The sequence below is a fragment of the Schistocerca gregaria genome, chromosome 5 (assembly GCF_023897955.1).
Source record: "Schistocerca gregaria isolate iqSchGreg1 chromosome 5, iqSchGreg1.2, whole genome shotgun sequence".
Lineage (NCBI taxonomy): Eukaryota > Metazoa > Arthropoda > Insecta > Orthoptera > Acrididae > Schistocerca > Schistocerca gregaria.
Window position 1 is genome coordinate 532072369 of NC_064924.1, and position 576716 is coordinate 532649084.

A 576716-nucleotide genomic window follows, 5' to 3' on the forward strand; every position below is an offset into this window, starting at 1 on the left:
CTTTTATATCTTTGTGAGGGTAGAGACCCTTGTCTCTTCCTGTTTTCTGATAGGCTAATTTGTACGAACCTGTGTATGATATTTTAGAAATTACATATGGTTCTGAATAGAGTACTTTCCTTTTCTTGTCAATTTAGAGTGCGTACACAAGAGGACTCGTTGCCCTTGAAAGAATTCTGTAACACATTTCAGTTTCTTGTTATAAATTTTGCTCCTATACTCGGCCCTGTTTTCTAGAGTACTATGGCTTATTTGATTTTATCTTGACCTGCTTGAAAGGGGTTACATATTCCATCCATCGGCTGTGTTTGTGAGGCGTGTATGTCCTTATAAACCGGTTAAATTCTGTAAAGACTCGTTCAACTGGTCTTGCTTCTGGGTGAAAAAAGCTTACTAATATGTGCTTTATGCCCTGTGAGGTCATAAATTGTTTCCACTTTTGCCCAACGAAATATGAAGCATTATCAATAGTAATACCTTTGGTTTACCTACTCTTCTCATTTAGTCTCATCAATTTGCATTTTTAATGGCATACATTTTGACATGTTTCGAGAAAATGTCGTATAGTGCTACTACGTATTTTACTCCTCCTTTACTTCTCGGATATAGACCAGCTATGTCCAGGGATACTATATCTAGAGGTTTTTTGTGAATATTGGGTGTAGCTCAGTGTATTTTGACACAAAGGACTGTTTTACTTTTGAAATATTGCACACTTTCTTATTACCTGTAGGGCTCGCCTTCTTAAATTCGGAAAATAACAAAGCGTCTTAATTTTTTCAGTACATTTGTTCACTCTGTAGTGTTCCCGTACTTCATGTGTGTGTCTTATAAATTCGTCGATATAATCTTCAGGAATACACACACGCCACTGATCAGACTCTTCATGTTTCCTCAAAATGCCATTGTCTCCTGATACCATTTACTTACCTTTCCACCTTCATCTTGCTTAAGGTTTTGCATGACTTTACTCCATCTGCGATCTTGCTGTTCTATAATTTTCATCTGGTTACAAAACTTATTGCAATCAGACTGTTGTGTTGTCCCTTGCATTAATAACGTTTTGATTTCTGCATCTTGCTCTGTAATTTACTAAATTCCTATAAACCTAGTGGTAGCCTATACAAGGCATTTGCAATTACATTCTGACTTCCCTTGATATAAATGATCTCAAAATTGAATTATTGTAAATATGGACACCATCTAGTTAATATACGGTGCAATAGCTTACATGTTAAACGAAATGACAGTGACTGGTGGTCACAGTTATCTTTGGTATTCTTGCCCCACAAAAAATATTCAAACTTTTTAAATGCCCATATTACCGCTAAACTTTCCAATTCTGACACAGAGTAAGACATTTCTGCTTCTGATAACGTGCGGCTAGCAAAACTAATGACTTTGGGTACTTCCTTACTTTCTTCCTCTCGCATCTGAAATAAATATGTCCCAAGCCCTTGAGAAGAGGCATTCGTGCATAGACAAAAACCCTTGGACACGTCAGGATTTCTAAGAATGTTTGCATTTACCAATGCCTGCTTCTTGACACGTATCATCCCATAACCAAAGCCTATTTTTTCATAACGATTTGAGCAATGCATCACTATTCATCAGTTGTTGTGGTACAAATTTACGAAAAAACGAAGCTAGTCCTAAAAAGGCTTTTACTTGTTTTTTTATTCCTTGGAGCTGGACAATTACATATGGCATCAAGTTTTTTTCAGATCAAGTAACATACCTGGTTCTGACACAACATGATCTAAAAATTTGACTTGCTACTTACCAAAACTAGACTTTTTAAGTTGGCTGCTACTCCATAATATGCAAATCGTTGAAGCGCTTGTTCAATGAGCCTGATATGTTCTAACCAAGTGGGTGTGGCTATCAGCAGGTCTTCATCGTATACAGTGACTTTGCTAAGCAATTCTGGTTCAAAGACATTGCCCAATGCAGGTATATACACTCCTGCGCTAATGTTCAGTCTAAAAGGTAGAATACAAAATTCGTAACTTCTGCCCCCACAAACAAATGCAGTATATTTTCGACTTTCTTCGTGGAGCTTTATTTACCAGTATGACATTTTGAGGTCTAGTATACTGAAATATTTTGTATTGTAAAACTTTAGAAGCTGTTCATCCAAATTGTCTGGTCTTATGCATACTGGTACTATAATCTTATTGATACCTCTAGCATCAAGAACTAATCTTACAGAACCACCTGGTTTGCTTACTGGTAATAGTGGACTACATACGATTGATCACTTCCTTTACTGCCTCTCGTTTTGCCCATTGAATAGGATATGACATTACACAAAATGTTTCATGTGGATAGACTTCAAATTTATATTCATAGTCTCTGATTACTCCTGGCTCTTTACTGAAAACATTGGCATACTTAAATAACAAGTTTCAAAGTTCTTGTAGTTGCATCTCATTTAGTACATGTGATTCACTTAGTACCATTGTGTAACTTACCTCAGTGTTTGCTTCTTGTTCATTATCAAATTCGTTTATGAAATACACAGCTGGAAAGGGATATTGAACTACAATATCTGATTCTGTTTTTTTTTTTTACTTTCATCAGGTGTTTTGACTAAATCAATAGAAAAGATCTGATCCTTTACATAAAAATGGCAATTACCATTACCTATGTCCATCTGTGTGTTCTAAACGTGTCCATGCCAATAAGACAATCAACAAAAAGTTTGTCAATTATAAGAAAGTTGCACTTCACTGTGAAACGTTCAATTTGTACTGGAATAAGCGCTTGATGCTTAACCAATTTAGCTATACCGCCTGTAGCAGTTTGCACCTTGCAATTTTATACAGGAAATGTTGGGAACTTACCTCTATTCTTCAGTTCACAAAAGAATGCATTTGACATTAGGTTGGTAGTTGCACCTGTATCTAAAATTAATTGTGTGTCAATGTTAAATATTTTCACCTTAATGATTGCTTGTACTTGTTCTTCCTTTACTTTATCTACTACATTTACCTCATGCTGGATACAAATCATCCTTGGTGTCACTTCGTTTGTCAAATCTTATGAAACACGTTTGTAGTTGTGCTTTGCTCCCACTCCTTGAGAGGTCAATAGCCTGGGGCTTTACGACGACCGGTTGTTGTTTTCCGATAGCGTAGTGGGATGTAGTTCATTACCTGGAGAAATTTCAGTGAGTTGCACTGTGTCTGTACTTCGCCAGTTTGTGTCGTTAGCTGCCGTGCAGTTATTTTGCTGCCTCAAAGTCGGCTGCGGCACAGTGTAACGCATGGCACTGTTGCCGCGCGTGGGCCACTGCTGCGGCTGACTGTTATGTTTATGTTCGGCATAGGGCCTTGTGATAGTGAACCGCAATTCGCTCCTGCACTGAAATTACCCCTGTTAGTTTGGAAATTTCTTTTTAAATCGTTTGTTTTTTGCGTTCCCGCTGCTCTACTCATTACCTCTAGGTATGTAATTTTGCTGTTGTGTGTACCAACTTTGCTGTGTGTTTAAATCACGTTTTACTGACTAATTTACGCACTGTAATTATGTTCATGTGGCTGATCTTCTATTGTTCTGGGGGATACAGGTCTTTCCTCATAGATTAAGTCGATCGAATCGAGCACTGACAAAATATTCAGTGTCGTGTTCGAGCATTGTGACTAATTTCTCTCTAAAGTGCGATGGTAAACGACCGTTCGAAATTTTTAACACGTCTACCTGCGATATTGGGTTCGTCCAGTAGCGTGTCTTGTTCAGGTATTTTTCAAAGTAACCACGTAGACTACCGTATTTGCCACTGAATGGTGCCGGGTTGAAAACGTCGCGTCTGAGTCTTCCTCGCACTGCCTCAGACTAGTATTTGTCGAGGAAAGCTCTTTCAAATTGGATATAACTGCTGCAACGTTCGGCCAGTTTGGTTGCCCTAAGAGCGCATCACCTTGCGTATACCCCACGAAAAATCTGATTTTCTGTGCTTCCGTCCAGTTGCGTGGAAATAGATGACGAAAAGCAGACAAATACTACGGGATTCATTCTTTTACCTTCGGTGGTGAATGTAGGAAACTGTCGGTGTCTAAGCAAAACTTGGTCTGCAAAAATAGTTGATAAACTTATGACATTTTCGATCGTATTTATGTTGTTATTATAATTACTTGTAATTCCGGCTGGTAATTGTTCAGGTATTGGTGTTGTGGGTATGTTTACACTTTGCAATCTGAAACTGTCACTGGTACCTTGCTGTGCGACACGTAATAATTTGTGAATAAATACCATCAGGTTATGGTTTGTCCACTGTAGCCTGTGTATTATTTGCCTTCATATTCCGAGATCCGGTAATGTTTTCTTCTAAAAGATTGCGGATCCTATTTTCCGCGGCTTGTAGGTTGATGTTTACCTTGTTCACGATTTCATTTTCTTTTTTCTGAATAGTCTTTCCTACTACAACTGTGTATAGCCATTCTTAGCATATACTGATTCAACTTCTAATGTTCCTACCCTTAAAGTAAGCTCTTCTACAGCTAGAGGTACACCTTCATAGTCTTTATCTAATTTGTTAACGACAGTGGTTTCCGTTTTTACCATCGAAACCAACTGGTTTTGTGTGGCGTCTGTGTTTGTGTTTGCGTCTGCAATTTTTTTTGTATGTTGTTCTTCGAGTTCGCGATGGTCGTTAAAACAATCTACTTTCTGTTTTAACTCTATAATGTTAACGTTAACTTCAGAAAGTACTTCATGCTTTACCTGGGTTTTCATATCACTCAATTTTTCGTCTATTTCAGAGCGAAAATTTTTGGTTAAGTCTTCGAATTTTTATGAGACCGTGTCTTGTAACTCCGCGAATACTTCTTTTGTTCTTGCTTCATTGCATTTAGATCTTGTATAACAGTGTTTTGTTGTTATTTTACCATGTTCATGTCTTGTGTCAAATTACTGAAATTAGTGTTTTGCTGCTGTCTTACCAAGTTCAAATCTTGGGTAACATTGTTTTGCTGCTGTTTTATATAATCTAACTTCCCATTTATGTTACGTAGTAGCTGCCATAGAAGTGCTTCTGTTGCGCTACTGTGGTTGCTGTCAGCTGTACTTCCCAAGTTAATGTTGGCACTCTGATCAAGTGGTATTTGTAACGTGTTGTCAAGGTTCATATTTTGATCACTCTCCGATGTTTCATTCATGAGCGGCATGTCGCTTAGAAGAGTGACATCGTCTTGTCAATCGTAAACATTGTGTCGTCAAGGTCATCCTGTGGTGGAGCGTCGCTATCATTTATCGCTCCTGCGACATTAATCTCTGATCTACTGAAACTTTCTGCAGTAGTTAATGCATGGCGCCTGAACTTCAGTTGTTCGATCTCGCAATTCTACACAATCTTGGCTGATTGCTGTTTCGCTGTTGTTATCAGTAATAGTCATATTTTTTTCGGTCATGTTATATTAATTTGTACGAAATAAGAATTTCACAAAATGTTAAAAATATCCTACATTAATTATTACACTTGATAAATGCAAATTACGAAATGTAAAAGCCTGTTTCTTCGTGTATTGTGATTGTCAAATTATTGTGTCACAATTCTTTGTTTTACTGACAGTAAGTATCATACTGAAAAAATTTCTGTAAATTCTTCGCCAATAAAATTCAAGGAAGGAAAAAATGAGGAAAATGTTTCTACCTACATCAAAAGAGGCGCTAAAAAGCGTAACCATGCAAGCAACTAGCGAAGCCATCCTACCTTTGATGCGGCGAATGAAACAGCTCATATGGAAAATTTTACATGACTTGCCCCCAATTTTTATTCCTTTCGAAGTTTTTTCTCAATTTTTGCCTTTTCGCAATTCTTGCTCCTCGCCGTGATTCATGTAAACAGAAAATACAGACAATTAATTTTTATAATTCATAACAGTCTCATAGAAATTTTTTAACTTTAAAAATAGTTGACAACACTATTAACGACCGGTACCCAGAAGTTATGGCGCACAGGTCGCCAATTGTAATATATTTAAAAATGAAAATAATAAATATAACTATACTGAATATGAAAAATGTAATTGCTTGCGTAAATGTCTGTCTTGTGCTTAACTTAATTTCGTTTCGGACTTCGCTGACTTAGTTGAAGATGCATGCAGCAGAGGACTCCCAGGATACCGGTGCTTGCAATCACAAAAACTCCACATTCTTCGTTTTCCTCTTCCCGTTACCTTAATAAATAAAAATGACTGATACGTTCTTTAATCCTGTATTATTCACTCACACAATAGAATACATCGCTAACATAGTACGTCGTCCTGCTACATACTCATAAGTCTGATTCTCTCTCCTAAAAACAAAAAAACAACCGTACAAATAATTGAATGATAAAATGTTTTCTTTTGTGTGCACCTTACCACGCATTCCTAATTAATGTCTTTGTTAATGCATCTGTTCGATTGGTATTTCATTTTTGATTTGTTCTTAAATAAATATTAAGTTAGCAGCATCATAAGTTTATGACTTTTGGACTCAGGAACGCTGCTCAGAGATGACAACATTTCATTGAATCTGTGATACGAGGCCTAACTTTTGCCTCTGCTATCCTGGACGATATCTTAGTTTTTTCGTCATCGGAAGAGCAACATCGGCAGCCTTTACCGGAATTGCTTAAGCGGTTATAACACTACGGCGTCGTCCTGAATACCACTATATGTGTATTTGGCCAGCCCCAAGTGGATTTCCTAGGGCATAGGATAATAGCATCACGATCGCTAATACTGCCAGAGAAGGTGGACGCCATATTAAGGATTTCACCCCTAAATACGGCCAAGGAATTGCGTCGATTCCTAAGCGTGTTAAATTTTTATCTCCGTCACTTGCCACTCTCTGCCGAGTTACAAGAACCATTAACTGCAACGCTCACCGACCCAAAGAAAAAGGGTAACTCGCCCATATTATGGACTGGCAGCATATGTTTAGTGTTTAACGAGGCCGAAAAGAGCACTGCAGACACCGCACTACTGGCGCACCCTGAGCCTACTGCAACTTTCGCACTAATGGCTGACGTTTGTCAGCTGGCGGTCACCGCAACATTGCAACAATGATGTAGTGACACATCAACCACTCTCGTTTTTCTCGCGCAAACCATCACCCTCACAAAAGCTGTGGAACGATTACGACAGAGAAATTTGGCTGTATATGATCCGCCAAATACTTCAGACCTCACCATAAAGCTAGGGACTTAGTTACCTACACCGATCATAAACCATTAACTTATGACTTTAGCTGGAATAATACTAACTGTTCATCTAGGCAGTACACTCAGCTAATGTCATCTGAAAACTCAGAACGAACGTCCGACACATCTCTGGTATCGACAGTGTGGTAGCCGATTATCTGTCTCGGGTCGGAAGCATTTAGCACGATTGATTAAGCCAAACTCGCTGCTGCTCAACAATCAGATCAAGAACTACAAGGGCTGTTATCAGCACGAATATCGGCGTTGGATCAGCAACTTATCGAAATTCCAGAGAGTGATGTCAAGCTGTACTGTGACATGATCACGTCCAAACCGCAGCCGTTCCTGCCAATTACTTTCAGAAAGGACGTCTTCAGTACGCTAGACGACTTGTGCCGTCCCAGTATTCGATCGTCAACTCGACTAGTGACGAATCGTTACGTGTGGCCGAGTGTACACAAAAACTACCATGAATGGGCGAGGTGTTGTTTTACATGCCAACGCAGCAAGATACACCGCCACATACAAGCATCGACAGGGAGTTTTCCGATCACCACTGCCTGTTCCAGGCACGTCCACATCGAAGTCATTGCTCCATTACCATCGTCCGATGATCAACGCTTCATACTTAGGAGCTACTATGACAGACCGTTACACCCGCTGGCGAGAAGCTGCACCAGCGGACAGAGTCACAGCAGAAACTCTGGCTTTCAGTTTCGTGTCTTGTTGGATGTCACGCTTTGGCTGTCCGTTACACACCATGACAGAGAACGGCAATTTGAATCCGACCTGTTCACGCAACTCGCGAAGTTTTGCGACACAATTCACCACAAAATGACGAGCTATCGCTCAGCCAGGAAAGGGATAATCGAGAGATGGCATCGCTCACTTAAAGCAACAGTAATGTGCCACGACACTAAGTGGGTCAAGGCTCTTTCCATGGTAGTACTCAGCCTCAGAAACACTTTCAAACTAGATCTAGACGCGGGTCTTCGGCGGAACTGTTGTACGGCGAGACGTTGAGGCTTCCAGGAGAATTCGTTGAAACAAACTCTGTCACAGCCAAGGGATGATCAATCAGAATTCCTATGTCAACTGCCAGAGTACGCGGCCCGAATCCGCCCACACTAGCCTCACAGACACAGTACAGTAACCACTTTCGTGCATCAAGACTTGAAAACATATCCACACGTCATGTTACACACGGAAGGCATCAAACCGCCATTGTGGCCTTCATCCTCAGACCCATCCGTGAAGTCGCGAAGGGAGACAAGACATCTGACATTTCAGTTAACGGAAAGGCGATCACTGTGTCTATGGAAAGGATTAAAGCGGCTTACGTTCTTCCAAGAAGAAACAATGCCAAAGCGTCTAAGACTATAGCTTCACCCAACAGCCGGCTCATTACCGCCTTCACAGCCGCTAGCGCAAAATACTACAGTAGCGCACCTAGCAACACTCTAACCTAACCTCTCAAGTTCCGGTCGCTGCGCTGACTTTCCAGTACGCTATTTCGGATAGCGCTTCGCGCTGGTGTGGTGACATCGTGCAGTTACGTAGTCTTGTGTCGTGCGTGTCGTCTGCGTGTGTTTAGTCAGTCGCGCCGTCAAACATTTGGCGGCAACCGCCAGAGGCGCCATGTTTTTTATATGTACGTTTTGTTTTTGTTATTCTTTGAAAGTGCTTTTTATTATTTTGTGTATTCCATGCTGGTAGTTAGTTCGTGAATAGTTACGAGATAACTTTGATGCTTTTGTTCCCCGAATATCTGAATATTATTTCCAACTGCAAGCTCGGGGCGATCGAACAAGCCGTGTATTCTTTGTCGTCTGCCGTGGCTGTGTCAATAAAGCGACGTTAATATTGTTCGAAGAAGTTCTCGTGTAGTGTGGTTCCGTCGCTTAGGTGCACGCAGGTTCTAACGGTCGAACAACAGAGAGTGTGCCCAGATTTTATCGACAAATACCAATTCCGTCAAAAGCTGCTAAGATCTTCTTTAAATGCGATAAAGTACAAAAAACCGATAGGGACAAAAATAAAATAGAATTTAATCAATATACTCAAAATGCATTTAAAACGAGCACTTCACACATAGATTCGTAGTAGAGATGGGCTAACTGAAACACCTAACTGTTTCGAAACAAATGAAACAGTACAATATAATGTTTCGAAACGCTGTGTTTTGTAATAGTACAGGCCTTCACATTATTTCCTCTTGAGTGTCTGCTGTATAAATATTGTCATAAAAACATAAATGAGGTGCGAGACCGCCAATCATATCGCAGAAAGTATGAAACTTTCCCTTAGGCGTCTTGTAGTTCCATATTTCCTGTAGCAGCAAATGCGCTGCTTTTGTGTCATGTGACTTTCATACTTTCCAATTGGCCGAGGTCAGACTAAATATGTTTCACATAACAGATTTTGCCAAACTCGTTTCCCTGTATTCTAGTGCATAATTTTGATAGGTTTTATGAGTGATAATCTGTATGTGCTCTTGAAAAGGCATATCATGAGATATAATTTATTGAGATAATATTCTGGGAAGCGAGGCACTGAATTAACATTTATGATTGTGCCACTCACACTTTTACTACTCACAGTTAAATTTTCCATTGTTTGTCACACAGAGCAGGATACAAAGTGACTGACGCACACAGATCAAAAAATTACCGTAACAGACTGGAGGATATAGCACAATGGTCAAGTATGGCAGTTTCTCATCAAACATTGACAAGTTAGCTGGATACATCTTATAGTAAGTACACTTGATAGAATTGGAAAACATTTCAAGGTAACTGAAATGCAGAGATAGGTATGTTTCTTTGAAGTATAAAATCCAGACTAAAATTTAAAAATCTTCATACAGTGTAATGCCTTTGTGATACCTGTATCATGGCAGATCTGCCTCTACACAACTTATAGTTCTTGCTAAAGAAGTTTGGTTGAGGTACAGGTACATGGAGTTCCCTCAAGTACTCACAGCAAGCAGACGTATTACCATTTTATTATAAACTTCCCCAGCAAATCAGAGATGAAGTTACATTGCTGCTGAAATGCAATTTTTATCACAGTACCTCAACGCCAAAAACAAAAGTATCGAAGTACCATTGTTAATTTCACTGAGAATTATTTATCATACACAAGTATCAAGATGCCTATAGTGTAATAACCAAACACAGCACATTTAAAAAAATAAACACACAAACATATACACACACAAATCAGATAATTATTCTCAAACACATAAACGAATAAATAACATATAAAAAAAAATCACTGAATGGTGAGCAAAAACGTTCTGAGTGCAACAAATTTGAGAAAAATGTTCTTGTAAGGTATCTGAGTGCACAATTTAGTGGACTAAACGAAATACAATCAAATATAAATTCAGTGCCCTCTGTCCAGAGAAGAAAAAAATCAACTGAAATTTTACTGTTTCATTTCTGAGTACACTCCTGGAAATGGAAAAAAGAACACATTGACACCGGTGTGTCAGACCCACCATACTTGCTCCGGACACTGCGAGAGGGCTGTACAAGCAATGATCACACGCACGGCACAGCGGACACACCAGGAACCGCGGTGTTGGCCGTCGAATGGCGCTAGCTGCGCAGCATTTGTGCACCGCCGCCGTCAGTGTCAGCCAGTTTGCCGTGGCATACGGAGCTCCATCGCAGTCTTTAACACTGGTAGCATGCCGCGACAGCGTGGACGTGAACCGTATGTGCAGTTGACGCACTTTGAGCGAGGGCGTATAGTGGGCATGCGGGAGGCCGGGTGGACGTACCGCCGAATTGCTCAACACGTGGGGCGTGAGGTCTCCACAGTACATCGATGTTGTCGCCAGTGGTCGGCGGAAGGTGCACGTGCCCTTCGACTTTGGACCGGACCGCAGCGACGCACGGATGCACGCCAAGACCGTAGGATCCTACGCAGTGCCGTAGGGGACCGCACCGCCACTTCCCAGCAAATTAGGGACACTGTTGCTCCTGGGGTATCGGCGAGGACCATTCGCAACCGTCTCCATGAAGCTGGGCTACGGTCTCTCACACCGTTAGGCCGTTTACCGCTCACGCCCCAACATCGTGCAGCCCGCCTCCAGTGGTGTCGCGACAGGCGTGAATGGAGGGACGAATGGAGACGTGTCATCTTCAGCGATGAGAGTCGCTTCTGCCTTGGTGCCAATGATGGTCGTACGCGTGTTTGGCGCCGTGCAGGTGAGCGCCACAATCAGGACTGCATACGACCGAGGCACACAGGGCCAACACCCGGCATCATGGTGTGGGGAGCGATCTCCTACACTGGCCGTACACCTCTGGTGATCGTCGAAGGGACACTGAATAGTGCACGGTACATCCAAACCGTCATCGAACCCATCGTTCTACCATTCCTAGACCGGCAAGGGAACTTGCTGTTCCAACAGGACAATGCACGTCCGCATGTATCCCGTGCCACCCAACGTGCTCTAGAAGGTGTAAGTCAACTACCCTGGCCAGCAAGATCTCCGGATCTGTCCCCCATTGAGCATGTTTGGGACTGGATGAAGCGTCGTCTCACGCGGTCTGCACGTCCAGCACGAACGCTGGTCCAACTGAGGTGCCAGGTGGAAATGGCATGGCAAGCCGTTCCACAGGACTACATCCAGCATCTCTACGATCGTCTCCATGGGAGAATAGCAGCCTGCATTGCTGCGAAAGGTGGATATACACTGTACTAGTGCCGACATTGTGCATGCTCTGTTGCCTGTGTCTATGTGCCTGTGGTTCTGTCAGTGTGATCATGTGATGTATCTGACCCCAGGAAAGTGTCAATAAAGTTTCCCCTTCCTGGGACAATGAATTCACGGTGTTCTTATTTCAATTTCCAGGAGTGTAGATCTGCTGTACCTATTCTAAGTTGTAGTTTAGAAATATTTTTGTTACTTTTTCTCTTGAAAGACGGCGTCTGTCTATTATTGTTTGCCCCTGCTTTGAAAATATGCGCGCACATGCAACAAAGGTGGCCATAATAGAAAGATGTTGTTTCATTATTTCAAACAGTGTAGGAAACAACACATGATTTTCTTTCCACCACAGCAATGGATCTTGTGATCTGTGTATCGGTGGCACCTTCAAATATTTATAAGGTTCGACTGTACTTGCAGCACGTGGATTGTCTACACTTTGGATCAAGCCACCTACAGCTTGCCAAAATGTTGCCAAATGTTGCCACTGCTAGAGGTGAATGTGCCAGTAGAACCGACTTGGGGGGGGGGGGGGGGAGAGACAAGATACTTTGTGTCCCCCCCCCTATATTTAAAAATGGGAGCCTTGCTCCCCCTACCCCCTCCCCCCCCCACAATATTCAAACATGCATTTCTCACCGCTCTCTCCCCCTTGCTCATACTTTACTGTGAAATTTGTTCAAACTAGCACACACGTTTTTGCATAATAGTATGTAATGATTATGTAGGAAAAAAATACCGATTTTACGAGCTATTGTATATTCCTTTCTGCTACTCCTCCAACCTCTGCACATGACGAACTGTCGTGACAGGGTTTGTCCTCTGCATCTGTACTATTCGCACACTTTTACTGTACAGAGGTATGCGGGGAATGAAAGCTCACTATGAGCTTGAAGCGCTTTAGCTGCTCGGACGAGCTCCACTTACTCCCACAGCAGCCTGCTGGCAGCTTGTAAAAGAAACTAATGAACAGTAGTGACATCGAATTTTATGACGATCGTTAGAAGGACTAGGTAAAGTTAAAGGCTCTTCATTCATTTTTGTAAATTCTGTTGGCAATCACTAGGTACAACACCACACAAATGAGCACCAGCTCCAGGGATTTTGCTGCCCCGCGCTAACATGTCAAGCGCCCCCCCCCCCCCTTTTCGACATAGCCACCTTTTCCCACACTATATTTAATACACGAAGCCTTATTTTCACATATCACACTCATCCGTCTCTTTCTTGTGAATATGATTTTAAGGTCAAATCAGCAGTCAGTGATACGTTTACAGTGTAATACATTTTAAGCCATTTTCGTTGGAGGAAACGTTTCTTTTCCTAAATTGGAGCACACTGTTTCTGTACCATAGATAATTTTAAATAAGTCCCTTGATTTTATGAGTAATTTGTATTTCCAGTTTATTCTCATATTCCTACATTTACGCAAGATGGATTTGCGCCCCCAAAAATCTGCCGTCCTGGGCGATGGCACGGTTCACCCCTCCCCCTCCCTAGAGCCGGCCCTGACAATAACCAACACTATTGTTAGGTGGCTACTTCTTGTTAGGCGCACAGTACTGTTACGCAGGGCTCAGCTAATGCTGGCAGCGAACGTAAATATTCAGAAGCTGGGCATCGCCAGTGGTCAGTCTTACTGTGACTCGGTTCAGTTGTTAATCTTTCGTCCCTTACTGTCCAGTTTAAAATGGACAAATTTATAATTAGGAACAAATGTGACAATCTGGCAAGTGTTAGCGGTGGTGAAGCTAGACCCAGTGTTAGTGGTGCTGTGTGTGACAACAAAGACACAGATAGTGACGGAACTGTGGCGGTGACAAAAAACACTGTTCCTGGAAAAAAACAACGCTGTTATCAGCCCTCTTGGAAACAGCAATTTGCATGGATCGATTACAATAAGGTAAAAGCTATTATTTTTTTGCAAAATTTGCAGACAAATGTTTAAAGAAAATCGTATTCAGTTTTCTCACAAAATGGAAAAAAACTTTCATGGAAACTGGATTTTCGAACTGTAAGAAAGGGACAGAAAAGTTGCAAGCGCATGAAGCATCGGGCTGCCACAGAGAAGCTGTACTGAAATTCAAATCCTTCAAATCGAATGACAATGTATTTAGCCAGATTTTCAAAGAAAAACTGACACAAATGAAAGAAAATCGAGCTTGTTTACTAAAAATCACATCTTCCCTCCGTTATTTAGCAGTGCAGTGACTTGCAATACGTGGGCATACTGATGAAACAAGTAATTTTGACAGTTTATTATACCTTCGATGTGAAGATAACCAGCTACTTTTAATATGGTTATAGCATGAAACTTACAAATGGACATCCCATGAAGCGCAAAACTAAATTTTGGCCATTTTAAGTCATACACTTCTTAGAAAAATATTGGAGGATATCAAGAGTGCACAGTATTTTGCAATGATGGCAGACAAAACAACAGACATAGCCACCAAAGAGCAATTTAGTATCTGTATAAAATTTGTTGATGCTTCTCTAGATATATAAGAATATTATTTAGGGCTATACTCAATACAAAGTACGACAGCTAAGGCTCTGTTTGATATTATTATCGACATTTTAAGACGGTTTGATTTGCCTACATCTAATTGTAGGGGTCAATGCTTTCAGCTAACATGGCCGGATTATATAATGGTGTCCAGGCAAAGTTTATGGAAATGGCGAAGAGAGCTATGTTTGTGCACTGCCTTGCACACTGTTTAAATCTAACACCACAAGACGCTGTGAAAGCAGTTCTAGAATGTCGAGTACTGAGCGAGGTGGCGCAGTGGTTGGACACTGGACTCGTATTCGGGAGGACGACGGTTCAATCCTGTGTCCGGCCATCCTGATTTAGGTTTTCCATGATTTCCCTAAATCCCGGGATGGTTCCTCTGAAAGGGTACAGCCGACTTCCTTTCCCATCCTTCACTATTCCGATGAGACCGATGACCTCGCTGTCTGGTCTCATTCCCCAAAACAACCCAACTCCAGAATGTCGAAATGCATTGAATGTTATGAAGGACTTAATACATTTTGTGAGAGATTCACTTAAAAGATTAGATCTTTTTGCTCACCTGAAGGCAGATGCCTATAAATTTGAAACCACCCTGTCCTACAAGGTGGGCCGTAAGATACTTGGCAATGACTTCATTTTTGTTCAACTATACAGAACTTCAGGAATTTTTTCTAAAGTTTTCAAGAAATGACAATTCAGACACTGGGGCCAAAGCAAACGGCTTTTTGATTAATATGCAGACATATGATTTCTTTTTCATGTTATCACTTTTGGTAAAACTGTTAATTCACATTGATACCGTAAACATAGCACTACAGAGGAAATCTCTACACTTAGAGGAGGCCAATAAGATGATTTCCACTCTTGTAACTTGTATTAAATTTATGAGTAACAATTTTGAATCATTCTGGGGTGAAGTAACTTCAAAATGTCAAGATATGGATGCTGATTCCCCAAAATTAGCCCATGGAAGAAAAGTCCCTAAGAAATATGATGACTCCATCAATTAATCTGTAGAAACATTCACTGAAGTATGTGACAAATATAGAAGATTGTATTATGAAACAATGGATACATCCATCAGCTTCCTGAAATCACAGTTCAAAACTCAATCATGAACAATTTCTTCATGGTGATAACAAACATTCATTCGATATTTTATTTTTCTACAAATCAGATATAGGCAAAGAATGCTTGCTTCTCCACCGAAGCATGTTTCATGAGATTATCCAAAGTAGTCATTCTGTGACTATTAGTTCGTTGGATGAAATAGTGAAATACCTAAATCAGGAAAAGCAACTGATTGACCTATTGCCTGAACTAGTGAAATTCATACGTGTAGTGCTGACGATTCCTGTAACGTCCTGCACCGCTGAACTATTGTTTTCTTGTCTGCGGAGGGTGAAAACGTATCTTCGTGAGGGAGAATCGTCTTAATGCCATCGCCCTTCTCAAAGCCCATAGAGATGAATCGATGAAACTCGACCTTGATGTCATATGTGACGAGTTTATATGCAGGAATGATCTGAGGAGGAGTACATTTGCCATCAAAAATTAAGGTAATTTTCTTCAACTTTATTTATGTATTTGTTTTGTACCACTACTGACCTATACTCCAACTGAAATGACATTGTGACTGACGGTTCAGCGAGTCGAGGGGTAGGGGCTAGTCGCCAGCCAATCGTAGTTTGCATGATTTTCAGCTGTTTGCGTTTTTTGTTATCCTCACAATCTTTTTTTGTTTCTTGAAAGTTGTTATGCTGTGAGGGGAATTTCCCAAGAATATGATGGCATAACTCAAAGGGGAAAGTATGTGTGCATAATATGCCTCTCTCCTTTAGCACTTGTGTTGCTCCATGTAATTCTCAGTGCATTTAGATAGCTTAGAATTTAAGAATGTGATGTGTGCATTCCATTTCACATAGTTTTGTAAGTAAACAAAGCCATTTTGTTTCAGAGGCATTTAATTTTTTGGTTTTCGAAAGAAATGTTTGCTTTTAATGGATTTTTAATATTGCTGTGTGTGGAATTGTATAGTGGCGGTTTTTTCTTTTTTTTTTTCAAGGGTTAATCAGTAGCTTATTCCTCACAAACCACTCTGAAATCTTTTCATTTGTGACTTCAACATACAGACTAGGAGCCTTTCTATTTCCACCTTCAATCAATATACTGGTGTCATCTGCAAATAGGACTGGGTTGGAGTGTCGAACATGTAGAAGGAAACACAAAGTTATCTGTCAAATGTAGTGCCTAATAATATGATTCTTGCCTCCCCAAAAATATTTTCAAGTCGGCGCCTCTGGAATGTGCTCACCACAACTGGTTTAGCCGGTGGTGGATTGTCTGCAGAACACCAAGTTGGTTTATGTCATATTGCATAGCACTTGTTAATTATGGCATCTTTTGTTTCTTTTAATCGATGCCCAGTATTTGGAAAACCATGCTCCCTGAAGCGAGGATCCAATAATGTTGCTTCCCAAGCAATTGCTTATCTGCAAACTTTTGAACGAGGCGGGTACAGATTCTGTCCTCAAGTTTAGCAATTACTGTATTAGTGGCTTCATTGCTGTGATCTGAGTTTTTCAGTCTCAGACAATGACTTTGTTAACATTTACATAATAAGACAACTTTTGACAAGGTTACATTTCTTTCACTGCTAATACCTGTTGTGACTTGTTCAAAAGGAGATAGTATTTCAAAAGATTTTTCAATAACTGACCAGTCTTCATTGGACAGTTTTGTTTGTGAATCCACACTGAGGATGGCGAAGGGTGCTTTGCAAAGGCTCTTTGATTTTCAAAAGCCTGTCAAACATTTCATATGTGGAATTCCACCTCGTAGGACAATCTTGTTTCGGTGTTAAAATAGGGAAGCTCATTTGTTTCTGAATATTGTGTAATTTCTCAAGTGCTTGAGGACTTCTTTTGAAAAAATCCACTATTGATTTCACTTTTGCCATTGTGTCTGTAATTGGTTCAAGGCTTGCTTGCACAATTAAATTCAGTGTATGTACATGCCACCATTTGCTCATCATCACTGCCTTCACCATATTAGGTGCATAATCTGTAGTGCAAGCTACAATTTTATTGGTAATACACCAAGTGGAAGTCACATTTTGTAATTCAGTGGAAATGTTTTCTGCTGTATGCTTGTCATGGAATTTAAAACTGGATAATAAATATGACATCAGATTGCGGTTTTCATCAATGAAGTGAGCAGTCACTGCAATATAATTCTAATTTTTCACAGATGTCCATCCATCAGTTGTAATGCAGATGAAGGACGCAGCTTGCATTGCAGATATTATTCGCAGTAGTGTGCTGTCGAACACTTGAGAGAGCAAACTTTGGGAGAGTGTTTTTCTTCTGGGAGGTACATAGTTTTCATTTAAGAAATAAGTCATTTTTCTAAACTGTACACTCTCAACTACATTAAATGGAAGGTATTGTTTAACAACAAGTTTTAAAATCTGTTCGTCTATTTTGGCTTGTTTGGATGAAGGCACTGGTCTTGATGCAAATCCAGTAATCTTTGTTTGTCTACCATTCCTACCCAGAACTGAACCGGTGGAAGTGCTGGGTATTTCTTGTACAGATTGTTTTTCTTGACACACAGGCACTGAAATGGCAGATTCCTGAACAGTTGCTGTGGAAACTGAACTGGCTTCATCACTGCCTAGATTCATAAAAACTGATTTCGAATGAGTTTCACTTAAATTAACTGTTGGATCCAAATGTCTGTTTAAGCAAGAAGTTGAACTACTTTTAAACGAGAACACTGCCGAGCACAAATTACATTTAATTTTCTCAGGATTTATCTTAATAAAATAATCCCACACTGGGCTTTGTAATGCTATAGCTGAAGACGGAAGAACAAATACGAACGGCACTGGAGGCGGGAACAAATTGCAGAAACCAAGGGGTATATAATCTATATAGAGTGGCTATCTATGAGGTAACAGCGCTCCCAGCGGCAGCAAAAAGCAACACCGGGCGCCATTTTTTGAAACGTCTACATGTCAGTATATTTACATTTGGTGTATAGTACTGGCGTTAGAAAATCTCTGTTTTCCGGTTGTAATTTTTTTTAAAAGTCTTATTGACCGATCACGAATCATGCCCAGTATATGCGCAGCGTACTATTGCGCTAATAGAAGTGATAAAACAACTGGAATATCATATTTCAGGTGAGTATCTAAATGCGTGTTGTACTTAGCGTCTTGTGCATCATTTTCATTTTTAAGTTGTCTACAAAATGTAAATAAGCTACTGTATACACGTCTCTCTATTTTTAGATTTCCTCTGAAAAAGAAACAGCTGTTAAATCGGTGGGTAGCCAATATGAGGCGAGATAAGTGGCAGCCAACTCACTATAGCTACATACATATGCTCGTTTCACAATGAAGATAGATGTATAGTACAAACGAAAAAAGGCGACTTCTGGCAAACGCAGTACCGACAATATTTACGTTTCCTGACCATCTGCAGAAAACAGCTATAGTATAGACACAACCAAGTAAACGACTTGTCAGTAAAGAGTCAGCTTCCTTATCAGATGAAGCAGGTAAAATAGTTTCCCTGTTATTTATTTTCTATACGGGTTATGTGTGAATTTTACTATTAATCAATGTATGTTTAAAGAAAAATAAAGCTTAATGATAATACTTCATTTTTGTAGGTGAAAGAGTGAATCAGAATGATCGTACAGATCATTTTTATTGTTTGCCTAGCACCTAAAAATTGAAACAGAACTATGAGGCACTACAGAAAAGGACCGAGAAGCTGAGGAAGCAAGCGAAACATGCAAGGTAAAGTGTTTCAAGAAAGAAGAAGCAAATTGTGACATATAAAACAATGGTTGTAGGCCTAAATAAGAGACTTCAAGACTGTGTTTCTGAAGTGATAGGATGTGACAAAAATAGTGATATTCTGAAGCACTTTTTGCAATGCAAAACAAATGTTCAATTCCTGAATATCCTGAAGAAATAATACAGTTTGCCTTACCCTCAATTTTTACTCATCCAAAGATTATAATTATTTGAGGAATTTTGTTAAATTACCCCATCCTCGAACACTCCGCAGGTGCAACTACAGTAAATGGCAGTCCTGGACTTACAGAAGAAAGCTTAAAAAAATTAGCAGATGAGGTTCAACGTAGTTCAGGACCTATTTTAGCTGCACTTATTGTTCGATGAAGTGGTTCTTAAAAAAGACTTAATATGGGATGGTAATAAGGTCTAGGGTTATGTTGACTTAGGGCAAGGATATGAGGAAAGTGATGATAGCCAAATAGCAAAAGAGGCACTAATGTTTATGGTCACTGGGATTAATAGGAGTTTGAAAATTCCTGTTGGCTATTGTTTTCTTAATGGTTTAACAGCAAGTGTGAAATTTAATTTACTGCAGCAGTAAATTAAATTGGAGGAAACTGATGGAAAACAGGTTACATTGCAATAAAATGCATCACAAATAGTTTTTATACTGCTCCAAATGGTGTATTCAAATTGTTAACAGTGGCAGAAAGGGTTCTCAGGGACTGTCAAAACTTAATATGGAAAAAGAACTTCCTTCTGTAGTTGTGTGTGGAATTGTTCAGAATGTTGGGTGACAGGCCGAATTTATTTACTCTATTTTGACCATCTAATGATGCCAGCTTAATTTGGCGAAGAGTCACATTACTCTTTTCCAGTTAGAATGCTGTTAATAGAATATTTTAATTGTAGGTTACACCATTTGTGCAAAAACCCGGCCAGTGGAAGAAAGAGGGAAACATATTCGGCAAATATATATAAACGTATATTGTATAAGGGACAATGAAAGGTCCTGCGGTGTCAATTGACCGTTTTTGAACCTACTGAACTATTTAAAATTGTTTTTGACCTTATCTATATGGCATTGCAGCGAAATGAACTGCAACATTTCGAAAAATAAACTTTTCAATTAATCGATGTCAGAAGTATGTTTCATTTCTTTTAGCCTTCATCATATTGTCAGCGCAGATTGGCTTTTTTTACGCCATGCATCGTAAACAATAGCAACATTCAGTATTAGCAGACGACGTGTAGGCTGCACCTTGATGCTACAAGACACGGCGGCTCAGTTTTCAAGTTGCTTCAAAGATGGTAGTGCCATAGCCAGTCTATGTTGTTTATATACGTCGTTGGCAGAAACAACTGATACGCTACTGGGATTCCCACATTTCGTTAGTATATATATATATATATATATATATATATATATATATATATATATATACCCAGCCTGCTAATACCGATGCACAGAAAGGAATCATTGTGGAGAATAGGCACATTGACTATAGGCTCACAAATAAAGCCACATAATTTGAATAAATAACGAAATATAAGAGAACAAAATTTTTGTCCCTCGAGGTGTTTCGAATCATTACTATAAATCCACCATGCTTCCTAGCCCTTCTCGTTCACCATTACATCATCAATGATCTGTCAATCCATTTTACGTACATGTCTAAAAACTGCCATGCTACACCTTTTTTAATTGAAAATGTTTTAGGTTTACTTTCGTTTTTTTAATATGATTATTGTATATGAACAAAGAAGAATATGTTATAGGAGCTGTGTAATTTAACTGAATGTTTTTCACACTTTTATTATTTTGAACGTGAATAGTGTGTTTTATTTTATTGTTTCTTAGTGTTTATAAAGCATATATCACACCATTTCGGAATAGAGCAGTCAATTAGAAACGAAGCTTTATTTTCGGAAATCTTAAGCTTCATGCTGTTGCGCGTCAAAAAGATTTCGACACTCTTGAAAGAGTTTGATGAAGTAGTATATTCAATGTATTTCTGTCTCTGTGCCGCGCCCGAATCTCGTCCGAGACAAAGCGAAATGAAACATCACTGTTTCGATACAATTAGTCCGTTCGAAACACAAGTGGACTGAAACGGCGTTATTTTGAAACAACGATACAGTTTCTGTGGCTGGCTCGAGATCGAATTTGGTCCCCGTAATCCGACACAGAGCGGAATGAAACACCACGGTATCGAAACAGTGAAACATAGCCGTTGCGAAACACTGAAACAGTTCCACGTATTGATACACTGTACCGAAAGAGAAACAGTGGCCAAGTCTAATTCGTAGGTACTAGGCAGTAACAAATGAACGTGAGTCCCATGCATACAGTACAATGAAACTGGCTTGAGTTTTATATTAAATAATAACAAATATGGGATCATTTCCTAGTAAAAATCATGCAAAGCATGAGCAACATACTTACAATGCTTTTCAGAGATTGCAGTATGCACTAGAAGTCGTAATCAGGAACACAATATGATGAAACCAGCTTTTGTTTTCCACGAGATGAAAACAAAATATACACACAATAAGAAAACAAGACGATGGACTGATAAATTTGCTGCACTCCAAGTCGCCTTTCAGCGAAACAGGATAATAATTTCAGAAGTAGCTAAATGAGTGCCACCCTCAAGCTGTGAAAACTCCATCATTTCATAGTGACATCGCCTGACGTTCTGTTCAGTTTTGTCGACGTCTAATATGAATTTACCTTCAATCTTCATTGTCCGCTTTATATTTGTGACACATTGTGAAGGTTGCACAGAGACTTGGATTTTTTTCCCATAAGTATTCATACACAAAAGAGACCAAATATATGAATGCGTTAGTCGAGTAAGATTTCATTATATCTGAAGAAGAAAAAACCAACAGCGTGCCAAATAAGAATAGAAATGCCATCTTGACAGTGAAAACGTCAGCTCTATAGAAGGAGCAAAATACAACTTCTTTGACATTGTTTGCCACTTTAAAAGAAGTAAGTCACAGAGGAAAAACCAAAAAGGCCAATATATTGCCTAGCTAATATCGATTACATTTTGATGAAGAGAAGTGGAAAGGAAAATCAAAACATTCCACAACACTGGTGAATCCTCCAGTTTTGTGTCATGGTCAATGAAACTTCTTCGTTCCTGCCCCTGATGTTTCGTTCTGAGCTCCATTGTGCATCTCCAGAGATGCATATGATTCCACTGTTTCTTGCTGATAAAACGTCGGAAATGGTACAGTTCAATGGACTTCAGCTGCACATCCCAGACCATTCACTGGCAACTAAGACAACCAGCTGTGAAAGCTTCCATTGTATTCTACAACACGTGTTATATCACAACATTCACACATCATCTTTCTTAAGAAAAATCTGTAAGAGGAAGGTGCAGTAGTGTGCTAACATTGGGTATCAATCTATTTTTGCTCCACTCACTCATGTTATAGTTGTGGACCTCATATACTACTATTCCTAGTATGACAGGGAGCTTGAAGAATTGTGAATTTAAAATCATCAGCTTTTGCAGCATTTAAGCCTTTTCATCCGCAATCATTTGGAGAGACGAATTTAGGAATACAGGCTTACTAAAGCCCTAGATGTAGAGATTCAAGTAGAGATTGCAGATATAACATTAGGCCAATTACAGTGCACACAGAAAAATTTAAGAAATCATTTTTGCAGCACTCCATATGTGAATGGAGTGGGAAGAGGCACTAATAACATGTGCGATTGGAACTACCCTCTGCCGCAGACTTCACAGTGCTTTTTAAATAGTAGTAGCGGTGCTTTTTTAATAGTAATAGTGGTGGTGGTGGTGCAGGTAGTAGTAGTAGTAGTAGTAGTAGCTTTATTTGTCTGTAGATATAGGAAATATCAGTGTCTTTGTTATGAAGATCATCTAATGTTTATTGCCTGCTTAAATATCTACTGATGAAAAATTGGAATAACTTTGAAACAGTACACACAAATCCAGAAAGAATAAGCTGAGTTGGGGGATAGGTCAGACAGACATTGCTGGCTGTGACAATCATTGGAATTGTAAAAGTATTATGCAAGCTACAACAGTATATGAATGTTGTGTGAGGGGTATTATCAAACTAGGGGGTAGACAATAACAATTTAGCAAAAAAGCATGTATACATGTTTACTCATGAATAGAGCATATATTTTATTATATTAAAGAGTAGAGGAGTTTAGGTACTTTGTTGCTGGATGAAGGCATTTAAGGATATGTTCCTTGTAGGTCTAGAGGATGATGAGCTTCTTTTAATATCTTTGAGGAGAGCAGTGCTTTTAGTGTGGAAAGGCACCAGGTTAGAGTCTCTTTACATGCTTTGTGTACATGTTTGGATACTAAAACAAATGAAATATTAAAAGTTGGGGTTGAAACATAAACTAATAACATAACTTGCATAGCTTAAGAACCACTGTTGTAAGACATCTGATTACAGATACTAGTACAAGGTTTTGTCTGAGTATGAAAGCTGTCTGACCAAATAAATAAGGAATAATAAGAAAATCAGAGTTGAAAGGGAGGAGTACCAAATTATGTAGAATATTAATGTTTGTTGTCTGTGCTACAGAACACAAACAAAACTATTTCTGTACCTATGAATATAAACCAAATGGCTATCCCTACTTAACAAACTCTTTCGCCTAGTAATTGTGCAGGTACTTCCAATATATGTTAAGTGTTTGATTTACTAATAACATGACACAAAACCAATCAAGATAATACATAAATCTCAGTACTCTATCAACTATGTGTACCAATGTGTATCGTGCACTGCTGATACTTGTTGTAATAAAGATATTTTTCTTGTTTAAGTGAATGCTTTGTTTGATTAATCATTTAAAAACAAAGAGTGTTCATAAAATATTTCTGTCAGAATATCAGAAAAAAATATGAATCACACTCTCTACTTATGGATGGAGCTCAATGAATGTAACGATAGTGTAAACATGGCAAATACAACTGTACATTTTTTGAAACAACATAAACAAATATTTAAATGTAGATGCATCATACCATAGTCTCATTGAAAACAAGGTGGTACAGTATCCAAGTATATCTGTAAATATTCACAATAATATCTGGAACAATTAGCTATTTTCAATTCTATAGATTTTCAACTGTTTTTAATACTGGTGCTATGAAAGTAATTACTAACATGCTGCCTTGTAAAATGTACTAGTATTTACAACTGTCATGCTCCTAAAGAAAATGAGAAATAATTCTCTTAATCAGTAGATATTAGCTCTTAACAACTGAATCAACTTGATTAAATTCTTTGTTGGAATACTTAAATATTCCAAATGAAAACTTTTATGGCCTCATTAATGTGAAATCCCACTCTCCATTTGTCAATGCACTGGTGAGGGAAAGATAAACAAACTTCCTCAGAATATATTTCCAATTGTTTGCAGATTATAAATGTAGATGTGGTTGTGCTATTGAGCATTCCTTAGGTGGTGTGACTCTGCGTTGTGGAGCTTAAACACAATCTTTAGCATAGGATCTTGTCTTCTTCACACAGTATCTCTGTTCTCCTGTCTTGTGATAGATGAATGCAATAATTGAGAAGTGTGGTATTTTGTTCATGTTCGTATATCTTAGGACAGTGTTAAAATGAAAAACTCATGGTTACTGAAATTTTTATAACTACCTTGTCCTTACCTATTTATTATCTGTTTCAGCTTTAGCATGAGATAAGAGAACTTGGAAGTCTTGATACGATGATGTGATTGATCATCCGCTGTTATAGACACCTACATGAAAATTTATATGATCAATCAAAGAACCGTTCTTCATAATCTTCTCATGGCTTACAAAGTTCAATTACAATTTCTTGTATGCATTTTACACACACCAACCACGGCAATGCAATTCCTTATTACTGATACATGGTCTAGCATTGGCCTATTAATGATTGTGGAAACCAGTCATGATGATCATTTCATTTTCTTTATTTCAGAGTTTTGTCATTATAGTAATACTTCTCTCTGAAAGGCTTAGAATTTTTTTATTATAAATCAGAAAACGGTTATTATAAGCGGCTACAGTGTAAACATTTTACATTGTTTTCTCTTATGTTTCATGAGATTCTGCCTCACCAGTGTGGGGCTAAAGCATTGTAATTTTAAAATTGAAGAAAAAACTATTTCCTGAGAAGAATTGGATGCAGACATATAAAGCAACCATAATTGGGGAACCTACTGTTGAATACATCACGGCATCATCGCTATTTCAGATATGGACATTAGGCTCCAGTGCATACAATTAACACCACCAGGGTATTTGTCCACTAATGTTTGATGAAAGTAAATTTTCCTTTGTTGTTGTTGTTGTCGTCTTCAGTCCTGAGACTGGTTTGATGCAGCTCTCCAGTAAAGCTGCATGTCCTCGGGAAAAATTACGGCTGTAGTTTCCCCTTGCTTTCAGCCGTTCGCAGTACCAGAACAGCAAGGCCGTTTTGGTTAATGTTGCAAGGCCAGATCAGTCAATCATCCAGACTGTTGCCCCTGCAACTACTGAAAAGGCTGCTGCCCCTCTTCAGGAACCACACGTTTGTCTGGCCTCTCAACAGATACCCCTCCGTTGTGGTTGCACCTACGGTACGGCCATCTGTATCGCTGAGGCACGCAAGCCTCCCCACCAACGGCAAGGTCCATGGTTCCTTTATTGAATTTAATTGTATGTGTAAATTTTATAAATCATTGATGAGTTTTTTTGTCACAATATGGCCACTCTTTGCTTAATTTATGTGTAATGGCAAATGCCCAATTTGATAGTGTGCACCCTCAAGTAAATTGATGATGCTAACCACTGTTTATTCTCAGTTTAATTCTGTAGATATCTCTACAAATCTTGGCCTTTTACAATTTTTTTTCAAAATTATTTCATTAAATAAGCGTGTTATGACAAAAATAGGAAAAATGAACAGAATGGTTTCAAACAATAACAGTGATATTGAGATGAATGCTGAACAAAGTGAGTTTCACACAGTTAATGTGGAAAATTTGCATGTTTCTGGGCAGAAACAGACTTGAACTCTGAAATGCAAGTATGTGTTTTACCTGAAAATCACCTGTATGAAGACGATGTTCATGCAAACAATCAAATGCTGAACGCAGATTTTGAAACTGATGACATTACACTTGAAGTGAATGGTCAAATGGACAATGATTCCACTGAATCTGAGTTGCAAACTATTAATCAGCCTATTGATCCAATTACATTAGTGTTGGAGAAATGTAAGGAACTGCCAACAGAACAACATGAGTTACATAAAGATTTTAAGACTTTTCAAAAAGAAAAAAAAAGCTGTCCAACAACTTAGTGACTATAACAGCTAATTTTAATAGCTTGTCCGTGCAATACTATAGTTCAGCAAGTGATGTACCAAAGTTGAGAGTTGTTTACCATAATGTTTCTGGAGTCAATCACGTCTGAGAAACAAGGACAAATGCAAGATTCTGTAAAACAATAAAAGAACAAAGTAAATGCTTTTGTGAACTAGCAGGGAGCAAAAGTGGAAAAGATCAGCTGAAAGTCATTGATTATAACTTTTTGCAATGGCTAAAAGAGGAAGATTCAAAGGTAAATAACAAATTAAATTTCGAACTCACACAAGTTAGGAGTAATATGAGCACTGCTGCCATATCAAATTGAGATGATTCTGGTGAATCTGTTAAAGCCAGACTTGTACAAATTAAACAAACTTTAAGTAAAGATTTACCAGTATTGCATGGTCAGATGACTGCAGATTGCTAGCACACAACAAGAAATATCTGCAATCATAGGTTTAGTTCAAGGTGCAGCACCAACTGCAGACCCATTATGTGTGTGTGTTTAATTCATCTCATAACATACACAATTTCAGACCATATGACCAACGTACAGGAGACATGTCAAGGTTGCAATTTGCTTATTTAAAATTTTGTCACACTTACAATAATACTTTGTGGAGAATTTACTTTCTTGAAATTTGTCAAACTAACATTATTTATGTCTACTATACCTATCATAACATTTTATTCCATTTTAGGGATCCAGCTCAAAGTATCACTTCGTCCTTTGTGAAATCTTCTACAGAGTAGTAGCGTCATTCAATTAGAAATTCATGTAACTTGCTTTTTAAAATGTTTATCTTCATATTCATTATGTCACACCCTTTTATTGTGTTGTGAATTTTCATGGTTATATACTGAAGAGTCTGAGCATGCAGTTGTAAGTGATGAGAGGTGAGCATAAAGTTTTGTTTATGTCTTGTGTCATATGAGTATTCAAAATGATTTTTTTAATAGATCTACTCTGTTGCATAGGAAAAGAACCACCTCAAAGATACATAAAGAGGGGACAGTTAATATTTTTAGCTCTTTAAATAATGCTCAACATGATGCCCTTGGCTGCGCAGAAAACATGATGTGAATGATTCTTTTTTGCTACTTTAAAATTCATGTAACGTTTTCGAAGTTTCTCCAAAAAATTGCACCATGTCAAATAACCAATTCAAAACAGCTATAATATTATACTTTCCTGGTGCCCATATCAGTAGCATAGTCTAGAATTTCCATTGCAAATCCAAGGTTGTTTAATTTATTTGGTAGGTATTCTATGCATGGAGAGCTGCACCAAACCAGTCTGACGACTGAAGACCAGAACAACAACAACAGATATTCTATACGATAATACCAACTCAAAGTTCTGTCTAAGTTTATTCCCAGGAACTTGACTGAGTCAAGTTCTTCCATTTTTCGATTGTTGTGAGTGACACAGATTTCTTCAGTTTTTGAATGTTTTGTTTTAAAACTCATTATGTGGGTTTTTGAAATTTTTAGACTTAAGCCATTTAGACTGACCCATGTTTGCAGGTTATTTAACATACTTGTGACACTGTTGTATATTGTCAGAATTTTCATTTTCAATTAGGACAGAAGTATCATCTGCAAACAAAGTTAAATGATTCCAGAAGGAGACTTTCACTCTGCAGCGGAGTGTGCGCTGATATGAAACTTCCTGGTAGATTAAAACTGTGTGCTGGACTGAGACTCGAACTCGGGACCTTTGCCTTTCGAGGACAGGTGCTCTACCAACTGAGCTACCCAAGCACGACTCATGTCCCATCCTTACATCTTTACTTCTGCCAGTACCTCGTCTCCTACCTGCCAAACTTTACAGAAGCTCTCCTGCAAACCTTGCAGAACTAGCACTCCTGAAAGAAAGTGCTTCTGTAAAGTTTGGAAGGTAGGAGAAGAGGTACTGTCAGAAGTAAAGCTGTGAGGACGGGGTGTGAGTCATGCTTGGGTAGCTTAGTTGGTAGAGCACTTGCCCACAAAAGACAAAGGTCTGGAGTTTGAGTCTGGGTCCGACACACAATTTTAAATCTGCCAGTAAGTTTCAAAGTTAATGAGTATTTATGTTGAGAGGCAAGTCATTTACATAGAACACGAATAATATGGGTCCAAGGATTGAGCCTTGAGGAACACCTTGTTACACAGTTTTCCATTCTGAGAAGTGATCTGCTCCATTTCAAGTGATTACTACCCTTTGTTTCCTCTCCAAGAGATATGATTAAAACCATTTCAAAGCAGTATCCCTTATTCCATACCTATTTGAAAAGCGTCAGGGTATGGTTTACAGAGCCAAATGATTTTGTAAGATCACAGAATATTCCTGTGACATTAGCTTTCCTATCTAGAAATAATTTTTTCAGTAAACTCATTTATTGCATCTACTGTGGTTTTGCCTTGCTGGAGGCCAAATTGGTTATGTCAAATGATATCATTCCGTGTGATGAAGTTTTGTATCTGTAAAGCAGCAATTTTTTCAAATATTTTTGATATGACAGGGAGATTAGAGATGGGGTGATAATTTCCCATATTATCTTTTGAACCTTTTTTAAACAATGGTTTTATTTCTGCATATTTCAAGAGATCAGGGAAGTAAGCCTCTTCGGAGGATGTGTTTATTATGAGAGAGAGAGAGAGGATGAGCTATTATATTGTAAACTTTTTTAATTAGTTTGGTGGGTACCCCATCCCAACCAGCAGAGGTTTGGTCTTTTAAGGAGAGTATGACATTTTCAACAAATTTTGCTGAGACTATGTTGAATTTTTTGAGACATTCACTGACATTGCCTTTTAACCCAAAAGTATTTACTTTCTGCTGATAATATTCTATGTCGAAATCAGATTTTGCTACTTTTATGAAGTAATCATTGAAGCACTCAGATTTTCAAGCTGGATTTACAATTAATTTTTCCTTAAGTTGATTTCTGAAACGTCTTGTTTGTGATTTTTGACACATAATTCAAACTTAACTTTAGACCATCCTGCCCTTGTTTTATTTTTCTGCCCTAGAATGAATTTGTTTTGAAGCTTTCACAACTTTTAAAAAAATAGTTTTGTAGTTTCTAACATATTTTACAAAATGAAGATCTTTGTTGTACTTATATTGATTGTGTAGCTTTCCTTTCCTCTCACTCAATATTGTTATTCCAGGTGTGATCCATATTATCTTACTTGATGTTTTGTTGCAATATGATCTTGGTGGGAAAGTTTCATTAAATACTTCAAGAAAACTGTTTAAGAAAGTACTAAAGTATTCATTTGTTGAATCACCATCCCCAGTTAACTTTACTTAGTTTCTCATGGAATATTTCAATATTTGTTTTGTTGAAACTTCTTTTGATATATTTTCCTTATATTATGTTTATCAGTTTATGACAGTGAGACAAATAAGGCTGATTAGAGATTAGATCAGTTTTTTGTTCCATAGATCCATCCTAAGGACATATTCATGGATGTGGAACATGTCAATATTTTTTAAAGCTGAAATAACAATACTAATAGTATGAATATATAGAATACATCATTTGTTTCTATTAAAAAATTCGTCAATGGAGTAGAAGGAGTTGACCACTAGTAAGTCTTTCAGGCTCTGTTTGAACTGATCTTTATTTGTAACTAAATTTTTTATGTTTGTTGGCAAATTATTGAAGGTGAGTGTTCCTGAGTAGTGGGCCTCTTTTTGAACTAAAGTAAGTGCTTGTAAGTCCTTGTGCAGATCATTTTTGTTCCTGGTATTGTATGTATGAACTCAGCTGTTTGTAGGAAAAAGATATATATTATTTAGGACAAATTTCATTAAGGAGTAAATATACTGAGAGGCAGTAGGTAGTACACCCAGTTCTTTGAAGAGATTTCTACAGGATGCCCGTGAATTTACTCCACAAATAATACGTATTACACGCTTAGGGACTCTTAAAACTTTTGTTTGACTTGAAGAGCTACCCAAAAATATTATACCGTATGACAATATGGAAAGAAAGTAGGCAAAATATGCAAGATTTTTCATTTTTATGTCACCTATGTCAGCTAACACTCGAATTGCAAATACAGATTAGTTAAGGTGTTTCTGCAGTTCTGTGGTGTGCTCCTCCCAACTGAATTTATTATCAAGTTGTAATCCCAGGAATTTAAGACTGTCAGCCTATTCTATCTGCTCTTCTTCATACTTAATGCATATGCTGGGTGGAAACCTCTTACAGGCTCTGAATTGCATATAGTGAGTCTGTTTGAAGTTTAATCTCAGTGAGTTGGCTTTAAACCATTTATTAGTACCCGTGAAAATATGATTAGCAGATCTTTCTAGAACTACACTCGACATACTATTTATTGCAATACTTGTGTCATCTGGAAACAAAAAGAACTCTGCTTCTGGCAGTGTAACTAATGAGAGATCATTGATGCACACAAGAAAAAGTAATGGCCCTAAAATGGATTCTTGTGGGACACCACATGTAATTTCTTCCCAATCTGATGATGACTTAATTCCTAGTCTTTAGGACTGACACCCTTTGTTTCCTGTTAGCGGGGTATGACTTGAAACATTTTGCAGCACTGCCTGTGACACCACAGAATTCTAATTTATTTAAAAGGATGTTGTGGTTTATACAATCAACTTTGACAAATATCAGAACCCTTCAGAAATCCAAACTGTGTTCTTGATAATATGTTATTTGTGGCCAGATGGTTGAGAAGCTGCCTGTACATTAATTTTTTCTGAGTGATCAGAAAGTCCTAAGTCTAGACAAAATTAATGTGCATTATCAAAGTAGTAATTTGTTAGAATGTTGTTGATGCATGTTACTGAGTGAATATTTTCGCTGGTGAATATCAAAAAATTTAGTTTAAAACTAGACTTTTTAAATGAATCAATAAATTTTGTTGATTGTTTATTGTTGTTTGCAGTGTTTATATTTAAGTGTGCTGCTATTAGAATTTTTCTTCTTTTCTTTCTTTAGCTTATCTAGCAAGCACTGGAATTTAGAGAGGAATGGCGTGAATAAAGCCCTATCAGGAATTCTATAAATTGAAATGATTAACATATTAAGGTCTTTAAGCTCTATGCAGCAACTTTCGAATATGGAATCCTCATCTAAACAATTAAAAACTGTTTTCACTTCATAGCTTATAGAAGAATTCAGGAGTATGCAGCAACCTCCATGAGATTTTTTTCTCCCTGACATAGCTGCTTGCAGCATTGAAGTTTTCATTTTTATTAAAATAATTTTTATGTTTTTACTTTCTGAGAGAAGAATTTGTAACTCATCGAGTTTGTAGTTTAGTCTACTGGAGTTCGAATTTAAGCCATTTATATTCCAGTGCATCAAATAAGAATTTTTGCTTGTTTTAATGGTATTAAGTGTACATTTTCGCAGACACTCTTTAGCAGGTTTCTTTTCAGCTAACAGGCATTTTTCTTTTATATTCCCCCCAGTAAAGTGTTAATCCCACTGTTTTTCTATGCCGTATGATAATGCTGCAGCTTCTAGTTATTTGTTACTGAGCAATGTGCTATATAACATACTGGCAACCTCAACATTGCACAACATGGACAATTCTAGTTTTATCTCACAGAAAAGAATGCTCTACATCCAATTGTATTCATTAGATCTTTTGAAGGTATGGTACTGTCATCTTGGTTCAAGCACCCTAAGATATATTTTGTGGCAGGATATGTACAAAAAGATGGAACCTTTTGGGTTACACAAATAGTTGACTGCTGTCAAACTTACGAACAATTTGAGTGAACCTTTCAGTCAAAATATCGGTTTTGCAATTATCAAGAGAAACTTAGGAAACGGTTTTTAACCTAGAACAATTCAATTCTTAACAAGGTAGCCTTTGCCATTGCTTTGGAAAGGATTTAAATAAAACAAATTCCTTTGATGAGCCAATCTCACACGAAGTTGTGCTGAGAATTTTGAAGGGAAAATTGCCTTTAGATATTCGTGAAAAGCTAATACATTTTGAGGAAGATGACCAGAACACTTTATGTCAGTTCTAGACTCATTTTGCCTTATACACAAAGATGTGAAGGCCAGTAAGAAGGACAACAATGGCTATAACAGTGTACTGCCACCAAGCCAGCCGCATGGGCAACAGCATGTGAACGTCCAGTTCCTTGACTATCACTATTGAGTGGTGACATCACAGCTGATGGCTTTTGGGTATAGTGCGAAGCAGTCTGATCATTACCCATTGAATTTGAAGAGAAATAATAACATGACACATAATAACAACAACTGGTATCATCCTGTCCATCTAGGAAACAACGATGGAGGAAATTACAAGAGTGCTAATAATGGGTACTGGCATGCACACAAAGCAAACCAGAACCAGAGAAACGAAAATAGTACTTAACACAGCATAGCCAGGCATTGCTGGTCCACTTACAGAATCAGTAGACGCAGGCATTACTGGATGCCCTTGGACAGCTCGTCCAGGGTCAAGGTGCAATGCAAAACGATGCGGCAGCCGCCGCTCCACCGCTATTGCAGCCACAACAAGCACTTGCACCAACCTTCAGACCTTTTGATGCTGCACTGGAAAGCTGGACGGAGTGGTCATGCCAATTTGGATTTCATCTCGCCACATACAGAATTCAAGGTAATGAGCGGCAGACTTTTCTTTTGTCGTCCATCAGTGTGCAAACCTACCGTGTGATAGTCAAATTATTTCCCCGATGTGACGTAGCAACTCTGTCCTATGAAGAAATTTTGTCTGCATTAGATGCGTATTTCAAACAATCAGTCAATGTAGTTGCGAAACGGTATACTTCGTTTCGTACAAAACGTACGGCAGGTCAGACTAATCGGGAGTGGGTTGCAACCTTGCCAGGCCTTACTAGGGATTGTGCTTTTGAGTGTCAATGTCGACTCCCATATTCAGATACTGTCGTACGTGAGACAATTGCACAGAACCTTTCTGATGTTCGTATAAGGGAACAGATTTTGAAACTAGTAAATCCCTCCCTTCAACAAGTGATGGACATATTGGATCGGCAGGACACACTTGACTTTGCTCAGGAATCATTTGAAACTTCGCCAGCAGTGTGTCAGGTTAACCGGCCCGCCGGGCGAGCTGCACGGGGCAGTAAACAGCCCTCGCGCCCGGCCGCGCCGCTGCCGCCAGGCTCTCAGCCATGTGTGCCGCGCCGGCAAGCATATGGAGTGCTTAAATCATGCCCGCGGTGCGCTTCTAACATTCTCGTGAGAATTGCCCGTCACGCCAAGCTATATGCTTTTATTGTAATGGAAAAGGACATGTTCAGAGTGTTTGCCAGAAAAAGCTCAAATCGGAAACTCAAAACTATTCCAGGCCCTTTGCTTCGCGCCAGAATCGGAATCGAACCAAGGATACTCAGTCTCGCGAAACTTCGCCCATGGAAATTCATGTAGTTCATTCCACTCCGCCAATTGCCACTCTCTCACAGTAACTGTGTTCGTCCCACAAATAGTGTGCGTCGACATCGCCAGAACTCCCGCCAAGTCGCAAGTGGTTTTGTACCAGTGTCAGTTCATGTTGCATGAGACAGTCGCTCTTGTCATTAGCAGGACAATAAACTTTTTGTAAACTTGGACATTAACGGCAAAGTAATACCATTATAGCTCGATTCCGGAGCTGCAGTTTCACTGATCAATCAAGACACTTACAAACAGCTGGGCACACCTCCGTTGCGTGCCACAAATGTTCAGTTAACTAGCTATTCAGGTCAAGAGATGCCTGTGTTAGGACAGTGGAGCCTTCTTGCAACATACAAAGGACAAACAAAACTTGTGTCATTTTACGTCCTTCGTTCTTCTTCTGCTGTGAACTTGTTTGGTTTCGATTTATTTCAGTTGTTTAACTTGTCTATCGTAAATTAGGCCCTATCAGTGAACCGGACTGTGCCTTCAGACAGTGTTTCTCGTCTATGTGAAGAATTTGCAGACATTTTTGCACCGGGCCTCGGTTTCGCTAGGAACTATAAAGCACATTTGCAACTGAAAGTAAACGCACAACCGAAATTTTTCAGAGTGCGCTATGTTCCCCACACATTGCGGGATGAGGTCGCAAAAACATTACACGAATTGGAATCACAAGGTGTAACTGAACGTGTGCAGGCTTCTCTCTGGTCATCACCCTTAGCAATTTTGCCAAAACCTACGGGAAAATTGAGACTTTGTGTGGACTTCAAGGCAACAGTCAATCCACAACTAGTGGTTGCAACTTTTCCTTTACTCCGCCCGGAAGTTCTTTTTGACAAACTGTGCCCGGGCAAATATTTTTCAAAGTTGGACCTAGCAGATGCGTACTTGCAAATACCGGTGGACGAATCCCAACGCGTTTGGTGGTTAACACGCATCTTGGTTTGTATCAATTCATACGACTGCCATTCGGGTGTGGATCCGCTCCTGCATTGTTTCAGCAATATCTACAAACTGTCGGTCCCTACTGCAACAAATTATCTGGACGATATTGTGATCTCCGGAAAGACAGAAGACGAACATTTAGCCAATCTCAGAACATTATTTCAGGTCGTGTTAGCTTACAGAAGGACAAATGTGTGTTTTTTGCTCGTGGGTTGCCATACATGGGCCATGTACTCAATGCCCAAGGCATACGTCCCAGTCCCACGCACTTCGTGCCATACAAGATTTGCCTTCGCCGCGAAGCAGCTACAGAGTGTGCTGGTAAAAATAAACTATTATCACAGATATGTGCCGCATGCCTCTTCCATTTCAGCTCCGCTTCATCGCTTACGCCGTTAAGGTGTTCCATTCGTCTGGACGACGGACTGCGAACGCGCATTTCGCCAGTTGAAATCGGCGTTGCTTTCCAATACTTGCCTTACGCCATTTGATCCCGAGAAGCCCCTTTTGTTGATGGTAGATGCATCGGATTTCGGGATCAGTGCTGTGCTTGCGCACAAAGATGGCTCGCACGATCGCCCTATTGCCTTTGCGTCCAAATTGCTCTCGTCTGCGCAAAGAAATTATCCACAGATCGAGAAAGAAGCATTGGTTATCATATTTGGTGTTTCATGACTTCTTGTATGGTCGTCACTTTACCATAATCACAGACCACAAACCTTTGACATCGCTTTTTCATCCGAACAAGCCTGTACCTTCACGTACAGTGCAGAAATTCATTCGCTGGTCTATTTTCCTCTCACAGTACCGCTACAATATCTTGTATCGGTCTACTGCTAAGCACGGAAACGCCGATGCGTTGTCCCATTTGCCTGTTGCTGAGGATAGGGCATTAGATTCCTCCGAACTTACTTGCATGTTCATTGATTCGGAAACCGATGATGTGGTCGAATCGTTTCCGATTGATTTTCGTCGTGTAGCTACAGCCACGACTGCCGACCCTGTCCTTGCTACCGTTCTGTGTTTTGTTGCTATGCAATGGCCCTTGTCAAAGTCACGGATCGGGGACCCGTTGGTTCGCCGATTTTTTGCTCACAAGGAGGTCCTCTGTCTTAAAGCTTCTCCACCAAGGACATTGGGGTATAGTGAGAACGAAACAACTTGCTCATCAGCAGTGTATTGGGTTCGGAATCGATGCCACAATTACGAATATGTGCTCTTCTTGCATGGTGTGTGCTGAAAAACAGTCAGCACCACCGCGGAAATTCTTTGCATGGCCAAAAGCCACTTTCCCTTGGCAACGCGTATACATCGATTTTGCTGGTCCATTTTGGAAAGCTCAATGGTTGGTTGTGATAGATTCGTTCAGTAATTTTCCTTTTGTTGTCCGGATATCTTCCAGGACATCATCTGCCGCCATGCAAGTGTTATCTGCTATCGTTTGCATTGAAGGTCTTCCACAGACAATTGTTTCCGACAATGGCCCACAATTCATGTCCGCAGAATTTCAGTCATTCTGCAAAACCAATGGAATTCAACATCTGACGTCTGCGCCGTTTTCGGCACAGTCAAACGGTGCCGCTGAACGATTGGTCCAGACTCTCAAGTCACAGATGTTGAAGTTGAAAGAGTCGCATTCTCGGGAGGACGCGTTATTGCTCTTTTTGTCCTCGTATCGCTCTCAGCCCCGAGATGGTCGCCCCCGGCTGAGTTTCTCCACGGTCGCCATCATCGAACCTTGATGTCTTTGCTACATCCGCCCCATCAGGTTCCTATACAGCAGCAGACACCTGCTTTTGCCCCAGGCGACGTTGTCTACTACCGCCACTATCGAGGTTCACGGCGTTAGCTCGAAGGGCGGATTCTTCGCTGCCTCGGACGTGCTATGTGTCTGGTATTGGGGGCTTCTGGTGATGTGCGCTGGCATCTCAATCGCACGGGCTCTGCCGCTCGCCGCCTGCTTTCAGCGACAGTGCCGTCTGGTCAGTGCCCCGGGGACCCATCTACTAGATCGCCTCAGCTCAAGATGTTACCGACGCTGCCTTCCATTTTGCCCCATGACGACGCTGCCGTTGCTGCCGCCTGTTCTCCCGCCGGCGACGCCTGCAGTGGACGTGTCACTGCAGCCGCTGGGCACCTCCCTGGATGACGCACCGCCGATCGCTTCCCGTGCCCAGTTGTCCTCTGACATGGAACTCTCGCCCGCTCCGGACCATATGTCGTCTTCACCCGACAGGTGCCCCGGCCCGATGGAGGTCGACCCTTCGGCCCCTCCTGTCTCTCTATGGGCGCATACACAGCATGTTGGCGTGCACCCTGGAGTAGGTTTCCAGGCGTTCTCTAGCTCCCCACGGTCCGAATGGCACAGCCTCGCCTATTGTTAGGCTCCCCTTCTCGTCGCATACATCAACATGGGGTCCTCCTAATGGCAGACAGAGGCCTTATACCACTACAGTACACTGATTTGCAGGGGAGGAATGTGGTGTCACCACCAGACACTGAACTTGCTAGGTGGTAGGCTTTAAATCGGCCATGGTCCACTAGTATGAGTCAGACCCACGTGTCGCTACTATCAGTGATTGCAGACCGAACGCCACCACACGGCAGGTCTAGTCTAGAGAGACTCCCTAGCACTCGCCCCAGTTGTACAGCCGACTTTGCTAGCGATAGTTCACTGACTACATATGCTCTCATTTGCAGAGATGACAGTTTGGCATAGCCTTCAGCTACATCATTTCTACGACCTAGCAAGGCACCATATTCTTTAAGAATGTGTTCTGCACTGATAATATTGTGAATCATGTACCGTCAATAGCGACGTTCATCATTAATGGATTAAAGTTAAGTATCAAACTAATTACATCCGCTTTCTGAATTCTAATTGCTTGTCATGTTCCAGACCTCACGTCAGTATAGTCCTTCCCTCCTCACGCCAGCCCTCGTGAACTAATACGGGTGCATTTCGGCCTCCTCTACTAACACGGTGTTGGCTCTTCAGCCAACACAACATATACACACCTGATGACAATCCTAACTACATACCACAGATCTGATCATCGAACTGACTGCAGCACAAGCAACACCATTGCAGAATTTCAAATAACATAAAGAGAATGAATAACACAGACACCAATGCATAGTGCTTGTTACGAACATTGAGATTATAGAGACTGAATTGTGCTGTGCAGCAATCACAAAACTTGTGTGATTATGCTACAATGAAAGTAGTAAACAAAATAAGACAAATGAAATTTAAGAAATATCATCTCCCTTGGCAAAAACCTTAACAGTTGTTGAAAATAAATATAAAAAACCTTTTTAAGTGTATGGCCTTGAACTCAATGTCAAGAAAGACAATTCTGTATTTCTATGTCTAATGTTTTTCTTTCAGCCCAACCATTGTGCATTGTGCTGCAGTATCACTGATTCTGTTGTGTGCTTTTTTTCGTGATTTATGAACTTGTTGAGCATGTGAAGCCTACCTGAAAGACATCCTGGCCATGCTAGAACAACATGTGTCAGACCAGATAGACAATTCTTTGATTGGGTCCTACTCCCTGGGCTGGTGACACCTGGGGTCCTATGCTGACTGTCATGTCCTAACACAGGATACAGTGAAGACAGGAGGTTTGAGGTCAGTCTGCAACTTCTGAGTAGTGAGAAGCAAATGCAAAAAGATAAATTTCCAGTGAAGGTAGGTTGCTGACTTGGATCAGTGCACTCATGTGTTCAGATCTTTCTCCTTCTTAGCTTTACCATCATACAATCTCTTAATTATTTCCATTTGATCGTCATCTTTGAAATTTTCAAAACACATTTTGTAACAACTCCAATAAAATAGAATGTTGGAGCAAGATACAATATACTTCACTTAAATATTTGGTAGTAAAATGAAGACAAATATCACATGAAAAAATGTATGTAAAACTTACTTGCATGGTGGACCAGACTGTTTTGCTGGCACAACAAATCCTTTAGAGGTTATGTACCACTGTCCTAGTGATCTAGCTCTCTTGCATCTTTCTTTGACATGCTCATCTACATTTCTTACATCTTTTCTTCTACCATGCACTTTTTCAGTTTCAGAGTCACTATCACTCATTATGCGACGAGTCTACAAACAGCAACTTATGTAAACACACTGACAATAAAGTGAGTCATTAAAACTGAAACAGTGTGTTTAAATGGCACTTACTAGCATTGTTGCAACATTCTTTGCCTGACATCTGGATATTCTTCTCTATTCCACTAATTATACTTTATTTATTTTATTACTTTATACTTTCTGTATTATTACTGTTTGTTCTTCCTATTTTCACTCATCAATGAGTGGAAAGCTCCAAAATTAAATGTATATCTCAGCTTATTTTTGAAAAAAATGGACTTTCCTCCTTTTACCAATCAGTGATTCTGATACAAACCTTTCTTTTGTTAACATTGACATGGCTATGACAATGCAGTTCTAAAGTGAGCAAAAGACAATACCCATGTAAATAAAAGAAAAACTACCATTTTTTATCTTTGACCTAACGTGTATGTCAAATGAAATTCTTATGAAGTACATTATTGACTTGTTAGTGTAAGTGTTTCTTAGTTGGAAATGAGTACAGACAATTAACAGGCACCATCTCACTGCATGTTGTATGATATTACCACGACAGGCAATAAACTGTGTCAGTAGAATTCAAGAGGGATGTATGATCGCCCTTTCTCAGAATTAATTGCTATATCAACTATTCCTTAGATGGAATGACAGAATGTAGTGGAGCTAATACATAATCTATCAAATAAATGTGTGGCATCTTTGACATGAAGCGACACTTCTTTGATTATGCTCTTTGGTTTTTTCCCAAGTCTTTGTGTTCTTGCACCAAATATGACACCCACTTCTGTATTCACTCTGTTCAGTGCTGAGATAAATGTTAATTCTTACTCTGAAACTGCGTTATTACAGTTCTATGCCAAATAATACCCATAGTGGTGACCCCGACTTCAATGTTGTGCATTCAGAAATTATTTTGGGCTTATTTCCATCAGTAACAGCCTCCATGTGTTGGCCCACATTGTCTTGAAAACAATGGATCTATCAGTGTCATTTAGTGCTGGCTTTTAACTGTGCTTGCATGTATGCAAGTTTTCCTAATGTGCAGTTGGTTAAAAGTGAACAATTTACTGGTCTCTGGCATACCAGTGGCCATTTAACCACCACTGGCCTAACATGGCCACCATAAAATGCTACTACACAGCAAGGCCCGCCATCCAGACTGTGCACGCTGCTCACCGACATTGTGAATTATAATCGTGTGAAGGACATGGCGTTTTACTCTCCAATTAAGCAGTCACCTTCTGGTGGTTTTGATGTGCAGACACAGTTCAAGAACTATAATTCAAGGCAACACTGGTTGTCTAGTCGCACCTTCTACCTGCTCCTGTAATGACATTGGCCATTTCTTCTGCCCTGGCCTCCATACCAGCCCTCCCGTGGCTGCTTTTTGATCGCCTTCCACCTGCTGTTGCAATGGCACCGGCCATTACGCCCACACTGTACCCACCTCTAGGCCTGCATTGGAACACATTGTGCCGTCGGCTCACTCCACACTGTGTGTTGCTTGCAGCTGCCCCCCCCCCCCCCCCCCACACACACACAGACCTTGGGTGATGCAGCATTCATCACTACTGCACTCCTGGCGTCGCGGGCTCCCTCCACGATCAACACAGATCTTCACCTACCACCACCTACCACCTAACATGTGTTACCCAGCAGATTTCCTAAGCTGCCTGTGTTGCAAAAGGACAACCCTAGGACTTGGTTCACACTGGTGGACCATCTACTGGATATCCATGGTATTTTGGTCAATGACGCACATTTTATCTGCCTGATGAGCCATCTCCATGCCCATCCAGACCTCATCAGTAATCTGCAACTCTCGCCGCCCACCTCACCCAAGTATTGAATGGCAAATACCACGATGAGCACCTTGATGACTCCACATCTTCACAGCTTTGGCGGTGCATTCATGCATTAATTGATGATCAAACATTACCAGATGCAGAGCTTTGGACTCTGTGGTTGGTCAAATTGCCATCGGACCTGTAACTACACCTGATATCACACATCACCAACCCTCTTGAGGTTTGCCTACGCATGGCCAATCGGCATACACAGTCATGTGTCACTGACACTGACTGTCACAGACTACATACCCGTCACCACCAGTTGGTATAGTTGTGCCTTCAGTTCTGCACTCTGCCAACAGAGACCAGTGTGCTCGCCTCAGCACCTTAGCTACCTGTCAGGAGCTGCCACCTAGTGCCCTACAGGAGGCACTGCCTGCGGCCCCCAACAGCTGTCAACCTCACCTGAGCAGCAACCTGATTGGCTTCCTGTCCCGACACAGTTAGCTGCACTGTGCTGGTTCCATGCTACTTATGGGAATGCCACCCGCAACCATCGTGCACCTTGCGCCTTTCCCAACTGAGACAGGTGGGCACGCTTAGGCTTCACATCTCGCCATGACTCTACCATTCGATGCTGCACCACTTGCTCCACTGGTGCAGCACCTCTACGCCACTGACTTGTCATCGGGCACTCATTTTCTCATTGACATCGGCACCGACATCAGTGTCACCCCAGCCGAGCACGCAGGCAACATGCTTTCTCCTGCTAACCTAGATTTGATCACTGCAAATCACTCTTTCATCACAGTCCATGGCTCCACCAAGATGTCGCTTCATCTATCACCAAGTGCGACATTTCCTTAGACCTTCCACATTGCTGCCGTGGATGGTCTTGTGTTTGGGTTACACTTTCTACATCATTGTGAACTTTCACCAGACCTGCAGGCCGCTACACTCTGCCACATGTCTAGTTCTATGTTCTGTGCTCAAACAAACTCGGCACGTCTCTGCTGTCCACCTCCTTGGCTATGCTTTCCACATGTGCATCTCTGTCCAAAGGTACTGCAGCACGTCACGCCAATTTACTGTACATCAGCATCAGGTTGACGGGTTCCGCACACATAATGCAGAGTTACAATCCTACATTGCAACTGCCTCTGCTGGATTGGCTCATGCATGGACCTTATGCAGCCTCTTTGCAGAGCTGCTTCTTTCAATGCTGCCTCCCTCTCCTTCTGTGTCTTCACTCTGCTTAGCTCCTGTGTCAAAGTGTACTTTCCCTGCTGCTGGTTCCACACCAATGCAATTGGACCAGCAGCCGCTCCTGTTCTCACTTCATCGGATGTTTTGCATCGCATGGCCACCGCGCCGTGCCCTCCATCGTCATCTGCCGCCAACGCCCCACCCACTTCACTCCGGGCCTGTCACTGACACACCATATTCTTGCTTCGTGGGATCCCTCACATTTTGTGGCTGCCGCACTGCGTCCTCAGTCATCGCCTGCTGCCGATGCTCCAGATATTCCATCCCGGCACACCAGTGTCAGTCCACTGCCACTGCTTGCTCCCCCCCCCCCCCAATCACCCCTCCACATGTGCCTCCCTTCATGGGCCTCAGCAATCAGCAACAACACTGGTCACCAAATCCGCACTATGGATGGCATGCCAGTACATTACAAAGCTCAACGTCTTAACACTTCGAAATTGGTATGAGCAAGTCTGGTTTCTGTGCAATGAGCAAGGCCTGTGTAGTTCCTTCTGGAGCCACTCCCCGCTGCTCCCTGCCAACCTGCCTCTGCCGTCACCTCACCTTCTGCTGCTGCAGTCCCCTTCGACTCACCACTGCCTGCGCAGCTGTCTGATGCGTGGGACACTGATGACGATGCGTCCGAGATGCACACTACACATGCCGGATGCCGCCTCCACCCACTGGGGCTGGTATGAGGATTTTGTTGTGTGTTGTGGATGTGTGCTAGCTCCACCCCACCATGCTCCACACTGTTGTGTGTATGGGGGGGGGAGGGGGGAGGGGGGGGGGTATCTCTGTGGCATCTCTCTGACATGAAGTGACACTTCTTTGATTATGCTCTTTGGTTTTGTCCCTAGTCTTTGTGTTCTTGTGCCATGTACGACATCCACTTCTGTATTCGCTCTGTTCAGTAACGAAATAAATGTTGATTCTTACTCTAAAAGTGTGTTTTTATGGTTCTACACCACATAATGACCACAAATGGTACTGGTTTTTTTAGCGAGAGATCTTGTCTCCTTCACACACTCTCCCACTTCTCCTGTCTTGTGATAGGTGCATGCTGTAACTAGTAAGTGCAGTATTTTCTTCATGTTTGTGCATTTTAGGACAATAGACGTATGTTAAAATGCAAAACTCATGTTACCTAAATTTTTTGTAACTGTCTTGTCCTAAGCCACTTATTATCTGTTTCAGCTTTAGCTGGAGATGAACAGTATGGAATTCTTGATATGGTGATGCAATTGATTGGCTGCCATTACAGCTGCCTGTATGCAAATTTGCATGATCAATCAAAGAACCTCCCTTCATTATCATTTCATGATTTATGAAATCTTATTGTGATTTCTTGCACCCATTTTAATGCATCCCAGATTTGCTGATTTAAATGTTTATTACTAATCTGTGGCCTAGTATTACCTTATTAACAACTGTCTGTTAAAATTAGCTACACCAATCATTTCATTTCCTTTATTTCAAAGACTAATTGTTATATTAGTACTTCTCTCTGAAAGGCTTATAATTTTTTCTATAATTTTAAGCAAGAGAAGGATTATTATATGTAGTGCCTTGTCAGCAATACAGAGTGTGCAGGCAGCCATCCCAACAGAATTCAGTGGCCAGCCAACCACCACTAACCCAATGTGTCAAGCAATGCACATGCGCCAGTAAAAGAACTTATTACATTTGCAGCCACCTCTTTCTGGAGCCACGTGGGCTTCCACCTTGCCTCCACTGCCCACTTGCACTATCCTGGCTCATACCTGCCCCACACCGCACAAGGTACAGAATCTGAGGTATTGTCTTGAAGCAGAACAATGTCTGGAACATGACCTATGATGTCAACACATTGTGATGAGTGATGGTTATATTTTGGAGGGTATAGTAGATGTGGAAGTGAGATGTGACTGTTATTTTAACTTGAAGGTTACCTTCTTTAGGCTGGAGAAACCAACTGACTTAACTGAATTTAAAGATAATAGCAGAGATCAGTATGTGATGCATGTGAAGTATATCCAGTGTAACTTACTTGGGCATTATGCATGATGCATGGAGTCAGTGCCTTAAACCTGTTATACAGGTCATCAATATGATCATTTTGCAAGTCAGTTTAGAGACTCTAAATGGTTCTTGACATGATGTAAAGACTAAAGAAACTGGTACACCTGTCTAATATCATGTAGAGCCCCCACAAGCATGCAAAAGTGTTGCAGCATGATGTTGCATGAACTTGACTAATGTCTGAAGCAGTGCTGGGGGGAACTGACACCATGAACCCTGCAGGGCTGTTGATAAATTTGTAAGAGTACGAGGGGGGTGGAGATCTCTTCTGAACAGCATATTGCAAAGCATATGCTCAATAATGTTCATGTCTGGGGAGTTTTGTGGCCAACGGAAGTGTTTAAACTCCGAAGTGTGTTCCTGGAGTCACTCTGTAGCAATTCTGGACATGTGTTGTGTCACCTTGCCCGGTGGAATTGCCCAAGTTCATCGGAATGCACAATGGACATGAATGGATGCAGATAATCAGGCAGAATGCTTACGTACACGTCACTTGTCAGTTTCGGATCTATACATATCAGAGGTCCCATACTACTCCAACTGCACATGCTTCACACCATTACAGAGCCTCCACCAGCTTGAACAGTCCAATGGTGACATACAGGGTCAATGCATTCATGAGGTTGTCTCCATTCCCATACACAACCATCCTCTCAATTCAATTTGAAATGAGACTTGTCTGACAAGGCAACATGTTTCCAGTTATCAACAGTCCAATGTTAGTGTTGACAGGCCCAGGTGAGGTATAAAGCTTTGTGTTGTGCGGTCATCAAGGGTAGATGAGCGAGCCTTCAATTCCAAAAGCCAATATCAATGATGTTTTGTTGAATGGTTCACATGCCGGGACTTGTTGATGGTCCAGCATTGAAATCTGCAGCAATTTGCAGAAGGCTTGCCCTTCTGTCATGTGGAACAATTCTCTTCAGTTGTCATTGGTCCCGTTCTTGCAGGATGTTTTTCTGGCCACAGCGATGTCAGAGATCTGATTTTTTACCTGATTCCTGGTATTCAACAGTGAAATGGTCATATGGGAAAACCTCCACTTCGTCACTGCCTCGGAGATGCTGTGTTCCATCACTCATGTGCTGACTATAACACCATGTTTAAACTCACTTAAACCTTGATAATCTGCCATTGTAGCAGCAGTAACTGATCTAACAAATGTGCCAGACACTTGTTGTCTTATATAGACATTGACAACTGCAGTGCTGTATTCTGCTTGTTTACATATCTCTGTATTTGAATATGCATGACTACACCAGTTTCTTTGGTGCTTCAGCGTAGAATGCAGCAAGCTTCGAACAATTAGAGAAAGGGATTTTGCAAAGATATAAGAAATAGAATAATGTGAGGTATTTTCAGAAACAGTGGAGCATTATTGTGAGGAGGCATGGAGAAACAGTAGAAAATTTTGCAAAGAGGATAAGGAAGTGTAATGATCACACACATGATTTAAGGCAGAGTGAGACAGCAAACACAGTTTGCTTGCAAGAAGCTGAGCAAAGGGTGCTCGATGCTTTTCTGATTTCCTATGCCTACTTGAACTTTTTAAAATATTATTTTATGTAAAGCTTTAATGGCTTTAAACCTTTCGAAACCAATTTTTTTAATGACTTCATTCTCCTCAACTTATATTTATTTTATGCAGGTAAGGATGCGAGGCATTATGGGTTATTACATTACTGTTTTTAAAAAAATAAAATGTAATATGGGGGTCACTTGACAACTTTTTCTTTTATACTAGTTTCTGAAAGTACATTGGTGTTTATTTATGCTTGTTTATAATTTTTTTCTGTGTGGTACATCTTAGAATAATCTCTAGGGTCAAGGCCAGGCTTCCTTTTGCATGTTTCACAGTAGAAAATTGTTTCTCTTCCCTTTCTCCTTGTGTTTGCCCCAAACCATGCAATCCTTTATTGATTTTTTTTTCATTTTGTGTTATAAAATGCATCTTCCAACTTAGTCTCCCCTAGGTGTCAGTTGAAGGTGGTCTTCCTCTCTCTCTCTCTCTCTCTTTCTTTCTCTCTCTCTCTCTCTCTCTCTCTTTCTCTTTTTCAAATTTCTCATCTGGCTGACTAGTGGTTTGACTAGATTTCTTCTCTATGAAATCTACATCTACATGGTTACTCTGCAGTTCACACTTAAGTGCCTGGCAGAAAATTTATCGAACCATTTTCATACTACTTCTCTACCATTCCACTCTTGAATGGTGTGCAGGAAAAAGGAACACCTAAATCTTTCTGTTCAAGCTCTGATTACTCTTATTTTATTATGATGTCATCTGCAAACAATCTAAGGGGGTTGCTCAGATTATCACCTAGATCATTTATATAAATCAGGAACAGCAGAGGGCCTATGACACTACCTTGTGGAACACCAGATATCACTTCTGTTCTACTCAACGATTTACCATCCATCACTATGAACTGTGACCTCTCTGAGAGGAAATCATGAATCCAGTCACACAAGTGAGACGATACTCCATATGCACACAATTTGACTAATACTTGCTTGTGAGGAATGGTATCAAAAGCCTTCTGGAAATCTAGGAATATAGAATCGATCTGAGATCCATTGTTGACAGCACTTATTACTTTATGGGAATAAAGAGCTAGCTGCATTGCATAAGAATGATATTTTCTGAATCTGTGTTGGTTATCTATCAATAAGTCATTTTCTTCAAGGTGATTCATAATGTTCGAATACAGTATCTGCTCCAAAATCCTAATGCAGATTGAGGTCAGTGATGTGGGTCTGTAATTCAATGGCTTACTCCTATTTCCTTTCTCGAATATTGTTGTGACCTGTGCTACTTTCCAGTCTTTAGGAACAGACCTTTCATCTAGTGAGCAGTTGTATATGATTAGAAAGGCAGTTGTTTTGTTTTCCACATTTATTCTTGTCTACTGAGTAAAGACTAGAACTGTTCGTTACAGCAGCTTCAGTCAGTTAGAAAATTATTCTTTCCACCACTTGAATGACCACATTGTAAAACCATAGCAACCACTGTACTGATCAGCCTTGTCCACTCTTTCCATAAACTTTGTGTGTTCCAAAATAATGTTGGATTTCAGGAGCTGCACAAGCTCTTTTTTCCTATAACCAGTGATCAATTGTGTCTGATGACCAAAGAATGTACACAACATAGTAACTAACCTCTTGTCATGGAATGAAAGACACATAATAGTTATCTTACTTTTATAGGCACATGACTCATATTTAGCAAGTTTCACCTTCTGAAAATTGCATAGAAAATCCTTCCTAGAAGACATAACTGTTACTGTTTGATGAAATTTCATTTTATCCAATGCCCAAGCATGTTGAGGGCTTGTGTAGAACCTGTCAGTAAATATGTGATAGGCTAAACCAACTGCACAAGCTAGCAATTGCTGTGCCAAATGAAGCACTATTCAGGTTGCAAAAGGTAAATTAGAATGAATTAGAATTTCTCTAGTTGTCTTTCCACCATATGGAATATAGAAAAAACATAAAACTTTTTCTGAATCACACAGACAGCAAACTTATAAAACTCACTTTATATAATTCTTTTGATTGTTACACTTTAATAGAATTCTTCTCTTGAATCTTATTGTGCTCTCATCTATTGCCACAGTTCTTTATGTTACACAAAGTTCTTTGGAGGTCCTGTCAATATTCTCGCTAACATATTTTACCTCACTCCCTCTTGTACATTGACGTCCCTGACTGTGACAGATGGAACTAAATGCAACATCCAAATGATCTGGGGAAAAAATGGAGTTAAGAAAAAACACCCTTGAAAGCTGATGTTCATTCTTGTGGTATCATAGACTGATACCATCCTCACTGGTGTCTCACAGATGGCAATGGAAACACATGTTTCTGACAGACACCAATAGTGGTTGTGTGGAGACCTGGCAGATTCAATAATGCCTACCCTCTGACTATAAGCACCCTCTGCCACCATGATGTAGTGGCAGCTACACACCCGTCTCTATCACAGCCTTCAACAGTCTTAAACCTTAGTCAGCCTTTGATAGTTCACTCATGGGTTAATGACAGAAGCCTCACACTGCATGATGCTCTTGTGCTTCTCATAATAGTTGGACTATATTGCTGTTGGTTCTTTTGTAAAGTTTCTTTGCAATACTTGGAGAAAGCCACAAGCTAAGTAAACTTCTGTTTACTGTATTTATATGTTCACGTATCATTTCTCCTCCTGTCCAGCTTCCCCATGATGACAGCTGCTTCACCACTCTGAAGCCCACCTTTCCTTGCTGTTGTGTACAAAGTAGTACACAACATACCTGACAAAGATTTTGCTTCCACATGTGGCAGTCTTCAAGTCTTGTTGACTTCTTACTTTACCATTGTCTTTTTGGTTGCTTCTTTTCTGTTGTGAGCTTATATTCTATGTCCCCTGTATTTGATTTGTTTGTGTTAATTATGTTGCAGGCTCCGAGGTTCTGCTTTTCTACCTCCTTTTTTCTCTGCTATTTTGTTATGAATTTCACATCTTCATATATTGTTTAGTTGACATTGACTACCATGCCTTTTTCACCTGCTGTGCCAATTACCATTGATCTAACAGAGCTTATTCAGTTTCAGAGTCAACAAACAGCACAACTGTCTGATGTGAGAAAATGCTTTATGATGACGCAAGTGGCTTTGAAAATGATGCAGAAAACAAGGGCAGCATCACTGCCCACACTACCTGCATGTATGTTGCCATTTCATGAGTTTGACAAGATGAAGGAAGACTAGATGAATACCTCACACAGTTCAATATGCACGTCACAGGGCATCATATACAAGATACTTACAAACAGTCTCATTTCTTGGCCATGGCAGGAGTGACTGTTTATCAACTGTACTTTGAACTCTTCCACACTTTATGACCAGAACATATAAGATACATGGAACTATTACAGACACTTAAAACGTATTATGAGGATAGGGTACACATAGTGGCTGCTTGTTACAAGTTATTTAGGTTGTATAAGCAACAAGGACAGACATACCATCAGTGGGTGACTGATTTGCGGGGCCTTACTAGGACAGAGTAGATTCACATGACTGTGGCAAATACCACAGTGATGCAATGATTTTTCATGTCATCACACATAGTGTAGCTGACTCTCAAATTCAGGAACAGATTCTTAAATACCAAGAACCTGCCTTGCAACAGGTTCCACAGGTTCTTCAGTATGAAAATTCCTGCAGAAGCACAGCAGGCAGTTTTGAGGCAGTGCCTGCTTCTTCTGTAGATATATGAGACAAACAGGCCCTGCAGCTGGCTTGCAAACAGTGGCCTGATGGGCCAAAGCTACATTGTTCACATAAACTTGTGTCATGTCTGGCACAAAGTGTGAAGTCATGTCCTGTAATATGGCTCATGATCATCAATCTAGCCCCTTGCATGAAGTGACTTTACTTTTTTTGTAGCATACAAGGACATGCACAGTCTGTGTGCTTACAGAAATGTGAGGCACCCCCTTCTGCTAAAACAAATCTAAGTCACAAACAAAGTGTAGAGTGTTTTTGAAGTGACACAGTGTCATTAGTGCAAAAACTGTGTAAGTGCCTTTCAGGAAAGGCTCCAGTGCTATGTAAAGACAAAATTCTTGTGTCTCTTACGATTACTTGCCAATCAATTCATTTGCAACTTGACACTGGAGCTTCAGTGGCTTTGCTTAACCATAGGACTTATGAACTGCTTGGAAAACCTATGTTGTGCACCGCACGCTATACTCTGACAGCATGTAATGGCCATGACATTCCTGTCTATGGCACTTGTAGCCTTCCTGCAACTTTCTGAAATCTGACAAAGTTGGTGAGGGTTTACAGTGCTTTGCTCTTGTGACAGTGCTAACATTTTTGGTCTAGACTCTTTGGATTTGTTTGGATTAACCTTTCAGCACAATGTACTTTCTGTTATTTCCTTTGATCTTTAGGATAGTGTTCCTAATCTAATTTCAGGATTTTTCTGAGGATTTAGACAAAGACAATAATTCTGTAGCCAATCTCACAATGAAGGACAACACACATCCGTGTTTTGTTCGATCTCATCCTGTTCCGCATCCTCTTCGAGAACAGGTGATTCAGGAACTCACTGCTTCGCAATACAATGGGGTCATAGCACCCATTACAGTCAGTCAGTGGGCGTCCCCTCTTGTTATTCTAAAGAAGCCATCTGGTAGACTCTGGTTGTATACCGATTTCAAGAAAACTGTGAATCCTCAAAAAGTCATTGACAGTTATCTCTTGCTGTGCCTGGAAGAAATGATGGACGAATTGGGTGCCTGGCAATACTTTTCTAAAGCTGACTTGCACAATGCCTACTTGCAAATACCTTTAGATGATCAGTTACAACAAGTCTTTGTCATTAATACTGATATGGGTTTCTTCAAATTTTTAAGACTGCCATTTGGCAGTGCTTCAGCACCCGCTGTGTTTCAGCACTTTCTGGAGGAGCTGACTATAAAAGTTACTTTTTACTCAAATCATGTAGATGACATTGTCATCTCATGTCATACTCCTGAAAACACATTAGTAATCTTTGTACTCTGTTTCAAATATTATCAGCAGCTGGTCTCAAGTGCGACAGAGAAAAATGTGTGTTTTTCAGACAGAACTTGATTATTTAGGATATGTCATCAATAGCCAGGGTGTTCAACTTTTGCAATCACATTTGCTTGCTGTACTTGACCTTCCAACCTAATGTAAAGTGCAGGTATTGCTGTCTGCATTAGGAAGCTCATGTTCTATATCTGGTTTTACTCCTAATGCTGCACAGACTGTGGCTCCCTTACATCACTTGCACAGGAATAATGTTCCTTTCGTTTGGTCACAAGAGTGTCAGTCTGCTTTCCAGAGGTTGAAAGATTTTTTGTTTTGTGCTCAATGTCTTGTTCATTTTGATTGAGCCAGTGCAGAGGTCATATGCAGAGGACATATTTTCATTAACTTTTTCAATTTCATCCATTTTTGGCCTTGTTAGATATTTTATCCACTTTATCCACTTTTCTCACTCTTGACAGACTTTCAAATCAACCCAAACAATTAATTACAACATTTCAAAATTAATATGTATCTAAACCAGACCTGACAAATTCCAGCTCAGCATTCACTGTTCGAGCTTTTATTGTCTAATAATTTTTTGTTTACTTATTCATTTATGTTTGCATCATCCAGCTGTTGCTAATTGTCATCAAAATGTGGTACTTGTTATAGATAAAAAATCCACTCAACCACATGATGCTATGCTGTCACATGTAAAATGGCACTCAGTAAAGGTCATTATAAACATCTTACATATGTGACCAGAAACTGTGTCATCAGTTGTTCAGTTGATTGTGGCAGATCCCTCTTGATATGTGGGAAAAATGGTTCCAACTCTCACATGAAATGTTTATTATCACTACAGATAGAAATTTTGATGATGAATGAAACAAAAGAGTAGGACAATGCATCTTCTCCATGAACATATGAAAACTTCTCTCCTTCATTTGAATTTTCTAGTGTGTCATTTGTCTCATCAGCAGGAAAACCTATAAATCCTTCACCTGAATCCCACAATACCATATACAGTATTGCATGCAAGAGGGACAAATATTACCTTGTTTCGCATGGGGAGATTTTTGGTGTTCACTGTCGATTCTATGTAATCCATTGTTGGGTGCACTATAATTTTCACATATTGTATAAACTACATTTGCATAAAAGAGGACATTTAAATATTTATTTTTTAAGTTCTTACAAGAGGATGTTCCATCCTTTCCTGAATCCATATAATGACAAAATGAAGTGGTAGATGGTATGGGAAGTGCTGCAGAAGAAACATAAGATTCTGATGCACCGAATTGTTATGTTACTCAGCAGATACCAATTAATTGAAATATTGATATTGTGCTTGATGATTTGTCAAATTGCATTTATTTCCAAACATTACTTATTGGTTAACCTCCATTATCATCTTCTAGTTGAGCTTTGGCATAGTAACCTATTGATTAGCTAAGATGGCCAAATTACTTAGGATCTATGGAAGAAACATTACCTCCCCTATTTTTTGGAAATCTATATTATGTGCTTTTTTAACAATGTAGGAAAAGATAGATTGCTACTTACTGTAAGGAAGATATGTCAAGTTGCAGACAGGTACAATTAAAAGACACTTACATATAGCTTTCGGCCATAGCCTTCATCAATGAAAGAGACACACACCATCTGCACACACAAGCAAGCACACCTAACACGCATGACTGCTAACTCCAGCATCTCAGGCCAGAATGCATCACTTGGGATGCAAGCAGCAATCTGGAGGGGCCAGGGAAGGGAAAAGAATGGTGTACAGGTGGGGAGAGAGACAAACACTGGTGGAATGCGTAGGGACTAAAATGTCAGCAGATGCAGCATCAGGAGGTTGTGGGTCAGGGAGGTGGGGAAAAAAGGAGCAAACATGGAGAGGAAAATGAGAATGGGAATAGAGGGGGTGGAAACTGTTTGGTGGAGAATGTGGGGACAGTATGTTATTGTAGGTTGAGGTCAGGATAATTACAGAAGCAGAGAATGTTTTCTAAGGATACTCCCATCTGCACAGTTCAGAAAAGCTGGTGGTGGAGGGCAGGATCTGGATGGTGTGGGTAGCGAAGTAGCATTGAAATCAAGTGTGTTGTGTTCAGCTGTATGTTTGACACAGGGTGGTCTACTTTGCTCTTGGCCACAATTTGGCAGTGGCCATTCACCTTGGTGGACAGCTGTAAAAAAGTTGTGCAGTGATTGCAGTAGAGATGGTAAATGACATGGTTGCTTTCACAGATGGCCCACCCTCTGATGGGATAGGATAAACCTGTGACAGGACTGGAATAGGAAGTGCTGAGCGGGTGGATTAGGCAGGGTTTACACCTATGTCTTCTACAAGGATATGAGCCTTGTGGCAAGGGGTTGGGATTGGGAGTAGCATAGGGATGGACTATGATGTTGTGGATGCTAGGTGGGCAATGGAACACCTCTTTACAAGGGTTGGGTAGTATCTTGGATAGAATGTCCCTCATTTCAGGGCAAGATGATAGGTAACCAAAGCTCTGGCTATGGATGTGGTTCAGTTGTGCCAGGCTGGGGTGGTACTAGGTGATAAGGGGACACTCCTTTGTGAACGGTTCTTGGGGCAGCTGGGACGAGAGGTGTGAGAGGAAAAGGCATGGGAGATCTGTTTGAGGACTAGGTCTGGAGGATAGCGCCTGTCTGTGAATGCCTTGGTGAGACCCTCAGTATACTGAGCAGGCTAGTTTTTGTGACTGCAGATAACCTGTCGCTGGGTGGCCAGGCTATATGAGACAGATTTTTTGGTGTGAAAGGGATGATATCTGTCAAAATGCAGTTACTTCACCAAGGAAGACTTAGGTATAAAACCTGCCCAATCTACCCACCCAGCATTTTCTATTCCAGTCCTCTCACAAGTTTATTGTACCCCATCAGGGGCCAGGCCCTGTGAAAATAGCCATGTCATTTACCAGCCCTGCTGCAATCATTGCACAGCTTTTTATATTGGTATGACTACCAACCAGCTGTCCACCAGGATGAATGAGCACTGCCAAACTGTGACAGATGGTAGTTGTCCTTACAACACATTCTCCACTCCTGTAATTATCCCAGCCTCAACCTGTGGTAAAATACTGTCCTCACACCCTCCACCCAACAGCATCCACCACCTCTATACCCATTCATATCTCCAACCCTGTTTATTTTCAGCCCTCTGCCAAAGCATCTGCCCATCTTTCTTCACTTCTGTCCTTGTTTTGCTCCTTTTTACTCCACTTCCCTGCCCTAAATCTCCTGACGCTGCACCTGTTGACATTCTAGTCCCTGCACATTCCACCAGACAGCATTCATCTCTCTCCCCAATTGTACACCATCCCTTCCCATTCCCCACATCCTCCAGATTGCTGCTTATATCCCAAGTGATGTTGCATTCTGGCCTGAGGTGCTGGAATTGGTGGTCATGTATGCATGAGATATGTTGGCTTGTGTGTGTGAATGATGTGTGTCCCTTTCACTGATTAAGACTATATGTATGTGTCTTTTAATTGTGCCTGTCTGTATCTTGATGTGTCTTCTTTACAGTAAGTAGCAATCTGTCTTTTCCTACATTATTGATATCCCTGCCTGGAGTTTTCATTGTTTGATTTATGTACTTTTTTAATCATTCTTGAGGATTTCCTCTCTATGTATTTGGGAACAAAAAGTATACCTAAACTATCTTTTCTAATTTAAGTAAGTCAGAGATATGGTCATAGATTTCATATTTTGTTAAATGGACAGATGGACTAGTAGATCTCTGATATCAGTCAGGTGTATGTACGGCACCTCAACTCACAGACAAACTAGCTCTTTCAGTTCAGAATCATTTTGAAAATTTTTAGTTGAATGAATTTAGTGAGTTGACGTAGCAACTAGGGACATCATTATTTTTTAAATATACCACATGAAGATTTATGAACTTTCTTATTCCTTAGAACTACCTGCAAAAGGTTTTAATTCACACATTTTGGTAAATGTAATTCAGCACACCAATATAGAATACTGCAGTCTTCATCCACAGAAAAGTATGGCCTTTGGTCTATTCTTAGTCATAGAGAAGAAGAAAGCTAATAATAATAATAATAATAATAATAATAATAATAATAATAAGATAACAAGTGTCACAGTGGGTGAATAGGTAGAATGGTCAAGCATTTTTACTAGTTTGCCTGTAAAAATTCCAGTCTGAAACATGGCAAGCAATTTTGCATGCATTTTCATTCACTCTGAGGATTATTAGGTAATTAGAGAGAGACCATAGAGCAGACTCCTAGGGCATTTTTTTATTTAAAGTTTATCAGTTATAAGTGACAGGACATACTACACTCTTTTTATGTTCAGTTCCTTTGATTTAACATGGTGCCGGGACAGTTTGTTTTTTGAGTAATTTTTGATTGCATGGGAAAGCACAGCAAATTGGATTTGAGATACATTGGGCAGAGAATCCTATGAAAAATGTGGTCCTTTGCCATCAGCGCAGCCTGTGGTCTCAGGTGGCTGTCTTCATGGACGTCAGGCTGCCAAGGACAAACCAGAGGGATAATAACTATGTGTATTTACAACCTGGGCCCTGATCAGTGGCTGAAATGTGATCAGGATGCCATGCAAACAGCAGGAGAGTGTCCCTCGCTCAGGTTTTACTGACAGGCTTTTGTGGATAACCATTGCTCAATTTCCAAAACAAACATGACTTGCAGAAAATGATGGCCTAGCCTCATGAGGTGCTTTCTAGATTCAGAGGATCTCCAATGCAAATCTAGTGCTGGGCCAAAAAATGTGCCATTGGCAGAGTAGTTAGTGATGTCTTGGAGATGGAGCTACAATGGCCATATCTTAGAAGTGGGTAGGTGTTTTGTCAGTTGACTGGTATTGTACCACCATGTGTTGTCTTGATACAGTTTTGTGTGCTGGAGGTATCCACAATATAGGGCCAGTGTATATGCATTTTTGCTATTGGTGGTTATGTAGTATTTAGTAAGAAATTGTAGCAGGACATAGGAAAATTAGTGGAGTTGGTGGTTACACATATAGGAAAGCATATTGGAAAAGACATGGAGCTATGCACATCTGGTCCATGTCAGCTGTGTACATTATAGATATAGATCAGTGCACAACCTAGGAGATGAACAGCATCTGGACTTGTCTATGGCAGAGCCATTCGCATGATGGTGGCATTCACTGTGGCTGTGAATGAATAAGTATGGTGAGCATAAGTAGCAGCATTGGTATGATAAGGCATTTCTTGGTCTGCACTTCCAGAACATCTGTGTGATCACTTGTCTCAAACACACCACTGCTGTATTGAATATTTGAGCTTTTTTGTTAACCACAGGTTTATGGTCACTGTTTTTGTTTGGAATTAATGAACTTCGAGACTCACATTCAGATTGACTGGTACTTTTATCATTTAGTCAAGTAACTTTGTGAATTGGTAGAAATGAACTAATTATAATTTAAATGTATAGAGTTTTTTAACCATTCTGCAGACTTCCATAATCTGTTTGATATGAATATGTTTATTGAATAAATTAATGTGTTTACTGAAATATTATTTGTGTCAGACAGCTTCCATTCATATTAAAATATCCACTTTAGGATCTAGAGCTAGCATCCTAAAAACCATGTTATCCATTAAAGAGGTGCATATTGAAATTTATAGCTTAGATCTTAGAGGCCTGGCTAGCTCACACTTAGTTTTCTGGGTCTGGATAACTTTCTACATGTAAGAGATTGCACATCAATTGGTGATCCTATCAGGGTATGATTTTGTTTTAGATCTCTTGATGCACAGTCAGAATCATTACTGTCAGGTTTTTTAAATTTTTTAAATTCATTTCAGGTTATTGGTGTAACTGGACAAGAGAAAAAACATTATACCACACTAATTCCTGCTACATACTGGTATGGATAGTTATTAATTCATGTAATTTCTTTTCTCTAGGTTCATGTTCATGGTTTCATGGATTCTGCCCCACACCTGACAGTGTAATTTTCATTGCAAGACAGAGTTGTAGAATTTTTTGAATTGTCTTATAGCTTCATATGTTGCATAAATACAGTTTATTGTTTGTGGGAAATCAGAAATTGTCATCAGATATTGTTTCTGTTTTCACTGTTTATGGGGTCTCAGACTTTTACAGGAGAATTACTAGAATATTGTGTCGCAATATCTGATATTTCACATCAGGTTGGTTCTTGTGGCTGGGCTACCAGATCTAAGTCAGTTCAAAGGAAACTTACTTGGAACAGAAAATCTACATCCTACAAAGTGCACACAGTGCAATCTGATATGGCATAGCATGCCATATAATCAAGTAAGACGGAAGGTTTGTGCAATGTGCCAATAGTACTGACACTGTGCGCAAGAATGTGAGAGCTGTGCATGGCTATGATAAGAGGAAGAAGCAGTAAGGTCAGCAGTGTGAGTGGCACAGACAAAGCATTAGATGGTGATGACGGATTCATTAACAAGAAGAATTTAGAGAGCTTTATGGGTGAAAGATTTATTGGGAAAGATCTCTACAGTATTTTATGTTGTAGGTACAGAAGAGAATTTGTCTTCAAATTGACATTTTGTGAACAGGATGAAGGTCAATATCAGAAGAATGAATTACAAACTGGGAAGAACAAATGGAGAATGGAGAAAAGGTTTGGTTGTAACATATTCATGGTCAGTCAAAAGAAACAAGGAGGATGAAATTTTGTGTCCTTTTTTGTCATTTTGTGTCATGTTGAATATTTAAATAGTGAAAAGTTGGGTAACAACGTTCAAGGGCACCAAGGGTAGTGGATCTCTGTTAACATATGCATTGTAGTTCATAGCATTAAACTGAGGGGTGAGAATAACAACAAATGAATTCACGACCCTAATACTCAGTTCTGTCACTTGTGAAATCTGCATATATGTTCTGTGATACCATCTCCTGACAAAGGTAGACCCACAGGTGATATGACACATGCCGCAGAGAGGTAAAGAGAATTCACAACCACGAGGACGAGGAGAGGATGAAGTGAAGCCAAGATGTGATACATGTTACTTTGGTAGGACTGTGAGCAGCTTCACCAGACAAAGCCAGTCAAACTTTAGAAGATGATGTGAATATCATAAAGTTTCTGGAGGGAACAAGGAAGGAAAATAAGGATATGAGAGACTGAATGAGGAAAGAAAATAAGGACTAGTCAGTGAAATTTGGGTAAGAAAATAAGAACATGGAGGAGAAGCTACAAAATGAGATTTAGGAACTGAAGGGGGAGATAAAATTAAATTGCCAAACTGGCAGAGGAAACAAAGAAAACAGCCCAGGATGCAAAATATGGAGTCCAAGAAGCAAAAAGGATAATAACAGGGGCAAAGGAAGTGTGTAAGAGGACAGAGAAGATGATGGGGAGACACTATTAAAACTAGAGAATAAGAGAATAAGATTAGCAATTTGTAGAAGTGACAAGAAGAGCAGGACATGTAGGAGCATATGGGTAACTTGAGAAAACTGTGAAGACAAAACTAGAAGAGGCTGTGCACCAAATACATGACAAGAACTGTGAAGCAATGGCAGAGGTGATCAGGAAGGAACAGGATGCAGTGAATAGCACAGATACTGATACCTTGATGATATCTATCGAAGTACATTTGAGTTATGGTTGCGGAGAACTGGAGGGAGAGCCATTCAAGTAGAGTGTACTGAAGCAGGGACATGGGAAGCAGGTACAGTTCAATCAGAAATGGAGAAGATTTGTGAAAAGGGGGACAGCGTGAATAACAGCAATGGAACTGATTGAAGGGCAACAATGAATAAACTTGTGCACCAAGTTGGGAAAGCAAAATCGATTTCTAATGCAGCAAGAGTTATCCTAGTAAATATTGACAAGCCGCTTCCATATGGAAGTACAGAACATATGAGGAGAGAAAAGGAAACATACACATTGTTGCATATGCTTAAAGAATTCAGAGATGATGGGACATCAATCCATCCATTAGTGTGGGTGTTTCAATTTGATAACTGTTTCCCATGAACTGGTTAGGAGTAATCAGGAAGTGCTCATCATTATATGGCTTTCCAGGAAAAGTTTCTCAATATTTACAGGCTGCACGTGAAATATAATACACTCATAAAATACACTTATGCTCATAAATTAAGGATAACTGCAGAATGTGGTGCCACGCAATGTGAAACTACACAAAACTGACGCTAATAGCACAGGCATGTACGAAACACATGACACAGATCTGTAAGTCCATGGTATTGGTGATAAGTTGAGAAAACCGTCCCAAAACACATGTGCTACAAAATGCCACTGTTTCCTGCACATGTACCCTGACATCAGTATGGGATATGATCACCATGCACACATACACAGGCTGTGCAATGGGTTGGCATATTCTGGATCAGGTGGTCGAGCAGCTTAGCTTGTGGGGTATAGCCTCCCATTCTTGCAACAGTGCCTGTCAGAGCTCCTGAAGTGTCCTAGGGGTTTGAAGATGTGCAGCGATACATCAACTGAGAGCACCCCAGACGTGCTCAATGGGGTTTGGGTCTGGAGAACAAGCAGGCCACTCCATTCACCTGATATCTTCTGTTTCAAGGTACTCCTCCATGGTGGCAGCTCAGTGGGGCTGTGTGTTATCAGCCATTAGGAAGAAGGTGGGACCCACTGCACCCCTGAAAAGGGCGGACATACTGGTGCAAAATGACATCCCAATACACCTAACCTGATATAGTTCCTCTGTCAAAGACATTAGCAGGGGTGTATGTGCACCACTGATAATCCTACCCCAAACCATCAAACCAAGACATCCATACAGGGCCCTTTCAAGGACATTAAGGGGTTGGTATCGGGTTCCTGGTTCACGCCAGATGAAAACCTGGCAAGAATCACTGTTCTGTTTATATCCGGACTCTTCCATGAACATAACCTGGGACCACTGTTTCAAAGACCATGTACTGTGTTCTTGACACCAGGCTTTACGGGCTCTCCTGTGACCAGGGGTCAGTGGAATACACCTTGCAGGTCTCCAGGCGAATAAACCATCTCTGTTCAGTCATTTGTGGACTGTGTGTCTGGAGACAATTGTTACAGTGGCTGTGGTAAGGTCCTGAGCAAGGCTATCTGCAATACTCTGTGGCTGTCTGCATGCACTGGTGACACATTGGTGGAATCATGTAATGCGATAGGAAGGAGTGAGCAGAATATTGCTATGTGTCTGAGAGTATACTTTGTAAATAATTAAGAAGGATAAACGGTACTGTTTAGTAGAGTCTTTATCCCATGCTGCTCTGTTTAGAATGAGTAGGAGGAGTATTTATATATGATTATGTTGTGTGCAGGCAGTGTGTATAATACACTCATGGAAATTGAAATAAGAACACCGTGAATTCATTGTCCCAGGAAGGGGAAACTTTATTGACACATTCCTAGGGTCAGATACATCACATGATCACACTGACAGAACCACAGGCACATAGACACAGGCAACAGAGCATGCACAATTTCGGCACTAGTACAGTGTATATCCACCTTTCGCAGCAATGCAGGCTGCTATTCTCCCATGGAGACGATCATAGAGATGCTGGATGTAGTCCTGTGGAACGGCTTGCCATGCCATTTCCACCTGGCACCTCAGTTGGACCAGCGTTCGTGCTGGACGTGCAGACCGCGTGAGACGACGCTTCATCCAGTCCCAAACATGCTCAATGGGGGACAGATCCGGAGATCTTGCTGGCCAGGGTAGTTGACTTACACCTTCTAGAGCACGTTGGGTGGCACGGAATACATGCGGACGTGCATTGTCCTGTTAGAACAGCAAGTTCCCTTGTCGGTCTAGGAATGGTAGAATGATGGGTTCGATGACAGTTTGGATGTACCGTGCACTATTCAGTGTCCCCTCGATGATCACCACAGGTGTACGGCCAGTGTAGGAGATCGCTCCCCACACCATGATGCCGGGTGTTGGCCCTGTGTGCCTCGGTCGTATGCAGTCCTGATTGTGGCACTCACCTGCACGGCGCCAAACACACATACGACCATCATTGGCACCAAGGCAGAAGCGACTCTCATCGCTGAAGACGACACGTCTCCATTCGTCCCTCCATTCACGCCTGTCGCGACACCACTGGAGGCGGGCTGCACGATGTTGGGGCGTGAGCGGAAGACGGCCTAACGGTGTGAGGGACCGTAGCCCAGCTTCATGGAGACGGTTGCGAATGGTCCTCGCCGATACCCCAGGAGCAACAGTGTCCCTAATTTGCTGGGAAGTGGCGGTGCGGTCCCCTACGGCACTGCGCACGATCCTACGGTCTTGGCGTGCATCCGTGCATTGCTGCGGTCCGGTCCCAGGTCGACGGGCACGTGCACCTTCCGCCGACCACTGGCGACCACATCGATGTACTGTGGAGACCTCACGCCCCACGTGTTGAGCAATTCGGCGGTACGTCCACCTGGCCTCCCGCATGCCCACTATACGCCCTCGCTCAAAGTCCGTCAACTGCACATACGGTTCACATCCACGCTGTCGCGGCATGCTACCAGTGTTAAAGACTGTGTTGGAGCTCCGTACGCCACGGCAAACTGGCTGACACTGACGGTGGCGGTGCACAAATGCTGCGCAGCTAGCACCATTCGACGGCCAACATCGTGGTTCCTGGTGTGTCCGCTGTGCCGTGCGTGTGATCATTGCTTGTACAGCCCTCTCGCAGTGTCCGGAGCAAGTATGGTGGGTCTGACACACCGGTGTCAATGTGTTCTTTTTTCCATTTCCAGGAGTGTATATTGGGTATGTTTCATTCTTCATTCCCAGGAATCTTTTCTTCTGTCATCTTGACCAATTGTAGCTCAAATGTATTTCATTATAGTGTTGATAAGGAGGGAGTGCAGAGCTGTGTTGGTTGACATGTGGGAATATTGAGATTCCAGTTCAAGCTGATATGAATACTAAAATACGTGTTACAAATGAAATCTTTGTCTCACATCAGATTTCTGTTGTGAGGGATAAGATACAGACACTGATGCTCAATTGGCATTTTGTATTCCTTAGTTGTTATACTTTTCTAGTTGTCAACTGACTGTGTAGGGTTATGTGCTCTTTTATTCTGTCAACTCTGTCCAGAGTTAGAGACAATGATTTTATAGGTAATATTAATGTGATGTAAAATTATGCAGGAGGCAGGGTACCATTATTATAATAATCAATAGTTCTGTATTCCAGTTGACTGGATCCCAATGGTAAAAGCCCTACATCAGGCAAGGAATGATGTTGCTGCTCATACGATGCATTTAAGAATTTATCCATTATCAGATATCTCAAAACAGTTGCTGCACATAGATATAGTATTTCCAGTTGTATGTGAAACAAACATTTGCAGTCTACAAGTGTTTATCTCACATACAAACAGAAATACTACATCTACATGCAGCAATTGTACTGGGATATCTGACGACAGGTAAATTCCGAAACATGTGTGACCAATAAAATCATTCCTTGCCTGATGTTTGACTTTTACCATTGCAACCCAGTCGGTGGCTGAAATGTGGGCAGGATGCCACACTAGCAGCAGGAGAGTGTCGCTCCCTCATGGTTTTATTTACAGGTTTTTGTTGATAACCATCATTTTTGCCATGTAAGCTATAGTCTGCTTCATGGAATTTTATGAATTTGACTTAGCATCATTTCATTTACCTGACAGGGTTATGCTATCACAGTACATGCTAGACCCACTATATTTATTACTTAGCTGATCCTAAACATCTGTGCAGATTTGTTTTTCTGCAGGCGATTGAGCTAATTTCTCTACAAATGTTATGTGCCCATCTTATTCAGCAATTTTTCTCCTGGAAGAAAGAATTGTTAGTCTAACTAGGTTTACAGGAGAGCTTCTACGAAGTTTGAGAAGTAGAAGGAGTCAGTGATAAAAGTAAAGCATAGAGGCCAGGTCATCAGTCATACACAGGTAGCACAACAAGTAAGAGCATTGTTTTGAAAGGACAGGTTTTGAGTTTGAATCCTGATGTAGCATACAGTTTTAATTTGTCTGGAAATATAAAGATAGTGCAATCTTCACTTAGAGAGTGAAAGATTCATTCTCTGACACTTTTGAACCATACTTTAAGGTAATAGGAAGATTATTTATAGAGGTCAAGAGCAAGAGTTGGTCCAGTACTGACACTAAGGGGTCATACATATATTGACTCTCTATTCTGAGACTAGTTTCATTGCAGTGAGACATTGCTTTCTGTTAGGAAGGTAATACTCCATTCATGCAAGAATAACCCATAGACATTTGTGGTTCAATCAGAGGCTTTGGCAAGGTCACAGAATATAATGACAGGATAACCGTTCCTTGTTTAGCTCTGCCAGGGTTTTGTTTGTGAGATCTTGTATGGTTTTCTGAGTGTAGAATCCAAAATGAGTACTCCGTCATCAGACTACAGAACCATCACCAGCACTACCACCAACACCAGAATTATCATCATCATCATCATCATCATCAACAACAACAACAACAACAACAACAACAACAACAACATCAACATCATCATAAGGATTTCCTTCCACTGAGCTGGGAAGGAACTTTGTGAACAATATGCTGCTACTGATTTCTGTCCTGGTATAGTCTTTCTTTCTCCTCTGCATCCCACACTACTCCTTGTCTCTTGAGAGTGTCATTAACCTGGTCTTTCCCATCTCTTCCTAGGCCACCCTGACATCTCCATCTCCAAATACTGACATGGTGTTTGAGTCAGGTGCTTTCACTTCACATGATCTGACCACTTCAATCTCACAGTAGTCATTTGCTATTCTGTTTAAAACTTCTAGTTTGGCACTTGCATCATTTGAAATGACTCTGCACAGATTATCAAAACTTTTCACACATTCCACCTTGTCTCCTTCCAGTATGATGTCCAATGTGGAGGTGTTGTCCTTGTTTTCATTGCCACTGTCTTGCTTTTACTTACAACCAACCTTAATTTTTTAAATTTTTTATTCCAATAATCGAGTCTTAATCCGGTCTCCTCTGAACCTCCATTTCCATCTCACTCCAAATGACAATGTCATCAGCAAAAGTAAAAGCACTGAGATCTTCATTTTGTACTCCCTCGATTTCTTTCAAGATTTTGCCCTTAAGTGTAATGAAGAGTTACAGGGAAAGCAAACTGCCTTGCGAAACACAACTCTTTGTATTAAACTATTTTGATCTTCCATCTCCTGCTTGTACATTGCTTTACAACTTCCATACAAGGAAGAATTCATGCATAATTCAGAACACAGCTGCTACCTGCACTTCGGTGAAAATGTAAATTAGTGTGAATCTATGACCTCTCAAGTATCAAAGAAAGTGTAAACTTAAAACAAATTTGTTTCTCTAGCATTGTTCTTACACTTCTACTCTTCCCAGCAATGAAGGATACTCTTTGGAATACTCATAATCACTTAATCGTGAAGGGGCCTAACATTTTGTTGCAGTCATTTTATTCCACTGTTGTGGAGTTTTATTTTGTTTGTATTGCTAAACTATGATGTTCATTTTGGTACATAATATAATTTATATTTTTTGTTGTCTTTTTAACATCCTTAAAATATGCTTTTTATCTCTTATTTAAATATACCAATCTAGTTTATTATAAAACAGTAGTGTTGATTCTTGTAAAAGCAGTGCACTGAACACACAGACGAAAAGGTAAAATGGATTGTTCCAGCTGATATTGTCTTCACATATGCAGACACACGATTCAACAGCGACTTTGTGATTGTGTTAATAAACTCATTGTTTGAGCAGCATGTGCTTCATATAAGTTTAGACAATGGGCAGTAGGTAGCAAATTCTGATTGCCCAAAATTGAAATGAGGTTTTTGTGTGTTTTTCTGAGTCCCTTGTACAACTATAAGCTCCACTCAGCTTCAAGCTTACAAAGACACCTTTGGCACTTGTGAACTGGAAATCTCTATACAGGGTGTTACAAAGAGGTACGGCCAAACTTTCAGGAACCATTCCTCACATACAAAGAAAGAAAATATGTTATGTGGTCATGTGTCCGGAAATGCTTACATTCCATGTTAGAGCTCATTTTATTACTTCTCTTTAAATCACATTAATCATGGAATGGAAACACAGCAACAGAACGTACCAGCGTGACTTCAAACACTTTGTTACAGGAAATGTTCAAAATGTCCTCCGTTAGCGACGATACATGCATCCACCCTCCATCGCATGGAATCCCTGATGTGCTGATGCAGCCCTGGAGAATGGCGTATTGTATCACAGCCGTCCACAATACGAGCATGAAGAGTCACTTCATTTGGTACCGAGGTTGCGTAGACAAGAGCTTTCAAATGCCCCCATAAATGAAAGTCAAGAGGGTTGAAGTCAGGAGAGCGTGGAGGCCATGCAATTGGTCCACCTCTACCAATCCATCGGTCACCGAATCTGTTGTTGAGAAGTGTACGAACACTTAGACTGAAATGTGCAGGAGCTCCATGGTGCATGATCCACTGAACCACATGTTGTGTCGTACTTGTAAAGGCACATGTTCTAGTAGCCCAGGTAGAGTATCCCATATGAAATCATGATAACATGCTCCATTGAGCGTAGGTGGACGAAACTGAAATGAGCTCTAACAGGAAATTAAGCGTTTCCGGACACATGCCACATAACATCTGTTCTTTATTTGTGTGTGAGGAATGTTTTCTGAAAGTTTGGCTGTACCTTTTTGTAACACCCTGTATATAAAAGTCCTAACTGACTGTGACTCCCAAATCGCTAAGGATAGAAACCTGAAATCTGGAGAACATGAGGATCTTATACTTTAAGCATAATTTAAAAAGCGATTTTTTGAAATTTAAATCCTAAGCGAATGAAGTAGTGGATGAAGAATTTTTTTGGAAAATATCACTATCAGAGCAATTTTGAAGTTAGACCAATGAAAATTGGTGTTTGGTTTCTCAGTCATAAATAAAGAAAAACATATTTTAGCATTTTTGGAGATTTAACTCTATGGGGGTGAAATAGTGGGTGAGAGCTTTTTTTGAAAATATATTATTATTAAGGAACTACTAAAATATTTTTAAAGCTAGATCAACAAACATAGGCAGTTGACTTCTCCACTACAAATAAAAAATATGTTTTTTCAGTGTCTTTGGAAAGTGAATCCCTAAGGGGTGGAAAAGGGGATGAGATTTTTATGAAAATATTTTATTATGAAAGAATTTTTAAAGCTAAATCTATGAAAATTTTTATTTGGATTTTCAGTTAGAAATAAAAAAACAGTGTTTTTGGAAATTCACTCCTATTGGGTGAAATGGAGGATGAAAGTTTCTATGGAATCATTCAATTGTGCAAGCATTTTTGAAGCTAAATCTGTGAAAATCTGTATTTGGCTTCTCTGTTAGAAATAAAACATATGCATGTTACTGTTTTTTCGAAATTCAACCCCTCGGGGTTTGAAATAGATGGTGAAATGTTTTATGAAAATATGCCATTGTGAAAGCATTTTTAAAGTTAAAGCCTTGAAAACTGGTGTTTGACTTCTTGGTTAGAGATGAAAAAAAAGAAGTGTTTCACTCTCCCTCTCCCTTTTTTTTGTTTTCTTTGAAATGCAACCCCTAAGGTGTTGAATAGGGTCAGACTGATTCATTGACTCACCCTCACACAGCCCAAAATGCTAAGGGTAGAAACCAGAAGTTTGAAGAGGATGTGGATCTTAGAACCCAGGCATCGTTTTAGAAGAGATTTGTCAGAAATTCCACTCCTAAGGGAGTGAAATAGGTGATGAAAGGCATTTTGAAAGTATGTCATTATTAAGGGAATTTTGAAGCTAGAACTATGAAATATGGTATTTGGTTTCTCGATCAGAAAATAAAAAATACATTTTCAGCATTCTTGGAAATTCAGCCACCAAGGGGGTAAAAGAATTGTGTGAAAGTTTTTTTGAAAATAAATAATTACCAAAGAGCCCCTAATGGATTTTTAAGGCTACACCTATGAAAACTAGTATTTGACTTCGTGGTTAGAAATAAAAAAAAAGATATATGCATTTCAGTGTTCCTAGAAATTCAAACCCTGAGTGAGTGCAATAGGGGATGCAAATTTTTAAGAAAATATTTTGTTACATTAAAAAATTTTTAAAGCTAAATCTATGAACATTCGTATTTCTTTTCTCAGTTAGATATAAAGAAATGTTTGTTAGAGGATGAAAGTAGTTATGGAACTATCTCCACAAGACTGTAAAAGGCACGATTAACAAAAACTTTTGACTCCAGCTACCAGAATCACTTTTTGGTCAGAAGTACATTTCAAAAAATCCATTCTTATAGGGCCTTGATTAGACTGAAAGCTTAGAAGATGTTGGAATTTGTGAACAATATAAACATTCAATTAAATAAAAACAAAAAATCTCTGCAGGCCATACAGTCTACGCAAGTGAAGCAGCGAGTCCTAAGTTAGTGTAAGTGTAATTTATTGATTAGGAAGCAGTATTCTCATCAGTAGATGTATGTCTGAAACTGAAAGCTTATTCATTTTATATATAGGTTAGAAATAGTCTGAAAACCTTGTAAGGGTGTTGCATGGTAAATTGTGCTGAGAAATTACTGTTAAGAAAAAATTGGATACTTTTACCATTTCTGAGTTGCTTAGCATTGAAGTTAGCCAGTCAGACCATTGCACAAATTTAAGCAGCCTGCCAGAGATGGTGTTGCTAAATGTGTTCTTCATTTTGTTTCCTGAAACTAAGCAAGAGAGTGATACAAAAATTGGACAAGGGGCAGTAGTAAGAATCCAACCCAAGCCAGAAGCTACGTATTGTCATGTGCTGTCATTTGCGCTATGAGAAAAACTGACACTAACTGCATCTGACTGATCACTTGAATTTGTGTGCACGATGGTCTTATTGACTAATTTCAATGCTAATCAACTTGGAAATGACTCAAGTATTGAATTTTTTCTTAAGAATTATTTCTTAGCAAAGGCTACTCTGCAACACCCTTATATGTTTTTCACACTGTATCTGACCAGTCTATGTTACACACCTACTCACTACTCCCAAAAAATTTTAAACATCAATTGCTGTTAGAACATGTGTGACTTGTAAATATTTCTTTTAGCTGATTTTTTCCTAAATAACACAATTATTTTCTTTGCTTGAAAATATGAGCATTGTTTTCCAGAGCAAGGAAACTTGTTCACATTATCAAAAATACCTTCAACATCTAACAAATTTTATTTGGAACAAGCAAATTTTGTGTACATATTTACATTTAACAAGATTACAATAAATAACTGTTGATAAATTATTTATATTCAGAAGGTAACCCGTTTTGATAATAGTTAACAACAGTCCATCATTGATATTTATCTAGTTTACAACTATTAAGGGCATAAAATACTGGTACTCAAAAATTACATCTCTTAAAAATCTTGGTAAAATGAGCTATTGCTCATGGAACTGAGCAATAACAGTCTCTTAGACTCGGCTATGAAGCTGGAGTATTAGCTTCTGAGCAGACAGGACTGGACTTTCATACAGTGGCGTGCACATCGAGAACAGTTTCCTCAGGAGTCTCTGTTATCGCCAACTCCAGGTATCCTTCCAGCGTGTAATTAAACAGCGTGAAGTCATACCTATCAGAAAAGAAATAAAACATTAAAATAGCATTACAATGTTTCTGCCTTCACAAATGTCAACTGTTTGGGGAATCAGTACTCATTATGTATAGTAAGCATAAAAATCGACGTATAAAGGAGAGAAATTGGAAAATAAAAGAAATGTCAGTAATTTTAAAGTGAAGGAAGAGCAACCACTGACTTACAGCTGACTGATGTGTGGTGCATAGAAGTGGCAACAGAAAACAGTATTCACACCAGCTTTCGAGCAATGAGGCTGCAAGGGAGAGACTTTTTGACATGGAATGGATGATGGCTGTCAAGTGGTTGGTGCACTTGATATGAACAGTCATATGAATGGAACCATCTCAGAGGTGGAAATCAATGCCTAGGAAGGTTGTTCATTGAGTTGAGAAGGACAAGTTGAACCAGATTTAGAAGTAGGTGTTGAGGTTGGGAAGGAAAGAGCAAGGGTTGTCCCTGCCATAAATGCAGATTGTAAAAATTTCATCAATGTATCTGAGACAGGTGAGGGGTTTTATTTGTGACTGGGTATGAAGTATTTCTCCAGATAACTTACAAAGAAGCTTACATATGATGGTGTCATGTGAGTACTGATGGCAGTACCACAAGATTTTTTTATCAATTTGGCCTTCGAAAATGAAGTAATTGTGGGTCGGCATGTAGTTGGGAGGGAGGATTAGAAAAGAGTTGGTAGGTTTGGTATCAGGAGGCCATGCGCAAATGGGATTTTGGTGTCTAAGGATGCTGTGTCCATGGTCTGGCAGTAATGGGACCAGTCAACTGGATGTACTAGCGATATTTCTAAACCAGGGGAAAAGCTTGATAGAGGCAGAAAAAAAATTTAAAAAAATAGATTTTTCAAAAATTTGTTCATTTTGTAGCACACATGTATGTTCAAGGAAATACGAGACATGTTATTTGGTCTTAAGTGCACCAAAGTGCAGTGCCATGCCTCTTCACGCACCTTTCTTTTATTGCATGTCACAGTATTTTCTCTGTGGAATTCAGTCACGTATACTTTGTAATGGAAGCCATCAAACCTATATTCAGGACAGTGGAAATTAAAATGCCCTGTGGTGACTCTCCTGCTCTCAGCTGGCTGATTTGACATCCTACCCCCTTAAAAAATCTAACAATTAATACTGAGTGTGATTAAGTGTAATCAGGAGAATAGAAACTATTCAGAAAATTTGCACTCTTCATTGCCTGTTAGCTAATAACTTTCTCTTCTGTGTGATGTAAAATTATAAATAGGGAACATATAACCAGTAAAAACAAGAGACAAGCAAAGCAGTACCGGTATGCATTTCTTCAATCCTTAGGTCCCTGCATTTTTTCCTCTCTAATCTTGCTACTTCTTTACACAGCATGCTTTCCATTCTGTAAAAGAATCTATTACCTCATCAAAGTTCGATAAACATTTTGCTACATGAAAAGTCAAAATGTCATTGGGTTTCTTGATTTGATTACATTTATTTTGTTACTGTCTGCTAGATAAAATGAAATAGGCCTTTCTAATATTGCAGCACTTGTAACACATGTCAAAAGCAAGACATTTCAGTTTCATGCTTCAGATTCTCAAGAGTAAGATCAAAAAGTAGTAGTACGGATTTTTTATATGAATATGGGATCATCATATTCTTCCATATAATTTGTATGATGTCACCATTTCTTCTCCTTCCTAATTCTAGCAAAAAAATCTTCTCATCACAGATTCTGTCAAAACTTATTCTCCGGTTAACTTCAATAACCAATGCAGAATCACCAGTTTAGTTATCCCACATTTATTCTCCGGTTAGGTGTTATTACATATTGATAAAACAGTTCTGTGCTATTCCTAGAATAGAACTTAAAGTAGCTGCTAACTGGGGACTGTACAAGAACTGGTAGTTTAGTGATCTGGCAAAAATTTTCTGTCAAAATTTCCTTTTCTTGGATACACTGAGAAGAGTAATATGTAATCTTTATTACCTGTTATTCCTGTTAGTTGTTTATTTACACTCAGGTAGTATGACTCTACAGATTTTGCTAATAATTATAACAATGCTGATCATTCACATACCCAGTCGAACACACAAACAAACAGTGACTGACATTCAGGTTTACTCAGCTCAGCTGTTATGGCCCTTCCGTTTTGTCTGCGGCAAAGATTCTTATTGCTAGACTCCCCTGGCAGAGACATCACGTACACTACGCACATATTCAAAAATCAACTTATGATTCAGTCACGTATCAACTTAGAATGCGTTCAAAAATGTTCAAACACCAACATGATGCACTTCAAAATCATATGAATAATCAATAGACTAACACACTGTAGCGGTTCCACCTGCTTTATTTATCTTCATTTGTTGTCCTCAGTGTTGATGTACTGGCTGAAATATAGGGTTGTAATTTGGACACTGTCTACTATAAATAATGTAGCCGACAGATGCACAGTTGTGCTTCACAGCACTTTAATTTCATTTTTTCACAACCTCACATATACACTTTTATATGGCCAGTGCACTATATTTAAACTTTCCATAAGCCTCATTACTAGTTTGCAGGTGAACCTCCACATACTGCTACAATGGTTTACTGTTGAACATCTACGAGCAGTAAAACCTAACCACAAAGTTCATAGTTCTTGAAGAATAATCAGGTACGCATGGAAACAGACAATGTCACTGTTTTAACATATGGCCTGATTGTTTAAAACTTATTACACTGTTAAGTTGAAGCATTGTTGTTGTTCTAACCAGCACAGGTTACTTGTCTGAAACTCAGTCGTGGACTGACTGTCTCATGACCAAAAATCAGGCCCTTATATATCCTCACAATAATATGTACTGAAACTACACATTGTTGAAAGTGAACTTTACAGAAACTACAATTAAAGCTTCACTCATTAAAATAACTGAATAAATCGAAAATTGGTACATTTTAACAATTTCTTCTACCACAAGAGTTAGGCCGAATTATTTGTTTAAATCATGAAATTAACAAATATAGTTATGGAAACAATACTTTTGACAAAACTGTTAATTAAAGAGTTAGGCCGAATTATTTGTTTAAATCATGAAATTAACAAATATAGTTATGGAAACAATACTTTTGACAAAACTGTTAATTAAGTTATTATTTCTTTCATCGCGGAATTGCGACAGATGTGACCTGTAATTGTTGTGTTCCTGTTTTCACGTTCCGCAATTGTCAGTGTCAATTTCTAACTCTTGTAAGAGTCCCTGAAAAGCTTCAATGCTGTCTTTGCAACGTCCTGCCAAAATAATATATCGTAAATGTTCAGGAAATTTGATTAAGCAAATGTGGGTGGGTTCTGAGGTTTAGGCCGAATTATTTGTTTAAATCATGAAATTAACAAATATAGTTATGGAAACAATACTTTTGACAAAACTGTTAATTAATTTTGGTTAATGAAGGGCTGGATTTGCTAACACGTTTTCGAATAGAACCAAATAGATACTTTAAGATTACTAGTATTTGTTTCTCCAAATGTTTGTAATTGGTAAAGAATTTATATTTGTTTATACGTCAACAATAGAATTTAAGTTATGAAACAATTACTGATTTCATGCTGTAATGATAGATACTAACTAGGAATAATCAAAATAAATTAGAAAATAAAACTAAGCACAAAATTATATCTGGTATTATATTCTTTAAAGCTGAGGACCAATCTTTCTTTATTATGAAAGTGCAAATTATATTCACTTATGCTAATGGTAAATAGTTAAAAGCAACAAAATGAATTTAAGGAGGTAGCTGGCAAAACAAGAGGGGAATTAAAAATATCCCAGCTTTCTTCATTACAATGCACTGCATAGTAGGCACTTTGTGAAGCAAGGTTTTGTTCATGAAGAATATGAATTTGGCGCCTCTGAAATTGCCGCCAAGGGCACACACCCTGTGGAGGGGTGGAACTGTTTTAAACAAAGTTCTATGTGAGGTTTTGGTTAGCTGTTGTCAGTGTCATGTGTCATGAAGAAATGTTTCCACCATGTAAGTCATGGCTAAAGTTAGGGTTTGAGATAATGGGTACAAATAAGAAATATAGGATTTTGATATCTGTATCTGCTAACTGAGCACATGTCAGTCATGCTTTACTACATTCCACAAAGTGTGGTAGTTCAGGTGTTAAGTAGTAATTAATATATGCCTGCTAGACCTATAAATATTATTCCTTATTATGTTGAATGCTTGCAGTTGTTATGTATTATGAGTTTCATTGTAATTAATAGTGCAGAATTTGAAAGTTTCATTAGCAGTTTCAGTACTAATGTTTGAACTGTATTAATTCTATACCAACTACTTTTTGAAAGGATGGTTATACACTCATGAAATTTCTTGAATTAATTTATTCTTGATAATGATGCCAGAGCTTCAAGGCTGTGGACTAATTTATCTGAAGAAAGACAGCAACCAACAACTTTATTCTTAAACGTTATAAAGGATTAATGACTGCTAGTAGAGGGTATTAAAAACCCAATATTGAAGCTCAAGCCTTTTGTAATGTGCAAACTTCCTTTGGCAGAACTTATGTTTCAAGGTAAGAGAGAAAGGATCAAATATCAGTGATGTGGAGGGTTTCATCAGAAGTCTTCCATCCTCCGTTATATATGGGATTGGATTCTTCATATATTTGCCTCTACCTGGACACATTGCAGTGTGCGAATCATAGGAAATCCATTACAGAATTCTATACGTTCACAACTGAACAACTACCTTGTAAGGTAGCCCTTCCTAATTAACAAAAACTTGGCACTCATTGTGGTATAGATTTTTTATGCATTTATTTGTTTTGAGTGTTTCAGTTTAGTGCTATGCATGTGATTTTTATGACTAGGTGCTTATTACCTTCATTGGCATCTACAAACGATACTTTTTCTTATCATTCTGAATTTTTATAGATATTTTATTCCTAGTTCCTTAAAACAATGAAAATTGAAACAATTTTATTTTACCTGTATATGTTATACAGCAGAAGAATTTGTGCTTTTGTTAATTGAGAAAAGTAAGCGTCTTCAACCTCTGTAGTAGTTCGTCCTTTTGCTTGATTTTTCTTTTGAGGCTGTATGATATCCTGAAGATTAGCTAGGTGAATGAGGAAGTTCTGGTCCTCCTGTAATACAATTGATTACAGACTTTAATGAAACTGAATTTTATCAAATAATGATGATTTTTATTGTGCAGTTGATGGGGATGAATGTTTATGTAACTACCAAGATTTGCTTGTGCTGAGTACCTTCTACACATGTGTCTAGAAAACATATTCTTGTTCCTAGCAGAAATGTAGAAGGATAAGTAGACATTAGGAGAACAATGACCATAGGATGTTACTTGTGGTTTTGTTCTGCAGCTTTTTAACTTATTTACATGAAGTATTGTGGACAATTATTAGTTCCAGATGTGAGATAGACTTTGGACTCTCTTCATCTATTCTATACAAAAATACAGTTTCCTTATTTTTCTTCTCAACTGATTTGTAAAAAATGTTATGAAAATAAATGTTTTATTTGTACTGACCTAGATATCAACTGTGCTTGAACATTACACTGACAATCTCTGCATGTATTTTCTGTATAAAGTGGTTGTCATTGTAGGCATGACAACAAATGTTTGTCAACCAGAGGAGAAGTGTTTATTCAGTGCTATGTACAATCATAAAGTGAAGTCAGAACAGTGATAAAATGAAGTAGGAAAATAATAATTATCTATCTGCCAGCTCTAAATTAATATTATTCAAAATCTTTCAAATTGTTTATTTACAAAATATAAAAATCAAGTTTAGTAACTGCAAGTGAAAATATTACTGCCAGGTCTTGAAAATCATTTCATTTGTTTTTTCAATTTCTTAAGATTACAACTTAAAAAAAAAAAAAATTGAAATGTTCAATAATTAGAAGAGAAGAGCGTGTAACACAATACCTCAAGGGTTTCAAATTTTGCAATAACATCAAATGGCACTTGGCATGGTGTACAGAACTCTGTTATAGGAGTCCAGTGCATGTCGAACTGACTTCCTTTCCGATATTCATCCACAAGAAACTGCACAAATTCTGAAAATGTCGGCCACCGTGGGTTCTTTGGGTTAGTTTTCTTCTGCGTACCAACAATCTGGAAGAATAAAAATGTTCATAGATATTTGAATTGTATTTTTATCATAAAAATGAAAAACTGTTATTCTCCTCATCACCAACAAAAAATGTCACACTCTAATTTGATTCCCAGGCAAAAGGTATGCCTAAATTATTTTGCATCACATCATATGTTTAAAGTATTGTACATTTTATTAACAGAGCATCTGGAATAATAGATAAGTGTTAGCATCACTTATTTCTTTGTGTATGCAGATACTTGGAAAATTTTACATTGTACTTCTTAGTAAATTGAAGTCTTGTTGTTTCTTAAGACAACATTTTTTCCTGTAAGAATAATGCACAAAAACATGTAACTGTTTTTAAAAGAGAGATCTTCGCCATGTCATAAAATGTAATAAGCACCAATTGTACTAATACAGGATGAGCTAGTGGAAATTAAAAAGAGGAAAGATCTTGTAGTGAAGACATAGGAAAAAATTTCTTACAAATTCTTGTGTTTTTTAACAATGAACTGAACTATACTTTTCTTTAACACTATAATAATTTACTACAATGAGAATTTTTTACTGTGTTGAATAGTACACAATGTGAGAAATCAAAATCATGTTTAGGCTGGCACTAATGTGGATACCTGCTGTTCATTTGGAACATCAGCCAGTACCTCTCAAATGCAAAATTGAGAAATTTTACAGCTCCCATGAGTAGCTGACCAAACAAGAAAACCTGAGCAAATTAATTAATTGTGGCTCAGTGGCAACATTCTGCTCTGAGTACCTGGGTGGGAGTGCTGCCACTGGAGAAATACTAACCAGCTAGCTCACATATAAACTCTTCAAATCAGATCCTCTTCCTCGGATGTTAATTATATTAATGAATGTCCAGGTGCTTCAGTATGCTGGTGAAGCAGTGTGGGCCAGCTGATGACTACAAGACAGAGATCAGTTGCAAACAAGATGATGCAGCGATCTGTCATCCACAGGCTCTGTGCCAGTAGCTGTTGGCTCCCGCTTCAGATGAGCTTCGTGTACAGTCATCTTGGTGCCTCCACTCCACTTGGTCACCTGCTGGGTAGCATCCATCTGTTGCTGGTCACCTCCCTGGTGGGTTGTGAGTTCAAGCCTAGACCAGCTTGCTACCCAACTACACTGTCACTCTGGCTTATATGACCCTGCATTGTTGCTGATTATCACTGAGGCTTGCACATGCCACCATCTTTGGTCATAATGGGCATCACAGTTTAAACACTGTCTATTCCTGTGCATTGTCATTGCCAACCACAGAGCACAGGAGCCACCAGCAGTGACTGCTGTCATCCAGCACTGACAGTGTGGCACTTTTGTCAGACTTCCTCAGCTTCACGGATGTCAGCAGCTATGGATGCCCCCATGCATTGCCTGATGGGTCAGTGAAATGTTGACACCAACATGCCACTCGCTCATGGCCACCTATGTCACCGAGGCCAATAACCTACACTTTGACTATAGCTCCATAATTGTAATTAACATGAATAAAGAATTAATATAACCAGGGATGTTTTGCTGATGGTTTGATTACAATTCCAGTCACCTCCGCAACTGAAGTCCATGTTTAGACTAGGAGATGGTGCTCCATTGTGATTTGCCATCAGCCAGTTCACCTGTCATCATAGGGGTTACATCCTGACTCCTATGTATTAGTGTCAACTAAATCTGAACAGCCATTTGTCAAGAGGACAGTCCCATTGCGACATCATTTTCAGTTCCTGCTGTGAGTGAACTTGTTCTTCCTGACATCTTTTGTTCCTGTGCACAAACACAGCAGGGTGAACTGACTGATATGCACATATGCTAATGCTGTTTTTGAGTGCAGAAGGGTAACAGTAGAGAAGACTGTTTATGGAGAGTGAGATGCAAGCAGTGTAATCTGTCAGGCCATGAGTTGCCTTGACTCAGTCAGTAATTGTGACATGTAGTAGGTACCAATGCTATGGGCATTGGGTACATTGGTATTCATTGTTAAGATGGGTGATGATGTGATGGAAGAATTGAGTGCATTTCCTGTTGTTATGTTTGGGTGCCTGTAGTGGCTTTCCACATTCTCTTGTGTGTTCTTTGTGGTATTGTATTTATTGGCAGGTAAAGCTTTCACAGATGTCAGGGTCACAAACACAAGTGATGATGACTCAGGAAGTGATTGAATCTTTTGGTGAAATAGGTAGCTCAGTCAAGTAGAACAATGCTGCTTTGCAAAAATGAGCAGATACTTTGATGACAGGTAACATGTTTATGCAACAAAGGATAGAGGAAGTAGAGAAAACAAAAGCTTGATCAAGTGTATTCACTCCTTTATTGGATTTTTTTTTTTGGGGGGGGGGGGGGGGGGGGCAAGACAATTGAGAATGTGTCAACATTCATAGATGATTTGGAAGTTGCTGCAGCTCTGGGCAACTGGAAAGATGAAGTATGGTTATAGAAGGACAAATTACACTTAATGGGAGAGGCAAAAATGTACTTAATGCACCCTGATGTGTTGAATAACATACATATATTTGAGCAACTGAAGAATGGGCTTACTAGGTACTACTGCAATCAGAACAGTACCAAAATCTTCCAGAAGCACTTAGTGGAACATCCCAAAAGCTGAATGTACAGGTTAACTGGAAATGAGAAGCCTACATTATCCTGCAGGAGGCTCGCAGGGCATCAGATTTTTTTTTTTCTTCTGTTGTTGTTGTGGGACTTACACCAGCTATGGCGAGGAAAGTATAGATGGAAGACTCAAAGGATTTGGCTGCTGCAATAACAATGTGAGTGCAGGAGAAGTGAGGCATTTTTTCTATGGAGGCAAAATTTATAGATTTGGCCATGTGGTCTACATTTGGAAGCAATGCCGCCTCAATACTCAAGTGCAGAGTGGTAGGACACTGCATTTTGTAGTGTAGGAACAGGAAACAGAATGGATGTGGGCATCATAGGGGGCCTTAAACCTTAATGGGGGCTGCAGAACTGCCAGATCGCTTTCCCATTAAAATTAAATGTTATGAAGACATATGCAGAGATAGAGTGTGGCATAGCTGGCGTAAAAAATGGAACAGAACCAAAGTTTTTGGACATGAGGGCTCACATTTGGTGGCAACTCTGGTCCTCTTGGCTAAGAAAGACTGAATTCTCTGTGTTATAGGCAGTGCAGGATAGGGGGCAATGATATGGAAACACAAGGTTCAACACTGCTCAGGTTACATATGGGAGTGAATCATCTTCAAGAAAATATGTAAGTGTTGTCCCATGTAGGTGAAGGTTGTTGCACAATCCTGAGGTCATATTTCTTAAATAAATGTCATACAAAAACTGATCTTTCATAACAGACTGTCAAACTATGTGCAACATTTTCCAGCTGGGAGAGACTGCTGCAAATGATACAATGTTACCAAGTTCTGCTGTCATGAGGTTAGGACTGATTAAACTGTGTACACAGTCATTGAGGCTCAGGTTGCCTTACAGATCGCTGACAGGAACTGGGAAACCATTTTGAGTGAGTGTATGTTCTGACCTACCAAGTAATATTTTGTGTGTAGTAGATCTATTTAGATACTTCTCAATGTTGTCTACATAAGAGCATCATTTGTGTGTAAGAAGTGAATGGAGAATATATTGTTTGATATGTTACCGCTTGTTTTCATTCCTGGGGAGTACTTAACTTGGGCACTTTTCTGTGAATGTAATCTGCCAGTCATGAATTTATAATCAGTTTTACTTTTAAATCTTCTCTTGCTGTATCTCATGTCACTCCTTGAAGTTGTAGCCCTGCAATGCAGTGTCACTCATAGTAAATAATGAACTTCTTACCCTCAGCAGGAAAGTGCTGTGATAATGGAAAATTATATTTGCTACCCACTAGCTACCAAATCATATAACCACTTCTTTTCAAAATCCTTTTGTATTTAACAGTTCTCATAACACTTTCAACATATCAATTAAATATTCAAATTTAAGCTCTTAAAAACCAAAATCAATGCCATCAGAGCATTAGCCTCCCAAAGTCAAGAAGTAAATTAATAAGTAATCAAGTAATTCTGTACAACCTTTTTTTTTCCCCCCATAAGTAAAACACTCGCCCTCCACCACGCTGTGCTTACATTTGTATTTCATATCCATGCATGAATAAAAACTATGTACACAGTAAGTGGTCTTTCTTCTAGCACCACTACCATAAATTAAGGTTTCTACACAACCATCTTTCATTTGCACAGTAGAAAGGAAGAGGAACGTGTTGCTACCTTGAATAACGACATGTAGCATCACAGGTTCCAGATCGTATAGATAATTTAGGTTCTAGCAAGATGGTTTTGGAAAAAGGCTGCCATAAGCAAACCATCAATATATGTGCATTGCATGAGAAAGAAGATATTTGAAGAGAGGAGAAGTGGTAGCTAAGGAGAAACTATTAGTAAAGTTTGCAATTTTTTTCAATCCTAGTAGACCATTGCTGGTGACACCCACTGAAAAACACATAATTCTAACAGGGACAAATCTCAGTTTTACTGGAAAGTATGTAGAAGATCTCATCTTTTGAAATCAGTAAGGGAGAAATTTATTGTTCAGCGCCTGGATGATGCCACTATTGAAGAAAGAAATAGCATCTGGGGAGAATTGGTTATCATTGTGCTTAAGAAATCATCAGACAGGATGAAGAAATACAGGGTCTGTTGCAACTATCATTAGTTCAGTTCTATTTTTCAATCATGCTTGCAAAATATTGTTACCACCGGTTGAAAGTAGTGCCAGAAGACCAATCAAAGATCATATTTACCATCCGCTGATGTCATTACAGTTACCAATAGGTGCCTTCTGTGCTTAAGAATGCACCAGCCACATTTAAGTGATGTTAGCTAGGGTGTTGAGAGGCTTGAAGACACATCAGTTATGGTGTACTTCTATGATATTATTGCTTTTTGCAAGGATCTGGAGGACACACAGTGGTTAGAAGAACTTTTTATGAGTATATGTGTGGCATGATTAACATTAAATATCAAAAAGTGTCACTTTGCATCAGTGGATGTGAACTATTTAGACAAGAATTTATCCACATTTCAGTAGTTGAAACCAAATTTTCAGTCATAATTTTCACCCCTCCCCCCCCTCCCCCCAATCCTGCCCGCCATCCCATTCCTCATTTATATGCCAGAGCAAGTGGCGAAATCAAAAGACAATTTAATAATAAATCACTCTTTGAATTTTAGAGTTTTCTGCCTTGAAAATAAAAGAATTTTGTAAAATATTTGCATTTTCAACATCCTATCTGTGCCAAACTGGTTTTTATGCATTGGTTGCTTTGAAGACAAAAAGTAGATGTCCATGAACATAGGAAAAGAACGGAGAGTGTCTATTTCTAATATTAAACAGTACTTTGAAAAACTTTACTCTGCAAGTCAGGTTCATGAGACTCACTAATAATTACTAAACTCATTTTAATTTAGTGCTGAAAAGTTGATTATTAATGCATAGTGCAGTACTCATACAGTCCTATTTACAAGTGCATATCAGTGTAAATGAGAATTTTAACTTTTTATCACGTCAAAATGTGTTCTGCTTTGCTTTCCTTTAAAATGTATTAATTACTTTTTTAAATCACATTTTCTTTTCTTTTCAGTAAGCTCATGACCCCATCTAGTGTTATCACGACTCCTGGGAGGGAGTGGGGTGGTGAGGGTGGGGTCAGGTGCAACCCACTGGCTGCCAGAATGCTGTAAGGACTGACCCAGATCGATATGTGCAATGATACAGCTATAGCCTTTCTGGGACTATCAAATTACGAGGGTGGTTTGAAAAGTTCTCAGAATCACCACAAGAGGTCAGGCTAGTGCAATGAGTTGTTCACGTGATATTAATCTGACTGTTGCCTGTAAACACGTGCCACGTCAGTGCTCTTGGAAGAAAGCTGTGGATGTGACGTGGCTCTGTTGTTGTTACTGAATAGTGATTTGCAAAGATGGAAAAAATCGAGATTTGAGCAGTGATTAAGTACTTCGTAAAGACAGGTATGAAAGCATAGGACGTTCATGCCGATTTCCAGAATACACTGGGGGAGGGGGACTTGCTCCTTCACGTTCAACTGTTGCCAAGTGGATAGATGAATTTAAATTTGGTTGAGAGAGATTAGATGATGATCTGCACAGTGGTTGGCCAAGATGTGTCACTACTCCAGAAATCAGTGCAAAAGCGCACAAAATGGTAATGGAGGATCACCGATTGAAAGTGCGTGAAATTGCTCACACTTGTCACAGATGTCATCTGATAGGGTACACCACATTTTAACTGAAGGATTAGAAATGAAAAAAATATGTGCAAGATGGGCAGTGTGACTTTTGATGCTGGATCAAAAACGTGCCATTGACATGGCAAAATGATGCAAACTAAGGTATGACTTGTTGCCACACCCACCTTATTCGCCTGATACAGCTCCATTAGACTTCCATCTCTTCCAAAAACTGAAAGTTTTTCTTGGTGGACGAAGATTCACTTCAAACAGAGAATTGATAGACAGAGTTGACAGCTATTTTTTAGGTCTGGAGGAAACTCATTTACGAGATAGGATCAAGGCACTGGAACATCGTTGGACCAAGTACATTAATCTACAAGGTAATTACATTGAAAAATAAAAAAAAAGTTTCAGTGATGTAAGTACTTTTTTCCTATTCTGTTCCAAGAACTATTCAAAGCACCCTCGTATTATAGCAAAATTTATAAAGGGGTTTACTGACATCACCAGACCATTTTGACACAGTCAAAAGGGTATCAAGAATCACTCAAGAAATTACCCCTGTGTTATTATTACCAAATTAAGAATAATAATTTATCCTGTCCTGTTATGTAAGCAACTAGATGTTCAGATGCATTTTAAGTCAGGAAGTAACTGGGAAAGAACACCCAATAGCATACACATCAAAACTGTTAAATAAATCTGAATGGAATCACTCTATCACAGAGAAGGAAACTTTGAGCTTAATACATGGTGTCACTCACTTTCTGTGGTGTCCATACGGTAGAACATTCAGAATCATAACTGATCACATGACAATAAAGTGCCATTAGGTCTCAAAGATCAATCAAGCATGGTGGCTTGATGGGCACTGAAATTAAGTGATTTTGAAGTGGTTTACAAGCCAAGAAAGAAGTGTGGGAAAGCAGATGGGCTAAGCAGAGAGACTGGGGTGACACAAGGGCTCGGATAAAGCTGTGCTGTGTAGCAGAAGATGCAGACTGTTGAGACAGACTGCCAGCCATTTCAAATGCAACCACCGTGCACTATAGATGATGGACTACTATGTAGGATAATGATGTCCGTGGTGTGCAACATGGTACCTGCAGTCCTAAAAGAAGAAACTTTAACAGAGGCTCACGATCATTCGTTAACAGGACATGGAGGACAAAGAACAACTGGTTGCAGGATAACTGAACAATATTGGTGGAGTACATGAAGACAGGACGCTGACTATTATGAAAGAATTGCTTGCATGTGCACAATGTGCCAAGCACCACTTCAAAGATTACCAGGGGCATCCAAGCCATTTGAAATTGTGAGACTGGATGTCTTGGATCCATTTAAGAAAATACTGATAGGTAACTGCTATGTGTTAACTGCCATATACCACTTTTTGTGTTATGTTGCAACGATTACCATTCCTATTTAGCAACTCAGCATAGTAGCACAAGCAGTGGTGAATAATTGGTTATTGGTGTTTAGTGTCCCTGATACAGTAATTATGAATCAGAGCACCAACTTCATGTCTGAACTAATTAAGCAACTGTGTTACCTGTTGTGAATATGGACACTAAGAACTAGTCCCCTGTATCCACAAGCAAACAGAACTGAGTGTGTTCACCATAGCATCATTAAAATTTTGAACTATTATATAATCAGTAACCACAATGACTGGGACATTTATCTACTCTATGTTGTGGCTGTATATAACTGAAAAGTGCATGACAGCATTGGCGCTCTCTAGGGCATTTATCTACCCTATGTCATCACTGTATTTAATTCATCGCAAGACAGCATTGGGCTCTCGCCATATGACATTGTGTACAATAAGCATACGCCTTCATGTTTCGAAGTTATTAAGCATTAAATCAGGAAAAGTGGAGAAAGGGTAAGAAATTTTACAAAAACGTTAAGAGATGTGTGGAAGTGAGTGAAAAGGGCACATACTAAGGCACTCAAGTGTCAAGAGAAAAGAGATGATGTACTGTTAAGTTGCTGGAATTAAGGTTTTGCCAGTGGGTAATGTTAGTAAGCCCCAATACACCAAGGAGTGAAACAAAGAACTTTATCATGTGTTATTGGGGACCATACCAAGACACAGAGATGAAAATGCCTGTAAATGTAGAATTGCAATTGTTGAAGCAAGCCAGAATTGTCCACATGGGTGTGCATCAAGCATTTTAAGGGAGCTCTAGATGTTTTACTGCAGCTGCTAGTGCCACCATGTGCTAAGGGGGTACTGTACAGGAAGGAAAGGAAGAAAGCAGAAACTCATGTGCAGGATACCAACAAGGTACATTAAGCACCCAGTTGCACCAATGAAGGACAAGAGTTTCAGAATGTATAGAAAAGCTTTTCAGTAACTGACCACCCATATTTGAAAACTGAGATTGACTTGCAATGTGTGAGAAGTGAGAAATGAGGTATGAAGGCTGGAGGAGACACTCACTAGATTACATCTTAGGGTCGAAAGGAAGGGAGTATTAGAAGATATATGAAGATAGTACCTTAGGTTACATCTCTTGTATGATTGGCTATAAGAACAATTGTGTCAAGTATTGGATCCAGCACCACATATATTGCAATGTTGAGAAAGGGGGTAGCTAGATACTGTTGGAAATTTTTGTAAAACAATATTTCCAATGGCATATACTAATTAAATCTGGCAATTAAATAACACATTGTGACAAGTGCTGGAAATAGCAATTAAAAACAGAGCAAATGTGGAATTGCATACTATGCAGTTGACAAATTTGGAACAGGGAATATTAAAAATATATTAAATAATACTCAAGCAAAATGGGAACTGGCTATGTAATTAGCAACCAATGACACAGTGCATCCGAGTTTAAACATTATAAAAACGTAAGTGATTTTCTGGCTGTTACAATAGCAGTAGTGAGACTTCTACAGTCCCTAGCACATAGCACAGGAAATGCAAGAGTGGAAATGACAACTTCGCAGGGAGCAGTACACCATGCAGTACATGGACAATTGAGTCCTTCACTGCTACCCCCAGGACAGTTCTGAGAAGGCCTGTGGAAGGACCATCATCATCATCATCATCATCATATAAGACTGATTATGCCTTTCAGCATTCAGTCTGGAGCACAGCCCCCTTATAAAATTCCTCCATGATCCCCTATTCAGTTCTAACATTGGTGCCTCTTCTGATGTTAAACCTATTACTTCAAAATCATTCTTAACCGAATCCAGGTACCTTCTCCTTGGTCTGACCCAACTCCTACTACCCTCTACTGCTGAACCCATGAGTCTCTTGGGTAACCTTGCTTCTCCCATGTGTGTAACGTGACCCCACCATCTAAGCCTGTTCATCCTGACTGCTACATCTATAGAGTTCATTCCCAGTTTTTCTTTGATTTCCTTATTGTGGTCACCCTCTTGCCATTGTTCCCATCTACTAGTACCTGCAATCATCCTAGCTACTTTCATATCCGTAACCTCAACCTTGTTGATAAGGTAACCTGAATCCACCCAGCTTTCGCTCCCATACAACAAAGTTGGTTGAAAGATTGAATGGTGCACAGATAATTTAGTCTTGGTACTGACTACCTTCTTGCAGAAGAGAGTAAATCGTAGCTGAGCGCTCACTGCATTAGCTTTGCTACACCTCGCTTCCAGTTCTTTCACTATGTTGGCATCCTGTGAGAATATGCATCCTAAGTACTTAAACTGTCCACCTGTTCTAACTTTGTTTCTCCTATTTGGCACTCAATCCGTTTATATTTCTTTCCCACTGACATTACTTTCGTTTTGGAGATGCTAATCTTCATACCATAGTCCTTACATTTCTGATCTAGCTCTGAAATATTACTTTGCAAACTTTCAATTGAATCTGCCATCACAACTAAGTCATCCGCATATGCAAGACTGCTTATTTTGTGTTCACATATCTTGATCTCACCCAGCCAGTCTATTGTTTTCAACATATGATCCATAAATAATATGAACAACAGTGGAGACAGGATGCAGCCTTGTCTTACCCCTGAAACTACTCTGAACCATGAACTCAATTTACCGTCATCTTTAACTGCTGCCTGACTATCCATGTTAAGACCTTTAATTGATTGCAAAAGTTTGCCTCCTATTCCATAATCTCGTAGAACAGACAATAACTTTCTCCTAGGAACCCAGTCATATGCCTTTTCTAGATCTATAAAGCACAGATACAGTTCCTTGTTCCACTCATAACACTTCTCCATTATTTGCCGTAAGCTAAAGATCTGGTCCTGACAACCTCTAAGAGGTCTAAACCCACACTGATTTTCATCCAATTGGTCCTCAACTAATACTCACACTTTCCTTTCCACAATACCTGAGAAGATTTTACCCACAACCCTGATTAAAGAAATACCTCTGTAGTTGTTACAATCTTCTGTGTTTCCATGTTTAAAGATTGGTGTGATTACTGCTTTTGTCCAGTCTGATGGAACCTGTCCTGACTCCCAGGCCATTTCAATTATCCTGTGTAGCCATTTAAGACCCGACGTTCCACTGTATTTGATGAGTTCCGACTTAATTTCATCCACCCCAGCTGCTTTATTGCACTGCAATCTACTGACCATTTTCTCCACTTCCTCAAATGTGATTTTATTTCCATCCTCATTCCTATCCCATTCTACCTCAAAATCTGAAACATTGCTGATCGTATTTTTACCTACATTGAGCAACTCTTCAAAATATTCCCTCCATCTGCCCAAGGCATCCACAGGATTTACCAGCAGTTTTCCTGACCTGTCCAAAATACTTGTCATTTCCTTCTTACCTCACTTTCGAAGACTGCTAATTACACTCCAGAATGGCTTGACCCATAGTCTCCAGCCTGTTTCCAAAGTCTTCCCAAGATTTCTTCTTGGATGCTGCAATTATCTGTTTGGCTTTGTTTCTTTCTTCAACATAACTTTCTCTGTATACCTGAGTTCTAGTATGTAGCCATTTTTGATATGGAAGGACCAAGAAGAACTAATAGCTGATGTGCAGCATATAGTGGAACTGACAGAGCGGGGTTGTCATTATTCTATCATGTGGCAATGACAGGAATTAGCACTGATAGAGTCCAATCCTACATACTAGTTTTATTTCCAGTAGCAAGCAATGATCACCATTGTGAATGTTTTACAGTCTACCCTATCCAGTGAGATGGGTTGCTGTAGGTAAATATGTACAAGGAAGGATGCAAGAGGTAATTTTGGTCTCCAATGGGAGGGGAAACTACATTTTAAAGTCAATGGCAAACAGAAAGAATTAGCACATAACCAACCAGAATGGTCCAGACTGACACAAAAACATGTAACTTATAGTTATTTTCAGCTGAAATGAAAGCAGAAGAATTCTGAAGAGATATTCTGGCACTACGTCCTTATACCCAAACAATCAGTATGCACTAGATTTACTCCATGTTCACACCAGAAGCAGTTATTGTAAATTTCTGTGAACAGCGTTAACCAAAGGGAATGATGAGGCTGGAGTTGAGGGTAGTGTGATTAATAATAATATCAGTACATAAGCAGCCCAAGATGCTACTCCACTATGTCAGTATTGGCACTGAGCAAAAAAAATTGATGATTACTTGTCTAGCCTATTAACTGCTTTCAGCACTTGTGTTTTCATGGTTAGCTTTGGGATGCGTTAGACTCCACGGTTCCTTCGTCTGCCATATATAGAGCTTGTCGACACAGCTCTCCATGTCTATTTGATGCATCTGCAGGTCCATAATCTGTCTCTCTAGCTACAAGTCTAGCAAGTCTGAAAGGTGTACTTCCACCTGGCCTGCACCATCATCATAACACAAAGTCACTTTCTTGCTCTGCACTGTACGTGAATTTTCTGTTTCCTTTTGTGCTTTCAGGGTCACCTTTTTATAGATATTACTATTAGTGTAGACTACAAAGCAGAAGCTCACAGAATAGCTCACAATAACTATTCATTTTACTGATTACAATGGCAAATTATCACTTGACAACCAATAAACAGAGAACTACCTCAATAATAAACTTACAAACAATAAACAAGCAAACGCCACTCTGTTGGTCGACCAAAGAATAATTTTCTTCACTGATGTCTGTAAGTGCTACTCCCACAAAGCTCACTTTCCAGTAGACAGGTTCATCAGCAAACTGTAGATACTGTGTTGACTTTACCTGATAAATCACTTGTGTCATTGGAAACATTAGTGGACTTTCATGCCTCATTATGATGCACACACTATTATTTTTATTTCTACAAAACATTTGGCACCGAGTTTAATATTTTGGACCTTATTAGTCAGAATTCTTTTAATGCAGTCACATACCTGTAAAGACACACGATATAATCCTGTATTCAGTATCAGTTGACAATATGGTGCAGTGTCACACAACTTCTAAAACAGCTGATGTATGGAACCTATCTGTTCATTTACGTCTACTATTTCTAAGATATTGTTTGTGAGTAGAGTAAGGTGCATTTCATATGAATGTTTTTCCCGAACTATGCTATTTTTTATTATTTTATTTTTTTTTATTTTTTTTTTTTTAGAGAAGCTCGAATAACATAACAGGAAGTGGAATGTTCTTTAGTATTCTAGACATCAGCAATATTTGTGTGCAATTCTGTGCATCACTTCTTTACACTGAGCGAGGTTGCGCAGTGGTTGGCACACGGGACAGGCAAATGCCAGGGTGGTTCCTTTGAAATGGCATGACCAATTTCCTTCCCCATCCTTCCCTAATCCGATGGGACCAATGACCTCATTGGTTGGTACCCTACCCCACATCAACCAAACCAACCAACCACTTGTTTATGAGAAGGGTAAAACAGAAGTGACTTGCCCTCTTTTCTGGTTGCACCCTATCCGAATGCTTGACAGCTTTGATGACTCATTCACTTTACAACGCTGCCATTTTTACGATTACTGTACAAGTTGAACTCATGAACAAGTGGACACTTCATGGGCTTCATCATTTCATAAATACTGTCCCTTCTTCACTGAAGGAGGCTGACTATTAATATTCACTTCTCTACAGCGTGAGTGGATGAAATGCGATACGTAAAGGGTCGTATATTTGCAAATTCTTCATTTAATGCTGGTCATTGGAACCACATAAAAAGGCTTTTGAAGAGTAGTTGATGTATACCTTGCCGGCCACAGTGGTGGTGCGGTTCTATCTGCTGCAGTCCGGAACCGTGGGACTGCTACGGTCACAGGTTCGAATCCTGCCTCGGGCATGGATGAATGTGATGTCCTTAGGTTAGTTAGGTTTATGTAGTTCTAAGTTCTAGGGGACTGATGGCCTAAGATGTTAAGTCCCATAGTGCTCAGAGCCATTTGAACGATTTGATGTGTACCTTTAGACGTCTAGACGCTCTTGTTTTTGAGTATGTCTGATGCTCTCCCAAATGTCTGTCAAACATGTGACTATTTGTGCTCCCTTTTTTGTATACTTTAGATATTTCCTGTTGGCTCTATTTGGGATGGGTCCGACACACTTCCGCAGTAGTGTGAGTTGGATGATCACATAACTGTTTTATAGCAATCGTCTTTGTAGAGTGATGAACTGAAGCCTGCAGTTTGTTTTACCTAAGACTGGACTTAGGTGTTCATTCCATTTCATATTCCTACGAATTGTTACATCTGGCTGTTTGTACAAATTGACAGATTTCAACTGTGATTCACTGGTATTGTAATCTTCCTCAAATAACCTTTAACTGGTTCTTATTTAGTCTCTTTCCAAACTGATAATTAGTGAGCAAGGCCTCATGAAACAAAAACCAACGCGTATTTGCAGCTTTGTAGCTTTGCGCCACTGAAGAGCTGTAGCGCAGAAATTGTCTCATACAAATGTGTTATGCCGGCGAAAAAATATCACTAAAAGAAGTTAATACGTGTATCTCCACGATTACGAAGTTGTTAAAACGGGTGTGTCTTTGTTCAACGAGTCTCTGGATTCGTCTTGGTGGAAATAGTAGATTTTAACTCAAAATGGTCTGATATGAAAGCGTTAGGTGCATCGGTACATGCCTTAAACATGAAATATATCGCCCCCTCTCTCTCTCTCGTACCTTTGGAGGTCCTTTCCTGTATTTACGGACAATCTGCGCGCCCATTCTCTGGTGGAACGTGTGCGGCAGCGCGTTCTCTAGCTTGTCGCGGTAGGCGGAAAGCAGCCGCTGCAGCGGATGCCGCACGATAAGGAAGGACACGGACTTGTTGAGGGCGGCGCGCAGCTCGGCGAGCGACGGGCGCGGGTAGCGCTGGCGCGCCAGGCTCAGCGGCACCTCCTTCGTCGTCTGCAGGTACTTGGGGCTGTAGCCCGCCAGCAGGTTGAAGTTGTACATCCACGACGTCGAGGCCGCCTGCGTGCACAAATTTCAGTTACACATTTTGTGAATGCAGAACTCCTCCAAATCTCGTTTCATATACAGGGTGTTACAAAAAGGTACATTCCTCACACACAAAGAAAGAAAATATGTTATGTGGACACGTGTCCGGAAACGCTTACTTTCCATATTAGAGCCCATTTTATTACTTCTCTTCAAATCACATTAATCATGGAATGGAAACACACAGCAACAGAACGTACCAGCGTGACTTCAAACACTTTATTACAGGAAATGTTCAAAATGTCCTCCGTTAGCGAGGATACACGCATCCGCCCTCCGTCGCATGGAATCCCTGATGCGCTGATGCAGCCCTGGAGAATGGCGTATTGTATCACAGCCGTCTACAATACGAGCACGAAGAGTCTCTACATTTGGTACCGGGGTTGCGTAGACAAGAGCTTTCAAATGCCCCCATAAATGAGAGTCAAGAGGGTTGAGGTCAGGAGATCGTGGAGGCCATGGAATTCGTCCGCCTCTACCAATCCATCGGTCACCGAATCTGTTGTTGCGAAGCGTACGAACACTTCGACTGAAATGTGCGGGAGCTCCATCGTGCATGAACCCCTGAACCACATGTTGTGTCGTACTTGTAAACGCACATGTTCTAGCAGCACCGGTAGAGTATCCCGTATGAAATCATGATAACGTGCTCCATTGAGCGTAGGTGGAAGAACATGGGGCCCAATCGAGGCATCACCAACAATGCCTGCCCAAACGTTCACAGAATATCTGTGTTGATGACGTGATTGCACAATTACGTGCGGATTCTCGTCAGCCCACACATGTTGATTGTGAAAATGTACGATTTGATCATGTTGGAATGAAGCCTCATCCGTAAAGAGAACATTTGCAATGAAATGAGGATTGACACATTGTTGGATGAACCATTCGCAGAAGTGTACCCGTGGAGGCCAATCAGATGCTGATAGTGCCTGCACACGCTGAACATGGTACGGAAACAACCGATTCTCCCGTAGCCCTCTCCATACAGTGACGTGGTAAACGTTACCTTGTACAGCAGCAACTTCTCTGGCGCTGACATTAGGGTTATCGTCAACTGCACGAAGAATTGCCTCGTCCACTGCAGGTGTCCTCGTAGTTCTAGGTCTTCCCCAGTCGCGAGTCATAGGCCTGAATGTTCCGTGCTCCATAAGACGCCGATCAATTGCTTCGAACGTCTTCCTGTCGGGACACCTTCGTTCTGGAAATCTGTCTCGATACAAATGTACCGCGCCACGCCTATTGCCCCGTGCTAATCCGTACATCAAACGGGCATCTGCCAACTCCGCATTTGTAAACATTGCACTGACTGCAAAACCACGTTCGTGATGAACGCTAACCTGTTGATGCTAGGTATTGATGTGCTTGATGCTAGTACTGTAGAGCAATGAGTCGCATGCCAACACAAGCACCGAAGTCTTTATTACCTTCCTTCAATTGGGCCAACTGGCGATGAATAGAGCAAGTACAGTACATACTGATGAAACTAAAATGAGCTCTAACATGGAAATTAAGCGTTTCCGGACACATGTCCACATAACATATTTTCTTTATTTGCGTGTGAGGAATGTTTCCTGAAAGTTTGGCCGTACCTTTTTGTAACTCTCTGTATTCCCTTTGTAAGACAAGTTCCATGACTTTTTCCTGAGTTTGCAATACTAAAAAGCAATAAATGTTGTTTTTATGTTACCTGTTATGTGTGCATCCTTGAAATGACCTTGGCTACAGAAGAATGCTGAAGATTAGATGGGTAGATCATATAAGTAATGAGGAGATATTGAATAGAATTGGGGAGAAAAGGTGTTTGTGGCACAACTTGAGAAGAAGAAGGGACCGGTTGGTAGGACATGTTCTGAGGCTTCAGCGGATCACAAAATTAGCATTAGAGGGCAGCGTGGAGGGTAAAAATCGTAGAGGGAGACCAAGAGATGAATACACTAAGCAGATTCAGAGGGATGTAGGTTGCAGTAAGTACGGGGAGATGAAGAAGCTTGCACAGGATAGGGTAGCATGGAGAGCTGCATCAAACCAGTCTCAGGACTGAAGACCACAACAACAACAACAACAACATGTTCCCTCACAAACTCACAAGGTGGCAGGTCTGTGCTTGGGTCGGCGTGTGAATTACAGTGACATAATGGATGCTGATTGTGAGCAAAGAGTGAACGTTAAGTTCTGCGTTAAGCTCGGGAAACACCTAGTGAAACGTCGAAAATGATTAAGCAAGCATATGCAGGCGAGACCAGATGGCAGTTTTAAGAGTCGAGGGACATGAAAGGGAGGCAGTGGTTGGGAAGGGAGTGAGACTGGGTTGTAACCTCTCCCCGACGTTATTTAATCTGTATATTGAGCAAGCTGTAAAGGAAACAAAAGAAAAATTCCGAGTGGGTATTAAAATCCATGGAGAAGAAATAAAAACTTTGAGGTTCGCCGATGACATTGTAATTCTGTCAGAGACAGCAAAGGACTTGGAAGAGCAGTTAAACGGAATGGACAGTGTTTTGAAAGGAGGGTATAAGATGAACATCAACAAAAGCAAAACGAGGATAATGGAATGTAGTCGAATTAAGTCGGGTGATGCTGAGGGAATTAGATTAGGAAAGGAGTTTTGCTATTTGGGGAGCAAAATAACTGATGTTGGTCAAAGTAGAGAGGATATAAACTTTAGACTGGCAATGGCAAGGAAAGCGTTTCTGAAGGAGAAAAATTTGTTAACATCGAGTATAGATTTAAGTGTCAGGAAGTCGTTTCTGAAAGTATTTGTATGGAGTGTAGCCATGTATGGAAGTGAAACGTGGACGATAAATAGTTGAGACAGGAAGAGAATAGAAGCTTCCGAAATATGGTGCTACAGAAGAATGCTGAAGATTAGATGGGTAGATCACATAACTAACGAGGAGGTATTGAATAGAATTGGGGAGAAGAGCAGCTTGTGGCACAACTTGACTAGAAGAAGGGATCGGTTGGTAGGACATGTTCTGAGACAACGAGGGATCACCAATTTAGTATTGGAGGGCAGCGTTGAGAGTAGCATGGAGAGCTGCATCAAACCAGTCTCAGGACTGAAGACCACAACAACAACGTATGTGTGCATCCTTGAAATGAACTTGGCTTCAGAAGAATGCTGAAGATTAGATGGGTAGATCACATAACTAATGAGGAGGTATTGAACAGAATTGGAGAGAAGAGGAGTTTGTGGCACAACTTGACAAGAAGAAGGGACCGGTTGGTAGGACATGTTCTGAGGCATCAGGGGACCAGAAAATTAGCATTGGAGGACAGCGTGGAGGGCAAAAATCGTAGAGGGAGACCAAGAGATGAATACACGAAGCAGATTCAGAGGGATGTAGGTTGCAGTAAGTACGGGGAGATGAAGAAGCTTGCACAGGATAGGGTAGCATGGAGAGCTGCATCAAACCAGTCTCAGGACTGAAGACCACAACAACAACAACAACAACAACATGTTCCCTCACAAACTCACAAGGTGGCAGGTCTGTGCTTGGGTCGGCGTGTGAATTACAGTGACATAATGGATGCTGATTGTGAGCAATGAGTGAACGTTAGATTCTGCATTAAGCTCGGGAAACACCTAGTGAAACGTCGACAATGATTAAGCAAGCATATGCAGGCCAGGCACTTTCCAGAAGTAGTGATTTCGTGTGGCGCAGAATGTTTCGTGGCAGCAGAGATTCAATGAAAGACGGCCGCAGAGCTGGTCGCCCGTCTACAGCACATACGGATGCAAACGTGGAGCGTGAAAGCAAGTTATTGCAAGAAGACCGCCATTTAATTGTGCTTTAGGTATCAGAAGAACTTTACTTGAATTATGACGTGTCAAAAGATGTTATAAAACGGAAACTTAATGCAAAACACGTCCCTTACACACTAACAGACGAGCAGAAAGAGGAAAGACCAATAATTTCTGCTAAACTACTGGACAGAGCCAGGCGTGGTCCCACATTTATGTCAAAGATTATTGCTGGGTATGAAACTGGGATCTACCAGTATGAAGCAACTAAGTGCTGGACGGCGGAGTCCTGGATCACTAGCTTCGAAGAAAGTCAAAGGACAACGCTCGAGAACAAAGACGATGTTGATTGCACCCTTTGACAGTAAATGAGTACTTCCTCATGAGTATGTTGCTCCAGGTCAAAGAGTAAACCAAACTATTTACATCGAAGTCATGAACGTTTGCGACAAGCAATTCGACGTCGCTACCATGATTTGTGACATTCTCAGGGCAGGTTCTTACTGCACGGCAATGCAAGACCGCATACTATTTTATCTGTTACCGTGCCTCTGGTCAGACATTCTGTTAAAGCCGTCTCACATCCGCCCTATTCGCCTGACCTCTCACCTTGCAATTTTTTCTTGTTTCCGCGAGTGAAAAGGCGACTGAAAGCAAAGCTTCATCAAGATATCACTGACAACCTACGGGCCGGTAAAATGAGCTGAGAAGCATCGTAGTTGAAAATTTTCCTGCTCGGTTTCAAGACCTCCAGAAACGTTGGCGACTGTGTACAGATAGCCAAGGGGACTACTTCGACGGGAACTGGGATCATTACTCGGTAAATGTTAAAAAAAGAAACAGAGGCTGAATTTATTTATCCTTGTACATCTTTGTACATTGTGTGCAGAACTGCCATTCGCAATAGTAATAATTATTCTGTTAGAATAGCCTTTGTCTATGAAAGCGAATTTCCTTTCAAAACTGCGTGTTGGGCCGTCATTTGTAACTACCGAACAGCAAATAAAATAAACCTTTCAACCAGATGTGTCCAGAGAAATTTGCCATACGAGCGGATGGGAGTGAGGTACTAAAATGTCGTATTTTTATACGTCAAAGTTGGTGATTTTGTACAAGTGTCATGTCGAAAGGACTAATTTTTTAGGAGACACAAGAAACGCACTGTATTCCAGAGAACTGATAGCTACCCACTACATATCATTGTACTGTTTTGTCGGAAACTGACATTTTGAGGCCATAGCCGTGTTTTTGGTGAGTGTATGGTGCTTTACATTATGTTTGTACATATGAATCAAAAAAGAGCTTCGTGTAGTCTTCACTACTGTATGAACACAAGCAGTCAGCTTTGTAATGTAATGAATAACATGGTGAAAAGTGGTTGGTTTCTGCTACCTTCTGTGCAAGTATCAACCTATATGTTTTGTAGGTAAATTACTTAAAAGCCTACCTTTTTTCTAATGGTGCTGTACATATACAAACACTGAGAATACCTGTGCACGACCCAGGGAGACAGATAAGGAATGAGAGAGAGAGAGAGAGAGAGAGAGAGAGAGAGAGAGAGAGACACCGAGGAGTTCTACCCATCACAGAATGTCATAAGTGGCCAGGACATCACACATTTATTAGCTTTTTTTTCTTCGGATTACGAGTCCTACTTATAGAAGTTTTAATAACACCGATAAGAATACCACGGTCTCTCTCAGAAAGCAGTGAGACAGGGCAAAACAAGTCACTCAGTTATGGAGCGCAGGTTTCATTCCTGTGTGTCATCCACCCTTCGAAACGCTGCGGTACCATGTAACAAAGGGCGGCAGGGGAAAAGCTACTAGTTTGTGCCATGCCGACTTCTGTTATTGCCTTCTTCGACACTGTTCAAACTAAGATGCGTTGCCTGTCTGGGTAGTCAAATTCAGCATACTGTACATCGCTAACTCATCTTATGGAATTTAGTGTAGGCTCTACATCCTACTTCCTTCTTCACAATGTGAGTTAGTTAGATTGCTGACGGGACTAAGTGAATCAATAGAAATCAAATGTCACTGATCGGCTTCAGAACAAAAACGGTCTTGGTTGCCAAATCATTTAACATCAGTGATATGTTTCACCCTTTTGAGACATCATCAGACTGCGTAAAAGCAGCTGGATATTCAACCCATCCGACATTAAGCGGTATAAAATGGAGAATGGACGCCATAGTAACTGGATATGTAATCCATCCGTCATTAAAACATATACAGTGCAAGGTGAACCTTGGGTACATCAGCTGACTGTGCCATAGCAGTACAAAATAGGGCTATGCATACAAAATAAACGCGGTATGAGCCGCACGCACCATAATGTATGGCTTCAGCTGGTGTGCTCGAGGTTCACCTTGCATTTTATACGTTTTTGTGATGGATGGGTTATATATCCAGTTACTGTTGCGTCCATTTTCCGTTTTACATCGTTTTATGACGGATGAGTTGCATATACAGCTACTATTACACAATCTGATGATGCCCCAAAAGTGTGAAACGTGTCACAGATATTAAATAATTTCGCAGTCAAGACTGTTATTATTCTGAAACAATTCGAAGCTGGTTGCTGTTAACCCCTGCTACAGCGGAATGGAATAACTTTCACTCAGGAGTATTAACTCATTTCTGTCTGCCGCTGATGTGAACTAACATTCCTGTTTGGTGCATCTACATAATACTTCACGTCTATCTTCAAGTGTCTAAGAACGTCCGCAACGCTGTCCCGTTGGTTCGTTAAACCCGTGACACAGAGCAGATGCTATATGCAGAGTTAACCCTCGCTGAAATGTTATATGTAATTGACTTTGAAACCATCTTATTGCCATGTTAAGTCCATAAAACACAACGCTGTCGACAACGGCAGGAAAGATGTCACAACAGCTCTTCATATTTGATTTCAATTGACGCATATACTCCCATAACTCACTTCGACGAGAGTAGGCGCACGTATATAATCAAACATCGATATATCGAACCTCGATGTATCGAAGACATGTCTCTATTGAATTGTTTCTTCATTCCCTGCTGTTGATAGCCGAAAACCTTGATATTCCAAAGAAAACCCACCGTTATATCGAACTTTTTGGAAGGATTGGGAAGGGCAGATTTGACCCCCACATGTCGAAGTTTAGTAAACAAAAACTCTTTATATCTAATTCATCTCTATACAGCGAAGTCTTCCATATGGTAACTCTGCATATCTAAGTGCACGCAAATAGGGGAATCCCATTCGCTCCCCTCCCTGCGTCTATGAGATATTTGCCATGTTGCCTTCCTCGCAGGTGCAATTTTAGGTAGTGTTTTTTTTTATTTAGTGTGAGCAGTAAGTATCAGCCATGGACTCTAAGCGGAAATACCTGAGAATCGCTGAAAAGCAAAAGTTAATTGATGAAGTGAAAGCAGAAGTGAAAAAAAGACATAGCTGCAGAGTTTGGGATTCTGGCAAGCACACTGTCCACAGTAATCAGGAATGAAGACTGTGTAATTACCGCAGATCTGAAGGGACAGATCGGAAATGACAACGAAAGGCTGAGTTTCCAGATTTAGAAGACAGTTTAGTGCAGTGGTTCCAACAACAAATGTACAATAACTTGAATGTTAGTGGACTTATTTTGACAGAAAAGGCAGATCATTTTGCAGCAGTACTGTTTTCCAAAAGGTGAGTGGGGGAAGCGCTATTGCAGATAACAAAATTTGTCATGAGTGGAAGTTAGAATGCAGAGGCACCTTCAAGATTACAATCCGAATGATGTTTTTAATGCAGGCGAACTTGGACTTTTTTTGCAAGTGTCTTCCAGACAAAAGTATGAGTTTCTGAGGAAAAGCTGTCGCATGGGCAAGTTAAGCAAAGATCATGTTACCGTTCTGTTAATAGTAAATATGACCTGCACAGAAATACTCGAGCCAATTATGATTGAAACACTTAAGATACCGCGATATTTTTTCTGGGTGTAAGTCGTTCTCTGGGGAGTACACTGGGAACAAGAAAGCATGGCTGACTTCAAAAGTGTTTTCCAACCAGTAAAAGGATTTTGATAGAAAAATGACTTACAAAAATCGAAAAGTTGTGTTGTTTGTGGACAACTGCAGTGCTATCCCGCTATCCCTGCGTTAAAATCCGTGACAGTACAATTTGTGCCACCTAATACTACATCGAAACTGTAGCCCTTAGACCAAGGAATAAACAAGAACGACAAAGAAAACTACTGGTATGAAGTGGTCCGAATGACAGTCCACAGTATCTACGATGACAACAATACAACTATCTACATTTTAGATCGTATGAGAATTCTCGATAAAGCGTGGAGAAAAGTGATGGCGCAAACGATCGACAATCGTTTCCAAACGTGGATTTTCGACGACAGGTCAAAACGAGCAGCTGATGGGTTTAATACTTAGACATGTAAAACATTAGTTTGATTCTGACACTGGTTTATGGGAACTTTGATTAATGTTTTTATTTGATACAGTACTTTCAGGAGACAAAGCACTCCCTGTCAGTATCGTTGGGTTGAATGAACGAAAGTTGTGACTCAGTTTAACACCGCTCACGTTCGTTTTGAAGATTCAGTGGATGTGGACAACGATGTCACAGTAGCAATATCACTAAGGGACGCCGCCATTGTTGACTGCGTGAAGACAGGGAACGAAAAGGAAGGCGGCAACTATGGCGGACAGGATGGGGAAAAGACGGAGGGCGGAGGTCGAAGAAGCACTGCCAGTGACTTCCAGGCAGGCAAAAACGGCTATCGACGCGATCAGGACGTACATGGATAAGTCTGAGGAGGTAGAGAATAATGTGTTCTCAGCTATTGTAATCATAGACAATGAAATTGGCTATAGGTGATCAAAAGTGTAAAGCAAATTAGAATTACAGATTACTTTTAAAGTCAATGATTTACGGAAATTTTTATGTACATACTACATATTCTTTTACTGAATTTAAATTTTTTTCACATTTAAAGTATTTTATTTTAAACCTTTGAATTGTTCTTTATTTCAGAAGAAATAAAACAACATGCATAACAATCTATCTCGATTTCTTTTTTATATCACCAAAACTAAACATAGGCCTATATCACACAAACGCAAAATATTACAGTACATTAATAAAAAGAATTGTGAGTTGTAAACTTTTTTTTCCTCAGAAACCGCGTTCAATCAAACCCTCGGTATATCGAATTAATTTTGCCTTCCCTAGAGATTCGATATATCGAGGTTTGACTATTACTGTTATAGTCAAATGGCATAATACGTAATAAAGTAGAGTTTCTTTTGTTGATATTTTTATTTCAAGCCCTCTTACAAGCTACCAAAAATATTAACAAAAAAATTAGTTTTTATAGACAGGTAAGAGAACACGATCAGACTACCTTGGGACCTGTAGCATCTCTGACTCGCTACATAAAACATAAGACAGCTGAATATGGCATTGAAAAAAGCAAAAAATTCTGGAAGGTTGTGATAAACAATTTACACCAAATTTTAAACAGCGGATTTTACTGGAAAACTAGCAAGATTAAAGCTTTGGTAGAAAATCGACAATGTAACTCATATTATAGACTATGAGCGAGATTAAAAGTATTGATGTTTCAGAAAACAACTCTCACCTTTCAGACGAATGGCATTTTGCATGAAGGCTTTGCTACAATCGAAACAATAGCCTCCACATGCTGGGACTGTAGCCAGCAGCAGTAGGCGCAGGGAATCAACAAAAAAGAAGACTGTGGCTATGTTTCATCAATGTTCTGCAAAGGCTCGCATTTGCCTTTAGTTTAACTCAGTGTAAAAACGCAGCAGCCCCGAAGAAAACGACATTATCCATGAACGATATGATAACTGAACAAACCTAAGTTACGCAGTGATTGTTGAAGCCATTGTGTTTTTCGTGTCATGCTACGATTGGCTAAATCGGCTATTTTGCAGACTCATCTGCTATTATTTTTAGAAGTGTGTGAGACTTATGTAACAAATAAAAATTTTGTGCTATTTCGGGGGAGGAGAAAGTTATGGCCTGACCCCCCCCCCTTGCTTTCAACACAAATATATTACAAATTAGTGCCATATGTAAAATTACCACTGCCTTGTGATGGCATAAACCAGGTATCATGTCTAATAAGCATCGGAATTGAACTCTGAAAAGTCTTTAGCCAAAAAACAAATAGATGTGAAATACTTGCACAGATTTAAAAGGTTGGAGGGACTGTAAAATGTGCAACGAAAAATGCAACGACGCAAGAACGCCAGAGAGTGACAATGGGGAAACTAAAAAAGAAGAAGCTGAAAGCACTTTAATCATGGTGCTGGAGAGAAAGAAGTTAAAATCTTGCAAGTCACAAAAGTACGAACATGGATGCATTGCAGTAGATGAAGAAATAAATGTGTGGAAAAACGAGTTGGTGAAATATGTGCTACAGCAACTGCGTTTTATTATTTTGGCCGTGCAAGGCAAGACTTGCAAGTGAAGTAACTGATTCAACTATGATGACATATGATTCAGAACATTCCGTTTTCTGTGAATACGGGAATGAGTGAAGTGGTAAAGGACGTAGATAAACTGAGGGCAGTGTGAATCAGTCAGAAAATGTCGTCTAAAGAGTAAGTTAAGAGCTAGAAGAAGAATAGAGTAAGGGAGTGTAACTCCCTCCCTACAAATCTTTGGCATCAGCTTACAAGAGATTCCAAGGTATTTCAAACATATATGACACACTGTAATATAAAGAAGTCTAGAAGATACAGCATGAACGTATAATGCTCAGTCACGGTTTGTATCGTGATAAAAAATACCATTCAGTTTTTACCCTATATAACGATTTATTTCCCCACAGCAAGTTTCGGGTTTAAGCAATCTTCATGTGGTGACGTACAGACATTGTTACGTCTTTGTGTTAATAATGGGATCAATACTGTTTCTCTTGTTTGAGGCATTGTAATGGTTTACATTAATTTTTGCTGATCTCGTGTGGACACATCGTAGTTCCTTCATATTAAAATTAATTACAGTACAAGGTGTAAGACACAAATCCGCTATTAGGTCGATAAACAACAGATAGTGGATTCGTCACTTATACTTAGCTTTATAATCATATTATATATTTTGATAATCTCTGTTTGTCATCGGACAACGCCTTTTCCTTGTTGCACATTTGGGTTACAAGAGAAGTATAAAGCCGATGTCTACTGCAGAACCACCGAATAGTCACACGTTGGTCAACACCTTCAGCACCTGAACGCTATCTGCTAAACTTCCTTTCTATTCTTCCTGTCGATAAATGTGCCATTTGTCTTAGTGCTAGCGAGACCTTCTGCTCATCTCTTGACATCAGTTTCACTTCACGTGAGGCTATTTTGACTAATTTCATTTGTGTTCATCAGTATAGCCAGCAGAAGCAGTATATCGAACTCTGAACCAAATGAGTGCTTCTATAAGCGAAAACGCATTTTAGATGGCTGCTCTACCTCTACTAGACTCAGTACGTCTAAATCCTTCTGTGTGCTATACTTCTAACTTGGGTGCATAGCACATGGCTTTCCCTTCATAACTGAGTACCAAATCTCTACATATACAAGGTGCTATCCAAAATTTTCGGGACTGGTGCTGCCATCTGTTGAAAACCTTACCTTTGGACCATCACCCTCGAAGTAGTTCCTATCCGCAAGTACACACCGGTCCCTGCGCTTCTGCCACTGGTCAAACGTTTTCTGGAAGTCCTGTTCTTTGAGGGTGTTTACCACCGCTAGTGATGCTTCTTCAATTCTCTCCAGAGTGTCAAACCGACGGCTTTTCAACTTGAGTTTCAGTTTTGGGAATTGCCAAATCTGGCGAGTGCGGTGGGTAGGGTACATCGCCATCTTGTTTTTTACCAAAAAGGTCCTGGTGAGCAAGGACACGTAACAGAGTACATTGTCGTGATGCAGCAGCCAGTTCCCTTGACGCCAAAATTCAGGCCATCTTCGCTGCACTTTTTCATGGAGTTGTCGCAAAACGTCACAGTAGTATGTGGAGTTCACTGTTTGGTTGGGTGGGGCGAATTCTTTGTGCACAATTCCCTTCGTATCAAAGAAAACGATGATCATAGTCTTCACTTTGCTCTTCACCTGAGCTGCATTTTTGGATTTTGGAAAGCCCAGGCTCTTCCATTGGGACGATTGTTCCTTTGTCTCTGGGTCATAACCATAACTCCAGCTCTCATCATCGGTGATAAACCGTGACAAGAAGGTTGGAACATCAGATGTGTTGTGACAAAGGTCCATGCACACTTCAACACGCTGTGCCTTCTGATCGGCAGTCAAGATCCTTCGCAAATTTTGTGGCGACACGATGCATGCCCAATTCATCAGTCTACATTCGTTGACATGTCCCATAATCAATACCTACTTCATCCACAAGGTCTTGAATGGTTCGACGTCGATCCCCACGAACGAATTGTTGGAGTTTGGCAACAATGTCTGCTGCTGTGTGGCTAACGGGCCTTCCAGTGTGAACATCATCTTCGACATCTGTACGGCTGGCTCGGAACCAAGCACGCCACCCTAAAACACAAGCGTACAGCTCATGCTCTTTCCCCCAAACACTCGTTGAATCATTGCAAGGGTCTCTGTAGAACTTTTCCCAAGATTTACACAGAATTTGATACACACACGCTGTTCTGTTTGTGGATCCATCGTAAAATAGCCACACACCAACACAGAGTATTACGGAAATCACTGTGGACACGCAACACGTCCTCCCAGCTGAATGCTACTCCGCACACTGACTCATCAGATATGCAGCTCTCGTCACCTAGCGGTGCAAATATCTACTACTCCTACTTTCCAGATGGCAGCACCAGTCACGAAAATTTTGAATTCCACCTCGTATTGTTTGTTTAACGTTCAGAGCGCTGATAACGTCGAATGCTCAGAAACGCAGGACAGGCATATAATGTTCACATTAGTTATGTCTGTAAATGATCGCATTGTAACAGAATAAACAGTCGTTTACTTCGTTGCCCTAGATAGAATGATTTTTATGTTGTAATATGCAGGACGTGACTGAACCTTACTGTTCCAGTATTTATAGGAATGTAACCAAGCTGCATCATTGTATTAACGAGGAACAGATTTTCAATTCAACAACTGTAGCGGCTGATTGTCATGTTTTTCAGTTTTTGGAGTAACTCGTAGTATTGCAAGAGTGTACATTTAAGTATTTGTAGTCCTATTGACATGTGGACAACGGTGTTTACGAAAACAACGTTAATACAGACTACACTTCGCCAGTGTGTTGACTGCTGCATATTTCCGGAAGACCACGTTATTCAGGTGCGCTAAACGTCGTTATGCAAAATTTGCTAATGTTCGTAGCAAAAACATCATATTCCGTGACGAAAGTAAGTATTTGTAACCAATATTAAAAAACAAAAATTGAAGGGAAGGTCAGGGTCGTTGGGGTTTAAATTCAGGTTTAAGAATAAATAAAGCAAATAAGTAAATCGAATCAGAATAAGAGGAATGAGAAAATTACTACCTAAATATCGAGCCTGAGAGATTCAAATTGCCTTCTGGTCGTCCTGATTTAGACGTTCACCGTTTCTCTCAGTCGAAGCTGGTGAATGCAGGTAAGCTCGCTTCGGTTGGGCCTATGTCTCCTGTCTTCCTCTACTCTTCTCTAATAAGAACTAGTGCTAGATTTATAGTAACGTAACCTCTCTTCAAAGTTTAGAATTACATAGTACAAAAAAAATAAAAAGAAAGATTTTGTTAGTCGTGGCGTGAGATTTTAGGGGAAGTAGGGAACATAAAAGATGTAAAGATGGGACGGGAGAAATCTTGTAGCATGGAACTCTGGCTGGGAGTGAAAGAACAGTTAAGTGAATCTGCCTGTTTAGAACATGTCGTTATTTGGAAACCAAACGCGAAGCGAAGCAAAATGAGAAAATGAAGTAATTTGGATTTGGCTGCTAAAGAACTGAATTAACAAATGAAGTATGAAATTAAGGTATGTTAATAAAGGAAAGCTAAACCTACGTTATAGCATTGGTAGACTTAGAGAAAGCTTTTGGCAATGTTCACTGGAATACTCTCTACGAAATTCTGAAGGGAGCAGGGGTAAAAGCAGGGAGCAAAAGGCTATTTAAAACTTGCACAGAAACCATATGGCAGTTATAAAAGTCGAGGGGCGTGAAATGGAAGCAGTGGTTAAGAAACGAGTGAGACACGATTGTAGCCTATCCCTGATGTTATTCCATCTGTACATTGAACAAACAGTAAAGGAAACCAAAGAAAAATTTGTAGTAGTAATTAAGGCTCAGGGGAAAAAAGTAAAAACTATGTGGCTTGCCGATGACATTGTAATTCTGTTGGAAACAGCAAAGGACTTAGAAGAGCAGTTAAATGGAATCGACAATTCCCTTAAAAAAAGGATATAAGATTAACATAAACAAAAGCAAAACAAGGATAATGGAATGCAGTCGAAGTAAATCTGGTGAAGCCGAGGGAATCAGATTACGAAACGAGACACTTAAAGTAGTAGAAGAGTTTTGCTGTTTGGGCAGCAAAATAACTAAATAACTGACGATGGCCGAAGAAGAGAGGATATAAAATGTAGACTGGCAATGGCAAAAAAAAAAGCTTTTCTGAAGAAGAGAAATTTGTGAACATCGTTTCTAGATTCAAGCGTTAGGAAATCTCTTGTGAAGATATTTGTGTGGGGTATAGCCATATGCTTTCGAAATGTGGTGCTACAGAAGAATACTGAGGACTAGATTGGTCGATCGCGTAACTACTGAGGAGGTCCTGAACAGAATTAGGGAGACAAGAAATTTGTGACACAACTTGACCCAAAGAAGGGATCTGCTGGAAGGACACATACTGAGACATAAAGGGATCACCAGTTTAGTATTTGAGGGAAGTGTGTTGGGTAAAAATCATAGAGGGAGACCAAGAGATGAATAAAATAAGAAGATTCAGAAAGATGTAGGTTGCAGTAGTTATTCGGAGATGAAGAGGCTTGCACAGGATAGAGTAGGATGGAGAGCTACAGCAAACCTCACTGTGGAAACTAGACAAATTGTTTCACAATGTAACACTGCGCACATTGTTAGCTGATGTCAGAACTGTAGTGACGATGCCAGGTTTCCATTGTATGTATCGGAACTTCCGATTTGCCGCCTGAAATACCGAGTTAGCATCTTTCTGTAACAAGAGAGCTGTTAAGCTCAGAAAGAGGATTAGGTGTTAGTATTATGCTTTGGGAGTAAGTTTTTTCCAGAAAAGAAAAAATAGAAGGAAAAGACATAGTGTGAAAGTGTTATGTGCAATAATATATGTTTTATTATGGTTGTTATTATTGTTTATGTGCATTACATTTTTACCAAACCAATACAGTGTAAAGTCTTTTGTGAAGGTATTTGTCTGGAGTGTAGCTATATATGGAAGTGGAACGTGGACGTTAAACAGTTCGACAAGAAGAGAATAGAAGATTGTGAAAAACCTTGCGACAGAAGAATGCTGAAGATTAGATGGGTTAATCACGTAACTAATGAGTTAGTGCTGAATATAATTGGTGAGAGAAGAAATTCCTGGCGCAACCTGACTAGAAGACAGGATCGGTTGATAGGACACATACTCCCCCCAGGGGTTCAGCATTCATTTGCTGAGTACGGGCTTGGCGACCCCGGGGTCCTAAGCTGGGGACTGGTCAGCGCCGCCAGTCTCCTGTCACCGTAACCCCCGGACATGGTTCAGCGGCCACCGCATGGCGCGGCGGTGGAATTTTGTGTGCTGTGGGGAATGGTAATTTTGGCTTTACCGCCTGGATTGCGAGGAAGGTAAACCTCTATAAAAACCTCTCAATCTTACGGTGTGCTGCGCGCCTATAAGATGCATGGCTGTTGATGTGGAACAGTCGCAAGCGGGCAACCTCTGGGGTACCTGCCGCACCCCAGTTGTATAAGGCTTACCTAGGCATGCGGGGCTCTGTATAGGTGGACTTCTTGTTCCCTAGCTCCTCGTGGGACCGAGATGGAACCCTCGAACTTTTATTCTTCCCCTGCCAGCGGAAAGGGTGGACCGCTGGTGGGTTCTAACACCCAATCCAACATGAGGGCTCGTGTAGCCAGTCCTCCTGATTCAGTTACTCGTAACAAAATGCAAACTGCTTCGCAGAATGTGTTTCTCATAATTAAAAGAAAAGATGGGAGTTTCGAAAAAGTTTCACCATTTTATATCCAGAAGGGCCTAGAAGGTATTGCTGGCACATTAAAGTCTGTAAAGCGCTTGTGAAATGGCACCTTGTTGGTTGAAACATCTAGCTTCCAGCAAGTCCAGAACCTTCAGAAGGCACAATTTCTTGGGGAGTTTGCGATAGAGACTGAATTTCACAGCACCTTGAACTACAGCAAGGGTGTTGTGACTTGCAGAGATCTCGTTGACATTCCCCAAGACGAACTGAAGGCTGAATGGTCCCAGGAAGGAATTGTCGACGTGGAACACATTATGAAACGAGTGGATGGTGCTCTCATAAAGACTGACTCATTTATCCTTACATTTAACAGCACCAAATTGCCAGAGCATGTGAAGGCAGGTTTCCTACGTCTCAGTGTACGGCCTTATTACCCCAACCCCATGCGGTATTTTAAATGCCAACACTTTGGACACACTGCTCTCGGCTGTAGAGGGGAAGCCACTTGCGGGAATTGTGGTAAGGCCGCCCATGAGGGAGTTGGTTGCTCCTCTCCTCCCAAGTGTGTCAACTGCTCTGGGGATCGCGCTGTGTGGAGTAGGGAATACAGAGTTTTCCTTGAGGAACGGGAGATCCAGGAACTTAAAACTACAAAACGCATCCCGTATGGTGAGGCGAAGAAAATTTACAAGTCCATGCAGCCGCCCACGTTCGCTGCTTCCTTTCCTTCCATTCTCAAACAGCCAGTCTCCAAAAACCGATGCCGCTACACAAATGGAGGTGCTACTGTCAGCACTAGCACCTGTGTTTGTCAATGTACATGTACTGCTGCCGTTCCTGTGAAGCCTGCTGCCCCCCCTCCCCCCCCCCCCCCCCCGGCCTTCTTACCAGGCCGTAGTAGCTGACATCATGGAACTTCCTGCCCCTTCCTGGGTCCAGTCTTGTGCACTCTCCAGCGCTGCTACACCCCCTACTGCTTCTGAGGTGTTGGCTCCAATGCCACCTCAGGCCAGAACGTCGAAGCCAAAGACAAAGGTGAAGACTCGCCCACTAAAGGAGACTGAAGTTATACAGTCTGCTGATGTGGATGTCATTCTCTCTGACGTCTCTCTCGACTCCTCTTCTGAGGCGATGGAGGTTGATGTCAGACTGGGGCAATCGTCTCGCCCCAAAACTGAGCCTCCTCCTGTTGTGGGCTCTCCTCCCCGACAGAAAGTGAGAGTGAATGTACTCCCACCCTGATAGATGTATCCCATTACACAGTGGAACATGAATGAATTCCGGGCACATGTGGAGGAACTGAACCTCCTAGCACGGCAACGCCCCCTGTGCTTGCGTTTACAGGAAACGTATTTAAAACCATCTGATGCTCCTGTACTAAGGGGCTATACGTCATATCGCAAATATGACCTGACCAGAGAAAGGGCCAAGGCGGAGTCGCTGTGTTTGTCAATAATGACCACCACTCCTCTGCTCTCCCCCTGGATACTGACCTGCAAGCAGTTGCAGTTGAAATTCATTCACTTCGGAGGCTTACCGTTTGCTCCCTTTATTTACCCCCTCTGGGTGCAATGACCTTAGACGCTCTCACAGATCTTATCGACCAACTCCCCCGCCCATTTCTCCTCCTGGGAGACTTCAATGCTCATCATGTCTTGTCAGGTCTCACTTCTCTTTGCGCTCGAGGTCGAATTTTGGAGAGCCTCCTAACATCTCAAGTGTTGCATCCTCAACACAGGCACTCCGACTCATTTCTCTATTGCTACAGGGTCATTCTCAGCCATTGACCTATCTTTCTGCTCTCCAACCCTCACTGACTCTGTTCACTGGGAGGTCATTGACGACCTTCATTCCAGCGATCACTTCCCTATCCACATTCATCTGCTGGATGGTGTATTGCTGGAGCAGCGGCCACCATAGTGGATGACTGGCAGGGCTAACTGGCCACTGTTCACTCGGTTGGCTGTCTTTGATCGCCACAGTAGCGTACAGGAATGGGTGGATCACATCACGCTTGTGATCCATCATGTTGCTGACCTGTCCATACCACAGTCTTCTGGCGCTTTTAAGCCGCGCCTTGTGCCGTTCAGTCATCCGGGACAGGCGTGCGGCTCTTCGCCGATTTAAATGCCGCCCAACAGCGGTCAATTTTACCGCCTTTCGAATCGCGAGAGCCAAGGCACTCCGTGTCATTAAAGAGAGCAAGAAAAGGTCATGGCAGGAGTTCCTTGACTCCATCAACCGTTCCACTTGTTCCACAAAAGTATGGGAAGCCATCCGGAAGATTTCCGGTAAATCTAGCCGTTTACCAATAGCTGCTGTCCTTAACCAGGGATGCCTCCAAACGACACCCAGAGCCACTGCTCAGACGCTGGCAGAGCATTTTGCACAAAGTACTGCCACTGCAAATCAGGATCCAGCGTTTCGTCGCTATCGTGCGACTGTCGAAACAGCGACCTTGGACTTTCGGTCAAACAGTTCTGAGGCCTACAATTCCCCTTTCTCCATGTGGGAACTTGAATCGGCACTTACTGAGACTTCTGACGCTGCACCAGGTTACGACCGCATCCGGTACTCCATGCTTCGACATCTGGCAGCGGCGTGAAAGGAAATCCTCCTCGAATGTTTTAATCTCATATGGCAGACAGGAGTGTTCCCCACCTCGTGGAGGGAGGTAATCCTCATCCCTCTCCTCAAACCAGGAAAGGACCTCACATGTCCCAGTAGTTATCGTAGTATCGCCTTGACAAGCTGTGTCGGAAAGACTCTGGAACGGATGGCTAACCGGCGTCTGGTCTGGCTGTTAGAGACCAGACAGCTCCTTAGCCGCTTGCAGTGTGGATTCCGAAAAATTCGGTCCACGGTCGACAGCCTGACCCTCCTAGAGGCGGCTATTCAGCAGGCTTTTCTCCGTCAGCATCACTGTATCGGTATCTTCTTTGATATCAGTAAGGCATATGATACTACTTGGAGACACTGTATTCTTGCACAACTGCATCAATGGGGCTTTCGTGGCCGCCTCCCGATTTTCATTCGGTCTTCCCTGTCTCAGCGGTTTTTTCGGACCCGCGTTGGTAACACACTGTCTGATCGCTTTGAGCAAGAGAACGGTGTCCCCCAGGGCAGTGTTTTCAGTGTTACCCTCTTTGCCATAGCCATCAACAGTATAACGTCTACAGTGAGGAGTCCAGTACAGTGCTCCTTATTTGTGAATGACTTTGCTGTTTTCTGTTCCTCCTCCAGTGTTGCAATACTGAGCCGTCAGTTGCAGCTAACAGTGCGGCGGTTAGAGGAGTGGGCTGCAAAGACGGGTTTTCGGTTTTCTGCCGATAAGTGTGTTTGTGTTCATTTTAATCGCTCTCGTCGTCTTTTTACTTTGCCTGCCCTGGATATGGGGGATACTGTCCTACATTTTAGAGACACAGTGCGGTTTCTGGGCCTAATTTTTGACTCCAGGTTGTCATGGCTGCCACACCTACGTGACTTGAAAGCCAGAACGTTGAAGACACTGAACATCCTCAAGTGCCTCAGCCACAAGTCTTGGGGAGCGGACAGGACGCGTCTCCTTCAGCTTTTGTGCGTTCACGGCTGGACTATGGGTGCACAGTATATACGTCAGTGAGGCCATCTTATTTGCGGATCCTTGACGCTGTTCACCATGCTGGGGTTCGACTGGCCAAGGGTGCTTATCGGACCAGTCCCGTACCCAGCCTCTGGCGAACCGCCACTTACCATCCGACGGCAGCTCCTGCTGGTGCGCCAGGCTTGTAAGTTTCTTGCAGCTCCAAGCTCGCCTGCTCACCATCTTGTTGCCCACCCACCTCTGGACCGCCTTTTTTCCCGCCGCCCCCGGGTTACGTTGCCGTTTGGGATCCGTGTGCAACGTGTGCTAGAGTCGCTTGGTGTGGAGTCTGTTCAACCCCAAATCCAGGGTTTTAACCGCCTGCCCCCCTGGTTACTGAAGCGGGCCGGAGTGATTTTAGATTTATTGCAGTACAAGAGAGATTGAACTCCTGCCACCGTTTTTAATGCAGCATTTTCTGCCATTTTATCTGAGCACCACGACTATGTAGCTTTTTTACGGATGGGTCGAAACAAGGGGATTCCGTTGGTTGCTCCGTTGTTTTTCCTGATCCTGTCCTCAAGGTCCGACTGCCTCAGACTTTTACTGTCTTTGATGCAGAATTGTCTGCGGTCTTGCGGGCACTGAGCACATGAGACATTCTTCCTCTCCTAAATTTCTTGTCTGTTCCGATTCACTCAGTGCCCTTCACTCATTGCACCGTTTGCATCCGGCAGATAAAATAGTCCAGACCATCCAGGATGCCCTCCTCCGACTACAGCGACTGGGGAAGGTTGTAGCTTTCTGCTGGGTTCCGGGGCATGTCTGCATTGCTGGGAATGAAAGGGCAGATCTCGCAGCCAAGGAGGCGTGTCTCGCCCCACAAGAATCTCAGTGTGCTATCACCCTGCACGCACTCACCTCGCTGTTGAGCTCACGAGTCATGCGTCGATGGGATGATGAGTGGCTGGAAATGACTGACAATAAGCTCCGTATAGTCAAGCCCACAACGCGTGCGTGGTGTACTTCCTTTCATCCCCATAGACGGGACGAGGTTCTCTTCACTCGGCTTCGAATAGGCCACAGCCCTATGACGCATGGCTTCCTGCTCCGGCGAGAGGACCCTCCAGTGTGTGGTGCTTGTGGCGTCCAGGTCACTGTGCGCCACGTTTTATTGGATTGCGTTTTATTTTCTGACCAGCGGGCCGCGGCTGACTTGCCAGCGGACGTGCCATCTCTTTTAGGCAACACTCGGACGAATGTGGCTAAAGTTTTAAAGTTCTGTGCCATGTCAAATGTTTTTACGAAGATTTTAGGGAGAGGATTTTAATTTGCTCACTGTGTGACAAGCTCGCCCATATTTTATGTAAGTGGCCAGCCAATAACAATTTCCTGTGACATTCTTGTTGCTATGTTTCCCCTTTCCTTAGGTTTTGCCGGCCGCGGTGGTCTCGCGGTTCTAGGCGCGCAGTCCGGAACCGTGCGACTGCTACGGTCGCAGGTTCGAATCCTGCCTTGGGCATGGATGTGTGTGATGTCCCTAGGTTAGTTAGGTTTAAGTAGTTCTAAGTTCTAGGGGACTAATGACCACAGCAGTTGAGTCCCATAGTGCTCAGAGCCATTTGAACCATTTGAACCTTAGGTTTTACTTTCTTATGTAGCATTTTCCTTCTTTTCCTGCTTTCTTTGAGTGTGTGCTTTAGTTTTCTTAGGTCTGTCCACATACGTTCCTTTTAATGTGTGTCAGGGCGCTGATAACCTCGATGTTGAGCGCCCATAAGCCCCAACACACCACCACCACACCAGGGCACATACTGAGACGTCAAGGGATCACTGATTTAGTATTGGTGGGAAGTGAATATATGTGTGTGTGTGGGGGGGGGGGGTGTTAAAATCGTAGAAGGAGACCAAGAGATGAATACAGTAAGCAGCTTCAGAATGATGTGGGTTGCAGTAGTTATTTGGAGACGAATAGGCCTGCACAGCACGGAGAGCAGCATCAAACCAGTGTTCGGGCTGAAGTAGCAACAACAGCTGTAGCTACAGTTACCAAGAGAATCTAATTCAGTGGTTGGGTGACTGGCAAAAAGGAAAAAAAAGAAAATATAGAAAAGAAAGATTAAATATGGAGTAGACATTACTGAAGCAGTTATGTGCGTCAAGTATGAGGCGACTGAGAGATTGGAATGTGTTAGAAAGAGATGTAGAAGCAGAAAAACAATGAAATGCAAGGTAAGCTGAGGGGAAAATTCACCCATAGTTAGCGAGTATTGTTCGCTTTTTGTGCGAGAGCGCTGCAGTACCTTGAAGACGTTGCACCAGACGAGGTGGTGCTTGTGGTTGACGAAGAACTCCCAGGGGTTGGGCCGGTGCAGCGAGTCGTTGCCCGGCGCGTCGAGGCCGAGCGCGGAGCAGGCGTCGGACAGGTGTCGGCGCCGGCGCTCCATGCGCTGCGCCACCGACGCCATCCACGCCGGCAGCTCGGCCCTGCCGCCGGCCGCGCCGCCCCACTCCGCCTCCTGCACACCGGCCAACACCGCCTCAGTTCCGGCGTACTGTTATGCCGACACCGTAATGTGGCAGTTTTCACTGACACTGCCAAGCTCAGCAAGCAGTCGCGCGGTACCCCATGTCAAATGCTTTGCGTACTTTCCTTCGGTTTGTGCGTTCCCATTCTTTTATTTTTTGTTTTGAAATAATGAGCCTCGGAATAGTATTGATACAGTCTTGACGACTATACCTCAGAAAAGAAAAAAAAAGCAATAGGAAAATCATGTACTACAGAGTTGCCACATGGAATATAACAAGCGTACACTGCTGAGGCAGAGCCGGCCGCGGTGGCCGTGCGGTACTAGGTGCTGCAGTCCGGAAGCGCGAGACTACTACGGTCGCAGGTTTGAATCCTGCCTCGGATATGGATGTATGTGCTGTCCTTAGGTTTGTTAGTTCTAAGTTCTAGGGGACTGATGACCTAAGATGTTAAGTCCCATAGTGCTCAGAGCCATTTGAACCACTTTTTGCTGAGGCAAAACATTCTGACCATTGAAGTTAAAATCTTCTGGGTTATTAGGCCGCGTCATGTTTCTTCTAAAATGTTCGACGTTTCGACCCCTCTGCTGGGATCTTCCTCAGGATCTTTTGGTGTCCACTACTGCTAGAACACTGTCAGAGCCGAATGTCGCGTCCAGTTATAAAGGGGGAATTTTCTGGCGTTCGTGCTGGAGAAGTGACAGTATTGGTTAAAATTCATATGGATACCGTTGGTGGGCCATAATCATAGGCTAATATTCCCGCTCTGATGCAGAAGAAGGGGCGTTGGTAGCTCATCTCCTGTGGATACCATTGCCGGTCATCGTCATTGGATAGAAACGCGCTATTCCACACTATGCTGGAGAAGTGTTATTGGTTGAAATGCCTGCTACCGCTATTGGTTGGTCGTCATCAGTGGCTAGATTCTACACGGACTGAGCAAGAGAGGGGGAATGTTTACTCAAAATGTTATTGTCCGCCGAGGTGACTTGCGGCGCGTTGTTTATGCCGCTACCACACCGCGGCCGCGTATTTACTTCCTTGATGGCGGGGAGCCACGATACCGGAAGCCTATAGCCCTCCTCTCTATTGAAATTAGATGAATTCTTAGAAATTTCAACCGCTTCTCGGACCTTTCTTCTATAAATGTTTGTTTCTTTAGCCAGTACACGTACGTTATTAAAATCGATGTCAGAGCCACAGGTCTCGTGATGTTCCGCTATTGGCGATTTTGCACTTTGTTGTAGCCGCATGTGGCGTTCGTGTTCCTTAATGAGTTCTTTATCAGTTCTTCCCGTTTCGCCTATATACACTTTGCCGCAGCCACATGACACTTGATAGACGCCTGCATTGTGGAGGCAGTCAGGTGCATCCGTTTACCGTCGCAAAAAGTCTTTTATTTTGTTTTGACAAAAGAAAGATGTCTGAATACCATTTTTATTTAAAATTCTGCTTATGCGGTCAGTGACCCCAGAAACGAACGATAACCTGACGGAGTGAGAAGGCGGTTCCTCGTCTTTTTTATTAGCGGTATAAGTGTGGAATAGTGCCTTTCTATCCAATGACGATGACCGCCAATGGTATCCACAGGGCATAACCTACCAACGCCCCTTCTTCTGTATTAGCCTATGAGTATGGCCCCACAATGGTAGCCATATGAATTTTAACCAATACTGCCACTTTCCAGCAGGAACGCCAGAAAATTCCCCTTTATAAGTGGACGCGACACTCGTCTCTGACAGTGTTCTAGCAGTAGTGGACACCAAAAGATCGTGAGGAAGATCCCAGCAGAGGGGTAGAAACGTCGAACATTTTAGAAGAAACATGACGCGGCCTAATAACCCAGAAGATTTTAACTTCAGTGACAACGGCCACGAAAGCCTGCAGACTTACATACTGACCGCTGCCCGACGCGACGTTGAATGCCGCCTGGTGACGTTGCGGGCACGTGACGCGTTAACAAAAGCGTGTGAGTACAGCAGACACGGACGGGGGGATCACCATAGCGAAGGGATGGGCTGCAAATTGGCTGCAAAGGGCAGATTATTATTTCGCAGAGTCCGTGAACGAGTTGTGCGACTGGATTCGTGATTTCCTGTCAGAAAGGTCACCGTTCGTAGTAAAAGACGGAAAGTCATCGGTAAAACAGAAGTAACATCCGGCGTTCCCCAAGGAAGTGTTATGGGCCCTTTTTGTTCCTGATCTATATTAACGACATAGCAGACAATCTGAGTAGCCGTCTTAGATTGTTTGCAGATGATGCTGTCATTTACCGTCTTGTAAAGTCATCAGATGATGAAAACGACTTGCAAAATGATTTAGATAAGATATCAGTATGGTGCGAAAAGTCGCAATTGACCCTGAATAAAGAAAAGGGTGAAGTTATTCACATGAGTAGTAAAAGAAATCAGCTTAATTTCGATTACACGATAAGTCACACAAATCTAAAGGCTGTAAATTCAACTAAATACTTAGGTATTACAATTACAAATAACCTAAATTGGAACGATTACATAGATAATATTGTGGGTAGAGCAAACAAAAGACTGCGATTCATTGGAAGAACACTTAGAAGGTGCAACAGGTCTACCAAAGAGACTCCTTACGCTTGTCCGTCCTATTCTAGAGTACTGCTGTGCGGTGTGGGATTCGCATCAGGTGGAACTGACGGATGACATCGAAAAAGTACAAAGAAGGGAAGCTCGTTTTGTATTATCGTGAAATAGGCGAGATAGTGTCACAGACATGATACGTGAATTGGAGTGGCAATCATTAAAACAAAGGCGTTTTTCGTTGCGGCGGGATCTTCTCATGAAATTTCAATCACCAGTTTTCTCCTCCGATTGCGAAAACATTCTGTTGGCACCCACTTACATAGGGAGAAATGATCAACACGATAAAATAAGACAAATCAGGGTTCGCACAGAAAAATTTAAGTGCTCCTTTTTCCCGCGTGCCGTTCGAGACTGGAACGGTAGAGAGACAGCATGAAGGTGGTTCATTGAACCTTGTGCCAGGCACTTTATTGTGAATAGCAGAGTAATCACGTAGATGTAGATGTAGAGTATTTCGAAACCGGTGAAACTGGTCGAATGTTTACGTGCTACTGTCGCGAGCATCTACGGAAAGAGGTAGAAAGACAGCGAAACTATCACTAGGTGCTAAATGCTTGGACTCCACGACTCTTCACCGAACGTGGGGGTCGGAGACTTGTCTGCTCTGTAAAGTAGGAGAGATGGTGATCTGTGCCATGTCAATTCAAAGTAGTGCGCGTTATTACCTCACAGAGCAAGCTAGAAGTGTTATGGTGGAAAATAACCTTCGTGGACAGCCACGGCGGTTTGGTGTTAACTTCGTTATATTATTGACGATGACAATGACGGTGGCTACGACGACGTCGACGTGAAGGAGGAGGAGGAGGAGGAGGAGGAGGAGGATGGCGTGAAAATTATGGCAGGAGGACTTATATGCCGTACAACAGTGGCATGCAGTGGGATTCAGGTATCTGCCCCGAAGAAGAAGATGAAGAAGGCAGCGCACACAATAAATATTCCATTGATGATACGGATAAATGTGTTGCCAGGTGGAAATTTCTGCGATATTATGAAGAAAACAAAGCAACACCAACAATGCAAAACCTTCACAGGTTTTATGAAACAGATCACAACTACAAGACTAGTAAGAAAAGTCACGGAAATTTTTTTCCTGTCTATGGGGTTTAATTTGAAAAGATGCCAGAGTCAACCTAGTTATCAGGTGCGAATGAGCGGACATAGATTCAAAAAAGAGGCATTCTACATTATATTTCTACAAAAAGATGTGGCATCGGGATTAAAGCTGCCACTGATTTATTCAAGCAAAATATTGCAATGCGATTAAAGGTGAGAATCGCTGCTAGTGCGGGATCTGTGCCTGTCGACGAACCATTCCCCACACGCTTTGTGAAATGGGAAGTCATCATCGCTGAAACGTGAATGTGCGCTGTACTTTAATTGACTGATACCTAATGGAAATGATTTTCATAGACGGGCCACTGAGATGGAACAAGTATGCAACGATCATGTCAGTGTGTTTCACCAACGCTACACGTCTACGAGGACCATAGGGTAAAAGCATGATGACTGTCCCAGCTCACGCCGTAGAACGTTCTGCAGGCAGGTCTGGAAAAACGTTTTCCCAGTATTTGATGGAACGAATAGATAACTTTGTAGAATACAATCCCCTTCGATCTCACGCAATTATATTTCTGTGTCTGGAATGTAGCTGACAATTACATACCGACTGTACCAGATGCTATGAAACCACGACAGAGCAGCAAGTAGGCACATTTAGTCTTAAATGCCAGGTATTGTGCAGCAGTCGTTATATGCAAGTCAGGGAGCGTTTATTGTACCTAACAGCCATCATTTTCAAGTCACCTCCTACGAAGGACGCCAACAGTGGCGTAAACAATTGTACAGCGCTATTGGTGTTTCTAATGGGACGGACAATGCTCGTAAAGTGCTATGATAATATAGCATATAGCATAAATAATATAGCATAAAATGGTTCAAATGGCTCTGAGCACTAGTGGACAGCTGAGGACATCAGTCCCCTAGAACTTAGAGCTACTTAAACCTAACTAACCTAAGGACGTCACAGATATCCATGTCCGAGGCAGTATCCGAACCTGTGACTATAGCAGTCGCGCGGTTCCGGACTGAAGCGCCTAGAAACGCTCGGCCACCACGGTCGGCCAACATAGCATAGTCCACATGCACTGGAAGCCCATAGCACTTTTCAGTGCTATTCACAACACCTGTACTACCAATCTAAGTTAAAAATAAGAATATCTATAAGACATGAAAACGCAGTCCGGTTAAACATTCTTTCCATAGTTCTTAGAGTCACTATGCAGGTTAACTCTGTAAGTCCAAACGTTCACTTCCGTGTGTGATGAAAACTCTTGAGTTGTCATCTTATATGAGAAATATAAGCGCTGTAGAATTATTTGAATCATATCGTATAGCGTTTATACCAAATTTACAGCCACTGGCTTACAATGTGGGAAAGTGTCTCGTGTGTATATTACTTGTGTGAGAAACCTTTTGCCGTATGTTTATCTGATGCTGTGTCGTGATAGTACATAGGACGCGTAGGCTATGGTCATATCGCGACAATGTTTGTGGTACCACTTTTCTTTGCTCGTTGAAGAACACTGAGGTGACAGATGTCATGGGATAGCGAAATTCACACATACACGTGTCGGTTGTATCGCGTACACAAGATATAAAAGGGCTGTGCATTGGCGAATTCATGTGGAAAGGTTTCCGTAGTGATTATGGTCGCACGACGGGAATTAACAGACTTTGAAGGGGTAATGGCAGTTGGAACTAGACACATGAGGCATTCCATTTCATAAATCGTTACTGAATTCAATATTCAGGGGTCAACAGTGTTAAGATTGTACAGAAAATACCGAATTTCATGCATTCACTCTCACCGCGAACAACGCAGCAGGCGACGGCCTTCATTTAACGACCGAGAGGAGCGGCATTTGCGTGAAGCTGTCAATGTTAACAGATAAACAACACTGCGTGAAATAACCGCAGAAATCAATGTGGGACTAACGACGAACGTATCCGTTAGGGCAATGCTGCGAAATTTGGGGTTAATGGGCTACGGCAGCAGACGACCGATGCGAATGTGATTGCTAGTACCACATCATCTGCAGCGCCTCTCATGAGATCGTAACCCATGTTGTGTACAAGGCACTGTGAAGGCTGGTGGTGGTTTCATAATGGTGTGGGTCCTATGGTCCAGCTGAACTAATCATTCACTGAAAATGGTTATGTTCGGCTATTTGGAGACCATTTGCAGCCATTCGTGGGGTTCACGTTCCCAAACAACTATGGAATATTTATGGATCACAATCCGGCATGTCATGGGGCCACAGCAGTTTGCGATTGGGTTGAGGAACATTCTACATAACTCGAGTGAATGATTTGGCCACCAAGATCGCCCGACATGAACACCATCGAATATTTATGGGGACATAACTGAGAGGTCAGTTCGCGCACAAGATCCAGCGCTACCAACACTTCCACAATTATGGACGGCTGTAGGGGCAGCATGGCTCAATATTTTTGCACGGAGTCCATCCATGCCACGTCGAGATTCTGCACTACGCCGGGGAAAAAAAGAGCCCGCCACGATATTAGCAGATGTCCCATGACTTTTCTAACCTCAGTGTAGTTATTGTTCTGTAATCTTGGTGACATCAACTATAGTGTTCCAGGCTTAAGGGTACACAACAAAAAACAGCGAGAGGCGGCCACCACAAAGGCGCAACCACTCGCCCGTCGCCTCTCAGTTCCTAGCAGCAGCGTCTAGATGGCGCTCATAGATGTGGGCCAAATTCTGCTGGCGCACTGCGTCGTATTCGTCCACCCATACTGTAGCTAGCCGCCTAAGAGAGCGCTGCCAAGCAAGGACTACATCGCTGTTGCCTCGTACTGGCGAACATCTAAATTCTTCTGCCAACTACATAAAACGTACGGGACGATTTGAAGTGGAATGATCATATAAAATTAATTGTTGGCAAGGCGGGTGCCAGGTTGAGATTCATTGGGAGAGTCCTTAGAAAATGTAGTCCATCAACAAAGGGGGTGGCTTACAAAATACTCGTTCGATCTATGCTTGAGTATTGCTCATCCGTGTGGGATCCGTACAAGGTCGCGTAGACAGAGGAGATAAGATCCAAAGAAGAGCGGCGCGTTTTGTCACAGGGTTATTTGGTAAGCGTGATAGCGTTACTGGGATGTTTAGCAACCTCAAGTGGCAGACTCTGCAACAGAGGCGCTCTGCATCGCGATTTAGCTTGCTGTCCAGGTTTCGAGAGGGTGAGTTTCTGGGTGAGGTATCGAATATATTACTTCCCCCTACTTATACCTCCCGAGGAGATCACGAATGTAAAATTAGAGTGACTCGAGCATGCACGGAGGCTTTCCGGCAGTCGTTCTTCCCGCGAGCCATACGCGACTGGAACAGGAAAGGGAGGTGATGACAGTGACATGTAAAGTGCCCTCCGCCACACACCGTTGGGTGGGTTGCGGAGTATAAATGTAAATGTAGTTGTAAAGACAAGGTTCCCTTCACTAGTCTTCGGGCAGGAGAAAATGAAGAAACTTGTAAAGGATTTGCAACGAACACCGTAACTGAGAATTTCATCCACTAAGTTGCTCGAAGATAAACTGTAGGTAGTAAGTGGTGTCATCATAATATTCTGCACCGGCCTTGTGCAGCGACTACATGCTCAAATATATTAGCTGATCAGTCAAGAAATCCTGGTACATCAGGGAGAGAATTTTGTGTCTGGGACAGCTTGCAGCACAACCACTAAATTACAGGAAAGTGAGATAAATAACAGTCTCCTTACGTAGACATATCAAATAATCAAATTACATAAGCAGGTGTTTGTCCAAATATCAGAGCTCCTCGAGTTGCCGGTGTCTGAAAACACTGTTCGCTTATGAGCAAAGGCATCGTAATGTCTTAGCAACGTGGTTTACCGGCTTCCAGAGCTTTGCATTGTAGGATCGCAATTGGTCAGTAACAGTGGCAAGTAGCAAATGCCATTTGAATTCTAATAAAGTTTAATTTTGCTACCATGCAGTCTTTTCGCTGGCACCTACAGCCAGAGAAAGTCTTTACTTCTAACTCAGACACTGCTCGTCAAAATAGAAGGAAGAATTCAACTCAGTTGCAGCGATCCTTTCAGATAGCAAAGACGGCTTACAAAGACAGGGTACCGTAGTGGAACAGCATTTCACAGCCATTTAGTGCAGAGATTGGCAATCAACACTTTTACATCTTTGTGGCAGGTGGATGACGTAGACAGCAAGCAGCTTTGTACGTACATACATGCACGTCGTCCGTAAGAGTTTTTTTGGCGACTGGAATGTGATAGCCACGTGATGACACGATTCTCGGTTCTCAGGTTGAGTGATGTCGTTGGCAATCCTTTCGTATTTTTTTTACCACAATACTATGACCAGACGAAATTACTTTTGTCCGGCCATTAGTGTGGGTTCTTTGATTGCTCTATGAGAAGGCTTATCAAACTAGGAAATATTAGTTAAATTTGTTATATAACTGAATAAAAGATCTGCTTACTTCGACCTGCTTCTTCGCGGCAGGAGTAGCAGATAATTTACAACTGCCAAGAGCTAGGAAAGCAACACTTGATGCACTAATTAACAAACTTTTCTCTCGAGGTACAATTTTCAATTTTTATTTAATTACAAGTGCATCACAAAGTTTAACAATTCGGTGGCCCTATACTATAATGTTGACTCCTTCAGACGAGGTCACGAATTTAGCAGAGCGCTTCTGTGCCCGGTCCTACCCTGATCCCCTGTGCGAGGGCACCGCTATGCTGAGAGCGGACGCGTTGTCTTCTGGAACGTCTCCCGTATGTCGTTGCGGATTGCACCGAGCCAGCGATAACGTCTGCGGTCTCGATATGCGTTGCCGACTTTGGGGTAGCACCGCGATCTCTCGATGATACCAAACAAAAAGGTAGCCGCCGTAGTATTCTATGACGACCAAATACTGGATAAGGGTATCATTTTGGTTTTCTTTCAATATATGTTGCAGCAGGGACTGCATGTTTGACTGTCACAGACCTGAAGATTATTCTTCTCCAAGTCTCGCTAAATGACCACGTGTGCAAAGTAATGATGCCTGCTAGTAGTGGATACACACCTCATTGGGGCACATTAATTATTACCGTTTATCCTCTTTCTGACTCCATTGCTATGTTACTACTGGGTGATTCTAAAATCACTATACATTTCAGTGATATAGTAACGGAATATTTGTTTCTTGCAGGTACTACGACAGTATGCTAACCAAAGAAGAACGAATCGCTGTTGTTTCTGCTCGTCTTCGTGGAATGACTTATGAACAGGTGCGGACAGACTTTGCCCCTCGATTCCGGAAAACAGGCCCCACGAGGCTTGCTATCAATACCCTCGTCAATAAATTCCAGCGTACTGGTAGTGTTGCAGATGAAGAACGTCCAGGGAGACCGGCTATAACGCCAGACACCGTGCAAAGTGTGTAGGATGCGATCACAAGTAGCCCTTCGGCATCTGCCAGGAGACTCAGTAGGGAACTTGGTATTTCTCAAACCACTGTATGGAGAGTTCTTCGTTACAAGTTGCCCAAACGTGCGTACCAAATCCATGTCGTACATAAGCTTGAAGCGGAGGACTACGCAGCCAGACAAGCTCTGTGTCATGACCTGCTACAAGCTGCGGAAAATGATAATTTGATGCAAAATGTCTTGTTCAGTGATGAAGCTACATTTATTTCATACCTGTGACATGTGAACAGACACAACTGCAGGATATGGGCAGACGAACAACCAAGTGTGCTGCAGGAGTAGCAACGGGACACAGAAAAAGTGAACGTGTGGTTAGGGATAACGAAGTCAACAGTGTACGAGCCCTTCTTCTTCGCAGAACAAACCGTTACTGGAACCACATACCTAGATAAGTTGGAACAGTTTTTGGAGCCCAGTTGATATCTGATCGGATTAGGGATACTATTGTTTTTCAACAGGATGGTTCAAAAATGGCTCTGAGCACTATGGGACTTAACATCTGTGGTCATTAGTCCCCTAGAACTTAGAACTACTTAAACCTAACTAACCTAAGGACATCACACACATCCATGCCCGAGGCAGGATTCGAACCTGCCACCGTAGCATCAACAGGATGGTGCGCCACCCCATTTTGCCCTCGTTGTTCGGGATTCTCTGAATCAAGCATTTCCCGGCAGATGGATTGGTCGTGCCTCTCCATGGATGTGGGCACCCCGCTCTCCTGGCTTCACACCCTTAGACTTTTTTTGCATGGGGGTTTTTCAAGTATAAGGTATACCAGGTGAAGATCCGCAGCATTGAACACTTAACACAGCGGATTCGAGCCGCAACTGCTGAGGTTACACCAGATATGCTTGGGCAGGTTTTTCGGTCTAAAGTGCAGCGCTGGGATGGGGGGGGGGGGGGGGGGGGGGAGGGGGCGAGGGGTGCCTAGACATGTAAGGTGGTCACACTGAAATGTACTGAAATTATGTCCTATTGTAACATAAGTTGCTGTGCCAATATATATTGCTCAATAAAATTTGTTAAAAGTACAAAATGTATAGTGACTTTAGAATCATCCTGTATATTGGAGTAAGTCACGCTGTAAATGAAGTATGACTTTCATACTGTATCAGAGAGAATTAAAAGCATCTGTTTTGTTTTTAAATCATGTCATATTTTGCAAGACAGCCTAATTGTTTAGATTAGCGTATTTACTTGACTACAACGTAATTTAAGACACGATTGAGCCGAAATGTGTTCGATAAATCCTACATCACAACGGTAGAGTTCTTTTATCGTTGACAGAATCACAATGGTTAAATACAGATTGTGAAAGAGTCATACCAGTGTTGCTGCATCTCGCCAGACAATATACGAGGGTATTCCCAAAAGTAAGGTCTCCTATTTTTTTATAAGTACAGAACTTTGTGTGGCAGTTGGTCACACTGTTGTGAAGAGTGCTTCAAGCTTTGTGTGCAAACATGCGCACGCCGGTCTGAGGTGCTCAGTCTTCGCCTGGCAGCCGTTGAGAATGGAGTTCTCTTTGGGTGTTACCGCCAAGTGCGAATTGCGCGCAATTATTCGGTTTTTGAATGCAAAGGGCACTGCGCCGATTGAAACCTTTCGCCAATTGACGGAAGTGTATGGTGAGTCGTGCATGGATGTCAAAAATGTTCGTAAGTGGTGTAGAGAGTTTGCAGCTGGTCGGGACGAAATTGACGACGAACAAAGGAGCGGGAGACCGTCAATTTCTGAGGAGACAGTGTTGAAGGTTGGGCAGAGCATTCGTGAATATCGGCGGATCACCCTGGATGATCTGTGCACGTTGCTTCCTGAGGTTTCCCGAAACACCGCTCACAGAATTTCAACGGAAACATTGAACTACCGGAAGGTGTGCGCAAGATGAGTGCCACTCATGCTGACTGATGACCACATGCGGAAACGAGTTGATGCTTCCCGCGCATTTCTTCACCGCCTTGCAGCCGAACAGAACAACTTTCTGGACTTAATTGTCACTGGTGAGACCAAGCAACAATCACGCCAGTGGCGGCATCCTTCTTCGCCAAAGCCGCGGGAATTCAAACAAACACAGTCTGCCTGTAAAGTCATGACAACCATTTTTTGGGATCGGAAAGGGGTATTGTTGGTTGACTTTATGCCCGCTGGGACCACAATTAACGGTGACAGGTACTGTGAGACTGAAACAACTCAAACGGGCAATTCAGAAACGGGGAAGAGGAATGTTGAGCAAGGACGTACACATTCTCCATGACAACGCTCGCCAACACATCGCTCGGCAAACCGTTGCTCTCCTGCAACAGTTTCAGCGGAACATAATCACTCACCCACCCTATAGTCCTGACTTGGCGCCCAGTGCTATCACCTGTTCCCTAGGTTAAAAGAATATTTGGCCGGGAAGCGAATCAGCTCCGACGACGGGGTTAAAGAAAGGTTCATAACTTTCTGAAGAGCATGGTGGCGAGCTGGTATGACATGGGCATGCAAAAACTGCCACAGCGTCTACAAAAATGCATCGACAGTAATGGTGATTGTGTCGGAAAATAGCTAAATGTTCAAGCTGTAAACTGATGCAAACCATTGTAAAAATAAACAGGTCTATGTACTTATAAAAACATATGAGACCTTAATTTTGGGATTACTCTCGTATTTGTACTCTGTGTTAGTGAATTTCATTGATTTGTTTCGGCTGTGCTCTCCACATTGAGCACATCGCTGGGAAAATGGGGCGTCGAAAAGGGATTCTCCTTGTCCTGTCTGTAAGTAGAAAAAAATCTCCGACGATCCATGTAGGAAAGTGGCGTAGTTCTAAGGCACTAGACGTTTTTGCAGTCTGGAAAATGGCAGTTCCAATTCCCGTCCACCCGTAAAGATTTAAGTGTGACGTGGTCACCCCAAATCGCTCGAGGCACTCCCGAGATGGTTCGTTTGAAAGGTCAAGGCTGATATTCTCTCCCTTCCTTCCCCAAAGCGAGCTGTAATTCGTCTCTAATCACCCCACCTTCCAGTCAAAGGAATGATTCTTTCGTTTTGTTCGTAAGTGTTTTATCGAACACATCTTCCACAATGTGGGGTGGTGGTGGACGTCCAAAGAAGGGAAAGTTGTGGAATACACTACTGGCCTTTAAAATTGCTACACCACGAAGATGACGTGCTACAGACGCGAAATTTAAGTGACAGGAAGACGATGCTGTGATATGTAAATGATTAGCTTTTCAGAACATTCACACAGGGTTGACTCCGGTGGCGACACCTACAACGTACTGACATGAGGAAAGTTTCCAACTGATTTCTCATACACAAACAGCAGTTGACCGGCGTTGCCTGGTGAAACGTTGTTGTGATGCCTTGTGTAAGGAGGAGAAAGGCGTACCATCACGTTTCAGACTTTGATAAATTTTGGATTGTAGCCTATCGCGATTGCGATTTATCGTATCGCGACATTGCTACTCGCGTTCGTCGAGATCCAATGACTGTTAGCAGAATATGGAATCGGTGGGTTCTGGAGGGTAATACGGAACGCCGTGCTGGATCCCAACGCTAGCAGTCGAGATGACAGGCATCTTATCCGCATGGCTGTAACGGATCGTGCAGCCACGTCCTGATCCCTGAGTCAACAGATGGGGACGTTTGCAAGACAACAACCATCTGCACGAACAGTTCGACGACGTTTGCAGCAGCATGGACTATTAGCTCGGAGACCATGGCTGCAGTTACCTTTGACGCTGCATGACAGACAGGAGCGCCTGCGATGGCGTACTTAACGACGAACCTGGATGCACGTATGGCAAAACGTCATTTTTTCGGATGAATCGAGGTTCTGTTTACAGCATCATGATGGTCGCATCCGTGTTTAGCGACATCGCGGTGAACGCACATTGGAAGCGTGTATTCGTCATCGCCATCACCCGTCGTGATGGTATGGGGTGCCATTGGTTACACGTCTCGGTCACCTCTTGTTCGCATTCACGGCACTCTGAACAATGGACGTTACATTTCAGATGTGTTACGACCCGTGGCTCTACCCTTCATTTGATCCCTGCGAAACCCTACATTTTAGGACGATAATGCACGACTGCATGTTGCAGGTCCTGTACGGGCCTTTCTGGATACAGAAAGTGTTGGAGTGCTGCCGTGGCCAGCACATTCTCCAGATCTCTCACTAATTGAAATTGTGTGGTCAATGGTGGCCGAGCAACTGGATCGTCACAATACGCCAGTTTCTACTCTAGATGAACTGTGGTATCGTGTTGAAGCTGCATGGACAGCTGTACACGCCATCCAAGCTCTGTTTGACTCAATGCCCAGGCGTATCAAGGCTGTTATTACGGCCAGAGGTGGTTGTTTTGGGTACTGATTTCTCAGGATCTATGCACCCAAACTGCGAGAAAATGTAATCACATGTCAGTTCTAGTATAATATATTTGTCTAATGAATACCCGTTTATCATCTGCATTTTTTTCATGGTGTAGCAATTTTAATGGCCAGTAGTGTAGCATATTGTCGACATCGAGTGGGTGTTGGAAGCCTATTGATCAATTGGTCGAGACTGAAGGGAGAAAAGAACTCGGAATTTCCCCCTCCTCCAAATTGGCTTACGAAAAGCTTGGATAAACTGTTTCAGGGTGACCGGGCAAAGAGTTCAACGCAGTTCTTCATGCCTGACAAATGAACGGTGCGGCGTGCCAACTCTCTGAGTGGATTCGGAACCGCAGCTTTGACGCTGTGGATTCGCTGGAGGGGCCACCGCGGAAGGCCCGCGCGGTCTCCTGCAGTGCCCTGCTGCGTGGCGCGGCGCGGTGCCGGGCCAGCCTCCCCGCGACACCTTCGATCTGGCCACTTGGCACCGTCTGCAGCCGGCGGCCGGCTGCGCCCACTGCAGCAGCCGCTGCGACACTGCTGCAACCACCGCCGCTGGCTTCTCTGCAGTGCCAACTTGCAGCGGCGCACCGCCTTGTCGCACCTCCCTGTCCCCGTCAATACGCACTCCCCTGGGTTCGTTCTGTAGCCAGTTTGTTTGCACGAGAGCCTCTGGTCAAGAGGCAGTCTGTGAGGTACAGTTTCTACGGATATACACTATGTGATCAGAAGTATCCGGACACCCCCAAAAACATACGTTTTTCACATCAGCTGCATTGTGCTGCCACCTACTGCCAGGTACTCCATATCAGCGACCTCAGTAGTAATTAGCCATCGTGAGAGAGCAGAATGGGGCGATCCGCGGACCTCACGGACTTGGAACGTCGTCAGATGCTTGGGCATCACTTGCAACATACGCCTGTACGAGAGATTCCCACTCTCCTAAACATCCCTAGGTCCACTGTTTCCGATATGATAGTGAAGTGGAAACGTGAAGGGACACGTACAGCACCAAAGCGTACAGGCCGACCTCTTCTGTTGTCTGACAGAGACCGCTGACAGTTGAAGAGGGTCGTAATGCAGACATCTACGCAGACCATCATACAGGAATTCCAAACTCCAAGTACTATGACAGTTAGGTGGGAGGTGAGAAAACTTGGATTCCATGGTCGAGCGGCTGCTCCTAAGCCACACATCACACCGGTAAATACCAAACGACGCCTTGCTTGGTGTAAGAAGCGTAAACAATGGACGATTGAACAGTGGAAAAACGTTGTGTGGAGTGACAAATCACGATACACAATGTGGCTATCCGATGGCAGGGTGTGGGTATGGCGAATGTCCGGTGACCGTCATCTGCCAGTGTGTTTAGTGCCAACAGTAAAATTCGGAGGTGGTGGTGTTAAAGTGTGGTCGTGTTTTTGATGGAGGGGGCTTGCACCCCTTGTTGTTTTATGTGGCACTGTCACAGCACAGGCCTACATTGGTGTTAAAGCACCGTCTTGCTTCCCACTGTTGAAGAGCAATTCGGGGATGGCGATTTCATTTTTCAACACATCGAACCCCTGTTCATAATGCACGGTCTGTGGCGGAGTGGTTACACGACAGTAACATCCCTGTAATGGACTGGCCTGCACAGAGTCCTGACCTCAATCCTACAAACACCTATGGGATGTTTTGGAACGCCGACTTCGTTCCAGCCCTCTCCGACCGACATCCGTACCTCTCCTCAGTGCAGCACTCCGTGAAGAATGGGCTGCCATTTCCCAAGAAACCTTCCAGCACCTGATTGAACTATGCCTGCTAGAGCGGAAGCTGTCATCAAGAGTGGGCCAACACCATATTGAATTCCAGCATTAGCGATGGAGGGCGCCACGAACTTGGAAGTCATTTTCAGCCAGGTGTCCGGATACTTTTGATTGCATAGTGTAGGTCGGCCAATAACGGTTTGCTTATTGTTGTCTTCAGTCCGAAGACTGTTTTGCTGCAGCTCTCTAGGCGAGCCTCTGCGTAGCTACTGTAACCTACATACCTTTGTGCTGTAGTCAAGCTCCGGCCTTCCTCTACTATTCCCCCTCCTCCCTTCCCCCTCCAATTTCCTTCCACTACCAAAGTGAATATTCCTTGATGCCTCAAGACGTGTCCTACCAACCGATCCCTCCTTTTTGTCAAATTATGGAAATTTTTTCTCCCCAGTTGGATTCAGAACCTCCTCACTAGCTATCCAGTCTACCCATCTAATATTTAGCTTCCTCCTGTAATACCAGATTTCAAAAGCTTTTATTGGGTTCTTGTCTGAACTACAGGGTGATTAAAAAAGTAAGAACATATTTAAATTGAGCCGTTGCTATCCAAAACACCACTAGCTATAAAAAAAACCTAAAGTGGTACTGCATAAGTCTCTAAAAATACTGTGATTCTGCAAAAACCTCACAAGTGTCGGCTATTGCTAGCAAGAACAGTACAGTCAGCAGTGCTTCATGCAGCTGCAGTGCGGGCGCTCTGCTCAACTCCTCATAAACCATTGATACGCTACACTTCGTTTACAACTGCCCTCGTCCATCTAGGTTATACATCAGTTCTCCAGAGTGGCCTCCCGGAAATTCTATTACTCAGAGATAATCTCAATAGGCGCTGTTCGCCAGAAGATCTCACTGTTGAAGATTTGCACGTCGTTTTACATAAAACCTACCGAATAAATATTCTGTACAAACTTTACTGCCAGATTACCAAATCTTTCAATAGACATTCCGGATGTACCAGATGTGACACTTGCAAAGAATACGATTCGCTTCAGCAAAAAATAAACGCAGGTAAAGAAGATACCGAGAGAAAAGCTTTTGAGGTACAGAAAGCCAGTCACCTCAGAAAAGTGTAGGCTTTCTCGGATGAAACAAAAGCACTTATTACGAAAGACAGACAGGGAAAAGTTAACTGCATCTCGATTGATCTTGTGCAGAATGTATGTTTTCCTCATTTAGCAAGCAGTGTTGCATACTACATGCTTCGCCGGCCGGAGTGGCAGAGCGGTTCTCGGCGCTACAGCCTGGAACATCGTGACCGCTACGGTCGCAGGTTCGAATCCTGCCTCGGGCATGGATTTGTGTTATGTCCTTAAGTTAGTTAGGTTTAAGTACTTCTGAGTTGTAAGGGAGTGATGACCTCAGAGGTTAAGTCCCATAGTGCTCAGAGCCATTTTTACTACATGCTTCAGTTGTGGTATAATGTCTTTGAGATACACGACTTGGGAACAGGAAATGTCAAAATATACAGATACTGGGAAAGGAGGGAAAGAATGGATCCCAATGAGATTATCACGATACTGCTCCACTTCATAAACAGCATCCGACACTCAGACTAACTGAGGTGCTGGGTTTAATAAGTGACGGTTGTCTTGGGCAAAACAAAAATAACGCAGTGGATTACTTTCTCTTCTGTGTGGTGCGAACAATCAAAAAATTTTGAAGAGTTACATACCTTTACCCCGTTTGTGTTCCTAGCTGCCTAGGAAACGACCAGGATTTTTCACTGATTTCTGCTCAATGCGGGAAGACTACCTACGCCAAATCTCTCGAAACCTGGGGTGAAAGGATTCTGAAGGCCCGAATTGGCCCATCTCCGTTTTTTGGAGATATGCAGCCAACATTATTTCAAGGATATTAAAAAAGCAAAGGCCAATTATTTTGTAGACTTTTTTCTTCGCTGTTCTTGATTTTACTCATATCAGCCTGTTGTTACGCTGTCACGATCCATTGAACACTGGCCTCTTAACTACGGCAGAGCCAGAATCCAGTTTTTCTTTTCTGATAATATGGTACACATTAAGATAGTTCTGTGTGTTATACTCCACTGATAAATTTGCTTGACACTCACAGCGACGGCGGAGGAATACCACCGCCTTCCGTGAGGGTTCAATACGAATTTAGAGATGAAGGTACCAAGCTAAAGTTTGTGTTGAATGCGACACCGAATTAACTCCCCTGCTCGCTCATATTTCTCGAGAATCGCGTGCGTAGCGTGTAGTCGCGTGTGACTGGAAAAGAGCACAGGTCACCCCTGCTTAAAAACAGAGCAGCAGTCATAATGGCTAACGTCAGCCAGTTGCAGGATCCTACATCATTTCCTTAGCTAAAAAAAAAAAAAAAAGATCACGTATTTGTTAGGAAACAAACTACTCTCAAAAGACCAGCACGGATTCAGAAAAAATGCACTCCTGAGAAACACAGCTTGCTTAATTCATTCACGACATCCTGCAAACAACAGATCAGGTGAAAAAATAGATCGTGTCTTCCTTGATTACTATACGAAGTTGGACACTGTACCGCATCGCCGGATGCTAACCAAGATACGATCATACGGAGTGCCTTGCCAAAAATTTGACCGGCTGCACGATTATTTGCCTAATGTAACCCAGTGCGTTATGTTGGACAGCGAATGGTCGACAGAACTGAAGTGACATCGAGTGTGCCTCAAGGAAGTGTAACAGAAACTCTCAACATTTTCAGTATATAAATCATGTATCGGACAGGATCCGCAGCACTATAAGATTGTCGTCTGACAACGCTATTGTGTACAGACAAGTGTGGTCGCCGTACTATTGTGAGGAATTGCAGGACGTCTTGCAAGTAGGCTGTTTAAGTTTATATGTTGGTAACGCCACGTAGCGCTCTGTATGAAAATCACTGACTGTGCTGTGTGCAGCTGTGGCTGATTTTCATTGTTGGAATATTTGCTATTGTAGTGTTGGGCAGTTGGATGTTGCGCAGTTGGAGGTGAGCCGCCAGCAGTGTTGGATGTGGGGAGAGAGATGGCAGAATTTTGAGACCGGTTGAGGTAAATACATTGTTTGTTCTCTATCAAAATCTTTCATTTGCTGACTATGCCTATCAGTAATTAGTGTCTTCCGTAGTTAGAATCTTTTATTTAGCTGGCAGTATTGGCGCTCGCTGTATTGCAGTAGTTCGAGTAACGAAGATTTTTGTGAGGTAAGTGATTCATGAAAGGTGTAGGTTATTGTTAGTCAGGGCCATTCTTTTGTAGGGATTATTGAAAGTCAGATTGCGTTGCGCTAAAAATATTTTGTGTCAGTTTATTGATGATCAGAATAAGTAAAGAGAGAAATGTCTGAGCACGTTCAGTTTTACTCAACTGTCTTTGTATCAAATAACGTAAAAGTTTACCAGCACAGTCATTCTTAATTTTTCTAAGGGGATGTCTCAGTCCATTTAGAACGCTGCCAGAAAAAAAGCAACACTCTCAATGACGAGGTCTGCTAAATAGAACACACGTCACAGTAAAGGATGCCCCTAGCAGTGGTATCTATATATCTATCTACATGGAAGCTGTGCAAATCACATTTAAGTGCCAGGCAGAGGGCACCCACCCTGTGGCGGCAACGCAGGTGATTATTCTCGCATGCAAAAGGTCACAAAGCTACCGATAGATTGTCCCCAGCATCTTGCTCTTTTAGTTGAAATTCAGAAATAGTTCTTACAGGCTTCACAATCTCCCTTACATGCTCATTTGACGAGGAACATGGTAATCCTGCTGGCAAGGGCAATACTTGTACATCACGAAGAGCACGTTGCGCCACTACACCCGTATGTGGACATGCGTTAGTCTGCTGAAAGAGCATACCATCTTCCTGTCGAAGAAATGGCAGTTTAGCGGGCACTGGTTACTACCCTGCAGAACCGCCAAACGAGATAGCGAGTTGAAAGTGATGGGTCCCCACGCCATGAAGTCTGTGATGGAATCCGGGGGCGAATGCGATCTGGAAGAGGCAGCTCTCCAAGAATACTCCATGCACGGTTACGTCCATCTTCTGCATACAGACAGAACCTACTCTTTTCACTGAAGTTAACAGGGTGCCAATCTACTCTCCAGTCAACCCTTTCACGACACTAGATTAGCCATGTTCGGCGGTGAAGTGGTGTCTGAGGGAGCCTGCAGACATGATCTTAATCACAATGCAAGCAGCCGTTCCTAGCAGGTGCAGCGTGTGTCTGGATTTCGTCCCCGGGTGATGATCGGTCTGTCACGGTTGTTCCCACAATGCATCAGTCGTGGGGTGCGTCTGTACTAGGCGGACGTCCAGAATCTGGGCTACTGGTCTGAGGGTGGGAATGTTACACAGACACAAAAGCTTCCCACACGCTCACAATGCGATCCTGTTGAAATGGCTGAAGCTGTTCGATAGGAGTACGTACTCGTCCGTAGGACATGTTTGTACCCTAGAATGAATGTTGCAAAGATTGTTCACCTCTAAATTCAGCCACAATTACTAGCTGCACCCAAAACAAAATTTGACAGGCCTTGCGAGCGCCTTCCTTTTGTTGCGGTGTCGTGGTGTGGGGTGCTTCCGGAATGACTTCAGGTCACGCCTAGTAATGATTGAGGGAATTCGGACGGCACGGGGACACATCACGGACATCCTTTGTCCTCATGCGTCACCTCTCATCAGCAGTATTGTACCGTTTTTCAAAAGGACAGTGCTCGTCGGCACACGGTACCTGTCTCTACGAAATATTTGCGTGGTGCTGAAATACTCGTGTGGCCAGCGAGATCCCTAGATCTGTCCCTGGTACAACCTTGTTTGGGTATAGTTCAGAAGTCAACTCCGTCCCGGTGGCAGAGTCCGGTATCTCAAGAACCTGTAACAAAAATTACAACAGTTGCGTGCCTTCAAGCCTCAGAAAAGGTTACAGTGGCTTCGTGACACCCTTCTCAACGAATCAGTGGACGCATACAGGACAGAGGATGTGCGGCGTCATCCTGATAAGTTCACATACTACCAAATTCTTTGTAAATTTGACTGGACATTGTAATCAGCGAAATGACATCACATACACTATCAAACCGTCAAGTTTCATTTCGTTTCTTTCTCTCCTTTTGAGTGCATCACATTTCTTTGTCAGGTACTGCATATTGTGAAGAAAATCACGTTGACGGGTACGAAATAAGTGTCCAAGCAATAGAAAAGCAACTGAAATAACTCAACAGAGGAAAGTCCACTGGACCTGACGGGATACCAATTCGATTCTACACAAAGTACGCGAAAGAACTTGTCCCTCATCTAACAGCCGTGTACCGCAAGTCTCTAGAGAAATGGAAGATTACAAATGATTGGAAAAGAGCACAGGTAGTTCAAGTTTTCAAGAAGGGTTGTCGAGCACATGCGCAAAACTATAGTCCTATATCTCTGACATCGATTTGTTGTAGAATTTTAGAACATGTTTTTTGCTAGCGTATCATGTCATTTCTGGAAACTCTGAATCTTCTCTGTAGGAATCAACATGGATTCCGGAAACAGCGATCGTGTGAGACCAAACTCGCTTTATTTGTTCATGAGACCCAGAAAATATTAGATACAGGCTCCCAGGTAGATGCCATTTTACTTTACTTCCGTAGGATGTTCGATACAGTTCCGCGCTGTCACATGATAAACAAAGTAAGAGCCTACGGAATATCAGACCAGGTGTGTGGCTGGATTGAAGAGTTTTTCTCAATGGAGAGACGTCTACAGACATTAAAGTAAGCTCTGGCGTGCCACAGGGGAGTGTTATGGGACCATTGCTTTTCACAATACATATAAATGACCTAGTAGATAGTGTCGGAAGTTCCATGCGGCTTTTCGCGGATGATGCTGTAGAGAAGTTGCAGCATAGAAAATTGCAGCGAAATGCAGGAAGATCTGCAGCGGATAGGCACTTGGTGCAGGGAGTGGCAACTGACCCTTAACATAGACAAATGTAATGTATTGCGAATACATAGAAAGAAGTGTGATCTATTGTATGATTATATGATAGCGGAACAAACACTGGTAGCAGCTACTTCTGTAAAATATCTGGGAGTATGCGTGCGGAACGATTTGAAATGGAATGATCATATAAAATTAATTGTTGGTAAGGCGGGTGCCAGGTTGAGATTCATTGGGAGAGTCCTTAGAAAATGTAGTCCATCAACAAAGGAGATGGCTTACAAAACACTCGTTCGACCTATACTTCAGTATTGCTCATCAGTGTGGGATACATACCAGGTCGGGTTGGCAGAGGAGATAGGGAAGATCCAAAGAAGAGCGGCGCGTTTCGTCATGGGGTTATTTGGTAAGCGTGATAGCGTTACGGAGATGTTTAGCAACCTCAAGTGGCAGACTCTGCAAGAGAAGCGCTGTTCAGAGCTTGCTGTCCAGGTTTCGAGAAGGTGCGTTTCTGGATGAGGTATCGAATATATTGCTTCCCTCTACTTATACCTCCCGAGGAGGTCACGAATGTAAAATCAGAGAGATTCGAGCGCGCACGGAGGCTTTCCGGCAGTCGATCTTCCCGCGAACCATACGCGACTGGAACAGGAAAGGGCACGTAAAGTGCCCTCCGCCACACATCGTTGGGTGGCTTGCGGAGTATAAGTGTAGATGTAGATGTAGAAGTACAAATCGCACCCACTCACATCTATTTACATTTTACAGACTTTGAAAAGTGACGACTTTAGAATTTTTAGGGCATAAAGAAGTACTGTCCACATTCACACGCTGGTACTACTGTTCCACAGTTAAGCCGGTCTTTAGTCATCACTTTAGAATAGTTTGTAACGATGTTCGCATCCGTCGGGAACACTGGAAGCGACAATTGGAGCCGCTTATTTGCGGCGCATTCGGTTCTGAAGGAAAACTTTGGATCATATTGGCGCTGTTATATCAATATTGTTTATTGCAGTCTGTTATCGTCTGTCGTCATTGATAATTTACATTCGACTTTTTTTAGTTGTCAATAAGTACCATTTAGACAGAACTAAATGCCCTGCAGCGGTTGTTATTTAGTTCCAGTTTTTTTAAAATTTTGGATACTACGTCGTTTCGGCTGTGTAGCCATTTTCAAGTAAAATGTTTAACCTGTTAACTGCATAGGTTCTGGGTTACAGTCATTTTCACGGGCAGTCGGTAGTTGGCCGGTTTTAAAAGCTATAGGCATGATACTCGGTGCAGTACAAACAGTAGCATGTAACGACGTCATTTACTATTGTCGGGTAACACTAACCTGTTTAGTTTTACCTGGCAATAGTAAATGGCGTAGTTATATGCTACTGTTTGTACTGTACCGAATATCATGGCTACAGCTTTCAAATCCGACCGGCTACGGGCTGCCAATGAGAAACCGAAAACATGTGGTTAACGGATTAAATGTGTTATCTGAAAATGGCTGCACAGCCGAAACGACGTAGTACGTAAAGTAAAATTACGATGGAAATAAATAACAGTCGATTCAAGAAAACTAATTTTTTTCAAGAAATCTGTCACGTCTTTGGACACTGTTCCAACTAAATTATCGGAATTAACTTCTGGTTTATTTTTTCGTCTATGTTTATGAATAATCGTTTACTTGATAGTTGCAAGAATCAAAATGCTGAAAACCTTTGTGGCGTAGCAATGGTATAAATCATAAGCTTGTATAAAAAGTGATCCTCAAGATAAATTCAATTCGATGTACAGTATCTGCAAGGACAATATATACTGTAAAATTATATAACATTAAAACAATTGCAGCCCTCGGTAGCGCAAATGAAGTCATTTTGACCTAGGTTTCGGCCACTTCTAAGAGTGCCTTCATCGGAAATAAAACATTTAAAACTGGCAGCTCGGCATGTGGTGAAGCAATTAGTGGCCTGCCTCTATGTTTTCTATTTTAATAGTTTGTGACTAAAGCGTCATTTTATACGTGACATGCCACTTTTAAATCTGTTATTTCTGATGAAAGTACTCTTAGAAGTGACAGAAACCTAGGTCAAGAAGACTTCATTTGCACGACCGGGGGCTGCAATTGTTTTAATTTTACCTTGTAACGGTCGCTGACAACGCAGCCATGTGTAAAGCTTTATGTAAAATTATATGTTTCAGAAATTGAAAGTAGATTAGCGAATGATAAACATTCCTCGCGAAAAAAATAGTGCTGACAGGTGACAGTGTGTGATTAAAAAGCAAGTAAGTTAGTCACCAAACAATTAAATAAATTTTATCTGTATGCTTGCTGCTCACGTCATCTCAGCGGGTGGTAAAGCCGATACAGAGATCTAATAAATTTAAATAAAAAAGTAATTGTTAGTTTATTTAAAAATGAATTTATAATGTATCACCTGTTATTAAATTTTTAAAACCACCCAAAATCCACATTTAATGCCGGAAGAACGAAAAATTCGTGTTAAAATAAATAAATTTAATTTTAAAATACTTCATTTTTAGAAATATACTTTTTATTCAAACTCTTTGGAATGTTGTTTGTCTGCTCATGTATATCTATACCCGAAAATGCTGGAAAAGCATGTAAATAAAATCACAACCCGGAGGTTGAGTAAAAGATTCGTATAACTGTCAGAGGCTTGTGTCGGTCGGGGGTTTCATATTAAGTGAAGCTGTTCAAAGACGGGGATTGAGTGGAAACATTCATAAGCTGACGTGGCAGCAGAAACTTGTTTCATTTGACTGAAAAAAAACTGACCCAACGAAAAAACATTCGACTGGCCAGTCGATTGTATTCGTATATTCGTATTCGTGTAGGCATCGTTAGAATAAGATGAGAGAGATTAGGGTCCACGCAGAGACATACAGTCAGTTTCCGCCCATTCAGTACGCGAATGAGGGGAAAGAAAATTGATAATAATGGTACCATGTACTCTCCCCCATGCACTGAATAGTGGATTGCGGAACGTTGTGTGTGTGCAGCTACCAGTAGAACCGTGTTGTCTGTCAAAAAGCTAGCCGTCAGTACGCTTACAAACAATTTGCAACGACCGTAGCAGCAGACGGAAATCTACGCCAACTCTTGAAGTGTTGTGGGGGCTGTCACAAACGATTTTAAACGTGTACCAGTACCTCTCGTGAGTCACCGGTGGAATTACCACACAGTCGAGAGCACTGCTAAATTTCCGTCACTCGCGCGCCCGGGCGCGCCTTGCATTAATATGCAAGTACACGCTATTTATAGAAGCCACCGGACATCAGGGAGTCGTAAAAGAGTAAGAGCAGAACTTGACGATGCCCTGGACAGTAGTAGCAACATTATATACCGGCGAGGCTGTTATTGTGTTGCGGCTTTTGACCAGCCTCGCGTCAATTACGCCGGCAACTGCGCTTTGTAAAGCGAACTCCATGGTAGGACGCTAGCAGCGCTATGGTCTCCTGTTTCACTGAACATGCATCGCACTCATTAAGGAGGTAGACCAGGACGACGCTCCATATTGGAACCAATTTTCATGACTGTTTCAGCAAAACAACAAATTACATAACTGACTGTAGACTTATTATATACACTTAAGATTGTATTATGTATTCTTTTTTAAGTAATAAGTTTGCACCCAGAGGAGACTACACTAAATCGACGAAAAGCTTTCGCGTAGTGCGAGGGCGATTGGAGGTAGCTCTGAACGCCACAGTTCTCGGTCTAGAACAAAAATTCATAACTGCTTAGAAACTGATGATATTTTCTAATGCAGTACGTAAGGATGTTTAAACAAAATGGCGGCATTCTGAAATAAAAGTCTATTGTTTCGACAAGAAATTTATTATAAACACGTGCACCCAAAATCGGAATTAAAAATATTTCGCAAAAATTCTACGTACTATAGCTGAAAAAACTCCGAGTCAAGGTACAATGTAACTGCATGTATATTTCATAAGTTATAGGTCCTGCCAAATTGCAAAATGTTGTTTTGAAAAAAAAAGAACATGCGTTTTTAAGTTTCAGCTTGTGTTTTTTAATACTGAAACAGAACAAACCTTTGGTCGGCAATGCTACCACTGCACAGTTGGCCTTTTTTATGTCGAAACACTCTCACTTTGACAAAAATATACGGATTAACTGGTATCCGCTTACCTACCGAAGCGTTATTTGCACGGTTGGGATTACTTTTCAAAATTGTTCTATCCGTACAAATACGTTTGTTTGTCATGTTCAAGCACTCACGTTTTACTTCGTATAAAAAAACAAGCGAAATGACGGGTTAAGCAGATAAGAGACAAGCACGTGCTTTTAGGCTGTTTACCATAAAAGAATCCTGTTACGAAGAGAAATCATGTGAAAATAGTATTTTAGACTATACTGAAACCCTTTGTGATACTATACGAAACAAACAGCATCCCTAATCCGTCGGTAACTATTACAATCGGTTGCAACTGAGTGCTCGAACGTGCAAGACCCTCATACAGTAAATCGCGGTTTTAAGATATTTTAACTTTTATGGCACACTTTATATGAATGAATCCTAAAAATAGACTCTCAAAGGAATACATAAAGCCAATAAAAAAATTAGGCTAAGAAATTATCTACCTCGGTCTAATGCCTTATGCATCTGCAAAGCTGCTATAACAATCTGCATGAAAGAAACGTGTCAGCCAGTAAAACCGATCTGCGGCTATAGCTACCAGTAGCACACTATTTTTTTCAGTATTAAATATACCGCAAATTAAACAACTGTAGACGTGGCATCTACTTTACAGTCATCTCAGATCTCCTATGCTTATCTTTGCAGCTCTCCTAGCACTCGAAGCAGACATTAAAACCTTCATTAAACACATAGAAAATGAAATCTACAGTTTTAAAACTTTTTCCATTTGTGCAACATGCTTTCGTGGTCGAGTAGACTACATGGCTCATAGGTACTCTGTGGACATGGTTTGAAAGGAGGGAAGATTACCGATTAGCATCTTTTCGATTGAGAACAAGATCCTGTTGGACAAGTGTGTTGAAGGAAATCGACTGTGTCCTTTACAGAGGAATCATCTCCGCATTTGTCTTAAGCTATTCAGGAAGACAACCGAAAATCTAATTACGGTTGCTTAGAGGAGGATTTAACACTTTTACCCGCGCACTGAGAATTGTGTTTCTCGGTTCGAGCCAGCGCGAATATTCATGCTTCCCTGCATCTGGTGGCGCAGCTTTCCCTGTTTCTCGCCGTGGAGTGGCGGTTGTATTACAAACGTCCTAGCCTACTATTTTCATATATTGACCTTTTATTCTGAAAGTGACTCAAGTCCATATTTTTAGAACACGAGAGTTCACATAAAACAATTTTATACTAACAAATTGCGTGCCAAATCATTTGTTCAGAAAGCTCTGTCGTTGAAGGATAACATAAAGTTCTATTCATAGCTGTTCGTTGTGCCTGGTGATAGGCAATACATCATACGTTAGAGTATTGCTGGTACCATAAGTGGTGGGGTCGAATGTGCTGGCATGAAAGGGGTAAACTCCATTCCTCCTGAATACTAGTCCAGTGCATTAATCACTTCTCTTTCCTGATCAGTGAAATGTGTCCAATCCATCCTATTAATAATAACTGCCATTACGGGAATTATGATCAATAAAGTTCCCTCCTCCAGCTTGGACCCTTCCGACGATTGTTGCAGGTGTTTGCTTTCAGACGTTTAACGCTGATGGTGGGCAAAACGGGATTCATCTTAGAGGCTGCCTGATGCAACTCAGTGGACGTCTATTTGCGGTATTGGTGTGCAAATTCCAACCTTCGTCCACTATGAACAGCGGCCAGCATGGATACATGAACCAGGCACGTGATGTGGAGGCTTATACACATCAACGTTCGTTGAACGATCGTTGAGGAGACACTGTTGATACACTACTGGCCATTAAAATTGCTACACCAAGAAGAAGTGCAGATGATAAACGGGTATTCCTTAGACAAATATATTACACCAGAACTGACATGTGATTACATTTTCACCCAATTTGGGTGCATAGATCCTGAGAAATCAGTACCCAGAACCACCTCTGGCCGTAATAACGGCCTTGATACGCGTGGTCATTGAGTCAAACAGAGCAGGTACAGCTGCCCGTGCAGCTTCAACACGATACCACAGTTCATCAAGAGTAGTGACTGGCGTATTGTGACGAGCCAGATCCTCGGCCACCATTGACCAGACGTTTTCAATTGGTGAGAGATCTGGAGAATGTGCTGGTCAGGGCAGCAGTCGAACATTTTCTGTATCCAGAAAGGCCCGTACAGCACCTGCAACATGGGGTCGTTCATTATCGTGCTGAAATGTAGGGTTTCGCAGGGATCGCATGAAGCGTAGAGCCACGGGTCGTAACACATCTGAAATGTAACGTCCACTATTCAAAGTGCCGTTAATGTGAATAAGAGGTGACCGAGATGTGTAACCAATGGCACCCCATATCATCAAGCCGAGTGATACGCCAGTATGGCGATGACGAATACACGCTTCCAATGCTCGATTACCGCGACGTCGCCAAACACGGATGCGACCATAAAGATGGGGTAAACAGGACCTGGATTCATCCGAAAAAATGACGTTTTGCCATTCGTGCACCCAGGTTCGTCGTTGAGTACACCATCGCAGGCGCCCCTGTCTGTGATGCAGCGTCAAGGGTAACTGCAGCCATTGTCTCTGAGCTGATAGTCCATGCTGCTGCAAACGTCGTCAAACTGTTCGTGCAGATGGTTGTTGTCTGGCAAACGCCCCCATCTGGTGAATCAGGGATCGAGACGTGGCTGCACGATCCGTTACAGCCATGCGGATACGATACCTGTCATCTCGACTACTAGTGATACGAGGCCGTTGGGATCCAGCATGGTGTTCCATATTAACCTCCTGAACCCACCGATTCCATATTCTGCTAACAGTCATTGGATATCGACGAACGCAAGTAACAATGTCGCGATACGATAAACCGCAATCGCGATAGGCTACAATCCGAAATTTATCAAAGTCGGAAACGTGATGGTACGCCTTTCTCCTCCTTACACGAGGCATCACAACAACGTTTCACCAGGCAACGCCTGTCAACAGCTGTTTGTGTATGAGAAATCGGTTGGAAACTTTCCCCATGTCAGCACGTTGTAGGTGTCGCCAGCGGCGCCAACCTTGTGTAAATTCTCTGAAAAGCTAGCCATTTGCATATCACAGCATCTTCTTCCTGTCGGTTAAATTTCGCGTCTGTAGCACGTCATCTTCGTGGTGTACCAATTTTAATGGCCAGTAGTGTAGCTCCTAGGTTATCTAGGTGGTCAGTTGCTCGTCTACGTACATCTCTGTAGCCGTCGTCGTCCCTTGTCGTCTATGGCCAGTGGAGCACCATACATGCCTCTGCGCTAGTTGTGAATATTGTCATTTTGCCCTACACGGTATATTTTAACCGTGGCTGTACGCGATTAGTTTACAATCTTAGCTGTTTCGGGAATGCTTCAACCTTTGGCCCGAAAGCCAATGATTATGCCCTTCTGGAAGAGTCAGATAAATCGCTTCGTTTCACTTTACGACAACGACTGTACTATTTTCAGCGTCCCCAGGATACACTTTTTAAGCAATCGACTGCTAGTGCTGCCAAACTGCCTTCTATGGGTGGTTATAGCATGTTGACGACCATCATAGGCGCTGGTCACAGTAATGTGAATGGACCGCGTAATTACATCGACCAGCAGTGTTGTGGTCTGTTCCATGTGGACATATTCATTAACTAGCGGTTCACCGCTTTGCACTCTGCATTTGATTTTTAACGTGTCACCTGTGCGTTGTTTCAAAACACGCGCTAACCACAGGAAACCCGCAGAGGATCGAACAAGCATATGTTACCTGCTTACGACAAGTAATTGCTTTGTAGAGGCGAATGCTTGGTGACACCTATCACTTTATCAAAAGTTTTGCTCGACTGCCATCGTCTGTGCGTGATTAAGAATAACGTCTATGGCATCACGATTGACGTGAGGTCAAGAAATTATTCCTAGAACAGTATTAGGTGTGTGTTGGCACTCTAATGGGTGTTTAAAAAGGAAATCTTTTGCTAACTTCTATGTTTACAACACTTACTGAACCACGATAATGCTGGAAGCTAAAGAAATGAATTCAAATTTGCGCCGCACCCAGGACTCGAATCCGGGTCTTCTTGCTTTTTAGGCAGAAATGCTGACTGTTACACCACTACGCCCCGGGTTCGAGTCCCGGCCGTGGCACAAATTGTAATTCATTTCTTCAGCTTCCAGCATAATCGTAGATAAATATGAGACTTAAATGTCTTGCGGAAAATCTAATTATAAAACTTATTAAACATGCTGTGCAAAGTGCAACACTGATTAAGATACTGAAATTGTACCCTGTAGATGCGGGACTCAGTTGCCCGTTTCCTCATTCAGACTTGGAATCACTGTTTCATCAGTTAACACCTCCGCCGATATCCTTATCCATGTTCATTTGTCCGAGTCAGTGCTCATTCTCTACTGATGGAATTACATTAGGGTGTTGAACTCTAACCTTCCTTTTTTCCCCCCTTAAAACAGCAGAAGGTTGGATTTCTCACATGTGACTGTAAACTCACCGGTCGTCGATGACTTTAATCGTCCCGTTACTACATACTTAAACCGTAAACTACTAGCGGCATGTTTTTTTTCTTTATTGTATTTTAATGACTCATCTAGGGTGGGCTGGCAGCAGCATATGCACTGCTCTTCAGCCGAAAGACATTAATCATACAATAGAAGACATTTAAAATAACATAAAGGAAAGAATATGGCGTACAGAGATATAAAAAGGGGGAACATCATGGAAGAGAACAGACAAAAAGGGGGACGACTGTAAAAGGGAGATTAAAAAGCGTAAAAAATTAGCGCACACAAAACAAAACCACACAATGGATCGTAAAAGTATCGACGGACGGCGTTGCACGCAACAATCACTGACAATAACACTATGTACATGTCCAGCACACAATTAAAATCACAGCTCTTAATGCACAGGAGAACAGCACCAAATACAACACTGATGCAGTACATTGATGGTGATGAGCAAACAGAGAGGACTGCCTTGGGCATACAGACGAAGGAAGAGGGAAGAAGGAGTTGTGGAAAGGGGGGAGGAGGGAAGAAGGGAAGGAGGAGAGGAGAGGGGGGCAGAAGGGAAGAATGGAGGGAGGGTAGGAGATGGGGGGAGACGGTTGGGGGGCGCGCCGAAGAGGGCTGGGGAGGGAAGGACGTGGGAGGGAATTAGCGACATGCATGTCAGACGAATTTACAGAGCTGTTTCAGTGGCAGGGTGTTTGAGCGGAGGTACAAGTCTCTCATCTTGAAATGATTATTTACACAGAGCATCAAAGCATTTGTTTTCTGGTGTATAGATGTCGACTCGAAATAACTGTTTCACATATAACCTGTGTCTATGAAGCTGTTAGAAACAATAGTGTGAAGTTCGTGGAGTAACGAGTTACGATGAATATGTACGTTGTTTGTTCCCAAGTATCCGGAAACCCTTATGTAATGAGGTATAGACCACTAGATGCTGCGAGAGGCGGACGCGCCAATACACAAGGGTGGTTTGAAAAGTTCTTGGAATCACTACGAGAGGTCAGCGCTAGTGCAACGAGTTGTTCACGAGATATTTTTTGGACTGTTGCCTATAAACCCGTGCCACGTCAATGCTCTTGGAAGAGAGCTGTGGCGGTGAGGTGGTTCTGTTGCTGTTCCCGCTTAGTGATTTGCGAAGATGGAAAAAATCGGGATTCGAGCAGTGATTAAGTACCTTGTGTAGAAAAGTATGAAAGCAAAGGATATTCATGCCGATTTTCAGAATACACTGGGGGACTCTGCTCCTTCATATTCAACTGTTGCCAAGGGACAAATGAATTTATATTTGGTCAGGAGAGCTTAGATGGTCGACAAAGATGTGTCACTACTCCAGAAATCATTGCAAAAGTGCACAAAATGGTCACGGAGGATCGCTGACTGAAAGTGCATGAAATTGCTCATGCTTGCCATATGTCATATTTCTTTCTTTCTTTCACTTACGCTTTAGTCCCGCAGTGATCGCAGGGTCGGCGTGATAACAACGGATTTGGCAATGTTAGTTTCTTAGGGATGGCCGGATGCGGACGGAATCAGTGTACCCCCAACTGTCTGCGTCTAATGTGAAGCGTGAAATAGTGCGGACGTGTTTCAAATGTCTGCGACGCGTGTAACTGAGGCTGAACGTGGGGACCAGCCCAGTATTCACCAAGTGGGATGTGGAAAACCGCCCAAAAACCACATCCGGCGGGCGTATTCGATCCGGGGCCGGCGCGCTTACCCGAGTTCAGGAAGCTGCGCGTTAGCACTCTCGGCTACCCTGGTGGGTGCTTGCAATATGTCATCTGAAAGGGCATATTACATTTTAACTGAAGAATCAGAAATAAAATAAAAATTATCTGCAAGGCAGGTGCCACGACTCTTGATGCTGGGTCAAAAACGCATGAGAATGTACATATCTGAACAATGTTTGGCCCGGTTTAGGAGAAATGAACAAGATGTTTTTCGCCAGTTTGTGACCATAAAAGAAACTTTGTCACGTCATGAGTCAATACGCCATAGCATTTATAGCACTACTTTGATGTAGGGCTGATACCTTTGGAGCCGTTGGCGGTGATAGAAACAGCCGCTTGTATCTTAGAGTTATTCATTCGCACCTGTCGCTAACCTAGCCGTGGAAAGTGGTACTTGTGTCAGTTCGAGCGATAGAATATTCAAGCCCCTAAGAATCTAAATAAACTATATTAAATACTATTCAATTTAGTTACAAGTCTATACTGACCTTTGTTATTAAAAAGAATATTGTGTAAAAATCTCAGCTTTCTAGCTGGCATGCTTTCAGAGTTAGAGAAAATGACCTAAAACACCCCAAACCGACACTTGCAAGATTAAAGTCAGTTAGGATTCATAACAGTTTGTCTTTTGGTATTATATGGAATCATTACTGAAGCTCACAGCACGTTAGGTCAATTTTTTTAGAGTTTCATAATTAAAAACATAACTATTTGGCTTTTTTCACAATATAAAATTCAGAAAAGATTAGTATTTATTTAATGTGTTGTTGTATGAGTAAATGAGAATGAGTGAGAATGTTTATGTGTGACATAGGAAAAAAATCAATATTATCTCATGTTGCATCATTACGTTAACTGTGTCGTGGGAAAGTTGTGGCCGGCTGCTGTGGCCGAGCGGTTCTACGCGCTTCAGTCCGGAACCGCGCTGCTGCTGCGGTCGCAGGTTCGAATCCTGCCTGGGGCATGGATGTGTGTGATGTCCTTAGGTTAGTTAGGTTTAAGTAGTTCTAAGTCTAGGGGACTAATGACGTCAGATGTCAAGTCCCATAGTGCTTAGAGCCATTTGAACCATTTTTGAAAGTTGTTTTTTCCCATATTACTGATAACGTATGTCTAAGTGTACCTGCTTTTGTAAGGAGGCAGCCAGAATAGCCGTTTGCAGAGAAATAAGTTTCTAAATTTATTTCAAGTTTAGTTTTCGTTTGGTTTGGTTTTGTTAAACACTATATTAATATTTGCATATTGAAACGACGTAAATGCAACTGGGAATAGTGATTGGCGTAGGACAGTTTGGCGCGAGAATAATCTCAAAGGATAGTTCCGATTGGCTGGTCATTTTGATCAACCAATCAGTGTTAAGGAGTTCCCGCGCACTGCTAAGTAGTTATACTGGGAGAGAAACAGACTGAACAGGAGTTGCTGGCTAACTATCGGACAAGCAGGTCTTGTTGGACGTTTCCATCTACATTATGAGTAAAATGAAGAAGTCACTGGTTTCTCGCGTCCGGATTGTATTGCCGTGAAAGCAGTTGCATTTACGGACAGATTGTGAAAATCTGAGCTTTGTGAAGTGATCTGTTGGATAGATAAATGCGGGTGAACTTTCGGCCGTTGTAGAATTCCACGTGGCATGTTTCATACTTCTTTATGGAATAGTTGGCGAGCAGTTTCTTTATTAGAAATCCACTGAAAATTACCTAATGTGAAACTCGCATATTAGAGCAGAGTACTGACTGTAAATCGCATAATAATTCGGGTCGGACTTAAGTGCATCTCTTGCTGCCTTGTATGTGTACTGAGTTGTCTGAACTGTGAGCTGAGGACAGTGATATTATTTGTTAATTAAATACGGGCTGATGGCAAGTGTTTATTTTGACCCTAAAAAAACAAAAGAACTCGTTTGCAAAATTTTAACAATTTTTTAGAGATATGAAGCAATCGCCCTCCACCCGAAATTTGTTATAATGTATTACAGGATAGTTTGCTACCAGAGTTTACTCGGACTTTGCAAACGTAAGTATTGACGGTGTTTTTCTACAACGCTGCTTTTAACATCGTCTGGACAGTATCTACGTATGCAGAGAAACGGGCTGGTGATCAAACGACGTACTGTGGTAGGTGGAACTGTCGGTAGTGCACCATACGACGAGACAGTGATCAAACAAGTACGCCACCCAACTAAACCCGCCCCGCCACAACTTGGCTGCAATACTATAAGTCAGAGTCTAAACGACAGTCAAAGCAATGGAAACATGCTGATTCCCCGCTACCAAAGAAAGCAAAGACAATTCCTTTAGTGGGAAAGGTCATGGCATCAGTGTTCTGGGATGGGAAGGGGATTCTGTTCGTAGATTGTCTCCCCACTGGGCAAACAATTACTGAATAATACTATGCTAACCTCCTGGACAAATTGCAGTAAAAGATACGCGTAAAAAGGCCAAGTTTAGCAAGGAAGAAAGTCGTCTTCCGTCAAGACATAATTTGCCCGCACACATGTGCCATCGCCAAGGCAAAATTACACGAACTAAGGTATGGATTGTTGCCGCATCCGCCTTATTCACCTGATATGGCTCCAGCAGACTTCCATCTCTTCCCAAAACTAAAAATTTTTCTTGGTGGATTCACTTCAAACGAAGAACTGATAGCTGGAGTTAACAACTATTGTGCAGGCCTGGAAAAAACTCATTTTCGAGATGGGATCGAGGCACTGGAACATCGCTGGGCAAAGTGCATTAATATACAAGGAGACTACATTGAAAAATAAAATAAAAGTTTCAGTGATGTAAGCACTTTTTTTTTCTATTCCGTTCTGAGAACTTTTCAAACCACCCTCATAAAAGGGGACAGAGGGGTGCAGTGGTTGGGCAGCTTCTTACAGGCCACACATTTCTGTAGTCAACACTAAGCGATCCTTGTAGTGGCATAAAGATTGACGCCACTGGACAGTGGATGGTGATATGGAGTGATGCAGACGCTATATCGGGGGGTGAGAATCCAATTGAAGTATTTGGGTTTGATGTTTGTCTGGAAAACGTTACTTACCACTGTGTGTAGTGCCGACAGTGAAGAACAGAGCAGATGGTGTTATGGTTCGGGGGCGACTTCCGTGGTTAGGGTGTGGTCCGCTTCATGCGCTGAAGGAAACGCTAAATGGGGAAGGATGTGAACACATTTTGCAGCACTGTGTAATGCGTACAGTAGAGAACCAGTTCAGAGACGATGGCTGTATCAGGATGACAATTCACCCTGCCTAAGCAGCATCTGTGAGGCACCATTTTGTGTGCAACAACATTCCTGTAATGAACTGGCTTGCCCAGGAAGCCGACCTGGATCCATTGGTACAGCGCTAGGATGAGTCGGAACGTCGACTTTATTCTAAACCCCAGCGTCCAACATCAATACTTTGTCTGGTTTCGGCTCATGAAGAAGAACGGACTGCCGTTCCTCAAAAAAATATGTGTGTGTGATCTCTTATGGGACGTAACTGCTAAGGTCATCAGTCCCTAAGCTTACACACTACTTAACCTAAATTATCCTAAGGACAAACACACACACCCATGCCCGAGGGAGGACTCGAACCTCCGCCGGGACCAGCCGCACATTCCATGACTGCAGCGCCCAAGACCGCTCGGGTTATCCCGCGCGGCGGTCGTTCCTCCACAGACATTCAGGCACCTCAGTGAAAACGTCCCCAGCAGAGTTAAAGTCGAAGGGTGGACACATCCCATATTGGAAAGTCCATTAATATGTGTACAGATACTTTTGGTCGGACAGTACATATGTAATAATGCTTAATATTAACAACAAATGTAGGCACTCGAGTCGTTAATAATCGAATGCTCCTGACTTTGCCGCAATGCGTCCTCACTCCTTGTCTTCTATTGTCCACAGAAGAGCAGTCGGACTAAATGAGTCATGAAACTTCCTGGCAAATTAAAACTGTGTGCTGCACCGAGACTTGAACTCGGGACCTTTGTCTTTCCGAGACAAGAGCTCTACCAACTGAGCTACCCAAGCACGACTCACAGCTTCAGTTCTTCCAGTATCTCGTCTCCTACCTTCCAAAGTTCCCAGAAGCTCTTAGAAAGGTACTGCGGAGACATGGCTTAGCTACAGCCTGGAATATGTTTCCAGAATGACACTTTCACTCTTCAGTGTAGTGTGCGCTGATAGGAAACGTGAGTCGTGCATGGTAGAGCACTTGCCCGCGAATGGCAAAAGTCCTGAGTTCGAGTCTCGGTCCAGCACACAGTTTTAATCTGGCATAAGTTTCATATCAGCGCACACTCCGCTGCAGAGTCAAAATCTCATTCTGTAAATGAGTCATCTTCCAAGCTTACTCAGTCTATAGTTTTTCCTAAAAATACAGTTTAAAGTGAACATTAGTTGTGTGTAGCTTACTTCCTCATTCGAAGGTGAAAACTGCATGCCGAATTCTATTCAACTCACTACTCTTTTCATAAATTCGAGATCGATTGCGACTAATCGGTCTGTTCCAGATCAGAACTTCTTTCTTCGACATAACCTAAATTTTACGCATAAATGTTTTTTCTGTTGTTACATAATAGACGCATTCTGACCCTTCACGAAACTTCTTGAAATTATTCACTCGTTTCCATATCGATCCTTTATTTACTTTTACTGTCTCAGCTTTCGTCGTGTTGTCAGGTTTTCGTATTTGGTTTCTCTTTTAGAAATCATGTCCACCTTCACTAACATGCATTAGAAGTCAAGAACAAAGACATGATTGGTTTTGTAGGGGCTAAATGAAATCAACAGATATGCAAAGCCTGATACGAAAGCACGTGATCTTAGGTTAGACGCTTATTAGAAAAGCTTCTTGATGCATTTTATGTATTGGGTAGCGTTTTTCCCTTAGTTTAATGAACACAACCAATACACATAATAGAACCTTTGGTCATCAATAATATATTCTCTCTCACTATTTACAAACAGCCTGCCAACACTGGCGTAACTTCTCGATTCCGCGACTGTAGAAATCGTTTTGAGGCGAAGAACTCATCGAGCCATGTTCGAAGCCCATTTTTTGGCTGGAAAGGAAGTTCCTTGAAAATTTCAGGGCGCATGATCATATGAATGAAATAGGTGCCCCATGATATCCTAACCCAAAAAAAAGGTTCAAATGGCTCTGAGCACTATGGGACTAAACTTCTGAGGTCATCAATCCCCTAGAACTAAGAACTTCTTAAACCTCACTAACCTAAGGTAATCACACACATCCATGCCCGAGGCAGGATTCGAACCTGCGACCGTAGCGGTCGGGCGGTTCCAGACTGAAGCGCCTAGAACCGCTCGGCCACTCTGGCTGGCTTCCCAACCCAACTTGTTTATAGTGTTTATTGTCAGTCTAGCAGAATACAGGCGAACGCTATCGTGGAGTTCCATCACTTCCCGCAGTCTTTTGGTCGTTGTTCATGGACTCAGTCAGCAAGACCTCTCAATAGTTGGCAATAAATGTCAGCAGTGAAGTTTACACCTCGGGGAAACAATTAGTAGTGCACCAGACCATCGCTGTTCCACCAGATGCGTTACATTATCTTTTGTGGCTGCGGGCAGGTCTATGTACGAGCAATTGCTTCTTTGTTAGGACTCAACCATTCCTTTCTTTTCCTTGTGATAGCACAAATACACCATTTCTCGTCACCAGTATTGACACAGGATAGGAATGGTCGTTGTTATTCACGAGCCAATTGATGTCTAGGAAGTAGGTATGTACATGTGGCGCTGATTTTTGTGATTTTCAGTTAGAGCATGCGGCACCCATACATCTGATTTTTTAACCTTTCCTCTTGCTTACAAATGTTGCACGATGATGGAATGGCCGCGTGGAATGGCGGCGCGGTTAGAGGCGCCATGTCACTGACTGCGCGGCCCCTTTCGCCGGGCCGACCGGTGCGACCGAGCTGTTCTAGGCGCTTCAGTCTGGAACCACTCGACCGCTACGGTCGCAAGTTCGAAACCTGCCTCGGGCATGGATGTGTGTGCTGTCATTAGGTTAGTTAGGTTTAAGTAGTTCTAAGTTCTAGGGGACTGATGACCACAGATGTTAAGTCCCATAGTGCTCAGAGACATTTTTGAAACATTTTGAAACTCCCGCCGGAGGTTCGAGTTCTCCCTCGGGCATGAGTGTGTGTGTTGTTCTTAGCATAGGCTAGTTTAAGTTAGTTTGAGTAGTGTGTAAGTCTAGGGACCGATGATCTCTGCAGTTTGGTCTCTTAAGAACTCACACACATTTGAACATTCGACGATGGAATGACCACAGTGATCACGTTGTTTTCAGTTTCCGAGCTCACTAACGTTGATTATTGTGAATTAATGCGTCTAATTGATCTTCGTCACACTCCGAAGGTCTTCCTGAAAGTGCAGTGTACTAATGTCAAAACGATCTTCCTGAAAACGAGAAAGCCGTTTTCTTACCTTGCTCTTCCCAGTGACATTATCCCCATACAGTGCGCAACTGTTACTGTCTGCGTCTGCTGGTCAGCGCTCTATTGAACTCAAACAGAAGAATATGTTGAAAAAGTTCAGATTTCTCCACTTGGCACTCCATTTTCTAGCGTCCACAGCTCCACTCATTATCTCCAAATGACAATAGGTAGCCGGCCGGTGTGCGGTTCTAGGCGCTTCAGTCTGGAACCGCGTGACCGCTACGGTCGCAGGTTCGAAACCTGCCTCTGGCATGGATGTGTGTGTTGTCCTTAGGTTAGTTAGGTTTAAGTAGCTCTAAGTTCTAGGGGACTGATGACCTCAGATGTTAAGTCTCATAGTGCTCAGAGCGATTTGAACCATTTTTGACAATAAGTAAACACAAATAGCAAAAGTGAACTACAAATAAAAAATGACAAGTGTTAAATAAACCTATAGCAACCGAAATACCAACACTCACCAGAAAAACGGTGTGAACTTATGCACTAGCCTAACATTTAATAAGGCTGAAGAAACCAGTTGGAGGTATATCCTTAATATATCTTATGTCACCAATAAATGCCTTTCCATTTGTTACGTCGAAGCCTCATCAATAGCATTTTTACTATAAAATTTGTATTATAAATAGTTGTTTTAAGCAGACTGTTGCATTATAACATCGCAACGCCATGGTGACGTGTAGGTGTAGGATTCAAGTTTCCTCTTAAAATGTTAAAAGGCTTAAAGCAAGTAGTAATATGAATAGGGTAAGAAAATGGAACACTTTCCTAACGTACGGGACACTTTCCGAATGTTCTGCAAGAACACCAAGAAAGTGTTTTCTTTTTGATATTATTGTTATGGTATGTGAAGCAACGGCAGAGAATTCACACAAACCAAATTGTTGCCTCTTCATAAAATTCTTCCTTAATTTGTTGAAAGTAGTTTGTCGACAACCACAAAGGCTTTGGTCACGTTAATCGACGAGATGGCACAGATACTTTTCTTCAGTGTGTGTATATTTTAGCCATCTCTGAAACCGACATTTAATATGAAGTTACCAATTTCATGAAACATAATCTGCGTATAGTAGTCCCATGAAAAAAAACTGTTCACTAATTGTATTGCACCATTAGTTATAACGTTATAAGTACTGCTCCGCTGGCTGTAAAGGAGCTTCTCAGATAAAAGACAGAAAAATAATAGTAGTGGCCGGCCGGAGTGGCCATGCGGTTCTAGGCACTACAGTATGGAACCGCGCGACCGATGCGGTCGCAGGTTCGAATCCTGCCTCGGGCATGGATATGTGTGATGGCCTTAGGTTGGTTAGGTTTCAGTAGTTCTAAGTTCTAGGGGACTGATGACATAAGAAGTTAAGTCCCATAATGCTCAGAGCCATTTGAACCATTTAATAGTAGTGCATCTTGCGTCCTTAGACGTAGAGCACCCGTATCTGTTTTTGTTGATTCTTTAGGGCACTTACATTGTCGTAATTATAAAAATAATAGATTCCCAGGATTATTCAATTGCTGATTTTATTTCGTCGAAGTTTAATTTTTATCATGATCCAATAATTTCGGCATTCTGCTTCGACTAAAACTGTGCATTCCCAATTTTATTCTCAAATGTCACCACTGTTTCCTATAATTAAGTTTTATTTTATAGGAAGAGTAGTAACGCCCTTCAGAACCCACAATCGTCTCATTTCAGTAAGTACATGTCTTCTTTGCGTTTGAGTTCTTTGTGTTAGAGTTCGTATTTGAAGATATGCGTCAGTGGCGTTTCTGAAATAGCATAGGTCTTAGTTCTGCTTAGTAGTTCAGTATCACGTCGTTCATGTCTGGCGGGAATAAAATGTAGCTGATTTTTAAAAGAACAATGAGACGTGTTCCTTATATTTTCTGAAATCCTCGACATTCATGACTTTTAATTTTGCGATTACTTTATTGGATTGTTACTTCAGTGCGACAACAGCCAGGTTGTATTCAATTCAAAGGTAGGTGCGTCACCAAGTAGTGATTACGAATCAGGGTCTGAAGGCCCTGTTCAACAGTAGAAAGGTGCGTTAGTATTACTGTACGAAAACACGGTTCTGATTGTGTAAAACCGATTTCGGGTTCATTCGAGCACGTTCGCTTCAGTTGCTGAAAAGCGCTACCTCACATTTCAGTATTCGTTCTGCATAGAGACGCACTGTATCAGCTCACGTTGCCGTAGGTTAATTTTGCCATACCTTCGAGATGTGCCCTTTCCCATTCTCTAATGCTCTCGTATGACAAACAGGAAATGGAGGAGGGATACACACACGGGATGGGTGGAGGGAGTGAGGTGTCTACTGTGTGTGCAAGTGGGCGGTATGGAGGAGGGGAGGAGGTATGGGGGGGGGGGGGTGCTAGACCAGCGGCATGTAAGTGCACGCATTCCATCGTGCTGAGGCTATGACGTGTCCCTGCAACCCGGTATCCAGAGTGAAGCGTGCGGCCGTGCCAGTGCTCTGAAAATACATGCACACCTCGCGCGCCAGCACCTCGTCCTTCACGCCTGCCACACGGTTTACTTTCGTACTTTCGCTTACTTTTGTGCCTTCGTTTCTGCGTGTCACCCCATCTATACTTAAGGCACAGCACAAAATTTCGGCGCACCGAGGGTTATGTAACCTTTGGCTTTACTTATATTGACCCACAAAAATGATGTACACCGAAATACAAACCACACATTGTTTAAAATTATTCGATAAAAAGATTGTGGAACAGTTTGTGAATTTCTTTTAATTTTCTCGTTGCCGGTTGATAAATACCTGGATTTCAGTTACAGCTACGTTGGAGATAGTATGAAATCATGCAGCGTGTGCTCTCAGACACAACTTCTGTGCTCTTCCAATGTTTGACACATACACGAAAGTAGTTTTTACCTCATTTGTATCACTCTGCTCATTTTGGAACAGGAAAAGGAGAGGTATTAATTGTATTTACTAGTATAGTCATCTACATATAACAACTCCGAAAGCCACTGTACAGGACATGGCGGAGAGAACCTTATACAAATATTCTGTTTCTTTCCTATTCAATTCGCGTACTGAGCGAGGGAGAAATTACTTTCTATATGGCTCTCTATGTGCCTATCACTCTTATCTCGTTCTAGTGATCCCTAAGCAAGGAACACGATGGTGGCAACATAATGGTCACTCGGTCTCTACCAATACACGTTCTCTAAATTTACCCAGCCGAGTGATTACTTCACTGTGCCTGGTATGTGATTTCCTTTACATCTGTAAAGATTCCAACAAATCCAGTTCTTCCATTTAGCTTCCCTAATTTTACGAGATCATCCCATTTCATATCACTTTTCACTGCTACCTCTAAATACTTACACAGAGTAACGCATTCAAGATGTTCACCTCTAATTTCCTAATCAGATATTAATGGGTTACCTCTGTTTTGTTATATCCGTCAGAATACACTCCGCTAGTTAATTTGTCTGTCTGTATTCAACACTCTTAGCTCATTCCTTCTCTATCTACATATGGACGTAGATAAAACTGGTGGTTGGTTGTTTTTCCCGCGCACTAGTCACGAATGGGACAGCAAAGGGAAGAAATGGTAGTGAAATACGAAGGTAACCTGGGTCGCAGGCCGTAACATTTCTTGTGGAGTGTGGATGTAGTTGATGGAGCAGAAGATTGCCCGTCTACATTCTTTTCAACGTCTACGTAATGGATAATGACCTTAAGATAAAGACATTACGCGTAATCCTTAAAATGACATAAATACACGCAGGGAATACTGAAAACTAACAGAAAATAAAGAATTTATAAGTGGTAAGACGAAACCCCTAGCGGTGTCCAATTAACGTACTCGCCCAGAAATTTTTCGGTAATTAATTATCGTAGAACAATAGGGCGCGCCTTTCATCAGCGTCGTTCTAGATCAACTTATTAGTGGTATATTATCTCGCTTCAAGACAGAAAGTCTATATTATTTCAGTAACGCTCACAGAACGGTCGCGCCGAAAAATACATTTTAGTGGCACCTTTAGTATCTACGACCGTGCAGAGGAGAGCTTTGACCGTTCTTGCTATCGAAGGCTCAGTTCAGTAATAAAACTTTAGCTTTCATAGTTGAAATTGTTGAAGTACTTCGGTAACAATCTGACTACTTTCGCTACGAACATGAAGTCTGTTTTGGTCGTCCAGCAAATGCCATTACAAGAGTGGTTTTGTTTTTTTTAGAACATATAGGGAAGTGGCATTTTACAAGTCGCTGGAGCTCCTTATGAGGACTATTCTGCAGTGATGCGTTGTGTTCACTCCTCCTCAAGGAAAATACGATGTAATCTCGATATGTAATTAATGATGTTTTTGGAATTAGTAATATAATGGACATTTGTTTCAGCGTGGCTGAGAGACAGCGTACATTGGGACAATCAACAAATTTTTTTTCCAGAATACTGAATGTTAGATGCAATCCCTCGCTCCTTACACTCAAAGATATTACTGACGCACAAAATAAAAGAATGGTACCATCTAAGATACTAGGCATTAACATTGTCAAAGTTGTAAATAACAGATTCTCCTAATTTGCCGAAAACGATGATATATTATCTCTACACTGTACCTCGAAAACGATGATACATTATCTCTACATTGTAGAGTGCACATTGTACGGTGCACAGTCAGTTCTCCTTTTTTCTTGTTGCATTTGGGGAGCAAGTAGTAATTCGTGCCAGGGTATATGTCTTCTCCACATCTTACTTATGTTAGTGATCACTGATCAGCCAGTGCTTTATGTCAGTAAATGATAAACTTTTTCCGTCATTAGCGAGAAAAATTTCCCAAAGCTTTGAAATTATGTGTGAAGTTTGTTGTAAGTCGCTGACTGCCCTCGTTCTCAAATACTATATGAGGAAAGTCCGGAATTTCATGCCTCACGGGCTATGCTGCTTTTTCCCTTACGGCCCCACCCCTTCGAGAGATAGGTGTTACTTAAACTGTCAGCGATTGTTGTCTGAGAGTAGGGTATATACATACCAAGTTTGGTTGAAAATCGGACCAGTGATATAGGATTAGATGTAAAACACAAACACACAGTCCATTTCTATAATGTGTAGGGACTTACTGGAGCGCGTTTTAGAAACAGACTTACCTGTGGTCTGTATGCGTGTCTGTGTGTTTGTGTTGGGTGGGGGAGGGGGAGGGGGAGGAAAGGAGGAAGAGAGAGAGAGAGAGAGAGAGAATGAGCGTGCGGCATGCTTCTCGGCACTGACTGTTTTTATGAAAATTTCAAGCAAGAAGTTAGGGGCGCTAGACGCACTTTCCCGAGAGCCCGGTTTAACAGAGATTTAGGCTTTCCGTCGGTTCTCTAAATCATTTAGGCTGATATCGGAGCGATGTTTTAAAATAAGACCATATCCAATTACCTACCCCATCGCTGTATAATCTGAACTTAATGACGCTAAAACCTAATCTTCCTGTGTATCTTTGTCAGTATTTCATAAGGTGCTGATGATATAGTGTGTTGTGTCCAGAAAGATATCTCCGTCATTACCTTCATCACTATTATCATATTTCACGCAGAAACTGCGTAAGACGTAGCGCCTTCCTGCCTACCTGTCGGTTCAATATGAGCGCTGGATATGGAAAATATGAAGAAAGCTAGAATGATGATTTTGCAATGTGCCATGACTATTTAGCTGCCCATATACTTCATTTTTCAAGCTGAGAAATTAGTCTATGCGTTTTTGCACTTTGGCTGTTTTACTTCGCGTTACGTGAAGTATTCATATCACCAGGTTCTGTGTTCGGCGGTATGTAGACGAGATCAGTAAATCAATCAACTATCACTCGTTGTAAATGACAACAGTTTTAGGTGACAACTCCTAACATTTAGTAACTACCTTGCGCATCCCTTTATTGCACGCGTATACTCAGTATTGAAATTTTATTAGGGGCGTACCAAAATAGGCATATATAAGCACTGATTTAATTGCAGTTTTGATTTTCTTTTTCTACATTATGTATTGCGCAATATCCTAAATAAAGTGTTAAAGTGATATGCAGAATAAATTACTTAATAAACCTTTTTAAATTAGCCCTGTCATGTGTGTATTACTTAATTGAATACACTTGAATACCTTGTCGTAGCCAAAAGAAACGTAGCTTTTGAACGTTACACAAAGGAATATCCTGCTCACCCTTATAAGGAATATGTTCCTTCATTGTTAATAGAAAAGAGTGGGCAGTACTTCTCCTCAAGACTACCCGTAAGAAGGACGAACAACTCACAGATTAAACAATGAGAAAGTGCAGAATAAGATATTGGACGGTCAACGATTAAACGTATATGGTAAATTAGCATTAGCAAGTCAGAAGAAAGAGTGCGGCGCTTGGATACGAGGAATTCACCGTGAATAGAACTTCGTGCGGCACGTGTGCTGCTTTTTTTAAAATACTAAGCAAGTGAAAGAATGGAAAGTAATCTTTCACCAATGTTGGCCAATTTCTGTAGCATTTTATTTTTTGCATCTATTTTCTTTACTGTAGATGAGTTGGTCTACTACTTCACGACGGAAACTTAACAGGAAGAAGGAAACGGGGAGGGGGGGGGGGGGGGAGAGAGAGAGAGAGAAAAGGGAAGCGGTAATCGTGAAACGAAAAAGGAGAAGCCGATTTCATTGTGCCTTGTAAGATGAGACACCATGTTTACTGGAATGTGGTAGGACTGCTTCTTATTTGACTGTATAATGTGCCGTATTGCACGATCTACGTTTCAGCCTTAGGCCATTTTCAAGAGTTACAAATGTCAAATATCATGTTAAAACATAGATCTTCGCTTATTTAAGCCTGATGTTTCGTAAGTAAAAGTGAGAACAATTTTGTGATATGTTAACTGGCTGCTGTCTTGCAAGACTTATTAACAGAATAAGGCTGTGAAATAAAAATGGATGACCAAATCGCAGCTTTACACTATCACCTATGTTTATGTTGGTTGCTGCTTAGACACAATGTCTCCAGACACGACTTCGCTGGTAATTTTATTTATAGTTTACTTTAGCCATCTAATTCCGCAGGATCCAATTGATGAGCAAATCTCCACGGTTGTGGAACGTGCTAGTACATCAAATTACAACAGAAAAGTAATAAGAGATAAAATAAAATTTTTATGACCTACAGATGTTAAGCTGTAAGTTCATCAGACGCAGTCACCAATACAACAGCGGAATCAGCTTAATTTTTCAAGGAAGGAGTAACCCATGTGGAAGCTCATTAGTTTACGTTTGAAAGCGCGTGGATTACTGGTAAGACTTTTGAATTCTTGTGGTAGCTTATTGAAAATGGATGTAGCAGAACAGTACACGCCTTTCTGCACAGTACTCAGGGAGGTGCAGTCCAAGTGCAGACTGGATTTCTAGATAGTATAAACTGAGTGAAAGCTGCTAAGTCTTGGGAATAATCTGATAGAGAGGTCAATGTCAGGATACCCAGACGAATGAACGGGGTCGACAAGAGAATCGCGAACATACCACTTACTGCTCGAAGCGCCCATTTCTGATCCAAAAATACCTTCTTAGAATGGGAAGAGTTTCTCCAAGATATAATGCCATACGTCACAGGAGAATAAAAATAAAGAAACTATACTACTTTTCGTGTCGAAATATCATTTATCTCAGATATCGTTCTAATAGTAAAAATGGCAGCATTAAGTCATTGAACAAGATCCTGAACGTGGGATTTACACGACAGTTTACTATCTATCCGAACGCTTAGAAATATGAACTGGTCAGTTTCACTAATCAGATGCCCATTCTGTGAAATTAAAACGTCCGGTTTTGTTGAAGTGTGTGTTAGAAACTGTTAAGTCCCTATCGAGACTACTCCCAGCTCCACCCACAATCACTGCCTGATTCTCTTTCGTAAAATTCGTACATAACTCGCCTAAGTTAACAGTCACCTGAGCCAACCATGCAGTAGGCTTCACAATGCTGGTCACCTGGCACTCACTCCCCTAACTTGTGGCCCACACCTCTGCCATGTGAACTACCTAACAGCAGAACCTTCTGCTTTCTATTTGAAACTACAACTGTCTTAGGGTTCTTCTCTACCGAAGTCTACTGCATGTTTCCTACACCTGCAGCCAAGAGGGTCCTCTTTATTAAATTCTGATAGTTGGTCAAATCTATTGCTGATTCGCAAAGTACAAGTCTAAATATCTTCTCCTCCTAGCTGCCTTCTTACCAACTGACAGATCCCGTTCCCTAGCGCCCTTCTCCCTCGTCGTGGTTCATTTCGAAGCAGGACTAATTACTGAAGACAGTTCTACTCAAACCAATGAGAATGTCTGCCTCCCGGCAGGGGAATTGCTGTTGTGTGTCCTTCATGATCATCTTCATCATCAATACCCGCAAGTCGCCGACGTGGCGTCACTTGAAAAGGACTTGCAATACGGTGCCTTCTTTCTCTTTTTTCCTTGCAGGCCGACGAAGACATGGATGGAGACGCCCCCAACAGAGTTGGGACTGTCGTCTGCTGTACGACGAGACAACCGACCGGGAGTCATTGTCTGGAGTGTCATTTCGTTTCATGGCCGGACACCTTTGGTTTCATCAGCGGCGCCCTTACTGCGCAGCGCTACGTCGACGGTTTTCTACGCCCTGTTTTGTTGCCCTTCATAGCAGGTCATCCAGGCCTTACATTTCAGCGAGATAATGCCCGCACGCACACATAGCGTGTGTTCTTGCTGCTTGTCTTAGCGCATGCCAAAACCTGCATTGGCCAGCAAGGTCGCCGGATTTCTCCCCAATTGACAACGTTTGGAGCATTATGGGCAAGGTACTTCAAGCAGCTAGAGATTTTGACTATCTAATGCACTAATTGAACTGAATTTGGCACGATATCTGTCAGGAGGACATCCAACAACTCGGTCAATCGATGCCAAGCCGAATAAGTGCTAGCGAAGGGCCAGAGGTGGTCCAAAGCATTATTGGCTTGCTCAATTTGTGAAGCTCCTTCTCTTGAATAAATCATCCAGTTTGTCTTAAACTGTAATAATTTGTTTGTCTGTACACATACATCACATCTACCGATTTATAGTGTACTTTAAAATACACTGCGTACATTCTCGCACGCATTTCGGGTATCATGCTCACTTGCTGTAAAAACATCGGACAAAGTACATCAAAAGGGAACTGCGCTGAAAAATAATAACATCATTTTGGTCTATAGATTTTTTCACTGTAAGACCATGAGCCTTCTACATCTACTTCGTAATTTGATTTGCAATTAAATATCAAGTATAGTATAAGCAATGGAAATAACATAAGGAGTCGCACAGTATCATTGTCTTCATCGCCAACAATATGTAAGTGTAGAGTGCACTGACCCGCTTCGGATATTTCTGTATAGTATTTTCACATTGTTCTCCAGCATAGCGAAGGTTTACCACGAATTTAAAAATAGCTGAATGCATTGTAACAAATGACGCAGCACAGCATTACCATTACACATTACACGGTGGACCTTAAAATGTCACCCATTCTTACGGTCTGCTATTACCGCCACTCTTCAGATAACGATCAGCCGTCGCGCAGAGAGCGGCTAGCTCGATGCCTGTGTACGAATATGACATACTTGTCCAGAAATGTTAGTAGGGACAAAGATTGAAGTGTGACGTGTGCGTTTATCGAGTGACGGAGACACATTGTGATCACAGTTATCTGCTTTACCCGGAACACTGGTATGTACACTAAGGTTCAAGTATTTGATATAATACAAAAAGTAGTAGCGTACTATGGCATCACTGTACAGGAATAGATCAATAAACACATGATTTCAACGCCCACTTTTTGGCGCAGACGAGAGGACAGCGGCCCGTGAAGAACAGGAGATACGTCAGTGCAATAAAATACAAGATGTTGGCTTAATCTGCGGGTCACAGTAATTTCACTGTGTAAAAAGCGACGAAGAGTTGTAAGTGAATGCTGTGTACCCTCCTCCAACACAGTTCCAGCGCTGATAAACAGATTTTTGCTCGTCTTGGATGACAGAGAATCTTGGATGACAGAACAGACTTTAATGCAGAAACACATTGGTTGATACTGCACATGCCGCCATAAATCAAGGAAGATAATTTAGATACATTTTAGCCGTTGAATAGTTTTTCTCATATTTCAGTTGTACAACGCCGCCTCTTCACTGTGTGAGAGACTAGAGCCTGCATGGTACAACAAAAGAACATAAAAAAAGGGAGGGGGAGGGATATAAGCGGCGCTGTTGCGATGAGTTTCTCGTTCGTGTTAGAGCCTACATTAGTTTTCACGTCTCTGGAACGTTTTACTTCAGAGCAACTGTTTAAAGAACCGTTCTGAAGTATTGCGCATAGTTGGTTTTGATTGTAATTGTCTCTTGACTTCAGTATAACGCTGTCTGTTTACATTTTTCGTACTGGAACTTTACTATTAGACTTATTTGCTCTGTTTTTACACATTTGCTTATTAGTAACAGCAATGTTTAATAATTGTTGCAATGTTTAATAATTGTTGATTCTGAATATAAAAATCGAAATAAATCTAAAGGGTAAAAGTAACTTATAATTCTACAAACGTATAATTACAGTTATCGCACTTTTGAGCGGAGCTTTATGGGTCGAAAAATGAGACGTAGTGTAATAAAGAGTTAATATCGTAGTGCTAATTTGTGTGACTGTATGACCATGTATCTGTAAGGCAAGTGGTAGAAAAATTCAGTAGTGTGCTGCCGTTCAATCCGTTGAACGTATGCACATTTTGAGCATTTTTCCCCAACAGATAAGATTTATATGTGACAGTCCGAGTCAATATCTCCACATTATACAGACATCGAAACCACAGTACTTACTTTAAAGTAGACACAGTAGGAAACTGTAGTACTAGGATATGTCACAAAGAGAATTAGTGTGCGTAATTATTTGCTAAGCAAGTCAACCAGTGCACGTGTTGTTAATTTTCAATTAAAAATCAGACCCGTGGTTTAGGGGTTGAGTCTTTGATTCACAATTAAAACGTCTTCGGTCCCGGGTTCGATCCCCGCCACTGCCTAAATTTTGATAAATAGCCAGCATTGGCGGCCGAAGACTTCCTCATTCTGCCAACGGCCTTGTCAAAGAGGGCGGAGGAGCGGATAGAGGTTCAGGGCACTCTCTTGTCCTAGGGGTGGGAAATTGCCCCTAAAGGCGGAAGAATCAGCAATGATCAACGACATGAGGATGCAGAAGGCAATGGAAGCCACTGCATTAAAGACACGTAACGTGTATCCACGGGACCTGTCGCCTGTAATTGAAGAAGTGTCATGATGATCTCTCCATTGGCAAAAGATTCCGGAATAGTCCCCCATTCGGATCTCCGGGAGGAGACTGCCAAGGGGGAGGCTACCATGAGAAAAAGATTGAATAATCAACGAGTCGGGGCGTGGAATGTCAGAATCTTGAACGTGGTAGGGAAACTAGAAAATCTGAAAAGGGAAATGCAAAGGCTCAATCTAGGTATAGTAGGGGTCAGTGAAGCGAAGGGGAAGGAAGACAAGGATTTCTGGTCAGATGAGTATTGGGTTATATCAACAGCAGCAGAAAATGGTATAACAGGTGTAGGATTCGTTATGAATAGGAAGGTAGGGCAGAGGGTGTGTTACTGTGATCAGTTCAGTGACCAGGTTGTTCTAATCAGAATCGGCAGCAGACCAACACCGACAACGATAGTTCAGGTATACATGCCGACGTCGCAAGAGGAAAATGAACAGATAGAGAAAGTGTATGAGGATATTGAAAGGGTAATGCAGTATGTAAAGGGGGACGAAAATCTAATAGTCATGGGCGACTGGAATGCAGTTGTAGGGGAAGAAGTAGAAGAAAAGATTACAGGAGAATATGGGCTTGGGACAAGGAATGAAAGAGGAGAAAGACTAATTGAGTTTTGTAACAAGTTTCAGCTAGTAATAGCGAATACCCTGTTCAAGAATCACAAGAGGAGGAGGTATACTTGGAAAAGGCCGGGAGATACGGGAAGATTTCAATTAGATTACATCATGGTCAGACAGAGATTCCGAAATCAGATACTGGATTATAAGGCGTACCCAGGAGCAGATATAGACTCAGATCATAATATAGTAGTGATGAAGAGTAGGCTGAAGTTCAAGACATTATTCAGGAAGAATCAATACGCAAAGAAGTGGGATACGGAAGTACTAAGGAATGACGAGATACGTTTGAAGTTCTCTAACGCTATAGATACAGCAATAAGGAATAGCGTAGTTGGCATTACAGTTGAAGAGGAATGGACATCTCTAAAAACGGTCATCACAGAAGTTGGGAAGGAAAACATAGGTACAAAGAAGGTAGCTGCGAAGAAACCATGGGTAACAGAAGAAATACTTCAGTTGATTGATGAAAGGAGGAAGTACAAACATGTTCCGGGAAAATCAGGAATACGTAAATACAAGTCGCTGAGGAATGAAATAAATAGGAAGTGCAGGGAAGCTAAGACGAAATGGCTGCAGGAAAAATGTGAAGACATCGAAAAAGATATGATTGTCGGAAGGACAGACTCAGCATACAGGAAAGTCAAAACAACCTTTGGTGACATTAAAAGCAACGGTGGTAACATTAAGAGTGCAACGGGGATTCCATTGTTAAATGCAGAGGAGAGAGCAGATAGGTGGAAAGAATACATCGAAAGCCTCTATGAGGGTGAAGATTTGTCTGATGTGATAGAAGAAAAAACAGGAGTAGATTTAGAAGAGATAGGGGATCCAGTATTAGAATCGGAATTTAAAAGAGCTTGGGAGGACTTACGGTCAAATAAGGCAGAATGGATAGATATCATTCCATCAGAATTTCTAAAATCATTGGGGAAAGTGGCAACAAAACGACTATTCACGTTGGTGTGTAGAATATATGAGTCTGGCGACATACCATCTGACTTTCGGAAAAGCATCATCCACACAATTCCGAAGACGGCAAGAGTTGACAAGTGCGAAAATTATCGCACAATCAGCGTAACAGCTCATGCATCGAAGCTGCTTACAAGATTAATATACAGAAGAATGGAAAAGAAAATTGAGAATGCGCTAGGTGACGATCAGTTTGGCTTTAGGAAAAGTAAAGGGACGAGAGAGGCAATTCTGACGTTACGGCTAATAATGGAAGCAAGGCTCAAGAGAAATCAAGACACGTTCATAGGATTTGTCGACCTGGAAAAAGCCTTCGACAATATAAAATGGTGCAAGCTGTTCGAGATTCTGAAAAAAAGTAGGGGTAAGCTATAGGGAGAGACGGGTCATATACAATATGTACAACAACCAAGAGGGAATAATAAGAGTGGACGATCAAGAACGAAGTGCTCGTATTAAGAAGGGTGTAAGACAAGGCTGTAGCCTTTCGCCCCTGCTCTTCAATCTGTACATCGAGGAAGCAATGAAGGAAATAAAAGATAGGTTCAGGAGAGGATTTAAAATACAAGGTGAAAGGATATCAATGATACGATTCACTGATGACATTGCTATCCTGAGTGAAAGTGAAGAAGAATTAAATGATCTGCTGAACGGAATGAACAGTCTAATGAGTACACAGTATGGTTTGAGAGTAAATCGGAGAAAGACGGAGGTAATGAGAAGTAGTAGAAATGAGAACAGCAAGAAACTTAACATCAGGATTGATGGTCACGAAGTCAATGAAGTTAACGAATTCTGCTACCTAGGGAGTAAAATAACCAATGACGGACGGAGCAAGGAGGACATCAAAAGCAGACTCGCTATGGCAAAAACGGCATTTCTGGCCAAGAGAAGTCTACTAATATCAAATACCGGCCTTAATTTGAGGAAGAAATTTCTGAGGATGTACGTCTGGAGTACAGCATTGTATGGTAGTGAAACATGGACTGTGGGAAAACCGGAACAGAAGAGAATAGAAGCATTTGAGATGTGGTGCTATAGACGAATGTTGAAAATTAGGTGGCCTGATAAGATACGGAATGAGGAGGTTCTACGCAGGATCGGAGAGGAAAGGAATATGTGGAAAACACTGATAAGGAGAAGGGACAGGATGATAGGACATCTTCTAAGACATGGGGGAATGACTTCCATGGTACTAGAGGGAGCTGTAGAGGGCAAAAACTGTAGAGGAAGACAGAGATTGGAATACGTCCAGCAAATAATTGAGGACGTAGGTTGCAAGTGCTACTTTGAGATGAAGAGGTTAGCACAGGAAAGGAATTCGTGGGAATTCGTGGCGGGCCGCATCAAACCAGTCTGTAGACTGATGACCAAAAAAGAAATACAGACTTTCTTGAAGTGCTGCGTCATGGAATTCAGACTTCTTAAACAGCGATGGACTGAGAAAGCCGGGGAAGACTTGAAAGATTCTCTGTTTATGTGTTACAATCAGATTGTCAGAAAGTTGAGAAACAATTGGCAATAAAATAATTTATACTATCAATATTTTTCAAATTAGTGAAAGGTAGTGAAGGGAGTGAAGTGCCGAACCTTTTGAATCGAGTGCCTCGCTGAAGTGCCTCCGACTTCGTTAGGCGGCTCTGGAGTCTGCCGGAGAAGAGCACTTGAAACAAAAGAATGCTGCAGGCACTCAACGGACGCCGGCTTACGGCTCTCGCGCGCCCGGCCGCGCAACTTTTCGATCAGTCGCGATCGATAGGTTGCGATCCGCGATGTCTCGCTGTAACACGCGTCGCCGTTGAACTGCTGCCACATAATGCGCTGCGTGTTTCCCTCCAGTTTCGTGCGTCGACACGTAGCATGGTGCAACTTTACTAGCCGCCGAACAAAAATCGAACTCTAGGATGGATATGCAACCGCACGCTCACCGATAGATCTGTAACTACAGATTGGAAAATTGCGCAGGTCGCACCAGTGTTTAAGAAGGGTAGAAGGAGTAATCCATCGAACTACAGACCTATATCATTGACGTCGGTTTGCAGTAGGGTTTTGGAGCATATACTGTATTCAAACATTATGAATCACCTCGAAGGAAACGATCTATTGATGCGTAATCAGCACGGTTTCAGAAAACATCGTTCTTGTGCAACGCAGCTAGCTCTTTATTCGCACGAAGTAATGGCCGCTATCGACAGGGGATCTCAAGTTGATTCCGTATTTCTAGATTTCTTGCTGCGGGCCCATGGGGTATCGTCTCAGTTGTGCGACTGGATTCGTGAATTCCTGTCAGGAAGGTCGCAAGTTCGTAGTAATAGACGGCAAATCATCGAGTAAAACTGAAGTGATATCAAGTATTCCCCAGAGTAGCGTCCTGGGACCTCTGCCGTTCCTGATCTATATAAATGATCTGGGTGACAATCTGAGCAGTTCTCTTAGGTTGTTCGCAGATGATGCTGTAATTTACCCTCTAGTAAGATCATCCGAAGACCAGTATCAGTTGCAAAGCGATTTAGAAAAGATTGCTGTATGGTGTGGCAGGTGGCAGTTGACGCTAAATAACGGAAAGTGTGAGGTGATCCACATGAGCTCCAAAAGAAATCCGTTGGAATTCGATTACTCGATAAATAGTACAGTTCTCAAGGCTGTCAATTCAACTAAGTACCTGAGTGTTAACATTACGAACAACTTCAGTTGGAAAGACCACATAGATAATATTGTGGGGAAGGCGAGCCAAAGGTTGCTTTTCATTGGCAGGACACTTAGAAGATGCAACAAGTCCACTAAAGAGACAGCTTACACTACACTCGTTCGTCCTCTGTTAGAATATTGCTGTGCGGTGTGGGAACCTTACCAGGTGGGATTTACGGAGGGCATCGAAAGGGTGCAAAAAAGAGCAGCTCGTTTTGTATTATCACGTAATAGGGGAGAAAGTGTGGTAGATATGATACGCGAGTTGGGATGGAAGTCATTAAAGCAAAGACGTTATTCGTCGCGGCGAGATCTATTTACGAAATTTCATTCACCAACTTTCTCTTCCGAATGCGAAAATATTTTGTTGAGCCCAACCTACATAGGTAGGAATAATCATCAAAATAAAATACGAGAAATCAGAGCTCGAACAGAAAGGTTTAGGTGTTGGTTTTTCCCGCGCGCTGTTCTGGAGTGGAATGGTAGAGAGATAGTATGATTGTGGTTCGATGAACCCTCTGCCAAGCAATTAAAAGTGAATTGCAGAGTAATCATGTAGATGTAGATGTAGATTAATGGTCGTTTCTGGTTGTTCGTTCTCTCTTAGATACCGACAGCACCGCAGAAAACTAGGTGAAGCATAAATAAAGCGGGGGATATGGGGGGGGGGGGGGGGGGAGAGGATAGGATAACGAGTTTTGACAGCATGTGGTTCACATAACGCTGATACAGCTGCCGTTAGTTTTGCTCAGTAATCGCAATACCACACGATCATGTTCAGTTATGGCATAATCCTCGTGATGATTTTTGTGTTTGCCGGCCGTTGTGGCCGAACGGTTCTAGGCGCTTCAGCCTGGAACCGCGCGACCGCTACGGTCGCAGGTTCGACTCCTGCCTCGGGCATGGATGTGTGTGATGTCCTTAGGTTAGTTAGGTTTCAGTAGTTCTAAGTTCTAGGGGACTGATGACCTCAGATGTTATGTCCCATAGTGCTCAGAGCCATTTGAACCATTTTTGTGTTTTGTTTTATTCACTCTAATGACGTCCCAGAAAATTCCAGCGTTTTTGGACTTGATTGTTCAGTATAATCAGGAGTGGATTCCTTAAGAGTTTGCTTCGCGGCGTTTAGTTTCTGATCACCAGACATCCTCAAATTCGAAGTCTCTCCTCCACCTGTCAGAGCAGAAGACACACTTGATGGCTACCATCCATCAGATGGGAGGGTTATGCTTGGCGCACTCTTGGTGTTTTTCGAGAGGAGTAAGCAAAATACCAACACCGAAATTCACCCTGTTGGAAATGGAACAACAATCGCTGGCTAGACACGTTGGGGGGATGTGGGAAACCGGTCTGGTCTTTCCATGCCTCTGTTCCGGGATTCGACATGTGATTTACGGACAGGTCTGACGGGGATTTTAACCCAGCTTCTCCTCATTGCAAACAAATTTCCTTAATCACTGCATTAACTCGCGCTGTCTCTGCCGAAGGCAGAAGTTTCGCGTTGAACTAGTGATAAATCGACTACAGGCACCCCTTTAAATTACAATGAGTGAATTCGTCTGTTAATGTATGCAAAAATATTTGCTCTTGCTTTCTGTTAGTTGTCATGTATTGACAGAAGAAGCCTTGTTCAGCAGCGTTCAAAAGCTTGTAACACATGGAAATCGCTGTTTGATGTCTATCTATTGCCATAATGGGTATAATCGGCTAAAGATAGTACATAATATACGAGAAAATCTGGAAAGTAACCTCTATTAGGCTACAAATAAAACAGTGGAGTTATTAAAGGAAACCAAATTTACTAGAAAAAATTTAAAACTGCACGTTCGTAAAACTTATCTGCACAGTCTGTATCCAAATTAAGCGTTTATCATATGTCTTAGCAAGCTGAAATTGAACAAAACTCCAGAGCACGATGGAATCCTTACTAGATCTTATATCGAAATCACTGTAGCATTATCTGCTCTTAACCATAAACTACCGCAGATCCACAAAAAAAAAGCACTACAGATAGGTGGAAAAGAAAGCACAGATTACACCCAGCTACAAGAAGGTTTGCAGAAGCAGTCCACAAAAGTACCATCCAAAAATCTTGACATCCATTTGTTGCAGAATGTTAAAATATATTCTGAGCTCGAACATAATGAGACCCGCTATTTCGAGCAGAATGACTCCCTCCATGCCAACCAGCATGGATTAGGAAAAGATCCATCACGTGAAATCCAGTTGGCACTATTCTCACATGACACTCTTCTGATAGTACCTAGAACAGACAGGCTACGGTCATACCGCGACAATGTCTGTGGTATCACTTTTCTTTGCTCGTTGACGTGCACTGAGGTGACAGAAGACATGGGGTAGCGATATGCACGTGGGATAGCGATACGCACACATACAGATGGCGGTGGTATCGCATACACAAGGTACAGAAAGGGCAGTGCATTGGCGGAGCTGTCATTTGTACTCAGGTGATCCATGTGGAAAGGTTTCCCTAGTGATTATGGTTCAAATGGATCTAAGAACTATGGGACTTATCATCTGAGGTCATCAGTCCCCTAGAACTTTGAACTACTTAAACCTAACTAACCTAAGGACATCACACACATCCATGCCCGATGCAGGACTCGAACCTGCGACAGCAACAGCAGCGCGGTTTCGGACTGAAGCGCGTAGAACCGCTCGGTCACAACAGCCGGCCACAACTTTCCCACGACACAGTTACGTAATGGTGTAACATGATATAATATTCAAGCGAAGCAGCGCGAGTTGATTATGGTCATAAGACGGGAATTAACAGATTTTGAACGCGCAATGGTAGTTGCAACTAGACGAATGGGACACTCCATTTCGGACATCGTTAGGGAATTCGGTATTCCGAGATCGACAGTGTCAATAATGTGGCGATAATACTAAATTTCAGGAATTACGTCTCACTACGGACAACGCAGTGGCCAGCGGCCTTCACTTAACGACCGAAAGCAGCGGCATTTGCGTGTAGTTGTCAGTGCTAACAGACAAGCAAAACTGCGTTAAATAAATGCAAAAAGCAATGTGGAACATGCGACGAACGTATGCGTTTGGACAGTGCGACGAAATCTGGCGTTAATGGGCTACGACAGCAGACGACCGACGCGAGTGCCTTTGCTAACAGCACCATTTCGTCAAGTATCGGTTGGAACCTAGACGATGGAAAATGGTGGCCTTGTGAGATTAGTTGGAAACCCAGTTCGAAGTAAAGAAGGGAAAGCAGAAAGGTGGAAGGAGTATGCAGAGGGTCTACACAAGGGCGATTTACTTGAGGACAATATTATAGAAATAGCAATGTAGATGACGATGAAATAGGAAATATGATACTGAGTGAAGAGCTTGACAGACCACTGAAAGACCTAAGTCGAAACAAGGCCCCAAGAGTAGACAACATTCCATTAGAACTACTAACAGGCCTGACAAAACTCTATAGTCTGGTGAGCAAGGTGTATGAAACAGGCGAAATAGCCTCAGACTTCAAGAAGATTATAATATTTCCAATCCCAAAGAAAGCAGGTGTTGACAGGTGTGAAAATTTCTGAACTATCTGTATAGTAAGCTACGACTGCAAAATACTAACTCGAATTCTTTACAGGCGAATGGAAAAACTGGTAGAAGCCGACCTCGGGGAAGATCAGTTTGGATTCCGTAGAAATGTTGGAACACGTGAGGCAATACTACCCCTATGACTTATCTAAGAAAATAAATTAAGGAAACGCAAACCTACGTTACTAGCATTTGTAGACTTAGAAAGCTTTTGACAATGTTGACTGGAATACTCTCTTTCAAATTCTAAAGGTGGCAGGGGTAAAATGCAGAGAGCGAAAGGCTATTTACAATTTGTACAGAAACCAGATTGCAGTTATAAGAGTCGAGGGGCATGAAAGGGAAGCAGTGGTTGGGAAGGGAGTGAGACAGGATTGCAGCCTCTCCCCGATGTTATTCAATCTGTATATTGAGCAAGCAGTAAAGGAAACAAAAGAAAAATTCGGAGTAGGTATTAAAATCCATGGAGAAGAAATAAAAACCTTGAGGTTCGCCGATGTCATTGTAATTCTATCAGAGACAGCAAAGGACTTGGAAGAGCAGTTGAACGGAATGGAAAGTGTCTTGAAAGGAGGAAATAAGATGAACACCAACAAAAGCAAAACGAGGATAATGGAATGTTGTCGAATTAAATCGGGCGATGCTGCGGGAATTAGTTTAGGAAATGAGAGGCTTAAAGTAGTAAATGAGTTTTGCTATTTGGGGAGCAAAATAACTGATGTTGGTCGAAGTAGAGAAGATATAAAATGTAGACTGTCAATGGCAAGGAAAGCGTTTCTGAAGAAGAGAAATTTGTTAACATCGAGTATGGATTTAAGCTTCAGGAAGTCGTTTCTGAAAGTATTTGTATGGAGTGTAGCCATGTATGGAAGTGAAACGCGGACGATAAATAGTTTGGACAAAAAGAGAATAGAAGCTTTCGAAATGTGGTGCTACAGAAGAATGCTGAAGATTAGGTGGGTAGATCACATAACTAATGAGAAGGTATTGAATAGAATTGGGGAGAAGAGAAATTTGTGGCACAACTTGATTAGAAGAAAGGATCGGATGGTAGGGCATATTCTGAGGCATCAAGGGATCACCAATTTAGTATTAGAGGGCAGTGCGGAGGGTGAAATGGTAGAGGGAAACCAAGAGATGAATACACTAAACAGATTTAGAAGGATGAAGGTTGCAGTAGGTACTGGGAGATGAAGAAGCTTGCGCAGGATAGAGTAGCATGGAGAGCTGCATCAAACCAGTCTCTGGACTGAAGAGCACTACAACAACAGTGAGATGAATCCCGATTTCAGTTTGTAAGAGCTGGTGGTAGGATTCGATTGTGGCGCAGACTCCACGAAGCTGTGGACCACAGTTGTGAACAAGACACTGTGTTAACTAGTGGTGTCCCCATAATGGTGTGAGGACTTTTTACATGGAATGGTCTGGGTCCTCAGGTGCAACTGAAAGCATCATTGACTACAAATTGTTGTGTTCGGCTACTTGGTGACCATTTGCAGCCATTAATGGACCTCATGTTGCCAAACAAGAATGGCAGGGCACAGTTGTGATTGGTTTGAAGAATATTCCAGACAATTGGAGCGAATTTTTTGGCCACCCAGATCAAATGGTTCAAATGGCTCTGAGCACTATGGGACTTCACTTTTGAGGCCGTCAGTCCCCTTGAACTTAGAACTACTTAAACCTAACTAACCTAAGGACATCACACACATCCATGCCCGAGGCAGGATTCGAACCTGGGACAGTAGCGGTTGCGCGGTTCCAGACTGTAGCGCCTAGAACCGCTCGGCCACCCCGGCCGGCCACCCAGATCACTTGACATGAATCCCATCGAACATTTATTGGACACAATAAAAAGGTCAGTTCGTATACAAAATCCTGAACTGGCAACACTTTCGGAGTTATGGACGGCTACAGAGCTAGAAGGGCTCAATATTTCTGCAGGGGACATTCAGCGACTTTTAGGCCGGCATTACATTATGAAATTTCTTTGTCAAAGATTTGATCAAAGATGTGATGAAATATTCTGTCAAATATATTTGACAAAAATCTTTGACGTAGCGCTAGAAGGGGTATTACACTGTCATCATATTTTTCGTCAAAGTTCAAGATGGCTGAAAACAACAACTTATTATTCACCGCTGCAGTTGCATGTACCGCAATTGCACTGTGTGCATAAGCGGAAGAGAAGCGGGGGAATAAAAAGGAAACATACCTGGGTGAAGCCGTGGGTTTTACGACGACACGATAAAAGCATTCAACAAAACGTGTTACGTGAGCTTACAGTGAAGGACGTCAAGTCGTACATCAATTACTTAACAATGGATGAGCATTCAGTTCTGTATGTGCTCAATGAAGTGTATCTTCATATCACAAGGCACAGTATTCACTGAAGAACTGCTACATCTGCAGAAGACAGGCTCACTGTAACACTCCGATTCCTTGCTACAGGAGAGGGTTAGGTTAGGTTAGGTTAGGTCAGGTCTCCAATCTTCTTAAGCTATTTTTGTATACAGCGTGCCTCACGTTGTAAAGCGCCTCATCAGCTTCATACATCTTTATTCATTTTGTAGTTGTCGGCACACACCAATTGTGTTTACCCGCAATGTTTATAAAAACACTACAGACGACAGACTGCAGCGATGCTAGCGCTCCATGTGGTAACATGTCACATTGCAGTGAAAAGAAGACAAGCGACTTCTTTGATCAAATCTACAGCGAGGCCCTAGATTTGATCAAATATTGGACGACATTTGACAAAGTTCCCTATTACACCATCAAATATCTTTGACGAAGATATTGGACAAAGATATTTGACAAAGAAATTTGATAGTTTAATACCGGCCTTAATTGCTGCACTACCCTGGGGAAAAGGAGGTCCGATGGGATATTAGGAGGTGCCTCATGAGTTTTGTCACGTCAGTGTTTATACTGAAGAGCAAAATTCCATTCAGCTCACCTGAAAGGTCACTCCGTAGATATTCTTGTATGGTCTAGGCCAGGCTCATCCAAGATATACACTCGGCGGGCGCGCCCGCGCCCCGCGGGCAGAAGACAGTGTAGTTCAGCGCCTCGTCCGCGACCGTGTGTCATTAGTGTCGCCATAGGAGCGAGAGAGAGAGAGAGAGAGAGAGAGAGCGCGAGACCGCACAGCACTGCTCTGCGCTGGACTGTCCCGCGGTCAGATCTAACGTAAACAAAATATTTTATGTAAGGGATATAGAGTCTCAATCTTACTGTTAGTAGTTACAAGTAGGTATTTTTTGTTATACTTCGTGCTACAATTTTTTGTATCCCTTTTCAGAGTTTTGAAATCGGATCCTTAGATTGCTGTTTGGTACGTAATAATTTTAACTGAACAAGTTTGAAAATTTATTAAAATAGAATTAAGATTATAAAGTTCTTTAATTCTTACAGTCAACGTTGTTAAAGAAGACAATTAACATTTTACACGTTTTTCTTTTTCGAGGAAACAATTTTGTCTAGCCTCGGTACAATATTCCGTGAGACTGCTAACCTCAAAGAATTGGTCAAATTTTTATTACCAAGGAATGAACGGTTCTTAGTTTTAGCAAGCTTTAAAAGAGAGGAAAAGTGCTCACAAATATACGTGGAACCAAACATAGAGAGAACTTTGGCCGAGTGCTTGTGCAAAAGGTGATATTTCTCTCGTGGAAGACAGCTGTAAAAGTCTTCCAAAGTTTTACACATAAAAAAACGGTCCTTCAGGCGAATATGGCACTGTGGGTCAATCAGCTCTAGTTGGAGCACTTGTGAGACGTCCTCTGCCCGAAGGGAAAAAGGGCGAACAAATATATCTATCGGCTGGCGTACGGGCGGTCCGCGCGGCCAGCTAAGCGGCACGGCTCGGCCACTGCAGCAACATACGAATTCGCCCGCGCACAGTTTGGACGAGCCTGCTCTAGTCACACTATCCTCTCGCGTGAGTGATCGTAGCGAGTTTTCATATCGCCACGAAATCATCTATGACCTTTCTGTTTCTCGCCACTGCTACCTGCGCTACATGACAGCGGCAGTTCACTTTGTGGACAGCCCTCGTACTGAGGTGAGCTGAGGATATCCTGATCTCGCATTTTGCCGCTTTATTGCGTTTGGCAACCCGACACGGCCTCCGCGAGCGGGGAGCCATTCGTCACGGGATGGAGTGGGCGGCGCGTGTCTCTCGCTGCCGAGTTTCCCTGCGGAGTGCCATTAGGCGGCTGGGCGCAGTGTTTGCGGGGCGGACGCAGCGCAGCCGCGCCGCGGTTCCCACGGGCTCTGCGCCGCGCTCGTGCATGTGGCAGGAAGCGCCGCGTTTGCTAATAAAGTGCGCCGGCGCGCCGCTGCCGTGCTGTGTGCGCCAGAGAGGGGTGGGGCCGGGCCATTAGCACAGGCTGCGCTGCGGGTTCACAGCGACACGCGCCCTCTGCAGAGCGAGCCGCCGGCTCCCTGCGGCCGGATGCGATCACCAGGTAGGAGCTGGCCGACCCACAGCCGCGCTCACACGCGCCGCACACCACGCTTATGCCCGTTGATCGATAACCGCGACCACTTCCACACGATTAGATAAACGCGCTTTACCCCAGATACTTCTTATCTCGCAGCGGCAAACAAATACCTCAATGGAAAATTCTACAACGCCGTCGCTCCGTTCTCTGAGGTTCGCGGCATATTGAAAATACACATTGGGACATAATTACAGATGTGTGGTGATCTCGATATTTGCGAAATATCGATCTTACGAAATTAATGTAAATAGTTCATTATCGATACTGCAGTATGAAACTGGTGTCAAACAAAATATCGACCTTCAATGCTGAAAAACACAAAACGAAACCGGCTACTTGTTACCACTGCCAATACCCTTTCCGTTCTATATACAGGGTGTTACAAAAAGGTACGGCCAAACTTTCAGGAGACATTCCTCACACACAAATAAAGAAAAGATGTAATATGGACATGTGTCCGGACACACTTAATTTCCATGTTAGAACTAATTTTAGTTTCGTCAGTATGTACTGTACTGCCTCGATTCACCGCAAATTTTCACAATCAACTTGTGGGGGCTGACGAGAATCCGCACGCAATTGTGCAATCACGTCATCAACACAGATTTTCTGTGAACTTTTGGGCAGGCATTGTTGGTGATGTCTTGATTGGGACCCATGTTCTTCCACCTACGCTCAATGGAGCACGTTATCATGATTTCATACGGGATACTCTACCTGTACTGCTAGAAGATGTGCCTTTACAAGTACGATACAACATGTGGTTCATGCACGATGGAGCTCCTGCACATTTCAGTCGAAGTGTTCGTACGTTTCTCAACAACAGATTAGGTGACCGATGGTTTGGTAGAGCGGACCAATTTATGGCCTCCAAGCTCTCCTGACCTCAACCCTCTTGACTTTCATTAATGGGGGCATTTGAAAGCTCTTGTCTACGCAACCCCGGTATCAAATATAGATGCTCGTATTGTGGACGGCTGTGATACAATACGCCATTCTCCAGGGCTGCATCAGCGCATCAGGGATTTCATGCGGCGGAGGGTGGATGCATGTATCCTCGCTAACGGAGGACATTTTGAACATTTCCTGTAACAAAGTGTTTGAAGTCACGCTGGTACGTTATGTTGCTGTCTGTTTCCATTCCATGATTCATATGATTTGAAGTGAAGTAATAAAATGAGCTCTAACATGGAAAGTAAGCGTTTCCGGACATATGTCCACATAAGATATTTTCTTTCTTTGTGTGTGAGGAATGTTTCCTGAAAGTTTGGCCGTACCTTTTTGTAACACCCTGTATACACTACTGGCCATTAAAATTGCTACACCACGAAGATGATGTCTACAGACGCGAAGTTTACCGACAGGAAGAAGATACTGTGATATGCAAATGATTACTTTTTCAGAGCATTCACACAAGGTTGGCGCCGGTGGCGACACCTACAACGTGCAGACATGAGGAAAGTTTCCAACTGATTTCTCTTACACAAACAGCAGTTGACCGGCGTTGCCTGCTGAAACGTTGTTGTGATGCCTCGTGTAAGGAGGAGAAATGCGTACCATCACGTTTCCGACTTTGATAAAGGTCGCGATTGTGGTTGATCGTAACGCGACATTACTTCTCGCGTTGGTCGAGGTCCAATGACTGTTAGCAGAATATGGAATCGGTGGGTTCAGGAGGGTAATACGGAACGCCGTGCTGGATCCCAACGGCCTCGTATCACTACCAGTCGAGGACAGGCATCTTACCCGCATGGCTGTATTGGATCGTGCAGCCACGTCTCGATCCCTGAGTCAACAGATGAGGACGTTTGCAAGACAAAAACCATCTGCACGGACAGTTGGACGACCTTTGCAACAGCGTGTACTATCACCTCTCAGACCATGGCTGCGGTTACCCTTGACACTGCATCACAGACAGGAGCTCCTGCGATGGTGTACTCAACGACGAACCTGGGTGCACGAATGGCAAAACGTCATTTTTTCGGATGAATCCAGGTTCTGTTTACAGCATCATGATGGTCGCACCCGTGTTTGGCGTCATCGCAGTGAATGCACATTGGAAACGTGTATTCGTCATCGCCATACTGGTGTATCGCCCAGCGTCATGGTATGGGGTGCCATTGGTTACACGTCTCGGTCACCTCTTGTTCGCATTGACTGCACTTTGAACAGTGGACATTACATTTCAGATGTGTTGCGACCCGTGGCTCTACCCTTCATTCGATCCCTGCGAAGCCCTACATTTCAGCAGGATAATGCACGACCGAATGTTGCAGGTCCTGTACGGTTCTTTCTGGATACAGAAAATGTTCGACTGCTGCCCTGACCAGCACATTCTCCAGATCTCTCACCAATTGAAAACGTCTGGTCAATGGTGGCCGAGGAACTGGCTCGTCACAATACGCCAGTCACTACTCTTGATGAACTGTGGTATCGTGTTGAAAGTGCACGGGCAGCTGTACCTGTACACGCCATCCAAGCTCTGTTTGACTCAATGCCCAGGCGTATGAAGGCCGTTATTACGGCCAGAGGTGGTTGTTCTGGGTACTGGTTTCTCAGGATCTATGCACCCAAACTGCGTGAAAATGTAATCACATGTCAGTTCTAGTAATAATATATTTGTCCAATGAATACCTGTTTATCATCTGCATTTCTTCTTGGTGTAGCAATTCTAATGGCCATATATAAAAGTTTTGCATCACCCCAGTTCCCAGAACTCCTGAAGGTAGACGTTGACGAATATTGTACCACAGACACAGTCCCTTTGACTGCTCATAAACGTCACTAAACCCGCCCAAAGACGTAAACAACCGTGCATGAGCAGCGCCTATTAGGCGGAGAAGGTTCTATAGCCAATCAGTTCCAGTCATTCCACCAGGAAGGAGATGGCCGGTCGCGGTTCTAGGCGCTCCAGTTCGGAACCGCGCGACTGCTACAGTCGCAGGTTCGAATCCTGCCGCGGGCATGGATGTGTGTTAGGTTAGTTAGGTTTAAGTAGTTCTAAGTTCTAGGGGACTGATGACCTCAGATCTTAAGTCCCATAGTGCCCAGAGCCATTTGAACCATTTGAGGAAGGAGGTGCAGCTTCTCATGTTGTCTGCAGTTAAACCATGTCTAGACGGTCAATACTGCGGCTCGAACGCGTTCGCATTGTTACTTTGTGCCAGGAAGGGCTCTCAACAAGGAAAGAGTCCAGACGTCTCGGAATGAACCAAAGCGATGTTGTTCGTACATGGAAGACACACATAAAGACTGGAACTGTCGATGACATGCCTCGCACAGGCCGGCCAAGGGCTACAGTATATGACCGCTACCTACGAATTATGGCTCGGAGGAACCCTGATAGCAACCCCACCATGTTGTACAATGCTTTTCGTGTAGCCACAGGACGTCGTGTTACGACTCAAACTGTGCGCAATAGGCTGCATGATGCGCAACTTCACTCCCGACGTCCATGGCGAGGTCTATTTTTGCAACTACAATACCATTCAGCGCGATACAGATGGGCCCAACAACATGGCGAATGGAATGCTAGGGTTGACATCGCGTTCTCTTCACCGACGGGAGTCGCTTATGCCTTCAACCAGACAATCGTCGGAGACGTGTTTCGAGGCAACCCGGTCAGGCTGAACGCCTTGGACGCACTGTCCAGCTAGTGCAGCAAGGTGCAGGTCCCCTGCATTATGTGGGGCCGACATACGCCACTGGCGGTCATGGAAGGCACCGTAACGGTTGCACGAAACTTGAATGCCATCGTCTCACGAAGTGAGCAAGTCAATAACGCATTGGATCATCTCCAGCCCTTATACAAGCAGTTATTGGGCTTGGCATTGATTGATATTGATGGATGTCCTCCTGATCGATATACTGCCACATTACGTCCAACTGCCGCGTTAGATTGTCAACAGCGATCTGGCGACATTGCTGGCCAAAGCAGGGTTTAGCAAGCACGAAGATAAGGAGTAGAAACTCTCGTCTTGTGTTGGTGGGAATTATGTTGCTGAAACGTAAGCTCAGGATAGCGCTCACTGTGAACAAAACGGGGCGTAGAGTATCGTGGACGAAGTACTGTGCTATAAGAGTGCCACGGTTGGGAACCAAAAGGGTCCTGCTATGAAATGAAATGGCATCAAAGACCATCACTCCTGGTAGCCGTGCCTGGTATAACAGTCGCTATACTCCGTCACGTTTTTGTTACCCAGTGTGGTAGCAGCTCCCCAGGCGGCAGCAAGTAACATTTCTGAGAGTACTACAATTTCTATTCACTTGTGACATCATTTCTACGATAGTGAGCGTTTGTAGTGCCAGAAAAACCAACGATAACTAAAAAATTACACAACGTTTGTCATTCTTTAGGTTCCTTAGGACCCTGGAAGGCATGAAACAGTAGATTACATGAAAGTTAATTTACGATCCTCTTGTAGTGTACAGACACTTACTTTTAAGAACAGAAAATGCCTAGTAAACTGTAGAAGATCCGAGTCCTTGCAGGAAGACGTCGCTTATAACCAACAACGCGAAGTTTCCTTCGTTACACTTGCAGCCAAATCATTGAATGTGAAACATAGGAAACCTGTATGGAATGTAATGCATACTTTAAATAAAGTACCAAATGAGCAACTACGTCTGCAACTAACAAGAGCCGCGCGGGATTAGCCGAGCGGTTTATGGGGCTGCAGTCTTGGGCTGTGCTGCTGGTCCCGGCTTAGGTTCGAGTCCTCCCTTGGGCATGGGTGTGGTGTGTTTGTCCTTAGGATAATTTAGGTTAGGTAGTGTGTAAGCTTAGGGACTGATGACTGTAGCAGTTAAGTCCCATAAGATTTCACACACATTTGAACATTTTGAACTAACAATAATACTGTTTCCCAATAGAGAAGAAACCAGTTCGATGATTGTTCCTATAACTAACCCACAAACGGCAAGAATCTCGATCATATTCGTGTTTGAAGCAAAAATAATTTCATTTACAAAAATATTCGCGCATCATAAAGTCGAGTGAAGTGCAAGAATGGACGAATCATAAGACTCCATACAAAATGTTTATTAGTGAAGGAAAGTGCCTCTCATAACAAGAATAGAAAACAACAGAAATATATGTTTCTTATGCGTGAGAATTGTAAGAAATGTGTGTACATTCTGATGCTATCGGCGGATAGCAAGCAGTAAAGAACACAAAAGAAAAATTTGGAGTAGGAATTAAAATCCTAGGAGAAGAAATAAAAACTGTAAGGTTAGCGACGACATTTAATTCTGTCAGAGACAGCAAAGGAGTTGGAAGAGCAGCTGAACGGAATGGACAATGTCTTGAAAGGAGGATATAAGACGAACATCGACGAAAGCAAGCCCGCCGTTGTGGCCGAGCGGTTCTGGGCGCTTCAGTCCGGAACCGCGGTGCTCGTACGGTCGTAGGTTCGAATCCTACCTCGGGCATGGATGTGTATGATGTCCTTAGGTTAGTTAGGTTTAAGTAGTTCTAAGTCTAGGGGACTGATGACCTCAGATGTTAAGTCCCATATTGGTTTGAACCATTTGAACAAAATCAAAATGAGGATAATGGAATGAAGTCGAATTAAATCAGGTGATGCTAGGGAAATTAGATTAGGAAATGAGACACTTAAAGTAGGAAATAACAGTCCCCATTTGTCACCAACAGAGCATGTACGGGATGCACCGGGAAGATGAATGCTTTCATATCAATCTCCACTGAGCTAATCTTTACAAATTAACTCAATATGTACAACGGAAGAGTTAAGTGGTACAACCAGTCTTCTGACATGATGAGAGGGGCATCCACAGGCTTACATATCACACCCGAACAAGAAAAATGACACAAATAAAAAAACTGCAGTTTTTAGGTTATGTCATTGAAAAATACGTATTCTCTATCTCGCAAATTGTCCACGTCAGGATTGTTGTGCGAGGTTTGTTGTAGGCTACTTCATGACTCGACAAGGCAAGAACATCGTTGCCACTGGCAGGTGTGAGGGGGTCATTCAAGAAGGGCGTTGAGTTGTGGCACTTTTCGTGTACAAGTTAAGTTGAAGGTAATCTGTAATATCATTGATCGTTACAATTGCTCTGTTTATACAGTGTCTGTGTCTTACATACAACGCATGCACACATGTCTGAAGGAACAGACACTGTTTTGACGATTAGAGCAGTTGTAAATATTACGAAATGTGGTGCAATGCAACGTACGAGGGAAAAAAATGGAAATTTTTGCTATAAGGAAAGTTCATTTTGTATTCCTTTTCTCGGCGAAAAGTATTACTACGTTACACAGATCTGTTTATGATTGCATGTTTTAGTAAACTGTGTTCTTTAAATTTTACGTAATTGATGTTCCCTGTTAAATTGTATTAATCTTCATAAATTATAAAGCTGCTCGTCATAAATTATAATTTTGCTGATATAACCATTTCACCTTGTTTTTCAATTTTTATTTTAACTTAAGTACTAATTTTGCCTGACGGAGGTACGAATATCGTTTTACATTACACTAAGTAAAAAGAAAAAAATTGCTGTAGGAAAATGGCAAAGTATTACATGCAGAGTCATAAAAAAAAAAAGAAAATTGTTTCCAGAATGAGATTTTTCACTCTGCAGCGAAGTGTGCGCTGATATGAAACTTCCTGGCAGATCAAAACTGTGTGCCGGACCGAGTCTCGAACTCGGAACGTTTGCCCAGCGGGCAAGTGCAAAGGTCTCGAGTTCGTCTCGATGCGGCACACAGTTTTAATCAGCCAGGAAGTGCCGAGGAAATAGTTTTTAGAAAAACAGTAAAAGTGACAGAACTCAAAGAACTAATTACTGATTACCTGATAACACTTCATATTAGACAAGAACAGAATTGTACGCCCATATTACTATTGTACGGAATATAGGGGAATTTACTGCGAAAAATACTTACATGAAATTTAAAGGAAGCTTATACTATTGCAGTATAAGTTTTATAAAATTCTTTAAGTCGATTTCTCTGAATTGTTGCATATTTGAGTTGTGTCACTGTTCTTGCCGGGGTGCAATACGATGAGATTTAACTGTATGAGTATTTCAAAATGTTATCCCACTACTTATAAAAGATACTTAATTGTAATTATTGGGCAATCATTTGTATGCGTTACTGAAACAATTCATTTGAAGTGAATCTCGAAGACAGAAGCAACAGTATAGCCATTCATTTGACAGCCGAAAACGGCAGACCACTTCTTGTGACATAATATGTCGTAACTCAGTGGCAGTTTGCTCAGTTTCGCTGAGATTACCTTTAGACACAAAGAACTCGTTGTAGTGAAGACGAGGTGAATTTACAGTGACGTTCCGAAGACGATTTACTGCGTTTTTCTCGCAGCGAGTACAGGAGCGTCCCGTCGGGGAATGTGTACACACTCCTGAGCCCTCAAGTGGAGCACACTATCATAACAGAGGAGAAATAGGTGGGCAGGATTTAGATCGCCCGTCGGCAGTGTCGCGTTTCAGCCTGATTTCTGGACACAGCGCTGACGAAAACAAGACTAGGGCGGCAGGTGCTGTCGCTGACGACAGGAATTTCTGTTTGATTACCCGAACTAGAGCCGTTTGCACCCGCTGTTATTTATAGTGTTGAGTAAACTGTCACCGGTAAAAACAGAACATGAGCTACTCGCATTATTTTGGGTAACCGCTGGACGCCGTCGTCGCGTTCTTTAAGTCAGAGACTGTGACAACGGAGATAATTCATTTTTATGTAAGTCAAAGTATAAGCTGTAAAATGAATTGGATAAGAATACGGAATTTCACTTACGGAACTGCAAATAAATACAGAAATTTCATTTCTCACTGTGGACGATGTGTCAATGGTAATCGCCTCATTTGGTTCATTCCGAGTTTGCTGTGAGTAATCACTTTAATTCCGGTTTTAAGCACTTGGTACTTAACATTTTGGCGTCTTACGCAATATACTTTCGGTACTTTTAGACCCTATTGTTTGTTGACTGTTCCCGTAAATGATAGGTACCATTCTTTCTGGATTCTGTTTCTGTGTTAAGTTGGTCACAACGATCGAAAGGCTTATCAGATGGTCTTCATGCCTGTTGAATATTTATTAAGTTGTAAGTCACATCGTGTGACCATTTAGACAACGAGATTAGGTCGCCGTCAAAGCATAAGATACCCAAAGCGATATCCGTAGTGATGTTGCTTAAGTATTGGTGCCGGTCGTTAGTATAAAGTACATAATGGAAGAGGACAGAGAAAAGGTGAACAGTGTTAGTCTTATGGTAGATGCTTGTAATCCTGTAACGACAAACCTGACACATCTGCACTGAAGTGGACAAATCGCGAGATAGAGACGTGACGTTTTCATGCACGCTGGGACACTTCATAGGTACTTTTCAGTGACATACGCTAAAACCTGCAGTTTTCTGATTTGCGTGACATCATAACGGTTACCGTAAAATTGATCAAAGGAACACGTGACTAACTAACAACTAACTACCGCTAGTGGAGCGCGATTCCAAGACAACGTTTCAGTGTCACAAGCAGGTAGCTGTCGAACCATTTCGGGCCACTGCCTGCAAAATGCATTTATTTCATTTTGGAAAGCACAGGGTCAACAATGACGTTTTCGAATGCTTTGCCGACATCATTAGTGCAAAAACCGTCCGTAGTTGCCGGCAGCGGTGGCCGAGCGGTTCTAGGCGCTTCTGTCCGTAACCGCGCGACTGCTACGGTCGCAGGTTCGAATCCTGCCTCGGGCATGGATGTGTGTGAAGTTCTTAGGTTAGTTAGGATTAAGTAGTTTTAAGTTCTGGGGGACGGATGACCTCAGATATCAAGTCCCATAGTGCTCAGAGCCATTTTAGCCGTCCGTAGTTGTTTGTGAGTGGCTTAGCTGAGGTAGTCATTTACCTAAATCAGCGTTGTTCTGAGAGTATCATGGTCTACAAGCCCTCAACGTTATTACCTGCCGATGCAAATCTGGGATCGAAACACAGTAAAATGTCGGTAACATTTCACTCAAAACTAGAAACTGTTGACGTGTACAAACTGAGTTCTCCGAGACAAGAAGCGAAGATAACTTCTGCCACAATATGTTAAGAACATGTCGAGTTTAACTTAAGTGATATAATGCTCAATGATCTATAATCACTAGCTGATTAATGATTATTATTCTTGATTATAATTTATATTTAGCATTGTACCCGTTCTATTCGACATATGACGTCTAGCAGAGGAAGAAAAAGATAGTAATGTGCCTGCCAAGACTGGATTACTATTCCCATTATGCTGAGTTTTAAACTCTCATTTACTATTGTTTCAGAAGAGATTTTATGATGCTCATCATTAAATATATACCTGTATTTCTTGAAAGGCATCTAGACAGAGGCCGTTCGTGTCGAGAAGCGCAGATTTCTAACAGAAATCGGCCAACCGAGGTCGAAAATTAGTCACCGAGATCATCTCCGGCGTTATGAGAAATCGTTGCAGATGTTGTGTTTGCGCCGCCCTTGCTGTGCAGTTTCGTCAACAGACCGCGGAGTTGCGTGCTACGGCGGGCATCATTCTGATTTACTGCACACGTTTTAAACGCTATTCCACAATTTTGTGCACTTTCATGAACGATTGGTCGTCGGATTTAATTCCAAACGCTTGGTGGTCATTATTCGATGTAGTTCAGCTGTCAGTTACACGGAGATACAGCCTTGTCTCGCGCACTGAGTGCCAGCAAGGTCGATGGCAGCCTCCTTGCCGAGCACGGCAAGTGCCATAATCTGATTTCCCAGAAACTTCGCTCAGTGGAAGAGGGGTCAAATAAAGCGAACGCTTGTCTCGCTTCATCTGCAGATAATGGACCGTATCTGAAAAAACGCGGTCAAAGTTTTTGAGGTATTTCCCAGGTAACTTATATGCCTTTTACCCCGCGATGACCTGAGACGAAATGGTGGCTCAGTGGTTAGTATTGCGCCTCCTCAGCTTTGCGCCTCGTTTTCGAAACCTGATTACTGTTTTCATTTTATTTTTATTGCTTTCATTTATCTACCCATGTCCTTAGAAGGTTACAACACGAATTTTTCTTATCAAATTGCGGGATATTAATTGAAAAATTACGAATGGACTTTAGAATAAGTGTCACACGTTTGTTATTTAATATATTTGTGTATGGTATGTTGAGGAGTTACAATCTTTTTAAATTCTCATTCTCGTTTCAGCTCTTATGTTTTATCCATAAGAGTATTCTTCAGGAAGATTTGGTGTATTCCCTAGGATGATACCGATCGTAGAAACATTCGAACCACAGATATTCCAAACACCACGAGCATCGCGTGAAGGCAGGTTTTTCATTTCTTCGTCTGAATCTCACTCGGGAAAGAAACGTATTTAACATTGGAGAAGCTTGCGCGCTTTGGCAGTAATCTGGCGGCAAACCTTGCATAACGGATGGCTTTTCAGAAAACTGGCGCTTGCAGTCTTGAAACTGATTATGAATCAAGATATACTACAGGAAGTTCGTTGAAAACAATTTCAAATACTTTTCTAGAGTATCTACGGATAAACCGAGACACTTGTTCGCTTATTTTTGACTTTTCTTCCACTGAGCAAAGTGCCTGGGAAATTTGGTGACGACTCTTGCTGTATTTTCCTCGTGAGTTCAGAGGAGCATATTTTTCGTAAAGGTCGTAAGCTTTCCAGTACATTCGTAATTTTATAATCTCTTCTACATATATAGCCTCAGATATACTCCGCAAAGCCATTGTACAGTGCATTGAGAAATTAACTTCTTTCCAGTATCAGAATATTTTTAACATTTGCGCTAGAAGCGCAGAAAAAAATGATTTTATATACGCCCACGTTGAAGCCATACTCTTGTCTCACGTTGTTCTCATACTCCGTTCGCACATTTTGCGCTGGTGGTAGAGAAATTATCGGCATTTTCTTTATTTCCTGCCATTCAATTTGGATGGTGGCGTAAATTACTCCATCTTTTCTTTAGGCTGCTATCAAGAGTGGATTACACCCTATAGCGGGAGACTAAAAGCCAATGTTTGTCTATTACTGAGCCTGCCGTTGCTAGTTCGCACTGCTTCTACAAGAGTGCCGATGTGCGGTAACTGTGAGCTAGAAGCAAAATAATTTTTGCGAATGGCTATACATGAGTTACGACTTTGTCATAAATCTCTCGTTAGTGTCAAATAACCGGGCATTTGTTAAGACGTCAGGGACTGACTTCCATGGTAGTAGAGGCAGCTGTACAGGGCAAAAATTGTAGTGGACGACAGAGATTGGAATATATCCAGCAAATAATTGAGGACGTAGTTTGCAAAGTGCTACTCTGAGATGAAGATACTAGCACAGGAGAGGAATTCGCGGCGGTCCGCATCAAACCAGTGAGAAGACAGCTGACTAAAAAAAATTACCATAATTTATTACTCTTAATTTTATCAACATATTAAAGTCAGTTCCGCGGCCTTTCGATTTTAGGAGTTTCACGTTTTCGTTGCTGCGAATGACGGCATTTCGTGCCGGTCTAAATATCGTACCCTCTCAGAAGGTAACGTGAGAAGCTCCTTAATGGCTAGTAAAGGTGCCACCCGGCGGCGATTGTCATGTTACATTTGTTGAGAGGAGTCCGCCGAGCACAGTTCATCTATGTATGTCGCCTCTATGGAAATTCTGTGTGGTTCTTTGAGTAAAAAGACAAAATAAGCAACGTGCAAAAAAGTTTCTCTTTCTTGAAATCCGTGCACGAATAACGGCGTCCTCGTCGTTAAAGTTTGTTTCTGTGTAGATAGTTTTGAAAACAGAATTCACTCACCTTCCTTATTAGAGTATTTCGAAATAAAACTATTTGCTACCGTGATTCATTTAGTTGCGTTGACTCTATGGGCAATTTATAAAATAGTGTCACACGCTTTGTGGTAACAGTCTGAAAAAGAGGTACACCTGGTGGACTAAGATTCTGCAGAAAAGCGATGATCTCATGAAACGCGGTATAGTCCGGTGGTTCGCGAGATTATTAAAATAGTCACAAGTAAGTCAGTCTTCTCGCGCTGCCAGAAAAGTTCATAATAATGTTGAAGCATAAAGTACTTGACTGAGGAGCTGAAGTTTACATGAACATTTAAGGCTTCTTCTTGATTCATCATCATCGTACCAGTGTAGTTAATACACCCTTGGCAAATCTGAGTCGTCCTCTTTCTTTAAGCACTATGTTAAATCTTAGTAAGACGCCTGAAATATGAACAGATACTTTTGTAGCAGGACTGTTATGTGCAGTCGAATCTTAGTATACCTCAATCGAATAAACACTGTTCGTGCGAACGAGTGAATATAATGTCAGGCTGATCGACGACGACATTCAAAGTATTGAAATATAAGTTGTTTATTTGTACACGCACAGTATATAGTAACGGTATCGTAATGGTTGACTCTCTAAACCGCCGTCCGATAAACCTTGTAACGTCTCCTGGCAAAACACATATTATATGTGGTAAAAAAGAAAAAAATAATTGAACTGGATAATTGTAATTTTATTTCTGCGTGGACAATTATTGTGTGAACTTTATGTAATAAAGAGAAACCATTAGGTGTCATGTTTTATACTTGTATAGAATTATGTACCGATTTTTTTAAAGATAATATCTGTGTCGGCGAGTACTGAAACCGCCACAGACGATACTTATTAAATATCAAACAAAGATATCAAACCGAGTATAAATAGTAGTGACCGAGCATTAATTTCTCTGTCGTGTTTTTGGGGTTACGTGTATAGGAAGAGCCTGTGACGCTATATTGTATGCTTATGTAGCATTCTTTTGTCAAGGCTGAGAGAAGGAAGCCATTAGGCGTTGATTTGTAAAGGTGTGTAAGAATTTAATCTGTCTAAATGTTTTGAATAGAGTTACTTAGTAAGAACTTGCATTATGATTCGTAATAAGCTTGCCTGGTATTTTATCCCATCCTTTTAAGACATTTTCAGCTATTTAAATATTATTCGTGGTGCAGAGCTGCGCCACGAACGAACGAGCCGCTGCCGCCGCGCATTCAAACTGCATTAAATGAAACCAATCATACCGCAAAGAAGCGGACAGGTAATAGTGAAATAATATTATTTTTTCAGCTTTCGGGATTGTAGGACAGAGCAGCAGATTTTATGATGTGTTTTACAGGTGGACGCGGGCTGCGGATGATATATCATTAACAGTGCAAAAGGATAATTTGCCTTCATGACATAAAAGAAATCTTGCTGTGTTTAGTTCTGGTCTGGCAAACATTATAGTAAAAACATTTTTCTCTGATAATAGTCTCATGTTCTCCTGTTACTCGTGGTACTTATTGGTGTTTTATTGTAAACAAAAATCCACTGCAAACTTTTGATGTTGAACAAACATTGCGTACTGTAACATCAGTATTAATAACGAAATAATTTTCAGTTACCTTTTCAATAACTGCAAAGTATGAAAGATATGTTGAACTTTATAGCCACCCAAGCACGACTCACGCCCCGACCTCACTGCTTCACTTCTGCCAGTACCTCGTCTCCTACCTTCCAAACTTTACAGAAGCTCTCCTGCGAACCTTGTAGAAGTAGAGCTGTGAGGACGGTGCGTGAGTCGTACTTGGGTAACTCAGTTGGTAGTGCACTTGCCCGCGAAAGGCAATGGTCCCGAGTTCGAGTCTCGGTCCGGCACACAGTTTTAATCTGCCAGGGAGTTTCAGTGTTTCCCTTGTGTATGTGTGTATTGTCTTTCAGTGCGCGATATAGAGTACGTCTCCGCAACGATCAGCTCGTGTCATCGTGGTCCGCGGACACACTCAAGAACCTCACAGACGAAGTGGCGCAATGGTCAAGGAAATGGGTGAGTATTCACTGGCAAAAGAGGTAGTTAGGAGGGCGGAAGCACTGGACTTTAAAATTCCTTGAGCCCAGTGCAGCATGGGTTGTGAGCTTGTCAATCCTATTCCGGTGTAGTTGGGGACATGTAGATGTTGGTCTTCTGAGTCACAAGCGCGACGCCACTATAGTTTAATTTTTAGCACACGAACACTCCTGACTACTAGGAATACGGCTGCAGTTGTTGGTGCTTTTCTTAGTGCCTAAATAAACTGCTTTCACTATTAACGGCAACACGGGCGCCCGGGAAAATCGTCGAAAAATATTGATGGAAAGGTGAACGCACTGTACTTGCCATTCTACAGAGTCGTTACACCTGCGCAGCGAGCTTGCGGAAGTAGAGGTTCCGTTGCGAATGTTTTTTGCCCGCGCGTAAAATGAAGTCCTTCTAAAAGCTCGCCAGCCTCAACAGTTAAGCCTGCGCTCGGCGAGTCGGACGCGAGCGTTTCCAGCCGGCGGGCAATTTCTGCTCATTACGCAAGCTGTGACGTAACAAATGCGGTAATGTGATCTTTCTTCTCGTCTCTGAAATGAATTTCCGGAGTGCAGAGCGCCTCGCCACCGCTTACTACGCACCGCAAGCCCGTGGGCGCGAATACAGTCTCTTTCAAAACGCAGTAAAACGTAAAAAAACTTCTAAGCCATTTGTAAAGCCGTGTACGAATGGACGACTTGTGCAGTGCGCAGGTAGTCAGGGCGCATCTCGAATCGGTGTTTGGTACGAGGCAGAAACCTCAGGGAATGGGCACCGACAATGAGATACATCGGCGGTTTTCCATACACAGTGATGAATGATTCGATAGCTCTCTACACAGGATGGGTTCCAAAGCATTCAGATGTAGTGGGGTTTGGAACTATCTGTGACATTAATTCGCAAATTTTATTATTTTCGACACTTGAAGCTCAGAATGCTTTGTCATGAATTCCAGATGTTCAACCGTTAACGAAATTATAGTAAATTGGCAGAAATTGTGAAGATACATTTTTTCAAATTAAAAAATAATCTACACATGAATTAGAACCACCAAAAAATGAAAGATTTTATGACATCTATAGGAATTTTTAGGACTGTATGAGCGTGAAAAATGGTTTGAGGATGTCACCTACATTAATAGCGATTACAACAATGATCTGTACTAGTGGAACATTTCAACACGATACAAGCGTAAGAAGAACCTCTCAACAATGGTGCTGATCGTGTGTTGTTGGAAAGGAATAAGTACACGAAGCATGTAGTGAGGCACTTAATTCAAGGAGAAATGGAGGGAATGTAATGGAAGAGCCAAGAGCGGAAACGAGGAAGTATGAACTAATAAAATACATTGACTAGGTTTATCTTTACTGTTAAGTGCCAAAAGGAGCACTGCTTCGATCCGTATTTCTCGTAAAAACAGTACGCTATACGCGGCGTGGTCGTCCATTATTGAGCCGCTCACGCATTTTCTCTTTTTGTCCTGTCTCTCACACATGCGCAGATGGTATGAATCGAACTTTAAAGTATGTTGTGCAAGTAACGGCGGATTACTGAGAAGGAAATTTATTCCCTGAAAGCATGTTCGAAGTTCATCACCACTTCAAATGTGTGTGAAATCTTATGGGACTTAACTGCTAAGGTCATCAGTCCCAAAGCTTACACACTACTTAACCTAAATTATCCTAAGGATAAACACGCTCACCAATGCCCGAGGGAGGACTCGAACCTCCGCCGGGATCAGCCGCACAGTCCATGACTGCAGCGCCTTAAACCGCTCGGCGATGAAAGTTGAGGAAAAGTTATCAAGACTCAAAAACTAATATTATCTTTATTAGTGTATTTATTAGTTTCGCATTGCCTTACGCGTTTCGGTCTTACTCCAGTCTCAAAGGCTCAAAATATCTTGTATAACACATCCTTAGGTAAAACTTAACTGAATTGTCAAACATCGATACAAAGTATCTCGTCTACATTACTTGACTCCCTCAGTCACCTCCTAACAAACGAAGGAAACACTCGAAGGGTCACCAATGCTGCTCACATTTCTCATGCCTGCAGTACATACTCTTGCGGAAATGGAAAATGGTACGCAGTTAACACACAGACCGAGAGCTATCAAACTAAAATCAGTTTTCACTCTGATGTCATCAACTAAGTTAGACCAGACGCTTTGTATCAGTGTTTGACGAATTCAGTTTCATTTTAACTAAGAATGTGTTACAGATATTTTGAGCCTTTGAGAATGGCGTAAGACCGATACACGTTAGGCAGTATAAAATTAATAAACACAGTGCTCAAGACTAATGCCAATTTTCGGGTGCATTAAAAAAAAGTGGCCGCAGTATCTCACAAAGAATCTACACATTTTGTTGTTGTTATCAGGAATCACACTTATTTAAAATCCGACTTCAATTCTTCTCTTTCGAACATGTGAACCGAATCTTTGTCGCCAATTACATATTATGCTATACACTATCTGAATGTCAGAACATAGAAGGTATACAAGTTTAGTTCAAATGTGTCCTACATTGTCAAGAGTAATCGAGAAGTTTTTTGGGGTTGGTGTAGGTGTTGGGGGAGAGAGCGATAGTGGTGACTGGATGGAACAGAAGTACTAACGGCAGCACGAAGTCATTAATAATCATCAGGTTTCTTGGGATTTTGCGACTGACTGCCATACAGACGATCCAGGTTCGAGTCCCAGTGCTAACAAGGATTTTTCTTCTGTGGCAGGACTGAGCTACCTGGCCGAGCAGTAGCGGCTCCAGGTCACAAAAACTGACGACGGCCGAAAGAGCGGCTTGCTGGCCTCACGCTGACCGTACCGCAACCAAATGACGCAATTGGTGGTGGAAGACGCGGCGGTCGGTCGGATACCGATGGGCCCGCCAGGGTCTGTGAACAGAGTTTTCTTGGTATTTCACCACAGCGAGTAGAAAATCTGCAACAGATCAATTGTCTAGAGCTTGTAGAAAAAAGCAGTTTTTAAGAAAGAGATTGTGGTAAGACATGTTCACTGCAGGCGCCTAAAGTGACACCATTTAACACGTATTTAAAATATTCTTACCCGTTAAACACAGCATGATTCGGAAAGCGATATCGAATAACATTCATGGCAAAACATTTACTAGTACATGAATTCCATCACGAAAAATTATAAATGGCAATGAGTAATTTGAACTGTGTCTCCAGGTTGGCATTTTGCGTATTGTACTGAGTGGCTGATCGTTATTGAGATTATTAATTCCATTGTCGATGTCGGATGCAAGTGTCATCAGAGATAGACAACTATTTCGATTATGTTACCCAGGCACATAATAATTGAAAGTAACAGCCATTGCTGCTCCTTATATAAGCTATTGATTACTCCAGTCAGATTGTTTGATCATCTTAATTACAGCCTGTACCACGTAATACTTCCATTATCGGTATTTCTTTGTCAGTGAGTTTAATAGGCTGTGTCCCGGGTTTTGTACGCGTTCTATCTACTAAATACATATAGCACAGTCGCGCCATTTATTAAGCTCTCTGTGCTCGCCTTCATTGTTTATAGTTCCAACCAAATATTACTGACAACTGGAATTAGTTTTCAGAGATACTTGTCAAAAATAACCCGGTTGAGATTCTTTTATTGTTATAATGCTCATCTACCAGCCAATTACGAGACACGTTTGGCATACCTCGAATTACCGCCTGTTTTTAGCCCAACACTGACACCGTTACTTGGGATCTTACAAAGTTTACCGTCATTACAAAAATACACTCCACTGAACCAATCGCAGGTACAGGTTAATTACAGTGTTACTGAAAACATTTTTCTAGCTTATACTTCGAAGGTTTGGACGAAGAAAAATGAAGCACATAAGATTTTTGAGAAGTGAAATATTTCGTACACACTACACTGAAAATGACTACGTTGCAAAATCTTGATGAGGTTCTGAGAGTCTGAAAAGCTGCAGATATTATGCAGAGAAATGGGAAAGTGTTATTAATGTTGCATATATGCATCTTTTACTCGCCACACGTCCCTAGACTGAAGGGGAATGTTACTCAATTCATCTTCTTCTTCTTCATCAAATACGGGTGTTCTTGATGGAGGGGGTACAGTAAGTACCAGCGGAGCGATCTGGTTATGCGTAGTGGTGTATTTAGACTGTACCTGATTGACACTTAATCCTTTCCGTGCGAGGGGTGATTTATTTTATTATGTTGGTCATTTCTCCCTATGTAAGTGGGAGTCGGTAAAATATTTTCGCATTCGGAACAGAAATCTGGTGACTGAAATTTCGTAGAAAGTTAACGCCGTAACGAAAAAGGTTATTGTTTTAATAACTTCAGCTCTAATTTGCTGCTTGTGGTGGTTTTTCGTTAAAATAACTTTTACAAAAGCTGCACAGCAAGACTTAATCATTTGGTGATGTCTCAGGTTTTCTCGGCATGATTGATTAATAAGTGCTCTGCCGAGTTATTGTTTCCGGTTTTATGTACAATACTTTGACGACCGACGCAGCCGTCTTCTTCAGGTGCATAAAATGGAAACAGTTACCCAGCAGGTTGCCGGAAGCGCGCCATTAAGATTTTATTTACCTGGTTGCTTAATGAGTGCGTAGGATTAAACAGAATATCGGTACCCACTTTCCCTGTATCCAGTCGGATTATAATTGTTGCAAATGTAAGAGACTTGCTGATTTTGGAAACGAGGTAAGCAAGTCACAAAGCATTGCGAGCTTATCCAATCTCTAATAATCCAGGTTACATAGTTCAGTTTTTCGTAAACGAACATTATCTTCGATATTGCTTAGCTCGGGCATTGCATCCTCCGTCAGGCATTGAGTTTATAAGGATCTCGAAGATCCACGAGGTCAGTTTCTGTGGAAAGGATCGATGTATTCCTTGAGCTCTGCTGTCGAAAGTGTCGCAGTAGTTGCTCAGCAGTTCTTTTCAGAAACTCTCTTCACTGTTAGGTACTCTTGACACTTGAGTAGTTCATGATCACTATGTGCCTTAGGTCATGGAATCTTGCCTCTATTTGCGTATGTTGTTAGAACAATAGACACTGTGCTGCAATATAAATAACGTGGATTCCTTGTCTCAGTATGCACAAGCTGTGTGGTATATTTCACTCTATGAGGAGCCTGACTAGTGGAAACAAATGCGAACCAAATTTAAATATCATGAGTCATAGTCGTGGAAACGAAATCTTAGAGAAACTGTTTTTTGTGTTTGTGAAATATGGCTCTATTCAATATGTGCGTTATGTAAAAAGCATTACACATTCAGAGAAGGGAAACGTATTTTGATTACCGAATAGGTATAGCAGACACAATTTAAAAAAAAAAGTCCAGTTGCTGGACAACGAAACGCGTGGAAAACCATCACTAGATGAAACATGTCTTCGACTTCAAGCATAATAGTGGCCCATTTCCGAAAATATATCTATCCGATGCAAAAGTATGTGCAGAGTTTGCATGAAACTCTAACTACGAAGCGAAACGACGTGGAAATGCACAGAATGTTAAGTGGCTTTAACATCTACCATAATGCTTTCGAAACTTCCACGCAGGACTACTCAGTTTTAGAGATGTAGGTATTTTCCTATTAAAAATTCGTTGAAGGGAGCATTTGTTCTCGTAATTACATGTTTTTGTTGACACTGTCTACGTTTAGGCGTCGTGTTATTACATTCCTTCCGAAGAAGTCACACCCGAAGACGCCAATGAATATCATAGTTTCTTTTGAAGTATTGTTTATCTGTAAAAAATTATGTTTATATTTTGAAATATTGTTTGAGATATAGTTTTCCAAAAGAATAGATGAAAAAGGAAGAAGAATTAAATTAGTGTCAACTTCTACAAGAGCGGTGTCAAGTGAAACAAATAAACGTGTAGCTACGTTAACAGGTGTTCGCATGTCGGCTCGTACTGCAATTGCCTAGCGCATCAAGCGGGCCCGTTCACTTGTGCCGTCTCCAATCGCTGGGCACGAATTTCCGAACTAAATGGACTGGCAAGGGTATAAGGGCCTCCTGTCACGTTGCCTCCATCCTCTCTCAAGATATAGTGCAGACTACAGAAATCAGTAGTCGTTAATTTGTGCTAAATCGTAATATACCATCCCCTCAGTAGCGCAACACATATAGTGCTTTGGCCGTCCTGTTTTTGTTAAGTTTCTTTCTCGAAGCAAACGGGATTTGCACCCGCATGGAGCGGTGTACGGCTCTACAGCAGAGGGAGCACCGTGAACTGTAAGCACTGTAAGCACAAAGCTCAGGCTGTAGGGATACAAGGCCCTTTTGCGAAGCCCGGCTCTGACGGCAGCGGGGCTCGTTCGCGACATGGTCCGCGTTTGTGTGGTACGGCGAACGCAGCTCGCGGCGGCTTCCAGCGAACTTGGTGGGCTTCCTGCTGTCGCCAACTTCATTCGCATCCTCTGCCGACGCTGCGAACCCGCGCTTGGAGGCTTACTTTCGAGTGCGAACGTACGCGCCTCGTGGACATCTCGGCACCATCGACTCCACAAAAGACTTCATAATAATAAGCTCGTCGGTACTGTATGACCGCCACTCTGATTGTCTGCATCCGATTCACGTTACTAGCGAGATATTTTCCATGGTGGCAGGACTGGAAGGAGACCCAGCGAGCGCCGTCAATAGTTGCTCCAAGCAGAAGCAACAGCTGCGGTCTGCAAGCTGACGTTAACAACAGCGAGATCGGCGTCGTATCACTATGTCCTTCTGTGAGGGTACTAGTGTGTAGTATCTGTAAGTGGTTGTTCTTTGGAGGGCGACAATGCCCGGTGGCGCAGAGAGTCGCAACTCGCAAGCAGAAGCAGTTGTTGGGAAGCTGTGGAAGGTGTAGGCTGCGTGAGCCAAAGGCGGTTGCATAGCGAAGGATTTATCTCTATGTTTAATAGTAGTGGCACACAGTTTGAATAATATTGTGTTTATGTTTGTGCAGTGTGATAAAGGAAATAAATTAAATTTTACCAATTCTTAATGCGTCTCCATCAGTTAGTACCATACCATTGCATTTAACAATGAACGAAGTCTCGATATACACGGTTAACTACAACAAGAGGATTGTAACATAATAATCATTAATTAACTCACATAATATGCCAAGACGAATGGAGCTTATACTTCCAATACTGTTGCAGCGGTTAGGATAGGCGTAGCAGTCCTTGAAGCATGGTCATGGTGTAATGTTTCTCCTGGGTGGACTTGGGTTTTTAAAAAATGTAAACTAAATATTACAATAAGTTTTATAAATAATCGACAAGTACTCCAAAGAAGAAGAGATAGAACTACGATGGACATGTTATTCCATGGACTCTTGCGCTTCTGTGCATGAACTATCTTTCCTTTGTCATTCGCTTATGTTATCTGCTTGGATTCGGACCTAAGAGGACGTTCTTGTGTAAAGCTCACCTTGCTGTACTAGCTTATAATGCAAGTTGTACTTAAACCCCTAAAATATATATGATGGTTATTTTGTCAAAAGAATTACTGTATGTGGTCAATTAATTGATCGTCTTATAGCTAGACTGTCTGAAGTAGATATGGGCCTTAACAAAGGATTTTCATTGTTAGGCACCATCTTAGAAAAATCTTTAACATTTTTCTTTTAGCTCATATACGAGACGTGCCGTCGATTAGGACAATTAACTTTATTTCAGATCCCACGAGACCGGAGGCAGCTACTAATAATTTAACAATTTTATTTGCAGATTTTCATTATATAACGAGATAACATCCCAGGCAGAAACGTTCTGGTCACAGGATTTAACAATTTTATTTGCAGATTTTCATTATATAACGAGATAACATCCCAGGCAGAAAAGGTCTGGTTACAGGATTCCAGGTCCATTATAGGATTTCATCTGTAGATGCTACTCTTGTTATCTTATATTGGGGAATCGAGACGAAACAACAACATTAAGTTACGTACTACAGTAGTGTACATCGAACAGACTTGGCAAATATTCTCTGGTGCAGTAAGCACACGACTTCTCACGAGCCTAGTGTTGGATAAACAAGAAAAGGACAATTACTTACACGATTACGTAACTACCCTGAGAACTGAGCTAGTTTACTGAGTGCTTATACACGACGGGCTAAATTAAACAACATATTACACTGTTAACAATATTCCTACATTAGTTATTTCTCTTTAATGCTGACTCATTGCATTAATGTGTGTTTCTTATTTTGTGTAAGTCAGGGCTCATGTTTTATTTTATTACATTACACTAATAGTCACAAAACAAATAAAAAATTTTATTTTATTACATTACAATGGCTGATTTCTTTCCCCATCTGCAGCCCTCCAGATTAGTGCTGTTTCTTCCTTTGGCAGGTCGTCAAATTTAGTTATAATAATAATAATAATAATACACTGGGGTGCAAAACTTAATGCCGAAAGCAACTTCCGTATGATATACTAGTGCGAATTAAGGTAGCTCGATAAAATTTTCACCATACATACAAAGACCCCCCTCCCCCTATGAACCATGGACCTTGCCGTTGGTGGGGAGTCTTGCGTGCCTCAACGATACAGATAGCCGTCCCGTATGTGCAACCACAACAGAGGGGTATCTGTTGAGAGGCCAGACAAACGTGTGGTTCCTGAAGAGGGGCAGCAGCCTTTTCAGTAGTTGCAGGGGCAACAATCTGGATGATTGACTGATGTGGCCTTGTAACGCTAACCAAAACGGCCTTGGTGTTGTGGTACTGCGAACGGCAGAAAGCAAGGGGAAACTACAGCCGTAATTTTTCCCGAGGGAATGCAGCTTTACTGTATGATTAAATGATGGTGGCATCCTCTTGGGTAAAATATTCCGGAGGTAAAATAGTCCCCCATTCGGATCTCCGGGCGCGGACTACTCAAGAGGATGTCGTTATCAGGAGAAAGAAAACTGGCTTTCTACGGATCGGAGCGTGGAATGTCAGATCCCCTAATCGGGAAAGTAGGTTAGAAAATTTAAAAAGAGAAATGGATAGGTTAAAGTTAGATATAGCGGGAATTAGTGACGTTCGGTGGCAGGAGGAAGAAGACTTTTGGTCAGGTGAATACAGGGTTATAAATACAATATCAAATAGAGGTAATGCAGGAGTAGGTTTAATAATGAATAAAAAAATAGGAGTGCGGGTAAGCTACTACAAACAGCATAATGAACGCATTATTGTGGCCAAGATAAACACGAAGGCCACGCCTACTACAGTAGTACAAGTTTATATGCCAACTAGCTCTGCAGATGATGAAGAAATTGAAGAACTGTATGATGAGATAAAAGAAATTATTCAGATAGTGAAGGGAGACGAAAATTTAATAGTCATGGGTGACTGGAATTCAACAGTAGGAAAAGAAAGAGAGGGAAACGTAGTAGGTGAATATGGATTAGGGCTAAGAAATGAAAGAGGAAGCCGCCTGGTAGAATTTTGCACAGAGCATAACTTAATCATAGCTAACACTTGGTTCAAGAATCATGAAAGAAGGTTGTATACATGGAAGAACCCTGGAGATACTAGAAGGTTTCAGATAGATTATATAATAGTAAGACAGAGATTTAGGAACCAAGTTTTAAATTGTAAGACTTTTCCAGGGCCAGATGTGAACTCTGACCACAATCTATTGGTTATGAACTGTAGATTAAAACTGAAGAAATTGCAAAAAGGTGGGGATTTAAGGAGATGGGACCTTGATAAGCTAGAAGAACCAGAGGTTGTACAGAGTTTCAAGGAGAGTATAAGGGAACAATTGACAGGAATGGGGGAAAGAAACACAGTAGAAGAAGAATGGGTAGCTCTGAGGGATGAAGTAGTGAAGGCAGCAGAGGATCAAGTAGATAAAAAGACGAGGGCTAGTAGAAATCCGTGCGTAACAGAAGAATACTGAATTTAATTAATGAAAGGAGAAAATACAAAAATTCAGTAAATTAAGCAGACAAAAAGGAATACAAACATCTCAAAAATGAGATCGACAGGAAGTGCAAAATGGCTAAGCAGGGATGGCTAGAGGACAAATGTAAGGATGTAGAGGCTTATCTCACTAGGGGTAAGTTAGATATTGCCTACAGGAAAATTAAAGAGACCTTTGGAGAAAAGAGAACCACTTGCATGAATATCAAGAGCTCATATGGAAACACAGTTCTAAGCAAAGAAGGGAAATCAGAAAGGTGGAAGGAGTATATAGAGGGTCTATACAGGGGCGATGTTCTGGAGGCCAATATTATGGAAATGGAAGAGGATGTAGATTAAGGTGAAATGGGAGATACGATACTGCGTAAAGAGTTTGACAGAGCACTGAAAGACCTGAGTCGAAACAAGGCCCCGGGAATAGACAACGTTCCATTAGAACTACTGACGGCCTTGGGAGAGCCATTCCTGACAAAACTCTACCATCTGGTGAGCAAGATGTATGAGACAGGCGAAATCCCCTTAGACTTCAAGAACAACCGAAATAAAATGGTAAAACGTACCTGCGTTCTGTATTTTAATTAAAAATATGCTACCTGTTACCAACTGTTCGTCTAAAATTATGAGCCATATGTTTGTGGCTATTACAGCGCCACCTATCACAAAGCGAAAAAAGTGGTCCAACTAAAACATTCAAATTTCTTTACGTACTACACGAGTATGTAATAAAAGTTGAGGTTCCTATTTAAAAAACGCAGTTGATATCCGTTTGACCTATGGGAGCACCATCTAGCGGGCCAACCATAGCGCCATATGGTTTCCCCCCCTTCAAGCTAGACAAATTTCGTTCTTTGTAGTTTTTTCGTATGACGTTTATTACGTGAGGTATTTGGCCCGGTTGTGATATAATGTGGTACACTCATCGGTCTACTCTATTGTGGGACTGTACTACCTCAGGAAGTGAGTCTTTTCAGGGGTGCATTCTGCCCTAACTTCATTTTAGTGGATGTCAATGCGCGACCCCATTGAGCAGCGCAGGTGGAACGCTTCTTGGGCGACAGGATTTCCAGCGATTGGGCTGGCCTGCCCGTTCCCCCGACTTAAATCCCATCGAGGTCCAGCACGTGTGGGATGCGATACAGGAACACGTGCAGGACGTCCACGTGCACCAACGACCATCCAGTAATGTCAAACGCAAATTGTGCGCCCTACCACGAGAACTCATTACCAGCCTTGTGGCCAGCGTGAGAGAACGTTGCAGAGCGTGCACTGTCGTCTGCGGTGATCAAACGCCCTATTAAACCATGTCCCGCCATTTGTAGTGTCCAGGAGACCACCAAGAATCGCGATGGATTCAGTGCAATTACTGTCTCTCATTAAATGTGTCACTTCGGTACATTTCATTCCATATCTCTATCAGTACTATGCTGTAGCAGTTCTTTCTACGTATGGTCCCCGTTTCATGGAGCTGTGTTACTGGGCAGAGGCACATCGTGCAAAACTTTTGCACACCAGTGCTGCAGGGTGGAAAATTACTGATCTCTGTTTCTATACATGTTTATGTTGGTTCCATATGCCAATAAGTTCTTTTCTTTTAATCTAGAGCCAAGCAATTCAGCTTTTCCAGATCCCTAACCAAATCATTAATCTCGGTCTGAGTTACCAGTCTGGGCTCTAGACTTTCTGTATTACAATGGAATTCACCATCATCTGGTTGACCTAAATCACAAAGTACATTAGAAAATGCTTCTGTTGGAATAGAATTTAAATCATCTGGTGGTTCAGGAACCGGCAAATCTACACAATGCCCTACTGGTCGGATGCCGGACAGAAGGTTAGGGTAGCTTATTACATTATTGTTTTTGGAATTATGACCAGTAATAACAACACTACAAAAGTAGGAACCATCGGAATCAATTCTTGGCTCCTTCCATATCATAGGAACAGCAAATCTAAAGCTCTTTTCTCCTTTTTGGGCCATTTTCTCAGGACTTCAACACACACATAACATACCAAGATTTATCTTGATCACCAAGTTTAGATCCAAAGTATGATTAATAATCCTTTTTCACAAAGTCTTTAATGTTTCTTTGGTGTTTTTTAATCATAAATTCACCACAAATACAACAAAAACTGTCAGCAGAGTTTTTACAACCACGATTAGATATTGTACTTTGCTCATGTGCAGGAAACGGAAAAGTGAGGTTAAGTTGACATAAACAAAACACCATCTGTTAACACAAAAATAGAATCGACCTTTTTGCCAGCAAATGTTTTTCAGTACTGCTACCAGCGTCATCTACATTAATTACACCTCCTTTTTAAATTATTATAATTACATAAAAGCTGTTAAATTCTTTAAAAAATCGCTTAATGTAATAAATTTAACTGTAAAATGTGAAGAAATGGTGGGTGATACAGTTTCTTAAGTATCATATTTAGATTTATCACCCTAAAAACGTAAGAATAAGGTATTTTCAGCTAAAAAGTTTTTCCTTCGTTGGCCTGTGTAGTTAAAAAAAGACAAGGAACAAAGAGATATTGACATATTGCACACTATGTAACGCCAAAATACAGTATTGTCCTTCCAGAAGACACACTGTGTTGATCAATATAGACTGTAGATAACTAATCAATCCATGCTCTGTTTGTACTGTCGTATGGCACATTTCTCACGAAAGCGAGGGAATAATTGAACATAAGACGATATTGCAGTGCCGTTTGGAATACATCAGTTATGAAAGATATTAAATGTATTCGCAGTTGTGAATATGGACAACCATCAGCTGTAGAACAGTATGACGGCAATGTAAATTTGTACCTGGACGGGACTCGAACCCGGATTTCCAGCTACATCGCGAGCGGTCGCCTTTGGTTATCCGTGCAAGACTTACGACGAGATCCAAACCTCCATATGTCGTTCCATATAATTGAACATAATGCATCTTACCGACTCATAAAAAACCGTCCTAGTTCGACCACTATGCTCGGATAATAAATACTGAAATGTAAATAAAGAATCACTTTATTAGCAAACTCTTGGCGACTGAATTGTGATGTATTCTAAATACTTGGGGGTGTGGGTCACTGCCTTTACATAATATACCAAGCTTATAGCATACTACTGACAAGGGAAACTCCCAATTCCACGCCCCAATCAGATTTAGTCGCAAGATGGCACACCGGATAGCCCTTCAAAAACTGAACACAGATGAAGCATGGAAACAGGAAGGAGGTGTACTGAACTGTGAAAAAAAAAAGCAAAATAGAAAAAGTAAACGGCCCAAGAACAAGAAGTGCAACAAATAGGAGCTCAAAACATGAACTGTGTCGTGGGTAAGTGGTCATGGTGTTCGAAACTCCTTCGACCCATTAATTTATTCCTTTTTTTAAGAAAACGTTATCGTCTCAAGTAAACGTGATGAATAATGAGAGCTGACGAGATACCACATAGGCGTCTCACAGAAATCAGAACAACAAATAAACGGGTGTGAACTATGTTATACCAAAGGAATTCAAGAGTCAAGGCTTCGAAAACGGAATACAACTTCAAAAGCGTTAAAAAGTTATGTTTTGACAGAGCACAGAGAAACAGTGTGATTGTGAAACTTTTGCGTGCATTTGCTGCTGCTTACGTGACAAACTATTATTCTTTTGTCATTTCCTTGGGAGTGATCACATTCACATTCATACGGACACCTATATCGGGCAAGGAGGCACGTCTCACCCACTTACTAGTAGTGCAAATTAGGTGCGTCGATTAGAGATTGATATTATAAGCACATGATACACGTACAATCACCAGTGCCGTGTATGACACATCAGACGTGTTCTCCGGTGTAGGATTCGGTTGACTTGTCGCCTTGTCATCAAACTTTTGCAGTCCTACTCGAAAGCCACTGCCTTTCGACTGCTAATAGAGTAGTTGTGCAGAATCAACTGTCATAATAGGTCTCTCCCCTACATCTCGTTGTTGCAAACGGACGTTAGGCAAATTTGAATAAAGGGAACAGCGAAAAAAAAAAACGTCGGGAATGAAGTCTGAACTCGGCCCGCCAGTTTGCCAGTCCAGCACCGTAATCAACCATGACGCTATTGGTCAGTCCCGCTGCTCTAAACTGCACTTCTTGTTCTTGAAACGTTCACTGTTTCTATTATGCTTTTTTTTATAGTCCAGTTTTACGGAGGGCGAGTTACGTCTTTCCAAACAACAGATAATGACGTGAAGTTTAAAGTTAACAATCGACGTTTCGACACCTCCGCTGGGATCTTCAAAATCTCGTATGTCCACAGCAGACTGCCCAATCTACAGTGGACATCACAAGATATTAAAGAAAATCCCAGCAGAGGGGTCGACAGGTCGATTGTGACGTGGTTTAACAACCCAGAAGATTTTAACTTCAGTGACAACCGCCACGAAATCCTGCAGGCTTCGATACTGAAATGTTTCTAAAATGGAGAATGACAGGGTTTTTCTGGCCATTAGACAACTAGCGAGTAAACTTTTTGACGAGAAGTAGGATTTGTTTAGACAGGCTTCTATGAATGTCAAAATTTTTATTTTTAATTGTTTTTCACTTTTCTTACTTGTATCCTTAGCGGGATTAAGAGAGATGGTAAAGTTACTTGAACCTCTCATTATGTTGCAATTATGATAGGAAGCATGACATACGGCATCAGATATTCGTAACCAGTCAACAGCTAAAACACATGGATCGAAAGCGAATTTTTGTTACAGAGTTGGTGTCACTTCGACTCGGCCGTGTATAACAACTATGCTAGGTACTGCAGCCGTTATCGTTTCTCTGTCCGATAGGTCCTTGCGTGCCACTGTCAAGTGGAGTCTACTATAGTTCAATGACAGCAGAACTCTAGAAATCTGCAAATCGATTCCGCAGCTCGTGGTCGTGCGGTAGCGTTCTCGCTTCCCACGCCCGGGTTCCCGGGTTCGATTCCAGGCGGGGTCAGGGATTTTCTCTGCCTCGTGATGACTGGGTGTTGTGTGCTGTCCTTAGGTTAGCTAGTTTTAAGTAGTTCTAAGTTCTAGGGGACTGATGACCATAGACGTTAAGTCTCATAGTGCTCAGAGACATTCGAACCATTTTTTGAAAACCGATCGATAGGTAATACCTGGAAAGCTTCTGTCTACGTAGTATCTCCCAAAGATTTTCCTTAAAGCTAGGATATATATTACCTATACATTTATGTTTCTATTATGTTCTGCGTAGAAGTGTAGCGAAAACCGCTAGTCACGACTTTTTTGACCCCAACATAAATAGTCGATATGCAAGCATGGAAAAGGTAGGGATACTACAAAGCGGCATAAACATTCAAACACTATGTAAGTAGGCTGTTTAGGTCTTTTTATTGGTAACGCCGCCGCCACGTAGCGCTCTGTATGAAAATCACTGGCTATGCGGTGTGCAGTCTGTGGCTGGTTTGCATTGTTGTCTACCATTGTAGTGTTGGGCAGCGGCAGCTGGATGCTAACAGCGCGTAGCGTTGCGCAGTTGGAGGTAAGCCACCAGCAGTGGTGACGTGGGGAGAGAGATGGCGGAGTTTTGAAATTTGTAAGAATTGATGTCATGAACTGATATATATATTACCACTATTAAGGTAAATACATTGTTTGTTCTCTATTAAAATCTTTCATTTGCTGACTCTGCTTATCAGTAGTTAGTGCCTTCCGTAGTTTGAATCTTTTATTTAGCTGGCAGTAGTGGCGCTCGCTGTATTGCAGTAGCTTGAGTAACGAAGATTTTTGTGAGGTAAGTGATTTGTGAAACGTATAGGTTAATGTTAGTCAGGGCCATTCTTTCGTAGGGATTTTTGGAAGTCAGATTGCGTTGCGCCTAAAATATTGTGTTTCAGTTTAAGCACAGTCTTGTACAATTTTTCTAAGGGGACGTTTCAACTAATAAGCTAAATTTTGTCAGTATTTCGGACATGACTTGTACCCTATATTACGTTTCATGTCTTCTTCAGGTGGCGACAAAAAGGTACGGCCAAACTTTCAGGAAACATTCCTCACACACAAAGAAGGAAAATATGTTATGTGGACATGTGTCCGGAAACGCTTACTTTCCATGTTAGAGCTCATTTTATTACTTCTCGTCAAATCACTTTAATCATGGAATGGAAACACACAGCAACAGAACGTACCAGCGTGACTTCAAACACTTTGTTACAGGAAATGTTCAAAACGTCCTCCTTTAGCGATGATACATGCATCCACCCTCCATCGCATGGAATCCCTGATGCGCTGATGCAGCCCTAGAGAATGGCGTATTGTATCACAGCCGTCCACAATACGAGCACGAAGAGTCTCTTCATTTGGTACCGAGGTTGCGTAGACAAGAGCTTTCAAATGCCCCCATAAATGAAAGTCAAGAGTGTTGAGGTCAGGAGAGCGTGGAGGCCATGGAATTGGTCCGTCTCTACCAATTCATCTGTCACCGAATCTGTTGTTGAGAAGCGTACGAACACTTCGACTGAAATGTGCAGGAGCTCCATCGTGCATGAACCACATGTTGTGTCGTACTTGTAAAGGCACATGTTCCAGCTGCACAGGTAGAGTATCACGTGAGAAATCATGATAACCTACTCCATTGAGCGTAGGTGGAAGAACATGGGGTCCAATCAAGAAATCACCAACAATGCCTGCCCAAACGTTCAAAGAAAGTCTGTGTTGATGACGTGATTGCACAATTGCGTGCGGATTCTCGTAAGCCCACACATGTTGATTGTGAAAATTTACAATCCGATCTCGTTGGAATGAACCCTCATCCGTAAAGAGAACATTTGCACTGAAATGAGGATTGACACATTGTTGGATGAACCATTCGCAGAACTGTACCCGTGGAGGCCAATCAGCTGCTGATAGTGCCTGTACACGCTGAACATGATACGGAAACAACTGGTTCTCCCGTAGCACTCTCCATACAGTGACGTGGTCAACGTTACCTTGTACAGCAGCAACTTTTCTGACGCTGACATTAGAGTTATCGTCAACTGCACGAAGAATTGCATCGTCCATCACAGGTGTCCTCGTCGTTCTAGGTCTTCCCTAGTCGCGAGTGATAGGCTGGAATGTTCCGTGCTCCCTAAGACGCCGATCAATTGGTTCGAACGTCTTCCTGTCGGGACACCTTCGTTCTGGAAATCTGTCTCGATACAAACGTACCGTGCCACGGCTATTGCACCGTGCTAATCCATACATCAAATGGGCATCTGTCAACGCCGCATTTGTAAACATTGCACTGACTGCAAAACCACGTTCGTGATGAACACTAACCTGTTGACGCTACGTGCTGATGTGCTTGATGCTAGTACTGTAGAGCAATGAGTCGCGTGTCCTCGTCAAGCACCGAAGTCAACATTACCTTCCTTCAATTGGGCCAACTGACGGTGAATCAAGGAAGTACAGTACATACTGACGAAACTAAAATGAACTCTTACATGAAAATTAAGCGTTTCCGTTCACATGTCCACATAACATCTTTTCTTTATTTGTATGTGAGGAATGTTTCCTGAAAGTTTGCCCGTACCTTTTTGTAAGACCCTGTATATTCAATTGAGGTCTTACATGGGCGTCCATGAGGCATAGCAGGTAACTTACGTTTGCAAGGTAGTTATTTTCCGTATTGATAATGCCAGCGGAGCTTTTGTCTTACGGTACGTGACCTTGGCCCCCTCGCACACGACATGTCTACCAAGGTTTCACTGTTTGGACTCGGTTTTCAGTGGACTGAATAGCAAATGCAGCGATTACCTTTGCCTTAAAGTTTTTTTATATAAAATGGTACCGTGTAATTTTTTTGCTGGCTAAATGAAATCTATATTAAAAAACAGAACATTCAGGTACTAAAACATTATACAGTACTCTTCCTTCCAAAACGTTTCATTTACTTAAAACATCTCTACCTTGTAGCAGTCCGAGCTACGTTTATTTTCTTCTTAATGCCTTAAGTCAACCGTTATTCGAATTAAGTATGAAACTCTACATCTTGTAACCAAGACGGTTTGTCACTTGAGAGTATGAGTCTCAAACTCGTCAATATGGAATTCATACAAATAAATTTGTTTCGAAGCAAGTGGTTGCAAGTGTCAAATTTTATTTTAGAACTGACCGTGACAAAACAACTGCTACATAATTAACCAGTAAGAAACCATTGTCGCTCAAAACCTGTTGCTTGCGCATAATGAGGAATCAGATGTCCATGATCGCCATTATTAAGCACGCTAGAGCAATTAACATGAGAAGCTTGTTGAAAATATTCGAGGAGAAGAGGCCCAGTTTCACTTTTGCATAATGCGCAAAACACTTTGGTAACACTTAGAAAACTATGGAGAAGTTTATACAGATGCATCCTCGATGAGTAGCGTTTGCAGATGAGAATGTTTCAATGTTCTACTTCCGTGATCTTAAAACTAGCTTACGGAACTCTCGTCTACGCGCATGTTAGCAAAATAGTCTCTAAATGGTTGGTCAGCTTCAGCAAAGGCGACACTGATTCGCATCGCAGCGCAACAGGAAATTTCCTTTATTTCCTCAAAGTACAACGTGTTGTGTGAGAAAGCTTCCTCAAATCGTCAATTTAATTTAAAACGTCGGCTATGCAGTCGAACTTATCCAACGAAAGGCAAGTCGGGTACAAAAAATGGTTCAAAGGGCTCTGAGCACTATGGGACTTAACATCTAAGGTCATCAGTCCCCTAGAACTTAGAACTATTAAACCTAACTAACCTAAGGACATCACACACATCCATGCCCGAGGGAGGATTCGAACCTGCTACCGAAGCAGTCGCGCAGTCCTGGACTGAAGCACCTAGAACCGCTCTTCCACCGCGGCCGGCTCCGTGCCAGTCTGAGTTGCAATTATGTAATCGATTCTCAGAGGCACACGCTGTGCCAATTTAGTTTGGTTGTACCATAGTTTGGTTCATTACTCTAATGAATTCTAGACATAAATAAATTACATCCAAACACAAAATCATGTGTAGCAGGAAATTAATGTGGACATTTTGCCCACTTAGTTCTGTCGTTAGGAGCTTTTTCTTCTTCTTTTCTACAGCAGCACCAGCAGCAGCAAATCTACTCTACTACGCAGATAACTCAAGTTAAGTACCGTATGTGTTTAATGAGTTCACCCGCCGATTCATTTTCCGCAGATACTGATAATTAACTGATAACTTCAAGAATATTTATTACAGTTTTATAAAATTCAGTGACTGAATTAGTTACAGTGTATTAACTGTCTTTCAAATATTTGATCCCGACCTAGGGGAACTATCCAGCCCCCTGACACATCGAACACTGTTCTATAGCTGCAGAAGCACCCACAGTCCTTCGTCACTACCACCGAGCCTCGGTTCTGTCGCCTTTCACAAACAAGATACACAGCCGGCGCTGTTTGTGCTCTCCCCCTCCCTCCTGGAGCTTTTACTGCAGCCGAGGCTCCCGCAGCAACGTTTGCCGTGCTTTTGTTTCGCACCAAGCGTCGTGCAAAGAAAAATACTTGGTGCCGCTGCATAGAACCGATTAACATCGCACTGCTTAATTCGAGAGTATCGTTTGAAATTTCCCATTGCAGAAGGGGCACCTTGTGTCTTCATTGTTTACGTAATCTTTGAAACTGGGTATTGCTTCGTAAGTGATCACAAAACGTCGTGAATGGAACTAATAAGTTTTGACAATTTGTTTAGCGTGTGTCTCAAAAATGATTTTAATCAAATAATACGAGGTTGATGCCAAAAATCCAGTTGCAGAAAACTGTTTAAATTACGTAATTGTAAGTGACGTTCCAGTATCACTGCTTACAACGTTTACCGATTATTGCGTCAGCTGTTTCGGGAGATTTCTATTTTCAAGTATATCTACCTTTTCATGACGTATATATAACATCCGACGTGACTGTATTTGTTGACTGTTCTCGTTATGTTTCACGCGAAATTCTGAAATATCGATTTCGTCTCGATTTTATGCTGTTTTATTTAGGATCGCATAACGTTTTGATATAATATTGTAGATACTGCCTGTAATTTTTTGACAGTTAGCACAAACAACACCCAGTTTCAAAGATCTACATAAACAAAGACGATACTATGAAAACAGGAACATCTATATTGTGAACTGTCAAAAAATTACAGGAAATATCTACAATATTGCTCGAACAGTCCACGGGTATACTGCCGGTTCATAACCCTCAGGAGCTCAGTTCGTCAGGGCACCTGACGAGGGCGACGTGTCTGATCGCCGAAATATTGTGCTCGTTGGACACTATGAACCGGCAGTATACCCGTGGACTGTTCGAGCAACAAATACGCCGGGAGAAACTGAAGACTCACATCTACAATATTATATCAAAATATTACCCCACACTGAGTAAAACATCACAAAATCGACCTGAAATCGACATTTTAGAATTTTGCGTGAAATATAACGAGAACTGTTACCTGATACAGTCACATGAAATATTATACACTGAAGAGCCAAAAAACCTGGTAGACGTGCCTAATATCGCGTAGGGCCCCCGCGAGTACGCACCACCTGGCATGGACTCGACTAATGTCTGAAGTAGTGCTGGAGGGAACTGACGATATGAATCGCGCAGGGCTGTCCATAAATCGTGAGAGTACGAGAGGGTGAAGATCTCTTTTGAACAGCACGTTTGCAAGGCGTTTGAGAGATGCTCAATAATGTTCATGTCTGGGGTGTTTGGTGGCCAGTGGAAGTGTTTAAACACAGAAGAGTGTTTCTGGTGCAACTCTGTAGCAATTCTGGACGTGTGGGGTGTCGCATTGTCGCACTGGAATTGCCCAAGTCCGTCGGAATGCACAGTGGACATGAATGGATGCAGGTGATCAGACAGGATGCTTACGTACGTGTCACCTGTCAGAGTCGTATCTAGGCGTATCAGGAGTCCCACATCAGTCCAGCTGCACACTCCCCACACCATTAAGCAGCCTCCATCACCTTGAACAGTCTCCTGCTGACATGCAGGGTCCATGGTTCAAATGGCTCTGAGCACTATAGGACTTAACTGCTGAGGTCATCAGTGCCCTAGAACTTAGAACTACTTAAACCTAACTAACCTAAGGACATCACACACATCCATGCCCGAGGCAGGTTTCGAACCTGCGACCGTAGCGGACGCGAGGTTCCACACTGTAGCTCCTAGAACCGCTCGGTCACTCCGGCCGGCCAGGGTCCATGGATTCAAGAGATTGTCTCCATACTCGTACATGTCCATCCGCTTGGTACAATTTGAAACGACACTTGTTCGACCAGGCAACATGTTTCCAGTCATCAGCAGTCCAATATCGGTGTTGGCGGGCCGAGGCGAGGCGTAAAGCTTTGTGTCGTACAGTCATCAAGGGTAAACAAGCGGCCCTTCGGCTCCGAAAGCCCATATCGACGATGTTTCGTTGAATGGTTCGCACGCTGACACTCGTTGATGGCCCACCATTGAAATCTGCAGCATTGTGGAAGGGTTTTACTTCTCTTACGTTGAACGATTCTCTTCCGTCGTCGTTGGTCCCGTTCTTGCAGGATCTTTTTCCGGCCGCAGCGATGTCGGAGATTTTATGTTTTACCGGATTTCTGATATTCACAGTACACTCGTGAAATGGTCGTACGGCAAAATCTCCAGTTTATCGCTATCTCGGGAGATGCCGTTTCCCATCGCTCGTGCGCCGACTGTAACACCACTTTCAAACTCTCTTAAATCTTGACAACCTGCCGTTGTACCAGCAGTAACTGATCTAACAACTGCGCTAGACATGTGTTGTCTTATACAGGCGTTGCCGACGGCAGCGCCTTATTCTGCGCGTTTACATATATCTGTATATGAATACGCATGCCTATGCAAATGTTTTTGGCGTTGCGATGTATGGCGCAAAGATCTTTTAGATAGGAATAATTAACTGACATCGAGAAATGTGATATATAACACTACTAGTGATTGTCAGTAGCTGTATAGTTTGCATGCCTTATATAAATGAAGGGACGTTGAAAGCAGAGTAGAATGGTGCGACAGCGCTGCAGAGTCACGTAGGCCACCATCCTTGCAGCAGTTCTCGGAAGGGAACACTGGGAAGTGTGCACGTCTGTGGCTCGCAGGCAACCAGACAGTCCGCCGTAATGTCGCTGTTGGGCTACCGAAGCACCACAGGAAAACACAGATAAGATCTGCTGCGGCACGAGGCTGCCACTGTGACCAACCCAGAAGTGCAGTGAAAAGGAACGTTGTTGTGTCTGGAAAGCACTGGACACTACAGGGATTACCTCGAAAGAGGAGTGGGGACCCGCATTTTTGGGATGCTTTGTAGGCATGAGACACTGCTGAACCCTGACTTCACAAAAAGATCTGCCAGGATTGGCTAATAAGAATAAACTAGAAGCTAGACAGAGAAACTCTACTGTGCCGATGAGGGCTAACCTCATTGGCCACAGAAAGTGATGGAAATAGACTGAGATGCCATATTTCAGTGGGAAATGGTAGGACGTGCGTTAACCGCCTGAAGAATAGCGCAGAAAACGGGGGCGCAGAGTTTTCGAGGAAACCTCATCGTTCAGCGCTCGGAAGATCTGAGTGCAGCCAATCCGAGTAGAGTAAAGAGCGAAATGCTGCGTTTTCCTCTTACTGAAAGAGCCGTGCGTGGCTCATGTTTCTGCCATCATGTATTTTACATCCTGTTTTTAACGTACTTCCTCCTCACTATGTTAATTTAAATTACTGGTGTCACTAAGTTGCTGCTTTGCCTGACCGTGAGCGGCACTATCAACGCGTATTGATGTATCCCCTCTTTTCGGTAGTTGCAGGGGCAGCAGTCTGGATGATTGACTGAGCTGGCCTTGTAACATCAACCAGAACTGCCTAGCTGTGTTTGTAGTGTGAACTGCTGAAAGCAGTGCTATGACTTCCCTGTCGTTGTCTGAGTTTGGGTGGCGAGTTGGGGCTGCCAGTCAGTTGGAACACATCTGGAGCGCAGTCCGGACCTGCCAGTCGGGGAGTGGCAATATGGCACTAGTGCAGTTGTGTCGACATGGTTCGCCCGACCATTTCCACCTCGCATCACTTGAGCCGGGCCACGATCTTGGTGGATCGTCGGTCGGTCGTCCTACCGGACGATGCGTTTTGACTCGCCGATTGTTCATGAGTCGGCTGTGTGTGTGCATGCATCGACTCCCGATTCGTCAGACCAGCTGTGTGGCTGGATTGAAGAGTTTTTAGCAAACAGAACACAGCATGTTGTTATCAATGGAGAGACGTCTACAGACGTTAAAGTAACCTCTGGTGTGCCGCAGGGGAGTGTTATGGGACCATTGCTTTTCACAATATATATAAATGACCTAGTAGATGGTGTCGGAAGTTCCATGCGGCTTTTCGCGGATGATGCTGTAGTATACAGAGAAGTTGCAGCATTAGAAAATTGTAGCGAAATGCAGGAGGATCTGCAGCGGATAGGCACTTGGTGCAGGGAATGGCAACTGACCCTTAACATAGACAAATGTAATGTATTGCGAATACATAGGAAGAAGGATCCTTTATTGTATGAGTATATGATAGCGGAACAAACACTGGTAGCAGTTACTTCTGTTAAATATCTGGGAGTATGTTTGCGGAACGATTTGAAATGGAATGATCATATAAAATTAATTGTTGGTAAGGCGGGTACCCGGTTGAGATTCATTGGGAGAGTCCTTTGAAAATGTAGTCCATCAACAAGGGAGATGGCTTACAAAACACTCGTTCGACCTATACTTGAGTATTGCTCATCAGTGTGGGATCCGTACCAGATCGGGTTGACGGAGGAGATAGAGAAGATCCAATGAATAGCGGCGCGTTTCGTCACAGGGTTATTTGGTAACCGTGATAGCGTTACGGAGATGTTTAACAAACTCAAGTGGCAGACTCTGCAAGAGAGGCGCTCTGCATCGCATTGTAGCTTGCTCGCCAGGTTTCGAGAGGGTGCGTTTCTGGATGAGATATCGAATATATTGCTTCCCCCTACTTATACCTCCCGAGGAGATCACGAATGTAAAATTAGAGAGATTAGAGCGCGCACGGAGGCTTTCAGACAGTCGTTCTTCCCGCAAACCATACGAGACTGGAACAGGAAAGAGAGGTAATGACAGTGGCACGTAAAGTGCCCTCCGCCACACACCGTTGGGTGGCTTGCGGAGTATAAATGTAAATGTAGATGTAGATGTCTTCGTGCGTGTTTAGTTGCTGTTGGGTATCGTCAGGTCTTCATGCAAGTGTTTGTCAGACTGTGTATGTAGCCGGCGTTATTTCCATTGACTACTGTTTGAGATGTCGGCATTCTGAGAAGTCGGTCGGTTACTGCGGACCAGGGAAATTATCTCCGCGCTGTTCAGTCGGCTGAGTCCGCTGTCGGTCCCTGCGCAGTGTCGGAGCGTGTGTGGATCTGTCCGATCGCTACCAGCTTCGCGGTTCACCGACCCAGGACGTCAAAGTTGAGTAGTGGTTTCAACTGCCCATGCCACGTCCATTCATGTTGTGTGGTTCCTTTCGGTGGTTCGCTGATGGGGAGGTTTTCCTGTGAGCAACACCGAGTGCTTCTATTGCTGAAATTTAGCCGCCATATGGTGGAATTAACTATATCGGTTGACTACAATTTGAGTGCACCATCGGAAGTTTCTGCCTTGTGGCAGTTAGTGTTCTGGTTACCTACCGTGACCGCTAACGCAATTTCAGCCAGCGTCCTTTTGCTCACCTGTTGTCGCTGTCCAACATGGTGTGTAGTTTTGACAGCTAGCACATATTTCATTGTGGATAATCACGTTCGTAACCTTTGGTGTTTGAGTTCTCATGTATTAATTGGTGGCAAGCAAGTCGTTGTGTCGGTCGGTCCGTGGCTGTCCCCTGGGTTGGGTTCCGACGAATCGCGTGTAGTTGGGCTCACCGCCTGTCTCGCCTAAGTGAATGAGGGCAGACCAATCCCCTGGGGGCTCCTGACTGCTGTTCCCTTAATTATTCTTTGGCTGTGTTAATGTTCTTGTAATTTACTTTAAAAGTTTTTTGGGGGCTCTACTGATTTTATATTTTCAATTGGGCGAGGTTAATTGAGGGCCTTCAGCCCTGGAAACTTGTTCTCAGAGTTTCCTTTAAGTTCAAACATTATTGCCTTCTGCTCTTGAAAGTTTATTGTAATTTCCTCCGAAAGATTTTACAAGTTATTGTGGGCCTTCCGCCGTTGGTGTTGCAAAAGGAAATTTGTAAACTTAATGTATTGTTTTACCGATTGTTGCAATATATACATTTCCTTAATTTTCAGAATTTAACTTTGCGACCTTCAGCCATCCTCTTGCGTTTGTTTATCTCTTTCTGTGCACCTTGCAGGCCATCAGCCCTTTTAGCATCTTAAAACACTGTGGCCTTCTGCCTTCAGTAATCATCATAGTAATTTGGAATTCTGAAGATTTAATCCGGCGGCCTTCAGACGCTCCACATGCTGACCTCATATATGTATAAGATTTATGTTATTTGCAAATTTAACTGTGTTATTTCTTTTCAAAATTGAACTTATTTTAAGGCATCTGTTTGGAGGCCTTCAGCCGCGTAGCAAATATAATTCTCTCAAACGTGTATTTGTGAACTAAACGATAATAAATTACAATTGTGAAATGAATCTGACCGCAACTCCCTTGGCCCTTTTCACAGCCCTGATTACCTAGAATGAAATTTTCACTCTACAGCGGAGTGTGCGTTGATATGAAACTTCCTGGCAGATTAAAACTGTGTGCCGGACCGAGACTCGAACTCGGGACCTTTGCCTGGTTCGCAGGAGAGCTTCTGTAAAGTTTGAAAGGTAGGAGACGAGGTACTGGCAGAAGTAAAGCTGTGAGGACGCGGCGTGAGTCGTGCTTTGGTAGCTCAGTTGGTAGAGCACTTGCCCGCGAAAGGCAAAGGTCCCGAGTTCGATTCTCGGTCCGGCACACAGTTTTAATCTGCCAGGAAGTTTCAACCCTAATTACCTATTAGCCCTGCGTGATTTAGCTGAACACTCAGTACAAAATTACTTCTTTGTAGAGAGCCGTCATCGCTGCATTTTCTAGAGTCTTGACCGTCAGGGTCCACCGCAGAGCACACGTTCCGAGGGGAGAGATTCCTAGCTGATCAGCACTTAGCCCCTGGTGTGGGGCATTGTTGCGCCGCCGATGACTGATTCTCCAGATACTTCAGCTTCCACCTACAATTTACTGTGCTGAGATCAAACCGCAATCAGAAGACGATGCATAGGGACACTGAAGCCATTTTATACAATTTCGTACCTTCGAATTTTACTTTGAAGACTTACATTCAGATTCAATGGCCAGCTTTCAGTTCTGGTCACAAGTTCAACGCATTCTCTTCCGTAGTACTATCTCTCTTTTCCACTAACATCATGATTGTCATGGCACAACTGTGCTACTGCAGTTGTCAGATTTAAGCTGTTATTAGAATCTAACTCCAGATCCGTCCACCAGACATGACTAGCTTTTAGTAGAACAACTTTGACATGTGGTATAATCGGGTCTACTGTCGGATGTTTGTGTCGCTCTGGCACAATATTTCGGACAAGTAACTCGTTGCCTTCTTCAGGTGCTACCTGAGACTGCCGTATTGGAGGATCTTGTCCAGTATTTATGCCCAGAGGGCGCTGGGTGCTCTCTTTGCCTTCCGCACCTGGCGCATAAATACTGGACAAGATCCTCCAATACGGCAGTCTCAGGTAGCACCTGAAGAAGGCAACGAGTTCCGTGGCAGAAATATTGTGCCAGAGCGACACAAACATCCGGCAGTAGACCCGATTATTCCACATGTCAAGATCTCGCCGGGAAAGCCTGAAGAGTTACAACTTTGACATTACTTGTCAATTTTTTGAACGGAATAAACAAAATGAATAATGATTCTTGTTTCATTTAATACTCATTTAATTCCTAAAACATTACTTTGGAGGGTGTCTAACATACAACAGGGCCCAATTTGCACCCTTCCAACTTCAGTCACACGACCACAACCTAGCAAAAGCAAGGAGAAATCTGGGAAGGACATTAAAGTTAATCGGTCTGCTGCTGACACTGAATTTTTTCCAGAGAAACAAAGGACTTGTAAGTGCAGCTGAACGAAATGGACAGAGTATTGAGATGAATATTAACAAAAGCAACTCAAAGGTTATGGAATGTAGTCGAATAGAATCAGATGATGCTGAGGGTCTTCGATTAGGAAATGAGACACTAAAACTAGTAGATTACTTTCGCTATTTGAGCAGTAAAGTAGCTGACGACGGCCTAAATAGAGAGGATATAAAATATAGTCTGTCAATGGAAAGCAAAGCGTTTCTGAAGAAGAGAAATTTATTAACGTCCAATACAGATTTAAGTGTTCCCTGAAAATATTTTTCTAGAGTTTAGCTTGCATGGAAGAAAAACATGTATGATACACATTTCAGACAAGAAATGCGGGGCTACACAAGAATGCTGAAGATTATATGGGTATATCATTTAACTAATGAGGAGGTACTGAATAAAACTGAAAGAAAGGAAATTTTTGGCATAACTTGACTAAAAGAACGGATCGTTTGATAGGACACGTTCTGAGACATCAATGTATCGCCACTTTAATACTGGAGGAAAGTGTGTGTGTGGGGGGGAGGGGGTGGGGGCAGAAATTGCAGAAGGAGAACAGGAGATGATGTACTAAACAGGTTCAAATGGATGTGGCTTGCAATAGTTATTCAGAGATGAAGATGCTCGCACATGATAGAGTAGCTCGGAGAGCTGTATCAAACGAATCTTCGGGCTGAAGACCACAACAACAGTCCAGTCGCGGTGATTCGTGTAGGAATTTGTCTTACCTGCTAGTGCTCGTATCTTTTCAACGTACTGTTGTATTAGAGACTGCAGTAAGTGAATTGTAAACCTTGACGTGTAAAGAGTCACATTTCCAAACGCAGCAATTGCCACACATCTGCCGATCCAGAAAAGTAATTAGTCGTGGCAGCACGCTATTTGTGCTATTTGTGCTATTCTCTACCTGAGATTTGTGCTGTGCTCTCCATAGTAGACGGAGTGTGTTAATGAGACGGTTGCGTACGTTTATGTACAATCACTGGAAATTCACGCCGGCCGGAGTGGCCGTGCGGTTCTGGGCGCTTTAGTCTGGAACCGGGCGACCGCTACGGTCGCAGGTTCGAATCCTGCCTCGGGCATGGATGTGTGTGATGTCCTTAGGTTAGTTAGGTTTAATTAGTTCTAAGTTCTAGGCGACTGATGATCTCAGCAGTTAAGTCGCATAGTGCTCAGAGCCATTTGAACCATTTTTTTGGAAATTCAGAACGCTGTTGCTAACCGTGATGTTTAGCAACTTTACAGTAACAAAACTCACTAATGTCAATCAGATGAAGCGAACCTGGCGCACGTTTTCAACAGCGTCATATGTTGCCGATGTGCTGGTGCTGCCGGTGCACTGGTCACCTCCGACGACAACCCTGTTCGAAATGGGTGTGTCAGCAGAGCGCCCTGTGCTTTTATAAACAACCTACCAGCAACATTTTCATCGCTAATAGAGTTATTAATGACAGTCCTCCTGTATTTGCCACATAGTGACGCCGTCTGAGAGAAGCTACGACTCTGTATCATTCCGACTGTCCTGAGAAGTTTTCTTGGAAGACATTCTGAGTTTTTAAATTCCGATGTTCGCCTTTAGCCTCCAAACAGCTGCCTCTCTCGTACTTTTAGTGCGGAACATAAAGAATTCCATCGATTCCACTCGTAATTCTCTCCATAAGCGAGGCCGTAAAAAACTCCGTAATTGCAATCGCGCGTGGAACTTGGCAACGTTAGCTATCGGACTATTACTTTATACGCGGTTTTTCCCTTCCTTCCCTCTTTGTATTTTTTTTTTTATTTTGCTAATGACCCGTGAACTGAGGCGGAACTTTTACGATGAGCTTTCGTAATAGTAAGGTATTTGTTGTATCGTCATCACCTGTAACACGCTGCAACAGTAACATAAGACCACCGGACAAAATGTAAGAGGCGATCAAAAAGTCTCCTTCTGAGGGCGTTGCCGCAGCTGCTAAGTGGCGCGACTGCGACGCAGGTATTGTGCACTAATGTGTGGGCGAAGGATTAGTGTGGCATTCGTGTCTTTCCCATGGGCGTGCGGTAAATGTGCGGAGAAGTGAACTGTGGCGACGTTATTACCAAATGCGTCCAAAGAGGACCAACGTGCTCTTACTTCTTTCTTGGCTGCCGAAAGACAAACACCATTAAAATCCCCATCAGAGAATGAAGAATGTGTGTGGGGCAGCACGCGCGTCTAAACCACGCGTAGCGCCGTATACTGATCCTGCCTTGGAGGCGGTTAAGTGGGAGATGCGTCTCAGAGCTGGATAGTGACAGATGGGGACGCGAGACTGGACGCGCACGTAGTTTATGTATCAGCCGATAGAGGACAATATTGGACAGGGGGACTGCGATTTTAGTTTCGATTGTGCCCACTAGAGTGCGTAAACTAATAGAATGCTTTTCATAAACTGTTCTAGTATTTTCCTAAAGTGTTATTATGTCTTTTTGTGTAGATAAAATGTTATAAATGCGTTTTAGCAGTATGAATGATGCGTGAGTGTGGTTTAAGGTTAATATGAAGATAATTGTTTAACGAGTTATGTAGTGGGATTTAGTGTGGGAACAATTCGAAGAAGTATGGATGTGGACAAAGGGGATTTTCGTAGAATAAATTTGTAAAGTAAGTTTATGGTAAAGGGAAAGTTAATTCAGGTATAAATAACAATAGTAAATAACTTCATGCATAAACAAAACTTCAGCATGTTAGATGATTACGTTGGTAAAAAGTGCAGTCGTTAGGTTTACTATTTTGCGATTGGTTGTTGATGAAAGCGTGGACTGACGCGGGAGAATGTTGTTTTGCTATTGGCTGTTGAGTAAAGTGACCAATGGTAAAGCAATATTCTTCGCGCGCTTTTCTCTGCTGGGAGAGAAGACTTAGAGTATTCTAGAGAGGAGTCGGAGCCTAACCATGAAACAGTTCGGACGTGTGTAGTAGTAGTTGCGATGGAAATGATAAGTTGCCGGATCTAGCAGTGTTGTAGAGTGACAGCATAACTATTCCGATGGGTGTGTAGAAATTTCGGAACTTTTAAGTGAATTTTGTGACGATAAAAGACATAAATTCCCATTGGCGTATTGAGCAGGTCGGTGGCTAAAAACTGTGACTGCATTAGGTACCGACAGTTTTAATATTTGTCGAGCATTCTCAATAAAAAAAATCCGTATTTTTGTAGCTACTACGTTTTCGGGAAATGCAACACCATTAACTTGCTAACGTGAGTTAAAGGGGTTGTGAGTGACTGTGTTAAGACTAGCACAGGCTTGGCAGTGATACTTGTTCACCTAAGTTTCAGAATATATTAATTAAGGATAAGATTTCCAACCTTTCATTTCGTGTGAAAAGTTTCTCCCGAAACGTAGATTAGTGACTTTAATTGCAGCCTGTCTCACGTCGAAGCACAGTAGGTTTCACTCGGCTTCCCTACTGATGAACTGCTGAGACAATGTTCACAGGTAGGTGCAGATTCGTCGCAAAGGGATGGAAAGAACCGCGCCGCCGCAAATGGTGCGCCAAGATCGGTCCTGATCACACAAGACGCCGATTGATCTACACTGAAGAGCCAAAGAAATTGATACATCTGCCTAATATCGTGTTCGGCCCCGCGAGTACGCAGAAGTGCCGTAATACGACGTGGCATGGACTCGACTAATGTCTGAAGTAGTGCTGGAGGGAACTGACAATATGAATCGCACAGGGTTGTCCATAAATCTGTAAGAGTACGAGGTGGTGGAGATCTCTACTGAACAGCATGTTTCAAGGCATTCCACATATGCTCAATAATGTTCATATCTCTGGTGTTTGGTGGCCAGCGGAAGTTTTTAAACTCAGAAGAGTGTTCCTGAAGCCACTCTGTAGCAATTCTGGACGTATGGGGTGTCTCATTGTCCTGCAGGAATTGCCCAAGTCCGTCGGAATGCACAATCGACATAAATGGATGCAGGTGATTAGACAGGACACTTATGTACGTGGCACTCGCATCTACTCGTATCAGGAGTCACATATCACTCCAAATGCACAAGCTCCACATCATTACTGAACCTCCACCAGCTCGAGCAGTCCCCTGCTGACATGCAGGGTGCATGGATTCATGAGGTTGTCTCCATACCCGTACACGTCCTTCCGCTTGGTATTAATTGAAACGAGACTCGTCCGACCAGGCAACATGTTTCCAGTCATCAACAGTCCAATGTCGGTGTTGACTGGCCGAGGTGAGGCGTACAGCTTTGTGTCCTGCAGCCATCAAGGGTACGCTAGTGGGCCTCCGGCTCCGAAAGCCCATATCGATGATGTTTCGTTGAATGGTTCGCACGCTGACGCTTGTTAATGTCCCAGCACTGAAATCTGCAGCAATTTGCGGAAGCGTTGCGCTTCTATCACGTTGAACGATTCTCTTCAGTCGTCGTTGGTCCCGTTCGTGCAAGATCTTTTTCCGGCCGTAGCGATGTCGGGGATATGATGTTCATAATACTCACAGTACACTCGTGAAATTTTCGTACGGGAAAATCCCCATTTCATCGCTACCTCGGAGATGCTGTGTCCCATCGTTCGTGCGCCGACTTTAAAACCACGTTCAAACTCAAAATCTTGATAACCTGACACTGTAGCAGCAGTACCCGACCTAACAACTGCGCCAGACACTTGTTGCCATATATAGGCGTTGAAGACGGCAGCGCCGTGTTCTACTGTTTGCGTATCTCTGAAATTGAATATGCATGTCTATACCACTTTTTTTGCCGCTTCAGTGTAGGAAGTCAGCAGAAGTTATACCACTGAAGTGCACGACGCTCCACCATCCGCCTTATAGTTCTGATGTCTCCCCATGCGATTATCGCGCCTTCGATCCCTTACGAAATGCCTTGAAACCTCGACGATTCCTATCGGACGAGGACGTGCGGCTGGAAGTTACGTACTACTTCACGCAGCGGGACATGCTGTTTTACCAAACTGATTTCTTCAACCTGGTCGTCGTCGAGACGACTGCCTCAACGCTCACGGCGGTGTTGCCTGATTAGTCGCTTTAGAGTAGATGGTGTACTCGCATAACTGGTACCATGCGGTAATGTGGCCTCCACCGCTGAAGTGAGTCATGACAATGACATGTACCTTCAGGGCAGTAAGCTGAGTCGACGTAGAGGCGTGACAGTTTTGCGGAAAGGAGCTATGATGTTTGTAAGTGTCCATGACCACACCACGAATGAAGTTAAGCGATTTGTTTGTGTGCCAGTGGGAAATGCCCAGTGTCTCCACAAGGAATATTGCGCCAGTCGCAGCCATGTAACACTGAGACGAGCCTCATACCTTGTTAGAGAAGCTCTACGGGAATTGCTACTGTCAGTGAATACAGCTACTGGAGAAGAGAAATGAGCTCCACGTACTCCCTTTAAACTCACCAGCTAGTCCTGTGACCGTGTCGCCGAACGAGCCCTCTCCGTGCACTTGCGGACTCTACTGGTGAGTGACGCAGCCCACTTGTCACATGAGTCTGTTTGTCGTGTACCAGTGGCTACGAATCACTCATAAACGAGAGCGAGTACACGAATTCGCAAGTATAACAGCGGACTCGCGGCATTCTCGCTACATACGCATTCGTCTTGAAATATCCGTCATTAAACTGCAAATTACTATTCATTTATTGCACACACTCATGATTTCGGCTTTATAGCCATTCTCAAGTGCAGGTTGCCTAAATGACAGAAGCAAGTTATATACCAATATAATAGCTGATCTGTTAGCAGTGAATATCGTTCTGTTTACATATTGATTTATACAGATGAAACATTTTCGAAGACTGTTGTGAATTTATTTTCATATTTAATGTCTATTCAGAGAAAGTCTAACGTTGGAATATACACACTTTCGAGACATTACCGATTCTTTAAGGACAGTACCAGAAAACACGACATGAGGATGAAGAGCAATCTGTAAATGACGATTAATTATTTAAGTACAGAAATGAATGGTAACCTATACAACTCGCTGTTAGCCCATAAAAGTGAGTTGCCATGACCAAATAATTACTGAAATGCGTTTTTTCGTCGCAGGGATATAGCAGTGAAGCTGCCCTGGGCCAAGTTTTCGTTGACACAGCACCATGTTTTTTCATGGTGGACGTGGAATAAACAAGAATCCAGCCATTTTGTTCACACTGGACGAAATTTGTGTGTTTCTCATTTGAAGCATGGACTAAAGCGTGGATCTTACTCCAGATGTCACCGTTCCTCTAGGGGAACATACAGGGCGACAGTTACTGAACCATATGAGGAAAAACGCAAGTTAGTTACAAACTACGGAGTGTACGCACTTCATTCAATATGTAAACGTCACTACAGATGTTCGGATTTAGGTTATGACATGTTCGATATGCCTGCCATCGTTGGCGATGATGTGGAGCAGACGAATAGTGAAATTCTGTATGACCCGCTGAAGTCCCGGGACATGCTGTGCGTGACTTACTGAATGGCTGTTTTCAGCTCAGAAATGGTTTTGAGGTCATCGCTGTACACCTTGTCTTTAGGATGGCCCAACAAAAACGAGTCGCTTATGTTCAGACCCAGAGACAACGGCGGCCAATCCAGGCCCATGTCAATGGCCTGTGGGTATCCCAAAGCCGGAATGCGGTTTACAGAGTGCTCCTACAGGACGTCAAACAGTCTGCTGCTTCGACGGGGTCAAGCTCTGTCTTGCGTGAACCACATCTCGTCGAAACCAGGGTCACTTTGGATCATGGGGGTTACTTCATCTCCCAATACCTTCGCGTACCGTTCGGTAGCCACTGTGCCATCGAGGAACATCGCACCGACTATTCCGTGATTGGAAATACCACACCACACAGTCACCTGCTGAGGGTGAAGACACTTCTCGATCGCGAAATGCGGATTCTGAATCCCCCAAAATGCGCCATTTTGCTTATTGACGAATCCATCCGAATGAAGATGGGGCTTCGTCGCTAAACCAAACCGTACCGCACATACTAATTCCCATCATGCCCTGCGGCCAACCGTGTAGTTCGAACGTCCCAACGCAAATCATTAAGAAGTTATGTCGATTTTATTTCATATGGTTCATTAAGTGTGACCCTGTAATTGCAGTTTTGTACTTAAGATCATTTAATTTCCGTCTTATAGCCTCCACAGTTTCATGAGACACGGCCTCGTTAAAGATCATCTGATACCGACAATCGTTCATTTCGCCTTGTCGGTGCTACTTTACAGCAGAAAGATCGTGTACTCGTCTTCCATACCAACAATAAGTCACGACCAGGCTTACGTACTTGCATGTTTCAACACGTGAAAACGAGTCGAGTATAAAGCGACTGCAGCGCTGCAATTCTGAAATTCGTCATACTCACGGAGCTACTGCGGGAACTAAGGAAGCCCGTAGGCGATGGTATACTCGTAACTGCGGCTCCTTGATTTATGCAGTGTACAATCCGAACAGTAGACTCGTGCTCGCTCCGTTTCCGATCTCTAACAGGTCCATGTCAACCAATTTCCTAAGGAAGACTGCGAAGGGAAATACATGGATTGGCTGTTTGGAGTCGAATTTCTACAAAAGACTATTTCTCAGTCTGTACATCTTCAATGGGCCAAACAACACATCTGGGCTGTAGCCGACTCGAGGAATGTGACGCAGTCCGACGTGCCGCGATTTTGACTCATTTCAAATGGGAAAAATAGCGAATCCACCGACGCGACGGTAGCCGCGCGGTCTGTGGCGCCTAGCTACGGTTCGCGCGGCTCCCTCCCGTCAGCGGTTCGAGTCCTCCCTCTGACATAGGTGCGTTTGTTGTCCTTTGCGTAAGTTAGTTCAAGTTAGATTAAGTAGTGTGTAAGGCTAGGGACCGATGATCTCAGCAGTTTGGTCCCATAGGAACTTACCAGAGAATCGAATCCAACGATGGTCCATTAAGCGGGTTATTAAGCAGTTTAAGCTGCACTGTGTCGAGTTTTTAGTTCAGATCGGATGTTTTTTGTGCTATGAGATGGGCCCACTTGTCGACTTTGCTGCAAACATTCTCGGTGACCAAGTGTGGCCCTTGCTTCTTCATCTTCATGAAGAGGGTGCTGTGGACACTCCCGTCTTTCAAGGTGACAATACAGCTATATTCACAGGTCTGCAAGTAAACTTTCCTCGCTTCAGAAACACTCAGCGACCGTATAGCATCTCGATTACTCTTCAGAGTCACTCGATGGTAATCCCGTAGAAAAAGTTTGGGGCTTTTTGGAACAATGGGAACAGCGTAGCAGTTAACATCCATCGGGATACGGCATACCTGAATAAATTTCTGAACACTCTTCCTCACCGAAACGAGGCCATTATAAAGATTCAAGGCGTATTACATGACATTAACTTGTTGTCTCATGGGAGTTACTCATCTTTTTGGCCTGTTTGCTAATTTAGCAATGGTCTCAACTGCTAAAACCAATAGGTATTTTATATATGTGATGTCTTTTCTTTCGGACACCATTTTGTTCCAGCAGCCAATAAGAATTAAGACACAAAGGAATTATTGGCATTGGCTGCGAGAGGGCATTGATTTAAATTAGGTTAGTGGGTGCAGTTGCGATTACCACTGTGTCCGGATCGATAGCGTTCAGATCATGTACCTATTAAGCAGAACTACCAGGTTCGAATTGCGGTTTTCAACTTTCCCGACTGATTCAAATAAATGCCCACTCGCATCTAATGTACGTAATTCTTTTGTGTGTCGACAAGTATTTCATTCCTCAAATTCTCTTTCTCCCTGTACGGCGACGAAGCTGCGGCTCAGAATAACTACCCACCTTTGTGAAGTGTCGATTCTTATCTGCATCGATCACTGAAGGACACCTGTTGCGATTTTTAATTGCTGAAGTGCATTAGTCTGTGGTCGAGGAGAGAAAGGTTTAGGTCTAATGTTCGGCTGCCATTGATGCAGTCACGAACTGACTCGGGTTGTTGGTACGGTAAGTGCTCGTACTTTGAGAGTGTGGGAAGCGCTCCGTAAATAACTCGGTTCATACGATCAATACGCTACACCATGGAAACACGATAGTGCTGCATAGTCAAAGCGCGGTAAAAAGCTAAAGTCCTACATGCATTAGTCCGATAAAAACGCTCTGAGTACTTACTTTGTTAACAGAAGTTAGACCAAGAATATGCGCATGTGTTTATTGTATACACTATTGTTCTTCTGTTGTGGAAGGTTAAACCCTAACGTCTACTCGACGTCAAAGTCGTTAGAGACGCGAACAGGCTCAGACTGGAAACAGGAGAATCTAAAGTGCAGTTCCATAGGAACCACTCATGCATTTTCGTTAAGCGATTTAGGAAAATCAGGAAAAACCTCAGTCAGGATTGCCACCGTTCTCGGAAAACGAGTCTAGGTTCTTACCAGAGCGCCAACTCGCTCAGTCGGCATCCGACTTTCGAGAAATATATTTTTCAGAGTTCTTGATATAGTTTTAGAGTCGTCTGCACGAAAATTCTGAATGGATTCCTAAGAATTCTACCGAAAACCTTAACGACATTTGGAGTAGTATTGTTGACTATACTCCTACCACCCATCTTAGTTAACGTTTTCTTTGTCGTCTGATTGTTACCTACTTCTTCACGAATAAGCTTTAAAGACAAATCATCCAAATCTTGGCCTTTTCTTTTAACAGAAATCCAAGATACTTTTATGTTTATTAAATATAACAATTGAAAACATAAAGTGCGTAAGTGAGCTGGTGTGTACTCACGGTCGTCTTCCAAACGTGAAAATAAGTTTTCGCTGCCTCCCGTAAATAAATTAAAAGACCATCCCGAATTATTACCACAGCATCTCCGTAGTACTTCAGATTCTAGAATCCTTAAACGTACTTTGCCACGATCACTAAAAACGTGGCAAAATCTAATTCTGCCACAATATTACTGCACATGATCAACTTAAATTGGGCAAAGAAACACTATGGACTCACGTGCAGATTCCTTAAAAAGTTGGGGTCGGACCATGCTGCTGCACCGGCCGCGGTGGTCTCGCGGTTCTAGGCGCGCAGTCCGGAACCGTGCGACTGCTACGGTCGCTGGTTCGAATCCTGCCTCGGGCATGGATGTGTGTGATGTCCTTAGGTTAGTTAGGTTTAAGTAGTTCTAAGTTCTAGGGGACTGATGACCCCAGCAGTTGAATCCCATAGTGCTCAGAGCCATTTGAACCAATTTGAACCATGCTGCTGCCTGAGGACAAAGTTTCCCGAGCTCGAGTAGTGGCTTAACTATTTTCGGTCGAGCTCTTGGGGTGCTATCCAGAACCGTGATCAGTACTGTTATAACTTTTTCTTTCTTTTTAGTGGATGTGGGTCTCTCATTATTGCAGTTTTAAAACTAGTACCCGCTCAAAAAACGTCATTAGGGTTTTCTGTGCGACTCTTGGGAAAGTATTCAGGAATGTGATCAATTTCTTTCGCATATTGGCGAATATTTTTCTTACGAAATTTAAATTTTTCCGAATGGTACTGTTTTCTGCGCGAAATTCTGCAGAAGTATTTAAACTTTGTTCAGAGAACTCTAGATCTACAACATATCTGTCAAGAACTCTGAAAAAATGTATTCTAGAAAGAAGGGAGCCAATTTCACCAGACTTCCGCTCAGTCTATCAAAGAAAGTCCTATCTTCATTATGCATCTGGAGTAAAGGGGTGCACGTGTGTGTGCGTGGGGGAGAGGGGAGGGGGAGGGGAGAGGATGCATCGAAAAAGCGAAAATTAATTGAGGAGTTAATTTAGTGAACAATTACGTTGGTAGAAACGTGTTGCCGATTTTCATTAGATATGAAATTACAGTTATTTGAAAACTGAGTTTACTGCTCCGGCGAGCAGAGATGAACGATACGTTGTTATTAACTTCCAATCTGCATTGTCATTTATTGTTATCGAGAAATTAGTTTGCTGTTTTCCCATTTATAAACTTATCTTCATGTCATTTAGGTACTATTTAATAGTTTTAGTGATTTTTGTATGTGGCGGGGGGAAACTTACCCCAGATACGTACAATATCAACGATACAAAAGCTTTTGTTTCGGCACATTCAACTAGCAAGATAAAACTTTATAACACGAAAGTAAATTATTTCACATGTGATTTAGAGGCCCTCTATAATAAATCATCTATATAGAGCCATATCGACTGACTATACATACTACATGATTTTCAGCCTTTTTTTTACATTGGTAGTCGCAATAGGAGGAGTGAATGTTATCCATCTGAAAGGTTTTTCTTGAAGAAAAGATTGCAAAGAAAGAGTATTACGTAAAGGTGCCACACGCACAGGTGCTTGTTCGTCCATTCATTCCATAAATCGCCGTATTAAAGCATCACAATCACTATGAAGCCTACAGAGTAATATTCACGTTTTCCTTTGCACTCGGTAAAATACCATTCACGGTGTAGTCAAAAAAATCGAAACTGAAAAACAAAATACTAGCACAACTGTTTAAGGGAACCATTGCCGCACTCACCTGACAAGTTTTAATGGAAATAAGGAACATTTAAATGAGAATGACAGTGTCACTACGTGACTGCTCCTAAATGAGAGACCAGTGCTTTAACGACTGAACCATCTTCCTCAGTTCCGACTGTTATTAATAGTCTCTTCTTTTGGCTATTACGAAGGGTCCCTAGAGCTAACAGGACAGGCACATCAGACGGGACTGTGGTCTTCGTCTGAACTGTAAATATTTACTTCCGCATGAAGACTCTTAGCTTCTAGCACCAGCCAAAGGATCTCGCCGGGCGACCCTATCAGACCTTTGAAGACGTCGAACGCGCGCTGATGTCGCCATCGACTAGTCTCTGACGGTTGCTTGCCCTATCGCTTCTTACCTCTCTACTGTGACCTCACGAACAGGCGGAGGTTGAAAACAAGATGTATCTTCGTTCGCCCTGTCCTTTTGCATAATCACTCTGCATTTAAAAATGTGGTTCGAAGAATGGAATGTGTTCCTTTCACTAGCTTTCGAAATCTCTCCAGTACCTTTCCGAGATATGTAGATTATGCTTTTTCTAACAGGGATTCTGAGTTAGCAAGGTAACAAAAGTTGTCACGAGTGTATAAATAGCCAATCCGAATTAAATTAAGTTTATAGATACAGGCGACGATAGAAGCTTTCAAATGCCGTCCTTAGTATTCATGTAATACGTGGCTTAATGTTTAAAGTTGTTTAGCTAGTGGAAAATTGTCAGCAGATACATGGATTTCTTTATTAACGAGTGAAAAGGTTAAATCAGTAAAGAAACACAGATTTCTATTTACATAAACACAGTTAAACATACGAAAGTGAAGATAGTCAATTTGGGGTGCAAAATAAGTACTCGTCTGCAATACTGAAAATGATACTCTAAACATAGAATGTTATGGTTAGTACGGAGTATGACCTTCTTTCCTATTTGTAATCTCTTGCATTGTCCTTGGCATATATTCCACCGAGATTATGTTGTGTGAACTGTAACTTTTACGTCATTCCTCTAGGAGAGCGCTCTTTAGATCATTTCTATTGGATATCTGATGCTTCCTCATATTTTTGTCGTGTGCATTACACCAATCCACTATTGGATTAAACTCTGGGCATTGCGATGGTGTTGACATCCAACGGGGAATGTTATACAACAGCATAGCCTTACTTCTGGAGCTGTGTGCTACGGATCATCATCTTGTGTGAAAATATAATCCCCAGAAAGAGCCTCAAAAAATTGGTTCAAATGGCTCTGAGCACTATGGGATTCAACTGCTGTGGTAATCAGTCCCCTAGAACTTAGAACTACTTAAACCTAACTAACCTAAGGACATCACACACATCCATGCCCGAGGCAGGATTCGAACCTGCGACCGTAGCAGTCGCACGGTTCCGGACTGCGCGCCTAGAACCGCTGGACCACCGCGGCCGGCAAGAGCCTCATTATTCTCACTTCTGGATAGAGTGGTTTCAGGATGTTTATGTAAAGCTTCTGGTCCACATTTCCATCAATAAAGCACAAATCGCCCACACCACTCAAAAACCCCAGACAAGACGCAACCTCCTCCGCCTTTAACTGATATTCTCTTTCAAGTGTACAATTCTCTTCATTTCCCCCCAATGCTTCTCTCCCGTTTGATTTAAACAGCTGAAATCGACCTTGGTCAGTACATACAACCTTCTTCCAGAAATCAAACCTACTGTATTTGTGTTTTCCGGAAATGCCACTTGTTTCGTTCTGTTGATTGCACCGATCTATGGCGTCCATACCCAACTTCACAGAGCACATTTATTACAGTCTGTGGTGAAACAGAGTTTCCTGTGTGGATCTGAGCTGCAATATCAATTTTGGAGTGCTTAGTTCTGGATTTATTTGAATTGTCTAAGTAGACCGCTTCGTGATTTGTTTTCGTAGCCTTTGTTCTAATTAAACCTGCACTGCACTAATAGGTCTGCAATGGTTTGTTCAATTTCTTCAACAGATTTCCCGTTTCGAAACAATCTGATACGGGTTCCTCTGTTTCCTTTTGTATTTTCTCGGCGTTCTCGCCCGTGTTATTTAAATATCAACCAACCGCTTTGAAAACAGGGAAGGAACTATGCACTACAGCGTATGAAACATAACAGCATAAGGGAAGCATATGGGATATTTGTCACTGCAGTATCATGCCTGGGATTATGTTAAACGAGTATGAGTAAAAAAAAAAAAAAAAAAAAAATATGGTTCTGAGCACTATGGGACGTAACTTCTGAGGTCATCAGTCCCCTAGAACTTGAAACTACTTAAACCTAACTAACCTAAGGACGTCACACACATCCATGCCTGAGGCAGGATTCGAACCTGCGACAGTAGCGGTCGCGCGGCTTCAGACTGTAGCGCCTAGAACCGCTCTGCCACTCCGGCCGGCTGTTTGACGTCAGCTGGGGTCATGAGTTTCAATAACGTGGATGTTGTAGCAGCACAGGAAGAGTATCCCGTATGAAATCTTGATAACGTGCTCCATTGAGCGCAGGTGGAAGAACATGGGGCCCAATCGAGACATCACCAACAATGCCTGCCCAAACGTCCACAGAAAATCTGTGTTGGTGACGTGATTGCACAATTGCGTACGGATTCTCGTCAGCCCACACATGTTGATTGTGAAAATTTACAATTTGATCACGTTGGAATGAAGCCTCATCCGTAAAGAGAACATTTCCACCGAAATGAGGATTGACACATTGTTGGATGAACCATTCGCAGAAGTGTACCCGTGGAGGCCACTCAGCTGCTGATAGTGCCTGCACACGCTGCACATGGTACGGAAACAACTGGTTCTCCTGTAGCACTCTCCATACAGTGACGTGGTCAACGTTACCTTGTACAGCTGCAACTTTTCTGACGCTGACATTAGGGTTATCGTCAACTGCACGAAGAATTGCCTCGTCCATTCCAGGTGTCCTCATCGTTCTATGTCTTCCCCAGTCGCGAGTCATAAGCTGGAATGTTCCGCACTCCCTAAGTCGCCGATCAATTGGTTCGAACGTCTTCCTGACGGGACACTTTCGTTCTGGTTAGAGATTAGATTAGATTAGATTAATACTTGTTCCATAGATCATGAATACGACACTTCGTAATGTTGTGGAACGTGTCAGGTTAATAAAATATGTCTGTACAAGATATTGCATTACACAAACTATTGCATGACACTAATGTTTAAGCTAGGTTTTTTTTCCTTTCACCTCCATTAATTTATATCCAAAAATTCAGCCAGTGAGTAGAAGGAGTTGTCATCTAGAAATTCTTTTAATTTATTTTTAAATGGCGGTTGACTATGTGTCAGGCTTTTGATGCTGTTTGGTAGGTGACCAAAGACTTTTGTGGCAGCATAATTTACCCCTTTCTGTGCCAAAGTCAGATTTAACCCTGCATAGTGAAGATCATCCTTTCTCCTGGTGTTATAGCTATGCACACTGCTATTACTTTTGAACTGGGTAGGATTATTAACAACAAATTTCATAAGTGAATATATATACTGTGAGGTTACTGTGAGGATCCCTAGATCCTTAATTAGATGTCTGCAGGATGACCGTGGGTGGGCTCCAGCAATTATTCTGATTACACGTTTTTGAGCAATGAATACTTTTCTACTCAACGATGAATTACCCCAGAATATAATGCCATACGAAAGCAGTGAATGAAAGTAGGCATAGTAAGCTAATTTACTGAGATTCTTTTCACCAAAGTTTGCAATAACCCTAATAGCATACGTAGCTGAACTCAGACGTATCAGCAGACCATCAATGTGTTGCTTCCAGTTTAACCTCTCATCAATGGCCACACCTAAAGAGTTTGAGAATTCTACCTTAGCTACAGACTTCTGTTCAAAGTCCATATTTATTACTGGAGTTGTGCCATTTACTGTACAGAACTGTATATACTGTGTTCTATCAAAATTTAAAGACAGTCCGTTTGCTGAGAACCACTTAATAATTTTGTGAAAAACATCATTTACAATTACATCACTTAGTTCTTGGTTTTTGGATGTTATTACGATACTAACTTTGCATCTTCATCAATGTGGAATGGTAAGTCATTAATGTATATCAAGAACAGTAAAGGACCCAAAACTGAACCCTGTGGGACCCCGTACTTGATTAGCCCCCAGTTTGAGGAATCAGCTGTTGTTTTAACATTACATGAATCACTTATTTCAACTTTCTGCATTCTTCCAGTTAAGTATGAATTAAACCATTTGTGCACTGCCCCCATCAAACCATAATGATTTAGCTTATCTAAAAGAATTCCATGATTTACACAATCAAAGGCCTTAGAGAGATCACAAAAAATACCAATGGGTGATGTCCGGTTATTCAGAGCATTTAATATTTGATCAGTGAAAGCGTATATAGCATTTTCTGTTGAAAAGCCTTTCTGAAAACCAAACTGACATTTTGTTAGTACTTTATTTTTACAAATATGGGAGGCTACTCTTGAATACATTACTTTCTCCAAATTTTTTGATAGAGCTGTCAGAAGAGAGATTGGGCGATAGTTGTTGACATCCGTCGTATCCCCCTTTTTATGCAATGGTTTTACAATGGCATATTTCAGTCTATCGGGGAAAACACACTGCTCCAAAGAGATATTACATACGTGGCTGAGAATCCTACTTATCTGTGGGGAACAAGCTTTAAGTATCTTGCTGGAAATGCCATCAATTCCGTAAGCGCTTTTACTTTTCAGTGAGTTTATTATTTTACTGATTTCAGAGGGAGTTGTTTGTGGAAATACAGCTGTTTCAAACTGCACAGGTATGGCTTCTTCTATTAGAAGCCTTGCCTCTTTTAGTGAAGATCTAGATCTTATTTTCTCCACAACATTTAAAAAATGATTATTGAAAATATTTTCAATTTCTGATTGTTTGTTAGTACACTTGTCATTCAGTTTTATGGCACTAAAGTCTTCCTGTGCTCTTGGTTGCCCTGTTTCCCTTTCAATAATATTCCAAATTGCTTTAATATTATTATCAGAGTTACTGATCTGAGACATGATACACATGCTTCTGGACTTTTTAATAACTTTTCTTAGTACCGCACAATAGTTTTTATAATATTGAACTATTTCGGGGTCAGTACTCCCTCTTGCTGTTAGATACCGTTCTCTTTTACGGTTGCAAGATATTCTTATTCCTTTAGTTAGCCAAGGTTTTTTATAGGTTTTCTTGGAATTAAGTTTAACTATTTTCTTAGGAAAACAGTTTTCAAATATCCTTAAAAATGTATCGTGAAATAAGTTATATTTCAAGTTTGTATCAGGTTCCTTATACACTTCATCCCAGTCTAGCTGCTTTAGGCTTTCCCTAAAGTTTGTAATATTTATATTGTTAATTGATCGCACTGCTTTGAAATTCTGATTTGATATACTACATGGAGCTATGCCATGTACTGCAACTAACTGTGCACCATGATCTGAAAGACCATTCTCAACAGGATAAGCATTTATGTCCTTAAATTTATATTGGTCTACAAAAAAGTTATCTATCAATGTCCTGCTGTTCTTTGTTATCCGAGTAGGAAAATCAGTGACGGAGCTCAAATTGAAAGAACTGAGTAATACTACAAGGTCATTCTTCCTATTACACTCTTTCAGGGAATCAACATTGAAATTCCCACAAATGATAATTTGCTTCCCCCTGTCTGACAGATAGCACAACAAAGCATCCAAGTTTTTTAGAAATAGCTGGAAATCTGTCTCGATACAAACGTACCGCGCCACGGCTATTGCCCCGTGCTAATCCATACATCAAATGGGCATCTGCCAACTCCGCATTTGTAAACATTGCACTAACTGCAAAACCACTTTCGTGATGAACACTAACCTGTTGAAGCTACGTACTGATGTGCTCGATGCTAGTACTGTAGAGCAATGAGTCGCATGTCAACACAAGCGCCGAAGTCAACTTCACCTTCCTTCAATTGGGCCAACTAGCGGTGAATCGAGGAAGTACAGTACTACTGACGAAAGTAAAATGAACTCTAACATGGAACTTATGCGTTTCCGGACACATGTCCACATAACATCTTTTCTTTATTTGTGTGTGAGGATGCTTCCTGAAAGTATGGCCGTATGTTTTTGTAACACCCTGTATTACTACTTGTCACGCAGCATCACAGGACTTTTCAATCTTAGAATCTCGATATTCAGATAGTTACGTACGCGGGTGAGTGTGTGGGCGCGCGCGCTCTTGCTTCCCTGCGGCCCACGCCGACCCCTCGGAGCCCCTTGCGCTGGGGCCCGGCGGACGCAGTCCACGCGCCTCATTAGCTGACTCGGACAGCGCGTGCACGGACGACTGCGGTGGCCGTGGCTGAGGACGCAGTGACTCTAGTTGCGCAATGTCCCCTGCGTGCGTGACGTGCGTGGCGACGACCGCCTCTGCGCGTGAGGCGCCGCGGAACGGAAGCGACTGCCCGTGCCGGGCGGCAATTGTGCCCAGTGGGCCAAGGCCGGCGCGCTCGTCCTGAGGGCGGAGCCGCAGCGCGTTTAAAAGGCCCGCCCACTGCACGCCGCTTCTGTCTGGCGCATACGGCTGGCCCACCGCCGCCACGTGACGAGCTTCGAAATCGCGCCCGCGTCGACAGCCGGAAAGCGACGCATCGCCCGCGCTACATCTACATCTACATCTACACCTACATGATTACTCTGCAATTCACATTTAACTGCTTGCCAGAGGGTTCAACGAACCACAATCGTACTGTCTGTCTACCATTCCACTCCCGAACAGCGCGCGGGAAAAACCAACACCTAAACCTTTCCGTTCGAGCTCTGAATTCTCTTATTTTATTTTGATGATCATTCCTATCTATGTAGGTTGGGCTCAACAAAATATTTTCGCAATCGGAAGAGAAAGTTGGTGACTGAAATTTCGTAAATAGATCTCGCCGCGACGGAAAACATCTATGCTTTAATGGCTTCCATCCCAACTCGCGTATCATATCTGCCACACTCTCTCCCCTATTACGTGATAATACAAAACGAGCTGCCTCTTTTGCACTCTTTCGATGTCCTCCGTGAATCCCACCTGGTAAGGATCCCACACCGCGCAGCAATATTCTAACAGAGGACGAACGAGTGTAGTGTAAGCTGTCTCTTTAGTGGACTTGTTGCTCCTTCTAAGTGTCCTGCCAATGAAACGCAACCTTTCGTTCGTCTTCCCCACAATATTATCTATTTGGTCTTTCCAACTGAAGTTGTTCGTAATGTTAACACCCAGGTACTTAGTTGAATTGACAGCCTTGAGAATTGTACTATTTATCGAGTAATCGAATTCCGACGGATTTCTTTTGGAGCTCATGTGGATCACCTCACACTTTCCGTTATTTAGCGTCAACTGCCACCTGCCACACCATACAGCAATCTTTTCTAAATCGCTTTGCAACTGATACTGGTCTTCGGATGACCTTAGTAGACGGTAAATTACAGTATCATCTGCTCAGATTGTCACCCAGGTCATTTATATAGATCAGGAACAGCAGAGGTCCCAGGACGCTTCCCTGGGGAACACCTGATATCACTTCAGTTTACTCGATGATTTGCCGTCTATTACTACGAACTGCGACCTTCCTGACAGGAAATCACGAATCCAGTCGCACAACTAAGCGACGGCGCTCCCATTACGGACGCGTCCGAAAAATCTCAGGATGTTACCTAATATTTTCGTCTAGCTCCTCAGCGAAAGAATACCCTCTGGTCACTGCCTCTGGCCTGAGTTACGTGTTTCCAAACTTGTTAGTTAAATTTGCTCTTATGTAGCCACGGATAAACACATTGTAAATCACGCTTTGGAGAAGTATGTGCCGAAAAAGTGGCTTACGGACGGAAAAGACCCACCGTGGTTTAACAGCGCAATTCAGGAAGCAAAGACAGTTGCACTCGCGGTAGAAGAAAGGTCCGGAGAATGAGGACAGGCAAAACTTAGTAGAGATTCGTGCTGCTGTAAAAAGAGCGATGCGCGAAGCATACAGCCAGTAACAACGTCATACCTTAGCAAAAGATCTTGCTGAAAACCCAAGGAAATTCTGGTCTTACGTAAAATCGGTAAGCGGGTCGGAGGCTTCCATCCAGTCACTCACTGATCAGTCTGGTCTGGCAACAGAAGACAGCGAAACTAAAGCTGAAATTTTAAATTTAGCATTTGAGAAATCTTTCACGCAGGAGGATCGTACAAACATACCGCCGTTTGAGTCTCGTACTGATTTCCGTATGGAGGACATAGTGATAGACATCCCTGGGTTTGTGAAGCAGCTGAATGGATTGAAAATAAATAAATCCCCAGGTCCTGATGGGATCCCAATTCGGTTTTTACAGAGAGTACTCCACAGCACTGGCTCCTTACTGAGCTTGCATTTATCGCGAATCTCTTGTCCAATGTAAAGTCCAGAGTGACTGGAAAAAAGCGCAGGTGACGCATGTATATAAGAACGGTTGAAGGACACATCCTCAAAATAACAGACCAATATCCTTAACATCGGTTTGCTGCAGGATCCTCGAACATATTCTCAGTTCGAATATAATGAATTTACTTGAGACAGAGAAGTTGCTTTCCAAGCATCAACACGGCTTTAGAAAGCATCGCTCCTGCGAAACGCAACTCGCCCTTTTTTCACATACCTTGCGAACCATGGATGAAGGGTATCAGACGGATGCCATATTCCTTGACTTATAGAAAGCGTTTGACTCGGTGCCCCACTGCAGGCTCCTAACTAAAGTACGAGCATATGGGGCTGCTTCCCAAATATGTGAATGGCTGGAAGACTTCTTAAGTAATAGAACCCAGTACCTTCTCCTCGATGGTGAGTGTTCATCGGAGGTGAGGGTATCATCTGGAGTGCTCCAGGGAAGTGTGGTAGGTCCGCTGTTGTTTTCTATGTACATAAATGATCTTTCAGGTAAGGTTGTTTGGTGATGATCCTGTGGTGTACAGGAAGGTGTCGTCGCTGAATGACTGTAGCAGGATACAAGATGACTTGGACAGGACTTGTGATTGGTGTAAAGATGGCAGCTAACTCTAAATACAGATACATGTAAATTAATGCAGATGAATAGGAAAAAGAATCCCGCAATGTTTGAATGCTCCATTACTAGTGTAGCGCTTGACACAGTCACTTCGATTAAATATTTGGGCGTAACATTGCAGAGCGATATGAAGTGGGACAACAATGTAATGGCAGTTGTGGGGAAGGCGGATAGTCGTCTTCGGTTCATTGGTAGAATTTTGGGAAGATGTGGTTCATCTGTAAAGGAGACCGCTTATAAAACACTAATACGACCTATTCTTGAGTACTGCTCGAGCGTTTGGGATCCCTATCAGGTCGGATTGAGGGAGGACATAGAAGCAATTCAGAGACGGGCTGCTAGATTTGTTACTGGTAGGTTTGATCATCACGCTAGTGTTACGGAGATGCTTCAGGAACTCGGGTGGGAGTCTCTGGAGGAAAGGAGGCGTTCTTTTCGTGAATCGCTACTGAGGAAATTTAGAGAACCAGCATTTGAAGCTGACTTCTGTACAATTTTACTGCCGCCAACTTATATTTCGCGGAAAGACCTCAAAGACAAGAGAGATTAGGGCTCGTACAGAGGCATATAGGCCGTCATTTTTCCCTCGTTCTGTTTGGGAGTGGAACAGGGAGAGAACATGTTAGTTGCGGTACGAGGTGCCCTCCACCACGCACCGTATGGTGGATTGCAGGGTATGTATGTAGATGTAGATGTAGATTTGTCAGCAAGCCCATACACGATACCAAAAACGATTTTCAATTGAACCTCACTTTTGAAGCAGACGCTGTTCAAAAAATGGTTCTGAGCACTATGGGACTTAACATCTATGGTCAGCAGTCCCCTAGAACTTAGAACTACTTAAACCTAGCTAACCCAAGGACAACACACAACACCCAGACGCTGTTCGTGTATGCTGTATTTTGACACTAGTGACAATGGCTATAAAAGCACTGGGTTTAAAGAAGAAGAAGAAGATGATGATGATGACGAACACAAGACGCTGGTCCAGGGAATGATTTGAAATGAGCGAGATATACACACTTGAAAACCAGTGATGGAAATATTACACTCAGAAACTGATGGTTACATCAACTTTCTATGGAAAAATAAAAATATCACGTACAAATCAAAAATCCGTATTTTTAAAACAACTGTGAAGGTTGTCCTTCTGTGCGCCAGTGAATGCTGGAAAATGGATAAAGAGATAACATCCCAGTTACACAGCTTCATAAATAGATGTCTTCGACGCATCATGAATATCTGGTGGCCAGAAAAAATATGTAATGAGGAGCTCTGCCGAATAACAAACCAGATACCTATAGATGACCAGATACGAGAAAGTGGGGCTGGTTGGGACACATCTTGAGATAACCAGATGGATTCATCGAGAAAAAAGCATTGCAATGGAATGCCCAGGGAACAAGGAAGAGAGGAACACCTAGGGGCACGTGGAAGAGGACAGTGGAAGGGGAAGCAAAAAGAGTTTGGGAAGACCTGGGCAGAAATGAGGCAAATGGCGAAAGACAGACAGATGGCGAGTTTTCCTGGATGCCCTATACCCCCAAAGGGGCCAAAGGAATTAAGTAAGTTACTTCAACTTTCTACGAGTGGGCAATGTAACATTTAATAAGTTGTTTCCAGGGCTCTCGGATGTCCAGCCGGATGCGATCGTTGAAGTCCCACGACATTTGGCCGAATAACCTTTCCGCCATCAGTTCTGGAAACAACACATACGCCGGGAAAGCCTCCGATCACATTGAATAACTTGTTTTGAGTTACTTCGTCCTCAGTTGACAAAGAGGACACAAATATAGGAAAATTTATTCTTTCCTAATTGTTCCCTTAATGACAGCTCATGAAAATACCTACATCGACCATGCAATAACGGGAGAACTTCGATTCTTTTTTATTTCATTGGCACTCCCGCTTGTATGGGAGTGCGTAATATGTTGATTTCTTTCTTAACCTCTTCCTGATATATGTCTAGAGAAGATGTGACACCTTCTACGAATTTGGTAACTGCCAGTGCTATTTTGTTTTTGTTTTTGTTTCTTCTTCCTTTGATCATAGTTACTGTATCTGTGTAAACTCACGATACAGGGAGATAAACAGTAATAAAACTTATTTTTACTAAACATATGCAGCGAAACATAACGCAAACATCGTTCGCTATCTTGTCAAATCTTCCGTCAAACAAAATTTCTGACAGACATGTTGATGTCTGAATCGGTAACTGAGCGGTACACAAGTGTTTGTACGTGTGTGGGACATGTAGAATAGTAACGGAAACATTTATCCACTGCGGAAGACCTTATCATTCCTTCATTAAATCTGAAGTGAACAACACGATCAGGTCCAGAGGAGCTCAGGATGCCCACCGATCGTTGTGTCGTCCTCTCCCCAAAAAGATAACAGTGTTGAGAGGCTTATGATCAGGCCACTGACTTCTCAACCGTTACCTCAGCGTTTTTCAAATGTCTTCGTGCTTTTCCCATCAAGTAGTCCCTCATAAACTATTTTAGTAATATATAGAATACAATCAGGATCCTCCACCAGCTCGTCGCGAACTAGGTGTGTCAAGATACTTAGCAGTCATTAGAAAAAACTCACCAGACAAAATATTCTCTGTAAGTCCGTCTTTATACAAGATGGTTGCGGGACCTTGGTTGTTCAATATAAAATGTTAAATCAAAAGACTTTCATCTGTCTAAATCTCCTGTTTTATTTTATTTGCGCAACCTGTTTCAGCGTTCATCACATCTTCAGGCCCCCTAACTTAAGTGTACGTAGAATGTCACTTCTTATAATGTCAAAACAGGTGCCAGCATTCAGTCGTTGGTACCTGTAATTTCATTTTAACACAGCGATCCCTTCGATCGTCACTTGGCATGGCGTTCATGGGATGTTACACTTGCAGGGTGTGGAGAATGTGTGATAACGTGCTGAAAAGTAAGGTCCCCAAATTTTTTATGTGAAAACTCTTAAAGCTTTCTAAACAAAACAAACATTTTTAATATTCTACATCTATAACCTCCATGTCTACATTTCTCAACAGTCATCCTGGCGGCGAATAGAATATAATCAGGGTCCTCCATCAGCTCGTCGCGAACTATGTGTGTCAAGGTTGGGAGAGACGAATTGTTGATACTGTCACTGTAGAATGTTTGACTCCGTTGACGGAGCCGTTACGTCATCTCTATTTGCATCGCTTTGTCACTGTCAAAGTGAAGTCCTCGAAGGAGGAGTTCTTTAACTTCTGGAAACAGATGAAGATCGAATGGAGCCAAGTATAGACTTTATGCAGGATGATCGATGACAGAGGACCCAAAGCGTCGGATTGTTGCAAATGTCGCAGCGGTCGTGTGTGGTCTGACATTGTCCTGCTGAAGCAGAGGCTGTTCCATGTGTGGACGAACTCTTAGAATTCGAAACCCGATTACAGCACGCAGTTTCTTACGCAACGACGACGTTACGCCACATGCAATATGTAGACGTGAAGAATGAGTAAGTAGAATGTTAATAACGTTTGTTGTATTTAAAAAGCTTCAAGAGTTTTCAGCCCAGTAGTACTTGTGTGATGTTCTGGTGACGTGTGTATTGTGAATTGAACCGGCGACCTACAAACGATGGAGAGGCTTCGTCCCGCCGTAACCCTTAGTGGTTCACAACCCCACAACAGGCAACAGCAGTCCACCAAAGCCCCCCTGGAACGTCTCATACCAGACGAGTGTACCACAAATGTTTGCGAGGTAGAGTAATTCTGGTGTACTCGTACGTGGAGAGAGTGTTGGCGCAGCAATCGCCGATTTAGTGTAACTAATGAGGAATAAGGGGAACCAGGTCGCATTCGCTGAAGCAGATGGGAAACCGCCTAAGAACCATCCACAGGCTGGCCGGCACATCGGACCTCGACACTAATCCGCCGGGCGAATTCGTTCCATGGACCAGCACGCCTTCCCGCTCGGGAAGCAGCGAGTAAGACCGCGCGGCTAGCCGGTGGGCTTTCTGCGGATGGGTTTCGTGTTAAGAATTAACCACTCATTCAGGTTACCGTAAACATGAACCAAGATTCCTTGAAGGAATTTTTTTATATCCATTTTATTTCTATTTCGTATACTGTGACGTTTCGGCTATGTAGCCATTTACAATCAAAACTTTTAACCAGTTAAAGATACATGTTTTGATTACAGTCATAATTTCAAGGGCCTTGCGCGGTAGGAGGGGTTTTAGAGCTGTAACCATGAGATGCGGTTCAGTAAAAACAGTAGCACACAGTCAAGACATTTACTAGTGTGAGGGAGCACTGAACGGAGGGTGCAGCTATGAAAGCCCCGGAACCCCGCACCGCCTTTGAAATTATAAGACTGTAATCGAAAACATGTATTAATTTTAATTTTAATAATTAACAGCCTCAGTTGCACCGTTTACCTAGAATTTACCTAGGTATCAGTCGGGATAACCCAACCTTCTTCAGAATAACAGTATCTTCTATTTGTCCATAGTGGACATCGTCAAGCTAAAACTACTGTCGTCAGACTATAAAACTTATCTGAAACTACATCGGCCCCACTTCGCGACCGCGATGCGGCAGCCACGAGTGCTGTACTTGTGTGTGCGTGTGTGTGTGTGTGTGTGTGTGTGTGTGTGTGTGTGTGTGATAGCAAGCCAAAGGGAGAGAGAGAGAGAGAGAGAGAGAGAGAGAGGGAGAGGGAGGGAGGGAGACAGAGAGGTAGACATGTATTTGTTTTAATTTGGCTGCATGTGCAAGAGGGATGATTTTTATCTTATCATTTCTTTTATCAAGTGTAGTAGGGTATCTGTACTGGTGTGTGTTTGCTCATTTAACACATATTTAACGCATGCTTCTTTTCAGCGATGGCTCTGTCTTGTATTTTTATAAGGTATTTGTCGTGGTTGTATATTCTCATTAAAAAAATGTTCCTCCCACACACACGCAATTTAAAAAATAAAAAATAAGAGAGGTCACCAAAACAAATACCGTTACACATACACACACGTGCACGCACACGCACACACAAATAGCTCACAGATACCTCAAAAAATACCCTCGAAAACTGGCAATAACATTCGATCTTTGGGAATAACATCCCACAGTCGGCAACAAAAAACAAAACATAGCATCACAATAAGTTTTCAGTTCCTAGTATGAAGTGTGGAAATCAAAAATGGAACAAAAAAATAACATAGGAAATCGTCCACGGAACCTGTAAGTACAATTTAAAGTATTACTGCGTCATAGAAAAAGTAACCACCAGAACTGTTTATAGCCTACAGACACATTGTCCCAAAATGTAAACTAAACAGAAAAAAACATGTACGTATTCCAGGCCACTGAAGATTCTTTGCAGAGAATAAAGGCGAAACAGGTATGGCAAGAAAATTCTGCTTCATTCAGTTGTAGTTAGAGGGTCCAAAAGTAAAAATTATAAATATATCGTAATATTACACGCAACTGAGGAAGACAGGACTACAAAAGTTGAAGATTGAAGTTTGCGAGTATCAATATATGTGGCATAAATGGCCATATCTTTTGATTGCACTGACGTAGAAACTTCAGTTTTTTACACCGTGGAGAGACTCTAGACCTTAATGTGGGAAATAAATCATAACTTCGTATGTCTGCCCGTTGTTGAGAGAAAGGGTTTTGAACAGTCGGACAGACAAGCAGACACACAGGTAACAGAGTGCTCCTACAAGTGTTCCGGTTTTACAGCTTGAGGTACGGAATCCTAATGAAGACAAGAGAGAGAGATAGATAGTGAAGGGAAAAAAAGAGGAGATGTCGGAATAGCATCCCTTTCGTGAGAAGGTACTGGAAAAAATGTGAGGGCTATAATGAGGAACACGTTTGAAGTATTCAGCGTTTCGGGTCATATATTCCAGTAGTGAGAGGTTGTACAGAAGTGCTGGTTGAAGTATGAGTTTTGCCCAACCTCGACCAGTCTGTGACGTCACAGCGGAGAGGCAAACAGCGATGCGGTGTGCGAGGCGCCGGAGACGTCCAAGGTCCGCCGACACCGACAAAGCGACGATACGGTCGCGCGGCGAATTCCTTTGAACAGTTGCCGCCAGCTATGAGTCGTCATGTGGAAGCTTATATGTATAATTCAGACGAAGAACTGACAGTAAACTACCCTGTTCTGCTCGATGTGCATGTTTCGATGTAACAGTGACAGTCTATCCTAGCCGCCGTCGCAATTACGCGTTTCTGTTAATAAACAAGAGTTTGGCGGCTGAGTTTTCCTTTGACTAACAGACGCCAAAATCCTCATACTCTTCCTATATTACCCCATCTTTAATGACATCTTTTAGCACGCGGATCTCGTCTGAGCCGGCCGCTTTGACCGAGCGGTTCTAGGCACTTCAGTTTGGAACTGCGCGACCGCTACGGTCGCAGGTTCGAATCCTGCCTCGGGCATGGATGTGTGTGATGTCTTTAGGTTAGTTAGGTTAAAGTAGTTCTAAGTTCTAGGGGACTGATGACCTCAGATGTAAAGTCCCTTAGTGCTCAGAGCCATTTGAACCATTTTCGATCTCGTATGTTCCCTCTCCAATAATTCAGAAGAATGGAAAACGGAACGCCGGAACTAAACGGTGTCACGTATAATTCCATTACCTATCCACTTAACTGTGAACCGTTCTTTAAAGTATAATGGTTTCGAGATTTCCTGTGCACGAATCTTCAAACCGTTTATAGGTCCCTTGTGATAAACGTCGTATCAGCATCGTGGAAATTACACTCTCAACATCCCAAGCTGTGTTCGTTTGTTACTGGCCGTCGTACTGTGTCTCGCGTATTTGATGTTTACTTCTGCTGCTGAAATGAATAAACTGCTCAATTTTTTGTGTTCGCAATGTTTGCTTAATGTTGCTGGCTTCGGTCATTGATCTCTCTGTGGACGGAATACGGTCACCGAACTCTTGATATCTAGTACGTGCAACCCCAATGTACTAGAATAGAAGACTGTTTTTCGTTTGTTAAATCAAGTCATCTCTCTGTACGTTTCTCTAAATGTACTGAGCGATGTCGTCTTTTCTCTTGCTAAGGTTGTATTCCGTTAATGTTCTACAACTAACGTTTTTAAAGGAGGTGAAAACTTTTATATCAACTTTTTCTTACATTCTTTTTCAGAATGGAAGTCGCCCGACGTGTTGATGACTGCGTGAAATCGTTTGTCAGATCGCTGAGGAACAACCTCACACCGTTGTTCCAAATGAAACTAAGTACTAATGTCTCTTTCAGTAACCGAGGCAGCGCTAAAACTGAGATACCAGTAGGCGTTGCTCTGTGTCGAAAGTGACTCGTGTTTTATGCAGAGCGACGGGGAATCATTAATAACAATACATTGCAATAGACATTTCAAAAATTGATAAATTAACACAATTATATGGGTCCATTTTTCAGTGGATCTCGAGACCAGGGTAAAGTAAAAAATGGCTCTGAGTACTATGGGACTTAACGTCTGAGGTCATCAGTTCCCTAGAACTTAGAACTACTTAAACCTAACTAACCTAAGGACATCACACACATCCATGCCCGAGGCAGGATTCGAACCTGCGATCGTAGCGGTCGTGCGGCTCCAGACTGTAGCGCCTAGAACCGCTCGGCCACCCCGACCTGCCAGGGAAAAATAATGGCGATGAAGTATGGAAGAATGTAAAAAGACGTCTCAGTACGACTTGCGGCTACAGACAAGGCGCCGTTCGGTGGATACGAATTACGGCACCTGGCAGTTACCCGATTTGGAACGGTGCACATCGGAAGCGTTTTCCATTCAGGACTGGTTGCGTCAACCCTTCCGCAGTCCAGGAAAAGCTAGCTGTGTGCGTGTGAAAGCACGGAGAAATTGCATCACTACCGGCACAGTCTTGCTGCGCTATTCTCAGGCATTATGCGGGGCCAATTGGCGCCCCTATTAAGGTACCCACAGAGTGTCGCCTTCCTCACTTCCGTGCCTCGACGGAGCAACACAAAGCTTTGTACTCGAACGACGGCTGCCGTCAATACGTAGGCAGATTAGGGAACCGAAAACACCTCCTCCGATATAACCTGGCAGTTTCCACTCTGTATACAGCGGTATTTCATAAATAATGCACAGGTTGATATTACGGTGAACTGTTTGACGCAACAACAATGAAAGTTATGTTAGACGCATTTGGGAGATTGAGAGAGAAGCGTGTTTGGTTTTTCACTGTGTACTTTTAACATAAAAAGGACAGAAATAGACCTGCAGGGTCACAGGTACTGTGAGTGTTAAAGACCAGTGTTCGCACGTCAAAATCGAAACTTATGCGTCAAAAACCCGACAGAAATCCGCAGTGCATTAACTGAAGTTTGTGATGAGTTTACAATGGTCCGTAGTACATTTTCGCGTTGGGTTCACTGTCTTCGCAATGGTCGTTTGAGTGCAGACGATAATCCAAGACCCGGGAGTCCAGGAACGTCAACAGATGAACGAAGTGTGAAACTTGTGGCAGATGATGTGGAAGAAGGTCGCAGCGCGACCTGGGAGGAACATTTAGAAATCGCGGTGTGACGAAACAAACTGCGATAATTTTTGTTTTGCCATCTGCCTCCTTAAATTCGTTTTTTACTTCTAACTATTTGCTATTAACATACGTGAATATTATCTGCATTTCTATAAAAGAGAAAGGTTGGCCATCAGTTTTAAAGAATATAACATCAGATCTAATTTCGTGCTTAGTTTTATGTATGTAATTGATTTTCTAATTTATTTTCACTATTCCTACATTATAGGGTGAAATCAGCAATTCCTTCGTAACGTAACACGGCGGTGCACACGCCTGGAATCCCGAAGTCAGTACACACACTCTTACAGTGTCCATAGCTTTTAATTTGCATTGTTACCCCTATTACTGAGGGATTTGTTAGTAAATCAAGTACCATCGTTGCCAATCGCTTTACTATATCTGTTTAAGAGAACAATTTTATATTTTGGTGAAAAGCCTTTACACAAAATGAAGAGACTAAAAAATGAGCTGCTATCAAAATAATGTGCATATTCAGTGGGATATTTCATCGAGATCAACTTGGCACTCAGAACAGAATGTTCAAGGTGAATGTTTATGTAAACTTATCTCGTTTTTCTGTTTTGCTTTTCCAGTCCATTCTCGTGAGCTCGCCGTTGATTCAACTTCAGAGCTTTTAACACCACGAAGGTCTCCAATTGTTTCAGTTACCTTTTTTGGCAAAGTTTTTGACATTGCCCTTTGCTACAGATGGTGTTGCAGAAGGGTAACAAAAACAGTTGCCTCAAGAATTCTCCTCTTCTCAGTTATTCTTTCTTTTTTGTGTTGATAATAATAGCGGCATCTGTTTCTCTCCTCCTCTTCCTCGTGAGAATATTCTGAGATGCAGTTACAGTGCTTACACAATACCAAATTAATGTACCCAACAATAAACCTCTTGTTCTAACACCAAACAAATCCAATACTGCATGCATGCCTCCATGGGAATAGTCTAAGCGAAGATAACAATAAACTGACACCACTGCACTGGGCTGGTCAGTAACATCCTATAACTGTTTATCGTAAGCTAATAGGAAGTGCTATTACTGGAATACAAGATACACCATACCAAACGACTTCTGTTATTGTCATTAAAGTTACTGAGAACATATCTTCTTGGAACCAATTGTCTATGATTATATTAATGGGAAAGTATTCTCCGTGGTCTCACAGATCACCTGCGTGTGCTTAAAAGTTAAATTCTATTGTTGACGTATAAACAAATATAAATTCTGTACTAATTATACACATTTGGAAGACGAAATACTAGTAATCTTAAAGTATCTATTTGGCTCTATTCGAAAACATTTGGAAAGCCAGCCCTGAATTAATTCCAAAGGAATTAACAATTTTTTCAAAAGTATTGTTTGCGTACTTATATTTGTGAATTTCATGATTTAAACAAATAATTCGGCTTAACCCCTGTAGTAGAAGAAACTGTTAAAAATACGGAATTTTTCGATGTATTCAGTTAATTTAAAGAGGTAAGTTTTAATTGTGATTTCTGTAAATTTAGCTTAGAAAAATGTGTCAAGTTCAGTACCTATTATTGTGATGATATATAAGGGCCCAATTTTTGGTTACGAGACAGTCATTCCACGGCTGTGTTTCAGACGAGGAACCTGTGTTGGTTAGAACGAAAACAATACATCTATTTAAGAGTGTAATAAGTGTTGCACAATAAATCGGTGTGTTAAAACATTGACAGTGTTTGCTCCATACGCATGCACCTATTCTTCAAGAACTGTGAACTTTGTGGTTAAGTTTTTACTGCTCATTGATGCTCAAAAGGAAACTATTGTAGCAGTTTGTGGATGTTCACCTGCTAACTATTAATGAGGCTTATCGTAGGTCAATCAATAGTGCACTGACCATATAACTGTGTAATAATGGGGGTTTGCGAACAATGAAACTTAAAGACTGTGAAAGGCGACTGTGCATCTGTCGGCTACATCAATTACATTAGACAGTGTCCAAATTACAAACCCCATTTTTCAGCCAGTTCAGCAACGCAGTACATCGACACTGCGGCAACAAACGAAGAAACAAAGTAAGCGAACCGCTACAGCGGGAATTCCCCACCATTATTATTGTTACGGGGTAAAGTCAAGCGCCGACACGCCAGTTGGGAACGACAGGGAATGAAGGCTGTGAGAAGAAGTCAGCCAGTCGCACACTGACCGACCCCTCTCCAGGACGACAACGCAACACAAGCGGCCTCTATGTAAAGAGGACATAAAAGCGCCGAGACCGACGAGTGACGTGCCAGTTCAATACCAGGTTCAAGACAAGTGACTTGGAAAGCAGCGTCAACGCTAGATCGCTTCGCTTGTACTCTCTATCTAGCACAGACTTGGGATTGTCTATACTGAAGACATTCATTATTTTGTCTGTCGCCCTTTGCTTGTGACACATCTGTGTAATTGCAAAAGTTATGTATTGCAATTTTCTTTTTGTAATGAAACTCATTAATACGATTTGTTTGACTATTTGTGTAGCGAACCGAGTTTGCAGGCTTCCTAGACACCACAAGTATTCCGTTTTCTCACAAATGCTTTTAAGAAGAGAAAAATGTCTGCCAGATGGATGCTGCATTGTTTCACAGCTGAAGAGAAGCAGAAACGCCTGGACATTGCAGCTTTGCTCAAACAACGATTTGTCCTTGAAGTTCAAGGATTCTTGTGTCGAATTGTTGCTATTGATGAAATTTGGATTAGAGATTTTGAGCCGGAGTTGAAATCACAGTGGAGAGCTTCAGACTCTTCACGTCCAAAAAAATTTCTACGTGCCCAATCAAAACTTAAGCAAATGATGATTTTTGCTTATGATCACCAAGGCATCATCATGACAGATACAGATAGATTCCCGTGTAATACAAGTGTCACAGCAGCATATTATCGTAACTTCCGGCAAAACCTTCGTAGAAAAATGCACAAAACCTGACCTATGTTGCTCGCCCGAATGTCGGCAGTGTTGTAGCTCAAAAACAGTGTGAATACGGATGAGAAGCGTTTCCGCATCCTGCCTACAACCCACCAGAATTCGACTTGTTTCCGAAGTTGAAAATACCTTCCTTTCTGTGGAAGTGCTTCCTACTTGTTACCCGGCCCATTCGAAAGATTAACAGAAGTGGTGCCGTGGATGGAATAATAGCGCTTCCGAGACTTTTGTATTCTGTCATAGAGAAGCAGCGAGATTGTATTCAAGGATTGTAAAGAGATATTGAAAAAAATAAACGTGTAAGTAAAAAATAGGGTGCATTATTTATCAAATGTCCCTCGTATATTCTGAACAAGTTGCAGAGGCTAGCCATGCATGTCTAGGCGAGCTCTCTACGAAGAACATACAGGGTGTTTCAAAAATGACCGGTATATTTGAAACGGCAATAAAAACTAAACGAGCAGCGATAGAAATACACCGTTTGTTGCAATATGCTTGGGACAACAGTACATTTTCAGGCGGACAAACTTTCGAAATTACAGTAGTTACAATTTTCAACAACAGATGGCGCTGCAAGTGATGTGAAAGATATAGAAGACAACGCAGTCTGTGGGTGCGCCATTCTGTACGTCGTCTTTCTGCTGTAAGCGTGTGCTGTTCACAACGTGCAAGTGTACTGTGGACAACATGGTTTATTCCTTAGAACAGAGGATTTTTCTGGTGTTGGAATTCCACCGCCTAGAACACAGTGTTGTTGCAACGAGACGAAGTTTTCAACGGAAGTTTAATGTAACCAAAGGACCGAAAAGCGATACAATAAAGGATCTGTTTGAAAAATTTCAACGAACTGGGAACGTGACGGGTGAACGTGCTGGAAAGGTAGGCCGACCGCGTACGGCAACCACAGAGGGCAACGCGCAGCTAGTGCAGAAGGTGATCCAACAGCGGCCTCGGGTTTCCGTTCGCCGTGTTGCAGCTGCGGTCCAAATGACGCCAACGTCCACGTATCGTCTCATGCGCCAGAGTTTACACCTCTATCCATACAAAATTCAAACGCGGCAACCCCTCAGCGCCGCTACCATTGCTGTACGAGAGACATTCGCTAACGATATAGTGCACAGGATTGATGACGGCGATATGCATGTGGGCAGCATTTGGTTTACGGACGAAACTTATTTTTACATGGACGGCTTCGTCAATAAACAGAACTGGCGCATATGGGGAACCGAAAAGCCCCATGTTGCAGTCCCATCGTCCCTGCATCCTCAAAAAGTACTGGTCTGGGCCGCCATTTCTTCCAAAGGAATCATTGGCCCATTTTTCAGATCCGAAACGATTACTGCATCACGCTATCTGGACATTCTTCGTGAATTTGTGGCGGTACAAACTGCCTTAGACGACACTGCGAACACCTCGTGGTTTATGCAGGATGGTGCCCGGCGACATCGCACGGCTGACGTCTTTAATTTACTGAATGAATATTTCGATGATGTGTGATTGCTTTGGGCGTGGCGGCGTGGATTGGCCTCCCTATTCGCCAGACATGAACCCCTGTGACTTCTTTCTGTGGGGACACTTGAAAGACCAGGTGTACCGCCAGAATACAGAAACAATTGAACAGCTGAAGCAGTACATCTCATCTACATGTGAAGCCATTCCGCCAGACACGTTGTCAAAGGTTTCGGGTAATTTCATTCAGAGACTACGCCATATTATTATTGCTACGCATGGCGGATATGTGGCAAATATCGTACTATAGAGTTTTCCAGACCGCAGCGCCATCTGTTGTTGACAATTGTAACTACTGTAATTTCGAAAGTTTGTCTGCCTGAAAATGTACTGTTGTACCAAGCATATTGCAACAAACGGTGTATTTCTATCGCTGCTCGTTTAGTTTTTATTGCCGTTTCAAATATACCGGTCATTTTTGAAACACCCTGTAATTTCCTCCTGTCTGGAAATCCGAGATGATCCAACATGAATAGAACATATTGTAGTTGACAACAATATGGACACTTTCGATCTAATAGTTCACGTAAACTTATTTTTGTGTTGCAGTGTAGAGTTAGAGATGGTAGAAAGTTCACAAAAATATTAAGAGAACGAACAGCTCAATGGAAGAAATTAGTGGCGCAAAATACACATAATTTACACCACTTACAATTTATTTCCAAAAATCGCCGAGCGGGGTAGCCGTGCAATCTCAGACATCTTGCTACGGTTCGCGAGCACCCTCCCGTCGGAGGTTCGAGTCCTCCCTCGGGCATAGGTATGTGTGTTGTCTTTAGCATAAGTTAGTTTAAGTTAGATTAATTAGTGCGTAAGCCTAGGGACCGATGATCTCAGCAGTTTTGTCCCACAGTCCTTACCACGAATCTCCAACATTTTTTCCAAAAATCCCACCATCGATATGGCAGCAGTTTTCTGCAAGCAACTAATTCATGCCTCGAATCTATTTTTTCTCTGCAGACTTAGTATTTCATCCAGTCCTACGGATTATAAGCCAAAGACGTTATGTTTCGGCTACATTGACGGCAATGAACACCACAGGGGTGACCAATTGAGGGGTTAGGGACGGTTGCACTTATGTGCTGTATTATTTGCCGGGAATCAAACGGAGGGAGTGCGTCACGCGGGAATAACAGGCTCCACCTTCTGGTCAAGGGAAAGAAGATTAGGGCTTAATGCTCCGTCTACGTCAGTAGCATTAGACACGGTGTAAAAGTTCTGCTTGGGGCAGTTTTCGAAGCAACCAAGGAAAAGTTTGAGAGCCGGAGGGGGAACTAAATCACAGTTCTCCCTACGGCGAATCCAGTGTATTAACCACTGAGACAACTGACTCTGTTTCTGGCCAAAGGAACACTTGTCCCAGTAACAACACCCGCCGACTCACTTCGCAGGAAGTCCCGGTGAAGTTTTGGACGTTTCAGGTAGACAAGAGGCCCAGGTAACAGAGTGTTTCACTTTTTACGTCTCATTCACGGAGAACCGACGTTGCATATTTATCTTTACAATGATATGTTGAATTATGCTGCACTTCTGATGGAAGTTGTGTGTTTCGTTCCTGCTGTCACGTATGGAAGTAACTATGTCAATAACCTGTACGAAGAATCTAATCGACGGCTAGCAGTTGCTCATTTAATCGCTCTCCTTCGGCTACAAAACTCTGATAAGGAAACTTGTACAAACCACGATCACTTCACGTGCCTCATATGTGGAAAGCAGATACACGTAGTTTAGGTCTGCTCGTCGAAGAACAACATTTTATCGTCCGAATACAGGCTTCTAATTTATCTGTATTATGTCATCATGTGCTATTACAGGTACATGAGAAATTGTTTACTGTGATCTGTACTAGTCTCACCAGCATTTGTCGAAAGCTCTTGATTCCAGTAGACTGTAGTTAGGAAGCCAACTACGATATTCTACACAAACGACGAGAAGACAGAGGTGACCTCCTAATATCGTGTCGGACCTTCTTTTGCCCGACGTAGTGCAGCAATTGAACAGCTCGTTGGAAGTCCCCTGCAGAAATATGGGGCCATGTTGCCTCTATAGCTGCCCATAATTGCCAGAGTGTTGGTGGTGCGGGACTTTGTGAACGAACTGAGCTCTCGATTACGTCCCATAAATGTTCGATGGGGTTCCTGTCGGGCGATGTGGGTGGCCAGATTATTCTCCCGGACTGCCCAGAATGCTCGCCAAACTAATCGCGAGCAGTTGTGTTCCCGTGACATGGCGGATTGTCATCCATAAGAATTCCATCGTTGTCTGGGAACATGAAGTCCCTCAATGGCTGCAAGTGGTCTCCATCTACACTCCTGGAAATTGAAATAAGAACACCGTGAATTCATTGTCCCAGGAAGGGGAAACTTTATTGACACATTCCTGGGGTCAGATACATCACATGATCGCACTGACAGAACCACAGGCACATAGACACAGGCAACAGAGCATGCACAATGTCGGCACTAGTACAGTGTATATCCACCTTTCGCAGCAATGCAGGCTGCTATTCTCCCATGGAGACGATCGTATAGATGCTGGATGTAGTCATGTGGAACGGCTTGCCATGCCATTTCCACCTGGCGCCTCAGTTGGACCAGCGTTCGTGCTAGACGTGCAGACCGCGTGAGACGACGCTTCATCCAGTCCCAAACATGCTCAATGGGGGACAGATCCGGATATCTTGCTGGCCAGGGTAGTTGACTTACACCTTCTAGAGCACGTTGGGTGGCACGGGATACATGCGGACGTGCATTGTCCTGTTGGAACAGCAAGTTCCCTTGCCGGTCTAGGAATGGTAGAACGATGGGTTCGATGACGGTTTGGATGTACCGTGCACTATTCAGTGTCCCCTCGACGATCACCAGAGGTGTACGGCCAATGTAGGAGATCGCTCCCCACACCATGATGCCGGGTGTTGGCCCTGTGTGCCTCGGTCGTATGCAGTCCTGATTGTGGCGCTCACCTGCACGACGCCAAACACGCATACGACCATCATTGGCACCAAGGCAGAAGCGCCTCTCATCGCTGAAGACGACACGTCTCCATTCGTCCCTCCATTCACGCCTGTCGCGACAGAACTGGAGGCGGGCTGCACGATGTTGTGGCGTGAGCGGAAGACGGCCTAACGGTGTGCGGTACCGTAGCCCAGCTTCATGGAGACGGTTGCGAATGGTCCTCGCCGATACCCCAGGAGCAACAGTGTCCCTAATTTGCTGGGAAGTGACGGTGCGGTCCCCTACGGCACTGCGTAGGATCGTACGGTCTTGGCGTGCATCCGTGCGTCGCTGCGGTCCGGTCCCAGGTCGACGGGCACGTGCACCTTCCGCCGACCACTGGCGACAACATCGATGTACTGTGGAGACCTCACGCCCCACGTGTTGAGCAATTCGGCGGCACGTCCACCCGGCCTCCCGCATGCCCACTATACGCCCTCGCTCAAAGTCCGTCAACTGCACATACGGTTCACGTCCATGCTGTCGCGGCATGCTACCAGTGTTAAAGACTGCGATGGAGCTCCGTATGCCACGGCAAACTGGCTGACACTGACGGCGGCGGTGCACAAATGCTGCGCAGCTAGCGCCATTCGACGGCCAACACCGCGGTTCCTGGTGTGTCCGCTGTGCCGTGCGTGTGATCATTGCTTGTACAGCCCTCTCGCAGTGTCCGGAGCAAGTATGGTGGGTCTGACACACCGGTGTCAATGTGTTCTTTTTTCCATTTCCAGGAGTGTAGAAGAAGATAAAAGTTTCGAGTCAATGATCGGTTGGGTTGGACCAGGGGACCCAGTCCATTCCGTGTAAACACAGCCCACACAGTTACCGAGCCACCATCAGCTCCGTGTTGACATGCTGGGGTCTTGGTTTCGTGGGGTCCGCGCCACACTCGAACCCTACCATCAGCTCTTTCCTACTGAAATCGGGACTCATCCGACCAGTCGTCTGGGGTCCAAGCGAGATGGTCACGGGCTGCAGGTGAGGTGCGCTTACAAAAGATGCTCGCGTTGGTCGTCTGTTGCTATGGCCCATTAACATCAAATTTCGCCTGTCCGAACGGATACGTTCGTCGAACGTCACAAGTTGATCTCTGCCGTTATTTCACGCAGTGTTGCTCGTCTGTTAGCACTGGAAACTGTACCCAAACGGCGCTGCTCTCGGCTGTTAAGTAAAGGCCATTGGTCATCATCCATGGTGAGATGGTGATGTTTCGTTCGTGGGGGCGCTCAACTGCGCGGTCATCAGCGCCCGTACCAAGCCCCAATAGTTACACATTCCAGTCGATCGACTTTCACGAATGACGATGAAATGATGAGGACAACACGAACACCCAGTGCCCGGGCAGAGAAAATCCCCAACCTAGCCGGGAATCGAACCTGGGGCCCTTTGGTACAGAGGCAGCAAAGCTAGCCTCTAGTCCGTGGTGAGAGGTAGTGCCCGAAATTTGGTATTCTCGACACTCTCTTCACACTGTGCGTCTCGGAAGAGTGAATTCCCAAACGATTTCCGAATACCACCGTTATCCGTATACGTGAATATTACTAACGACTTTTGTCGCCTCTGTGTATAATGAACATGTCTAGAGCTGTGTGACATTGGCTTTAGTACATGCGTTAGTAAAATTACTTGAAACTCGGTCACAGACGTATCGGAACTGTGCCTTTCAGCGTCAAGCAGCCGTATCGCTGCAACCACTACAAATTGGGTGCACGTTTGCGCAGACTTTTTAACTCGGATTTGTTTATAAAAACAGTTTCTAAAATGTTTGCCATGGCTCTTGACGCGCTCTATTATTTTTTGTTAGCGTTTATCGGGTTCCTCAAGTCGACCAGTTTTCTGTTACATCACGACTGGGCCGGCACGTGCATTTAAATTGTATTTGTTTATCATGTTTCAGTTATCTCTGCAGTTAATCTGTAAGGCACAAGCTGAATCCAGCTGTGCAATGAAAAGTACGAAACACCTACAGTCAAAACACAGCCCAATCAGCAAAGCGGATCATTAATCTACATTTACACTTGCTTAGGGGAGCAGATCTGTTAAGTCAGTCATTGGACCAAAGTCGTCAGTACTATTAGATTCTGTACTGAATAGCAGAATAACTGGCCGCTATTCTAACATTAGTTCTTCGCAGGTCGCTAGGACAACGGAGCGTGCCATGTAATTGCAAAAACGCTCACAATCAGATCTTTCCATACTATAAAGGAAGGGCCGCAAGGCGAACGCACAGAAACGTAGACCTACATCATTGTCGACTTTTACAGAACTGTATAACAAATATTGTGCTCGCGTTTCGTGACTTTTCTTTTGCAGACAGAATAACTCTCATGCAAAACTCAATATTATTTTTTTTTTTTTTTCGCAAGTTCCGATCGCATGAAACCCATCTTGCTCCGAGCGTTCGTAATATGAAGTAGAAGGAGGCAGCGGAATTCATTTGATTCTGTGCTTTTTGAAAGTGATGATTTCATTCCCGCGCCCTCGTTTAGGAAACAAAATATCTAGATACTGAGTATCTGAACAGATGTGCGGTTGGACTGAAAACTTCCTTGTGGACAGATCTCTCAGTACGTCGTTCTTAATGGCGGGCCGTCGTCAGAAGCGAGGGTGATGTTTGGTGTACCTCAGGGTAAGTGATATACAGGGTGTCCCAGGAAAAGTGTCCAGTGTCCAGGCATATGATAGGAAAAACCTCATATGAATATAGGTATGCCCTAATCAGAATGGTTGCCGAGAAAGAACACATTGGATGTACATTTGTTTGCATTTGGGATAGCGGTGCACACCTAAGTGTCTTGCCCACTCAATCTCTTTGATGTTTTACTGCCACCCAACCTACATCGTTGCTTTCAACCTCTTTCCTCGGAATGTCGTTCTACCGTTAAACTAGACCGTTGAACGCGCAGTTGTTCATGGCGTGTTGAGAGTGAAGTGCGAACGGCTGAGAATGTGTCAGAGAGAAGCATAGTGTGCTGACAAGCCACACATCTACACTAAATAAGAATACTTAAATTGGAGTACGTTTACGGCTTTTGCGATGGTAGTGTTCCTGTTGCTGTCAAAGAATATCGCCGGTGTTTTCCGATACGTCAAATTACTGGTCGTACAGAGTTTTCAGTGCATTGGGCGAAACAATAGTTCTTCCAAGTTCCCATTTTTCTTCTGACCGTGTAGTTCGAGAACCTGCGCAGAAAGAGCAACACGTTGTCAAAGTGCTACTACCAGCCCACGGCGACATTCCGTACTAATCAATGTCTCACGAGCACGTGGATGTTGAACATTGCACGCGGAAAGCTTTCTACCCATTGCACGTAGAGCGCATCTAAAATCTTCACACTGGCGACAATACCACAATGCCTGAATTTTGTCACTAGTTAAAACACTATCGTTATTTGCTTCCATTAATACTGTTCTCCGATGAAGCCACTTTTACACAGACTATATCAACAACACATGTAACAATCATCAACGGTCGCAGGAAAATCCACACGCTACAATGGAAGTCAATTTTCAAGTTTTTTTTCTATCATCATTTGGTGAGGCATGATCGGTAGCATGTTGGCAGGTCCAGTCATTTCAGAAGAGGTAATAACGGGACAAAATTACTTGCACTTTTTGGAAAACTCGTTTGATGAACACCTTGTGGACGTTCCTTTGGCCACGTGGACTGCAATGTATTTCCGGCATGACGGAGCCCTTCCACATTTTACCAGACGTGTTAGGGAACGTCTCGGCCGCCTTTAATCGATGGATTTGTCGTGTCACTAACTGTCCACCAAGAACACCAGACGTTTTGCCGTTACATTTTTGTATATGGGGTTGGATGAAGTAACGTGTACAAACGAAAGTTGAATAGGGGGGATGAGCTGCTTGGTTGCATCATCGACGCTGCTGCCCTCTTTAGCGAACATGCAGAGGCGCTCAGACAAGTAAGACAGCATGTTCTAACAACAGTGGACACATGCACTGATGTTGACGGTGAGATATTCGAACGTTTGTTGTGAACTTTAAAGCAGTTGTAATGTGACGTGTGCGTTAATGCTTAGAGGTCAATGTTCTAAAAAATCGCATTTTTCATTGATACTTTGTCAAACGCATGTTGTAATGTTAACTAATTGTTGTATCTGTATATATCCGAAAATGTATTGAATAATACAGAAAATAAATGACAATGAACATTAAATGTGTTCTGTCTCGGAAACCATTCGGAATATAAAGGTTTTTACTTTAAATGATAGTTCCTGTCATATTCCTGCATAGGACAATTGACCATTCCTCATGGGACAGCCTGTATGTATCCTGGCGGGTGAAGTACCTAGCCCCATGAGTCTGTTCGCATATGCTGTTACATAGGGTGAGTTGACATTGTTGGACTTGCTGTGAAGTGCAGAGAGACCTGCAGATGACCAGCGCATGCAGCAGATATTGCCATCAGGTCCACTTGTATCTTAATGCGCCTAAACAAACTAAATAAACCGATACTGTTTGATTACATTACCGGCGACCAGTCGCTAGAATCAATCACAGCCTTGAAAATTTTTGTAGTTTCTATACGGTGTGCTTCGAGGGGGGATTGACCACGTAAATATAACTATGCGGTAGGCAGATGTGACATTCAGATTTACTGGATGCAAAGAAGTCCGAAAGGGTGTGAGGGGACGCGGCAGGGGGGGGGGGGGGGATGGGAGACAAGAGGAGGCGTTGGCCCCTCCTGGAATCTGGATACAGGCATTATATTCATTACTGTGTTTTCTTGAATTTCTAGCGAAGATTATTTGCTACTCTTCTATTCCGCAGGGCACAAAACTTCCTCTTATCTCAATATGAGACCTTCTCAGTCTTCATTAGATGCAACCCAGCACCACATGGAGCCCAACGAATTACTTTAGAGTTGGCAAGGCTCCACTATAAAGTGACACACTTCAAATGAGGGTATCACTGGTTTAGCTGTCGAAGGTCAGTTTCGTCGGCCAGTCAGAGGATTTTTTCGGAGATTTCCCACGTTAATCTCACCATATACTGGCTGTATGACACAGTCAATGATAAAACCCTCTACAATTGTAAAAATTATTTATTTATGATAAGGAAAACATTATCCTGTTTAATGACGCATGTCCAGTCTTCACGTGCACAAATGATGTATAGCTAAGGTTAGAATAGGTTAAAGTATGTTAAAAATTGTGCGTCCCTGGTGCGTGACATGCAAGAGAATATTCTCTTCAGTTCTAGGTCTGCCAGAAAGTCTCTCGCACGACTGAAGAGGATATACTCTTGCATATCATGTACCAGGGATATACTGTTTTAACCTTAGTTATGCATCCTTTTTGGACTCGTATTTTAGTATGCACCTAAAGATGATATATATGTTATGAAACAGGCTAATGCTTCGTTTTTTCGAAATAAATAATTTTTACCGCTGCAGCGGGTTTTGTCATTGACAATGAATAACGGTTGTTGATGTCCCGTGAAGAGAAACGTATGCCTATGGCTTAGGCTACACTTTATCTGAAAAAAAATCAAAACTTGTAGCTTTGAAAAGACATTTTGTTCAGCTAAAGCTTCCCCGGTCAACAGTAAAAAACAGACAACATGAAGGTAATGGAAGAAATCCATTAAGTTGATGATCTGTGAATTTTTATATTTTATATTTTATATTTTATATTTTTATATTTTATATTGCCATCAAGCCCTTGATAAAGTTTATTCCCTGTTTCTCCACACGGACGAGTATTAATATGGCATTTTTGTTAGTTACTTTGTTGATATCTGACAGCATTAGCTCAATAGTTCTGACATTTTTCATTTTCAGTTTCTATCTTATATTATGGGGATTTTAATAACGCTTTTGCGAATATATGTTGTAGCTTTATTTCAGAGCTGGTAGGATATCCTGGACGTAAACGTGAGTAAATAATTTCAGATCGCCGGATGAAGAAGGTGGCACCACATACATATTAGTAACGTAAAAATATTTCCTTTGCACGTACTGTTGAAATTTGTTCACCGTTTAGATATGAGTGTGATCTACCTTAAAATATTAAGTCGATAAGTGTCAATCGTTTGAAGTATAAAAGTGTTGTTTACTGCGTTACGACACGTTTTCAAACACATCGAATCAGTTATATCAAAATTGGCAATTTCAGAATTTTTCCGCCTGTTAGAAAATTTTCCGCGAACGCCCATGACTGGATGCATCCTCAGGAAGAGTAACATCGCGCACGAAAGGTGTCTCATCCAAAACCGTTGTTCGACCTATTCTTTAGTATTGTTCATCTGTCCGGGACTGTTACTAAGCTGGAGTAACTGAACAGAGAGAAAAAAAAATCAAAGAAGAGCTGCACGATTCGTTATGAGTGTGTTTAGTCAGCCCGAGTGTCTCACGGAAATAACGTACTGCAGTTGGAGTCGTTACAGCATGGATGTTCTACGCCGTGGAGAGCAAAATGTTCAAATGTGTGTGAAATCTTATGGGACTTAACTGCTAAGGTCATCAGTCCCTAAGCTTACACAGTACTTAACGTAAATTATCCTAAGGACGAACACACACACCCATGCCCGAGGGAGGACTCGAACCTCCGCCGGGACCAGCCGCACAGTCCGTGACTGCAGCGCCTTTAGACCGCTCGGCTAATCCCGTGGAGAGCCTTGCTGATAGAATTCTGAGGGCCTCCGTTTCAAAACGAGCCACGAAAGGTACCACTTCATCGTGTATGTCGCTTAATGATCACGAAGCGAGAATTAGAGCGGCTTCACACGAAAGCTTGTCGACAGTGTTTCTTTCCAAGCATCACCACCAAATGGAATAGGAACGGAGTGGGAAAGGGAGGGTATGGGTGACACATCCTCACACTGTAAGACCTCCGCCGAACGCCTGACATTATATGCAAGTTTTGGATGCATTTGATACGTAACTTCGGTCTAAAGCGACGCGCGGGCTCTGTTGTGTTGTCAGGATGCACCTCTTGTCATGCAGAGGTTTTTTGAACAATGCCTCCTTACGACACGCTGTGAATGGCGCAGACGCCGCACGCCGGCGGAAGCGGTCGCTGGGCACTGCACGGACTCGCGACGTGCGCTCCGCCCCCCCAAGGACGAAGCAATTGACGGCGGCGCACAGTGCGACGGCTGGGCTGGCGATTACCGCATTAAGCCACTGGACGAGCCGGGGCCGGCAGCGGGAGGAAATTGCGGCGGTCAGTGCATGACGGCCGCCGCTGCATGTTAACCGCGGCGCTGAGCCAGCAGGGCAGCCCGGTGTGGCCCCGGTGTTCTGCAGCTGAACACCAGATTACGTCGCACAAGTTACCTTAAATCTGCCGGAACGGTTCTCCCAGTCCAGTTTCCGTTTCGTGCATCCTCAAAGGAACTTTGCATCGTATTTCTGAATAACACAGGCTCTGCAGTGTCGTATTTATCCGTCGACACCGGGCGAGCGACTTTCGAGTAAAATGTCTCCCGTGTACGGGAATATAAGTAATGGATGTACGAGTACAGGGTGCAGACTCATTGTTGACAACATATGGAAGTTTGGGTCCGGCGGTAAGTCGTGCACGGATAACCAAGTGGCGTCGGCACGGTAGCTCAGAGTGTTCGATCAAAGGGCTGGCTGCTATCTGTAATAAGAAACTGAGTGAAGGGATCAACGATGAACTTGAACGGCTGTAATGGGACGTCCGTTCCGAACAAATGTAAAGAACACTGACGTACAAAATGAATTAACGCAACGAACAATAACGAACAATATAAAAAAAATGGTAAGGTAACAGCTCGCGATAAGCGGGAATTCGGGTTCGATTTCGATCCGGCACAAATTTTCATTGTCGTCATTCCGTTCTATAGCTGATGGTCGTCCATATTCGCAATTACGAATACATTTAATGTACTTGACATTCCTGTTCTGCACACCATATTTCGTATGCTCATGCGTCAGACACTTTTGTTCAAATTTTCAAATGTGTGTGAAATGTTATGTGACTTAACTGCTAAGGTCATCAGTCCCTAAACTTACACACTACTTAACCTAAATTACCCTAAGGACAAACACACACACACACCCATGCCCGAGGGAGGACTCGAACCTCCGCCGGGACCAGCCGCACAGTTCATGACTGCAGAGCCTTAGACCGCTCGGCGAGACACTTTTTTAAAACAAGGAATCAGCTTTATTACTGAATCATCCCCCTCCATCGGATGTACCCGCACCAAAAAAAAAAAATATTTTTTACTCCTACATCGACCTATAAAAGCAAGCGCGCGAGGATCACTTTTGCGTAGTTCATCGGCCCGAAAGCCAGGTGATAAGTAATAGTGTACAGAAACTAAAGCTTAGATTACATATATGGTTTGCTTGTTCGTACCGTTCTCTGTAACGGAACACCAAATCGAGCTCATTATCCGCATTAGATCTACAGTTTTTGACACACTGGTGAAATAAACAAACTGACGTGATCTTAAATGGTCGCTGGGACTATCTTGACTATCGCTGTTTGTAATTAATCCAGATTCAAAGAAATCTATCTAAGGAAATATATTTCACTGCAGTCGATATCGTTTTTGGGCACCCAGTAATAGGCTAGGAGAAAGGTAGTCAAGTATCATGCGATGAAATCTTATGGTAACGTTGACTACATATAGACTAATTACTGGTCAGTGCTGAGCAATAGAATGAATGAATGGCTATAGAAGAAGAAACATCTATCAGATGACATCAGTTCTCCAGTAAGCACTGACAAAAGGTGGTTAGTCGAGTTGGTGATGGAACGGTAACAACCTTTGCAACAGAATCGTATCATATTCAGTGATTTCTAGCCACACAGAAGACACCAAAACTAACGTGCTAACTTAAAGCTCTATGGTATTTGACTATTCCATCGGATACATATTAACGCATATTTACGAGTGTAATGGCAGTAGCAAGAAAAGCATTTCTGAAAAAAGAATTAGCTAACATCCAACATAAATTAAAATTTAGGAAGTATTTTCTGAAGGTATTTTGTATGTGATATAGTCTTGTCCAGGAGTGAAACGCGGACGAGAAGCAGTTCAGACATGAAAAGAATAGGAGCTTTGGAAATGTGATGATACAGAAGAATGTTGAAGATCAAATGGGTAGATCTTCCGAGCTGCTCAGTTCGGGGAAAGGGAATTTCTGGCACAAAGTGATCAAAAGAGAGGCTCGGTTGATAGAAAACTTCCTGAGGAATTAAGGAATTGTCAGTTTGGGAATGGAGGAATGAGTACGTTAGAGGGGCGGGAAGGGGGGGGGGAGAAAAAATTGTAGATGGAGACGAAATCATGAATACAGTAAGAAATTCAAACAGAGGTAGGTCAGCATTATTTACGCAGAGATGTGGAGACTTGAGCAGCAGAGACCAGCAAGGAACGTGATTCAGATCAGTTTTCGGACTGAAGATGACGACAGGACAGTTTACTTACTTCGTCAATTACTTTCACGAGAAGGAGTGAGGTTTAATTATCACTGTTACCATTTCTCGCTTACAAGCGGCATCGAAAAGCTTGTGAAGCAGACTTAATTGAAATGCGAAGTAAACAGAGTGGATCATTCCTGTCTAACCTTGTCTTATAAAATGTACGTTTACGGCGTTCTCTCTACTTTAAAGGTTACACTGACCAAGCCAAGCTGTAGGGTTCACCAGGTCCGTGCATTAGAAAGACGCGACAAGAACCCAGACGCGGAATGGGCTTTCTGAGTTCCTTTGGCATTTCCAGTACTTACATAACAAATACTATGTTCGTCATTTAAGGTACACAGCGACTATAGATGCCACAGTGACGTTGTCGAAGGTAACCAGCACACACGTGTGATCTGTTCAGCGTTCTGATACACTGCACGGCCACACAACACACCCAAAATAATACAAAGTACATATATGTATAGGGCAAGCCTTACTTGGCCTGATCTGTCTATCAGTATGTAAGAGGATTTATTGACCTGACAGTATGTCAGTTATCGTGAACGTCAAGATAATTGAGTGATTCAAGACATTATACGAGATTTTCGTAAGACTATGGGAAAATTTCGTGCGGCAATGTCATGTTTCCGCATGATAGCGGTTTGTGTTTTGAATAACCTCTCTGAGATGGTACAGTATTACTTTCAATCTTTGAATTATGACAGAGAAAATGTTGCTAACGAAACTATTTTAGGATATCTAATTTATCGAGTACCTGATTTCTGTTAGGGGTGTGAAGTTTAGGAAGGAACATCACCGGCGTTTGAAATGGCGCATCAGAAATAGAGATTTTGTTAGATAACAGAGTGTCTATTTCTGATGCAACGGTGTCTGAAGTCATCCAAGTAGCTGCTTTAAATCCCAAGGTTTTGTTCTGAATACTAACTTTACATACAGTTGAATTGTAGAATAATTCCCTTCCTCGGTTCTGCAAGATTAAGGGCATTGCATTATCTCTGTGTAAAAGGAAAAATTCAAATGGCGAACTGCCCGACGCTGCGCATAGCTTTGCGGACCAAGTTAAAAATCTGTTTATTCCTGTGTTTTCTTTACAGCTGGCAGTGGTAAAGAGGAAACACCGCCTGAAATAACATGTAGAAGCTCGCTTCGAAAAGGCTGTTTATTTCCGAGTCAGTGTGTAATTGGTAAATATTGACGATTTAATCTCAATGAAACTGTTATTTATGGCATATGACTTTACGGTTTGGGCATCCACAAATTAGGTATATTGTACAATATTTTAAAATTTTTAAAAATACTGTTAAAATTTTAGAAAAAGATCTTTTGGTATCCGAATTAGCTGTTAGCAGTTCCTTTGTTACAGCATCACACACAATCGACTTGGCGATCAAAAAAATGGTTCAAATGGCTCTGAGCACTATGGGACTTAACTGCTGTGGTCATAAGTCCCCTAGAACTTAGAACTACTTAAACGTAACTAACCTAAGGAGATCACACGCATCCATGCCCGAGATATAGGATTCGAACATGCGACCGTAGCGGTCGCGCGTTTCCACACTGAAGCGCCTAGAACCGCACGGCCACAAAGACCGGCGACATTACGTCAACTGGGCTGTTAGGTGACCTGGCCTTCCTACTTCAGGCATAGGTATTCCTCCATCATGTGGATTTTGCGGGCGTCTCTTGATTTTCCATCAATGGTCCATACTCGCGAGTCACAGCGCTCGTGTACAATGTCTGCGTCTGCTACCCATTGGAATTTTTGATGTTTCACCTTGTAAGCATCCAATTTAGACGATTCTGGCAATTAGATTGGCATCTGAAAGTTGGGAGAGCCTGTATTTTAACGATCGATGTTACACTAGTTCTATGTATACACCTGAAGATGCGATTAAAGCATCACACAACAGATTGTGCGTGATCCTGCAACAAAGTAATTGCTAAAGCTAATGCGGCTAACAAAATCTTTTTTTGAAATTTTGGAAGTTTCTTAAAAAAATCATCATGTTGTTTATGAATCACGCTAGCGATACATCCAAGGCATAGCAGATCTCTGCTTCACAAGTAAAATTTTCAGTACTGTTTAAGTGTGTAGTTACTAGTTTCTAAGTTCTTGTGGTGGTGAGCCTGTGTAGTGGTGTGCAGTATTTTAAATAAATATTTAAACATGGGACTGTGACAGCGTTGATATATAAAAAACATGTGACAAAAATGTGCTCTGCTAGAGTTACCGGTTTTACTTTTTTGTTTTAACGTAATTTTTCACAGGCATCTTGGCCAGAATGAGGAAGGAGTCGACTTTTAGAGGTCTCAGTAGAATAGTGAATCAATATTCAAGCAGATTTTACCGCACGGAAGCTGGTTGCTTACAGACCATACGAATAGCTAGTTTATTCTACATGTTCATCGTGTACTGAATTTTTTTCATGAAGGTATTCGGAAACGTGTAGCGACACATTCACGTTTAAGTTTTGACTTATTTAATAACTGATTCTGTTATGTGCTTCTATCCCTACTGACCAAGTTTGTAGCATGAGTTGTCGAAACAACTCACGGAATAATGAGAGGTATTTGTTGTTATCTATAAACAAAATGCGCTGGAAAGTCACGGAACCGAATGTGAGCGTAAATTTGAAACTCAAAGTACATGTTTGCTGCACTTAAACTTAACAAGAATTTTAATAATTTCTGTGAATATGTTGTACCTAATGAAAAATTACACCAGGCCGGGATTTGGATCTGGATTTTGATGATATTGTTAACAACCACGATACTTCCGCTATCAGCTACCATTTCATACCCATATCGCGAAGAAAGGATTCACCTTGACTTAGAAAGAGGAGAACAACACTCCAGCTGTCATGGGCGGTAATTAAGGATTCGTGTGAGACACTCTGTGGTCAATCGTAGTGATCTCAGAACAGCGTCACAGAGTTAAGATCGGAACCCAATGTATCTGGCATGAATGTGGGCTTTAAAATTGCCCATGCAGTACGTACCTGGAATGTAAATATAGGAAGAAACGAAACAATATTATTAGTTCATCCTTCCTAAAAGTGACTCTGTCCGTTGCTATAATATTTAAATTGATGTTTCCATTTTTTTATGTTGTGTGGGTCAAGTCAACGTAAACAAAGACTGCTTACATTCGGTGTCATATGTCGTCAACTGTAGCATAGAACGTCATTGCGCTATATTCATTTCAAGGATAACATCGGATGGTTTTCTTCATCTGTTCTAAACATACTTGCAGTTATGTATTCATGCTGTGCAGATCAATTCAACCCCAAGGAAGCCATCCAGGGAATTTGGAATTTTCAATCAGTGGCCAGTATCAGCGGAAAATGTTTTGGTTCCGTTCATGAACAAAAACATTATATACATGGTTGTTGTGCTGCCAGCCAGAACCCGTTATATATCAAAAATGTAATGCTCACAGTGACATATTACGATCGAGCCAACAACAAATATATTTCATTAAGCATCCATGTGACGCATATTATGTGAGCAGCAAGCAAGCCCGTGGCGAAGGAGAGGACCTGTACATTTCTTTGTTAAGATCCCTGGACGTCACCCCATCAGTCTTCTTTGTCTGGAAATACGTGAAAACCAAAGTGTATTCTACCCCATGTGGACTCTGAGGAGGAAATAGTTGCAAAGGTTCTTGCAACGGTCACACACAAAAGGAACACGCCACATGTTTTTCATCGAACACGGGAGGCCTCACTACATTAACGCGGCCGCTGCGCTGAAGTTAAGTGCTAATTCTAAACACTTGTCGTGACACTGATCAGAACAATAAATGACTGACCACACATTTACTACTGTTTTATCTGACACACCTAATGAACTCCTGGATACTCCGTACTCACTCAGTATGCATTTCGGACACCTGGTTGCTTAACGCAATTTATTTATCATCGTCTCCGTAATCATATCTGCAGTATGAGCACTGAATTTTTGCGCACCCCTTATACTTAAGGGAAAGAAACCGATGCAGTTATGCTTTTTTTTTACGAATAACCCCTCACATTAACTTCACAAGTTTTAAGTTTACAGACGGAGGTAAACACGTACGCATAAAATTTTGTGAAACGCATTTTTATGTCACATTACATATGCCACGCATATAAGTTCCATTACGCCTTTTGCAGTAAACATCGGCCCGGAGGGGGGGGGGGGGGGGGGGGGGGGGAAGCGAAAACGTGCGGGTATTGCCAAAACAGTTTGCATGGCTCTAATCTTTTCAAACAAATGTGGTCGTATTACCCATTTCAGAAATCTAGTAAGCACTAGCAATTGAATATCATTCAGATTAAAAACTGATGTTCAAGTTCCTAACATAATAAATTGCTTCATTGCTACCACTCTTGTGGGCTGCAGCTCAGAGAAAAGGATATTGATAAATATTTTAATACGCTTCTGGACAATTTAACAGTATTATTCGAAAATACCTATTTTTAATCTCCACGTAAGGTACTAACATTTGAATAGAATTACCAATGAGTTTACTGCACACTCTGCAACGCCAGCGCCTCTACTGTTTATTTTGGAAGAAGTGCACGGTAAATCGCTTGTAAATTCTGGATGGCTTATGTTTTTCTGAATATAGATCCAGATGAAACTGATGTATCTGAAGTGAGGGCTTCCCACAACTTACTTGCCACTCTATTGCTATCAATAAAATGACACTTAGTACCTTGAAACTGACTAACGTTTATCATTACGTTTCACTGTTTCGGGAGGACGACGGTTCAATCCCGCGCCCGGCCATCCTGATTTAGGTTTTCCGTGATTTCCCTAAATCGCTCCCGGCAAATGCCGGGATGGTTCCTTTGAAAGGGCACGGACGATTTCCTTCCCCATCCTTCCCTAATCCGATGAGACCGATGACCTAGCTGTTTGGTCTCTTCCCCCAACCTCCACTGTTTTGGGCTACGTTAAAAGTCGAATAAAAACTGAAAGTTTGTTTGCAGTGGACACAACGAAGATCTTCCCAGAGTAGGTCGCTGGAACAACGTAGTCTTTCACGTGATTAGGAGAAGGACAGGTCATTCCAGTCATTGAAATGAACCCTAGGAGAGATGCGCAGGACCACATACTTGACGCCAGTTTGTCTCGGAAGTTTGTGCTTGCGTGTGTCTTCTTTTTCTCTCTTCAGTAGTCAGAGCCGCGACCACCTTAGGAGTCCTTTTTGTACGAGTTTCTAGAAACGGGAAATTATTTAACAATTTTGCCCAGAGTCTCTTATGTAGGTTTCCAAATCCGATCCTTGTGCACTGTATTAAGAGTTTCGTGAAAAGACAAGAGCACCAACAGCACATTATGACCCACACGTCACTGTGCGCGCGCGCGCGTGTGTGTGTGTGTGCGCGCGCCTTCTTCCCCCCCGCCCCCCCACCTCCACCCCCCCACCCCTCTGTACAGCGATATGAGGAACAACATATTTTGAGTAAAACGAATTTATCTTTTTATTGTAATGTAGCTACATAAGCCCAAGGAGGCGCAATTATCTGATCAAGTGTCTCTGTTTGGGCCCTTTCATAATGTTTTAATAAGATTTAACGTAACTTCACATGTCTTTTAGCAACTTACATTTTCGGTGCATTCACATGCCAGGAGAGACAATCTGAAGCCGAGTGTGTTTCAGTCTGCCACAACTACATACTTTCGCGGAATTCGTATTTATTCTATGTCTATTTTATATCCATATGTTGATTTATTACGTATCTGTGCTTCCTATACCTTTCCCACAAAAAATGGTTCGAATGGCTCTGAGCACTATGGGACTCAACTGCTGTAATCATTAGTCCCCTAGAACTTAGAACTACTTAAACCTAAGGACATCACACACATCCATGCCCGAGGCAGGATTCGAACCTGCGACCGTAGCAGTCCCACAGTTCCGGACTGCTCGCCTAGAACCGCGAGACCACCGCGGCCGGCACCTTTACCACACTCAGTTACGCTGTACTTATATTGTAACACTTTCTTTCTCGTTCCTAACATCTTAAAATGACAGAGTGATTGAATACATATGTATATTGAGTTTTCATAGTTCCTGATGACGGTTAAACTCCTTGTCTGCTACTGTGGCAGTTTAGAAAACTTCGCTGTAAGCTCAAAGAGGGATACCGCTACCCGCTACCCTCGCATGAGCAACGATTTGAGCAGGGTGCTGGTCACTCGGTTCTGAGAATTTGGTGAGAGAGGTTACTGTTAGGAGCTGGTTTGTAGTAGCTGAGCATGGCAGCTGAATGTGTGCAAGTTTTAGTCTCGCTGAACTCGTAACTACTTTCTCTCGCAGCCTCGCGCATTAATAATCATGCATGGTATTTTATTCGATGTATGGAATGATAGTTTTTGTGATAGTTCAATTTCATGAATAGTGGCTGCGTTCAGTCAGAGCTTAGAAGTCGGGGAGCGCGGTTTGAGGATTATCGCTGATTATTACTGTTAGGATTCGCATTCATCGGTATGAATATGTGCGTGTTTGCGTTTCTTGTTTTATTCTACCTTTCTTCAGTTTTCATCTGTGTTCAGCATTTTATATCTGCTTGGTGTGCGTCCCTTTGTTCATTCGGTTCCACGTGTTCAGTAACGGTTTCGAGAGCCCTCAGCTCTCGGTATCAGCTTTAGGCTGCAGCGGTTTAGCAATAATTTACTTGTGAATGTGGTTCATTTCGTGAATTAACCGACTTCTCGGAATCTTGTACTTTTATTGGTTTGGTTTTGCGCGGCTTGGGACACGTGGTCCGTTCTGATCTGTGTTAGCTTCGTCCATATTCCTGCAAGTAAGTGAATTACATTCCGGATTGCAGCTTTCATCTCATTCCACGGATGAATTTTCTGCGTGACATTAGGCCGGCTGAAGAAACCTCTGCGGTTTCTGTGGGAGTTGTATTTCATGTTACATGCTTCAAGTTTCTTTTCTTCTTTCTGTGTCTTGTTGGTGTGGATGTGGAGACTGTGAGTGTGTTTTCTTTAATACGCTCTTCTCATTCCTTACGCATATTCAACGAGTTGCAAGCCCCTCAGGCGAGCAATTTAATTAACTTTTATGATTACTTAACTGTCCAAACCAGGAAGCAGCACTTTTTATGTTTCATGTAAATGTGTTACGTTCCTGTTAATTTGATTACGGAAAATATATATTCAATGCAGTTCAAATTAAATTTCACTCTTAGTGTTTTGTTCCACACTTCCCAATCTCTGTTTCATAGGATACACCCTGAGCCGTGGTAAAATTTGCTGTTTTGAAGAGCGCGCCGCAGCGCATAGTGTAAACAGTCGCCCTCCGTTTCTGGCGGTGGCGCCGCTGTGGCAATCGCAGCTGTGGTGTCTCCCTCTGGTGGGAAAGGGGAAAAGGTTGCCTGTTCGCGTTTATTTTAGGGCCGCTGTAAGCTCGCCAAGAGCCCCGTCCCCTGCCACGTCTTCACTGTTGTGTCCCTCCTACTCTCCATCTGTACACCCTTCTTTTCCTTTCCCAAGGTGGCTTCCATCAACTCCCCCTCCCGGATGATACCCTCTCTCCCTCCATTTATCCTTCCTATCAACTCTGATCCTCACTCCCCCTCCTTTCCTCTGTCCTTTTCCTGGGCTCCCTCTCCCCCCCCCCCCTTCCATCCTCTTTTTTCCCCACTTCCCCTTTCTCTGCCCCCTTCTCACCACTGAGTCGTTTTGCATTTCCCTCCTCTGCCCCTTCTCAGTTCCTCTCACGTCTGCCCTGCCCCTCTCCCCCTTTATTAGTCCTCTCCCTCCTTGGTCCCCCCCCCTTTCTCGTTTTTTTTCCTTCCTCCCTCCTTGTTCTTCCCCATCCTCCAGGTACCTCTCTCCCCCATCTGCCTTTGGCTCAGGAGTGTCATCTTTGTGCTGCCATTTTCGTGCAGTGTTTTACAGTGAGTGTTTTACAGTGAGTGTTCATGTTGTGTTTTTTGGGAAGTGTTGCGAACGGCCATCATACTATCACTGGGTGTGCTTTTTATCTCTTGCGAACAGAAACCAGACTGTCACGAGGTTTTTTTTTTTTAATTGTGTGTGTACTATGTTACTTGTCTGATTCCTGTCTCTTTTATTAACATTGCCAACCACTTTTGCTTTCTGTTTTAACTTCCCGCATTTTTCCGCCACTTTACACTATAAGTCACCGTTTTGTCGCCTGTTTTTCTTGTTTCTTTTCTTCTTCGTTTCTTTTTTTTAAAGTCTGTAGGCTGTAGAGCAGCGTACTAAGCTGCTGCCAGCCTGCCCCCTTTGGGGGGGGGGGAGGGGGGAATTGAAAATCAATAAAGGAAAAAAAAACTCGCTGAGAGCCTCCCTTCTTCCCGTCTCCCTCATCTCCTTGCACCTGGCAGATCCTCCGTTTTGATTATCGTCAGTGTGCCACGTCAGTGTTGTGTTTAGTGCTGTTTCTCCTGTGAGTCAAGAGGTGTGATTTTAATTGTGTACTGCCTTGAGGTTCGCTGTCAGTGTTTGTTATGTGCTACGCCATCTGTCGAAAATTTTTATTCTCCAGTCATACTGTGCCTTGTGTTCTTTTAATTGCCACAGTGTATGGCTTTTTGTGTGCGCTACTTTTAAACAGTTTTTTATCTCCATTTTACAGTCACCCTTTTTTTTAGTCTATCGCCTTCCATGATGTTCCCCTTTTGTTATTTTTAAATGTCTTCTGTTTGTTTGTTCTTTGTCTTTCGGCTGAAGAGCAGCGCATGTGCTGCTGACAGCCCGCCCCGATGGGGAATTGAAATACAATAAAGAAAAAAAAAACTCGCCAAGAGGTCAGTTGGAGCCAAGGAGGCAGTCTGTCAGTCTGGGCGAGTCTAGTCGGTTGGTCAGTCGCAGTGAGTCTGGGTCAGTCTCGCATCACCATTTGCTGGTCTGTCTCTCGTTCGCATTTGTGCGGCAGTTAGTGTCTGTCGTCCGGAGTGCTAGTATGTGTTAGGCCACCAGTCTGCTCGAGTTTGTTCAGGCAATGGGCATTCGCGGTCGGATCGATCGGTTGGTCGGTCGCGCACTGGGACACAAGATGACTTGTCCGTGTTGAGCGTCGGCGCATGTGAGGTCGCCACGTCAGGCCAGTGGGCCACGCCGTATAGCGAGGGGTAGTGGCTTCGCGGCCGACACGAGAGCAACAGGAGTGAACCCAGGACATCGGTCTGGCCGGTGCCAGCTGCGACGCGGTGAGACGGGAGATCGGCTCGCTTTCCTGCGTCCGTTGAAGTGGCTGGCAGCGGATGGTTCGGGAGAGCGTTTTGGGGGTGCTGCGCCAGGTCTTCGCCAGACATAGCAGTTTATTAGAAGCTAAGTGATTCGTCATGTTGTTTCATTATGTGTTGAATTCTACTACTTTTCTTGGTCAGTCTCTCGTCCCCAGCTAGCTCGTCTGTCTCTCGTCCGCATTTGTTAGGCAGTTAGTGTCTGTCAGTCTGTCTCTCTCTCTGTCTGTCTGTCTGTCTGTCGGTCTGCCATGCCTTAATAGCTGCCTCTGTCATGATTGTCGGATTCGGTGTTAACGAATTTATTGCTTAAGGTGTAAAGGCCGAATTTCTGAAATATGTTTTTATCTTGAGAGGTGGTCTATGTGTAATGTAGAGCATGTTAGTACATTTTATGTAAGACTGCATTTCATGGGTTTTTATTTAAATGGTCATTTTAGTATATAAAGTTGCCACCCTTCCACCGTAAGAGTTCTTTTAAATACAAGTTGCACATTCAGTAGCAAATAATTTTTAATGTGTCTGTTTTGTACCATTTCCATCCCTAATACTGGGTGCATAGTTTATGTGTTTGTGTGAGTTGTTAAAATTTTTAGTTTAAAGTAAGCTGGTGTGTTGCAGATTTGCACCAGTGCAGTCTTTCAGACGTTGTTGTGAGCGGTCGTGACTGCGGCCGTGTTAAAAGGGAGGAGCAAAGTTCTCAGCCCGAAAGCTCATACTGTCCAAAAAAAGAAAAAATATATTATTTCTGCCTCTGAATAAACTGTAACTTGATATTTACAGGGTGCTTTCTGATTATAATTTTATAGCTGTTTAAAAAAAAGGGCTTTTGGGAATAAATTTTCCATATATTGAAAAATTTTTTTTAACTTGTTTCATCAGTTACCAATTGACAACTACTATTTATTTAATTCCTCGTTAAGTAAAATTTCAATTTTATAAATTCTGATTGAGAACTGAATGCGTACTCCAGTTTGATGAGAGAGGCTTAACATCCGTGTGCCAAATTAAAATCATTTATTGTTGAGTTAACTTTAGCAGACACCGTTCACTAATTACTAAATAATGATGTGTTTTTCAAAATGAAAGAACAGACAACGCAGGAAGTTGACTTCCTTGAAGAAATGACACATGAATAGTGCCACTACGTGTCTGTTGGCCAGCAATGGCAAGACGAAACATGGATAGCCGAGCTGGAGCAGAAACGGCGATGTGACCGCTGAGAGGGCTGCTACCCTTGAACGCTTTTATTACAGCTACTTGCGAAACGTGTGGCGAGAAATACACTTTTTGGCAATGCTCGCGTAAAATCAAAAACAATGACATAAAAATTGTGTGTAAGGAAAGATGGTATGTGTGTGTGTGTGTTTTTGGTTCATGAACATAAGCTTCGTGATGAGGGAGAGTGCATCATTCTTAGTGGGTTGTAGCCTAACACACATCCTTAAAAGTAATATCTTCGGCTAAAACATGTCACGTGAATACTGTGGTATCAAAATATTTCATAATTTGCTTTATTATATTAAAGTCAGTAAAATCAAGTCGATATGTTGGCTACTTGCTACACTCCTAGAGGCTCTACTCTGAGGGATTACGATTTGAGAAATCCATTGTAAGTGACACCGAGCAGTGGTGACAACTGGTAAGGATGCTGAAGGTATCAGACAGATCATTCTCTACTCTTCCCGCAGGCATTTACTGCTCTAGTGTGAACGGGCAGTGCCCGGCTCAGGTCGCTCCATTCTGCACGAGCTCGGCTGCAGAGGGGACCACCTGTTCATTTGCACAGCCAAGCCGTTAGCCGGTGCTAACCGCCAGCCACGGCCACGTTCATCGACAAGTTGCAGTCACCTGTCCTGCACGGGAAAGGAGTGTAAGGTCCAACGAATAAGCGTCGTTACCTTCGCTTATGCTACCTGTTAGTAAAGCACTACTTTCATTAGCTGTTACGACATTGCTATGAACATTTCATAACTGATGAACGACACTATTTTCGTATTTAGATATCCACTCATAACTTGCGTGAAACCCATGACATCGTTTAGCGCAGCATGGACTCCACCAGCATCACAAAAACAAACACTTCGTCGCTTTATCTTCAGATTTCGAGTGTATGATGGGTCAGTCTTACTTGAACGCTGCACTGGAAACAGGAAGAGGAGGAGGAGGAGGAGGAGGAATGAACAGAGAAATGCTGATACTGAACAAAAATTTTGCGTCGTTACGAACGCCCGTTTGTGCTGAATACTCTGTTGCCCGATCGAAATAGAGCGGAAAAGCAATGGTTGGCATTCTGCCATATAAAACATCACTAAAATTCTGTTCGTGGCAACATCAGTATTCAGTTACCGGATATTATGCTTTGTAAATACTACTGAAAGTCGTAAGTGAGGAAGGTGACCATTGTTAATGTTTTTTTTTGTGAGTATGATTCTAAAAACCCTGATAGATCGGAAGAAGAAGTCACTAGATTATTACTGGAGCTCCTTTATTGGTATAAGAAGTTTCGCGCACAGCCTCTCATCAGGTGGCCTATTAAATTAATAAAACATTTTTGGATTGAAATTGTAAAAATACAGGCAAAAAGATTAGAGAACCAAAATTCATAAAATGTTTTTAAAGAAGTACGTAGCGCAATACTATAAAATTACAATTCTGTGACGAAGTCTTTCGACTTGTAAGACCATGAAATTACCATATTCTCATAAAGAAAGAACTACTGACAACTAGCTGTCAAATGAATACAGTGACTGAACACCGCATAGGTAACCTCGCTTACACTAGACGCTGAAGTTCAGTTTTTAGCACATCTTTTAATGGTCTGCATAAAAAATTCAGCCTACGGTAGAATTTGAGCGTTCGTTGAATTTCTTATATCTGAAAATTTCAAGGGCGGGCTCAGCGCTGAATAGTCTTTTTCGTAAGCCAGCTACAACAGCTCTAATTCTTGCGGCTGATTCGTGACACCCAGCTGCACAAAAACGCGCAATTTTTCTTCAGTATTCTATCGGGTAGTGAAGTTTTAACTAGAAAGGCAGACAATTTCACTTAAAGATAAGGCCACCCACATTTCCATGTCAGATATGGGCCTCTGGTAAGACAAAATTGCCAATGCTTTCAGGAAGATTAAAGTGCAGGTTGGGTTCCGTACAAAGCAAAAACTTGGATTGTTTCTACGCCGTAATTTGGATGAAAAAAATAGATAAACTGAGTCATGCCGGCGCCTATAGGATTAGGTGCGAATCTTGTGACAATATTTACACAGGTCAAACGGGAAGGGATTTTAAAACAAGAACAGGACCCACAATTATGACGCAAGTAATAGCAGTGCCCTAGGCTGTCATTTGAAGGGCGAATAGTTGAAATATCATACACTTTGAATCCAAAGCCAGCGGACTGCATTTTTTAGAAGGCCTTGAAATTTATGCACATCTTCGTACCAACCCGGACAGTTAATCACTGAAAAATTAATGGACAACGGTTTTCCAGCATTTTGGAAGAGCTGTTAGCTTAATTTGCCTTTTGGAATTCTCACTAGTACAAATGTACTACCTCCAGTATTAATTGTGACGTACACAAAGTCAGATACAACGAGTTATTTCGTAACTGCGATTTTATGTTTAAGTTTAATCTCTGTACCTTAATTTCTTATCCTTTGCTTCTATCTTCACTTGAAATATACAAAATTTTGAATTCTTATAAATTATTGTTCTTCTTGTAAAAAATCTTGTTAAAAAGTCATGTTTTACTGTCGTTTATCGTGGGCTGCAACGCCACCTTTTATACGCCATCTAGTTTAAGCGAATTTACGTATGTGGTGTTGAGGACCGCTATATTCATTCGTCAGCTAGCTGTGAGTGTTTCTCTCTTTATGTGAATATAGTATCTTCATGGTCCTTAAAAGTCGAAAGATTTCGTCATAGCATTGCAATTATGTTGTGTTGCGCTAAGTATTTATGCAGAAAAATTACGAATTTTAGTTTTCATACATTTGTGCCTGTATCAACGCGTTTCTGCATGCATTCACATTTGTAATGTAAAAAATTTGTTATTAATTTATCAGGTCATCTGATGATGGGCTACTCCAGAAACGCGTTATGAAATTAAAGGAGTTTCAGTGACATCTCGTGTCGTCTTTTTGCGATCTGTTAGCTCTTTTAGAGCTATATTTTTAAAAAATGTGTGTTTTGACAAACATGGTCTCTGGTTCTAGTGAAACGTGAGCAACGTGAAATCCACGTGTCGCACTAGAAAGCTGAAAAATACCAGGCCGCAATATTAGGCGCCTCTGCACTTTAAAATATTGTAATAAAGCAGTAATCCCGAATGAGACAGATGTTTCCTTTGTATTATCGGGTTGACGGTCCCATTTTTTTAGGCGGTGCTCTGAAATTTTGGCAGGTGGAGAACAGGATTCATCTGCGACAAAACTGGAGGAGTTAGGAGCGGCGTTATGAAGATGTCCAGGAAAATCGTGTCGTTCGACACTTCAGTCTGATAAGTGAAGTGGCATCTGCCCACAGAGGTGTGCTCAAAGTAGTACGATTTACTAATTTAGATACATATCGGTGTTCGATGTCAGTATTGTAACTGGCTACTGTACTCTGTACGTGGAGAGGTTGAGCATGAAATGCTCGTTTTTCTAATGGAGCGTCGTTGTATTTACTGGGTACGTGAACTCCCAGAACAGTCAACGACGCGGTTCTCAAAATCCTTACCAGTTACATAACGGCCTCTGCGTGATGAAGAAACAGGACAGTGGAGCACAGTTTGTGCAATACGAATTAATGGACTGGTCTTTTCTTTCCGAACAACAGCTTCTGACAGGCACGTGAACGGTATACTGCAATCTTTTTTTACAGAGAACTCTGGTTATTTCATGCTGTCCAGCTCGGAGAAAGCCCCCAAAAGCGTCTGTAACAGCACTGGGAAGTGTTTATGATTCCAGGATAGTATGCGGCGATCCGATGCTGACTCGCCCGTGTTAATTCCCGTGAGACGTTGGACACGCGGTCCTTGTGTCACGCGCCTAACATGAGAAATCAAAAGGCTGTGCATGAACATGGAATCTTACATCCGTTTGGACAACTAAAAACATATCGTCTGTCAATCACGCCTGGACAACTCCCGAGTGTTTGGATATGAAGGACGGCCCATTACCTTTCCGTGACAGTCTTTCTGGTTATTATCACAGAGGACTGACCTGTTTTACTCTGTAGCGTCTGCAAAAGGACGCGTGTTTTCATTCGGACAAGGCTGTATTGGCTGTTGCATTTACATGTATCTAGCCCTCTCATTATTTCTTGGCGTGGCAGCCTTATATACAGTGTCATCACATCTCTACACGTTCAGGAAATAGCAGAGTGCTTGGAAGAAGAGAGAAAGGTGGCAAAATCCATGGCATGCGAATGCGCTGGGATGTGAGTCGTTCGTCGGCTGCCGAAGCTCGTGCGGTGCTTTTGTCTCCGTACTGGCCTACTAGAAATGGGTTTCCTGACGTCCCGCATTCAAATCGTTGGCGTTGCGACAGTCAGAAGACCTTCGATCGCATCGTATCGGTCCGCTAAGAGGAAGTGACGTCCGTTCCTCAAACACTTGCGATAGTCCAGTACGGGGCTTTATGCGCATGGAAGCATTGTCCCTGCGATATTGAAGATAAACCCTAAAAACTATCGACCTCGGAAATCAGATTTCTAGTGTAATCTTCGATATGCTTTGACGCACACGCCTTGCACTGATTATCATGCCACAGTCTGTTAACTCGCGACGCTGCCATGTTGACTTTGCACCTGTTCGTAGCAGACTGATCGGATGTCGTCCCTACACTCGCGTCACACCGCACCTAACCGTGAGATCCGGGCGTCACACGTGATACAACTTCAGATGAGAGAACTCTTCTTGTAACTTCTGGTCATTCATAGTACCTACACATTTGTAACAGAAAACCTGGAAATGTGATTGCAGTGATAGATTATATATTCCAAAATCGTTATCTCACATACTACGTACAAAAGAATTACGTAAAGCTTCTGAAGAAGCTAAGAGCACAAAGTAACGTAGTCTTTATTATTCCTCTGAAAATCGTTATGGCGTATTCCCTCATTTGTTGACGCGTCTTGATAGATGTCATTATGAGAGTATATTATGCAATATATAGTTACCTTAAATCGTTCGTCAGCGTAATCTTTTCCATTAACAAATGATGTAAACGACCGACAGAACAAAGGAAACGGGCGATTTGTCCGTTTACTGCGTGACGGTATAACTATATCTTAAGAAGGGCCACGCGACTGTTCTTAGTGTCTCCACTAGAGAGACTGATCGTCACAGCGACGCACACAAAACGTATTAAAAGAATGACTTCTGGCTAACGCAGCGATTAACTGGCATACAAATCTCTGATCTTAGTAACAGATCATACACTCACTAACGATCCGGACAACTACATAAAAGATACTAATATACAGTCTTGGAAATGGAAATAAGAACACATTGACACCGGTGTGTCAGACCCACCATACTTGCTCCGGACACTGCGAGAGGGCTGTACAAGCAATGATCACACGCACGGCACAGCGGACACACCAGGAACCGCGGTGTTGGCCGTCGAATGGCGCTAGCTGCGCAGCATTTGTGCACCGCCGCCGTCAGTGTCAGCCAGTTTGCCGTGGCATACGGAGCTCCATCGCAGTCTTTAACACTGGTAGCATGCCGCGACAGCGTGGACGTGAACCGTATGTGCAGTTGACGGACTTTGAGCGAGGGCGTATAGTGGGCATGCGGGAGGCCGGGTGGACGTACCGCCGAATTGCTCAACACGTGGGGCGTGAGGTCTCCACAGTACATCGATGTTGTCGCCAGTGGTCGGCGGAAGGTGCACGTGCCCGTCGACCTGGGACCGGACCGCAGCTACGCACGGATGCACGCCAAGGCCGTAGGATCCTACGCAGTGCCGTCGGGGACCGAACCGCCACTTCCCAGCAAATTAGGGACACTGTTGCTCCTGGGGTATCGGCGAGGACCATTCGCAACCGTCTCCATGAAGCTGGGCTACGGTCCCGCACACCGTTAGGCCGTCTTCCGCTCACGCCCCAACATCGTGCAGCCCGCCTCCAGTGGTGTCGCGACAGGCGTGAATGGAGGGACGAATGGAGACGTGTCGTCTTCAGCGATGAGAGTCGCTTCTGCCTTGGTGCCAATGATGGTCGTATGCGTGTTTGGCGCCGTGCAGGTGAGCGCCACAATCAGGACTGCATACGACCGAGGCACACAGGGCCAACACCCGGCATCATGGTGTGGGGAGCGATCTCTTACACTGGCCGTACACCTCTGGTGATCGTCGAGGGGACACTGAATAGTGCACGGTACATCCAAACCGTCATCGAACCCATCGTTCTACCATTCCTAGACCGGCAAGGGAACTTGCTGTTCCAACAGGACAATGCACGTCCGCATGTATCCCGTGCCACCCAACGTGCTCTAGAAGGTGTAAGTCAACTACCCTGGCCAGCAAGATCTCCGGATCTGTCCCCCATTGAGCATGTTTGGGACTGGATGAAGCGTCGTCTCACGCGGTCTGCACGTCCAGCATGAACGCTGGTCCAACTGAGGCGCCAGGTGGAAATGGCATGGCAAGCCGTTCCACAGGACTACATCCAGCATCTCTACGGTCGTCTCCATGGGTGAATAGCAGCCTGCATTGCTGCGAAAGGTGGATATACACTGTACTAGTGCAGACATTGTGCATGCTCTGTTGCCTGTGTCTATGTGCCTGTGGTTCTGTCAGTGTGATCATGTGATGTATCTGACCCCAGGAATGTGTCAATAAAGTTTCCCCTTCCTGGGACGACGAATTCACGGTGTTCTTATTTCAGTTTCCAGGAGTGTACAATGAAAATGGATATTACACAATCACCACCGTAGTTCATGATAGTTGGATGGTGAGTAAGAAAATTCTGATCCGCTGTTCATGTACTGCTAGTATCATCCATTATTAATCCTTTGAAGCGGGTGAAAAATTTAATGTTGGAAAGCATTGCATATTGCCGCATGAAATGCAACAACAGTGTACCATTCAGATTGTCTGTATCGGTCACAAGAAAAGAAACTGCAGTATTTCACAACCACGCCAAGACCAATGTGATGGTGGTAATAATAATTCTTACCTGTTCCTGCAACAAAACAGCTGTCAAAAACACCTCAGTGGTTTTCTTGGTCAAAGAGAATTTGTATTGAGATTGGCCCCGTTACCGGGTTACTGTCGAGTTGGTATCTATACAGAGCGTTGCTATCGATTTTTATCAAATAAAGTTTTCCTCGGCATAATTATTGTCGTTTGAAATTTTACAGTCAGATCTCACACCATAACCACATAACAGAAAGACCTGCAAATTCTGAGTTTTTGTTTTAATGTTAATATTTTTGGTGTTTGTACATACAGGATATTATTACTGCATTTTATAGTACTATTTTTTGTTAGTAACCCAGTTATATAGACCATATATATTACATAATGTATAAGTAATATATCAGCATCGGCTCATGGAGTTAATACATCGTAGGAGCTTCTACTTTTCATAAATTTCATCAGGCAAACGGTCTTAAATTATCCTTGAAACATTTACTTCGGTGCGTCAGACCTACGAGGTGTTTGAGGTAATTTGTTTATATGATAGTAGCTTCCTGGTGGAAGAAGCAGAAAGGCCCTAACTCTGGAACGTTGATCTCTCTCTAGAATTATCTAGGTTAACTCTCAATTGACAATTTATATACCACTGGGGGCATCAGTCCCTTTGCCCCCCCCCCCCCCCCCCCCCACTTTATCTACCATATTAGGATCAAATCGTTCAAATGGCACTGACCACTATGGGACTTAACATCTGAGGTCATCAGTCCCCTAGAATTAGAAGTGCTTAAACCTAACTAAGGACATCACACACATCCATGCCCGAGGCAGGATTCGAACTTGAGACCGCAGCAGAAGCGCGGTTCTGGACTCAAGCGCCTAGAACCGCTCGGCCACAGCGGCCGGCCGTATTAGCGTCATTACCATCATTCCCGCCTGGGTGTCCGAATTCCCATAAGGAAATTGTCAAATGTACGCGTACTGTACTTTTACAGTGCTCATTCCTATGGAGCTGAATGTAACCTCCATTTTAGTACAAATGTCTTCATTGCTGTTCGTGATGTCTTCAACGATATTCCTTCATTACTTTCTTCATTTCTTCTCCGTCCCTACTTTGTGGTTGAATTAAGGAAGTGTTCCCAAAATATGTAACATGACCGATGTTCCCATGTAAAAGCTAAATTGTCATATTAATCATATCAATCACGTATTCATTTTTCATTACATTTGTATATTTTTTAGATTAAATAGTATTAGGTTGTGTAGCACACAAACAGACCAGTTCTAATTCGACAAAAAATTGTTTATTTACGTAGTATATTCATAGTGAATGGTATTTTTCTGATATGGAAAGTCTATTTCTCTTATTCAGGGAACTTATCGTCCCTCACAGCACCTCGACGGCAGACTAAAGGTCTTGAAGCATTAAATAATAATAATATAGTAAAAAATTTAGTAGTAGCAGTTGTTGCAAATCACACATTTGCATGGAAAACTAAAAACACATTGGAAATAAGTGGCCAGACGAAAGAAACAACACAGAAAACTAATGAAGAGATTTTGGGAAGAGAAGAAGAAAAGGAAGCTGTGAGACCAAGTTAACTAGTTCAACAGCACTCTTTAACTGAGCGTAATTAAAAAAGGAGAAGGAGAATGTACACATACGTCATTATCAAATCACTATTTCTGCGCTATGCACGTGAGAGGTAGACGCACTCGATGGCAGGCTCAAACGTCGCACTGAGCCTACGCCGTCGATAGTAGACGCCTGTGCACAGCCTACATCGCGTCCTCCTCTCTATCTCTCTACCTCTCTCTCTGTCTCTCTTCTCCCTGTCTCTCTTTCTATCTCCCCCATCCCTTTCATTTTCCTACACCCCTTGCAGCAGCGTGTTCCGCTTATTGGCAGGTACATGAGAATACTAATGCGTGCGCGTGCACGCTCATGTTAGCGGTTATTGTGACACGTTCACGTGTGTCGTATTTGATTCATGCATATTCAGTGAGTTTGAGCCACACGGAGCGCGATGTGCGAATTCCAAGGGGCGCTACTAGTTGCTACCAGCTACGGCATCATGAAATTTGACCCCCATTATCTTCACTACTAAAACTGTTTCCTTTGGCTAAAAGAGTTCGTCAGTGTAAGGTGGGTCATTATTGTTCTCTTAGTTCTTTGCTATTATGTAGGACGTACGCACAAAGCTATTGTAGACATCGTGCCATATTTTTGATCCCGTTCTAATATCTTTTACAGGTTTTTCCATTCTATGTTTTTATTTTCTTCGGAGAAAATAAGTGTATGTTCAGTAAGCTCGAATACATAAAATTTGTTTTCGTTGTAACGTTATTGTATACGCAGTTTGCTCTGTGTGACATTTACCTCACAAGAAGCCTCAGAGGTAAAAGTCTCTAAGTGGGAATTACCGAAAGACGTAAGGGCTACTTAGGTGTTCGTTTCGTATGGCGCTACTTGTTTCACGTTTGTTGTAGTTTTGCTAAATCGCATCAGGCGAATAGCAGCATGGTTTGTAAAAAAAAATCTCAGCTGATTCCATCTCTATGCTTTCCAGGTAAGATGTAAGTTTAAAACATACACAGAATTGTAAATTAGCTTCTAATTTACATATTTACATTAGGAAAGTGGCGGAAAATAATGTCTTTACTCTTCACGGTTGTTTCTTTCTTCCAGGTAAGCAAGAGTAAAAGCTTATCAGTTAGCGTTTGGCACAACGTAAGTACTCAGTCTCTTCATAATCACTTGGCGCGACGCTGCATCTAGACTGCGTGAATCACTGCGAGTTATTAGGGCTCTAGCTATGGTAGCGGTGTGCTGGAGCACGTCTCCCGCGTTAGTCACAGACGGAGCGTACGAGTAAAGAGACCTAGAAGCTTCCATGTGCAGTTGCAACATATACCGTCTTCCAAGTCTTTGCTTGTTATATACCTGCACATAGCCGACTGCATGTAACTCTTCACGGTACACGGTACACTGCTTGTGGAAAAAATGCAAATGAATCTTGGTAAAGCGTCAGACAACTACATTTCATGACCCACGCGTTCACCTAGTTCGCTATTTACAGTTAGAATGAAAACTTTTTTTCACTAGATTTAATATTCTTGATAGAGAAAATTACTGTAGTGATTGAATCTGAAACCAACCGACAACATTTCGGACATTGTTAACGGTTATTTTGTGACTATTTTGGCACAAGGACGTGTGCTATCTTGTCTGTCAGCGCAGAGTAGTAACACAATTACGATTCTTTTTCTGTTTGTTGCTCCACTTAGTTTTTTTCTGTGAAAATAGCTTCACGACAGTGAAAAAGCCTATAATACGCAGTCACCAAACTTTAGAATACAAGTATGAAACACAGAGTAAAACAACCACTGTCAGAGGGAAAACGTACATTTTTATTACGGTGCTGTGTGGTTACCGTAACTGCAGGAACACCTCTATATAGCGACCCATACACGTGATGCATGTAGACAAACTTTTCATTCGTTTTTTTTCTGTCCATACTATCGTGTATCACTGTTAACGTACAACTAAAACTGCCATAAAAACGACCCCAGGGTAGAAGGGAGCAGAGCAGTACTGGATGTAAGCTTGAGGGTAGTAGTGAAGTGACCAAACAAAACGTAGCGCATACCATTAACTTCTACACTGCTGTGCAAATATTTTCAGTGCAGTGCCATTGGTAAAAAGACAAATTTATGTTGGGGGGGTGGGGGAGGAAATCAAACTAAATGCAATTACTCTCCGAAATCTTGTACCTGCTAGGTTAGCCGAGAGCTCTAATGCGCTGCTTCCTGGACTCGGGTAGGAACGCCAGTCCCGGATCGAATCAGCCCGGCGGATTACCGAAGAGGGCCGGTGTGCCAGCCAGCCTGAATGTGGTTTTTAGACGGTTTTCCACATCCCACTACGTGAATACCAGTCTGGTCCCCACGTTCAGCCTCAGTTACACGACTCGCAGACATTTGAAACACATTCACACTATTTCATGATTTACACTAGATGCAGACAGCTGGGGTACGCTAATTCCATCCTGGGGGGTATGGGATGGTGGCAGGAAGGGCTTCCGGCCTCAAATTAACCATGCCAATTCCGTACTAAACCCTGCCGACCCTGCGCAAGATTCGGGACAAAGGCAGTAGCCGAAGAAAAAGACTCTCCGAAATCTTGTAGGGGGAGTTCGTGTTGATCAGGTAAGAATATCATGCAGAAAAACGGCGTGGTTATTTGCAATTTCTCTCAATTTTGCCTGTTTCAAAGTTTCCTCATATTCTCCAGTGTCGCCATTCTACGGTATGTGAACAGCGTGAGCAAGTTTGAGATGTCCCACTACAGTCATCAAAGATAAATTACATTTACTAGTGGATGATTTTACTTAGTTCTATTAACGACAGGCCGGCTGGAGTGGCCGAGCAGTTCTAGGCGCAACAGTCTCGAACCGCGCGACCGCTACTGTCGCAGGTTCGAATCCTGCCTCGGGCATGGATGTGTGTGATGTCCTTAGGTTCGTTAGGTTTAAGTAGTTCTAAGTTCTAGGGGACTGATGACCTCAGAAGTTACGTCCCATAGTCATCAGAGCCATTTATTAACGACAGTTGCGATAGATTTGTTCGGCGTTTCCGATAAATGCCAGCTGCGGTCAGTGGCGCTATCTACCAGGATGTCTGATTTTATTTTCCTCTGCTTTGTACTTCAGTGTGACCATACAACCTATATTAGGCAGTAGAAGGGCATGAATGACTCGGCCACCAACCTACATCTTCGGAAATCCAGAGACGTACTGAATCCGATTTATGGCACTATTTGGCGCCAACCGTGTTAGTTTCCACTAATGGCGTGTATGACATCACTGTTAAAAATTTCAGTAAAATTTATGCGGTGGTAAAGAGTTTTCTGATGTGCCTTTGATTGAGGAAACGTGTCACTAAGAGACGGACGTAAACTACTTAGAAGTGATAGTGCAAAGGGAATGTGCATTCATTATGGCCGAATTTATCGTTACTTATGGGCGTCATGTTTGTCGGAATCACCACGCGGGCATGAACGTAACTGTGATTTCCAGTAATTGTTTTCTTTTTAATTTCATGAATCTTCAAGTCAGCAGATACGGTGTCCATAAAAAAAATCTAGTGATTTACGATAATTAATACTAAAATTCTGCATTTCTCCCTGTAGTTTCGTAAATAAAATAAAATTTTATCAGTAATTCCGTCTTCTTCCGAGTGTATACAACCAGATTCTTTTTAATGTGAGTTGAATCTGTTCATAGGTTACCAAACTGCAAACCAATTTTATTTTTGAAATACTGCTTCTACTGTTGTCGCAAAAATACTTAACAAAAATGCTACTAATCTTGGAAGCCTTGAAACTGTTCGTCTGGTGAAGCAACAACATTTTAAAGCGGCAATGAATCGTACCAGAGTAACGTACAGTATCAATTCTGGAAATTGCTGCCGTTTGTATATTGGACTGGAATATCAATACTATTGCCTAGTACGCTGCTTTTGTATGCGGTACGCGTCCGGCACCAGCAATGAGAATCGGTGCGATGTTGTGCCATGTGTGGTTCAAATTGCTCTGAACACTATGCGACTTAACTTCTGAGGTCATCACTCGCCTATAACTTAGAACTAATTAAACCTAATTAACCTAAGGACATCACACACATCCATGACCAGGGCAGGACTCGAACCTGCGACCGTAGCGGTCTCTCGGCTCCAGACTGGAGCGCCTAGAACCGCACGGCCACTCCGGCCGGCTGCCATGTGTGACAATGATTTGGAATGGCTACTGTGGTAAGAAGTCGCGCCGACTGTGAAGTGGTCAAGATATTCGCTTCGAATTATGCGCTTTATGATGAAAAATTTATCAATGCCTGTACTATGAGATTAAGGTACCAAAACTTTACGAATTGATGGAGTGATTGGCACGATCAGGCATTTAGTAGACGATCCAAATATCTAGGGAAAACTACGATTCTCAATTACAGAATTCATATGTCATGTGTCGTCGAGACAGATTTATCTAAGGAGTTTGATCACATCACTTCAACACGGGAATCGTGAATGGCAACGGCATTGTTTAGAGAAGGTGGTCATTAAAACTTCCTGATAGGTTAAAACCGTGTGCCGGACCGAGAACCGAACCTGAGACCTTTGCCTTTTTCGGGCAAGTGCTCTACCTTCTGATCTACCCAAGCACAACTAGGTACCCATTCTCACTCTGTACTTCCGCCAATGCCCCATCTCCCACCTTCCAAACGTCACAGAAGTTTTCCTCCACAACTTGCAGGACTGACACTCCTGGAAGAAAGAATATTGCGGAGACACAGCTTAGTCACAACCTGGCGGAAGTTAAGCTATAAGGAGGGATCGTGAGTAGTGCTTGGGTTGCTCAGTTGGTGCAGGACTCTATCACGAAAGGCAAAGATCCCCGGGTCCGAGCTACGGTCCGGCACATAGTTTTTATCTCGCAGGAAGTTTGATATTAGCTCGCATTCCGCTGCAGAGTGACAAAATTCTTTCCTTAAGGCTGTGTTTGTCTTGACACAGGAAGGCATACTACTTGTTGAATTCGTGCCACCAGTCACAGCAGTTAACCAAATATTGTGTAGCACAACGCATGCTAGGAAGAAAAAAATCAAAGCAAATGATGATGCGTGTTTCGTTCCCGTGTGGTACTTGTTGTCACAGCCTCACCAAGTCTCGACAAGTTCCAACTTTGATCCAATGATTAGGATTCCATTGATGACTATGTTTTTCCCAACAACAAAATGGCTGACTAACGGCGAGGAGCTTCGAGCTGCCGTCAGGCATATGGAAGGTTTCCGCCGCCGCCTTAAGCGAAATTACGTAGCAGGAAATAATTTTATAGGGTGTATTGAAGTTTTAAATGTGTGTAAGTAGTGATCCAAAACTTTGAAATACTTTATAAAATACAAACTGACCGTCAAGAACCTCTAATATTGTGGAACTTACGGCCCATGTCATCTCACATTTTATTAGATTTCATCGCACGGTAAAGTAAGATTCACGCTGCTGTAAGCCAGCAAGCAGTGAAGATCGGCAGCTCTCCCTGTCACACAGGAAGACAGATGGTCACGAAGCATGAGACCAAAGGAAGGAGTACGAGCCGAAATTTTCTGGAGAATACAGAAAATAAGACGAGGGGGTCAGTGCATTGCTTTGTTTATTAATATTAACTATTTAAACATTTATACACGCCTCCAACTAGACTGTCGACATTACACACAGCGGTAGCCACTTAACCATGATTTCAGTAACTCCAAAATCAAGTTCACATTAATTAAAAATTTATAAAGTGTTGGCAATCATTGGCAAATAAACCGACCGATTAGAAATACGCTCTATGCAGTCGGGCACGAAACACTGAAGCTAGGTCACCACACAATCTTCTACTTGTATTCAGACTGACATCATGTACCCTACGTGATCAAAATCATCCGGACACCCCCAAAACATACATTTTTCGTATTAGATGCATTTTATTTACTGTCACATACTGCCAGGTACTATATATCAGCAACATCAGTAGTCATTAGACATTGTGAGAGAGCAGAACGGGGCGCTCCACGGACCTAAGGACTTCGAATGTGATCAGGTGATTAGGTGTCACTTGTGTCATATGTCTGTACGCGAGATTTCCACACTCCTAAACATCCCTAGGCCCAGTGAAACTTCCTGGCAGATTAAAACTGTGTGCCCGAAAGGCAAAGGTCCCGAGTTCGAGTCTCGGTCGGGCACACAGTTTTAATCTGCCAGGAAGTTTCATATCAGCGCACACTCCGCTGCAGAGTGAAAATCTCATTCTGGATCCCTAGGCTCACTGTTTCCAATGTGATAGTGGAGTGGAAACCTGAAGGAACACATACATCACAAAAGCGTACGGGCCGACTTCGTCTGTCGACTGACACAGACCGCTGCCAATTGAAGAGAGTCGTAATGTGTAATAGGCAGACATCTATCCAGACCATCACACAGGAATTCCGAATTGGATCAGGATCCACTGCAAGTACTATGACAGTTAGGCGGGAGGTGAGAAAACTTGGATTTCATGGATGAGCGGCTGCTCATAAGCAACGCATCACGCAGGTAAATGCAAACGACGCCTCGCTTGGTGCAAGGAACGTATGCATTGGGCGATTGAACAGTGGAAAATCGTGTGTGGAGTGAACAGTCACGGTACCCAATATGGCGACCCGATGGCAGGGTGTGGGTATGGCGAATGTGTGGTGAACGTCATCTGCCAGCATGTTTAGTGCCAACAGTAAAATTCGGAGGCGGTGGTGTTATGGAGTGGTCGCGTTTTTCATGGAGGGGGTTTGCACCCCTTGTTGTTTTGCGTGGCACTATCACAGCACACGAGTACCTAATGTTTTAGACACCTTCCTGCTTCCCACTGTTGAAGAGCAAATCGGGGACGGCGATTGCACCTTTCAACACGATCGAGCACCTGTTCATAATGCACGGCGTATGGCGGAGTGGTTATACGACGATAACATCCCTTTAATGGACTGACTGCATAGAGTTCTGACTTGAATCCTACAGAACACTTTTGGGATGTTTTGGGAAACCGAATTTGTGCCAGGCCTCAGCGACCTTCATCGGTACTTCTCCTCAGTGCAGCTCTCCGTGAATAATGGGCTGCCATTCCCCAAGAAACCTTCCAGCACCTGATTGAAGTTATACCTGCTAGAGTGGAAGCTGTCATCAAGGCTAAGAGTAGACCAACACCATATTGAATTTCAGCATTACCGATGAAAGCGCCACGAACTTGTAAGTCATTTTCAGCCAGATGTCCGGATACTTTTGATCACATGGTGTACTTACTGAGAGTGTATATTTTATATTCAACTCAAGCGAAAGCATTATTCGGCATCGGAAAACGTTTATGTGCGATCTAGCATGTATGCGATCTCGCCTGGTCATCAAAATCATGTGGACATTTCTGGGAGGTTGCAATGGTGCTGAATTCGTGAAACTAGTCTCCGTGAAATTTGACTCAAGTAACGATGTCTAACAGTGAAGAAAACGTTTGAAACTTTTGGCGTACAATTCAAGTATTATCGTGAAACTGGATCTAAGAACTGTTTTTTCCTTATTTTTAGCCAAAATAAGGTGTCATCCTTTAATTTCGAAATTTTCATTGAAATGGCATTGACAATTTCCCACTTGCCTTTGTATCATTCACAGTTGATTGCAGGAACGTTAGAAACCGCGATAGGCAGAGTCTAATAGGGACATCGAGACAGCTTTACAAGACACTAAGTAAGCAAACCTCCTCCTGTTGAGGCAGAAGTTTACTGTATCTTCTCGTTACAAGTTGGTCAACGTAGCCTCCCACACGCAACGATTGCTAGGAATCATGTCCCACACGCAGTAATGTGTCACGGTAGGAACATTCCTCATATCTCATCCTAATTAGGTACGCGTTGAGGTAATAATAATAATAAGCCACTACAGTGTGAATATTATTCGCGACTAGTTTCGATAATACTATCATCATCTGGTACTCAGCTCACACTTGTTGTTAGGTCGAGACGTTACCATATATCGTGAAGCACTAAGCATTGTACAAAGCACTTGTAAATATTCCTGTATAACTGGCATGCACCGGTAATACTATGAAGCTGTTGAATTTTACAGTAATCATGTGAGCTACATCGTTATACAGGATATAACGAAAAGACAACGACGGCTTTCAAAAGTCACTAGAGGATGCCTTTAACAACTTAAGGTTTGAGATAACCCCTCCCTCCTCCCCACACATCCGGAAACGTTAGCGAACGATGCGCAGAGCACTGAAACTGTAGAGCTAAACGCCAGCTAATAGGACACGAGTCCCACTGCGAATCTGAGCTCCTACGCTGATGCTTCTGCGTCTCTGCAGCCGTTACGCTTAGCGGCCTCTGCTACGTCGTTAATGTCTGGTGCGGACGTGCTTCGCCAGGTGCTTCAGTACCTTGCGGAGTATATAAGCGCACCGACAAAAAATTACTCGCCCATATGAGACGTCATGCTAATAATGTGAAACACAGTCCGCAGTCATTATACTGGCCGAACTTTGGTGAGAAAGAGTGTTCAAAGCTTTCTTCAGGCGTGTCATATCCAACTGAAACCATTATTTGATGATTCGATTCCGTAGAGGTATCAATCACCGTCCCAAGTAGTCCAAACATTCCGATGGGATTAAGGTCGAATGATTTATAGCGGTAGCGTCGGGATGCGGAAGGATACCTGAGCTTTCGTCTAACAAGGAACGGATCTCTGTAGCCCTGTGAACATAGCTGATCGTCTTGGAAGAAAGCCGCGTGGTCTAAGGCCGTCTTGCCACGGTTCGCGCGGCTGCCTCCGTCTGAGATTCGAGTCCTCCGTCGGGCATGGGTGTGTGTGTTGTCCTTAGCGTAGCTTAGAATAAGTAGTTTGTAAGTCTATGGAATGATGAACTCAGCATTTTGGTCCCATAGAAGTTACCACAAATTTCCATTTTTTCTGGGAAGAAGTGAGTGTCCGCAGAATTCTCATAGTGAAGATGCTGAGGAAAAGGTAACACCTCGTCACAGACAGTTCTAATATAAACGTTCCCGTTTATATTCACGGTAACGTGAACTAGTGGGCCCCGATGTCATTACAAAAAAAAAAAAAAAAAAAAGAAAAAGAAAAAAAAACACCCCTAAAATATTCTACGGCTACCGTCTTTTAAAGAGAGAGAGAGAAAATCACGATTCGTCGAACCGTAATACATCCCTCCAATCATAAATTGTCCCACTTACGTGTTGTTTGGCCTATTGACGAAACACAGCGTAATGTGCCGCTGTGAGCAATCGTCTTTTGTGAGGTACCCCACTCCAGACGCTCGCGTGAGAACTAGTTGAGATGGACTGGAATTCACTCGCTCCTAAGGCGCTGCAGTCATGGACTGTGCGACTGGTCCCGGCGGAGGTTCGAGTCCTCCCTCGGGCATGGGTGTGTGTGTTTGTCCTTAGGATAATTTAGGTTAAGTAGTGTGTAAGCTTGACTGATGACCTTAGCAGTTAAGTCCCATAAGATTTCACACACATTTGAACATTTCAACAATTCACTCGCTGCAGTTATTCCTGTAGTGTCTTAAACTGATTGTGACTGCCAAACCTGATACTTGTTAACGTTCCCTGTCGGGTAGGATCATTACACGGCGATTGCTCTTATGCGGACACAACTAATGAGATTGGTTCATTCACGGTGTGGTCTTGAGCAAGTCCATTCACGATAGCTATCTATCATTCTGTCACAATTCCACGTTTAGTTATCCTACTGCACGGATTCCATGCAGCCAACTCACTGGCGCATAACCCCAACCTAAATTCATTGTCATGACTTACTTCAGCGGCGGAAGCTCATTTGATCACTACGTACCATTTCTGGACCATCTATAACGCTCCCAATCCTAAGCGACTGTTGTGCTGTTTGAAACTGGTGAGTAATTGTACTGATCAGCCAGAGCATTATGACACCCAACCCACTACCGATATAAATCCATCCAGGCCATAGCAGCGTCACGTGGCGAGTAATGGCTGCTAATCAGAAACGCGCACGGTGCATATAGTATCAGTGAGGGTGTTTTAAATGTGTACAACGGTAAAGGCGGGCGATCTATATGAGTTTGACCGAGGGCAGATTTTGATGGAATGAGGGACTCGGCATTTCGGAGACTGCACGACCTGTCGGGTGTTCGTGGAGTGCTGTGAAGAGTGTCTTCAATACGTGGTGAAACCACGTCCAGAAGTAGTGGTGTTGGACGGCTACCCATCTTTACAGATATCGGACGTCGTAGGCTGGACAGATTCGTAAAACAGGACAGGCAGCGAAATGGGCGGGTCTGACATCAGAGTTTAATGCTGGGCAGAGTACAAGTGTGTCTCAACACACAGTGCACAGAATACTCTTAACAATGGGCCTCCGCACCCGACGATACATGCGTGTGCCAACGTCAAAATCACGACATCGGCAACTAGCACTGAAATGGCACGTGACCACCGGCACTGGATGTTGGGCCAGTGGAAGAGCATTGCATGGTCTGATGAATCCAGATACCTTCTTCATCATGGTGAAGGGAGGGCGCGAATCCATCGTCTTCAGGGGGAACAGCTGTACTGAGGGACAGAGATAAACTGGCGGCAGCTCCATTATGCTCTGGCGAACATTCACGTGGTCATGCAAGGGTCCAGTGGACCTGGTGCGAGGCCATGGCGACTAAAGGGTAGCGTACGCTGGTTGTAGACCGCGTACAGCCCTTCATGACGATCATGTTTCAACAAGATAATGTGGCTTGTTACAACGCCAGGAGTGTGGATGAATGGTTCAGGGAACACAGTGGAGAGCTTCAATTGATGTGCTGTCCCCCCCCCCCCCCTCCCCCGCCGTCAACTAGACAAATCTGAACACAATCGAAGAGTTCATCGCTCCACTCCCTGCAAATTAGGGGGATTGGGTGACTTATGTGTGCAGATACGGTGTCGGCTGTCTCTGGTGACCTATAAGAGCTTCATTACTTCCATGCCATGACGCGCGCCACTGTTAACCGTACCGTGTTAGATAGGTGGTCATCACGTTCTGGCTGATCATTGTATTTGTCCGGTATACAAATGAAGCTGAAGATCATCCTGAATGTGGTGTCACCCACTGCGAAAAGTCCGGACGGGATCCGTCAGCGTACAGATCTAAATTTCCTGGGGAAGGGATGGCATAGCTGCAGGTTTTCATGTCTGTAATTTAGACGCTCTACAGCGTCGTAAGATGACATTATAGAACTTTGATTTGTTCTTTGTGACGTCTTCTACAACCCCTCGAATTTTGTAAATTTCTTTACATTTGGTGTGCACGAATTTTCTGGATCACTTGTGTGTTAAATACTACAGGTAGCTTGTCATCTGCAACCAAACGATGTTGATGAGAAAGTTTTTGCTGGGAGTTAACCTATCTTCTAGAATGTAATTTAATTTTTCGCGATGTTTTCGCACCTATATTCGTTTTTAATTACGTTTCCGTGTGAAAACTCTCACATCAACATCGTTTAGTTGCAGATGACAAGCTACCTGTAGTAATTAACACACAAGTGATCCAGAAAATTCATGCAAACCAAATGGAAAGGTATTTACAAAAAGAAACGTTCTATTGTTTGAACTAAAGATGCACATAACTTTATAATCATTTAACAAAAATGTTCACATTACAGAATAAATAAAAACGAAAACCCACTGATGATGACACAGTGGTGCCGAAACATGTTTGGGTAGTGAGAAAAAACGGTGTTTTTCATAACTGGCGAACCTCACATCCAACAAGAGCATTTTCTTATGATGATTCGTCTTGCCTGTTTGTCGGTGGAATGTAGTATACGTAGGGACGTATTTGTAGTTGACTCTGCACAACCTGAAACAGCAGTTGCTGGCAGTAAAACAAGGGCTAGGAACTGGAGAACCAAATGATGATCTCAGAGGATAGTAATCGTGACCTGTTTTGGCACTGGAGCGGAGAAAACAGTTTTGGGATGGTGGTAGTGAGTGCCCAGTCGCCGAGGTCTCGGTGATGTTAGCTCTAAAGAAGATAGCGCAAAACCAATACTGACTGTTATCATGATCTTCGTCGATACGAAAGGTGTTCGACTGTTTCGGTGGCCGGCACTTTCTCCAGATACATCACCCATTCAAAACATCTGATCATCCGACGTCGACAGACTGCACCGCCACTGTGCTCCTACCTGTCATCAAAGCTCAGTTTGACTCGATAACCAGCCAGGTTAGAGCCATTAATGCTTCTCGGCCTGTGCTCTAAATTTCGCATGTTATGTACCTCCATATCACCTACAGATTTACTAGTGTTTTCTTCCTACTTTAGTGTATAGGCATAGTTATTAAAATTCCGCTATTTGCTGTTCTTCCTGGTGTGGTCAGAAGTGTGGAAGTTACTCTCCGGATTGCACTAGTGTAGCAGTTCCCGACCTTTCTTAGACCCTAACCCCTGAGTGCAATTACACTTAAGCTAATACCTTCCCCACCCTCGCACGCCATCTGTTGCCACTCCCTTCCCCACAATATGACCAACTTTAGCACCTAACTAAACTGTAGAATGAAAGACTTTTCTATGAACACTTTTATTTTTAAAAAGATGAGACCTGAATGATATTTAGTTTTACGTGTCTGTGTGTCAGAATGAATCATTAACGAACTTGTGCTGCATCGCAAGTGTAACCCACAGCTCTTTCTCAGAAAAGAAAGCTGACTATGCACAGTGAGCATTTGCAGTCGTTACAAAGAGTGCTTCCCCTGCATTACACCTCTCCACTGCGCACTTGCCTGGCCTGCACACTGCAACCCAGTTTAAAATCAAACAAGTTCAGGTGTGTGCAGCATACTTACAGTTCACATATCACTTTATTGCTGCACCCCTTACTTCTGAAATGGCAGAAATTGGACGACTTCAGGCTGTTAATGCCTTGTGTCTAACCACTCTATTATTAATAATAATAATAATAATAATAATAATAATAATAATAATAATAAAACTGTTTACAACAATATAGTAACCCTTAAGTAATTACTGCTGTGTCGGGCTGTCAATTACTTCCTTTATCTGTTTCGAAGCGAGTAATAAAATAATTTCTGGGCTACTGCAGGTACTATCTACAACTTGGAGAAGACATCTTCTTCACATATTTAGCATTTGTTACATATAAATCCTAATCATTGGCGATGTACGAGACAAAACACAACATATGTGTGTTGTGGGTTGACTATGTGAGGAACTTGTAATCTCCACCGCATTAATGCTACTAATTGAGAAAACGTAGTTATTTATAATATATACACTGAAGACACAAAAAAACTGGTACACCTGCTTAATATCGTGTAGTGCCCCCGCGAGCATGCAGAAGAGCCGCAACACGACGTGGCGTGGACTCGACTAATGTCTGAAGTAGTGCTGGAGGGAGTTGACACCATGTATCCTGCAGGGCTGTCCATAAATCCGTAACAGTACGAAAGGGTTGAGACCTCTTCTGAACAACCCGTTGCAAGGAATCCCCGATATGCTCAATAATGTAGATGTCTGGAGAGTTTGGTGGCCCGCGGAAGTGTCTAAATTCAGAAGAGCGTTCCTGGAGCCACTCTGCAACAGTTCTGGACGTGTGCGGCGTCGCATTTTCGTGCTGGAATTGCCCAAGTCCTTCGGAATGCACAATGGACATGAATGGATGCGGGTAATCAGAAAGGATGCTTTCGTCCGTGTCAACTGACAGAGTCGTATCTTGACATATCAGGAATCCCATATGACTCCAACTGTACACGCCCCAAACCATTACAGAGCCTCCACCAGCCTGAACAGTCCCTGATGATATGCAGAGTCCGTTGATTCATGAGATTGTCTCCACACCAGTGCACGACGATAATATAAAATGAAACTCGTCCGACCAGGCAACAAGCTTCTAGTCATCAACAGTCCAATGTCGGTGTTGACGGGTCCAGGCGAGGCGTAAAACTTTGTGTCCTGCAGTCGTCAAGGGTATACGAGTAGGTCTTCGGCTCTAAACGTCCATATGGATGATGTTTCGTTGAATGGTTCGCACAATAAGACTTGTTGAGGGCCCAGCATTGAAATCTACAGCAGTTTGCAAGGGACTGCACTTCCGTCACTTCGAACGATTCTTTTCAGTCTTCGTTGACTCGTTCTTGCAGGATCTTTTTCCGACCGCAGAGATGTCGGAGATTTGATGGTTTACCGGATTCCTAATATTCACGGTACACTCGTGAAATGGTCGTACGGGAGAAACCCCACTTCATAGCTGCCTCCGTGATGCTGTACAGCCGGCCGTTGTGGCAGAGCGGTTCTAGGCGCTTCAGTCCGGAACCGTGCTGCTGCTACGGTCGCAGGTTCGAATCCTGCCTCGGGCATGGATGTGTGTGATGTCCTTAGGTTATTTAGGTTTAATACTTCTAAGTCTAGAGGACTGATGACCTCAGATGTTAAGACCCATAGTGCGTAGAGCCATTTGATGCTGTGCACCGCCTATAACACCACGTTCAAACTCACTTAAATCTTGATAACTTCCATTGTATCAGCAGTAGCCGATCTAACAAGTGCGCCAGACACTTGTCTTAAGTGAGCGTTGCCGATGGCAGCGTCGTATTCTGCCCGTTTACATGTCTCTGTATTTGAATATGCATGCCTATTCCAGTTTCTTTGCCGCTCCAGTATCTATTCAGTATTAGTCTTACAAAATTACCCGCCAGGTTAGTCGAGACCGCAAATGCGCTGCTTCCTGGTTTCGGGTAGGCGGGCCGGCCTCCCATCGAATCCGCCCGGCGGATTAACGACGAGGGCTGGTGTGCTAACTAGCCTGGATGTGGTTTTAGGCGGTTTTCCACATCCCCCTAGGTGAATACCGCACTGGTCCCCATGTTCCGCCTTAGTTACCCATCTCGCAGACATATGCAACACGTTCACACTACTTCATGATTTACACTAGACGCAGACAGTTGGGCTACACTGATTCCGTCTGGGGGGGGAGGGGGGGCAGGAAGGGCATCTGACCACCCCGTCTAACTAACCGTGCCAAATCCCGTCGTAACAACGTCGCCCCTGCGTACATTGTTCGACAAAGCAAAGGAGCAAGCGGAAGTTTCACAAAATTGTGGTAATAGTAATGATCTTTTGGGAATAATTTACACTACTGGCCATTAAAATTGCTACACCACGAATATGACATGCTACAGACACGAAATTTAAACGACAGGAAGAAGATGCTGTGATACGCAAATGATTAGCTTTTCAGAGCATTCACACAAGGCTGGCGCCGGTGGCGACACCTTTAACGTGCTGACATGAGTCAAGTCTCCAACCGATTTCTCATACACAAACAGCAGTTGACCGGCGTTGCCTGGTGAAACGTTGTTGTGATTCCTCTTGTAAGGAGGAGAAATGCGTACCATCACGTTTCCGACTTTGATAAAGGTCGAATTGTAGCTTTTCGAGATTGCGGTTTATCGTATCGCGACATTGCTGCTCGCGTTGGTCGAGATCCAATGACTGTTAGTAGAATATGGAATCGGTGGTTCAAGAGGGTAATACGGAACGCTGTGATGGATACCAACGGCCTCGTATCACTAGCAGTCGAGATGACAGGCATCTACCCGCATGGCTGTAACGGACCGTGCAGCCACACCTCGATCCCTGAGTCAAGAGATGTGTATTTTTGGAAGACAGCAACCATCTGCACGAACAGTTCGACTACGTTTGCAGCAGCATGGACTATCAGCTCGGAGACCGTGGCTGAGGTTACCCTCGACGCTGCATTACAGACAGGAGCGCCTGCGATGTTGTACTCGACGACGAACCAGGGTGCACGAATGGCAAAACGTCATTTTTTCGGATGAATTCACGTTCTGTTTACAGCATCAAGACGGACTCATCCTTGTTTGGCGAAATCGCGGTGAACGCACATTGGAAGCGTGTATTCGTCATCGCCATACTGGCGTATCATCCGGCTTGATGGTATGGGATGCCATTGGTTACACGTCTCGGTCACCTCTTGTTCGTATTGTCGGCACGTTGAACAGTGGACGTTACATTTCAGCTCTACCCTGCGAAACCCTACATTTCAGCAGGATAATGCACGACCGGATGTTGCAGGTCCTGTACGGGCCTTTCTGGATACAGAAAATGTTCGACTCCTGCCCTGACCAGCACATCTAGATCTACATCTACATCTACATCTACATGACTACTCTGCAATTCACATTAAAGTGCTTGGCAGAGGGTTCATCGAACCACAATCATACTATCTCTCTACTATTCCACTCCCTAACAGCGCGGGGGAAAAACGAACACCTAAACCTTTCTGTTCGAGCTCTGGTTTCTCTTATTTTATTATGATGATCATTCCTACCTATATAGGTTGGGCTCAACAAAATATTTTCGCATTCGGAAGAGAAAGTTGGTGACTGAAATTTCGTAAATAGATCTCGCCGCGACGAAAAACGTCTTTGCTGTAATGACTTCCATCCCAATTCGCGTATCATATCTGCCACACTCTCTCCCCTATTACGTGATAATACAAAACGAGCTGCCCTTTTTTGCACCCTTTAGATGTCCTCCGTAAATCCCACCTGGTAAGGATCCCACACCGCGCAGCAATATTCTAACAGAGGACGAACGAGTGTAGTGTAAGCTGTCTCTTTAGTGGACTTGTTGCATCTTCTAAGTGTCCTGCCAATGAAACGTAACCTTAAGCTCGCCTTCCCCACAATATTATCTATGTGGTCTTTCCAACTGAAGTTGTTCGTAACGACCTTGTGATCACTAATCCCTGTATCAGTCATGATGCTCTCTATCAGCTCTGGATTGTTTGTGGCTAAGAGGTCAAGTGTGTTTTCGCAACCATTTACAATTCGCGTTGGTTCGTGGACTAACTGCTCGAAATAATTTTCAGAGAAAGCATTTAGGACAATCTCGGAAGATGTTTTTCTGCCTACCACTGGTTTTGAACGAGTGTTTTTGCCAACATATCGAGGGAAGGTTGAAGTCCCCACCAACTTTAACCGTATGAGTGGGGTATTTATTTGCTACGAGACTCAAACTTTCTCTGAACTGTTCCGAAACTGTACCATCGGAGTCTGGGGGTCGGTAGAAGGAGCCAATTATTAACTTAGTTCGGCTGTTAATTATAACCTCCACCCATACCAATTCGCACGGAGTATCTACTTCGACTTCACTACAAGATAAACCACTACTGACAGACACAAATACTCCACCACCAATTCTGCCTAATCTATCTTTCCTGAACACCGTCTGAGACTTCGTAAAAAATTTCCAGAACTTATTTCAGGCTTTAGCCAGCTTTCTGTACCTATAACGATATCAGCTTCTGTGCCTTCTATTAGCGCTTGAAGCTCAGGGACTTTTCCAGCACAACTACAACAATTTACAACTGTAATTCCGACTGTTCCTTGATCCAAGCACGTCCTGTATTTGCCATGCACCCTTTGACATTGCAGCCCATCCCGCACTTTCCCGAGGCCTTCTAACCTAAAAAACCACCCAGTCCACGCCACACAGCCTCCGCTCCCGTGTAGCCGCCAGCTGAGTGTAGTGAACTCCTGACCTATTCAGCGGAACCCGAAACCCCCACCACCCTATGGCGTAAGTCAAGGAATCTGCATCCAACACGGTCGCAAAACCCTCTGAGTCTCTGATTCAGACCCTCCACCCGGCTCTGCACCAAAAGTCCGCAGTCGGTTCTGTCGACGTTGCTGCAGATGGTGAGCTCTGCCTTCATCTCGTAAGCAAGACCGGTAGCCTTCACCAAATCAGATAGCCGCTGGAATCCAGAGATAATTTCCTCAAATCCAAAGCGACACACGTCATTAGTGCCGACATGTGCCACCACCTGCAGCTGGCTGCACCCTGTGCTCTTCATGGCATCCGGAAGGACCCTTTCCACATCAGGAATGACTCCTCCCGGAATGCACACGGAGTGCACACTGGATTTCTTCCCCTCCTTAGCCGCCATATTCCTTAGGGGCCCCATTACGCTCCTAACATTGGAGCTCCCAACTACCAATAAGCCCACCCTCTGCGATTGCCCTGAACTTGAAGGCTGAGAATGATCCTTTGAAACATGGCAGGCAGCTGCATCTGTCTCAGCCAGAGACAGTGCCTGACACCTGTTTGTCAGACGCACCGGGGAGGCTTTCTGATCAGCCTCCGGGGACGTCTTTCGCTGCCTGCCACGCCTTAGAACGACCTCCCAATCAACCACAGGCGAGGGCTCAGCCCCACTGCGGGCAGCAACTGGGGGAACCACAGCGGCAGACCGATCTGGGGACAGACGGGACGAGGTTGACATCCCCGTGATACCCGAGTCCGGCTCCCCACAGTGCTGCCCATTGGTAACAGCCTCAAGCTGCGCGACCGAAGTCAGCGCCGCTTGCAGCTGTGAGCGAAGGGATGCGAACTCAGCCCTCATCCGAACACAGCAATCGCAGTCCATGTCCATTCTAATCGATATTGAACAACAGTTACTGAAACACGAGTCCGTGCGTAGATAACGCAAGCGAAACACGCAAAGAATGTATCAACTAACCTGTACAAATACCTAACGACTGCGCTACAATCTGCACATTCTCCAGATCTCTCACAAATTGAAAACGTCTGGTCAATGGTGGCCAAGCAACTGACTCGTCACAATACGCCAGTCACTACTCTTGATGAACTGTGGTATCGTGTTGAAGCTGCATGGGTAGCTGTACCTGCACACGCCGTCTAAGCTCTGATTGACTCAATGCCCAGGCGTATCAAGGCCGTTATTACGGCCAGAGGTAGTTGATCTGGGTACTGATTTCTCAGGATGTATGCACCCAAATTGCGTGAAAATGTAATGACATGTCAGTTCTAGTATAATATATTTGTCTAATGAATAGCCGCTTATCATCTGCGTTTCTTCTTGGTGTAGCAATTTTAATGGCCAGTAGTGTAGTTTCGTGACTGAAAGAGAATCGAATAGTTTAGTTTTTACCCCTCAGAAAATTTTAAGCCTCAGGAGGCAATTACCTCGTTTGGGAACCACTGTCTTTGTGTGGCTTCCTGAGGTACGGCAGCGCCTGGTTGTGGCAGCCGAGGCGCCTCCTTGGCGCAGAGCCTCGGTGGGGCCGTCCATCAGGCAGCGAGGACCGCCGCCGCCACTGCACCCCCCCCCCCCCCCACCCCCCGCCACTTGCCTAATGACCCCCATTGTGGACGGCGCGGGCCACCGCATTGCGGCTGCCCTGCACTGCAGCGCGACGCCTTTTGGCTGCGCGCCTCGGCCCGCTTCTCTCGGCGACTGCCTGCGAGCTCTCGCTATCACTGCAGTATCGATTGTTGCCAGCTTAAAAAAGGACCGGTTCGTGGCAGATAAGGGCGAGCGGGACCGACGGCCGCACCGGGGCGCCCTGTAGTGCAGCGCGACCTTCACCGCCTCCGGCTGCGGCGGCGGCAGCAGCTGCTCCGGCCGGCCGCGACAGCTTTATCTGCGCGCGGCGCGGTCGCCGCCTTCTTCTGTTTGTTGTGCTCTGGTATCTGTGTACACGCGGGCTGTTAAGCCGCCCTCTCACGGTACGTGAAAACGCACGTAGACGAGGGGCTCGTGACGCCACAGCGTGGAATTTCACGTTCCACTACACTGCGAAGCGAGAAACACGTGAGATTTTTTCCTCATGGAGGGGAACGAGCCAATAAGTTTGGAACACACTTACCGAATAGCTGGCACCACGCAGGGAAGCGTTACCGTACACTACATGCAGACAAGCTCTAGACCCCCCCCCCCACCCCCACACACACACACAGTGACCGAGCGAGGTGGCGCAGTGGTTAGCACACTGGACTCGCATTCGGGATGACGACGGTTCAATCCCGCGTTTTCCGTGATTTCCCTAAATCGCTCCATTCAAATGCCGGGATGGTTCCTTTGAAAGGGCACAGCCGACTTACTTCCCCATCCTTCCCTAACCCGATGAGACCGATGACCTCGCTGTTTGCTCTCTTCCCCCCAAAACAACAACAACAACAACACACAGTGAGATGATGTATGGCCGATCTCCCACTAATATATGTAACGATCCTGATTGTTCCAGGAATGCAGCAACTGCAGCAAACTCGGATACATCGCCATCGCCTGCCACGGTAATGATGCATGATACCCATACTAACAAACCCAACCTTGCACGAACTATAGCAGCTAGTAAGACACTACTGCTCGTACTACCCGCTGGCTACTGTGGATGAGCGGTTCTAAGCGCTTCAGTCCGGAACCGCGCGACCGCTATGGACGCAGGTTTGAATCCTGCCTCGGACATTGATGTTTGTGATGTCCTTAGGTTAGGTAGGTTCAAGTAGTTCTAAGTTGTAGGGGGCTGATGACCCATAGTGCTCAGAGCCATTTGAACCATTTCTTACTACCCATCCCACTGTCGCAGAGGGTTCTTTCCCACGGCACGAGCCTTGGCACTTTTTTCCCTCTGCTCTTCAAACTGCTACCCTCACTCGCGTTTCGTCCACTATCTATGATCAGATGGACCGTGTTAATGCGTAGTCTTACCCAGACGCACGGATAACATCACAGCCCAGCATCACGTGATCCACCTATTAGATAACTAACATGTTGGAGGTGATAGTAGTACTTTTGGTTTGGTCACCACGTTGGTGCGGGCGTGGAGGGGCCCCATCTCTCAGCCAATAAGTTGCGACATCGTTTGTAAGTCAGAAGCAGATCTTAGGAGCCACCATATTCTATGGTGCTAACGCTCGGGGTCCGTTGGGTTTATCTTCGTCGGAGAGCATGTTGTATGAATCTCAGCTGTTTCAAAGCATCATAAAATTGAGGATCTCTCGAAAACGCGTCGTTTTGTCTACGATTTGCTGTTGTAAGATGACAGGATACTATACACCAGTAGGTAAAGGCTTTCTGTAGTTGATGTTTTTGATATTGTAACTCGTGTGTTACGAAACTATACCGTTTCAGTGCTACGGAACATTCGTGATCTATAATCTATCAAAAGCTCGTCTTTTTGGTACAACTTTCATCTTAAATACAAAATAACGACGTTCGTAGATACAGTCCTTAAACAGTGTATGCTGTGTACGAAAGCCCCATTGTGAAGTCAAGGCTGTAGCCACCGTCTTCGTAAAGAAACGTGCGTGATTTACGCGCCAGATGTGGCCGGGAACCGCTGCTGGACAGCGTTGCGGTCGAAAACCACGATGAGGAGTACGTTATGCTCCGTTAGATGTAACAAATGGTTTCAAAGCGTGCAGCAAGTCTGGCGTGCTTCCCGACGAGAGACACAGCCCCTGTGAGGACGGCTTAAATGTGTGCAAGCAAGAGGGCGGCTAGCACGGGGATTCACAGACACGACCGACGCTTTGAGGAGTCCCCCAGTGTGAGCTCGGTCTCCGTCCCACGTTACTCTTTCCAGCCGTTCCCCCTCTGGAAAGTGGCAACGCTGAGTAAGCGCCACGTTGAGCCACTGTTTCTGCTTCTGGCTCTCCATACAACGATTTACACGCTTGGAAAACTACCGTTGCCGCTTCTTAACGTAAAATCAGCCCTATTTGCTTTGCCACCCATAATTAACACTACAGCTGCTAAGCACATTCACCGCAGAACAGACAGCACACAGAAAGGAAAGCAGAGGGCGGCTCCTTTGATTTGCATGCAGTGAAGCCCTGCCCTCGACAGCATACTGAAACCGAGTAAACCCGAAACGATAGCTGCTTACTACTTCAGATTCTAGTGGACATTCTTGTGGAACGGACTTAATCCAACAGAGTAAGTCAATTTTTTTTCGAAAAGAAGCGCTTATGAAACAAGCTGTGATAAGTCTTTAATTAAAAAGTTGTCACAAAAACTTTTAAACTGGTGGTGGTCCACATATACAAGATGTGAACTGAAACTTCCTGGCAGATTAAAACTGTGTGCTGGACCGAGACACGAACTCAGGACCTTTGCCTTTCGCAGGAGAGCTTCTGTAAAGTTTGGAAGGTAGGAGACGAGGTACTGGCAGAAGTAAAGCTGTAAGGTGCTTGGGTAGCTCAGTTGGTAGAGCACTTGCCCGCGAAAGGCAAAGGTCCCGAGTTCGAGTCTCGGTCCGGCACACAGTTTTAATCTGCCAGGAAGTTTCATATCAGCGCACACTCCGCTGCAGAGTGAAAATCTCATTCTGGAAGATGTGAACTGTTACTGCTTTTAGCTGCAGATGACAGTCAAGCTACATTGTTTTGTAAATGTAAATTTCGTCTTTGCAGCAGTTTTATTTCGCTTCTCAATTTTTCTTCTCTAGGACTTTAAGCCATAAATCAAGTTCACTTTCAACAGAAACAGCAGTTATGGGACACTCTGTAGGAGATTCAATGTGTGTATCACTGCTGGAATTTTCATTCATGTTTTTAACCTGAAGTGAAACAATAAATATTATTTAAAACGAAGAAAATAGGCCCTTTTAAAATTTGATTTATATATATGCTTTGAATTAGTGCCAGATCTATAAGCCCAAATGTTCAAATGAGTATGACTTCCTAAGGGACTAAACTGCTTAGGCCATCGGTACATACACATACACACTACTTTAACTGACTTATGCTAAGAACAATAGACACACCCATGCCCGAGGGAGGACTCGAACTTTCGGCGGGAGAGGCCGCGCAGTCCGTGTTATGACGCCTCAAACGGCGCGGCTTCTGTTAAGTCCAATAACATATTGTGTAATATGAATCACATTCGTTTAATAAATTATGTCTGACAAGTGTTGCAAATAAACTAAAAAACATCTCTGTTGGTTTTGAACATTTTTCGACACAGTCTAAGTTGATTCCTGAACGAATCATAACTTGATTTTTGATTGCGTGCGTAGTGTACGTGATCCCAGACACATCTAGAAACAAAGAAATTTTCTTGCAGTAAAAGGGGACAGGGCTGTACGAACTGAACCGAATAAACCCGGACGGGTGAACGTCAATAGCTGTTTGTTTTTGTGGTTGATTGGATGTGCGAATAGCCGTGCGGGATTAGCCAAGCGGTCTAAAGGCGCTGGAGTCATGGACTGTGCGGCTGGTCCCGGCGGAGAGTCGAGTCCTCCCTCGGGCATGGGTGTGTGTGTTTGCCCTTAGGATAATTTAGCTTAAGAAGTGTGTAAGCTTAGGGACTGATGACCGTAGCAGTTAACTCCCATAAGAATTCACACACATTTGAACATTTTTTTCTTATTACTGCCCATTATATAGCCTTAAATTTAACAGTCCATAAAATAACTGTTTATTTGTAGATAAGCACAGCAGCAAATATGTACAATTAATAAAATAAACAAACGGTATCCATTCGCTTTCGGCTTCAGACACAGCGGTTGCACACTAAATTTTGGCACATGAGCTGCAGCTGAGTTTGCATTCTGTATACTTTCTGTACTGTGCCTTCACCACAGCTGTGCTCACAACGCTACCACTAAGCACGCAGCAAAATGACGCTAATGGCTGACAGGACAAAATCGCATTACTGGCTGGAGTGTCGCGTGGTACAGTGGCCCCTGCCATGGCGCATCGCCCCAGCGCCTGCCTTCTTACGTACACGTTACTGCAGCGGTTACGAAATTGTGTGTGGAGAAAACGAATTTGCAGGAAGAAATTCAAACTGGAATGACCACATCAAAATACACTGATAAGTCAAAGAAACTGACACATCGACCTAACATCGTGTAGAGCCCTCGCCAGCACGCAGAAGTGCCGCAACATGTCGTGGCTTGGGCTAGACTAATGTTGCTGGAGAGAACTGACTCCATGAATCCTGCAGCGCCGGCCGGAGTGGCCGAGCGGTTCTAGGCGCTACAGTCTGCAACCGCGCGACCGCTTCGGTCGCAGGTTCAAATCCTGCCTCGGGAATGGATGTGTGTGATGTGCTTAGGTTAGTTAGGTTTAAATAGTTCTAAGTTCTAGGGGACTGATGACCTCAGCAGTCCCATAGTGCTCAGAGCCATTTGAACAATCCTGCAGCGCTGTCCATAAATCCGTAAGAGTACGAGAGGGTGGAGATCTCTTCTGAACAGAACGTTGCAAGGCAGCCAGACATGCTGAATAACGTTCACGTCTGGACAGTTTGCTGACCAGCGGAAGTGTTTGAACTCAGATGAGTGTTCCTGGAGCCGCTCTGTAGCAATTCGGGACGTGTGGGGTGTCGCATTATCCTCATGGAATTGCCCAAGTCCTTCGAAATGCACAACGGACATGAATGGATGCAGGTTGCTTACGTACGTGTCACTTGTCAGAGTGGTATCTAGACGTATCAGGGGTCCCATATCACTCCAGCTGCAGACGCCCTACACCGTTACAGAGCCTCCACCAACTTGAACAGTCCCCTGCTGACATGCAGGGTCCATGGATTCATGAGGTTGTCTCCATACCCGTACACGTCCATCCACTCGATGCAATTTGAAACGACACTCGTCCGAGCAGGCAACACGTTTCCAGTCATCAACAGCCCAACGTCGGTGTTGACGGGCTCGAACGAGACGTAAAGCTTTGTGTCGTGCAGTCATCAATGGTATACGAGTGGGCCTTTGGCTCCGAAAGCCCATATCGATAAGATTTCGTTGAATGGTTCGCACAGTAACACTTGTTGATGGATAAGCATTTAAATCTACAGTAGTTTGCGAAGGAATGCACTTCAGCCACGTTTGACCATTCTCTTCAGTCTTCGTTGATCAGTTTTTGAAGGATCTTTTTCCGGCCGTAACGATGTCGGAGATTTGATGTTTTACACGATTCCTGATATTCACGGTGCCCTCGTGAAATGGTCGAACGGAAAAATCCTCACTTCATCGTTATCTCGGAGATACTGTGTCCCATCGCTCGTGCGCCGACTATAACACCACGTTGAAACTAACTTAAATCTTGATAACCTGCCATTGTAGCAGTAGTAACCGATCTAAGGACTACCGCAGACAATTGTTATCTTATATAGGCATTGCCGATCGCAGCGCCTTATTCTGCCTGTTTACATATCACTGTATTGAATAAGCAAGTCTATACCAGTTTCTTTGGCGTATCAGTGCAGTTGTAAGTAGCACTTGCCAGCCTGGTTGAACGGAAGAATCCTCAGCAACGAAGGAGGTAACTTCCAGAACGCTCGTTTGGACGGTATTCTAATGTTACTCTCGAGTCTGAGACCGCTACCAAGTAATAGAGACAGAGGCGATGCGAAGAAGGACAACACGTTTCGTCAATGTTGTTTTGGTAAGCACGCAAGTGTCACAGAGATGCTTATCCACCTTCAATGGCACACATTAGGAGTGGCGTGGTTTACTATAAACATTACGATATGTTCCCAGAAGAGTTAGACAACATATTACTGCCTCCTACGTTTATATCGCTTAAAAACCACGAAGGTAAAAATTAGAGAAATATGTGTTCACAAGGACGCTTACTAGCAATCTCCTTTCTGCTCGTCTCTCGTCTTTCGCTATTGAAACAGGGAAAAGGGGGGGGGGGGGGGGAGGGATTGACAATAGCGCCGAACTACCATGCACCATAAAGTGACACGCTGACACGCATAGTATAGATGAAGATATAAATGTAGACGTAAAAATGAAGGCGTGTACCAACCCTGGTGGCAGCCTTGGTATGGACCTCTAGACGCTAATAACTTTACATAATTCTTGCCTATTTAATTAAGATTTTACTTTATGCATCTAGTTGTTCTATCCAACCGGATAGCTGTACGTCTTAAAGCGCCACTTCCGTGGCGGCGAGGTGCGCCGGCTATGGACTGAATCCACCCGACAGATTAATAAGAATGGTGTGCCGGCCAGCCTGGATATTCGTACGAAGTTCCCGCTTCTCATTAGGTGAGTATCCAGCTCCCGCCACTGTTACAAGATTCGCAAACATTTCGAAAAACTTCCGATCATTTTCACATTAATAATACTACTCGTAGATAGCTGGGGTACACGTATTCAGGCCCGAGGACGGGGTGGGGGGTGGGGTGGGGGGGAGGGGGAGCAGGGTGGTGGTGCCTACAGAAGTGGGCTTCCGGCCACCCCTTAAACTAATCAATCCACATCGGTTCATAACCACGCCGATACTGTGTCGATGCGGGACAAAGGCACGAGAAAAAGAAGAAGATTCTGTACCCGGTTGTTCTAGCAGGTACAAGTGCCAGCTAAGTGAGTGCCGAACTGACGAACCTATCTCGAAGGGGAAGATAGTGCCAAAACGAGTATCCAGAAAAGTCCTCTTTCTTTGAGGTAGCAATCAGGAAGCGCAGGAGTGAGGCTGGGAGACTACCTCCAGCATCTGCTCGCAGAGATACGCTACCGAACTTTTGTCTTTTTGTTTTCATCTGTGTCTGTTTCTCGCTTGTATTTTGGCTTTGCTAAAGAAAAGCTGCCGATTGCCTATCTCTCCTAGTTTGAGTCTCGATTCTCCTACTTTGACTCAGCTCCAGAACACGTAGGCCACCGAACGAGGTGGCCCAGTGGTTAGCACACTGGACTGTCCTTCGGGAGGACGACGGTTCAATCCCGCGTCCGGCCATCCTGATTTAGTTTTCCGTGATTTCCCTAAATTCCTCCAGTCAAATGCCGGGATAGTTCTTTTGAAAAGGCACGGCCGACTTCCTTCCCTGTCGTTCCCTAATCCGATGAGACCGATGACCTCGCTGTCTGGTCTCCTCACCCAAGCAACCCAACAGACAGGCCGTCCGATCATATCTATCTCTCTCTATTAGCCTTCATCAAAAAAAATGTTTTTCTTTTCTTTTCTTTTCTTTTCTTTTCTTTTCTTTTCTTTGCCACCCACCCCAGTTGCCCGCGAGACTGGCATTCCGATGAAGACAGTTTTCTGGGAGGGTACCAATGTAAACCTTGTCATTGCAACAAATGCAGACCTCTTTTGAGTGTATTTCTGTCTCTCAGCTGCCGCCTGACAACTACGTAATCTGTCCCGGCTTTGTGCGTAATCCACTGGGCTTCCTGTACACACAAAAACGACGACTCACCTTGCGTCTCTGCAGCACATCGCGATATACCGTGATACTGAAACTGCACATAAATACAACCACTCCGTTTTGAAGGCTTCATCATGTGACGATAAGCCATTGAAATGTTCTGCTGTCGTAAGTACAGCGGAATGAGAGATAAGATTAGCACTCTGGTATTAACACACCATTTCCTAAATTTATTTTATCTCTTACCTCTAACGCATCGTCACTGTGCGCTGACTTTTTAATTCGCGATGTAACAGCTGAGGAATCGCTTGGGCCCACCAGTACAGACATCTGTAAAAAATATTTTTCTGTAAAACGTGCTCCACTGCTTAATATATTTGAAGAAATTCACGTTGCCATCATAAGCTGGTTTTAGTGAATAGTGCCTTATAGACGACTATTGTCAGTAGGAAGTACAATTCTCAAACCAACGTAAAATACATAATAATAAAAGCGTCTTGGTAGGATAGCTAAACTCGTAAAACGCCATATCCATTTAAAATCTTTCTTGGTCATCAAAATTTACATCAGAACCTTCTTTACTGCTGCCATATGTGCCACACATCACATAACAACTCAACTTTATCACAGCTGTACGACGTACATCAGTAGAAGTAACATTTGCAACGGCGGATCTGCTGTCAAGCAATTTGGAGCAGAATGTGATTTGTGTACTCATTTAACTGCCGCTAACAACTGGTTTATTAAAACACAACCTGTTACACATCCTAAAGCCGCATCATCAGGTGCAACAACGTTGAAAGATCATAGGCATACCCATCGCTCATAATGTGTCTATGATCTCTTAACGTTTTTGCACCTGATGAGGCAACTTTAAGCCGCGAAAGCGGTTGTGCTTTAATAAACAAGAATTTTACTATCTGTTAGCGGAGTTTTTCCTAACATCATGCCTTTTCAACATCTGTGGTTGCCCGGAACATAAAATAGTTTGTCCAAGGTATAGACAAATTTGCACTGGCAGATGAGGTTTTTGTAAATTTACGACTATGTACAACATGCTCCTTTGTAAGTGATTTAAGTGTGTTTCATAAAACGGTCTCATCAAAAACTGGAGCTGTATTTTCACACCGAAAACAAGCTGTGTATGAGAACGACTCTGTATACGCTGACAGAAGCTTTTCTTCTAGAGAGAACGTGACTGTTGTAGATTCAGTGGCTGACTGCAGTGAATCACTTGAAGGAAAGACAACTAAAACAAATGAAAAGTTTACAGTATTCCTTTTTCATTGCGGAGCAAGCGTTATTGGAACTCTTGAATCATATGAAATGGCCGATTTCTAAGTTGAAGACTCAAACCCAGAAATCCACTACCATGTAGCTCTATGAAAATGTATAAACTTCAGCATATATAAACACTGTATGTAATTACTAAGATGATTATAAAGTTTGTAAAAAGGTAAGCAATGATAAACAGTTATTTGTACTTTACTTTTATGGTATATGTTTCAAATGGTTCAAATGGCTCTGAGCACTAAGGGACTTAACATCTATGGTCATCAGTTCCCTAGAACTTAGAACTACTTAAACCTAACTAACCTAAGGACATCACACAACACCCAGTCATCACGAGGCAGAGAAAATCCCTGACCCCGCCGGTAATCGGTATATGTTTCAAAGACGATTTTGCATGAATGGATCGATATACAATAGTTTTTTATTTCCTCCCCCCCCCCCCCGCTTTTTTTGTGCTACATGTTGTTTCAGGTAAATTTTTGTTTCAGTTCAGTACGAGTTTGGAGTACGAGTTGGGAGGGCGAGTATGGAGTACAAGTTACGTGTGTGTTGTATTAGCATGGCAGTTGATGTTAATTCGTATTGTGAAGAGATATGGCTAAAAGTATATCTATTCAACAACAGAAAATCTACCAGCGTTCACATTATTTAAGAAAATGAAGCCGTGTATCCTCTGGATAAGAATAAAAAGTTTCATTTCAGGATGGACTATGAGCCTACAACTTGCAACAACGAAGGCAATGACAGACGAGTACTATAAAAATCGTTTATTTAAATTGTACCGTCGCTACCTGTCTGTGCAATGTGTCACGATCGCAGTGTGCGAAGCGCTGTGCAAATGGGACCAGCAGCCGAAATTTCATTTTACTTCAAAATTAATAAATCAGTTTTGGATTATAAGAGCGTGATGACGGTCAGAGAGTCCAAGTAAGAAAATCAGTCCCACATTCAGGAAATAAGCGTAGGGTGCAGCTCCGTAAATGGTGATGAGCGTGAGACTAAGATCGCCTACTCCTCACGAATGGCACGCGGGAAGCACAGAAATTGGCGTCTCAACCCGGCTGTCGGACCACCACCGATAGTACCAGTGCCGGGGTGTCGTGAGAGGTCTGCAATTTAGCCCAGGAAATTGGCGCGAGTTCTGGTGATCAGGACCTGTTTGCCGGCAACTCTGCTCCCTTTGCTGGTGATGAAAATGTCTATCTCCACCAGGATTCGCGCCGGCTACCTCAGAATGGAGCGCCACTGCGTACGCGTCTGACAACTATCTCGGCAACGGAGCGGGTGATATTGGAAAGTAAAGCGCACAATGTACCGGACTAAATGGGATTAACGATGTGAACTTGGGGTGAAGTCAATGTTTGCTTAGACGAGTACAACGGGACTAAAAGCCACGCCCACTAGCTAATAACCACGCCCAGTTTGGGTGTGGCCTTCTGCAGCTGGCGCATCCGGACCAAACCAGGCGTGTTCTGTCAACTCTTGTACGGTGGACCATTAACACACCACCAAAGCGTACTGAAAAACAATTTCGCGATTGCATAGCCTTCACTGCCCGGACGCTGTGCAGATCGGAAGCGTCTACAATTTCAGTCTCTGCACAAAACCACTGACGTTTCTGAAGCGCTACTTGAGCTCTGCGCTTGAGATATAGCGCGTTTCTATTCCTGAACTAAGTTATTAGTTGTTGCTGTGTGGAGGAAATCAGTGTAGGTTGGTAGCATATACATCCATATCACAAGAGTACGAACATAAGATACGACCATCGATACGTTATCTGTATCTATATCAATACTTCGCAGAGCTCACACTCATTACATGATGGAGGATACGTGGTGCTAATATTGAGGTTTCTCTGTTGTTACAATAGCGTGACAGTTACAGTACCAATTTTTCAATCATGGTTCATAGCCCTCCAAAATTCTTTCAGCCTTTTCGGAATGGGAACATATGATACCATACAAAACCGTTGTGCATTTCTTGGACGCTATCACGGAATCGTTCGGAAGATGCGTAGCAAAATGTCCTCCGTTCGGCTTTGGTTTTCAGCCCAATCGCCAATAGAACGACTTGTACGTGTCACCTCTTTCACACAAAAATTACAGCCTATTTGCTTCGAATTTTTCCAGCGGAAGTTGTCTGTCTATCGGCTACACTGTAAATAGACCTTGCATCATCGACCTATTCAAAGTAATGGCTCGGTTTTGCAGTCATCTGTGCTGAGTTACACAACTATTCACGTAATCAAACAAATACATTTACGAGTAACCGCTGATCCTGCTTCAGTCTGCTCTACTGTCGTCTCTGAGTAAAATCGTCATGATAGTTTCAGGTTTTCAGAGACACGTTTTTCTTTCTAATCAATGGATAGATATCTTCCTTACCGTGCTTCCTGAGGCCCGCACAACAAGTTGTTTGTTGTGCACTGGTATACACTGCCCCAAAAAATGCAAGACCCTCAAAGACGAGTTCTTTTTCTTTAATAACAAGTAATGTGACAGGTGGTTCACCGCTGTAGGAGTATATGACAACAAATTCAGATCAAATTAAACACGCACGTCACAGTGAAGCGTGCCCAGAAACCGCATTAGTGCACAGTGCACCCCTCTCTGGCGGCAACGCAGGCGTGTATACCCGCATGCAAACGATCATAAACGGTGCCGAATGGAATCCTCAGGTAGATTGCCCCAAGTATCTTGCACTTTTTTAGCAGTTCTGCAATGGTTGTTGCAGGCCCTGGACAACGATTAAATTCCTGCTTCATTATGTCGCATATGTGTTCGATTGGCGAGAGATTTGGGGATCTTGAGGTCCAGGGCAGTTGTACAATATGAAGAGTGCGCTGCGTGGCAGCAGCTGTATGTGGACGTGTATTGTCCTGTTGAAAAAGCACATCAACTCCTGGCGAGGTAGTGACAATAGCATGGAGATAACAGCCTGTGCAACGTAGCGGACACTGGTTAGTTTGCCCTGCAGAAACAACGAAAATGACCGCAAGTTGTAACTGATAGCTCCGCATGCTATGAAACTCTCCAGTAAACTCTCCAGTAAACTCTCTGAATTCACCAGAGTAGCCATACTTCGCAGTATAGTGGCGTCAATGGTAGGCTGGCCAGAGGCACAAACGATTTTAAGCCTGCTGCAAGCGCCGGCCGGAGTGGCCGAGCGGTTCTAGGCGCTACAGTCTGGAACCGCAAGACCGCTACGGTCGGAGGTTCGAATCCTGCCTCGGGCATGGATGTGTGTGATGTCCTTAGGTTAGTTAGGTTTAAGTAGTTCTAAGTTCTAGGGGACTGATAACCACAGCAGTTAAGTCTCATAGTGCTCAGAGCAATGGTCTTACACAGCTCGTGCAGCATGTGCTTGGATGATGTTCAGTCGGCCACTGCAGCTCCCACAATGCGTCGATATTCACGACCGTCCGTATTACGCGGTCATCAAGAACCTGGGATACAGGTGTGAGAATGTTTCACAGACCACTGTTGAAAGTATCAACACACCACCGATACACTGTGCGCAACATGTGCAATAATCCGTCGATACTCCCTCCAGGTTCTCGCAGGGCCAAAATGTGACCCCTTTCGAATGGCTAAAGCTATTCAGTGAGAGTATGTACTCGTCGGTGCGGCACGGTTGTACCCAAGAATGAATGTTGCAAACACTAATTATTGACTGAGGGGTCAAAACAGAAGTGCCCTCTGAGCGTCATCTGATCGCCGATGACCGTGACAAATGAATCACTAACACTACAACACCTCAGTATGTACATATTATACCCTGCTGATACTGAACCCAGCCCTTAAAGATATTGCTTTTTTTCTGGCAAAATACATCCTTGATTAACTTGAGTTAGAGACACCTCCCAAGTAGCGTGTACCTCTTTCTTTCGACCTAATGCGGCGTCACGTCGTGGCATCGACCAGGAGGATCGAAATCACTGGAGAGCTCTGAGTTTTGGTCGCTCAACTGACGGCCACAACCAGTCGGGAATGGTCACAGGACTATTCAAGAAGTTTTATGTCTGTAAGGTGTTTCTCAAACCTCTTCGACTGCATTCGGAAGCGGTGAGGTGGTTGTTTATCATAAAGAAGGTAATGATCGCCCGTGGGGTGCTACAGGCAAAGATACAGATCCACGTTACCAGACAGTGGGGACCCATACCATGCGCAGTGTCGGACGATGTCAGAGATAACAGAGTGTAACTTTCGTTTTTTGTAAACAACCCTCAAAATGATGCAATGTTAGTAGGCGCGATTCACCTCCGCACTTGGAGGTCCTTGTACCATACCATTTGCATGGGTGAGTCGTTCCATGACTCATCCGTCAAGGTATCTGTTTCCATGATTCGAACATCCAGTGGCAGTGTTACAGAGCCCATAGTAATATCTACAGCCTGTGATGTATGGTTATCAGACGTGTACCGTTGAGGCTGTGGCATAGCGAGATGGCTGTGGATGACACAGCTGGTCGGCGACGAGCCTCTAAATGGCGAGTGACTCTCTGTGCTGTGATCGATCCATTTGCATGCACCGACTCCTCTCGGCATCATGTGCTCTCTCGTGCAGATGGCTCTGGTGTCGACGATTTGTTTGGGATTGAGGCACACAGGGTAGACGGTGGTACATGAAAATCTCAGTGTCTCCCAGATTTCGTTCGGAAATGCTCTGTTCCAATCTTCGAGCACCCACGGTCTGGTCGCGATCAACGGTACTGATATTAAACATCTTACCAATCATGCATCCACTTAGTTGTCGCGTCGGTGGCCAGTACCAGATCTTTCAACATCCCCGTCACGTGCCAACGAAAGTTCCCATTACCAATGGCGACAGCAGAGCTCTCTCTGGAGCACAGTAGCTGTCCCTAAATCAATTGCTCACGGGTACACTTCTCAGCAGAAATTTCCTATTCAGCAGTCCGTAGTTATTGTTGTTTTCGTTCTGAAGCCTTGTTTAATGGAGATCTGTTGTGAAACCTTGTCTCAGTCTCACTTCCTTCTCAACCAACGTTTCTGTTTCATGTACTTTGACTCATATAACTGCAGTTTTGTTTCTGCACATGAGGTAGATAACTTTTGGCTATGTATTTTATCGCTGCTGCCTACATTCCAGTGAATGTTGTCAAAAGTTCTCTCTAAATCTATAAAAAGCTATAAACTTAGGTTTGTCTAACATCAGTCGTTAAGTCAATACTGCCTCTCGCATTCCTACATTTCTCTGCCTTCCAGACTGATCTTCCCCGAGGTCTGATTCTGTCAGTGAGTCATCTGTCTGTCTTGTTCTCATTTAATGTAATCTCTTTTCAGGGAGGTTATGAGTTACCTACTGGTTTCCTCTTAAGGCAGAAATGGCAGGCTGGGAGGGAGTAAGTCAACTGTATGACTGTATGGAGAGACTATATAGAAATTTCAATCCGTTGACAGAGTTGTCCTACTACTGTAACAAGTTGGTTGCAATGAGAAATGACCCTCGTCATTTCTGTGACAACTGAATTTAAACTTTGGAGGAACACGATAAATCGAATTATTAAAGTAAAATAATCCAATGACCAAAATAAAGTTTTCACGTTATATCTTACAATGATGATTAACTTTTTTCCTTTTTTTTATTTCATAGGCTATTGATGGTTGACTTGGCGTAGGGGACCAAACAGCGAGGTCATCGGTCCCATCGAATTAGGGAAGGATGCGGAAGGAAGTCGGCCTTGCCCTTTCAAAGGAACCATCCCGGAATTTGTCTGAAGCGATTTAGGGAAATCACGGAAAACCTCAATCAGGATGGCCGGACGCGGGTTTGAACCGTGGTCCTTCCGAATGCTACTCCAGTGTGCTAACCACTGCCGCACTTCGCTCGGTCCATTTCATAGAACAGATACAGTTTTATAATGGAAAGGCTTAGGTCTATTTGTTACTGAAAAACTCGCAGCCGTCGACGTCGAAACAGCTATCCTAGGCATGCCTCTGGAGATAACATGTGCTAGATAATTTTATAAGACGACAGCACAGTGGCATGAACATCTACGGCTACACCTACATGATTACTCTATAATTAACAATTAACTGCTTGGTACAGGGATCGTCGATCGACGTTTAAGCTATTTCTCTACCGTTCCACTCTCGAACAGGGCGCGGGAAAGCCATACACTTACATCTTTCCGTGCGAGCTCTTATTTTATTATGATGATAATTTCTCCCTACTTAGCCGGCCGGAGTGGCCGAGCGGTTCCAGACGATACAGTCTGGAGCCGCTGCGGTCGCAGGTTCGAATCCTGCCTCGGGCATGGATGTGTGTGATGTCCTTAGGTTAGTTAGGTTTAAGTAGTTCTAAGTTCTAGGGGACTGATGACCACAGCAGTTAAGTCCCATAGTGCTCAGAGCCATTTTCTCCCTACTTAGGTGGGCGCCAAGAAAAGATTTTCGCAATCGGAGGAGAAAGTTGGTGATTGGAAATCCTGCCCCAACGAAAAATACTTTAATTTTAATGATTGCCACCACGATTGACGTACCATGTCCGCGGCGGTCCCTGTCATACTTCGCTATAACACAAAACGATCTGCCCTTCTGTGAACGTTTTCGAAGTCTTCCGACGATTCGATGCGGATCCCACACCGCACAGCAATAATCCAAAACAGTGCGGACAAATGTGGTGTAGGCAGCCTCTTTAGTAGACCTACTGCATTTTCTAATTATTCTGCCAATTAATCCCAGTCTTTGAGTTCTTTCCCCACAACATTATCTACGTGGTCGTTTCATTTAAATCATTTGTAATTATAACCTCCAAGTATTTAGTAGAATTTGCAGCGTGTAGATTTGCGTGATTTATCATGTAACAAAAATTTAGCCGATTTCTTTTGGTATTCACGTTGATGACTTCACAAATGGTGCAAATGGCTCAGAGCATTATGGGACTTAACTTCTGAGGTCACCAGTGCCCTAGGACTTAGAACTACTTAAACCTAACTAACCTAGGGACACCACACACATCCATGCCCGAGGCAGGATTTGAACCTGAAACCGCAGCGGTCGCGCGGTTCCAGACTGCAGCGCATAGAACCGCTCGGCCACCCCGGCCGGCTGACTTCACAATTTTCATTATTTAGAGTCAACTGACACTTTCCGCACCATACAGATACCCTGTCCAAATCATTTTGCAATTCGTTTGCATCATCAGATGACTTTACAAGACGGTAAATGATAGCATTGTCTGTAAACAATCTGATAGAGATGCCCAGATTGCCTCCTACGTCATTTATGTATATCAGGAACAGTAAAGGGCCTACAACACTTCTTTGGTAAACGACAGATATTACTTCTGTTATACTCAATTTCTTTACATTAATTATTACGAACTGTGACCTTTCTGTCAGGAACTCACGGATCCAGTAGCACAACTGAGGCGATACTCCATAGGCATGCAGTATGGTTAGCAGATTAGCAGAGTGTTGGCCAGTATCTAAACAGGGGAACACGCTCTAAATTTCGGCATGACAGTAAGTTCTGCTCTGCACCTGTTTTGAGCTGCAGTGCAGCCTTCAGCGGCGGTGTGTTTTTTTTCCGCGTTAACTTGCCCCGACAGTCAGTTGGGAAAACCGCGACGTGCTCGTCGTGCCAAGGTTCTCGGCAATAAAAGCAGGACAAAGCGGCTGCGCTCTGCGTCACATGTGATCGTGTGCAACATGTGTGCTTGTTTCCCGTCCTTGTGCTGCCTCTCCGGGACGCGCTCTGCCGACGTTTCACGGGCGCGCCTCTTCAGCAGACGACCGCGTGTTACAAGTAACCGAGGAATAGCTGTTCGGTCGCTCGAACGGCAGTAGTTGTCACGAACGCGAAAAACATCTTGTTCAAGCAAGACTAATTACTTGCCTATGTGCTCTCTCTTTGCGACGGGTCATTAGTCACTTTCCGACGAACGTTTTACGCATTACTGCGCAGAATATTTTAAAATGGTAATTTACATACAGTTTCGAAGAGCCGATTTATATGTAAAATAAAACTTTGTCAGCCTAACACTTTTAGAAGAAGTTTTGCACGAAATTTTTTACGGAAGTAGTAAACTTCAGAGGTCTAGAAAAGAAATGACTGTGTCCGACACACGGCTCTAAAATTACGTGTACATCTTCAAGACTACTGTGCAACTCAACTACCTTCAGACTGTTTCTCCATATTTCTATTTCCGAACAGCGCGAGGAAAAAACAAACGAATACTAAAACTTCCTGCGTGAGCTCTGATTTCTCTTATTTTATTACAATGATCATTCCTCCCCATGCGGTTGGCCGGCAACAAAATATTTTCGCATTGGGTGGAGGAAGTTAGTTTGAAAAGATGTCGCCGCAACGAAAAACGCCATCGTTTTAACGATTGCCAACCCAATTCATGATCATGTTCATGATATTCTCTCCTCTACTTTGCGATAATACAAAACGAGCTGCCGTCTTTGGACTTCATCTATGACTTCCGTCAGTCCTATGTGCTGAGAATTCCATACCGCGCACCAGAACTCCAGTAGAAGTTCCTCAAGCATAGATAGGCGGTCTCTTTAGTAGATATGTTGCACCTGCTAAACATTCTGTGGGAAAATTTTAAATTTGTGTAATTTACTGTGTAGCCGAAATTTAATTAATTAATTAATTAATTAATTAATTAATTAATTAATCCACATGCAGAACCTTACACTTTTTATCATTTAGGGCAACTACCACTTTTCGCACCATACAGATATCTAAATAATTCTGCTATTCGCTTTGATATTCTGATGATTTTATGACGGTAAACGACAGTATCATCTGCAAACAATCTAAGAGAGCTGATCAGATGTCTCCTAAATCGTTTATATTGATTAAGAGAGCAGAGGTCTTGTCGCTCTTCCTTGGGTACCATAGATATCACTTCTGCTTCATTAGATAAGTTCTCGTCAATTACTACGACTTGTCACCTTTCTGATAAGAAATTACTAATCCAGTCACAGAACTGAGACGATGTACAGTTATATTTTCTGAGTCCGTGCTGGTTAGATCATTTTCTTCGAGGTATTTCAACATGCTAGAACACTCGATATGTTCGAATCTCCTACTTGTCACTGAAAGAAGGAAACTATTATGGTGAAAACTAACTTGAAAAGAGCTAGAAAGATTTTAGAATATTTTCCTACAACGTTTTGTGATGAGTCTGTATACTGTTAGTAGCGAACATTGACCTACGTAAACACTGAACGCTTAAATGAAGGTCATCACAAAAAAGGTTCTAACTTCTAGCTGTTACAATTGGTTTCGACCTCATTAGTAAAGTGAACTTCAACGCTGTTCTGTAAGTAAATAAACTAGCTGATTATCTGGTTTCCCCGGCTACATTTTCTTTTGACTCATCGGTATTTTGACTGGTTTGATGCGGGTCGCCACGAGACCCTCTCCTGTATCAACTTTCTCAACTCAGGGTAGCACCTGCAATCTACAGACTCTTATTTTTTATTACGTTATCTGAGCAGTAGTGGGTAGTTTAAGTGCAGTACGTGCTGTGGTAATTGGTACAGAGGAATGAAGTTGTCTGAAGCTTTCATCATGTCTCATGAAAACGGGGTTAAGGATATCCTTCTACTGATGGAACATAATCCAATAAGGACCTGGTGTAGATTAAAGAAACAAAGGTTGGATATTTCTACACATTAGTGCTGATGCACTTTAATTTATTATTTCTTTCTCTCTATTTCGTTTCTACTCGATTTCAGAAATTTTTTGGCGTTTGATAAGGAGATAGACTGTTAATACCTGAAAATGTTCTGTCCCTAAAGAGAATAAACACAAAACTGCGTGTACTAAAGCATGCACATTTACTATTTCGGGGAAACGTGTGGGAATCCACTTCAAAAACATCGACTCTCAATTGTTTTCAGTCGCTACCAACTGCCTCTCGAGATTGATCGTCAACCTTACTTCTCATTATTAGCACCTTTCTTCTTCTTTCGTTTCACCCTCTTTGGGGTACGCTGGATCAATCATTTCTTTGTGCGTTGTTCTTTTTTAGGGCCCAGTATTTCTTCATTCTTTCTGATCTTCTTCTCCTTTCTTCTTCCGAGATGAAGGGTTTGGACTTTTGTGTGGATTTGTCTTGGAACCTTATGTTTTCATCTTTAGTAATTAATTTAGCAGTTCGATCAATAAGTGAATTTTCTGAAATCTTTAATTCCACTAGGTCTTTCTCAGTTTCTTTAAACCAGTTGGGCTTCGTTTTTCGGTTACGGAAGAAGTCAAAGATTTGTTTAGTTAATCTGTTGGAATTCATTCTGAGAAGATGACCATAAAAATTTATTCTCCTTTTTCGCATAGAATCTGAAAGTTTTTCAATTTTCGTGTATAGAGTTTAATTTTTTGTGTATATAATCTTATTGTCTTGAAATTTTGGCCCAATGATTTTTCTTGAAATTTTTCTTTCCTTTACCTCAAGTTTCTCCATTTGGCCTTTGAAATTCATGTTAAGTGTTTCTGCTGCATACAGTGCTTCTGGCTTAATCACTATCTTGTAATGTGTCATTTTGGACCCCCATGAAAGGGATTTTTTGTTGTATGCATTTTTTGTTAGTTGGAAGGCCAATTCAAGTTTATTTTTTTCTGGATTCCATTGCTTTGCTTTCCCCAGCATTCCAACTAATCCATTCTCCGAGATATTTGAATTCTTTTACTATTTCAATCTTCTGTTCTTGAACGTTGAGGTATTTACATGAGTGTTTGTTGTTTGTCAATATCTTAGTTTTTTCAGAGGAGATGTGAAGACCAATTTTAGCTGCTTGTTTCTTTAGTTCAAGGATTTGCTCCCGTGCTTCTTCCATTGTTTCAGCAAACAGGGCCGTATCATCTGCAAAAGCAATGCAATTTACTTTAAGGTTTTTCTTTTTGCAACCCAGTCTTATACCACTCTTAATATTTGTGTTCCATTCTCTGACTACTTTCTCAAGCGCACAATTGAACAGCAATGGCGAGAGCCCATCGCCCTGTCGCACTCCCGTTTTTATTTCAAAGGGTTCCGATAGATCGCCCATAAATTTAACTTTCGAAAATGTATTTGTAAGGGTCGCTTTTATAATATTAGTTGTTTTCTTATCCAAACCCATTTCTTCCAGGACTGACAACAGAGATTCTCTATCAATCGAATCATATGCTTTTTTGAAATCAATGAAGGAGATTACGTACGTCTTTGCCCTTGATTTTTGGTATGCCATAATGTTTTTGAGATTTAGTATTTGTTCCGAACATGATCTGCCCTTTCTAAAACCTCCCTGATATTCCCCGATTTGCAGATCCAATTGCGGCTCTGCCCTGTTCAAAAGGACTTTAGAAAGAATCTTGTACGTTATATCCAGCAGTGATATTCCTCTGTAATTGTTTGGGTCTGTCTTCAAACCTTTCTTGTGGATTGGGTGGATGAGAGCTGTTCTCCATTCTGTGGGGATCTCTTCTTCTTTCCAGATTTACTCGAAAACACACTTTAGGGATGTAACTGCATTTTTGTCAGCCTTTTTCCATAGTTCGGCCACTATTTGATTTTCTCCGGACGCCTTGTTGTTTGTAAGTTCTGAAATGACCTTCTGTAGTTCTTCAGTCGTCGGTGGTTCCGAATCCGGCTTCTCACGGTTGTTTGGGATGGATTAAAATTTTTCAAGGATGGGTTCACAATTCAAGAGTTTCTCAAAGTAGCCTGCTAGTATTTTGCAGTTTTCCGTGTTGTTGTGAGCGATAGTCCCATTTACATCTCGAAATTGGAGGGTGGGTGCTTTGTATCTTGATAACCTTTGTTTGAAAGTTCTGTAAAAGCTTCTTGTGTTGTTTTTAGCAAATTCTTCATCAATTTGGAGGAGAGTTTTGATTTCATGTGTCTTCTTAATCCTTTTTATATTTTTATACCAGTTTTCTAACTGTAATGAAATTCAGTCTACTTTATTCTGTTTTCTGTGATTGCCAATTTTGCCATGCCTGTTTTCTTGTTTCAATGAGGGCATCACATTCCAGTGACCACCACGCACCACCTTTATTATACTGGGTGTCCCAAAAAACACTGGCACACTTAAGGGACAGCTGTATTACACAAAAACAAGAAAAAAAGTGTAGTAAACAAGGGCTCTAAAGCGCACATCTTGGGAGATATGAGCACTTGTTCATCTTCGATACTATGAAACACATCTATTCTGGTGCAAACTCTTTGCTTTTCGTGTTTTTGGAGGAGGTAGTATGGGCCGAAACAAGAAAAAAGGTCTAGTAAACATGGGCCCCAAATGCATGCCTTAAGAGCTATGAGCACTTGTTCAGTAGACGGGATGTGTTTCACACTAGCATAGATGACATAATGCACATAGCTTTTAAAGTATGCATTTTAGACCCAATGGTTACAAGACATTTTTACTTATTTCTGTGTAAGGAACCTGCCCCTAAAGTTTGTTGGTGTTCATTTTTTTCTTTTCTTTGATACCTTGTTTATACAAGGTGAACGTTAATAAAACAAACAGCAGGTACGGATTCTTGACTGTAAATGGAGGGGAAAAGGTACTACGAACATAGTATGGAAATGGACGATGTGCGTGCGACGACTACAAATCGCACCGGAACACAAAAATGGCTCTGAGCACTATGCAACTTAACTTCTGAGGTCATCGGTCGCCTAGAACTTTGAACTAATTAAACGTAACTAACCTAAGGACATCACACACATCCATGCCCGAGGCAGGACTGGAACCTGCGATCGGAGCGGTCGCTCGAATCCAGACTGTAGCGCCCAAAACCGCACGGCCACTCTGGCCGGCGCACCGGAACACAGTACCCAGCTGCTTCGCATCCACGTCACGACATAATTCGTAGTGGTCTCCATGGGATTGTAGGTGATAGGGATGGTCGCTTTTGTCATGCAGGTTACACATAATCGCACTTTAGCTTACACCATGTTGACATGTCACTCGCTTGTAGCCTGTACTAGGGTCCGTCTCAATATCATACAGAAACCGTTCCTTCAGATCTGGTGTACGCACAGTCCGCCACAGTGAACAACTTTTAATGATCAATTCTCTGTGTTTTCAATCAGTCATGAGGCTGAAAATGCGTACAGGACACAACACCAGTAGGGAGTGCCCACTGCAGTGAACTGTGTGCATTTTCAGCCTCAGGACTGATTGAAAATGTCAAAGAAACGACCATTAACAACAGTCCACTGTAGTGGACACTAAGCGCCACAGGGTTAAAGAACCTGCGCCAGTCACACAGCCCGCAACACACGAGGAACGCACAGCACATGGTTAGAAAAACTGCCATTCGTCAGCGCCATTTACCGTGGCAACGAAGCAAATCCGGACGCAAGCTCTTACGACCTTTTTTCTTCCGTTTCCAGTAAGGAATGCGCCCCTACACTTTGTCCGTTTTATTAATGTTCACACTGTACACTATATATGATACACGCATCTTTCTTTTTTGTATGTTAACGTGTAAAGCAAATTTTAATCATCAGACCGCATGGTTTCATTATTCCAGTCTGCCAGATACACATAAATGCTTTCCAGGGAATAGTTCTTAAAAACTATTGTTAAATATGTAAAGAGAAGAATTGGAATTTTACCTGGGTTAGCAGTTGAGTGTGGGAGGTTAGCCAATGAGGCACTTATGCTTCGCGGAGGGCTTTTGCATGTTGACACGCTGAACTAAGCTATTCTGGTTTCAGAGTCTCACAGACTGTTCACTCCGGCAACTTCGTCGAAGAACCCATCAATAGTGACAAAAGTAGGTGAGGCAGGTGTTGAGAATTTTCATCCGTTCACGATTATCGCTTTCGTATACTTTTTATACGAAAATATTAGCTACGTTAAAAAACTGTTACTCCAGACTGTCGGTAAGTGAACATCTCTCTGGGCAGAATGGAAATAAGCTTCTCCAGCGGACATTTTTATTGAAGGTCTTCATCTTTTCCCAGATTTATCCTTACTGAGCGCCGGCGTAGAGCCGTAGCGAGTCTTTTAATTACGGCCGACTGCTGTGACGTGAACCGGGCGTGAGTGGGTGGACCGCCGGACGCTGTAATTGGGCTGCCCCAGTCACAAGGGCGGGGAAAAAAAAGGAGAGGAAGCGGGTAATGGCCTAACAGAATTGGTCGTAGCAGGACACGTCTTTGGCGCCCTGTTAATCCGGTTGTTGGTTGACGGCTTTTTTACTTTTCTGCACCACAGCTTAATGTTCGGGCGCGTTTCGAAAATTCCAATTTGATAAATTCCAATTTGACCAAACCTTAAATTCCTCAGGTTACCTTCCATTAGGAACGCGGGTGCATTCAGCTACTGTGATCTGCTATATAAATAATAGAGCACAGCAAACAGTAGTCGTTTTTTTGCAGGTTTTATTTGACAAATCTGGATTTCAGCTAGTGCCTAGCCATTATCAGTGCACTATTTTCTAGTCTCAATGCATGTCAGTTTCCTGTTGTTCGAGAGTCAGTCACAGTTCTTTGAATACTACTGCATAATGAAAGTGGACCTAACTTCATTATACAGTAGTATTCAAAGAACTGTGACTGACGCCCGAACAACAGGGAACTGACATGCATTGAGAGACTAGAAAATAGTGCACTGATAATGGCGAGGCACTACCAGAAATCTGGATTTGCCAAATAAAACCTGCAAAAAACGACGACTGATTACTGCGCTCTGTAATTTATAAACATTAAATTCCCATTTAAAATTACTGCCGAAACTTTCCTCGATTGAACTAGAGGAATCGTTATCCACTTTGAACATACCATGTCGGGAATGGGAAGTGTTACAGAATAGAGCCCCAGTCGTCGAGGTGTTCATCACTTGACGGGAACTAAATGATTAAACTTTAATTCTACTGGGAACATATTGTCATTTTCAGCATCACTACGAGATGTGTCCCTGACAGGCACGAACACACTGTTGTATTCGTTGTGGTATAGACCAAATAATCTCCGAATGTCATCTTCAGGTATTTTTGCCACGCCTACAACACATTTATCAGTTCATGTAGATTGATGACGGAGGCTGGTATGAAAATATGCGTCTTCCCATGGCATCGCAGACGTGATCTGTGGGCGACAAATCAGGGTAGCAGGCAGGCCATTCATGGATCCACACATACATCAGGTTTTTTATGGTGTGAACTACTGTGGTATCTCTTGCATTATCCTCCTGGAATTTGCCATAGGGGATCGCGATGGTAAGGAGAACGACGACAGGCTTTACCGGTGTTGCCACATACTGGCGAGCATTCAGGGTCTCTCGGCAATTAGCAGACGAGTCCATGTGTCAAACCTAATGGTATCTGCATCATGTTTTATGGGCAGGGGTCCCAATAATCGCTCATTCCAGCGTCCTTTCGCCGTGTAGTTGACGGACTCGTTGGCGACCACAGACAGAAGCGAAACTCATCGCTGAGCAGAACGCCACTCCACGTCCCAGTTGTCTCTGACTCTTTACCATGCAACTCTGTGCTGCGTGCGGTGTAATATTGGAGGTAGCCGAAGCATGGAAACTCGAGATATCAACCCAGCTTCCTGTAATCTGTTCCTGACGGTTCGTGGTAACATATTGCCTGTGATCTCAGCCCTGATTTCAGCTGTTGTCATCCACTTGTTTGACACGATCTTCACAGGGTGCAGTCCTTCTGGAAGGCATCATGCCACGGTGTTGTGGTGCATCCATTTCGCCACCACTCGTTCTGCTGTCATAGCGCGGTCAGGGATATCTGCCAGTATGACGACAGATGTTCCTCATGCCAGTGATTCGACCTTTCTCAGAGTCCTAGAGATGGTGGCAAGCTGAATGTGCAACTCCCGTGAGCCTGCTGGGCTGCGATCTCCACCTGAAGCGTTCCAATAGCTGAAGACACAACCAATAGCAGTCATGTACTCACACTACACTTCATCTGTAGGAACGGATTTTTCATTTCTGAAAATAAGCTCGAACAAGTAAGAAATTTTAGTCAACGTATTTCACAGCCACAGAAATAATGAAGTATCAGCGTGGCACCGTCTGGCCAGCTTTTCACGGTGTTACACTGTCCATTTCGGTCAGTATGTTAAATAAATATTGTGTCTTAGGGATTAAAAGAGGTTTCTGTTTTAGAAATTGGTATTCATTCGATAGCGGGATGAAGATCATCCAACACAATGGATAAAGAGAGCCCATATTTTGTCAGAATCGTTTCATCACAATATTCAGTAGGTCATTTCCAGTTCGTAGTTCTTCAGTATTTTGCCACTGTTTTCCTGTGCATATTTTGTACATTTATGCGACAAATCTCAAGTGGATAATGACGAAAAAGGGAAAAAAGAACAACAGCCCAAAGAACAGGGAAGGCATATGGCACATACGAGGTAATGATAGAAGTGAACATATATCTCGAATGTTTTCATATTTTCTGCAGAATGTCTCCAAAGTGTTTCTATATTGCGTTAGACAAACTGAGTGACTGCTTTAAGAGAAAAACAACGAAACTGGAATGTTCTGTAGTACGCAGTACTGGCGTAAGGTTGCCTGCGATTGGAAGGACCGGGCCAAATGGGGATTGAACATCATTCGTATGAAGATTTTTATGAACAGCTGCCATCAAAATAATTTTTTTTAATTAGGCAAACAGCACTTGACACATTAAGACAGAACTGTTAATTTGAATAAAATTACTTAAAAACAATTACTGATGATCGCTCAACAATTTATCAGATATTTCAGTGACATCAAACAACAAAGATTATAGTGTTAATTCAAATGCTCGCTGTCAACTCTAAAAAAGTAATTCATGAGAGCATGAAGTATGAAATTTTAAATTTAGAGCAGATGTTACTCTCTTCCGAAAAGTACGCAAATATTTTGTGCCACTGGTTATTATTGTTGAAATACATAAAGCAAATTTGAATAAGAGTCAAATAGGTAGTCCACAGACATTTCTTGGATGCGTTTTACTAAAATACAACAAATAAATGAAGTTCACCTAAAAAGGGGTACATTAAAAGGGAACATAACAATTAAAGCTCCCTGATATGAAACCATCACACGTCGGCCAATGAGGTCCTAACAAACGGACCTGAAATTACTCAGGACAGGCTCGATACGCTGCGCATTTCTAAGCAACCAGTGGGAATACTCCCCAAGGCACAAACATACAATGAGAGTATGGTGAACAGAGAAGTAATTTTTCAGTAAAACGAGTAGAAACATAAGTAACCACATTACACTCTGGAACTGCGGACAAAACGTTGCTAATAGATAATACCGTAACTAGCCAAGGCAGCCACCTCCAACTTACACCTGATAGTGAAGAAGTTCAGCGGCATACCGACATTCACCTTCAAATCACGCCACGAAACGGAAACGGTAAAAGCTTAACCATCGCGTGGGATCAAAAACATGGGTGAAAGAAAGATGAGAACCTCACCTACGCAAACACAATCTTTGCTTGGAAATATAGCCTACCAAAATACCTGCAACAAGATTTGCCCCGGAAAGGCGCATAAGCTTGAGGGCTCCAAATAACTAAAGAAATCGATTTGGCGATTTAGTGCACAAAGTACCAGACAAAAAAATACTGAGAAAGATGTAAAAGTGACGGAGTAAACATTAAAGCAATTTATAAAACCCTAATAATTAAAAAAAAACAACTCTATGACAATTACCAAATGGAAGCTTTTGTGTTTTGATACGAGCGACACGCTCCTTAAATTGCCTGGCCAGACGCAGAAACAGCGAACGACAACAACGGAAAGCTGGACCGAATCAGATATAGAAACAACAGGACACAAACGCGAGGAGGAAGCAAAGCACTCACAATCATTCCGCTCATACCGGTGAGCAAGATCGATCTTTACGAATGCCATATGGTCTTGGCACCGAATTAACGAACTCATCAAGCATACACGTCCTCCTCTTTCTGAGCTCAACAGCTCACACATTATGGAGGGATGCTGACTCAGTTTCTCAGGATAGAAAATGGGAAGATGCGGTCCAGCAAATGGCCCAGAGATCACCAATGTGTATATGTGTGTGTGTGTGTGTGTGTGTGTGTGTGTGTGTGTGTGTGTGTGTGTGTGTAGTGAGTGAAGCAACGTTTGTATAGTGTGTGAAGTGACAGATAGTGAGTGAACAGTCTGCCATGACACTATTTAATAAGTTATTTGTAAAAAAAAGTTTTGTATACCAGGAGTAAATCTAATGACTGTCTCTAACTAGAAGTCTGTAAATGTATGTGTACACAAGTTAGCTAATTTTAAATTGTCTAAAGTTGTAGATATTTTGACATATCCTATATCCTTGTAAAAAGAGATCTACGGATGAATAAAGCTACTACTACTACCATGATACTACTACAACAAACAAAGCCACTGTGTGATGACAAACAGTGGGAAACTTGGGGCCAGCAGAAGATGTATGGATGACGACGATCCACCACTCGTCTCGAGACGTCGCCGCCCAAAGGAATAATGGGTCCACTCCCATTTCCCTTGCAGGTCCCTCGTGTTCGGAAGATGCTCAGCCAGACCAGCTTGGAAGTCACACGGGCTGTAGAGCGAATAGCCGTCCCGATGACCCACAGACTCCGTCGCCCGAGCTGCTTCACTCCCTGCCCCCCCCTCCCCCCCCCCTCCCTGCCGCAAGACGGCACTCGCTTGCGAAGTTGTGAACAAATGTTACAAAGTATTTCAGTGAGCTAATACTGAGAAAGGGTAGTAAAAGTACTGCTGCTACGAAACCATTAATAACACGATTAAGTATTTTGAGTTGCTATGACTCTTCCCTCTGTGCTTCGTGTTGTGTGTGACGTTCTTGTAGCTCTTGAACCTTGAATGTGTGCGTGGAGCGGAGTGACTGCCGCTATTTGTGTGTATGTTTGTCGACGAATGCTGACGCTTCCAGGTCATTGCAGCAGCGGGATTTTCATTCCTCTGCATAATACAGTGTTACGTAGGCGTCTTTACTCACGTCATAATTTCTGTAAGGCATATAGATGGTATTATTAAAATTTTCACATGAATTTGTTTCTTACTGATTTTTAATAATATCACTTCGTATGTCCAGCTTATCGTGCCATGCTGGTGGTACACTGTTGACACTACAGGAAGTACTCTAGAATAGGGCGAACTAACTTTCTGAAAGCTACTTCTCTAACATTTCCTTATTGACACTTCAGGAGAGATATTTTACCACTCAGAAGAATGCCACTCTCTAGAACAGTCATTGTTGGTCCTATAATCGGTGCAGCACATCTTTCGATCGATTACTAGAATGACCAGTTCGGTCCGAGTAAAGGGTAACGCGTGGATTACAGCATTTGAGAGATACCCGTACCTTGTCCACTACTTCATATCTATAAAACCTGGCTTTGGCATCTATTAAAAAAAAAATGGTCAATGGAACCAGAGTAAGACGTGCCGAGAGTGAGTTGGTTCCGGTACTTTCGACACTATGAAGAAGTTATCACACGTCATTCTTACTGTGCCATCGCAATGGGACGTTCCGCCAAAAAAATATTCGTTTCACATTTCATGCTTTCTCTATATGTAAACGTGTCGGTTGTCAGAGTCTGTACAAAATCGTTACAGATCAGAGGAGTGCTATTAACTGGACGCATACGTGGACTCACGTCCGTAGAAGACAGATCAGTTGGGAGTTGATGGAGTGCGTTCTGTTGTTGTTTACAATGGTCGCTGTATCAAAGTTGTATTCTCCGATCTACTCCGATGAACGGTGAACGTGGGAGAAAGGGTTTTGATCCTTTATGAAACTAGTTGCCAGTTGGTGACCTCGCCCCAATCTTGTTCGAAAGCGAGAGACCAGTCGTGCAATTAAGAGACTGCTACTACTACAATTACATTTTGGTCTCTGACGCTGAGACTGTCGGATTTTGTCCTACTTTCTCGATTTCCATTGAAACGCGTTGTCGAGAAATTGCGTCACGTTTAATCATATAGAACAAGAACAGAATACCAATACTAGCTTCAGCCCTAATACTGCAGCACTGCATACTTATGAACTGCTTGACAAGGCGAGTGAAATGACCTCTCACCTCTTTCTGTAGTAATGCTAAAAGATTGTACTGTAGGCCGTTCCCGGTGTAATATTCTCCTTACATGTCTCATAATATCTTAATACTTCAGTAAACGTCACTTAATTATCTGTTTCTTACCTGTAGATTGAAACTGTGGCAGTGTAGTGCAGCAATATCTCTCTCCCTTAATGTTATTCATTGCTGTCGTGGACTTCAGTCCAGAGACTGATTTGATGCAGCTCTCCATACTACTCTATCCTTTGCAAGCTTCCTCATCTCCGAGTAGCTAATGCAACTTACATCCTTCTGAATCTGCTTAGCGTATTCATCTCTTGGTCTCCCTCTGCGATTTTTACCCTCCACGCTTCCCTGCAATACAAAATTGGGGAGCCCTTGGTGCCTCAGAATGTGTCCTACCAACAGATCCCTTCTTCTAGTCAAGTTGTGCCACAAATTCCTCTTCCCCCCATTTCTATCCAGAACCGCCTCATTAGTTACATGATCTATCCATCTAATCTTCAGCATTCTTCTGTAGCACCATATTTTAAAAGCTTTCATTCTCTTCTTTTCTAAACTATTTATCGCCCATATTTCACATCCATACGTGGCTACACTCCACTCAAATACTTTCAGAAAAACACTACCTAACGCTTAAATCTATACTCGATTTTAACAGATTTCCCATCTTCAGGAAAGCTTTCCTTGCCATAGCCAGTCTACATTTTATATCCTCTCTACTTCGACCATCATCAGTTATTTTTCTTCCCAAATAACAAATCTCAAAACTCATCTACAACATTAAGTGTAATCTAATTCCCTCAGCATCACCTGATTTGATACGACTACATTCCATTATCCTCGTTTTGCTTCCGTTGATGTTCATCTTATATCCCCCTTTCAAGAGACTATCCATTCCATTCAACTGCCCTTCCAGGTCCTTTGCTATCTCTGACAGAATTACAGTGTCATCGGCAAACATCAAAGTTTTTATTTCTTCTCCACTGATTTTAATTCATACTCCAATTTTATTTCCTACTCAACATTTTTCCTTTGTTCCCTTTACTGCTTGCTCAGTATACAGATTGTAATTCAATATGATACTTTTTCGCATATGTCAGTGAGTACTTCTCAACGTACAGGCAAATCGAAGTGACTTCAATCATGGTGAGGCACCTGTGGGGGAGAATGGTCATTCAGTTCTACTGTCAGTGGTTTATTATTCCTGACACTTGGATCTGTCTCGCGAATTTTACAGCAATTTTCCTCGACAGCGAGTGAATGGTGTGCTAATTTGCACTTTGCGCAAATTTAGAACTTCGTAGACGTTTACTCATCTATTGTTTTTCCTGGAAGTGTAAGTATTCTGTTCATTTGTGGCTTCCAGTTGGAGGAATAAAGTCCTCTGCATGTGGTGTCGCTTGGAAACATACAGTGCGTTGTCTGGTTCACAGATAGGTACCTAACACCCAAACACTAATCATTTCTTTCTTGATTGACAGATATAGGCCCACAAAGCAATAATAAATCCTCCTTCAATGCAACTCGTCTTCGAGAATTTTATCAGAACTCTCGTATACATCTCCCATCGCACGCGCTGTACGTATCGCATTTTGAACAACCGTCAAATCTTTAAATATGCTAAAATTTTTACTGATTTACAGTAACTGCTACCGTAAAGATTTCCCTGATTTATTATCTGCGTCACAAACATGCATTAGTCTTTCTTGGTCGTAAATGCAGCTTACATTTTAAAATCCCTTGGCTATTCACCGTCGGCACAGCCCGAAAAGCACTGAACTGTTTCTGTCAAAACTTCGCTTCCCCATTTTCAATGTTTCGTTGAACATTCTTCCTGGTTCGTTCGCTAGAACTGTTCATTGCAGCATCAAAAGGGAAAGAAAGCACTTCGGTCTTGGTCTTCACTCCTTATATTGTCGATCGTTTTTTTCAGGTTGATAAATCATATAAACATGTCTTGATATTACTTCACTCTTGCTTCCATTACCGACCGCAACGTCAGAATTGCCTCTGTGCCGCCTTTAACTTCCGTAAAGCCAAAGTGACAGTCATCTAACAGATCCTCAATTTCCTTTCCCGTTCTTCTGTATATTATTCTTGCCAGCAACTTAGATGCGCGAGCTGTTAAGCTGATTGTGCAATAATTCTCTCACTTGTCGGCTTTTACAATCTTGGGAATTGTGTGGCTGGATGATGTTTTGCCGAAAGTCTGGTGATATGTAGCGTTCCTTATTTGATTTGAAGACTTCCAAAGCTCTTTTAAATTCTGATTCTAATACTGGATCCCCTATCTTTATCGACTATTTTTTGTTCTATCACGTCGTCATACAAGTCTTCCCCGTTACAGATGCCTTCAGAGTACTCCTTCCATCTATCCGCTCTCTCGTCTGCATTATGTTCACGGTTGGCGTTGATTATTTAATTATAAGGTTGGGATAAATGCTTGAATCATAGAGTTTGATCTGCCTGTACTATACATTCATTAATCCATGGATAATAAGTAAAACACATTCCTTAGACGTTTTTATAACACAAACCAAAGAGCAAATTATTCAGAAAGACAATGTGGGATAGCCACCAGCGTACTGCCGGCCAATACTGGCTGAATTAATGTTAACTGCCAGAGTCAGCAAATCAATTCAACTGTGCTTTCATTCGAACCATTAAAAAGGACAAGAAAGTGAACTGAGTACACAACATCACTCTGAAAATAAGAACAAGGAAAGAATCATTATCAGCATGATCTCAAATAAATTATTCATAGTTTCAAAGGCGATAAATGAGTGGTAGTCTATTAAAGTTTTCCACCGAATTTAACATGAGAATAAAAGAAAGAAGTATGCAAACAGGCACGCGAAGTGCACGTTAGAGGAAGAGATAGGCGGAAGCTTAATCATACGAATGAAACCCTCTGTCCTGAAACAGGTAAAATTCCTGTCGTTGATCGATCGTACTGCAGTGCGGGCTTATCGTGTCTGCAGTCAATCCGCGTGATGTCGCCGTGCGTTGTATGGCTGCGAGGGCCGGCTGGGGTAGCGCGAGTTGTTGCAACTGTGGCAGCGGCCGCATCATCTTTTCAGATGCGATCGCCAGAAATTTATCCAACTGCCGTGAACTGACAAATCAAACTCTGGTGAACTGGGAAGTCTAAATCTGTGTATCAAAGTCGCTGTGGTCCTGAGAGTAGCGCCCGGGGCAAAATATCGTGAGTCTGTCCTCAGAAAAACCCTTCGCTTTGCTGCAGATAAGAGTGTCTTCACACGGCGCACTTTACTCGGCAGATTACCGAAAAGGCCTAACTGTCCCTCCAATGAGGCAACTGGAATTGAGCACGCTGTCTCCCACCAACAATTTACACTACTGGCCATTAAAATTGCTACACCACGAAGATGACGTGCTACAGACGCGAAATTTAACCGACTGGAAGAAGATGCTGTGATATGCAAATGATAAGCTTTTCAGAGCATGGAGACAAGGTTGGCGCCGGTGGCGACACCTACTACGTGCTGACATGAGGAAAGTTTCCAACCGATTTTTCATACACAAACAGCAGTTGACCGGCGTTGCCTGGTGAAACGTTATTGTGATGCCTCGTGTAAGGAGGTGAAATACGTACCATCACGTTTCCGACTTTGGTAAAGGTCAGGTTGTAGCCTATCGCAATTGCGGTTTACCTTATCGCGACATTGCTCCTCGCGTTGGTCGAGATCCTATGACTGATAGTAGAATATGGAATCAGTGGGTTCAGGAGGATAATACGGAACTCCGTGTTGGATCCCAACGGCTTCGTATCACTAGCAGTCGAGATGACAGGTGTCTTATCCGCATGGCTGTAACGTATCGCGCAGCCACGTCTCGATCCCCGAGTCAACAGAGGGGGACGTTTCCAAGACAAAAACCATCTGCGCGAACAGTTCGACGACGTTTGCAGCAGCATGGACTATCAGCTCGGAGACCAGGGCTGCGATTACCCTTGACCTGCGATGGTCTACTCAACGACGAACCTGGGTGCACGAATGGCTAAACGTCATTTTTTCGGATGAATCCAGGTTCTGTTTACAGCATCATGATGGTCGCATCCGTGTTTGGCGACATCGCGGTGAACGCACATTGGAAGCGTGTATTCGTTATCACCATACTGGCGTATCACCCGGCGTGATGGTATGAGGTGCCATTGGTTACACCTCTCGGTCACCTCTTGTTCGCACTGACGGCACTTTCAATAGTGGACGTTACATTTCATATGTGTTAGGACCCGTGGCTCTACCCTTCATTCGATCCCTATGAAACCCTACATTTCAGCAGGATAATGCACGACCGCATGTTGCAGATCCTGTACGGGCCTTTCTGGATACAGAAAATGTTCGTCTGCGGCCCTGGCCAGCACATTCTCCAGATCTCTTCCCAACTGAAAACGTCTGATCAATGGTAGCCGAGCAACTGGCTCGTCACAATACGCCCGTATCTACTCTTGATGAACTGTGGTATCGTGTTGAAGATACATGGGCAGCTGTACCTGTACACGCCATCCAAGCTCTGTTTGACTCAATGCCCAGGCGTATGAAGGCCGTTATTACGGCCAGAGGTGGTTGTTCTGGGTATTGATTTCTCAGGATCTATTCACCCACATTGCTTGAAAATGTAATCACATAAGCCGGCCGGTGTGGCCGAGCGGTTCTAGGTGCGTCAGTCTGGAACCGCGAGACCACTTCGGTCGCAGGTTCGAATCCTGTCTCGGGCATGGATGTGTATGATGTCCTTAGGTTAGTTAGCTTTAAGTAGTTCTAAGTTCTAGGGGACTGATGACCTCAAATGTTAAGTCCCATAGTGCTGAGAGACATTTGTAATCGCATGTCCGTTTTAGTATAATATATTTGTCCAATGAATACCCGTTTATCATCTTCAGTTGTTCTTAGTGTAGCAATTTTAATGGCCAGTAGTGTAGATACCAGAACGCCAATCAGAAACGTGCTTTCACACCGCGCAAAGGCTCCAAGCCATTTTCTCACTGTAAGGCAAGTATTCTGGGGTTTCTATGTTTTTAGGTGTTAGCGAGCTGTTCTCCCACGGAAAACTAAAGTGGAAATTTTCTCAGACGCAACTGTGGCAATATGTCAGAATTCTGAAGTGCCTGTCCAGCAACGGAACAAAACGATAGTTGTTGCCCATTGTGGCAGGTTTGGAACTTAACAGTTACCCGCCCCTCCATAAACAGAAGCTTTCCTTTGTGTATTGTGTGAACAGGATGATGAGGCCGCCCGTCCAGCGGAACCCTATTATCCTTCCGTAGCTCCGGATTATGCTGGACAGCCCGTACTCATGTTTACTCATGCTGGAACAGCGAACTCCGTTTCTGAATCGCCGTTAGCACGCTTGCCCCGTAGGAAAGGCTGTTCCTTCCTCAAAATTGAAGACTCGCTTGAGCCGAAAGGAACAAGACACAGGTCTCTTTAAACTCGTGTGACGGCAGGTTTCCGCACTATCGGGACAGAACTGGAATAAAAGTGCATTGCTGCCCCTGACCACTCGTGTAGTTAAGCGTGACAACAATCTGATCGGGGAAAGCAAATGTCACCTACATGGAAAGAGAGAATGAAGGTGATACACAAGATACTTGCACACCATTATTTAAACGGACATAGTAATGTAAGAGGACTACCTGGCAAGGCCGACATCAAACAGCGTAAAACTCAAACAGCTGCAGAAATTCACTACATTGCACGGTCTGTGTTTTGTGATGTACGGACGCATCTTCGTAGATAGATGCACATATGAAGAAACAGACACTGCTGCGATCGACAGCTATATGAAACACGAGAAACGTATTCGCAGTTGCGAATATACTCGGACTATAACTGCACAGTTCTCTGGGGACAATGGAAATTTGTGTCTAACCGGTTCCCGAACGCGAAAACTCGCATTAACCTCTCTGTCATCCCACCACGCCCTCAACGCCAAGCCAAACTTCCATACGTCACCGTGTGTCTACGACCTATACTCCCAAAATTTCTGTGATTCCCGCACAGGGAGAGTCATGATTACTGCAGTGGCCTTGACTTGGCATGAAACACTATATTGCAGTGCTTATACTTTCACGATGCACTCTGCAATGTCCTTCAGACATGCATGCATGTCAGTCCTGGAGGCCTGCTAAGATTGCCGAGATGGTTTAGAGGACGGCTCACGTAAAACGGGAAATTCAAATTTTTAGTCCCTGTCCAGTACAAATTTTAATCGTCAACAATACATTGTGCGGCTGGAGTTTGGTCATATTCGCAACTGCGAATACATTTCTTGTGGAGAAATCCGGCTAAGTTGTGATAATCGGTCCCTTCTCTCCTTTTCAATTTCTGAACACTTTAATAATGTTTAACGACGTAACAGGGGTGAATTTTTCGTAACAAAATATCTCGATAAAAAACTGATACTGCGGTCGCCGTTTCCCTTGAGCTGAGGCACGGGGAAAATGCCTTGTCTGACATGACGCATACAACATGGGTTGACAGAATTGCGGCATTATTAAGTAATACCTCTCGTTACTGCTGCAACATAAAATCGCCAACAGCTCAACTGCATAGCGCATGCAACGCGTTCATTTCATCAGTGGCAGTAAAGTTAACGTGAATGATTTGGAAGGAAATTGTGGACATTCTACGGCTCCCTAAGGAAATTTAATTCGTGTATGAAATGTGTTGAGAATATGTGTAGCGTTAATCCATACAGACAGCCAAATTGATTTTAATGCACAAAATTTTATTTTCCACTTAGATTCTGAATATGAATGCAAGTATCAAATTCTGCATCTAATAAACTGCGTGATACATATGTCTCCGTTGTAGACATCGTTAGCTCAGAAGAGAAAAGTAAGAAGTGAGTAATTCTAGGAGAAGTAGTCGTAAAATGAAAATATTGTGTGTGGAACTTCATTTGAATACTAAACAGCTCATACATATTTACAGTTTCCGAACTTCTCTTAAATCCATCCTGGCCTCTACTCCGTAAATCGGAGTGATGGTGAGGGGGCGAGAGTAGTTGGGTTCCGACAGAACAAGGTACACTTTTATCACCGACGCAAGTGTGGAAAAGACACAAGAAAGTAGTTCTTCCTATCACCAGACTGTACGCCAAGGCTATGGTTTTGCATCGCAAACTTTTCCGCGCAGTCTTATGGAGAAACTGTTTATGGTTATTGGTTCGGCGACGCGAACGTTAAATTAGACAAAGCCGTGGTTCTTCCAGAGGGGAGCCTCATTGTATTGATTCTGCGGTATTTCGTTCCAGCTCCAGTAGCTTTTCGCATCACTAGAGCCGTAATGCTGAGAATAACGTGTTTCGTGTGCACAGAACAGTTATATGCCGACGGCATACACGAAGAGCGGTGGAAATCGGCAGCAAATCTATTTCGCTTAACACTTACAGGAAATCACTTCGCATTATTTAAAGTGCAGGTTCATTGAAATTCCTGGACCACTGGAGGATAATGTTAGAGCGGTTCTTTAAACAGAGATACTAGCGATTCCAAGCGACGTTTACAGTCAGATTTAAGTTTTTACTACGTTACACGTTTGTGTCAAAGACCTGGCCGAATAGTGATGCATGTAAAGACGCCGATTCCAGAACGGGCAGGTGAGTCGGTCACGGATCACATCTGCCCTGCGGATTAACTACGAGTTTCGATGTACCGGCCAGCTGGGTGTGGTTAATAGGCTGTTTCTCACATCCTACTGGTTAACACTCGGCTGGTACCAGTTACACTATTGGCAAATATTTCGAAAAACTTTCGCTCGTTTTCACATGAATAACACACTACATGCAGGCAGTTGAGGCACACTTACGATTCCATCCCGGAGGGTAATAGGCTAGCGACAGGAGGGGCATCCGGCCAGCATTTAAACTGATACGCCAAAGCCATTAATAACCTTGTCACCCTGCGCCGATGCGGGACGAAGACACAGGCAAAATACAAACGAAGACACCTCTGACTCACAGAAGTTTAGACCAAAACAGAAATAACTCTACACTGATATGAAGAGGCATCCAGTCGCAAAAAAGTAGAAGCCACTTGTAGAAACAGTTTTCCAAGAAAGTATCGAGAGAAGATCACAATGTTTTAAGACGCTCGATAGCAGCAGTGCCGAAAAACGGTTCTGTTATCGAAAAGCAGAGGCAGTCAGCAACTCAGGCAGGGCAAGTAGTCGTGTCGTTGTCATGGCAACAAACGGCACCGGGCTATCGGCGGGGATTTGCCCCTAATGCCTCTCGCCGTAAAAACAAATATCTGTTGAAGACTGGTCGTATCAGACCACCTCTTGTGCGGAATTAGTAGTAAGGGATACTCTCCAAGCATCTGTACCCCTTTAGGAAAACGATAAATTGAGCTGCTACGAATAATTGTTATGAGTTTAGTACACACACAATACTGTTTTACATCATTTCTGTGTTACATAACGTGCCATTTATCGATCTGAGTTTATGATTCAACTCGTGTCAGAACTGATGGAAAACTACAAGTGGCATTCGTGGCCAGACGGCATATTTAGGAAGTACGAACATAAACTTCGAGTTGTGCCCACATGACTGAATATTTTAAGCCAAAGCTTTGAAACCCGTGTCTGACGTAACCGTGTTTGCTGTCTGCGAGGTATTTGGTGATTTTTACCCTTAAGTTTATTTAATTCTATTATTAAATCAAAGCCTCCTTGTGTTCCCAGGCATTTTCCATTTCCGTTTAATGTCTGTGAAACGGCAGTCTCTATCAACAGTCATGCTAAAGATGAAAGAAGACAGGGTTTAACGCCTCACCGACGTCAACATCGTTAGAGGTGAAGTATCGGCTAGGAGTGGGAGAGATGAAGGCGGAAACTGGCCTTTTCCTATTCAAAGGAACTATCCCAACGTTTTCCTGAAGTGGGTGATCTGATTGGGATTACAGACCCGCTGCCCCCGAACCTGAGTCGAGTCTGGACCGCATACGAAATACCTTTAGACGGCAAATTTGTTCTAAAGAAAGCAGGTTTTGGCAGAAGTGAATACTAACGAATCATCACTTTAATAAGTCATCGCTGCACCATGCTGACAACAACTATTTAGACATAAATGGAAAAACTTGTAGAAGATGATCTCGGGGAAGAACCTTTTAGGTTTCGGAGAAACGAAGGAACACGTGAGTCAATAATGACCCTATGATTGGTTTTAGAAAATAAATTAAATGAAGACAAACCGACGTTTATAGATTATGTCGATGTAGAGAAAGCTTTTAGTAATATTGACTAGAATACAGTCTTCGAAACTGTGAATGGAGCAGAGATAAACTTCAAGGATAGAAAGATTATACACAACTTGTGCAAAAATTACATTTCAGAGTACGAGATACCATATAAATTAAACTAAATGACAATGTTGTGATTGATAATTCACAAGTTGCGTGTACTTTTAACAATCACTTTCTAAATATACCAGCAAAAATAGGATTAAATGGTTCAGTTTAGGAAGCAACGGGATATATCAAAAATATTTTTTACTCAACTTAAAGCAACTGGAAGTAGCACCAGCAACCGTCACTGAAATTTAGACAGCTCTAAAAATTCAAAAATAAGAGCTCATGCGGTTTTGATGGACTTTGAAACATAATTCTGGAAAGTTTTGCATGTTTCCGATTTAATAAGTAATACCCTTAGTGATATAGGCAAAACACCATTGCCACGGGGAATTTTTCAGACAGGTAAAAATATGCAATTTTTCAATCTCTTCATAAGAAAAGTGACAAGGCAGACTTAAACAATTATCGTCCAGTTTCCTTACTGAGATCTTTTTCCAAAACATTCTAAAATGTTATGTACTGAAGAGTACTTCACTCTGGAACCGCGCGACCACTGCAGTCGCAGGTTCGAATCCTGCCTCGGGCATGGATGTGTGTGATGTCCTTAGGTTAGTCAGGTTTAAGTAGTTCTAAGTTCTAGGGGACTGATGACCTCAGATGTTAAGTCCCATAGTGCTCAGAGCCATTTGAACCACTGAAGAGTAGTCTCATACTTCAGTGGAAACACTTTACTTAGCATATCACAGTGTGGATTCCAGAAGGGTTGTGCGACTGAGAATACTATTTATACGTTCACTCATTAAACAGTGCAAGACTTAAATAATAAAATATCGCAAGTGGTGTTTTTCGTGATCTTTCCGAGGCATTTGACTGTTTAGGTGACATTACTCTCTTGGAAAACTGAAGTTTTATGAAATTGATAGCATTGTGCACAGATGTTTTGAATCATACTTAACAAACGGAATGTAAAATGTTATGCTGAACACCTCAAAAAATGTCAGAAGGGTAGAAAATTTAAAATCACTGTGAAGAAATCACAGAGGGAGTCCCAGGGGGATCAATTTTTGGTCCATTCCTATTCCTTATATCTGTGAATAACTTACATTTGACATTCGACAAGCAAAACTTGAACTTTTTTTTCAGATGATACTACTGTTCTAATAAATTCCGTTGGAGAGAAAACAACGGAAGAAGTAATAAATAATATTTCCCAAAGAATTGTAAAGTGATTCTCAGAAAATGAACTCTCCCTAAATTAAAAAAACTCACACTATTTTCAATTCTTTACCACAAATAATAATACCAGCAACTGATGTAGCACATGAGCAGGAGTAAGTAAATAAGGTAGAATGCTCCAAATTTTTGGGTAAAATAGTGATGAAAGCTTGAACTGGAAGATGAATGTTACCAAGCTTCGCAAACATTTAAGCTCAACTACTTTTTTTCTCTGTCTGATTGTTAATTCTGGAAACAACTCAACTGACTGACATATTTTGCATGTTTCCGATAAATATTGTCTTATGGATTAATTTTCTGGGGTAACTGACCACTTAGAAAGTACTGATTGCACAAAACAAGAAATACGAATAATACGTAGCGTTTAACTACGGATTTCATGTGGGCCCCTCTTCAAGGAGTAAGCGTTTTAATTGCTTCGTCACAATACATATATTCACTAATGAAATTTGCCATAAGTAATCCATCACAATTTGAGAAGAAAAGTCATTTTCTTACCCACAACACTAGAGGAAAAAATGATCTTTATTGGCTATTGTTAAATCTGTAGGTGACTAAGAAAGGAGAACAGTATGTAACAACAAAAATTTTTGATCATTTGCTGATAAACTGAAAATGTCTGACAGGTAACAAAGGGAGTTTTAAATTTTCCTGGACAACTCACTCTATTCCACTGGCGAACGCCTGCGTAAGAATTGATAGTCAGCGAAAAAAAGCCTTGTTTTTAAGTGTAGTTGCATTAATGTTAATAGTAACCATGTGTATATATCCTGTAAAATGACTCATTACGCATCATTTAAATGATTTATGGAACGTGTAACTGACTAACAATTACAAGAGTGTAAGGGCGTGAAAAGGAGGCAGCATTTGGGAAGGGAGTGAGATGGGGCTGTAACCTATCCCTGAAGTTACTGAGCCTGTGCACTGAGCAAGCAGTAAACGAAACCAAGGAGGAAATCGGAGAGGGGACTGAAGTTCAGGGAGAAGGCAAAGGACTTGAAATAGCAGTTGAACGGAATGAATAGTGGTTTGAAAAGAGGTTATAAGATGAAGATCAGCATAGACAAAACAAAGGTAATGGAATGTAGTCGAATTAAATCACGCGATGTTGAGGGGAATAGATTAAGAAATGAGACAGGAAGAGTAGTAGATGAATTACGTTTTTTCTTAAGTGATGGTGGCGGGAGTACAAAGGATAAAAGCGCGGCTCTCCCCGTCGGGGATTCGAGTCCTCACTCGTGCATGGGTGTGTGTGGCAGTTATAAGAGTCGAGGGACATCAAAGGGAAGCAGTGGTTGGGAAGGGAGTGAGACAGGGTTGTAGCATCTCCCCGATGTTATTCAATCTATATATTGAACAAGCAGTGAAGGAAACAAAAGAAAAATTCGGAGTAGGTATTAAAATCAGTGGGGAAGAAATAAAAACTTTGAGGTTCGCCGATGACATTGTAATTCTGTCAGAGACAGCAAAGGACTTGGAACATCAGTTGAATGGAATGGACAGTGTCTTGAAAGGAGGATATAAGATGAACATCAACAAAAGCAAAACGAGGATAATGGAATGTAGTCGAATAAAATCAGGTGATGCTGAGGGAATTAGATTAGCAAATGAGACACTTAAAGTAGACGAGTTTTGAGTTTTGTTATTTGGGAAGCAAAATAACTAATGATGCTCGAAGTACAGAGGATATAAAATGTAGACTGGCAATGGCTAGCAAAGCGTTCCTGAAGAAGAGAAATTTGTTAACACCGAGTATAGATGTAAGTGTCAGGAAGTCGTTTCTGTAAATATTTGTATGGAGTGTAGTCATGTATGGAAGTGAAACATGATAAATAGTTTAGACAAGAAGAGAATAGAAGCTTTTGAAATGTGGTGCTACAGAAGATTGCTGAAGATTAGATGGGTAGATCACATAACTAATGAGGAAGTATTTAATAGAATTGGGGAGAAGAGAACTTCGTGGCACAACTTGACTAGAAGAAGGGATCTGTTGGTAAGATATGTTATGAGGCATCAAGGGATCACCAATTTAGTATTGGAGGGCAGCGTGGAGGGTGAAAATCGTAGAGGGAGACCAAGAGATGAATACACTAAACAGATTCAGAAGGATGTAGGTTGCAGTAGGTACTGGGGTATGAAGAAGCTTGCGCGGGATAGAGTAGCATGGAGAGCTGCATCAAACCAGTCTCAGGACTGAAGACCATAACAACAACAGTTAGATTAAGTATTGTGTAAGCTTAGGGAACGATGATCTCAGCAGTTTGGTCTCATAAGCCCTTACCACAAAATTACCAAGGATATAACATGTAGATGACAACGGAAAAGAAGTATTTCTGAAAATCAGGACTCTGTTAACATCTAAAATAAATTTGAGTGTTAGGAGTGTTTTCTGGAAGATTTGTCTGGGGTGTAGCCCTGTTGGGAAGCGAACATGGACAAAAAATATTTCAGACAAGAAGAGAAAAAGCTTTTTAAATGTGAATGCTGAAGATTAGATGGGTGGATCGAATTTGTAATGGAGAGGTATTGATTCGAATTGAGGGGGGGGGGGGGGGGGGGAGGCGAGTGAATTTGTGGCACAACGTGATTGAAAGAAGGACACATTCCGGTTGGGGGGTATAAAAATTGCAGAGAGAGATCAACGCTGGGCTACTGTAAGACGGTTAAAATGAATGTATACTGTACTATGTAGAGCTAGAGAAACTTCCACAGTACAGATTAGCGTGGCGATCTGCACCAGTTCAGTTTCCGGACCAAAGACGACAAGGACATCGGTGTAATAGAACTGTTCGCCAACGGCGAAGCTCGACCCTGCGACTGCACGCTGAACATCTCCGCCCCCGGGGTGTGTGATTTGCTCCGGCGCGTGTACTGCAGGGCGGTGTTGCACCGCCGGCGACCGCAGAGTCGGGCGTGGCACGGCCGCACAGCCGCTGAGGCGCGTCGCGGGCTGCGTGGCTCGCAGGCGGCAGCAGCCACGCGCCGGGGTGGGGCAGCCGCAGTGCACGGCGGAGGGTGCTTTCACCAGCATTAGCGACTTTCTGCCCTATTCCACTTGATTACAGATCGAGGAAAACAGCACTCCATGCCTACACATACGCCTCCCTCGTGTCTTATTGAGCTAACTACGCGACCTTTACGATGGAAGCAGCACTAACTTCAAATACTTCACTACTGGCCATTAAAATTGCTACACCACGAAGATGACGGGCTACAGACGAGAAATTTAACCGACAGGACGAAGATGCTGCGATACGCAAATGATTAGCTTTTCAGAGTATTCACACAAGATTGGCGCCGGTGGCGACACCTACAACGTGCTGACATGAGGAAAGACTCCAACCAAATTCTCATACACAAACAGCAGTTCACCAGCGTTGCCTGGTGAAACGTTGTTGTGATGCCTCGTGTAAGGAGGAGAAATGCATACCATCACGTTTCCGACTTTGATAAAGGTCGGCTTGTAGCCTATCGCGATTGCGGTTTATCGTATCGCGGCATTGCTGCTCGCGTTGGTCGAGATTCAATGATTGTTAGCAGAATATCGAATCGGTGGGTTCAGGAGGGTAATACGGAACGTCGTGATGGATCCCAACGGCCTCGTATCACTAGCAGTCGAGATGAGAGGTATCTTATCCGCATGGCTGCAACGGATCGTGCAGCCACGTCTCGATCCCTGAGTCAACAGATGGGGACGTTTGCAAGAACAGTTCGACGACGTTTGCAGCAGCTTGGACTATCAGCTCGGAGACCATGGCCGTTGTTACCCTTGATGCTGCATCACAGACAGGGGCACCTGCGATGGTGTACTCAACGACGAACCTGGGTGCACGAATGGCTAAACGTCATTTTTTCGGATGAATCCAGGTTCTGTTTATAGCATCATTATGGTCGTATCCGTGTTTGGCGACATTGCGGTGGACGCACATTGGAAGCGTGTATTCGTCATCGTCATACTGGCTTATCACCCGGCGTGATGGTATGGGGTGCCATTAGTTACACCTCTCGGTCACCTCTTGTTCGCATTGACGGCACTTTGAACAGTGGACGTTACATTTCAGATGTGTTACGACCCGTGGCTCTACCCTTCATTCGATCCCTGTGAAACCCTACATTTGAGCAGGATAATGCACGACCGCATGTTGCAGGTCTCGTACGGGCCTTTCTGGATACAGAAAATGTTCGACTAATGCCCTGGCCAGCACCATCTTCAGATCTCTCACCAATTGAAAACGTCTGGTCAATGGTGGTCGAGCAACTGGCTCGTCACAATACGCCAGTCACTACACTTGATGAACTGTGGTATCATGTTGAAGCTGCATGGGCAGCTGTACGTGTACACACCATCCAAACTCTGTTTGACTCAATGCCCAGTCGTATGAAGGCCGTTATTACGGCCAGAGGTGTTTGTTCTGGGTACTGATTTCTCAGGAACTATGCACCAAAATTGCATGAAAATGTAATCACATGTCAGTTATGGTATAATATATTTGTCCAATGAATATCCGTTTATTATCTGCATTTCTTCTAGGTGTAGCAGTTTTAATGGCCAGTAGTGAAGTTCTAATCTCATCATAAAGAATATTAATCATATTAATCACACACTGAGAAGAATGCTATGGCGCTCTGGTTTCAGTAAGTGGTATAGACCTTTTACTAGGCAATCACGTTACCCTCCACCGATGACGAAAGTCATGGTAGTGACTTGGCGTGTTTGTGGCCCCCAGTTGTATAGAATCAGCGTCCTAACACGTGTTGACCTGGAGACGTGACAGAACGGCTGAAAGAAATCATCACGTTAGGATGCGCTCATGACTATGAATAAAGTTCCACGATTTTCAGGTGTGTCAAACGGACTGTACAACTCCTTTACAAGCAATGATGTATCGTTCGTAGCCATGAATATCGGAGTACGAGCAGTGCTCGTAAAATGAATCTCACAGAGATCGGAGACGACTGTCATTCCCGGCCAATGTCGATCGTTTTCAAACTCGACAGTAATTGCTATCGTCAGTGAATGCAGGCCCGTCTCAACCAGTTTCCGAGCGAATGTATAACTGAGGTGAACAGGATGCAGTTGTCAGCTGCAGTCGTCTATCTCGCAAATGGCTACTGCTCACGGCAGCACAAAGCTGCACGTGTTCAGTGGATCAAACAACACAGACTGAAAAGGAACTGACAGGATGTATGTAATCTGGTTCGACAAGTCGCGATTTTGCGTTCTTTTCAAACGATTCAAAGCGTCGAACCCAATGACGGCCTAATAAGGCATTTACGCCGCGTTATTTTGGGGGTGTAGTACATGCTGGTGGTGGCTCTGTGATGTTTCGGGGGTCGCTGTCGTATCATGGCGTGCAGCCACATACGCATATCACATTAAAGGTGAACTACGAAGTTCATTTGTACTCCTATTTGTTCTAAATCTTCATGGTGAATATGTTTGTTAACACTGCCGGCTTCCAGTATCGTAACAGTCTTGTTCACAGAACATCACGCGTATGTGCAGGTTTGAGGATCATCGATCTGGAACTGCTGATTAAACGTGTAAATCAAACTAAATGATAATGTTGGGCTTGATAAGTCACAATTTGCAAGAACTTTAAACAGTCATTTTCTAAATGTAACAGCAAAAATAGAATTAAATGGTTCAGTTGAAGAAGCAAGAGAACATATTGAAAACTATAAGCAGTTAGAGGTAACACCAACATCCTTCACTGAAATTAATAGAATTCTAAAAACTCTATGAAATAAGAACTCATGTGGTGTTGATTGAATTTCAAACATAATTCTGAAAAGTTTTGTCCGACTTAATGAGTAACGTCCTTAGCAACATAAGCAAAGCATCATTGCCACAGGGAATTTTTTTCAGGCAGGTTAAAATATACAATTGTTAAACCTCTTCACAGGAAAAGCGACATAATAGTCTTAAACAATTATCGTCCAGTGCCCTTGCTGACATCTTTTCCTAAAAGATTCGAAAATGTAATGCACTCAAAAGTAGTCTCACACTTATGTGAAACCAATTTACTTAGAATATCACAGTCTGAATTCCGAAAGGGACGTTCGACTGAGAATACTATTTACACATTCAATCATCAAATAATGCCAGATTTACATAACAAAATATCGCGATTTGGTATTTTTTGAGATCTTTTCAGTGTATTTAACTTATTAGATCACACTACTCTGTTGGAAAACTCACGTTTTATGGAATTGATGGCCGTGTGCTTGGTTTGAATCATACTTAACAAACAGAATTCAAAATATTTGCTAAATAACTCTAACAGTGGCGGAAGGGTAGGAAATTTTTGTCACTGGAGAGAGTCCCACAGGGTTCAATTTTTGGTCCACCCCTATTCCTTATATGTGTGAATGACTTAACGTTCAACAATCAGAATTGTAACTTCGTCTCCAGCCCGAATCCATTATCAAGACTAGAGCCGGTACTCTGATGTCTGCTGGACACGACTAATTTTTGCGCTTTGTCTTTCTAAACAACATGGTTTCGTGCAATTAATGACGTCTTTTTCCCAATGATTCCCTTTCAAATATTACAAGCATCTTTGTCACGCTTTTATATGATCTGTACCGATGTCTTACGACCCTGGCAGCGCGTCGCTCAATGGATTCGACGACAGATATCAAGCATACATGATAAAGAGTGCTTATACTGGATCAGTCCTCAAGAAAAGGTCGTGATTAGGTCTTGTATGCTGTACCCTGAACTGATGCATTAATTCCTTTCGTAGTTTATATTTATTGAGAATATCGTCTGCAGCGAATTGTACCGTGTGACAGGAAAAGAGTGCAGGCACTGCTGTTGACAAAAAAAGAACTAAAGACCAGTCTCATTGACGCCCGTCTGCTGCGAGAGCATATTCTAACCTCATGTTTTATGTAGTTTGTCGAAGAATACAAGCTTATCTCAAAAAAACAATTGTCAGATAAAAATGCGGGTGGACACATGGATTCTGTCTCTCTGGTTTCGGAATGACGTTCGAAACTTACAATACTGTCTTCTGTTAACCAAGAAACTGTCATACCATCTTCGCAAACATATGACTCTACAAACACAAATCTACGTTATACTGAGGAGCGAATGCTCCCCAGAAACGGAAATGACTTCGAGTATGCCCCAAGAAGCCCATCCGGCTAGCAGCGCGGTCTAATGCGCTGCTTCCTAGGTGGGAAGGTGTGCCGATCTCCGGCAGGAATCCGCTCGGCGGATTAGTGTCGAGGTCCGGTGTGCCGTCCAGCCTGTGGATGGTTTTTAGGCGATCTTCCATCTACCTTGGCGAATGCAGGCTCGATCCCATTATTCCGCCTCCGTTACACTATGTCGGGATTGTTGCGCAAACACTGTCTCCATGTACGCATACACTATAATTACTCTACCATGCAAACATTTGAGGTTACACTCATCTGGTATAAGACGTGTCTGGGGTGGGGGAGGGAGGAGTATGGGTGTCCACTGGGGGCCGAACCGCACAATAACCCTCATAACCCTGGGTTCGGTGTGGGGCGGCGGTGGGATGGGTGGACTGCTGTGGCCTGTTGTGGGGTTGTGAACAACTGAGGGCTACGGCGGGACGAAACCTCTCCGTCGGTTCTAAATCCCCGGTTTAATACACACAACGCTCCAAGAAAGCGTAATAGGAACTCTAGTGTTTTCAACATGCAGGTTGTTACCTAATATCTGGAAACGTCTGGAGAGTGGGCAGAGGACTTAAAAAGAAGCAAAGAAGTTCCTATATATATACTGTCAATTTTTAAGATTTTTTTAGTTACAGATACTTTATTATTGTTACATATATGCTTTATTTCTGTCTTTTTGTAGTGAAATTTACAGCTTGGTTGTATAGGTATTTTTATCTTTTCAGGAATTGTTTTTTATGAGAAGTGGTAAGTCAGTCTTCTTATATTAATCTTGGTGCCATAGTTCAAGTAAATAAATTCATTCAGTATAGAGAACACAATCAGTGGGGGGAGATTACTCTATAATTCTTACTGGATTGGTGTTCAGCGTGAACTAATGATTCTTCCCCCATCAGGAATCGAATCGGCTATTACGGAAAGGGACGCCACCGAACAATCGTGCGTTGTAGAGTTCAGCTGGAAAGACTTACAGTCACGGGCGAGACGCCTGCTCGGCCGTATCCTTATTGGATGCAGAAAGATTGCCTAACAGACATTTACCGAGCAATAAGACCTTTCAAACAATACCTGAACAAGTTGTGGACACAAGCTCATTTGAGGTCATTTCACTGTGTGAGATCAAAATAGTTTAGAACACCTGATTCCGATGATCGAGTACTTCATCATATTGAGGGCAATAATGGTAGCAGTACCAGAGAAATAGCAGAAATTGAGAATGTGCGTCATATGACATTGTGGAAAGTGCTACGAGAGCAACCACGCCATCTACGGAGAGTGAAAGGTTTTATTGAAACAGATTTTCAATCCAGTAAAGCTTTTTGGACTTGGTTACTGGGGACGTGTGTCAGGATCAACACTTTGTGACAACCAAACTATTCACTGATCAGGAAAAGTTTACCAGGAATGGACTGCAGTATTTCCATAACACTTATGTATGGGTAGATGAGGATCCTTTAGCAACTTTGGAGCCGGCCGCGGTGGTCTAGCGGTTCTAGGCGCGCAGTCCGGAACCGCGCGACTGCTACGGTCGCAGGTTCGAATCCTGCCTCGGGCATGGATGTGTGATGTCCTTAGGTTAGTTAGGATTAAGTAGTTCTAAGTTCTAGGGGACAGATGTTAAGTTCCATAGTGCTCAGAGCCATATGAACCATTTTTTTTGCAACTTTGGAAACAAGACATCAACAACAAGTTAGTATTAAGGTCTGTCCTGCTATAATTGGAGACAGATTAATTGGACCTTTAATTTTCCATGGAACATTGATTGGAGCATCACACAGTGAATTTTTCACGGAACATCTAAATGTTTTGCTGGAGGACATGCAGTTACAACAGAACATGTGTTTTACGCATGATGGGGTACCATCTTACTTTGTTCTGCAGGCAAGAACAAATTTAAATCAGCGTTTCCCAAATAAATGTATCGATTGTGCGGCAGCAACTTTTTGGCCTGCTCGATCTCCTGATATCAGTCCATTGGATTTTTATTTTGGGGGTCTTTTAAGGGACATAGCGTGTTCAAGAGCTATTTCGACTGTTGACATTCTTCGTCAGCGTGTTCAAGGAGGATTTCAGCAGATACAGCGAACACCTGGAATATGGAAGCGGCAAAGATAATCCATGATGCAGTATTTAGATGCTAGTTTTAGAACTAATGGTAGACATGTTTAGCATTTCATTTAGTCATCAACAGATAACATTTGAAAAGAAACGCATGGAACCAAACTGAAAACTGGAAAAAAAGACAGTAACGAAGCAAACATGTAACAATAAAAAGAGTTTGTAACTCAGAAAATTAGAAATATTGACCAAATGTACACTTGATTTTTTTGCTTCTTTTTAAGTCCTCGCAGGTTTTCATATATTAACACGCCGTACATCACCGATTTATCAGACAGGACCAGCAATACTGCAGGATCGTTCGCTGACCCTGTTGTAGTGTACTTGCAAGCATAGTCACAGGATGATCCAGAAATACTTGGAAAAAGTTCACACTTCATGTAGTGAATGACGGCTAATTTTTTAGCGGTAATACTTAGAAGCGATATGAAATGAGACTATCACGTAGAACCAGTGTTACGTACGGATACGAGAGTCAAATTTGCTGGAAAGAGTCTGGGAAGAGTGGTGCACCTGTAGAAGAACTCACTAGTGCGGCCAATTCTAGAGCATTGTTTCAGTGTTTGGGGTCCTTACCAGGTAGGCGGGACAACAGATGCCGAACGAACTGAGGGACGCGTCACTAGGATCGTGACAGAGCGGTGCCCCTGGGAGAAAAAGGACGAAGTTCTCACGAAATCTGGTTGGATAATTTGAGTGAACCTGTATGCAAAGGAGACCGTTACATGACCTCTCTCTTTATCGAAATACGTGTGGATGTATGCGTCTGTTTGTTAGTTTGTTATTTGCAACTGAACCGCGTGTCTCTATAACGAAGTACATATAATGGGTAATATCCAAGAATGATAGCCTATCGAAGTCGCGCAGTCCAAATGAGACACGTCGAACGTGCGGTGGTGGTGGTGGTGGTGGTTAGTGTTTAACGTCCCGTCGACAACGAGGTCATTAGAGACGGAGCGGAAGCTCGGGTTAGGGAAGGATTGGGAAGGAAATCGGCCGTGCCCTTTCACCCTTTCAAAGGAACCATCCCGGCATTGGCCTGAAACGATTTAGGGAAATCACGGAAAACCTAAATCAGGATGGCCAGAGACGGGATTGAACCGTCGTCCTCCCGAATGCGAATCCAGTGTGCTAACCACTGCGCCACCTCGCTCGGTCGAACGTGCGATCCTAAATCGAGTATGCGACTATGGTGGCGGGCGTTATGATAAATTATTTGTGATCGTCATATTTTTTTTCACGGTAAATGATAACAGCCGAACTCTTTGGCTGTTATCATTTACCGTGAAGATTTTCAACAATTGCTGCTTCAGACGTGTTTAAAATTTTGAGATCGTCATTTTTATCTGTTTTCCGTCATCCCATTACTTGCACTAAGTTACATACCTCTGCGAATTATTTGTGAGCAGCTAGGGAAACCCAGACGATTTATGTCGATAGTGAGTGGGATGTCTGGTGTTCTTGACGTTTCTTTGGCGGATTGTCTCACATGGAAAAATCTAATACCATGCTCATCCAGCGTAGAAAATTGTTTCGCTTTTTGTCTCAAATATGGAGTACTACTGGAAGAGGAAAGGAGGGTCTGTGTAGACTGTGGTGCTGCGAAGTGTGTAAAAACTTCGTATTGTTCCCGAAGCTTGCATATTACATGAACTTTCACATGAGCCGACTTCGAGTAAGGTAAGTCGTCTCCTTTGTAATTACAAGTATTTTTGTTACGCTCTTCTTTTGTCGTTGTTGTAGTGACCACCGTAAACATACTCATAACGAACGCCAGCAGAATCGCATGAACGATTTAGATCGCAATTACGATATGTATCGTTTGGACCCCGCGACTTCAGCATGCAATCATTCTTGGAAATTACCCATATAATGTATAAGACTAAGTAGTTTGGATAGCAAGTGGTGTAATCGAATGAGTTCGAACTACGCAGCACACACTCCCACAGACCACACCATTTAATGCTGCGAAAATTATAAAGTTCAAAGCAGCTGGATATTTCAACTCTTGAATGAATAGTTCTCTCACTGGCACTGCCACTTAACAGAGTTGGCTTTTAAAGTAGCTCTTGACTACGCACTTGACTTTTAAATGATAGCAGTGATTGTCATGAATCCACAGATAAGATTCTCAACTGATATAAAGATGCAATTATCGATCTTTAATTCTGAGCGAAAGAATTATTTAAATGCGTAATCAATCTATACAGCTATAACTCTTGATAACTCACACCTTTCACACAGATTTTTCTTTCTTGATGAAGTTCAGACATCTCTTACGTTGCTGTCAGGAAGCTCTTGCGCTCTCTGTAATTCTTTAGCACGAAGCACACGGAAATAATTTCGACGCTGTGTAGATAGATGACGAGCTCATACGGGAACAATGGTGAATTGTCACACAAAAATTCGGAGCTCATGGAGCGGAGTGATTGCGATATACAAGTTAAATAGTGAACGACGACCAGATGAATTTTATGACCGTATAGAAATAGCAAATTCTTCCATGTAACCAAATTACATGCAACCCCAGTCTATATCATAGCAGTCACTCTCCATATATTTGACATCATAATTTCATTTCCATTTAGTATCAAACATGAAATTAGTCCTGTTGCTTAAGATGACGCACGACAATTAACAAGAAATACTCCAGTGTAGAACATGTCGTCTACGTTCATATACGGATGAAGCCAGAATCGCTTCTTCTAAGTCTTATCGCATTTGGCAGCTACAAAAACTAAGAATAATGAAGAAGTCAGTGACATTACTGCACCGAGGGGTGTCTGCAAAAGTATGTCATCTCTGGCACTTGCAGCTGCACCTTTCGAATTCAACTGTTCAGGCGCACGTTAGACAAGAGCGAGAAATGCACTACTCAGCGCCGACAGATCGCACCTTAGTACAGCGTTATTTGCACTTGTTATGAGTTTACATATGATATAAAAGGAGACTGCACACTGTGCTACCATTATGTTGCCGCGATCTAATATCTCCCGTATCACGCCGTGCGTCAACTTGGTTTGCGCGAACAGAACGTAGATTAGACGCATTGCATCTCTCCAGAATTATTTAACACATTTCACTGTTGTATTTGCCTTCGCTATTACTGATTTCACGTGCTCCTTTCCGTTTCATAACACTTTGCGGGCATTACCACTAAGCACATAAACGGTGTGATAGGCTCCAATAGCTTACAACTATTCTTGTAACCAGGTCCTGCCTCTTTGGTATGGGCGTAACAGTACACAAAACAGAAATACTACACAAGTCATCCTCGATATCCTTAAAATCATCCCACGATGATTCGTCCCTCCAGACAACAGCATGGTCAGCTAACTGTCTTATAGTGTATTTGATCCTAACTTATAAATCGTGTACGCATATTGAGAACATTAGCGGCGCTGTTACGGTTACTAACGTCACGCAAGGCCTTACTTCCGTTTCTGTTTGATATTGTCCAATATGACGATTTATGATCTGTGAGTCAGAGCTCGTTCGAGCCAACCACTTATTCGACATTATACAGGGTGTCCCATTTATCTTTCTCACACGAAATATCTTTTTTTCTGATGCGTTAAATGAAAAATTGTTTCAGTCGGTGTTTTTCAACATCATTGGGTAGTTCTTGCTGAAGGTATACGTTTTATGTATGCTCCTTTTAAACTGATCTTTATTTTTAACTAAATTTTTTATGTATGCTGGCAAATTATTGAAGATGAGTGTTCCTGAGTAGTGAACCCCTTTTTGAACTGAAGTAAGTGCTTTAAAGTCCTTGTGCAGATCATTTGTATGTATGAACTGAGCTGTTTGTTGGAAAAAGAGATATATTATTTAGGACAAATTTAATTAAGGAGTAAATATACTGAGAGGTAGTAGTTAGTATACCCAGTTCTTTGAAGAGGTTTCTACAGGACGTCCATGAGTTTACTCCACAAATAATACGTATTACACGCTTTTGCACTCTGAAAACTTTTGTTTGACTTGAAGAGTTACCCCAAAATATTATATCATATGACATTACGGAATGAAAGTAGGCAAAGTATGCAAGCTTTCTCATTTTTATGTCCCCTATGTCAGCTAACACTCGAATTGCAATTACATAGGGTCATGCTATGGGTTGTAAGACACCCTACATCGTGCTACTGCTTCGTCAGTGACGGTTGTAGAGGCATCAATAATGCGTCGCTGCACGTCCTCTGGTGTCATTGGAACATTTTGGTAGACAGCATCTATGACTGCTCCCCACAGAAAAAAATCCATCGGTGTAAGGCCCGGAGATCGGGCAAACTAACTAACTGGTTTATCACGTCCAATCCATCTACCAGAGATAGTCGTTTCAGAATTCGTTGTGCTCATAAGGCGTTATATGCAGAGCATCCATCATGCTGATACAACATGACTGTCATCTGGTTCAGAGGTATGGCGTCCAAAAGAACAGGAACAGTGTGCCTTAAAAATCGGCTACATTGTCTGTCATTTTGGTTGCCATTTACAAAGAAAGGTTCGATAATGGTTCTACATTAATTCCGCACTAAACATTAACGTCCCGTGGACGTTGATGGATCAATAACGCTTATTTCTCATATTGACAAATCCTCTGTTGTAGAATGATGCCTCGTCGCTAAAAAGAACATCTGAAAAGATATTAGGATTAGTCAGACGTTGTTGCTGAACCCATTGACAAAATAGGACCCTACTGTTGAAGTCATTGCCATGAAGGTCTTCGTGTAAATGACCATTGTAAGAATGGGATTTATGACGCTGCAGAAAGCGATGTGCACATGTTTTCGAGACACCAACTTCATGTTGAATTCGTCGTTTGCTGACTTGGGGATTCACGGCTATGGCGGCGAGCACAACAACCTTAGCAGCTTCGTCTGTTCGTGTTCTACAAAGATTTCGAGGTCTTACATTTAAACTTCCCGTTTCACGTAGACGAGAAATGAGACGAGCAAACATCCAGAGAGAAGGCGGTGATCTGTCAGGGAATCATCTGCTGTACATTAGTTGTGTCTGAACTGAATTTCGCCCGCCTACAGCGAATTAGAGTACAGGCGTGTACAATAGAGTGCAAGATAGAAGTAATAACATAATAATCATAAAAATGCAAGTTACTAAATTGTTTATTGCCAACGATCTTTCTCCGTAGATCAGCGTCATTTCTACATAATCGTCATGTGTGTACAACATACACTTTTACACAACAAAAACTGCATTCACAATGTGTACTACTGCAATGCAGTTTTTAAGTTACTCTGAAGCACGACTACACCGCTATGCTGCACATTGTATGCTAAAGCAACAACAAATGAGATGCGAGGGTAGGGGTTGGCGGTGGAGGGGTGGGGGAGTGGTACCTTTGTTTACATGAATCGGAAATTATAAACAAAATCCACATCTCTATTACAGCACTACATTAGGTACGTAATGTGTACAATCAAATCATTAATGTTTCAAATGGCTCAAAGCACTATGGGACTTAACATCTGAGGTCATCAGTCCCCTAGAACTTAGAACTACTTAAACCTAACTAACCTAAGGACATCACACACATCCATGCCCGACGCAGGATTCGAACCTGCGACCGTAGCGGTCTCGCGGTTCCAGACTGAAGCGCCTAGAACCGCTCGGCCACTCCGGCCGGCTTCAAAACGTTAAACAGCTCGGTTTCTTCACAGCCTGAGTACTCTTTACTGTTTGAAAATCTGCTTTTTATTGACGCATGTGGTACAGCATGATACATTTTTGAATAGCTCTTGAATAGGGTAAGTGTATTCTTGAATAAAATGTACATGGCTCCATCTAAAAAATTTAACGTCTAGCCGTATCTCCTACAGCAGTGCGGATACATAAAACATATACCCTCAGCAAGAACTACACAATGACGTTGAAAAACAATGGCTGAAACAATTTTTTATTTAACATATCATAAAAAAATTATTTCGCGTGAGCAAGATTAATGGGACACCCTGTATACCGTATGGTAGTAGCTGTTACCAGTGGAAGACTTTTCGAAATTTTGGAAGGAGAGAAATCTTGCGCCTTGAACCGAGCCTGCATTTCACACAAATCCTCTTTCCTGTAGCTGTGTCAGCTATTTCAGCAAGATTCTTCTCCTCAAGGAGAATGTCAGTATTTTCGAGCTTAGGATTCGGTCACAATTGTCGTTGCATGGAATACTTTTTTTCGGGTTGCGAATGAAATAATTCGTTAGGCAATTCTCACTAAATGTAATAAATGCCTTTTCTTGCTCAAACGTCACTGTGGAATCGGTCCTCAGAAAATGTTCTCTAGACTTCGTAAAGTAGCCGTGGCATGAAACTTTCCGATCCGCAAAGGCTGGACGAATGATCCTAAAATCATTAAGAAAGTTCTTTCTTCATTAGACCAACTGCCATAACAGGACACTTTCCCGATTTCTATGTATGGTCCAAAAATCCGAATCTTGAAGAGTGTATCAGCTCCCGATACTTAGTCCGCTCTCCACATATAGAAATTTGATCACTACGGTAGCTAGAAAGTTTTACGTCTTCTTGCCAGTCCATCGACTTATCCATCCCGCGGTTTTGATGTCGGTCACTTACGTTTTTAGTAAATCACGTCAGGCTAAGGCTCAGTCTGGCCTTAAGCAGGTTCACAACAAGTTCAATTACCATTCTGGACAAAGGCAAGACATTAAACGGGAATAAAAATTATAGTTAATTTTTATTCCTGTTTAATGTCGTTTATTGCAGGAGCCGTGAGCGACAAAGAGCAACGGAATGGCAGCCATATACAGAACTATATGAAACAGGAGAAACACTCTTTTCTTTTAGTCTTCGTGCGACTTCATTTATCAGATTTTTATCGACTCGTCGAGTATGAATTAATTAGAAATGGCTTGAGCAGAGCAAGTAACAGGAAAATAACATGCATTCGCTAGAAATAACTTCGAAGGACTACAGAACTCTGGAAATCCACGGAACGAATTTAATAACAGTCGGTATTCGACATCATATTGTGCCTCTGACCATTTCTTGCAATTTATGTTTAATGAAAACCCCACAAATGAAATAAATTCGAACTACAAAATATTTGAACTTCGACTGTGTAGCAGACTGACATGTGTGGTCTCTTTTGGTAGCAGCAGTTGTAGTTGCTGTTGCTACCACCTTCAGTCAGAAGACTGGTTTCTTTCAGCTCTGCGCACTAGTGTGTCCTGTGCAAGCTCTTTCATCTCTGGTTACTGCAACCTACAGCCATCTGAACGTGCTTCCTATCTTAGTACTCCTCTACAATTTTTATTTATTTACCTGCTCTGATTATGCCAATAAGGCCCTCTCTTACACCGTGCCAGGGTTTCACACACAGTATCTTTTTTACATCATGGTTTCCTAAGAAAATAAAAATTTTGGTATGACAAATAGTATTCAAATGATCTGAGCGTCCGAAGTGGCAAAGTGTGTAAATAATATTGATGGTGAACTAATAATGTTAATGTTGGCAATACTTCTAGTACTGCAGCTTGCAGCTGCTTCTACTAATAGTGATGATAGTAAGAATAATAATGACAGTAATAATGACAATAATTATGACAATAATAACAATAATGGTAGTGGCTGATAAAAAAAAGAGTTCCACTATCAAACTGACGATTTATTATTGCCCGATGATGTGTCCTTTCGATTGATTCCTTCTGTCGGCCAAATTGTGCCATAAATTTCAATTTTAAGGGATTCGATTCACTACCTACTCACTAGTTATTCGATCTACCCCCTGATCTTCAGCATTCTTCTATAGCATCATATTTCTGTTTTCAGCATGTCTGAACTACTCATCGTCCACGTATCGTTTCCGTACAGGTCTACACTCCTGACAAATACCTTTAGAAAACACTTCGTAACAATTAACCTTATATTGGACGTTAATAGATTCCTCTTTGTGAAGAATGTTTTCTTGTTATTCCCAGTCTGCATTGTGCATACTCAATTATTTTGTTACTCAAACAGCAAAACTCGTCTATTGCTCTTACTATGTCATTTCCTAACCTAATTGTGTAATCGTATCCTGATTGAATTCGACTGCATTCCAGTGCCACTGATTTTCTTTTGTTCGCATTCATCTTATCTGCTTTTAAGACACTGTCTATTCGGCTCAGTTGCTTTTCCAACTTCATTCTCGTCCCTGACACTTACAATGTCATCGGCAAACCTCTAAGTTCCTACTTTTTCTTCTTTAACTTTAACAATGTACAATTTGAGTAACTTGTGGGATAAGCTACAATCCTGATCACTCCGTTGCCAACCACTGCTTCCCTCGCATGTCCTTCGACTCTGATAATCGCAGTCTCGCTTCTGTACAAACTATAAATAACTAATCCCTCGCTGTATTTTACCCCTGCTGCCTTCATAATCTCAAATTGTATAGTCTCTAGCTATGTCGTAATAGTAATAGAAACAATATAGAACATAACGACTTAATATATTTCGTGTGCTTATTTCTTTGGATGACCGTAACAAAATGTACTTGACTAATAATAACAGATTTAAGTTTCAACTTAAAGGCAGTAAAAACCAAAATGTTTGGCTGTAGCTCTTTTGAAGAAAAAAAAATAGAGCAATGGAACGATAACACAAAGATGATAGGCTGTAGTTTAACGTCTCACCGACCTAAAATGTGGAGAAAACGCTACGTAATTCACTAAGACTGGTATGGGTGAGGGAACTAGATGTAAAATTTTCAAGGGAATCAGCCCTGCATTCGACTGAAGTAGTTTAGATAAATAGCGGAATATATAAACGTTAAGTGATGGGGCGAAAATTCGAACTCGGCTTCTCCCGAATGTCAGTCCAGCGCTATCGGTGCTGTGCCACCTCCGTCGGTAAGAGCACGAGAATTATCGCATTTGTTAGTGAATTCTAGTGCTTAAACTATACTACAAGGACGACTAAAGATTTTTGCGGTTACATCGCCTGATTCTTCTTTGAAGCGTTGTCGTTCTGTTCATAGACTCATCGTGAAAAGATCCACTCGTTGCACTTTTCTCGATTCTGAAAACGGTATGAAAAGTAGAGGAGGGCTACAGACGGCCCTTTGGTCTCAACCTGGTGCGTACTGGAACAGGGCAGTCCCGTGACCACGAAATGGATGCGTGAACTGGTGTCGGATGCCGTCTCTGCCCACATCACGTGTCCGCTTCCAGCCTTGAGGGACTGATTGGATGCTACAAACTGTCGTAGGGCACATCGCTAGTTGCGTGTGATACACTGTCTCATCACTTCGGGAGCCTGCATCCTTACTTACGACTCACATTTCTGGCAAAAGTTTCACTCGCTTATGTGAATTCACAGAATGACTACGTAGGTCGAATCCGAAGCTTCAGCCATCCACAGCAGAGCGGTTAACGTGATAGCAGAGAAATGGAACGGGGAACTTGTATCATTAAAACAATTTAAGTATTCTTTATCTTTTCTTAAGTTGTTGAAATACATTACTTGTAGCTTTACGGAATCTGACCTTCCAAAACTGAGCGACGTGGCGCAGTTGTTGAGAGAATGTCCTCGATTTCAAGAGGACTGGGTTTCAATTCCCTGTCCGTGCTAATTGATGTGAAGCCGTCGTACAACTGTTATTAAACCAATATTGAAGATATTCTGCCCAGTTATCAGCTGTGTGATTATTGTCGCAACATCCTTCGGGATAACATTATCCCATTTTAAAGAAAAAAACCAAATAAAACAATGCTCGTTATACCGACGGACATAAGGATTACAGACTTCCTGCATTATAACCTACCTTAATACTTTTTATGCCATAAGGTGTCGTCCCAACTTAAAAGCAAGCTGAACACATGCATTGTCAGCTCAATTCAAACCATAAAACATAAGACATCAGAAACCAGCGCGTCCACCGTTCCCGAGGTACAGTTGCAAACTGAAAGCCGCTGCCATCACCTACCAACGATGATATTTACTTACAGTCTAATCCTTAGCACTAACGATACTATTGTCTGTCCTACAATCTTCGAGAAATGTCTGTCTGGTCCTTGCCCATTCTAAGGTAAAACTACCTCTACGCTGCAATCTGGACGGAAACAGCATGCGAAAATCTTATGTCGCTAGGTAAAATCTTAAGGAGTATATCGTTAACGTTTGCCCAGAAATGCCCTTTAGACACTACCGTCCTCTCATTTGAAACGCCAACGCACTCCTCCGTCCGAGCGTCCAGATTTGTTATGAAACCCCTCAATCGCTTGAAATAAATTTTGAGGTGGTTCCTTCGAAATGGACATGGCTGATTGTTTCCACCGCCATTCTAAAATTCAAGCTTGTTCCTCATCTGTAATGACTACGTTGCGCACGAGGTGTTAAGTCGCAATTTAATTAAAAAAAAATTATACAAATCTCGAGTACTTCACACTCCTTCTACTTCTTGTTTTTTCCGAATTTCGGAGGATAATAATCCTGAGCGCCGCTACCGAGTCTAGTGGTGTTCTTGTTTCCAGCTTCAGAACTACCTACCGCTGAGCGACAATGAAGATGTAGAAATCTGAATGTACAGCACAAGGAGAAAATAACGTGGAAGATCTAGATATTGAACTGTCGAAAAGGAGAGGTCATGACGTTTTCAGATATTCGGCAGTACCGCTGTCATCCAATATAAGTAGTACAGTTGACAAATAACAAAACGGATTCCTGTCCTCTGGAATGCCGGCCGGAGTGGCCGAGCGGTTCTAGGCGCCACAGTCTGGAACCGCGCGACCGCTACGGTCGCAGGTTCGAATCCTGCCTCGGGCATGGATGTGTGTGATGTCCTTAAGTTAGTTAGGTTTAAATATTTCTAAGTTCTAGGGGACTTAACTTATAAGTCCCATAGTACTCAGTGCCATTTGAACCATTTTTTTTTCTCTCGAATGGCAGTATAACTAAACGGACGAAGGGAATCGTCTTTAAAACCATTACTGGTGCAGACACGTGGGACATGAGTAAGAGGTAGAGGTTTAGAGAGAGAGAGAGAGAGAGAGAGAGAGAGAGACAGAGAGGAGATGGTTCAAATGGCTCTGAGCACTATGGGACTTAATCTTGGAGGTCATCAGTCCACTAGAACTTAGAACTACTTAAACCTAACTAACGTAAGGACATCACACACATCCATGCCCGAGGCAGGATTCGAACCTGCGACCGTAGCAGTCGCACGGTTCCGGACTGCGCGCCTAGAACCGCGAGACCACCGCGGCCGGCAGAGAGAGGAGAGAGAGAGAGGTAGAGAGAGAGAGAGAGAGAGAGAGAGAGAGAGAGAGAGAGAGAGAGGGAGAGAGAAAGGGCAGCGTTGTCAACTGGCACTGAAAATAGACTTTTCGGAAATACGTCATGGGGTTTTGAGGATGGACCGTGTGAAGACTGATACAGTAAGAGGGATTATGAGAGCCAGCAAGAAGATAGTCGATGCAACAGGAACATAACAACGACTCCACCAAGAACGTAGAAGGAAGGGTTCTTATAACACTATTACGGCCAGAGGCCTCTAGGAGGGAGACTGGGTGTGGAAAATGAGAAGCGAAGTGTGGCGGCAGCGATAAACAGCACTCGAGATATCGCACTTTGATTTTTCAGTGCCTGTGCTGTTAAAGACAAGGATGCAGTGCTCCTACGGACATGCATGTATGTCGCAAGAGACACTGACTGCATCGTCCTTCTTAACAACACAGGAACTGCAATATCGTATTTTTCCGCTGCTAACAGTCAGCGACTATCAGTTAAAATGTTCTCCCCTGTACAGAAAGTACATAATGTCTGTACGAGTACTGGTTGCGACGCAAGAACGATGACACGTAGAAGCCTATGTCTGGCCGTGAGTCGGACACAGATAGCCACAGTGATTAAGGCGGCCGCTACGTGAAGCGGGAAATCATGGTTTTTTGAGTCCCGATCGGGCAAAAATTTTCTTTGGCGTCATTTCCATTACACATGTGATGGTTGTTCGCAACTGCGAATGCATTTGACGTACATCATGATATGTAGGTAACAGAGCCTCGTTGTAAACTATGGCAAGAGCAATTGGTTAACTGGATTCTGCTTTCATGTGTAGGACCTCTGTACCGATAGAAATACACTGCTGTGCTCACATAGCAGGGCTCGGTAAGGGAAATTCCTGCAACGGCAGGTGTCCTGGTTCGAGCCCCCGCCTCTCGGCTGGCACACAGTTTTAACTTATCAGAAAGTTTATCCCCTATCAACAGTCACGGCCATCTTCTACCTGTACTCAAAAATAACAGAATAGAGCGTATTCGTCAGAGAGATTTATTGGGGTTTTCAAGTCACTGATACTGGACGAGTGTAATTTTACCTCTTATTATTAGATTCATACAGTCAAGAACTGCAGACTAAAAGTTAGTTTCGGTACATATGAACGACATTTCTACGAATGCATTTCAGAATTCCCTCTTCTAATGATACATATACTTACTGGATTCTGCTTTCATCTGTAGGACCTCTGTACCGATAGAAATACACTGTCGTGCCTACATAGCAGGGCTCGGTAAGGGAAATTCCTGCGACGGCAGGTGTCCGGGTGCGCACCTCCGCCTCTCGGCTGGCAAACACTTTCTCCCCTATCGACAGTCATGGGCAGCTTCTACCTGTACTCAACAATAACAGAATAGAGCTTATTCTGCAGAGTGTCTTCTTAGAGTTTTCAAGTCACTAATGACGAGTGTAATTTTACCTCTGGTTATTCGATTCATGCTGTCCAGAACTCTTGACTAAAACTTAGTTTAGATACATATGAACGAAATTTCATTCAAATGCATTTCATAATTCCCTCTTCTAATTATACATATACTTAAATTTGACCTTTCTTCGCTTTCGGAGAAGATAGCAGCAGTTGCATCCTGCCTTAACGCTGCCTCCTGCTCCTCCTCTCGCTTCATGTTTACTTCGCTTTTATTGTTGGGAAGATGAAGACAGCATGCGGACATTTTTCCGGCTGGGTCCGCCACGCTGCGCAGTACATGCAGTCGACGTGGCAGGGGATTGCCCCGGTCCCCTCTTTCCAACTATGCTTCTCGTCAACGCTCACTTCAACTCTCTGAAGAGAGCTGACAGATATGATGTTTGCTTTCCTCTTTCGCGTGCTGTCTAGAGGGGACGCAGAGATCGGTAGTTTTTTTATTTTACTCTGAAAGAACAACAGCATACGAATACCTTTTCTATTGATAGTGGAGTTATTAATCTATTTCTTGTGACCTAGGTATTTCTTGAGTAGACGAACTTCACCATCATGCATTGTTCAGGGAACGTACTTCATAATAGCTACATCGATAGCAAAAAAATCACTTTCCTGTCTCCATATCCTGTACTGAGAGGAGCTCAAGTTCAGTAGCAGATCTCACTGCAATCCTGCATTAGTTCCAGGTGGCGCTTCGCAATTTAATTCACAAAGAGTTTGTATGCCGTATGTAATGCCTATGCATAGACCTGTACATTGTGGTGGGTTATGTGTCCAATGTTGTGCTTTAAGACGAAAAAGGACATTGGTGGAAGGGAAAGGGAAGGGAGGGAGAGAATAAATATCCAAAGACCCTCAGGTACCGACGATCTTAGTTTCGTTCTGGAGCAACCTGTTTTCCCAGACGGTATTGTAGGATATTTTGGGTCTATCTTAATACATTTTGAACAATCAGATGATAAATGCTGCACAATCTTCATATCTGAAAGTCAAGTTACAAACGTGTGCCGTACAGAGAATTTGCTAGATGACCACTCGATTCGCGCGATCACTACGTCAAGAAGACTTCTTCTTCTTCTTTTTTTTTTTTTACAAACAGTAGAATATTGAATATTTCTTTGTCATGATAAGCTAACCAGAGATAACTGGAGTCAACCCCTCACAATTGAAGGTAGCGTAGAAATGAAACCAGGCGCTCATCTGAGCTTCCAGCGCTGGCTGTTAGGGTAGTGATATGTGTGTGTGTGTGTGTGTGTGTGTGTGTGTGTGTGTGTGTGTGTGTGTGTGTGTTGGGTAGGCGTGAGGCAGAAGAGGGGGAGGGAATCAGCGCAGTATCATGGTTCGGCATAGAGACGTAACAGTATGGCAAAGAGTACTGTGTTTGGATGTGCCAGTGACCACATTGCGAATGAGGTTATCAGATTTGTTTGGTGTAACAACGCAACCGTCCAGGGTGTCAGCAAGGAATGGTTTTACGCTAGCAGCCATACAACACGCCAGTAACAACGCTGCTCGTTAAAAGATCCTAAGTGGCAGAGAGCGGAAGCGCATGTCTCACGTTGTCAGTGGCAATCGATTTCAATACCGACGGGAACTGCTGCTATCAATGAATTCAGGACAACCTCAGTCAATTTTAGAGCGAAAAATGTGAAGGGAAAACTGCATCTGGAGTTGGGTATGTAGCGAGAGACCGTTCTCTAGCGGCACATGGAGGCGTGTAGTGGATCTGACGGGTCACGATTTTGTCTCTTTTTTTCAAATTATGCAATGCGTCGAATCCGTCAAATAAGGCTGTTAACCCACAGTGTTTGTAGTTCAGGCCAGAGGCGGTCTGTCACTTCTTTTTCGTACCATGACTCAGGTTATACAAGTACCACGCTGTTTATTTCAACGTTGACGGTAATCAAGTATAATCCTTTCATCTAATTCTTCATGATGAGTGTACTGTCCTCACTCCTGTCTTCCAAGATGGCAACAGCCGCACTGAAAGTGCTGCACACATAGCTTGCCGGTTGCGAAACATCGGATTAATTTGTTAGCTCTATAGGATCTACTGTTCAATGAGTGGTGTCAGCTGAATATGACATACCTGAAGGACCTTGTAGACTATTACTCGCCGAATTGTGGGCAACGCTCATGTCGGTTTACTAAGATATTAGCGTGATGTTTATTGCGGGTCACTGATTTTTTGCTGGTCTTCCTGAATCGTTCTAATCAGAACCTCAAAAATGCTCAAATCAATAATGTACTTTGTCAGTTGAAGTAAGAGCATGTTTAATTGTTTTATTTGGCTTCTAGAGTTTTTATTCTATTTAGCCATCAACAACACATGTTTACATAGGACGCATAACTGTACAGAGAAAATCCATAAATTAATGTTTACAGAGCTGAAAGCTCAAACTGTCAATTGTTTTTTCCACAACAAATGTTTAACAAATAGAATGATAAGTAAATTAGACTTACTTATGTCATCAATTCATACTACTTAAATTAAATAATAACTAATACAGACGAATGGAAATGTGAGTCCTACAGATTTTTCGCTACACTTTCGAGAAAATTGACGGTCACTCTGTCCAGGTGAATATTTTTGGAAACAGAAAGAAAATACCCTAATTGAGGGAAAAGGTAAACTATATTCATCAAAGTCTTCAAAAATTTCGATCTTTCACTGTCAAATTTGGAACACTGAAACAAGATGTGGTTTACTTCGGCTTCTGACTCAGAATGACACTCACACGCAGCGGAATCGTAAATGTTGACCCTACACAAACGTACAGGAAACGAGGCGTTGTTAAAGCGGCGTTGAATCATGGTGGATATCGTGGATCGGTACACATGCGTGCTTGAAAATCCACAGCTTGTAGGAATTTAGGTTGTAATGCAGCATAATACCCAGCTTTCGTTTCTTGCGGCACATTCCACGTCTCTTGCCATTGCTGTTTTCCGTGGCTCCTGACTTCACGTAAGTAGTCTGCACACGGTAATTTCAAATCTAGAAGAGTTCCTATAGATGCAGCTGGCTTCGCTAAGACTCTAACTTCCTCATTAAAGCGAATGCCAGCGTGGGACTGCACAGACAACATAAAGATTGTGTGCCCTCTCCGCTTACAGCGAATCTATTCCAGTACCATGTCCAAAATATAACACTTGGTTGTTTTATTCCTTCGTTGTTGGATACTTATAAGAACACTCCGAGAGTGACACACGATTAGCATCTTTAAGAAGCAAGTAGAAAATACAAACTTAATTACTTCCAAATATGCAACAGTCTCCGCCATAAAAGTAGAAGAAATTTTAGGTAGTTTGTAGGCTTTATTGATTTGGATCGGAGGACGCAGAAAAACACATTCAGTATACTCGTCTTCCGGAATTTTGGATCCGTCAGTATATATACAGACATAATTCGCCATTTACGTTAACATTTAGCAAGCTTCGATATTATAGTAACACACTTGAATATGGCAGCTGAGTGACTCAAGATAAAATTAAAATAAAGGCAAATGTGAAGAACATCGTTTAGAACATATGGCAGGATAGTAAGAGTTAAAGTCTGTGCAGACTGCCGGCATATTATTTCTTCTGTTGAAGGTATTCGACTTTCTATAAAGGTCATTCCTGAATGTCCCCTGCCTCCACAAAACAGCGGCTGTAGGCGTCGAATGCATGGCTCCAAGGAAGGTACGAATGGCTCTGAAATAAAGATAATCTAATTTGGAGAAGTAAATCTTAGATGCGCTGTGATGCAACATACAACTATAGTCCAGTCAGGATCGAATAGCCGCTCGGTACATTGAGTGCAGAATGGACATGGAACAACACTTAATACCGCCATTAGTTAACCGCTCGTTCTTCGGGTAAATGCTGGCTGGAGAGTGTGTCACATGGTTTCATTTGAGCTGCTAGTCAGTGGGCGCGAAGAGTAATTGGCTGTTATCTCTGTTGTCGTTTGTGGAGCGGCAGGCGGGCAACCTCAGTCAGAAGTACACAAGCGGCAAGACGCAGTCAATACCTTCTCTGCGCAGTGCCGATGGTACTGTTACCGATGACTGTGCCGCTAAAGCGGAGTTATTGAACGCAGTTTTCTGAAATTCCTTCACCAGGGATGACGAATGGAATATTCCAGAATTTGAAACACGAACAGCTCCTAGCATGAGTTTCTTAGAAGTAGATACCTTAGGGGTTGCGAAGCAACTCAAATCGCTTGATACGGGCAAGTCTTCAGGTCCAGATTGTATGCCGATGAGGTTCCTTTCAGATTACTCTGATACAATAGCTCCCTACTTAGCACTCATATACAACCGCTCGCTCACCGATAGATCTGTACCTACAGATTGAAAAATTGCGCAGGTCGCACCAGTGTTTAAGAAGGGTACTAGGAGTAATCCATCTAACTACAGACCTATATCGTTGACGTCGGTTTGCAGAAGGGTTTTGGAGCATATACTGTATTCAAACATTATGAATCACCTCGAAGGGAACGATCTATTGATACGTAATCAACATGGTTTCAGAAAACATCGTTCTTGTGCAACCCAGCTAGCTTTTTATTCGCACGAAGTAATGGCAGCTATCGACAGGGGATCTCAAGTTGATTCCGTATTTCTAGATTTCCGGAAAGCTTTTGACACCGTTCCTCACAAGCGACTTCTAATCAAGCTGCGGGCCTATGGGGTATCGTCTCAGTTGTGCGACTGGATTCGTGATTTCCTGTCAGGAAGGTCGCAATTCGTAGTAATAGACGGCAAATAATCGAGTAAAACTGAAGTGATATCAGATGTTTCCCAGAGAAGCGTCCTGGGACCTCTGCTGTTCCTGATCTATATAAATGATCTGGGTGACAATCTGAGTAATTCTCTTAGGTTGTTCGCAGATGATGCTGTAATTTACCGTCTAGTAAGGTCATCCGAAGACCAGTATCAGTTGCAAAGCGATATAGAAAAGATTGCTGTATGGTGTGGCAGGTGGCAGTTGACGCTAAATAACGAAAAGTGTGAGGTGATCCACTATGAGTTCCAAAAGAAATTCGTTGGAATTCGATTACTCGATAAATAGTACAATTCTCAAGGCTGTCAATTCAACTAAGTTGCTGGGTGTTAAAATTACGAATAAATTCAGTTGGAAAGACCACATAGCTAATATTAGCAGGACACTTAGAAGATGCAACAAGTCCACTAAAGAGACAGCTTACACTACACTCGTTCGTCCTCTGTTAGAATATTGCTGCGCGGTGTGGGATCCTTACCAGGTGGGATTTACGGAGTACATCTAAAGGGTGCAAAAAAGGGCAGCTCGTTTTCTATTATCACGTAATAGGGGAGAGAGTGTGGCAGATATGAAACGCAAATTGGGATGGAAGTCATTACAGCAAAGACGTTTTTCGTCGCGTCGAGATCTATTTACGAAATTTCAGTCACCAACTTTCTCTTCCGAATGCGAAAATATTTTGTTGAGCCCAAACTACATAGGTAGGAATGATCATCAAAATAAAATGAGAGAAATCAGGGTTCGAACAGAAATGTTTAGGTGATCGTTTTTCCCGCGCGCTGTTCAGAAGTGGAATGGTAGAGAGATAGTATGATTGTGGTTCGATGAACCCTCTGCCAAGCACTTAAATGTGAATTGCAGAGTAGTCATGTAGATGTAGAAGCACGGCTGCCACCGAACGGGTAACGTTTGTCCCAAATGTGTCTGCGGGTTGTGTCACACGAAAATCTCTCTGTTTAGCACTCGAACGATTTTCAGACACATTTTGCTTACATTTTATTCTTTTTTTGCCCTTAAAATATTCTACGAAGCAAGGTGTAAAGAGAACTTTATTTCATAGCTAAGTTACTAGACGTTTCCTCTTGCGATAAAACATGTGGGAACTACACACTTGAGACAAAACATTATGACCATCTGCGTGTTGGTCCGTCTTTGGAAGGCAATAAAGCAGCGATTCTGCGCGCATGGGTTCGGCAATCCTTGGCAGATTTCCGGAGGAATGTGGCACCAGGTCAAGTAATTCACCTAAATTACTGCGGGCACAGAGCTGGCGTCAGATAGAGCCCCGGATGTGTTCCATAGACTTCAGATCAGGCAAATTTTGTGAGAAAGATACACAAAGTAAGCTCACTTTCCTGCTCCTTAAATATCTGTAGCATATTCTGCTCTTGCGACACTGACAGTTATATCCTAATGGAAGAAGCTATCGCCGTCGGAGAAGACATCAAGCATAAGGGGATCCATGTGGTCCGTAAATGTGTTCGTACTGTGCGCAGAATTCATGCTCCTTTGGATCACTACCACAGGTCCCACAGAAGCCCAGTGAAGTCCCCCGCCCCCTCCCCAGGCAGCACAATACTGCCTCTACTGGCTTCCGTCCGTGGAGTTGTGCATGTTTCGATCAGCCGTGCGGATGGATAACGGTGTATCCAGACAATGATCGACTTCTACATCTATACAAATACTCCACGAGCCACCGTCCGCTGCCTTGCCGTAGGGTACCCTATACAACTGTTTGTCATTTCGATTCGCAAATAGAACGAGGGGAAAACGACTGTATATATGTCTCCATATGAGCCCCAATTTCTTTGTGGTCCTTACGAGCATTGTATGTTGGTGGCAGTAGAATCGTTCGGCAGTCCGCTTCAAATACCGCTTCTCTATTTTCTCAATAGTGCTTCTCGAAAAGAACGTCGCCTTGCCTCCAGGAAAGACCTCCGTAAGGCTTACGAGTTGTTAAGACCTACCGGTAACAAATCTAGCAGTCCGCCTCTGAACTGTTTTAATGTCTTCCTTCAATGCGACCTGGTACGGATCCCAAACACTCGAGCTGTACTCAACAATAGGTTGCAGCAGCGCATTATATGCGGTATGCTCTGCAGGTGAACCACTCTTTCCTAAAATTCTTCCAATAAACCAAAGTGGACCATTCGCCTTTCCTACCACAGTTCTCTCATATGCTCGTACCACCTCACATCGCTTTGCAACGTTACGCGCAAATATATAAACAATTTACTTTGTCAATCAGGACACTAGTAAAGCTGTATCCGAATATTAAAGGTCTGATCTTCCTACTCATCCGCATGAAATAACTTTTTTCCACATTCAGGGCTAGCTGACATTCAACACAACAAATAGAAGTTTCGAGTAAGTCGTATCCTCCTACTTCGACACCTTACCGTACATCACGGCATCATCAGCAAACAACCGCAGATTGCTGCCCTCCCTAACCGCCAAATCACCGGCCTGTGTGGCCGAGCGGTTCCAGGCGCCTCAGTCTGAAACCGCGCGACCGCTGTGGTAGCGGGTTCGAGTCATGCCTCGGGCATGGATGTGTGTGATGTCCTTAGGTTAGTTAGGTTTAAGTACTTCTAAGTTCCAGGGGACTGATGACCTCACATGTTAAGTCCCATAGTGATCAGGGCCATTTGAACCATTTTGGAACTGGTAAAACATGCAGCAGAGAGAATGTTGTTCTTCAGTCCGATCTACGTTGGCAAGTATGGCTTACTTAAATAAAAAATTATTCGATGTATGTGTAATTCGATGTAGCAGTACAATTGCTGTATTGCAGAATCACGGTCCGTTCACGCACACACGTCGGTAGAAACTTTTTTTCCCCTTTTCCTATCAGGATGTACCACTTGAAGCTTGTCGCCTTACTTGGTTTTCACCATATACTCAGAACAAAGTTTACGCGGTTGACAGATGGATAGTGCAAACGATTAGCCTCCCTTACTTTGCTTGATGATTATGGCGGTAGGAGGGGCGCCGCGCATGAGATTAAGACAAAATTGTCGATTACGAATGAGAGACGTCCTGTCTCTAGACGAGTCTGCCGAGGCGGGCAAACGCCGGAAAAAAGTGTTATATTGTCACATGCCCTTAAAAATTTTGCTTGAAAGACCTGCTGAGAGTTGAGGTGCCAGTGCGTGTTCGACTTTGTCTGAATACTCAAAGTTATCTTCTGATTTGATTGGACAAACATAGCCTGTGTGCGGTCAGGTACTCACGCTGCACAACCTTGGCGGCGTATTTCGTTCTTTTTTCTTGTGCTTTATTGGACTAAGTTACCAAAAAGCGACTTCATATCATATCCTATTACGCGAATGCTGTCAGTTTTAAGTGCTTGCACTAACAGAAGATGCCACTACTGTGGGCTCTTTGTCAGTGTCAAGGCGCTTACACAACGCGGAAAACCACGGGACTGGATGTTACGGCTTCACAGAATGCATTAGCAGACGCAAACTCGAGGAGATAGCAAAGGTTTCAAAACAGACTTTACGTCAGTGACACAGAATTCACGCACTCAGGAGCGGAGAGTAAAATATCTAGCCGTCAAATTAGCTGCAATAGTATGCTATGGATTAAATGAGTTCATTTCTCCGGCTCTGAAAGGTAATGTCTTATCTTGTTATCAAAGTCTTGGCCTGTCTCTGATTAGCAACAATCACAATGAGTGGGAGATGGCGCATAACTTGTCTTGCAGGCCCAACATCGTTTGACAGTATTCTGCGGAATCCAGTTCATAAATGTTGGCCACTGATGGGATGATGTATACTATTGGAATTCACTCTCTCAGCGTCAGTTAAGGCCTGAAGATCGTGTACTGAGTTACCCGAACTGGTTGCATTATAATATGAGGAGAGCACCAGGCTCGCTAAATCACACGATTTCAATCCTGCAGCAAACGTGTGGACTGTCTGGAACTGCGGATGAAATACGGAAATCAACATCCCGCCGTCTGGTAGTTCTATGGCACATAAACATCAATGACTGAGTTACTGTTGGTTTCTACCTCTTAAGCTTACTGATAATTAATTAAAGAGAACGTTACACCAGGCGCGATTCGCTTTTCTTTGAAGAAAAAAAAATTAAAAAAAGAAGTTCAAATGGCTCTGAGGACTATGGGACTTAACATCTGTGATCATCAGTCTCCTAGAACTTTTTTTTTTTTTTGGCAGACGCTCTATCCTTTTTTTTTTTAGCAGTCGCGCGGTTCCGGACTGCGCGCCTTTTTTTTTTTTTTTTTCAAATTGAACGAAAAAAAGGATAGTCAAGGTGAGGTTTCTAAGAACGATCCACGGAATACAGCAAATTATCAATCTACTACGCTATCCACTTTTTTTTATGAATTAATTTATTTATTTTACATATATTTGTTCATATCACATAGGACGCCCTCCAGGCGAAAAAAAATTATGTGGAATTACCATCAGTAACATATAAAATAGAAAGGGAATTATAGGAATTAAAGAAAACGCCCTCCTGGCAGAACAGACAAAGCAGCATCCGCGTCCCGCCAACTTGTGGGTAGACGCACACCGAATCCCGAGGCAGTCAGGCATGTTCCAGGCACGTCTTCACGAAGAATATTGCATTTTCCGGTACATGGGACTGAGTCCTGGTATTACACACTCTCATTGAAGTCATCTTCTCATACCTGGGACACCCCAGCTGCAGGGGGGATCGAAGAAGGCACTACCCAAAAAATTGGCATAGTACTGACGGTATCGCGGATGGTGCATGAGAAAAGTAAAGCGATCTTGCAGGAATGTCCAAAAATCCAGAACACTCTTATCACCTTCATGGAACAAATAAGAGATCGAGAGACCTTTTATCCAGATCACAGCGTTGGTCTTCGTACTTGGGAAGTATGTCTCATCTGGGAACAGAAGAGATTTCGGTGTAATGGCATGGGGAGCCGTACGTAGAAGAAAGGCAAGCATCTTCTGAATCAGCTGCCACACCTCTGCAGAAGATCCACACATCAGTCGATGTTCGTCCGTATCAAGCGTTTGACAGCGAGGACACAGCGGCGAATCTGTCATTTTTATGGCATGTAGACGAAGTTGTGTCATGTATTTTTCATTAACGACCAAATACCAGGTCGCACGTGCGCTCGTGTCTAGGTATATATGGTGTACAGAACGCCATACCACGGGCCATGCGATCGTAGGATATCGCCTTTCCACAACATTCCGAGTGTGATTTCTCATCATGATTCGGTAAACATCACGTGCCATAGGGGGTCTGGTACTAGGCAAGTCGGCATGGACATAACTGTATTCGATGAAAAAGGTCCGGATATGTGGGAGAGGGGAAGAAATATCGGCTACTGCAACGGGTGCCACTCGAGAGGGAGGGGCCACTTCATCAATCAGGCTTCCCGATAATCCGTTTCGGCGGCGGATCCACGATTTAACCATCGTACTTACATAAAGGGCAGCTGCTCTCGCTCGGACGTTGACAAGGCCGAGGCCGCCATCTCGAGGAGGAAGTGTCAGCGTGTCGTAGCGGACTTTGAAGATAAGACCCGCGCTAACAAAGTAGCCGAACGCCGCCTGAAGTCTGTGTGCCATTGCCTTTGGCATTGGTAAAATCTGTGCTAAATGGGGTAGTCGCGAGACTAGATGAGTGTTAACAAAATCCACCCTTTGTAACATGTCCAATGCTCTCAGGAGGTTGCCACGAACGTTCGTGCGGATAGCTTGAAGCAGGCGTTTGTAGTTAAATGAGATCGTGCGCTGTATATCACGCGTGAAGGTGATCCCCAAACATTTGAGCTTGTCCACTAATGGCAATGGTGCCACACTCTCAGCTGGAAGGCCTCTGCCGACGGACATAGCACTAGATTTCGTCAGGTTCACACGGCTGCCCGCAGCAGCCCCGTACTGGTTGATCCACGCCAGTGCCTCTCGCACTTCCTCCTCCGATAGAACCAAGAACACCAAGTCATCTGCATAGGCGCGGCAGATGAAAGAAGTCCCCCTCATTGTTATGCCTGTCAACCGGCTCCTCAAACCGTGTAATAGTGGCTCAAGGGCAATGGCGAAAAGCAGCATCGACAGCGGACATCCTTGACGGACCGACCGCATGACGTTAATAGGGCCCGCCACACGGCCATTGACCAGCACCCGCGACGTGGCACCTCGGAGAAGCCGCAAGACGAGGTGTATAAACCTGTGGGGAAAGGCCATCCGTCGGAGTACGTTTTCGAGAAAGTCATGACTCACTCTATCAAAGGCGTGGTCGAAGTCCACTGTCACTAAGGCACCACGACTGCGACAGGTCATGGTCAGGGCTATAACGTCACGGTAATCGCTGAGTGCCGTCTGAATGTTACTATCACCTCCAAAGCACGTTTGATCCAGAGAGATAACTTGAGGGACGACGCGCCTAATGCGAGCGCCAAGAATCCGGGTAAAAATCTTGAAGTCACAATTTAACATGGTCAGCGGCCGATAATGTTCCACTCCTCGACCTCCCGATGGCTTGGGGACCGGGATAAGCAAGCCTTCTACGAATTCGGGTGGGAGAGGAAAGTCAGGGTTCATCAGTTCTTCATACATCGCAGTCCAGCGTGAGCCCATGATGTCATGAAATGTGTGGTAAAACTCCAGCGGGAACCCATCTGGACCTGGGGCTTTGTTTGCCGCACCCTTATGAAGAGCATCGGCAACGTCATCAGCCGTAATTGTCGCCGTGAGAATCTCCGCAGCAGACTCGTCCAGGGTATCTGTCAAGGAACGGAGGACATCAGACATTACCGCCACGTTCCGGTCCTCTGCTGCATAGAACTCGTTGTAGTGATCCACAAAGGCTCTTACGATGTCATTCTGGGACGTCAATCGACGACCATCTGGCATGTCGAGGGCGTTGATCAACTTTCTACGACACCGCTGCTTCTCTCGGATAACATGATGCATGGACGGGAGCTCTCCTGGTACACATTCGTGACATCTTGCACGTACTACTGTGCCTTCAAGGCGGTGACGCATAAGAGAAATTATCTTCGCCTTAATACGTTGAATTTCAACCTGTCGTTGAACTGAGGGGGCAAGGTTTGAGAGTTCCCGGAGAATTGTGAAATAGTATTCCATGGTATGTCGGTGCCATAACATTTTATCGCGACCGTAATTCATCATAGAACGACGTAAAGCAGGCTTGGCGCAGTCGATCCACCACCGAAGTGTTGAAGGATACGCTGGAAGGCGTCTCACACAGTTGTTCCACGTCGTCTCTACGACCTGCCTACATTCCGGATCCTTGAGATGGGCCACATTCAGCTTCCACAGGCCTCGACCGCGCCACACCTTCTGCCTCTGGAGCGAAACAGTGCAAATGTAGGCGATATGGTCAGAAAAGGCGGTAGGCCATAACTCAGCGTCAAGCGTGGCAGTTACGAGTCCTGGGGACACGTAGACACGGTCAAGACGACTTGCTGAATGGCTGGTGACGTACGTATATCCAGGCCGATCGCCATGCACGCGGTCCCAAGTATCGGTGAGTTTCAGTTCATGCACAAGCAGCTTGAGTTCCTGGCATGTGGTGAAATGGGGATGTTGGTCCTTTTGGGATAACACGCAATTGAAGTCGCCGCCAAGAACAATATGGTCGTAGCGTCCGACAAACAAAGGAGCGATCTGTTCTGAATAGAATCGCGACCGCTCCCGTCGCTTGGCCGTGCCCGAGGGAGCGTAAACATTGATGACTCGAACACCGTGGAAAGTCACAGCAAGACCCCTAGCCGATGGTAGGTAAATCACGTCATCTACATCAATGCCTTCCTTTAAAAGAATAGCTGTCCCACTGCCACCGTCGGCACACGGCGTGAGGTAGGAAACATAGCCATAGACATTAGGAAACGTCGCCAGGCGAACTTCCTGCAAAAGGGCAACATCTAGGTCCGACGCGCTCAACATATCACGGAGCAATTGTAGTTTGACAGGGGTGCCAATGGTGTTGACATTGATGGAGCCAATCCTGTAAGCTTGTCGTAGAATTGGGACTACAGGGACGCTCATGGAGGCACGAAGAGCAGCAGCGAACAAGAATGTTGTCCCAGTAGGCTGCACATCCCCATCCTGTAACCCTGTCGATTAGGAGTCGTGGGCTGGAGCAGCGGCATTCGCGGCTGTCTCACTAGTTGGTGTTTCGTCGGCTACATCGTCAGACCACGCAAGGGTGCGTGGATGGTGTGCGTCCAGTGGAGTACCAGCAGAGTCCGAAGGCAGTGTCACGTCGGTGGTGGAAGAATTGTCCTGGCTCAGCTGTTGTTCAACGTCCATAGGTACAGCGCCTGGTGCATGCAAGGATGGTTGTACGTCCGACGGAGTGCAAGTTGGTGCTTCCACCACGGATTCGTCCTTCGGGGGAACAACTTGATAATTTTGATCTTCATCGTCTTGAGACTGCGTCCTGCAGGTGTCAGACGGGGCGATCCGCCGTTTCCGACGTCTCTTCGGCGACCGTTGCTTGCGCACGTGATCTTCAGTGTCCGGAGACGCCTGGGGATCCGGAAGTTCAGGCACAAAAGCATCGGTAGGCACAATCATGGAGTCAAGGGCCATCCCCTGTCCTTGAGATTGCTCACCACTGCACACGTCGGGAGGAGGAGGCAAGGGCGTCGGTCCGTCCGCAACAGCCTGAGGCAGTACCGGAGACGACGATGTACCAGTAGTAGGAGCCAGTGGTGTTCGCGGTCGGGGGTCGCTATGGAGAGCTTCGACAAACGTCAGCGGTAGCGACGTCGGAGCGGTCGTGGCCGGCAGGTCCCCAGGCGGTAACTGTGTGATTCTGCGCTGCAGACAGCTAGAACGGAGGTGTCCTTCTTTGCCACATCCCGAGCATGTCTTCGGCTGTCCATCGTAAATAATAATTGCACGGCAGCCACCAATATATAAGTAGGACGGCACATGTTTGGTTAGTTCTATGCGGATCTGCCGTACTCCATTGAGAACCGGGTATGTAGTGAACTGAACCCACTTCTCAGCTGTGTGGCTAATCACTTTTCCATATGGATGGAATGCAGATACCACTACCTCTGAAGGCACCTCGAAAGGGAGTTCAAAAACACGTATCGTGCGCAGTCCAAGTCCCGCATGTTCCACAGTTACTTCACCGATGTGTCCATCAGAGTGACGGAACTTAAGACCACTTCGAGTTGCATCTAGAATTTTTTCACATATGTCTTCGTTGACCAATTTCACGTATACCACACTGCTCACTATAGAAAGGTGGATGCCAACAAGATCGTTGCAGTCAATCTTGACTTCATCTCTGATAAACTGTTCGATTTCCAGTGCTTTTGGTCGGGCATATTCAGGTGCAAAGCTAATCTTCAGTATCGATTTTCGGTGGGCATAAGCCATTCTCTGTCGAATGAAATATAGCGCGCTAAGACGGCAGAATCACGTAAACAGCTCCGCGAGCGAGCTGCGCGGCGAGGACGTAAACAAGACGTCCGTGCCGCTAGCGTGCCGAAAGGCGACTAACTTAGAACTAATTAAACCTAAATAAACCTAAGGACATCACAAACATCCATGCCCGAGGCAGGATTCGAACCTGCGACCGTAGCAGTCGCGCGGTTCCGGACAGAGCGCCTAGAACCGCGAGACCACCGCGGCCGGATCTTTGAAGCATCCAGTGCGGTTATTTTAGAAATTTGTTTGCACATTTTTGATTTTTTAGATTAAAAACAGCAATTTACTTACGGCGTTTCTGCCTCTTTGTTTACATATTCTCCAGACCACTGCTCCTTCCCTCTTTGTTAGTAGAAGTTGATGGCGAAAGACTTCGTTTCACATACACACTTGGCAGTTTTTCTCTTTTTGTACTTTATTAGACTGCATTTGCGTTGTTTACACGTCATCTCATTTTTGTCAATCAAACTGAAGTATGTGTTTTCTCAGTCAACACAGTATTACAGTGTTTACTTCTGTTAGTTTGTTTTCGTGTAGGTTGAGAACACTGCCAAAAAAGTATATAGTGTGTGTGTGTGTGTGTGTGTGTGTGTGTGTGTGTGTGTGTATGTGTGTTTGTGTGTGTGTATGTTAGTGAGCGAGTTTAGTTGGATACGGCATACCTGTATAAACTTCTGAACTCCTCTCCTTGCCGATTTGAGGCCATTAACAATCTGCAGGCGGCTTTACACGTTATTAATGTGATGTCTCTTGGCGGTATTTAATTTTTTTGTCTATTGTGCTAATGTTCACAAAAAAGGAACAAAACTGCGCGCATGACTAAGGAACCTTTTGCGTGGGGTATTAGTGTAGTGTGAAGATTCGGCAAATTCGGGCGACTAGTGGCAGTGCCTGAGGAGTTTCGCTACCGACCTCTTACTGTGCTGTGCCAGAGTTCTAGCAGTGGAAGGAGTGAACGTAATCCTGTGTGGCCTCATATGGCTTACTTCGGAGACGGTCGACATCAAGTGGGCATATTGAAACGTCCCTTCTCCTCCGTGCTTCGCAACTTACAAGCGTTGTCCTACGTTACCTTCGCGGCCGCAACATGAATCCGCGACGAGAGGCGTGCGACTCAAGTAGCGCATGAGTATTGCCCGACCACGATATTGCGGCTCTTGGGCCCTCGTGGTCGTAACCGACGCGGTGCCGTTGAGGTAAAAAAGTACCGCGGTGATCAAAGAAAATGCATCGCACTGTGAATGACTGCAAGACAGTTTTTCATATACAATCAAGTGTTTCAGCGTGTACTCGTGAAATATCACGATAAAAATTCACAATGAGCCGACCGAAGCGACATCACTCCAAGATGCAATATTATTTCTCGGTAGACTTCCTCTGAAACTTTTGTTGACGAACTCTGAATATTTGTACGAAGTGCTAAACATACACTGTCACGTAAAATAAGAGTAGGCAGCCTCGCTTTGACCTGCGAGTCTGTTAAAATACACTACTGGCCATTAAAATTACTACATCACGAAGATGAAGTGCTACAGACGCGAAATTTAACCGACAGGAAGAAGATGCTGTGATATGCAAATGATTAGCTTTTCAGACTATTCACACAAGGTTGGCACCGGTGGCGACACTTACAAAAGTGCTGACATGAGGAAAGTTTCCAACCGATTTCTCATACACAAACAGGAGTTGACCGGCGTTGCCTGGTGAAACGTTGTTGTGATGCCTCGTGTAAGGAGGAGAAATGCGTACGATCACCTTTCCGACTTCGATAAAGGTCGGATTCTAGCCTATAGCGAATGCGGTTTATCGTATCGCGACATTGATTCTCGCGTTGGTCGAGACCCAATGACTGTTAGCAGAACATGGAGTCGGTGGGTTCAGGAGGGTAATATGGAACGTCTTGCTGGATCCCAATGGCCTTGTATCACTAGCAGTCGAGATGACAGGCATCTTTTCTGCATGGCTGTAACGTATCGTGCAGCCATGTCTTGGTCCCTGAGTCAACAGATGGGGATGTTTGCAAGACAACTACCATCAACACGAACAGTTCGACGACGTTTGCAGCAGCATGGGCGATCAGCTCGGACACCATGACTGCGGTTACCCTTGACGCTGCATCAGAGACAGGAGCGCATTCGATGGCGTACTCAACGACGAACGTGGGTGCACGAATCGCAAAACGTCACTTTTTGGATGAATCCAGGTTCTGTTTACCGCATCATGATGGTCGCATCCCTGTCTGGCGACATCGCGGTGAACGCACATTGGAAGCGTGTATTCGTCATCGCCATACCGGCGTATCACCCGGCGTGATGGTATGGGGTGCAATTGGTTACACGTCTCGGTCACCTCTTGTTCGCACTGACGGCACTTTGAACAGTGGACGTTACATTTCAGATGTGTTACGACCCGTGGCTCTACCCTTCATTCGATCCCTGTGAAACCCTACATTTGAGCTGGATAATGCATGACCGCATATTGCAGGTCTCGTACGGGCCTTTCTGGATACAGAAAATGTTCGACTGCTGCCCATGCCAGCACATTCTCCATATCTCTCACCAATTGAAAACGTCTGGTCAATGATGGCCGAGCAACTGGCTCGTCACAACACTCCAGTCACTACTCATGATGAACTGTGGTATCGTGTTGAAGCTGCATGAGCAGCTGTACGTGTACAAGCCATCCAAGCTCTGACTCAATGCTCAGGCGTATCAAGTCCGTTATTGCGGCCAGAGGTGGTTGTTCTCGGTAGTGATTTCTCAGGATCTATGCACCGAAATTGCTTGAAATGTAATCACATGTCAGTTCTAGTATAATATATTTGTCCAATGAATATCAGTTTATCATCTGCATTTCTTCTTGGTGTAGCAATTTTAATTTGCTAGTAGTGTACTTACTTCTTCCGTATCACCATGTTAATGGCCTGCAGCACTCCACGTACTTTCAAAAGGCTCTCAGATCGACTACTGAAATAAAAAATGAGCGCCGCAAGCAGTCATTACAATTTCCAACCGGTTGACAGTCTCTCCTCCATAAATACTGCAGTACATGCATGCATGTCTGAAGAAACATTGCACAACACTTATGAACAACACAGGCACTAAAATATACAAAACTATACGATACTGCAGTACATGCATGCATGTCTGGAGAAACATTGCACAACACTTATGAACAACACAGGCACTAAAATATACAAAACTATACGATACTGCAGTACATGCATGCATGTCTGAAGAAACATTGCACAACACTTATGAACAACACAGGCACTAAAATATACAAAACTATACGATAGTGCAGTACATGCATACATGTCTGAAGAAACATTGCACAACACTTATGAACAACACAGGCACTACAATATGGTATTTATTCGCCGACGTTGGCCAAGCGACTATCAATTAAAATGTCTCCGTTGCTGGGGAATATACGTAATGGATGTACGAGTGCAGGCTGTAGACACATGGTTGGCGACATATGGAAGTTTCGGTCCGTCCGTGAAACATAGTCGAGTACACAATGGTAAGCCAACCGCTCGCGATTAGGGGAAAAATGGGTTCGAGTCCTGGTCCGGCATAACTGTTCATTGTTGCCATTCCATCATACAGCTGATGGTAGTCCATATTCGCAACTGCGAATACATTTCATGTACAAAAAAACTGCTTAACAAACTAAAGCTCAAAAAGGCTTAAGCCAGACACCAAAACACCACACGTTTCCACTGGAACAGATGGATTTTAATGTCTCGTTGTTTTCAAACACCTCCAGATAGAACATTTTTGGAGGATGACTGCCAACAGCCGTTAAGTAACGTATAAAATGGATATTTGAACCATCAGTTGGTTTTATTTTAAACCCAAATTCTACCGGTTTCGGTCTTTGACCATCTTCACGGATAAAGGATTAAAGTGGTTTCAGCCACCATATTGCATTAGTCATTACTTAAAATGTGTACTACATGCCATGCCATGCCACATTCATAGCATGCACTACACGTTTTAAGTAATGACTAACGCTGTATGGTGGCTTAAACCATTTTAACCCTTCATTCGTGAAGATGGTCCAAGATTGCTTCGCGCTGTTTTAGGTAGGTGGGCAACCTCTTCGTACTAAGTTCGTGTACGCACGCCTACATCTACCTTGAAAAGCGGCGGGAATTGAATAATCCGCGCCCGCGCGGCGGAACGCAGTTGCGAACACTTTTGAAACTTCCCTCACAGAGAGAAGAACTTTGCCGGCCGCGGTGGTCTCGCGGTTCTAGGCGCGCAGTCCGGAATCGTGCGACTGCTACTGTCGCAGGTTCGAATCCTGCCTCGGGCATGGGTGTGTGTGATGTCCTTAGGTTAGTTAGGTTTAAGTAGTTCTAAGTTCTAGGGGACTGATGACTACAGCAGTTGAGTCCCGTAGTGCTCAGTGCCATTTGAACCATTTTTGAGAAGAACTTTACTGATCACCGCCTACCGTCTTCCGAAATACACATCGCAACACCACCTCGACGCTGGAGATCTTCAAAACTGCCTCCTGCACTCGTCCGACTTCTCGATTTCGTTAGCTTCGAACTGCTCCACGAAATTATTTAATGTTTAGGCCTTTAAGCCGGATGTAATCAGTAGAAGAATGGAGGCATTTTCATTATTCATTTCTTCCTCCCATTGACAAAGCTTTTGTTAGCTGTTGCTTCCTGCAAAGGGTGTCGGAGAACATGGGCCATTGCAGGAAATCAAAAACATTTAAATCACGTAGGCTCTGGCCCCAATCCAGTTAGACGCTTCAAGGAAGGACCGGTCCGTCCGCCTTTAGGCTGGTTACCTTCTTCCATCAAAAATAGTTCATATGGCTCTGAGCACTATGGGACTTAACATCTGTGGTCATCAGTCCCCTAGAACTTAGAACTACTTAAACCTAACTAACCTAAGGACATCGCACACATCCATGCCCGTGGCAGGATTCGAACCTGCGACCGTAGCAGTAGCGCGGTTCCGGACTGAGCGCCTTAACCGCGAGACCACCGCGGCCGGCCCTTCTCCCCTCCATATGGAGGACACAGTAGCCACATGACGAGCATATAGGTGCGGCTCGCAGACGATGACGAGATGCCTCGTCTCTCTCGTTTCCTTTCTGTCACTCCTCGTTCACATTTTCCAGCGGATCTAAGAAGACGCCTGTAGGAAGGTGCTCGTCCGCTGCTACTGTGTTGATCGATTTCGATAAAACTGCCACGGTTCGTCGCAGAAAAATAGTCCCACACTATTCTGTCACAACACAATTTCTTGTTAACGAGCCGCTCGGGGTTAGCCGAGCGGTCTGGGGCGCTGCAATCATGAACTGTGCTGCTGGTCCCGGCGGAGGTTCGAGTCCTCCCTCGGGCATGGGTGTGTGTGTTTGTCCTTAGGATAATTTAGGTTAAGTAGTGTGTAAGCTTAGGGACTGATGACCTTAGCAGTTAAGTCCGATAAGATTTCACACACATTTTTTTTCTTGTTAACGCAGGTAGTCCCCTTCTGGTTCCAGTAAATTCCTAGATCACTTATGACGAATTCCGGGACGTTTCCTTCATCAAATTCACGACCCTTCAACATCGTGGTCACCTGACCATGTGCTCAGCCCCTAAATTAATTAAATTAATAGACGTTAACTTCAAACGATGCGTTTTGTTATTTAATTCACACTCTTCTGAACTGCAAGGTGAAACAGGCGAAGTTGATATTTGAAAAGCACGTCGCATAAGTGAGGAAAATCGCCAGAGACCATGTAACGGCGTCGTGCTAGAATGGGTTAGCGAACTTTTCGCCAGACCATTACATATCTAAATTATTCGATGGAGGTGCAGGCGTTTCAGTGAAGACGACAAGAGGACTGGAAGGTGGAATAATGAATTAGAATAGTTTAGAAGAAAATCAGCAAAAGGTAAGAGGAAACAGAAGTCGAGAATTGTTACTGGCAGGCGGTAACCGCATCAGGTTTGATAATCAGTATTTGTTTCGAATCTGATTAATGTCGTCTAGGTGGAAGGAGAGACAGAAGAGCACAGATGTAAATGCAGCCATAGGTAATACCATCGGCCATCAAAGATAAGAAAGGTGTGTGAGCTGTGAAAAAAAAGTGCACGGGCTGTGTGTCCGAGGTGCAAATTAAACAGTATATGAACTTCCGCAATTCCATAAACAAGTTAGAACTTTTTTGCGAGGGCATGGTACACATGTCTGGTTGACCTGGAAGCCAAATAAATATGCTCGCCCCTTCATAATAAAAGTTCAGCTGGCTTGTACACATAGTTAACATCTGGAATTTGTCTGAATGTTACATCGAAGCGCATTATGAAGTACTACCTGTGTGATTTAAAACATTTCTTGTTTGTCAAGCTGATTTCTGGAGCAGTATTTGAGGGTGAAATAATTTGCAGTTTAATTTGACTAAATTAGATTGGATGCTCCGCCATTTGTCGCAGCCAGACATCAAGATCATCTGTGTCAGGGCGGTCCAGCGATTTCGTAACACAGCAGCCAGTCCGAGGTAGGAGCATGGAGATAAGGGGCAACCACAATCTTAACATCTGTAGGGAAACTCTGCAAGCAGGCGAAAAATAACACTATATCTGATGAGACTGACGCAATATTCGTACCGAATAAGCTCTACCTGTAAATATTTGAAAACATTGTGAGAGCAAAGGAATAATCAAAGAAAAGCAAACAAACTTTCTTTGAAATAGACAACAGTTTATCAGTATCAAATACGTTGGCACGTTAAAGTGTAAACAACCCGCTATTCCGCTCGCAGATGAATATATACCTTTACTGTATACAACATCGAGTTTAAATTGAGCACAACTGTGTGAAAGGTAAAATCCAGTTTGTTTCCCGTTAGTTAATTATGCGTTGTAGCTCAAGTGATTAATATGAACGCTTTCTGATTATGATACGTAGATACAACGTTTTAACTGAAGCAGAACGCAGAATATGCGTGGGTAAGTAACACTCCTATCCGCAGCAGAAATTATTACGTGACATAATTCACACGCTTTATGAGCTAAATCCTTAATACTGGAGTTCATTACTGATTATTTTATGTTCTGTAAATCTTGAACATATGAGTGTGTTCATCTTTCACGTAAAAGTTGAACTGAAGGCAGCCACAGAAAGTCAAAAATTGCTCAAATGGCTCTAAGTCCTATGGAATTTAACATCTGAGGTTATCACTCCAATAGACTTAAAACTACGTAAACCTAACTAACATAAGGTCATCACACACATCCATGCCCGAGACAAGATTCAGACCTGCGACCGTTGCAGCAGCGCGGTACCGGACTGAAGCGCCTAGAACCATAGCAGAAAGTGTGGGTTCGTTTTGTAAGGTCTCTTTCGTGGATCTAAGAAGCTGCAACGTTTTCGACCGTACGATGTGATACGGTTTTTTATAAAGAGTAATATTGGAAAGCAGTTGTGTGCATATTGGAATTGCGGGGCGCAATAGCGGAATCAGTTGCTATGTTGCCACGATCATGTATAAGAGTTGCGGCTTGGTAGCAGCGCAGCATTGTTTTTACTTTCAGACCTTGATTCCGTTTTGTGTGTAAAAAATTCATTTTCCACCCTCTTTTCTCGTGAAGGCTCAGACGGTTTTGCGACCGTATTGGCTGCAGATTCCTTGACTTGCGCCATAGGGTGGTGGGGTTTCGGGTTCCGCTGAATAGGTCAGGAGTTCACTACACTCAGCTGGCGGCTACACGGGTAGCGGAGGCTGTGTGGCATGGACTGGGCGGTTTTTTAGGTTAGAAGGCCTCGGGAAAGTGCGGGATGGGCTGCAATGTCAAAGGGTGCTTGGCAATTACAGGACGTGCTTGGATCAAGGAACAGTCGGAATTATAGTTGTAAACTGTTGTAGTTGCGCTGGAAAAGTCCCTGAGCTTCAAGCGCTAATAGAAAGCACAGAATCTGATATCGTTATAGGTACAGAAAGCTGGCTAAAGCCTGAAATAAGTTCTGCAGAAATTTTTACGAAGTCTCAGACGGTGTTCAGGAAAGATAGATTAGGCAGAATTGGTGGTGGAGTGTTGGTGTCTGTCAGTAGTGGTTTATCTTGTAGTGAAGTCGAAATAGATACTCCGTGCGAATTGGTGTGGGTGGAGGTTATACTTAACAGCCGAATTAAATTAATAATTGGCTCCTTCTACCGACCCCCAGACTGCGATGATACAGTTGCGGAACAGTTCAGAGAAAGTTTGAGTCTCGTAACAAATAAATACCCCACTCATACGGTTATAGTTGGTGGGGACTTCAACCTACCCTCGGTATGTTGGCAAAAATACTTGTTCAAAACCGGTGGTAGGCAGAAAACGTCTTCCGAGATTGTCCTAAATGCATTCTCCGAAAATTATTTAGAGCAGTTAGTCCACGAACCCACGCGAATTGTAAATGGTTGCGAAAACACACTTGACCTCTTAGCCACAAACAATCCAGAACTGATAGAGAGCATCATGACTGATACAGGGATTAGTGATCACAAGGTCATTGTAGCTAGGCTCAATACCATTTCTTCCAAATCCATCAGAAACAAACGCAAAATAATTTTATTTAAAAAAGCGGATAAAGTGCCACTAGAAGCCTTCCTAAAAGACAATTTCCATTCCTTCCAAACTGACTATGCGAATGTAGACGAGATGTGGCTCAAATTCAAAGATATAGTAGCAACAGCAATTGAGATATTCATACCTCATAAATTGGTAAGAGATGGAACGGATCCCCCGTGGTACACAAAAAAGGTCCGAACGCTGTTGCAGAGGCAACGGAAAAAGCATGCGAAGATCAGAAGAACGCGAAATCCTGAAGATGGGCTAAAATTTACAGACGCGCGAAATTTGGCACGTACTTCGATGCGAGATGCCTTTAATAGGTTCCACAACGAAACATTGTCTCGAAATTTGGTAGAAAATCCGAAGAAATTCTGGTCGTATGTAAAGTACACAAGCGGCAAGACGCAGTCAATACCTTCGATGCGCAGTGCCGATGGTACTGTTATCGACGACTGTGCCGCTAAAGCGGAGTTATTGAACGCAGTTTTCCGAAATTCCTTCACCAGGGAAGACGAATGGAATATTCCAGAATTTGAAACACGAACATCTGCTAGCATGAGTTTCTTAGAAGTAGATACCTTAGGGGTTGTGAAGCAACTCAAATCGCTTGATACGGGCAAGTCTTCAGGTCCAGATTGTATACCGATTAGGTTCCTTTCAGATTACGCTGATACTATAGCTCCCTACTTAGCACTCATATACAACCGCTCGCTCACCGATAGATCTGTACCTACAGACTGGAAAATTGCGCAGGTCGCACCAGTGTTCAAGAAGGGTAGTAGGAGTAATCCATTTAACTACAGACCTATATCATTGACGTCGGTTTGCAGTAGGGTTTTGGAGCATATACTGTATTCAAACATTATGAATCACCTCGAAGAGAACGATCTATTGACACGTAATCAGCATGGCTTCAGAAAACATCGCTCTTGTGCAACGCAGCTAGCTCTTTATTCGCACGAAGTAATGGCCGCTATCGACAGGGGATCTCAAGTTGATTCCGTATTTCTAGATTTCCGGAAAGCTTTTGACACCGTTCCTCACAAGCGACTTCTAATCAAGCTGCGGAGCTATGGGGTATCGTCTCAGTTGTGCGACTGGATTCGTGATTTCCTGTCAGGAAGGTCGCAGTTCGTAGTAATAGACGGCAAATCATCGAGTAAAACTGAAGTGATATCAGGTGTTCCCCAGGGAAGCGTCCTGGGACCTCTACTGTTCCTGATCTATATAAATGACCTGGGTGATAATCTGAGCAGTTCTCTTAGACTGTTCGCAGATGATGCTGTAATTTACCGTCTAGTAAGGACATCCGAAGACCAGTATCAGCTGCAAAGCGATTTAGAAAAGATTGCTGTATGGTGTGTCAGGTGGCAGTTGACGCTAAATAACGAAAAGTGTGAGATGATCCACATGAGTTCCAAAAGAACTCCGTTGGAATACGATTACTCGATAAATAGTACAATTCTCAAGGCTGTCAATTCAACTAAGTACCTGGGTGTTAAAATTACGAACAACTTCAGTTGGAAGGACCACATAGATAATATTGTCGGGAAGGCGAGCCAAAGGTTGCGTTTCATTGGCAGGACACTTAGAAGATGCAACAAGTCCACTAAAGAGACAGCTTACACTACACTCGTTCGTCCTCTGTTAGAATATTGCTGCGCGGTGTGGGATCCTTACCAGGTGGGATTGACGGAGGACATCGAGAGGGTGCAAAGAAGGGCAGCTCGTTTTGTATTATCGCGTTATAGAGGAGAGAGTGTGGCAGATATGATACACGAGTTGGGATGGAAGTCATTACAGCATAGACGTTTTTCGTCGCGGCGAGAGCTTTTTACGAAATTTCAGTCACCAACTTTCTCTTCCGAATGCGAAAATATTTTGTTGAGCCCAACCTACATAGGTAGGAATGATCATCAAAATAAAATAAGAGAAATCAGAGCTCGAACAGAAAGGTTTAGGTGTTCGTTTTTCCCGCTCGCTGTTCGGGAGTGGAATAGTAGAGAGATAGTATGATTGTGGTTCGATGAACCCTCTGCCAAGCACTTAAATGTGAATTGCAGAGTAGTCATGTAGATGTAGATGTAGATGTAGATGAAGGCTTTGTATCTTTTATGGCAGGTTTAAAAATGGTTTGCCTCCATTTAGAAACGTCAATACTGTTTAATTTTAACAAGAGCTATTTGTCGTATCACACAGAGATCGGGTCGCCACGCCAAAGTCGGCAACACGAAACGTTACTGCAGACATTAGCGAGGGCTTGCTGCAATCCGCAGCAACGCGTTGGAGGCGCTCCTGCAGACCACTCCTCTCTTCTCAGCACCGCAGCACCCTCACGCTCAATATAGTGCTGAACTAGCAAGAGCTGTCTCACCTGAAGGAACATCATAGTATTCAATCAACACGAAAGTTCCTGATGGGCTTGGTCATTTAAATGTGGGACATTATAGTGGAATAGTACAATTTGTTAATCTGTGGCTCAAGTGATGCTTTGATAGTCAATAACAGTTGTGACTTACTCCTGTGACAAAGAAATGTGTCAAAGTTCAGTGAATCTTTTATTCACTTATGACATAAAGTGAGCTGATATTCCATCCGTTGTATTTAAAAATGAACCATCTCCCAGAGCGCACAGTCGTGGCCGGACAAAAGTAGTTTCGCCTTGTCATAACACTATTTTTTTAAAATCTTTATTCTTCAGTATATATGATACATAAAACAACCCACCACCTTAAACAATTAGTGGGTCCTAATTGATACAATACAAGTGTTATTATTACAGCTTATTTTATGGTTAGTTCTCCTGTTCACACTATGGGCACTACTATTGTGTCTAGATTCTGTTAGCCTATTTCTACTTGTGCTAATCTACTTTACCTGCAGCGTTACAGGTGTGTCAGCATTGTATAAAACTACGTTGTTAGCCGTGTTCACCGAGGTAATCCCGGTGAACATGCCCCTGGCACCGGGCTCGCCCGGAGTTGTTGATCGCTGCAGTGCTATACTAGTGTTGCTATCCCAGCTTATCCTACATCTAACCTAATATTTAACCTATTGTCGAATCCGGTGAGTGTCTGCCGGTAAGAAAGGCTCCCCCTCCCCCTAATTCCAGACGTGGCGTATTCCAGCCGTGAAGCAGCTGGACAAGTCCACGCCTCGGCGGAACTGGACAAGTGCACGGAGTCAAGACAGAAGCAACGTGAGATCTTAATTTTTGTTCCTTAGCAATTCCTTTATCACATCGTGTGAAATTTCGTTTGCCAATTTGTTCAAGATTGAGAAGTGGTCCTCATGCCTGAGCAGGTGGTACGTGTCACGGTTGGATAACTGATGACGTAATTGTACCGCTACGTCGCCGAACAGATGGCACTCATACACCACATACTCTGGGGTGCCTGGTGCGGCCCCACAGTCACACGTTGGTGTGGCCCATTTCCCGAACCGGCATAGGTATGCCGGGTAAGGTCCATGACCCGTAAGAAAGTGCAGCAGTCCTCTTGAAGGTTTGAAATATTTTAATTGCAGTCGCTCCCTGATATTGGGCAGTAATTTTTGTGTTCTGCGACCGGTTTCTCCATTGTCCCACTGTTCTTGCCAAAGCTCTGCCCCTTGCGTCTGATTCCCATTTTGTTTCCCACGTGAATCCCAATTAGTTCGATTATCTTATCCCTTTTCCCTTTTTGACCCAGTACCATGTCGCTTGTTCTCTGATTTTTATGTCGAGCGGACAGAGCACAATCAGTACTGTTAGCGCTCCCCCGGGGTTGTTCTGTATGCCCCTCCTGATCTCAGGAGCATATGTCGCTACACTCTTCTTACAGCCATGGCAGGCATGACCCTCGCGAGACTGTGGTCCCAGACTCCTGACCCGTATCCTACAATTGATGTCAAAATGCTTGTGATGGTATAATTTTAGTAGTTCTGGTGGCAGGTGGAATCGTTTGTGTCCAATCTCTATTAGACTGTTGAGTGTTTCTTATGATCTTTGTGTAACGGTGTCAATGTGTGATGTATAATGTGTCAATGTGTGATGTATAATTGCACCTCTACAACACTATTTACATTATTTATTCATTTTTAAAGTAATTATAGCTACCAATATTCTTCATCAGAACTGCTGTCAATCATATTGATTACGACTGGCGCGATATGACGAACATTTTCAGACGCTTCATCTTTCCTTCCAGTAGTTCTTGATACGTGGAACTTAGGGAAGGCAGGAAAAGGTGTGGACGGGGCCTTACTCAGTTACCGCTGGTTGCTCAGTAAACACGTACACTTTATTTAAGGAAATAATTTTTTTAAACAATCATTTTAAAAAATTGTCTTTAACACAAGCTACACTGACGGCTGAAGGCCTTATTAAGAAAAATTCAAATTATTTGTCGGCTGAAGGCCACAAGCAATAGGAATAATTTAAACAAAATATTATTTTTAAACAATTGACACAATCAGACCAAATAAGAAGGGAGTGATCCACAAACAGTGTTCCAAGGATCGACCTGAGAAAAGTCCCTATAGCTGCGTAAGCAGTGAAGACAGGCATCCAAGAGTCATGCTCACTTAACGGGATGGCAACTTAAACTAGGGACAGCTTAAAGCCGACCAACTCACTCCCAAAATCCACTTAAGATGCGATAGCCAATACCATGATAGAATGACAGTTAGCATCGTAAAATGACAAGCATTTAATTACGCAAGTTGGCTACACCAAATGCTAGTACGCAGACAGGGTTAAGACCAAACTGCCTATTCAAAATCTGACTATATAAACATAGAACCGCAAAAGACAATTCTACAAACAACCCAAACAATGCTAAAACAGTCACTGTACAGCAACAAGACGAATTGCACGTGGACATGAACGCTAAGAACACAGAAACGGTGGAAAGACCAGATACACGTCGTCCACTGAGACGACCGACCGAACGACCAACTATCGGTCGTTGCCAAGGCAAGGGAAACGTCGGAGTATAAAACCGCCAGCCGGTCGGGGTGGCCGAGTGGTTCTAAGCGCTGGAGTCTGGAACCGCGCGACCGCTACGGTCGCAGGTTCTAATCCTGCCTCGGATATGGATGTGTGTGATGTCCTTAGGTTAGTCAGGTTTAAGTAGTTCTAAGTTCTAGGGGACTGATGACCTCAGAAGTTAAGTCCCGTAGTGCTCAGAGCCATTTGAACCATAAAACCGCCAACTGACAGCTTGAGCCGGCCGGATTGGCCAAGCAGTTCTAGGCGCTACAGTCTGGAACCGCGCGACCGATACAGTCGCAGGTTCCCATCCTGCCTCGGGCATGGATGTGTGTGACGTCCTTAGGTTAGTTAGGTTTAAGTAGTTCTAAGTTCCAGGGGACTGATGACCATAGCAGTTGAGTCCCATAGTGCTCAGAGCCATTTTTTTTGACAGCTTAATGGCATGAAGTCACTTCGACGGACGGACGGACGGACACACACACACACACACACACACACACACACACACACACAAGTGAAAGTTGCACTAGTCGAATATAACGATCCATCCAACTTATCGCTGAATCTGGACCTCGACGTGGTGGTGCACTCTCGCGACCACATCCTTCCATCGGGCAGTGCATGTATCACACACTCCCTCGGCGAGTACCGGCGCTGTCGGACCTCACTGCTGCCCCGTCGCAACTGAACTCCTACACACGACGACCCGGAAATACTAGAGGTCGCGCCAAGGACAGTACCACAGTACTCTCTGTCGATAAACACCGCTTCTGCCACTCACGTACAGACAAAGCGAGCAAACGCAGTGGCGCCAGTGAACGCACTAAGCAAACGAGAGGTCACAATCCGAATACACGACGCCAACCTGTCAACGGCACAAACGCGAGTCGGAGCACGATTCAGTTGTGTTAATTTTTCCTAGCATGTTTAATATCACCTCAGCATCAAACGCTAAATGCTTCTACCATTTCTTAATGTATTAACCAGATTCGTTTTTGCTATTTTTTTCCTTTTACATAAGCCTATATGAGCTCGATTCGATTAAGCTCCCAAAGGGCCACTGTCTACCAGATAAGTTTTACATCTGGTCGAAGTTATTTAGTTACTTGTTCCAGTTTCTTTATTGGTGTTTGAAGATAAGGGGTGGCCGGGGTGGTGTAGCGGTTCTAGGTGCTCACTCCGGAACCGCGCGACTGCTACGGTCGCAGGTTCGAATCCTGCCTCGGGCATGGATGTGTGTGATGTCCCTAAGTTAGTTAGGTTTAAGTAGTTCTAAGTTCTAGGTGACTGATGACCACAGATGTTAAGTCCCATAGTGCTCAGAACCATTTGAACCATCTTTTTTAAGATAAGGCCTGGCTTGCATTATCTGCCCCGCCTCTCAGTTTGCTAAAATCGTCAGCTCCAGGTGGTAGCGAAATATTCTTTGATGCTATCCAAGATATGACTTTGTCTCTCAGCCATTGCACGCTCGGGTTTTAGTTGAAGGATCGACCGTCGTATGATAAAGGTCTACAAATACATCTGACCTCAGAGGCAATAAACTGAGGACTTTCTTGAACCATTCTTCATAATGATCCGAGTTCCTTTCGTTGTGGCAACCACCGGCTCCCTTCTTCCCTATAAGGCAAAGTTCTGCGCCGTCAATAAATCCTCCATTTCCAGTGTGTAAAATTATGATGCGTTTCCCAACTCCAGATGACGTCATGAATCCTCCAAGTCATCGAAAAATTTTCTGAATGTGTCCTTGGTGATGATTATAGTTGTCAAGGCTACTTTCTAAAGAATCAATCAAGTTTTATTGCCACTCAAACTTCATTGCGGGATGCTGTCCGCAGCAGCTCTCGTTTATAAAGAAGATCTCGTAGCCCTGTGTTCGTAGCGCTCTCATCATTCTAAGGAAGGTATGTCGGGATGAAGCAGCTGTCACATAGTCCGTTAGCACTGGTTTTATGTTAAGGTTTCTGAAAAGGAACTCCACGCTTTCAACTACTTCCAAAAGAGTAGAGACTGAAACACTGGGAAAATTGCCGTATTTTATATCAGTTTCAGGTGTGAAATATCTCATTCATGTAAAATTTTTGAACAGTTCTTCGTATTGTGCAAAAAGTAAAATCATCGCTTTAGATCCTCGGACGCTCTGTACAAGCGCCCTGTTTTTTTCTTGACCTGGGTGACGTGTTTTCATCATTCTCCTTTGACGCTCCTGCTCCCTCGAATGATTACAACGATATTCCTGGACAGTGTGCCACTCCCTGATACACGGGAAACCTACTGTCATCTTCTTCAGACACCCCGTCCCCCCTCCCCCTCACTTAGAAAGAAATTAATAGCACACGCTGAATACGGTGGTCTCGAGGCATCAGTATAATATGTTGCTACCACGAAGGAGACAGTCAGACAATAACATTAGCACACAGGCGATACAAGGTCGCAGGCATTCCGTTTCCCAACCGCCCGGGGGTAGCTAACGGTACGAGGCAACGCTGAACTCAATTTCACTTCCATGCGCGCTGCTGATTGCAAGATCGTACAAGCGCAGAAACACTTCAATATTACTCTTTATAAAATCTGTACCACAGTGTAGGATAACAGTTTCTCACAACCATGGAAACCTTAAAAAGAATGCCACGCTTTCTGCTGTATGTTTATCCTGGGCTGAGAAAAAGTTACTTTAGGAATATCGTAAGAATTTTTATCCGGGTGATTGAAAAATTGAAATATCCGCTACCAGTATGTGCGCTTATAATCTGTTAAAATCTCATCAGCAAAGGGCAAATACAATTCAAACTATATTGTTTTAAAGTGAATAGTTTCTAGTCAAGAAGCCCAAACCTGGACAATCCTTACTACAATATAAAATAAAAATATAACATATATTGAACTTTAAAACCAAGTTACTCCATTTAACCAAACGCAGAATAAGACAAGAAAAATATTGGTATAATTCATTTTGCGTCAGTCTCCGTAAGTCCATCTTTTTTTCAGATCGTTGGGGGACCTCGGCTGTTCAATATAAAATATCGAAACAAAACACCCTTCAGCCGTCTACATTGCAATTGTTATTTTATTTGGACAACCAGTTTCGGCGTCCTGACCGACGTGTAGGAGGAATCCCACCTATGGTCCAATCAAAATAGGGGGCAGCATTTAGTGACTGGTATCCATAGGTTTTTGAGACAGCTACCTCTTCGTTCGCCACTTACGATTTGCCTATTTGTTCGTTTGTAATTAAAAAGTAAATTCGAGTCTCCATAGTGAAAGATTCGATAGTAGTTGCGAACGTACCAGTTTCTCGCAGTCGTTGTTCTAGGCCGATGAAAATGGTGTGTGAAATAAACTGCAACAGGGTGTGTGTGCGTATTGTGAAGCGGGAGATTTGAAAGAAATCTCTGCGACGCTTCCGCACTTAATAAACGAACATGTGAAGAAACGTACTGCTCTTCCCTGTTTCCTTCTCGATCCTGGCTAATAAGGCTTCCAGACTGACGAACAATGTTCAAGTACCGGTCGAATCAAAGGTTTTCTAAGCTCTCCCTTCGTTGGTGGACTACACTTCCCGAGGAAACTTACAATAAACATGTTTGGCATCTGCCATTCCTACAGTTCTTTTATGTGCTCATTTCAGTTTAAACTGTTCCGTACGCTTTCTCCCAGACTGTTTATGGGTGTAGATGCTTCCAGTCGTTATTCTACAATCGGCTAGTCCTAAGATAATGGACCTTTTCGCTTATTTATTTGCAATAAGTAGTATTTGTTTATGCTGAGATTCAACTACGTGTATCTGCACCGAGTATCAAACCTCTGCTGGTCTTCTCTCATTTCGCCGCAGTTCTCTAGCGTCTTTATATATAGAATAATTCAGTGATGATGCGAATGAATTTCAGGGACGGTGGAGAAGGGTAAATGTATCAAATGGAGGTAAGGAAACTTTGTCTGGAAACGACTGACTCTAAAGTTACAAGCGAAAATCATTCTGATACCTATGGCAGTGGATCTCCTCTACTGCAATTTCTTTGCTTCGGTGTTTTGGGAGGTGGGATTATGGCCCAAATCAAGAAAAAAATCCAGAAACCATGGGCTTTGAAATGCATACACTAAGAGCTATGAGCACTTGTTCAATAGAAGAGATATGTTTCACAGTAGCAAAGCATAGCTCTTCAGATATTCATTTAAGAGCCCACGTTTTCTGGATTTTTTTCTTGTTTTGGGCCATAATATCTCCTCCCAGTATACCAAAATCAAAGAGCTGGCAGTAGAAGCGTACATCGCATCACGTTAGTCACCCATATTCACGTTCACTGGTTCCAGCGCAGCGGTAAATTTTACATATATTGCCATTTAATTAATACACGTGTACTATTTTAAATCTCTGGTGGCGACCTGTTCCACCGAGTTAAATAAAATGTTCCTGGGAGATGTCGGAGTGCCGTTCTGACGCATTCCAGTCAAAACCGAGGCCTACTCACCAGACGCAGCTCCGGGTGATTTCCTACTCATTTCCTATGGAAATAAAGTTGAGGGGGACGGCCGGGAGGGGGGGGGGGGGGGGGTTGGAGGAGTTCGAAGATTTGACACAGCGGAAAAGATTCAAATTCAAGTATAATCCTCGAGGGAATTACACATCCCAACAAACAAAGGCTCCAGAATACATTTGTTCTATATCTACATTTACATCCATACTCCGCAAGCCACCTGACGGTGTGTGGCGGAGGGTACTATCGGTTCTCCCTTCTATTCCAGTCCCGTATTGTTCGTGGAAAGAAAGATTGTCGGTATGCCTCTGTGTGGGCTCTAATCTCTCTGATTGTATCCTCATGGTCTCTTCGCGAGGTATACGTAGGAGGGAGCAACATGCATAAACGCCCCGATCGGTATATTCACTCTCAGGGAGACTGCTCTGAAGGCGGTTGTGCAGAATAAGATGTACGTGAGACGTCAGAATTTTAATCGTTGTATACTGCCTGAAAAAATTCTCAACACTAAAAAATAATTAATGTAGAGTTATGAAATTTCGCGAATACTTTTGTCTAGGTAACATATTTAACATTTTAAGATCACCGGTTAATACACTCCTGGAAATGGAAAAAAGAACACATTGACACCGGTGTGTCAGACCCACCATACTTGCTCCGGACACTGCCAGAGGGCTGTACAAGCAATGATCACACGCACGGCACAGCGGACACACCAGGAACCGCGGTGTTGGCCGTCGAATGGCGCTAGCTGCGCAGCATTTGTGCACCGCCGCCGTCAGTGTCAGCCAGTTTGCCGTGGCATACGGAGCTCCATCGCAGTCTTTAAAACTGGTAGCATGCCGCGACAGCGTGGACGTGAACCGTATGTGCAGTTGACGGACTTTGAGCGAGTGCGTATAGTGGGCATGCGGGAGGCCGGGTGGACGTACCGCCGAATTGCTCAACACGTGGGGCGTGAGGTCTCCACAGTACATCGATGTTGTCGCCAGTGGTCGGCGGAAGGTGCACGTGTCCGTCGACCTGGGACCGGACCGCAGCGACGCACGGATGCACGCCAAGACCGTGGGATCCTACGCAGTGCCGTAGGGGACCGCACCGCCACTTCCCAGCCAATTAGGGACACTGTTGCTCCTGGGGTATCGGCGAGGACCATTCGCAACCGTCTCCATGAAGCTGGGCTACGGTCCCGCACACCGTTAGGCCGTCTTCCGCTCACGCCCCAACATCGTGCAGCCCGCCTCCAGTGGTGTCGCGACAGGCGTGAATGGAGGGACGAATGGAGACGTGTCGTCTTCAGCGATGAGAGTCGCTTCTGCCTTGGTGCCAATGATGGTCGTATGAGTGTTTGGCGCCGTGCAGGTGAGCGCCACAATCAGGACTGCATACGACCGAGGCACACAGGGCCAACACCCGGCATCATGGTGTGGGGAGCGATCTCCTACACTGGCCGTACACCTCTGGTGATCGTCGAGGGGACACTGAATAGTGCACGGTACATCCAAACCGTCATCGAATCCATCGTTCTACCATTCCTAGACCGGCAAGGGAACTTGCTGTTCCAACAGGACAATGCACGTCCGCATGTATCCCGTGCCACCCAACGTGCTCTACAAGGTGTAAGTCAACTACCCTGGCCAGCAAGATCTCCGGATCTGTCCCCCATTGAGCATGTTTGGGACTGGATGAAGCGTCGTCTCACGCAGTCTGCACGTCCAGCACGAACGCTGGTCCAACTGAGGCGCCAGGTGGAAATGGCATGGCAAGCCGTTCCACAGGACTACATCCAGCATCTCTACGATCGTCTCCGTGGGAGAATAGCAGCCTGCATTGCTGCGAAAGGTGGATATACACTGTACTAGTGCCGACATTGTGCATGCTCTGTTGCCTGTGTCTATGTGCCTGTGGTTCTGTCAGTGTGATCGTGTGATGTATCTGACCCCAGGAATGTGTCAATAAAGTTTCCCCTTCCTGGGACAATGAATTGACGGTGTACTTATTTCAGTTTCCAGGAGTGTATAAGTGCGAGATACGCTACTGCCGGAGGATGTGGCTGAGCGATTCTAGGCGCTTCAGTCTGGCACCGCGCGACCGCTACGGTCTCAGGTTCGAATCCTGCCTCGGGCATAGATGTATGTGATGTCCTTAGGTTTGTTAGATTTAAGTAGTTCTAAGTTCTAGGGGACTAATGACCTCAGATGTTAAGTCCCATAGTGCTCAGAGCCATTTGAACCATTTGATACGCTAATGAAAAAGTGAAATGCTGGTACATTAATAACCGACGTAACCGCCAGAATGTTGAATGCAAGAATGCAACTTGTATGTATTGTGCTGTACAGGTGCCGGATATCAGTTTGTGGTATGGAATTCCATGACTGTTGCACTTGACCGGTCAATACAGGGCCGATTAACGCTGTTTGTAGATGACGTTGGAGCTGTCGTGCGATGTTGTCCCGTATGTGCTAGACTGCAGACAGATCTGATCATCTAGCAGGTCAAAGCAACATGTCGTCACTCTATAGAGCGTGGTGGGTTACAACAGCGGTATGTGGGCGAGCGTTATCCTGTTAGAAAACATTCTTGGAATGGCAGAACAACACGTCGAATCAGCAGAGTGCGGTACAAATTTGCAGTCAGAGTCAGGGTGTGTGGGATAACCACGAGAGAGATCATGCTGTCATACTAAATTGCCTCCCAGTCCATAACTACAGGTGGCTATAGGTCCAGTACGTGTAGCATGCAGAGCGATTGTTTGCAGGCCCTCATCTGGCCTCGTTCTAACCAATTCACGGCCATCACTGACACCGAGGCAGAACCAGCTTTCATCAGTAAACGCAAAAGGCCTCCACCCTGCCCTCCAATGACCTCTCGCTTGACACCACTGTAGTCGCAAATGGCGATGGTTTGGGGTGAGCGTGTCTGACTCGGAGCTGTTTTTGAAATAACCGATTTGTAACACTTTTTTGCTTCACTGTGGAGGTAACTGCTGCTCAGATTACTGCTGCAGACGCAATGCTAAGTGCCAGAATAGTACCCCAACCTAGGTGGTCTTACCTCTCGGTCGTGCCACGTGACCGACTGGAGCCCCGTCTTCTTGAGACTGGACATTCTCCTGAGCAGCGGTGCCAGCAATCGTGTACAGTGGCTACGTTCCTGTCAAGTCTTCTCATAGCCTTATCACTCAACCTCGATCAAACTCAGGCGTCTTTATCGCCTTAAGGGCGTTCTTGACTGACACAAATCACGACGTCTAATCTCAGAGATAACTAACACTGCAAATAGCTTGTTCGTATGTTGGAAGCTCTATAGACTGTGTTAATATCGCTGACAGCGCTCTGCGGGCTCGGCAAGAGATTGTGTGGTTGGACGGACTAGCAGTAAGCTAGTGGATAGAGAAGTTAAAAAAAATGGCTCTAAACACTATGGGACTTAACATCTGAGGTCATCAGTCCCCTAGACTTAGCACTTCTTAAACCTAAACATCCAGAGGGATCTTACAATGAACATGTGTGGCATCTACCTTTCCTACAGTTAGTTTTATGTGGTCATTTCGCTTTAAACTGTTCCGTACGCTTTCCCCCAGACGGTTTATGGATGTAGTTTTATTCTACAATCGGCTAGTCCTACGATAAGGACATCACACACATCCATGCTCGAGGCAGAATTCTAACCTGCGACGTAGCAGCAGCTCGGCTCCGGACTGAAGCCCCTAGAACCGCTCGGCCACAGCGGCTGGCGATAGAGAAGTATGGACGTGGTTTTCTTAGTGGAGACTCTGAGTTTGTAGAGCATGCATTGTAAAAGTGAGACACAAGAAAATGTAAATGGATGTTGCTGGTAATGTTTGGGTTGTGGAATTATTGACAGCTATATAATTTTTAGAACTCTATGTCACATGGATAAGGTAAGATTTTCTAAATACATTGTTTGCTCTTTCCTTTTCTAACCATATGCCCCCTAGTAGTCAGAGTCTATAGTAGCTAGAATCTTTTTATTTAGATGGCTCGAGTTGCTGCTTGCTGTAATTGTTGTAGTTCGTGTTATGAAGGTTTTCTGTGAGGCAAGTGACTTATAAAAAAAAATGGGTTTCGTTACTGAAATGAGTTTAGGCAATTAACAGAGGAGGAGGTAGTTTCATTTTCCTTTAATTTCATTTTTTTTGGATTTTTATTATTTCTTGCATTTCAGATCCATTCTTTTGTGTTAATTATTGGAAGTCATGTTGTCACTGTACAGCAGTCAGATTGCGATGGGCTTGTATATCGTGAGTAATCTACACCTACATCTACATCTACATCCATACTCCGCAAACTACCTGACTGTGTGTGGCGGAGGGTACTTTGAGTATATCGGTTCTCCCTTCTATTCCAGTCTCGTATTGTTCGTGGAAAGAAAGATTGTCGGTAGGCCTCTGTGTGGGCTCTAATCTCTCTGATTTTGTCCTCATGGTCTCTTCGGGAGATATACGAAGGAGGGAGCAATATACTGATTCACTCCTCGGTGAGGGTATGTTCTCGAAACTTCAACAAAAGCCCGTACCGAGCTACTGAGCGTCTCTCCTGCAGAGCCTTCCACTGGAGTTTACCTATCATCTCCGTAACTCAAGCACGAAGAATGCGAGCCTGGAATAGAAGGGAGAACTGATAGTACCCTCCGCCATACACCGTCAGGTGGCTTGCGGAGTATGGATTTAGATGTAGATTACCCACAATATACAATCCCATCGCAATCTGACTCCTATACAATGACAACATGAGTTCCAGTAATTAACACAAAAAATGGATCTGAATTACAAGAAATAATAAAAATCCAAAAACCGAATAGGTTAAGCTTGAGTTATCTACGTCAGGGAAAATTCTGTAGGTCAGTGTTTTAATGATAAAAATAATTGAAGACAGTAGTTTCAACACTCAGGTTGTATTTAAAGCAAACCTGACTTGCATCCTCATAGTGGCGCTACAAGCGCGAAATATGAACATACATCAGCTTTCAGACGTAGAAACACGCCTACCCACTTTCGTTTATGTCGCACAACTCCTCCTTAGTCTTGCGATTCGTTTTCCCGTCAGTGCATTTTAGGAAGCAGTGGCTTTCACCTCGTGCATATCGTTTGCTGGGAAATGTTTGCGGACATAGCTGTTTATCGGCTGTTTTACAGCTTCAAAGTCTGATTATTTTACAAGTGAGGTAACTTGTTAAATATTTGAGTTTAAGCACGTAAAAGTTTCGAAAAGGTCTGAAATTACGTGTAAAGATTTTTTGGAAATCTCTAAGTTCTTTTATTCGCAAATACTGGATGGATATCGTCTGCTACGTTGCGCGTATTGAGCTAGGCTGTATGACGGTACGTCACATAAATATTGACATTTTTATTGGTTGTAAGCAGTGAACAATATTGTGAAGTGTTAAGGGTGAACTAACAATTATTTGTAAACACTTAACGTATTTTATGAACATAATTAGTATAAAAGATACAGTTAATGATGTTCTTTAAAAGAAAATGATATGCAGCGGTAATTTAAAAGTAGCATCTTTATTTAAACCATGTATATGAAAATGAAAAAGGATCGCAAAGAGACGCGGTTGCACGGCCGAGGAGGACGGACGTACTTTATGGTACACACACTGTTTTGTTTCGCGATACGGAAGGCAGCCATTGAGCGGCTACACATATTTTATGTAAGTTATTCTGTATTCTGCTAAAATAAACTAATTATTATTATCACAAAATTAATTTCTTTGTAATAGTTGTCACATCAAATGGTCGCAGCGGCTAATTATTTTTAATAAGCATTTTTTTCAGTAATTTGCGGTGCAGGAAGCTCATCTTCCGATGCAGTTAACAGTAACTGTAAATGCGAGAGATTTCGTTGTAAGAACCTTTCTAAATTGTAACAGATAATTAATTTAACGTTAAAGCTCATTTTTTAAATTATACAGATTCCACGAGTTCAGTAAGTTTTATCTCGGCCGCTCCACAACAACAATGGAAATTCTCTCGAGCCTTGCTTTGCAATCAATAAATAGAAATTAACAAAATTACATTCAATTCAGTTAACGGCAACTATATTTCAGTCATCATTGGTACATGAATAACAGCGGCCCTTCAAGAACCCGTTTCATATTTACTTATGCACGTAAGTAAAAGTGATAAGAAAAGATAATACCCCTGAGAGAATGAATCAAGCAGTAACAGCTGGTTAAGTTTCTGACTGTTACTCTTGACTCACGGTGTCGATCCTTTAACATAACATTGTGTCAATGGATAAATTACGGTAGCATACAAATTTTTTTTAATTCGTTCAGAAACTGTACGAAATAGTGAAAATCAAATTCCGTTGTCCCTCTCGGAAGTCGTTGGATAGGCAAGCCGCAACTGGAACCGTGAACCACGAGCCGAGTTTGTACGGGCAGACAGCGGCCACGCATCGAGTGCGGTCGCAGCCGTGCGGACGCAGAGAGAGGGGGCGCAGCGAGACGCTGACACGGCCGTAGCCCGGAAGAAGCGCGCGCGTTATCTGCCGAGTCAGACACGGCCCAGCACTCGGCGCGGCACGGGCGGCTGAGTGCAGCTTAGCTGCCCGCCTGCCCGCCTGCCGGCTCCCACAGTGGCGCCCGACTCTGCCAGTAACGGCCGTCGCGGCCACCCGGTACAAGAGCGACACGGCCCACGCGCCTGCCTGCCCTCTGTAGTTATCTCTTTTGGATGTGTCTCACAGGTACTGTTTGTAAAGTTCCCTCGTGTCCGACTGCAGAGAGGGGCTATCTGGCTCGAGTCCAGAAACCTCCCTGCATTTTAACGTTGGGTTATTTTCTGCGTTAGTGTTCTATTTATGTGGGTGAAACAGGTAACAGCATTTCTTTCCTCTATACACTGAAGAGCCAAAGAAACTGGTACACCTGCCTAATGTCGTATAGGGCTCCCGTGACCACGAAGAAGTGCCGCAACACGACGTGGCATGGATTCGACCAATTTCTGAAGTAATGGTAGAGGGGACTGACACCATGTATCCTGCAAGAGTATCCCGCAAGAGTACGAGGGGGTGGAGATCTCTTCTGAACAGCATGTTGCAAGGCATCAAAAATATGCTGAATAATTTTGGTAAACATGTTTGGAATACAGTGATCAATAGATTATTATATTTTGACTAAAGTTCAGTCTTGATCACACCATTTATGTCTCAATCACATAGGTAACCGGTTTCGGTTATTTTTACATAACCATGGCTTCCTTAGGATGGTAGTCAACTTCGTGGCAGCTGAGGAGAGCTCCGCCTGCCACCCTAAGGAAGCCATGGGTCTGATGATGGTTATGTAAAAATAACCGAAACTGGTTACCTATGTCACTGAGACATAAATGGTGTCATCAAGACTGAACTTAAGTCACAATATGCTGAATAATGTTCATTTCTGGGGAGTTTGCTGGCCAGCGGAAGTGTTTAAAATCAGAAGTGTGTTCCTGGAGCCATACTGTAGCAATTCTGGGCACGTGGGGTGTCGCATTGTCCTGCTGGAATTGTCCAAGTCGTTCGAAATGCAGCCGGCCCTCGTGGCCGAGCGGTTCTAGGCGCTTCAGTCTGCAACCGCGCGTCCGCTACTGTTGCGGGTTCGAGTCCTGCCTCGGGCATGGATGTGTGTGATGTCCTTAGTTAGGTTTAAGTAGTTCTAATTTCTAGGGGACTGATGACTTCAGATGTTTAGTGCTCAGAGCCATTTGAACGTTTTGAACCTTCGAAATGTACAATGGGCGTGAAAGGATGCAGGTGATCAGACAGGATGCTTATGTACGTGTATCAGAGTCGCATTTAAATTTATTAGAGGTGCCATTTCACTCCAACTACACACGCCCCACACCATTACAGAGCTTCCACCAGCTTGAACGGTCCTTTGCATCCCCTCGATACAATCTGAAATGATACGCGTCCGACCAGGCAACATGTTTCCAGTCATCAACAGGCCAATGTCGGCGTTGACAGGCACAGGCGAGGCTTAAGGCTTTGTGTCGTGCAGTCATCAAGGGTACACGAGTGGGCCTTCGGCTCCGAAAGCCCGTTTCGATGATGTTTCGTTGAATGATTCGCACGCTGACACTTGCTGATGGCCCAGCATTGACATCTATAGCAATTTGCGGAAGGGTTGCACTTTTGTCACGTTGAACGATTCTCTTCAGTCGTCGTTGGTCCCGTTCTTGCAGGGTCTATTACCGGCTACAGGAATGTCGGAGAATAGATGTTCTACCGGATTCCTGATATTCAGAGTGCACTCGTCAAATGGTCGTACGGGAAAATCCCCATTTCATCGCTACCTTGGAGATACTGTGTCCCATCGCTCGTGCGTTAACTGTAACACCATCTCAAACTCACTTAAATCTTGATAACCTGCCTAACAACTGCACCAGATTCTTGTTTTCTTATATAGGCGTTGCCGACCGCAGCGCCATATTCTGCCTGGTCACATATCTCTGTATTTCAATACGCATGCCTACACCAGTTTCTTTGGAGCTTCAGTGTATAAAGCCTGTTGTCTTTTGTCTTTTTTTTCAGACCGATGATGAGTTTAATGTAGCTTCTTCCTGTAAAGCCTCTTCATTTCTGCGTAACTGCTGCAGCCTACATCCGTTTCAACTTATTTACTGCAGTCACGCCTCGGTCTCCATCCACAATTATCATCCAGCATACTTACCTCCATCACCAAATTAAGTAATCCTTGATGCCTCAGGCCGTATCGTATAGGTCAATCCGTTCTTACAGTGTGATTGTGATACTAATTTCTTTTCTCCCGATTCCATGCAATACCTCCTCCTCATGTATCAGATCCAACCACTCAGTATTCTTTAGCGTTCTTCTATTGCACCACATTCCCAAAGTTTTTATTGTCTTGTTCCTTAACTCTTTGTCGTCTAGGTTTCACTTTAGTACAAGGTTACGTTCTTTCTCAAAGAAATTATATTTTTAGCTGCGCTTTTCTTGCTATTCACTGTTTGCATTTTATATCCTGTCCATATCCGCCATCGTCAGACACTTTGCTACCCCAATCGCAAAATTCATATGTATTTCCAGCGTCGCATTTCCTAGTGTAATTGCCTCAGCTTCACCCCATTTTATTTGACTAAATTCCGTCATCTTGTTTTACATTTCTTGATGTTCGTCCTAAAACTCTTTTCAAGATGCTTACCATTTCATTCAACTGCTCCTCCAATTCTTCCACTGTATCTGACACATGTACAATGTCATTCGCAAACCATACATTTTTTTATCATAAGGGGCAGTCAAACGAAAATGAGACAAAGAAAAAAAAATGGGCAGCTCGGAGGAAGTTTCCCGCACTGTGGGCCCCTTACAAACTTAGTTAATTATATATACAATTTATCAGTTTCGGGAATGGATTATCGTGACGATTTTTACCTGTTATCAGCATTGATCATGGCTAGATGTCGGTCCCAAGAATTCCAAGACTTTCGAGAACTTTTAAAGCCTGAAGTCGGATAACAAATGACAAGAGAAGTATTTTTTCGTGTGATAAAATTAGAGGTTAAAACAACGGCCTTTTCCTTTCACTTGCACAGTGAAACCTTGCTTCTTGCCAAAGTTAATGATACTTGGTCAATGGGAAGTAACATAAATGTTTCTATTAGCGACTTTCCGTGTATCACAATGTGTGACGTAAATGGACGTATCTTTTGACTGAATTGACTTACAAGTTTTACATTTTTACACAGCCAAGCGACCAGAGAGCTTCGTATGTGACGTAAATTTGATTCGTCCACTCGTTCTGAGAGAAAAGGGTTCTTAACAATCGGACAGACAGGTAGACGGATGACAAAGTGATCCTGCAAGGGTTCCGTTTTTACAGATTGAGGCGCGAAGCCCTAAAAAGGAAGTATACTTTCATGATTTCATAAGTAATCCCTATAACTGTAGATACATTTATCGCAGTGGGACGAGACGGTCAGTTCCTTCACGGAGAAATATTTATGGTTGCCTACCGAGCAACGATTGTATCCAGGCGTGCAGCTGATCGTCCGAAGCAAATCGACGGCCGCAATTGTCTGCCTTCAGGGCTCCAAAAATATGAAAATCGCGTGGAAGAGAGATCGGGTCTGTACGGTAAGACGTGTAAGGGCTTCCCAGTGAAACGTCTGTTGCGTAGTCGAAACAACAGACAAGCCAACTCCGGGGAAAGTCATTACGACCTTTCTCTTTGACTGCAAGTGCCCGCTACTCACTGAATCCGATGAACACGGCGCCACAGTTAACGCACAGCCGTATGTGGACATACTGCAAAAATTGAAGGGCGCCGTTAAGTCCAGATGCCCAGGAATATTGGCAAACGACATCATTCTGTTGCAGAGTAATGCCCGTCCACGAGGTTCCCATGTTGGTTCGACTGCGCTGCAGAAGTTTCGGTGGAAAACCCTAACCATTCTCCATACAGTCCATACAGCCCCGATCTCTTCCCACACGGTTTCCCCCTTTGAGTCCTGAAGAAAGACATTCGTGGCCTCTGATTTGCCTGGGTACAATCACGGTTCCGTAGTGTAACGGGACATCCTATTCTAGCATTTACTTTTCCTCAAAAATGGTTCAAATGGCTCTAAGCGCTATGGGACTTAACATCTCAGGTCATCAGTCCCCTAGAACTTAGAACTACTTAAACCTAACTAACCTAAGGACATCACACACATCCATGCCCGAGGCAGGATGGGAACCTGCGACAGTAGCAGTCGCGCGATTACAGACTGAAGCGCCTAGAACCGCTCGGCCACACCGGCCGGCTTACTTTTCCTCATTAGTAGTTGTAGATACCGCTAATATTTTTCGAATATTGCATTTCTGAAAATTTCATATAATTTTATAAACAATATTTTACATTTCAAGCCAAAATTTATGAAAAGGAATTACTTTATTTTCGATGTTACAATCGATAAGTGCTAGTTCTGAATGTACGGTTAAATTTTTTTACAAATATTTGAATTACGAATTATTTGACACACTTAAAATTTCTTTTATTAATTATGCAATCTAGTACTGTTTTCTATGTTTATTTCTGGATTCATTTATGAAATAATAATCTAAACTAAAAGAAATTCATTTGTCAAGAAAAATTGTAAACCCTTTGGAATATGGGTATTACTGCAGAGTGAAGTAATACACTACTGGCCATTAAAATTGCTAAACCACGAAGATGGCATGCTACAAACGCGAAATTTAACCGACAGGAAGAAGATGCTGTGATATGCAAATGATCAGCTTTTCAGAGCATTCTCACAAGGTTGTTGCGATGCCTCGTGTAAGCAGGAGAAATGCGTACCATCACGTTTCCGACTTTGATAAAGGTCGAATTGTAGCCTTTCGCGATTGCGGTTTATCGTATGGCGACATTGCTGCTCGCGTTGATCGAGATCCAATGACTGTTAGCAGAATATGGAATCGGTGGGTTCAGGAGGGTAATACGGAACGCCGTGCTGAATCCCAACGGCCTGCTAGCAGTCGAGATGACAGGAATCTTATCCATATGGCTGTAACGGAGAATGCAGCCACGTCTCGATCCCTGAGTCAACAGATGGGGGACGTTTGCAAGACAACAACCATCTGCACGAACAGTTCGAGGACGTTTGCAGCAGCATGGACTATCAGCTCGGAGACAATGGCTGCGGTTACCCTTGACGCTGCATCACAGACAGGAGCACCTGCGATGATGTACTCATCGACGAACCTGGATGCACGAATGGCAAAAGTCTTTTTTCGGATGAATCCAGGGTCTGTTTACACCATCATTATGGTCGCATCCGTGTCTGGCGGTATCACGGTGAACGCACATTGGAAGCATGTATTCGTCATCGCAATACTGGCGTATCAGCCGGCGTGATGGTATGGGTTGCCATTGGTTACACGTCTCGATCACCTCTTTTCGCATTGTCGGCACTTTGAACAATGGACGTTACATTTCAGATGTGTTACGACCCGTGGCTCTACCCTTCATTCGATCGTTGCGAAACCCTACATTTCAGTATGATAATGCACGACCGCATGTTTCAGGTCATGTGCGGGCCTTTCTGGATACAGAAAACCTTCGACTGCTGCCCAGCACATTCTCCAGATCTCTCACCAATTGAAGACGTCTGGTAGATGGTAGCCGAGGAACTGGCTCGTCACAATACGCCAGTCACTACTCTTGATGAACTGTGGTGTCGTGTTGTACACGCCATCCAAGCTCTATTTGACTCAATGCCCAGGCGTATCAAGGCCGTTATTACGGCCAGAGGTGGTTGTTCTGGGTACTGATTTCTCAGGATCTATGCACCCAAACTGCGTGAAAATGTAATCACATGTCAATTCTAGTATAATATATTTGTCCAATGAATACCCGTTTATCATCTGCATTTCTTATTTTTGTAGCAATTTTAATGGCGAGTAGTGCAGTAAGCATGCGTCTGATGTGATTATTTTTGTATTTTGGGCGAACAATGTGATTTCGACTTTGCTAATGCGAACGTTCAAAAGACTGAATGATATACTAAAAATGTGACAAAATGTACTAACGTGAAAACAAAAATTCTACAACAACAATCTTCAAAATTATTTAGATTAATTCAGCCACGGGAACCTAAAATGTGAGAATTCCGGCTTCAAGAATCAGACCCCTAGACAAGAATTGGGTCCAACTCTACCAAAAAATATAAGAAGACTAAAAAGTATATTATAATCATACTCCTCTCAAGTCTTCAAAAAAAGACTTTGCTTATTGTCGACAGTAGCCGGAAAAAGGAAGGAGAGGAGAGATTACAGTAGGCAACCGCAAACAATTTTCCCATGGGGGCGTTGACCGACTTGTCTCACAGTGGGATAAATGTATTAAAAGTTATGGCGATTACTTTTGAAATAATTGTTTACTTATTTTCTTCCAACTGTCTCGTTTTCATTTCACTGCACCTTATATATTTCCCCCTGAACTTTAATTCCGTTTCCAATTTTCTTTTCGGTTTCATCTACTGTTTTCTCAACATCAGGAATAGTCTACAATCCTGCCTTACTCCGTTCTCGACCCCTGCTTCCCTTTCATGCAGTTCGACTCTTTCAACGGCAGTCTGGTTTTCGTACAAAAGGTAGATAACTTTAGGTTCTCTGTATTTCCTCACTGCTACCTACAGAATCTCAAAGAGTGTGCTCCAGTCAATGTTATCAAAAGCTTCCGCTGAATTTACAAATCCTATAAACGTAGGTTTGCCATTATTCAGTCTGTCTTCCAAGATAGGCCGTAGGATCAGTTCTCGTGTTCCAGCACTTTCTGGAAACGCAAACTAATCCTACAGAGGTCGACCTCTACTAGTTTTCCAACACAGCTATTCTTCTCCAATTAGCAACAGCTATCATCTCTAAATACACACGGAAAGGAATAAATTTGAAATCAAGTCCAGAACAGACGTATAAGTTATTTAAAAGTTATTCAGTCTGTATTAGGATCAGAAGATAGTCGTCGACTGAAAATGATGGTTGAGGTCACTATTTTGCGATCACAGACTGGAAGCAAAGCAGTAAATCCCTACGTTTCCTGGATCACTGTGGGCCGCCGCGGTGGTCTCGCGGTTCTAGGCGCGCAGTCCGGAACCGTGCGACTGCTACGGTCGCAGGTTCGAATCCTGCCTTGGGCATGGATGTGTGTGATGGCCTTAGGTTAGTTAGGTTTAAGTAGTTCTAAGTTCTAGGGGACTAATGACCACGGCAGTTGAGTCCCATAGTGCTCAGAGCCATTTGAACCATTTTTTTGGATCACTGTGCGTAAAAGCGAACTCGTGCGGCAGCTTGTGCGAACTAGTCATGCTTGTGTGTGCAGGCAAAGGGTCATACTTTTGAGAAAGTTCCAAAAAATGTAACTGAGTGTGATTTATCCAGTTTGTTTGAAATTTGTAAGCTGCTGCTCGCAGTGTGTGTTAGAAAACTTTACCGCTTGTGCTAGTCGCGATGTAACGAGACGTTGCAGGCGCACTTTATGCACCTATTCCTCATTCAGACTCATGTTTTCTGTGTTTTAATGTAACGTTATTGACGCCAAAGAGTTTCTAAAATAGATTCGTCGCGTAGGGAAATGAACGCTTCCAGCTGAGAAACTCTTTCTGTCAAAGAGTTGTCAAACATCAATGAGTCGGCTATAACACACTTATCGATGCCATCGTAGCCTCGTTTTAGAGAGAGAGAAAGAGAGAGAGAGAGAGAGAGAGGATTAAAGCCCGTAGCCACTACGGTCGGATGTCGCAAAAGGCAGGCGCGCAGAAGCAAGTCACTGCATCAGTTTTAACGGTTCGACAAATTACAGGATGTATACACAGCCACTTCGGTTGCACAAAATTTTTGTCAGTTGACAATGATTTAGATTGCACTAGGGCAATCTTCATCAGAATAAAAATTTACATCGAATACCTAAAAAAAACATAATGACATGGCTTGAAATAAAATTAACTTAATTGGATTACTTCCATAAATTACGTACAAACAGAACGTACTTACTTGTAATCATGGTCAATTGACAAAAATGTTCTGCAAACTAGATAGCTATATATATACATCCTGTAATCAAACAGCGCACGCTTGCTGGATCACAGACAGTCAAAATGTTTAAAATTTCAAGGTTCGACAAATGGTCATTAACGATATCGCATCTCAGAGACCAATTATTCTATTCGAGTGAAGCGAGTCTTGTTTCGAAGAGGTGTACGAGTATTTGTTATTAATCCTGATCTCCATGAATGCGTCAGAAAGACAAAAAAAGTGTTCGAGGCTTGTGAATTTCAAGAAAATCTGTAATTATAAATTTTTCGATTTTCTTAAAGCTATAAAAATTTTACGAGAAGGAATAGAGATCAAAATTCCAAAGAGAATAACGACTCCAAAATGTCTGCGCTTGCACCGTCACACTGCACGCGAATGTTTGTAAGAAATACCCTTCGTCAGACACTGTACACCGAAAACATACTTGGTTTGTGAGTGAAGATACCCAGACACTGTATATGAAAGATCCTGAAAGCCTGAGAACATCTACTGCACTGTAACAAACAACGTAGTACTACAAGAACTGCGTGTGGTGCTTAATTTCGTTTGTGTCTACTTCTTTGTGGACAGCCAACACCACGCGCAAACACTCTATCCAAAAACAAACGTATGCCGTGCAAACGTTTCTTCGATTACAATTCCTCGGCTTAAACACTTATTGTTATCTCTTGCCAACAGAAACATCTGCACAGTTGCACGAATTGTGTGCCACTTGTCAAGAATGTCATTTGCACAGTTAGTGCGAGAATGTTCTTCGTACTACACGTTATTCTTTTTGAACTGAATGGAATTCGCCTTGCGTAAAGCAGCAGCCAAGTAACAACTGTCAACAACCATTCATGCACCGTGACGAGGTAAATATGAGTGAGTTGTTATGCAACACATTCGTGACAGTCACCAAAAGTATATGAATGCTGTTCTAACTTCTAGACGAACGTAAAACACGTAAAAACAAACAGCTATAATATTACTGCTGTTTTTGACTCAAACACGGTTCTTCAGTGCATACCGAACACGTAACGTTAGCGATAGCCCCGGACCGTGCACAAGTCTCTCCCAATCACCCCCCTCCACACCAATCCATATCCTAAGCTCCGCCCATGGTCTGCCGCATGTTCCAACATCAAAGTTGTTCATATCACAGATATGCCAGTCATAACAAGGGAGAAAATCAGTAGTTAGTGCGAAATACAGTTTTTCCGGTACCATTTTGAAAAGAATTAGAAGTATGTTCATTGAATATGCGAGTTGAAAAATCATCAATAAGAATGAAAAATAAAAATGGTATCCACACTGTCTTTTTTATTTCATGGCGCAAATTTCCATCACCTCGTGTAATGTAAGAAATTATGTTGGGAAATATTAATTGGTAGTATCGCCAAGGATGCTGCCCATTATCTCGATTGTCTAAAGTCAATGTTGTGCATAAACAAGGCAAAGTCGATGTCTTTGTTTGTTTCTGATTACCTCATTAAGACTAAAGATTATAAGAGTGGGATAATGTAGAAATGAGTAATGCAAGCAGTAAGATATTTATACAGTGGCAGTCTTCATTAATATTTGCCTGTGTAATAGGTGAATTTTTACTTGTGAACTCTTATGACTGCTTGCTTATAGCAGACACGAGATTACTATCAGTTCCTCTTTAGTGTCTGAAGGCTTTAGAGCTGCCTATTGTTAAACATGTGTACATAATTTCGTCAGTGTCATTCCAACACATCTTATCGTACATTAATGTCTGTTAGATATCAATTTTGACAGCAGTTGGCCACAACATCTAGATTAGGTACCTCGTGTATGATAAATTTATCGAGAGTGCATATCTATGATTCTTTTTGACAGTATTACAGAAACTGCTAAGAAGTACTAACAGCACAACACTGCTACTATGAACAACCGCGGTGAAACAAAAAACGACGAACAAAAACACGACAGCGACGAGGACTACCAAAGATCATATTGATGCGCTCTTCATTGGTGTGGCGGGGGTAGGTGTGGAGGGGGTTAAATGAGCGGGGCTTGTGCAAATGTCCGGGGCTGTCGCTAACGTTTCCTATACCGAACTTGGCGCCGTGACGAGCTTGTGTATACATAAGTGGATGAACTGTCGCCTCACGTTCAAAGTGGGAACCGGCAGCGTGTGTGTCCTTCTACATGTGAAATGACGAATTAAGTTTACACATATACACCGCAGGGCACCTTACGGTGTATGGCGGAGGGTACTTCAAGCCCTTTACCTGTTAAGAGTCGCGGGAAGAACAGTTGCTGGTAAGCCTCCGTGTGAATCCGAATCTCTCTGATATTATCTTCATGGTGTTTTCGTGAGATATACACAGGAGGAAGCAATATATTGGTTGATTCTTCTAGGAACGAACGCTCTCGGAACTTAAACAGTAAACCGCACCTTGATCCAGAATGCCTCTCTTGCTGTGTCCGCCACTAGAGTCGGCAGGGCATCTCTGTGACGCTTTTGTGCTCAGTCCCGTCTGGAATGGATCCCATACTGACGAACAGTATTCAAGTTTCGGTCGAACGAGAGTTTCGCAAGCTACTTCCTTTGTTGACGGACCACACTTCCTAAGAACTCTGCCTTACTCGCGATTAATTTTATGTAGTCGTGTTTTATCGTATGAAGGGCATGATACACTCGAAATAAATAATGAATAAATGAAAAATTTGTAAACATAATTTTAAAGTAGACATTTACGCTAAATTTTTAGTAATAGTTTTTATTGCAGTTAGGTATTTTCATCTAGTATCTACTGCCGATAAAAGTAGACCAAGTTGGTTTTCGAAGATTATGCATGCCTGTAATACTGAATAAATAAATGATTTTTACTATATGAAATCGTCGGTAAAGCAGATGCCAGACTGAGATTCATTGGAAGAATCCTAAGGAAATGCCGTCCGAAAATAAAGGAAGTAGGTTACAGTACACTTGTTCGCCCACTGCTTGAATACTGTTCATCAGTGTGTGATCTGTACCAGATAAGGTTGATAGAAGATATAGAGAAGATCCAACGGAGAGCTGCGCGCTTCGTTACAGGATCATTTATTAATCACGAAAGCGTTATGGAGATGATAGATAAACTTCAATGGAAGACTCTGCAAGAGAGACGCTCAGTAGCTCGGTACGGGCTTTTGTTGAAGTTTCGAGAACATACCTTCACTGAGGAGTCAAGCAGTATATCGCTCCCTCCTACGTATATCTCGCGAAGAGACCATGAGGATAAAATCAGAGAGATTAGAGCCACACAGAAGCATACCGACAATCCTTCTTTCCACGAACAATGCGAGACTGTAACAGAAGGAGAACCGATAGAGGTACTCAAGGTACCCTCCACCACACACCGTCAGGTGGCTTGCGGAGTATGGATGTAGATGTAGATGGCTTAAAGGGCGTGCTAGCCTGTACCAGTATTTTAAGTTTTATTGTCAGATGCAACCAGTTTCATCTGAATACAACAGACGGGTTTCAGCCAACGCTGGGTACCTCCGCTTCTCCTGTTCAAAATGATTCAAATGGCTCTGAGCACTATGGGGCTTAACATCTTAGGTCATCAGTCACCTAGAACTTAGAACTACTTAAACCTAACTAACCTAAGGACATTACACAGCACCCAGCCATCACGAGGCAGAGAAAATGCCTGACCCCGCCGGGAATCGAACCCGGGAACCCGGGTGTGGGAACCGAGAACTCTACCGCACGTCCACGAGATGCGGGCAGCTTCTCCTGTATCCACAGAATTCCATAGTTGAGACAAAGCATAATACAACATATTACAGTGTGATGTTTATTAGTTCTGGATGTGACTAGTGATGGTTGAAACCTTTCAGCTTTGAATGGCAATAAATTGTTAGCACATTATACCGTTCTCATAATTATTTTGTTTCGATATATAAGCTTTTCCAAAATGCAACAGTATGTTTAAGGTCATGGCTCGCTTTCTCAAATCGGACTCTTAATAGTACCCAACGACATTTCGCTGCTGCATTCCTGTCACTCATGGGTTTTCTGTTTACTCAGATCATATTTACGTAACTTTAGACTTTTAGCACAGAAATCCAGAATGTACACACTTGTCGTTAAAATTACAACACGCCATATAAAGATAAGCTTGCTTTGCTGTGATGAACGTTTGAAGTTTTTCCATATATTGAATTACTGTCAGAATAGCAGAGTGAGAGAGGTGGGGGGGGGGGGAGACTGAGTGTGTGTGTGTGTGTGTGGGGGGGGGAGGGCCGGAATTTGGGGGGGGGAGAGGGGGAGGCGAGTGGGTGTTCCTGTTCGTAGTAAGTGAAGGGGAAAATAGTCTGGAAAGATAAACACATTGTGTTAGCTGGTATTAATACAGCGACCGCGACGGGAAAGGTGAGAGTTTTAAGATTGAATGGTACAACAAAAAGTTTTTTTTATTTTTTTTTATTTTTGAGATGGAGACCGAGGTTTGAGTAGCGAAGAATGGGGCAGACATCAAGCCGGCTACGTAGCCTTTTGATGAACCGTCCTGGTATTTACTTGAAGCGATTTATGGAAACCGCGAAAAGTCTAAATTGTGTGAAGGATGAGAATTTGATTTCTGCTCCTCCCCATCGCGAGACTGAAACACTGTGTCACCTCGTCCAGTGACGCTGATGACCTATAGACAGGAAGACCTGTGACTCGAAGTAAGAACAATTTGCAAAGTCAAGTATGTGTAATGTGCATCAGTACAACGTTTTCAGACAACCTAAAACGACACTGCCACATATCGAGGGCAATATATGAGAGCATGAATATAAGACTTGTTAACGGTAGATATCCTCTAAGCAAGAAGACTTCGAGGCAGGAAAACAGTATCATACAGAAAACCTTTACGGCCAGGTAAACACTGGAAACAAGGACTTTCTCGAGCTCATTGAAGGGAACAAGGAAGGAAAGGAATATTGGGACTGAACGTCCCATCGACAACGAGGCCTCCAAGACGTAACAGAAACTCGAACTGGATAAGGACTGAGAAAGAAATCGGCCGTGTCTTAGCACAGGAGCCTCCTGAAAATTTGCCCTAAGCGATTTAGCGAAACCAGAGAAAACCTAAATGTGAGTGGCCAACTACGATTTGCACAGCCGTCCTCTGAATGTGAGTTCAGTCGAGGGAGGGACGGAGGGATGGAGAGGGAGGGACAAAGAGAGAGAGAGAGAGAGAGAGAGAGAGAGAGAGAGAGAGAGAGAGAGAGAGAACATTTATGAAAGATATTGTTGGTTTCAAATATTGGCCAGTTGTTAATTACAGCCTTCACGGTTGTTACGCTGTTATAATTACGCCTGGTTTCTCAAATAATGGCCAAAGTGGTAGGGAAACAGAGAGCCACGTTGAGGGGAGGCCATGTGTGTATGGCTGCGGAACATAGGAGACAATTACTGCGCAGTGAGTATGTTTGGTACTCTACCAATAATTTTATCGACTGCTGGCACCTATGTCGGCCGTTCGCACCATTCTTGACAGCATTGCTCAAGCGCAGAAGGCTACCCTTGTATCTGTCGGAGTAGACTAGCTGCGTAGTGGTGGTGACGCACGTGTCTGTGCTACGCACTTTCATTTGAGATGGGCAAAGAATGAACACAATAACAGTGTTCACAGCACGCTTCTGTGAGGCCCTCTTTTTATGTCTTTGTAGAAACAACGAAACTAAAACATCATCTTTGGTACAAATAGTTTTATTGACTCTCAGAATTCCGCCTTTAAATTTTATACACTTTTGCTTTCATCCGAACGAATTGTGGAAATATTGTTTCCGCTCTGGTGTTGCTATCTCAAAAATTGTGGCGCATTTATCAGATAATAATGTCAGCTGTCTTAACTGCTATCCTCGAAGCCTTACCTTTAATGCCCGAGTGGTATGAGGCATTATCTGTAACAATAAAAAGCGGCAAATTTACTTTTTATATTGAGTTTCCTTGAAAAAAAAAAAGCGAACGTCTGTGATTCCTCTCTTCATAATGGTCGTTCGTTTCCTTAATCTTATAAAGGAAAACATCTTTTGACAGAAAACCTAAGACAGACAGAGTGTACAACAGAATTTTTGGAGTTGTACTTGCAGTCATTTGATCAGGAGTGACAGTTATTCACCCATGTTTCATTTGACCACCAAGCGTCTTCAGGTTATACCTTCATAGTGCTTCTTCGAAATCGAAAGAGCCACGAACGATGTGGTTTTATAATAGTGCCTCAAATCAGACCTAGCACAGAGTAACACATTTTTTTGTTTTGTTCTTTAGAACTATGGCAATTTTTAAATGTGATACCAATATATGGAACTACGGACTGCGAATTTCAAGTGTAACGCAGTTCCATACCCGTGGTCTTCTTGCTGTCTTTATCGGTTATGTGTGATCTATACAGGCCAGCCCTTGCTGTTGGGCACAGTATTTTATTTTCTGTGCACGATTTTTCTTTACTAACTCTCGAACACCATTTTCGTGAACCTTCGAAGTGTCCGCAGTACTTTCAGCTACCTTCTTTAGACATAAGAGTCGCATTATAGTAACTTCCTAGAAATACTCCTAAACAAATGGCATAAATTAGCGTATCTGTCCACACAGAAAGTTTCTTCATCAGTTTTTTTTTTTTGCTAATTTCATTCTGTTGCGTAAAACAGATATGCTGCACTGAGAAAACGCCAAAATGAATTAAAATATCAATGCATCCGGCCACAAATCATCCTCAACTGACTCTAATAACTTAAAACTCAGATGACAGAGCAATGTTTTATAGTTTTAGCTGTTATTTTTGTTGTTTTCAGTTCGTTGGCAGGTTTGATGCAATTCTCCACGCTACTCTATCAAAAAATGGTTCAAATGGCTCTGAGCACTATGGGACTTAACATCTGAGGTCATCAGTCCCCTAGAACTTAGAACTACTTAAACCTAACTAACCTAAGGACATCACACACATCTACGCCCGAGGCAGGATTCGAACCTGTGGCCGTAGTGGTCGCACGGTTCCAGACTGTAGCGCCTAGAACCGCTCGGCCACTCCAGCCGGCGCTACTCTATCCTCTACAAGTATCTTCATGTCTGCATACCTGCTGCAACCAACATCCATTTGAACCTGCTTACTATTTAACCAATGGTTCTGTAATATTCACACCTGTTAGCATCTGTCTTAACTGGAATTGAAATTATTACATTCTGTTTCATGTTTTGATCTCGCCTGTCTTACATCTTGCAGAGCTGGCGGAGGGTTTTTTTGTTTTTGTTTTTTGTTGTGGCTCGTTCTGCTAAGAATCATGATCATTTTGAAGGAATGCCGTCCACTCTATGTACCGTATTTCGGCTTAGGTCTTGTAGCACTGTTTCAAATTCTTCAATCAGTATCATATCTCCCATCTCCCCTTCACCTTTCCTTTGGGCAGCCCTTCTGTATAATCTATTCATCTTTCAACTTTCCCTTGCTTGGTTAGTACTGGCTTACTATCAGAGCTCTTAATATTTGTTACAGATGCTTATCTTTCCTCCGAAGCTTTTTTTTTTTTTTAATTTTGCTATACGTGCCATCTATATCTTTCATAGTCATGCTTGCTTTTACGTTTATGCATTTCTCCGCGAGCTATTGTTTTATTACCGTTTTACACTCCCTGTCAGTATCATTTGCAGACGTCTGTATTCTCTTTTGGCAGAGCAACACACCAATACAGCAGAAGACATTACCAAGCTCCTTCTCTGGTGGATTGTTACTGTTTCAGCTGTCCTGTAAACAAATTAGCTATCAATAACATTCTTATTCTGATCAACAAATATATGAATACACATGTTTCGTTTATCGTCATTCCGCTGGCATGTCTTCAGCAGCAAAGAGTACTGGCACACACGGAGTGATCGTCCCACAGACCATGCGTCAGGCGTTTGGATCGCGCATTCATAGTGACATTTCTTGCTACTCTCTTGCTGTACTGAGAGCTCCTTTGCAGCAAGAAATACATTTTCTGCCTATCCAGTTACCACATAGCACTTTACTTGCACTATTGCTACTATTTAGAATTTTGCACAGAGCATAACTTAATCATAGCAAACATTTGGTTCAAGAATCATTCAAGAAGGTTGTATACATGGAAGAATCCTGGAGATACTAAAAGGTATCAGATAGATTATATAATGGTAAGACAGAGATTTAGGAACCAGGATTTAAATTGTAGGACATTTCCAGGGGCAGATGTGGACTCTGACCACAATCTATTGGCTATGAACTGTAGATTAAAACTGAAGAAATTGCAAAAAGGTGGGAATTTAAGGAGATGGGACATGGATAAACTGACTAAACCAGAGGTTGTAAAGAGTTTCAGGGAGAGCATAAGGGAACAATTGACAGGAATGGGGGAAAGAAATACAGTAGAAGACGAATGGGTAGCTCTGAGGGATGAAGTAGTGAAGGCAGCAGAGGATCAAGTAGGTAAAAAGACGAGGGCTAGTAGAAATCCTTGGGTAACAGAAGAAATATTGAATTTAATTGATGAAAGGAGAAAATACAAAAATTCAGTAAATGAAGCAGGCAAAAGGGAATACAAACGTCTCAAAAATGAGATCGACAGGAAGTGCAAAATGGCTATGCAGGCATGGCTAGAGGACAAATGTAAGGATGTGGAGGCTTATCTCACTAGGGGTAAGATAGATACAGCCTACAGGAAAATTAAAAAGACCTTTGGAGAAAAGAGAACCACTTGTATGAATATCAAGAGCTCAGAGGGAAACCCAGTTCTAAGCAAAGAGGGAAAAGCAGAAAAGTGGACAGAGTATATAGAGGGTCTATGTAAGGGCAATATACTTGAGGACAATATTATGGAAATGGAAGAGGATGTAGATGAAGATGAAATGGGAGATACGATGCTACGTGAAGAGTTTGACAGAGGACTGAAAGACCTGAGTCGAAACAAGGCCCTGGGAGTAGACAACATTCCATTAGAACTACTGACGGCCGTGGGAGAGCCAGTCCTGACAAAACTCTACCATCTGGTGAGCAAGATGTACGAGACAGGCGAAATACCCTCAGACTTCAAGAAGAATATAATAATTCCAATCCCAAAGAAAGCAGGTGTTGACAGATGTGAAAATTACCGAACTATCAGTTTAATAAGTCACAGCTGCAAAATACTAACACGAATTATTTACAGACGAATGGAAAAACTGGTAAAGCCGACCTTGGGGAAGATCAGTTTGGATTCAGTAGAAATGTTGGAACACGTGAGGCAATGCTGACCTTACGACTTATCTTAGAAGAAAGATTAAGGAAAGGCAAACCTACGTTTCTAGCATTTGTAGACTTAGAGAAAGCTTTTGACAATGTCGACTGGAATACTCTTTCAAATTCTAAAGATGGCAGGGGTAAAAAACAGGGAGCGAAAGGCTATTTACAATTTGTACAGAAAGCAGATGGCAGTCATATGAGCCGAGGGGTATGAAAAGGAAGCAGTGGCTGGGAAGGGAGTGAGACAGGATTGTAGCCTGTCCCCGATGTTATTCAATCTATATATTGAGCAAGCAACAAAAGAGACAAAAGAAAAGTGTGGAGTAGGTATTGAAATCCATGGAGAAGAAATATAAACATTTGAGGTTCGCCGATGACATGGTAATTCTGTCAGAGACAGCAAAGGACTTGGAAGAGCAGTTGAACGGAATGGACAGTGTCTTGAAAGGAGGGTATAAGATAACATCAACAAAAGCAAAACGAGGATAATGGAATGTAGTCGAATTAAATCGGGTGATGCTGAGGGAATTAGATTAGGAAATGAGACACTTAAAGTAGTAAAGGAGTTTTGCTATTTGGGGAGAAAAATAACTGGTGATGGTCGAAGTAGAGAGAATATAAAATGTAGACTGGCAATGGCAAGGAAAGCGTTTCTGAAGAAGAAAAATTAGTTGTCATCGAGTATAGATTTAAGTGTCAGGAAGTCGTTTCTGAAAGTATTTTTATGGAGTGTAGCCATTTATGGAAGCGAAACGTGGACGATAAATAGTTTGGACAAGAAATGAATAGAAGCTTTCTAAATGTGGTGCTACAGAATAATGCTGAAGATTAGGTGGGTAGATCACGTAACTAATGAGGAGATATTGAATAGGATTGGGGAGAAGTTTGTGGCACAACTTGACTAGAAGAAGTGATCGGTTGGTAGGACATGTCCTGAGGCATCAAGGGATCACCAATGTAGTATTGGAGGGCAACGTGGAGGGTAGAAATCGTAGAGGGAGACCAAGAGATGAATACATTAAGCAGATTCAGAAGGATGTAGGTTGCAATAGGTACTGGGAGATGAAGGAGCTTGCACAGGATAGATTAGCATGGAGAGCTGCATCAAACCAGTCTCAGGACTGAAGACTATAACAACAACATTGCTACTATTAGTAATCAGTCTCGTTACGGGTGTCATTCATTGTCGCACAGCGAACTGAAATATACCTTTGTCAATATCAAAGGTACCCTACACTGGAACGTAAATTCTTTGTCAGATCACTATTTTCATGGTTTATAACTTCTTGTATTTTTTCACACTTTCCATCAGTTTTCTTCGTATTTATCACTATTTCTTTAACTTCTTTCGCCCTGTTTTAAGACATCGACACTCTAAAGTTGTTCCTCAGTATAAAAGAATCTAGCGTATTTGCTAAAAATAGATGGAAAGATCCCTTATTGTTTAATTGGACGGTGGGCTGTCAATCACAACTGTTCAAATGTGTGTGAAATCTTATGGGACTTAACTGCTAAGGTCATCAGTCCCTAAGCTTACACACTACTTAACCTAAATTATCCTAAGGACAAACACACACAACCATGCCCGAGGGAGGACTCGAACCTCTGCCGAGACCAGACGCACAGTCCATGACTATAGCGCCTTAGGCCGCTCGGCTTGTCAATCACAGGTAACAGTCACAACAAATAAATATCTAATAGCATACAAATGATAGAGCACAGCAATCAGTCGTCCTTTTTTGAAGTTCCCTGTTGTCCGGACGTGGATTGATACTATAAAATAGTACATCGATAATGACTAGGCACTAACCGAAGTCTAGATTTCCCAAATAAAACCTGCAAAAGAAAGACGACTGATTTTGTGCTCTATCATTTTCAAATCATATCACAGTCGCTGAGTGCACCCAAGTTCCTAATGGAAGGTAACTTGATAGTAGTATGCCTTTGGGGCCATTTAAAATGCAACTGCGACATAAAATTAGCTACAGGACAGATGGACGGCAACCACTGGAAGGTTTTTAATGAAATGTATCTCACCCACGGAGGGTGTGGCTTACAAAATCTTCATTCGAGCGATTTTTGACTGTTACTTGACAGGATGTGATTATTACGAAGCAAAATTAATAGAGAAGATTCGACGAAGATCACCATGAAAACGATACTAAGGTGCTCGTCCAACCTCTGTGGCAGAGGAGAGGCATTCTGCATCACGGAAATGTTAACTGTTAAAATTCCGAGAGCTTAAGTTTAAACATCAGTCAAGAAACGTGTTACGTTATCTCTCATAAATGCTGTGCGAAATGACCATGACGGTAAAATGATGAAAATATGAGCTCATTCAAGGGACCTATAGGTGGTTGTTGCTCCTCCGAATCATTTGGAATGTGGACAAATGATAGTCTTACAAAAAGTACCCAATTCCACACTCCGTAAAGTGCCTTGTGAAGTAAAGCCAGAGAGGATGGAGAAAGAAGTGCGTTCTCCACGCCAAACGACTGGGAATGGAACTACAATTGCTACGTTGTTGATTCCAGTCTGTAGGTTCAAATCACATTACTTTTCCATCAATTACCGGAAGTATAAAATGGCTACTTAGCGATAGTCCAGTTGAGAAAGATGAAAGAAGACCCAAAGTGCAACAAGTGCCAAGTGCTGTGCTTGCCAACTGTGAAGAGAAGTGAAGAAAATTGCCGAAGGTCATGGACCTTCAGTTGCTTTCAATACCTTTTTTCAGAACATTCTGCAGAAGTAGGTAACAGCATTAAAATAAGTAAAGTTCCGATTACCAGTCGCGACCATTTAACAAGTATGACTGTTAAAAGATTATGGATAAGACGAACAGGTGTTATGTATTAATCGACCACAATATTTTTGCACCTGGGAACGAGGGCGTTGCGGTCGGTTTATCGTGAGTCGGCGCGTAACCGGGGTTGTCGGAATATGCACAGCTGACGTGAAAGCATCGTCAGCGCGATGCGCTTTCCTTAGGCACCGCTATACTTGTTTACTGTAACGTCACCACCTGCTTGCGATAACGGGCAAGTGCACTAACATCGTGGCTGGGTACTATGGAATAAATAAGTATGTAAATAAATAAATACAGTTGAGTCTACAGCGCGCTAATCTCTCGTGCAGATGAACGCGTTGAATCTTTACGGGGATGGTAACAAACACTTCCTGGATTTTTGGACCTTCCTAGTGCAACGATTCACTCGTCTACGATGTGACTCGCGCTACTGCCAATACTTTGCTAATTATCTAGGTATTGTCTTCTGGGACCCTCTTCACAGCTGGGGGTGTGCCAGGTAAGAGAACTTAACTTTACGCGCATGTCAGTTGTACGAAACGGACCGGAACAAGTGACAGAACCATGTGGACCCTTTCTTTGCGAAGACGTGGCCGCTCCAGCGGCGTGTTAGAAGGATCCATAGGCATGTTGATCGATGGTAGCAGCGGATCTAGCATGCGATGTGGGTTCCGCTGGAATGACGGTCTTTAAGTCGTATTTAAGGTTAAGTTTGTTTATTGTTGTTTAGCTACTTTCTTTACCCTTATAAGGGCACCACTCTACGAGTAAAGATGTTTTGTTTGGTTTCGACCCCTGTCTGCCCCATCTCCGTCTGCCTGAAGCTCATTGCTCTTCTTCCTTAAATAATGTTAAAAAAAGAGAAAAAAAAAAACGCGTGCAGAAATGCGAAAGATGGAGGTGAGCCAATCGCGTATCGAACCCGCGCGGCGCAGTAATGACCTTTGGTATGGTACAACTACCAAACCGAGCGTGGTTTTCAGCTGGTTTCGCCGTTCGTTTGGAAAAGACTGGACTCTTCCCCAATCTCTATATTAGGAAATACGACGCAAAACAAAGTTCGATAAGACAGCAAACATCTTAAAAAATGGTCCGTAGTAGGCTGTAATGTAGAGGATCTTTATTAAAATCGCCCGATTAGCTAATTTCCATGACTTGTCCTTTTCAAGCACCTGTGAAATCCACGTGGAAGACTATCACATTGTCTGTGTACATCTCCATACATCGCCGTATGTAAGTAACACATAACACTCCGCACACTAACGTACCACATTACATGCGTGATATTACATATTACAAGTCGTTATTACCAAATTATTTTTAACTACACGTAAAAAATGGTGATGAGTTACTATGCATGTTCTTTGGGTAAAATGATATACATGTTTTCGAGAGTATCGTTTTGGCATCTTCATGTCTACAATAAGGTGTACCCAGAAATGAATGCCGTTTATATTCGCAATCATTTGCATTTTTGTTACTTACTGTTACTACTTACCCATTTTAGCGAAATACAAAGAAAATAAACAGACATTGTTTATGTGTATAAATTGAAGAGTCTGCTGGTTCGTTAGTAATAATATAATTTAAATAAATAAAAATGCGAAGATTGTATTCCTATGAATTACCCTTCCGCAAAATAATCAATAGTTTGACTTCTGTGTGTCTGTACATAGCATTCAGACAGTGATTACCTACAGTATAAGGCATACGTTAAATCTGGCTCGCTAGCAGTTAATGGATTGTTAATTTCTCAACATTTTTTAAAATTTTTACGTTTCTCACATATTATGGTTAATGTACTGTATAAAATATTTTAATATGCCTGTTTGGATGCCCATCAGTAGTCTTTGATAGCGGATTGTCTGGTAAACAACACAACAATGAAGTCTGGCACACCAGTAATGTACGTAATGTGACTCTGACACTTTTAATCGATAGTATGAGAGCGTTTGGATGTATGTGTGTCTTTGACAACAAAACGGCAGCTGCAGTACTTACAAAAAAGTTCATAATATGGTATTTAAAGTTGTCATGTTAACGTGGATGAATTCTGAATCTAAGGATGGAAAATAATGCCAACCTTTTACGCGTAGTGAAAAATAATTTGACAATTACGACATGTGATACGTAATACTGTACATGCAAGTAGGAATTTTGCATGCTAAGGTGTTATGTTATTGTGAGGTGTGTAATATGTTACTTACACGTGGAGATGTATGCAGACAATGTGATTCTCTTTCACGTTGGCTTTACAGATGCTTGAAAATGACAAATCGACGAAATGAGCTAATCGCGTGATTTAATAAAGATGGTCTGCATTACCGCCTACTACGGACGATGTTTCCTTTTATTAACCATCGAACATCGTTTACACGATTCTATCTAATACATATGAATTTCCCCCTTGGATTACCTTGACGACTGGGGCAACAGGAAGGACATCAGGCCACAAAGTTAAAATGAAAAACTTTCAAAATCATTGAACCCTGTATCACAAGATAAACGCTAGGAAATGGATACTGTACAATATGCTATCATACATTTTTAAGAGATGTGCTCCATTGTTGAGACAGAAGTAGTGGAAAAGTCCACCGAGATTCAAGGAAAGTGAAGAGTGAAAAGAAGTAAGGCGAATCGTCATTGGTCTTTAGGGAGCGACGACAAGCTCACAGAGTTGCCAATCTTTGCACCATATTTGTATCTTGTCAATATCCAACTGAATATTTGTGCAGCTTCTTAAAAATATTACTTTACAGAAAACTGTATCATTTGAAAAAAAGTCTTAAGTTACTAGTAATACTGTCTGCCATCCAGAATGGATTTTCACTCTGCACGGAGTGTGCGGTGATATGAACCTTTCTGGCAGATATCCTTCTTGCAGGAGTGCTAGTCCCACAAGGTATGCAGAACATCTTACGCGAAATTTGGAAGATAGGAGATGAGGAACTGGCGGAAGTATAGCTGTGACAGGCTGATTGCGAGTCGTGCTCGGGTAGCTCAGTAGGCAGAGCACTCGCTCGTGCAAGGCAAAATTCCCGGGTTCGAGTACCGTCACCGAACACAGTTTTAATCTGCCAACAAGTTTTACTGTTTGCCGTGTCATTAACACTCAAGACGGGCAGTAAAGGTGCTAACACTCTTGCGTATCTGAGGACGACAATCCATCCAAAATAACATGTAGCGACCTTCTTACCAATATCCTGTTAGTTCTGTTTGATAACCCACGTAACCGAACTTTTGCGTTAATAATCTTGGGTGTTGCACTGAGTCAATTCTTTTCGGGAGTCAAGAAATAGTGTATGCACCTGATTTCCTTCATCCATGTCTTTCAGGGCTTCATGTGAGAAAATCGCAAGTTGGCTTTCCTTCAATTGTTGTTTTCGGAATCCATGTCGGTTGGTGCAGAGGAGATAACTCATTACGTTTATATAGTTTCTTAGAGCAAGGCTGTTGTTTAAGGTATGGGTAAATTTCCTGGTCATCTTTAAGAGATCTGACTCACACTTGGAAGAACGGTGGTTTAAATGGCCTCCCGGCCATCTAGATTAAGGTTTTCCGTGGTTTAAGCTTCACCACTCTCTTCTCAATCTGTTTCTGCTCTATCTCAAATTACTCCGTCGCCAAAGAGACATTAAACCGTAATCCTACTCCGTTTCGAGCGAGATTCCTTCTATAGCCAGTACTCGGAGGTCTAAAATAGAATAGAGATGAGATAGAGCAGACACCAGGTGAATCACAACGACGGTCTGAAATATATCGCCATTGATTTTTCTCTTACAATACTCTCCGGCCGAAATTATTACGAATATGTGAACTAAGTGTATTCAGAAAAGATTTGTTTATGTAGATAAATCAAAGGAAAGAATGTCAGAATTGTTCGAATTTAGGAATAACTGTCGTGCCAAAGAGGTTTCTTGAAGTATTCATTTGTTGCTAACTCGCAAAAGTGTGAATTTTTCTGTATATCTGTTGAAGACGTAAAAATTAGTTATCGGAACGTGAATATTATTTTTAAGTTGGCTGTTTAGTTTATGTCACTGACAGTGTATGACATCATTCAGTGACTAACTACATTGCGTGACATTCCGCCTGGCTTTGTGAGCCTTGCTGACTGGACGTAATAGTCTGAAAGTGACTTTTCATTTTCTATTTTCCTGGCATCATATTTTCTTGACCCGTTTACAAAATTCAAGGTAGATCAGAGTTGCCAGCGACAAGCAAATGATGTGCATTTCTCTATATATGCTTTTTCAACCATCGTGATGTACCAGATGCAGAAGTATGAAATCGTAGTTTCCCTATAGATGGTCCTAGCCGTCAGTGTACTACCCTGCTTCCTGTAACGGCTGTCGACGAATGTCAACACACAGTAACCCAAGTTCCATACATCGGTATTTGTTATAAACCCGTAACCATGTCGAGTTTTGTGCCTACGAACTACGATTTGCGTACAGCATTGGTTTTTTGTTATCATTTAAAGAAAACTGCCGCAGAATCGCCTAGAATGCTTGTCGAAGCTTTCGGCGAACATAATTTTGGGAAAATACAGTGTTTGGAGTTGTCCAAAACATTCAAAAGTGGTGATTTTGACGTGAGAAACGACGAGCGCTGGAAACCACCGAAAAAGTTCGAAGACAACGAAGTGCAAGCCTTATTGTATGAAGATGATACTCAGATCCAACAGGAATTCGTGGAATCGTGGAAAATTCAGTGTGACGCAGAAGACCGTTTCTCTTCGGTTGAAAGCTATGTGAAAGATGAAGAAAGTGGGAAAATGGGTTCCGCATGAACTAAATGAAAGACAGCAAGAGAATCGAAATACCGTTTGTGAAATGCTGCTTGCCAGATACAAAAGAAAGTCGTTTCTCCATCTAATAGTGACAGGTGATGAAAAATGGATATATTTTGATTATCCTACGTGTCCTAAATCACGAGTGAATCCAGCAAACCAACGACATCCGCTGCAAGACAAAATCGCTTTGGAAAGAAGACAATGTTCAGTGTTCGTTGGGATCAGAAGAGTGTCATCTATCATGAGCTGCTAAAACCTGATGAAACCGTTAACACCCTTTGCTACCAACAGTATATGATCGATGTACGATGGTTGACTGAAAAGTAACGCCTCCACCTTCGTAACTCTTCAACAGTTGGCGGCATTGACATCCGACAGGTATTGGCTTGTTCCGTAGCCTCTTCTCTACAGCTCCAGTTGGCGGGAAGCCTTAATATTGAACGGTTGTGTTGTTGCAGAGTAAAGTATGGAACCCTGCGCAGACTGTCGGTTAACGCGATTTAAGCAACGTCCAGTCATTGAATTCCTGACAGCAGAATGTGTCATGCCAAAGGAGATTCGTCAGAGACGAAACGTCAGTCTATTGTGATTGTGTTGATTTGAGTACTATGCGTTGTTGGGCGAGTGTGTTTACAGATGTTGAGGCGGGAACATCTGACCTGCGTGACAAACAAAGAGTTGGACGTCCTGTGGCAGCAACCACCGAATTTCACAAGAAAAATGTTGACAGATTGATTCTGGACAATCGTCGTATCACCCATAGAGAAATTTCTAGCACAAGCGGCATTTCACAAGAATGTGTGGGTCACATTATTGCTTTGCTTGCCTATCAGAAGATCTGTGCACGATGGATAACCCAGGTTCAGACTCCTGAAATGAAAGCGCACAGACTTTAAATTCGCCAAGAACTCTTCTCGCGTTATGAGAATCAAGGTGAGGCCGTTCTCTATTCAATTGTGATAGGAGATGAAACATAGGTAACCCATTACCACCTGGAGACGAAGCGTCAGACTATGGAATATCGACACAAAGACTCGCCCCAGATAAAGAAACTCAAGACGCTGCCATGAACTGGAAAAATCATAGCCACAGTGCTGTGGGATGCAGATGGTGTTATCCACGTTGATTTCCTTGATCGTGGAACAACAATAAATTCAGAGCGTTACACCACAACGCTGTGAACTCTGAAACGTCGGCTAACAAGGGTCCCAAAGGAATAGGGAAATGTTTTCCTGCAGCATGACAATGGCAAACCACACACTTCACGTGCCACCACAACAGAACTTCAGAGAGTGAATCTCACCACCGTACGGTATCCTTCATACAGTCCATATTTGGAGGAGAAGGAGGAGATTAGTGTTTAACATCCCGTCGACAACGAGGTCATTAGAGACGGAGTGCAAGGTCGGATTAGGGAAGGAAAGCGGCCGTGCCCTTTCAAAGGAACCATCCCGGCATTTGCCAGAAAGGATTTAGGGAAATCACGGTAAACCTAAATCAGGATGGCCGGAGACGGGATTGAACCGTCGTCCTCCCGAATGCGATTCCAGTGAGTCCAGATTTGGCACCATCTGACTTCCATCTGTTCCTGATAATGAAAGACGACCTGCTGGGGACATCATTATAATTCTGATGAAGAGGTTGAGACAACTGTGAGACTGATTGCGGAAACAGAGTGTCGACTTGAATCCGTTATGGCTTCAGAAAACTTTTTTATCGTTGGCAGAAATGTATCCAATTGGCTGGTGATTATGTAGAAAAATGAGTATTAGCAATTAAAGATCACATTCAAAGGATTATTTCTGCGTTTGATTTATTAAAATATTCCCATGAATATGGTGGCAGTACTTTTTATTTAAACCTCGTAAATCGAGCATACTTGAAAATGACCGGAATATGGAAAAAGACAACACAAAGTCAGGTTGGTTCAAATGGCTCTGAGCACTATGGGTGCTGTGGTCATCAGTCTCATAGAACGTAGAACTACTTAAACCTAACTAACCTAAGGACATCACACACATCCATGCCCGAGGCAGGATTCGAACCTGCGACCGTAGCGGTCACGCGGTTCCAGACTGAAGAGCCTAGAACCGCACGGCCACACCGGCCAGCACACAAAGTCAGGTTGCTCCACTATAACGCCCCATCACACACAGCAAAACGGGTCAGGTAAAGAATCGAGACTTATTCTGCAGATTTGGATCCGCCCGATTATCATCTATTTGCATCACTGGGACACGCTCTCTCTGGGCAACGCTTCAATTCGTATGAAAATGTACGGAAATGACTGGCTGACTGGTTCGCTTCAAAGAGAAGAACTGTTTTTTTTTTTTTTTTTGCGTGGTGTTCATAGCCTGCCGGAGAGATGGGAGAAATGTATAAATAGCAATGGAGATTGTTTGAATAAAATATTGTTTATCAGTTTCAAACAACAGACGAGTAATTATTGTAACTAAATTCCGGTTTCACTCTTCTACACCTGGTAGTATGTAGCAGGAACGTTATGCGGCTGACAGCGGTCTGTAGGGGCTTGTTGTGGCTTTGTCGCAAAAATTGGATGTACAACTGACGTAACGAAAATATGAAGAAAAAGTAATTATTTTTTTAGGAATGTTTTGTTCTTTGACGATCCATAAGTAAAAATTCTGCGAGACCAAATGCTTCTTACGCAACACAGCAACTTGCGGGTCTAATGGACGTTAATCAGCCCAAGCCGGGCGTGAGAGAGCGCCTGGCTCCATGACGTAATGACGTCCACGGTCACGCGTGTCCACAGGGAGGACGTCACGAGACGCTGCCCGACTTAACAGCGCCGGAATTGCGGGACTCGGGAAGAGCAAACACACACAAACACACACATACACGCGTAGAAGACAATAGCGGAAGAGAGAGAGACAGAGAGAATTAAAAGTCACGGCAACTGCGGCCGCAGTTGCGTCGTTGTCTGACAAGCTGCAGTTCCTGCGCGACTTCGGTCGCTGATTCAGACGTCCCCGAATCTGAACATCGCTCCTTCTCAAATAGGCTGTATCTCTACAGTACGCACTGAATCGAGTATTGTCTTGATAAACTTAACAACTCTCCCAGAGCGGTTAAGATGGCGGGCATAAGCAATAGCGACTTATGAATTACGACACCTGCAAAAGCAATATAATGTTTTGTTGTTCTTGCCTATTAAAACTATGCCTTTACCACTACACAATTATTCACATGCAGTCTTTGATAGAATTGTATAGACTTCCGTTACGTGGTAATTTATGTGCAAATTTTCCAATTTTTGTATGCGTTTATTTTCTTGTGTCCAACAAAACTCAAGAAGAAACGGTGTTTTGAGGAAGTTCCTATCACTAGTGCAATGTTAAAATAAAAAAAATCTTTCTTTAGAAGCATAACAAATCACCATTTCTTTATTTGTTACCGGCTTTTGGCGTGAGTGAGCCATTTCCAGAAGAGTTTAGAGCATATCGATGTATCACGTATGTCAAATAATTTGGCACCAATGGCACTTATTACGAGTTTAATTGCTTCAGCAGTCCCTACAGCTTAAAATAAATGTGCGATGATGTAGGACTGAAGTGCATACAAACGACGCGTACTGTGCTAGACGTCATAGGCATGGCAACAAAACACAAGAAGACAGCGTGTTTCGAGACAGTTCCTATCACTAGTGCAATGTTAAAACAAAAATAAAAAAAATCTTTCTTTAGAAGCATAACAAATCACCATTTCTTTATTTGTTACCGGCATTTGGCGTGAGTGAGCCATTTCCAGAAGAGTTTAGTGCATATCGATGTAGCTCGTATGTCATATAATATGACAGTAATGACACTTATTACCAGTGTAATTGCTTCAGCAATCCCTACAGTTTAAAATAAACCTGCGACGATGTATGACTGAAGTTCATACGCACGACGCACGCTGTGTTAGATGGCATAGGCATGACATCGATGGACATTTAATGCGTATTAAAGGGAAAACCAGTTACTTTAGTAATAAGAAGCTACATTTTAGTATCTTTAGGACTTCAGCAGTAATTTAGCACTCTGTCGTTTGTGGCTCTTAGTTCTGATGACACATTACATTCGGAACAGGGTAACTGTCATAAATCCTCTAAGTGCGATGAAGACACTTTCCAATGACAAGTATCGACTATAACTACAAATTACTGTAGCCAGTTGCAATGCACTTTCATTTCCGCTATGCGTTTCGGATGGTTAAACTTCCATCATCATGAGGATGTGTGTCAGTACATGTACCTCTACGTATTGTAAGTACGAGTTCTCGGTAAACTTTGGCACTGTCTACTGGCAAAGAAGAAGAAGGAAAGAAAAATACACTATTCATGACTTCTTCATCTAAATCTACATTTGTGCTCCGCAAGCCACCCAGCGGTGTGTGGCGGAGGGCACTTTACGTGCCACTGTCATTACCTCCCTTTTCTGTTCCAGTCACGTATAGTTCGCGGTAAGAACGACTGTCTGAAAGCCTCCGTACGCGCTCGAATCTATCTAATTTTACATTCGTGATCTCCTCGGGAGGTATAAGTAGGGGGAAGCAATATATTCGATACCTCATCCAGAAACGCACCCTCTCGAAACCTGGACAGCAAGCTCTGGACAACGCCTCTCTTGCAGAGTCTGCCACGTGAGTTTGCTAAACATCCGTAACGCTATCACGGTTACCAAATAACCCTGTGACGAAACGCGCCGCTCTTCTTTGGATCTTCTCTATCTCCTCCGTCAACCCGACCTGGTACGGTTCCCACACTGATGAGCAATACTCAAGTATAGGTCGAACGAGTGTTTTGTAAGCCACCTCCTTTGTTCATGGACTACATTTTCTAAGGATTCTACCAATGAATCCCAACCTGGTATCCGCCTTACCAACAATTAATTTTATATGATCATTCCACTTCAAATCGTTCCACACGCATACTCCCAGACATTTTACAGATGTAATTGCTACCAGTGTTTGTTCCGCTATCATATAATCAAACAATAAAGGATCCTTCTTTCTATGTATTCGCAATACATTACGTTTGTCTATGTTAAGGGTCAGTTGCCACTCCCTGCACCAAGTGCCTATCCGCTGCAGATCTTCCTGCATTTCGGTACAATTTTCTAATGCTGCAACTTCTCTGTATACTACAGCATCATCCGCGAAAAGCCGCATGGAACTTCCGACACTATCTACTAGGTCATTTATATATATTGTGAAAAGAAATGGTCCCACAACACTCCCCTGTGGCACGCCAGAGGTTACTTTAACGTCTGTGGACATCTCTCCATTGATAACAACATGCTGTGTTCTGTTTGCTAAAAACTCTTCAGTCCAGCCACACAGCTGGTCAGATATTCCGTAGGCTCTTACTTCGTTTATCAGGCGACAGTGCGGAACTGTATCGAACGGCTTCCGGAAGCCAAGGAAAATAGCATCTACCTGGGAGCCTGTATCTAACATTTTCTGGGTCTCATCAAAATGTGCCACAGGATATCCAGAACTCATACATACAAGGTTTATTGACAAACATCCACCTGATGATGGAAGATTCACTCTCCGACACGCGTAGTGGAAATAGGTTGTGAATGGTTACAGTAATTTGTAGTTACAATAAATATTGATAACTGTCACGGTAAAATTTATAGTGTTCCATCTTTAAAATAAAAAGTCTTTTTTAAAATACATTGTGCGCCCCTGCCTTCGTTATCGGACTGTTTTTTGAAGTGGGATGTACCTCAAGGACGCCGTCTTCCGAATTACGGAATGAAGTTGGATAACGTCAGTTTAATATGTTTAGGACTTTAGCAGTAATTTCTACTCTGTCGTTTGTGGCTCTTAGTTCCGATGACACATTATGGTCGGAACAGGGTAACTGTCATAAATCCACTAAGTGCGATGAAGACACTTTCCAATAACAAGTATCGACCATAAATACAAATTCCTGTAACCATCTACAATGCACTTTCATTTCCGCTATGCGTTTCGGATGGTTGAACTTCCATCATCATGTGGATGTGTGTCTGTACATGTTCCTCTACGTATTGTAAGTACGAGTTATCGGTAAACTTTGGCGCTGTCTAGTGGCAAAGAAGAAGAAAAGAACAATACACTGTTCTTGACTTTTGTCATCAATAAGTGCCACAGGATATACAGAACTCATACATACAAGGTTTAGTGACAAACATCCACCTGATGATGGAGGTTTAACTCTCCGACACGCGTAGTGGAAATAAGTTGTGAATGGTTACAGTAATTTGCAGTTACAATAAATATTGATAACTGTCACGGTAAAACTTATAGTGTTCCATCTTTAAAATGAAAAGTCTTTTTTTAAAATGCATTGTGCACTGCTGCCTTCGTTATCGGACTGTTTTTTGAAGTGGGATGTACCTTAAGGACGCCGTCTTCCGGATCACAGAATGAAGTTGGAGAGGTCAGTTATGCAGCTGCGGCACTCGCGCGCCCCCACGTGGGTCGCACCCATCAACGCGCTGGCGGACCTACCTGCTGGGGACCGGCGAAGGGAGCGTCGTCGCCTCGGAGGGCGGTGTCTGCGCCGCCGGCGGCCCTCTGGTCGACGAGCGCGGCCTGCAGCAGCAGCAGGGCGGCCGCGGCGGCCGCGAGCAGCGCGCACCAGCGCCCGGGACGCCCCCGCATCGACTGCCAGCTGGTCGATCGCGCGCCCGCGTCGCGCAGCGGCGGCAGCACCAGGCGCGCCTGCGACAGCGGCTGCCAGTGAGCGCGCATGCGCGACATGCGGCCCGCCTCTCTGCCCGCGCAACAATGGGGAGGACCTCGGACTTGGCGCGAGTCGCCGGAGCGTCACGAACGGTGGCGGCGGCTGGCGGCTGGCGGCTGGCGGCTGGCGGGCACCTGTGCAGGGCAGCGCCGCCTCGCTTAGTGGCCCACTCATGGCTGCGCCGCCTATCAAGTATCGCAGATAAACGCAAGGTCGACGTCGGACTCGGCGACGAGAAGCGCAAAGTACGTCTGCAAGCTCACTGATAAAACCTATGCAGGCAAAAATGTTACTCTGCTTAACGTACACTCTTTAGCGACATTGTCTCCTTTTAGGTCAGCGAACTACAAAGAGTTTCCGCTCAGTAGATTCTATTACTGGACTCCGTATCTGAGGAAAAAAAAAATCCTTCGGGCACGACTGCCATGTTGTTGTTGTCTTCAGTCCTGAGACTGGTTTGATGCAGCTCTCCATGCTACTCTATCCTGTGCAAGCTTCTTCATCTCCCAGTACCTACTGCAACCTACATCCTTCTGAATCTGCTAAGTGTATTCATTTCTTGGTCTCCCTCTACTATTATTACCCTCCACACTGCCCCCCAATACTAAATTGGTGATCGCTCGATGTCTCAGAACATGTCCTACCAACCGATCCCTTCTTCTAGTCAAGTTGTGCCACAAACTCCTCATCTTCCCTATTCTATTCAATACCTCCTCATTAGTTATGTGATCTATCCATCTAATCTTCAGCATTCTTCTATAACACCACATTTCGAAAGCTTCTATTCTCAAGGGATCACAAATTTAGCATTGGAGGGCAGCGTGGAGGGTAAAAATCGTAGAGGGAGACCAAGAGATGAATACACTAAGCAGATTCAGAAGGATGTAGGTTGTAGTAGGTACTGGGAGATGAAGGAGCTTGCACAGGATAGATTACCATGGAGAGTTGCATCAAACCAGTCTCAGGATTGAAGACGACAATAGCAACAACTATTTTCTTTTTGCCCAAACTATTTATCGTCCATGTTTTACTTCCATACATTGCTACACTCAATAGCCCGCATCTCGTCGTCGTGCGGTAGCGTTCTCGCTTCCCATGCCCGGGTTCCCGGGTTCGATTCCCGGCGGGGTCAGAGATTTTCTCTGCCTCGTGATAGCTGGGTGTTGTGTGATGTCCTTAGGTTAGTTAGGTTTAAGTATTTCTACGTTCTAGGGGACTGATGACCATTGTTGTTAAGTCCCATAGCGTTCAGAGCCATTTTTTTTTCCTACGCTCCATACAAATACTTTCAGAAACGACTTCCTGACACTTAAATCTATACTCGATGTAAACAAATTTCTCTTCTCCATGGACTTTAATACCTACTCCGAATTTTCCTTTTGTTTCCTTTACTGCTTTCTCAATATACAGATTGAATAACATCGGGGACAGGCTACAACTCTGTCTCACTCCCTTCCCACCCGCTGCTTCCCTTTCATGCCCCTCGACTCTTATAACTGCCATCTGGATTTTGTACAAATTGTAAATAGCCTTTCGCTCCCTGTATTTTACCCCAGCCACCTTTAGAATTTGAAAGAGTGTATTCCAGTCAACATTGTCAAAAGCTTTAAGTCTACAAATGCTAGAAACGTAGCTTTACCTTTCCTTAATCTATTTTCTAAGATAAGTCGTAGGGTCAGTATTGCCTCAAGTGTTCCAACATTTCTGCGGAATCCAAACTGTTCTTCGCCGAGGTTGTGTGCTACCAGTTTTTCCATTCGTCTGTAAAGAATTCGACTGCCATAATACATTTGATTTGATCAGGAGATAAATGCAGGAAGATCTGCAGCGGATAGGCACTTGGTGCAGGGAGTGGCAACTGACCCCTACTATAGACAAATGTAATGTGGTGCGAATAGATAGAAAGAAGGATCCTTTATTGTTTGATTACATGATAGCGGGACAAACACTGGCAGCAGTTACTTCTGTGAAATATCTGGGAGTATGCGTGGGGAACGGTTTGAAGTGGAATGATCATATAAAATTAAATGTTGGTAAGGCGGGTACCACGTTGAGATTCATTGGGAGAGTCCTTAGAAAATGTAGTCCATGAACAAAGGAGGTGGCTTACAAAACACTCGTTCGACCTGTACTTGAGCATTGCTCATCATTGTGGAATCCGTACCAGATCGGGTTGACGGAGGAGATAGAAGAAGAGCGGCGCGTTTCGTCACGGGGTTATTTGGTAACCGTGATAACGTTACGGATATGTTTAGCAAACTCAAGTGGCAGACTCTGCAAGAGAGGCGCTCTGCATCGCGGTCTAGCTTGCTGTCCAGGTTTCGAGAGGGTGCGTTTCTGGATGAGCTATCGAATACATTGCTTCTCCGTACTTATACCTCCCGTGGAGATCACGAATGTAAAATTAGAGAGATTCGAGCGCGCACGGTGGCTTTCCGGTAGTCGTTCTTACCGCGAACCATACGCGACTGGAACAGGAAAGGGAGGTAATGACAGTGGCACGTAAAGTGCCCTCCGCCACACATCGTTGGGTGGCTTGCGGAGTATAAATGTAGATGTAGATTTCAGATGTAGATGGAAGTCAGAGCGTGGAACATCTAGTGAATATCTGTTGATACATCCTTGACACAGGGCAGCGTCCGGTCAAATATTTACCAAAGAAAACTCGCCAAACAGCCGTATGGAGGAGGAGGAGATTAGTGTTTAACGTACCGTCGACAACTAGGTCATTAGAGACGGAGCGCAAGCTCGGGTGAGGGAAGAAAGGAAATCGGCCGTGCCCTTTCAAAGGGACCATCCCGGCATTTGCCTGAAGTGATTTAGGGAAATCACGGAAAACCTAAATGAGGATGGCCGGACCGTCGTCCTCCCGAATGCGAGTCCAGTGTGCTAACCACTGCGCCACCTCGCTCGGTTAAACAGCCGTATGTTTTGAGAAGTTATTTTATTTAGACGACCATTTTCGGCATATCATTAAGTCCATGTCATCTTTAGGCCCCTATGCACTCCATGTATACATAGTCAGTTACATCGGCAGCTGCATAACTGGAGCCATCAGTATCTGGAGTGCATTGGTTGGTTGGTTGTTTGGGGGGGAAGAGACCAAACAGCGAGGTCATCGGTCTCATCGGGTTAGGGAAGGATGGGAAAGGAAGTCGGTCATGCTCTTTCAAAGTAACCATCCCAGCATTTGCCTGGAGTGATTTAGGGAAATCATGGAAAACCTAAATCAGGATGGCCGGACGCGGGACTGAACCGACGTCCACCCGAATGGGAGTCTAGTGTGCTAACCACTGCCCCACCTCGCTCGGTATCTGGAGTTCATTAAGTCATTCTTGAGGAGTTTACTTCGAAGACTTGTTAACAAAGGGTTGCTGCTGCTGCTGTTGTTGTTATCAAGTCTTCGACGTAAACAATCCATAAACGAATTAACGAAACAGAGATATTGATGGCTCTAGAAATGCAAGTATTGATATATATGATTGCCTATACACGGATAGCATACATATCATTAATGTAAAGCTGAAACTGGTTCTGTAAATAAAATAAACTCGAAACATACGGCTATTTGGTGATTTTTCTTTGCTAAAAATCTAGTCAATAGAAGGGTGTATCAATTATTTTTTTTCAAAATGCTTTGCTTACAACCAACAAAATACCGTTGTGGGCAGGTATACTTTCCTGTCGAAGAATTATTTTATTTGTTTTGTTATCCAGTTTCACTCTCGCCTATGTTTTCGTCTATTGTATCAGACAGACGCGCTTTTATATTGTTTTGCCTTTTGCTGGACAATCAGTTAGTTTGCGTACACATATTCGCGAATGTTTAAAATACAATTACAAGCAAATCGTAACCTGTCACGAAACTTTTTGTTTTTTATTTCGCGTTTAGGAGACTTTGCTTCATCATCATTTGGCAGTTCCAGTGACAGCTCAGGTGCGTTGCGGCTGAGGAACCACCGATGCTGAAATATCTACAATTTTCAATGTTTAACATACCGCTTGAAGAATTAATTTAGAAGTGTTAGTAACAAGAATTATCGTAAGTTGTGTAGCATACCTGCAGTCCTGTGCATTTTCATTGCGTATTCTATCTGACATTAAAACAGTCACCTTTAAAATCTTTACTTGAGAAATATGTAACTTCTTCTGGCTTACAGAGACGTTTTGGCTTTTCGTCTTTGCACATCGTAACCCATTATCGTCACTTACTCTACTTATTTGTGTGACATGCTTATGGCATTAACTAAAATACATTCGGTCGCCAGTGGTCTAGTACCATATCCTACATGTGATATCTTTGTTTTTTCATGCTATTACTGGACGGCCACGTCAAGGACCAACATAAAGTGGAGTACAGTTATGCTTATATATAGCCACCTATTTCTTAACTGCCAGAAAATAAGAACCAGGCTTGTTATACCAGATGTACCGATATGAAATGAGCGTTAAGATACAAATGTATCGAAAGGGAAAACGTTTGTTGTGAACGAGCCTTAATTTTTCTTTGTTTGGTTGGTATGGCAACTGTCAAAGATATTTAGTATACATCTAGTCCTGGAACAAACAACATCATATGTTTTCATCGTGTTAAGAATGTCGAATTTTGTACCAGAAAGTGATGATTTGCGGAAAGCATTAATTTTTTGTTTTCATTTGAAAAAAAGTGCTGCAGAGTCGCATCGAATGCTTGTCGAGGCATATTGTGATCATGCTCTATCAGAAGCAACATGCAAAAGATGGTTTCAACGGTTCAGAAGCAAATATCAACAATGCTTAATTTTGCACAACAAACAATTTTTGACCGTTTGAAATCTATGGGAAAGATCCAAAAGTGTGGAAAATGGGTGCCACATGAATTGAATGAAAGACAGATAGAAAACCGAAAAACCATTTGTCAAATTTTGCTTCAAAGACAATTTTGCATCGAATTGTTACTGGCAATGAAAAATGGATTTATTTTAAGAATCCTAAACGGGAAAAATCATGGGTTAATCCGGGAAACCATCAACATCGACTACAAAACCATATCGTTTCGGCAAGAAGACAATGCTCTGTCTTTGGTGGGATCAGAAAGGTGTGGTGTATGATGAGCTTCTAAAACCCGGTGAAATTGTGAATACTAATCGCTACAGAGAACAATCGATAAATTTGAACTATGCATTGGTCGAAAAAAGACTAGAATGGGCCAGAAGACATGGCAAAGTAATTTGTTTACACGACAATGCACTTGCACACAAAGCAAAACTGGTTCAGGATACAATCAAAATACCGCCGTATTCACCAGAGTTGGCCGCTTCCGACTACCATTTGATTCCATCAATTGGACACGCATTGGCTGAGGAACACTTCGATTCCTACGAAGAAGTCGAAAATTGGGTGTCTGATTGGTTTGCTTCAAAAGACGAACATTTCTATTGGCGTGGTGTCCACAAATTGCCATAAATGTAGTCAGAATGTATAGAAAGCAATGATCAGTACTTTGAATAAAATGTTTTTACTTTTCAATTCAAATTTATTGTTTCATTTTCACAAAAAAACGCTCATTTCGTACCGGTACAGCTGGTATACCTGCACTAACGTTGTGTACGCCTCCTTCTGTTGTATGCGAACAGGCCGAAACTACGAATTTTATGACATAGTATTTCTATTTCTATGTTTGAACGAAATCTACGCAACACAGCTCGTTAGAAAAGGCTTGCAACAAAACTATTCTGCAAATAAACTTAGCTGGTATTTTACTTGTTATTATGCAACAGAACACCAACGAAATTACAGTGATTCGGGCGAAAACTCTCCGCCAAGCTGTGGAGTTTTCTCCTTAGGCTGGCACATAACTAATACAGCTCGTACAGGAGTTGAGTCGATAGTGACGCTCAGATTTTATATCCGATCAGCGAAACTTCTGCTCTTTCCGCGAAGAAGCTTTTGATTCTAGATCTGATTACCACGGTCAACTCACTAGCGTAAGAAGCGTCCTAGCTGCGCGCTAGGTTCGGCGATGGCTTCGTCACGCCTTCAGGCTTTAAGCCTCGCGTCCTACAGACAACTAATGAAGAAACCAGGGAGGAGCCGCTACTTACTGCCAGTAGAGGTTCACTAAAATGGCGAGCTGGAGATGAGGCAGAGTTAACTGACACACGGGAGCCGATCGGTGGCTGCGGCACGGCGGCAAACCGTGTGCAGTGACGGCGAGGCGGAGAACCACTCCGCTACTCGTGGGCTCCCACCTGGTTGGCGCGAGCGCTCGCCAGCGATGCGCATGCGCGTCACTCACTGTACACCGGCAGCGATAAAATACCGCGCCAACGCGTCACCGGTTGTCAGGCTGTCATGCTTACCTGCGAAAAGCTTTCAAGTGCGAGAGAACACTTACTGACGTGCCCGTTTGTTGCACTGCAGAAGAGCAGCTGAGTTATTTGCGTTCGCAAGTGTATCAAATTCTGCTAGACAAGCTCAAGTATTGTGGCATGAGTGGGACAGTGCTCAAATGGTTTAATTCGTACCTAACTGGAAGAGTGCAGAAAGTTGAAATAAGCAGAATATGCAAAGATCAGCACATTCATCAAACTGGGGAACGATCAAGAATGGGGTTCCACCAGGGTCGGTCTTGGGTCCTTTGTTGTTCTTAATATATATTAATGACTTGCCATTCTATATTCATGAAGAGGAAAAGTTAGTTCTCTTTGCTGATGATACAAGTATAGTAATCACACCTGACAAACAAGAATTAACTAATGAATTGTCAATAATGTCTTTCAGACAATTACTAAGTGGTTCCTTGTAAACGGACTCTCACTGAATTTTGATAAGACACAGTACATACAGTTCCGTACAGTAAATAGTATGACGCCATTAATAAATATAGACCTTAATCAGAAGCATATAGCTAAGGCAGAATATTCAAAATTTTTAGGTGTGTCCATTGATGAGAGATTAAATTGGAAGAAACACATTGATGATCTGCTGAAACGTTTGAGTTCAGCTACTTATGCAATAAGGGTCATTGCAAATTTTGGTGATAAACATCTTAGTAAATTAGCTTACTTCGCCTATTTTCTCTCATTGCTTGCATATGGCATCATATTTTGGGGTAATTCATCACTGAGGAATAAAGTATTCATTGAACAAAAGCGTGTAATCAGAATAATAGCTGGGAGTCCACCCAAGATCATCCTGCAGGCATTTATTTAAGGATCTAGGGATATTCACAGTAGCTTCTGAGCATATATACTCTCTTATGAAATTTGTCATTAACAACCAAACCCAACTCAAAAGAAATAGCTGTGTGCATAACTACAATACTAGGAGAAAGGATGATCTTCACTATTCAAGATTAAATCTAACTTTGTCACAGAAATGGGTGAATTATACTGCCACTAAAGTCTTTGGTCACTTACCAAGTAGTATCAAAATTCTGAAGATAACCAACAAGTATTTAAGAAGAAATTAAAAGAATTTCTGAATGACAACTCCTTCTACTCCACAGAGGAATTTTTAGATATAAATTTTTTAAAAAAAGTTGTTATATTAACTTAATTATGTTGTTAAATTAACTTAATTATGTCATGTATTGGACAATTTGACTCGTTCCACATCATTACCCCCTCTATCGTATTCATGATCCATGGAACTAGTATTAATCTAATCTAATATAATCTAGTGAGGAAGAACATAAGCTGCCTAGCCCCTACCAAACTGCACTGCAGAATCCGTTCAAGTCCATTGTGCGCTGCCTTCTCGGGTCCGCTGATTCGAGTAAAAATGTCGCACAGGAAGCAGAAATGCCTACACGGGAACTCTTGTCAACAGTGCGTCATCTCTCGAATGGAAAGTTGTGTCGAGGGTCTGAAATTGTCACTTTGTGGTTTGAGCGCCGATGAAATGAGCACCAGTACGGAGCAAAGCGCGAGATTTGGAATCTTATCCCTTGTACTAGCACGAGTAGCAAGAAACATGATAAAAGGGTCTGCAGTCAGTTCTACATCTACATCTACATCTACATGGATACTCTGCAAATCACTTTTAAGTGCCTGGCAGAGGGTTCATTGAAACCACCTTCACAATTCTCTATTTTTCAAATCTCGTATGTTCTTGTTGTTGTGGTCTTCAGTCCTGCGCCTGGTTTGATGCAGCTCTCCATGCTACTCTATCCTGTGCAAGCTTCTTCATCTCCCAGTATCTACTGCAACCTACATCCTTCTGAATCTGTTTAGTGTATTCATCTCTCGGTCTCCCTCTACGATTTTTACCCTCCACGCTGCCCTCCAATACTAAATTGGTGATCACTCGATGTCTCAGAACATGTCCTACCAACCGATCCCTTCTTCTAGTCAAGTTGTGCTACACATTTCTCTTCTCTCCAATTCTATTCAATACCTCCTCATTAGTTATGTGATCTACTCATCTAATCTTCAGCATTCTTCTGTAGCACCACATTTCGAAAGCTTCTATTCTCTTCTTGTCCAAACTATTTATCGTCCATGTTTCACTTCCATACATCGCTACACTCCATACAAATACTTCCAGAAACGACTTCCTGACACTTAAATCTATACTCGATGTTAACAAATTTCTCTTCTTCAGAAACGCTTCCCTTGCCACTGCCAATCTACATTTTATATTCTCTCTACTTCGACCATCATCAGTTATTTTGGTCCCCAAATAGCAAAACTCCTTCACTACTTTAAGTGTCTCATTTCCTAATCTAATACCCTCAGCATCACCCGATTTAATTCGACTATATTCCATTATCCTCGTTTTGCTTTTATTGATGTTATCTTATACCCTCTTTTCAAGACACTGTCCATTCTGTTCAACTGCTCTTCCAAGTCCTTCGCTGTCTCTGGCAGAATTATCATGTCATCGGCGAACCTCAAATGTTTATATTTCTTCTCCATGGGTTTTAATACCTACTCCGCACTTTTCTTTTGTTTCCTTTATTGCTTGCTCAATATATAGATTGAATAACATCGGGGACAGGCTACAATTCTGTCTCACTCCCTTCCCAGCCACTGCTTCCTTTTCATACCCCTCGACTCATATGACTGCCATCTGCTTTCTGTACAAATTGTAAATAGCCTTTCGCTCCCTGTTTTTTACCCCTGCCACCTTCAGAATTTGAAAGAGAGTATTCCAATCAACATTGTCAAAAGCTTTCTCTAAGTCTACAAATGCTAGAAACGTAGGTTTGCCTTTCCTTAGTCTATTTTCTAAGATAAGTCGTAGGGTCAGTATTGCCTCACGTGTTCCAACATTTCTGCGGAATCCAAACAGATCTTCCCCGAGATCGGCTTCTATCAGTTTTTCCATTCGTCTGTAAAGAATTTGCGGTAGTATTTTGCAGCTGTGACTTATTAAACTGATAGTTCGGTAATTTTCACATCTGTCAACACCTGCTTTCTTTGGGATTGGAATTATTATATTCTTCTTGAAGTCTGAGGGTAACTCGTATAACGCACGGAAGGAATGAACACCTATAAATTTGCGTACGAGCTGTGATTTCCCTTATTTTATCGTGGTGATCGTTCCGCCCTATGTAGGTCGGTGTCAACCTAATATTTTCGCATTCGGAGGAGAAAGTTGGTGATTGGATTTCATGAGAAGATTACGTCGCAACGAAAAACGCCTTTCTTTTAATGATTTCCAGCTCAAATCCTGTATCATTTCTGTTTCACTCTCTCCCATATTTCGCGATAATACAAAACGTGCTGCCTTTCTTTGAACTTTTTCGATGTACTCCGTCAGTCCTACCTGGTAAGGATCCCGCACCGCGCAGCAGTATTCTAAAATAGGACGGACAAGCGTAGTGTAGGCAGTCTCCTTAGTAGGTCTGTCACATTTTCTAAGTGTCCTGCCAACAAAACGCAGCCTTTGGTTAGCCTTCCTCACAACGTTTTCTATGTGTTCCTTCCAATTTAAGTTGTTCGTAATTGTAATACCTAGGTATTTAGTTGAATTTAAGGCTTTTAGATTAGACTGATTTATCGTGTAACAGAAGTTTAACGAGTTCCTTTTAGCACTCATGTGGATGACCTCACACTTTTCGTTATTTGGGGTCAACTGCCACTTTTCGCACCATTCAGATATTTTTTCTAAATCGTTTTCCAGTTTTTTTGTATTAGCAGGTAATGGTAAATATTAAAATCCCCGCACCACATTACGTCGGACGGAGCTAGGGGAGCCGAAATGAAATGGCGGATATCATTAATTATAAAGTGGAATATCCAGTGATCATTCGTTTTTGGCTACAACTAAAAAGCATTCATGTGGATGACCTCACACTTTTCGGTATTTAGGGTCAACTTCCACTTTTCACACCATTGAGATATCGTTTCTAAATCGTTTTGCAGTTTGTTTTAATCTTCTGATGACTTTATTAGTCGATAAACGACAGCGTCATCTGCAAACAACCGAAGACTGCTGCTTAGATTGTCTCCCAAATCGTTTATATAGATAAGGGGCAGCAAAGAGCCCATAACACTATCTCGGGGAACGCCTGAAATCATTTCTGTTTTACTCAATGACTTTCCGTCAATTACTACGAACTGTGACCCCTCTGACAGGAAAGCGCAAATCAGTCACATAACTGAGACGATACTCCATAAGAATGCAATTTCACTACGAGCCACTTGAGTGGTACAGTGTCAAAAGTCTTCCGGAAATCCAGAAATGCGGAATCGACCTGAAATCTCTGGTCAATAACACTCAGCACTTCATGTGAATATAGAGCTAGTTGTGTTTCACAGGAACGATGTTTTCTAAACCCATGTTGACTGTGTGTCAATAGACCGTTTCCTTCGAGGTAATTCATTATGTTCGAACACAATTCTTTCAGATCTGAATCTTTCTGGAGGAAGGAAAATTTTTCTTTATGCTGTAATGCTCTTAGGTGATTTTTTTTATTGATTTCGCGTGCAAGATTTATACAAAAATATGTACCCGTTTTCAATATACTATATTTTGTAGACTTGGTTTCTTTTTATGGATTAAATAATTAATATTGAAATGTTCACTGTTGTAATAGATATACTGATCATTCGATAATTACCAAGCAAAATAACAATAATAATGCTCATTTATACAGTGGACTGTAACCAACCAACCACTTCCGTATATTCTGGTGGACAGAAGCTGCTGCGCACTGCTACATTGACTTGTTGGTATCTTTATAGAGACGCCCAACAGTTGGCAGTAGTTCTACTTAACAAAAAGATGGAACATCCACAACAGACAGTAAAATTTAATGCACACAATTGTAGCCAGATGCTTCTGAAGGGGTTAACATAAAACGTGCAGTGTTCTAGTTACAATTTTGGCTTCCCGTGGGCCGAACTGAAGTTTGATGTCAAATCTAACAGTCAAACAAAGGCTCATAGTGCATTGTGTCACCTCCTCATTTCGCATTCCCTTCCTATAAAGTAGGCGTACGAGCAATAATCCATCAATCGTCGAGTGCTGATACTGCCAATTCTTCGCATGACTCGTTTTTCTGATTTTCACATACGAGTCTTTGACTTCCTTACCATCAGATTTATTTCCTGGCATTTAATCTTTATTCTTCTTCATCGAAAATAAAAGTGTTTCTACTTTCCATTGTGTGCTGCTTAATCTTCACTCTTAGTTCATTACCACGAGGTTTGTGCATTTAGCTGTCTCTCCGAGTTTTCAGTGACACCGGGAGTGTAGCAAGTACCATTTACCTTATTATTAACCGCCAGTTTCAAGTATACTGTAGCGAATGGAGACTGCTGTGTGGATGTCCTCTACGTCCCCACTTTTGTGTCTCAACGTCCCGTCGTCGGCTTTGCTGCTATAAACAAATCTCTAATCCCGTTCATTTAAGAGTGAGGAAGTTAAGCCTAGTTTATACGACGACACTAGGTTGCAGGCAACTGCGCTACCGGCCACTGCACATGCGTGCCGCGCGTTTGCGCAACTCGTCGGTGAAACTAAACACGTTCGGAGTGTTCCAACTTTGGCGACACTGGTTGCTGAGTTTAGAGGTTATGTGTGTTCGTAGAGTGTAGAAAAACTGAATATGACCTGGGGAACGGAGAATAATGTACGCTTTTTGGATATCTATGCTTTGCATAGGTGTTTGTGGGATTTCAGTGATACTGATTACAAAAATAAGCAACATATTGCTGCTCCTGAGACCATCACGTGCGATCAGAACGCAGATAGTTTGACAATATCTGAGCTGCAGAGCAAAATGTATTGAATTAGCTGCACATATACAACTGAATTAAGAAAAATAAAGCTAATGTAATTCAAGATGTGGAAATGCTCGCGTCTACAAGACTGAAATCCCATAGTTCAGGTTGGCCGACACTATGTTTTTCAAGGAATATTGTTGACAGTAGGGGAGGCTACACATATCAGGAAGCTACATTCTTCATTCAATATTCATCTATATAAAACGTCGCAGCAGTGCTCCCCATTCACATATGTTTGAATTTTGAAATATTGCCACTATACAGATCTATCTTCAAGAGAGTAGTTTGCAAACCATTCTCTTCTTAATGCGGCCTGCTTCGAATAATTATTGTTGCTACTGTTAATAATTATTACAGTTAAGGGTAGGAATTATTGGTGTTAATGAAAAAGCGTCATCACGATCTAAAACCATATCTTATAACATACCGAGTGTTCTAGAATGTAATGCACGCAATGTGATAAGTAATTTCAGTTCTGGCGACAGTGCTTCATGTATTACAGTATCTTTATTCCTTATCGCATAATTAACTCCATTTAGAAGAAATGTGAACAGTTCTGGTGACATTCTAAGATAATTAAAAAAATTCTTGCTTCTTCCATTATAAATTATTTCAGCAGGGATGTTAAGCAACCGTCTTTTCTTCATCCAGCCACGAATCCAAACACGTTTCTTATTTCTCCTCCTTGGAATTTAATTCCTACTCCAAAAGAAAAATTTGGTGTAGGAATTAAATTACAGGGAGAAAAAAATAAAAACTTGTGATGTTTGCCGATGACATTGCAATTCTGTCGGAGACAGAAAAGGACTTGGGAGAGCAGCTGAACGGAATGTACAGCGTATTGAAAGCAGTATATAAGATGAAGATCGACAAAACTAAAACGAAGATGATGGAGTGTAATCGAGTTAAAAAAGATGATGCTGGGAGAATTAGATCAGGAAACGATACACCAAAAGTAATAGATGAGTTATGCTATCTAGGCAGCAAAATAACTGATGAGGGCCGAAGTAGGGAGTATATAAAACGTAGATAGGCGATCTCAAGAAAAGCTGGTTTCTGTACAAATTGCAAATAGCCTTTCGCTTCCAGTATTTTACCCCTACCACCCTCTGAATTTGAATGAGAGTATTCCAGTCAAAATTGTCAAAAGATTTCTCTAAGTCTACAAATGCAATAAACGTAGGTTTGCCTTTTCTTCACCTATGTTCTAAGATAACTCATATTGCCTCGCGTGTTCTTACATTTCTCCGGGATCAAAACTGATTGTCCCCGAGTTTTTCCAATCATCTGTAAGGAATTCGTGTAAGTATTTTGCAACCGTGACTTATTAAGCTGATATTTCGGTAATTTTCACAACTGTCAGGACCCGCTTTCTTTGGAATTGGAATTATTACACTCATCTTGAAGTGTGAGGGGTGGCTATTCGAAGGCTATCAGTAGCTTGTTTGGGGCCTTGTTTGGACTTCGATGTTTCAATGGTCTGTCAAATTCCTCGCGCAGTATCATTTCTCCCATCTTATCTTCATCTACGTCCTCTTCCATTTCCATAATATTGCCCTCGAGTACATCGCCCTTGTATGGACCCTCTCTATCCTCCTTCCACCTTTCTGCTTTCCCTTCTTTGCTTACGTTTGGTTTTCATCTGTGCTCTTGATATTCATAAAGGCAGTTCTCTTTTCTCCAAAGGTCTCTTTAATTTTGTTGTAGGATTCTACATCCTTACATTTCTAGCCATTCCTGCTTAGCCATTTTGCACTTCCTGTCGTTTATCAATAAGTCACTATTCTGATGTATCTATTATAACTTCTCAGGGAACGAATATTAGAAAACAGTTTTTAATAGATTCATTTGATTCATAATATGCACAATTTTAAGAGGTACCAGTATTTTTGAGTACAAACAGAGTGAAACCGACGTCAGTACTGAATGTAATGTAGGAATATGCAAGTGACCCAGGAGGAATGGTCAATATTCAGGGATGTGGCAGAAATGATAATTCGAAACAGAGAAGTCTAGTAAACAAGGTCTCTAAAATGCATACCTTAACAGCTGTCAGCCCTCGTAAAACACACTCACAGCACCAAATAAACTGTCCACTAACTTCTTATCCTGCTGCGCGACTCCATCCGTACCGCACCTTCGATGCACCTCCATGAAAGTTCAACTAATGCCCACTGCCCAGCGATGACATCCGTCCCGAGATACACCCTTTCTCCCAGCGCCAGTCAACAACGCCCCCTCCCTCCCTCCCTCCCCCCCCCCCCCCCCCACTTCAGCCCCTCTTTCCGGCTTTCTCACTCCTTCGTCCTCCCGCACGTAACTGTTGACTGCTTCCTGCGGTCCCAGAGTGTTCCGTTACTGTTTCGTCACACCATCTCCATCACGACCATGATCGTTTCCATGCCACACCATTGTACCGTAGCGGCATAAACATATGATTATTGTGCAGAATCATCTTAAACGAATTAAAATCATTAAATGTTTTCCTCAATAAATATTTTTAAAAACAGAATTAACTTTTTATATATTTTGTGTGTATTAAAACTTATGTTACAGATGTAAAGCCTTTGGTTGAAGAGCCGTTTTTATCCGTCGCTAGCCCATCACCAAGTGACGATCTAAATAACAACAAAGGGGAAAAAACAGTTGGCATCCTGTGTCATTTTGAGACTCTCCGCGATTTCCAGACAGATTAGGTAATTGGACGAGCGGGTTTAATGCCATTTAGCTGTTGGTGACACAGGCTTACCTACTGAAAAACAATTTTCTTGCTGTAACACAAAACCACAATCTCAAGCAGATAACAGAAAAATTGATATCCACACTTCACTAATTTCTTTTGGTCTGTCTACTTTTTTGTCAATGGTTTCGAATTTCTCACCTCAACTTCAGTCGAAGACACTACAATAATCACTCAAAGTTTTAATCAGGTAGAGGTCAAAACGTTTCTAGCAGGAGGTTAATTATTTGTCGGTCTTTACTTTTTGGAGAAAAACGAGAAACTGAAAACTATCTTACAGCTGAATACTAGCTGGTATGAAGCTGATACTACCAGGTACCAAATGATGGGATAGTTTTATGTGTCCTTGCACACTTAGACGCCGCAAGTGGAAGACAATAGCCGGTAAGAATACGAGACGAGACTGTGGAGTAAGGTGCACAACTACACGGTTTCCGTTTTGCAATTTTGCGGTTAGGCAAGGTTACAGCCTGAGTCACCCTGTGCTGTTTAAATGTCTTAGCCATAGCAATGATACCATCTCTTTTTCTAGTGCTTTTCCCTCCCTCCCACGCTCAACGTTGTGTCCGCTTGCTGCGTGATTGGCGACACCCACGGCTGGCTTCACGAGCATGACGTAATGACTAATTATAATGTAACTTAGCGACCATCTGTTAGTGTGCAGTGCAGTAATATGGTCATAAGTCATCCTGTTTTATGTTCAAAGAGCAAGTTAAATTGAGGGAATAATTATAGCTTTTCGTAAACAACCATTGTAAAGGCTTGAGAAGTTCCCAGGAGTCGGAATGGTGTTGTGGGAACTACAGAATATTTCTTCAGATTTTAGTCGCACCTGAACATGACGAGCAGCTACCGCGCAGAAACGTCATGCAGTTTCCAGAAAGACGTCCTACGCAACGGCCGAGAACCTTTCAGTCAGTTTTAGCGATGGGAAAGGGTCAAACAGCGATTCAAATGTTGACCTAAAATAAAAAAGGAAGACTATGACTTTGAACAGCATTACACTCTCGCAGAATTAGAACACCACTGTACTGCTACAACAATAAGAAAATGTCTCTTGCTTGGGACATGGATTCCAGAAATTAGAGGTTATAAAATAAATAAATAAACAGCGTTACATGTGGAACAGCTATTTTTGAAACAATCAGGTTACCTGAAGATAGCGCTGCTAATTTCGGAGCCAAAGCATAGGCTCATAAAGTAGCATAGCTTCAGTGAGACAAAGTACCCGGTACAGTACACTGAAGAATGTTTTGATGCCTCATGACCCCCCCCCCCCCAACTCCTCTCCCGCCAAAAAAGAAAAAAAAACGAAAAAGAATTCTGGCTAGTGGAAAAAAGACAAGTGACATTGTTGTCCGGGGAGGGGGGAGGGGGGGGGGCGTGATATCCGGTGAAGTTCGACCGCCGGGTTGAAAGAACTTATTTCAGGTGCATCAGCGGGGATGAAGACAACACAACACCCAGACCACGAGCGGAGAAAACCCGCAACCCGGCCGGGAATCGAACCCGGCCTCGCTGCATGGTAGTCAACCGCGTTACCACTCTTTTTTTAATTTTATTAGATCTCTTCAATTTCAGGCGTTAGCCCCTAGCACCCATATTAATCCCCAAAAACCTATCTAACCTAAAAACAAGGACAAAGCTACTGCCACCACCACTTTCATCGTAAAAAACTAGGGCGGTTGTTTGGCACCACTTTAGGCTCCGCCCACGAACCAAAATTAAATACTCCTCTGATCATTATGTTAAAAAAGAAGTGGATAAAGGAAAGGATGCAACATTTTTATTATATTTTATTTGTTTTATTTTTTGTTGTTATGTTTTCATTTTTTTAAAAATCTTCTTATGGGGATGCCCACAGCAGCCAGATGGTGGGATGTTCAGGTGGTCTTCTCGTTCAGCAAGGCAGAAAGACCCTATAGTTACCGTTGATGTCTCTTATCAGTCCATCATGTGCTTCTTCCTCACTCTTCTCACACCCAATACACCCCAAGGGCACGTGAATAACGACCCCAAGTAATTCGAAAAAGGACGAACCATAGGACGCTTTGCGCCGTAAAACTGTGTAGCTGGTCGTTAAATAGTGACAAAAATCTAACAACCCTGCAACGCCCTCACTAAAAACGTGTGGCAGTGTCATGCCCTTAACCAACACCGTGGCGTTATGACGAGTAGCAGGATAGTAATTGACTCCGGGATGGATCAGTTCGGTGAGCTCTACGGACTGAGCGGCAACAATGCTAACATGGGCCGTGTTAGGAGCCAGCAGTCAGTAGCCGTACCACAAACGAAATGGTGCATGTCGGTATCAACAGCGGCGCGGAAAGGGTCTACGTCAAGATGTATAGTGTATAAACGTTGCTGGTGTAGATTTTTTCAGTCGTTATTACATACCAAACGCACTCACCGCGGTGGAAAGGAAAGGCGAGTGTATGCTACTCCATACCCGCTTCCAGCCAATCGCCGGATGGCGGCGTTCAACCACATTAGCAGGTAGTATCCGTTAAAAGTAGCGCTAGAAGTCCTTGGCTCTAGGAGCCAGTGTGGTCGGAAGGACATCCAATAGATAATTTATGTCAACCAGATGTGTGCGAATGTGACACAGTGCTGGCCAATGAGGGGTCCCTGTCTGAAGTACGTAGGCAACGCATCGTCCTCAGAAAGAGAGCGCGCGCCCTATTGTGCACGTTTGTTATTCCAGTGCCGCTTGCATGTGTGGGCAACATTAGTCTCGTAATGGGTTTTAAACACCCTACCAGCGCTGACGAAATGATCTAAGGCCGTCTGGAACTCGGCATCTACCGTAGCGGCCATTGGGAGAACGCGTATGTACTGATTAAGTTTCGGAGCAAAGTAGACATTGACAAAATGTCAAGTGTTCAGAAGGTATTCAGACGAACTTGCCTGCGGATCACCTTAAGTAGTGTGCGATACGTATCTGCTGCTGCACGCTGTAAGTTCTCATGGAAGGTCACTCCCAAACACTTCAATGCTGGGACTTTGGCAATGGGCACTGACGTACTCATATGCAATCCTCTGCACACATCCATGATTCGCGGAAGGGTTCGCACGCTGATGCTTGTTGATGGCCCTCATTGAAATCTGCAGCATTTTTTGCAAGGGTTGCACTTCTGTCACGTTGAACGGCTCTCTTCAGTCGTCGTTGGTACAGTTATTGTAGGATCTTTCACAGGCTGCAGCGATATCGGCGATTTTTTTGTTTTATCCGATCATGATATTCACGGTACCCCACTTCATCGCTACCTCGGAGATGCTGTGTGGCATCGCTCGAGCGCTGACTGTAGCACCAAGTTCAAACTCACTTAAATCTTGATAACCTACCATTGTAGCAACACTAACCGATCAAACAACTGCGGCAGACACATGTTGTGTGGCCGACCGCAACGCCGCATTGTGCCTCTTTACATACCTTTGTATTTGAAAACGCATGCCTATACCATTTTATTTGGCGCTTCAGAGTATCTGCTGCCGACCTCGCCAAGAAAACTATGTCGTCTGCGTTGCCACAGCACATTACGGAGGCGAATGCCCTACAAACCTTGCCGTAGGTCGTGAAGTGCAGGCACGAGGGCGACGGCGAAGAGAGAGAGGCTGACTCAAGGCATCCATGTCGCACTGAGCGCTCAATAATGAACGGTGGTGGGCTGTAACCATTGACAAGGACTGTAGAAGGGGCTCCGTGGATGACACGGAGAACCACACCTGCCGATATTGGGGACAGTCCCATCATTTCTAAGACAGCCTGCAAGAAATGGTGCTTAACGCGGTCAAATGATTGGTCTAGGTCAACAGCCACGAGGGCGGCTTCTAAACGGCATGATGACATGAGCACCACAACATATCTATCAGAGCTTAACGCCATTTGTGTGTTACTGGTACCTACCAGACATGTTTGGTCGGCATGAATGGCATCTTTGATAGTAGCGAGGAGGCGAGCACGAAGTATGCGGGCGAACAGCTCGTAATCCGAATTCACTAATGTCAACGACCGAAAGTCTTGAGGACTGCACCGCCCTTTTGGTTTTGGCACAGGGATGATAATTCCCTCCAAAAAAAATTGTGACGGGAGCGAAAGTCTGCATCCAGGAGTTCGCAGCACATCTGCCGCCAAAAATCCCACATCATGTCAGGAAAGGTGCTATAAAATGCAAGCGGAAGAAATCAGGTCCAGGTGATTTGTTTCTCGCGCCGCGCGACAGAGCCATGCGCCTTTCTTCCCACCTTACGGCCACCAAGAATGTGGCGTCGCCTTGCGCCCTACCCGAAGGTGGTAAGCCGTGCAGGAGGACCGCAATGTCAATGTCAGGCGGTTGACCTGCTAGATAAAGTGTGAGGTAATGATCTGTGAGGACACAGGAGATGGTGGTTTGTGTCTGTGAACGTTGCCCATCCACCGAAATAACTACAGTGATGCCTCTTATGCTCTCTCTGTTCGCTGAAGATGTTATAAAGAGAAGCACGTTCTTCTGGGATGGAATCTTGCAGTCTCAGTGGAACCCGCGTGCCGTCAAATCCGTCAGCCATGATATGCAGAAGGCGCGGCTGTGTGCGGTGGACGGCCGTTTGGCGCTCTGGCGGGGGTTGTTGCTACGCTAGTCTCATGCAGTAAAACTCAAACGTCGATCGGAGCCAAAGCGCCCTACATTGTCCATACGCCATGTCCGTGCGGTGAATAGCTGGTTTGGCGCATCATGTCGTGGAATCATAGGTATGACGCCGTCGTGCATTTTTTGCCACATATCAGTGACGGCTACACGGCAAGCCTCTTCCCGGAGTATGTTGACGTTAGGAGTCCATGGACCTGTTGTCTATTGCCGGCCGTTGTGACCGAGCGGTTCTAGGCGCTTCAGTCCGGAACTGCGCAACTGCTGCGGTCGCAGGTTCGAATCCTGCCTCGGGCATGGATACGAGTGATTTCCATAGGTTAGTTAGGTTTAAGTAGTGCAACGTCTAGGGGACCGATGATCTCAGATGTTAAGTCACATAGAGCTTAGAGCCATTTGAACCATTTTTTGCTCTCGTCGTGGCAGCCACGACGCAGATGAAGGGCAGACGGACAGTAAATTCAATGGGCCTCAGTTCGGCACCTCCTGCCACTCCGCAAAGACCACGGGAAACATAAATCCTGACCAACCTGCCGGCCGAGTGGCCGGTGAAGTGCGTATATCCGCGTCAGTCACTGTGGACTACAGTCCACGTATCACGCAAAGCGAGATCCTTGACCGTAGCATGAAGGACTGCGCATGGGACATTGCGAGGGATCTGATCCTCAAGGCGTAAGACGCTGTTAAAGTCACCGCCCACCACTATGTGCTCTTAGGGTCTTGAAACGATGGAGCTTTCTCAGTTGAGTAATAGAGCTCTCGACACTTCACAGTACCAAATGGGTCCTACAAATTCACAAGGCGGACAGCGCCCTTGGTGACCGCAACGCCTTTCGTTGATGGTAAATACTGAATATCTGTTGGTCCAATGCTACTGCTTGGTAGTATGGCCATACCACAACCACCATCGGTAGTTGGCTTGACTTAAACGGGTATCCACAAACATCGAGGCTGTATGTCTTGCAGTAACACGATATCCAGTCCGCCGCCCGAATGACGTCTTTTAACAGGTGGGTTCTGATCGTGGAACTAATGCCATTGACATTGACTATACCTATCCGATACACCTGTGTCATTGGATAGTATGATGACGTATCTTGCGCTCGTTTAATTCCCGAAGATGGGCTAAAATTTACAGACGCGCGAAATTTGGCACGTACTTCGATGCGAGATGCCTTTAATAGGTTCCACAACGAAACATTGTCACGAAATTTGGTAGAAAATCCGAAGAAATTCTGGTCGTATGTAAAGTACACAAGCGGCAAGACGCAGTCAATACCTTCGCTGCGCAGTGCCGATGGTACTGTTATCGACGACTGAGCCGCTAAAGCGGGGTTATTGAACGCAGTTTTCCGAAATTCCTTCACCAGGGAAGACGAATGGAATATTCCAGAATTTGAAACACGAACATCTGCTACCATGAGTTTCTTAGAAGTAGATACCTTAGGGGCTGCGAAGCAGCTCAAATCGCTTGATACGGGCAAGTCTTCAGGTCCAGATTGTATACCGATTAGGTTCCTTTCAGATTACGCTGATACTATAGCTCCCTACTTAGCACTCATATACAACCGCTCGCTTACCGATAGATCTGTACCTACAGATTGGAAAATTGCGCAGGTCGCACCAGTGTTCAAGAAGGGTAGTAGGAGTAATCCATTTAACTACAGACCTATATCATTGACGTCGGTTTGCAGTAGGGTTTTGGAGCATATACTGTATTCAAACATGAATAGCCTCGAAGGGAACGATCTATTGACACGTAATCAGCATGGCTTCAGAAAATATCGCTCTTGTGCAACGCAGCTAGCTCTTTATTCGCACGAAGTAATGGCCGCTATCGACAGGGGATCTCAAGTTGATTCCGTATTTCTAGATTTCCGGAAAACTTTTGACACCGTTCCTTACAAGCGACTTCTAATCAAGCTGCGGAGCTATGGGGTATCGTCTCAGTTGTGCGACTGGATTCGTGATTTCCTGTCAGGAATGTCGCAGTTCTTAGTAATAGACGGCAAATCATCGAGTAAAACTGAAGTGATATCAGGTGTTCCCCAGGGAAGCGTCCTGGGACCTATACTATTCCTGATCTATATAAATGACCTGGGTGACAATCTGAGCAGTTCTCTTAGACTGTTCGCAGATGATGCTGTAATTTACCGTCTAGTAAGGTCATCCGAAGACCAGTATCAGCTGCAAAGCGATTTAGAAAAGATTGCTGTATGGTGTGTCAGGTGGCAGTTGACGCTAAATAACGAAAAGTGTGAGATGATCCACATGAGTTCCAAAAGAAATCCGTTGGTATTCGATTACTCGATAAATAGTACAATTCTCAAGGCTGTCAATTCAACTAAGTACCTGGGTGTTAAAATTATGAACAACTTCAGTTGGAAAGACCACATAGACAATATTGTGGGGAAGGCGAGCCAAAGGTTGCGTTTCATTGGCAGGACACTTAGAAGATGCAACAAGTCCACTAAAGAGACAGCTTACACTACACTCGTTCGTCCTCTGTTAGAATATTGCTGCGCGGTGTGGGATCCTTACCAGGTGGGATTGACGGAGGACATCGAAAGGGTGCAAAAAAGGGCAGCTCGTTTTGTATTATCGCGTTATAGGGGAGAGAGTGTGGCAGATATGATACACGAGTTGGGATGTAAGTCATTACAGCATAGACGTTTTTCGTCGCGGCGAGACCTTTTTACGAAATTTCAGTCACCAACTTTCTCTTTCGAATGCGAAAATATTTTGTTGAGCCCAACCTACATAGGTAGGAATGATCATCAAAATAAAATAAGAGAAATCAGAGCTCGAACAGAAAGGTTTAGGTGTTCGTTTTTCCCGCTCGCTGTTCGGGAGTGGAATAGTAGAGAGATAGTATGATTGTGGTTCGATGAACCCTCTGCCAAGCACTTAAATGTGAATTGCAGAGTAGTCATGTAGATGTAGATGTAGATGTAAGCGCCACGTCCCTCGTTTGACCGTCCCTGTCTTCCGCGCCGCATATTTGCTGATCGGCAGAGACAAGATGTCCGTCCGACGATCCGCCGGGCTCGAAGATCAATTCGTCGCTCGAGTCTGGCATCATTCTTTCGATCTCCATATCGGACGTCCAATCATCAAGCTGGAGTTGTGCTCGTAGGCCACGGATGATGTTCAGATGGGGTCTTAAGCGCAAAATGGGTAGGAAGATCGTCGGTGGGTTGAGCATCGTCAACTTATGTTTGATCTTGGGAGGACGTTACCAATAGCGAACCAGGAACTGTTGGAGTGAGGTCTACAGCCCGGGCCGCAGAGGGATTTTTCTTATCCTCCATCTTGCGAAGCATTTCCTGCGGCCAGCCTCCTCTTCTTTCGTCGTTTGGGCGACTTCTGCTTGCAGGAGCGCGTGTCCGCGTTCTGGGGATCACGAGAAATAGCACCTCTCGCATCTTCGAGTACGAATCGATTTGCTGAGGCTCTATTTCCTCACACGGCTGGAGTGCAGACGTTGTCGCTGGTATCGCGCAAGGTGCGTTCGGAAACCGGGCCCACGGGGCACGGTAATGGAAAGGAACAACTTACGCTTTCGTTGTGTCCCTCGCTGCTTGACGATCGCTCGGCAGCCACAAGGTCACACACTACGGGACGTGTTTATGCACTTCGATTCGCACCTGACGCACTCCGTTCAAAACAGGATACGTCTCGAACGTACGCCACTTTACTTCCACGTGAATGAGTACTTCTGCGTAAGGCCGCAGCGCGTTCACGACAAACAAAACGCCCAAGACTGGCCAAGTTTCACGGAAGCTATGAATTTAGTGCGGACGTCAATGCGTGATGCTTTTAATAGTTTACACAATCAGACATTTTCTCAAAATATGGTAGAAAACCCAAAGAGATTCTGGTCGCATGTAAAGAACACCAATGACAAAAAACAGTCAATACCGTTACTGCGCATTAGCGATGGAAATGTTACCGATGATGGTGCCACTAAAGCGGAGCTACTAGTACAGTTTTCCGTAATTCCTTCACGAAAAAAGACGCAGTAAATATTCCAGTATTCGAAACCAGAACAGCTGTTAGCCTGAATGGCATCTTAGGTGTTACGAAACAACTCAAATCACTTGAAAAAGGCAAGTCTTCCGGTCCAGATGATATACCAATCAGGTTCCTTTCAGAGCATGCAGACACAATACCGTCTTTCTTAGCAATCATATATAACCGCTCACTTGACGAAAGGAATGTTTCTAAAGACTGGAAAGTAGCACAGGTCACACCAATATTCAAAAAAGCAAATAGGAGTAACCCATTGAATTACAGACCCATATCACTGACCTCCTTCCACATGAACCATGGACCTTGCCGTTGGTGGGGAGGCTTGCGTGCCTCAGCGATACAGATGGCCGTACCGTAGGTGCAACCACAACGGATGGGTATCTGTTGAGAGGCCAGACAAACGTGTGGTTCCTGAAGAGGGGCAGCAGCCTTTTCAGTAGTTGCAGGGGCAACAGTCTGGATGATTGACTAACCTGGCCCTGCAACATTAACCAAAACGGCCTTGCTGTGCTGGTACTGCGAACGGCTGAAAGCAAGGGGAAACTACGGCCGTAATTTTTCCCGAGGGCACGCAGCTTTACTGTATGGAGATCGTTATCAGGAAAAAGAAAACTGGCGTTCTACGGATCGGAGAGTGGAATGTCAGATCCCTTAACCGGACAGTTAGATTAGAAAATTTAAAAAGGGAAATGGATAGGTTAAAGTTAGATATAGTGGGAATTAGTGAAGTTCGGTGGCAGGAGGAAGAAGACTTTTGGTCAGGTGAATACAGGGTTATAAACACAAAATCAAATAGGGGTAATGCAGGAGTAGGTTTAATAACGAATAGGAAAATAGGAATGCGGGTAGGCCACTACAAACAGCATAGTGAATGCATTATTGTGGCCAAGATAGATACAAAGCCCACGCCTACCACAATAGTACAAGTTTATATGCCGACTAACTCCGCAGATGATGAAGAGATTGATGAAATGTATGATGAGATAAAAGAATTATTCAGATAGTGAAGGGAGACGAAAATTTAATAGTCATGGGTGACTGGAACTCTATAGTAGGAAAAGAAAGAGAAGGAAATGTAGTAGGTGAATATGGAATGGAAATAAGAAATGAAAGAGGAAGCCGCCTGTTAGAATTTTTCACAGAGCATAACTTAATCACAGCAAACACTTGGTTCAAGAATCATGAAAGAAGGTTGTATACATGGAAGAATCCTGGAAATACTAGAAGGTATAAGATACATTATATAATGGTAAGACAGAGATTTAGGAATCAGGCTTTAAATTGTAAGACATTTCCAGGGGCAGATGTGGACTCTGACCACAATCTATTTGTTATAAACTGTAGATTAAAACTGAAGAAACTGCAAAAAGGGGGGAATTTAAGGAGATGGGACCTGGATAAACTGAAAAAACCAGAGGTTGTACAGAGTTTCAGGGAGAGCATAAGGGAACAATTGACAGGAATGGGGGAAAGAAGTACACTAGAAGAAGAATGGGTAGCTTTGAGGGATGAAGCAGTGAAGGCAGCAGAGGATCAAGTAGGTAAAAACACGAGGGCTAGTAGAAATCCTTGGGTAACAGAAGAAATATTGAACTTAATTGACGAAAGAAGAAAATATAAAAATGCAGTAAATGAAGCAGGCAAAAAGGAATAGAGACGTTTCAAAAATGAGATCGACAGGAAGTGCAAAATGGCTAAGCAGGGATGGCTAGAGGACAAAAGTAAGGATGTAGAGGCTTATCTCAATAGGGGTAAGATAGACACTGCTTACAGGAAAATTAAAGAGGCTCAGGAAAAAAGAGAGCCACTTGTATGAATATCAATAGCTCAGATGGAAACCCAGTTCTAAGCAAAGAAGGGAAAGCAGAAAGGGGGAAGGAGAATACAGAGGGTCTATACAAGGGCGATGTACTTGAGGATAATATTATGGAAATGGAAGAGCAAACAGATGAAGATGAGATGGAAGATACTATACTGCGTGAAGAGTTTGACATAGCACTGAAAGACCTGAGTCGAAACAAGGCCTCGGGAGTAGACAACATTCCGTTAGAACTACTAACGGCCATGGGAGAGCCAGTCCTGAGAAAACTCTACCATCTGGTGAGCAAGATGTATGAGACAGGCGAAATACCCTCAGACTTCAAGAAGAATATAATAATTCCAATCCCAAAAAAAGCAGGTGTTGACAGATGTGAAAATTACCGAACTATCAGTTTAATAAGTCACAGCTGCAAAATACTAACGCGAATTCTTCACAGACGAATGGAAAAACTAGTACAAGCTGACCTCGGGGAAGATCAGTTTGGATTCCGTAGAAATATTGGAACACGTAAGGCAATACTGACCTTACGACTTATCTTAGAAGAAAGATTAAGGTAAGGCAAACCTACGATTCTAGCATTTGTGGACTTACAGAAAGCTTCTGACAATGTTGACTGGAATACTCTCTCTCAAATTCTAAAGGTGGCAGGGGTAAAATTCAGGGAGCGAAAGGCTATTTACAATTTATACAAAAAGCAGATGTCAGTTATAAGAGTTGAGGGGTATGAAAGGGAAGCAGTGGCTGGGAAGGGAGTGAGATAGGGTTGCAACCTCTGCTCGATGTTATTCAATCTGTATATTGAGCAAGCAGTGAAGGAAATAAAAGAAAAATTCGGAGTGGGTATTAAAATCCATGGAGAAGAAATAAAAACCTTGAGGTTCGCCGATGACATTGTAATTCCATCAGAGACAGAAAAGGACTTGGAAGAGCAGTTGAACGGAATGGAAAGTGTCTTGAAAGGAGGATATAAGATGAACATCAACAAAAGCAAAACGAGGATAATGGAATGTAGTCGAATAAAGCCGGGTGATGCTGAGGGAATCAGATTAGGAAATGAGACACATAAAGTAGTAAATGAGTTTTGCTATTTGGGGAGCCAAATAACTGATGATGGTCGAAGTAGAGAAGATATAAAATGTAGACTGGCAATGGCAAGGAAAGCGTTTCTGAAGAAGAGAAATTTGTTAACATCGAATATAGATTTATGTATCAGGAAGTCGTTTCTGAAAGTATTTGTTTGGAGTGTAGCCATGTATGGAAGTGAAACATGGACAATAAATAGTTTGGTCAAGAAGAGAATAGAAACTTTCGAAATGTGGTGCTACAGAAGAATGCTGAAGATTAGATGGGTAGATCACACAACTAATGGGGAAATATTGAATAGGATTGGGGAGAAGAGAAGTTTGTGGCAGAACTTGACTAGAAGAAGGGATCGGTTGGTAGGACATGTTCTGAGGCATCAAGGGATCACCAATTTAGTATTGGAGAGCAGCGTGGAGGGTAAAAATCTTAGAGGGAGACCAAGCGATGAATACACTAAGCAGATTCAGAAGGTGACCTCCATTTGCAGTAGGATTTTGGAACATATACTGTACTCGAACACTGTAAATCACCTTGAAGAAAATGACATATTGATACATAACCAACACTGGTTCAGAAAATATCTTTCTTGTGCAACACAGCTAGCGCTTTATTCCCATGAAGTAATGAGTGCTGTCGACAAGGGATCTCAGATCGATTCCATATTCCTAGATTTCCAGACTTTCCTCACAGGTGGCTATTAATCAAATTGCGTGCATAAGGAGTATCGTCTCAGTTGTGTGACAGGATTCGTAATTTCCTCTCAGAGAGGTCACAGTTCGTAGTGATAGACGGTAAATCATCGAGTAGAACAGTTCCTGGTTTACATAAATGATCTAGGTGATAATCTGGGCAGACCCCTCAGATTCTTTGCAGATGACGCTGTAATTTACCGTCTAGTGAAATCATCACACGATCAATTCCAATAACAAAATGATCTAGAGAGAATTTCTGTGCGGTGCCAGAAGTGGCAATTGGCACCAAACACAGAAAAGTGCGAGGTCATCGACATGGGTACTGAAAGAAATCCGATAAATTTTGCATATACAATAAATCGCACAAATCTAAGGGATGTCAGTTTCACTAAATATCTAGGAATTACAAATACGAGCAACTTAAATTGGAAAAAACCATATAGATAATATTACGGGGAAGGCGAAACAAAGACTGCGCTTTGTTGGCAGAACACTTAGAAGATGCGACAAACTCACTAAAGAGACAGCCTACATTACACTTCTCCGTCCTTTGCTGGAATATTGCTGTGCGGTGTGGAATCATTACCAAGTAGGACTGACGGAGGACATCGAAAAAGTGAAAAGAAGGGCAGCTCGTTTCGTGCTATCCGGCAATAGGGGTGAGAGTGTCACTGATATGATACGCGAGTTGGGTTAACAGTCACTGAAACAAAGGCAATTTTCTTTGCGGTGAGATCTGTTTACGAAATTTCAATCACCAACATTATCTTCCGAATGCGAAAATATTTTGTTGACACCCACCTCGGGAGAAATGATCATCATAATAAAATAATACAAATCAGAGCTCGAATAGAAAGATTTAAGTGTTCCTTTTACCCACGCCCCATTCGAGAGTGGAATCGTAGAGAAGTAGTATGAATGGTTCGATGAACCCTCTGCAAGGCACTTAAGTTTGAATTGCAGAGTAAACAAGTAGATGTAGAGTGTCGCCGGAACTTGCCATGTTGCCGTCAGAGTGGTGGAAACGATATACACTCCTGCAAATGGAAAAAAGAACACATTGACACCGGTGTGTCAGACCCACCATACTTGCTCCGGACACTGCGAGAGGGCTGTACAAGCAATCATCACACGCACGGCACAGCGGACACACCAGGAACCGCGGTGTTGGCCGTCGAATGGCGCTAGCTGCGCAGCATTTGTGCACCGCCGCCGTCAGTGTCAGCCAGTTTGCCTTGGCATACGGAGCTCCATCGCAGTCTTTAACACTGGTAGCATGCCGCCACAGCGTGGACGTGAACCGTATGTGCAGTTGACGGACTTTGAGCAAGGGCGTATAGTGGGCATGCGGGAGGCCGGGTGGACGTACCGCCGAATTGCTCAACACGTGGGGCGTGTGGTCTCCACTGTACATCGATGTTGTCGCCAGTGGTCGGCGGAAGGTGCACGTGTCCGTCGACCTGGGACCGGACCGCAGCGACGCACGGATGCACGCCAAGACCGTAGGATCCTACGCAGTGCCGTAGGGGACCGCACCGCCACTTCCCAGCAAATTAGGGACACTGTTGCTCCTGGTGTATCGGCGAGGACCATTCGCAACCGTCTCCATGAAGCTGGGCTACGGTCCCGCACACCGTTAGGCCGTCTTCCGCTCACGCCTCAACATCGTGCAGCCCGCCTCCAGTGGGGTCGCGACAGGCGTGAATGGAGGGACGAATGGAGACGTGTCGTCTTCAGCGATGAGAGTCGCTTCTGCCTTGGTGCCAGTGATGGACGTATGCGTGTTTGGCGCCGTGCAGGTGAGCGCCACAATCAGGACTGCATACGACCGAGGCACACAGGGCCAACACCCGGCATCATGGTGTGGGGAGCGATCTCCTACACTGGCTGTACACCTCTGGTGTTCGTCGAGGGGACACTGAATAGTGCACGGTACATCCAAACCGTCATCGAACCCATCGTTCTACCGTTCCTAGACCGGCAAGGGAACTTGCTGTTCCAACAGGACAATGCACGTCCGCATGTATCCCGTGCCACGCAACGTGCTCTAGAAGGTGTAAGTCAACTACCCTGGCCAGCAAGATCTCCGGACCTGTCCCCCATTGAGCATGTTTGGGACTGGATGAATCGTCGTCTCACGCGGTCTGCACGTCCAGCACGAACGCTGGTCCAACTGAGGCGACAGGTGGAAATGGCATGGCAAGCCATTCCACAGGACTACATCCAGCATCTCTACGATCGTCTCCATGGGAGAATAGCAGCCTGCATTGCTGCGAAAGGTGGATATACACTGTACTAGTGCCGACATTGTGCATGCTCTGTTGCCTGTGTCTATATGCCTGTGGTTCTGTCAGTGTGATCGTGTGATGTATCTGACCCCAGGAATGTGTCAATAAAGTTTCCCCTTCCTGGGACAATGAATTCACGCTCAAAGTCCGTCAACTGCACATACGGTTCACGTCCACGCTGTGGCGGCATGCTACCAGTGTTAAAGACTGCGATGGAGCTCCGTATGCCACGGCAAACTGGCTTACACTGACGGCGGCGGTGCACAAATGCTGCGCAGCTAGCGCCATTCGACGGCCAACACCGCGGTTCCTGGTCTGTCCGCTGTGCCGTGCGTGTGATCATTGCTTGTACAGCCCTCTCGCAGTGTCTGGAGCAAATATGGTGGGTCTGACACACCGGTGTCATTGTGTTCTTTTTTCCATTTCCAGGAGTGTATATTGCGTTTTGCTATCTTCACATCCGTAGCACTGTCGTCTCTCAGCACCGTACTCTGGTTCATACTCCTATCGTCTTGCTGTTCGACCCCCGCCAATCTGTTGACAGATCTTTTGAGAGGGTGATTGATATGATGCCTGCCAGCCCTGTGTAGTAATTGGCCTCTGACTAGAGCCTTCCCAAGCGATTTCAGAATGCCTCTCCTCTTGGTCTCCCCCTGGTTGTTAGCTCTGTAGGTGACGAGACTATTTATGCCTGCTACATTCAGTAAGCAAAAGAATAATGCCAACGGCCACCTTCTAGGTATTTATTTATGAAGATGGTATCTGTTCTTTCGGACATGTCTGAAAGAACAGATACCATCGGTGACCATGCAGCTTGTTAGAATGAAATTACAACGAAATGAATACCCCTAGCTGCATACAGGCGTTGATATAAGTCAACGGGGATAGTTGAAAACGTTTGCACCGAACGGGGCTCGAACCCGGGATCTTCTGCTAGTAGTTGTTCTTGCTACATCATAGGTGGCACACATCTGATCTACTAAATCTACCCCACTCTTAGTAGCATTATGCAGAGTTATCATCTCCGGCTTCATTTCTTCTCCACTTGTTGCATCTATTTTGTTGTTATGGACCATAGTACTCATTAGAAGCAGGTAGCTGTTTTTCTTTGGTACATAACTCACTAATGTGCACGTCTTCTGAAAGCCAAAGATACTTGTAAAAGCGTTTCTACCTCTTGTTTTCACGAATTCTGGGGGAATTTCCATCTTGTTCTTCCTTACTGTTTCCAAAAGTGTTAATTTACTGTCCTTCAGAAGTGACAGGGCCAGTTCATAGTTTGTAAACCAGTCATCCATCGTTATGTTCATTGATGTTTTGGAAATGCGATTACACAACCTTTTGACGAGACAACTTCAAGATTACTCAACTTATACGGTCCATCTCGCTGCTCACCTAAATAAACTTCCAAATTTGACGTGTACGCCTTTCTTGCTTCGGCTAGATTGAACACTTTTATTCGATATTTGCAAAGTTTGGAAGGAATGTACATTCGAAAACTACATCGTCCTTGAAATTTGACAAGCATTTCATATACAGTGACATATTCTCCAAGGGAATAGTGTGTTATGCAGTTAATGGCAAACAAATCAAATATATTTCGTATAGGAGACAATTTACCCTCTTTTCGCCTGTCGGACCTCGTTGACTTATCGTCAAATCTCAGGCACTGTGCCACAAACCTGAATCTCTGTAGGGTCATAGTAGAGTAGAATAATTCCAATCCTGTTCTGTCTGTGTCCCAGAGTTCTTCTACATTAACCCTACCAACCTTGTAGATTGCACCCAAATACAACAGACCTTTATGTGTATCATGAATGAAGGTCTAAGACGAAGAGAATCTCGGCTCAGCGGATTCGATGCATTGGTTAGTATGTATCACTTCTTCATCCATTATTTCATCGGTGAAAAACAGCCGCCATATTTCTACTTCTGTCCTTTTATTCTTTGCCCTTCCTCTCACACCAGAAATATGTGACACAATATTATGTGACCTCGTTCTGATACGAGGAGTAGGTGTGTCTTTCATCCAATTATTACGCTTGTCCTTACCAACAAAATATTACTTATTGTTCTTATGTCTATTACTGTCATCCCCACTTTCGTCGCTTTCCGTATTGTGTTCACTATATACACTCCTGGAAATTGAAATAAGAACACAGTGAATTCATTGTCCCAGGAAGGGGAAACTTTATTGACACATTCCTGGGGTCAGATACATCACATGATCACACTGACAGAACCACAGGCACATAGACACAGGCAACAGAGCATGCACAATGTCGGCACTAGTACAGTGTATATCCACCTTTCGCAGCAATGCAGGCTGCTATTCTCCCATGGAGACGATCGTAGAGATGCTGGATGTAGTCCTGTGGAACGGCTTGCCATGCCATTTCCACCTGCCGCCTCAGTTGGACCAGCGTTCGTGCTGGACGTGCAGACCGCGTGAGACGACTCTTCATCCAGTCCCAAACATGCTCAATGGGGGACAGATCCGGAGATCTTACTGGCCAGGGTAGTTGAGTTACATCTTCTAGAACACGTTGCGTGGCACGGGATACATGCGGACGTGCATTGTCCTGTTGGAACAGCAAGTTCCCTTGCCGGTCTAGGAATGGTAGAACGATGGGTTCGATGACGGTTTGGATGTACCGTGCACTATTCAGTGTCCCCTCGACGATCACCAGAGGTGTACGGCCACTGTAGGAGATCGCTCCCCACACCATGATGCCGGGTGTTGGCCCTGTGTGCCTCGGTCGTATGCAGTCCTGATTGTGGCGCTCACCTGCACGGCGCCAAACACGCATACGACCATCATTGGCACCAAGGCAGAAGCGACTCTCATCGCTGAAGACGACACGTCTCCATTCGTCCCTCCATTCACGCCTGTCGCGACCCCACTGGAGGCGGGCTGCACGATGTTGGGGCGTGAGCGGAAGACGGCCTAACAGTGTGCGGGACCGTAGCCTAGCTTCATGGAGGCGGTTGCGAATGGTCCTCGCCGATACCCCAGGAGCAACAGTCCCCCTAATTTGCTGGGAAGTGGCGGTACGGTCCCCTACGGCACTGGTAGGATCCTACGGTCTTGGCGTGCATCCGTGCGTCGCTTCGGTCCGGTCCCAGGTCGACGGACACGTGCACCTTCCGCCGACCACTGGCGACAACATCGATGTACTGTGGAGACCTCACGCCCCACGTGTTGAGCAATTCGGCGGTACGTCCACCCTGCCTCCCGCATTCCCACTATACGCACTCGCTCAAAGTCCGTCAACTGCACATACGGTTCACGTCCACGCTGTGGCGGCATGCTACCAGTTTTAAAGACTGCGATGGAGCTCCGTATGCCACGGCAAACTGGCTGACACTGACGGCGGCGGTGCACAAATGCTGCGCAGCTAGCGCCATTCGACGGCCAACACCGCGGTTCCTGGTGTGTCCGCTGTGCCGTGCGTGTGATGATTGCTTGTACAGCCCTCTCGCAGTGTCCGGAGCAAGTATGGTGGGTCTGACACACCGGTGTCAATGTGTTCTTTTTTCCATTTCCAGGAGTGTATTTCGACGTCTACGTCTCCGCCTTCGTCACCTGATTCGTCACTAACGATTTCATTTCGCTGTGCATCGCTACACAGATCTTCTATAACATCCATTAAAGCCCTCGTCTGAAGTAAATAGGCTAGTTTAGCAATTTGAATGTGTACTAAAAACGTAGTTGTCTTGGGACACACGATGCCTTCATTACTACTCCGGGTCCTATAGCCCCAACGAGTACTTACCTATTTGCTATGATCGGTCTGGCAGACCCAAACACTCTACAAGCACTCCTAGACAGTGGAATTCCGCCGTCACTTGACAAGCAAACGGCATGACTGTGTAAGGTAGGAAGCTACAAGGAACGCTGCTCGTGTGCATTGTTGAGAACCTAACGAAAACGACTCGCTCACATAAGTCAGAGACCGGGAGACCCACAGTAGCAATGCAGGGTTAAGCAGGCGGACGGTGTACTTCTATACTACTAGCTGACAAACCTGGCACAGTGAGATTTCCACTATGCAGCGGAGTGTGTGCTAATATGAAACTTCCTGGCAGATTAAAACTGAGTGCCGGACTGGGACTCGAACTCTTTACCTTTAGCGGACAAGTGCTCATCCGACGATTTTTTTGTTGATTTCATTTTTTTGTTGATTTCATTTTCTTCGTTATTGTTAGTTCTAATTGTTCGGGGCGGACGTACCATGACGCTTGTTAAAGTTCATAGTTGATCCGTTAACTCAGTTTTTTCTTACAGAGGGCAGCTAACCCTCTGACCGAACACGCTGAGCTACCGTGCCGGTGTCCAACTGAGCTACCGAAGCACGAACCACGACCGCTCCTCACAGCTTCAATTCTACAGTACCTCGTCTCCTACCTCCCAACCATCACAGAAGCTCCTCTGCGAAACGTGCACAACTAGGACTCCTGGAAGAAAGGGTATCGCGGCGACATCGTTTAGCCACAACCTGGGCGATGTTTCCAGAGTGAGACTTTCACTCTTCAGCGGAGAGTGCGCTGATATGAAACTTCCTGGCAGATTAAATCGGAAGCATCCTCCAGGCTGTCGCTAAGCCATGTCTCCGCAGTATCCTCTCTTCTAGGTGTGATGGTTCTGCAAGGTTCCCAGAGGAGCTTCTGTGAAGGTTGGGAGCTGGGAGACGAGGTACTGGCAGAATTGAAGCTGTGAGGACGGGTCCTGAGTCGTGCTTGGGTAGCTCAGATGGTACAGCACTTGCACGCGAAAGACAAAGGTCCTGAGTTCGAATCTCAGTCCGTTTCCCTTTCTAATCTGCGAGGAATTTTTATTACTGTGTGTTAACTTCATGCAAGATTCGGCATTTTTTTAAGTATCTCAGTGTGTATTACGCCGTATCTCTCTGTGTGTCTACAATAATGTATTTGTGTAGGTGCATTTAGAGGCTTATCTGGATGCTGTGTGCAAAAGTTATTGCGAATGCAATTAGTAACACAGAAGCAAATTAATCTTTTTGCAAGATGCTGCTGTTTTTCACGCAGCTCATTGTTTATGACGTCACATCTCCAGAACTGAGTTAGAAAGATGATTCTTACCACAGTAGCAATTGTTGCCTGACATAAAAGTTGTAAAGTTATATGTACCAAGTTTGGTTGATGTAGTTCCAGTGGTTTAGGAGGAGATGATGAACACACATACATACAGACACACATTTTTATGTGTGGAAAAGAATGTTCTCCTTTAAAATCTTGCGGGTGAAAGAAACCTGTATTGACTATTAGCTTCGAACTACCGACCGTCGTCAAGTAAAAATTATTTGCATAGTCCACTACACAGGAGTGTGGTACCTCAATGTTGTGAGTATACTGAGATTATTAACTGTATTAAAGCACTTTTATGTTGACGGAAGTGTCGGTGACACATGATGATTTTTTTTAATTTTTTTTTTTTGCGCCACAGAATTAGAACGCATAGGCTGAGTTAAATAATTTTGTGTTCCTCATGATGGCCGACTGATCGCAAGTGGTTGTGAATAAAGGTTTGTTTGAAACTTCCTGGAAGATTAAAACTGTGTGCCGGACCGAGACTCGAACTCGGGACCTTTGGTTTTCGCGGGCAAGTGCTCTACAGACTGAGCTACCCAAGCACGACTGACGCCCCGTCCTTGCAGATTTAATTCTGCCAGTACCATTTTTAATCTGCCAGGAAGTTTTATATCAGGGCACACTCCGCTGTAGAGTGAAAATTTCATTCTAGAAACATCCCCCAGGCTGTGGCTAAGCCATGTCTCCGCAGTATCCTTTCTTCCAGGAGTGCTAGTTCTGCAAGGTTCGCAGGAGAGCTTCTGTGAAGTTTGGAAGGTAGGAGACGAGGTTCTGGCAGAATTAAATCTGCGAGGACGGGGCGTGAGTCGTGCTTGGGTAGCTCAGTCTGTAGAGCACTTGCCCGAAAAAGGCAAAGGCCTCGAGTCTCGGTCGGGCACACAGTTTTAATCTGCCAGGGAGTTTCATATCAGCGCACACTCCGCGGTAGAGTGAAAATTTCATTGTAGAAAGGTTTGTTTGATCAGAAGTCATTTTTGGTTCTAATGTATTACTTTGTTCAAGTAATTACGAACTGTGATACATCAGCTGTACAAAATATTTACCAACTTCTTTCCAAATGGCAGGAACGGAAGCAGATGCAACATCCAAAATTAGCATGAGAAATGTTTCAACTCGTGCAGAACATTTTTAGATATGTACGCTCCAGCCGACGGGAGTGGAATACCAGTAGCGAAATGATCGAGAAATAACTCACGAAAATCCGTATCAACAATGGCGGATCATAATCCACCGACTGAGTTAGAACATCGTTCAGACTAAACACATCTGTCGATGAAACTCATCTTAATGAATCACCACTAGGACACGTAACGTAATGAACTGCAGTGGTAGCGGCAGCTTTCATGAATGAGTCTCTTTTTCACATATTAATTACTATTTCTTGTAAATACGGTTGAAAGCAAGGGGAAACTACAGCCGTAATTATTCCCGAGGGCTTGCAGCTTTACTGTATGGTTAAATGATGATGGCGCCCTCTTGGGTAAAATATTCCGGAGGTAAAATAGTCCCCAATTCGGAACTCCGGGTGGCGACTACTCAAGAGGACGTCGTAATCAAGAGGAAGAAAACTGGCGTTCTACGGATCGGAGCGTGGAATATCAGATCCCTTAATCGAGCAGGCAGGTTAGAAAATTTAAAAAGGGAAATGGATAGGTTAAAGTTAGATGTAGTGGGAATTAGTGATGTTTGGTGGCAGGAGGAACAAGATTTTTGGCCAGGCGAATACAGGGTTATAAATACAAAGTCAAATAGGGGTAATGCACGAGTAGGTTTAATAATGAATAAAAAAATAGGAATGCGGGTGAGCTACTACAAACAGCATAATGAACGCATTATTGTGGCCAAGATAGACACGAAGCCCACGCCTATTACAGTAGTACAAATTTATATGCCAACTAGCTCTGCAGATGATGAAGAAATTGAAGAAATGTATGATGAAGTAAAAGAAATTATTCAGGTAGTGAAGGGAGACGAAAATTTAATAGTCATGGGTGACTGGAATTCGAGAGTAGGAAAAGGGAGAGAAGGAAACATAGTAGGTGAATATGGATTGGGGCTAAGAAATGAAAGAGGAAGCCGCCTGGTAGAGTTTTCACAGAGCCCAACTTCACCATAGCTAACACTTGGTTCAACAGTCATACAAGAAGGTTGTATACATGGAAGAAGCCTTGAGATACTGACAGATTTCAGATAGATTATATAATGTTTAAGACAGAGATTTAGGAACCTGGTTTTAAACTGTAAGACATTTCCAGGGGCAGATGTGGACTCTGACCACAATCTATTGGTTATGAACTGTAGATTAAAACTGAAGAAACTGCAAAAAGGTGGGAATTTAAGGAGATGGGACCTGGATAAACTGAAAGAACCAGAGGTTGTACAGTGTTTCAGGGAGAGCGTAAGTGAACAAATGGTAGGAATGGGGTAAAGAAATACAGTAGAAGAAGAATGAGTAGCTTTGAGAGATGAAGTAGTGAAGGCAACAGAGATCAAGTAGGTAAAAAGACGAGGGCTAGTAGAAATCCTTGGGTAACGGAAGAAATATTGAATTTAATTGATGAAAGGAGAAAATATAAAAATGCAGTAATTGAAGCAGGCAAAAAGGAATACAAACGTCTCAAAAATGAGATCGACAGGAAGTGCAAAATGGCTAAGCAGGGATGGCTAGAGGATAAATGTGAGGATGTTGTGGCTTATTTCACTAGGAGTAAGATAGATACTGCCTACAGGAAAATTAAACGGAAGTTTGGAGAAAAGAGAACCACTTGTATGAGTATCAAGAGCTCAAATGGAAACCCAGTCCTAAGCAAAGAAGGGAAAGCAGAAAGGTGGAAGGAGTATATAGAGGGTCTATACAAGGGCGATGTACTTAAGGACAATATTATGGAAATGGAAGAGGATGTAGATGAAGATGAAATGGGAGATATGATAGTGCGTGAAGAGTTTGACAGAGCACTGAAAGACCTGAGTTCAAAAAAATGGTTCAAATGGCTCTGAGCACTATGGGACTTAACATCTATGGTCATCAGTCCCCTAGAACTTAGAACTACTTAACCCTCACTAACCTAAGGGCAGCACACAACACCCAGTCATCACGAGGCAGAGAAAATCCCTGACCCCGCCAGGAATCGAACCCGGGAAAGACCGGAGTCGAAAGGCCCCGGGAGTAGACAACATTCCATTGGACTATTGACGGCCTTGGGAGAGCCAGTCCTGACAAAACTCTACCATCTGGTGAGCAAGATGTATGAAACAGACGAAATACCCTCTGACTTCAAGAAGAATATAATAATTGCAATCCCTAAGAAAGCAGATGTTGACAGATGTGAAAATTACCGAACTATCAGTTTAATAAATCACGGCTGCAAAATACTAACGCGAATTCTTTACAGACGTATGGAAAAACTAGTACAAGCCGACCTTGGGGAAGAGCAGTTTGGATTCCGTAGAAATACTGGAACACGTGAGGCAATACCGACCCTACGGCTTATATTAGAAGCTAGATTAAGGAAAAGCAAACCTACGTTTCTAGCATTTATATACTTAGAGAAAGCTTTTGACAATGTTGACTGGAATACTCTCTTTCAATTTCTGAAGATGGCAGGGGTGAAATACAAAGAGCGAAATGCTATTTACAATTTGTATACAAAGCAAATGGAAGTTATAAGAGTTGAGGGGCATGAAAGGGAAGCAGTGGTTGGGAAGGGAGTGAGGCAGGGTTGTAGCCTCTCCCCGATGTTATTCAATTTGTATATTGAGCAAGCAGTGAAGGAAATAAAAGAAAAATTCGGAGTAGGTATTAAAATCCATGGAGAAGAAATAAGAACTTTGAGGTTGGCCGATGACATTGTAATTCTGTCAGAGACAGCAAAGGACTTGGAAGAGCAGTTGAACGGAATGGATAGTGTCTTGAAGGGAGGATATAAGATGAACATCAACAAAAGCAGAACGATGATAATGGAATGTAGTCGAATTAAGTCGGGTGATGTTACGGGTATTAGATTAGGAAATGAGACACTTAAAGTAGTAAAGGAGTTTACTATTTGGGGAGCAAGGTAACTGATAGTGGTCGAAGTAGAGAGGATATCAAATGTAGACTGGCAATGGCAAGGAAAGCGTTTCTGAAGAAGAGAAATTTGTTATCATCGAGTATAGATTTAAATGTCAGGAAGTCGTTTCTGAAAGTATTTGTATGGAGTGTAGCCATGTATGGAAGCGATAAATAGTTTAGACAAGAAGAGAATAGAAGCTTTCGAAATGTGGTGCTACAGAAGAATACTGAAGATAAGGTGGATAGATCACGTAACTAATGAGGAGGTATTGAATAGGATTCGGGAGAAGAGAAGTTTGCGGCACAACTTGACTAGAAGAAGGGATCGGTTAGTAGGACATGTCCTGAGGCATCAAGGGATCACCAATTTAGTATTGGAGGGCAGCGTGGAGGGTAAAAATCGTAGAGGGAGACCAAGAAATGAATACACCAAGCATATTCAGAAGGATGTAGGTTGCAGTAGGTACTGGGAGATGAAGAAGCTTGCGCAGAATAGAGTAGCATGGAGAGCCGCCTCAAACCAGTCTCAGGACTGAAGACCACAACAACAACAACTTGTTGAAATCTCTCTGACTCCTAAGACTTTTAGTTTCATAGTCAGTTGAAAAGTGCTGTCGCACTCAGGAGAACTGACTTATTGTAAAGCATGAGCAACGTTAGCTTCAGATTGCACGTTACTAAACTGAATAACATGAATGTTCCTTGATGTCGATGAAGCTTTCGATTGTCAGTAGGAAGCACTACCTATTAGACCCATCGTTACTGACTAGTGGATTATAGCCTAACAGTTTAAAATAGTTTGACCGTGTGCAACTGATAAAGACTGATTTGCACGGAAGTTGTTTCTCATCGACTCCAACAAAGCTAGTTAGGATGTCAGGGAGCAATTATCGGTACATACTTTGTTGTTGATGTTCTATATATTTTGTCCAAACAAGACGAATGAGGCAGTTACTCTCTTCATCTGACATAGTAAAAATGGTTAACTCATCACAGTCGCCTATTAATGTCGTCACGCTCCATGTGGCATTGAGTACACAATTCTCACTGCAATCGAACTCGCGGGTGTCCGGCGCGTTTGGCCTGTATTCACGGTGCACATATCGACTCTTAAACACACCATACAAATCACTCAATTAAAGCCATTTACGTTTTTACCTGAGGTTAGGCTCACGGCTTTTGGTGACGCACACAGCCGTTATATAATTATAAACGCGGTCGGCCGTCCTGCTGAAATCCGGCCTGCTCGCTTAGCAGCCAACCGCTTACTTGCTCGGAGTCTCAACACAGACTCCTGGCGCACTGGACTCTCGGCTATCAATAGTACCTACTGCTACCAGCATGAGGCAAAAATATATTGTTCCCAATAAGTAAGGGGCGGTTGGCCCCATACAAATATCAAGCTAGTTTCGTCTTGTAGCTTCAAGCCTGAATTTCTGTCAAACCGTTTGTATCCAGACATATTTCCTTTGTCACCATTAAATGAACAAAGTCCCTTGCCTTCTGTCCTAGCTAAAGTGTAACCCACGGTTCTATCCTATTCCACTCACTGCTTCCTTTAAACTGCTCATGCCACCCATGCACTAATAATAGCACTTTTATAGCTCTCCAGGGATCTACCTGATACTTTTCTTCATGCAACTCCGATTTCTCCTCAAGAAAATTCTTTCTAAATTAAGGCAATGAGGCACAGCACGCTACCAATTTTTTTACCATCCCTCTCCCCTTCCGAGCTCCATCATGAGCACATTATTTATGTAACATATTTAATCTTTGAAAATAATTTTAAAGGGAACCCTACATACTGACATTTTATTGGAAGATGGATGCCGGCCTTGTGACCGAGCGGTTCTAGACGCTTCCGTCTGTAACCGCGCTGCTGCTACGGTCGCAGGTTCGAATGCTGCCTCGTGCATTGGTGTGTGTGATGTCCTTAGGTAAGTTAGGTTTAAGTATTTCTAAGTCTAGGGGACTGATGACCTCCGATGTTAAGTCGAATAGTGCTTAGAGCCATTTGAACCATTTTTTTGAAGGTTGAAGTCGTAAATCTTAGCTGCACTACAGAATACATTGCCGAGTGAACAAGTCTTCCACTTTCTTCAAATTTCCTCTCAGAACCTGCTGCCTGGCTCCGTTTCTTGACCAGCCGTCCCATCTGCTGCTTCCATAGAATATACCTCACTCACAACGTCCTCACGGAATATTTCCTATTACTTCTCACCCCCCCAATCCCCCTCCACGGACCCATATAACCTCCTAAATAGTAGCGTACCAGCACAAACAGTTACCAATCATTCCGATGTGGATTATGCTCTAACTATACGAATCACCAACTTTTGTCTTGTTCATCACCTCATCAGTTAATCATGAACTTCTTTAGTTTTTGTAAAATCTCTAGGCTGAAAGTGTGGGTGCAAAGTGGAGATGTCTGCTGTGATAAGCCACAACTCACCCTTGTGAGGAGAGAGGAAACGATGAAATAATAAGGAAAAAGTGACTCTAATGCTAGCTAGTGGGATTTCTGTCATTTATATTCCTTCATTCAACGTGCGTGCCATGATGCAGTTTTAAGTGGCACACTTGGTAATTTTCTCAGATCTGAGTTAATTCTGTGAGAACGTTCCTGGAACAGAGGCTGAGGGCCAACATCACATCACTGGCAAAAAAAAGTTTCCTTGCAGTGGCAGCATAGTGGTTGGTCGCTGTTGTACCCTATCGGTTAAATTTATTCATCTTGTAATGCTCTCAGTGGAGTTTTCCTTCCGTGTCGATCTTCTGAGCTCGTTGACATTACAGAGACCACAATTCAAACGTTTTTTATTTATTTTACTTCTTATATTGTTACTAAACGAGGTGGTACAGTGGCTTTCTTTGATATCCCTGAATCACTTAAGTCAAATCGCAGGACTGTTCCTTTGAAAATGGTACGGACGATTTCTTCCTCTAATCCTAGATTGTGCTCCGTCTAATGACTTCGGCATCGACAGGATCCTAAATCCTAATCCTCCTCCCAGCCTTTTTTATTTCTCCTTTTTGTTTGCAAAATTAACTTTATGTAGAGATAAGGCAACAGTTTCAGTGTTTTATTTAGCCTCTGCAACAATCATAGGTGAGGTCAACTGCGCTTCTTTAAACCAATTGTTCTAGAATCCATCTGTTCATGATTATAGTCATCATCATAATTTATTGCGTTTACAGACCTTTTAAGGCCTACAACAAGAAACAAAAGAAAAAACCACGCTACAGAAGGAACATGCAGATCATGAAGTAACGCGTTATAAGAAACACAATGAAAAAGAGGTCAGTCAGTCACAATGTAGGAAATAGCTACTTCAGATGGTAGTCCATCGTTGTTGATTTCCAGCTTCATCTTCCACCGCTGTCAGCTCCACTTGTTAAAGGATTGTTAGTCCCCGATCCACCCACCGTGTTCTTGGACGTCCCCTTGGGATTTTGCCAGCAGGTTGAGAATGGAGGAGTCACTTAGGGAGGGATCCATCAACTCGAAAGACTTGGTCAGATCACTGTAGCCTCTTTCGTCCCAATATTCGGGCAATGTGTGGCTTTCCAAAGCAAAAGGTCTGCTTTCGTTCTGAAGACAGGTCCATAGGCCTTTCGATGTACCCTCCTCTTGAAGCCGCAGATTGTTTTTTCAGTTTTTGTTGATGTCGCCCAAGTTTCGCAGCCATATAACAGTACCAGCCGTACTAGTGTCATCTACAGATGAGTCTTATTCTTCTGTGATTTTATATGTGATTTGGATAAATTGTTAGACTGGATAACATGCGATTGGGTTTTATTATTTGTTGATGCACTTCTTTCATCACCTTACTGTTGCTATTCGGCATGGATCCCAGGTACTAGAATTCCTGAACTCGTTCAGGAATGCGCACATCATCACAATAGAGGGAAGAAGAGCATGACGGTGTGCTACAACGAAATATTTTGTTTTATCATCCACCACCAGCCGGATTTTCTTCGCATTGTGGAGAAATCGGCAAAGTATCAGTGCACACTTGCTCCAGGGTCCAATCAAGAATTGCAACATCGTCAGCAAATGCTACGATTGGGTCTGATCCATAATCTCCATTTCTCTGGTTCGACAGGTGTCATGTCTTACTTTTTCCAAGACCAAGTTGAATTGTACAGGAACCAATGTATCTCTTTGTTTCAATCCGCTTCGTTGCAATAGTTGGTTGCCGAACCGTAGTTGACAATTTGATTGAGAATTGCAAGCTGAAGTGGGATGTCAAATTCCTCTAACGTTTTCCATAACATGGAGCGATCAGTGGTGTCATAAGTTTATCGAAAGTCAATGAAGATCAGATGTAATTCCCGATCGAACTAGTGTTGTTTGTCTGTCATCTTCCTCAATGTAAATATGTGACAAAGAGTCGACCAGAAACCAACCCACATTGATAGGGGCCTACAATTTCTTCAGCCAAAGATTTCATGCGGTTTGCAGCAGCGTTGTAAAGCATTTATAACGAATTTCACGTAATGAAATCCTCGGTAGTGGTACAGTTGTGTACCACCATCCTTTTTTAAGGCGGGACAAATAATTGCTCCCTTCCGTTCTTCAGGAATTATTTCTGCTATCCGGATGGTAAGTATAAACAGCTTCGTCGCATCCACCTGTGTTTCACCTCCCAAGCGGAGCATCTCAGCTGTGATACCACTACTTCCTGGATTCTTGTTTTTCTGGAGGGCCTTTAGCGCGACACTGATATCTTCCTCTGATGGTTCAGAAACTTCCACTCTGTCAAACGGTGCCCGCATCTGAGTCGTCACCGCTGTTGGAACATCATAATTCAGTAAGATCCCAGAATGTTATTTAAAGATTTGCCTGCTCTGATGGTGGTACCATATGACCAGTCTCATTCGTTAGAACGAATATATGTTGTCGGTAGACACCACTGGCAAGTATAGAGGGCTGGAGAAATGACCGTGACTACCTCGATTATTCGAATTTATGACGAGGCACAAGTCACAGTTATTTCTGTAACAACAGTAGTGTTCCAACTATGCGGTATTGATCAGAATTGCCTTTACCGGTACCATACTAATTCATATCCAAATAGAACATGTTTCTATTAGCTCTATTTCGATGTGCTACGTGCGTAGGCATTGCCCTTCGAGTGTGAGCTTATTAGGAGCCGTGTGAGAGACTGTGTAGCGGAAGGTGTACGGAAGACAACTGAATTGTACATATGGCTGTTACTCTAGCTGAAAAGTAGGTTTTTATTCGAGAAACTATTAATAGGGACTTGTCAGAAATGTAACATGTAGAAGCCGAAAAATTTAGGCAGTACAGCAGCAGATTTGAGAAGCCAGCTGAGTTGTGCTGAAGTTTTTTGACCCTTAGGTTAAATTAGGATTTCCAAATTAAATTTTCTTTGGTCTATGTTTAGTCAGATACATGAAAATGAGTGAGGCGTAGTCAAATATATAGAAAAATGAAAATCAGCACTAAATAATAAAAGAAGCTGCAATAAAGTTAAACAAAAGGTTATATTTGGAAAAAAAGAAATAATAGCAATTGACAGTGATAAAGAGTGTATAACAGATAAGGAAGAAATTCTAGAGCATGTAAGGTAATTTTACAGCAAACTACATGAAAAACGTATGAATTACTAAGAAAATCTCATTCAAATGAAAATCACGAAGTCCCAGAAATAAGAAAAGCTATAAATGAATTGCTTAATGGCGAAGAAGGGGGGTGAAGATGACGATTGAAATACTTAAGTATTACTGGTGAAGAAACAGAAAACAATGTGGCTAAAATCGATATTGCTTCCATTAAAAGAAAAAATGGCATTCCACCTCCTGGAACAAAGCAAAGATAATTCTTCTACATAAAAATGAAGAACTCACGATCTGAAGAATTAACGTCCCTTCAGTTATCTTCAAAGTTCTCAGTAAAGTCTTGAAAAACGCATCAATGGTAATGTGAACAACGCACAACACAAAGAACAAGCATAATTCTACAGTCAATCTAGCACAATTCACCATGTACACATCCTGCGTGAAGTAATTAACCGAACCAATGAATGTAAAATGTCCCTATACATAGCTTTTATAGACTTCGAAAAAGCTTTTGATTCAGTCAACTACATTGCTGGCGTACAGGGAGTGACAGTACAAGGCGAGGAAACAAATTATGTATCATGTATGGCCGGCCGTTGTGGCCGAGCGGTTCTAGGCGCTTCAATCTGGAACCGCGCGACCGCTACGGTCGCAAATTCGAATCCTGACTCGGGCATGGATGTTTGTACTGTCCTTACGTTAGTTAGGTTTAAGTAGTTCTAAGTTCTAGGCGACTAATGACCTCAGATGTTAAGTCCCATAGTACTCAGAGCAATTTGAACCATTAACCTGTATGACAGTTCGATGGCTTTTGTCAGCGTAAGAAAACCCACGAGGCAATTTTCCGTGGTAAGAGAAGTAAAGCAAGATGACCCTATTTATAATAGTCTTTGAAATAGCTACACTCCTGGAAATGGAAAAAAGAAAACATTGACACCGGTGTGTCAGACCCACCATACTTGCTCCGGGCACTGCGAGAGGGCTGTACAAGCAATGATCACACGCACGGCACAGCGGACACACCAGGAACCGCGGTGTTGGCCGTCGAATGGCGCTAGCTGCGCAGCATTTGTGCACCGCCGCCGTCAGTGTCAGCCAGTTTGCCGTGACATATGGAGTTCCATCGCAGTCTTTAACACTGGTAGCATGCCGCGACAGCGTGGACGTGAACCGTATGTGCAGTTGACGGACTTTGAGCAAGGGCGTATAGTGGGCATGCGGGAGGCCGGGTGGACGTACCGCCGAATTGCTCAACACGTGGGGCGTGAGGTCTCCACAGTACATCGATGTTGTCGCCAGTGGTCGGCGGAAGGTGCACGTGCCCGTCGACCTGGGACCGGACCGCAGCGACGCACGGATGCACGCCAAGACCGTAGGATCCTACGCAGTGCCGTAGGGGACCGCACCGCCAATTCCCAGCAAATTAGGGACACTGTTGCTCCTGGGGTATCGGCGAGGACCATTCGCAACCGTCTCCATGAAGCTGGGCTACGGTCCGGCACACCGTTAGGCCGTCTTCCGCTCACGCCCCAACATCGTGCAGCCCGCCTCCAGTGATGTCGCGACAGGCGTGAATGGAGGGACGAATGGAGACGTGTCGCCTTCAGCGATGAGAGTCGCTTCTGCCTTGGTGCCAATGATGGTCGTATGCGTGTTTGGCGCCGGGCAGGTGAGCGCCACAATCAGGACTGCATACGACCGAGGCACACAGGGCCAACACCCGGCATCATGGTGTGGGGAGCGATCTCCTACACTGGCCGTACACCTCTGGTGATCGTCGAGGGGACACTGAATAGTGCACGGTACATCCAAACCGTCATTGAACCCATCGTTCTACCGTTCCTAGACCGGCAAGGGAACTTGCTGTTCCAACAGGACAATGCACGTCCGCATGTATCCCGTGCCACCCAAAGTGCTCTTGAAGATGTAAGTCAACTACCCTGGCCAGCAAGATCTCCGGATCTGTCCCCCATTGAGCATGTTTGGGCCTGGATGAAGCGTCGTCTCACGCGGTCTGCACGTCCAGCACGAACGCTGGTCCAACTGAGGCGACAGGTGGAAATGACATGGCAAGCCGTTCCACAGGACTACATCCAGCATCTCTACGATCGTCTCCGTGGGAGAATAGCAGCCTGCATTGCTGCGAAAGGTGGATATACACTGTACTAGTGCCGACATTGTTCATGCTCTGTTGCCTGTGTCTATGTGCCTGTGGTTCTGTCAGTGTGATCATGTGATGTATCTGACCCCAGGAATGTGTCAATAAAATTTCCCCTTCCTGGGACAATGAATTCACGGTGTTCTTATTTCAATTTCCAGGAGTGTATGTCCAAAATGAATTGGAAAGAAAGAGAGATTGGAATTAATGGCAAAAGACTCACTTATTTGAGATTTGCCCTAGACATAGTAGTCCTAGCCAACAATGTGATAGAATTGCAATCTCCTGCGAAAAAATGGGACTGTAGATAAATCCGTACAAAACAGATTCTATACACAATAAGAAGGTAACTGCAAGACAAATAATACTGAAAACAATAGTCTAAAAATGTTAAAGTATATGTTTATCTGAGGCAGTTAATAAGTATCCAGGGACACTTAAAACCCAAAATTTTTCCCCAGGGCTTATGGAAGAAACGCAACCTTCTTCAATCTAATACGCCAACAAACTTTAAAACAATGTTTTCAAACAGCGAGTTGTTCGCATACTAACATACAGCTGTGAAACATAAATTTGATACGAGTTTTCCAAAAAAAACAATGAGCAGTTCAGATAGCTCACTAAGAAAGATCGGAAAAGAAGTGACGATATAAGGGCAATAACAGGCGTTCAGGATATTGTGGAAAGGGTAAATTCCCTAAAATGGAAATGGGCAAGACGCACTGCACGAAGAAATGACGGAAGGTGGACAGAGGCAGTACTAGCGCGGTGTCCCAGAGAAGGACGAAGACAGGAAGGCAGTCCATCCGACCGTCGGGATAAAGAACGTGACAAAGTCGTAGGCTGGCAGAGGACAACAGGAAACAGAGAGGCATTAAATTGTGTTTATTAGCTTAAGAACAATGACGCTACACTCTGCAAAGGTCGAAGTAACGGAACAATAAATAAATACACATGTGAAAATGCAAGCTGTGACAATGACAGCAATGGATTATAGACATTTTGTAACTACCCTTAGTCCCTCTGACACACTGACTTCAAGCCATTTGTAAATTTTATTATGGTTGCCTAGTGCAGAACACCACAGTCTTATAAACACTAATCTTACAGTATTTAAGAGCTTGGCGAGTCTGTTCGAGTCAGTCGCAGTTATCCGCACCGGTAAGTTCCAGTGACATCAGTCGCAGCCGAGCAGGAACCGCACTAGCAGTTAGTTCCGCCGCTAACTCAGACACAGGCAGCACGTAGCAACCATAATTGTGAACATAGCGGACTTTGTACTTCACCAGCAGTGAGGCTAACGTGGACTACACAAAAGACCCGGTACCACAACAACCATCTTAAATGACTTTATGTCTTTGTGAATAAAGAATCCATTTAATATACTCTACTGACCATTAAAATTGCTACACCAAAGAGAAATGCAGATGATAAACGGGTATTCATTGGTCAAAAATATTATATTAGAATTGACATGTGATTACATTTTCACACAGTTTGGGTGCATAGATCCTGAGAAATCAGTACCCAGAACAAGCATGTATGGCCGTAATAATGGCCTTAATGCGCCTGGGCATTGAGTCAAACAGACCTTGGATGGCGTGTACAGGTACAGCTGCCCATGCAGCTGTAACACGATGCCACAGTTCATCAAGAGTAGTGACTGTCGTATTGTGACGAGCCAGTTGCTCGGCCACCATTGACCAGACGTTTTCAATTGGCGGGACATCCGGAGAATGTGTTGGCCAGGGCAGCAGTCGTACATTTTCTGTATCCAGAAAGAACGGTACAGGACCTGCAACATGCGGTCGTGCATCTGAAATGTAGGGTATCGCAGGGATCGAATGAAGTGTAGAGCCACGGGTCGTAACACATGTGAAATGTAGCGTCCACTGTGCAATGTGCCGTCAACGCGAACAAGAGGTGACCGAGACGTGTAACCAATGGCGCCCCATACCATCACGCCGGGTGATACGCCAGTATGGCGATGACGAATACACGCTTCCAGTGTACGTTCACCGCGGTGTCGCTATACACGGATGCGACCATCATGACGCTGTAAACAGAACCTGGATTCATCCGAAAAAATGACGTTTTGCCATTCGTGAACCCAGGTTTCGTCGTTGAGTACACCGTTGCAGGCGCTCCTGTCTGTGATGCAGCGTCAAGGGTAATCGCAACCATGGTCTCCGAGCTGATAGTCCATGCTGCTGCAAACGTCGTCGAACTGTTCGTGCAGATGGTTGTTGTCTTGCAAACTTCCCCATCTGTTGACCCAGAGATCGGACGTGGCTCCAGGATCCGTTACAACCATGCGGATAAGATGCCTATAATATCGACTGCTAGTGATACGAGGCCGTTGGGATCCAGCACGGCGTTCCGTATTACCCTCCTGAACCCACCGATTCCATATTCTGCTGACAGTCATTGGATCTCGACCAACGCGAGCAGCAATGTCGCGATACGATAAACCGCAATTGCGATAGGCTACAATCCGACCTTTATCAAAATCAGAAACGTGATAGTACGCATTTCTCCTCCTTACACGAGGGATCAGAACAACGTTTCACCAGGTAACGCCGATCAACTGCTGTTTGTGTATGAGAAATCGGTTGGAAACTTCCTTCATGTCAGCAGTTTGTAGGTGTTGAAACCGGCGCCAACCTTGTCTGAATGCTCTGAAAAGCTAATCATTTGCATATCACAGCATCTTCTTCCTGTCGGTTAAATTTCGCGTCTGTAGCATCTCATCTTCGTGGTGTAGCAATTTCAATAGCCAGTAGTGTATACGTTCAGTTTGTGTTATAGAAAAATGATATTGGCCACCAAACAACATCCTCTCCTTGCTTTCCATGGTACAGCTCTTCAGAGACAACGAGACGACGTAAAAGTTACTACGCTCATTACAACAGTTAAAGTGTGCCTTTTTCGGGAGTGATAAGTTTAAGTTGGGTCAGCAGAAGCTACGTTTGTTAGGTGTGAGGAAACCAAACGATGAGCGCGTTTGGCGACACCACTTCTGGCACGCTGTGCGCACAACCACCTCACTGGCTGACTTCAGTGCTAAATACCTCGGAAACGTCTCAACGCACCGAATTTACTTATAAACAGTTATTTCTCAGCACAACCTCCGCTGCAACACCCGTACAAGCTTTTTAGGCTGCTTCTGACCTCCATGCACAGAAACCAATTAATCAAGAACTGTATGTTCAGATAGAAAGGATCTCGGATACCATCATGAAAATGGCTGCATTTTTCCGATAGAACGCAGGAATAGGCCAAGAAAGTTTAACACATCAGATACTGGAGTTTTTTGTGTGCAAGAAATCCAGAGTGGGCCGGATGGAAACGGCACATATGAGTTTGAAAGAAATAGGAATGCAGCAAACAGAGAAACTGGAAAGGATAACTTTCAAACGAAAACTGAGGCTGCCAGTTAGAGACCGAAGAGGGAAACGACATAGAGCAGTCCAGAAGGCTGGGAAATATGGGAAATAGATAATACCATACAAGATAATCACTAGATAAAAGCCAATTCGCAGATGGCCAAAATGTAAAGAATAAGAAAAACTGTGGTATTTAATAACATTGTTGCCCTTTAATGCTCTCAGGGCCGCTTTCCTATGGGTTAAATTTTTACAGCTTTGAGACAAATTAGTAGGCAAGCCCTACTCAAGTGTGTGTACAGGGTGACAATCATCGAACTAGATGAAATAAAATCGCCATGACTTCTGAACGGTTTGCGTTAGGACGTTCAAACAGCACGGTTTGCCGCGGGACATGATGGGAATTGTGTGGTTTGGTTTAGCGACGAAGCCGATTTTCATTTGGATGGGTTCGTTAATAAGTAAAAATTGCGCTTTTGGGGGACTGAGAATCCACATTTCGCAATCGAGAAGTCTCTACACCCTCAACGGGTGACCGTCTGGTGTGCAGTGTCCAGTCACGCAATAATCGGTGCGATACTCCTAGATGGCACGATGACTACCGAACGATATTTGTAGGTTTTGGAAGATGATTTCATACGCATTATCAAAAATGACCCCGATTTCGGAAGATGTGCTTCACGCCGTTCAGGAGGTCATCTATAGCATCGATGTTCCGACACTTCAGGGGGTCATTCAGAATTTCGCTATTCGTCTGCGCCACGTCATCGCCAATGATGGCACGCATATCGAACATCTCTTACCGTAAATCCGAATATCTATAGTGACGTTCACATATTGAATAAAGTGTGTGCACACCGTAATTTGTAATTAATTTACATTTTTTTCATGTAGTTCAATAAATGTCATCATGTAAGTGTATTATCAGTGGCAGGTGGCGACTAAAGTGCGTGGGATACTAACCTGTGCAAAACTATGTCCGCAGCTCGTGGTCGTGCGGTAGCGTTCTCTCTTCCCACGCCCGGATTCCCGGGTTCGATTCCCGGCGGGGTCAGGGAATTTCTCTGCCTCGTGATGAATGGGTGTTGTGTGATGTCCTTAGGTTAGTTAGGTTTAAGTAGTTCTAAGTTCTAGGGGACTGATGACCATAGATGTTAAGTCCCATAGTGCTAAGAGCCATTTGAACCAATTGAACATCAACTGTAATCCTAGATTGGCTTGAGAGGCCCAAACGAGAAGTGGTAGCGCTTATGAACTATGTGCAGCTGGTGGTCCTTTCATCAGCAATGACAACTCAAAACTAGAAGTGTTCTTCCAGAAGACCTAAACAGAAATGCTGTCACACAAATCTTCAACAATCCTTGTCGAGAAGAATCTCTCTGTTTTCTCCACGTAGTCTAGCAAATTTCGCACTGGAATTGTTTTGTAATTGATTGCCCAGTTCTTATTTTCACTTCCTCCAATCGAATTATATATTAAAAACGGCCTTTCTGCTAACGGCGCTTTCTCTCCGTCTACAATTCTTCAGTGAAACAGTCTGCCCTAAACACTACCTAAGTGACGTTCTGCTTCAACATCCTTTTTCAAGGTCATCACAATACACGAGTGCTGGCTCTGGAGTCACGAAGTTTACAGCAGGGGCCGTTGGTCTACTAGTTAGCTAGCTGGATGGCGGCTGTCGTCCTTTGTTTCATGACTAGGTTAGCAACAACAGCTATTAAGCCCTCTCGTTCAGGCACGCTGCGGCCATTAAGACACGCTAGGCACTTTATTGTGCAGCAAAGCATACCGTCTCCATTTGTGTCTTGTCCTTCGACTAGTGCAGATATATTGCAGTGCCATTAACGTTGATGTTGCGGTACGTCAGCACTGCGACCTGGGATTGTCGTGGCGAGCTCTGTGTATTCGGAGACAGACAAATATAATCTCTCCGTCACCTTTCAGTGACCGCAGGCATATAGTACGCAAAATCGTCCTCACTCTTTGTGTAGCCTGTATTTCATTCCAGGGATTGCCAGGTGTTGTATAAAAGGAAAAATATTTTAGTCACAGTCTAATAATTTCAGTCACGATATTCTCTGGTGAGAAAGTTGTTACTGTTTGACAGCTGGAGCTACACTAGAGCTCCAAGCGGTGAGAAAGCAGACACTGACATGCGTCGTAAGGTTGATGATTGTTTTTAGTTGTTTTCTACTTAATTAACCATCCAGTTGCAGCAGGCATATAGTACGCAAAATCGTCCTCACTCTTTGTGTAGCCTGTATTTCATTCCAGGGATTGCCAGGTGTTGTATAAAAGGAAAAATATTTTAGTCACAGTCTAATAATTTCAGTCACGATATTCTCTGGTGAGAAAGTTGTTACTGTTTGACAGCTGGAGCTACACTAGAGCTCCAAGCGGTGAGAAAGCAGACACTGACATGCGTCGTAAGGTTGATGATTGTTTTTAGTTGTTTTCTACTTAATTAACCATCCAGTTGCAGCAGGCATATAGTACGCAAAATCGTCCTCACTCTTTGTGTAGCCTGTATTTCATTCCAGGGATTGCCAGGTGTTGTATAAAAGGAAAAATATTTTAGTCACAGTCTAATAATTTCAGTCACGATATTCTCTGGTGAGAAAGTTGTTACTGTTTGACAGCTGGAGCTACACTAGAGCTCCAAGCGGTGAGAAAGCAGACACTGACATGCGTCGTAAGGTTGATGATTGTTTTTAGTTGTTTTCTACTTAATTAACGAAATATTTGCTATATTTTTGCGTCCCATGTATAAGTAAAATGTAAAGAGACAGGAAGTATCATTAAACACAAAGTAGCTTCCTTCTCTGAAAGCAAGAGAAAGTAAACACATATTTCATGCATAAGAAGCGTATACAGAGAGTATCAAAAAGAATCATCGGACTTGGCACGTATATATTTCTGAAACTAATAAACATATACAATGAATTTTGTTTTTTGATGCACGGGAAAGTCAAAAAGTTTCTCTTTCATACCTTTTGGTAGGTGTTCAATATACCCCCCTTGAGATGCACAGCATATGTCAACGCGGTATTCAGATTGTTACCACACTGCAGCGAGCATGTCTTGAGCTACAGCTTCCACAGCTGCTGTTTTGCGATGTCTCAGTTCATTCATTGTTGTTAGTAACGGAATCTTTTATAAACCGCCACAAGAAATAATCACATACTGTCAGGTCCGGTGGCCTTGGAGGCCAATAATGTAAGGCTGATTCACTTGGTCCAGTGCTATCGGTACACCATTCAGTAATCCTTTGATTTAAAAATTCAGGCACTTCCAGATGCCAGTGTGGCAGTGCCCCATCCTGTTGGTAAATGAAGTCGTTCGAATCAGTCTCCAACTGTGAGAAAAGAAAGTTGTCAAGCATATCGAGACATGTGCTTCCTGTAACAGTGTTCCCGGCAAAGAAAAATGAACCATACACCTTTTCCGTGAAGCTGCACGAAACACATTTGATGTGGGCTACCAACACAAGTACAAGGATGCCGTACCAGTAGGGACAAGAAAGGGGGCATGAAGGGCGCCGAAACAGAAATAACAATCATCCATTTATTGCAGCATTACACACGCACATCATGATATATGAGACATTATGACAAACAGTGTGCATAATGAAGGCCGCATAATTTTACCAATGTAAGAAATTAAAATAATATTACCGTAAATTTAACTAAAGTGCCTTGAAGAAGAACACGACGGGGCCGCAAGAGAGGAGGCAACACAATACTTAACTCAGGTGCACCAAAACAAACAACGGACACCAGGCCGCGCCAACAACGCTCACATAAGGCACGCAACTACTCTCAGCGTTGCGGTTCCGCGCGTTCCACCCAAGTAATAGCTACCTGAAACATTTTAATACTTGGAACAGTACACCAGTGATCAGCAAATTTAAAAAACAATAACATCACATAAAAATACAGTAATTTAAGAAAATCACATCATATGAGTATGAGCTTAAGGTCTTTCGGTAATTAACAGATTACGAAAGGTAAAGGGGCATGTGGCACTATTAAATCTGGCGTAATTACACTACTAAATTTCTCAGTACCCAAGTTGCAGTTAACGCAACAAGAATTAAATCATTTAAGTGATACAAAAGAGGACCAAGAATGGCCCGATCAGTACTCCCCAGTGAAGCAGTTCACACAAATGGTGCTCCACGGCTCCGAGCACACAGCCCCATACAGAATGCGACACAACCACAGCGACCCGGAGTACTACAAGAACCACCAGGCAGTAAACCAGAATCGTACTCAGCCAAAACAAGGACCGACTTTTAAAATAACGAGACCTAGCCCGGACCGCACAACAGACCAAATGCCGGGAAATCCATAAGAAACCTCAGTCAACTTAATACCAAAACAACAATTTATGAACAATACGTAAAACACAAAACCTCTCAGTCCAAAGGCTTCCGTTTAGTAGCGAAGGTGGCTCCGGCCCGCCTGCTGAGGTGCAAAGCGTCGTACGGAGTGCCAAATCAAGCTTAACCTTCGTTAACGGAAAGCGGAAGCACCACAAGACAAAATAAACTCCAATATAACTGCGCAAGGCAAACTCTAAGGAGTGCCACTCGAAGACTATGCACTTGAAGATCAAACATAAAGCAGTCAGACTAACGTGCCGCTGAACGACGCACTTCCATCACCAGCGTCCTGTAGAATACGGAGAGCAGCGTAGCCCATCGATATACGTCCATGGAACGGTAAACGAAGATAGCAATGCCAGCGACGGAGAGACAGGAGGACGAAATGACATCCCGCCGCACATAGAAGGTATTTCAAACTCACGCTCGACAAACTACAACAGGCGAGATTTGGCTCCCCTTGCGAATCAAGTTAAACGGCACACCACGCCGCTGTCCACACTATTAACCGAGAAACCACGATCCGGTCTTCCCATCGGGCCCCACTCGGCGTCCAGACGCAAACAACCCCAGGCGAGCCGAACTGTCTTCACGCCAAGGCAGCCACCTCTCACTTCCACAACATTAAATTTTGGAGAGTCCCTATAATGTGGTACAACTTCATATGATTTTTCCGTACCCCATACTCTCAAATTAGGACAGTCCACCTTTTCATTTAAATGGAATGTTGCCTCGCCACTAAACACTATGCGTGGCAGAAAACTGCCATCCACCATCTTGTCAAGAACGCAATTTCAGAACTCCACACGTTGTTGTTTGTCACCTTCAAGAAAATCTTGCAGTAGCTGAATTTTGCATGGTTTCATGTGTAAACGTCGACGCAACACACACCATACGGACATGGATTGCATGGTGAGCTGTCGAGCTGCACTGCGAGCGGGTTTCTGCGGATTCCTTGTGAAATTATGGCGGATGCGTTCGACGTCTGTGTCAGACACTGAGGGACGGCCCGGCGATTTGCCTTGACGCAAACAACCTGTTTCTCGGAATTGTTCATGCCATTGTATAATGCTCCGTGCTGTAGGAGGATCCATACCATACTTAGTACAAAAGTCACGCTGAACAGTTATTACTGACCCGTACTCCGCAAAACGTAGAACACAAAACACTTTCTGTTGTCCCGACGCCATTTTTACTAGAACTGAATCGGACGCACACTGCTGCTACCACCTAGCAGGGACTTTCTAAAACTTGAGAGTTTGCTTTTTCCAACAGTACTTGTTCAAGCACATATCTCAAATAAAATAAGTTACGATTTTTTAAAAATCGAATGATTCTTTTTGACAGGCACATTCCATGAAACCTAACAATTTTTTATGGAGACTATAATGATTCGTCATTTCTTACACTTCTCCCTACTTTCTAATACACGAATATTTTTGTAAATGTTATCACCTTTGCTTCGGAAGCGAATGTGCTGAAGATTCTTGCTGTTCGTGGCTCAGATTTAGCAACAATTGTTGAACTGGTTTCTTCAATTTCGGGAAACACTTGTTGCTTTTGACGATTTATTATCCCTTAAGCTACAGGTGTGGTGGCTTATTTGATACGTTAAATAATGTAGCTATTACATTCCATAAAGATTTCCTATGCTCCAAATTCACTCGTTTGGGTGAAAGTGCAGCGAATAAACTCCGTTTTATTGTGTAGCTATACGACGTATTTCTGCAGAATGCCAGGTCTTCTGTAGTTTACTAGCACTTTTTTTGTCATTAGACGAAAACGAGATTATTCAGTAAGCATCTGTACATTACAGGAGATTCGTAATGCCATGCCTTTTAATGCACCGTTTCATACGTCCCAGGGCGCTTAGCAAACTAGAGGAAGGCAAATGTGGTGACATTGTTTTAATTATTGTCAAATTTTAAGGCAATGCATACATTTCGTATCGTAAACACTATGTTGCAAATCGATATAAAAATTAATATTCGCATTCAGCCAATATCGTATTCAGATTTGTCGCTTGGGGCGCTGCTATCGCTGTGTGTAGCAAAAACGAGACGGAGTGTGGCGAGTGTTTACGTTAGATATTTCAAGTTACGAAGTAAAGCTGTGTCCTGGAAAAAATATGCCATTTATAACTAAAACAGTGTTGTTCAGAATTTATAATTTACAACATGTTATGGGCCCAGACCACGTTTAAAGACCAAAGTACAGTTTTGTTGTTGTTGTTGTTGTTGTTGTTGTTGTTGTGGTTCAATCCAGTGTCTGCTGGCAGAAGACTTTTTTGTTGAAAAGAATTGTACGGTAGGAACATAGCTACAAACGGAGATTATAAACTGAATATTGATAAACTTCAAGGGCCGACGACTGGGCAAAATGGAAATGGCACATGTCTGTGGTGCTCCGTTCACATGAACCCGCATCCATTGTTATTGCTACGTGCGAAACTGTCGTGTAGCCTCGGGATCCTACTACTAAACAGAAAGCAGCATATGCAGAACGGCAAAAGAATGGCGCGAAAACAGCAAGTCTAACAGCAAGTGCACTAAGCAAAACAGTTGCTGAACTTGTGTTGACGTGCAAAAACGCTAAAGAAATATGGTTCAAACTATATACCCGATCTGAACGTAGCACCGTGCAACGTTTGAACATGGTAACTGAAATTTTTTTTGGTCAAACGCGACGAAACAAACGATATCAGCACATGTACGGCTGAGCTACTAAAGTTATTTGTAGATCTAAATGACGAATTAACGAAACATGAAGAGAACACGTTGTCTGAAAGAATATTAAATGGTCAACTTTTATCTACGATAGGAAAGAAACACGGTAATTTCAAAGATCTCCTGGCTACAACACCAGCGGAAGATCAGAGTTTGAACTTACTCTTTCAAAAACGTTTTAGCACTGTATTGCGCGAACAAAATGCAACGGACATACTTGCATTTGTCGTTTCTAGCACATGGAAACACTAGGTGTCGAGTGAACGAGCAAAACAAAAATTTCTGTGCAATAAATGTAAATATCTACATCACTGGGCAGTGGTGTGTCCACTGAACTGCCCTGCCTAGAATAGCGCGCGGCAAGAAGAGATAGTGAATGGTTACTCTATATTTACTTTCTGCGCCATGGGTTCGTCTAGTAGAAATTATATTGACATAAATAAATGATATTCTGATAGCGTTGCTACGAAGAATAACACTCCAAATAAACAACACCTCGTTTTGTGTAGTGAATTTTATGTTTCTGAAGTGGTTTCACGAGGAAAGCAAGGTACTAATACCCGTGCATTTGGTCAAGGAACAGTCTGTATCGCAATAAGACGAAACAATAAATGGGACAGTGCAGAATGGAAAATGTTTTGTGTCCCCGATGCTAGCGCTCATTTGTTCTCAGCCAGAGCAGCTGCATGTACTGGCTACGATATAACGTTTGACAGCAAAAGTGTCAGGATTCGGGAAAAAGCGGCGACATAGTCGTAACAGGCTTCGTGGAAAATGAGCTGTACATATTGGATATGCGTGTTTTTAATCAAGTGAACTTGGTGACGTCTTCTGAAACATTAGAAAAATGTCCTACGAAAGATTGGGTCACCAGAATTAACAATACGTCAAGAACATTGAGCCGTGCTGCGGCTCGCGTTGGTGCCGTTTGTAGGTTTCCGCCCTCTGTTGCAGACCAGACCGTGTCGTTTAGTTGGCATGGATGCGGTTGTTTCTCTTCCTCTCGTGTTGACTGGCGCCACTCCATTTTGCAAGCGTTGCCTGTCCGCTAGTGGCAGCAGCGGCTGTTATCGATATGTAGTAACTGTTGCGACGTCGTCGTTTTTCCGGGTCGTGTGAGTGCGGAGTCGGTTGGGGACTGAGGAGGAGCCAGATCTGCGCAGTGCGGCAACACACCGGGACTGCTGGCAGCGCACATGGATGGCTGGATCGAAGGGCTGAAGTCTCGAGGGTGCACGACCTCGTTGTAAGCCGGATCCTGCAAGCTTTAAGATGAGTGCATTTGAATTCAAGTAGAGAAACCTCAACCATTGTGATATCCCACGATTTCCAGTGACGTGGGTCGTGTTGCTGCTCGTAGTGTCGCCGAAACGAAGAGCAGCGACTGGAGTGCTTGGGGAAGGCGGATCTGATTAGCTTTCCCCGACTTCTTATTACTATTTACTGCGTTCAGCTTGTTACAATTTGTTAAGTTCAACCAGCGGTATTTTTCCTGCCTGGTGGCCGCTAACGCCCCAGTTACCTGCCCTGGGCGTTGGTGTATGTAACGGCAGTGTACGTTTCCTCGCCTTGCCGCTGCTGTTCGGTAACGCGTGTAGTTTTGGCAACTCGCTTGATTCTAGGACCGTTGGTGTTTTTTTTCTACTCTGATGGTAGTGATTCCTTTTTCGTTCCGGGCCCTCTAAACAAGTATTTTGGGGACATAGTGCAGACTACCATTTCTGGCTTTGGCGTATTGTTCCATCGTTTCGTTTGGTCTGTCGGACGTCAGGTAGCTGCAGCAAGTTATCATTAGTCATTCGCTAGACTGCCAGTCGTCTGAGTTACCATATTCTGAAGTGAATGAAGCTCTTGGCTGTCTATCTCATCGCTCGCCAAAGTGTTTCTCAGAGGTCGATTCCTGGAGCACCGTCTGTGACTGGTCCTTGTGTTTTATTATTGTATTATGTATTATAATACATTGTAATGCCTACATTAAAGGCTCTGTGTGTCTAGTTAATAGTTCTGGTGGCCTTCTGGAGTAAATCTGCGGTTAAGGGTTGTGTTACAAGGTTTGCCGCCATTTTATTTCACCCAATTGGTGATCAGTTGCTTGCATTTTTTCTTTTTTTAAATTAACCTTTGCTTTTGCATCTTTTACTGCAGGTTTCTAAATTTTTTATATAATTGCCGTTCCTGGCACGTAAGGTCTTCAGCCGTAATTGTGGTTATTTGCCTTAAAATTCTATTTGGTATTGATATTTTTGCAGTAAGCCTTAAAACCTTATTTACTGCCATGTCTGATGTCTGATGGCTTCTGCTATGTTTGTGGCTACTTACCTGTAATATTTTAATATTTGTAAGTTGTAAATTGCAGCGAGTTCTTAAACATACTTAGTTTGTTGCCATTCTTGCCGTACAAGGCCTTCAGTCGTGACCACAGTGGCTTGTTTTTAAAACATTATGTGTTGTATCTGTATTTTACGGTGATCTGCTAAATTGTAACGCACTGAAGACACTATTATTTTACACAGTTGTTCATTCCTTCATTAATAACGTGTGGTTCTTTATTTATTGTTGAGTCTGGAATTACTGGTTTAAAATAAATGTGCATAACTGTAAAAGGCAACCAATAGTAACTGACTACGGCCCCGCCACAATCGTAACCGAATCCTGTCTTCCCCTGACTACCGGGTCACAAACATCTTGAAGAGACTTAACATTAGTGTAGGAGGTTGTAAGGTTGAGTTTTGTGATGGTTGTGCATTAGGGAAGATGCATAGACTAGCATTCAGACAACGAGCAAACCGCTCCGCTACCTGAGATCTTTAACAGCAAACCTCTCCAAACCACAGTCACAGAGGACTTTCAACTCTTGTGTGATGAAACATGTCCATCAATGGAAAACTTGTTTCGGTACCCTCCTCCACACGAAGAAAGATGTATGTGAAGTAGTCCATTTCTCTGCCACATCTTGGACGTAAATCAAGTCTTCAGTTTCATATAGGTGCGAAGCGACTGTTACTATACTTTTCATGTTCGTCCTATCCTAAGGGCATGCAAGTGGGTCATCTGGGAGAAGGCAAGTTTCAGGATTCCTTAGTAGGTTGGTGTGTAAGCTGCACAAACATTCTCGTAGAAAATCAAACAGCATATTTGTATGTCAGCATTAAGAACTTATACATATGGAAAACCGATGTAAAAATATGGAAAATGACATAAAATAGGTAAAATTCGGGAAAACCTGGTATAATCACAAAACAATTGATGTGAGATGTGTAAAAATTGTGGGAAATACCTTGAAAAATGTAAAACCACGAAAGCCTTGTAAAATTACGGAAAGTGACTGAGAATGCATAAAATTAGGGACTGATACCATGGAAAGATTCCTGAATAAAATCAGTAACATTGAGCGTTGTGGAGAGAGGAGCCATTCTAGAGACGTGGCGTCAAGGCGAAACGGCATATTATCCCGCACATGAGCAGTGTAGCCTAAGAACGGGCCTTGACTTCTGTGAGCGAGAGGAAGGTTACGAGGGGCGGTAGTAAACTGCACTAAGACTGTTACATACCCCCTGGCTACTGATCGTAGTGTTTATTTCCTCGTAAGTTGTCATTGTTTCTTTGCATGTATTTTCGGCTGTCGACGATCATTTTATAGGGCTGCTGTGAACATATTATAATTTTTGAACTATAACCGGGCGTCATACGCCTCTGGAAACCTAAGCAGTGTTTGTGTTACAAAGAAAATATGTTTTCTTTGGTGTGCAAGGTAGTAGCGTTTCACTTTATAGTTTGTCACCATAGTTAATTGTAGAAAAACTTACAGCGAGAATGTATGTCATGCACTGGGAATGTATTTCTTACATTCGCATATTAACAGTGTTGCATTCCACATGACCAATAGGTTGAAAGCCGTACCGTTCTAGCATTATAGCTTATTGTAAGTGCAGATCTGTGTAGCCTTAGAAATGTGCTTATGTTCCACTGTCATTTCTCTCATCAAAACGTTCTTGGTACTGAGCTCAGACATCTGGAGCTCCATCATGCATAAACCACTCGTTTCTTCTTCATAATTGTCTGTTATATCATCACATTAGTTTCACATCTACTATACACCGATACGGGGTGCTGACATCTTCGAAATGCGCGAATCTGGAGAGATCTTGTGCACCTGGATGGGGCCTGTGAGTAAGTTTGGTGTGGTACAGTTTTCACTGAACAGCAGTTATGGACTCGAATCACTGCGTTCCTTCAGGGGACGTGGAATGTAGTGTGTATAACGCTTGCTACATCTGGTCAGCTGCAAATTAAATCGGTGACAGTGTTGCAGAGACGGTTGATGAAAAACAATTTCGGGAGATCTTTTTATCTCCAAATTTATCCTAAGAATGCGAGAATGCTCTGTAACTGTAACCTCCATAGGGGAAGATTGGCAATCATAATCGTAAATTACGCACTATGATCGAAGTGCCTGAAATATGTTGATCAATATAAGACGCTGTCTGACGTATTTTGGATCTGTATGTTCAAGAATTAACAACAAATGCACATACTGCACAGTCATCTATCTACATTCGCAATCCAGTATATGGTACTCGCGAAGTAGTGGAGGGGTGACTTAGTGATGATAATCGAAATTCTGAAGCATGCTGTCACGTAGTTGGTCTGTGTTGAAATTGCGGTAAAATTGGTAAAATTGCTAAAACTGATCGCACTCTCAACTGTGGTGCTTCTTACAATGCATCGACAGTGTCTTTTCCATGCCATCCATCCACTGGTACACTGTTGATTACCACATAATTACTGATTGACATCACTTATTTGAGTTGGAGAGGGAGTCTTGGTGGCAGCAAAACCCTCCAGGGACGGCCGGCACCAAAACAGTAATGGTGTACATGCCGCAATGCGAGGGATCAATCGTAACGCAACACCTACACATCTCCTACAATGTCATCGTGAAAGATACCTTTAAATGTAGAGGTCTTCAGACAGGTGTTTGGAAACGCCCCATTATGCGACACATGTCTTCCAGTTTACATGTGTTGAGATGTCAATCGCATTTTTCTGTTCGTAAGAAACATCACCTTTGTCTTTTCTTTCAATCATCCTGTGTGTGTTGTGAAAGCAGCAGATGCGTAATTTACACCGTGCAATGTCCAATTTTCTGTGAGAGACATGCTAATGTCAGTTCAATATCTGACAGAGACTTCGAAGTTGTGGTGGAAAAAACGTAATGATGGCTGTGGTCATACAGTGCTTGGATGTGTTACAGCAGAAAAAACAGTGTATTAAAAAGAAAAACTTAGGACCCTCGCTTGTGTCTGATCGTCTGTGCGATATGGTTCTCGTAAAGTACAGTCCATGAAACTTTACAATAGTGTGTACAGGTGACTTTGATGATAAGCTACCTGCTTCAGTGAACCTATATCGAAAGATATGTGAAATGTATGTTGCCAGTGGTAGAATCCTTCTGTGGCCAGCTTCAAATGTCGGTTCTCAGTAGTGTTCCTCGAAAAGAACATCATCTTCCCTCTAGGGATTCCGATTTGAACTAACAGGTGAGTGTAATCTGATTGCTGGTAAAAAATTACTCACCATGTAAGGTGATTCTCAGGGTCAGTTTAATTAATTAAGCTATCAATTTGATTTCACGTTATGCCATCTGGTGGGTGGAAATGATTGCCACGGTACAGCAGATATGGTTCTTGACTTGGAGTGGTATACAGACGTGTTTTTCGTTGCAGCTATATATTTTAATGAAATTTTAATCCTCCACCTACACAGGGGAAGACAACCATCGTAATAAAATGAGATGCATTACCGAATTTATAAAGTGATACATAGTATAAACCTGATATTTACAATTTCTCTGTGCTGTTACATTAAGAGACTTCATACATAGTGAGCCATTTGGTTACATTAAGAGAGAATTGGAAGGTGAGGAGGCATCCTGTGAGAGCAGTACATCTTAGCACTCTGTCATGAGCCAAAAATGAGTTTAATATTCTAGTCCTTTGATACTTGATGTAACAGATAAGTGAAGATTTTTTTCTTCCTGATGAGAAAATACTTAGAGGAAATATAGCTTATGCCACACTTTTACTGGATTTTCACAGCAAGTGACGATACTACAACGATGTGAAAAAGCGTCTACATTCCAAATTCTTCTGTCTTCGAAAATATCTTGTATAAAAGGGAGAAATGGCTGTTTCACATGAGAGGTGACAGCATCGCTGTCTCAGATAGGATAAAGGTTTTTTTTTAAGTTGGTGAGTCTGTATCAGATTGTAATGGGTTAGAGCTACTGCGTATGTCCAAGCTGCACCTGCTTGTCTCAGACTGCACTGCTTCTGGCTGCAGTGACAGTCATAGGGAGTCGGCAACTGGAAGTAAGGGATTATCTGAGTCTGTGACGATTACAAAGAATGCGCTGACCTGTCTGATCTCGACCATGGCACCTAGAGCTGGGGAAGTGATACGTGTTTTGGGTGAGTGCGACAGAAGCGGATGTTTGTGTTGCATGAGAGAAGATTCAAAATGATGGGTGCTTCCGCTGGACATGTTGATAACATTCGAATCCCTACCACCCCAATCATCCCTTGATGCCCTCCATGGATGGGGATGGTGCTGTGATCACAGCAGTAGTTTTCATCGACCTCTGAGTGTTGGCAGTGGTGGTTTATAAGAGGGTTGGCACGCTGCGTGTGGACCTCGGGACATGTGCGAGCAGGCTGTGTGAGTGTTTTGACGATCTCTGACGTCTTGCCACGTCATCAACTGTTATGGGCTGCGTCATGGTTGAAGTGTGTCTTTTTTAGTGCTTCTCAGTACATCGCAGTGGGCTCTGTCTTGCAGTGGTATTTGCTGTCTGTATCCTGTCATGCAGTAGATCCTCCCTCCTTCTCCTCCTCCTGAATGTAGTGGCGAGAACCCGTTTAGGAATTCTATAATACTTTTAAAAACTCAACTGCAATGTCAAATTCTTGACTGATCACTCTGTTCTTTCCGATAGTTGTATTGCGAGCACGCATGCCTTCGGTATGGGTAGGCATGGCCGGTGCGGTCGAGGGGTAGCCTGTAGTTGGTTTACAGGTGTGCCTCGCGGTCGTTAGTTTGATTGGTGGATTTTTTTTCACCAGATATGTTTAGTGGCCCATTTTGTTGGAGGAGTGTTTGTGCCTCAAACGTTGGTGCTTACAAGACCTCAGATAGACAAGGTGGAAAAAAAATTGTTCACGAAATTTTAACCCTGGATTGCTGATGCCAGTAGGAACCAGAACTACTAGTGTTGTGTAGGTCGACAACACACAATTTTCAATCTACAGAAACTTGGCGCCACGTGCTCTGAATGGCTTCGGGATTGCCCTGTTGCCAGATGCTCTGGACAATGCATGACTGAATGCTTTTCATTGCTGGAGGTTACGATGTATCCAAGGCAGCCCACATGCTCGGTGGTGGTGCACCAGCCTTCCACTCTGATGGGCCTGGTGGCAAACCCGCCGGGATCCTGATACATCATTGTAGTTTCGTGATAAGACGTACAGAGAACAAGCCCTTCAACAGCTGTTAGTTTGTGTACAGAAAGTCTTTTACAAATTGTGCTGGCCCTGAAAGTGGCCTTTCTTGTAGCTAGGATATTGTTTACTTAAAGCAGGTGCTCGAAGTGGCAACTCTCTTTGCCGAACTCTTTCAAAAATTCCTGGCATTGCCGTGATGTGTTTGGCGGCATGTCTTCGTTTCTACATGGTTCATGTTGGTGGGTGAACTAGAACCTTGAAGAGTCCACACAGGAAAAAGTCTGATGGCATGGGGTCTGGAGATCGCGAGGGCCATGTCCTACAAGGACCTCTGCTAATCACCTGGGCATCGATGAGTTGAATTAAATATCCACGCACAGCACGACTGTTATGTGTGAGTACCTCATTATGCTGCAACAACATACATAGCAGTTTGTCTAGGGAACATCTCCCAGTAGGCCGGGTAGGGTTTCTTGCAAAAAATGAAGGTAATTTGCCACAGTAAGTCGAGGAGTTAGACAAATCGGCCAAATCAGATGCTCACCCACATGCCTGCACATATGTTGAGCGAAAATCGTTCCTGGTGTCCGTGGACGTACGTGACGTGAGGATTTCCTCTTCTGCAGTAATGAACATTTTGAGTGTTGTAAAGGCCATCCCAATGCAAGGCGCACTCGTCGGTAAACAAAACAATGGCAGGGAATTCTGGATTTCGTGCAACACATCGCAGAAACCACCAGCAAAAACCTAGCCACAGGATTTAGGTCTTGGATAGGGTGGAAACTAAATGGATGCTGGCCTTCATCCCTCAAAACCTCCCAGACTAACCGACGAGTGACCTCATGTCGTGTCCAACCGCTCGAGTTTTTGTCATAGGTGCGCTCAAGAACAGTCTCTTCAAATGCAGCATCGTCGTGTTCAAGGTCTTCCAGCATCACCATGATATCGAGACTGTTTCGGCGAGTCACCGGTGAATTGCTGTAAAATCTTGAAGTTGTGGATGGCATCTTGCTGGGTGCTGTTCCTCATACAACCGTCAAGCTTCATACCGGCGGCTAGTCCATAAACAAAAACCTTATCTCGTTGTTCTTCAAACGAATACTGAGCCGCCATGCTTACTGTATGACTAAATTGCACGTGGCGTGTGTGTGCTCTGAAGCGAAGCTTACTTGTAAATGCCTCTGACGTGAGGTGGAGACAAACAGCAAGGCCTGTTTGACGTGTGTGAATATCACGTTGGAGCAGTGACTGGGTGAGGAACGTTTGTATGTGTGAACCAACAATGATAACGCTGCCCGTCAACCGACAAACGGCAACAGGGCAATCCCATCGCCAATTGGAGTGTGTGGCGCCAAATTTCCGTAGTTTAAAAATGGTGCATTGTCAACCTACACAACATTAGTAATTTTGGTTCCTACTGGCATCAGCTACCCAGGATTAAAATTTCGAGACACGATTTTTCTCCACCCCGTATTAATCCTACGATTTATTTGTGCTGGAAATTACATTACTTGGTGTGCATGATGTTTGTGTGTGACACTCAAACGTTGAAAACTGTTCGGTGGAGGTGAGTGTTGTAGGCGATCTGTTTGACTCCTGTAAATTGTTAAACAATTAATTTGATAGGGTAGTGCATATGGATTATTTCACGCTGTTTCTGATATCGAAATTCCGTCAGTTCTCCCTTTGTGCCCAGCATTAGCCAATAGGAATACTGTATTCCAAGGGGAGATGAAAACCTCCGTATGCTTGTTTCGGGATGTAGGTTCACACAAACAAACAGCGAGTGGTCTTTTGAAAAAGGCGGAGACAGAAAGCGAGTCTGGAATTTCGTGATAAACAGAATGCAATTATTTGATGCTTTGTTTGGGGGCCATGAGACACAAGAAGGCTATTTAGTAATGTGATCTGTAACTAGGACACTGGGCAGTTTTGAATTTCATGGCTGTGTCCTGACGATACACACACAAACGTTGGCTACTATACCACACATCATTCCATTCATGATCTGTAGATCCCATCTGCAGGGTTTAACTATCAACACGGTATGACTGCTGTATGTTTTTCGATTTGCACAAAACAGTTTGCCACTGAGATTCTAGTAATTTACCCATCTGCAGAAAGTGTCAGTGGTTTTCTAAATATGTAATTAAATCTTAGATATCTAATTGTTCTGATTTTCCCAGCTGTGTTTACATGCCAGTGAGCTTCGAAAAGTGAAGGAAATAAAAAAAGAGCTTTAACAGCCCTGACTCCGGCAGCAAATATGAAGTAAACCCACTCAGCATTTCCATGTGCAATCAGAATAAAAAAGTGCAGCGACTGTTTAAATGTCCCATTCTGAAACCAATTTCCTGACAAATTGTTTAAATAAACTATATTCTGTACACCACTTTGCACCCTCTAAATAGTTTAAATAAACATTATTCCATACACTGCAGTCAAAATCCCAATAAATTCTTTAACCAAATGAATAAACTATAGTCCAAATACCACCTTATAACCCAGAAATTGTTTAAATAAACTGTATTCCACACATTGTCTAAATTGTTTAAACAATATTCCACACAGTGTAATCTATTCCCCACCCAATTACTTACACAATTAAGTTAACGAAACTACAAACTCTGATTTGAATGTCACAAATTGTTAAATAATCAATATTCCACACACCATCTAAATCGTTTAAACAATATTCCTACACTGCAAACGATTTCCCGCCAAATGGCCAATCAACTGAGTCTTTTTCCAGCCAATTTCCAGACAGGAAAGGGAATGGGAGGTTCAAATGGTTCAGGTGGCTCTGAGCACTATGAGACTTAACATCTGAGGTCATCAGTCCCCTAGAACTTAGAACTACTTAAACCTAACTAACCTAAGGACATCACACACATCCATGCCCGACGCAGGATTCGAACCTGCGAGCGTAGCGGACGTGATGCTCCAGACTGAAGCGCCGAGAACCGCTCGGCCACAACGGCCGGCGGGGTGGGAGGGATAGGGCGTGTCTCAGATGGGTAGGAGTTAAGTAACTGATCGATTTAGTTCATTAATCAATTAAATTGATACCAAAAGTGTGGTTGTATTGGCGAGGGAAGTTCACAGAGGAGTGGGTATGAGAAGGGGGTGGGGGAGGAGGAGGTGGGCTTCTTGGAGAACCATTTAACTGAACAATAGGTTAAGGACCTGTGAATCAAAAGGATAGTTTACCCCCAGGGAGTCTTAGCAGAACAATAGCTTAGTGATTTTCCAATCAAAAGAGAACAATAGGTTTGCCCCTGGATCTATGCTTGCCACTACTGTGGGCAACCCGCAATGAGTGCTGATATCCCATTAGCCCTACTACTCGTGGGGCGTTAGAAACCCGTTTCTAACAGGTCTGTAATGAGAAAGGTCACTGCTTAGACTTCAGCAACCGATCACTAGCGTCACGTTACCTCCAATGCCTCCTCTTGGCTTTTATTCACTGAGTGTGTTTTACTGACGCTATTCTGGCTTTGATATTGGTCTCACAAGGAGATCGCACCTACTTCTCATCATTGATTTCGCCCAAATTTATGGAATATGCCGGGATTAGCCGTGAATTAATGTGACGGGAGTGGGAGTTTCAGGTGGTCAAGCATTTCGATGAAAGCAGCACTTTTGGTGCGTTTGCGGCGAAACATGAAGACTTTTTGGTAGCGTAACTTGTAGGCAGCAGTTGGCGCGGAAACAGTACAGAATGATAATCCGAAGCTCGTGGCGTCGAACCCATACCCAGTAGCACATTTTTGCTGTCAGTTATCCGTGTATTACTTACACTGCAAATAAACCGAAGCGGTGCTAAATACAACTGATTTCAAAAATCCTTATTTACTGATAAAGACATACTACACATATGGAATGAATCGCAAGATGCTCACAAAATCTTAAAAGTTTTAACTATACATTTTCAAATGCTCTTTGTCCACCGACAGCAGCACGAACATCGTCTAGACGATGGCTAACTTCGTGATAATCGTTATGCAACGTATCTGCTTTTACGGAAGTTTAGGCGGTTGTTATTCCGTTCTTCACTTCATTTACGTCACGAGGTAGAGGGGATATGAACACACTTTCCTTCACACATCCTCACAAGAAAAAAACGCACGGAGTCCTGTCTGGGGATCTCGGAGACCAAGAATGCAGAACAGAGCCCGTGTGCCCTGTCCAGCGTTGGTGCAGATTGTCAATGAGAAATTGATGTACGTTGTTGTGCCAGTGTAGTGGAGCTGCATCCTATTGTAAAATAAAGTCATGGGAGTCCTCCTGAAGTTGTGGGAAAAGGCCAGTGGTGCAGCATATGAAGATAGCTCATTAAATGGAACAAAAAATGTTCACTACAAGTGAGTCTCTTCAAAATGGCGATACCAACGAAGAATGCTTTAAGGGGTAGGCGGATCAGCGTCGAAACGCACGCTGGAGCGAAGCCTCTGACTCACTCTTTGCAAACTGCGGCACACAAAATGCCTTCGGTTAAGCGCACGCCATCCTATGTCTGATTGACTGCAAACTGAGAAAACACATTGACTGACATTTATCTGGGTTTCCTAAAACTCAAGGCCATGCCCATTCAAACAACACACATTCCCTTGCCGGTACGTCTCACGTATTGTAATTATCAGTTAATTCTGTTTGAAACACCCTGTGTTGTGGTTATTAACATTTTCAGAAAAGATGTGAAAAGGAAAGGCAAGCCAAATTTGAGACTGCAAATAAATTTCCAAGATGGATCGTACTTACGGCATTCACGAGGACTCTGTCAATAAATTTACGGGAAAGGATTTTAAGGCGTACATGAGAACTTAGTGCTCATAATTAGGTTCAAAAATGGTTCAAATGGCTCTGAGGACTATGGGACTTAATATCTGAGGTCATCAGTCCCCTAGAATTAGAACTACTTAAACCTAACTAACCTAAGGACATCACACACATCCATACCCAGGGCAGGATCCGACCGTAGCAGCAGCGTGGTTCCGGACTGAAGCGCCTACAACCGCTCGGCCACACCGGCCGGCACAATTAGGTCTTTTATTATTTTTCAGTTAATGATTTATAGGTCCTTGGGTTAAGCAAGGAAAGCAGTAATTTTCTCGGCATCTTGCATATATTATAAACACCGCAATTTTAAAATTACTTGGTTGTCTTAAAATTTTTATAGAACAATAAATTTGGTTTACATTCATAAAAGGTTCTCACACCGAACAGTTCGGCAGCAAAGAACGCGCAACGCTGCTCAAAGGTCAAAATGAAAATAACGGAATATGAAGTCCTGTACTCATGAATTAGACTCCTTCTTTTGGAATTTATTTCCCATCCACAAATTGTCTTTGTTTTTCGCGTCTTTTATGAAAATACTAATCAATATAATATATTGCGGATTATTTCGCTTTATTTCCAATGTAAGTAGCGTAAAAATTGAAAATAACAGAAAAGAGTCGGCATAGGGACATGATCCCAAGATCATCGGATTACCGTCCTGTAATTTCACGCCCCACCAACCGCTATCTGGAAGAATGCTTATATAGATGGCTCATGCCACATCCCAGCCACGCCGAAATGCAATTTTTTCTACACGTAGGCCATCTGGACTTGCCACTTTTGTCAGTTTCTTTCCTGGCCAAGCCCTGCATACACCACAAATTCGATCGAAATCGATGATGATTAGTAAGCGTGGTCCCCCTTTTCGGTCGTGTCCCGTCTGAGAGATGTTCTGACTTAACTGATTCCTGGTCGAAAATGCTAGTGTACTTTCAAGTGATTACTGCTACAAGATATCAAAGTAACGATCGATTATTGTTACTTCCGGCTCCTTTTCCTTGAATTGTACAGTGTTTAAGCTTCGGTTGTTGAATACTACAAGGCCCTGGCTAGGGCCAGGAGACGGTGATATGAGTTATGTTCGTCTGAACTGGAGGGACAGAGAAATGTGCAAAACATGGAATCTTGGAGACGAACTGTGGACCATTCTCGCACATACGAGCAGCGTAGAAAATCTACGAAAACTAGTTCAGAATAAGCTACCCTAAAACATCGCTTCGTATTGAAGAAATGACAATAATAAGTCTAATGTAAAGAAAATTATTCGTTGAATGTAGTTCCTTATCTTGTATGTACATGAACTGTGAACGTCTTGTGTCCTGCCTGTAGTTTAACAATATAGTGAAACATAAAAGTGCAAAGGGTAAATAATCAGTTATTACAAACAGTTAACCCATTTGTAAGTGATTATTAATGTACCCCAATCTCTCCACAGAATGAGATGCATTTTGTCAGTCACAACCTCTTGCGCCGTGCTGAAACCAATTTTATCAAAGGTGTTAGTAACTTATAGAACATGCCACTTTCCAAGGACTAAGAATTTAACGTTTTCGTAAATGAAAAAGAAAAGGAAGATTAGATTTGAACTACCGCTGCCGACGAGGTCATTTGAGATGGAGCACAGTCTCGGACTAGACAAGGATGGGGAAGGAAACAGACAGCGATCTTTTTAAAGGAAACGGGAAACCTAAATTTAAACTAACGTCTTCCCTAGTGCGAGTCCAGCGACAGACTAGAGCGTCACCTCCGTCCTGGAAATGAAGCCCTTATGCTTTCATACTTACTGAAGCATCGCACGAGTTCACCGTCAGTGAACTCTGTGTGCTGCAGTATTCATACGTTGCAACGACGTCATATTCAGTAACGTATCGACCAGGTGTGCAGTATAAAACACGTATTTACCTTATCGCCGGAGTGGTACCAGATCATAACTCAACGTCATCGTCCCTGTATAGCAGAAGACAAACACAATGCAGAAATCAGAGGAAGACATAGTTATGGTGGATGCTGACCAGTTATAAATGTGCGGCCTCGACCTGGAGTTCGTACGTCACTATTTTATCTTTTGCAATCATTGCTATAGCCATCAAGCCCTTTAAAAATACCTGAAGTAAAGAGTTAACTTTTCAGGTTGTCAATACATTTCTCGTTCTCTTTGTGTTTCGCACAGATTCGAGAACTTGACAAAGGACTATTTGTGGGAAGTGAAAAATCGGAGCCTTGATCTGTTCCAAAGATGTAGTTCGGGGTATGCTTCAATGATGACTTCCTTCTAGATTATAAACGTAGTTATGAAAGAATCTTGCTTTAGTTTTCACCGTTTCGTGGCAAGAGGACGTAGCTGAGTGGGTAAGTATCAGGCAACTAATGCAAAGTACAGGACTTCATACACGGTCGATCCTGGATTTTTATCGGTCTTTTTTGTGTTTTTATCCACCACTGACAATGCTTTGTGTCGGTGGAAAACACCAAGGTGCGCCATGATCCGGATTCTACGTGAAACTTCCAAATCCCCCTACATCGAAATAGTCAATCCACAGGCCCGACGAAGATACAGCCATACCGCCTCCAGCAGGAGGTGTTTAAACAAAACTTCATGTTGATGACCGCTGACTTTTTATTAATGGAAGAATAATACGGGTACAAAAGAGACTTTTACGGTCGGTTATTATCTTTGTTGAAAGTTATGTGTTGTGAAGCCATTGTCGATGTGTAAAACTGATTACGTGTCCACAGATAAAACTCTCCCGCAGTTGAGGACCAAACGACAGTAAATACCTTTATACATCGATAATGGTCTCTCATCCCGGAAGTTATGACATAAATGTATTAAAGATGTTTTTGGTACCGTTTTTCAAGCTAAAGAGTTCATTAAAGTAAATTTAGGTCTACTGCTAGTAAACATAATAATTATAATTTATATCTGTTATTTTGAGGTTTGTAAAGACGTTTTTATTCTATTCGACTGGTTATATTGCACGTAGTTTCGCAGTACGATAAACGAGAGAGACGCAGAAGTTAAACAGAGTAGGGAATCTAGTAATTGGGTTTCTAAATCGGCGCTAACAGCTGCAGCAAATTTTAGAGATGTGTTTGTGCGATGCTCAAAAAGAAACGGCACGTTTTCCACGGGGAAAGCTGGGAACTTCTTGCGATGATGTGTCCTAGAAATTGCGTGGACATCGGTAATTTTAATGAGAAACGGATTTCGTGCTTAAGCCAGTTCGCGTCGCCATGCTCGCGTCCGTCCGTGCATTCAGAATACGGCCTGCTTCATATAATTGTGTTCTTACTCGCCACATACTTGCCTTGCTAGTGAGCTTTTCTGCTGGACGTCATTTCGGCGACTTGCATTTCCGACGTTTGAGTGCGAGTAGAGTGGAGTGCCGTTTTCGCTTCGATGACAAGATTATTGTCAAAATTATATTTGTTTAATTTTGGCTCATTAATAGTTTTGATATAGGGTGGCCCAGTTAAAAGTAGCCCGCCTGCACTTTGAATGCGAATGCAATATTTCGACTTCTGAAACAGAGTAAACAGCTACAGCAGCGGACAGCTTTATGCAGTAACTGTCTGTCAGCATTATTCTATCAACATTTCAGTTTATTTCATTAGTGAAGTTTGAAATTTCTCTTTGCATTCTGCAAAATAACTTTCTCAATAGAAGAGAAAATTCAAATTGAGGACACATAAGTGACAACAGGCTCGATTAAGGAAACTCGCGACATTTTCGGGGTCGAGTATGGAGATAGAGGATTACCACCAAAGAGAACAATACAGAGTCTGTAGAAAAACTGGAGCACCTACGGATCTGTGCAAAATGTAAAACGACAACAATTCGTTCGGTACACATGCTAGAAGTTATTGCAGGCATTCGACGAAGAATGTTTCAGAGCCCAAAGAAGTCTAGATGAAAATTGGCCCAACAGGTGCATGTAAGTACGAGGAGTTGCCAGTGGATATTAACAAAGTCTTAATTTGAAGCCATGGCTGTGCAGGCTGCGTTTGATGCGGTGTAACAGGAACGCGCGTTATTGGACCGATATTTTTTAACACTTCCCTCAACAAGGTGCATACATGGAAATTTTTGATACATTCTGTGCTCATCTCACTGAACAGGAAAGACAATACCTCTTTTTCCCTCAGCTTCACGTCTAAGGTAACCCTGGAACGAGTCCACGATGTCTTTACGGAGGAACGAACTGTCAGGAAACATTTATGGCCGCTAAAATCGCTATATCAAACAACGTGTGATTTTTCCTTGTGAGGACACTTTAAGAGCAAAGTCTATAAAACAAATCCACACACAATACAGGACCAGAAAGACAACATCAGACGTGAAGTTGCAGCCATCCATATCCGAACTTTACGCCGGGTGTGTCTGAATATGTTTAGACGTGCATAGCTATGTACCGATGTTGCAGGAGGTCAGTTTCAACATCTTCTATAAATGTACTGTTCACTGTATTTTTGATTGTAAGTAAATGGTTAATTTTAGCTCTTCGTTTCTGTAACTTCACTGAATTTCCTTTATATCTACAAGGGCTACTTGTATATGCGCCATCCTGTGTTTTACCTTGTCTAAAGTACTTGCTACTTAACAATATGTTGTACGACCATGTGCTATTGACACAGAGGTTCAACAGAGTAACCTGCAATACACTATTTTTATTTGTTAACATTGTTCTCACCTGCTAGGTAATATGGCTGAACCGCATTTCTCACACTTTTCACTAGCCAACATATTTTAATGTATAGCATTTTTTTGAGGTTCTGCATAGAGATTGTTAATTGGCTTGTACTTTTACCACCGGTCTTGTTATAACCCCTGTCAACTGGTGGTAAGGTTACATAACAGACAGTCATAATAGACCTTTAACAAAATCCATGGACACTAAACATTAAGCGTTTGATTATGAAAATTTAAATGTTTTCCCAATAGACAAGAAATTTAAACTCTCATCACTTTCATGTGATTATTTCATGTCGCTAGTTTGTCACTACATTTTAATAATTGCTTTAGTAAGTAATTGCGGAAAAATGTGTATAATCTGGTTCTAATTCGTCTACAGTACGATGTATATTTTGCGTATAATTTGTACTGTTACTTTTCCTAAGTTATGATGTTTTTTTCTGGATATACGATGTATATTACTACTTATCCACACCTTGCTTTTCAGATTAATTTTTATGGCCTACTTTGCATATATGGGTGTTTTTAAAAATCAGCTTTTATGTTATAATGGGTCCCACCGCTGTTATAAGACATGTAATAAAATTATGTCCTTCATACGTGTATTCAAAACCGTTTCCTTGACAGTTTTCTTTTCTGTTGTATCAACTGTAAATGTATGTATGTGCGAAAGTGTATAACCATAGTGCGATGTATTTTTTGGGGCAATGCTTTTATACTTTAAAGAGAACACCCAAGTTCTATTTGTATCACATGAGGAAATTTTTTCTATAAATAATAGGTGTAGTAGTGGAGGTTTCTCCTAGGATAGCTTATTTCGTACACTTGTGTCTCTAGCCAACATATCACTAATTCTTTGTAATTTGTAACGGTAATTCTTACTGATGAGTACGCTAAACGATCTCTGCATCCACAATGTACTTTTATATCATTCTGATTTTCATAATTACGATGCTTTTTTGTAATTAAGCCTCAGAAACAGTTATAATATGCTAACATATCCAAACGGGACGAATGAAATGTGTGTATCATCATGTCGTTAAACACGATAAAAAATTTTTAGTTTACACCCTAAAAAATTTCATAAAGAATATTTTGTTCCCTGACATTTTGGCCTGTTAACTCGTGGCATATATTGTACAATCACCACTATTTATGTGTTTGACTTCACGTAATATTTTACGTAAATTAAGAACGTAGCACCAGTGACTTCCCACTATTTCTGTTATATTTTATGTCACGTTATTTGTATATTTTTCTTTTTTCTAGTCCTGTAATCTGACGCCTTATAATTTACCTGTTGATTTTTATTCTTGCATTTTTTTAAAGTTGTTTTGAAAATAACACGCCAGTGTATATTGGAAAGATGTGCATTCCCCACTTCCTTTTTGCTATGCCTTTTTAATGTACAATTTTAAGTTTGAAATATTCAATTGATGATTTACAAGTGCACATTTGGTATTTTGTGGTAATCTCTTGCCAAATAAAGTAATATTCAATCTTCACGTGACTCATGTCACATAGAGGGCGTTTCAAGCCCCTGTCACACCGAGGTCTGCTGTATAGGTGAATGTAAACAGCGGCTTCAGTTATTGTGATCGTTTCATAGCTTCTGTTACTGCTAATAACTAGACACCGGTGACCAAGAGCTTTAATTTGTACGCTAAGGGTATGTTCTTACCAACAGTTGGTTTATATTCAGGTGTACTTGTGGTCTTTTGTTTCTTATTCATTGATCGCTATGTGAAATGTTTAACTTCCAGCACTGAAGATGATCTTTATGTGATCGAAAATCGATTTTAATGTTAATAAATCATCAAAATTATGGCCTATGCTGACCTTTCTTCTGATTTTAAAAATAAATAAGACAAAGGAGATGTCGCAATAAAACCGAGCATGCCAAGTAACTTAACTTTGTCATCTGGGGAGCGGATCTGTATAAGTGTATCGCATGCCACACTCGCCAGACAAAGACGAGGTTTCGAGGGTCACATTAAACAGCTTATCAAGATCAGTATGCCAGCACTTATCTACCGAACGGCATTCAAGATCGGTCTGTTTCTTGCACAACTGGGAGAACTGTTCGACCGAGTCAATAGTCACTGCACTATCGTGTTTCGGTCACTTCGGCTTTAGTTACTGTTTGCTGCGTTTATGAATTAACTGGTGGAACCATCTGAATGATATTTTAAGTTGATATAGTGCTGAATCAAAGTGGGTCTTTTTCTGCACTCTTACAGCTGAGACCTCTAGCGCGGTGTACCTCCACGACAAGTTATTCACTTTCACTAAGAACCCGGGATCGATTCTCGATGGAGCCAGGGATTATCTTTTAGTCTGAGGGTAGGAACGGAAACGTCTTAGTCTCTTAAGGATGGCTGAAGAGCTAATGGAGGAAGAAGTTACAGCTCTATGCATGTAGACAGCAGATTGTCAGTCCTGAAATCAGTTCGCTGGCCACATGCCGACTGAAGTCTAGGGTACATAACGTAGAAACAGGATTTCTTTCCATTAATTATTTTCTTGTGGATATAGGGACATACGAGGTGTGTAAGAAAATAAATGATACTTATTTTTTATCTAATAAACGACAATATTGTCCCCTTCATAATAGTTTCCTTCGGTAGCTGTATACCGGCGGAGTCCTTGCTCCCAGTCTTGGTAGCAACGCTAACAAGCTTCAACGTTTTCCAGTTTCAGGAAAAGAAAGAAGTTACAGAGACATAGGTCTGGGGAATAGGAGAGGGGGACGAGAGGGGGGGGGGCTATAGAACAACAGGAATGACTTTTGAGGTCAGAAATTCCGCGATGGAAGTAGCCGTGGGACATGGAGCATTCTCGTGGTGGAGCATCCACTTGTCTGCAATGGCCGGTCTCACTTGACTGAGCGGTTCAATGACATCTTTATAAAACACTTGGCCGACAGTTTGTACTGGAGGAACGATCTCACAAGATCACACACACATTCGACAGTTTAGCCGGTTGTTGAAGCTTAAGGTTTCCTTGAGTGAGGTTCATCTTCAACTTGTCCTCTGCCTTCCAAAAATGTTTTGTGCCAGCGAAAAACTTGTGGTCTTGATAAGGAATGTTCCCCATAGGCATGTTTCAACTTTTCAAAGGTCACACTCGTGGTTTCCCCAATATTAACAATAAACTTGATGGCATAACGTTGCTCTAAATTCCACTGATCCATGTTCGTAATGCACAACTTCATTGAAGGCGCTATCAAAAATAACGCGATGGTTGCAGGGAGCTGAAACTCGGACTGAGCATACAGAAGGGATGAACGCACCTGTCTACACGAGTAGAAGAACACAGCGTAGCCAGATCGCTCTCAGTGTTGCCAGTCTCGTTACCTTTCTCACATGTCTCATGTGTTCTGCTGATCTAAAATAGGTCTTAAATGTTGTTACTAAATTACAAAATTTAAAGCGATTTTCATTACACAGCTTCAATGAAAACTAATGACATGAAAACAGTAAAAAACAGTAATTAAACCATACTAACATATGTGCCCGCCCGGCTAGCCGCGCGGTCTAACGCGAAAGGCATGCCGGTCCCCGGCACGAATCCGCCCGCCGGATTAGATTCGAGGTCTGGTGTGCCGGACAGCCTGTCAATGGTTTTTAGGGTAGTTTTCCATCTACGTTGGCGAATGCGGACTTTCCCCTTATTCCGCCTCAGTTACACTACGTCGGCAATTGCTGCGCAAACACTGTCTCCAAGTACGCGTACACTATAACTACTATACCACGCAAACAGTGGCGTTACACTCGTCTGCAATGAGACGTTCGCAGGGGAGTCCACTGGGGCCGAACCGCACAATAACCCCAGGTTCGGTGTGGGGTGGCGGTAGGGAGAGTGGACTGCTGTAGCCTGTTGTGGGGTTGTAAACCACTGAGGGCTACTGGGGGACGAAGCCTCTCCGTCGTTCCTAGGTCCCCAGTTCAATGCACAGTACACATTCAATATTAACATATAATAATGAAAACTGAAGCACAGTTCTCCACCATCCACTCCACCGGTTTGGAAGTGTTCTGTAAAGAGAGAAGACATGCTAATACATTAACTGGCACCTTATTTAATGAGTATTGTTTGGAAGCATGAACCAGTATCACCAGCTTATTTCACGGTCATTATTTATTTCCCGCACAATGTCTAGTGCTGTGCATTATTATTGCGACAGTAAGGTAATAAAAAATTGTGTATGAAACTTGGTTTTGGCTCGTATCATAGACTTGGGGTTGTAAGGTCTATAATAATAAACTACACATTAATGCACCTGATTCACAAAGTCAGAATACAAAACACCGTCTCAGAATGTTCTACGTCCTGACCAGCATTAATAGCGATAAATTTCGTCCAACATTCGACGAAATTATCTCAAGTGTCGACTGCTGCTGAGTCCAACACCACAGTCTGCTTAACAGTTTAGTGAGGTGACTTTCTACAGCAGTCAGATACTTAAAGAGCTGCATTTTTAGCCATCAGCTTTTCAAATAAACATTTATTATTTACCGGTTTCGGCTTCTCAGACCATTATCACAAGCAGAAAAGGCAAAAATATTAGACGTAAAAATATTTCATCTTTCGAACCATCTAAGAGAAAGGTGGACAGCCTTGCCATGTGATGGTTTTGCCTTTTGTTGCTGTGGTTATTGTCGAAGAGTTAGAAATGCAGTTATTTAAAAATCAAATGTTTGAGTTGAAGTCCAACTCGGTGCAGATTTACTCTAAGTCAGGACGAGCCCTACACATGAAAACCACAAGTACAGCTGAACCACCAACGAAAATGTTCTAAATGTTGACTGTTGCTGTCCCAAAGAAACTTCTAAGTTCTGAAAATGTGCGACTAAATCACAACCCGGAAAAGCATAGCTTCTGCCTCTGAAACTGTATCCGGACAGCTCCAAAGCATAGATGGCGGTCCTCTTTTATAAGATCTGTTCCCTTAGCCCGTGAAGTTCCGTGAATTTACGTCATTCAATGGGTTAGAGGAATTACCAATCCGAATTACAAATTTCGATACAGAAATGGGATCTTAAACCTGGAGCATCAGTAGAAGCGTGTGCTGAAAAGCTGATTAAAATGATATACTGCAATTAAGAATAGGTTAAGCGGTTGAGACTTTGCATCTTTTCAAATGAGGCAAGGCGCCGAGCGTTTCGCCATGAGATGTTAAACCCGCAGTGAGTCGCTCACGGGTGTGGTTCAGAATTGAGGTGGTCCTGAGATGTTTGGGGTATCTTTTGATGGGAGGGGGGAGCGTTTGGGAAGTAGTAAGGTGCCAAGTATAATTATAACCAGAATATTAGCTCAAAGTTTTTATTTTTATTCTTCTACGAAATAATCGATATACATTTTTTACACAGATATTTTCACATTTCGCCATAAAAGAGCATTTGCTGAACTAAATATAAAAAGAAATATCAACAAAATTAATCACAAGTACATCCTACAGCTAACGGAATTAATAAACATTATTAAACAATAAAAAATTTTGACTGGCTGTATCAGTTAATCGCTCTTGTTTCAAAACAATACATGAAGATTAATTCTGGTTCAGTAGTGTTGACATAAGCAGCCGATTAGCGTCTTGGACTGGTAATAGTAAGTCGACATGATAACGAATGATGGATTACTATAACAGAAATCAACATAACTGAAAACAGCATTTAGGCCGTTAAAACATCAATTAAACGCAAATCAGATCTAGTCACTAAAAGCATGAGTGATGGACAAATACAGCTGGCTAAAACCTGAAACATCTAAAATTGAAGCAGAACATAAACAAAGATAGTTATAGCAAGTGCTGTAAACTGTAATCTGCTCTGGCGATCCAAAATGCAGCACCAAGAAGGACCGGAAATATCGCGGCCAAACTGGGTTTTGGAGACAATACCTGTACAAAGATCAGAAGCTGAAAATACAGCCCCACGTGAAGTGAGGAAGATGAAATCAGCATAAAATGTTGCCGCCATTGCTGGCTACAGAGACTCTGGATGTGTTACTCACTGTTCATACTGCTTCCACATACTTACAAAGTTGATCTGGTGTAGCAGCGGATGGTGTATTTTGTTCCTCAATCATCGACCAGACGTTTTCGATAGGGAGGACAGAGAGGTCAACGGAGCAAAGCAATTTGGTGGGCGACGAAGAAATCTTGATGACTGCGTGCCACGTGTGGTCGCCCGTTATCCTATTGCCATGTGCCATGTGGCAAGCTCCGAAGGTAAAGAAGGACAAACAGACTCCAACACTCCAGAGACATAACGCTGGCTAGTTAGTGTACCGGCAATGTGTACTAGGAAAATGTCCGAGCGGAATCAAATACCACTCCAAAACATAATACCGGGAACAGAACCAGTATGGCAACGCATAAGGCAACATTTCAACAGTCTCTCACCATGCTGTCTCCAGAGTCTGATGCGACCATCGTCGTAGTGCAATCAGAATCGGGATTCGTCGATAAAAACAATGTCGTTCCATTCGGTTGTCCATTTCAGTCGTTCATCACTCCATTTGCTAATGCAAACAAATGGCTCTGAGCACTATGGGACTTAACATCTGAGATCATCAGTCCCCTAGACTTCGAACTACTTAAACCTAACTAACCTAAGGACATCACACACATCCATGCCCGAGGCAGGATTCGAACCTGCGACCGTTGCAGTCGTGCGGTTCCAGACGCTAATGCAAACAACTCTGGCTTTTACTCCGTGGTAAACGCAGCAATGCACTCTGCTGCGAACGGCGTCGAATGGTACGCACAGACATTGCTTGTTGCACAACAGACCGAATTTGTTGAGATATGACTCGTGAAGTGTCATTGCTATCCATCACTGCCATGCGCTCAATATTCCTATCATCACATGTAGCGATCCAACGACGTGGGTGTAATCGGTGCCGTCGGTCTGTCATTCCCTCCTGATCCAGCTATTACAGATCCGCATCGCCCGCAGCTCGTGGTCGTGCTGTAGCGTTCTCGCTTCCCGCGCCCGGGTTCCCGGGTTCGATTCTCGGCGGGGTCAGGGATTTTCTGTGCCTCGTGATGGCTGGGTGTTGTGTGATGTCCTTAGGTTAGTTCAGGGGACTGATGACCATAGATGTTAAGTCCCATAGTGCTCAGAGCCATTTGGACCAGATCCGCATCACAGTTTCTAGGTTCCGACCGACACGATCATTGACTTCTCTGAAGAATAATCCACAATCCCTCTATAAGCAACTATTCTTTCTCGGTAGAACTTCGACATCTGCTGGAAAGATACTCGCTGTCTTCTGCGGGTAGTACTGAAGCTGTTTAAGCAAAACAACCGCACGAAAGAACAACTCCACTACGTCCGTACGGCCATCTGTTTCACATTATGCAGAGTGTTTCCATAACAGGGTGCAAAAATTTTACAGGACAGAGGATGCTCTACTGATCAATTTGAGGTGGAGAATCTGGGTCGGAGAAGCCTGCTATGGCGCCTTGCCACGGTTCGCGCGGTTCAAACCGTTGGAGGTCCGACTCCTCCCTGGGGCATGGGTGTGTGCGTTCTCCTTAGCGTAGCTAGAGACCGATGACCTCAGCAGTTTGGTCCTATAGGCCACAACTTTCCAAAAAGACAGCTTAAGGAGATAATAAGAATGAAACTGTGTACTTTTTTATTTAAATTCGTTACAGTTAACTGCAAATACCATCATTGATACAATGAACGTACCATTTGTACCGTATCTTACAAAATGAGCTGAAACTGGCGGCCATCAACCTCTATGCAAGCATGTCGTCGGCGAACAATATTCTGACGTACCCTGGCAAATATCCCTGATATCGAAAACCACATCACAGGCAATTCACATCACTGGCAATTCCTTGTTTCCTTGCAGGAAATAAAGAATGTACATGTAAATAAACATCACAGTGATTGTAAACTTGTACGGATGTTAGTTGTAAATGAGCTGAAAAGCAGTAATGCTAGACAAATTGGTAGACAAGTTTATTTCCACACTTTGTTAAGCTGGCTTCGCCGACCCTAAGTTCCCTGTCTGAAATTGTTCACGGGTGCATTCTCTATGTCCTGTTACACTTTTACACACTCTTACGGAAACAACCTGCAGAGCGTTTGCAAGTGGCGCACCAGGCCCATGCTGTGCGCTGCCCTGAAAGGCGAATCTCTTGTCGCCGCCGACGTGCTGCAAATTTCACCTGATTTGGATGCTTTCTTCAGGGTGTTGCATTTTGGGTTATCAGCAGTGCAGTTAAAAAACAAGAAATAATAGTTTTACTGAAATAAGATTCCACAGATGACCTAATAATAAAAGGAAACACAATATTTAGCCGTTATTGTGCGACTCAGAGGAATATCAGTACATATTATCACTCAGAATAAACGACACTGGTGAATACAAACACAAAATGTCCACCATGTCAAACAGCAATAAGTTAGAGTTGAATGCGTCTCCAATGAGATCCGAAAGGACGCTGTTTAACTAAGGTTCGTAATTCGCCGGTTGTCCCTTTCGGACAACGCAGGCAAACAAATACTCGCGAGTCTAGCACAGATACAGTCACGTACAGATTAGCGATTTCGCGCACTCGCACGGTTCAGAAGGAAGATCAGGTTTAACGTCCCGTCGACATTGAGGTCATTAGAGTGGAGCACAAGCTCGAGTTGTGTCTAGGATAGGGAAGGAAATCGGCCACGCCCTTTGAAAGGAATCACCTCGGCATTTGCCTGGAGCGATTCAGGGAAATCATGGGAAACCTAAATTTGGATGGCTGGAAACTGGTTTGTACCGTCGTCCTCTCAAATACGAGTCCAGTTTGCTAACACGGTTCAGCTTTCCTCCTCTGAAAGTAAAATATAGGCAGGAAGAGTTAAACGTTGGTTGGTTGGTTGGTTGATTTGCGGGTGGGGCCAAACAGCGAGGTCATCGGCCCCATCTGGTTATTGAAGGATGGGGAAAAAGATCGGTCGTTCCCTTTCGAAGGAACCATCTCGGCATATTCCTGAAGCGATTTAGTGAAATCGCGAGAAACCTAAATCAGGATGACCGGACGCAGGTTCGAACCGTCGTCCTCTCGATTGCATATTGGCTTGACAACTATCCCCTACTTGCAGTGAACACATAGTGTGTTGTGGGGCGACCACTCTAATTTAAAAGCCAAGATCGCTTACACATTGTTTACTAGATGACCGGTTTCAACACAGTGAAGGTGCCATCATCGGATATGAATGTAGCTTAATATGCATAAATCATTTGGATTTAACGATACATGAGGCAAACCAGCTGCGACAATGATTTTATATCAGCTGGTCTGCCTCATGTATCTTTATATCCAAATGATTTATGCATGTTAAGCTACATTCAGATCCGATGATGGCACCTTTAGTGTGTTGAAACCGGTCATCTAGTAAACAATGTTTAAGCGATCTTGGCTTTTGAATTATTTATCCCCTACTTGTCTCCAGGTTTTGCCTGGCTCAAATGGACTCTATATTTTCTGCCATTTTTTAAAATGTTTTAGATTCAGACAGGACTGGGCATCACAATGATTTCACAGGAACCCACGAAACGTTGCAGTACTGTAGCTGAGATCTGATTCCCTTTTCTGTGCGCCCCCCAGCCCATCCCACATTCTTAATCAAAATGCGGTCACGTATCGTCAATGAGGGCGGATGCCTACCTGGGTTAAATAATCGAGCCTCTCGGCTGTGTGCTGAGTGAATGTTACTAACTGATCTCTTCCAGTTCTGCTTAAAAGTATCGGGATCTACGTTAATAGGTCGTTAATAGACCAGATATTAGATACTGGAGAATGTACTGGGCAAGCAAACATGAGCATAACCAGTGTAGGGTTATGGGACTCATGGGTGGCAGAGCTGAATGCGAAGTTTTACTGCTTGACCGAATTATACCGGTTACACTGAGTATCCCTGTATAAATGCTGCGTTATCTTGCTCAACAAAAGAATGTTGAGAGTAATACGGAGTTGTGATAATGGGGGTTATGGAATTTCCAAAACAGAATTTCTTGAACTGTCGTGATGAAAAGGCAGTTCGCTTATTAATAACCAGGATTTTAGTTGGTCCGAAAGATGAAAAAAAACTTACGCTAATGGGAAATGGTCAAATTCGCCACCAAGCGCCGGCCAAACTGTCATGTCCTGTCTACTCATCGCATATGGGGTGCCTAGAAACCCTGCTTTCTCGGATCGCTAGACAACAGTTCAAGCAAATCGTATTTATAGAGTTTGTTAAAGGAAATGATTACAGTACTTAACTTCGTAAAACACAGAAGTGTCGTAGGCAAAGGGCGACAGACTAAATAAGCAATCTCTTCAATATTGATAATGCCTAATACAAGTGGAATTATACAGTTCCTAAGTCGTTGTTGTACAGCTCTTAGAACGGCCCGTCTCAACTGGGGCCGTGGCCCGGCGGCGCGGCGCTTATGTCCTCTTCGTGTATAGGCCGCTGCTGTCTCGCTGTTTTCCTAGACAGAGGTCCTGTCAACGTGGTATTGGCTGACGTCTTCTTCACAGCCATCTCTACTCTGACGTTACGCCGGAATACAAACAAAGCGCGTACAGGCATCCATTACTACCAGACTGCACCTATTCCCCGGTTTAGTCCTTGGAAGTGGCCTCACACAATCAATGAAAAGTTTGTCCTTTGGCCTGCTCTCCCTACTGGAGTGTACATACTTTTAATCTAGCAGCCATTATGAATTAAGACGCAAAGAAACTGCAGATAGTGGGTGCGAGTGGGAGTCGATTTAAGTAAATGAGGGAAAGTTGAAAGGTTGTGCCGAATCGGGATTCGAACAGAGGTATCCTGCTTACTAGGCAGCCGCTCCGACCACTAAGACATCCGAACACAGTGGTCATTGCAGCTACGTGGATTACCCTCGCACGCCTCCCACAGAGCCAAATTCTCAACTTATCTAAACATTGCTAATGTAGTGCCCCCCTACCCATTATTCTCATTACTCGAGGCACTTCGGCGATTCCCGTAGCAGTTGGAGTCTGGTGTGCATCGCATGAAGAGTTCATTGGCAGTCCTCGCCTCAGTAATGTATGTCCGAAATAACAGACATCGTATTTACGTAATTAAGACGAGGACGGCCAATGATGTCTTCATTCTGGATGCACACAACGCTCTAACTCTTACAGGAATCAGCGAAATGCCGCGAGTAATGACGATAATAGACGACGGGTACTACATTAATAGTGTGTCGCAAAGTTGAGAATTTTGGTCTGATGGGAGGCGAGCTAGAGAAGTCCATTGAGTTGCAATGACCAGTGTTCAAATGGTTCAAATGGCTCTGAGCACAATGGGACTTAACATCTGAGGTCATCAGTCCCCTAGAAATTAGAACTACTTAAACCTAACTAACCTGAGGACAGCACACAACACCCAGCCATCACGAGGCAGAGAAAATCCCTGACCCCCCGCGAATGGAACCCGGGAACCCGGGCGTGGGAAGCGAGAACGCTACCGGACGACCACGAGCTGCGGACAATGACCAGTGTCCAGAAGGCTTAGTGGTCAGAGGGTCTGCCTAGCAAGCCGGAGACCCCTGTTCGAATCCCAGTCCAGCACAAATTTTCACCTTTCACCATTGATTTAAATCAATGCCCACTTGCAGACAATCTCTGTAACTCATTTGTCTCCTTACAGTTAGCTGCCTCACACAGTTGACACTTCAACCAGTTTTCTGACGTCAGAAATTGAATAGGCCCGAGTAAGATGTTGCTAAATCTTCAAAATCGTTTTAAAGATTCATAAATAGCCACCACAACGGGAAGAATGGAAATAATGGAAAGCTGTGATGACCACGTCCTGGGAGAGACAGAGAGAGATTATTCAAGCAACACCCTTGAACAGGCTGAACCTGACGGACCTGATTTTTAATATCCTAAATAGGTAATACCCTAAATAGGTATATCTAATACACTAGAGTGTGTATTTCGACCATTAGGGTGGCATAACCTATTTAAATGCATAAGAGTCTTGAATCCAATACTAACAATTAACGTTTTCCCTTAAGAGTTTTGTTCCACGCCACCCTTGTGACTACATATAGTGGACGGTCGTACATATTATATTTACAGTTCGTGCATGTTTGTTTAAGTTGTTACCGGTTTCCTAAAACACAACGTTGACCATCTGTGCATAAACTCATAAATGATCCCCTAAGCTTTACACACCCAGTCACTCATAAATGCCTAGTAATGTAGTGCCATAACATAACAACGTCAGTCAAATTTCGCGTTAACAAATTGACGTTTTACTCCATGTGTAACGGAAAGTATTTTATTTCCATCTTCTCCTAACTCTGAGGAGTTCTCGCGTTACGGACGTATAACCTTGTTTATTCACCGCATGAGATCGGGCGGAACCATACAACATAGCGGTGATCATATGTGGTTCTTAATCTAACAAGCTGAACTTAACGTCTAAGTAAATTTCTTATCAGTTAATAAGGTCTCGGTTTACAGTTAACAAGCTGAACTTAACGTCTAAGTAAATTTCTTATCAGTTAATAAGGTCTCGGTTTACAGTCATCGGGATTCTGTCTACTTAGTGCCTTGTTCTCTCACAAATTTACGGTTTAACACTATACGTAATTTCCCAGTGCATAACATAAACACAGCCAATGGAAAGCACCTTTGACTTTCCGTGCCGTCTTGCTCGGTACTTATCCGCGAGCCACAGTCACTTCCAACGTAGCGTCCGCGACTAAGCGACCGCTCTCCACGAAGTGATGCCGGGGCTCTTCCTCAGCTAAGTAGTATAGCTTGCCCCCCCCCCCCCCCCGCCCCCCCCCCCCCCCCGCCACCGTTGGCCATGCGGTCTAACGCACTGCTTTCCCTTTCCGGGCGGGAAGGAGCGCCGGTCCCCGGCACGAATCCGGCCGGCGGATCTGTGCCGAGGTCCGGTGAACCGGCCGGTCTGTGAATTGTTTTTAGACGGTTTTCCATCTGCCTCGGCGAATGCGGGCTGGTTCCTCTTATTCCGCCTCAGCTACACTATGTCGACGATTGTTGCACAAACAATTTCTTCACGTACGCGTGCACCACCATTACTCAACCAAGCAAACATAGGGGTTACACTCTTGTGGTGAGACGTTCTCTGGGGGGTCCACCAGGGGCCGAACCGCGCAATAACCCTGGGTTCGTTGTGGGGCGGCGGAGGGGTGAAGTGGACTGCGGTAGTCGTCGTGGTGTTGCAGACCAGTGCGGCGGGGACGGAGCCTCTCCGTCGTTTCTCGGTCCTCAGTTAACATAAAATAACATAGCTTGACATGATACCACGGTACTTTAGCTTTTTATGTTTTACCGTGCCTTGTTTCGGCATGTATTAGTTTATTTTATGCTTCTGAAGAAGCTATACTCTAGCTGAAACCTGGGTAAAGGCCAGTAACATTTCGCAACTGATGCGGATTTTTGACATATTAATTTATCACAGTTGCTGACAGGGCTGCAACATGTTAAAAATTCTTAGATTTTTAATATCTGGTCTTGTTTCCCGACAAGGTATTCCAAAGGATACGAATCTCTGTCTGAATGTCACTTTTTTTTTTTGAGTCATCAGTCTTCTTACTGGTTTGTGTGGCCCGCCACGAGTCCTCTGCTGTGCCAACCTCTTCATCTCAGAGTAGCACTCGCATCCTACTACCTCAATTATTTGCTGGATGTATTTCAATCTCTGCATTACTCTACACTTTTTGTACTCTACAGCTCCCTCTAGGACATGGAAGTTATTCCATGATCTCTTAATAGACGTCCTGTCATCCTATCCCTTCTCCTTGTCAGTCTATTCCACGACTCCTCTTCTCTCCGATTCTGCACAGTACCTATTATTCTTTACCTCATCAGTCCATCTAATTTTCGAAATTCGTCTGTAGCAAGAAAGGCACTAGTGAACTCAAAATTCCCTTCATCCTGCCTCAGCTCGCCCACCACCTGGCCTTGAGTAAAAGTTCGACTCAATGCGTCTGCAGTTTGGTTTTCACTTCCTTCCATATGACTAACCAAAAAAGGGAAGGCCAAAATCCGCGGCGCCCAATGAGCTATCCATCCGGGTTTTCCAAGGATGCACGAACACCTAATTGAAACGAAATTTTCTATGTCCCGATAGAATTCAAATTTTTATAAGCCAAAGACAACATCCAGCGCCTCCCACTCATACACCGAATATTTAAGCTCCCTCGTAGAAAGAGCTCCCAACAGAACAGTAGCAATACACGCATTGGAGTCATCTGTCTAGACAAAGGAAATTGTGCTGAAAATCGAGTATAGCAGGAATAGGAGCATCACTAAGAGCAGTTTTATGGTGCCGAAGATCACTTGCAGACTATCAGCCCAGACAAAATTTTCATCTTTGCACCAGAGTTGATTAAGTGGCGTAGCCAACTGAGCAAACTCTGAATAAATTTCCTAAAAAAATTACGCCGTCAATAATACATGCCATTTCTTTCTTGTCTACTGGTGGTGGAAAATCATAAATAGCACTGCTGCATTCGTTATCTATCTTTATTCTATGAGCGGACCCATAGTGTCCAAGAAATGATATTTCCGCAACCTTGCTAGGTTTTGCTTTCAGCCCCGCGTCCTTAAGGTGGGTTAAAACCTTATAAAGATGTTACAACCGTTCAGGAAAAGACAGAGTGTAAATTAAAACATGATCTGAGTAGTTACAGATGCATTGAAATTTAAGATCACCAAGTACACTGTCTCTCAAATGGGATAATAAAGCTGCACCTGCACACAAAGCGAAAGGCATCCTGTTGTTTTAAAATACGAGTAAATTATAACCAGCACGGAAGATGCTCAAAAATTCAGATCGTTCAGCAAGCGGAATTAAACGGTAAGCCTGATTAAGATCCATAACAGTGAAATAACATGCTCCAGAAAAGCGAGTAAAACAGATATGATGGTCAGGAAAGAGAAGAAATTGCAAAACAATTTTTTGGTCAGGAACGTGGTAGCCCACTACCGGTCTATAGTCTGCTCCCTTACCTTTCAATACTAGAAACATGGAACATGCATGTACGAATATAGACTTCCTAATAATCCCTTCAACTCATTTATTAATTATTCCGACACCAGGTATAGCTTATCTCAGAGCAAAAATACACATAAACCATTATTAGCAGTATAATCAAGAAGACATTATGTTTTAGAAAAATAATGACTTCACAAAAGAGCACCAACTCGACACGTACAAAGATCTCGATTGGCAATGAGAATTCACCAATTTTTATGCTAAGCCATGTTTTCCCCGATAAAGGTACGTTTTATCCACTAACACTGAGAAGCTTATTTACTTGAGGTGCTACTCGTGCGACATCAGTGAGACACTACTATCTGAATCCAAAACACCGCAAACAGGTTCTTGGCATGGAAGGCAAACGCCAGGCAAGGAGGGTTTAGTAACACCTGTCGCCCGATTACGGCATTTGGGTGGTCGATTCCTTTGGCTAAGCTCCTTCCAGAACCGCCAGCTGTTCTCCAGTTTCTGTCGTCTTGGCCGGCCGTAGTGGCCGAGCGGTTCTAGGCGCTACAGTCTGGAACCGCGGGACCGCTACGATCACAGGTTCAAAAAAATGGTTCAAATGGCTCAGAGCACTATGGGACTTAACATCTGTGGTCATCAGTCCCCTAGAACTTAGAACTACCTAAATCTAACTAACCTAAGGACATCACACACATCCATGCCCGAGGCAGGATTCGAAACTGCGGTCACGCGGTTCCAGACTGAAGCGCCTAGAACCGCACGGCCACACCTGCCGGTGTCGCAGGTTCGAACCCTGCAGTGGGCATGGATGTGTGTGATGTCCTTAGGTTAGTTAGGTTTAAGTAGTTCTAAGTTCTAGGGGACTGATGACCTCAGAAGTTAAGTCCCATTGTGCTCAGAGCCATTTGAACCATTTCTGTCGTCTTGTTTTACAGACACCTGCAGAATCGCCAGGCTGGTTACACTTAAAGCAATTTCCTCTTTCCCGAGTCCCATGATTTTCACAAATCGTGCCTACCCGGTAGCTTGTTCTAAGTTCAGATGGTTTTCTTTGTTGATCAGAAAAACTAATACTGTGGATGTAGCGAGTAACATGAGCCCGAGAAAACCCGCAGGTTGGTTACTGAACATTACCTTCGAGTGATCCTCAAGTTGTGTACCATGAATTACGTTTTCAGTGACCTCTCTTACACTAGCCTCAACACTAAAGGTGAATTGCGCCTTCTTGATACTTTCAACATAATTTAACAAAAGATTCCTATCTGCTTTGCACTCCAAAATAATTCTCAGTAATCAACTGATTTTTCAAACAGCCAGATAAATTTTGCTGAACAGTTCTCATTCTTAAATCCCTCAAGGTACCCAAGTCCCACATAATCTGTTCCATACAACCTAGCGAATGGGCCTTGACCGAGGCAAACAATTTGAATGACGGGAACCTCAGGAACTCAAAGCCAGGTAACAAACCATTGCATCTTGATAGGTGCTTGCAGAGCACATGGCTATGGTGTACGAACGTGAACGAATAGGCACGGCTAGTGAAATTATAGCTCAACTGAATTTAAACTTCAGCTTAAAAAAACAAATAGCATTTCTATAAAGAAGTTAATCATCACAAGGATACAAGCAGTCCTTTGTCAAGGGGACTAAAAGCACGACACAATGTCATGGAATTTAAACCAACTTACCTTAAAGGAAAATAGAAAAACCAAAATCGTTCAAACAGCAAGTTTAGTTTATCTAATCTGCAGCCTAATGGACCCAGTAGAATCAATACCCTCTACTTCCTCTTAGTTAAAATAGCATGATTTACAACTAAAATTTTTCTTAAGGAAGGCGCCATCTCATCAACTCTGTGTCGTTACGCTACTGCCCCTTGAGAGAGCTAGGCCGCACTGACTGTGGCCGACAGCATCCTCGGACACGACACAGACAAACAAGTTACACGCTACAACACACGGAAATACCAACAAATTTATAGCCAAGCATTGAGACTCTTGTGAAGCCGTCAACCTTTTTCTCAGCACAAATCTAAGACAGCAAACATTGAATTAACTTATCAAAGAAAGCAATTCTTTCGATAAATACTACACAGCTCATATTATGCCTTATACAGACAAACTTTCAGACAAGGAGGTGATATTTAATTGTAACTAGTCGCTTCTACCTGTCCTCTTTACACAACCACAGTACAGATGGACAGCATATTAGTATTTAATTACTCAACTCAGGCTATAGAAGAACTGGAGGCTTAACTAAGTAACACCGAATACCAGCAACGTGCAGCAATCAGATTTGAAATTTTCAGTGTTTATAACGACACCTCTCAGATTAAATGTAGTTAAGGAATCACTAACAGAACCTTAGGAGCATACCGTTTTTCACTGACTTCACTTTAAACATTTTAAATGGTACCTACTTGAGACAACCACAGAATATTCGTAAAAAATGCATGGTAGTATAGAAGTGGCAGAACTCGGCACTGCTGAGCCTTAAAGTAGTGCAATTACAACATGGGACGGTTTCCAGCAGAAAAATAACTGCCAAGAACTTGGTATGTCGGAGCATGTAACTTAAGACGGCTCACTCACTAGAAAGGATGCCGTCTGTAACAGCAGTATGAGGTTTGGAGACATCGCGTGATGCCACAGAACAGGACACGGGCGCACCCAGGCCTCACCGCCCGCGGACAGTAACGGCTTCCACTGCGGACGCAGACAACCCCAGTTCCGCTACGCCTAAGTGGCCTCGCCGTGCCAACCCACCCAGCAGCGGTATCGCTCCTCACCGACACGCCAAGCCAACAGTGACCAACTACTGCTACTCCAGGTCTGACTGCTCGCTGCGACCACAGCAGCCGTAACAAGCTAGGTACACGAAAGTAACTCCCTCCAGCGTCTCTGGCAACCGACACCTCAGCCCATTTCTTTTTTTCCTTTATTGTAATTTCACGCCCCTGTCCCATACGAGCAGGAGACGGATGACAACGGCACAATCCGCCGCTCTTCAGTCAAGTGGCATTACGAAATATACAAAGTGAAAACTTATACGTGAAAAATGGCTGAAAAAGGAAGATAAAAAAACACAGCAAATGGAGACAATGAAAGTTAAAATACACACTGAGATGGGGATGTGCATTGGGGGACAGCTAAAAAGTCTACATAAAGCTAAAGTAACACAGTTGGCGAGTTGTGGGGCACTTAAAATACACTTAAGTCATACAAAAGTTGAAAGTCGGCCACAGTATAAAAACATACAGAGTGAAAGACATAAAAAAAACACTGTAAGTGATGGAGCACACATGAATAAACACCACTGGTAGGGACCTGCAGAAGGACGAGATGCCTGAGAGGAGGAGAAAAGAGGGGGAAGGAAGGTACAGTGGGGAAAGGGAGGCTGTAAGGGGTAGGAGGAAAAGAAAAAAAGGGGAGGGGCAAGAGATGGCGGGGCGGGAGATGGAAGGCAAGTCAGGACGGAGTGCAGACACACAGAAGAGTGACACAGGAAAGGGAGGGGGTGTAGGAGGGAGGAAAACCACTCAGGAGAAGGGAAGAGGAGGGGAGAGGGAGCCCTGAGCTGTAGGAGGGGGGAAGGTTGGGTTAGAGCTAGTAGGATGGGTAGAGATCATGGTGAAGCTCATCATCTAGGTGGGGCAAGTGCTGGAAGTTGCATTAGGAAAGGAGGGGGAGGCTGTGAAGATATAAAGTGGCCAGGACACAACCGTCAAGGCACAGCAATGGGCTGTGGATGGAGAGGTGTGAAGACAACAGGGGGTGGGGATATCAAGTCGGCGGACAATGTACATGGTGCGGTTGTGTTCGCGAAAAAGAAGAATATGGGGGAAGGGGATGAGATTGTAGAGGATTCGTCAGGGGGGATGGAAGGCGGATATGGAAGGCAAAGCAGCGTGCATGGCTTTCTAGGATTTAGAGGGCTCTATAGAACCTGGGAGTGGCGGAAATCCAAACGATGCTGGCATAACAAAGGATGGGGCGGATCAATGATTTGTAGATTTGAAGGATGTTGGATAGATGCAGTCCCCATGTTTGGCTGGACAGGAGTTTCAGGAGACGGGAGCCTTGGGGCACGCAGGCTATGGGATAGAAAGTACAGGTGTTGGTACTGTGGATGATGGGAGAGGACGAAACTGATGGGGAGAGCCTAGGTCTGGAGTTTGAAGATGAGCTCAGAAAGCCAGATACAGTGGTAGACGTTCTGGAGGTCGAGGGAAACAAGAGGGAAATGACAAGGTTAGAAGGAGAAGGAGGGCCGGAAGTCACGCTGATTAAGGGGAAGGGAGTGATGCTGCTTAAGGTGGTGGTAAATATGGAGGGAGATGATGGCTTTCTTTCTATATACATGTATCTACTAGTAGTAGACTCCATTATCTTAATCATGATTTGATTCTCAATGCTCTGAACCTGACTGACTTGCTGAAGGTGTACTACGAGTGGGTGTTGTCTCAGTTTTAAGTAACTTTGCCCGTAATCTTTGGCAGTACTTACCATGGTTTACTTTTTTCACCAGGTCGATTAGAACCCTTTGTTATTGGGATGTGTAGAGCATTTATGAAAAGAGAAGTCTATTACTGTATTTTTGGTCATAAAAACAGTGCTGAAAACAGTTCTACAATTAATCTATCCTTAATTACGAATGGACATTTTATCATTCTATTTGTCAATTTTACTTCCACTTGCACTTGTACCTTGACATGGCACGATTTAACGCCAATGGCTACCATGATTCTACAATTCTGGACAGTATACACCAATACTTTTGCAATCTTGTAAATCTTATTGTGTAAAGTTTCACATAATGCTCACCATAGCACACGAATCTGTCACACTGTCAGTCAGTATACCTCCCATCACTGAGTGTATATGGCTTGTGCCGTTCCTTACTTTTACCATGAGACTTCTATTGATCTGTGGCTAGTTCTTCCCTGATATCTGTATCACTGTTATAACATAAGATAGTTAATAAATTTTCTACATTGCCCCAGAGTCTATCATCAGTTATCTCACTTAACTTATTAAATGTGCTGTTGTGTGGTCTAGCTCACTCATTTGTTTACATTAACAGCACATTTTTAATACAAAACTACCATGTAGATATATTCTGTTTACGTTACGAATAGTGTAAGTATCAAACTTCCTGGCAGATTAAAACTGTGTGCCCGACCGAGACTCGAACTCGGGACCTTTGCCTTTCGCGGGCAAGTGCTCTACGAACTGAGCTACCGAAGCACGACTCACGTCCGGTACTCACAGCTTTACTTCTGCCAGTATCCGTCTCCTACCTTCCAAACTTTACAGAAGCTCTTCTGCGAACCATGCAGAACTGGCACTCCTGAAAGAAAGGATATTGTGGAGACATGGCTTAGCCACAGCCTGGGGGATGTTTCCAGAATGAGATTTTCACTCTGCAGCGGAGTGTGCGCTGATATGAAACTTCCTGGCAGATTAAAGCTGTGTGCCCGACCGAGACTCGAACTCGGGACCTTTGCCTTTCGCGGGCAAGTGCTCTACCAACTGAGCTACCGAAGCACGACTCACGTCCGGTACTCACAGCTTTACTTCTGCCAGTATCCGTCTCCTACCTTCCAAACTTTACAGAAGCTCTTCTGCGAACCATGCAGAACTAGTTCGAGTCTCGGTCGGGCACACAGTTTTAATCTGCCAGGAAGTTTCATATCAGCGCACACTCCGCTGCAGAGTGAAAATCTCATTCTGGAAACATCCCCCAGGCTGTGGCTAAGCCATGTCTCCGCAATATCCTTTCTTTCAGGAGTGCTAGTTCTGCATGGTTCGCAGAAGAGCTTCTGTAAAGTTTGGAAGGTAGGAGACGGATACTCGCAGAAGTAAAGCTGTGAGTAGCGGACGTGAGTCGTGCTTCGGTAGCTCAGTTGATAGAGCACTTGCCTGCGAAAGGCAAAGGTCCCGAGTTCGAGTCTCGGTCGGGCACACAGTTTTAATCTGCTAGGAAGTTTCATATCAGCGCACACTCCGCTGCAGAGTGAAAATCTCATTCCAGTATAAGTATAATCTCCATTAAATTGTATAAGTTCGATACGATGATAACTGATCCACTTTTTATCACCATCTCTACTCAATTTAATGCGGTCTGGTGGGCCGCATTCTGCAGCCAAGTAGAATGTAGTGGTAGCATCACCAGCTGTGTTATGAAATTGACATTATGATTTTCTTAGCATGCCGTGGCTGTACAATTTCACTCTTGGTGGAGAGAAATGTCTATTCTGCTATTGTTATTGCTATTTATATTATTACTCATGTTCCTTGTGAACACTAAACTGATTCATCATCATACAGACATTCACACATAAAACTGCACATACTGTACAGCTCCCACCTCATATGTTAGACCACTTAGGTGACAGACGTACTTGATGAATTTTGTTGGGAAGCATTTCATTGTGTAGCGCAGATTAAACATTTTTATTATTTGTGATAACATCGCCATACTGCTCTTGGCATACGCTACTGATTTCTGCTATAACGTTAATATGTGACTCTGGTAAAATTTCGTGTAATATATTCCTAGAAGGTTTCAATTTGCAAGTAATAACCCCTTTCAAAGTCCCATATTAGGTTAAAAGAGTTCAGTAGCTGAAGACTGCACCTTGAGTGTCGGTTCTGATTCTACTTTAGTATCTAGCTTGCATACAATTCTGCATGCTCATCAGACAACTGTTTCATTTGGTCAGACAAGTCCTTATTTGCGTCTTTGCTTCTTTCAATGTAGTTACATCAATATTTATTGCAATTTGTTGCAAAGAGAAATTTACCACATCAGTTGAGATAGTAGGTGCTATTGTATTCTAATGTTAAATTTGATACGGCCATAGACAAACTAGTTATTTGGGCGGAAACTTTGTTATAGATCTCACCGTGTTAAGTGGAAATTTCAGACGACAATTTAGTTGACATTCATCGAATTTCATACGTTAATTTATAGTTGATAATTCATTTGCTAGCGCACTAAATTTAGTTGATATTACGTTTTTCTCTTTTGACGTTTCAATTCTTTCTGTCTCTGCCCTACACTGTGAAGTAGTGTGGCATTTGAATCTTGTTCTTGGCTGGTGGTTGGATTAACCATAGTGTTAGTTACAGTATTATTTGTGGGATTAAATAGTGACTCTGTTTCGTGTGCTGAAGCGATTGTTTGATACATATTTACGTCAACAAACTCACTTCCATTAGCGACAGATTCAGTATCATGTTGCGCTTCTGATTCTGTACTCATACCATGACATTTAATACGACTGAAATTGCGATTGTCGTATAACGTAACTCAATTAATATTAATACTCAGATTAATACTGACCAAGAATATTCTAGCAATACGGCGTCAGAAAGCTGAAACGGTACAACAGCGCTATGCTATTACGCTCCCTCACGATATGAAGGCAGTCATCTTGTATGAACTAAATTCTCACTATTGTTAAAATAAGTTGTCATGGAAATTATCAGTTTTACTATATTAAGCAAATCTGTTAAATGAGTTGACTGAAAATGAAGTCACTTTACATGCAGGCAAAGGAAGTGGACAATATAGCCCTCACCATTGTATCATGTTGTCACCCTGGCAGCAACCAATATCTATTTTATATTAAATTTTCATCGTTCTTCCAACATAAATTTCTTATTATTTGTTACAGTGATTTTGTCTCCTTATTTTAAATCATTATGAAGGTTACATTAGTAATTTTTCTCCGCCATATAATATGTTGATTGGTTGAACATGAAATAAGGACAAGAAAATTACAAGAATTTAATTGCATACAGTATATGTACAATACTCATACAATTCATAAAAGAAACTTTCCAGTTTGGGTGCCATTAAATGCATCCCTCAAAATGTGTTACAAGAGAATGCGTGATTGCATTGTGTCTTAGAAAACTAATTGATCGTGAGGCGGAATACATCACAAAGGCCACCGCAGTACTGGAAAACTGTCTTATGCTAATTACGTCAGACATAAGTAAAATTCCACGCTGGACCCGGATCTGCTCTTTTACGTTTAAGATTGTATTTTCTGGGGACGACAGGCGCAGATATCGTTGGAGGAGTGCAAATAAGTTTGGTGACGGCGGATCGGGATAATATGCAGTACAATGCGATGAATGAGTTGCATTGGACAGCAACAATAATCGGACTTTGTTTTTAAAGAGAGTTTGACTGCAGGTTCGACATGAAAAGGTGCAGATATGTATATAATACCGCGCTGATGGCGCTTAATCGACAGATCACCAAGCCAATCGTTTCCCAACGTAATTAAGCTGCTTAAACATAAAACAGATCCTTTACAAATGATTGGTAATGATTAAAGTACTTTCACACAACAAAATATTCAAAGTTAAATGTGATCAACATTATTCTTAAGTAAATAGAGTGACAAAATGGCGATCTTACACGTCCCTGGGCAAGAGAAAAAGTGGTACAGAGATGGATACTAAATGTGCCTGGTTTGTTTTATAGTAAGTGATGAACTAACTTGTTCAATCGATTTTAACTTAGATAATTCAAAGATATTCGTTTTCCCCATCACAATGCTTCAATTACTGTCAAGATTAGTAAAAGCGCTAATAGAGAGCACTGATGCTCAAAGCGTTACAAGCACTGAAAGCTGGCTAAAGGTTGATATTAGCTCAGCCGAAATTTTTACGAAGAACCTAACGGTGTTCCGAAAGGATAGGTGAAACACGGTTGGCGGTGGCGTGTTTGTTGCTGTCAAAAGTAGTTTAACTAGTCACGAAATTGAAGTAGGTACTTCCTGTGAGTTAGTTTGAGCAGAGGTCATTGTTGGCAACCGGAATAAAATAATAATTGTATCCTTTTACCGACCTCCCAATTCAGATGTACAGTTGCTGAAAGGTTCAAAGAAAACTTGAGTTTGATTTGAAACACGTACCCGATCATACGATAGCAGTTGGGGATGACTATAATTTACTCATGATATGTGTTAGTTCCCCCCCCATGAACCATGGACCTTGACGTTGGTGGGGAGGCTTGCGTGCCTCAGCGATACAGATAGCCGTACCGTAGGTGCAACCACAACGGTATCTGTTGAGAGGCCAGACAAACGTGTGGTTCCTGAAGAGGGGCAGCAGCCTTTTCAGTAGTTGCAGGGGCAACAGTCTGGATGATTGACTGATCTCACCTTGTAACAATAACCAAAACAGCCTTGCTGTGCTGGTACTGCGAACGGCTGAAAGCAAGGGGAAACTACAGCCGTAATTTTTCCCGAGGGCATGCAGCTTTACTGTATGATTAAATGATGATGGCATCCTCTTGGGTAAAATATTCCGGAGGTAAAATAGTCCCCCCTTCGGATCTCCGGGCGGGGACTACTCAAGAGGATGTCGTTATCAGGAGAAAGAAAACTGGCGTTCTACAGGTCGGAGCGTGGAATGTCAGATCCCTTAATCGGGCAGGTAGGTTAGAAAATTTAAAAAGGGAAATGGATAGGTTAAAATTAGATATAGTGGGAATTAGTGAAGTTCGGTGGCAGGAGGAACAAGACTTCTGGTCAGGTGAATACAGGGTTATAAACACAAAATCAAATAGGGGTAATGCAGGAGTAGGTTTAATAATGAATAGGAAAATAGGAATTCGGGTAAGCTACTACAAACAACATAGTGAACGCATTATTGTGGCCAAGATAGATACGAAGCCCACACCTACTACAGTAGTACAAGTTCATATGCCAACTAGCTCTGCAGATGACGAAGAAATTGAAGAAATGTATGATCAAATAAAAGAAAGTATTCAGATAATGAAGGGTGAGGAAAATTTAATAGTCATGGGTGACTGGAATTCGGTAGTGGGAAAAGGGAGAGAAGGAAACGTAGTAGGTGAATATGGACTGGGGCAAAGAAATGAAAGAGGAAGCCGCCTGGTAGAGTTTTGCACAGAGCACAACTTAATCATAGGTAACACTTGGTTCAAGAATCATAAAAGAAGGCTGTATACATGGAAGAAGCCTGGAGATACTGATAGTATTAAGATAGATTATATAATGATACGACAGAGATTTAGGAACCAGGTTTTAAATTGTAAGACATTTCCAGGGGCAGATGTAGACTCTGACCACAATCTGTTGGTTATGACCTGTAGATTAAAAGTGAAGAAACTGCAAAAAGGTGGTAATTTAAGGAGATGGGACCTGGATAAACTAAAAGAACCAGAGGTTGTACGGATTTTCAAGGAGAGCATAAGGGAGCGATTGACAGGAATGGGGGAAAGAAATGCAATAGAAGAAGAATGGGTAGCTTTGAGGGATGAAGTAGTGAAGGCAGCAGAGGATCAAGTAGGTAAAAAGACGAGGGCTAGTAGAAATCCTTGGGTAACAGAAGAAATATTGAATTTAATTGATGAAAGGAGAAAAAATAAAAATGCAGAAAATGAAGCAGGCAAAAAGGAATACAAACGTCTCAAAAATGACATCGACAGGAAGTGCAAAATGGCTAAGCAGGGATGGCTAGAGGACAAATGTAAGGATGTAGAGGCTTATCTCACTAGGGGTAAGATAGATACTGCCTACAGGAAAATTAAAGAGACCTTTGGAGAAAAGAGAATCACTTGTATGAACATCAAGAGCTCAGATGGAAACCCAGTTCTAAGCAAAGAAGGGAAAGCAGAAAGGTGGAAGGAGTATATAGAGGGTCTATACAAGGGCGATGTACTTGAGGACAATATTATGGAAATGGAAGAGGATGTACATGAAGATGAAATGGGAGATACGATTTCGCGTGAAGAGTTTGACAGAGCACTGAAAGACCTGAGTCGAAACAAGGCCCCCGGAGTAGACAACATTCCATTGGAAGTACTGACGGCCTTGGGAGAGCCAGTCCTGACAAAACTCTACCATCTGGTGAGCAAGATGTATGAGACAGGCGAAATACCCTCAGACTTCAAGAAGAATATAATAATTCCAATCCCAAAGAAAGCAGGTGTTGACAGATGTGAAAATTACCGAACAATCAGTTTAATAAGTCACAGCTGCAAAATACTAATGCGAGTTCTTTACAGACGAATGGAAAAACTAGTAGAAGCCGACCTCGGGGAAGATCAGTTTGGATTCCGTAGAAATGTTGGAACACGTGAGGCAATACTGACCCTACGATTTAGAAGCTAGATTAAGGAAAGGCAAACCTACGTTTCTAGCATTTGTAGACTTAGAGAAAGCTTTTGACAATGTTGACTGGAATACTCTCTTTCAAATTCTGAAGGTGGCAGGGGTAAAATACAGGGAGCGAAAGGCTATTTACAATTTGTACCGAAACCAGATGGCAGTTATAAGAGTCGAGGGACATGAAAGGGAAGCAGTGGTTGGGAAGGGAGTGAGACAGGGTTGTAGCCTCTCCCCGATGTTATTCAATCTGTATTTTGAGCAAGCAGTGAAGGAAACAAAAGAAAAATTCGGAGTAGGTATTAAAGTCCATGGAGAAGAAATAAAAACTTTGAGGTTCGCCGATGACATCGTAATTCTGTCAGAGACAGCAAAGGACTTGGAAGAGCAGTTGAACGGAATGGATAGTGTCTTGAAATGAGGGTATAAGATAACATCAACAAAAGCAAAACTAGGATAATGGAATGTAGTCGAATTAAGTCGGGTGATGCTGAGGGAATTAGATTAGGAAGTGAGACACTTAAAGTAGTAAAGGAGTTTTGCTATTTGGGGAGCAAAATAACTGATGATGGTCGAAGTAGAGAGGATATAAAATGTAGACTGGCAATGGCAAGGAAAGCGTTTCTGAAGAAGAGAAGTTTGTTAACATCGAGTATAGATTTAAGTGTCAGGAAGTCATTTCTGAAAGTATTTGTATGGAGTGTAGCCATGTATGGAAGTGAATCATGGACGATAAATAGTTTGGACAAGAAGAGAATAGAAGCTTTCGAAATGTGGCGCTACAGAAGAATGCTGAAGATTAGATGGGTAGATCACATAACTAATGAGGAAGTATTGAATCGGATTGGGGAGAAGAGAAGTTTGTGGCAGAACTTGACCAGAAGAAGGGATCGGTTGGTAGGACAGGTTCTCAGGCATCAAGGGATCACCAATTTAGTACTGGAGGGCAGCGTGGAGGGTAAAAATCGTAGAGGGAAACCAAGAGATGACTACACTAAGAAGATTCAGAAGGATGTAGGTTGCAGTAGGTACTGGGAGATGAAGAAGCTTGCACAGGATGGAGTAGCATGGAGAGCTGCATCAAACCAGTTTCAGGACTGAAGACCACAACAACAACAACAACATGTGTTAGTTTGAGCAGAGGTCATTGTTGGCAACCGGAAGAAAATAATAATTGTATCCTTTTACCGGCCTCCCAATTCAGATGATACAGTTGCTAAAAGGTTCAAAGAAAACTTGAGTTTGATTTGAAACACGTACCCAATCATACGATAGCAGTTGGTGATGACTATAATTTACTCTCGATATGTTGGCGAAAATACGTGTTTAATTCCGGAGGTACTCTAAAATATCATCCGAAATTGTGCTAAACGCATTCTCAGAAAATTATTTCGAGCAGTTATTTCATGAGCCCACGCGAATAGTAAACGGTTGTGGAAACACACTTGACCTCTTAGCAACAAATAATCCTGAGTTAATAACGAGCATCAAAACCGATTCAGGGATTAGTGAACACAGTGTTGTCGTAGCGTGATTGAATATTGTAATCCCCAAATCCTCGAAAAATAAGCCAAAAATATACCTGTTCAAAAAAGCAGATAAAAATTCACTTGACGCCTTCCTGAGAGACAATCTCCTCATTCCAAATTAATAATATAAGTGTAGACCGGATGTGGTTTACATTCAAAGAAATAGTATCGGCAGCAATTGAGGCATTGATAGCAAATAAATTAACAAACGATGGAGCTGATCCTCCTTGGTACACAAAACGGGTTAGAACACTATTGCAGAAACAACGAAACAAACATGCCAAATTTAAACAGACGCAAAATCCCCAAGATTGGCGATCTTTTACAGAAGCTCCAAATTTACCGCAGACTTCAATCCGAGATGCCTGTAACAGTTTCCACAACTAAACTTTGTCTCGAAACCTGGCAGAAAATCCAAAGAGTTTCTCGTCGTATGTGAAGTATGTTAGCGGCAATAAACAATCAATGCCTTTGCACGAGAGCAATGGAGATACTATCGAAGACAGTGCTGCCAAAGCAGAGTTACTAAACACAGCCTTCCGAAATGCCTTCACAAAAGAAAACGAAGTAAATATTCCAGAATTCGAATCGAGAACAGCTGCCAACATGAGTAACGTAGAAGTAAATGTCCTCGGAATAGTGAAGCAATTTAAATCACTTAATAAAGGCAACTTTTCTGGTCCAGACTGTATACCAATTAGGTTCCTTTCGGAGTATGTTGATGCATTGGCTCCATACTTAACAATCATATACAACCGTTCGCTTGACGAAAGATCCATACCCAAAGACTGGAAAGTTGCACAGGTCACACCAATATTCAAGAAAGGTCGTACGAGTAATCCACTAAATTCCAGGCCCATATCGTTCACGTCGATATGCATCAGGATTTCAGAACATATGTTGTATTCGAACATTATGAATTACCTCGAAGAAAACGGTCTATTGACACACAATCAACTTGGGTGTAGAAAACATCGTTCCTGTGACACAACTAGCTCTTTATTCACATGAAATATGCGTTTTAGTGGCGGGACACTTAGAAAATGTAACAGACCTACTAAGGAGACTGCCTACACTACGCTTGTCTGTCCTCTTTTAGAATACTGTTGCGCGGTGTGGGATTCTTACTGGATAGGACTGACGGAGTACATCGAAAAAGTTCAAGGAAAGGCGGCACGTTTTGTATTATCGCGAAATGTAAGAGAGAGTGTAACAGAAATTATACAGGATTTGGGCTGGAAATCATCAAAAGAAAGGCATTTTTCGTTGCGATGGAATCTTCTCACGAAATTCCAATCACCAGCTTTCTCCTCCGAATGCGAAAATATTTGCTGACACCGACCTTTATAGGGGGGAACGAACAACACGATAAAATAAGGGAAATCAGAGCTCGTACGGAAAGATATAGGTGTTCATTCTTTCCGCGCGCTATACGAGACTGGAATAATAGAGAGTTGTGAAGGTGGTTCGATGAACCCTCTACCTGGCACTTGTATGTGATTTGCAGAGTATCCATGTAGATGCAGATGTAGAAGATTAATTCATTACAGCCGACGTATGCCGCTTCCCCCTTCCGGGAAAGGAAGGTAAATACGTGCTCGAGAGTCTAGCAAAGTTACAATCATACAGACATTATCTATTCCGCGCAGTCGCACGGGTCATTTTTCATATCTTCCTCTAGGCCCACTCATTCAGGTTAGCCTGAGCGTGAACCAGGGTGTTTATATCAGCATTCTTTTGGACCAGAGGTTCCCCTGTCTTCTACATCTTCATGATGAGCCTTTCAAGATAAGAACAGTCGTGTTCACAGTGCTCGAAACATATGTTGCTTGTTTCACAACCACTCCAGCATCCTGTCACACTTCGACTGGCCCACTAAATTAGCCGATCTTAAACCCATAGCAAATGTCTGGGATTTTCCGAAACAGCGGGTGAAATGAAGTAATCACCATGGCCGGATTTTGATTGTCCTACATGATCTGATAATGAGGATAATGAGACTTTCATTTGTGTACCGTATAGATGAAGAAGCTCTTCCTCGATGAGTTGAGACCATTATCAAGGCTGGAGGGGGTGTTATATGCTTCCTGCCTGATGACTTCCGGGTAATTTTTTCTCAGGTGTGATTATTATATTATTTTATACACTCCTAAGGAACTGAATTAGAGATAGCTGCTGTGCTGGACAGAAAGCATTTTCTCTCCACGGAGGATGGAATAGTTTGTTGTGCGTCAGACCTGATGCCAGCTGTCGGGGTGACCATCGAACGGGTCTCAGCACATTTGGTCGCAGCCAGATGCTCGATACATGGAACACCCATCTCCATAGTCGTACCGGCACAAGGCTCTTCGTACGATACTGTGTTAAGGATTTCCCGCGAGTACTTCAGTTCAGGGAACCAACTCCCGTGAGTAACAACTCGTTGGTTACCGGAGTCTAAGCTACTTGATTAAGTAATTTGTTGTAAAACGCGTTTGGTCACTAAATCTCCCGCCACTAATCTAGATTAATGGCCTAGTATGAACCGGCCGTTGGTTACTTCTTTTGTGCTCATTATGATAAGTGCAATGTAGCCACGATTTCGAAATGTCCGTGTTGACTCTACATCGATGTTCTTCTCTTAGTACTAGCATAAGCTGGAGCTGAAGTAAAAGGATCTGTAGGATGATTTTGCGTTGTAGTTTAACTCTTGTACTTGTCAGTGATGTTTTAAGGGAATGTCGCCAATGTTTGGAGAAGATGCTTCAGAGAATCGTCTTTGAGAGCGCTTCCTTCTCAAGTCAAGCATCTTCATTGGTCACTGAGGAGGAGCAGTACCAGAGAGAAAAACCACCGTCCCTCTGTGCGCATTCTGTAGTCCGCTCTGGAAGGCGAAGCTTTGTTTTTCTTGCATGACACCTTGTTTGATATAAGAGTAGTTAGCATGTCTTGATTCGCTGAACAATGCAATGCCAAACAGCGTGGAAATGTCGCATCATGGTTTGTGGATAACATGATTAAGGGTGCCGAAGCTTGATCCAAGCCACAAAGCGAGAAGTACGTAATTGAAATTAGAGGACGCAACACTTGCGTTCAGAAAAACTCAAGAAAAGGCTGAGCCCTGTTTTCTTCTCAGTAAAGGATTTGTTGATGGGTATGGTATTTGAATCTCAAGGTGATTCACGAAACAACGTTTTAAGTAAAACTTCCTGGCAGATTAAAACTGTGTGCCCACGAGACTCGAACTCGGGACCTTTGCCTTTCGCGGGCAAGTGCTCTACGATCTGAGCTACCGAAGCACGACTCACGCCCGGACCTCACAGCTTTACTTCTGCCAGTATCTCGTCTCCTACCTTCCAAACTTTACAGAAGCTCTCCTGCGAACCTTGCAGAACTAGCAGTCCTGAAAAAAAGGACGAGATAGTGGCAGAAGTGCTACAGAGTGAGAATCTCATTCTGGAATGTTTTAAATCTTTGCGGAGCGGGAAAACCATCAGCACGAGGCCGCAACCAAAAGGGTCGGTCTTTCATCGCAATAACACTCGATCTCATCGGTCGATAAGCTTGCATTGACTCCAACACGTACCTGTATTCTTCAGTAACGCCCATATAGCACTGAGGTTGCACCTTGCTGCTCTGCCTTGTCTCAATGACGTAAGACTCAGCTAAATACGAGGCGTATTCGGAAAATGTCTGATTAGGCGCGAAATGGAAACCACTGTGTAAATGCGATGGAACTTTGCACAGTTTTGTTGGACAGTGTGTTTAGAGTGCCTGTCGATCGTTTCGTGTTGCTCTGTTCATTTCAGAGCGCAAGGTGATCACGTAGAAATGCCTAAACAACAGTGTCTTCCGTCAAGTATGAGGCTCTGGTGAGAGATTTCACCTGACGCTATGCAGCCCACATGACACATATGTCATTCGTTTCTTTCTCAACACAATTTTCAGCCGCATTCTGCAGGGGCGATGAAGACGCTCCTGCAACGTTTCCGATACGTAACGTTAGCGACAGCCCCGGACGGTGCACAAGTCCCGCCCAATCACTCCCCTCCACACCAATCCATATCCTAAGCTCTGCGAATTGTCTGCCACATGTTCCAACGTCAAAGTTGTGCGTATCACAGATATGCCAGTCATAACAAGGAAGAAAATCAATAGTTAGTACGAAATACAGTTTTTCCCGTACCGTTGTGAAAAGAATTAGAAATATGTTCATTGAATATGCGAGTTGAGAAACCATCAATAAGAATGAAAAATAAAAATGGTATCCACACTGTCTTTTTTATTTCATGAGCTTTCATCTCCACTATATCACAGATTCTGATATTTGTTAACTGCAGTGAGCGCAAATTTCCGTCACATCGCGTAGTGTAAGAAATTCTGTTGGGAAATATTAATTGGTAGTATCACCGTAGAGTAAATATCTCTGGAGTGCGCACTCACACGCGCAGAACAGATTTTGTGTTGTCAACATACATTGCCGGCCTGGTCACGTCATCTCGGGACGTCGTGTGGTTGTTCGTATAGCGCCCTGTATATTTAGAATGTCACTACATTCCTAGTACAGACGGATTCTTTTCGTACGTGTCGTGGATTATTTATATATGTTGCGCAGACAGTATCCATTTGATACCGGGAATAAACCAGCTACGTAACTTTTAAGGGAGAGTGATATAACATTCAGCTTCTTTGCGAAAGGTGTCATAGTTCAGATGCACTCGATTTTTGGTAGTTTTTGTTATGATACCGCACTTTATAGTATTACAGAGCCTGAAGTACATTTTTGCAGTGATAGCCCTGCAAAACGACTTGACAGTACGTTAGTACTTTCGCAAGTGTCCGAAAAACACCGAATTTACCACGCATTAGCGATTATATCCCTGCTAATTCGTCCTTTCTTTCTTGTATTTATGCGTATTTATTTTCTCGCTTTTGCGACCTAAAGCCCAATTTTTCTTACTGGTGGCACTTTGAGGTATTTATTTAACGCTTTTTAAGTACTTGCTCCCAGTTCATTAAATAAATAGTAGAGTGAGTAATCTATATACATAATTGACAAGTCACTGATAAATGCATGGAGGATAGTATTTACTGAAACAACTAACCATTCCATTTCCTGTTCCACTAGCAAATTTACGAGAGGAAGCGATTGTTTGTAAGCTTTTGTACGAGACGTAATATCTATTATATAGTCATAAAATCGTAGGAAAATAGGTCTACAGAATCAAGTCTTAATTATAATGCGTCTCGAAATTTTTAAACGTATACAGTGTCTCTTACTAAAATGAAAACTATAATTAGAGGTATATGGAATGTACCCATGAAAAGTTACTATCCCTCCTTTCACATATTTTTCTTTGCATCCGTAGCAACAACAGTAATTCACCATCGCTATTACAATATCAACAAACGGTGAAACACAACAAAAACTCTTGGTATTATAAACTTCAAACGCTGCAGAAAGCACACACGCACAGCGAAGTCCCGAGATCACGTGACAATCCTGGTTTAATGTTGACAAAATGCGCAGAACGCAATGCTCACTCCAGAGATATTTACTCTATGAGTATCGCCAAGGATGCTCTCCATTATCTCGATTGTCTAAAGTCAATGTTGTGCATAAACAAGGCAAAGTCGATGTCTTTGTTTGTTTCTGATTACCTCATTAAGACTAAAGAATATAAGAGTGGGATAATGTAGAAATGCGTAATGCAAGCAGTCAGATATTTATACAGTGATATTCTTCATTAATATTTGCCTATCTAATGGGTGAATTTGTACTTGTGAACTCTTATGACTGCTTGCTTATAGCAGACACGAGATTACTTTGAGTTCTTCAGTGTTTGGGAGCTTTAGAGCTGCCTATTGTTAAACATATGTACATAATTTCGTCAGTGTCATTCCAACACATCTTATTGTAGTCTAACGTCTGTAAGATGTCAGTCTGTTAGATATCAGTTTTGACAGCAGTTGGCCACAACAGTCAAGATTAGGTACCTTGTGTATGATAACTTTAATGAAAGTGCATATCTATTTTTCATTTTGACAGTATTATACAAATTGCTAAGAAGTACTAACAGCACAACACTGCTAGTATGAAAAACGGCGGTAAAACAAAAAACGACGAACAAAAACACGACAGTGACGAGGACTACCAAAGATCATATTGATGCGCTCTTGGTTGGTGTGGCGGGGGGTAGGTGTGGAGGGGGGTAAATGGGCGGGGCTTGTGCAAATGTCCGGGGCTATCGCTAACGTTTTCTTTTTCGACGGGAAGTGTTTGATAACCCTAAATACAGTTCTTAATTAGCTCCCTCCGTTGTTCATGTCTGAGCACATGAACCGCTGGCTACGAAGACAACATTTTAGCGCAAACAACGAAACGCACAACAGCATAGAGAATTGACAGAAAGCACAGGCGGCTGCTTTCTGTGACGAAGGTGCTGGAAAGTCTGTACAACGCCACGACTAATGTCTACGTCGGAGCAGCGACTATTTAGAGAGGTAGCTGGAAGGTGTTGCGAAAAGAAAATTTTGATTTTCACTGTGATATGCACTTCGCTACGAATCGGACCCTACTTTCCGAACAGCCCTCGTAACTGAGGTTACCAAGACAATGGACTCGTATTCGAAAACGGCAATTTTCGAATCCTTACTCGACGCTCCTAATGAAAGTTTACCACAGCGTCATAATCAATTCACATCGTTCTTTCTCCTGGCCACGCTACTATCTCATTAACGGTCCTGAGAGGGAGATGCAGAAATTCCTTTGTTCCTTTTCGACGGTAAGACGCCGATTATTCTGCGGATGAACACCTCCTGCCAATGAGACACGATTGCTTTTCACAACCGACAAAAGACAACTGGAACAAATCGATAAATGAATAGCGTTAATACGATGTCTGAAGCAAGTATTCTGTGATCATTACTTTCGATTTGCTCTAACATAAAATTCTCTGTATCTGATGCCTGTCACTAAGGTAACCTTTTAAAAAGCTCTTATTTTAGTTATCTTGCATTACAGCTTCTTATCTGTTGATAACGATAAACGAGCGATTATCTGCTGTTGAGACGGTGTTTCTTCGAGCCTCAGCATTTAAGCTTAGGTAGTCAGCCGGATAATGATTTATTGTATTGAAGTTCCTAAACGTGAAATAAGATCTACCGGATTCATCTTCTTTTGTTCTGCGAAAGTATTGGTGTTTCCAACGTGCCACGCATTCTCCCTTACTCAGACGGTGTTTTTCAGTAGCAATTTTCACGACTGTTTCCGCCCAGTGGGCCAGATACGGAAGGTGTAGTTAGAACATTCACTATTTTTCTTTATGTATACATGTTCTTTTAGGCGTTTCACTGTTATTTAGAATAGAGTGGGTAATGTATTCGCAAGTTTGAATTACACATAGTGGTATGGTGCAGCGATTAACACACTGGACTCGCACTTTGCAGAACCAGAATTAAAATTCCCATCCGACCATACTTTTCCGAAGTTTACTCTAAATTTCTTCAGGAGAATATCATGATAGTTCCTTCAACTGACCACGCTCTGTTGCTTTTCCCAACGTTCTTCCTTATCCTTCTTCCCAAGTCAGATGGCAGAAATAAGTAGTAACTCAACACGTCATCCCATTTCTTCTGATTTCTGTATAAATCTACTATTATCTTTACGTAGAAAACATATTCAGCTGTATCAAACTCACTATATTTGCATTATACACTAAAAACTGATTTGCGTCAAATATGTGAAATTATGTATGATACAGAAATAAAACATTAATAATCCTGGAAAATAAAATGCTTTCTCTCTTTATCTGAAATAACTTAATCACTATGCTGCTGCTGCTTTCGATAACACTGACACATTCTTAATCCTCTCAAATCTATGCCAAGTACGAGGGGCGTTCGATAAGTACCGCCACACATTTGTTTTCGGCCAGTTTCAGTTGAAAAACTGCAGAATTTGTTGTCGATTCCTGTAACGTTGGAACGTGTGGACAGTCTCATTCGAGATGATCGACATAGAAACACCTCGCTCCTCGACTGGACGTCTCCGTTGGTAGTGCGGACACATTCGTCCACCATTTGGGTTCTCAAAAGTGAGTGCACTCTGTGTTCCTCGTGGCCTAGAAGAAGACAGAGCAACTAACGATAATTTGTGCGGAACTGCTTGCGCATTGCGAGATTGATCGTGATATTTTTTTTGTCGAAGATCGTCACAAGCGATGAAACATGGGTTCTTCACTTCGAACCAGAAACAAAACGACAATCCATGGAGTGGCGCCATACGACCTCAAGGAAACGATTTCAGCGTGTCCGTCGTCACAAAAATGTAAACAAGCTTCTCATTCTGAATGACAACTCAAGGCCTCGCTCAAGTCTGAGCACCCGACAGGAAGTCGCAGATCTTCATTGGATTGTTCGTCGTCATCCACCCTGCAACCCGGATCTCGCAGATTCCGGCCTCCACGTGTTTGGATCAAGGAAGGACGCATCGCGCAGAGAGCAGAGCGTGGATGGTGGAGAAGTTATTGATGCAGCAAGACGTTGGCTCTGTTGTTGACCAGTTATGTGACACTTTTCGGACACACAGAGACTCTTCCCGTGATATGGTGTGAGACAGTCACATTGAAAGGACCTTAGGTTTAAAAAGAGGATTTTGTAGACATAAGATTGGGGAATGATGTAATGTATTGGAATCCTGAATAGAACCAAGCTGCTTTCAGAAATAAATGTGTTGCATTACTTATTGAACGTCCCTCATATATTGCTGAATAGCTGTCTTCTAAACAATAACAAAGAGCGTTCGCGGCACAAGTACCCCTCGTCCTGGAATTTGTTTATTCAGAATCATAACGCGCAGTTGATATTTCAACAACTGTGCACGAGATAGCAAGAAACCAGACAATTGTCACCATGAAAAGAAGTAATTTTATGCATGTTCTGCATTGTGCTGCCACAGCTGTTAATATTTCAAGGTGTATGTAAAACAGCATCGCAGTTGCTTTTAAGAAATACTTCAAATTGCAACGCCGCCTAAAAATTGTTGTTTGTGGACAGATACAATGTATAGTTGGCTATCGATGGACTGGCTCGTCCTTATTATGCTGCAGTCACATTTTTACTCACATTTATTCTATCATTAGGCTTGGCATAAAATCGCGTGCTGCTGAAACTGTTTCCATGTCTACGAAAGCACTCAGCAAGGTTCTAGACATAGATCATCTGATAGTCAATGAATGTAAGGGTAAAGGGAAAATTTAGCATTTATCAACAGCAGCTGAGGTTCTGCTATTCTTACACTTTAAACCATTTACATCTTCATGGTTACTCTGCAATTCACACTTAAGTGCCAGGCAGAAGGTTCATCTAACCCTTTTGATACTACTTCTCTACCATTCCACTCTCGAATGGCGTGTGGGAAAAAGGAACACCTAAATCTTTCTGTTCGAGCTCTGGTTTCTCTTATTTTATTATGATGATCATTTCTCCCTACGTAAAATGTTTCAAATGGCTCTGAGCACTATGGGACTTGGACATATATGGTCATCAGTCCCCTAGAACTTAGAACTACATAAACCTAACTAACCTAAGGACATCACACAACACCCAGTCATCACGAGGCAGAGAAAATCCCTGACCCCGCCGGGAATCGAACCCGGGTGTGGGTAGCGAGAACGCTACCGCACGACCGCGAGCTACGGTCTCTCCCTACGTAGGTGGGTGTCAACAAAATATTTTCGCATTCGGAAAAGAAAGTTGGTGATTCAGATTTCGTAAACAGATCTTGCCGCAAAGAAAACTGCCTTTGTTTCAGTGACTGCCACCCAAATTCGCGTATCATATCAGTGACACACTCACCCCTATTGCGATAACAGCTGCTCTTCTTTGCACTTTTTCGATGTCCTCCGTCAATCCTATCTGGTAAGGATCCCACAACAAGTAGCAATATCCCAGCAGAGGATGGACAAGTGTAATGTAGGCTCTCTCTTTAGTGGGTTTGTCGCATCTTCTAAGTGTTCTGCCAACAAAGCGCAGTCTTTGTTTCGCCTTCCCCACAATATTATCTATGTGGTCTTTCCAATTTAAGTTCCCCGTAATTGTAATTCCTAAGTATTTAGTCGAATTGGCAGCCCTTAGATTTAATGAAGCACGTCATCGCCAGAGGCCTCTAATTCTTCCAGTAATAGTAACTTTTTGTTGTTATTTTCGCTTTTCTTCTTCTTGAAAATAACACAGGGTTTTGAAATGACTTCGTTACACCTGAGGCATCCATGTCCAAAAAGTTTCAGTTAGGAAAATTACACTGCATGTTCTTGTAAGAGATACACGCCATGCTCTGACATCATTTTATAGTATAAGGTCCTAGTTCCACGCTAGATGTTTTACGAAAGGTCGTGTCACTACGCGCGACCTTGAGAGGAGACGAACGTAATGCGTACTGGTAAAGGAAGCGTTGTTGGTGAGTGTGTTACCTAATTTGCGACCTTTTGATGTTATATTACCTAAAAATAAAGTCTATCACTTATGCAGTGTGTTTCACAGGACTATACACCGATGAATCAGATCATTATGAACACCTACGTAATAGCATATTGGTTCACCTCTGAAAGTAAAACAGCATCGATTTTCTGTGGCAAGGATTCGATACGTCCTTGATTGGTTTTAGGAGCTGTGTAGCACCAGATGTCTATGCACAGATCACGCAATTCCAGTAAATGATGGGTCTGTGTTTGTGGGCTTGAAGCTGACAACTGATAGCGTCCCGCATGTGTCCCATAGGGCGAATTTGGCGGCAAGGTATCAACGTGAGCGCACTATCGTACTGTTCAAATCACTGTGGGTCAAAAAATGGTTCAAATGGCTCTAAGCACTATGGGACTTAACATCTGAGGTCGTCAGTCCGCTAGCCTTACTAGCTAGCTAACTAACCTAAGGACAACACACACACCCATGCCCGAGGCAGGATTCGAACCTGCGATGGTAGCAGCATCACGTTTCCGGACTGAAGCGCCTAGAACCGCTCGGTCACAGCGGACGGCCACTGTGGATCGATTCTGACCTTGTGAAACAAGCAGTTATCGTGCTGGAAGATGTCACCTCCTTCAGGGAAGCCATCAAGCTTGAAGGGCTGCAGCTGGTTCACAATAATGTCCACATAGTCGACAGCTGTCATTGCGGTTTCGTTTATTGCCACAGGTCAGATGGAAGTCATGGTCAGTTCCTAGCACAATACTGTCACCACTAGCCTGCATTTGTGCATGGTTCGGGCAGCCGTTCGCCTCAATGGCAGCGTATCCAGACAACCTATCCACCTTATGTAACAAGAAACGTGAATCGTCCGACCAAGCGTCACGTCCCCATTGATCCCATCCACCATCTAATATCGATGATCCGGTGTACATTGCAATTATAGTTGATGATTTCGTTGGGCCAAGATGGGAACACATATGGTTGTCTCTTGCGGATCTACTACAGACCGCCACCTATTCTGGGCAAGCCTTCGTCCTCTGCATTCTGTGATGAGACGTGGACGCCCAATACGTCACTTACTTGCGGTTTCACCGTCCTTTAACCATTTGCATAAATGCTCATGACAGCTTATCAAATTCGCCGAGATGTTCACTTCCAGGCAACAGACCGCAACAATTTGCCCCTTGTTAAAGTCGCTTGTCAGTGGATTTCTCCATTCGTGGCCCTTTTCGTCACTGGAATTGCCACTCATAAGTGCTCCGTTTACATACTCTCCTTGCCGTGGTAAGTGCCCACAACGCCACCAGCCAGTATTCAGTCTCGCGGCGGGCAGTGGTCATAATAGAATAAAATTTTCACTCTGCAGTGGAGTGTGTGCTGATATGAAATCTCCTGGAAGACTAAATCTGTGTGCCAGATCGAGACACGAAATCAGGATCTTTGCTTTTTACGGGGAAGCGCTCTGCCAACTGAGCTACCCAAGTACGACTCATGACCTCTTCTCACTCCTGTACTTCCACCAGTACCTCATATCCTAATTTCCAAACTTGTGGGCCTAGCACTCACGTAAGAAGGGAGATTGCCGAGATAAGGATTATCCATGGCCTGGGAGATGTTCCCGGAATGAATATTTCACTCTGCAACGGAGTGTGGGCTGAAGTGCAACTTCCTTGCAGATTATACCTGAGGTCCTGAGTCCCAGTCTTGGTAAACATTTTTAATTTGTCACCAAGTTTCAGTGGTCATTATGGTTTTGCTCACCAGTGTATCTTCTATTTGAATGAAGGTAAAAATTTGGGGTGAATCTTATAGGAGTACAAAGTGCTTCTTTCATTTTCAAAAGAAACTTCACTTTTACAAGGATAAATCCTTTACATATATGCGCATATTATCATGGAGTACTTTTGAAATAGACACAGGTCCAATGTGCTCTGCACCGACAACGCAACAATCATCCAAATGACAATCAAACTCATCTGATACTTTTGCAACCATGCTTGGAGTTATTGCATGTGCTGTTGCTTTGTCACGTCACATTTCACCCAAAACTGTTGGATGGGGAGGTACGTAGATGGAGTCTTTCACAAATCCTCACAAAAACGACACGCTATTTTGAGATCAGGTGACCTTAAAAGCCAATGTCGAATGTGAGATTCATATATTCCATGCAGCAGATCCATCATTGATGTAGTTCACTGTTACGAAATGCAGGTGTCCCTCGTCCTTCACTCTAGTATCTGGAGGCTAACTTCCCCATATTCTTACGTAGCGGCATTTCACTTTTTCACCTGAGTACCTCATCACCGAACACCAAAAAGGAAATAGTTATCTTCCAGCGCCACGCCTAGAATGAATTCACAACACTCTACACTTGGTCACTTATAGTCATCATGAAAGGCTGCAACAACTGAATCCTGCGTGACATGAAACACAAATTGTACTTCTATACATGACAGACACGTGAGGAATGGCCAAACTCTCTACTAACAAGGCGAGTAGACCACTACTGATTACATATCAAACGCTGGTGAATGAGCTCCACGCCTTGAGCGAGCAACAACGTGACCTTTGGGTTTCCCCTCACATAAAAACCAGTCGCTGGAAACTGCTGGTGACATTGTCGAACGCTTTGAGCTGTAGGAGATGCAGTGCCGTACTCTCGACGAAAATTACGTCACACCGTTGTAACAGAGCTGCAACTGTTGACAAGAAGATCGCAAAACGCCTTTTTTTTTATGTGTTGTCGCCCTATCGACTCGACACACAGTATATTATAGGCGGGTGCGAGAGAGCTAGCCGCTTCAGAGAGACCTCTACTTGTCACATGAAGCAGCGCCTTACAATTGTAGCGAAAGTAATTTTGCTGGGGCATGGTTCCACACAAAACCCAGTTTGCATACACTGTACCGAATCATGTATCTGTTCCAATGATTTGCTATTAATGGTCGCTGACTAACACTCACATGCAAAATAACTGCAACAAAATTTCGAATGTCATCCAAGATGATTGTTTTCTTACCTGAATCAGATAAATCTAAGTAGGATCTTCATCCATGTCAACAGCATCCAAAAAATCACTACAACCATCTTCAGATTCTTAGAATATGCAATGAATCTCTTCATGACTGAGTGTACTGTTGCCATACGTATTCATTTGAGTACACATTGAACTAACAATGGTGTCTCACACTCAGTAGACTAGTCTGATCGTTTCAATTATCAGACTATGTTGTAGTGAACCAACTGGCAGGAATGTGTACTAGGAGAATTTATGTGCCATCTCTTATCCACTGGATGACTAATACTACCCATAAGAGCTAACAGCTGAATGAGGAACGCTGCCCATAATGTTATATCTATGGCAGCCAACACTAAGATGTTGTACCCATAATATTACGAGCATGGCGTAAAAGTGTTAAAGGAAAAGAGGAACAGTATTAACGATTAACAATGGTATTTTGGCACAAATGTAAATATGAAAATATACATACAACAAGGGTACTTTGACCTGCTTTCTAAAATTTTATAGTGTACGCTTCCGAAATATAAAGCAGAGTTTATGTGTCTATGTCCAGGATCTTCTCTCAAACACTGGATGGGTTGCAACCAAATTTATCACAGAAAAAAATGGCTGTGAGCTTTATGGGACTTAACATCTAAGGTCATCAGTCCCCTAGAACTTAGAACTACTTGAACCTAACTAACCTAAGGACATCACACACATCCATGCCCGAGGCAGGATTCGAACCTGCGACCTGCTCCAGACTGAAGCGCCTAGAACCGCTCGGCCACCAGCGGCCGGCTTTAGCACAGAAGCAGCAGGCCTCACGAGTGGTTTATAACCTCCTAGCCTCTGCTCGAACAGGAGCAGTGATACAGGCAAAAACGTGTTTTTCCCAGTCCCTGGCATGGAGACTGCCCTGCACGATACGCATGTTGTGTGAGAACAGTATTGGTCTGTTAAATCAACCTGCTTTGCAGGGCAGCCTACACGTCTGGGACAAGAAACAGTTTTCTGGGCCCTGACATGTAGGCTTTTTGTAGCTCCTGATGTGTACTCTATCTTGCATGACAGGTCTGTTGTGCAAGTGGTATCAGTATGCTTTATTGAACTGTATTGTAGGGGCTACATGTACCGATGCACATGGGTGGGGAAGTGTTGAGATAAATGGAGAAGGGGATGGACTGAGTGAGGAGGAGAAGGAAATGTACAGAGAGAGGGGAGGAAGGCATGCATAGAGCAGATGGAAGGTGTAGAGAGGTAGTGGGTAGGTGGAAAAGGAAGGTGGGAATGCATTAATGAAAAGAGAGAGAGAGAGAGGTGGGGGATATGGCCAGAGGGAGGAGGAGGAAAATGTGGTCAGAGAGAAGGGGTTGAGGAAATGAACAAAGAGAAGTGAAGGAGAAAGTGTGTTCGATAATTTGTCAAGTGTATATGGATGTAAAGTTGTGGGGAAAAGCTAGCTTAAGAAATAAAACGAAAGGATTACGAACTATACCGATACGAATTTTCAGTGCAAAAGTTGAAATAATTAAGCATAAATACATATTTACACGCAATGACTTCTGGCGCAATGTTATTATTAGAACAGTATCTTGACAGTTGCAAAAATTTCTAAAGTTCCTTATTATATGCGGGGTACACAAAGAAAGTAGAAAGTTGGCTCTTGTGAGATACTTTAAGTCTGGTTGAAGTAATTGTTACAGAAACGTTTTCTTCACATCTCCCATTTTGCACAAGCAGAGAGGATGTATTTGATGTCACCTTCGGTAGTGTTAATGCAGTCACAGAACGATATTGGTGTAATTCCATTGTGGTGAAGGTGTGTCAGAAGACTTCCATCGTTGAATCTCATACGGCAGATAGTGGGTATCAGCCATTTGGAAAGATGAACAACATGAAACCAGGCTGAACACAGGCGTAATATCTCTCTCCGAATAACAGAGTTGCCATTCTCGTGTGACCAGACGGTAGAATTGAGAACGTAAAAGTTAAAGGTCGATTTAAGTTTTGGATTTTGTGACTTCTTTAGCAAGAATATAGATTCCTTCGTTATGAATGATGCCGCAGTGACATTTAATCGACAGGAATTCTGTTCTATGACTCAGAACTTCACATTGGAGGCACTGCCAAATGCTGAGGTCGCCTGGTTTAGAAGTCTAACTTTTATGCCTTAGAGATTGTAATACTGGCATCGAATCGGACGGTATGAGGACTTGGAAACTTGAAGGGATCTTACATGTTTTAAGGTTTCTAGTAAAACTGCAGTTTCCGCAGAAAAAACCAAAGTCTCTTTTGGCAACTGAAAAATTCATGAGACTTACATTTGTGGACAGAGAAAGACAAATCCTACAATTTCTCTTTCAGATAGTTTGGAGCCATCGGTACGTGGTGCAAAAGGCCGACTTTAATGTTTCGGCGGGGTTTTAATTTATTTAAATTTGATTATTAATGCTTTGATTGTTAATTATGAGGCCTATTTAGTAGAAGGTAGGTTCAGGCGTCTTGTGCTGAGGTGTTCTTAATGAGATCAGCTACAGTTACCTGAGCTTCTGTATTTAATCTGTGGGGCGGCAGGTGGAATAATAGAATATATGTTTTGTATTTATGGTGTTGTTTGCCGTTCTCAAAACTGGCTCTCTAACTAAAATATTGGCAACCACAAAGTGATTAGCAAAACGTGAAGCCTGTAATTAGAATTCCAAGTGCCCATTTCATCTGAGAAATACATTTATAGCTACAGCTTATAGCTCTGAGGAATTAGGAGATTGGGATTCATAATCAAAAACCATTCTCTCTAAAATGTTCGCTATATTCTGAAAGTCACAAACCTAAAGGAATCCATACAATCCAACTACCAGAGCAGTTCAGAGTCTAATGCGATGATGCCACTATAACTGTTCAAATTAAATGTTTAAGTGAATGCTCGCCATAATTTGATGATAATGTTCATCAAACGCCACGCTAAATAATGTTAGAATGTCTGTCCTGCGGCGGCACCTGAATATACGACATACGCAAACTGAGTGTCGCCCTAACCGCCGTCTGCTTCACGTCTGCTGTGCGGCGAGCTACCTTAATTTAAGTATTAACTGTATTTTTCTTACTTGTCACTTCTTCTTCTGCGTGTTTTTGCTTTTAGGAAGCTATAATAGTCGAGTGCTATTAAGTGTTCCATAGATCTCGTGTTTGTTTTGAATACAGTCAGAGAGAGTCCCTTTAGTCAGCCATAGTGCCAGTAGTGCTAGTGTTTGTTTTCAATACAGTCCAGAGACAGGTAGTGCTATTTTCCTTCTTTTCTACAAGAAGTGGTTAGCAATCACAGTTTAGTCAATAATCAACCGCCTTTAGTGAATTAGCAGTCTAGTTAAAAGTTGATTAACACTCTATAGTAAATTGATTTCTTAGGATGGAGAGGATGTGTGGCTGCTGTGTACGGACGCAGGAGGAGCTGGCCACTCTTCGCGAACAGCTGAGCGTGTTGATGGCCGCGGTCAGCCGTCTTCAGGCTGCTGCCTCGGAGTGTAGCGGCAGTGGGGAGTCTGGTGCGTCGTAAGGTACACCCCAGGTGTTACATGCTTCACCCACTGTCCCTGCTGTCGAGACATCTTCGCGGGTACCGGGCGCGGTTGGGCCACCCTCTCCCCAAGGGGAGTGGCGGGTTCAGCGGCGTTCGCGGCGCACGAGGCGGAGGGTAAATGTGGAGGCTGGCCGTGTGGCATCGCCCGCTCTGCCTGTGAGTGGACATGTGGCTGCTCCTTCAGCAAGGTCCGAGCAGGCACACGGGGGGAGGGGTTTATTAGTTATTGGGAACTCCAACGTTAGGCGGGTGGTGGTGCCCCTTAGGGAAATAGCGGAAAGGTCTGTTTGCTTGCTGGGGGTCTCATCCGAGATGTGGAGGAGGCCCTACCGGCGGCGATAGAGAGCACTGGGTGCACCCGACTGCAAATTGTTGCTCATGTCGGCACCAATGACTCCTGCCGTCTGGGTTCAGAGGTCATCCTCAGTTCGTACAGGCGGTTGGCGGAGTTGGTGAAGGCGGAAGGCCTCGCTCGCGGGGTGGAATCAGAGCTAACTATTTGTAGTATCGTTCCCAGAACCGATCGCGGTCCTCCGGTTTGGAGCCGAGTGGAAGGCTTAAACCAGAGGCTCAGACGATTCTGCGGAGAGCTGGGGTGCAAATTTCTCTACCTCCGCTATCGGGTGGAGAAATGTAGGGTCCCCCTGAATAGGTCAGGCGTGCACTACACGCCGGAAGCGGCTACGAGGGTAGCGGAGTACGTGTGGAGTGCACATCGGGTTTTTTTAGGTTAGAGAATTCCCTCCCTAGGCCCGACAAGACGCCTCCTGAGACGCGGCAAGGCAGGAGTAGGCAAAAGGCAACAAGGAATAACAATATTAATGTGCTAATAGTAAACTGCTGGAGCGTCTATAGAAAGGTCCCAGAACTGCTCTCATTAATAAACTGTCACAACGCCCATATAGTACTAGGAACAGAAAGTTGGCTGAAACCAGACGTAAACAGTAATGAAATCCTAAACTCAGATTGGAATGTATACCGCAGAGATAGGCTGGACAGTGAAGGGGGAGGCGTGTTTATAGCGATAAGAAGTGCAATAGTATCGAAGGAAATTGACGGAGATTCGAATTGTGAAATGATTTGGGTGAAGGTCACGGTTAAAGCAGGCTCAGACATGGTAATTGGATGTCTCTATAGGCCCCCGGGCTCAGCAGCTGTTGTGGCTCAGCACCTGAAGAATAATTTGGAAAATATTTCGAGTAGATTTCCCCACCATGTTATAGTTCTGGGTGGAGATTTTAATTTGCCGGATATAGACTGGGAGACTCAAACGTTATTAACGGGTGGCAGGGACAAAGAATCCAGTGAAATATTTTTAAGTGCTTTATCTGAAAACTACCTTGAGCAGTTAAACAGAAAACCGACTCGTGGCGATAACATATTAGACCTTCTGGTGACAAACAGACCCGAAATATTTGAATCAATTAATGCAGAACAGGGAATCAGCGATCATAAAGCGGTTACTGCATCGATGATTTCTGCCGTAAATAGAAATATTAAAAAAGGTAGGAAGATTTTTCTGTTTAGCAAAAGTGACAAAAAGCAGATTACAGAGTACCTGACGGCTCAACACAAAAGTTTTGTCTCAATGACAGATAGTGTTGAGGATCAGTAGACAAAGTTCAAAACCATGGTACAATATGCGTTAGATGAGTATGTGCCAAGCAAGATTGTAAGAGATGGGAAAGAGCCACCGTGGTACAACAACCGAGTTAGAAAACTGCTGCGGAAGCAAAGGGAACTTCACAGCAAACATAAACATAGCCAAAGCCTTGCAGACAAACAAAAATTACGCGAAGCGAAATGTAGTGTGAGGAGGGCTATGCGAGAGGCTTTCAATGAATTCGAAAGTAAAGTTCTATGTACTGACTTGGCAGAAAATCCTAAGAAGTTTTGGTCCTATGTCAAAGCGGTAGGTGGATCAAAACAAAATGTCCAGACACTCTGTGACCAAAATGGTACTGAAACAGAGGATGACAGACTAAAGGCCGAATTACTAAATGTCTTCTTCCAAAGCTGTTTCACAGAGGAAGACTGCACTGTGCTTCCTTCTCTAGATTGTCGCACAGTTGACAAAATGGTAGATATCGAAGTAGACGATAGAGGGATAGAGAAACAATTAAAATCGCTCAAAAGAGGAAAGGCCGCTGGTCCTGATGGAATACCAGTTCGATTTTACACAGAGTACGCGAAGGAACTTGCCCCCTTTTTGCAGCAGTGTACCGTAGGTCTCTAGAAGAGCGAAGCGTTCCAAAGGATTGGAAAAGGGCACAGGTCATCCCCGTTTTCAAGAAGGGACGTCGAACAGATGTGCAGAACTATAGACCTATATCTCCAACGTCGATCAGTTGTAGAATTTTAGAACACGTATTATGTTCGAGTATAATGTCTTTTCTGGAGACTAGAAATCTACTCTGTAGGAATCAGCATGGGTTTCGAAAAAGACGGTCGTGTGAAACCCAGCTCGCGCTATTCGTCCACGAGACTCAGAAGGCCTTAGACACGGGTTCACAGGTAGATGCCGTGTTTCTTGACTTCCGCAAGGCGTTTGACACAGTTCCCCACAGTCGTTTAATGAACAAAGTAAGAGCATACGGACTATCAGATCAATTGTGTGACTGGATTGAGGAGTTCCTAGATAACAGAACGCAGCATGTCATTCTCAATGGAGAGAAGTCTTCCGAAGTAAGAGTGATTTCAGGTGTGCCGCAGGGGAGTGTCATAGGACCGTTGCTATTCACAATATACATTAATGACCTGGTGGATGACATCGGAAGTTCACTGAGGCTTTTTGCAGATGATGCTGTGGTGTATCGAGAAGTTCCAACAATGGAAAATTGTACTGAAATGCAGGAGGATCTGCAGCGAATTGACGCATGGTGCACGGAATGGCAATTGAATCTCAATGTAGACAAGTGTAATGTAATGCGAATACATAGAAAGATAGGTCCCTTATCATTTAGCTACAAAATAGCAGGTCAGCAACTGGAAGCAGTTAATTCCATAAATTATCTGGGAGTACTCATTAGAAGTGATTTAAAATGGAATGATCATATAAAGTAGATCGTCGGTAAAGCAGATGCCAGACTGAGATTCATTGGAAGAATCCTAACGAAATGCAATCCGACAACAAAGGAAGTAGGTTACAGTACGCTTGTTCGCCCAATGCTTGAATACTGCTCAGCAGTGTGAGATCCGCACCAGGTAGGGTTGATAGAAGAGATAGAGAAGATCCAACGGAGAGCGGCGCGCTTCGTTACAGGATCATTTAGTAATTGCGAAAGCGTTACGGAGATGTTAGATAAACTCCAGTGGAAGACTCTGCAGGAGAGACGCTCAGTAGCTCGGTACGGGCTTTTGTTAAAGTTTCGAGAACATACCTTCACCGAAGAGTCAAGCAGTATATTGCTCCCTCCTACGTATATTTCGCGAAGATACCATGAGGATAAAATCAGAGAGATTAGAGCCCACACAGAAGCATACCGACAATCCTTCTTTCCACGTACAATACGAGACTGGAATAGAAGGGAGAACCGATAGAGGTACTCAGGGTACCCACCGCCACACACAGTCAGGTGGCTTGCGGAGTATGGATGTAGATGTAGATGTAGATGATTTATCATTAAATTCATCCCAGAATTAACACTTCACTCGAAATCGATTTCATGGTTACGCATATCCCGAGTAACTTATTACAGCATCCGAGGCTGTTTATAGCAACGATACCGACGTGGCACGACTCCCGGCACAGGTGGTGCGCTAATCAGCGTCTGGAGAGAACTGGGGCCTTCATTCTCTCGCGCAGCATTCTTACATACACTCCTGGAAATGGAAAAAAGAACACATTGACACCGGTGTGTCAGACCCACCATACTTGCTCCGGACACTGCGAGAGGGCTGTACAAGCAATGATCACACGCACGGCACAGCGGACACACCAGGAACCGCGGTGTTGGCCGTCGAATGGCGCTGGCTGCGCAGCATTTGTGCACCGCCGCCGTCATTGTCAGCCAATTTTCCGTGGCATACGGAGCTGCATCGCAGTCTTTAACACTGGTAGCATGCCGCGACAGCGTGGACGTGAACCGTATGTGCAGTTGACGGACTTTGAGCGAGGGCGTATAGTGGGCATGCGGGAGGCCGGGTGGACGTACCGCCGAATTGCTCAACACGTGGGGCGTGAGGTCTCCACAGTACATCGATGTTGTCGCCAGTGGTCGGCGGAAGGTGCACGTGCCCGTAGACCTGGGACCGGACCGCAGCGACGCACGGATGCACGCCAAGACCGTAGGATCCAACGCAGTGTCGTAGGGGACCGCACCGCCACTTCCCAGCAAATTAGGGACACTGTTGCTCCTGGGGTATCGGCGAGGACCATTCGCAACCGTCTCCATGCAGCTGGGCTACGGTCCTGCACACCGTTAGGCCGTCTTCCGCTCACGCCCCAACATCGTGCAGCCCGCCTCCAGTGGTGTCGCGACAGGCGTGAATGGAGGGACGAATGGAGACGTGTCGTCTTCAGCGATGAGAGTCGCTTCTGCCTTGGTGCCAATGATAGCCGTATGCGTGTTTGGCGCCGTGCAGGTGAGCGCCACAATCAGGACTGCATACGACCGAGGCACACAGGGCCAACACCCGGCATCATGGTGTGGGGAGCGATCTCCTACACTGGCCGTACCCCTCTGGTGATCGTCGAGGGGACACTGAATAGTGCACGGTACATCCAAACCGTCATCGAACCCATCGTTCTACCATTCCTATACCGGCAAGGGAACTTGCTGTTCCAACAGGACAATGCACGTCCGCATGTATCCCGTGCCACCCAACGTGCTCTAGAAGGTGTAGGTCAACTACCCTGGCCAGCAAGATCTCCGGATCTGTCCCCCATTGAGCATGTTTGGGACTGGATGAAGCGTCGTCTTACGCGGTCTGCACGTCCAGCACGAACGCTGGTCCAACTGAGGCGCCAGGTGGAAATGGCATGGCAAGCCGTTCCACAGGACTACATCCAGCATCTCTACGATCGTCTCCATGGGAGAATAGTAGCCTGCATTGCTGCGAAAGATGGATATACACTCCATTCAGGCCTGTCGCGACACCACTGGAGGCGGGCTGCACAATGTTGGGCCGTGAGCGGAAGACAGCCTAACGGTGTGCGGGACCGTAGCCCAGCTTCATGGAGACGGTTGCGAATGGTCCTCGCCGATACCCCAGGAGCAACAGTGTTCCTAATTTGCTGGGAAGTGGCGGTGCGGTCCCCTACGGCACTGCGTAGGATCCTACGGTCTTGGCGTGCATCAGTGCGTCGCTGCGGTCCGGTCCCAGGTCGACGGGCACGCGCACCTTCCGCTGACCACTGGCGACAACATCGATGTACTGTGGAGACCTCACGCCCCACGTGTTGAGCAATTCGGCGGTACGTCCACCCGGCCTCCCGCATGCCCGCTATACGCCCTCGCTCAAAGTCCCTCAACTGCACATACGGTTCACGTCCACGCTGTCGCGGCATGCTACCAGTGTTAAAGACTGCGATGGAGGTCCGTATGCCACGGCAAACTGGCTGACACTGACGGCGGCGGTGCACAAATGCTGCGCAGCTAGCGCCATTCGACGGCCAACACCGCGGTTCCTGGTGTGTCCGCTGTGCCGTGCGTGTGATCATTGCTTGTACAGCCCTCTCGCAGTGTCCGGAGCAAGTATGGTGGGTCTGACACACCGGTGTCAATGTGTTCTTTTTTCCATTTCCAGGAGTGTATTTATTCTGATTATGGCTTCCCTTCGGTTTTCTCAGCTGGTATGGGAAACAACTGTTACTGTATAATCCATTCTTCTCAATGGAAATGGAAATACCGTGTGGCTAGCGCCTCCCGTCAGGTAGACCGTTCGCCTGGTGCAAGTCTTTCGAGTTAACGCCACATCGGCGACTTGCGTGTCGATGGGGATGAAATGATGAAGATAAGGACAACACAATACCCAGTCCCTGAGCAGAGAAAATCTCCGATCCAGCCGGGAATCGAACCCGGGCCGTTAGGTATGACATTCTGTCGGGCTGACCGTTCAGCTACCAGGGGCGGACTTCTTCTCAATGCTTTTATTGAAATTTTCATCGAAGGTAGCACAGCAAAAACAAACCATTATAAAATGAATGCGAAGTGTACTGAAGCACACATAAGCAACCTTCTATGGTGCCAGTTATTTTGAACACTGTAATTGAAAGAAACTCATTTTCTGAATATTGAAAGAACAACGGTATTGCTGAAGGTTTGAAAATGTCACTGTAAATTGTAAGTTCCAAAATGCAATGTCTATCCACTGAGTATGCCACAATCAATGTCGAGAAGGGATGGGTGGAATTTAAAGTCCCGAGAGAATGAGCAAAAGTTAAAGTCCCAAAGGGATGCACAAAAGCTTGAGTCTGGCGTATTGCTGATGAGGAACAAAACCAATATTACAAAGTTCAATTGCTGATCATAGCGTCTGAGGCCAAATTTCTTTGGTGTAGAGACGACAGGTGGTGTAGGTACATAGCTGGTAGGTCCTGGAGGCAAAGGTCAATGTGGGCAGCATCATAGTACCGGCTCCAGAGAGAAATCGCACTTATGGTAATGTCTTTGCAATTGGCACCTGGCTCAGGATATTAACGCACAGTGAAGTACTGTACTGTAGCCTGCACACTGGTCTATGTACTGCCCACTGGATGCAATGTGGCCATTACTTGCCTGTCATCTGAAGAGCTGTCCCTATGAGGCCCATGCCCATTTATCCCACCTGTATTGTTTGATGGTGGCTGAGTAGGCACAAAGCTCTGACACAGCATTCCTCCCCCCCCCCCCCCCCCCCACTTCACAAAGGTGTAGTGCAGTGGTAGCACACCATGGCATGTGTCAAAAGAGTTGGGTTCTCATTGGTGGCCAGGCTGGCTGAGGGACGAGAGGGAGGAGGTGTCTGAGATCCACCTCCATTAGCATCGATGCTATCGATGCTGACATCGCATGTGGGTCAGGTGAGGAGTTCTCCAAGGAACTGGCCTCAGGTTGGAGTTGAGTTGGGCTACTGGTGTCCTGGGCGGGCATTGTGGAAGGCTCCACCTCTGGGATAAAAGATGGTGTTAGACTACTAGAGCCACGAGGGGATCCTGGTGAGAGTGCAATTGATTATCATGCTTATGACACACTATACCATCTTGAGGTGTCACAACGACCATGGTCCAGGGGTCTGCACAGAATCCTGGTGAGGTAAGTGGTGGCAGCTGGACAGTCAAGAGGAATGATGAGCGCTGATGGGATGGATAAGAGATAATTGCGACCGATGTGGTCGGCCATGGAATTTTTCTTCTGAGCTTGAACCCCCTGGGTAGTGGTACAATAAAAAGACAGAAAGAGCATAAGGTCCTCATCCAAAAGGTGATGGTGGTGGGATCAGACAGCTGGGATCTAAAGACAAGGAAACAGTGTAAAGCTTGACCATTAGAATCAGGGTAGAAGGGCACAATGTGTATAAGCGTTAGGCCATTAGCTTCACAGAAAACAGAGAATTGTCCAGAAGCAAATTGAGGGACATTATGTGTGACAATAGTTTGTTAGTTACCTTCAACTGAAAAAAATGCGCGAAAGGGTTTTAGTGGTCTGCCTTGTGGACAAGGTGGACACGGATGGGACACAGGGGAAGGTACTGCCAGCATCTGTGACAATTAACGAAGAGTACCCCACGAGGGACCCACGAAATCCAGGTGTCACTGAACAAGGGGCAGAAGTGTGTAGCCAATGAGAAGCGATTCAGAGCGGCAGCCTGCATTCTCTGGCAGGTAGGGAACAAGGTAACAATATCGTTCATCACCACGTCCATTCCCCATCAGTAGACATGTTGGTAGGTCAGGCATTTGGTGAGCACAATGCCCCAGTGCCTAGCTTGCAAGAAAGACAAGATGTGTTGCTGGAGGACTGCCAGGATCGAGATTCTAGTGCATTTGTTGCCCTCCTCCAGCAGAAGCACACACTTGAGGGTGAAGAGCTCATTTAGCGTTGCCAGGAGGCCTGGCCCTCCGAGTCTCACAGCTGCTTGCGGGATGGTGGTCAGCTTCATTGCACCAGTGAGAGTACATTACAGAGCAATGGAACCTCGGTGGTGTGATACATGGTGAGCTTGGCATCCAACGGAAGGTTGGCCATGGCTACTCCAGTGGCGATGTCCAAGTGGAAGCAGACTTTGGTATCTGCACTGAAGGAAGGGTCTTTGCTCAGTGGCAGACATGGGAGGAGATCAGCATTAGCATGTTAGGTTGTTGAACGGTATTGACTGTCATAATTACAGCTTGAAGGAAACAGAGATCACTGCTGAAGATGGAGTGCCATTTCCGTCAGAATATCTGCCAACACTTTTCAAATACAGAGTAAGGACTAGTGGTACATGAACACTGTGAAATGGTGGGTGTAGACATAGTCATGGAACATTTTTAGGCCAATGCAATCGCTAGGGCTTCTTTTCCTATCTTCCTGTGGTTACACTGTGTAGCAAGCAAAGTCTTTGACACCCCATGAATTACATTTGAAAAGACCACGTCCAAACCATAGCCTGACACCAGCTGCCAGGATTAGGGGCTTGGTGGGTCGTTGCTGTGAGGCATTTGGGACGGACGAGTGCTCGTTTCAAGTCTTAAAAGGCCTTATCAAATACCAGGGTCCATTTATGTGTAAGAGATGTTGTAAGGATGACTGTTGCATGCAGAATAAATTTATGCTAATAACTGAGCTACTCCAAAACTGATTCCAGCCAGTCAAATTTAAAAGAACGCGATCTTTTGCAGAAGCTCTAAATTTATCGCGGACCGTTTCTGGTTGTATGTAAAGTATGCTAGGGGCAAGACGCAATCAATGCCTTCTGTGAGCGATGGCAATGGAAATACTATCGATGACAGTGCTGCTAGTGCACAGTTACTAAACAGAGTCTTTCGAAGTTCCTTCACCAAAAAAGACGAAGTAAAAAATTCAGAATTCGAAATAAGAACAGCTGTCAACATAAGTAACTCTGAAGCAGATATCCTCGGAGTAGAGAAGCAACTTAAATTAGTTAATAAAAGCAAGTCTTATGATTCAGATTGTGTACCAACTAGGTTCCTTTCAGTGTATTCTGCTGCGATAGCCCCATCCTTAAGAATCATATACAACCGCTCTCTCAACGAAAGAGCCGAACCCAAAGACAGTAAAGTTATAAATCAATATTCAAGAAAGATAAAGTAATCCAGTAAATTACAGGCCATTTTCATTAACGTAGACATGCAGCAGGGTATTGGAACATACATTGTGTTCAACCATTATGAATTATGTCGAAGAGAACGGCCTGTTGACACATAGTCAGCACTGATTTAGAAAACATCGTCCTTGTGAAACACAACTAGCTCTTTTCCCACACGAAGTGTTGAGTGCTGTCGAAAAAGGATTTCAAATTGATTCCGTACTTCTAGTTTTCCAGAGTGCTTTTGACACCGTGCCTCACAAACCGCTTGTAATCAAACTGCTTGCTTATCATCTCATTTATGCGACTGGATTCGTGATTGACTGTCAGAGAGATCACAGTTCGTAGTAACTGAAGAGAAACCCATCGAGTAAAAAAGAAATGACTTCCGGCGTTCCCCAAGGTAATTTGATAAGCTTTCAGTTGTTCCTTATCTACATAAAAGATTTGGGCGGCAATCTGAGCACCGTGTTAGGTTGTATGCAGAGTGTGCCGTCATTTGTCGTCTAGTAAAGTCATCAGAAGATAAAACCAATTGTGCAATGATTTAGATATGATATCTGTACGGTGCCAAAATTGGCAATTGACTCTAAATAATGAGAAGCGTTAGGTCAGCTACATGACTGCTAAAAGGAATGCGTTAAACTTCGGTTACACGATAGATCAATCAAATCTAAAGGCCTAGAAATTACAATCATAGACAACTTAAATTGGAAAGAGCACACTGAAAATGGTGTGGGGAAGGCGAACCAAACACTACATTTTATTGACGAAACACTTGGCACATGCAACAAATCTACTAAAGAGATTGCCTACGCTACGAATTTCCGTCTTCTTTTGGAGTACTTCTGCGCAATGTGCTATCCTTATCAAATAAGAATTAACGAAGTACATGGAGAAAGTTCAAAGAAATAGGGGAGAGAGTGTCACGGACATGATACAGAATTTGGGATCGACACCATTAATACAAAGGCTTTTTTCGTTGTGACGGAATGTTCTCACGAAATTTAAATCACTAGCTTTCTCCGCCGAATGCGAAAATATTTGGTTGACAACGACCTACGGAGGGAGAAACAATTATTGTAACAAAATAAGGGAAAGATATAGGCGTTCGTTTTTTCCGCACATTGTTCGAGAGTGGAATAACAGAATTATTGTGAAGTTGGTTCGATGAATCCTCTGCCGGGCACTTAAGCGTGATTTGCAGAGTAGCCATGTAGCATGTAGATGTAGCTGCTGTTGGTGGTCACCAGAAGATTTGCACTGCCTTGTTGTACTATAGGATAGGGTAGATGCCTGAAACACTAAAAGCGTGGTCCAAGTATTTCACCTGATGAACAAAAAGCAGTTCGCGTCTTTATTGCACTTGAGGTTGGCCTGTTGGAGGACTGAACAGTGTATTCAGGAGGTTGTTAGCCGGGTCCTGTGTGTCTTTGCCCATGAAGAGAATGTCTAAATACACTGTAAGACAAAAAAAAGACGCACTACCAAGTAATTATCTGAATTGGACAGAATTTGGGAGATGTGCTATACACAGAAGACTGGTTGATTTTTTTCAAGAGGACGAACTGCACTTATTGAACAAGTCAAAAACTTATTGATCCACCTCAAACCGTAATGATGTCGTGCCATATTCTGTCCAGTTGGTGCGTTAGATCGTCAAAAACCCAAGGTGGTTGCAGGCCTCTGCCCACTATGCTCCAAGCATTCTCAATTGGGGAGAGATCTAGTGACATTGCTGGCCAAGGTGGGTTTGGTAAGCATGAAGACAAGCAGCAGAAACTCTCACCGTATGAGGGCAGGCATTATCTTGCTGAAATGAGTCCGGGATGGCTTGCCATGAATGGCAAGGAAACGAGGCGTAGAGTATCGTTGATGTAGAGCCGTGCTTTAAGGTCTCCGTTCATGACAGCCAGATGGGTTCTACTGTGAAAAGAAATGGCACCCCAAACCATCACTCTTGGTTTTTAGGCTGTATGGCGGGCGACAGTCAAGTTGGTACACCACAGTTGCCTGGGCATTCTCCAAACACGTCTTTGCTGTGAATCAGATCTGGTTCTAAGTGGGACTCTCAGGTCACTGAAGACAATTATACCCCAGTCAAGGACATTCCAAGCTGAATGTGCCAGACATTACTGAAAATAGGCTTGCTGGTGTAGAGAGACCAACGGTAGTTGGTGCATAGGTTGCACTGAGCTCAGTCCCCTTTCTGTGGGCAGCTTGTTAATGGTCCTTGTAGTCACTGAAGCATCAGTTGCACTCCGCATTGATAATAATGATGAATCCAGGGATCTGAGTGCCTCTCAATTTGTGACCAATCTGAACAACATTTTTTTTGTCTTAGAGCGTAGTTCGCCATACCTGGCACATGGTGGGTGGGGTGCTTGAGGCAGCGCTGAAAGATGGCCAGTGGACTGGCAATGCCAAACGGAAGTCTATTTTACTGAAGCAGTCCAAAAGGAGATTTGATCACTAAGACGCACCGTGACTCCTCAACCGCCATAAGCTGGAGATATGCATTATGGAAGTCAGTCTTGATAAATACTTTACCACACACAATGAAGGTTATTATGACCTCTATCTTGTGAAGAGGTTAAGCGCCTATGACACTCTCGGCATTAATGGCTGTTTTGAAGTCGTTACAACTGAGTAATGTGCCATTTGGTTTTTCTTCATTAGTGATGGGGTGGCCTACTGGCTGCTGAAACGGGAGTGAAAATACCTTTATCCTGCAACAACAGTAGCGCCAGCTGAAGTTTGTCTCCGAGCATGTAGGAAATATTTGTGGCTTTGAAGAAATTCAGTGTCACTGGTGGTACAAGAGCCACCTGGTCTTGAAATCTTTGACACCTGAGGAGATGAACACTGAGCTACACATGGAAAAGAGGTCTTTCAGGTGAGGACTGTCACCCAGCGACTTGATGACGGGGGCAGAGTCGTGGGTTTGTAAGCCAATAGTGTTTAACAGATTCAGGCCTAAGAAACTGATTACGCCAGGAATGTCGACATCCAAATTACTGACTGTGAGAGCAGTCAAAGGACACTGAACTTGGACTGTAGATTGGCCATTGACTATAATGATGTCATTGCTGTAACTATGCAGCGGAGTGTCAGAAGGCTGCAGGGTTGAAGATCCCACATGATAATAAGATTGCCAGTGTATGATGACCCTGTGTCTGTCTGCAGCTCAATGGGCATGTAGTTGATAGCTACCAAGAGTGACAGAGATACCTCTCAGTGTGAAAGCACAGACTGGATGTAGGGTAATCCAGCAACAGATCCACCTTGTCATCAATCCCTGTATCTGAAGGATCCATGCATTCAGAGCTGACATTCATTTTGAGCTTGCTGGCACACTTCAGCCCCATGTCCAAATTTCCCATAAGAGGTGCACTTCGTGCACTGGTAGTGGCTCTGGTGTCTCTGGTGACAAATAAAATCCTGGCTACAGGTAGGAGATTCGAGTCCTCCCTTGGGCATGCCCGTAGCGCAAGTTAGTTTAAGTTAGAGTAAGTAGTGTGTAAGCTTAGGGACCGATGACCTCAGCAGTTTGGTCCCACAGGAACTTACCACAAATTTCGAAAGTACCTCCTCATTAGTTACGTGATCTACCCACCTAATCTGCAGCATTCTTATGTAGCTCCACATTTCAAAACTTCTATTCTGTTCTGGTCTAAACTGTTATTGTCCATGTTTCACTTCCATAAATGGCTACACTCCATACACATACTTTCAGAAAAGACTCCCTGACAGTTAAATCTATGTCGGCCGCAGTGGCCGAGCGGTTCTAGGCACTTCAATCCGGAACGGCGCTGCTGCTACTGTCGCTGGTTCGAATCCTGCCTCGGGCCTGGATGTGTGAGATGTCCTTAGGTTAGTTAGGTTTAAGTAGTTCTAAGTTCTAGGGGGACTGAAAACCTCAGATGTTAAATCCCATAGTCCTCAGGGCCTTTTGAACCATTTTTGAACCTGATTTAATTCGACTACATTCCAATGTCCTCGTTTTATTTTTGTTGAGGTTCATCTTATATTTTCATTTCAGGACGCCGTCCATTCCATTCACCTGCTCTTCCAGGTCCTTAGCTGTTCTGACATGCCGGCCAGAGTGGCCGTGCGGTTCTAGGCGCTACAGTCTGGAACCGAGCGACCGCCACGGTCACAGGTTCGAATCCTGCCTCGGGCATGGATGTGTGTGATGTCCTTAGGTTAGTTAGGTTTAATTAATTCTAAGTTCTAGGCGACTGATGACCTCAGAAGTTATGTCGCATAGTGCTCCGAGACATTTGTTCTGAGAGAATTACAATGTCATCGCCAAAACTCAAAGTATTTAATTTTTCTGCATGTACTTTAATTCCTACTACAAAATTTTCTTTTGTTTCCTTTACTGCCTGCTCAATATACAGATTGAATGATATCAGGTATAGGGCACAACCCTGTCTCACTCTCTTCTCAACCACTGCTTCCGTTTCATGTCCCTCGACTCTCATAACAGCAATCTGGTTTGTGTATAATTCTAAATAGTCTTTCCCTCCCTGTATTTTACCTCTGTCATCTTTAGAATTTGAAAGAAAGTATTCCATTCTACATTGTGAAAAGCTTTCTCTAACCATAAGTCTACAAATGTTATAAACATAGGTTTGCCTTTCCTGAACCTATCCTCTATGAGAGGTCATATGATCAGTATTGCGTCGCGTGTTCCTACATTTTTCCAGAATGTAAAGTGATCTTCTGCGAGGTTTGCTTCTACCAGTTTTTTCATTTTTCTGTAGAGAGATCGTGTTAGTATTTTGCAACCGTGATTTGTAAAACTAATAGGTCAGTAATTTTTACAAATTTCAGCACATGCTTTCTTTGGAATTGGAACTGTTGTATTCTTGTTGAAGGCTCAGGGTATTTCGTCTGTCTCATACATCTTGGTCACTAGATGGAGGAGTTTTCTCACGACTGGTCTCCCAAGACTGTCAGTAATGTATTCTATTTCCAGGGCCTTGTTCTGACATAGATCTTCAAGTGGTCTGTCAAATTCTTCACGCAGTATCATATTTCCCAGCTCATTATCTACGTCCGCTTTCATTTCCCTAACATTGCTGTCAAGTTCATCTCCCTCGAATAGATCCTCTGTATACTCGTTCCACGTTTCAGCTTTCCCTTCTTTTGCTTAGGATTGGTTATCCATATGAGCTCTTGATATTCATACAGGTGATTCTTTCTTCTCCAAAGGTCTCTTTGATTTTCCTGTAGGCGGTATCTATCTTTCCCCTTGTGATACATGCTTCTCGATGCCTCACAACAAGGGTTGGGGTATTTTAAGGAAATTACACATGGAAGGTGGACACACATATTTCGTCATTTGTCATTTCATGAAATACAGTTTGTCGTTTAATTATTAAGATTAAAATTAAAACCTTTTCCAAACCTTGAATAACAATACTCACAATAATTTAAAGAACTTGAACAGGATCAATTCATTAATAAAAACCTTTAACAGTTTATACTATTAAAAACAGAGCTTAAAATCACGAATATAAATAAGTGGACAAATGCAAGTAGGAAACCACGCGAGCTGGACGTGACTGCAAGCTGGCTCAAATAAACTGAATTGACCAGTTAGATAAATTTCAAATGAATTCCACTAAAGGCACTAACGAATCCCAAGCATGGGTAAAACATTAAACAATAGACAACGCCCAGTACAGTAAGGTTAAGAAGTCACCCCACTGATTGTGGCTGCTGGAAAGCTCTTAAGAATTTATAATGTTAATAAAATGCCTCAATTAATAAAATATACAATCCCCCAAAATAGAGGAAAAGCTGGGAAGACATACAATTTCAGTGTCATTCCCAGCTGGTACCCACCAGCAGAAATATTGACGATGATCCTTAAATGAATGTGCAGTCCCCCAAAATACAAGAAAAGGTGGAAAATTACAGCAGACGGCCGTCACAGCCAATAGGGAATAAACAGGCAAGTTTCACAATGAACAGAGTTAGCTACTGACTATTAATAAAAAAGGAAAGACTCGACAGTTCATACTCATAAGTAAAGGGCTTTAAAACTTAACGTTCTCTAGACCTAGCAATAAGGGTGCAAGGTTTAAAAGAATAGGTAAAGAGCAAATATAATGAAAAGGAACTTTAAGACTTGCAGAACACACTTTAAAGCTTATGTGCTTGCTGAATTCACAATACTGAATAGACTAAGAGTTCCGGAATGAATTGGCGACACTCCCCCATGGCACGTATCAAACGATCAAATTTACTCAACTGGAGGCAACACGAGGCGGCTGGTAGAGATGCCTGGCTGAAGGCCAACCTGGAAGTCGTGTGACGACGGAAGTGCCGTTGCAGCAGGAAGAAAACACGTCTCTGCTGGAGGCCGAGGACACAAGAACGCGTCGTCTGCTGCCAGAGTTACCCTGCCAACACACATCAGAAGGGAACAGCAATCTGCCTAAACAAAGCTGCAAACGAGAATGTCTAGGACGTAAGCAATATTAACTTATTCCGGGAGTGACCACACGTACGAGTTACAAGCTTAACACATCTTAAAATTACTTGAAAATTAACAAGGTGAAATATCAGCTCCTGCAAATCCAATTACTAGGGCATACTCATCTATGAGAGGTGTCTTGCCCTTCATGCAGACCATGTTGCAATTTCAATTTCATCAGTTCAATTGACAACAAAGAAGGTTCATACACAACATGGACTGTGACCTGGAACAACAAGCTAATAGCCGGCCGGAGTGGCCGTGCGGTTCTAGGCGCTACAGTCTGGAACCGAGCGACCGCTACGGTCGCAGGTTCGAATCCTGCCTCGGGCATGGATGTGTGTGATGTCCTTAGGTTAGTTAGGTTTAATTAGTTCTAAATTCTAGGCGACTGATGACCTCAGAAGTTAAGTAGCATAGTGCTCACAGCCATTTGAACCATTTGAACAAGCCAATATCAGTTACTCTGACCAGTGACTACCCACACAGCTACTCGGACGCGTGTTAATATGACAGATCTAATTCCCAATTAACACCGATGTGGCCTTAGAATAACAAGCACCAATAGAAAACACTTACCTCTCTACTCAGGTGTAAGGGAGCCGTGATTTCCAGTTCTATGTGCTGACTTGGCAGAAAGTGCTAAGAAATTTTGGTATTATGTCAAAGCGGTAAGTGGATAAAAAAAAATGTCCAGACACTCTGTGAGCAAAATGGTACTGAAAAAGAGGATGACAGACTAAAGGCCGAAATAGTAAATGTCTTCTTCCAAAGCTGTTTCACAGAGGAAGACTGCACTGTAGTTCCTTCTCTAGATTGTCGCACAGATGACAAAATGGTAGATATCGAAATAGACGACAGGGGGATTGAGAAACAAAATCACTCAAAAGAGGAAAGGCCGCTGGACCTGATGGTATACCAGTTCGATTTTACAGAGTACGCGATGGAACTTGCCCCCCTTCTTGTAGCGGTGTACCGTAGGTCTCTAGAAGAGCGTAGCATTCCAAAAGATTGGAAAAGGGCACACGCCATCCCCGTTTTCAAGAAGGGACGTCGAATAGATGTGCAGAACTATAGACCTATATCTCTAGCGTCGATCAGTTGTAGAATTTTGGAACACGTATTATGTTCGAGTATAATGACTTTTCTAGAGACTAAAAATCTACTCTGTAGGAATCAGCATGGGTATCGAAAAAGACGGTCGTGTGAAACCCAGCTCGCGCTATTCGTCCACGAGACTCAGAGGACCATAGACGCAGGTTCACAGGTAGATGCCGTGTTTCTTGACTTACGCAAGGCGTTCGATACAGTGCTCCACAGTAGTTTAGTGAACAAAGTAGGAGAATATGGACTATCAGACCAGCTGTGTGATTGGATTGAAGAGTTCCTAGATAACAGAACGCAGCATGTCATTATCAATGGAGGGAAGTCTACCGAAGTAAGAGTGATTTCAGGTGTGCCGCAGGGGAGTGTCATAGGACCGTTGCTATTCACAATATACATAAATGACCTTGTGGATGACATCGGAAGTTCACTGAGGCTTTTTGCAGATGATGCTGTGTTGTATCGAGAGGTTGTAACAATGGAAAATTGTACTGAAATGCAGGAGGATCTGCAAGGAATTGACGGATGGTGCAGGGAATGGCAATTGAATCTGAATGTAGACAAGTGTAATGTGCTGCTAATACACAGAAAGATAGATCCCTTATCATTTAGCCACAAAATAGCAGGTTAGCAACTGGAAGCAGTTAATTCCATAAATTATCTTGGAGTACGCATTAGGAGTGATTTAAAATGGAATGATCATATAAAGTTGATCGTGGGCAAAGCAAATGCCAAACTGAGATTCATTGGAAGAATCCTAAGGAAATGCAATCCGAAAACAGAGAAAGAAGGTTACAGTAAGCTTGTTCGCTCACTGCTTGAGTACTGCTCAGCAGTGTGAGATCCGTACCAGATAGGGTTGATAGAAGAGATAGAGAAGATCAAACGGAGAGCAGCGCGCTTCATTACAGGATCATCTAGAAGGGAGAACCGATAGAGGTACTGAAGGTACCCTCCGCCGCACATCGTCACGTTGCTTGCGGAGTATGAATGTAGATGCAGATGTAGATTCCAAACAGGGGCGTTATTGGCTCCAATCCACACGGGTGATCTTCCAAGAGCCATAAAATTTAAGCTGGCTGAGTTAGCCCACAACTTGCTGACCAGGTTGCATATGGCGTCCGCTGCTCTTTCCAAAACTCGCCGCTAACAACCCTTAATCCAGCCGGAAAAGCTTGCCTCTGACTGCTTTAACCACTAGTGGCTTCTCAAGGCCAGTACAACCAGCCGCAGTCTCCCAAAAACCAACAACTTGCAAGCCATGGGCTATCAGTCCCAACGCCCACCAGAAACCAACAACACACTTCGACCAAAAACCTTAGCACCCGACATATGATCAGGGTTGAGATTGGCAGCCCAAGTAATTAGTGGCGTCAGCCATGCCCTCTGAAATAAAGCCACCACAGCTCTCTTCTTACATTTGTCCTCTAGCCATACCTGCTTAGCCATTTTGCACTTTCTGTCAGTCTCATTTTTCAAACGTTTATACACTCCTGGAAATGGGAAAAAGAACACATTGACACCGGTGTGTCAGACCCACCATACTTGCTCCGGACACTGCGAGAGGGCTGTACAAGCAATAATCACACGCACGGCACAGCGGACACACCAGGAACCGCGGTGTTGGCCGTCGAATGGCGCTAGCTGCGCAGCATTTGTGCACCGCCGCCGTCAGTGTCAGCCAGTTTGCCGTGGCATACGGACCTCCATCGCAGTCTTTAACACTGGTAGCATGCCGCGACAGCGTGGACGTGAACCGTATGTGCAGTTGACGGACTTTGAGCGAGGGCGTATAATGGGCATGCGGGAGGCCGGGTGGACGTACCGCCGAATTGCTCAACACGTGGGGCGTGAGGTCTCCACAGTACATCGATGTTGTCGCCAGAGGTCGGCGGAAGCTGCACGTGCCCGTCGACCTGGGACCGGACCGCAGCGACGCACTGATGCACGCCAAGACCGTACGATCCTACGCAGTGCCGTAGGGGACCGCACTGCCACTTCCCAGCAAATTAGGGACACTGTTGCTCCTGGGGTATCGGCGAGGACCATTCGCAACCGTCTCCATGAAGCTGGGCTACGGTCCCGCACACCGTTAGGCCGTCTTCCGCTCACGCCCCAACATTGTGCAGCCCGCCTCCAGTGGTGACGCGACAGGCCTGAATGGAGGGACGAATGGAGACGTGTCGTCTTCAGCGATGAGAGTCGCTTCTGCCTTGGTGCCAATGATGGTCGTATGCGTGTTTGGCGCCGTGCAGGTGAGCGCCACAATCAGGACTGCATACGACCGAGGCACACAGGGCCAACACCCAGCATCATGGTGTGGGGAGCGATCTCCTACACTGGCCGTACACCTCTGGTGATCGTCGAGGGGACACTGAATAGTGCACGGTACATCCAAACCGTCATCGATCCCATCGTTCTACCATTCCTAGACCGGCAAGGGAACTTGCTGTTCCAACAGGACAATGCACGTCCGCATGTATCCCGTGCCACCCAACGTGTTCTAGAAGGTGTAAGTCAACTACCCTGGCCAGAAAGATCTCCGGATCTGTCCCCCATTGAGCATGTTTGGGACTGGATGAAGCGTCGTCTCACGCGGTCTGCACGTCCAGCACGAACGCTGGTCCAACTGAGGCGCCAGGTGGAAATGGCATGGCAAGCCGTTCCACAGGACTACATCCAGCATCTCTACGATCGTCTCCATGGGTGAATAGCAGCCTGCATTGCTGCGAAAGGTGGATATACACTGTACTAGTGCCGACATTGTGCATGATCTGTTGCCTGTGTCTATGTGCCTGTGGTTCTGTCAGTGTGATCATGTGATTTATCTGACCCCAGGAATGTGTCAATAAAGTTTCCCCTTCCTGGGACAATGAATTCACAGTGTTCTTATTTCAATTTCCAGGAGTGTATTCCCTCTGGCCAGCTTCATTTCTGCATTTTTCTATTTCCACATTTTATCAGTTAAGTGTAACGTGTTACTCAAGGATTTCTACTAACCTTCATCTTTTTACCTGCTTTATCTTCTGCTGTCATCACTATTTCATCTCTCAAAGCTACCAAGCTTCTACTGTTTCCTTTCCCCTGTTCTCGTTAATCGTTCCCAAATGCTCCCTCTGAAACTCTCTACAACCACTGGTTCTTTCAGTTTATCCAGGTCCCATCTCCTTAAATTCCTTCCTTTTCGCAGTTTCTTCAATTTTAATCCACAGTTCATAACCAATAAATTGTGGTCAGAGTCCACAAAAAATGGTTCAAATGGCTCTGAGCACTATGGGACTTAACTTCTGAGATTCATTCCCCTAGAACTTAGAACTACTTAAATCTAACGAACCTAAGGACATCACACACACCCTTGCTCGAAGCAGGATTCGAACCTGCGACCGTAGCGGTCGTGCGGTTCCAAACTGTAGCGCTTAGAACCGCTCGTCCACCTAGGCCGGCTCAGAGTCCACATCTGCCCTGGAAATGTCTTACGATCTAAAATATGGTTCCGAAATCTCTGTCTAACATTATATAATCAGTCTAAAACCTGGTCTCTCCAGGTCTCTTCCACATACACAATCTTCTTCTTTGGTTCTTGAACCAAGTGTTAGCTCCGATCAAATTATGCTCGGTGCAAAATTCTACCAGGCTGCTTCCACTTGCATTTCTTTGCCCCACTACATATTCAGTTACTATTTTTCCCTCTCTTTCCTTTCCTACTATCGAATTTCAGTTCCCAAGACCATTAAATTTTCGTCTCCCTTAACTATCTGAATATTTTTTTATCTTATCACAGATTTCTTCAGTCTCTTCATCATCCGTGGAGCAAGTTGGCACACGAACTTGTATTACAGTGATGGGTGTCACCTTTCTGTCTATCTTGGCTACAATAATGTGTTCACTATGCTGTTCATTGTAGCTCATCCGTGGTTCTATTTCTTTACTCGATATTAAATCTAATTCTGCGTTACCACTATTTGATTTTATTTATAACTGTGTATTCACCTGACCAGAAATCCTGTTCCTCCTGCCACCAGACTTCATTAACTCCCACTATTTTCTAACCTATTTGTGCAGTTACTCTTAACTGATACTCCACGCTCCGATCCGTAGAACGCCAGTTTTTTTTATTTTTTATTTTTTTATTTTTTTTTTACCGGCATCCTCTTGAGTAGTCCCCACTCGGAGATCCATATGGGGAACTACGAATATTTTACCTCTGGACTATTTTACTCAAGAGGATGTCGTCATCATTTAACCGCACAGTAGGGCTGGATGCCATCGGGGAAAATTACAGCTGTAGTTTACCCTCACTTTCAGCCATTCACAGTACCAGCATAGCAACGCCGTTTTGGTTGATATTACAAGGCCAGATCAGTCAATCATCCAGCGTGTTGCGCCTGCAACTACTGAAAAGGCTGTGTCCCTTTTGAGGAACCACACGTTTGTCTTACCTCTCAACAGATACCCCTCCATTTGGTTGCACCTGCGATATGGCTATCTGAGGGATGGAAGGCTCCCCAGCGATGGAAAGGTCAATGGTTCATGGGGGGGGGGGGGGAATTTTGAGCTAACCTTCCTAGTTGTGAACTAACCTTGCTAAGGCAAATCGTTTAAAATGATTTCAAGTTCGAATACTAACTCTCGACAATAGGAATGTATCTTTGTATAAAATGTTTTTAGGAAGTGACCTAACTTTGTCATCACCGTTTCAGGTGGACTTGCTTGAGGGTGATAATAAGATATGACTACATGTTCAAACCTTGCTAATGTGAAGTGAGTTCTATCATCAGTTAACATTTGCATGAACTTTCCTACAATGGGATATATTATCGTTTCAAAATATTGATAATAACTTTTCTTGTTACCTTTTTCCATTTTATACGTTTAAGGAAACTGGATTATATTTCTCAAATGACATTCATATAAAATATCCCATCGTTTATAGTTGGTAGCGGCCCATAAATATCCATGACTGTTAAATTCCACAAATGTCTTGAATAACTGTGTGTGACTGGAAATACTTCTTAATAGTATACCACTTCATACATTGACAAACCTCAAATTCCCTCAGTATTTTATACATTTTTCTCATCATTCGTTTAAAGAATTAATATTTGTTGTTCATATGAAGTATACAGTTCTGAGAACCAAAATAGGCCATATTCAAAAGTGAGTGTACCATATGAGCTTCAGCATACAACCCAATGGAATACATATTCTCCACTGGGTTTCTGGTATAACATCATTTGAAACAGTACTCCCTTATGTATTAGCTAAAACTTTTTCCACTAATTTACATTTGGCAATTTAAATTTATCTTTTATTCTACTTACCCAGACATCGTGTAGCTGTTACCATTCAATATTTTGAAATAACTTTTGTATTTCTTTTTCAAAGGACACCTGTTGTAAAAAGTTTGTTCACAATTCCTTCATGTAAAACACTGTCAAAATTCGCCCTCGACTCCATAAGAGAAATAGGATAATGCGTCTGAAACATAATTTCACTTTCACTTACTACACCAGATTTCAGAAGTAATTGCTGCAAATATATTGCCCATCTTATCAGTCGACCATGTAGTAATTGCTATTCATAAAAAATTCAGTAGCACAGGAACACTATAGTTCTATGTCCCACTAACTGGTATTGAAATGTCTGGAGGCTTTCTTCTCTGTTGTTTAATAATTTTACTGTCAACTTTCGGCTACCATGGGCAACAGTTTGATGTATTACTTCTTACCCTTGTCCTGTCCCTGGAACACATTGCATCAGATTCTGTATGCTGAAGCATATGAGGGAAGATAAAATGGATACAATAAGTTGGAATGTGTCAGTATCTTACAGTTTATGAGCTACTGTTTTAATTTTCAAATCTGTGTCAATATTCCTTTTCCAAATACCATTCATCTTTTTAATTTTAAACAGTTCTGTCATATGTTCACTGTTTAATTTTGCTGTGGAACGAATTTCCAATAGAATATGAGTAACCCAAGGAAAGTTTTAAGCTGTTGTCTATTCCTTGGAGGTGGGCACTTTTCAGTAGCCTGGATTTCCTTTGGTTCAGTGAACACATCCTGGCCATCTTACAATGTGTCCAAGAAATTTTATTTTCCTACAGTCAAATTGGACTTTAGGTAATTTAATGGTAATATACTTTTCATACAAGATAAATTTACCACTATTGCCTAGTTAAGTGATTAATTAATTTTCCACAGATACATTTGCACCAAATTTAAGTGCTCAAAAATTAAGCATAATATATTTTCTAGATTCTTTGGCCAGTGGAAATTGCCGATAACCAGAAGTCAAGCCCATGGCAGCACAGAACCTAAATGCATTTAGCACTAATCGAATAGGTTTCTTAAAAGCTTCAAAGGGTTCCAGTTTTGGCTATTTGACCTCTCATTATTCTCTGCTTCAACATTTTATTTAACTATTTCCCCACAGCATCTCTGATACCTGAGGGAATAGGGTATGGAGTTTTAATAAAAGGAATATCTTGTTTTTTCTTTAATCTGCAAACATAAACCTTAATAACTTCAAGCTTGTCTGAACACACTAAATGATATTTGACCAGTAAGGTTCTTAACTAACTCTTCTTTATGTCCCCCTGTACTTCTGATTTTTCACCTTTTTTTTAATTTACTCTTTCCATTCCCTATCTTTCTAGCTTCTACTCAACTGCTGACTAATTTCTAGATTTTTCTAAATCCCTGTCTCTGTCAATTACTACCTTCCAGATACAACCAGTTGACTCAGAATTCTGGTTTCTACTTTCAGAATTTTTTATTATTAATACCAATTCTTCTCACTTGTAAGGTCAAGTACTTTTCCATTACAAACCAATCAGTCAAGAGCCAATAAAATTCCCTTTTTCAGATCGGCTACAGGTAAGATGAATTACTGGTAATGAATTCCATTAATATCAAAACTAAATAAAATTTCCTCCTCAGCCTTCTTTCTTTTGGAACCTTTGACTCTTATAAGGTGAACATTGGTTACTGGGAATATAGGACACTTCTATTTTCCCCCTAATATCCCTTGGATATTATACTAGTTTCCGCTCCAGTTCCACAATCATATCTAATGTTTTCATCATGACTGTTACTGTCACACACAAATTATTTAGTATAGGAGCTTCTTTCTCCATTTCTTCTAACAACTCATCTCTTAACGACTGATTATCTTGGAATCTTATTAAAGTTGTTTTATATTACTGCTCAAAATTCGAAGTACATCTTTGGTCTTTGGTGTAAACGATTCCGCAGCCTTTCCTCTTCCTTAATTTCTGCTGTTAGCGGTGTCCTATTCTGTCTACTGATATGGTAACTAAAATTACGTCTGTTCGTTTATCGATTGTTAAAATTACCTCGACCCCGCAGTCTTCTGTTGTGGTTATAGTTTCCTTCTCTACTGACTTCCGCAAACTGATCAGTCTGGTTGCAATCGTTTCTGCAGAACTTAGTAAATAAATCTATCTCATCCCCCACTCTGTTAGGTAAATAACTAATGAATATTTCTATTAAATTCGATTCACTAACTGCTTCATCTAAATGCTTAGCTTCTTGCAGACCCTATTCTACAAAATGTTGGGAACCACCTGGTCCCTCATTATTCGGTTTCAAGCTACAAGTTCAAAGTGGAGGTTTCTTTTTGGGCCTTCTGACCAATAGCCTACTTTGACTTAAATCTTTGAGAAAATTATTCCACTGCGGTAAAACTCTCTACATTCATATTCCATTGGGCAGCACTCCCTACAGATGACTAATCATAAATCGAACACTTTTCTGACTTTTGTTTTGTCTGCAGTAGCTTCATTTCTCTCTAAACTGCTGTTCATCAATGGAAAATTGACTTGACACAATTGTTCTTCCAGCTTCCTGTCTTCAACAGGAGAAGTCTCTTTAATATTTCTGCATTCCTCATGATTAGAGGTGGATGAAAACACTGAACCAACAACTACTGGATAGCTCAGACTTTTATTTCTGACTCACATTCACACTTCCAAACATTTCATTTTTCGGTTCTAGCTTTCCTAAGATCCACCTCTAAATCCTAGAAATTTGGTCATCGACACTATTTTCGAATTGCATAACATGTGTTGCAACTTTTTGTTCCTTTTCATTAATATTGTCTATTTCTTTTTCTGTTTATTTAATCCAGACAGAATTTTGTCTCCCTCTTGTTTCATTCCAGAAATGTATTTGTCAAATCTGCACTACCTTGCCTCCTACTGAAAAGCTTTCTAACTCAATTTATCTTTATGTTGGATGTATTACTAATCATTATTTCTACCTGGTCCTCAACAACCACTCTAAGAAGCACCAAACTTATACACACACTGCTTTGATCTCTTTCTTTACTGAGGGTAAATTCTGTATCTTCCCTTTTAATACAGACAATTCCCTTTTTAAAACGTTCTTCGCGTCCTTTTGCGATTGCCTGAGTTCTTTCTTTTCCATGATTTTCGTAAACATTTCACCCAAATTCCCTTCCGTTTTCATTATGATTATACACTGAAATATGCATACATAATTTTAATTTATGTCAATATCAGTTTTATTTCTTTAGAAGTCTTTAACTGTTAATAATACAGGAAATGGATAGTACCACACATACAAATTGCGTACTCAAAGACACAGCGTTCGACTTCTGGAGTGGTATAATGTAACTGCAGACATCGGACAAAAGCAGACTACTGCATCTGAGTGACGGTAGCGAGATGTGTGTACCCTCTTCTTCAACTGGTCCTTACTAGTAGGTGTTCCCTTCACAAACTTTCAGAGTGCCTAAGACCACAGTAATGACAAAATATCTCCACAACTGGCTCACAGTTTTTTTTACAGGTCATGCAACATTTCCTTTCCTGCTACTGGATTTTGAACGAAAATGTTTTAAATTCTTTTAATTACAGATCCACATCCTTGACAGAAAGATTGCCAAGTATACCAGCTGTTACTACGTATCCTGGCAGGAAAGTGTTGCCAGTTGTGTCAGATATCATAGGGTTCTTTTCTTATTGATCAGTACTTAAAGTTTCAGTGACGGCACATTTCAAATGCATCACACTGGCTATTAATATCTTTGGCACTGTTTAGTTTGAAAATAGTGGTATCTGATATTTCTGTGAGGCTATTATAATCATAACCACATAAACATTATGGTGCCAAAAGAACACTCAAATCTTAATTGCTTTAAGATACTATGAGAAGTTACTCAGATTCTTTTCTTCCTTGACAATATACGCTGAATACAATGTGTTCACATTACAGCTTCACCATCTCAGTATGCTATGTTGAATAGATTATAATTTTTAACTTCAAAAAAAGGATAATCAGATTTTAGTGATGACACTATGTAATTTGCAACTAGCAACCTGAACATTATCTTTGCTTCAGTAGTATTGCAGTGAAGTCAATTACATGAAAAAGAATACTTCTGTTATTTCACAGCAAGAGCTTACGAAACCTGCGATTTTTTATCTTAAAATTAATTTTGCAAGTGACTTCGCACAATTAATGCTGCTGCTTGATCTATGTATCATTTAAATGTTTGCAAAATCTATAAACAGAAACACGTGATGCTGGTCTACTGATTCGTTTTATTCAGCAAAATTTTTACACTGGTTGGCATGATGTTGAGTCACAAAAGAAGCTGATAATCCGATTATTTTTTGACATTTCCAATCTATGCTCCCTGCACACTTTTACTACTACTACAACAACAACTATACAAAAAAGAATTAGGGTAAATCTACATAACGCCGCCACTTTCAAATATTCCAAACATAAGTAGACTTGTTCCCTTTTCAGGATTTACCTTCTAACCTGCATTTAACTCTCCCACTATTCCGTCACACAATATTTTTCAAATTACACTCACACAACCACGTCAGTACTGAGAATCATAGCATGCTTCTTCTCCTACCTTAACACGATTTAGCATAAAAGCACAGAATATTACACATCACTGTGTTTGATGTGCTTGGCCAGGTTTAACTCTCCAATAAAACTTACATAGACCCTGAGAATTACAAAAGAAGCCATGCTTTGACTCTTTGTAACAATTGTAATAATAATGGCCTCCAGATAAATGATGATTGGTATGAATTCCAAGTATAAATTACTAATGTAGCAGTGAAAATTTCAGAACTGGCGAATAATAAAAAGAAGACATGGTGGAACCAGGAAGGAGAAGAACCTCTCAAAAATGGAGATGTTCAAAAGAAGAACACTTAGAAAATTCAAACAAAAAAGAAAAGACACATCAGAAATAATCCAGAAAATCAAAAGAATCTTTTAAAGATCTCAGCTTACGGAAATACAAGAAAATTTCACCGAAAACAATACTAGATATTAATACCAAACTTGAAGGATAATAAGAATAAAACATCTGTTTCAAAGATGAAAGTGAGAACATAAGATTAGGTAACACATAAAATTCTGAGATATTAGCAAACTTTTTTGACATTCTACTATTAAACTGCCCAGTTCCAACAGTTTAATTTCCAATTTCCAGCATTACTAGAAAGTCTGGAGGAAGATTCCCGTCAACAAGCTAGAAATTCGTGAAACCATCAAAACACTCAAAAACAACAAAGCAAGTGGTGACGACTTCATTACGACAGATTTATTGAAATAGTGAGAACCAAAGATTGAAAATGAGCTAACACTGATTTTTAAGAACATTTGGAAAACTAAAAAGACTCCAGACACATGAAAAATAGCATTAATCCAACGAATATATAAAAAGGGAGACAAAAAGAAAATCAAGAACTACAGAGGAGTGTCACTTTTGCCAGCGGTGTACAAAATGTTAAAAGAAATTGTTCTGGACAGAGTTGTAGAAACGTTAGACAAATAACTGGGAAAGTATCAGGATGCCTTCCAGAAGGGAAGATACTGCACAGAACAAATTTTAACTTAAAATCATTATGGTAGTATTAGATACAGATTTCAAGAAGGCAGTTGATTCAGTAGACGAAGAAACAATAAATAAAATCATTACAGAATTTGGTGTTAAAGCAAAATTAGCAAACATGGTCGTGAAAGTCTAACAAATACGATATCTTAAGTTAAATTTCCTTACGAACGTCACTACTTTGTCATTTTAAGACTGTTCAGTGGCCTGATTAACTTGAGATGAAGTGTTAAGAATATTTAGATCTCAAAAATATCAGTGAGGAGAGTCACTTTCAGTAGAAAATGTCCGTTGCTGAAACGGCTTCCCAGAGAAAGACTTTTTTTCGTTTAAGAAACAGAATACCTCATTCCTCAATTCAAAGATTCTTTTTGGTACTTTATCCTTGAAACCCATCGAGCATTACTAAAAAAGGGCAACTCACATAACACTCAATTAGCCTTGAATTCTAGATTTTGTCTTAATGATACTAACTGTATCTACAACCGTTTGTAGCGCTTCCTGAATGGGTGGGTTAAGTTCTTTAACAGTCATAGCCAGACGATGAATCATGCAGTGAGTCTATATTACTTCAGAAGCTACAGCCGTAACTTTCGCTTGCAATCCACCATAAATTCCAGACATTGCGTGAGCTCCATCTGTGCATCTCCAATGCACCTAT

At 42.9% G+C, this 576716-nt stretch overlaps 1 protein-coding gene across 7 annotated transcripts; it reads right to left on the minus strand.

Moving 5' to 3' along the window:
• Positions 1-67895: 67895 nt before the first annotated feature.
• On the minus strand, positions 67896-444057 carry LOC126273182 (carbohydrate sulfotransferase 11-like). Of its 7 annotated transcripts, none has more exons than XM_049976687.1 (8): positions 443923-444057; positions 429429-429848; positions 305734-305817; positions 110842-111057; positions 88728-89021; positions 74254-74442; positions 73290-73447; positions 67896-68319 (listed from the first exon to the last, which is right to left on the minus strand). In XM_049976687.1, the coding sequence occupies exons 2-8, from the start codon at positions 429678-429680 to the stop codon at positions 68217-68219; spliced, it is 1296 nt and encodes a 431-aa protein (XP_049832644.1). In that variant the 5' UTR covers positions 429681-429848; positions 443923-444057; the 3' UTR covers positions 67896-68216. The 7 variants fall into 7 exon arrangements, with proteins under 7 accessions (XP_049832644.1, XP_049832641.1, XP_049832642.1 ...); XM_049976684.1 differs by having other exon boundaries at positions 429429-429797; positions 443923-444043; XM_049976685.1 differs by lacking the exon at positions 443923-444057 and adding an exon at positions 435747-435881 and having other exon boundaries at positions 429429-429797.
• Between the last annotated feature and the right edge of the window lie 132659 nt (positions 444058-576716).

Excerpts from the sequence above, each read along its gene's own strand:
- LOC126273182 (XM_049976687.1), bottom strand. The coding sequence starts at position 429,680 with ATGTCGCGCATGCGCGCTCACTGGCAGCCGCTGTCGCAGGCGCGCCTG. Across the intron at positions 74,443-88,727 it reads ACAGGAAAGGACCTCCAAAG|ATTGTTGGTACGCAGAAGAA; the intron begins GTACGAGAGAGA and ends TTATTCTTCCAG. Across the intron at positions 68,320-73,289 it reads CTGCTGTATAACATATACAG|GTATGACTTCACGCTGTTTA; the intron begins GTAAAATAAAAT and ends CTTTTCTGATAG.